Raw genomic sequence first — 576,716 nt, 5'->3', positions numbered from 1 at the left:
ATGCTATAATTGCAATCCGTGTGTGAACATTCTTATTTCATAAGGCACAGCTCTTGATTTTTTTTTCCTTAGAAATAAGACAGATCTATTCACACTTATCTGTCCCTCTGGAATTTTCTTTCCTCACAACATTGCCTGTAAGAGTACTATATAGTCCTTATAAGGGTGAGATGCTTGCCCTGGTTTTGAGCTTGTCTCGGGCAGTTACTATTTGCTCAGCAGAGGCCTCTATTGAGCTAACCACAGTTCACAAGAGCACTCATGGGTATTCTCCAGCTCCTCCCCACACTGGCACAGCTATTATTGAGAGTTACTAAATAGTAACCATAACCACTAGCGTTCTGTCCATCTGCCATCTCCAGTGGGTTGGTTTCTGCTGCTGTTGTGATGCTGTACTTCTACTGCTTTTCATAAATGGGCTTCTCTGTCAGTCAACTTCGGAAGATAATGCCTATCAAAACCACCCAGTTTTCATTTAGTGACTTTAACCTGAAAGAATGAAAAGTAACTTTCAACATGAAACAAAGATATTACTTACATGAGCTTACATTTTATCCTCCTTCTAAAGGCAGGTTTTCTTGATGTAGTCTCATTTGTTGTGCTCTGCTGTCCTCACCCCTGAGCTGGGTGCAGATTCTGCAATATTTCCTCTACAGAGCAAAATTCATAGTTGTTCCTGAGCAAGTAAACTCTCATCATCTCAGTAAGAGGCATTTGTCCTGAAAAACACAATGGGATTTTGACACCATTATGTGACTGCTGTCCTAGTCTGGAAATTTTAAGGGAAAAACATGAAGGATCAAACCTGTTTTGTTGATTTAAATAAAAAGTTTGCTCAAGAGCATCTTAAAATACTAGTTGAAAAGCCTCTACCTTCAGAGCTTCTGACATTTGATGTTGAGGTTCTGACTCTATTAGGATGCAGATTCTATAGCCCTTAATCTTTCCCATAAACCACCGCTTCATTAAAGAGCAAAAAACCCAACCACCCACACCACATTGCGCTCTCGGTAATTTTTAGAGTAACAGAGATTACACAGACTTGCAGAATTTTTCCTTTTCTACACAAATACCTTTCTGGTACATACCTCTGCTGAAATTCTCTCGTATAAGCAGAGAGCACTCCAGGGCTTATTGCATCTTCAGCAAATGAACAAATATTTAGCCTTATGACAATTAGGCAGTTGACTCTCCACCTGTACCTTTCATCTCTGATCTGGAAAAGCAGCACGGTGGAAGGAGCCTGCCAGAAAAAAAAGAAAAAAAAAAAAAAGAGAAAAGGACAGAAATGATGACTGGCCAATGTTGACAGAGGAGCCAGAAACATAGGAGATCAATAGTTTATAGGGAAGATATATTTTAATACTCTTTACATTTTTGCACTTCATTTCACCTGCTGAGCTGCACTTGAAGAAAACAGGATTTATCTCCTATTGCTCTGTGCGTTATGGTAAGGAGGACTTTCAGCGATCACACAGATAACACAGAAAACCTCTCGTTGTTCTGTATGTCCTCAGGGTGCCAAGGGAGATGTCACAATTTCTGTCCCTCACTAGTATTTGCTGTTTTTCCAGACACTCACCAGGGACACCCACTCTTTCAGCAGCAGCTGGGTGGGATAAGGAATATTTTATTCAACTCTGTCCTCCCTTTGCCAGTTAATGAGAGATTTTGGATGGTAAAACCAAGGACTTTTCTCTTCCAGTGCTGCACATGGACCTGCCTTCCCCTCCTTTTGATCCTGTACTACTGTATCATATCATCCTTCAGTATCTCAGTCAGCTCCTAAACCTGGGAGGAAACAGCAGCAATTCTGCCTCTGGATCTTGTTTTGATATAGGTCTGCTAATCAAATAAATTTCCTTAGACTTGCAACAGGTGATTTAATGGTATTGTTAATCCCATTTTACATCTACAGAATTGAGGCACACAGTAATTGCTTGGACAGGAGGCTGGGCACCAAACCTAGATTTCCCGTTAAACTCTTCACTGTTCATTCATTTTCTGATACTTCAGTTTTTTCTTTTTGCTCTAATGTATTTGCATAACAGTTACCAAAAAAAAAAAAAAGAAAAAAAAAAAGTATCAGAGCCAAAAACAAGTCAATGAAAGTAATTAAAAGAATTTAAATAGATAATGGCATTTCTTCTTCCATATGATTGTGTTGCTGTACAATAAGGCAAGATGAGGTTCTTCCTGTGCTAGCAGGTAGCTGTAACTCTGCAGAGAGTTACTGATGTGATCATATTGATCAGACAAGATGGAACATGTTACTGAGGCAATTGGTCAGGCTACAGCAGTGATGGCAGCACATGGGATATTATGGATGGTTGAAGTAGCTGCAGAAATCTATCTTTCTGTCTATCTACCTGTTTTCCAGGATGTCTATCATCATTGAACTTAGCTACCAAGGAACAATGGCAGCATTTAATCATCAATAGATAAATACTGTTTACGCCATTAATTGGGGACTGGGTCAGATTTTCCTTGTTTGTACCTTTGCTGCTCTTTTTTTTTTCCCCTCCACAGTTGTGAGACAGTAGCATTTTCTCACAGCCTGTATGTGTTGTTTTGGGACTTGTGTCAGTGGCAACAGCATAGCTCTGTGTGTCTGCCAGAGCTCCTTTCCAGGAAAACAAAATAGCCAACTGATGAGAGTTGTTACGAAATTTCAAACCCAGCACCTTTTCATAATATCTGGAATATGATTTGGAAGCAGCAGCAGTGTGACCAGTCTCTGCACCTGCTCCTTCACCTGCAGTCAGAAGTGGCTGAATAGCAGAGGGAGTTTCCCAAGCAATACCTGCAGTAAACCCACAACTTCCATGGCTGCGATTTCTCTATAGTTAGTATTCAGCAAAGAGACTGCCACAGTGCAGAGCTGTGTGTTTGCTGGTATTTTTTATTGTTCAAAGCTTTTGAGAACACTTTACTGAAGCCTATAATGCTGCCTTGAAATTGGCTTCTAAACCACATTTTGAGAAGAAGAAACACAGGCACTTGGCTGAGTGTTTTTGCCCTGTGCCACGGCTTGCTTGAGTCAGAAAAGCACCCCCATCTCCCCCTTCCAAATGTCCTCTCGGCAAAATTCTCATCAGTCTGTCTCTGATCACGAGATTCCTCTGTAATTTAACAGCTTCTCTCTCTTTTTTTTGTCCTCCCTTTTAGTTTTTACATTACTAGTTATGAGCTCTGGTATATAGGTTTTTCCCCTCTCGGTCTAAGATTTAGGGTCTTACATTGTTTTAAACTCTTAGGAGAATTCATTTATCATTACAGAGTCATACATAAAGAGAGTCTTCCAGGGGTAACATTGGGAGTAATCGTGGTGCCCTCCTGTTTTTATCTGAGGCATATGAAAAGGAGAGCTAGATAGTCTAAATTAGGCAATGGAGTTTTTGCCTTGACATTTGGGAGGTTAAATTTTGCCTGTGACTGTCAGTCCCTCAGAAGAGGAGATGGCATTTGGAGTAATCCAAAACTCCTGCAGAGTTACATTACTGTGGCAGCCAGACTGGAGTAAATCTAGGCTGAAGATCTATTGGTTCAATTACTGCTTGGGGTCAGGACATGCCATAAATTATTAGATATGCAAATGGAAAACTCTGGCTGTTGATGAAAGAAAGATGGATGGATTTCTTAAATACTCATAATCAGTGTTAAGACTAACTATAGACTGATGTACAATCATTTGCTTGTAAAAGACTTCTGTTCTTAAGTTTTAGCTGTGTGCAGGTAAAAATAAATTATTTTTTATGTGTGTGTCATTTAAAAAATAAACTTAAGAAGTCTTTGGAGGTTCTGCAACACCCCTTAATTTTTACAAACAGGTTCAGAAAGAAATTCAGAAGATGCTAATTCTCATTCTGTTCTCACCAGAGTGTAAATCTGCAACACTGCTCTGTATTCAATGAAGACACGCTGACAATGTATTTGGGAGGAGAATCAGTTCCTTTGCTCTATGGAGGTAGGGTGTGCAAAGAATGCCACAAAACTAAGTCAGGTTTGTGAATTTGTTGCAGAGTGAATGAGTGCTGGTACACGATAACATGACCTTATCACAACATGAACTCTGTGGTGCTTCAAGAGATTTTTGTGGATAGAAAAATAAAATGTAATTAAGATATTACTCTATCACACCTGTTTTTGCTGTTCCTTAAATACATTATTTATAGTCTTATTTCTCAGTGTGATTAAAGTTGGAAGAATCTGACCCCCACTTTTGTCATGTAGAAAGTTTGCTACATCTATAAAAACTTGTGGAATTTCTCTTGTGGATTAACTCTTTTGGGAGAGAAGTTTTTATTACATGTAAGACAAAATTATTATGAGTGTGAGAATAACGTGAGCTATTCAACGCCACCTGCTGCTGCAAGGGGAAATATATTCCCAGATGCACCTTGACTGAGCAGAAACAGATGTGGAGTCATAGGAAAACTCGTGCATGATAGTAAGTTTGCTTTGCAGAAACGTGTCACAATGCGTGAGAGAATACACTTTCACAAAACTGATGCTAACTTTTTCCAAGCAGTCTGAGGCAATGGAATAAAATCGATTCCCTTGAACCTGCAGATAAGACATTGCAGATCGCCACTTGTAGCTTTTCAGTTTGTGAAAGCCAGTGATGTTGTGTGGGTAAGAGTGGTATGGTGTTTGAACTGTGATTATTTGATTCTAGCCTGACACCAGTACAATTTGGAAACAAACTGTACATGGAGAATCATATAAATGAGATCAAAGAATCAGACTTTAAATATTTTCCTGTGTAACTCTGACAATAATTTTAAGTTTGTGAGGAGGCTACAAGAAACAACCCAATATGCATAACTCATAATTTCTGTGTGGAAACAAATAAAAATGAAAAGGAGTATATTTTTTAAGCCTTTTAAAGATGTTTCATTCCAAATTTTTTTTTTATATTAATTTTGATCTTATTAGTTCTGCTCTGAATCAGTCATGACAAATCAAAGTCAAAAATTCAAAAATCATCAAAGTCAAAATTCAGCGAGACATAAACCAGACAATGTAATCCAAAGTGGATGAAATTTGAGAAAAACATCCGAGACACAGCAGAAAAACAAGCAAACTACAAGCAAAAATGAATATGATCTCTTAGTTTATGTGGTAAAAAAAAAAAAAAAAAAAATTCAAAAATCCTGTATGAGCATGACAATTTGTAAAAAAGAAACATCTCAAAGGGAAGTGAAGAACTGAATAAACTCGACTTCTTAACTTCTAGACAAAAACGAAGCATAAATTCTGCTTTATGTTGTTCAAATCTTCGGTGTTCTAATGAGCATAATCATTTTCCTGCAGACTGGCAGGTTTTAGGAAAGAATAATGCTAATTTCCTTTAAAACTTACAAGAAAAATGATGTAGAAGTTTAGCAGCATATTTTTTAGTATTTTTTATTTCCATACCCCCAGCTCCCTCTTGTGCCACTCATTTAATAAACATGAATTAGGTTTACTACATATAACTGTTAATTTGCAACATAACAATTCCACACAAGAAAATAAAAGCATATTTTTCAGTAGTTATAATAATCTGTGGCAAAAAAAGCTCTCCACTAAACCTTCTGGACTTGCATAAAAATGTGGTTTGTTGATCAGCTGGTAATTATTTTTAAATTTTATCATTATTTTATTTCTGTGAAATAGTACAATGGGCCCATTCTCTCAACTTCTGTCTCATTCTTGTATAGAGATTTTTTATGATTGTGCTCAGTAAAGGGAATTTTTTACAGTTAACTCAAAGAACATTTTATCATCTGTCCCCCTCCTCTCAGTTAGCTTATAGCCAATGACAAAGTAATTATAATATACTCAATGCACCATCTCTTCTTTTATTGCTTGTTTCTTTACTGCCTTCCCAGAAAGTTTGTAGTTAAAACAATTTTTACAGCTTTAAAGAACTGAAGTGAATTCATATTTCTAGAACTTCAGCCAGAAGTAACTATATTTTCAGCAGTTGAGTTTTCATTAAAATTTACAAAAGACCTCTGCCTTCACTGATTTATTGTTGCATTAGGTAAAACTACACAGAGTGTATAAAATACTGTGTTACTCTACTTGTAGTCTGATCTAACATGTTATCGGGGACTGCAAGTACATTTTATAACCCCAGCTGCTGAATCGAAAAAAAGGTGATACAAGCATCAATCTCCAGGATAAAATCAGAGCACTTTCTACCACAGTTTGACCTTAGTGATGCCTTTGGATAGTCCTACTTGTCTAAGTCCTTGCAACAATTACCAAGGGACAGTTAGAAAATGCAGCTCTAATGGTGCAGACTGGAATTACTAGCAGCATCAAAGACTTAAGCACTAACCCCGGAGATTTTCAAGCACAGGAAGAATTTGAGGAAACTCTGATGCCACTGCGGGAATAAAATGGAACCGGGCTGCAGACACTAGCCACAGATTTTATTTGTGCTCTTTTATTATCTGCATCCCTGAACTCTGCAGTGTCATTAGCAAATACAAAACCTATGAATAAAAAAACAGCGACAGATAACTAGGCCTCAAGATACAGTAGACTTCAGCTATAGCTGACAAATTTTATTTATAGCATGAAGAGACACAGTTAATTACAGGTCACAAAAATGTTAATTTCTGTCATAATACAAGTTATAGTATAGAATGAAAAAGCTTATTTTTGGACCAAAACAGTTTCTCCTAATAGAACTTTGTTAATGTCTGTAGACTATAGAATAGCCAAAGAGAAGATAAATGTGCCTTATCAATCTATTTCATGGTCCTAAATATAATAAAATTCAAATTCAAATAATAAAGCAAATCAATTTTTGGCAAGGCAAAGTACTGAAGGTAAAAAAGAATTAGAGAAGATGATCATAAAAGGCTATTTTGAACAATGGCATTTCTATCTGCTTATAATTAGCATTAAATAATTTTAAATTAGTAGAACAGATTTTTGAAATGGTCAGTCCTGGTGACCCAGAAAGTGAATAAAAAAAATACACTTTATGAACAAACCTAACCACCTCCCCCAAGGAAAGAATCACCAATCATTTCGACTATTCTAAAGTACATTTGATAATTATTAAGATAAACATTATATGAAGAATGGAGTTAATTATATTACATATAACCAGATACTGGTCACTCCACAGGTTGTAATTTATTTTCCTAATTTTCCTTTAACTTTAAAGGTATTTCAGAAAATGTAAAATAACATGATCTGAGCAGTTACAAAGAAGATATGCATTTAACTTCAGAACTATGTTTCAAGCTCTTAAAAATAAATTATGTACAATTTCAGGAAATAACATACCATTCTGATGCAACCTGTAATTGTTGCTGCAAAAATGGTAAACTAATTTCTGGAGGGAAAATATCACAATCTAGGGCAAGAATATTCATCTGGCAGGTCTTATAGAGGTACAAGAAAAGTAGGGTAATTTTCACTGATATGTTAATCTAAATTTATATATAAAGTCCATTCATTTAAAAAGGTCATACAACTGTAACTTTATATGTAAAATTATTGACTGGTTTGAATTAATATCCAATTCCTACTGCAGATCAGATGGCCTCTTCAGTAAAATGGGAAGGGCTTCAGCCTTCTATGAATTGTGTTCATCATCACAACTTTTTTTTTTTTTTTTTGAGGGGGGAACTTCTTGTGAGTTTGAGTCCTCAGCAAAGGTTTAGAATCCCTATGTATCTGAACATATCTAAAATTCCAGCATCTAGGTCAGTACTGAGCTTTCTAAATCCTTAACAAACATCTTTTTGTATCCCTTCATGTCAGATTTAATTGTCCATGGTAAAAGAAAACGCTAATCAGAATTCAAGAGAAGTACTCTAAGACATGTATCTTTCCAACCTGAACTATCCTATGATCCTGTGAAAGCATATAAGGAAAAAAACCAACTTTTCATCTTATTTGAAACACTCAAAAAATTTAAATAATTTTAAATTCTCATTCTTAACTATTGTGTGGCTTTTATACAGCAGCTGCATAACAGTGAGGTGCAATGAGGCACACTGAGGGAAAAGCTCAGTTCACAAATACCTTATTCTTTTCAGAATCTGGCCCTGGAGTACAATATATGAGACCTAGTATTAAATCATACACTGCTTTTACAATATATTTTTACAACCTTTCAAAAAGATCTGTTTTCTATTCTCTGTTTTGTGGTTTCCCCAATATCTGTTTTTCTAATATCTGTTAATTCTACTCGGTTGCCCACCACACTCTAGAACTTAGTGGAGGCTAAGAGAGAAATAAATTAAGCATACAGACTTGCTATGCACTGACTTGCACTGCTTCTTCGAAGTAGAAACCCAACCAGTGTAACTCGTTCTAGTGGTTTACTGCACCAATACCAATCTTAGCTAGACACCTTACTGAAAAAGGCCTGGAGCAAAGATCAAGACAAACAGCTGAAAAGCTACCTGCAGTTACCAAGCCCTTCTGGCTAACTTACATCAGGACAAACCACAACTGAGGCACAGTCCTTAATTCTTCGAAAGCTGATGTCTTCTCTGGGACCGCTTTCTTCTGGGAACTGTTCCTGGTTATACACCGAATTACAATTAGGTCCAAGTTGTGCATAAGCATCTCTATATATCCTCTGCTGGGTACAAGGATTAAAGCCTGAGCCCATTAAAGTCACCAGAAACTTTCCAATTGTTTTCAAAGATGCTCTAATGTCACCCAGAGGGAACAATTCTGTGCGTGCTTCTCAGGTCCATATTTGATCTGCATAACAGATCCTTTGCAGCTGAGATCTCTCTTAATTTGTGCTGGGAGGCCCTATCTAAACAATGATAATGCAATTCAGACTGAATATTATTTATTAGAAAGTCTTTATCTCTGATATGTAAAGAAACTTTATTTTCATAGATGATATGTTTTCATCTAAAAATAGAGACATTTAAGAACATTACATACTACATTAAATGCATTAGAACCACTGAATAAAAGTATTTATAAAATATGTATGTCCTCTACAAAAATTAGTGTGAAAATAGATTTTGTTTGCAGCAGTCTCACAAGCATGCGGGTTTACAGCGCTGCATTTGTAGCAGTGGTGGTTACACAGACATGCTGGTTTGCACAGCTGTTTAAAGACAAACAGGAAAGCAAGGTCCTTGACCGGCGAAGCTGACAATTTCAATAAGGCTGACAGTCTAACAAAAAGTGACAATGGTGATGTTCAGTGGGTAGGAAGGACAACAGCAAACAAAGAGAAGGGAAAAAGTGATCTTGAGAGCACACTGTTTTGAAGGAATCCAGGTGAGCACACAGTTGCAATACCTTAGGGTTGGTTTGTTTGCTTTTTAATTTTAGGAGTGCCAAATTCAAGTGTGACTGCCCAGATATCGGCAAGCTCATGCTAAAAGGAAGAATTCTGGCTTGGAATGGATAACAGAGCAGAAGGACAGGAAGAGCATCTGGCAGAAAATACATGTGGAGGAAGGACCTAGAACAGCAGCATTTTCTCCCAGGTTTGGGTACATCTGTAGAATATTAAAACATTCTAAATAAAGTACTATTGGGCAAGTGCTTGGGAGTGGCAGAGATGGTCAGGAACTGCAGCAGTACAAGTGAATACCTATCTTAATTAAGTCCTGCACAATTTTTGCAACAGCTTTTTAGAGAAATCATAGCATACAGTTCTTAGAAAGGCAGTTTGGCATGGCTGCTGTTTATGTAGGAAACCATTCCTGTGATTTCCTGCAGGTCTAGGAGTGAAATTATCTGCTGCAATAAATTCACAAGTTTAGCATTTGTTGCTACTGTGACCAAAGGTTAATGTTTCATTGGTTAGCTGAATCAAGATCACCAGTTGCCCATTACATATTTTTGTGGTCTTACGCATACATTTGATTTCAGCAGATTTTGAGTAATCTAATTCTCTGAACATTAAATGAAAGCCACGTATGTAAGAGATTAAGTTTTGCTACTGCAGAAAAAAGCAATTTCACAAATAATTTTCTTTTGTAGCTGACTGGGTCACTAAGGGTACATCCAGCCAGCACAGGCAGTTTCTGGCTGTAAACATGCTGAATCACCATCCTCCCAGTGAAAACACAGAGAAGGAGTGAATATAGCAGTCTTGAACAAATACATGACATAGGGGCTACAGCTCCTTTTGGCACAGACAGCTGCGTGCAGCAGATCTGACAACGTGTGGAGCTGTGCAATAGCCATCCCTGATGCAGATGAACACAGAATAAGAACGTTAAAAGGCTCAAGGAGAAGAGTGAAGGGATTTGCATTACTATCTTGTTTGAATCCACTTCCAAAAGCAACAGAAATAAATTTTTAAAAATTATTTTCTAATGCAGATGTTCAATAATATTCCACAAAAATTTTGCTTTACTTTAAATACTCCACAGGACTTGAATCAAAGCCTCTTTTATGCATTTATCCAAAAAGGAGAATAAAACCCTGAAATTCTTTAAATTGATACACTATTGTGTGGCTATGATCCTACTCAGAGTAACTAATTGGATAATTTAGCCATAAACCTGACCTAAACAATGTTACTATATTGAAAGTTCACCTTTCTAGCAGGTTGGCAGTGAATTAATTTGAATGATTTGAACCTGTGTTTGCAAAATTGTGCCTGAACAGGGTCAGGGAAAGCAGCTGTGTGGGACAGGAGGTGAAAGCATTAACCAGAGATGTTCCATTTGAGAGCACAGGTCTGCAAGCTTCCCACTGAACTATAAACTTGCTATGCAAATACCAAAACAAAAAGCCCTAAACTTTTCTCCTGAAAATATAGTGGGGCTGTGTTAGTTCCAGCAGGTGAAGAATGGGAGTCACTGAGGATGAGGAGGTGCAGTGTAAGCCAGAAGGCAAGCCTGAAAGGTAGAGGGAGCAAGCTATTTCTCTTTGTTATCGAGTGAAATGACTCCACAAATATGACAATAAATCACTGCAGGAATCAATCTGAGTGGAGGCAACTGCTCCATGCTGATAATGCATCAATCAATATTTAATGTTTACACTTTAATTAATCTGCACGTAGGAAGCATTCTTTCAGTGACAAAAAAGTGATGAGAAATAAAACACCTTTTATATCAAACGGCGATGAATGGCCGCCTATCTGTTAGGATTTGATTGGGCCCTCAATTGATCATTGCAGCCTTTTTCGATTGCACTAGTGTGCAATGTCACATTTGGGTATAAAACAAACACAGTCTCTGTGAAGGAAGGAGGGGGAGCTTCTGAATCTGCTTTTGAGTGATTACAACTTAATCAGAACAAAGAAAGACTGATAGCAAAGTATGAGGTCTTTGAAAAGACTGGGCAGAAGCAAGTAAAAGATTTTCAACATCTGCATCAATGACACCTATGTGAACAGATTTTTTACTGTGTATTACAATTCTTGATACCTACTAAGGCTTTGTGTAGAAAAACAATTCAGATGTTAACCAGCAAAACTGCCTTTCCTTATCAGAGCCGCCAGTAGAGACTGACGAACAGTTTATTTTGTTGCTATTCTGTATCGCAGCAAAGTGCCAGGTGCTGTATGGACATAGAAAAAGTCACAATTCCTCCTCCCTTAGAGTGTTTTTCCTCAGTGTTCTGTTTAACCCTTGTAAACTCTAGTTTCTTCTTCTTTTTAAAGGGCCTGATTCATTGTTCATTGATGTCAACTGAATGACTTCTATTGACTTCGGCAGGCATTGCATTAGTCCATAGATGAATGGTATTGAAAGGCATAGTGATGAAAGACAAATGAAAATACAGTGATACTAGACCAGTAATGTTCAATTATTCCTTTAAAAAAAGAAAACTACAGCAGTGCATTCTCCATACATAACCAAAGCTCTCCTATGCTTATTTCTAATATAATTGTTTGAAACGTCCAGACTTCTCACATAATAGATGCAATATTATTTACTTTAAAAATACAGAGAGATTAGCTTTCTAGAGCTTAGCTCAATTTAAATGATTAGGATACAAAATTGCCATAAACTTATAGAGTGTGGAACCCAGGGAAATTTTACTGTATTTTGTATGTCACATTTTAACTTATTTTGCAAAGCTTGTCATGGTTAGGATCATGCAAAGGACCTATGCAAATGTCACACCATTTTAGCTTTTAAGTAGACCTGCTACTAATTAAAAAATAATTACAAATTTTTTTTTTTCACTGAAGAACTTCTGTTGTTTTACTAGTCAACAAATAGGAGTATTCTACTCAGGACCTAGCAACAACATGTTGCTGAAATGCCTGCCCAGTTTTGGAACTGCCTAGTTTAGGTAATACTTGACCAAAACCAGAAATAATATTATGGTATAAATTCATATACTAGAAGGAATTTGATAATATTAATCCTCAATCTTACAAACAAGTTTTTGTTTCACTGAGACTGGCTGATCTTTTTCTATGATTCACAAAATCTTTCTGGCTATTCCAAAAGTCTAAGGCGCTCAGAAACACACTCCTCAGACTGTTGGCATTTTTGGATAGCAAGAGAAGCAAAGTATTTAAAGCATAAATGACATCAGAAGACTTCCATTTATTGGTCAAAAAGTTTTGAAATATCATAGCATACAAAAATTAGAGGAAGTGCTCACAGAGGAAATGAAAGAATATGACATTTAAAATGCAATAATAGAACTTAACTTTTTGCTTTTGATGCTCATTTTTTCACTCCCACTTACACTTTTTTCCACAGAATTTAGGTATGTAGATAAGCAAAATCCCAAAGATTTAATTAGCTCCATAGAAATGGAGACAATGCCTTCTCACTAAAATCCATAAATAGCTTTTCAGCAGACTTTACTAACATACACACGTATACCCATCCACACAAGAGTTGAGTCTGCAGTTTATCTCTTCCATAAAAACTTCTTCCCCCTTCTGTGCAAATCAGATGAACAAGCTAAAAAAAGGGCAAAGTCAAAAGAGAGGAATGCTCTATTGTAATGCATGATCAACTACAAATATTTATAGAAAAGATGAAAACACTACTGAGTGCACATCAGGATTGCCCTAGGACAGCTTTAACTGGCATAGTTAATGTTTATGGAACAAAACCAACTTACTGAATGTGAAATCTTAATTTTCTTCATAAGCATCCAAAGTAAAAGTAAATTCACCAAAAAAACCCCCCAAAACAACCAAAAAAAACTTGCTTGATAAAATCCTGAGGGGACAAAGCAAAGCACTTAATGTCACTGGTAGGCAGAAAGACTCACAGTTGCATTTTATGATTATTTTATTCTCCAGTTGCACACAGCTTGCTGCACACAGTTGGAATAGCAGCCTAGCCCGGAAAGCCAAATCCTTTCCCCTATGAACTTCAGTTTCTTTGGAGTTCCAGGGAGCTGCATGGTTTGGTCTGCAGCAACAATCCTGACATGCAGGCAGACAGATCCTGTACTGCAGTTTTACAGCCACGTTAACTGACCTTCTGAGAACACAAGTCCATAAGGTTCTTTGTTATACAGTCAAAGCATTTCAGCTAGCAAAGGGTAAGTTTCCCAACCTTGGACCTTCCCATCAGGGCTACGGTGAGTTCCTAGGTCTAATCACTGTCTCAAACTGTCAAGCCCAAGCACTAGGGCACTCTCCCAGCATCACTTCTGGCTACAGTTGTTGGCATTAGCCGAAGCACTTTCACCTTAGTTATGTAAGGAGCACCCAGTGAGATCTAAGAGTACTAGTCCCTATTTAGCACCATGGCTTAGGCTACTTTTCCACCTCAGTCTGTCACAGCTGTCTGCTGCATAAAAAGAGACTGAAATGTACTAAAAAAACCTGGAAGACTAATAATTCATTAACCTGACAAATGAAATGTAAGTCCTATCGATCAAGAGTAGAACTTCTTGGTTATAAAGGAAGCATATATTATTCTGACAGTATTTTCACAAGATAAACTGAAGTTACAAAGAAGGCAACCAATTTGATTCAAATGACTGTCTCTCCTCAGAAACATTCATGATTATAGTCATCAAGCACAAGTTGGTGGGGTAGTGTTGCTACCCCCATTTTTACAGATTTGTATAACTGCATAATATCAAGGAAACAGGACTGTACCACACTCACAGCTTTTCTGAAAATGCTAAGCAAAAGACTGACTCCTGCACCACTGAATCATGGCACTGCTAAATGCCAGCACAGAAAGATATGTGATCTCACACACACACACAGGATAATCTCCTCTCTCTGCCACCACCAGCACTGAAAAGCCCAGGGCTTACTGAACAGCTAATGAGAATAAACACACTTGCAGCTGGCCTTCTACCACCTGTAGAAGGTGAAAGTCGGCCAAAAACCTACAAGACTCTCCAGTTGTGATGAATAGATGGAAACCAAGAGTGTGGCTCAGGTTCAAGTCCTAGACTAGTTACAGCAGTATAATAGTGGTGCCAACAGACCCACTTAAGAATGGAGGGCTCAGAGCGAGAGGCAGTCTCTGGTATTCTATACTGGTAAAATATATTAGGGCAGGCATCAATTTACCTTGATTAGTTATGGTTTTAGTTATGCTGTATTTTGGTACCCAAGGGTCTAATTTATAATTCTAATAATAAAATGTATTATGAAGTATAAGCCAAGCACATGCAGGTTCTAATTCTATTTCCTCTCAAAGGAAAGAGCTAAGCTGTTAAGCTCCACGTTCTTTCAACATTTCCTATTTGCAACAAACACAAAATTCTGAAATCAATGATGTACCACTGCAAGACCTTTACAAAGTTCAGGTAGAGCAAGTTTAATATTTGTTTTGCTTTGTTTTTAAATTCCCAGACAACGTTTTTGGTACCTCAGTATCACATGCCTGGTTTTGCAGGTAAACTGAAGTTACAGAGAAGCAAAACAATCCACTTCAGACATCCTCCTCACCTCAGAAAAATTACCATCCCTAAACTTGCAGGTAGTACTTCGACCTACATTATTACAGAGAGAATGTACAGCTCAGCTGAGGGATCTCCCCAGTCCCTAAGGATGGAGTAAGTCCGAATCCATTTCGCAGAGATACTTTTACTCTGGTTTGGTTGTAGAAGTTAACTGAATAGCCCAGGTGTTAATGTTACGCTGTATATGCCTTATTGGCACATAAGAATCAAAGGAGAATGTTCCGTCATTTCCTTCCCTCCCAACTGGAGGACATGGCACGCTGTGCCAGGCCTGAGCATGCCAGCTGGCCCTGGCTCTCTAGGTCCCCTTGCAGAACATACTTACTAGGATGACAGAAAAACAATTTGTATGTGTGTGGGACCGAGTTAATGTTAGAAAATGAAGTTTTTAATCATTCAGATTGTAATTTACTTAAAAAATATGATATCAAAGAGCAAGACTACCAACTGTATCATTAAGTTCTTACATTATATAGTATTTATAAAAATAAGTTTTAAGAAAAAACACTGCAGTCATTTTCACCCTAGTTTCCACTGATTAATGTTGATAGTGACAACAAGGTAAGATTGTTCATCTTATTTAAGCTGAATAAATAATGAGGAAGAGTTAATAAGAATACAGACACCAAATGAAATAATGGTCCTTAATCTTATGAAATTGTTCCTTACTCATGGCAGCAGCCAGTCTCACTAATGTCAGTGGCCCAAATTCTGCAATCCTTAATCACATACCGTTACCTTCAGTAGGAGTCGTTCTCAATTTAGGATCAAAGACTACAGTTTGCTGTGGCCACTCTTTCAAGGAAGGATTGGGCCCAGACTTTTAATAAGGGGTTTGGTGGCTTACAAAGAGGTGATTAAGATCTTCCTTTGAGAAAAACACGAAATGTAGAGTTCTTCTTTTGGATTATAACAGCACAGATAGCCGTAGCTTGTGGATTTCAGAGTATTAACTGCTAATCCACAAGTGAACTGAAAGGTTTTTGTTTGTTTGTTTTGTTATTACAGTATTTAGTTAAACTTGTCAACCTTCAGTTCTCAGTAAATCATATTCAAGTTTCTTAACAAAATATGTTATTTAAGGAACTCAAGGTTTCTGCAAGTTCTTGTTCTTTTTCATATATTCCTCCCCACTGCCCTGGACATCTCTGTGAATATGTCCAAGACTTCGAGAGATTTCCTGGTTATATGCAAAACCTAGGGTAGTTTCTTTGGTTTGGTTTGGTTTTATTTAATGAAAAGCTTGCACTTATTCCTGAGAACTCAAACCACGAAGTTTTGGAAACTAACCCACAATATAAAAGTTTCTATTTTCCTTAAGTGACATTCAAGGATTGCTGTTTGTCAGTGACAAACAGAAAGTACTTAGTATAATTATTATAGCACCTCAGTAAAAATCAGATTCTAGCCGTAGGTGATTGCAGCTATAAAGTTTCCAGAATAGGAACAATGAGCCCTATGAAACTAATGAAAAAAATCGCCAACTTCCTCACTCCAAAGTCTGATTTTTACAAGGACTCCATTTCTTTCTGGTTGCCAAAAATGAACAGTTTATTTGAATCAAGCTTAGGTCTCCAGAAAAACAATTTTAATGTAAAATTGAATAATGTTGCACCAATGACAGGATAATTAAGTGGTTTCAAAATTGAGCAATATTTAGGTGCATTTACTGTAGCATGCCCCAATAATGAAAATAAAGAAACCATATTCTAATGATAGCATAGCTAAAGATGACAAATATCCAGACATACCCCTTGCTGTATCACTGTACTGTAATCAAATGAATTAGAAATCTAATGACTACTTTGACACAAACAGGTATTTAATATGCTGAAAATGTACCAGATTTTCCCCCTCAAGCATTAGTAAAATCCCCAAGAAAATTAAAATCCAGGTCATAGCTAAATTCCTTTGAAACTGGGATTTAAATTAAAAAAAAAAAAAAAAAAAAAAAAAAAGAGTTTAGTCACTGTAAGAATTCTTTGTGTTGTTACATTTTTATAAGGTTAAAGCTAAAAATAAGATCAAAATCTTTTTGGAGGTTACATTAAAAAATAGACCAGGTGTGTTCAGAAACCCATCACACATATGCCTGTTAAACAGATGCTGGCCAATAAATTAATTAAAGCTACTCTCCTTTCGAATCAGAAAAGAGGAAAGAGCTGTTAGGGACATTTATGGGGTGACATTCTCTTGACTGACAAGTTTTTCGTGCTTGGCCTCTACTGTACAACTCACTGATACTTCTCAAACATTTTCTGAAAGGAAAATTAAACCATTGTCTGTCTGTAAAGCAAAGAATTTAGTAACCTCTAAGTAGCTGAATTGATGCTAGAGAGAGATGGCATGGCTGTTTATCAGTCATGAAAAGTGAGTAAGGAAACGAGATTTCAACACTGGCCTAATGAAAATCCTTGCTATTAATTTCTGCCATCACACTCAGAAAATCAGAATTTGCATGTGAAATATCTCACTCTTCTATACTTAATTGTGACAATTAGCATCTGATCTGATCAAGTGAAAAAGTACCTTGTGCTGACCTTAAATCCTACTATACTCATAGGACCTGGAAAAATAAATAGAAAGGAATTTGAGGAACAGTAAATAGTCCTGGAAGGTCTATGTGACTCCTTGAATTGTAAGCTTCTCTAGCACTTTAAAGATAAAAAACATTCATTTCCTCATTTCTTCTTTCATTTGTACAAATTTAATTTTTTTTTTAAACCACACAATTGCTGGAAAAAGGAATTAGTCGGTGTAAGGGGTTATTAAACATGGCATTCACCCACTGCTCTTACACAGAAAAGGCAGCCCTGAAAAAAACAAAGCTGATTAATATGAAAGGCAGCTAACCTAAAAACTAAAACTTGAACTGAATGGTGTGTGTTAATCTCTCTCAAATACACTTATGAAAGCTAAATTTACTGGTATTTATCACTGCTATGCAGGCTAACCATTCATGTGAATGATGTCTCTCAGTTCTGAGCAACCCAGTAAAAAACAAGGAATTTTGTTTTTACTGGTAATTTTCTGAATCTCCTGTCTATCTACAGCTGCTTGAATAGCAAACACATCACAATCTGGGGTCATTTGTGATAAACTTTGTTAAAAAGCCGCCATTCATTACTGCTAATTTACTTAATCCTCAAGTTGCTTGTAAGGAAAAGATTGAAATTTTGTGTTATGTATTTGCTCTATTGGGTCTACAATCAAAATAACTCTACATGTTAGCCACATTAATAAAATACTTGCCAGATCAAAATCTTAATAGCCAGTCTTAGACTTGCCATTGTTTATTGATGTTTGTTTGCCAGTCTATCTGGAGACATAAGGAAAATCTTAATAGCTCTGGCCACTCATTAGTAAAGTACTGTGGAGTCCTAATCCCATAAAGATATTAAACTCTTTCCTTACAACAGCAACAAATGGAGGGAATTCTCATTACTTATTAAGATGTGGTACATTCTTTGCATATTGAGTTTCTTCTTATACTTTGAACTCTTATCCGTCATCATTCTATTTCTGAGGCTAAGATCAAAGTAGATTGGCCTTACAGAGCTACAGATGAGTGGCCGCCTTTCAGAAAATATTAATGCCCTCTTGAAGAGCAAAGCTGGGAAGGAGGTGTAATCCCCTGAAGAGAGGGCCCTGTGAGCCTAGTCATACTGAACAACTGTAGCATGCTCGCTGGATCAGCTGTTAAAGAGTGTAGTCTCACTGAGGTGGAGCTGCTTATCCCAGTTTAACAGTGTAGCCCAGATCTCAAAGCAAGAGTGAGACTAAGTCTTTTTTGGAACTAGAGAATCGTGTAAATGTGGATTCTGGCAGACTGGCACAGAGCAATGTGGTTTCCAGCAGGAAAATATGTGACCAATTTTGTATTATGTATTGCAAAATTTTCTCGTCTTTCTGATTCAGACTTGTGACTTCTCCAGTTTTAGTTTTTACTTCTTGTTACCTCACCTACTCAAGGATTGGTGTTACTGATGACCTTGTTGGCAGCAAGCAAGACAGTGTCCCCCTTCAATCTTCCACTTCAAGCAGCGATCCTGCCATACAGGCTTGCTTTCTTGCTTTAGATTGCTTGCAAGCCTTTTAAAGGGGAATTACTTTAGACCCTTGTTAAAGGTAAGAGTAAACATGCTAAGTACTCAGACATTCGGTGGGTATCATTATATGAAAAGAAGAAATGTTATATTCATTACAGAGGAAAATCTAGTAATAAAAAGTATTACCTGTATTTATAGCCCTTGTAACCTAATTTTTGTGACAAAGCAAAGAAGTAAAAACATTCCTTTCTGCCTTTCAGTGACCCCTATAAGAAACCCCCCATGGAGTCATTTAGGATAGTAATTTGAGTGAAAATACATGCAGCCTTTACTTTGCTTGCTCTTCTTAAATTAATAACCCTTACCAATGATAAATCTGAAAGTTTCTAAAGACATTTGCCAAAATGCCCTCAAATTAGTAAGCAATTAAAAGAAATAAAAACTTAAAAGACATTTTCTACAACATAAGAGTGACAGAACATGGAGCTGTGTTGTTCAAATGTTAAAACTGTATATAAAATACCCCTTCAATATATGCTGCCAGTAAAAACCAAGGCAAAGCAGGTCATTAAAATGTCAGACTTGGGGCAGAGTGGAAAAAATGCTGTGTTTAAAAGTAAACATGTAGACCTTTTATAATTATTTCCCCTTAAAGTTAACTGTTCAAAAAAAAAACCAAAACCCCAACCAAAACAAACCAAAACTAAACCCCAAACAGCTCTGCATCATCAGGCTGAAGAGTCAAACTTTAGTCCTAATTTTGTTCCTAAGTGAACCTATGGAGACTTCTTGATGCAGTTTCTGGATGTCAGCTTGGTGTTTGAAATATCATTTTCCTTTATCCAGTTTTTCTAAAGCAAAACCAGACTGATGTGTTTGTGTCATTAATATCGATGTCATGCCTATGCTAAGGCTGAATACGAATAACAGGAGCATTAGCAATTTTGGGAGCCTCGTGAGCAGCAGAGGAACCTGTGGGAAGATACCGAGGTGCCACGCACAGCCTGGTGCTGGCAGGGCTTGCACCGATGGAAAGACTTTCACATTCTCTGTTGTGATGATGTTAGTGTCCAAATGCAGGATTTTAGCACTGCTGTAAAGAGCTCAGGCTAGAAAACTGCGCACAATCACTTCTCACATGAACTAAAACTGCCCGTTGAAACTGGTAGAAGATTCAGTTAGCACGAAGGATATAACTATGCTAGTTACGGGGGAGCTGAAACCCAAACTAATGCTACTTAGTTGAATTAACCTGTTTTGCAGTCCAATGAAGATGAACCAAGACGATGAAAGGAAAATCAAAGTCCATATCTTCAGATATGAAATATGTTGTGGTACTGAAAATAAAATAGTTGTATTCTGCTGTCACTTTTCCTACTTCCAAGCTTTTTTAGCCAGTAACAAAGGCTGATATCTTTCTGACTCATCAATCACATTCCATTTGTTTCCCTTCTACTGGAAAAAGTGCATGATAGCCCTTAAGAAAAAAATTTCCATCTCATTAATTTTGTGTATTTTAAGCAAAATGTCTGCATATGAAATCAGTATAACATCTGCACAGTGTCTTTTACTGAGCTGAATTCCTAAATGTGTCTAAAAGGTGGCAGTGCCTTAGTGACAACTCTGTCCAGCAGCCACAATTCCACATTAATTGAACTATTGTATATCTAAACACTGCTACAACTCACAACGTTATTCCAGATTAATTTTGGTTTAACCAAAAAAACCTATTTGGCTTATAAAACTCAGATAAATTTAATGATTAAAAAATAAAAATGTTGTACCCTCAGGCTGTTTCTGCGACTCCCACTGAAGTCCATGCAGGAATACAGGTATCTTATTTTGTCCTCTAACTTTTCCATATCTCTCTTCGCTAAAACTAGCAAATACCACTGCTGAAAGTACAGGTTGTCACATTTACAATCAGCAATTAAAACCAACATTCTTCTGGTTTCCATCTGATAAGAGCAGAGCTTGAAGTGGAGAAATGCTGGAGAAACAAAATACCACAGAGATTCAACTTCCATTTAACTAGTTGTTTTTCTTTAAACTAGCTTCTACACTGCAAATATTTTTAAGTGGGGAAAAAAGCCTGTAATCGTGGTTTGAGATATACTCAAAATGCACAGACTATGGGAAAATATTAATCTTCACACTTATGTTTTCTTTTTCTAGTTTCTGGTATTTTACGTAGGATAATCAAATGTACCAGGAGGAGGAAAGCAGTGAAACAAGTTTTGGACTGGTATAATTGAGCAGAAAAACAAAGACCTGCATCTTTAGACAGCTCTGGTTCCACAATTGTTAATAGCAGGTCTATTATGACCAATACTTCCTCAGTATATATGATAACAATTTCTTAAGCCATATGTTTACAATGGCAACTCTATGAAAACAACCAAGCTCTACGGTGTTCATTCCATGATAAAAATGATGAGTAATACTTAAACAGGATTAAATTTAGATGTTGAAAAAATGGTTTCTAATCACACATAAAGCCTACAAGTAAAAAGTCAATTTTTTTTAAAAAAAATTTTGAACAAACAGGGTGGCTTTAGTCCTCTTCAATACTTTGCATCATTTCACTGCACCATTTTCATCCAGTAATAGGAGCCTAAAGACAGACTTAGTGTATCATGGAACCCATGGCTTATGACCTATGGCTTTAAGGAAGGCAGCACACCATGAACCTGGAGGGCTGGCACTTCATTAAAATGGTAGGTTTGAACCCCATTTATTTTCCTATTATCTACAAGTATTCAGGATGGTAATCCAAATTTAATAAGATTAGTTTTATGACAACTCTGGAAGTTTTTATTTCCTTCAAGGAAAGCAAAAATTTTATTTTTACCTGTACTCCTTATGCAGGATCATCTTCTAACAATAGTGGGGATTCCAGCACTGGAAAATAGGTTTCATTTTGGCTTCTTCAACCTAGATAAAAAGAATGGTATAACTTTCTCAGGAAATACTAGCTTGCTTGCAGTTCACTGTGAGAACGTCAAAAGCTAGTTCTCTGTTGATTTATTATATAACTGCTGTTACTGACTTCCTAGCCACAGGCTAAAACCAGCAGTCAATTCTCCATTGCCAAACTACAAAAAAAATGCAGTTTAAAAGTACGCATTCAATATTTCACAGATTTTAATATCTTCAAGAAGAGTCATGGATCTTCTGAAATCCTGTGCCATATTCCAAGGAAAACCCTTAGAAAGATGCTTTTCATGAGTATTTGGCTTTGGTTGCTCAGGAGTTTAAGAAAATTTGGCTTCCTGCTGCATTTCCAGAGTGCAGACTCAATTGACATTCCAATGGAGGCAATCTGCTCAGAGTCCTCAGGTATCCACATACATAATTTCTAGACATCCAGAGCAAAAATATACCTCTCCAAACAACATCTATACATATATTTTGAGATTTAAGAGCACATGATAAACATAACATTAAATACCACCCACCCTTCACCATCACAGTCTTCAGGGTTCCAAGCTCCTATAACTTCATGATATAACCAGCACATAGCCTGAGTATAAACTATAAGTCATGGACATCAAGCTATTTTGTTGTTCTTACAGTGTCAGAGGTTTTTAAAAAAAACTATTAATAGAATGGTTTGGGGACCTTGAAGATGATCTAGTCCCACCCCCCTGCCATGGGCAGGGACACCTTCCACCAGCCCAGATTGCTCACAGCCCCGTCCAGCCTGGCCTTGAACCCTGCCAGGGAGGGGGCAGCCACAGCTGCTCTGGGAAACCTCTGCCAGTGCCTCACCACCCTCAAGGTAAAGAATTTCTTCCTTAGATCCCATCTAAATCTGCCCTCTTTCAGTTTAAAAGAGTTACCCCTCATCCTATCCCTGCACGCCCTGACAAAAGAGTCCCTCCCCACCTTTCCTGCAGCCCCTTTCAGCCCTGGGAGGCCGCTCTAATTTCTCCCCAGAGCCTTCTCTTCTCCAGGCTGAACACCACCAACTCTCTCAGTTTGTCCTCATAAAGAAGGTGCTCCAGTCTTCCAACCATCAGCAAGGTCTCTACGAGTCTCCCATTTCCTGTAAATTCCTTTTCACATTCTCAAATCTGGTCAGTTCTAAAGACTGAGGGCCTGTTTTTTTTTTAATTGATGGTTTGCCTTGTACTCAAACTGACATTGCCACTGGAGCAAAGAATCACACCTACCTTGCCAGCAGGTATTTGTTTTGACTCTATTGCCCCCTATGCTGCAGAAGGGCAGGCATTCTTAGAGCAATTTCATGAATTCAAACAGCAACTTAATCCAGTTTAAAAAAGACCGAACAAAACAACACAAAACCCAACAAAACAAGAAGAGAGGGGGGAGAAAAAAAAAAAAGAGATGACTAAGTATCAGCTGTTCAACCTCTGGACAGTTTGGCCAACTGGACAGTCAGCAGGCTCTCTGGTCAGGGAAAGCTGCAACAATGGAAGACAATGTAGGACACCTGTGCTCACTAACCTTTTAACCCAGCACCATTTGTCCACCCACAGCCACATGTAATCTGTCTGGTTTTCCCCGATTACAGAAAGGGATAGATTAGGAATAATTCAAATGAACTGGTCAGCCAGCTGAACTGGGGGAGTTGCAAGCTTCTACCAATGGATGGTGATAAAACATTTTCAGTAGAACAGCTGTTTATAGATGTAGTGTTTCACATTAAGAAAAGATGACTTGAGCAAATCCAGGCTGCGTGCAGTATTTTAGAAAATGTGCACATGATCACTTGTGCCAAAGGACACGTGGCGTTGTATCTCTACAATCAGTGGTATGAGCTGTTCACAGAAACTTCTTTAACTGGAACAGTTATACCTGGAAATTGGGTGATACACACCTTCACTTTCTCTTCTGTGTTAACTCATTCTGTTTCTCTGTGCTGGAGTCAACAGATCTTACAAAACAGCCCTGTGTCCTGCAAGCCGCTCAAGAACTTTAAATGCTGTGTTGAGCTGTAGATTTATATATGCCTTCCACTTTTTTTTTTTTTCCTTCAGATTGGGAGAACACTTTCTAAGAAACAGAAGGATCTGATTTACCTTCATGTTGTCATTACAGCACTGAAGTTTGAAATCAGTATTTCGAGGCAATGGTTCGAAATCTAGCAGCGTTCTTGTATGAGCTGTCATCACCATCTGCACTGCCATTGACTTTTTCTTAACTGATCCAGCTGTAAAATAACTCAGCTGAAAAAGAAAGAAAAAAATTGTTAGATTAGTTTGAGTCCAGTTCACTGTGACTGTGCAAACGCCTCTGTTGGAACAAGGCAGGAGAAGCAGCAGGGGCTGAAGCTGCTGCAGAATGCAAGTGTAGCCACAGTCCTTGATATTTGGATAGATGGCCAGACTTACTTAAAGTAAAATGTTCTTAGGTGGATTCTAATCTTTTTTTATAATCATCAAATTTTTCACATTCCAAACAGAATTCATCCACAGAAATGGTGTTTTTCTGGTGGATCTGTTCACACAATACTTTATGTTGGCAGCTTATTTCTGTCTTAGTCATGTTTTCATTTTTTCTTTAGCAGATGTTTATAATTACTCCTTAAAATGTTTCTATTTTCTGTGATCATTGAATGTGAATGAGGTGACGTTTTTAAATATAATTGTAGCTTTTTCTGGCCAGAAACCATGTTGTTAGATTCAAATAGTCTTTGTCTTTTAAACTGTGGTAAAAGTCTTATATCTTTGAAACAGCCGCATCTGCACAAGTTTGCCTATTTTTTTTTTTTTTTTTCCAAAATCAAAGTGTTATTTGTCATTATCTGACTATGTCTTGTATCTGGTAATCAGATGTGTATATGTCATTTTATTTAACCTTAAAGACACGAGGCCTGTTCTCTTGAATCTGTGCTTGAGGATTTCTTGGGAGGACTGTAGAACAAATGGTATTACAGCAGCCCAAGCTTCTGAAATGCAAAGGAAGGTTTCTTTGCTTTTCTTTCAATCAGTTTTTTTCACTTGTTTTTATTGACCTCTATTTAGATCGTAGTTCTTACAAATAACTGCCATTTTGCCAACACCTGCAATTACATTGCAACATTTGTAACGCTTCAAACTTTCTTCAAAAACCCATTTCTGGGAGTCATGCACATTTTGGAGAAAGCTCATCTGCTTCTTCTTTTTTCTTCTTTTGTTTTGAAAAATAAGATTTCTATTTGCAGAAAAAGTATAAAAATATGCCATACATTTACCATAAAGGCTCAAAAAAGAGTGCCAAATATATATTTTAAAAGACCACTTTTTTTTTAATGCAGTCTCGTGACTTTTGGAGTGCTGACTCATGATTTTTGCATTCTTGACATCAGCAATACCACAACTGAGAGAAAATCTTTGTGAAAGATTCCTTTCTAGTCCTCTTGAGACAAAGGGATCCTCCAGGAAAAAAAAACCAGAGAAACAACTGTTTCTTATTCATGATAGTTCTCAGTTTAAAACAAGCACAAAAACCAACTTTAAACCAAACAGTTTAAAATATCTGCCAAACCATTCCTGCTTTCTTTCTTCATCATAAAGGCGCAAAAAAAAGGTACATTTTTTTCTTTTCCTTCTTAGGGCTGTATTAAATCATATAATGTATGAAAATGAAACTTCTAGTACAATTCAATATTTTTCAATAAACAGCTTCTTTTAATATGTCAGATTCCTCCCTCTTTCCTGTCTAGCAAGAAGCCTGGCATTAGGGACAGGCAATGACTTTTTCATTAATGATCATATGTTATTTTTAGTTATAGTGTGCATTTTTTTCAGCTTCCGTAAAAGAAATGTAACAATTTTATGATTAAATTCCTTCTGCTTAATTAAAAAAATGTTTTCCTTTATTAGGAATAAAGTATTCTGAGAGAAACATACAAAGTTCACTGGAAAAAAAAAGTTTAGAGCCTTTTTGCTATTACATGAGAATTCTGGCCCATAAGTTAATGCACTTTCATTGCAGTACGCTAGTGATCCATGACCTCAAGCTTCTACTTGTTGAAAACAATTACAAATATTCCTTATTCCTAATAATACAGAAGGTAATCAGTAGCTATTATTAACATTGCTGATAGTAGTAGTAGAGGGAATATAATAATATATTTTACTAGCAGTAAAAATTTGATTCTGGAACTGGCTGGTTTAGCAGTCAAAACTAGACTCCTTTATCAAGCAAAATTTCCAATTAATTTAAAATAGTTTTTCTACATTAAAACTCAAGGATAAGTTGCTTGTGGGTGGGATAAAAATGGTTGGTATGTGCCTGTATTAGAATAAATATTTTTTGGCATAAACTCTTTCAGAGGCAAATCAGGTCAAAGGATGATTTACAAAACTGTCATTGTCATATGGCATTAATTTGATAGCTCATTTCAATTGACATCTGTGAGAAACAGTTGGACATGCTGTTTCTCTTGCATTAACCAGACTTTTTAATTAATTATGCAAAGCTGAAAGCAAACAAACAAAATTAGACTGGAAAGTAAAACTATACTCAAGTAAAGGTACACATTATCCAGCTAAACTCACACTATAACTGAGTCTAAACCTGTACTGTGCCATGAATTACCTTTGGATAGCAAACACCATCAGAATCATCATTCATAGAATGCTGCTCAGCACATAATATGAAACATTCTCCAGCACCATAGCTCACTCCTTTTTTTCCACCCATTTGTTCTACAGACATGAAAAAAATACTATTACTACTTCTAAATACTAATATTTCTAATACCATCACTACTACAAAAGTACTATTATTTCCTCACCATTAGTCTTTCAGAACAATATAGAAATAAGAGACAATTTAGAGTATCTTGTTCACAGAGTCTGATCTACTGAATAGCAGACTATAAAATATGTTATTCGATCTGTGCTATATCAGTCCTTTAGCTGATCACAAAACTCATGCAGAGGCTCTCTAAACATCAGTAAGCATAATACTAATTGAAGAATGCCAGAGCATCACTTCATAACCACTCCTTGATAATATTATCTCATATTTGTAGTAACTCTTTGTAACCCCTGATTTACCCAGAAACTCAATTTTTCTGTTAAATTCAGTCTTTTTAGAACGATACCATATTTTCATGCTATCTCAGTAGAAATACATTTGAATAGAAAAGATTTCCCATTTATTTTAATGCTCTCACTTGGCAAGGTGGCATTAAGATACCACAAGCTTCAGATATATCAATACTAAGTAAAGGTGTGTGTGGGGGTTGGTTTTGGTTTTTTTATTTGTTTTTCTTGTCAGAGATGCACATATACATGATGATGCTGTGTTATTTGATCAAGACAGGGGAAAAAAATCCATTATAAGACAATGTCTAGAGCATTTCACCACTCTTAATGCGGCTTGAGCTTGCCTATATGAGATCTTTTCTTTTGGGACTGCTGTCCCCCAGAATCAAAATCCTACTGTAAGATATTTAAAGCCATCAGCCTTTCCCTTCCTCCCAATACAAGAAAAAAAAATCTTTAAAGACTTCAGCTTAGCTCGTGCTGTGGCTATGTAATACATCACTCAAGTAATGTACTAAATCTCATAGAGAGGAGCAATTATTTCTGCATATATGTCACTTGGTTAAAAAAATGTAAAGATTATTTACAAGTTTAGTATAATTTCTGGAAAGCACTCTATGTCTGAAATCAGGGTAATCCTGGAATTTAAAAAATAAATTTGTAATATGAGTTCTTGGCCATAGAGATTGTTGTTGTAGATAAGGGGTGGTGTAGACTAAAAGGACTGTTTGTTGACTGTTTCCTTCTGACATAGTATATGAATCCCATTCTGAGGTGGTCTGCTGGTTGCCTGCAGTGCAGGAGAAAAAACTGTTTCCCTTTTGATGTATAATTTGGCTTCTGGTTTTTGTTTTGCTTTCCTTAGAGCACTGACAACTGACCATGACTGGAGCTGGTAAAGTATGTCAGACTGTAATGCAGTTGCTCTTACTCTACCAGAGTGCCCAACTGAGGTGTCTTCCTCATATTAAATCAAGCTTCAGATGTGAGGTCAATGAAGAATTTCCCCCAAATCAGATTGGTATGAACTATTCGAATTTTTTTCGTTTTGCTTTCCTCTGGAGGTTTGAATTATCTAAAATAATTTGAGAATTTTGCCCCCCCCCCCCCACTATAAGTGAATGAGTCCAAAAGCAAAATATTTAGGAAATGAGTTCTTGTTTACAAAGATGAAGTAAAAAAGTTTTCTCTCTGTCCTCATAAAAGCTACCAAAGTACTGGATGCAGGGATATTTATGTTGTTATGGTTTTAAATAAAATCTGTGCGAAGTTCCAAAGAATGTACTGTGGTCAATTATTGCATTATGTTATTGGAGCTGCCAAACTATCAAAATAAATTTCAGAAAGTCCTGTATCTATAATACTAAGATTCTGAGCAAGCATCAACTGAATAAACGTCTCTGTAAGAGTGCACGTGTATATAATTATAATGACTTATGAGAGGAGTAACTCCATCACTTGTTGACTGAAAACAGTATACTTCAACTTATTTACAGCCAGGCCTGTTTGTCCACCTGGCTGGACAAAAGTCTCCTGTCTTGCCAAAAGTTGTCCAAACTTTGACTATCTTTCACTGGAAAACATGATGTTAAACTGATACACTGATACAGATCTAACTATTTCAGTAAGTCAAAGAAGAGCAAGAAAATAAAAGTGACCTGAATGTGTTTTCCATAGGAACATATCCATAAATATCAAAAAATCTAAAGAGAATATGATGGCACTACAGAGAGACAGTGCTCTTGCACAGTCTATCTTTCATTATTGACACCATATGTTGAAATACAGTCCCTCAGAAGGAGAATGGAAATAGCTCAAACATGAATTTTTCTGTTATGTTTTAGTGCACAGGTATTTATGTTAGCAGTAGAAAACACAAATATACAGGATTTTCTTGGCACATATTGTACCACACTGCAACAACTTTATATTGTTATCTGGCAATTAACCTAAGTGTATGCATCCTCTAATTATCATGTAACTTACAGTACTATCTAGTCTGGGGAACAGATTTAAATGTGTGTTTATCCTACAGCTATCCAGTGGTTTGTTTTCTGTAATACAATAAACAGCTGTTTACAGATAAAGATAATAAGCTGTGTTGAACCCTTTGCTTTTATTCTGGCCATGTCATGCATCACTGAAATTAAAGAGACTCAGCGTAAGATTAAATGGACAAATTCTGGCCCACCTACTTTAGTATCATTCTCTTACCAGGGATTTAGTAACCAGACACTACCTAGAGACCCCTCCAATGAATTCTGTTACAAAACACTTTAGTCCTGCAGTATAAAAAAGCAGCTTGCCAACAAACTGGCATTTCACAGATGATTCTCTCATGTTCTCAAGAAACAGGTAAAACAGTTGTGATGAAATGTCAATAGAAATATTGGCAGATCAGAGCTGAGTGATTAAATAGGCAAAAAATTATGTTCGTGTTAATGATCACTAACTCTTCAGAAATCCAGTTATCCCTTTCATCTACCATTGGGAGTAGTAAAGATTTTATTAATGAATAAAATGTTATCCGAGAGGTTAAGTAAAAAAAATATTTTCATATATCTGAAAAATAGATACTGATTAAAAAGTTCTGACAAAGCAACGTCTACATAGGAAAGAGTAAAATAGGCCTCCTCTTTCTGCACAGATATGTCCTTATCTTTGATAGATTAGAAAAAAAATGCTAGGTCAGGATAAGGAGTGCATAAATTTGACATCTCTGAGACAATCTAAAAGCTCATCTTTCTAAAACTGATGGTAATCTCTTGCACGATCTAATTTAGATTTCTTGTTTCATTCAAATGTTAACATATACACAAAAATTAGGACTACAGGGGCCACTGGAGGCAATATGGTCCAGACTCTACCATTGCTGAATGTTCCCTTCCAGTATCTTCTCAACAGTAACTCTGCAATATCAAGTTAAGTCCTTTTTCACACAAGCAGGCCTTAGGGAGAAAAATCTCCACAACCGGAAAACGACATTATACTATTGTTGCACAAAAAACTTGTAACACGTTTCTTATTGCTACATTTTGGGGGAGGGGGACTACACACCCGACTGTGGTTAAAAATGTACCACGGCTTACACCATGGTACAGTTTACTTCTGGTGAGCTGGACTGGAAGGACTGAAAACCTCTAAAATTGGAGTCTCTGTTTCCTACTTGCTGCCATTTGAGCATTATCCTGGAATGTCAGATTAGTGCAGCTCCTGAGCTCACCAAAGCTGGAATCAACAGCTCTTCATGCAGGGACAACAGAAAACTCATCATGACTTTTTTCCCCACAGAAGATTACATGTGAAGGCTGGTTCCCATCTGACACACACTTTATTTTACACTCATCTCTATTTTTGTATTTAAGATCTTGGAACTAGGAAGAGCTGAACACACCAGTGGGAGTTTGTCTGGATTTTAGGTTTGAGCTTATTTTCTTAACACAAATGTAGTGATTAACAGTCATGTTTTATGAATCCGCCTTGGTGAGACCCTACAGTCAGCATAGCTGTTTGGCGGCTATTTTGAAGGAGACTTGACTGAATGTTTTAACAGACTAAGTTAAAATCCTCTTAAAACTACTTAAGATTTTTATCTGAGAAGACTTGATTTGGTCAGGGACTTTTGCTTTCCTGTCATAAGGCTACCAATTAATGTGAAATAAATGACATATATAGCTTTTTTTTCCTGTTTAGCTAAGGTGGCAAACAGCTGTATGAAGAACAGCGTCTGCAAGGCTCTGGCAGACAGTACTTCATGTAACTTTCATGGCTGCATTTACTTTTAATTGATCCTGCAGTACTGTGCCCCTTATGGAGTGTTTTAAATCAATGTCAACCATAAAGGGGTACTAAACTGTACAAAATCCTTTTTTGGTTGCAGTTAAAGATAACTTATTTATGAGGACATGAATAAAACTCTAAGTATGTGAATGTAAATATGGCCCAAACTTTCAGAACCCATTTGTTTCATAAGCTGGAGAATGTCAGGCACCAAAGCATGGATTTTTTCCTTTTTCCATCATGAAAGATACAATAGAACCCTCTGAACATTTTCCTTCCTCTTATGTTTTTCCCCACGCCTTTATTAGCTGGATACAACATTGGAAGTTCAGTTATGCAGTGAGAAAATCAAAGCAAGTGAAAGAGAGACTCTTCCAAAATTGCAGTGTTCTGGCATTCACCCAGCACTTCCATGTTACTGAAACATGCACTCTGCTAGCTAAGACATGCATTATTCTCACCAGAATGAGCAGGTCTTCTCAGCCCATAAGTCCCAGCATGGACATTACGAGTAGCTCCTGAAGCAAATGCTTCAGAAGAGCTATTCGTTAGTAACTTAATTTCTGAATGTTTTTAATCCACTTGCACTGTACAGTAAGAAATGACAACTCAGGGAGTGATTGTGGATCACTCCATCAACCAGATCTGTTTATTTTGGGATAGCTTTCTCAAACATATTTCACAGCCTCCAACATTATCTCCAACGTGTCACTCTAAACAAGAGGTTTGCTCTTATTACAGAACTGAGGAAGCAGATGGTCCAAAATCCTGACTAAACCTGCCATGGTAATTGCATTTAGATTAGTTATATGACGTTAATTTCTCAATAATCTGTCAAAAGAAGAGAATACATGGAGGAATTAGTGAAGTTGTGCTATACCGTTTCTGGAAACTTATGAATCTCACACTGCTGAAGTATTGCTGACGTAGAACTGATAAATGCATAATGATGAAGTGCAGAATAAGAATGCCATGCAGACTTTATATAATATATTTTTCCTTTCAGATCCTCATAGAAATTAGGAGAGAGTGAGTCAGTAGGGGAGACACCTGAAATCTCATAAAAATCAGTATGAAAGAAACTAGAGATGGTAAATTAACTATAAAGACTACTAGTGCTCATGAGTCATTCAGTGTAAAAGATCACAGTGGAACAGAAATTAGAGATACGCAAAAAAGATCTCATCACCTTACATGAATTTTTTTCTTATGGGTTAGATTTCACGCTTTTCGTTTGGTGTTTTTTTCCCAGTCAGTGCAAAAGTTTTATAACTCACCTAGACTCAGAATTTTTATTCTGTAGAAAACTTCAGAGTTCCACACGTTAAATATATGCCATATAATTCCACTGACGTGAAGCAGCTTGCCTCTGAGAATGTAGATCAGAACTAATATATTCCTCAGACCCGAGTTTAACATGAATCTTATGGAAGATGCTGAATTGCACCTGCTCAGAATTCAAAGTCAATTGTAATGTCTTTAAAATCTCCATCCTGTATTTAACAGTATAGCTTGATGTGCTTGGAGATTTTTCTACAACTGTTCTTTGAAGGATAAATTCCCCTGAATAGGCAACCTATGAAGGAAAGTTAATATAACTGCAGTCCTTGTCCAGCCGTGCAAGGGATGATGCACAGGGGGCCTGCTGTGCTTACAGCAGCAACAGAGCCAAAAAATCCTACTGTGTTTGCAAATATAGCTTATTTTTGAACCAGAGCTTGTTCTTTTATACCCAGACTTAAAATACAACATATCTCTATAACTTTTTTTTTTTTTTTAATAACAGTAAAAGTTTTTGTAAACTATTCAGAAGAATGATACCAGGTTTGGCCCCAACCCAGCAAAGCACATGTTTAACCTTCTGCATGTCACTGGTTTCGGAAATCAATGGGACTGCTTGAGACTGAGAGTAAATCATGTGCTTCAGTGCTCTACTACAATAAGACCTTTACAATTGTTTTCTTCTGTACAGATAATTCTAGGAACCCTCACAGTGTCTCAATGACTTTCACATATGATGAAGAATCTCTACTATAGGTAGAAGGAAACCTTGCTAAACACCTCTTTTTACAGCTTTATAGCCTTGTGTCCCCTTTCTTTGTCAACCCAATACCAGAATTTAAACCTTGTTGGAGACCTAGATTAGTTATAAGCAGATGGAGTTAAGTGCATTGTGCAAAAGGGATGCCTTTCCTGTCAAACAAAGAAAGGAAGACAGACATATATAATAAAATAATTGTAGATGTATAAATTATATGTGCAACAAATACAGGGTTCATTTAGCTCTGACGCTGAAAAAAGGTGGGGCTTTTTGTGGGTTTTTTTGGTTGTTGCTTTGTCCCTGTCCCACCCCCCCGCCCTGGAACAAAAGACTTGTATCTTTGCAAGACTGTTTAGGGTACAGACTTGCATTAATGAAAACTGCATTAAACACTTTTTTTTCCTCTGCAAACCATAAACATATGCTTTAGAGATCCAATACTACTGAGAGCTTGAAGCAAGGTGTAACCTGACTGTTTGCATGAGGACTGGTTATTAACATTTTGACTTGGAACACTGCAAGTTCCCCAAATTACTGTAAACATCTTTGGAACACCAGGAGCTGTACTACCAAGGTTGATAGTTTTACAGAATAATTATGTCTATTCTCTCTAGGAGAATATTATTGAAACTTGGATAGACTCAATCTAAAAAGCACAAACTTGTAAGGAACTTTTGAACAAGAAACAAAAATTAAATTGCAATCTATTTCCTAAATATTTTTTGTGACTGTGACTTGTCTTAGCAGTGCCTACCATCTAATAAATGGCAACACTTTAGTAAGAAAGATTAGTCCTAGTTTTCTGAATACAAACCCATATTTTTTGTGCAAAATAAAGGTTCAACTCACCTACTTGTTGCTGGCTCAAGAGCCCTCTCTCACAAATAATCAATTTCTGATGAGACACATTATGTGCATTTAAGGTGAGAAATTACTGTCTTCACCTTGGATGAAAAACCGCTCCCACCTTTACCTCAGGATGTCAAAGTAGTTTATGAAATAATGCCTGTACTATTGGCCTGAAAAATAAAACCAAAAAACCCCATAGCCATACAGAAAATTTCAAAGAACTTTGCAGCAGTGTGAGCAGACTTCTGCTAAGCATTGTCTGAATTTATACCTACAATCTCATTTTTCAGTTGCACCTGAATCCGCACATTAGTTCCCACATACTTGCCCCAGGTGAAAGCCCTGACTCCTCCTTACTTACAATATCATTACACAGGTGGCAAAATGGCGAACCTTATGTTAAGTTTAATTAATTTACCTGAATCTGGGGGGCAGGGCTGCTGCTTCTTTAGGACAGTCTAAATAGCCCCAAACCTTTGCATCTGTAGCTGGGAAATAGACTGCTCTGCTTCCAGGAGGAGGAAATATTAATAAACAAAATATTGCCTGAATATGCTGATGAAAATAAAACCAGTGTTCAGAGTATTTTGCCTAGCTGATTGGTCTGTAAGCTTCACTCTGCCTCCTTTCTCAGGCAACAACACTGGAGGTTGACACACACTAACTTCCCCATCCACATAGCTTTTTTAAGAGATGCTTTGAATTCACTATGAGAGGTAAAAACTTAATTCCTAGCACCCACACCTACCTCTGAGTTCAGTGATGTATTTCAGCCCTGCATATGTGACATGCAGTAAAATATCAACATCTTACAGTACTAGATACTAATTAGAAAAAGAAATGTGTTAGATGTCAGGCCTCAAGAAAGCAAACTTAACATTCTGACAGCAGCTGGAGAGTGATAGCCATAATCAAGCATTGTCCCTGCTTAGATCTGTGCCAAACAACCTCACTTACTTCCAGCTAATTCTCCATCAGAGACGATCTTTCTTTATGATTCCAAAGAAACATGTTGTCAGTTCCCACCTGCTGGCATTGCTAGAAATAAAACCACAGTTGATCGGATGCAATAGGTCAGCAGAATAGTGCATTGAACTGTTGTTTGTGCTTCTAAGCTGTGTTACAGGGGATTCACTAACGTTTATTAACCCTTTCTCAAATCATGGCTTTTGTTATGCTTTTATAAAGCAGTAAAGTTTCAAGGATGAAAATGCATCCTTTTAGGAATTTCAGACGAAGCAAAATTTGGGCTTGCTGCCAGGCTAAAAGTTCGATATCATTTGAAAAACAAAATATATTAGAGAAGAAAGAAAATGCAGATGTCAGCCTAGTGACACAGAGTAATCTATTTGTTCAGTGCTTGTATTTTCCTACCAATTTTGTATTTTTCAAAAAGGACAATAAAAGAATTGTGCTCACTGCTAATTAATGACAAGCTGGTAAAAGCATCTATCCATTGTTCCATTTATTTCTTCATTTCCAGCAGTTAACAGCCCTGTTCTGAAATGAATCAATGTCGTTTACACAATGCTGTCACCCCTATTGTTTCTTTATCATCCTTGCATTTTCATAAATCGGAGGTGTTAATCCCTTAATGGCTTCTCTCAGAGCCCTAAAATGTATGCAAAATGGTAATCCATCCCCTAAACAATTCACATTTACACAGGCACCCTCTTAAATATGTTTACTATTAAAATGAATCCTTTGTTTGGATCTAACCCTATCTGTTTGTTTACTAAACACTGAATCATAGCAGGTATGCAGAGTCTAATTTTAACTAGTGACTATCAAGTAACCCTGTCCTTTTAGGAATGTGGAGATTTGTCTCCAGAGGTGAAAGACATTTTTCTTTTTCTAAGGAGTCATATCGTGTGCGTTTGAAATTGAGTACATGTCTGTCAGGTTTTGAAGGAAAATCAGCGGCATGATGCAAAGATTACTAACCTAAGGAAAAGACATATACTACCCTTAGCTGTCTTTGGTTTGGGCCTGAGTAAGTTACGTTATATGCTCTCTGAGAAACTGGGAAGGAAAACCATTCCATTTATCCATTATACTTTAAAAGTAGCAGACTATGCTTGCTGATAAATTTAAATACCTTGGTATTCAGAAGTACAGTAGAGTCTGTGGTTAAACCTTTGCAGGATTGGGACAGTAGAGTTTCTGGGACAGACTGCACCATACTGTCTATTCAGAAATCTGCATAGAAACCTGGACAACTGATGTGTTTGCAACCTCTTGTAGTTAGCACTGACAGAAACATTCTTGCTCTCTAATACATTTTATAAGCTTTTAAAAGTTAAATCACATATTTTTTTCCATTTGGTTTTAAAGAGGTCACTATCAATGCTAGTATTTCACCTGCATTTTCCTCAGATTTATTCAAAGTAATTTCAATCATTGAGTTTCATTTCACTGGTACAAGGCTTTGGACCAGCACCAAAATTTATTGCATTGAAACAACTTTCTAGCAATTATATGCAGACAAATATAAGATGATTTCCAGTATAAATGTTCAACTCTTAAAGCCAGATTTTACACATATTGTGATCTAAGGAAGGGACAGCTTGATGAGATATTATGCTGGCATTAGGATCAAGATGAAAATGAAAAAAAAACTCAAACCTTAAAACCGAGATGTCTCACATATAGGCAGATAAGTGTTTCAATAACTTAGGGGGGAAAAAGAGCATTGGTGGTAATAGAAGCAGCACTATGAATGAAAAAACCCAAACCAAAACAATACTTAAAACATCGTTTGTGTATTTCTGTTTAATTCACTTTTGTTTCAAGTTGCAGGATCTGTACTGCTTAGAAGTGACACTGAAGTTCTCCAACAATGTATAATTGTGTGATCTGTGCTGCTTAAAGGATGGTTCCTTGGAGTACTGACACAGAGAGAGAGAAGATCAAGGCTTGGCAGTGACCGTAACATGCTGCTACACAGCAGGCAAACATTGGAGTTGAGCAGCTGCATCAAGGCGGGTTGTGCTGCCTTTTTCCTTTATGCTCTTGTTTTGACTTGTGTTAATCACCCATTGTTCTAGGTGGGAGAGCTAAATTAAAGGACAGGGTGATCGAATAGAACTCCCATTCAATTAGAGGAAGCAGGTCACTTTGAATTCCACTGCACAAGGAAGGTGATAAACTAGAATGAGAAGTGTACCTGGAGAGGTATCATTTAGAAGTAGGAACGACTAATTTTAGCTAAGGCTAAACGAATATACTTTGTAGTCTTACCAAAGATTCAACATCTGCCAGGACTAAACAAAGGAAATCTCCACAATTACCCTTTTGCCATGAACTTTGCCATGAACAGCACCAGTTTTCAGGGGCAGAAGTGTAGTACAATGTGAGGATGAAAAGAGATAAATGGGAACAAATGAAAAAAAAATCACCTTGAACATTTTTTGTGCATTGTTTTGGGATAAATACTTTTAAGCATAGAGAGAAGTTTGACTCTCTAGAACTTTCAGGCTATTGCGTGTGCTGGGATGTTCCCCGATGAGGGATATCACTAAATCATTCACTTGGCTGTATTTAGGTGCATTTCCTGTCAAATAAAAACTAGCAGGTTTTGCAAATCTTATAAAGAATGACTATTCTCATAAGATTTCAAGCCAAATTTATTTGGGCATGGAGGTTTTGAATAAACTTTGCATGTGAATCCAAAAGCTTCACATACCATGATCCACAGAGCTTTTGCGGGTTTACCAGGCATTCTTCAGTCTTCATTAGCTTTCCCTGAGCTCTGCGGATCGGGGTATGGTAGCATATGCTTGTCTACTAGGCAGGTGAGGGGGGGGATACACTTTGGCCCATAAGCTATTGAGTTATGTGAGTTTCTGAGTTAAATTAGTGGTTACACCTTCCATGGAGGCTTATGGACCGCACTCCGGTGAGTTTGTCTCAGGCTTTTTGTCTGATGTAGGTATTAAGAAATTCCTCTACAGTGTGTGGAGTGCACCTTTCCTTGACAGAATACGGATTGAAGAATAAAGGGTTGGTATCATATCTATGTCTGAGTTAATTTCTCTTGATGGGATGATATCAAAGTACATCACTGGAACTTTTAACAAGATGTGATTTGAAAACAGAGATCAGCAGTTCTCCAAAGATCGATAATTCAATTGTTCCAGGAGTAAAGGGTTGCAGATAAATTGGAAGTGTTCCGCTCCAACTATAGGTAGAAATGACATAGTTATTTGGGCATAAACCCACTCTCTTCCTGTGGCATAATGCAGTTTTTGAGGCTTTCAGGCTCCTACGCTGACATGTCCTCTATTTGTGATACACTGTCCTGGGATGGATCACTGTGCATTGTGGTGTATGTGAGGAGTGAACATTTTTGATCAAAGCAAGTACTGACAAACTGTTTGTGAATGAATAAAAAGGGAGAAAAAGAGACAGATCTGGAGCTGGTTTCTACTAATTTCAATCTAACTGTTTTCAGGTTTTAGAAATGGATAATATGGATTTATCTGTGTTCCTTTTTTATTCCGTTGAGCATAACCATCGAACATGACCTAAAAAATCAGGATTTCCTATGACCTAACTTTAAATATGACGGAATTGTCTCTACAGAAAAGCAAACAGCAGCATTTCTGGGGCTCTGTTGACTGTTCTAAGTCATGGACAGGACACAAAATAACTGAATGTACATTGTCATTTGCCAGAAGAGTCCTCAAGTATTCTGCAATATCTATTTTTCAAAGGTATCACCTGAAAAATTTATCCTTGAATAAGCTTGAACTGTGAAGTCTGGCAACATATTCCGAGTCTGGATTTTTTAAACCTGATTTTGTTGCAAATGCAACTACTCTGATTGTTTTGATTTAATCAAAACTGGCTGTTAAATCCCTAATTCTAACGTCTTTTCAATCTTTGCTCAAAGTGACACATACATACTCTGTGACTGTGCATTGTGAAGTTAACAACTTGTTATTTGGCCTATCAGTTGTTGAATATTCAGCCCCTTGTTGGAATTGTTCAAAATGTAAAACTACTTCTGCCTTTATCACTCCTGTCTCTCAATTCATTCTTAGAGATCACAGTTTTTCCAGAAATCAATTAAGAAAAAAGCAGAGATGTATTTTTAATTTCTTAGGAGGAAAAGAATTAGGAGGAAGAATAAAGTATATATTTCATCTTCTTGTGATAACCCAATACAGAAATATGCCTATTTTTAAAGACTTAGTCAAGAACTTAATACGGAATTAAAACAGTCCATGTATTATTTTAAGATAACCACAGAAGTTACTAATCAAAATTTTTATATGATTACATCATATTATTTGAAGACTGGAAGAGTAATTGAATCCCACATACATTAGTTCATTTTTTTGGTTGATTTTTTTTTTTTTTTTAACAGCCATGGACATTCATGGTGTCTTTAGGCCTCAGCATAATCAGAGGAAATAATTCTAGCTTGTGAACACTGTTCAAGTCATTGAGAAAAAAACCCCAACCTGTTTACACAAGCCAATTAAGGCTTATATTTGAAAGAATCTTCAAGAAATAAACCTTAAAATTTCATAATAAACATTAAGATTTTCAAGTAAGTCTATCAAATACAAAATAGTTTTTCAGAAATAATTGCCAAACCTGCATTTGTCACATCTAGATATCTACATGCATACTTAGTGGCCAGGGTGATTTGGGATTTTGTCAGCTGATCATCAAACAGTCCTTTGATTAAATGAAGCATCCCCTTCAATATCATTGAATGGAATTAAACAGAGAGTATTTATTAAATTGTTTCTATCTACCATCACTGTTGGGAACATTTAAAATAATTCTTGTTCATATTTGTATTTCTTTTTGTTTATCATTGAGAGCAGCTGCCACACATGGAGAAAGTCAGCATTTCTATAAGGTTTGTGTAATGAAAAATACTTGTGCTCTTTACTTAACAAATTCTTAACTTCTTGCTGATGAATTATCTACAGAATTTAGCCACAGTTTGTTCATGGTGGGTTTTTTTCTATCAAGCAAACGGGAAAAAAAATACTCTTATCTAAACGCTGCACAATTTTATGTGCCTGGTCTAAATCTTACTGAAATCAACAGAGACTCCTACAGACCTTCAGGAGGCTTCGGATGAAGCTCTAGGTGTACATTAGCTTTACTGACACATTACTTTGATGTTATTTTTGTGATCTAATACCACCTATCCTGTTTGCTTCATCAATGCTATCACTTTCTGGCCTAGTCTGGTCTATGTTTTCAATGAAAGGATCATCTCTACTCTTATTTAGCTTTGATTAACATCATTAACCTATCATACACTGAAGCGACTTGCAGAGCAAATTGGTAAGCCAATTTCAGCAAGCAACATAAAGCAAAGAACAGCTTGGATTGTCAGATAAACATACCCAGAGGTGCAGTTAGGATGCTGAAATTATTAGGTGAATGATAGGAAGCCAAAAAATCAGTGAGCCACTTGAGCAGAGAGTATAAACATAAATATCCAAAAGCATGCCACACTGCATGCGTATTTTATGTTGATGTGCTAATACATTATCTGCTAAGGGTTTATTTAAACCATTTTTGTATTCCCAGCAATTCATTTATCTGCATAAAGAAGAGCCACTAACAGGACAGTGCCTTATGAACAAGCAACCCTGTATGTTTTCCACTGCTGTTTATAATTCTTCATGCTCATATCTATAATTCATGAGCAAATTGGCTCGTGAATGTTTCCATAAAGGTTGAACAAAGTATGGTGCTGTTAACACTCGCACTGTCATGCACAGAATCGAAATGTGCCCACTCTCATTCTATTCATCACAGCTCAAAGACATTTTGGCAATGATATTATCCAAATATTATTAAAACTTTGAACCTTGTCCCCATAAATTATAGCAAAATGGCTTCAGAGCCATTAGGCAAGGAGGATGTATGGGCTCCAGTTGCTTTGGAGTAATTATGTGCTTAAAAGGAAGCGTGGCTAAGCATTCTACCAGTAAAAAGAGAAAAGCTATGATCATTTGTTACTGCTTCAGTGCTGTACACAGTATTGCTCACACAGGTCAAGCCAACCTTACAGCAGGACAATTATCTGCCTAGAGAGACCAAACATCTGTTATTAAGTACGCAGAGGCACCACTGCAGCATGCTAGAAATCTTGTCCACTTCATTGGTTTGGCTTACGGTAATGTACTTCAAACACTTGGCTAACTCTGCACAACATCCCCCCTTTCTTATTGTTACTGCAACAGTTCAGCTTTGAAATATGCAGTACCTTCACTCCCCCATTACTTCCTTTAATATGCACACAGCTGTTAAAGATGATGGTGTAACTTTAGATGAGTTGCTCTTTTCTTTTTTCTCTCTCTCTTGCTCTCTTCTTTCTTCAAAATGTGTTTTGAGACGTTCTTGTACATTTATAAGTTACCCACTGAGAGTCACTGTGGAGATTAGGAGTGATACAAAAGCACAGGGACACACAGTTTTATGTTATAAAACAAATGTTGCTTGATTTCAAACATTCCCTAAGCTGGCCAAGGAGATGAAGGATGCCTTTTCACACAACAGTTATGAAATATGTGTTTAAAACAAACAACAGCAGTGGAGCAGATATCACTCGCCTGCACTCACTGACAAATAGGTAGAATGATCTTCTCCTGCCAGACCGATTATTCACCTGAAGTGAGGAGATTCTGAACTGTACACAATTTGCTCCACTTTTTAATAGCTCTGATGTTAATAGACAACAATTTTCCCCCTTCTGATAGAAACTGCAGATGTAACTGACACATTTACTTTCACAGGGCACAGCAAGAACTCTAAAAAAGAGTAATGAATGGGTGGCAGAGATGTCAGGGTTAGAAATCAGATCTATCTTATCTGTCTTGGGTTTTTCTAAGGCATCTATCACAGTGCAATAATCAAATCTCTGAAGGAGATGCTAGGTGGGAGAGCTACAGAAATTAAAGATCCTAAGAATATTTTTTTCTACAGGCTTTGATGATAAATGTACAACTTCTGTATTTGCTTCATACACACCGAACTGTTGCAAAAGGAGCCGATACAACCAGCAGATTTATGCAGTCCTGAGTTTCTATCAGCATAAACTTCTCTTTAAAGCCAGATTTCCTTATCTTAAAAGCAAATGAGAATACTCTGGGATGCAAAACACAGGTCCACAGTACTGCATGCATAGGTAAAACATTAAAAAAAATGAGGAATGGGATCACAAGAGGAAAACAAAATTCTGACCTTAAAGACAACATTATTGTGTAATCATCAGATTATTTTGCCCCTTAGCAGAAAAAAGGCTTCAGAGAAAAATGCATACCTCATCACTATGATGCGTAGATTACTTCAGCCATTCCCATCTACATTGTGCTTTCTTTTCAATATGCATGTTTGTGAATAAAAGACCAGTTAGGCAGTTTGAAATTGGATCAGCGAAGAGGAGTGTGTCTTCTGTCTGAACTTTATATTCACTCATGCCTAGACTCAAAGAAATTACAGAATCAGTTCAAAACATACCTATAAAGGAGAGATTTTAGTTAGCTTTTTTAAATTCAAATTTGTTCATTCTAAAGCTAAGCTCATAAACTCCTCAGATACACTTTTCCTCTTGTAGTTATAGCAGATGCTGTATCTAACGGATATGTTTGTCAAAAAACAGGCAAAGCATTTAACACTTAATTCAAGAGGAGGTATTTGGGGCATGTCTGAAAATCGGTGCACCAGCTCAGAGATTTGTTTCATTGTTCTATGATGACACTCCTGGAAATAACTGCAATTAATTTGAATCGCCATTGACTCTTATCGGTGATAAGCCTTATAATATTTTCAGTAAACTCACAGCAGTAGAAGAAAGGAAACTGATCCGTTTGAATAGACTCTTCCAGAGGATATGTTTCAAAAAGTTCATATAGCCTTTCTAGAATTTTTTGGGTAAAGAAATACATTGCACAAAGTATTCAGAAATGGGATAGCTTAGCAGGACATCTGATTTATCTGGGACACACTTCACAAGTATTTGGGAATCATAAAAGTTATCAACTCAAAAGAAACCTGTAATAGTCAAGGGTACTCTGCTTCAGTAAAAATAATTTTAATCATCCAAAGGGGAGAGAGGAACTCACCTACTGCTGTTCAAAGCCAGACAGACTTCTCCCACAAAGACTGTTCTTCACCATGGAGAAATGACCACAACACACCACAGTTTCCAAACCTCCTGATAGTCCCAGCTGCAGCATGTTACAAGCTAAAGGCCAAAGTTCTATATGAGAAAGAGAGATGCGAGGACATCACAAAGAGCCAAAATAACTTCAGAAGTAGCTCAGAAGTTGCATTGGACCAATTATATATACAGTTAAGCAAATTCAAGACTACAGCACAGGAGTAACAAAATGACATGTCTATAGGTCATGGAGATGTAGTTTGAATAGAGAAAATATAGCAACTGGAACGAGAATCATTTGAGTGCAGACATGATCCTAATCATACGCAGGACTGATCCAGCTTGTCTTATTCACCATGTTATTTCTAGCAAGATATTAGCAGGGTTTTCCTGCCCAAAATACCAATACTCAGGTAATTATTAAAGGTCCATTTTTTTTAATGCAAGTGACACCAAGTGTGGTTAACTAGCTAGCAACAGGCACTCTCAAAATGTGCACAGAAAATCAACTATAGAATCTGTAACATGGTTATAATTTTCTATCATATTTCATATTTAGAAACTCAAATAGGGTAAATTTTAAAATAAATTCTTAAGATTTAGAAGATTTTTCTATGAATATTTATCTGCTTTTGCTTTGAATCACTTGCTTTCATCCAAGTTCCTAAGGCCAATAAATAATCATGATAGGATATAAAATTACATTTTAAAATTTGGAACTCCACAGAAATCAATGAGAGTTTTGTTTAAAAACTACAGCAGCCTCTGGTTACAATATAAATAGTTTTCTGTTTCAAGTAACTAGAGTTTTTAGTAAGTACTCATAATAAACCAGGTGTTTATTTTCAAAATGAGACCATCACTTTACTGATAAGACACTTCCAAAAGAACATGTGTATACATATTCCATATATATATTTACCTCTTTACAAAATGGACATTTACATAGTGCAGATGCATAAAGATACATCATACTCAGCTTTATAGAATATACCAAACCAAGCTCATAAACTCACTGTTTTCTGATTCATTTAAACATCGTTAGCAACAAAGCAAGACAATTAAAACTATTCTATAAAATGATACTTGATATGTTTACAAATAGGGGTTAGGGAAGTGATAATAGTGAGAATATATCAACTAGACCTTGAGGCTGGGACAGGAAATTGAAACAGGAGAGGAGAAGCCAGTTTTATTCTACAGACTTCAACATTTTTTGGAAGACATCCCTCTGATGAACAAGGCAATCAATTGTCTGGAGTCTCAGTTTCTTTGTCAGTGAAATTAGACTGATCGCATGTACATTACAGGTTATTTAGAATGTAATCCTGTGGGCTGATCAGTGGGCACCAATATTCACAGCATGAGTGAAGACATCAAAATAATTTCCTTGAGATCACTGGATAAAAGAAACTCTGTAAATGCAAAGATTGATAGAAAAAAAAAAAGGCATGCAAAGAAAATTTCATAAATATTCACCCCTGAGTGATGGGTGCTGCACAAATTGCATATTAATTAATTAATGTAGTCTTGCAACTCCCTACACTCTTTATATTTGACTATTGTCAAGTATCACAACATTTCATAAAGCAGATAGCATGCTAGACACTTCCACACTTTTCCATATAGTCTAGTGCCTCTACACTATTTGTGTGTGTACGCTTCTATGAACAAAGAATTATTTGTAAAATATATGATGCTAATATCTGATGGCTGTTTAACTTGGGTATTTGTTTACGCAGTGATGAAAAACTAAAATATGTAAAAATATTTTCAAATATTGTCTAAATTCAGAATATAGAGGAATAATTCAGTAGAAGGAAAGAACAGGTATTCTCTGATAGATGAGACTTTGAAGAGAATGAATGGAAGTGGTGTGGAAATGGCTAAACTTTAGAGAGCAAACACTCCCCATTAAGGAAAGCAATTATCACAGGAAAATTATCATGTATGAAGTGTAACAAGCTGTTATTTTTTTCTGTAAGTGTAAAGAGGAAAATCACAGGGGTGTGCATATGCAAAAGAGGAGACACTGAAGTAGTGGTAAAATTGTTAATATTTAAGATTGAGAGGTCTGGTTAAGAAGTAATATTTACTAGAAGAACATCCTTTTTGACTAATAGCTAACAGTCTGTGACGGTTTCCAACTCCCAAGCTCTGAGCTAGGATAATACGGTGTGTGCCACTTCTATAGGCTCCACCAAGTGCGATCTCTCCATATTGTGTGGTTGTTTTTTTTTTGATTCCTTAGTACTGCGGCAGTTAGCAAGCTACTTCAGGAGTACACTTCTCCCAGCCTTGTGAACATAGAAATGATCGTTTTCCCTCACCTCTCTCCTTTTTAATGAAACAGCATATAGGTTGAGCCTGTGCAACCGCTTGGCAGAGAACAGGGGAACAGAGGGGGAGGTGATGTCCTCTCACTATGCTCATTGTTAATAAAGCTTCTGTCTCACCTGTCCTAAATTGTATGCACGCTATTATGCACTTGGAGTCCCCAGATTCCCCAGCGCAGAACATAGAGATGTGATGTTTAACTGATATCTTGGATAGCCAATTAATATCACCTGTGGAGATACATAAATTGCAAGGAGGAAAGCAGAAAAAGAAAGGTAAATTAGTGTGGCAATCCTCCAATCCTTGGAGTCTAAATTATGTTCCTCTACTTCATCATGCATTTCTTTTTATGTACACTTAGCATTTCTGAATTTGTCTGTGTTGGTAGAGGGACTTGATATCTCTTCTTCCCTTCTGAAACAAGTCTTGGCATGGACAGTACTCTTGGGATAAACAGGCCTTAATAGTTACTACTGAATTTAGGACCTAATTTGGCATCAAATTTATCAGGAACCATTAACTAGCATGTTCCAAATGCTCTACTTTCTTACATGTGATCACAGGGATTTTCCACAGAGCACCATGGCTGTGACATTATTTCAGGACTCACTTTCATGTTCAGTTACTGGCTCATTACCAGTAATGAAAAAATATGTCAGAATGGAGAATGTTTTTACAGCATAACTGGTTTATGACAGTAGGACATGATGAAGGTTATTACTTTCTAAGGGAAAAACTCTAGCCATAACAACACATCATTTGGGTCTATACACACAGATAGTGAAACCAGGATTAATTGAGAAAGCCTATCCACTCAAATTTTATGCTTGATCATACCATTTTTTCTTATTCTCTTGTGGGAGGAAAATTACAGCACATCCAATCACATTACATTTTTTGTACTGTGACCAAAGGTTTTTCCAACAAATATCACATTCTTTGTAAAGTGAAAAGAAAAGAACCTGGAGCATGAGAGAAATCACTGATAGCATTACAGGTTACAGCTCAGAGTTTATATAGCACTAGTTCATCAAAGAACCTCTTTCTCCTGACTGTCTCAACCAAAGTCAACTTCAACACTCTCTGCATACTCCCAAAGTTCTTGAACTTGTGTTATTTAATTCCTTAATATTTTTAAAACTTCATTTCCATATTTCATTTAAATACTGATTGCCCAAGAGGTAGATAGCTACTGAAATAGATTTCAAGCCAAGTTTTTTCTTTATCTGAAAAAGACTCCAGGAAAAGAGGAGAAACCTAATAAAAAAAAAAAAAAAAAAAAAAAAGGCAGGTTAAAAAGGAGAAGCGTGGGAATGAGCTTGTCAAATAGGGTTTTTGATCTGTCTCACAAAATATTTGACTATGTGAGGAGACAAGTACAAGTAGATGAAATTTTCCGTATAAGAAAACTCCTCCACAGTCTAGTTTCAAAACAAAGAAGTACACACATTAATGTCAACCATTCTCTGCCATCTGATTAATTTTTGTAATCTTGTTTTAGGTTTCCTCTTCAATTGTCAGTTGTAGTTTCTTAAGAAATCTGCATGCAGCTGCATTTTTAAGCACTCTCTCTACTCAAATGAACTAATCTCTTATATTGTACTTGTCAAAAAAACCCTTTCAACATTCCTTTCCCTCAGGAAGGCATAATCTATGGTAAAACACATTTTCTCAAGATCGTCCTTTATTGAGAGGACATATGTGAAACTGTGGGCATAATTTTGGACTACCTTTTGCCTTCTTGATAACAGGCAGCCTAGTTTGTGTTTCTAAAGCACTTTATGCAGGTGGATGGTAAAATCATCCTTCAGCCTGAAGAAAAAAATTCCTTCATTCAGGTATGATTGCACTTCCAAACAGGTGAGAAGAACAAGTATTTTTACAAACTTATTTTGAAGCTTTCTTATGTTGATACCACAAAGTTATTGCTTCCTGAGGGCAGCTGCCTTGTACTGGTCATAATGTATATCCAGTTTCAGACTCCAAGTTATAAACAAAGTTCCTCCCTATGAGTCTGCAGAAACAAAAAACTGGGATCAAGCCAATTTCAAAGTTTCCATGGCAAGTTTGAATATTCTTCTTTTCTGTGGTAGCTACTTTCTCTCACTACTGGATTGTGGTGGAGTTGAAAAATAACCTAAACAGTTAACATGCAATGAAAATTCAGTAGCCTATAGGGAAAAATCTTTCAGTCCATTTTCGAGAAGACAAACATCCAACCAAAACATTAACAGTTTCAGTCAGCAATAATCACCCCGGTTAGCAGTCTAAGCAGGAATTGTATAGACATGGCAATGAAGCTAAAATTGAATATTAGTATGGTTTTTCTAGGTTTAGTTGGTAGATTGAATCAGGAAAAGTGCCCTGTCTAGACAGTCTTAGCTTTGTAAATAAAGGAAAGACCCTATTCCCTAACTGTTTATCCAGTCCTTTTACGTGTTCACCTGGAGACACAGACAAACACACATATTCAAATTCACTCCAAGGTTTAAGAAAAGCAATATATTCCTCTTAGGAAATATATCAAACGGATTCAAAATTCTAGAGAGTTTTTGTTGGGCTTCTCCAGCAATTCTTGTAGTGTTTATATGAGAGTGATTCTGCCACTAAATTATTTGCAAATGTTCCTCTTCTGGGGGGATTTGGAGCCAAATTATAATAAGCAAGAGCAGATTGACCCAGATTAAAAGATACAATTAGTCTGTCTGATTAGTAAACCTAAAAAGTACTACTTACACTAAGTTATTGTTTTTATGACAAAAGAAGACATCCTGCAGAACAATAAAGTCAGTGCCATGGATAAGAACCTTGCAATTTACTCAAAACAGTATGAAAAAAATCAGTTTAGAGATACAGCAGTTCAAAATCAGTAGAACTGAAATATAATCATGCCAAAGGTAAATCTGACAATACCAGTACATACACATATAACTGTATATGCCTGATTCTTTTTCATATCAAAGCCATTTAACATTATGGCATCAGTGAAATTCTAATCCTGTTAAAATCACATGCAAAATCCCACTGAATTGTAATAAGACTGGGCACTCACATGAAATGGATTTTTTTGAGTAAGCATTCAGACCCAAATCAACTTCATTTTACAGATCCAGCAGGACCTATGTTAGTATAATTTGAAACGAAAATTGGGTCTCCATGTGTGTAAATACATACATGTATATATTTTTATTTGTACAGATATTGAATTGCAAACTGATTCCTTTAGGGACCACACCTTAAAATATTTTTTATTCATTAAATTTAGTATTAATGGCAAACAATGCATCAGTCACTGCTTGTGGACAGGTGGGAAGACAGAACTGCATCCATTTGCTATCTTATAAACCACTATTCTCAATGTAATAAATAAATTAAGAGTATTATACTCCGAAAGATTTGTGATCTGTACCACTTCCATTCAAGCACCCCAAATCAAAGCATTGTGCTACCATTATTCTCATCTCTCCTTGAAGTCTGAAACATGTGCTTTTTATGTGAACCTGTTACATGGCTCAGCTGTGGTTGTGCACAACACTGCTAGTGAAGTGAATTGTGGTCATAAAGCATGGACATCTGTGATGGGCAGCAAGGCAGCCTCAGCATGAATTCTTCCCAACCTGGAAAAGTGTGTGGTCACTGTGACCTGAAAAGGTGCTACCCTAATGGATATCCTTTCATCAGCTAACTCAGAGTTGGTAGTTCCACCATTTGATGCTTCTAAGAAGTCTCCTGAGCCACTTGCAGGCCAGCTATTACTGGTTTTACACCACTGGCTTCCCAAATTTCTTATACAATACAGGTTATGACTAGGACCCATGTCCCATTTTCTCTTGCAGCAGATCTCTGAGTTCATCAAGAAAAAGAGGTAGTTTTTTCCAGGGTACAGTATGGGATCTTTTAAAAAAGGCCATCATCTGATTTTGAAAGACTCATGATAGCGGGATCTCCCTGACAGCTCTTTCAAGTGGGAAATGGCAATTTTGTTCCCATGTCTCGCCCATATAGAAAATCTGCTGCTTTTCCCTCATTCTGGGAGGCAGTTTCCCATCTGCTGCTGAGTGCTAGGATGCTATAAGTGTGACCATACACTAAGCAGTTTCAGGATGACAGTGAAATGGGCATTTTTAAGACTAAAGAGAGAAGGAAAAGCCTGATGTCGAGACAGGAAGCTGATGAGTCTTGTAATAGCTGACTCTGCTATACACTATCTTTGTGAGAACAGACGAGCAAAAAGTGCCTTACAAGAGTAGGAAGAAGCCCTGGGAAAAGTCTGTTGAATTTTTTTCAGAGCCAAAGAGAAGATCTATACAAAAAACTTTCTTGGAGTCTAGGATTATTTGTGAATAACATGTACGTTTGTATAGGTACATATTATTGCACATCTTCATGTGTATAGGTAGCTATGCAAGGAATTAATCCTGCCTTGTGTGTCTACCTGATCATATTTATGTGGGGTTTTTTTATTATAGAGTACATTTAGATTTACTAAGGGAATGTATGGATTTTATGACAAATGATGTCAGGCATTATAAAGAATTGCATGACTCAAAATCTTGACTGCAAAGGTAACTTCAATGAGTTTAAAATAAGTAATAATACACTAAATTGAAGACTAGGAGCAGCAAAAGTTTTCAGTGAGCATACAGAATGACTTTGAGGGTAATTGAGCACTCAGCCAGCCCTGGGGGACAGGGGCAAAAACCCTCAGCAAGCTGAATGTGAGGCATTCCTACTTAGCAAATAGAGTAGATGAACCCTCTCCCAAGCTGGTATCTTAAAGGACAATGCCTGGTTGTATTCCTGCAATTAAATGGGGAAAGTAGCACCCAGTCAAGTTGCAAGGAGAATGTAAGTCATCAGTGAGTGAAGTGAGGACTCTGCAGATATGCAACAGTTGCTTCAAGGTGCCTCATTATCTACTTTTCCTCAGATATAGCTGCTTTCCAAAAGGTTTTAATAATCACATATTAAAATACTAGATGATAGACAAAATATATACCTATAAACCCTCTAAATAACTTGAAGCTATCTTACAAGGCTTAGTGTGTAGACATAGTAGAGTTAAAGTTACCCTTGAGGACCAAACTCTGCTTTCTTTCATACACACCTATCTACACACACATACACTTCCCCCCACCCCAAATTCCAGATTGACCATTGTGGTGGTGCAATTCCATCCCCATCCCTTGCTGGGCTGCTCAGCTCTTGGTGTGATTCCAACCCAGCTCCTGGGCCACATACCAAACTAGAGCAGTATGGACTGCAAATGGCAGTGGACCAGAGTGTTAAGGCACCCCCGTGACGTGCCTGGCTCCTGCTCTCCCTGTCACTTGGGAATGGTAATAAGTCCATCATCTCCTGACAGCATGGTACATCTGTACCTAGAACATGGCTGAGGGAGTGTGATAACAAAACCACATACCTAGCATGTTCTGGGCCTGTGCAACTGGTGGAAAACAGCAGAATATTTCATCATTTGAGTTGGGCCAGAGTGGAAAGGTACCTGCCAAAAGTCAGTTATCTTGGACCCTATAAATAGTGATCCTAAGTGACCCTTTGAGCTCTCCTGGATTGCAGCAGGCCTGTGACCAACACCTCGCCTGAGTTGGGATGCCTCTCAGGTATCAGTTCCTCTAGGTACTCTCTGCTGTCAAAGCTGATGAAGGGCCAGGGCAAAGTCAACACCCTCAAATCACACTTATCACCTGTTGAGGAATGCCAATGCATTGAGAGTATTTATTCTAAACTCAGGAAGAGGGAACTGAAGGCTAGCTTCTCTTTCACCCACCTCTCTACCTACAGATGCGTTTGTGTATACACAGTTATTTTCATGAGTGTGGGTACATACATATTTCACTGGATCCAAATACTTTTATCTGTCTGTGTGTTTGTACATCTTGTGTCTATGAATACACATAGATATAGGATACTTTATAGTAAATTAGTGTGAATCTTGTAATTTTCAAATTTGTAGTAAAGTTGCTATTTTAATCATAATGTATTTTACTGAATTATTTTGTAAATTCTTATATTGGTTAATGGTTAAGTGCTGCTAGTTGTTACTAAATCTTGATTTGCTGCTAAATCATTACTGTGTTAATATTTCCATCTGTGACAACGATACATAGCTATTTTCCTATTCATAAAGAATGGGATGTGGGAGTACTCTCATAAAGTTACTAAAGCAAGCATGACAGAAAGATGCAGGAAACAAATCTCACAACACAGAGGTATTTCTGTCTCTGTCTAGTTTCTTGGTAGTATTCACATTGTGATTGAACCCTATGTTCATCCCTTATGCGCCTTCAGAGTAGCTACAAAACCCATCTGAAAACCTGGGCAAGGTCTTGTGTTTGGTTGAGGATGATTTCTGTGCTACATTAAACTCACAGTCATAGAAGCAACTGCCATACAAAATATCTTTATCGCACTTCTGAGGTTTTAGAACCTTGCCCTTTATTTTCTGCAGCTGCCTTCACTGTCAGGGAGGTTTTGCAAGGCAGTGGAATTTAATGTAATAGTTATCAACTTCAGAAGAGTGGTCTCATTCCTATTTCTCTTCCATCCCACCCAACTGATCTCATCTGAGCATTAGCTGAGATACTTAAGCAAACTTCTCAATGAGATGATTTAATTTTCTGCAAGCTTTTAATTTCTGTAAATGATTCACAAGGCAGAAGCAAGGAGTCTGAGGAACTGGACTTATATCATAAGTCCGAAAACCTACCTCTCTTGTTCAGCAAGTCCAGTGAGCCCAAGTACTCATAATTCATCTTTCCAGACTTCATCCAGCAATGAACAGTGATCACACAGCCTTCTGAAAACAAAAGTATGATTTATTAAGTGGTTAGATGTATGCTCCCACCTAAGGCCAGTCATTTCTGGCAGTCTGAGCAGGGCTGCTCCTTCTGATTCTTCCCAGACAGCAACCCTGTCTCAGTCAGGTTCTCCTGAGCCACAAAATCCCATGTCCCAACAGATCATCCTTTGTAAATTACCAGTCTTCCTTTTTTTCACCTGTTTATGGGACTTTTCTTGCCCTGGTTCAAATGGCTGAAGAGGAACCTTCAGACCTGATAGAACTTTCATAAATGGTTCTTAATGGTGTGCTAAGTTTCAAGTGGGACCATTCTTTCCCCTTCTACTTCTTGCTCCTCGCCCCAAACCCTCCATTAAGTGAAATCAATGTATTTTTACGATAAACATTCTACTAAACATGTCCATATATAGAGTGATTTGATTATTATTGCCGAGCAGCTCTGATTTTCCAGAGCAACTTATCTTAGTCATCACTATACAATGCAGAAAAAGTCATATAATGAGAAAGTAAAAAAACTCAAAACCTTCTCTTTAACATTCCTCATTGACAACTTCTTCTTTATGTATTCCACATTGCCCTAAGTGTTTCTCTAATGCTTTACTAACTTTATATACTATGCCTACCACTGAAATTGAGCCAAACTGGGCAAGCGCTCAGCAGGGCATATTTTTTATGCAATAAAGGAAGTATCTCCTATGAACTTCAACTGCAAATATCTGGGAGACCAGAGAGGAGTCTGACAAAGTGGAACCAGAATACTCTCGAAACAGAGAGAATATCCATACTGCAAAATTATATAAAATATATAATTACAAGTACTTGGGAACTCAGTGTTTTATCTTACCCCCCCTTAAAAGCTGCATTGTGACACAAGAGTCAGTATCAACTCTAATTGTGTCACTAGTACAATGACAGTTATTATTACTTTTTATTATATGTAAATTCTCCATTTGTTCCTGCAGCTAATATGCCCCTTAATCTGGTAACAGTATGGCATAGGTGATTTCTGTTTTTACTGGCAACAACATATTCCCTGCTGGGAAAATATGACTAGTCATGGGAAAGGCTTAATCTTGAAATTCAGCTATTTTTTGTTTCTTGGTGGCCTCTAATTGCAAGCTTGAGGCAGTGCACAATAATTATCAGTCTGCAAGCATGAAAAGGAGTAAATGCCAGTCAGGCTATATGGTTGCTTTGTGCACACAACATCTAAAGAACTCTGCCATGTAAGTGTTGGGCTGGCAGCTTGCTTCTTCAGTGTAATGGCAGGGATTCAGCTGGTAACTGGATGAAAAATTGCAGCAGGTTTCCCTGTTATGATTCTTTCATGCATCTCTGTCAATGGCAGTTTACATTCTGGGATTGAGATCATTTGTTTCCTGTTTGCTCGCAGCTTCAGGCTTTTCTTGTTTGCCACCACGGATTTACAGCCCTCCCCCCTCCCCAGCAAACCACATCTAAGGGGTTGAGGGATTATAAGGCTTAATACTTTACAGCTCAGCACATGTAGCAGAAAGTTAAAACTACTGTAAAAGGAATCATGACTAGATACTCCTGTGAAATAGATACATGCATGTGTTCAAATATGAATATGTCTATGTAGAAAGAAGCCCACAGAGCAGTCCACATAGTGGTGTGATGCTGGACCAAAAGCTTTATTACCAGTCTGTCTTCTCATAAACTAACAGACACAACCTGAGAAAAAATAAAAATACAAATAACCTTTTTAATGGGTTCCTTCCCCTAACCCTCCTTGGAAAATGATATCAAAGTAAAATACACACTTCAAAAGACTTCTAATACTCAGACCTTTTTATAGTTTGATGAAAAAGATGTTGCTGTATTCATACAGTCATTAAACATAAACGAGAGCATAAACACAAGCATGAATGACCTGATCCAGTACTTATGATACATGCCTGGCAGGAGAGATGTTTATACCCCATGACACCAGCCTGTCTACTCAGATATCTTACATAGTTTACTGACGTGCTTCACTACCAACAATACATGCACCCTCCCAGTGCCCATCCGCAGTAGGGAACTGCTACTACGTACATTAACAAATGTGTATATATAAGCAGATACAGGAATGCTAAGGCCTGCATTTAACTCCTGTTAAAATTAACTGGAGTTGATTTCAGCCTTGAAAAATGTGACCCTGAGTACTCAGAATAAAACATGAGGGTAAAGCAGTGAGACTAGAACAAAATGGTGAGTGTGTGATTAAGTGGAGACCTGAATAAAAGTTGCCCAATCTACCATCTTTCTTACTCAGCTATCCTTTTTCTTTATCTGTGAAAGGAAGCACTGTTTGTCTTTATCACTGTTGTCATGGTCAGCAAAACTGGGTGAAACGTATAATTTATTTGGTAAATGCCACCTGTTTTTTTGTTTTTATTCACTAACTGCTCAGAAGCAGTTTAGCTTTTCCTTGAAAGTGTATTTGTATTCAGAGAATTATTCGTGGTTGCCAGCTTATTCACAAGCAGCTCATTACATGTGTTCACTCTTTAAATACTTGGTTAATTTTGATTAGATAAATGGCTATAGGGTATGCTTCTGTCCCTGACTGGATCTCTAAGTGTTCAGTTTCTTGACTGAGAACTCATGTTTACAAATTTCCAACTTTCTAAGACTGTTATTCAACATTTACTTAATAGACTGTATTTCATACATTCCTGCCATAAGAAAATAAGCTTTGTCACAACAGTTCAAGCAACAGTTTCTGGTAACTGAAGTTTTAGAAGGTGCATTACTTGTTTGAGTGAGTACAACTGAGGTCATCGTACTTGAAAATGCAAACATGATGAATTATATTGGTTAGCTGTAAGAAAACTATTCCTTAGAGGAGTCAAAGTATATTATATGAATCCCTCTGAACTCACTAGAATATTTTAAAATATAATGGCATAGTCAGATTGTTAGAAATGTTTCTGGATAAAGACCACAGAATTAAATCCACTGGCATGCCCTGGTTCTTTTGCATGGGTCCAGCGATACAAAACAGTTGTAAAACTGTCTTCATCAGCCAGTTTATTACTGCTTATATGACCAGAATGGTGCAAAGAAGCCTTTTGGAGGTGATCTTAGGCACCTAAAATGAGGCAGAACATTAGCCCCTTGTTTCTGTCATATTCATTTACTGTAGGTTGTATATATGAGTTATAAGAATGGCAGAGGTGCCCTTCTGGGGAAACATTATTAAAGGATCTCAGGACCAAGTCCTGAATTAAGTTGGACTTTAAATATCAGTTCTTTATGTCAGATGAAGTTGAGGGGAAGGCCAAAAGGAAGCAAAAACCAACCTAGTGGCTAGAAGAGGTAGGCCAGCAGAAATAGCCAAGGAAGACAAATGACAAGAAAAGAAGCTAACCTTCTTTGCAGTGACTGTGTTAAAGCCACTGTTTGAAATGATCACTATGAGCAGGAAAGGCAGGAAAAGGATAACCCACTTCTGCCAACTGAGTCAAGCCACAGTCTCCATGCAAAACTGACACTAAGTATTTTACTCTTTACAAATAGTCTTTATAATTGGGATTTTTAAATAATCCTTCTTAAAAGGGATTGCAGCTGTAATCAATTTGTGGAGGGCTGTTTTAATAAGAAGCTGCTCGAATAGGATTAACTATGAGACCCTAGACCTCTTTCCTCCAGTCCTTAAACTCCTATTTGAAACATTTAGATACCCCATAAATTATTTATTGGTCTTACAAGGTGTCATCAAGCTAAGAAAATGATGCTTGACAAGTTGAAAACCGTAACCATTTCCACCAATTTGTTAACAGCCTCTCCCACATGGCATGTAATGTCTCACTTCTGCCTTGTCTTACAGGAACAGTAGTTATATTCACCCACTGCACCAAAAGCACACTTGTAGAGCTGGCACATCTTGTGCATTCTGTTTATTTCAGGAAATGTATCAGAAGATAATTTATAGATATCTTGAAAATAGAACATCAGAGTGGATTTCTCTTCCCTTGAAAGGTTCTTAAATAACAACAGAAAAGAAAAAACAGAGTTTTTCACTCCCCCTGTTTTCTACCCAAACCCCCCCTAGCTGACTCTTTGATTTCTGAACTGCACAGATAAATACCTAAATAGGCATGCTATAAAAAGGAATACAAGGAAAATCTATGTGGGCTTTTGCCAAGAAAAGAGGAATCACCCTTTAATCTGAAGTACGTCTCTCAACAGCTATATCTGTCAGCTAAGGTTGGCAGTAAGGCTACTGGAATTTTTTGCAGGGTTTCTCTGGCAATACTGGTTAATGAAGACTGGTAAAAAGGTAGTGGGACAGGGGACATAACTTTTCTGTAAGGGATCTAGCTAAAGGATCACTTCAAGGCAAATCCCATTTAGCAAGTATCATCTGAAGTCAGTCTTTATACCTCTGATTATCTGAGGACAGAAACTCACTGCACCTGAAAATAGGATTTGCTCATCACTGCTTTTTGTTGGAATGTAACACAAGGTTTCATGCTTTCTTTCATCTGTAGAGTCTTAACACACTGACTTCCATAGTGACAATGCTCTATCATTAATGACAGCAGTTTTGTGGGAGTCCTAGGCCATAAGCATTTCGTATAAGAGTTTGTCAGTTTATTTTTGTTTGTTTGGTGGGGGCTTTTTTTACAGACACATGAGATTATAGATTTGATCCATGGTGCAACGAATCTTTCTACCATGAGGCAGTCTGTGTTAGTGTATCACATAAAGCAATTGAAAAATTGGTTAAACAAAGACTTCAAAGTGTGAAGCTCTAATTTATTACATGCCATTTGTTTACCGTATTATTCTACTAATACCAGATCAGTCAGCCTTCAACAGCAACAATAAAACTGTCCATGGAACCAAGGCTCATGGGGGAGTGACTTCTAGTTTTGCAAGTGTACAGTTTCCACAGACAAAATATCTGAAACTAAATCCACTTAAAAGCACAAAACTGGGGAAACTACAGATGCACCCAACTAAGGTTTTGTCTCATCTACTTCCTGATATAATTTCAAGTTCACTGAACTTCTTTGATGTTTGGTCATTTTAAGAGACAGTGACTTCTCTTCCGTTCAGTCATGGTGCAAGCGACACAAAGGAAAGCAACAACTACCACTACTACTTAGGAACTCTCATGTACATCTGAGTTTATCAGACGTTTTAAACATTGGGACCAGGTGCGGTCATTCAGCAGAAAATCCCTCTGTGTCTTAAAAAGTGAGAAAACAGAATATGAAGAAGTGAAAAAAATTAGGGACACAGATCTATTATTACTTTCAACAATATTTAAACTGTTTGTTTCTGTGTCCTTACAGACACCATGAGATTATGGGTTTGATCCTTTGAGCAACCCATCTGTTTAGTATGAAGCAGTGTTATATCATGCAAAGCAATTAGAGAAACTGGTTTAACAAAGACTTCAAAATGTGAAGTCTCTGGTAGTCCTGGCTAAAAGATTTAAAATGCAATACACTGTGCCTTTTCCACAAACTACTCTAGGAAATATGTAACTCACAGTAGACTGGAAACATTAGTGGAGATGTCACTGCAAACATAAGTTTAGATTTAATGCCAGAAAATTGTTGCTCTCTGCCATCTAATTTTTAAATGCTTGTATATGATTGACTTTTAAGCCAATTCAGTACTTTAAAAATAAGTACTTCTGCTTCAGATTTAAAAAATTAGACACAATGACTTCAGAAAGTTATTGGGTAAAAGCAAATAGTGCTTTCCCATTTTTCTTTGAAAAACTTGATCTTGACTGTTAAAGTGTACAAATAGTCAGCCATAAAGTTACTGTGAATTACAAGAGGAAAACACATCTTTTAGAAAGTTTCAGTTTACAGGTGAGAAACATTCAATAATAATGCCTGAATATGTAGGAATATCTGTATATCAGTTTTCCCTTGTTCCAGGTAATTTGCAGAGTTTATATATTAGTGCATCTCTGGTCACTCACAAACAAAGACATTTTGTGGTTTTAGGCATACACTAGGAAGTAAATGAGTTTAAAAGATGTAGAAAGCAATATAATTTAGCAGGGGGAAAATGAAGAAATTCTTGAACTGCTAATAGAAAAGAAGCACATTGGCCTAGAAACCCCTTTTTGTTTATAATTTCATAAACGGAGTCAGTAGCCTGAGACAAGGCTGTCACATCTTTGGCTTTGAACAAGGGTCAGTGATGGATAACTGACCTCCTTTCTCACTTTTATCAACAAATGTCAAAAAAGGCAAACAACAGCAATGACATCCTGCCCAAACAGCCAAGAGTGTTTCATTTTCTTTGCACTTCTGTTTCCTCTGTGCCTTTAATCAGGGCCGGGGGATGTAATTGCTCTGTCTGGGCACAGCTTAAGGCATGCTGTGCAACTAACAATTAGTTTAGAGACTGAGATCTATAAATTTTGAGAAAAGAGTAAGAGGATTTGGTGTGCTTGAGCTATCCTTTCTAATGAAGAAAAATATCACACCGGAAGGGACCCAGAGTGTTATCAAAGCAACTTAATATCATCTGGTAGTGATTTGTAGGCCCTCATAATCTATTGTGATCATGTTGAAGGGGGAGGAAAAAGTCCACGTGTTCCACTATTTATGAGATTTCCAAAATGATGGCCGCCATCTGTGCAAACGCCACTAATCTCAGCCACTGTCTTCATGGCAAATGGTTCCATGAGATTGTCCAAAGGAAGGGAAACACTGCAGGAATGTTGGGCTATTTATTGTTTATAAAAATAAACCAACTGGACTAAGACATATGCGAGGAATTTATATCAAACAGCTGCAAAAGCAAGTTGCCTCAATAGGGAGGGCACACTGATGATGCAATCGGACCACACTGAAAGATTTTCCTATTAATCTTAGAGTATACATGGCACGCTTGAGATACTGATTTGTCCCATCAACATCCAAACCCACGGATATTCCTAAAATAATTTTTGAAAACAGTTTATATAGACTGAAAATAATTTATTATGTGAGTTTATTAACTAAATAAATATAAACAAAGCCTAAGAACAGTCTGTCCCCATATAAGCTTACCTCTCTTAAACATTTCCTCCTTGCTGTCTTGGTTAAACAAGCACAAAGCAGATACTAATACTCAGTGTCAGCAAACCTTCATCTCATGTATACCAAGTTTCTAGGATTTGAAAATTCCTTGTTTTATGTTTGGTTGTCTAATTCCATTAAAGTAGTTTCCTAATTTCTTAATGAAGGCGACCAAATCCATCACAATAAGAAACAACATTCACTGAGAACAAGGAGTCAAGGAATAACAAAGATGATAACACCAAAATGATAAATGGTATCATAGCAAAACCATGAAGTACAATATTTTAGTATTGGGACTGCATAACAGCATCAGACAAAGGGGAAAAGAGATCTAAGATGAGAGACAAGCTTCTTGCCTTTGCAAGGCCAGTTTACCAGACATGCTTGACACTGGGGAGAATCTTACTTATTTAACTGTTAATGGGTTGGTATATCTACAGCAGCCTCTGGGAAATTCTCTTCTAGGTCTACATGCTTGAGAATAGCTGTCTTTGCTTTTCATTAAAACTGCATGCACCTTGAAACATGTGCGTTCAGGAAAACTCTCAAGCTGATTGACTCTAACATGAGAATTAATTCAGGCTGCTTTAGTGCATGGACAAGGCTCCACAGAACAGCGTGTCGGTATTAGGCTTTTCCATAATATGAACTGGCAAGGATTGCACTTTTGGGAATCCTGCTCAGCTGGAATTCAAGCACTTTGTTTGACAACTGAGTTTCAAGGTGTGTGTCCTTTTCTTTTAAACAAACACATGATGCTTGAAAGCTAAGGTACAACAGTGCATATATACATACATATAAATGAAAAAAGGAATGTTCCCAAAAAATCATTTGCTGTAGTTTGTGAGTGTTATTTACCCATGCTGATGACAGAACGTTCCAGCTAGAAGGGAGGAAATATGGGGGGTTTGGCTTAATTTATTTAAAAAGACTGATCATAAAAGCCACTAGTAGATACCAATTGTGTTTTCTGACTTCTAGGAGACTCCAGGATTTGGCTCTTCCTTTTTTTAGAGAAAAAAATCATTGCACAGTCACAAGATATTTTAGCTCAGACACCTTAACACTTGAACTAGATGCTTGTTAGCAAAAAACCCCCGCAAACCCAAACTCCACCCAAACCCAAAACCCTTAAAACAACTATAGCTTACGTGTTACAGGCACACTTGTGCATTGGTCACACTTTCAGTGAGTGATTTCTCTGAAGCACAGACCCCTAACACTTGCTCATGCACAACATCGAACAGCACAAAGCTCCAGAATTCCCCTGCAGACCTCCTTTATCTCTGCCTCTTCCTTTGCTTTCGCACACAGATATTCGTACGTTCTCTGCCTACACACCCACGATCCCCAGTTCAGAAAGCACACACTTGGACAGTGGTTCAGGTCATAGTTTTCCTGCAGTTATGGCTAATATATAAACAAGCATAAAGGCTGTTTACATTTATTAGTGAATCTGACAATAAACTTTTAGAGGCAAGAGATGGTTAAGAAACAAGTTCAAAGATACATGTTATCTTAATAATCTTAATAATTTTAATAATCTTAATAGTCCTAATAAACTGCAATGCAGTCTTGGTGTTGCTGAAGGTGTAATTACCTGACATTTTTCTCCGACAGTAAGGCATAGAAATTCTTGTATTTCATTTTAGTCCTTGACTGTTCATTTCTGTTCTTGTGCTGTGGTTAATCCTCTTTTCTGCGCTGAAATCTACAGAAGTGACCTCACAAAAATCTGTAGTAGCACGGCAAAGGTGGGACCCAGAAGCCAAGGAACCACTGAAGTTAACTCCACCACTAAAGAAAATAGATCCTAGAACAGCATCAGCAATAGATGCAATTTGTGATCAGATTCTAAACTGGTTTTAGTTTGAATACATGCAAAGTACTAAAGGCTACTTTAGTAAAACTCTATTTCAAAGCATGCTAAGTCTACCCTATCAAGTAAAGTAGTCTAAGAAATTAAGCTGGGAGCATTTAGTGATGTCTCTCTTAGGAACAGTATTGAGTCATTTTACATGAACAACAGTCCCATCAGTAGTAAAACAATGCCCCTAGAAGAATTTCCTTGCATGAGTGTTCTCCCCCTCATTGCCAATATCTGATCACCTATTTGAATATACATATATATTTTTAGGTCTATTACCAAACACATAAATATTCTTAACACACTTAGGATTTGCATGCATGGAGACTCAGAAAAAAATTAAAGTAAATCTACTAAATATCAATAAACCAAGTTCAGCCTATAGGTGCTCTTATGCATCAATCCACGGTCAGACACTGTATGCAGAAACAGCTCCAACATCCTCTCCCTGTTTGTTTCTGCTCTCAGCAGAAGTTAACCAACAGCATAGGTGTGAGCACACCTCAGTTCAGTTTCCCAAAAGGATTGGTACACTTGTTCCCATGTCCTGCCACAATTTATTTCATTCTGAGCTATACCACTCCAACTGTTTATGAAGTCATGCTACAAAGTAGGTTGAAAGCTGAACCTGGGTTCTCTTAAATCAGCTGTGCTACACAAGAAATAGTGGAACTGTATCTAAGGTTATCTTTTCCCTGGCAACTTTTGTGTGTCGTATGTCACTAAATTCACAGGCAGGTCACAGAACCTGATGGGAAAAAAACTGCAGAGCCTGAGGCTCACCAGCAAACAGCCATTCCAAGAAGAAACCTTACACAGGCATTGGTTTGCAAAAATATATGCAGAATGACTCACATAAACCTAAGGCCCCAGTTTTCAAACACAGAAACAAGAATAGATTGTGTCCTCCTGTACGCATGTCAGGAAAGTACAATCATGTTAAAGGATCTGAAGTGATGCCTGGTTTTTGCTCCTATTATCTCAAGCACAAAACAATCACAAAATAAAATTCACCAGCTGATTGCTTTTTAGACTTCATTTAAGAGATCTCTGTAATTCCAGTGTACTTCCTACTCCTAATTACTCCTGCATCATCAGTCATCCACAGCACTGCCAAATACCGTGTTTGTCACTCTTCTGGAATGTAATGGTGTATGGTACCTGTGATAAGTTGTTTCAGGATTGCTGAGTGATTCATACTGTGATGAATTCATACTATGATGGGGGACAACAGGCATTTCAGAGTATGCCTGTAACTAACTTTTTTCAAAAGTTATCAGTCTTTCAACAGATTACCATATTTTTTCTGTTAAAACACATAGAGCTAGCTATCATCCAGGAGCTAGTGGAAATTGTGGTATTTGCTCCTGTTCCTAAAATATAGGCAAAAGTACTGGTAACCTATAAAATTATATTGCTTTTTATTGTGCATAATAAGCACAAAGGCTTGCAGACTGTAAGATGCACAATTACTTCATTACAAAATGAATAGAAATGTTCCATTTCTGCAAAGCCTGGATATCATTTGTATGTTGTCTAACATGAGGAGCCTTACATACAATTTCCTTCTAATTAGCAAGAATATATGTCCAGGACAACTGAGAAATAGGACTTAAAAAGCCTTAAAACAAAATATTTGCCATGCCATTATACCCACCATTTTGAACATGAAAAGATTAGGTTAACAAACACAGATACTCAAAGGGGATCTTATCTTTTACTTCTCTGCACAGATGCATAATTTAGGAAGTTATCTGTCCTTTGAAACAATGAGAAAATATCCATGTTATTTTTATGACAATGTTTTGGGGTTTTTTTTGATCCTAGAGATCCTCTGTTGTTATCAGGTATCGAAGTACTTTCTAAGGAAGGTAAATGTTCCAATCCTGCTCTTAGAGACTGAATAGGAACTGGTCCACTGCAGTTTAAAGACTTTATCTAACAGGGCAAAGGCAGAGCTAGAAGTTTACCTATATTTCTATTTCACCCTCCTATAAACTAGATGTACTGTCTTCTATCTATTTATGTAGTATACTATCTTTAAAAATGTAAGTAGATCTTCTCTAGTTGCTAAACACATATGATTCACTCATGAAAAGAATAGTTTTCAAGCCCTGGAATCTGACTTGACTCTTTTTTTAAACCTGGTATGCTGAAGGCTAAAATGGCACTTCTTTCGGTTACTACATACTGCACCATTGCTGCGGAAAGAGACAGGTCAGTGAGGTGTATACAGAAAGGTCTTTAGAGTTAGATGGTAACTGTTAAAGCATGAAATCTATAAAGTTGTCCAGATTCACAGTTGTTGTAAGGAAATTTGGGGGAGCTATACTTATTTGCACCAACTAAATATCTTGTATGTCAGCATGCTGAACAGGAGCAGTTTGCAGGTAGGTATCTTTCTGCTTTATATTCACAAAACAAAAATTAATTCCCCCTCCCCAAACCCTGTAGTATCACAAGCCAATACTTCTCAAATAGTACATAAGTACCACCAGTGTTGTACAATGCAATTTAAGTGAAACACTGATGGCTAAGATCTACCTCTTGGCAGAAACGTCCATGAGAAAGGAACTTATTTTTATAAATCAGAACACCTCATTTAACATTTTTAATAAGTTATATGGTATTTTTTTATTTATATGATTATGTTATGTGAGTAGTTCATAAAAGCTTATACAGTGAAAAGTGACCTGAAGTAGACAAGATAAAATTTATGACTGTTTTGTGTCAAAGCCAGCTGAATCCACTGGAAGCTTGAGGAGTAAGCAAAAAGTCTTAGTCTTAACATGAGAGAGACTGAAATTTAAATGTTATGATAAGAACTAATTTCACCTGTAAATATCCTGTAATGGAAAACAAAAATAATTTAATGCACCCATCATCATCAGTTTTGGTTTTGATCCTTAATACACTCCTAGCCTACAAACCCGAAACCTTCCAAAACAACAAACTCTGTGTGTGTGTGTGTGTGTGTGTGTGTGTGAAACTGTTGCCACAAAACTGAAGATTAAATAAATGAAAAAGCATTTTAAGCAGTTAAACAACATCACCACAGTATGATACTTTGTACCATCACATATAATGACCAGAGTAGAAACAGGGGGTTGATCCTATCAAAACTGAAAGAGGAGAGGAGGATCATGCAGTGCTTAGCTTTGCTCAGAGCTGTCTGCTCTCAAACAGGAGGTTGCTATCCAGGCAGCTTCTCTGGCTGTGTGGCTTCCTTAGAGTCCAAAATACTATTTGACATTTATCCCAAGCATGGTGAAGTGTGGTTAGAAGCCAAATCTGTTTTTCACTTCTGATAATGCTATTTTATGTTGGTTTTCACACTCACTGTGGAAGGGATTGCCTCACAAAATCACCTTTTCCTTACATTGCTTTTCTAGTTACTTTGCCTTTCCAAGGTTTGTGGAGTAATAAGGATCAGGTTGTATCGAGTTTACAATCAGCAAGACCTGAAAAAATACTCTGCATGACATTAGGAGGCAGAATATGAGCTGATTTTTTAGATTGTGCAGTCAAATAAAAAATAATAGATTAGCCTAATGAAGTGCCTTTTTGTTCATGTGTTCTTATTCTTAAAAAATAAAACTGTTTTTCAGGTTTCAGAAATGAAGGAATAAAAATCAAAGTAAGGAATGTTCTCAGCATTCTTGGAACAAGTGATTCTTCATATTACTGTTTTTTATGGGAGTGAGTGTCAATCATCAATCTTCAAAAATGTCATAAACACCCACACATGCTATTTCAAAGATACCTAATGTAGGATATATAATACCATATTTCAAACTGGATTCAAAGCTTTTCATCTATCTAATAGTTAAGAACAAGGAAAAACACAAACATCAAATGAAATGAAATGTATTTGTTGATGCTAGCTGCAAATATTAATTTTATAAAAATTAAGTCTATTACACATCCGTTTAAAAATAATTTTTCATGTCTGAATGATGATAATGATCCTGAAATTCCTGCATCCACAGAGAACCACTGATTCCAGCAGGTGATCTGACAAGCAGGACCATTCTTAAATTGCATGTTATGGTTTACTCATTTCTTAATTTCTAAAAGAAATCAATAATCTTTCCCAGATTTAATTCTATTCTGACCTGATCTCAGTTATTCATCAAGAATTTACAATCCATAGAAGTGAGGAGGGGAAATATTTGTGGAAGATACTCATCTTTCAAAACAACACAGATATTCATCACAACTTCTAAGCCTTTACAGAATCAATTAGCATAGTATACTAAAGACAGAAAAGATGTACATGACATTTCCACTCTGTTTGCAAATTATTAGGAAAAGTTATCAGCAACAGTATATTTGGGGCTGTACGAGGCAAAAAATTATAGTTTGTTCTTGCTGTAGTTAAACCAACAGAGAAACACTGTAGGAAGGATCTACTGGGCAACCAAGGGACAGTTGTATGCAGGTCTAGACAATCCCGTATGGGATGACTTTAGAAAGAACTGCAAAGGAAAATACACAGAGTGAACTAAGGAGAAATTATTACAAGAACAGATATCTTTAAAGCGCTTTACTCTCTGTTTATCTTTGATGTTGTAAGAGACCAGGTAGTGTTTCATCTAATCCAGAAACTTTACATATTACTGCAGTAACAGCACTGTTGGTTGATGACTAAATGGACCAGACCTATCTATGCAATATTCATGAAACCTTCCAAGAACATAGTCACAAAGCACTGAAAGAAGTGGTTAGAGCTTCCGTAGAGGGGCTGGTGATCCTTCACTTGCTTTGTTCCAGCAGGCCAAAGACTTCACAGCATGCAACCAAGCCTTAGTCTGCAGGCAAGTAAGTGGTGTGTAGATGCTAAATAAAAGGAATTACAGATTCAAACAATATTTAACCTAACATTCTCCTTTTTTCACATACCTTAAGTGAAAAAAGTTCCAGAATGCATGGGAAGCCTAGGCACTACTAGCAATGATGTGGAAGGAACATCATGTGCTTTCGTCCCCACCGGCTGGGGCAGGTGGTAGGGCCACACTTGTACCATGTGCATCTCTCTGCATGGCTCCTCTCTCCAATCCAGTACATTAAGGGAACAAACTACTGGATATATTTCTCAATCTCAACTCCAGCTTTCAAATGAGTGCATTATTTATTCATTAGTACTCCATTCAACATGCTGTTTTCCTTGTTACTTGGTGAAATAAATGAAAGAATGGCAATATCACTCTAAATCCCAATTTACAGCTCTTGAAAGCCCTAGATGACTGTATCATAAAATCCCCCTTACCGTGCCCCCTCCGCTCTTTTCTGCCTTGCATCTGATTGAGAGAATACCTGGCCACTGCAAGGAGCTAAAGGCTGACCTGGTGGCCTTACCTAGCCAGGGGAATCTATTATAACAATCGACAGATTCCAAGTGGGAGGAAGGACAGTCCTGTAGTTAACACCCTCAGCTTGGATCAGAGGATTGGGCTCTACATGTGAGGTGCACCTACAAATACATTTCTTCTCTGGAGAAAGACTGGTTTGAAAAGTAGGGAAGACCGAACTGTCAGTAAGTATACCATACAGGCCCAGTTCATTTTTTTCACTTCCTTGTTAGCTTACTTATTATATGGGAAACAAAATATTTATCTAAAAAAATTTAGACCTGATTACTTCCTGAATTTTGATTTTCATCTATTTTGGGAGACACACTAAAACATTACTGTTTCTCACGTGTAGCTGAGCTTCTCATAACTGTAACACATAGTTCAGTCTTCTGCTCTCATACACTTCCCCTGGCTAAGCTTACCATCTGTTCCTGTGCTGTTGTAAGAAATAGAGCAAAATGCAGACAGTTTAAATTGTAGACAGTTTTCAAATCTGATAGCTTAAGAACAAGTTGCATATTTTATGTTCAGATCCTGGTCTTTTATAACTATGGAATAATTCTAGTTTTGACTATCCAAAAAATTCAGCACAGACTGGACTTGGAGTCCTAAACCTGCTACTTTTGACACATCATACTTGTAAAGAAAATCTTAAGTCCAAATACTTATATATTAGAACAAAAAGAGTGCAAAAGTTTCATAGGTTTAAAAACCTGGTGATTCTCAGCATCCTGTTGGCTGAACACTGGCATCACAGCAATGTGGCTGTCAGAACCAACCCTTCAGTCAGATACAAGGGGAAACTTTGCTTCAGACTGCACTACTGTTAGCACTGGAGAGCTTTTGCTAGCTACTTCCACTGCACTTTGCCATGTGTTGTGAAAACCTTCCTTCATCACAGGATAGGTGGAGGGGTGAGGGTGTGATTTTTCAAAGGGTTATAGTTGTTAAACACCCACATCTGACCAAATTCTGTAGTGGTTTAGACTCCAAGGAGCCCAAGTGTCACTGAAGAGCAATCCTTAAAGGCAATATTATCTGTCACCTCTCACCTTTCAATTCCCTAGGAGCCGTTTTTGGCTATTAAGACATTCAAGTTACCTTAGTACCAGGAAACATGAGTTTGTATCTCTCCAAATATTCAAGCTCACAGGAAATAGCAGATGCTGGACCCGCACAGATGTGTATGTGTGTAAGTGTATGGGAAAGAAGGAATACATACATGTGTAACTGTGTGACAGTCAACTAGGAGATGGCTCCTGCTGTTCACTTCACTGTTTAAACACACCCAGCTACTTTTAAATGGGTGGTAGAATACTAGCTGTTTAGGCAATGCAGACACATAAACTATGACTCAGGAAGAAGATCTAGTGTGACAAAAGCGAATGTAGTCTTTACTATTCGAATAGGCAGCTCAAAGAGGCTAAAGTAGGCAGAGTTAAATGAAACCAAGGTCAGAATGTAACCATTGCTAAGACAGATTTAGGCAGCAAACCCCAAATTGCTTGAGGACACAAAAACTGGTAGTTTATCTTGAAATCAAACATGCACTATCTGGCAACGGCATTGTTTCAATTATGAGACAATCCACATCTTGGCTGACACATGTAATGAAGCTTGCTACTTGCCTAGTACATAATTTAAGGTAAAAGAAAAGAGGGTGTGTTTTATCATGGTCTATCATATCTTTGTCTATTGTTCTGCAATCCATTTGCATACCTAAAGGGAAATGGCCTTTTTAATTTCTTTCCCCTCTCCTAATCATCTGAGGCCTATTAAGAAGTGTTCTGTATCCTGTAATCAGGCAATTTATACAGTGTACACCCTTAGGCTACAGCCATTACAAACAAGCTGAAAAACTCCTTTACAATAAATGATTAGCATGGGAAGACACCATTCATAATTAATTTTTTTCTGTTTGCGTTGGCAGATGGTCCCAGACATTGAAGCATGGCCTGTTGCCCGCACCTTTATTCCAAAGAGAAAAGGGCAGCCGTAGAAGAAAAAGAGAAATGTCTGTAAGACTGCTTCACTTTGGGAATAAACATGCTCCCCAGCTTTTCATGAATTTGTGCATGTTAAAGACTAGATTCAAAGACTGTAGAAGTCAAAGGAAAATAAATCCCATTAGCTTCTGACCAGGACCTGAATTAAAACCACAAGAAAAATAGTAACTTGAAGGACAGCATGACTGCTTTTTTTCATCATTTTCCATAAGGGTTATTCCTGAGGCAGCTTATGCAGACATATTGTGCGGGTAGATTTGAAAATGATCAGCTTTGTATTTCTGAAAGCTGGGTACTCACTGAGGCAGCAAATAAAAGTTCTGCTTTTAGCCACATTTTACAACATGCATTTTCCTGCTTCAGCAGAAGGACAGCTGATGACAACTTCATTCTCCATTTACTCATGTATTTCCTCACTGTTTACATGCTGCTTTTCAGTACTTTAAAACAACTTCTGATGTACTTCTGAGTTGTTGGCATCACTGCAAACTCCCCCAGAATGAGATCCAGCCAAGCAGACTGTCTGTCATTTTAGTGGCCTGTGCCAGCATTTTCTTGATGGTGACAGGATAGTCCTAATTACTACAGAGCAAATTCCTAACTTAAGAGTAAATAGAGCTTTTTCTGTCATGACTCACTCTCTCTTTTGCTCTGTAAGAAAACAGCAAGCTGCTTTTCCGTATGTGATCTCTAGAATGTGATCTAATCCAGTCTCCTTGAAATCTACAGCATGTTTTGACTGCTGGTACTGAAAACCGAAGTAATTTACTGTCCATTTGAGGTCTTCTGTTTGGACTTACACAAAAAATGCAAAATCTCTAGATGAACTCTGCGGCAAGGCACAGGGATTACAAGGTTTTATCTTAAAATTTAGCCACATTTCATATCTGTGATATCTAGCCACAGCTATATTTGCCAGGAAGACACATTTACCATAGCCTCCTAAAGCCAGCATCAGATAACCCCAGTGAGCCAGACCTTCTCCAGGGAAGACAGGACATTGCATACTTCAGGTAGTGAAACTTTCACAGAGAAATCACACAAAGTTAGAGGCCATACTAAGTTCTAGCCTGTTTTTGCCTTCACTCATTGAGTCTCCATAGGCTTTATGAAGCTCTTGCTGTTGACTTCAGATATTTTTCCTCTGAAAATGCAAGAGTCGGCTTGTAGAAGCACCTACAAGGCATTATATGCTTTGTTATAGTTTCCAAAAGAAAAAGAAAATAGGAGCATTTAGTCTCCAGATATTTTCCCGCCCACTGAAGCCAATCTTCAGCACTGTCTGATTTCAAATGGTAGAGTTAGGCCTGAGAGCCAGGCACAGGGGACCATCCCAGGCCAATACAGCCATGTACAGTCACTTCCAAGCAACACATTCATTGGGGAATGGAAACTGGGTACAGACTTACTGTAGACAAATCTTACTGACTTCTGCTTTAATAGGGTTTTGAGGATCACCAGAGTTGCTTAATGTTGCTCTGGTATTCTCTTTTTCCCATTGTGCCAAAGCCTACTTGCTTATCAGATGTTTTGAAATACCAATGGGAAAGCTGTTTTCACTCTAATTTCAACCTGTCTTAAACCATCAGTTTTACCACCACACCACATGGATTTCCATGTAAAAGATAAAGAGTTTAATCTAATTTGGAAAAAATAAACCTTATGAGTTTTCAAGTTTTGTCATTTATCATATGTGTCCTAACCCTATAAGTCCTACCTCAACAGAGAACTGATGAAAAAGATCTCCCAAAATCCCCAATTCTGAAGAAATAATCAACCGCTTTAAAAATGGCATTATTCTCTCTGCAACACAGAGCCATCTGGATACTAGCAGAGAACTAGAAGTCACTAGATATGCCACTGGGCTGAGGAAATGTAGTTTCAGAAAACCAATCTGCTTCCTTCAGATGAATGTTACTCTCTTTCTCACTGTTTCTTGCAGTTGATGTGTTCCTGCCTCTCTATGCAGTTTTAGCAATACCTGTAATAAACAGTTATAGATTGCTACTGAACTTCAGAATGAAAACAAGCTTATTTTATTAATATGATCAAATCTTGATGCCATTAAAAGATTGTTTTCTTAACCCTTCATTGAGTATTCAGTAGAGATTGTTACCAAGGCTCCTGCCTTTCTCCTTTTCCTTTCAGCCACAGAATAGTAACTTTCGCTTCTCCATCCCTCACTGATAGACACTTAAAACTCAAATTACAATTATATTAGACCATAACAATATACAGGTAAGGCAGATGTTGGGAGCAAGCTACTTGACAGAGCCTTTTTATTTGTTTGGATGACTTAATAAACTGCAGAAGCTGAGGTCATCAAAACCTCTCAATCATGTTGCAGGCTAGTGCCAACAGCTGTAACAGAAACTGATGATGTAAAACATGCCAAACCCAAGTTTCAGACAAGTCAGTCTGTAACAAGATTATTTTCTACTTGAACATTACACAGCAGTGTGCTCAGGTTTGTTTATGCTGTTCTTAAGAGTAATAACTGGAAACCCTGTTTCACTTTTTCAAGGATGAATGCAAAGACTGTTTTGTCATGAAACAGCATGAGATCTACACTGCTTTCAGTTCCAGTTAGGCAGAATGCAGGTATTCAAACTGAATTTTAGAATCTGAGTTTCATCTTTCACAGGGAAAAATATCTCTTCTTATTAAAATATACTAATTAATACAAGATTGGGAGGAGAAATTAAAAAGAAACTTATGATCTTCACCATCTTCTGCCTCTTACTTAATTTTTTACAACCCTAATTCACTTAGTCAAGAATTCCATAAAAAGAAAGCATGAATAGTTAAAAAAAAAAAAAAAAGGAAAGAGCAAAACTGATCCATCAGATAAAATAAAAAGGTCTTAGGCAGGATTTAATGTACAAATTATAGGTAAATTATACTGCAGTATATTAAGGGAGAGAAAGTAAACAGAAAGGAGTAGAGGCAGCTCGACATGGTTTTCCTGGGACACCACTGTGGCAAAGCTTAAGGGTCAGATTCCAACATCTAATGCACAGCACGTATTGCCACACGAGCTTAAAAAAATCTGCTGACACTCGTAAATTGCCACATGTTTGGATTTCCAACAAGATCTCACAACAAGCTGTGTTACTGCAAGTCATTATTTCCTTTGGGGGAAAAAATGTCTCTAGTGATGTTAAAACTCATGGCAGGATGTACTATAGTGTCAGGATAGCTCACTGGGGAGCATTCCTGCCTCAAGGCCAGGAGGTTGTATATAAATTCTGCACCTGGTTAGAGGCTGGGGGGAACGGGACTAAAGTTTATCCAAAAAATGTATAGAGTCAGTGGTTGTGGACAATGCCATACTGGTAAACCCTGAATGTGAAGGTAGACATGAACAGTGCAAACCTCCTATTCCTTACACATTTTAGAACTCTTCTGTGTGGAAAGTGTATCTGAAGGATGCTTATGCCAGCACTTGCTTTTTCAAAGGTATACACTAAGCTATAATGAGCTTTAGAGATTTTTCTACCAGAGAGACCCATGCTAATTAGCTAGTGTGCATTCCTCCAGAATCACAGACCAAAGAACTGCATCTAATATTTTCCCATACATATGTGGTTGGTACATACTTGTACTTTTCTGGAACACGGAACCAGAAGAAAATGACCAGAAGCACTGAGTCAGCTTGATGGTTGTCTGTGATATTTTCAAACTGATTAACAAGATCCCAGTTGTTCTTAGATGCTTTATATTATATGATGTCAGGCAAAAATATGATTTCTTCCTATATGCAGAAAAAAATTAGAAGATATTGATCTGGAATGGCTTAAAACTAAACATTATTGGACTACCACAAAGCTCAACATCTTGAATGTTTTGTCTATGCTATTGCTTTAAAAGTGCATGGGTTTCTTGGTCTTGGCTTCCTGTTGATGTGTTGCTTCAATGGCCTGAAGTTAGGAGTTAGCATACAAAACTATTCCTGAATTTTCTCAAGTTTGGACACAGAGAAAAGGGAAGAAGTTTAAGCACCAATTTATCAGTGCCCTTTGATATGTAAGAACAGGCCGAGTTACCTACATGAAGTGTTTTTAAGTTCCTCAGTAGAGTAGAAATTAAACAACTTACTATAACGGACTGATTTTTGTCTTCATAACTCTGCTGAGAGACAGGAAAATGCTGCTGCAGTCTTATGAGGGCAAGTTCACAGTTATCAAAGTGATCTGCCATGGACACACTTCATGATCCAGGAACCAAACCAAGTGAAAGTGAGTTGCAGCCCAGAGCCCTAAAAAGAGCAGTCCAAGTGCTCCCAGCTCACACCAGGTCTGCACTCACAACTGCAAGCAAGCGAGGACTGGCTCAAAGACTGATGAGAACAGCCCTGGATGGGTTTTTCGCAATATGCCACCTGCACTCATTTGGCTGAATTCAGTTTTCACAAAGCAGTTGGCAACAGTCAGTAGCATACAGATTCATGGAAAACAAAATTAAAAAGCGCCCCCAAAATAACACAGAACTGGATGTCAAGGCAGGCCCTGAGCATCAAGACATTTGCATTTTTCAAGGAAATATCTATATCAAAGCTGAAATTGAGGTCTGTTTCTGCCTTTTCAAATTATGTCAATACATGATCCATTGCATCCAAACAACAAATATGGCATTGTCTTACATGAAGCCCAATACATCTTACTAAAATAAAGTTTAAAATTTCATATGTGTGAACATTACTGCTAATGGGATGTGATTGGCTACTTTTGCCAGAATAAGGTTTGGTCTGAAGTTGAGAGAAATATTTCCACTGGTCTTAGCAGACTTTATACCACTGTAAGAGTGAGAAATACCTAGTCAAATATTGAGTAAAAATTACTTTGATGCAACTAGAATATGAAAATTCAGATCTTACTCATGCATGTTATGCAGTACAGTGACAGCCTTTACAATCAAAACTAAATATTTATTTTATGTTTTGAAGCAAGAAAACCCCATATCCTTACATTTCTGACTGTTTAATTTAGTACATTAAATTGTCCCAGTGACATGCCTTTCTCTTACCCCCCCAAAATTTAAAATTATCTTATATGCAGACTTCAAGTGGAAGGAGAAGAAACACTATGAACCATGCTCCTCTAGATATATCCCAATTTCAACAGTACTGCTGATTTCAATCACATGCTATTGCTGAAGTATAGAAAAAAAAAATTGTCATAAAACTCATGAAAAAGGAACAACCCATTCATTAATGAAAAACAAGAGAAATTTAAATTAATACTTTGCCTAGGACTCGTACATTGTATTCTCATAAAAATCTCATAACTGGCTTATATATTTATGCATAATATTTACAATTAATACAAAACTGAGTTGAATAAAGATTTGTACTAGAAGTATAGGCTTGATTTCGTTTCTTAAAGAGGCATTTTATTTTATATACGAAAAGTATTTCTATGTGTGCTAATTTGTTAAGAACATGAAATAACTTCTCATGCCTAAATGTGCTGAGTCAAACAGGAAAAAACTATGAAATAATTTACTATATAAATCTCACACTTTCCATTAAAACACCTGGATATTATAAATATACCAGCAAAGGACTTCAAACTGGGATTAGTTAGAGTTCCCCATTTCTTTTTATTAGACTTATCACTCATTAATTTTTTTGATATATATGCTGCCAGGAATCTACTGTAGTTTAACAAAAATGTATGATCCACAATATATGCCTTGGATATATACATATACATCTTACTGAGAAAACTAACTTATTCACTAAAATTATAGAGGGTGGGACCCAAAATTACAAGACCATCTAGGCTCAAAAGGCACATCTAGTGATGTTTGAGAAGGGCTTAAGTCAATTCTGGTAGCTATCCTTGGAGAGACCTACATCTTCGTGCCCCTAAGTTTGGCTCCCTGTTTGGATTACTGAAAGATGTCAGAGCTTGTGCTTTAATTGTGCAACCTTGTAATGGGACATAATTTAACAGGACTATCTCAGTACAAAAAAAAGTCTCGTATGATACGCTTTTGGCTGAATAAAAACGTTTTCCCTAAACATATATTTAAAGGCCTGACCTTTAAGTACAGTGAAAGCAATTCAAAGTATTCTGAAATTATTGGACTTTGGAAGAGCAGTCAAGAGGTCCTCATTCAGAAAAGCACATTTTTATCTTAATCTGAACCATGATGTATACTTAAACTTTAATCAGGCATGTGTACAGTGCTATCATCAATGGGGTTGAAAAGAGGAGGATTTAGGACTCAGCACTACATAAGTGGTTAGGCCTGCTCTTCATGGCCTGATGCACCATGGTTACCCTGAATTAGTTGTATTTTACACAGATTTTTTCAGCAGATGGAAATGATGGGAAGAAAAGGCAAAGGGCACAGTCTAACATTTTATGAAGTAACATTATGAAACTTTTGGAAAATAAATATGCAGTCATCTTTTCATAAAAGTGTCACAATAACATGTTTTGCAATGGGAGAGTTTTTTTAAAACAGAATGGGAGGACATGGCAGATTGGCAATATTGTGATGGCAATGTTACATACATATATTCCTCAGTTTTAATAAAGTTGATATAGATTTGCAACAGTTCTGACTCACTATCTTCAGTTGCACAGTTGTAGATAACAATACTCTGAAATAAATGATTCTTACAGTTGTTTCCTTATGCCCACAGGAACTAGTGACATGAAAGGTTTATACCACTGTTTGAATGGAGACTAATAAAATTTTTTTAACATTATATACTTGTACATGAACTCAAACACACACAACACACACACACAAATATATACAGCACAGACATGATTATTTCTTAAAATAGACAAGACTTACAGTCCTAGATCTTAGTCTTCCAGAAACTTACAGCATTAATTACCTTATGTTTATGAATACGTCAACTGAGTCAATGAAACTAGGTATGTCTTTAGATAAGCAGATGCATAACAGCATGTAAGGACTTACTAAAATGCGTGGAGAAAAAGCAAACCCATTAGCACACCTATTTGTAATTTACGTAATATAAGTCAAAATACACTGACATGAATGGAGCTATGCTGATTTACACCTGTTGAGACAGCAACCCAATAGATGTAAAGATAAATTCTGATTCTTGACATATTCCAGCAACTTTCATCAATCCAAATATGGAAACTTGTTACATTGTTATTTGTGAAGACTTAATCAACTGGAGAAGGAATGTGAAAATACTGATTATTTTTTCTTGTCAGATGACTAGTATAAAAAAACAGAAGTGAAATAAATTACAAAAAAATCTCATAAAGAAAGTTTAACCTGGGGAAACTAAGAAAAACAAAGGGAAAAAAATAATTAGATATCCAAGGATTATTAACCAAAGATACTCCAAATACAGTTTATGATGAATTCCATTCCCTTTAGCAAATAACATTTAAATTCTCCATACAAAGGAGAAGACTAAGGAGGTTTTACCCCAAAGTGGCTGATGCCATGGGGGTAATAAAGTTCCATGAGACATCAGAGTCCTTGGTTAAAGTTCACTCTCTGCTGGATTCAGTTCAATGTCAGAAATTCAGGCTTTTCTGCCTTCCTAGCACATGTTCAAACTACTAGGGTGTGGGAATGATCCCTCCTCTGCTCAATGATATACAAGTGAACCAAGTAAAGTGAGTCATCATCCAGAAGATGAGAATCAGAGTACACATCATCTTGTGGAAGGGTGAGGACACCCTTGGAAGGCAGGAAGATTGAGATGTGCTCGAGCCAAGAAATCTCATGGCATTTATTTGGTAAGAGGACATAGACCTCAAGTAGTTCTGTGAACTTAGCCTTTTATTTCATTGGCTTCTATTACAATGAAGAAAACCAAAACATTTCGAAACGTCAAAACAGTTCATTTTGACATTTTCAAAATGAAGCATTTCAACATTGTGTTGAAACGTTTTTGTCAGTTTTGTTTCTACTCAGACTATTTGTCAAATAGTTTCAGCCACTCTGAAACTTCTTTGTTCAGAAATAAATGTTACCCTGATTTTTTTTCCTCCTTAGCTTTGATTTTCAAATAACTTAGCCACAGCCCTACTTATACTTGGTAAAATTTTTGTTCTATTTTATTTCAAATGGTAATTTTAAGTACAAGGCTTACTGTAATCTGCAGTGCAACAGACTGCTTAGTCAACACCAACCCTGTGAATGTTTAGGAGACCCTATGGTGTTTAGAAGGAACAGGATATGTAACATTCTGCTAATTGAATAAGACAGCTTTTATTACTAAGCAGTGTCTTTCCATTTCCCACTATAGTCAAGATATTTACATACACCTAATGCTTCAATTTACAGGCTATAAACAGCCAAGTCACTGCAATGCAATTAATAATTGCTAGTGTATTTGCATGGAAATTATTCAGCAATTAATATTTTGCAGGAAAGAACAGCAGCTAATTTTGGCCTCACAAGACACTCTGTCCGATGACATATTTCCTAGATCTCAGAAGCAACAGACTTAAAAAATCAGGTTGACATTGGTATAAGATGATTAAAGTCCAGAATTTTCAATAATTCATTTCTACATGTTTAGATGTGTGATTTATTTAGGATCCTTAGCTCTAGGTTTCAATCAACAGTAGAAAAGCATGCAGAAATAAAATGCCTGTATCATTCAGATCAACTGAAAAGAAAAATACAAGTTTCAAGGAATCTCTATGGTCTTTTAGTCAGTGTGTTTTCATTAGAAAAGAGCAGAAAGGCCAGCATTGTATCATCTCACAGCAGGGAAATTGCTTTAAAATGTATATTTTGGGTTATTAATTTGTTTTGAATGTGTTGAAGATCCAGTGATATTGAAATTTATCTTGCAAGATTTACTGAAATCTTAAGAGAATGTTACATAAAAAAATAGCAGACAATATAAATGATGTAATGGGAGTGTATACTCAGGCTATGTAACTAGCTGGAGAGACACATTAAAGCTAACACTTGATTAAATGTTCTCATGACTTTAACGGGAAAGTTTCAGCCATGCTCAAATATAAGCATGTGCTGCTAGACACATAACTATTTCTTCTTTTTGACAAATGTAAATATTACACCATGTACTACCTGTAGTAGGAATTAGAGTGCATGTAATTTTGACTTATAAATAGAAATGGAATTTGTAGCTGTTTAAAGACATAACTTATGTAAAACTGAAATTTTTAAACCAAAAGTCTTTTTTAAGCAATAACTGCAGTTTATAATCAGCCTTATCACTGCTACTATTATTAATCTTTTGCACTGGAGTTATTTTGCTGATTCTACAATTAATCATCATTAATATCACTTCCTTTGACACGTCAAAGGAAATAAATAAAGCAGGAGTTTTTTCTACTGAATAATAATAAAAAGAAGAGGTCTTCATTACAAGTATGCCTTAAAGCCCAGTAAATTTGAAGCAATTTCACAGTCTTCGAGGTACTAGGTATTTCAATTCCTAAATTAAACTAACAGTAGCAATTTTGCTATCATCCATCCAAGCCCGAGTGCTTCATAAGTATAAAGAAAATACATTTAATCACATTTACATCAGTAGTAATTATGAATTTTATCCACTTTTTTTGTGCTCAATCAAATCCTACAATCTAACATGCGAGGAAATTTTGAAAATATGAACTGGAAGTCACTGAAGAATATGTGAGAAAGGCTCATATGATTCTACAAAGGCTCAGACCCAATGTACAATCAACAGGCTTGGAGACCTCATCAATGATTGCAAATGGTGAGGAAGATATTTTTATGACTGAATTGTAAAGAAACATTTTGTCTCTCAATGTCAATGTGATTACCCAGGAACTTCAGTGAGGCACACCTTCTCAGGTGTTTGTGGGATCAGGATCCTGTATTTGCACTGGTATTTTCTCCAGAAATGTACACTACTGTGATCCTCTAGAATCAACATTCAGAAGATGCACTCTGACAATAAAATTAAATTTGCTAACAGTTTCAAAAGTCTGCTAGAGACTTTTGAAACTTCTGTCTTCAAAGAACAGAGCAAGAAAGTTCAAAGATTACAAAGGAAGGAAACAAGCTATGTTTCAAAATATCTGTGAAAAAAATTAAAGCTTGTTTTTAAGCTTTTCTTGTCATCATTCATTAATTTATTTGCTCACTCAAATCCTCAAAATGCTCACTCAAAATCCTCACTAAATCCTGACAGAGTCACTGCTCAGAACATACTTTTTAATTTTGCATGTATTGCTCAAAGCCTTGTGCTCAGAGCTACAAGAATATGTCTAGTCTCAGTGTCTAACATGGTGCAGTTCCTTACATTGACTGGTAACTGTTAGTAATACGAGCAAAAGGCATTGCACGGCTGGTGCCAAACCTTTGAACAAAATTACTTCCTTTAACACACCGCCACCTTAATTATGTGCTGGGGAACATAAAGCAGGTCAGACAATTTGTACCGGGACATCATAATTCCATCAGTATAATGCTGACATTGCTAAAGATTTATGAATGGAATGTCGTAATTATTTTTTTAGTAAACATATCAAGTTTCACTAATGGGGGGGCTGGAAGTACTAATTAGCTTTTTTTTTTTTTTTTTTTTTTTTTGCGTTGTATCATATAAGATGTGGGGAGTAGAGGGTGGAGGGCAAGGATCTGTGACAAAAACAAGCACACACACAATTTATGTATGGCCTGTAATTCAAGCAGATGTTCTTATATAAGGGCTGCAGGGATTAAAGCCTTTCTGCACATAATTCCATTTGCTAACTACCTTCTGTCTGCACAAACCTTCCAGGATATGACAGACTTTTGCTAAGCTACATTTCTTTAAAAACAAAAAGGAACAGAAGATAAAAAAATCTTAAAAATTTCTGTTAAGTACCAGTGTTTGGCAGCTTGACTGAGGTTCTTTATTTAACCAGTTGGGTGATTCCACTGGAAGTTCCATTGTAATTATTATAACTGCATCCAACAAGCTACAACTCTGGCAGAGTTTCTTTGGAAATCCGTTCAAAACATTACTTGACCACAGTAGGCACGTATGCACTGGTACTGCAGAAAGAAATTTTACTCATGCAAAATCTGAAGAATTCATATTAAAGTAATATCCAGAGCCTCTCCCCCTTTCTGTCTGTGCTCAAAGATTTGTCAAGATAAATAGATAGCCCAAACAGAAGAAAGAAGGAGGTAAAACCAGCTAAGTGGTCAGTATCACAATACTACGATATGGCAATATCACAATACAATGGCAATACTGCAAGCTGTGGGCAGAACATTCCAAAATTACTATTTTTAACACTTGCCTGACAGACACACTGCATCCAAAATAAAAGAACTAGTTGTAACAGTGAAGAATTCTAAAGCCTTCACTGAAAGTTATATTTATGAATCTAAAGAAAACACATTGGCCAAAAACATTTCCTCAGAGACATTGGTTTGATTCCACCCTGACATCACTGTAGTAACTGAACATTCACACCAAGCAATATCCAGGTATGTCTTCAGGCAAAATCTTTTTTCTGTGATCACTTGTAGTCAGATACTGGACTTTCTATGAAGGAAAAAGTAATAAAGATAATTCTTGTAGCAAGAAGGAACTGTTCAAGACTTCAGATATCTATTATTCTTTCTCCTCCTTACTGAAAATCAGAAAAAATACATGAAGATAATATTTCTAGAACAGTGTCATGACTTTTCTACCACATTTCCTTCTTATGAGTAAGGAAGGAAGGAGCAATATGAAATAATTCTTGCACCCTGTCATGCTCTAGAAATGGAATGCTTATAACAATAGCACATGCCTTGTACTGTCCCTTAAATAATGCTCTAGCTCTTCCTATATGGAGAGAGGCAGAAAGGAAAGGAACATGATGCAATTTTCAAAGTGGAGTTGGAACTGAATTTTCACAGTCCTATATGTAATGTTGTTAACTAGCTATTAAGCTAGCATTTTAGAAAACTGAATACTGATTTTTGATTAATCAAAAGCTATCTCGGATATAGCTGGTGTAAACTGTGTTTTAAAAAAGCTAATTTTTGCCCCACCACCATCTGCAAGTGACTTAAATAGTTTTAAATACATAATTTCAAGGACATCTTTACCCACATCTACAGATAATGGACTGACACAATCTAGTTCAGGAATATTTTGTATAATCCCCTTTTACAATCTCCCTGCTTCACAAAAAGTTTCCTCGATATGTTGCATAAACACTATGGATTCTTAGCAGAATGCACCTCAGTACATCTCAACATTTCTCAAATTATCTTTGAAATTAAAAAATTGGAAGTAAAGCACAGAAGTCAAAAACGTGATCCTATAAACGTGACAGGTAATGTACAGTGATAGGATAGATTTCTGATCTCAGAGTAAAGATTAACATTAAATCTTTATCCAGAAATTGGCTTTCAATTATCCTCATATTAGAGCACTTCCAAAGAAATCTGGATAGCATCCAGATAGCTTGGGATCACTTGTTTTCTTTGAAAAGGCTTTTAATACATTGTTGATCATAGACACTCCCATATTCTTATGCTTCAAATATGTGACAGAAAGAAAACTTCTTTTTTATGCCAGCCAGCTACAGCACCTGCCCCTGTGTTCACTTTTTGTATTTCACTAGTGATCTGAAGATTTGTATAACAGCTCATGGGCACATTATCTAATTGTAGTCTTCCTATTTATGCTTTCATCTTCAAGACACTGAGTATAAAATGGAGAACGGTACTGAACTGTATGCTTTGGCAGTACCAGTATGAATGCTGCACTTAAAGGATGGCTTTTGTCCCATACCATACTTGAACAACCTTAGAAATTTTGTGCGTAAATGAATTTTAAAAACCCCAGTTATGCTAGACACAAAAAGACAAAGCATACTCCTTTTTTTTCTGGTTTATATTGTGGATAAAACAGTAATGAACTTTTTTTTTTTAAGCATGTCTGAAGCAGCTGATCCTCAAAAGTTGTGTTTAGTCAATGAAAGTAGCACAATCAGGGCTTGACAGTGGAAGCTTCTGAGAATAAGACAGACCTTAAGAGATCACCACTCAACTGTGGGATCTCCATCAGTGACATGATGATCAGCTGTATGTGGTGTCAAAGGAAAACCCTGGGTAGGAACTTTCTTCATAATCTCAAAGGAGAAGAGCAACCCTCAGAGTGATTTAAGCAGGAAGTAGTGTAGTCTGAATATTTCTTAATCTTATTCATATTTATAGTTTTGTTTCTAATCTTTGTATGTTTTTGCATCAGATATTAGAAGGATTTCTTTTTAGTGTGAAAACCATAGTTAAAATGAGATTAAGGTGAAACTATTAGCCCATTTGACATATTTTTGGCAATATAAAGTAGAAATTGTTTCCTTATTCACTTGAAATTTGAAATCTGCACCGAATCCAGTGTGCCTAGACAAAGCATTAGATAATCTCATATGACATTTTTGTAGAATTCTCAAAATTATTTCACAATTATTTTTAAGTACTTGCTTTAAAAATACTGACACCTTCAGTGAAAGAAAATGAGTGGGGAAACATATTTCTTTGTTTTTATATCACAGACTAATACCTCCTTTGTACTACTTTTAAACACTTAACTGGTGAAGAGCACATCACAAGACATTAAAACATAGCATGAAAATACAAACTGACATCTTGGAAGAGAGAACAGATGGTGAGATGCTAACGTTACTGGTAGTAACAAGAAATTCAGAAGTGTAAGAGGAAGCAGTAGGACAGGGCACAGCAACAGCACCAAATGAAACTTTTCTTCTGTATAGCTTTGAAGACTATTACTTGCCTGGATCAAGGACTTGTGCCACCAGTGGTCTTGATAAGAAACATATGGATGCATTTTACATTGGTGTGAGGATGCGATTCTGGTATTATTAGATCAGTCAACACCATTCCCCCCAGGCAATGGGCATATTGTAAGCATAATGGTATTAATTCTACTTCATTTGCTGCAGCTTAGTTGTTTCCTTAGTATCACAATCCTTGTAATGAAAAGACAGCAGTCAGAAAGTTTTCCAGTGTACTGAAGTCCCACTGTAAGCCATTTGGATGCATATTCCTAAATCACTCTCTTACAAGGGAGAAATTATTAAAAACTAACACATAATTTTACTGTACTGGTTGCAAAGACTCTGTTGTGCATCTCGGTGCTGTAACCTCTCATCACACAGAGTGCCAGGTACCACACTGTTTTGTGAATATTTGTACAATGACAGGATTGCACATGAATGGAAGGGTGAGTAGGAAGAAGCCACTCATTTATGTGGAGTACTCTGAAGGGCTGAGTTAACAACAAGATCAAGTTTCATTCTAACAGTCACATAAGTGGAAAAAAGATATTTTACCCATCTATAGTTGTTAGACAAAGGGATTCTTATCTGTCTTCAAATTTTACCTCTCAACTACAGTTTTTTCTTAACCTAAAGGAGTTTTGCACTCAAAAAAATCTATAGTGCCAGCTGTGTACAGAGTTTGCAAAGATTTCTAATGAGAGCAAACTCTTAAAACCCCTCTTCTTTTTTTAGATAAACATATTTGATCTTTCCAGTCATTATCATTTTAACTTGCAAAGTGACATTATGCCAAAAAGAAGGAATTCATAAATTAGTTCCAATTTAGAAAGTTTTCTTGTCATTGTATAAATGACAGATCTTTAAAAAGACGACTTAAAATGAAATGCAATAAAAAAAAATTTCACTTTTGTGGCAGGTTTTTCTTTTCTCTTTTTCTTTTTTTTAAGATTGAAAGAATAAAACAATGTGCTATCTAAAAAGAAATGAGTAGTACAAATGTGTGTGGACAGGAAACTCATTTAAATTCTCAGATTGTTTTAGAAAGCTAAATATAGTTGGGACAGTAACTAAATAAAATGTAAGCAAAAAACACTTTGCAAAGTTAAATTCACTTGTCAACAGAAACTAATACAGGAGGATTCACTTCCAGCTTCTTATTTCAAAACCTGCTGGTGGCTGGAGCAACTGATATTTTGGATGCAAATCTGCCCTGCAGAAGTCAACTAGAAATTTGCTAACCATGTTACCGAGTCAACGTGTCACCCGTACATTTTGTTTCTATTCTCTTTAAGGACTGTAAAATTTAGATGCAGAGTTGGGTTTATCTTTCAAATACCTTTAATATTTGGGAGCGCTTGACTTGAATTCCTTGAGCAGAGTGCATTTCTGTAATGAAAAAGATGGTATGTGGAGAAGCACGAAGAAAGATCATGAGCATGAGTGATGCCAAGGTGACAGAGTGGAAGTTAATGGAAGACTTCCATCAGTGAAGGGAGAATAAAACATTAGCGTTATGTGTGAAGATTTTTTACACTAGGAAGGCATTCTCAGTTTTGAAACATTCAAACGAGGTACCACTCCAGGCAGTGACTACAAAAAACTCCTGGGACTTCTGAGACCAAAGTGATCCTTCAGTGCATTCATTACTTTAGGTTGATCTCAGCTCAAAGTGTTGTGTATTGGGAATCCCACATGACTGTTCTGGATTCATGGATGGCAAACTCATCAAAATACTTACCAATGTATGGAAACTGAGCAATTTAACTACATGGCCATTAACCTATAGGAAATAACTTCCTGACATCTTCTTGTCTCCTGCTAACTTTCCAGAGATACATTCAACCCTTTAACTCCAGGATCTACTGGCATGATAACATTTACTTTCATGTTTAGTAAGTACATGTTTGGTCTTCTAATACTGAGGTTTTACTACCCTGCTTTTTTATATCTAGGTGTCTTCTGAAAGTTTAATAACTGCCAAACCTACAATTCAAATTAAGCTAGTTAGGACCCTGTTCAACACCTCAGGTTTTGACTATTCATTTCTCAGTGAGTTTTCATGACTATATTTTGTGAGTTCTCATACAAGAAGTTTTAGCTTCAAGTTTAGGCAAAAGAATTTTAGAATTTTTCTTACTCGAGATTTCACAGTACTGTCTTATGATTACTGCATCACCACAAAATGTGAATGGCAAACAAATTAATTTTTGAGGCATTTTTGTCTTTTGCAGCTCAGTAGAAGCTTCAATTTAAAAGCAAGTCTTTAGGCAGCTTAATGATAGCAATGTGCATGTTTAAAAAAATGCATCTGTCACAAGTCAGTAGATATCAAAATACAATAAAATACTTTGGTGTTCTTTGTATTGAAAATTGGTACATTAATTTATAGAAAACAGGTTTCTGTAAGAAGCCAGTGCTACCATCAGCTAAGAGAATACTATTTGATGTGCAGATCTACTGCCATAGTAGTAGTCATTTTAACATAATCCATTATTTCTATCTCTAAAAATAGTGATTGCAGGACACAATTTCCAAGTTTTCTTTTTGAGTGCCTCTTTCATAGTGTGACAAAATTTGTCTGTCATTACCTGTTTCTGTAAGAGAAAGCTGAACATACAGATTTTCTGGATGTAGTCTAAAACTATATTTCAGACCAGTCGTGAATGAATTGTTGATTCCTGAGGTGCATTTCTTCTAAACAGATATTTCTTGGTTACAAGCAGGGATCAATATAGTGCAGTTATGGTCACTGTTTGTCTCTGTTTATATGGGTATATGTATGTGTGTATGCATATGTACATATATACACATATATGTACAGAATGATGTTTCTGAGGACAATAATTGCAACTGAAGTCTTTTAGAGCTGAAAATATTATTACCAGTATTACCAACTTAACAGCTGCTGAGGTGAAAAAACTGCTAAATACTGTTAAAATTGAATAAAAAAAGGATGCAGCAGGACACAAAGAAAGTAACATCTAAAGGTTAAAAATATTTGCAAAACTCATTTGTAGACACATCTGAGGAGAATATTTGCATGAGAAGACATCAGGTATTATGATTAAAGAAATCTTTGATTCTCAGAGAGATTCTGAAAACTGTTTTCCTGATCTCAGACTTACAGGAAATACAGGTTTTGCATCACACTTTTAGAAACCTTGAAAATAACCTTTTAGAGGTGAGTTTCAGATCACAGTGGGATAACTATGAGGATATGCACAGATGCATTAAAAAAAAGAATGGGGAGACAGCATAATCAAGTACCCGCCAATCTCTGGAAAGTCTGGGGACAGATAGAAAATGAGTATCATCTTTTTAAAGAATCTTATTAAAACCTTCTAAACCTGTTGTCTTAACACTGTACATGAGTTGGGACATCTCCAAGCAAAAGTTAAGGGGACAAATATCTCATGTTAAGGCAATAAGATACAACCCCATCGTATCTGTGAAGACATTGTTCTAGAAGAAACTTAAACAACCTAGAGTTAACTTGGTCTCATAAAAGAGCAGTTTAGATTCTGAATACAAATGGGTCATGAAAAGAAAAACATTCTATTACTTCTTTACATTTCTTGTTTAACTAGAAAAGCAAGGTAAAAAGTTAGGATGAAATTCTGCCTCTGCATAAGAAAATTCCCTTGACTATGCTGAAGCACACATTTCACCCTCAGTATTGTATGTACAGGGGAAGACCATCAGAACTGGACAGGAATACAATGATGCTATTGGATCAGCTTCCAATAACAACCAATTTAATTTTTTGAGAATTAACAGCTGCCAAAGTATAAAGAGTTCATATATTTTCATAGGTATCTTCACAGGAATGAACTTAATCTCCATTCTTCCAAAGTAATACATTCAGAAAACTGCCTCTTCAAGCAACCAACCTTATTTCAGCGGGAAATGTTGGATCTATATAGTACAATTTCAAGATAGTGAAACTGCAACTGATGGAAACTTCAACATGATTAGAATGATCTGTTATCCCCACATATAAACTTTTCTGGTTTAATTTTTTCCTTGTGTAGTAGATGTCCTTTTATTACTTTAATGGCTACATTTAAGGCGGAAAGTGAAATGATTTTTAGGATAATGTTTTAGTGTCTGTTTCACAATGGTTTTTATTGAGCTGTAAAGCATTTGCATGCACAGAGAAGAGAAGGTGCATTTTAGAAATAAAACTATTAAGTAACATTATCTTGCCATGGATCTTTCCCACTGGGATAGAGGAACCATTTGAAAAGCATAACTGAATTCAATTAAAATATGATAAATTTTGATCTCCATCTTACCCACATTTTCAGCATTGCACACTGATCAAGAAACTAATAAAAGCATGACTGTTTATGTTTATAATCTTTTGTTTGATCATATGTTGTACTTCATATTTCCCCCCTACTATTTATAGTAGGGAATAACTAGAATCTAACAACCTCCTCCTGCAAAGATGGATGAACATGTATGTACTCATATCTGATTACCAGTATAGCTCCATCAGTAGCAATCAATATTACATATCTTCCCCAGAAGATATGCTTTTGAATAGGCATAGTTTGAATAGGCACAGTTTTTCTGGGGCCAAACCATAAATTCTGTATATATCTTCTTTTTTGTAAGCAGACACTGACAGGGACCTTGGAGATATGCCTATTAACTGATTCTCTTTAAAAAAGACAGAAACTGTCTTATTTAGTTAATTAAGAGTTAAATTAGTATGTATTCCTGAAATACAGGCCCATATCAATTTTGTAGGTCACTGGATTCTATAAGTGATCTGCACACAGGAGATTAACAATGCCTTTTGAAGTATATTGGTTCTCCTATCACACTTATGAACACTGCCTAATATAGAAAAGTAATATTACAACCCAAGTACACAGTAGGGAAACACCATTTCTGCTTTACAGATGGCCAGCTAGACAAGAAGAAATTAAGTGATTTTTTTCCAATGTCAAACAAGAAACCTGTAGCAGAATGGAGAAAAACTAGGCCTTCTGAGTCTTGGCTGATTTCCTGAACAATCAAACTATTCTTCTGTTCTGGCATGAATAAACCTCTGGTTGCAAATTGGACTGGTGAAAGCATCAGTTCATCATGGGATAAAATACAAAAAAAGAAAAGAACCATCTGACACAATATAATGTAACCTGTACAACAGCTTTCTTCCCCAAAATTATATACCAAAATCTCATATAAAGTTAAATAACACAGTGATTTAAAAAAAAAAAAAAAAAGCAAAAGAAAAATTATTTTAGACAAAAAGATGTTTCAACTGAGGCATGAAAATAAATGTAGATAATAATTATGACTTACACAATGCTTTTCATCTTCAAAATGCTGTATAAATATTACTTTAAAAAATTTCACAACACCTCGTAAGGTGGGTAAATATTAAGCATAGTGTAATGTTATACCCTCATATGATATAAACCAATTTTCATTCTAGAAAACCAAGGAAAAAAGAGGTTTGAAGGCTAAAAGGGTTCCTTAAAGCAGCTGAGCTAGACACATTCTACAGAAAAAAGCCTACACTGCCATCTAAGAGGACTGTGATTCTCACAGGCATACATGAGCTAGCTTTAATTAATCTAGTACGGACATAGCACAAGCACGGCAACTAGGGTTCAAGGAGACTACAAAGTCTATCCCAGACTGCAGGCAAATACTGGGATAGCTAGTCTGGACTGCATTCAGCACTATGTGGTCACTAGCAGGATACAAGTTAGCTAATTAAAAGCTGACCTGAGTACCTTGTACAAAGGGCTGTCATACGTCTAGAATGTAGCACAGGCAGATCCAAAGCTGGGACTGGAACTGTAGAGCTGGCTCCGATGTTTTCTCCCACAGCTCAGAGGCAACCAAGCAGGCACACACAACGAGGCTATTTCACACATGATGGAGCTGCAGTGGAGATGGAGCTTTTACACCTGCAGAGCCTGCCAAAATAATGTAAAAGGGCAAAAGGGAAGGTGGTAAGTCTAATCAAAGACAACGTTTTGAGCTGAATAAAACACTTAACTGCATGGAAAATTCCATTAGGTTGATTAGATACTTGCCTTAGGGCCCTCTTAAAACAACTGTTAAAAAAAAAAAAAAGATAGCTATTGCAATGCGGCTTAAAAATATTGGAAAAGCAGGAAATGGAGCTTATTAGAGCTCAAATTAGATCCAAGATTTATGTGAAGAACATTTGGCCTCTTTAAAAGGCCTGCTTAATCCCTAGATGGTTTTTATTGTTTCTATTATTATTATTTATTTATACAGTGCCATAGGTATACATGGCACTTTACAGACAAATAAAAAAAAACATGGGTCCTCCCCCAGAGAGTTTACAATATCTGATCCGGCAAAGAGTCAAGTACATGAGTAACTTCATCTGCAGGACTAACCTCCCTTAGAACCAATGAGATTTTTTTTAAAAAAATCAACTTATTGACATGTTATCTCTTCCAGATCAGACCCTCTGGTCTCAGACATTCCGTCTAGAATCACAGCTGTAGAACCCAGTTCACAGGAATAACTACCTGAGTTTCGATAATTTCTGTGAGCAAATCTCACAGTAGTATTTTGTTCCAGGTCATGTATGATAAAGATAAGCCTAAGCAACAAAAGGGAGAAGCCAAACTGTTTTTGTACTTCTAAATTGGCTTCAGGGAAAGGCTTATACTAGTATTTGTAATATTTTCTCAACTGGAGCAGCAAAATCAGTCAGTGATTGAGAAACAGCTACATGGTGCAGTTTAGTGCAAAACAGGGAAACTGCATTTTGTTTGTGTTCCTTCTTACTGTATGCTAGTCTTAACAAGCTGTTTCTTCAGGGACAACCAGCCAGATCTCTGTATCTGTACTCTAAAAATACTGAATTCAAACATTATTACAGCATAAGAATTATACTTCGGGTATAAACTTGAAGTAATATTGTACAGAATATTGTTCTTTCTTATTTTACTTTGCAAAAGAAGCACTTCTGGTTCCCATGGGAAAAAAAACCAAAACAAAACTGTCAGTCTTTGTTTGGAAGATGAGGGGATTCTATTCTCTTTCTTACTGTCCTGGTGTCTCTATTTCTGTGAATGGAAAATTGGAGCGACCTCAAATTACTTCTCTTTTGGAGGGTAGTAATGACTACTCCAAACGTGCAACCCTATTTGCCTGCATATAAACTTTTAATAATGTTCATTAAACTTTATTAGAATTGTACGTGCAGCCAGATCAGGGTTACAAATTAAAACCTCAATCCTGCAAACACTTAAGGAGCTTTATTCATGTGAACAAAAAAAATTTTCTCTTTCTATACTCACACACTTAAACTGAATCTGTAACCTAAATACAATGCATTTTTTTTTTTAATCCTCTGGTATTAAAGTTAAAATATATATAGTCAAGGAAGAAATTATATGTTACTAGTGCACAAAAACAGCAAACAACTCCCCAAATTTTTTGAAACTTCATCGTTTTAAAAATTATCATTATGTGGAAACAATTTCTGGTGCAGTAGACTTGGAAAAGTCAATGAACAAATGAACTATATGCACGTAATGATATAAAAAAGTCCTGGTCAGAAGAGATACTTAAGTCTGTAGAAGTTTTGCAATAAACTTTACGGTCAAAAGGATCAAATCTACAGAGCCTGATATAAGAGCCCAGTGAAGCCAGTAAGAATTTCCCCATTGATAAGATTTGAATGAGATGCAGAGTGACCAACAGAACTAAAGAACTGCAGGTATAGAAGGAGCCATAAAAGCCAGAAAGAGTTTTTGAAGAAAACAGATGTGTCATAAAGCCAAGGTCAAACTCCATCACCAATAGAAGTATGTGTGAAAGAGTTATACCTCTTTTAGGGTTAAGTATAGTATTTATGATTATTTATCTTGAAACAAAAGGTTAATTCATCAATTTCTTTTAAAAAGCATGTGTTTATTACACTGAATAATTTCCTTTGATAAAGAAAAATGTTTCCTAAAATTGTTAGCAGTTAAACTAGACTTCTTTTTAGTTTATATATGAGATGAGACTGCATATCATTATTCATGCATAATCTGATTCCAAATGATTCCCTGTTTACAATTTGTTTTCTGTATTTTCTCATGTAAACAAGAATTAATATACTCAGGCATGGAAGAAATATGCTATATTATCTTTTATCACATTTCTTTAGAACATGCCATACATCATCTTTTACTCATCAGTGACATTCAAAATAGCCTGAGGAAAACACAAATAAATACACATATAAACAAGGACAAACACACTAACAGGAAAATGATATAAGATAGACACTTGCCTATAGGTACATGGAATGTGTGTAATACAAGCAATGGAAATAATAATTTGACGTCAATTTTTTGAATATGCATTAAAAAATTACTTAATGTTTGTCTAGCCTGGATGATAAACAAAGTCAGAGTACTGACACACAGTGACAGCTTGCTCTCCTCCAGCAACTAGATGACAAAACCTCAGATCTTCCATTTCGATTTCTCCTGTGGGGAGACCCCATCACAATTAGTATCCTCTTTTCTAAATGCTAGCACCCTCCAGTGTGCACACCCAGTAACATACACCCATCCCTTGCTGTTCACGGAGCTTCCTACCGCAGGGGCTGGATCCCTCTGAGCAGGAATGCAAATTAGATGCGAAGTAGCAGAGGTTTTCATACAAACCCAGGATTGCATGATCCCAAATTGTGGTCTTCAAGGAAGGATGGAAGTATATAAAGATCTGGCAATTCTGATAGTCAGGATAATTCAGATGATAGATTACTGTGAAAATTTGGAGACTTACCTTCTTATCTACCCTTTCTAACCCCACCAGGCTTCCTACCCTCACTCTAATTTCTTCCACCTGCTACTTCTCTTACACATTTTCAACTAGCTTTACATGAGTGAAACTCTCAGACTACCTTGACTCAATAAAACTTACTTGATTCTTTTCCTTTTGACTTTGTCATACTTTTCTATAATGGAGAGCCACAGAGCCTGAAGCCTTTCATCATGTGTAGGCAGGCATCACCCCTGAACTCCTTATTGTTAATTGTGAGGAAAAAAAGGAAAAAAGCCTATTATTTTTTTTCTTTTTTTCCCAGATACAGAAGAATGTATCCATTACAGTAGATGAATTTGAAATATGGTAACACTGAAAAGGTTATGTCCCATGTAACTGATTTATGTTCATTCCTGTGCTTATTGCAATATAGTTTTGACACTTCTTATTTTGGATTTTGAGCATATGGAATGACAGGAAAAAAATTTAATGTTCAGAATGCTAAGAGACTGTTTCTTCTTGAGTAGTTAAATAATCCAGGGGTTTCTGTTTATTTTTCTTTTACCTTTAGTTATAATTATCTTTCTCTCTCAAAAGTTAGCTTGGTTTTTATTTATTTTACTATGTTTTTTTAAAAAAATTTTGCAGTTATCATTGATTTCTGCCTATATGTAATAGCATATTTTTGTGTTTATTTTAAGAAATTAGTTTTCATACAGTCTGTCTTTTCAAACCGTAATTCTGCAAAAATAGTCCTCATATTCATGTACAGGAAAGATAAAATATCTCTGAAGGAATTATCTATGGTATTAACTGGGTTGTAAAGTTTGACCTTATGAAACAAGTAATGTGATGACCGTTGGCAACTAGACTGTTGGAGGTCTATAGTATTTCAGGGCCTGCCACAGTGTCTCTCTGAATGCTCTTCGGAGATATAAAAGCTGTCTAACTTGTCTTGCAACTAAAATTAAAGTTTATTCCTACTAAACTACTCACAGCATCAGATACTAAGGGCAGCTGTCACTTAACAAAATCCAGGCTACATTCATCTTGGTAGAAGAGACCGAAGTACCTCTTTTCCATTTCAGAATTTCTCTTTCAACCTAAAGTTTAACAAGAAATCAAAGATTTTATTGTAAATTTGTTTATAATTAAGATAATATACTTCTCACCTAAATGTCTAATTTATATCACTACATACTTTGCCAGTAGCGTTTTCCAACATGCTAAACCCAATCATATCCTCAAGTAAGCACTGCAGATCTTCAAAGGTATTTATCTGACCGAATTCTAATGATTTACTGCAAAGTAGCACCCTAATGTCTTTCAGGATGTAGACTGAAATCTTCCGTGATTTTTACTGATGGATTAGTTTTGATACGCGGTCTTAAGTAATATAGATACTTTTGAAATCTGTACCTTTGGTATGCCATGTACTTGATCAGGAGTGATGATGCAACATGTTGACCACACTTTAATGTCTGGCCCTAGAGGTGAATCTGAGAGATCTATGTGTCTCTCTGAAGGCAAATCAGCTATATATAGATCAATAAAATCATGCAAAAATATAAGAAAAAAATTCCAGAGAGCTTACTAATAGGCTTTGCAACCTGTCTTTTATGTTTAGACATCGATAAACTAAGAACCGTCACCGTCTATTATCAGGCACATAAGCTTCAAGGACATATTTTTTGGTTATACAATTTTCATGAACATTGTCTCTAATCAAAGTACCCTACCTGCTAATTCATGTCCTGACATGGCATTTCAGAAGAGGGAGCTGGATTCTCTGACTGTTTTACAATATAATGAAAACCATTTGAATGATCCTACCTTAATATACTTTCAAATGGAAAACTCAGTTTACTTTTAACTCTAGAATTATGATCTGTTTCCAGAATATTAAAACCTCAATCTTCTCATGAGTATGGTTCATATAATTTTATTCCCTTTTTAGGATCATGGTATAATTAAGATTGAAAGAGTCCTCAGGAGGTTTCTAGTCCTACCTCCTGCTCAAAGTAAGTTCAGCTATGGTCCGTGCAGACCAGTCAGGGCTTTATCCAGTTCAATCTTGAAAATCTCTAAGGATGAAGACTGCACAACCTCTCTGGGTAACCTGTGCCCCTGCTTGGCTGGCCTTGGGGAAAAAAAGGCTTCTCCTTATCTCCAGTCTGAATCTCTCTTGTTTCTACTTGTGCCTGCTACTTCTCACCCTCCCACCCTGCATCTCTGTGAAGAGCCTGGATCCATGTCCTCGCTAACCCCCCTGCAGGCACTGGGGCTGCTGTGAGGTCCTTCCAAAGTCTTATATTCTCAACACCTGAGCTGCTTGTGGTGGCCCTCCACTGAACTCACTCCAGATTTGTCAGTCTCTCTTGTTTTCTTTGATATTTACTAATAAACAATAGAAGCTATCACAAAGTGATGGACAAAATAGAATCCCGGAAGCCAGTTTTGTCTTCTGATTAAAAAAAAAAAACATTTTTACAGAGTCATATCATCACTGGTAGATTCTATTCTGATGTCTATCACTGGCACACTGTATTTTTGAGTTTCCCCATTCTTACCTTTGATATAGTGTCTCTCCCTCTTCTAGGTATTTAATGACTTATTTTTTCACGTCACCTGAGGAAAAAAGTTTACTTAGTAACATTTCTGTACTTCAAAATAATAGAAATAATGGAAAGATGATACTTATTAAAATATGATCACTGACTTGAACAGTATAGAATGGACATACTTACAAGAAAATAATTCCCATTCTTCTCCTCCCAGGAGAAAAGCTGTATATTCACTTTTGTTTTCAGTTCCAAATCGCAGGAATGTTCAGTTGGAAAATGCACCTATTTTCATTTATGGTACTCTTCTGTGTTCCCGACTGCTCTTTTCCAGTGATTTAACTTAACTGCAGCAGAGAGAGACTGGATGAGAGCAGTGAGAGATGACATCACATCTGTCTGAATTAACAAGGTGGTAAATAAGTACAGTAAGTTCAGCTGGATGGATCAACAAATAAGTAGAACTATGCTTTCCCATAGCTGCATAACATAAATCATGAGAACTCTAGTCTTTGGAAAATTCTTTAAAGCAAGACTAATTAATTTCACATTCCTGTTTTTTGTACATATTAATACCATTTATAGATCCTTAACCCGAACAGTCTTTTGACTTTTTAAGTTTTAATGTGTCATATGTCTTTAATCAATAACTGATAGAGTTGTTTCTTCCACCTTATTTTTCTCCTATTCATACCATAGAAACTTCTATGTATTTACTTTTATTACAAAATGCAGTGCCTACTGTGTCTATAAATTATAAAAGATTGTCTATATTAAAGATGCTCTATTAGTTTTAATTTCACTGATTAATACTTCCATTCGTTGACCATGTATCAATAGTTTTAAACAACAAAAATGCTCGCAGCTATACAATAATCTTTCATTTTAACATGTACAGTGAAGACATGTTTTTTCATAGAATCACAGAATCATCTCGGTTGGAAAAGACCTTGAAGATCACCTAGTCCAACCGTTAACCTCACACTGACAGTTCCCAACTATGCCATATCCCTCAGCTCTGGGTCAACCCAACTCTTCAACCCCTCCAGGGATGGGGACTCCACCACTGCTCTGGGCAGCCCATTCCAACGCCTAACAACCTGTTTTTGTTGGTAGGCATCATGTTTAGAGCTGAGAAACAAGAGTCTGGAAAAATAAATCCCATCCTTGACTTTGCCACCAACTTCCTTCCTAATCATGACTATATCAAACAAAACTCAAGCTAAAACTTTGTCTTTGAGGTTTCTTAGTATTTGATTCTGATATGTTGTATAACGGACTGAAGCTGCCCTTCAGGAACCCTTAGTGCAGTGATGTTACAATGGCAGCTTGGCTTGCCTCCTGCTACCCCAGAGGAACTGGAAAATTTATCCACGCAATGGAAAAGAGCTGCTGAGGATGGTTAAGAAGCATGTTTTTCTAGGGATTGGGTTAAGGAGTTAGCTGGATGAGAGCCAGAATTAAAAGAACTGCAATAAGGAAGACATTCTTCCCTGTGAGGGCGGTGAGACACTGGCAGAGGTTTCCCAGAGCAGCTGTGGCTGCCCCCTCCCTGGCAGGGTTCAAGGCCAGGCTGGACGGGGCTGTGAGCAACCTGGGCTGGTGGAAGGTGTCCCTGCCCAGGGCAGGGGGGTGGGACTAGATCATCTTTAAGGTCTCTCCCAACCCAGACCATCCTATGATTCTATGAACTCGGGATTGTAGATCTTAGCTGATCATCCACAAGTCTGGCTTAGTCCAAAACCACTCTGTTTTTTAGCAAAACCTAGGATCTGCCTCTTCATTTAAATTTTGTTAACAATTCCAGAGACATGATTCTTACAGAAACATCACCAAAGAATCATGTACAAGGAAGAAAATGTGAGGAACGGTACAGGGCTTTTGACAGATGAGCTTCATGATCAAGCTTATGTAAGTAATAACAGGCAGTTTTAAGACTTACGTGACATGGATTGACAAAAGTTGGTAAGTAAACCTCACTGGTATCTCAGAGAGAAAGATATAAGAAACCCCACATTTGAGGATATTTATGTTACTGAGATGAACATTCTGAAAGTAGACTGAAAATCTTGGCACAGCCTCAATTTCCAGTGCTAAGAAAGAACTAAAGAACTGGACCTGCTGCCTAAAACTGTTTTCCTACTTCATTTATTTCCCCTGCTATTTTCCCACTTCATTTATTTTCCTTGCAGAGCCTTAGGCTTCAGCTCCACTTTCTAGATAAACCATATCAAGAACAGATGAGGTAATATATAATTGCAGCATCAGAGTGTGCAAATCAGTAGATGTTCTCTGTAAAAAGAACCAAGTAATGAAACAAGCTTGGTGTTAAAACTTGAAATGTCTTCTGGCTCTTTGCAAGCCCTGCTGAAGCTGCAACATCAGAGGGGACAGATTTATTTTTAACAGTTATTGATTGATATTTAGTAACTTTTCTATGGCAAAAATAGGTGCAAGACTGCCAAGTCCTCCAGTTCACACCTTTCACTACACTTGCTGCTAAAAAGACAAAACTGCACCAGGTCTTTGGCTGATATAAATGGGAATAGCATCCATGTCTTCAGGGGAGATGTACAAACAGAAATTATGGATTAATCAGTTCACAATATTGTGATGGTTCATAAAGAATTCTTTCAAACTAAATGAACTGCAAGTGGTCTTACTACTTAAAATTTTTTTATTTTAACAAATCCCGTTCAGTATCATTCCTCCCAGGCTCCTTTCCTTCTCCTTAGGACTCCAGTGGATTTTAACCATAAGGGAAAAACTCCACTATCCAATGACTGTGGTGCGGTAATACTATTTGGTACACTTAATGGTGATAACAAGAAATGATGAAACTGAAAGATATTTTTAGGATTAGTCAATCTAGGTCTCAAATCTTATTTTCTATAGCTAATTTTCACAGTTCCACATCCAAGAATGTGGAGAATAGGATTCTTGTAATAACATTTTAATGCATGTTGGTATACAATTAACTAACATAGTATTTTTGCAACAGACTTCTAGGAAAATAGGAACATATTTTTCATTATTTTTAATTTCTGTTGAGCAAACTGAGTAAAACAGAATAAAAGATGTTTTCCAAGAGTCATAGATTAATCTGTATGAAGAACAGGGGTTCCTGAATATCTTATCTCCTTTAATTCAGATCGCTAAGCCTTTTTTTTCTGAAACCACTCAGAACAGTCCAGGTATTGTGAACTGCCTGTAAAGCTGTTGCTCTTCTGTAGTGCTGCTATTTCTATGCAAAGTGGTAGAATTTAAATGTACGACTTTCACTGCTGCTGTCCATATATTGCTCTTTGAAGTCCTTAGATTAGTTTAATATTAGATAACAGAAGATAACATTCATAAAAGTCAGTAATACCATATAAAATTACCCCCCTTCAAGAAAAAACCTATCCCACTAAAAGACTAACTGAATCCTAATGACAACATTTTATTAAGGTGGGCTCTCAATTCTTGACTTAAGGGTGTTTTAGTGTTTAAATGACATCAAGAAATAAGTATTCTTTAATACAAACCTTTCTCTGCTTTATTGGTCCCATTAATGCCCCACTCTGTTCACAGAAGTGATTGCTCAGGGAGCTTTTTGAGAACTAGGAGAGGAAAAGAGGGGGCATATCATGTTCCCGTGGCACTCAGATGGCAGTCGTCGTGTTGGACCCCACACTAAGTGCTTCCAGGGCTAAAAGCACCTGTTTCAGAGGATCTTTCCAAACTAGAAGATACACTAGATGGAACTGGGACTAGTCACCTCTAAAAAGTTAGAACATAGAGAGACTTGTAAAACACATTTACCATTTTTCAATAAGAGACTGGTTGCTGCTGCCCAGACTGCTCCTGTATAATTTGGAGGATAATCTTTGCCAAATGAGGAAGATATTTGCATTTTGCAAATGACTGGCAATAGTCTAAACAAGAGATTAAGATGACTATATAATTTCTTTACTCCTTCACCAGAAACAACTGTGTTTATATTTACCAGAAATCTACATTAGCATTCATTCCCAAGTGAAGCTGTTCTACAATGTGCATCAGATGTTTTACTTTCCCTTAAAAAAAAAAAAAAAAATCAGTTAATTTATGATGGAACATTTATTTGACTATTTCTATAGCCCACTTAGGCCAAGAATGATGGGGAAGACTGATAACGGTAAGGTTTTACCTATACAAAGAAGAAATGTCAGTATTTGTTTGCAGCAAGAGATCTGAAATTGGAGCTAGTAAACCCAGTCTGGTGGCACATACACTGTGAAGGTACGTAAGGTATAAATCTCATTCTGAAAAACTATGAGGTTTTCTCCTGAACTGTTATTGTGTGTTCAGGAGCTATAAGTTAACAGACATTTACAAAGACTGTTTTTAAACTGAATACATAATTACTTAGGATAACTGACATTAATATGATGAGAAAAATTTCCCAATTTGAATATAGAACTACCAGACGTGAAGGAACAGAACCAAGACAGATAAAATAGAACTTGGGTCTATTTCTAACACATAAAAAACCTACCATCTTACTATCAATATGGTGATTAGACTTTATCAGCCATACAAAAATTGTTGGCCTTGTTTATTTTTTGCATTGTCAAAGATGGAAACTTTCTTTCAAATGAAAAAATGTAAAAGTCACGATAAATAAAGGAAATGCTACAAGTTCATTTCAGGGAGGGAGGGAGGGAGGAAGGGAGGAAGGAAGGAAGGAAGGAAGGAAGGAAGGAAGGAAGGAAGGAAGGAAGGAAGGAAGGAAGGAAGGAAGGAAGGAAGGAAGGAAGGAAGGAAGGAAGGAAGGAAGGAAGGAAGGAAGGAAGGAAGGAAGGAAGGAAGGAAGGAAGGAAGGAAGGAAGGAAGGAAGGAAGTTAGTTTAAAGCCTAGATATTTAGACAGCTCTGCAAGTCCCCCTGTGACCTTACTCTGATATTTAACAAAACATTAATCTTCTTGCCAGCAATTATAAAGAATACAGTGATGTAGCTGGGGCTTAGTCAGTGAGTAATAGTAATTCCATTGTTCTCTTTTATTTATGCCTTGGCTGTACCAGGCAGATGAGGTAAGTTGGGGCTTTTTATATGTTATTATTCTGAACCGGCAATACATAAAAGCTGATTACACAAATATCTGTCTGTTTCTGAAGCACTGTTTCACACCTCCTTCCAGCTCATGATCAAAGCGTTTCAACATTTCATTATGAAATCATGAATCCCCCCCTTAGTTTGCATATGAATTATAGTATTTTTTTAAAAAAAACCGCACTGATGTACAACAGCGACAGTGCCTTTTGAACCAAGGAACAAAACAAGGTGTTACACATTACTTCTTGAAGGCAATGACTTGCTGAATAATTCTGTTTGTTGGAGCATAGTCCAGCACCCCTACTGAATACAAAAGCCTTGAGACTAAAGAATTTTTTTCTTCTATGAGCAGGCCAGTGATTTTGTTTCAATTCTTAAAAAATAAAAAAAGAAAAAAATATCAGAGTCCTACTAAGAAGTTGAGAAAACATTTCCATATAGCTGTTACTATAACAAATCTAAAAGAGCTTCCATCTGCTTTTCTGAAATGCAAGTTATACTAAAAATTGAAAATAATCATTAATAACATCCCACTGTACAAACCTTGTATTCAGAAAGGTTCTAAGTGAGTTCCACATATATGCCACAAAGCACACTGAAGGAATGGCCAAGAAAGTGGCAAAGCATAGCCCAATAAGTTATAACCAGCTATCCTGCACCTACTTCTTAAGAGAACTGTTATGGTATCTCTAACATTCACACTTACTGCATTTCAAGGATCAAGTTCATAACAAAACTCATGATGCTCAATCTTTCTACTTCGGAAAGAGAAGGGGCTAAGGTATCCACACTGATTTTTTACCCTTGAAGAAATTGACATTTCAAAGTCTCAGAACTGTGAATCAGTGTTTCCATTGATTTCTGCAATCACAAGAACAAGTTATTGATGCCTATGCTAAAATGCATATTCCTGTATGACATGTATGCCTAATTGAATGTTAACAGTTGCTCTTTTACATATATCATGAACATACACTATGTTTTCCTTCACAGTAGCCCGAAAAGTGTGCCATTCCTACCTCTAAAATATATTTCTATACTAAGGATTTTTGAAGTTTGCTTTACAGAATACAAATATGAACTGTGAACCACCTTACAAATAGAAAGAACATTTTATTAGGCTTTACTGTCAGTGATATTCAACTATTCATTTTGTTGAAAGTCATGCCATTTGTGCCACTTCAGTCAAAGCAGGATTTAGTTCAAAATTACTGACCTCTTATTTATAATGACATCTTCTCCCTCTGTTCCCTTCTCTGTATTGGCAGAGGCAGATTCAGCTCATCTTTATAAATCTGATAATATTACCAAATCAAAATTTAAAGTGGGAGGGTAAAGAGAAATTGCTTCTATGTTTCATTACCTGCCTAAAGAATGAGGGATCTAAACTCTGTTCTCAGCCCTTCCATATGGCTACACAGTGAAAAATCATACAGCCAAGGCAACAGCCTAGCTAAGAATACTTGGTTTGTCAAAAGCTTTTTCAGATCATCAGTAGGTGGTAAAGTAATTAAAATTAATACAGCATTTATTGTCTGAATAGCTAAAGACTTAGCTTGTTAGACCGAACAGTATTTTCCTCTTGGAGTAAACCCATGGAGGTTATCCAAAAGCAGATTCCACTCAAAGGCAGCTAATGTAACCTGGCTCTGTATTACTAGTGGGACTGCAGTGCTGGGGCTGTGAAACTCATACATCTTTTGTCATATGATATAATTTCTTTTGCCAGCCAATTCAGTACATTTGAAACATTTTGCAAAACTGGCTACGACTTCAGACATTCTCTATGAAAGAGCTTTAAATATGCATCTTTGACCTTATGATCATTTCTTCAGCACAGCCTAAATCTGGGGTGGGTTTAGATTCTGCACATTAACATAATTGTATTTTCTATGCTAGTATATTTTAAAGCAGAACAGAACAACATTGCGTTGTGTGAGATTAACAATTATGGTGTTATCAGTATAAATACATTATTATTGAAATTAATTAATGCATATATAAAACCCCTAATATTACTTAACATCCTTGTACAGACTTAATAGGAGTGCCAGACCAAAAAAAAGAGACATTCCTGTCTTAATGTCAAACTTCAGAAAATAATCCATCTGGTCCTATTCACAGACAGACAGGCCACCTCTCCAAGTACCTTGCAACATCAGTGCTCTCCATGCATGAAACACAAACTCACAAAGGCAAGAATTCAGAGTTGAGCCTTAAGCCCTGTTCACAATTTGTTTCATTGCTGCAGCACATATGAGATATGTAAGACCCCCAGCAGCTTCGAAGCTCCAGTTCTGCTCCTGCACAATAGGGGTGAGTATAAGGATCGCATTGTATCCATATCCCCTCGGTTCTGGTGCCTGTGCAAGCTTTAAAGAAGATATTTAATGTTATCTGAATGAGGTTTTATGATAATGTTGAAGAAACAAAATAATATTCGGGAAAAGTAATAAAATCCTCTCTCAAACTAAGACACATTAAAACTGGCTCAATATTTCATGCAACTCATTATGTGAGATTACACCATTCCTCTGAGCTATGAATTTACATAGTACTGGAAACCATAAGAGATAAGAAAAGGCTCTTGTAGCCAATTCTTAAGGCAGACAATTTTTAATTTGAGAAAATACACTTTTGCAGAACAGATACTTATATGACCAAACTAGTAAATTTCTACTTCAAAACCTAATTTTATGGAACAAAATGTACCAAAGCTAATGTTATATGATGTGTATTTGACCACTGTTTACACTGCTATCTTAATAATTTGTTGTCTCATGAATCCCAGATTTATGGGACAGATGTTGCTTTAGCTATAATTTAATGGATCACAATGACAACTACATTTAGAAGCACTACTGTATCACATACACAGAATCCATCATCATGGAGCATTTAAATATTAAATCCATACAGAACCATATCACAACTAGATGCAGTTATCAAAACAAGCTTCATAAAAAGGCTTAAAAATCCTCATGCTTTACCTCTTTTCTACTTAACAGCACTTAAATGTGTAGAACATGAACCTTTCTGTAAAATTTGTAGAAACAATACTTTCAATATTATCAACACAGAATTAAGCTGCAGGTTGCACAAAAATCTGGAGTACATCTTGAGGCACTCAGAATGAAAAAGGCTACCCAGGAACAAAATGGTATTGTGTTATGTTGATGCAATTAACATATTACACTATTTGTCACACTGCTGGCCCATGTAGACTTGTATTCTCTGCCTGGAAATATCTGATGTTTTTGCAGGTTAACTAGAGTTAAGAGTGTTCACAGTTCTAGAGCTCTAGATCAAGATGATTTTTAGGCCTTCCAAACTGGAACACCTAGAGTATTTTAGTTAAGTATTGCTGATTGTGGATGTCTTTAAGAATGAAAAAAAGAGCCACAAGCTCAGCACAGCTAGCAGAAATCTTAGAGCCAAGTTAATTTCATTTCAGGTTTCTGAATTATCAGGACAAAAGTACTGTAATGAGCTCTTATTACCCAGAAGCAAAGTTGCAAGTAGTAATGATTTAAGAAAAATACTGAAGAAACATAAGGTGGAACGGTGTGTTCTTTTGGGAGTAAACCAATTTAGCTTTCTTAGGGTAGGTAGATGCTGATCTGTGAGGGCTCTAGCTGCACTAAAATTGGCTGAACTTCTGAAGAAAGCACTTCTTCTTTGAATACTTCTGCTACCAGAACCCTGAAGGGGAATTAGGAGAGAGTTGAGTACCCTTCTAATTCGGGAAAGTGATCAGGGAAAAATAAAGAAGAATATAAGCACTGGCTGATTAGCACACATGTATCTTACCTTTAAATTTTCTGAGAAATGTTGCTGGTTGTCTCCCCTTGTCTCTCCAGCTGCACAGTTACTAAACTTCTGCTAAAGTGGATGAAAAAGGAATCGTATTTTTTGGCTCTAACTTATCATTCTACACTTGAGACTTCTGTCGCGTGAGGTAAACTTAACTTGCCTTGCACTTGTTGCTGCCATATGGAATTTAGAGTAGCCTTTGACTCTGGTTTCTTCTCTCTTTCATATTCCGATCCTACTATTTCCACTTTTCAGCTGTATTTAATACACATTTCCAAACTCTGTTTACTGTAGCAACAGTGAATCTAGGGTGCTTACTGTAGCGACAGCCTAGGGTCAGCTTCAAATCAATTACTGTAACAGTCTCCCTGGTGAACTTGCTACATCTCCTCTTTCTAAATTGGAGACTGATAGGAATCAAGTAGCTCATGTGATTTTCTATTTTCCCCCCAAATTTTCTTATTATTGTGACATCTGTTACATTTCTTGAATTCATTCATGTATTTCACACTGATGCTCAGTTTACCAAGCCATTTTGCAATACCACCTAAAAATATGACCATGACTATGATTACAGAAGCATTTAATGATTTTTATAACTTTTAAACAAGCTGTTATGGTAAGACCTATATACGTAGTCTCAGGAAAGAAAGTACAAAACTGGAAGTTCAAAAGCTCTCTCTTGGCAACCAACCTCAGAGGCGTGTAGAAGATCAAACAAACACACATGCTCAACAAAAAATTTTCACTAGAAATAAGAGGTTCTGCTCTTGGGCACACTGGGACTGTCACCCACAGAACCCACAATTAAAGCATTCTTTCCCCTACACCCCTATGGTTTGAACAAACTTGCATTCTCCAAGCACAGCTGGTCATTCCCCCTTTTCCCCCATTGAGTTTAATCTCTTTTGCCCAGCATATGAAGGAGCTGGAACACATCCCTGAAGTCATTTTAACCTACTTATCCCACCTTTTGGATAGTTTTGGAAGGAAAAATTGTCTTCTACAGAGGCTACTCTATATTAGCCAACCAGCTTTGGGATTATATCTTACAGATCTTTTAACAAATTAACAATACTAAGCAAGTTCTATTCAGATAACTAAGCACTTAAAATTGGGTACGATATCAGTGGTGGTAGACAGCATTGTATTAAACAGAGATTGACCTAGGCCCTGATCATGAAACTCTGGGCTAGGCCTCGATATACAAAGGTACCGAGCTGCCTAATTCCTGTCCAGTTTAATGAGATTTTAGTATTTCATTCCTACAGTCTGCACCTCACAATATTTGCACAAAGGAAATGAGATGAAACTTGAGCTCCCATGCAACTTCATGTCATCTTAGGTGCAGAAATGACTTGTCAAGCACACAGAAAAACATACCTGACTGGCATAGGCATGGAGGTAAGCAGGAAGTATGCAGCTCCTAACTCAGTCACATCTTGCACTGCTGAGCAGAACAACTGTTAAATACTTTTAAAAGTTAAGACTCTAAATACGTACAGAAAATGGCTGTAAGATTAAGCCATATACTATTTCTGAGGTTATCTTTTGTCTCTGTAGCATCCGTTCTCATTATGAACTAATTTTCTTATCTATGCTTGGGTCAGTTTCTTAAATCTGAATAATTGACAAATATTTCCACTAGCTTACATGGACAATAAAAAAAACCCAAAAACTTTTAATATGGTTAATTCATTAGGAAAATGAAAAATACATTTGCACTATTTAAGTGCTTCTGCTTCCAATGTAATTTTATGTTACTTTGTAAATTATGCTAATATTTATCTATATAATCTCAGCATCTTTAACAAATTAACAGTAAGGACTATCAGCGAACAGCAAGTTACATCCACTTGAAATAAATTAAGATGCTATTTATATCTGATACACATTCTTCCCAGTCATGGTGGTACTGATGTAAGACCATCACTTCAGTCAGATATTCCTCTCTCTCAGACATTTCCTTGCTCTCTGTTGCCAAAGTCTATTGTTAACTGTTCATAAAAGGTCTTCCCAGAGACTGATGTGTTTCATGGGGTCCTTAGCATGTCTCTCTTTATTCATGCTGAGATCATATCTACTGATTTTCTAGCTCTTCTCCTCCAGGTTCTGTGCTGCAGTCCCTTCCTTTTTGAAGTTTCTATTTTCATAGATGACCATTACTTTCTTATATTTAATTCCTCCTAAGTGCTGTAATTTCCCAAATGTTTTTAATTCCATAAGCTGTTTCCTGTGATCTTCTCCAGACTACTTCTCAGCATGGTTTTCAGTTTTCTCTGGGGCTATATTTTTTTTCATCCACCTCTTCCTCTCCTCTCTCTTTCCTCAGCATAAAACAGCACTGGCCTCCTTCAGCCATAGCTCATTTGTCTGTTTAGCATCTGTTTGTCATTCATACCCCTTGATGTTATAACACTCATCTTTTTCATATTCTCATCTATAGCCCACTGTGAATACTTGCACAATGCTTTAGAGTCACCATAGAGCATTGAGTTCTATTTCTTCTAATAGGATATTTGCCTCCTTATCTTCAATAGTCTCCTTCTTCCTCAGGAAGTTTTAATATTGTCATCACTATTTTAAATTTACTGTTTCCTGCAGCTGATCTAATTAGAAAGCTGTAATGGGACAGTGCATTTGTAGAAGCCCCAACTTGTCCAGTCTACAGTTATAAGAATCCACTCCTAAAACCAGAGTTCATCAGATGCCAAAACAAGGCCATACATTACTTTTACTAGAGATAAGGAAGCCCACTGAAAATTCCTGATTTGTTCAAATACTCAGAAATAATGAATATTACAAATAAACTGCTATAACTTCATGAAAAAAATGCACTACTGTAAAATTAACTTTGGCTTCAACAATTGCTAAAATTGGTATGTAGTGGGCATGCTCTTCTAAATTTTATCTCCTGTTTCTCTATGCATCTGTGAATCAATGCAAGCTAAACGAAGCAAAATTTTTGCCCATTGTTCATCCTGAGGCTAAATGTTTTGTCCATTGCTCTGAAATTATTATAATCAGTATTTACTTTTGAAAAAAAATGAAAGCCAGAACATACATCAATTGTGACATGTAAAATACACTGATTCTTTATATGAAATAGGAAAGCTTACAAACTATGCATCTAAGAGATCAGGTGAATACAAAACAGATGAGGAAAGCCCAAGGTAACAGTGAGATGATAATGGCTAGTGTAATAAGCAGTGCTACTGCACCTCAACTGCTTGGTTATGATTAAACTAATTTAATAACTGCTACCATGCTAAGAAAAGGAATTAATAGCAGAATGGTAGTTTATTGTCTTCTCTGTTCTGTAATTTACTCAGCACCAAAGTATTTATTAGAAACATATTTATTGTATACTCACTTTTGGACGTGCCATATGTTCCTCTACTTATGATGTAATAATTTGTGTTTGGTTTAATGTTTGTTTGGTTTTGTTTGTTTGTTTTTTTTTTTCTTTTTTTAAAGTGCTGCATAGAAAGACTAAAGCTGAAACTGGAAAAAGTCACTAGATATCAGTGCTAAATGTGAGATCAATTTCATAGGAAGAAATTCATGCCTCTAATGAGAAGTTTGCTCTAATGAAATGAAGGAGATCAAAGCTGATAGAAAACAAAGCTTTGTAATGAAACAGTGATTTAAGAAGCCTGGGACATTAATTTTATTTTCATTGTAAGATAGGTTACTTGCCTTACTGTTTTGCATTGTTTATTCTGGTGTCTGTACATGGTTTTGATTATATTAATTAGATTATTGGCTAAATTCTAAACTGTTGTAAATCAAAATTGCTCTTCTGACTGCAGTGAATGACAGTGACTTATACCAGCTGATGATCTACCCTTCAATGTCTTCCAAATACAGAATAAAGATTTTGCAAAACTTTAAAAAGTTTACTTGTTTGTGAAAATGTTACAATTTGTTGTAGTTTTGCAAATGGATAGGATTTCTTGCTGTAAATACTTTAATTAGTATTATAAAATGAATTGAAATTTAATTAAAGATGAAAAAAAGCACAGTGGAAATTTTTAAAAGGACATAACCAGCAAGAAACACTCCCAGATTTGAATGCCATTTTAACAGTAATCTGAACCAACATCTGAAATGTGTTATTCAATTTTAAACATATACTAAAAATTATTTTCTTTCAGCTTAGAGCAAGTGCAGACTCAATATTGTTCCAAAGCTTTTAGTTATTTTTCCCCTCGATCTCTAGATGTAAACAAACAAGAATGCTAATTAAAAATGTTACTTCAGGCAAGAATCTTGTCAAAGTAGTTAAACAAGGTTAGACTGAATCATCAGAAGGTAGGGTAACCTCTAGAGAAAGCATTCATCATGTAAACACATTGCATTTATTCAAACAGTGATTCTCTTACAGTTTGAAACCAATGCCTTAGTATATTATTGAAAAATATTACTTTTGCTCTTAATAAGACAATCAACTGTGTGCGCACTTTTACATTCTTATTACATACATTCTTTTAATGTATACAATGAACATGACCTTTTTTCAAAATGCATTTATGATACTAAGTAGCTGGGCAAGTTTTATCAGAGATTGTTGTACACTTAATTCCTCAAATTTTCCTTCTTTCTCAGATGTCAATGCTGTCAATGGCCAGTGTTTCTCCACTATGTCTGCAATTTTACTAGGGTTTGTGAAATGTCAAATGCAAAAGAGAAAAGGTAAAATTGATTTCTAAAAGTACATCAGACTAACCTGTATCCAGGAACAGTTAACATGATAGCAATCTGGCTGTTACGTTTTTCAGAACAAGGAATGTAAATTCAACAGGTTTTACCTGGGTACATCTGAAGGGCTGGAAACCAAAAGCATTTTTCAGAGTCTGACTCTGGCTATACAGACTTCCAATGTTCCCACCAGCAGGTGACCTAGGCAGCTGAGCAGGGAGAGCTGGAGTGCTATCACAGCCTGGATGGTCAATAGGACTCCAAGGTACATCATGGGGGCACCTGCTTTGAAGCTTAGACACAGCCAATGAGAACTGTTAGACTTCAACCTGGAAAGCATTTATGCATGTGAACAGTCCAAAATGACAAGAACTGATGTCCCTGGAATGCAAAAAAGCTCTACTGAAGAAGGAACACCCTATTGTGCCAGCTCACTGAGACTTACGACCCTATTTATTGAGGCCTCCATGAAAATCAGTAAGATCCCTAGGGAAGCTGATCACTTTATGGCTACTCTATTCCAGTGGCACTCACTGGCCCTGAAAGGTCTTCAGAGACACAGAAAAACTTTGAGTTTACAAGGGCAGGTGATGGAAACAGGCTCTGCTGGAACCCAAATGGACCCAACAGGATTCACAGGAACACAAGGCCTGAGACACAGCACCAGGAGGTACTTGTTCCACATAGAGCCCAGTCCACTGATACTGGAAGCAAGATATAATCCAGTTTACAAATGTAATAGCTTCATCTGAAAACTTTTGTCTATTTTGCTCATATGAAGAAGCAGTTCCTGAGTCTGAATAAGCACTAACAGCTTGAAAATTTACTAACAGTGTATGTTTATTTATTATCTCATTCTAGGTGTCTCTGGAAAACTGCCTCTGCTATGTTTACACACAGAGGGGAAAGCTCCTGCAGAAAGAGCATGACCAGGTTTTTGATGCTCTGGATTTGGTTCGAATAGTTTTCTTCTGATGTACCGTGTTAATGGCTCTGCAGAACTGTCATTAGTTTATCCATCGTTACTTTGTCACTTGAGTATAGCATTACATATTCTCTTACTTTTTATTTTCACATTATATTTTTAACCTGTAGAAAAAAAATAAATGTTAGTTTGACACAGTGCAATGATAGAGAAATGCAAAAGGAGCAACAGGAAAGTTTACCATTCAAACAGATACTCATATATTCTGTAATGCACATTAATGCAGTCAAGGTAATCTATTTCATATTCAAGACAACAGTCATTCACTTTTTCATGGATGATTTTCAGCTGACATAATTTTGAGTAAGTTTTATCTAAAAAAAATTATCAAGGTTGTATAGTATTTTATACTTTCAAAAGCTTAATTTCAATGTATTTGAAGTAAAATAAAAACCATTTCACTTTATTTCACCTTTGCATTTTTTTCTTTTGGGGTAATATACCTATATATTAATATAAAAATAGGATATTATAAAAAAAAATCAAAGCTGACTTCATAGTAAAATAAAAAAACCCCATGCTCATATGCTCAGATAACTAAGTGAAATTTAACTGTAACCTAATGAGGATTTGTATAGACAGTGTAGCTGAATATGCAAGTTCAAATGAACTTGTGTTCTTCTGTAATTTATGCCTTTCTTTTTAAGACAATATGTCCTCATGTTTTTCCAAGAATAGATGTATAACTTAGTCTTTTGGGCACTGATCCATTTTACACATTTCCTGATCTGCCCTTATGTTACTGCAAAACTTATTCCAGGATGAAAGCTCAGTTTGTGTAAGAAATACAATCAATTCAATTGAACATAGATGATGGTTGCATGAACACCTGTATACTGTGTTACACACAAATGTTGACATTTATCAGTATCATTTAGAAGCAACCAGATAAACTCCTTGTAGTGGACCAAGTTTCTAGTGGGTATATTTACATAACATTTGCATTGAACTTAGAATAGCCTGCGCTCTGTATAAAGTTTCAAATAGGAGTGCTAAAATGGTGCATTTCTTTCCCATTGAACTAAGGTTTTATGTTTCTGGCAATGGTTTTGGAAGATAATGTACTTGTTAGCCAAAAAACCCATTCAGAGAATAACCTTACTCCTACTTTGATGTACAAATGTAACAACAGAGTTCTTTAGGAAGGGATATGACCCATCTTATTTTTACATGTTATATTCTTTTTGTCCTAAAGTCAAAGATGTTTATCTCAGTGAAAGGCTTCTCCATAGACTATATTTTCCTTCTTTTCTTTCTAGGCTACCCTCAAGATGAATGAACTTTATCTTTTCAGGAAGTTAAAATTCTTATTTAAAATGTGAAATCTTGTTGAGTCTCAGGGTTAAATGCATGGTTTCAAAGATGATATGCTTTGAACATATGGCTCTCTTATTTCTAGCTATATTTAACATTCTTTTATCTTGAAACATTTTGCTCAATTTCTCAGAAATACCATTTGTTTAAAAAAAAAAAACTTTTTGAGAGTCAAGTCTCCAGCAGGACTATCTCTTTCCTCTATTTATATACAGGACACAATCCTGGCAACTATTTAACTCCAGCAAGCTGGAGAAATTCCACCTGGACTAAGTGTTCCACAATCAAACTGGCTTTGTGTTCCAAAAGATTGTTCACTATCAGATGGCAACTGTGAGTATGTTGCACTTCTCTTTGCATCAAGGGAAATAAAGCAGTTATGAAAAAAATGTTACACCAAAGGGGTGGGCTTACATTAATCCACTTTAAGCTTGGTCTTGCGCTCAGAGTCCTTTACATTGCTTTTTTTTTTTTTTTAAAGCACCCCAGGTCACACTGGGATTCCTACTGAATCTGGCAATAGTACACTTCATTCTAGACTATATATATTTCATTAATGCTTTGTTTAAAAAACCACCACTCCCAAACGTTTGTCTATTAAATATTTCAGTTGAGGGATCAGGACCTATGAGATACAAAACCTAAATCAACTCAACAGAACATATTTCAGTGTTTCACAGTTACTCAGAAATGAAATGCTAAAACATATTTTTGGAAACCATGCTACTTCCAATATCATTAGGAAAGAATCAAGCCTGAATAAACATGAAGCATTTTGAGAACTACAATAATGAAAACATGTACAAGTTTGACTTTAAGTATGACTAGTACAATTTCTATTAATGAAAGTGTTCTGTAAAGCAATCTGGATTAGATCTAGAGTGTTCTAAGTCTCTAAGAAAAAGCAATGTCTCTTGGCTTATAGGTGCACAAAAATGGTATTACATAGCAAGATAAGGCTACTTGGTCTATTAAAATTAAAAGAAATAAACAATAACTGAAGATACTTACAATTAGGATACTCTTTAAAAAGCAGAATTGAGTGCCACCTACTTCTTATCCCCTGAGTCTCACATCTAACCAGTTCTGCCCTTATACCTGCACAAGAAGAAAAGGGAAAAACTTAAGGTTTTAATGAAAAAGTAGAAATCTCCCTGCTTGCAGATCCCAGTTGAATAGACTAGCCACCTCCTAGATACCTTCTGTATCAATTCTTTCTATTTCTATTAAGTTTTAAATTTGTAATTTCTACAGTTATGTAGTGATAATGTAAAATAATTGTAGGAATATTTCTACAATACTGTGGAAATATTTACTGGAACAGAGAATCAAAATGTGCTTTCATATAGGAGGGGATAATTCTAGCATCTTGTACTTTAGTGCAGAGGCAGCTCTCTTACTTAGACCAATCACTGTAATCGGGATACAATTACCTTTTTTTTAAGAACTGGTTTATTTTTAAGGAAACTAAGAGGATTGTACGAACATATATGTTTTTAATGAGATTATATTTTCTGATGAAAGACATTTTTCTCAAATGGTTCTTAGTATTACTTTACAGAACAGAGATTTGTCATAAGAAAAGGTAGCTAAAGCAAATTATCCATTGAAGTGTACTTCATGGCCCCTTACTTCCTGGAATGTTCTACTGAATTTAATAGAAATACTCTACTGGAGAACTACTACTCAGCATGAATAATTGTGAGACTCTGCCTGCCATATATCTGTTATGATCATCTAAGATCAGTGATCTTCAGGACAATGTATTCCACTACAGCCTTCTTAAACAATATCCAAACCGTGGAAAATAGCACAAACCCTTACAATAGCTACAGGTAAACAACTAAGACTGATTCTCTAGTACCATTAGGTCTATTACACTCAAGTACCTTAAAATTGAATAATAATAATAATTTTAAGAAATTACAAATAAAACCTTAACTAAGTCTACAATGGCATAAAAATATTGATGATAGACTCTTGTGATGACAGTTTAAAAGGGACATAATTCATCTGTGAGATTTAAGTCTGTGTTGTTAATACTTTTATCAAATGGTAAGCCTATCCGTTGGTGATTTCTGATCATGAAATATACTGGAATTTATATTAAGGAGAGATAGCTACTCATTACTATTTATAAATTATATCTCATGTAATGTATACACTACCAGAAATATTTAAAGGAGTGCTGATATTGAGAAATGAGTATTGATTAAAAGACAAAAACAATCCCCAAGAAAACTATGCATTGAAATCAGATTAAAACATTAAATAAAAGAATGAACAGTACCAGTAACTTGGAGTACCACTTCCTAAGAAACACATACAGTAGCAAAATCTATTTTAATTGCATATGGGGACTTTGCCTGGATTATGCCCAGGCACATGACAAACCACTACCAGGTCCCCTGTTGAGAGTAAAGGACAAAAAGGGCTTTTACTTGGCTTGTTGCCACTTTTCACAGCAACAATAAGTAAGTCACTAGTCACAAAACAAGAGTTCTGCGCATCAAGACAGCCACCCCCTAGGGAGGCTCTGGCTGGCAGCAGTTCCAGGCAGCTCCAGCTTCCCAGCGCTGGGGGCTGCCAGCCCTTCTCCTTGGCACCAGCTAAACTGAGCCTCCCAGTCATCCCCTCTTTTTACCTCTTTTCCTCATTGCATTGGACCACCGTCCTTTTAAAAGCTATTGCATAGTGAAGAGAGGCTGTTTAAGACTCTAAGTCATGAAATATCCTCCCGATTATGGAGTAGTCATATTTTATGTTTCAGAATGGTACAAGATTTCATTGCCTCTGGTAAGAGCAATATGTACAAGCCTATTTCATCATAAGGCACAAAGTAATCAATGGTCAACTCACTAAATAGAGGACAAAAACTAGTATAGTTTGAATATCCCACAGATGTCAGGAAAGATTGATCATAAAATCAAGAGATCTCATCAGTCTGGTGAACAGAGGATGAGAAACAATCTCAGCTACCCAGAAACTATGTTTTAATGACAAATGAAGAAACAAGCTATAGAAGAGGTCATTTGCAGTATGCATTTTCTAGTACACTTTTATATATCTTTACAGACAAGGGAAGGAGTAAAACAATTCAGTGCCACTTGCCATCATGATACTACCATACGGACTTAACTTCCCTCCACCTTCTGAATTCCTAATTTCATCACACTATTGCTCAAAATGACATTTTATCAGTTTACCCAAGAATTACATAAATGTTGAACTAATGCCTAACATGGAGGGTTCACTGAGGCATTATCCAGCTCTTTGTGTACTTGCATTGGAAACTGTTCTATTTTCCAGTGCAAATCTAAATTTTTCTTGTCTTGAATAGAAAATCTTATCTCTGACTTGGTATCATATAGGAATATTCTTTCTGTAATTTTTGTAACTTTCTCAACTAAACTCCCCACATTCTTGCTTATTTTTCTTAGAGCATGTAGTGGTTTTAGAACTTTCATGATTTAACTTTTAAGATTTATAGTTCGCTAACAAATTTAGCAATATCATCTTAACAGACGAGAAATGAAAGAAAATTATTATATGACTTCTAGATACATCAGAAATAATATATAAAGACCAATACAAAATTTTTAGGCTTATCATTTACCTATTTTTATAGTAATCTAGATATTTTTTCTGCAATTTTATCACTACTGGCCAATGAGAAAACAGCTGAATTAAACTATCTATAAGTTCACTTGGAATTATGTCTGAGGTGTTTATAAATAGTTATATAGTTTATAGATCAGTTTATAAATAGTTTATAAATCACACCTTTTCAGATGCCTTAAAAATGTAACGCACATTCATGTAAGAAAAAAATTAACTAGTTAGCACAAAGAAAGCTTTTATATTTGTAATTCTATCTAGATGATCATTGCATTGGCTTCAGATAGGAAAAGATAATATTTTCATATTATATAATATTTTCATAACTACAGGAAAAAGCTGTAGGTTGAATTTGCCTGCTGTAATTAACAACATACTGAAGTGCTAAGGCTTGGACAGCCGGCCCCAGCCAGAGTTGACCTCTAGATGAATCCTGTATATTTTATAACTGATAACCATTGTGCTAGTGGGTATTGTAATAAGTTATAACAACCCACTTGTGCTGATGTAAAAAGTGCTAAAGCATTGAAATACTGCACCCTGAACAACAGGCCCCAAGCCAAAGCTGCTTACTTAGTCTGTAATCATTAACAAAGTATGTAAAGCTCACTAGCGAAAGATGCGGCCTAGAATATAATCAGTAGTGAGGACGAAATGCTGAGAGAAAGTATCCAACTTCCCTTGTTGAGCCTTGTTCAAGGCTGAGAACCCACGTATTTGGCCTTGTTAGAAACTCCCTTGGTTCCCCCCCCACCCCGAGCCCTGGCCAGGCTTTGGGTGGAATCCAACAGGAGGATGAAACCAGATATTTTCCGCTCAAAACAAAGGTGCCAGCTATCCTGGCTTCTCGATCTCTGGTATATAAGGCTGGACCCGCTCACAGCGACTTTGGCAGCCTCACCCATGGGTGGAGGCACCGCGTAGGATTTCCCACGTGCCGGGACAGGCTCTGCAAACCCTCGCTGTGACCGGGGCTGCCCAGCCACTGCGGGGCTGGGTGATGGTGACGTATGCAAGTGGTGAGGGATCTTTCTTAATCACTGTTCTCTCTCTCATGTAGTAATGATGCCTTTTCTTACTGCATGTCTTCTGCATTACACTGTAACGTTATTTGGTTATCACCAGTAAAATACGCCCACTCTTTTCACTCTGGTGTCTGGATTTAATTGGTATTCTTAATCAGCAAAACACATACACAATAGAAGTAATGTTAATTCCTTTAAATAACCTTGATCTCACAACTGTATTTTATGCCCTTGTTTCAAAGTGTGAAGAACAATTTCAACATCAATAATAAAATGTAAAAATAAAAGTTAAGAATAAAACCAGGCATCCCAGGAGCTAAGTCTTTAGTGGAAAGAAGGATGAAGAGCCAAAGAAAAGGCCCACACACTTGCACACCTTTGCCTGGTTAAATCATTCTTCAAAAGGGAATAGCATACAACTTTGGAGTAAGTGTTCTTTGAAAATGAATCAGTTCCAGGTCTTATGCAGAAATGTTAATTTAATGTATCCCAAATACGTGCATTTCATTGTTTCTATAATAATATATCCTGACTCTGAAAACAACACTATGCCCAAGTGTTTAAGAGACCTTAATATGTGTAATTTTTTAGGGTTATTTTTTGAGAACTTCCTTAAAGTTTTGTTTTATCAGTTTCTCTAACTTTTTTCTTTAAATGGTGTCCAACCCCCAAGGCAACCTTAAAAACATCAGTGAAATTATACAGGTGAAAAGGACAAAAATGTGGTGTCTGGATTTCAAATAGTGGCAACATTGGTCACACCATTAGGCCTGACACAAGAACCTTTTAATATAAATGTAATCTCCAAAAGACCAAATTACCAGCAACATGTTCTCATTAATTCCTGTAAGGGATGCTCAAGCTTTGACCCCTTATTGTTCTCCTTATCGAGAAGTGGCTGAGTCATAGTATTAATAAGCCATCACTCATTTAAGTGGTCATTCACTGCTGGGCGGGGAAAAGATAGGCTCATCCTTTTGAAGTGGGAATAGGCAAGTAAGGCTGCTGTAATAGGCTGTGATTATTTTCACTATGAATGCTCCCCCCAGCTTTAAAAATTAAAAGGAGCACTCATTTTACTGCTTGAGTATTTCTCACACTGGCAAAAAATGAACACTTTGAAATGTAAATGATTTAATCTTTGCAAACCCCTGCTTCAGAGGGAGGTACAGCTTCATTTACAAAATGAAGACATTTTAGGAAATGATTATCATTGTAAAATTGAGGCCAGCAGGGAGTCCGAGTTCAAACTCTTAGAATATCAGCAGTGTAACAAGTTTGATCTTCCTTACTGCATTGCTTGCATTTGCTTCTCTGGGTTCCAGCAGAGAGCCATTGTCAGTTGGAACTTGTTCCCACTCATTTCCCTTGGTTAAATAAAATAGTCATGCTTATTATTTAGAGTTAGTCAGTCCAATAAAATTCAGGACAAGACTAAAAATAAAAAATGAAGTTCAAATTTATTTTGGTTAACATATACACTATGTACATATTCAACTTAGAACATACAGGTTGACAGCACTGAAGGCAATTTTTTTTTTAGGCAATAACATTAAGTAGTGCTACTATACCGTCCTGCCAATGTTTGGGAAGGAGACCACCCATAATGGTGAGAGAACATTTAATTTAAAATTTAAACATTAAGTCTCTAATCTCTCTTCCATGACTTTGGAATAGAATGACAATTATTGTTGGTGGCAGTATAGGGTTTTATGGTGTCAGTCAGGCTCATTACGAACTGGTGGAGATGATAAATTTATATCACAAAGACCAGATGATAACCACTACCATGTGACAACAGCAATTGACATGAACTACAAAATCTGACCAGTATGGACAGCTTCTCCGCACTGATGGGCATTTCAGTTGAAAATTATGGAAATCTATCAGAAACAAGGATCAATCTGTGTGAAACAGATCTCATAAGTCAGGAGTTACAATGTGTTATTGGTGATCTTCAGATATAAGTTCATCATCTTTTAATCAGTGTTATATACTAATTTTCAGTGGAGTTACTTACCTCAGTGACATTCCTTTCTCCAAGCCTGATATACTGAAAAGTATAGCTTAAAAATTAAAACGTCAAAATGCCAGTTTCCTTACAAAGATCCTTGCTACACCCTTGAAGTTACACTAAAAACCCCTTCAATAGCAGGGATGAAACTACAGTTACTCTGTGCAAGAAATACACCCATGTATCTACAACATACAAGAGAAAAATACCAAATTAGGCAATATCTGTCTAATATTTTGTGAAAGGATAGGTAAGAATGAAGGGCTGCTTGTATTCAAGCAATGCAGCATAGTTTGAAGTAGATGTAAAAGCTGAGTAGCCAAACTTGAAGGATGCTTGTCCAAACCAAACTTATAGAGGTTTCTCTTTACTAATGATGAAAAGCAAAATATTGGCAGTGGTTTTTCATGTTCCACAAAAACAGAAGAAAAAACGTTTCTATAAACAAAAACCTACAATATTTAAAAATGTCCAAAATGCAGAAAAATACGTTAAAATATTTCAAAAAAGATAAAAGAGAATGTCTAAACAACAGCCAACATATAGTCAGACTCATTGCTTACTGTTTTTTCTGGGTTTAAGCAGGTGTTTTGTTTGTGTGCACTGAAGTGTGAGGCAGCTGTTCTCTCTGAGGTATGAAGGACTCCATTATAAGCACCACGCGGCTCCCCTCCCAAAGCAAGTTTGCAAGCTGGGCGATTGCTGCAGTGGAGGAAAGTTCCACGCTCTTCCCTTTGGGCAGGACTTCTTTTTTCTTAGTGGAACTACATACCTGACAAGTCCTGTAGATGCAAATGAGGGAGTGTGACCAGAAACAAATGTGAGAAAAAGTCACGCAGAGTAAATTGAGGTTTTAATGGACACGGTCAAGTGTATCTTGCTGACTCCTGGAGAATTTATGTGAGTTCTGGATGACATTGACTTGAAAGATAGCTGTTTAGTAGAAGACTGATCTCTTACTTTCAATATTACTCCTTTAGCTATTTAAAGGTACCTAAATTTTAGATTGGCGCTTATAACAGAAGTCAGACTGTGAGAATGTCTAGAGCTGGATGAACACAAACTTAGGTGTATATATGCTTTGATGAACCGATACTGTAACAGATAACCAAAAGTTATTCCAGACTGTAAACTCCCTGGGGCAAAGACTACTCATTCATTTGTACAGAAACATCAGCACACTGCATATTGGGTAGTAAGTAAGGTATCCCTCAGCCTTTCCCAATCTCATACCCTGTAGGAGAGGGGCCAGAGCACAGGAGGGTGAATGATTCAATGCAGTGAAACTTTACTAAACTAGAAGGGAAAACCAGGAAATTCACAAAGATTGTGAGATCTGAACTTTTAAACAGACTGTGACTTTAACCATAAGATAATTTATAATATTTATTTCTATTACGTTGTTATTATTATATTTACATTCTGATTAACTCTATCCTATTGACTACAATGCTTACTGTTGTGGCTCCCAGTAATTTTACTGAGTTGAGAAAGTAAGTCTAACACATCTTAGTTAAATTTCTTAGAATACGGAAAAGTGAAGTTCAGATTAAAGGTATGAGCATGAACATTGCACGTACCATTAAACTCGGAATGATAGGTAACAGTGGTACTGTTTGGATTATGCTTCTTTAGCTCCACATTCTGGGCAACTAATGCATTATTTTACACAACATTTTTGGAGAAGTTGAAATCAACTCTGTATGACAGCTTCTGAAAGTGTGAAGTAGGGAGTTTAGCTACTCCCCTAGAACACTTTAGGAATGATCTGCTTTGAACTATTCAACAAAATACTGTGCTTTGCTGTTAACTCATTACCTCTGAAGTTCCCACAAACTGCTTCCAAGTAATTTTCTTAATATTCTCTTCAGTGACAGATATTTTACACATTAAATCTATTTTTCATGTTAGCCTAATGAACAAGAAGGCTGATGTAATCCACTGGGGGAACATATATTCTAGTTTTCATTCATGCTTTAGAGTATTGTCAGAGTTCAGCACAAAGAAATAATCTGATTGTTTCTCATAAAGCAAGAACAAATCATGATTGAAGGATTTCTTCTATTTAAAGCTATGCTTTGCAAAGCCTATTGAACTTGTTAGAAGAGTCATCTCTGATGCGTACACTAAATACACAAAGCTGCTGCACAGTTGCCATTCAAGAGCTAATTTAGTACCAAAAGGCCAATATTGCTGACTTGCAGATTACAAATATCACGAGATATTAATTTATTTATATTTAAATCAGGCTAAAAGATTAAGAGAACTTTCAGTAGATCCATTTACAATTAAAATGAGTGCAAGTTTGAATGACTTTTTTATGATTTGGTACAGCTGGGATTTGAAAGAGTTGCCGCCAGAATGATGCAAAGCATTTGCCTTTGACAAAATAATGCAAAATTTGTGTAAGTGGGTGAAAGAGCATTAGATTGTATCACCTTGTAGGTCAGCTGGAAAATACAATATGTATTCTGATTATGAGAAAACAGAGTGAAAGGCAAAAAACCAGGTGCTGGGTGATTCAGTCTGCAGGGTGTTGGTAGGGATGATGGCAGCGCAGCGGCCGGGTTCCCCCTTCTATCTTTCGGTGGTCAGACTCTAAAACTAGCAGGGGCGGTTCTCATAGGTTTGACCTCTGGGCAAAGATAACTCTTTCATACCCCCTGTTCCACTTTTCCACTTTGTATCCAAGTCCTCTGCTATAAAATGTAAAACCAGCACATAGAACATACTGCTTTGGAGGTCTGCCACTTGCATTCAGGCAACCATTTGTACTTTTGCAGGCGTAATCAATCTCCTGTTGCTATCAGCAGGGGAGTGGAGCTTTGCTGCTTTATGGCTTAAAAGTAGTTTTGTGCAAATTCTACTTCCCTCCCCCCTCCCTTTAGCTCCACTACTCACAGGATTTCCAGGGACATGGGCTAGAGCTGAGAAAAGAAGCTTGTTTGATTTAAGCACAGAGGGGTTTTTTGTGTGTGTGTTTATATTTTCTCTGCATCTATTAAGGGGTGAGGGGGAGAGACTTCATTTATATGTTAATATTAGCCGGCACCCTGACTAAACTGACAGAACTATTTCATGGGAAGCTGACAAATTTTGTCAGCTAGGCTATCTTTCCACATCTCAATAGTGGCAATAATCTTGATTAGCAAAACAATTGGGGGCCAAAGAAGTCCTGCTGCTCCAAAGACCCTCTTCTCAGGTTACAGTTTGCTAATGTGATGAATCCAGAGAGTCCTTCAAGCTTGAAAAAATTCCCCAAAGCAGCTGAATTTAGGGAAATGAAGGGAACCATTTTGGAGGCTGGACAAAAGGGGTTAATTTGATCGACCATGTCTCCATAGTCTTATAACAATCATTTACTTAACAAGCATATAGAGAGTCATTCCATGGAAACTGGTGGAGTTAACAGAGGAAGTTCGAATAGAATATCTGTTTATCCCAGATGTGTGGGAATTTTAGCCAAAAAACAACAACACATAATTGCTGCCTGTGGTATTGATTCTTACACAGAAACAACAGCAGAACTAAAGGGCTCTAAACACGTTATGAAGGCCTTGTCTATGAAGCAGTACAAGCTTCCATTTTTATTTGCTTGTTGCATTGTTAATAAAAAAATTAGAAATTAACTGTTTCAGGGAAATGAAATTAACTAAAAAGGTTTCTGCAGTCCTATTTTCAGTGCAATTTATGGCACTTGTTTCTGTTTGCAAATGTAAGTTATTTTTTAATATTTTTGAGGCATATTTATTCATCTTCATGCTGTTTATTGCATTATTACAATAGCAAGTCGTATTCTTAATTATATTTATGCATCTCAAATCTGGTGTATTTCTTCTAGTGGAATTATGCTGCATTTGCTTTAAAACCAGAACAGAAGGGTTACTAGAATTGTAAGTAGGCAGAAATTTGCTTGGTCCAGGTCAGCATAGAATATATAATCAGAATATAACAAAGCCATCTTAGTTTTGTGGTTTATCTGACACTTATTTACGGATGTAATTAATTTATAAACCTGTCATAAGTTGATCTAAAATAGCTATTATTCATGAGATAGATTCTGTTTAATTCTCTGTTTGATGACATTGAAAATTTGACAATAAAAAGTACTAACTAAAACTTTATCGCTTTTCACACAGTCTCCCCCTGTTTTGGGAGTAATTTCTTTATTCTGTTACTGAACTAAAATTACCATTTATATCATGTTTTGTAACACTAAGGGATTTGACCTAGTGTGTACACACTGCTGAGTATTAGCATAAGTATACATTTTGCCAGACATCAAATACAGGCTTCTTAAAAAATGCTGAACTGATCTGTCTTCGATGGGTTTCAGAACTAAACCTTACTTATACACTCTGCAAGTATGAAAGGAGGACTACTTATTATGAAGAATGAGAGGAAGAGAAACTCTGGCATTTTTGTTTCTTGTTCTTTTGTACATCTGTGGTGCTATACACGCTATTTAGCAGGAATACACTCTTTTAAAGATGCCAGTTATGATCATGAGGATTTTGATACATTCATCGTACTCCCTTTACACTTCATAGTATTTTCTTCATAACTTAGAATCTATGACGAAAGTGTCCAACTTAATTAACTTTAATGTGAGCAATTACATTTTCTTCAATTTCATTCAAATGATAGGATGTGAATGGAAACATGTTTTTAAAATTTATTACTTGCACACTTAAAGATAAATACATGTACGTAAAGATTTATCCAAACAGATCTGGTCCATGGTTGGCACACTCACAGTGATGGCAGTCAGGAAAAAGAGCATGAAGGATCTCCACTAATAAAGAACCTCCAACATTTACACTAGCATTGATTAATATTTGTTTATATTTGATCTGAGAGATGGATATCTGCAGTGTAGCAGAAGTTCCTCTCTTCCCTTGAAAACTGTGGAGTGCCTTTAAAGATTAAATAAGACAGACTACTCAGAAAAACCATTTGATGGCAGCTGAAATTTTGCCTGAGTTAAAAGGTTTACCAGTGATGTGGAACATTTGCAACCAAAAGAAGCAGACTTACAAGAGTTTTCTCTCCCTGCCCCTGCTTCCCAATGATTTGTTTGAAAACTCTGCACACAGCCACTATTTTTCAGCATTCTGTGCTTCCAGATGTTCATAACTGGATTAATTTTTTAGGAAGCTGAGGTGCTCTGTTTTATACCATCTGACACAGTACTATAGTGAAAAAGTAAAGGAAAATGTTATATGACTAACATCAAGCTGTTACAGGCTCAATAGAATAATGTATTTTTTATCATATAGATCTCTATCTCTACACAAGTATCCATCTTATAACTCTCTTCTTTAAGGCTGTTTTTAACAATGGCACAAGTTACAGTGACATTAGCAGCAGAGAAGCTATGCAGCTCTCATGTCATGAGGCTGGTAAGGAATTCATATTCAGTCTACCTGTGATGAGTAAAAGATTTTTTCGCTTTCATTTGATCAACCTTTCAGAACAGCAGACAACATCTAAATCTGAAGTTTTAACCCAAACAAAACCTTCCTTATAGCATTGCACTTGATTAATTTCTTTTTAGGTTAATATGGTACAAACTTGCAAAGAACTGCTAAGCTTGAAATCTTTTGTACAACTTGAGTGGGCCAAAACTGTGATCCTGATTATGCACAACTCAGACTGCAGCTGCAGCAATGACTCTGAGTGAGGCTTGGAAGCTCTCATTGAAGGAAAAGCTTCTCCCCTCTATAGCCAGTGCCACAGATAACCAAGTGAAAGGCACTGTGCTTCAGTCTGCGTGATCACATTGAAGTGCCCTTTCTGGGATCTTGGAGGTGGCAAAGATGGAGACAGCCTGGAGATGACACAGTGCCTTGGGGTTAATTTCCTTACCATTTCCTTGTGATATAGGATATTTCCTTACAAATTTTTGTTGATATTTACACAATGACTTCACATAGTGACTGGCCATAGTTCATTTCAAACTGTAATTGTTCCAGTGACATACATATTCTCTGCTTGATGCATTGCTATTGAGGGAGACAGACAGCATTCCTTTTAAGTTTTTGGTTAGGCAGGGTATCCAAGGCTTCTCTCCATAAAAAAGACAGAACTAGCATAGACACTAACACGGCTCCTTGCTAATTTTGCTCCCTTCTGACATGATTCCAAAAAGATCATAAGTGAAGAAACTCACATTAAACACTGACATAAATGCTTTGCACAGTTTTAAGGAAAATAGCTTTGGTTTGGTTCCAAATATCGTCAGCAGGATGAATACAGAGGGCAACATTTAGTTATAGATTAATAATCCAAAGTACAAATAGTTCTGAACAAATAAGAAAAACATAAACCAACAATATTAAACAAACCAGAGGACAAAGATCACTCAAAATTCTCAGAGCTATATTATTTTTAAGTGGTTACACAAACCATACAGAACTCATTGAACTCTGTGATGTCAATATCAAGGTGAATCAGCCCGGATCATACATGCCACAAAGAGTTATGAAATGTAAAAGCCAAGTAAAGCATGTGGAGTTTAAATGAGCAGCAGTGAACTCACTGAACCAGAAAATGGAAATTTTTACCAAAGTTCTTAATTAAACTCCCTTAAGTTAGAGAGTTAATGCCAAGTTATACATCAGATAATCGAGAAAATTTCACAGGAAAGCAAATCAACTATAAAATTCTGTTATTCTTATGTTACTGTAATATGTTAAAACCACTGGAATCAACTTGAATTATATAATCCTCTGTTTTTAAGACTTCACCTAAAGTAAGTAACTGATTGTTCACTTATCTATGAGTAAATGAAGTAAAGAAAAAAAAAACCAGGAACAGAGTTTTCTAGAGAAAGAAATTTTGAACTATCTTATAAACTGCAACTCACCTCACATAGTCTGTGTTTTCCAATTGCTCATCCTGTAGCGCATGCATCATTACCACAGAAGAATTATTCTGAGAAAGTTAAATGTAGCACAGGCCAGAACGCTACAAAAAACCATCTCCCTCACTCTTCAGTGAAGAATTAAAGAGAAATCTGTGTTTCTGTATAGAGTTTAATTTTGCCATGAATTTTGCACTGGACAATAATTTTGTTATATAACTATTCTAGGGCATAAACAATTTTCTGTCATCCACTGATAAAACCAGAATGGTCATCCGTCTATCATTGTAATAAAATTATTTTGTCAGAAAAGGTTGTTAGATATCATGCCATGAATGCCTAGGCTCAAATTAACTATTATCTGTCCGCCCCAGACAACCTTCAGTCTGTGTTTTGCTAAAAATTAAAACCTACACCATTGTAGATCTCAGGTTATTGGCACATGAAAGCACTCCCATTATATCACTTATAAATAATGCTTCCTGCAGGTTTACCTGCTCCCACTCCAATATGGATCTTTTCAAAATAATCGTTACTTCATGATCAGAAAAAAATCATGTTAAGATTGATACACATATATCATAGAGCCAAATAATTTTGTGCTCTGGATTTATACACAGATACTTTCATTACAATTGCAGTTTACTTCATATCTTTCCTCAGATCTGTTACCTAATAATATTTTATGTAGGTGAAGTGTCACAGAATTGGCTATACCCCCTAGTAAAATATAAACCCTGAACTTGCACAATTGTGCACCTTCTTTAACAAAAGCAACTTGGTCACATTTCCAGCTGTTTTTCTTTATGAATGTATTTATTTTTGCCTTATAAATAAATAGGAATATTGAAAATAAATAAATAAAAATATTCCATATGCTTACATTTTGAGTTCATCTGCTAAGTCTACATTTATGAATAAAACATCATAGAGAATGAAAAAAAGAGAATTTTTCACATTTTAAATTTACACAATTTATACCTGAAGATTTTCTGAACAATCTGAAGTTTGGTAACACTTGGGTCGTAACTGAAACTTTCCTAGGTGTTGTCAGCTTCAACTCCCTGTGTTATTGCTGAGTGTGGATTGTGCTAAATTTTTAATACCATGTAACACACAAAGCAGCTTTTCTTTTCTAAACAAATAATTTCTTCAAATTCTTGATGAGATATGAATCAAAGTTTAGTCTTCAAGGTGAATTGTTCATTAATCATAAACAAAACATGACTAAATCAAGCACACTTTAGCACATATTGGAAAAAACAAAAGCTTGCACAAGCCTTTTACTTAATATTAACTACATTATGTTTTTATGTGAATTCTGGGAAGTTGGTTATTCCAGCTTGAAGTTAATATTTCCTTAGAAAAAAATGTATCATGTGATTATTCTTCATGTAGTTAGATAGCTTTATACGTGTTAATGGTTAAACTACTTCACAAATGACATTAAAATAGAGAGGAATGCAGAGAAATTCTATCGATTGTGTTGTGGTTTTGAATTACTCTGCCATATCCTTAGATCTCAGGATGATCTGCAGGCCAGTCTAGCTCCTACTTGAAATTTAAAGCAGTTCTGGAAAGAACTCCTTTTTCCTCTTCTACTGTTTATTTTCTTTTTAATAAATTGACCAATACATTAAAAAAATATGCAAGCTGCAACTGTTCATGAGAGAGGAAAAGGGGTCATACCTATGTTAGTTATCATGGTTTTCACTAATTGGGGTTTTTTTTTCGGGGGGAGAGGAGAAAAAAAAAGGAACTCTTCAGTATGACAAGTGTTATAGTTTGTATTCGGAACATACTACCTATAGAAAGTACCTATCTCCGTAAATATTTTACATCCACTTCAAATTTAATAAGCTTCAAGTTCTTGCACATGGAGGATTTCCCTCCCACCAGAACAAACATAAGGTCTAGTAACGGCTGTTGAAACGTTGGGAAGAGTTATCTTATCTATCTGAAAAAGCAACAGCTTAAATCTGGATGCATTAGTCGGGAGACTAACTGATAGAAGCCAGCATCTACCTTTCAGGAATGTACCGAAGCAAAGAACTTACCATTTGGACAGGAGGATCTTTTCTTTATTCTCTGAAGGAGACACAGTGTAAGAGTTTGGAAGGCACATACAGAAAATCATATAGCATAATCAAAACACCTGGATCTCTGTGAGTACCTACCTTTTCAGGAATCACTGTCAGTCATTGTTCCTAATGAAATAGTTCACTGACTTTTTTTTTCCTCAAGAATACATATGTTATACACAGTATACATACAATAGCAGGTCTTCACCTGTTATCAACAGGCCATATGTGCGACAAAAAAATGTGTTGCCTGTAACTCTGACAGAGACACTGAATCTGCAGAGGCTGAAGGAGATGAAACAGTGAAACTAAGCATTTAGCCTTAAGAAACGCATCACAGACTCCTGCTTCAGGAAACCATATTTCAAGTTTACAGCAAAATAAAAAATAAAAAATAAAATGGAAGAAATGGTAAAAACTTTGAGGATAGATACTAAAAGCCAGTATAACTAGATAATGGCTCAGTGCTTTATTGTCCATGTATTAGCATACCAAGTTTCATGCAGAGGATTACACTGCAAGGCTACATCCAGCAGTCGCAAAATCTACATCAGTAAGGTAGCTTCTAGATTCAACAAAGCCGGTGCGTCTATTCAGTTTTAAGCTAGAATGTATGTTTTAAGGAAATAATATGACCAATTATATAGGAAACAAGACAACTGAAAATCCAAATCAAGAAAGAAATCTTCAGCCTCAAAAAAGTTCGGTCCCAGATAGACACGATACAGGTAAGACAACCATGCCTCTAGTTTTCAAGGGTCTTTAAGTATTGCTCCAAAGGAACACAAGTGAAATGGAAAAAAAATGCCCTCAAAAGACAGTGTCTCTTCATGTCAAGAAATTCACATTCAAGTTTTCCACAACTTACCCAAAGAACTGATACAAGTCCTGGAGGGCTGTTAAAGTATCTTTTCCCATATCTTATCCCCTCAACCTCCATCTGTTAATAATGAGCTACGTAATCCACATGTCATGTGATATAGTCATCAAAAAGTGATGTACCTGCACATAACACATACAAAACAATATGAGAAGATACTTTTAAAAAGAAGAGAGAACCTTAAACATTAATAAGTAGCAAATCTGTCAAATCAAAGCATTTTCTTCCTTTTTTTTATAATAGCCTTTCATTCTTTTTATGATTTGTCTTTGAAAGCTCTTAAGCTCTTCCTGTGGATGACAGTTGATATTGTTCTTCCATCCTGCTGCAGACAGCATAAGGGAGGGAGGGAAAAGAAAAAAAAACCCTATTGTACAGCTTTTCGTCTCTGAAACATGATTTTTATAATTAATATATACAACTGAGAAGAGAAAGGTACGTTATAATGAAGTGCAATTAAGAGGTGTTTGTTCCTGTCCCACACATAAGATGACTATAATTTCCTTGGCTGTTTAGAAGTCAACCATTATCATTACATTTCACACATCTTTTCTACTTTTTTTTTGCACTTCTGATTTTGTTTATTTTCAATTAAAACTCCAAATAAACATGCATACAGAAAATCTGATATTCAGGTAACATCACCTTTTAATTATACTGTGCAGTGATCATTAAACATAATGCTTATGCAAACCTATTTGGATTTAATTTCATAGGCATGAATGGATCTGTCCATTTTGCATTAGATTTAAATTCATGCAAGGAAGAACAGAATGTGCGTTTACTCAGTCTATATTTCATGTAACCACTGACGCATTTTTAGAGACGTAATTTAAATATACTCTTTTGGAATTGCTGTTTATTTTTCAATTCCCAAAATTCATATCACAGCATAGTTTTCTATTTTAAATTTTGCATTAATATTATTTGTATCATTGTAGTGACTACTCCCTCACATACACCCGCACAAAAAAGTAATCACTGCCTGGGAGACCTTACAAAGTGAAGATATTAAAGGGACAAATCATGAAGAAAGAGACAGATTCTGACTGGTGTGATGCTGACATTTTTGTTAGCCTTAAATGCAACTTAACTTGAGAGGGTTCCTTAACATTTATATCCTGGCTGAAGTTGGAGATAGGCTAGCTAATGTCACAGTACATCAAAGCTGGGAGAATCCAGGCTCCCCTGATCCAGAAAACAGCCCAGCAATGACCAGGAAAATTCAGAATTAAAGCTGAATCTGTGTTTTGAGCTGAACTGTCATTAATGCCATGGGGGGGATATAAACAAATACTATCTTTCAAGTTTGAATTTGGAAAACCTTTATAAGCTAAGCCCAGAAAGTGCTATGAAGGACCAGTTGCTGACAAAGGGACTCAGACAGGCAAACTGAAAATTATGGTCTAATTAAAACTCATTGAAACATATGGAAAGATTAACATTGAGCACAGTGGGCTTCTGCATGGAGGCAATCTACCTCAGTGTTACCTTATCTTAAAATAAGAAAACATTTTCTTTTTTTAGGTACCTCTATTGCTGAACATATTATTTGCCACAAAATTACTTGATAATTTATTTTCAGTTTTGCTTCCTGTGTTGTTATTTCTGTGGAAAATTTTTATATTAAAAAATTTTAATTCTCTATATGCACTTGTGCTAATTAAGCTAAATAACTCTATTGTTGATAAGATATTTACCAGAGTAAATATTTTCTTTCTATTGTTTTTGTATGGTTTTGTTTCTACAGAATACTTCCTGAGGAAAATGGTTCCGTTTTAGTTGTAACAAACTAATTCCAGTCTATGTAAAACATCATTGTGGTTGCTACTGCTGGTTTTTTTTTGGTTTTGTTCTAAAAAGATCTAAAGAAATAGATTTACTTAGATTTTCCATATTGGAAAAATACATATTGTCCTTTTACTCTTTTGGATTACCAGCTTCTCTTCATGTTTGTGCTCTCTCCCTCTCTTAATATACTGTTCCAAAAAGTAATTAGCTTTATTTGATTGAAAGAGAGCTGATATAAATTACAAGAATAACTTCTATACCTTAAATTCTTCAGAAAGCTTTCTCCCTATTATTGTACATTTGTTCTCTATATTATGTGTGCTGACTTCTATTTGATTTTTTTCCTGACTCTTAATACTGCTGTGTTCAACTATTAATTTAAATGGATGGAAAAGGCTTTTCTACTAGTCTGAAATATGTCTTGAAACTATGCAATAGAGTATACTATCAGGTTAACATTATCTGCTGTTGATATACTATTTTGCATTGTTTCCCCTTTATCTTCTGTTTTATATTAGAAGAAGCCATAAAAATTTGTATTGCAAAAAGCCAACGATTCAACCAGCTCTATTCCAGCAGTTAAAAAAATGTCAGTTTGCCAAAGCACGGATCTTATCCCAGCTGCTCTTTGGTAAGATGTGTTAGAGTGACCATACAGATTTCTCACTTGCATGATGAAAGACAGACTTGGTGGTATTTGTATTTTATTCATTGATTAGAAGCAAGAAGCCAGCCAGAGTTACATCTTTCAACAGTTATAGAAGATTAAATGTTGTATTTTAAATGTGAGAATAGAGCACCAGTGAAAAAGTTTCCAGTCTTGCTGATTTTATCCTTTGGGCTGCACAAAAGTGGTAAAAATAAGAAAAAAACCCTTCCTATCTTTCTCCTTTCTAGATTTCCCAACCCCCTTATTAACCCTTCCTTTCTTCTCCTTTCCCACTTTATTGGGAATCATCCATAAAGCATCCAGAAGTTGTTGAAAGGGAAAAACTGAAACTGCATGAGATAAACAGCAGCTGCCTAGTGAAGCTGCATGCAGCCTGTACACAAAACTTCAATTACTAGCCTTGCTGAGTTCAAAGGGATTATTTCTGTGAATAAATGTTCTAGTGTTCTAGCATGGACACAATCCTGATTTAAATGGAGCAGTGAAAGGGGCTTTGCTCCTCCTCTCTCTTGCCCTTTTTGGTAAATTTCTCTTTGAACATTTATTTGCTGCTTACCGGATTGTTTCCCTACTTCTCAGCAAATCATACTCACTTTTGTAACAGTATGGAGCAGATCTATATTATAATATTAATCAGCCTTATAATGTCCTACCATTTGTCCTATATGACAGAAGATGCTTACTGAAAAATCAATGAGCCAGAACAATAAATAGTGTAAATCATATACTTCTGATGAGATTCATAGCTTGAAGCATTCCACAATTATAAATCATATTGTTCTAAAGAAGAGATTTCACAACGTGTCTTCACTCCTCCTCCTTCCAAGGTAGTCTTTAAATTCAGGCACAACCCACAGTTCAAGTTTGCTTTGCTTAGGCTCTAAATACTCCCTGTAGCACAGCAGGAGGCTCCTTTAAAGCAGTTCAGATTGGTGGGTGGATTAAGAAGGCATGAGACCACAATTATACCCCATTTCAATGATATGTCTGGAGCTGTAGTGACTGCAGACAAAGAAGCTGAAGTCTATGGAAGCTGATATGTCTCCAAGACAGACCTAAAAATACCTGTAGAGTCACAGGTTTGAAGCTATTACCAAGACAATTCAAAGAGTTTTCCTGCTGGGAGCCAAAGATGGAACTGAATCATTTACAGCATGCTGTCTGGAGTACCTGGTTATCAGAGAGGGTGAAGCAGAAAGCTGTACTTCTCTATGTAATGCAAGCCTCTAGTCTGTTTACTTGCAGGTAACTACAAGAGGGTTTCTTCTAAGTTTTCCTTAGGCAGAGCTCCCTCACACTCTATCATACTCTGCCTACTCTGTACTCTCCCAATGTTTCTGAAGGGCACTAAGGGAAATTTGTCAGCACCAAGAGCAGATCTGAAAGTCTGGAAGAGGATTCAAAAGCAGACAGGATCTGACCCATTCAGGATACCCCCTTCATGTAAATTCAAAGTAGCTAAACTCTGCCACTTCCATAAAGCTAGGAAAAACCTTTCATACTGACACGTCAACCACTTGGGAAAAGAAAAAAGGCATTCATGTGCTACTCACCACAAAAGGAATTTACTTGTATGCCTTGGGAGTCACTTGGACTCTTCTGAAACTAAGCCCTGTTGAGATCAGCTCAACAAATCAAGACAAATAGCAACTTTATCAGATGCATATGTCACTCATTTCTGATTTTGGCTAAAGAAGTAGGTACAAAATTAACCTTGTGTACAAAACAACTGAGTCAAAACAGCAATCTTAACAATTACTGAGTGACTGAAACTGCTTCCTACTCCCATTTTTCCTACTGAAACATGTCAAACACAAAACATTGCAAAAACATGTGAGAAAGATTTCTTGAGAACTCATCCTCGGCGAGGCCCAAATTAAACAACCACTCCTTTCCCCTAATTGAGGGGGACTCAATTTCTGCTGGGAAAAGGAGTAGAAGAGTGTTTGCTGATCCACCAAGGCATAAAACTGAGGGCTCATTCCTGGAAACAGAAAGAAAATCACATTTGGTTTCCCCATATTTCTTTCTTGATCAGAATTTGAAACATGCTAAAACTCAGAAAAAACAGTGCAGAACATATCATATTATTAAGTAGACACAGGCATACTTGAACACATAAACCTCATGTGTAAAACAGAAATTAATTTATCTACTTCGCTCTGGAAGACTTCAGCTGAGCTCTCATTTGACCATCATGATTTACCAAACACATGGAACAATTTGATACAGACAGTCCAGAGCATACCAACAAAAATAATCAGACATCTAAAAGCATCAAGAGGAAAAATTGAAGGAGTTGGTGGACATTCATTCCAGAGAGAGGTGAAGAGCTTTCAAAACTATAAAATTTCACTGCAAGGGACATGGTGATATCGGCAAATGGAGACAATTGGTTTACTGGGAAATATGAGAAAAATCAGGAATTTATGCAATGAGTTAGGATAGACATTAGGACAAAACACAAGGACAGCTACAGTTGGTGGTGGGATGGAGTGCCGAGGCAAGCTGTGTGGTCTCTGTCACTGGATTATAGGAATGTGATAGACACTCATCCAGGACTACCTGACAGTATCTCCAAGCAGGAGAACGGCATCGGTGACATCTCATGGTCCCTTTCAGATACATGATTCTCCTATCCCAGAGACCTCGAGCTATGTGGATATTTGAATTGATCAATATAGACCCACTCTAGTATTTTTAAGGGGATGCTGCCTGACAGGAAAAGGAAGTCTCTGTTAAACTCTATCCTACCTACAGCAGATTTTGATGAGATTATTAACCTAATCTATACATTCATATTTTAATTTACCATGAATAGATATTCTCATGTTAGACTAGGATTTGATTTCCACAAACTCACTAAAGGTAAAAAAGTTTTCTGTACTCCTGACAGTTAGAGATAATTCTGTATGTAAACTGCAATGTGATTACTAAATCATAATAACAAAAATCCCTTCAGTTTTCTCTTTGCATTGAGGATCAATATAGATCTAATTATAGAACAAAATGTAACCATGTCTGACAGATGTTGCCTTTATTTTCTGAAGCATATGTGACTTTTCTATGAGCTATCATTAGCACAAAGCCATGCAGCAACTCAGAGATTAATATATACAGTGAGATGCATTTCACACAAACACCTAGTTTTTAGAGCAGGCTCCAAACACTTTTCTACAGCAAATGTATGTCTCTGGTGGCCAATAAGACAATCACTGGGGCCAGAGCTCACATGACACAACTTACTTTTGCAGATATTATATTTAAAGATATACTATTCTAACAAAACCTCACATCAAACTTCCTTGCTTCTTGCATTATTAATACCTGCTATACCAGAGAACCTTTCAGGTTTCAAAAATATAGATATTCAATAAGCTTCACAACCTTCCTGTGAGGAAAGTACCAGTTTATTATCTCTCTGTAAAGAGGAAGAAAATGTTTACCTTGTGGAAAAGTTGGATGCAAAGTTTTCCTTTGAAATATGTAGCACAGACCTGTGACGTAGGTATTTGTGAAAAATTGAAAAATTTATAACCTAAGTATTTTTACCATCTGTTTATTTACACTGCAGGCTTTTCAGTACTTATCAGCAGCACATCACTCATCATATGCTGTCATTTGCTCTGATAATTAGGTGCTTTTTATTTATTTATAAAAGCGTTATGCTGTGCTACTTCTAATATTTTTCACCTGATCTCTATAAGAAGAGTTATGTTTGAAATGTTTCATTTTTTATTCAGTGATCTGTAAAGCACACAAATACTGCACCCATTCAAGCAAATTATAAAGTTTTTCATTTTAATGAAAGAATATCACTTGGATATATTTTGAGCAATGTTCTCACAACTTGGTTTCAGCACTACACACTATTATGAATACTTCCATAAATGGTTTTGTCTATCAACATGCTCTCCAATTTTACTTTTCAGGAAAAATATCATAGTTCTTGTGTTAGCCAAAGTACCAGGAATATGAAATTATAAGATAATTGGTTTAGTTGAAATAAATATTTTTTTATTAACATCAGTGAAGCTAGGGTCTCTCTATGGCAGAGAAAAAACTACTGAAAGCTTATAACCCTCCAGAATTTGACCCTAACGATGGGAACAGAGCAACTCTACTGAAGTCAGATTGTCACAGTGAAATCCCATTTTCCACTGGCCCTTAAGGATGGGGATAGTAGAAACTTAATTCTTTGCAAATCCTTTTATTAGCAGCAAGACAAACATTAATACTCAGAATAAGACAGATACAGACACCAGAAAAATACAACTATAGATGTTGATGTCAGCTTTGACAGCTACGCTGCTGACTGGCATGTGCATGTTGACAGCTGAAGATGAAGGGCTAAAGTAGGAGGAGAAAAATATTCCAATTAAATTTAATTGATGCAAATGACTAAGACATAAGTAAACTATAACATGAGCTATGAAACAGGAATACCAGATGCATGCAAATTTATAGTGCTTTGTTAATTTATATATATAACAGTATACATTTAGTATAGAAGTATATACTTATATATACTATGTAAGTAATCAAAGTTATCCTCTCCAACTGTATTTTTAAAATTGCTCTAATGAAAAATACTGCATACCATGACCAAAATGAAAGATTTGAGATGGTTCATACACTGAAGCAGAAGTAGCTGATTACATATTGTAGTGTTTCAGTACATCCAAATAGCCCACAACTCAGTAGCCTAGAAATTAGTTGGGAAATATAGTCTGGATAGCTATTTTGCTATACTGACGGGAGCAACACACATTTCCTAGATTTATCTCTCTGCTCCCCACTATCCCTTGTTTCTAAACAAATTTATTAATTCAATATTTTGCAAACAGGAGCAAGAGAGAGATACCTTTTCCCCCATGCACATTAGTTTCTCTTACTTTGTTTTGCCCTGTGCCGCTTGATATGCTGTGCTGCTTCTGGCTAAGGCAGGTGCTTGGAAACCTTGTAGAACTTTGGCAAAAAGTATGACTGTTTCTGGAAGATTTTTTTGAAAGCACTGCCAAACTTGTTCAGCAATTATCATATTTGTGATGATAAATGACTACATAATTTCATAATAGATCTACATTGAAGCTTATTCAAAATGCCTTATTTATACAGTGTGATCATCAAAGTAAATAATAGTAAATAAAGTAAATAAAAGGTTTCCAAAGCATTAGCTTTATTCCACCTTTGAGTCAAATTACAATTTCAAACAAGTAAAGTTTGGATTCTTTTAGCTGCAGCTGTCCTGCTTGACACTTAAAAAAAAAAAAAAAAAATTCCGGAAACAAAGTTCAGGAATTCTGTTAATTTTTTGACTATCCAGCAAACTTAGAAAAATACAAAATGTCTCTGGCCTAAAATTAAATTTCTCTTACAGAGCATTTTAATTGCTTATTAAAAATAAAGGATTCTACAGGTTGGAAATAAGGGACTAGATACATGAAGAGAGGGAGGGACACAGTCTCAAAAAGTCCAAGAACCACAGACAATCTGGAAAGGTGAGATATGCAAGTTCTGTATTCTAGATGAGGCCAACAGGATGTTTAAAGCTGTAATGCCTCCTTGCCATTTATTTCAGTTTCTCACAAATATTGCTCCAATATGTACTGTTACACCAGCTATCCACTTCAATACAGAAAAAAATGACAATGTTCTCTCATATTTTGTCACACCCGGGCAAATCTCATTAGAATTTCTGAATATACCAGAGAATTTACTCAATGTTTTGATATTTCAACTTCTTTTTTTATTTGAATGTGTTCACCGAATTCACTGCTTCTAGGTGCTAAGAACCACAGTACTCAGTGAATTGGTATTTTCTAGAAAAAAAACCCAACAAACCAAACCCAAAGAAAAGTCACTGAGATATCTGCTGTTACTTAAAGGATCCTGAATAAAGCCCCTTGGACTGTGTATTTTAAAGATTCACCATGCAAAACCAAAAATAGTATTTGAAATAAACTACAGAATCTTTATGTTATCCGTAGAATCATCTTCAAACCTACTGTTCATGTAGGTGTCTCCAAAGTAGCTGATCTGTTATATCTGCACAGGTAAACCATCTGCATGTGGACAGAGAGCACCTGGCAATGCATGCTTCCCTGCACAGGACAGGCTTTACCTCTAGCTCCTCTTCCTGATCCTGAGCTGCTCCAACACAGGGAGTGCCTAGAAACATGTTGAAGAGAGACAGGGTCACCAATGGCCAGCTCCCCAATCCTCGGGACCCTGCAGTTGGAGGTGTGATTAGGCTGGCTGAGTGCTCCCTGATGCTCTCTTTCCAAAGTGTCCTCCCATGGCAAACTTGGACCATGCACATTGTCCATATCTGTACGTAGGGGCAGGACGGAGGCTGAGTTAGGCTAGGATTTGACTCCAACCACTGAGACAATTTGCCTAGTCCATAGCACACACTCTTGAGAATTACATGATCAAGTAAACTGCCAGGCAGATTGAACGGTCCCAACTGGCCAAGAGCTTTCTTATGTCTAGGTGGTCTGAAAGATCCCTAAGACTTGCAACATGCTGCTGAAATAACAGTCCCGAAGCCTGTTCCGTATTTCTCTATTGATAATCAGAGGACTTTGAGCTCAAAGCTGTTTATGTAAAGAGCTGGACCCCACTTAAATTTGAATCTAATATCCCAAAATCTGTGAACAGAAAAACTAAGGATTATTATTATTTAAATTTTTAAAATACTGGACACACACACACACAAAAGATCATTCAGGTGGGCAAGTGCCATTAGTCAGAGGGAAGCCTGTTTCATGGGTGCTCCTATTTTGAAGGTCCAGTATTCATGAATGAAACATATTATTTCAGTCCTCAAATCTGTGTACAATTTACTATGAAATGTTGATTCATAATTCTTCTCAAGCTTTTAGTGCAGGAATTATATGTATATTTTAAGATAACGATACAGGCCACTTCATAAACACTGTCTTTGATGCAAAAGATCAGACAACTGTTACTGGCTTTTATTAGCGGAGGAGGAAAGTAAGGCTTGGCGTCAGCAGACAGACTATTGTATGTATAATATCTCTGACTTAAGTTTACTCTGAGTTGGCTCCTTTGTAAATTCCCCAGGCTCTATGAAATCTAGAGTTGGGGCTGATAAAACCACTGAAAAACAAAAAGGCATCCAAAAAAGCATTTTATAAATGCAGCATATTTTATAAAAAGCAATTTCAAATCTGCTCCAGGTAGACACATAAAATCTTATGAATAAGTTCAAAGCATGGTTAGAAAACTTTTATGCACTCCCTTAAAATAAAAAAAGAATGCATATGCATGTTTTGGAGAATCTTTGATATAGGTATGTGTGTGCATATAACAGAATCTGAATTAAATTGTTTCTTCTGTATGAATATGTAAACGTCACTTTTTGCTAATAAATAACTTTTATTTTTGCTCTGACAAACAGATGCTCCAGAAACAGAATAGGTACCCCTGTTAAGCACTCTCTACTTAATTCATCGTGCAGTTAATTTTCTGTGAAGCTCCACATGTAACAAGCCAATATAGGTCACTGACCTAGTAGCAAACCTGATGGAACCCCCCCTATGTACCAAGGGACCGAACTGCCAGGGGTAGGGGTGCTAGCCAGAGAAAAGGTCATGCTTCTTTGTGTTCTGATTCATTAGACCTCCCAGAAAAACAACTGTTCATGAGACCTTTATATATTATATGCACAGACGAGTCCTTGTAGTGGAATCTCAAAGAAGGAGCAGTGAAAGTGTTGCTGTGTACCTCTCCTCAGCTCAACCTCACCAGTGGAACATGTATACCTCTAGAGGCACACAAGGATTAATCACAAGCTGTTGATAACATCCAATATATTTTTGGACATAATATTCAATTATTCCAATGCTACTTATGACATTGAAATAGATTAGTATTAGTTGATGAAAAAATACTTACTTTTCATCCTGCTTAACATCTATCAAGAACAGACCTCTTTCATAAGCCTTAAGAATTCCTTGATTAATAGGAGGCAAAGAAAGGAGGCATTAATATGCTAACTCACTCTCTCACTACAAGAGGATCAGATTTTGGGTATTCCTATAAATATTTTTTATTTTTTTATTTAATTACAGTTATTGCAAATTCTTACATTATTGGCTTAATCCACCTAGTATCTACAGAACAGTATTTTCAGCATCCATTTAAGATACGCTGCTGAACTTTCTGAGTTATTTTATAAATTTACAAACTTTTACATTTTATTTTGTTGACTCTAGCCATTATAATGTGAAGCTAACAGAGTGCCACGATTCTCCTAACTAGACTTTTAAGCACAAAACCCAGAAACTAGAGCCATGCAGTGGTGTACCGTGTACCTGCTAAGCAAATCAGTTACCACAAGTTCATCAAAATGAGTTTCATTCTAATACCCACCACTTCATTACCAGGTTTAACAGAAGTACCTGGATTTTAACTGTAAAACCTGTGGATATAGAATTGAATTCCATACAAAAAGTAGGCAAAGTTTGTAAGTAATCATACTTGGAATGAATTAACAAGACTCACTATAAGGTATAACAGAAAGAGCTCAGCTTTAGATAAATGGACATTTTAACCCTTCCATGAAAAATACTTGAACACTTAAAGTAACAGGAATGGACTTCTGGTTAAGGTACATGACTGAAAGGAGGTAAAACTGTGTTCTCTTCTCTGTTTAGTCCTGGAGCTCATGTATAATGTTGTATAAATCTGTGATTCAAGTCATAAATTCATGAGCCTTTTTCTGTCGACCCAGTGGTTTAAGCACTTCTTACTACTGAGTTCAGTACCTCCATTATGGTTACAGCTTTTCCTGAGATTCATCTGGATTTGGGTTAAAAATGATGAGACAAAGATGAGCATGTTAAAGTCACCTTTGGTTAAAGTACCATATTTTATAAAATATCCACCTTTGGGTATTCTATTAACCAAACCTCTGGGTTTATCTTCTACCTAAATAAAGCCTAGAACAGGATGAAGAACCAAGAGTGACTCAAACTAGCACAACTGCCTCAAAAAAGGGTCAAATTACCCCTTGAATCTACTTTATTAGAAAATGAAAATATTTTCCTAACAAAAAAAGCACAATGTGATCCTGACTTTAAATATGATAATTTCTAAGAAAAAATAAAAACCAATGTTTTAATGAAAGAAAATATAATTATATTTTTGGCTTGGACTGAATTGTTGACCTAATGAAATCAGATTTCACTCATCCAGAATTTGAGCAAAACATACATAGTCCTCATTCTTCAGTTATTCCATTCACTGTGACTGGTGACCACATACCACACTCAAAGAATGCATTCGGAAAGGCATAAAGTAATACTCTGCGTAAAATAATCCCTGACAGTAACATATAGAGCATTTAAAGAGATAGATGAGCAGATAAAGTGAGGTATGATGGGCCAATGTAATTTCATCAATCACAATTGCAACATGGCAACCTTTGAAACAATGTTGGTACATGGGAGCCTCCTGTAAACAAGGCAAATGGAAAGAAGGGGAATCATTCATCAGTGCTTCTGACCTCTGGAGAAAAGTAAAAATATCAGAGGCCGGGAAGTAGCTGTTTAACATCCCTTTATTTACCCACTTCATTTAGTAAATGTATTAAATTAAACTGCAGATGTTCTGCTGTCAGCACAGCAGGCTAGCTGCAGAGTCTTAGCAGGCTGTTTCCTGATAGAAATATTTTATCTTCTGTAAATAAACAAACATTATTTTGTTAATTAGTAAATTAATTATTTTTCAAAAATGTTCCACTAGGCTGTTTACAGCACAAGCTACTGTAGTTCCTATTTTTAATAGAGACCTTGCAATTGAAGAAGGGATGTGTTCATGCTCTTTGAAACAGTAGCTCTCGAACAACTGATTATCACTATTGTAACCATGTTTTAGATTATATTTCTGCAGTAATTCTAGAATCAAAATCCCAGAAACTAGACTGAAAACCAGATTGAAAAGAAAAAACTCACCCATTCTTAAGACAGATTTCAGGAATATTAAGTTTATATAATTAATTTAATTTTAAGAAATACTTTTATCATTAATGATCAGAGGGAGATTTTCAGTATATCAAAAGGAAATAACATATGGAAAGAAAAATTAATACCTAATAAATGTAAAGACATAGGTTCTCATCAACCATGCATGTATTCTCGTAAGAAATCACAGTAGAATACTTATGGGAAAAAATGTCCACTCATAATTGAAAGAAAAGAAAACATACAGAAATTCAAACTCAAAGTCCACCTAGTATCCAATAGTTACATTTCATTGCATCATTGCACTCATTTGTTCCAACTTGCTGGCTCAGTAAAGTTTTTAACAGACAGATGGCTAATTTTATAATTTCAACCCAATTTCTTACTGGACCAACTCCAAAGATCCAGTGTTAGTGTAATGCCATGGATAAAGGTCAACAGAATAAGAGGAGAACATATGCTAATGTCAGCATTTCACGTAGTCTTCTTTAACAGAATATACAGTTCTAAGCTGAGGGATTTGCACTGGCTCAACACTAACACCATATGGGTGGCCTGTTGAAAAGTAATGATGGCCTAAGCACAGAATCTTAATCAGGTACTGGTGGCCAATGAATCAAATAGCACCACACAAGTAATCACTAAGTGATTAAAAAAAATTACAGAAGATGTATTGCTGAAATTACTCTGCTAACTAGAGAAGTGATTTTGTCTTAGCTAAAGCCTGTCACATCATTACCTCTAAATCTTAACCCCAATCTTTTTTATCCTCATATATCCTCAAATAAAAGAAACTCAGTTTTTAGTTGTTATGAACATTCATGTGCATAACAAAAATATACTTTCAATTTGGTAATTATTTATTGCTAAGAATTTAAAAGGCACACAGGAAGGGTTTTAATCCTTTCAGTAAGAGATAGTATTCAATAGAAAAGCTCCTTGCAAATTTCATAGACAAGTCTTGCTTTATTTCTTTCCAACAATTCTGATTAAATTGAAGGAATTACTTGGTTTTATTAGGTGAGCAAGGCTTGACTGTAGTATACACATAATAATTGTATTACACATTATTGCTGCACAGGTTAAAATGATAGTTGGTACACATCGCTGCCTGTACCACTTTACAGAGATCTGCACTATGCGATTGTACTAGGATACCTGCATACCATTCATTTTCTTTAGTAATAAAATGCTGCCTGCTTAAGATAGCCTTGAATATAATTGCAACTTATCAGAGGCATGGCCATAGGATGGATGGTTAAACAGAACCCATTTTCTTCTCCACTCAGTTCAACAGGAGACATCCAGTAGAATACAGATAATTTTCTATTGCAGATGGGGAAAAATAGAATAGCTTTAAATTGGATCAGCAAGAAGACACGTTTATCTCTAAATTAAATGGCGGGTAGGAGGGAAGAGGTATGTAGAACTGCCTCTGTTGCTCTCAGATTAGCATAGATGTTATGTGAAACAAGACACTGCAGCCTATCTGCTTAAATCTGCAGAGAGATGAGATTATTTGAAAGTTTTAAGCGCATAGGTGTTTGGTATCTATACAGCTGATTTACATGCATTTAACTGACAGGGGGGGTAGAATATGCAGAAAGGAACTGGGACCAGAATGCTTTTTGTTCAAAAAACACTGTACTCTTTTACAAACAAGCAGTTACAGTTAAAAAAATAAAAACAAAAAAACAAAAAACAAACAACTGACCTTGATGTAGTGAGTACAATGCAAATATGAATGCAAGAAATTTTTGCAAATTGTTCTGCATGAAAATTGTATACTCCTATTCATGGGACACTGTTTACACTAAGAAACACTTCGCCATGCAGATGGGCTACCCTCACAAAAGGAGAAAAGAGATTTTAGAAGTGTTTCAAATCCTCTTTTATGAAAACTGGATCAATTCTAAACCAAAGTAGTCTCTGCAAGGCACTTTGTTCCCTAAATTTCACTTCCTGAAAATGACTACCAACCCTTTCAGGCATGCCCACAGGAATTTATTCAAAACAAAATGAGTAAGTGGAACAAAGCCTAAGATTCTATCTATAGAAACCTGCCTTCAATTATGCCAGGAAAATAACCTCAAAACTCAACTTCTGTAAATAAATGTTTCTATCATATTACTTTGAAGAATTTATTTAAATATCCATAAAGTATTGACTTTCATTTTTACCCAATAGATAATGAAAGTAGATTCCCTTATAGAGAATAGCTCTCTGATTTATATTTAAAATTAATCTAGGGAAATGAGAGACTCATTCGCGAGAGTAAAACTTCTGCATAAAGCCCAAGATCAATAAAAATAAAAACCTCTTTGCAAGAGATAGAAGTGATTTACAACATAAAAAATGTAAAGGTAACTCAAAGATTATTCTAAACTAGTCAAGGAATGAAATCCTTATGAGTATTTTAATATTCCAAACTGAATAACTGTAGTCTTTATTTTTGCCGCTAATATGAAATGTTCTCACTAAATTTAAATATTGTGAAAAAACATTCAGACTAAACAAAACACAGCTTAAAGAAATGTCAGACATGTACAAAATTACTGTGAAAGAGGAAAAAAGAAAGAAAACCCCCCAGAAATTAGGCCAGTTTTTAGGCTACAAGCCAACTGTTTGCTCTACTTTGCTTTATTTATTAGTTCTTAAGGTATTTAAAACTTGAGCATTAAAACTGGAGAATGATTTGCAAATGAATGCAGTTGCAGTTGTGAAAATATAACTCACAGCTGAATGTGGGTTATTCAGACAAATGGCTGCTTTGTTAGAGGAGGGGAAGTGAAGTTCTGTGTTAATTTATTACAAACTGCAGCATTTCAACCCTGATGTCCAGGCAACAATGTTTTTTATTTCAAGTAATTTATAAGTACTTCCCATAGCACTTAACAGTGATGTCTTTGGCTGTTTCACCATGGTACCAGAGTGTATATGTATTTACTGTGGGAATTTGTTTTTAATAAAACTGTTGTAAGGCATTTTTATTCCTTCTCTTTGTTACATTAGAAACATTCACTGCATAAGTAATGTATTTTTTCCTACTTGAAAGGCAGCAGATTATGGCCAGCACTGTATTTGGTTGTGTAAAATAATGACAGGCTAAGTGATTTCTCAACCAAAGCAAGTTATTTCACTTGCCATGATTTTTAATTTTTTTTTTTTTTTTTCACTTAAATACTGGTGACAGTGCATGACTTCTTTAAGGTCTCTGTGTTGGCATAATCATGTCAGTCCCCACATTAGATCTGGTCAACATGAGAATCAAAAACATCAGGGGAAAAAGAAATGCAATGTCTGTCTTATCAAAAGTAACTACGGAGTCACATTATACATGTTCTAATATTAAAGATTCTGGGAGGAGGATGTGGGGTTGTTTTGGGTTTTTTTATTAAATACTTTCAAAGATTTAACATAGGGTCATACAAATTCACTTGGGGTTGATGTGGTTTACAGACTACCAGCTCGAAAAATAGAACATAAGTGAAAAGCTAAAGGCAGTATACAGGGAATTCTGCGTAGATGGTTGTGCATATCCATGTAAATGCATATACAGACTATGTGTATATACATATATACATATATACACATAACTTACCCCTCTCCTCCCTTAATATTTAATCTTGTTATGCTGTTACTTTTGGAGATCTTTTCTACAAAAGGTGCATTAATACATTTATAAGTCAGAAATGAACTCTCATGACCATCTACTTTGAAGAAGTGATGACAAACCCTCCATAATAGCTAAGTTTTCTTCAGCAGTTAATCTTGCTGATAAAAAAAAAAAAAAAAAATTACAGCTAATCTTCATTTAACTTAAGTTTAGATGAATATCCAACCAGTGCCTCTTGCTATGCTTTAGTAAGGTCTTAAAAAACTAAACATCAGAAATGTCTTCTTTCATATAGGTAGTGTATCACTCAAAAAAGTCCTTGAATATGTTTTTTCTCATAGTTTTATACCATTTGTTTCAAAGATTATGTAAATTGTTACAACGCTTATGGAAAAAAATTATGATCTTAATGTAATTTAACTTTGAATGTCATGCTTCAGAGGCTTTTGCAGAATTACTGCAGCAGTACAAAAAATTACAGGCTAAATACGTCCTCATTTAAATTCTCTGACACTGGGTAGTACATGCAAATTTGTACAATTTAATTTCTTCTAGTCCTAGACTAATTTGCTTTAAAAAGAAGAATATTTGTAAATAATACCGTAATAAAGTTTTTGTAAGAATTGTTTTAAACTTATATTAGAAGAGTTGACAGATACTGAAATAGATAAAAAAAGTTGCAGGTAGCAGTAAGTTTGGTTTCTTAAAGTTAAAGCAATCAACTTTCTGTGACTCTGCTCTAAGGTTCAGACTCCTACTTAAACTCTGAGAGACAGATACATGGCAATGGTAACTATTTCTTAGTTTTCCTTTTTACTTTGTTTAAAAAATTCAAAATAGAAAGATTGCTGAAGTAAAAGATTCAATTCTGCTAGCAGAGTCATGCCTGAAATTTTCTTGCCCAAATTCTAACATTCAGTCTTTTGTCAGCTACTTCATTTACTTTATACCTACCTCAAGTCACTTTGACATTATTTATGGAAAACATTCTCAAACAGTTCTTGCATAAGAACTATGCAGAAAAGTTCTCATCATTGGTGAAAAAAAGAAAGTTTAATCAGTTTGCTTTATGTATTTGTTTTATCCTCTTCAAAACCAAGAGAGGAAAAAAAATCAAGAAAAAAATTCCACAAAAATGCTCTCAAGATCTAATTCAGAGAAACACAAAATTTCATCTCAGAATATAAGTACATATTTGGAAGTTTTTTAGAATCATTTCCATAAAGCTAAGTAAACACCTGAAAGTTCTCCTCTTGTCAGAGAAAACCTGAGCCTCTCACATTTTAAGTAATCTTAGTGATTTTGAGTAAAAAGAGATGGAGTTTTTTGTTTGGTTTAGCTGTTTGTTTTACCTCAAAAGCCATTGTTTTTTCTTCCCCTCACAGAAAGTCAAGTATATTTTTACGCTACTTCTCAATTATTCTAATAACTAAGAATTCTAATTATGTAGGAGCAGATCATAAACCCTGACAACAGCTTTTCATAGTAAAGTGACAAAACAAACTTTCCTGTTCCCATTTTGACTATTCATCCCCACGAATAGCACAGAGAAGCAGCATGGGGAAGAAAACTCTGCAGAGATAAACGTGTTTCCCATTGATGCAACTGACGTATTAACCAGTGTGCATGGAGCTCCGTAAGAGAAGCACAAAACCCATGGGCAAAAGTTCAAAACAGCAGACAGCAAACGTGTGTTCATTTACAATGCTCATTCCCAATGCAATACCAGAAACTAGGAGGTCTGTGAAACATGGTTTATAGATAACGAATTAATTATCTACAGAGGTAGGGAAAATGAAAGTAAAATATCAGTTTGTGATTATTCCTACATGTTCCCAACTCACTAGCTGAAGAGAATGGAGGTCACTTACAATCCAATGTTTCCTGTGAAAGTTTCTGTACATTGAAGTAATTGCAAAGGAAACAATCCAACAACCTCTAAAAGATGTTAAAATCATATTTACAGGAACAGCTAAGTGTGTTTATGAATTCCATGCATACCCACTGGATTTCTTCCAAACACAAAACCATCAGGGTGCATCACAGAAATTACTGGAGACCCAAGAAGAGGCATTTGGATGATAACGGAACTCATAAAACCAGCACACCTCCTTAACAGCAGGGCTCAGTAGGGAGCAAGGCATCTGTTTCATGAAAAATTAAGACCTTGAATTATTCTGCTTTTCCACAAGAAACAAAACTAATACCTTCTGTCATTTACCATGAAAAAACTGAGAGTATGACATCTAGCCTACTCAACAGCTTGATGATCAGAGGTATTAATCAAAATTTGAGAAACTTTGGAAGTTCATATCCTAAATTAAAAATCAAAATCTCTACAATGTCCATGTCATGAGCATTTGGCCTACCCACTTTTCTAGACTGTTTCTAAAATCCGTGAAAAACCTTGAACTATCTGAAATGATGCAGGGCACATACACACCTCCATGTTGTTTTTCTCTCTCTCACATTTGTTTCTTTGCTTTATATTAGTTTAAGTTCTTTGTGAATGAGAAGATTCCTATAGTTAATTCCTCCTGACAGTCTCCACATAATTAAATTCAATAAATATTTTAGTAGCACATATACTGAATAAATTTTAAATTATTGTCCTTCAGACATTGTCACACCTTCAGACGCTTTGTGGAATCATTTTCTGTGAGTCTTTGCAAAGTGCAAGGAAATGCTGCAGTAGTTTTTAACTTTTTAATACCTCTCCATAGCTGGCACCTATTAAGCCTGTGCAGGCTTTGTATGTTTTTTAGGACTGGGTAAAGGAGAGAGATAAACCCAATAAAGATAAAATAATCTACTTTCAGAGTATGCTTTTGGCAGGTAAATAAGTTTATGTGAAGTTACATGTTATACTGCACTTAGATTGCTTCAAGACAGTCTAGACATGCACACAAGAATTTATTCAAAAAAATTCTGAAGCATGCTAAGTAAGGCACGCCAAGTGTGGGATACACCAACATTAAAGCTGTCTCTGCATACTTCAGCTGCCTCGCATGCATGCATGCAGATACAATTTTCAAGTACTAGAAGTGTTTCTGTCCTTGTTCAATGCAGTTTTTATTGCCACAACCACTATAACATTAATGGGAAGGTTCCAGGAACTATGAAATAGGCTATAACATCAGAAAGTCTTAATCTGCCTTTTGGGATCTCCAGTGTTCAGGTATGCAATGTTGAGATGATTTCCAGACGTTTCGTCATACCATGTTGATCAGAAGCTTTTTTTTTTTTAATCTGCAGAATTACATTGTCAGTTTTTCTCTCTACAGAGTACAAAAAATACATGCTTTGAGAGGAACATAAGGTATCACAGCTCTTAACTTCTGGGAGCAGTGTACCATTTATTACAGAACGGAGACAGCTCAAAGATATTTTGTCATCCATACTTAAGTGAAGAAGCAAATCTGTAAAGCTTCTTAGAATGTCAGGTTGCCTGAAGTATTAAGAGTACGTTTTACAGTCAGAAACACGAGGTGTTTTAGTACACAAGTACTCTATGAGGTACGGAACCCTGTCCACTCTTAGTCCTCTGATTTAGGCTGTAATTTCAGAATGAAGGAAAATAGGGTCTACTTTCCCTAAACAGAAAATAAAGACCAAAATGGAGTCACTCAGCTTTTGTATCACAGGTAGTATTGGTGAGAGAAACTTGAGTACCCTCAAAAACACATTAACTGCCATCCTGAAAGGTTTTCCAATGCAAGATTCTGACTGGCATTATTAGGAACTCTTGTACTGATACACTGCAGATGAAAGAAATCACACAGCACGTAACACCACCACCAGACAAACTGCAGCACAGTCCTTCACTATGCCACTTAGATGCATGTCCTGAAAAAAAAAATGATAATTTGAAAGTGGAAATGGTCCATTCCATGAAACTGAGGCATACGTAAAACACAGATTTGCAAGGCAGTGCTTCTCTCCCTTCTTGTCATGGGTGATAGGACTTAAGGTTGAGAAGTTCAGGACCAGAATCATTAGAAGCTGGACTTGTAACTTCCCTCTCATAAAAATTGCACGTTAGAAATATGCCTTTTTTAAAGAATTTGAAGATCTCAGTTTTGGACGTGCATTTAAATCACTGAGATTAAAGGAGCCCCCTCAGAGACTCCATGAACAAAACTGCAGGAATCCTATTTGAAGACAAATAGAGCTCATTCTTGTTTTAATAGGCATGCTCGCAATAACAGGATACTGCATTAAAATTGTTACAGATAAATGACACTACACTTACCCTGAATGACTCAGGATGAAGAACTGAATTTCTAAACCCTAAGTCTCCAAGATGCAGAGTTGGACCTCTGGAGGCCAAAGTTTATATGTGAGCACTCACCTGTAGAGCCAAAAAGTTCTAGAAGTACAAGCAAAAGCATAAACATGTATACTTCAATCTATATTTGTTGTAAGGATGACAGTTGAACAGCACTAGAAAGAGTGGGAGGAATGATGAGGAAATGGCAAACAACTTCTTTCAAGCCATCTGATGGCTTCTCCTTGACACAGACACTGATATTCTAAAAACCTGGAAATAGAACTATGCATTTTTAACTGTATCTCCAAGACAAGTGTAACTGTACCTCCAAGACTGATTGTAAATGTCTTCATTCTTCCTTGTTTTACAGTCAGACTACATTCTAGTAAACCAAAAGAATTACAGGCCTTCTGCAACACATGTTGAGAGGGACTGACACCGAAGTTTTGTTCCTTCTTCATATTTCTGTATTCTCATTCTGACTTAAAAGAAAAAAAAAGAAATTCTGGTTTCCACAACAACTTCCCTTCTTCCTACTTATTCTGAAAATACAGTAACATTAGACTGACATTTCAGAGACTTGACAAATACAACCATACAGAGAAACTAAGATAAATGACAAAAATAAAGCTATTCTCCACCCCCCTTCACCAGCAGCCATTTTGACATTACCTCTAAGTTACTAGTTAAAAGTAGTATCTTTTAGACATTTAAATATTCCACATTAACTTAATCAGCAACACACAAAGCTTTGTTTTGACTCCTGCATTTTCACCTGTTTGGTTTCCTACACCTACCACTCTGGGAGCTGCAATATAAAGACATTCATTTCACATTCTCCTAAGAACCAATTACATGCACTGCAAACTTTCTACTCTGCTCTGTGTTGTACATCAGTTGCTTTAAAACCATTTAAAAGCCAACAAATGTACATACACAGATTTCTGTGGTCAGGACATCTGCACTTTCTCAACTGTTTCTAAAGCAGAAAAAAAATGCCTATTAGTATAAAATTTGAAGAAAAATTGCCCACAGGAGGAATGGGCATTAGCCATGCTTCACTTCCCTCCTTTTTGTTGACATATGAAGCACTTTTTTCTCTTCCTTTCTTTCCAATTCACAGTGGGTCTAAAGAGGTGAATCAGTGCACAGAGAAAAAGAGAGAAAGAGAGGGGAAAAAAAAGAAAAAAACCCACAACCCTCTTTTTCCAGGGTGGGTATGAAATATGAAGGCCCAACAATTGTCTGAGCTCAGTGCATTGGAATAACATTGGTTAAATTATGGATAGTTTTGAATAGTGTCACTTTTTTTTTCTCTGCAGATGGTTGTTCACACAAGGAGTCTGGCCTGCATAATTGTATCACTAATAAGCAGTAAGGCAATTAGTTGTGTAAGTGTGCTATAATCATTCTAACAGAAGAGATGACGAAGAGACAAAAAAAAGGAGGGGGGACAAAAAATGTCTTTTCTCAATTCATCAACTGACAGCCATAATTAGATATATATAATTGAAAATTCCACAGTAGGGGGGCCAGCTTATACAAATGAATTTTCTTTGCTTCTCTTATGCATTTTTTCCCTTTGCCTGAACATTCCCCCCAAGAAAAAGGCAGAAAATTTGTCATTCCAGGGGAGCGTATACTGTATGAACCGCAGGCTGCTCATTCAGAGCAATGATGTCAGAATAACATCTTTTCCCCCCCACTAAGAAATAGACGGCTTTGAACTGAGCCTTTTATTAGCTGTTTTCAGCCAGTAGCAAATTAAAAAAAAAAAAAAAAGAAAAACAACAAAAAAACCCACAACCGAACAAAAAAAAAAAAACAAAACCAACACAGCCTTGGATGATCTATATCAGTTTGCAGAACATGAAATGTAAAACTCTGAGAGGAGAGGTCACCTATTTTTTCCATTGACATGAAGACGGCTTGTTTTTGGTGCTGGGGGAAGAGTTCTGAGTTATAATAGAGCATTACATCATCAAGTATTATGGGAAGAAGGGGATTTCTTTTGAGCAAAGCCTGATTATCAAAGGCTATAATTAAATTTGGGCTAAAAATGCCCAAGTGCTTATGAGTTTGTGGAAACTATGCACAGAACAGCTTTCCACTGAATTAATCAGCTTGCAAGTTTTCATTATTCTGGAGCTTCTCTTTTTAAACTGTAAGCTCACAATCACAGCTTTTTTTTTTTTTTTTTTTTTATCAACAAACTCTCCTAAAATTTAATTGGACAAACCTTAACTGATTTTTTTTTCCCCTTAAAAAGAGAGAATGTTAAGGCTGGAGCTTGTTAATTAAGTTCTTTAAATGCCCCCAGCTGTGCAATAAATTTTCAAAGCTACACAACTGCATTTTTTTAAACATTTGCTCCCTTGTTTTTTAGTTAAAATATTTTTGAAAAAAGAGCAAACAATAACAGAAGACTTAAGAAAATTCCTATACATACAGATGATCCTGCTTATGAAAACTGAAAGATTAGAAAATTGTAGCTGATTAGAATATAGCTGCACATTACTGGACTGTTTTCAAGGACTACAACTAATTAATTTATTTATTCTAAAATAATTTAGCACCTGTTTTTTTTTAAAAAAAAAAAAATCTAAAAAGTTTGTTAGATGTTAATAAGATAAAGTATCCCATGTAGTTGTTCCACAACAAAATCCTTACATCTAGCATCAGTGAAAACTTTCCTAAAGCATTACACAGAAACTTCCACAAATTCAAGCACCATATGCTTGGCAGGATAAGTCAACCTAGTTCCATTATCTCAAAAAGTATCAGTGCCCAGGGTTCAGATCACAATAAGAGTATGAAGACATGAAAACATGTATCTTAACAGCAGGTTGTCTAAATATATATTTTCATAATTTATTAGCTAGCTATATATGTCTAACTTCTTAATGTTAGATGTACAGATATATTCAACACCAAGTTCTCCATTAAAAAAAAGTAATTAAATAAAAACATGGCAGGGGAAATTTATTGTATGTATTGACCATGAAAGTCTTAACAGTTATCAGTAACAGACTTTTGGCACTTTTGGACAGCTCAGAGTTTGTTACTGAAGAACAGAAATAGTATAATATGATCAAAGACATTAAAAGTTGGTATGTTCTTACCTATCACATAACAAAGTACTAATGATCTGATGGGAAACTGTCATGTTCTCCCTGATGAAAAGAGCTGACCCTGGAGAACCCAGGTACTGACCTTCACTCATTTTAGTACCCAAACTCAACTCTATGTTGTGCAAATACTCATTGTTCTAGAAGTCTGATGCATCCCAACTTTAGCCTTCAGAAGGTTGAATTATACAAAAGAAGACAGAAACTTTAAATAGCAGTGGCAAAATATGAGACAATACTTTGCCAGCTCTTTAAAAGCCAAATATGTCACAAAAAATAATTTTGCAACTGTGTGTCACAGGTTAGCTTCCCGAGTGTGAGTTTAACAAATTCTGACATTCCCAAGTCTATCTGAGCAACGTTTGAGCCCTAGCAAGGCCAGTCCGCCTCACTGAATGGAAGACGTTCCTTGTTCCATTTTTATTCACGCAGTGTAGTGAAAACTCTGCCTATCATTGTCTTTCCTGGGGAGCACACAAGTGAGTGCTTTGAACTCACACATCTTCCCAAAGCTAAGATTTCAGTAAAGACATGTAGGGTGAGTTTTTGCCTTCCCATTTTAGGTTTGTAGTGTCAGGCCAATCTAGACCTAACAGATAGTCAGGTTAAGAGCTTTTGTTCTGATATGCCTCAAACCAAAATTTCACATTACCACTATAGAGCCACAGGCTGCGCTAAAATCTTGGAATAAAACCGCTGAGCACTTGATACCCCAAACAATATTCTGTAGCTCTGGTGGTGATTACTATCAGAAGTATCTTTGAAGGTTTTAAACTATTAGGAATTTTATGGCTGATCCAAACACACCCTCATGGATCCTGCTACCATTATAAGACTCTATTTCTCAACCTACATTATCCATCACATTCCAGAAGAGCAAATGAATCCATAGTTAAAACCTTTACTTGTTCATTATTTCAAGCTGTTCCTTCAGCCTTCATATAAGTTCTAAGAAGATAACATTTTTCAATAGCAAAAATACAATCAGGCATGCACAATGAAACTTATTTTGGCAATACCTTTTTGAAAACTGAAAAATAACTACTGCATTTTTCCTTTTGTTGCAGCAGCTGTCTCAGGTGTTCTCTCTCTTGCACATAATATAACTGATCAGATATTCTGAAAATATATACTTACAAAGTTAAAAGAATGTGCATTCTACTGTATTATTTTTCTTAAAGAATTAAAGGTTTTATTTTATCTTAAAAGATTCTTGGCTGCATTTCCATGGTACACAATGACACATTTGGTTCTTTGTGTTTCTAAGTAAGTAATGACATAGTTCCTCTAAACCATGAAAAAGGTTGCATCTGACCAAATAAGAAAGGACGAACTTCTGGGAAATTCTATTCACTGGATCTTGAATTAGACCCAGAACACTGGGATGAATCCTTTCTCTTCTGCAGCCCCCTGCCAAACCTGGCTATAGCTCCAGTGGCACTTCATTGTTTCCTCCTTATTCATTGGGTACAGTAGTATCAACACAAACTGTACTCAACCGCTGAAAGCTTGATTCTCAAACATATGGATATGTTGAAAATTAAATTGCAGGGTTTATTTGAATTTATAGACAGCTCGGTGAATGTATTTTTGAGATACAGTCTCCGTCAAGGAGATAGATGTCACCTGCCATGAGGAACATGATTGTATAATGTTAAAATGCCACATTCTCTTTGTAGGTAATTCTATTCAATCGCTTCCTGCAAAGATTTGGGTAATGAACACTTGAGCATCTGTGGTGTGGGCTTATTTTATTTTTTTTCCCTTTTCCTAGTCCACCCCTACCCCCCACAATCTTGCTTTGGATTTGTATTTCTTTATAGAATATAAAACTGCACGGATTCTTTTTCCAAGTCCCCTTTTGCATTATATTGCTGTGGTGTTTCTACTCTTTTATTAAGATTCTTACACTTCTAAACAGGGAAAATGTTGCAGGACAGAGTAAAGAAGATCCATGTGAAATTACTGAACCTGTGAGACAAATTATTCTCTAGCCAGTCAACACTGTGGAAACAGTTCAAGACCCTTTCAGTTAAAGAGTTGCATTATCTTGTTTGTTTAGATTCAAAGATTTTCTTTTTTTCTTTTTAATCATCTAGTCAATTGTAATTGCCACCCCATTGTACAACTTAAATCCAAGTAATCTTTCTCATATCTAACTCATTTTCTGAAGAATGGCATCTGGTCTGAAATACTAGATTATATTGTGAACAAACATAAGTAAACAGCTTGCAGAAAATAATTTAGTACATGCAACACTCACCCCCATCCCCCACCTGTAAATTTTTTCATTGCTTTTACAAATTGTCCGATTATTCAAATTTTTAAAACACTTTGACAAATTTATTCCATTTGCACGGAGTCTGTAATCTTCAACTAGCTGTTATTTACTATTTGGAATTTCATTTATTCAGACTAACAACTCACAAACAGAAGGCTAAACTAAATTCTACTTGTCTTTGCAGTAAATTAAAAATGTATCAAGCTGAAAATAGAACTGATACATTTTTACTTATACCACACTAAAAAATATACCAAGCATTTAAGTTCAAACAAAACAAATACCAAATAAAAACCAAAACAATACAGCTGATGTCCCTCTCTTCTCCAAAAGGCTCTCACGTTAGATTAGATAATGCTGGTGAGAATAATTAGAAAGTACTGACAAACTAGATTCTAAGATTACTCTACTTGATGTAGAGCTCAAAATAGAAAGAGGAAACCATTTGCAATGCATTCACAGGAGAGCATTTTCTTTTCAGGATTCTTTTACTCACAGCAAAGTCTCAGGAAAGAAACCAAGGTCTTTTGAGAAGATCAAATATCTTAAATCTTTTCTAAAAGATTTGAGTAAAGACATTTTTAAGAAGCTAGAGATTTTAGTTTCTCTGTATCTTTGGTGGCAAAATAATGTATATAGGATGCCTGGAAACCGACTTTTATTTTTTGGGTGATATTTGGCTTGATAAATTATGAAGGCTCGTTCTGTTTTGAAATAATCTTTCTAAATTTCTAATGGTAAATACAGCATAGTATCACTGAAATATACTTCATTCTTAAAAGCAGAATGTCTTTGTACCAAACTATGTCTTAAAAAGCTAAACTAAAAAAGCCAATCTTTTACAAGTAACAGTTACACGACATAGTGCAGCAGTAAGTACACCATTATGACAGTTACACTGATTTTTTTCTGCAAGTAACTTTAGAGAAAGAAGCATCAGAAATTTTCTTTTTCTATGATTGCAAACTGTTACACTGCTGTAAAGTCTACCTTTGGTTTTAGCTTCATCTCAATAAACTGCCTATTACTTCCATCTACTTATTGTTGATTCACAAAGGAAAGATCTTTGCTATAAAGATTTGAATTTTGCTCATGACAACAGATGAAGAAATAAGGACATAGATATATTTCTGATACACACTTAAAAAGCAACTTCGGTTTTAAAACTACTCTAAAATATATTTTCAAAATGCAAAGTATTTGCTTTTGAATACTGAATAGTTGTGCAATACCAAGCTGCTCTTGTAAATTTAAGTTGACTCTTTATATATTAATTGCATGAGTGCATACTATTTTTCTCCCCAGCAATTAAGTGGAGGCAGCACAGTAGAGAGTAACTGCTCCTTCCTAGTTTCTGAAAGCTTGATTTGGTAACACCACATACCTTTTATACTGGTATTCAGGTTGAAACTCTTAGAAATAGATTAAATATTTCTCCACTTGTGATTTATAGCCTCTGAAATTACTGCCAATCTCTAACAATGGTCCCATCTTCTGGATGGCGACAGAGCTGTGAACTAATGGTGAAATGCTGGAGTGATAAGTCTCTTACAGAGCTGGCATAATAAATACAAAAATGAACCTCCTTCTTACTTCTACCCCCAAGCCCCCATTCCTCGAACTTCTTCCAGATATAAACAAAAACCAAAACAGTGCAGGAGGATAGTAGCAGAAGGATAGTAGCGGACTATCAGAAATGAAAATGGGAATCAACTAAAATATGGACCACAAACTTCTAGGCATTTTAAAAAGGAAAGTATATTAAATAGCCACTTTAGGAAGGGAAATATGTTTAAGAAAAAAAAAACAAACAAAACAAAAACAAAAAAAACCACCCCAAAACCTAAAAATCACTTAACACAAAACTATTTCCAAGATTAGGAAGGTGATTCTAGCCCCCAAACATAAAGATATTCCACAGTTTAGTATATTTCTCATGCTAACACATTATCTGTGCTGGCATCCACCAAAACTGAGAAACTAATACAGCAGGACATGAGACAATGTCATCTTTAGCATGGAAGAAAATGGGCTGGAGAAATGGGATACTAGTAGGCACATCAGGAAACCTTCTTCCACCCCACTGGTTAATTTTTACTAGCAAATCTCTTGAAAAGCACTGTACTGTATCAAAGGCCTTGATGTTTTTAAAACAAAGAATTTATGGGCACTAGAAGTGTAACCTACCTTCCTTTGTTCACTGAAATACATCATCATTTTGTGCCTTGTGGTAGCAAAAGTAATTTAGAGGATCCTGACAGAAATAATATATATATCATTAAATCTGTCCATTAATATACTCGTGGTATTATAAACATAGCGGTTTGTGGATGACAGAAACTAAAACCAACTCATTTGTTTGTGTCAGTATTAAAATGTAATAAATATTCTTTTCAGATTCAAGTCAAGTGAAGAAAGCTTTCTGAGCAGAAAGTTATCTCTAAACAAGGCACAAGGAACTCAGAGATTAAAATGTAACCTTTGAACGTCATTTCCAATTTGCTCCAGATCTTAGGTGTATTGAGAACAATGGTCTCAGCTCAGATGCAAGATCAAGTTGCTCACAAACAAACAATACTCATTATCATAAATAACGTTTCTATTTGTCAGGGAGTTATAAACTGTAAAACCAAGGCTTTTAGGGGCCAAGTCTGACATAATCGGATGCTAGAATTATTAACATCTATTTCTTAAAAAGAAATCCAAGCTGATTTCTCAGTGTGATAAGACAGAAATGAGTACTGAGCTATGCAGGATCCACATACATTCTTGAGCCTGTCTACCTGGACAACTTCATACTGTATAAAGTCCACATTAGTACCCTTCTATCTATACATTAAACATTATGTACAGAAGAAATTTACATGAAAAAAGTAACTTTTGCTACTAGACTGAATGTGTACAATTTTGCCAAGTAGGTGCTAAGGAATATGATGATGGTACATCTCTAAAGTTAAGCACCCCTGGAGGACCTTACCCTGAGACAGACCAGCATCACTCAAACAGTTGGTTACAAGTGGGACGTGGTATATGAAGTTACCACTTGTCTCCTGAGGTGCAATATTCAAAGGTTACTTTTATTACGTAGATATTTTTAGAATGTCTTAACTTACAATATCTATAATACATAGCAACCATAGCAGCAAAAACCTGTCAGGAGAGGAATCAGACATACTATATTATTCTAAAATTAATATAAACATATCTGGAAAAAGACTTCCATCACATCCTTGTAGAAATCACAGGTAAAGTCTGTGTACTTTTTAAAACTTTCAGACTATACCAAAGATTGCTAAGTCACAAATGTAGGAAGCCCAGCAGTGTATTGTCTCTAAGAATTCTACAGAAACCAAAATTATACCATGCCTGGAAACATAATTTAATTTCATAATGGCTATACATATATTGCCTTCAATGTGGGAGCAGGCTTTCCCATTTTTCCATCTCCTTTATTTTATCTCAAGGAATGTAATAGTCATAAGTATCCTATGGGAAATTCCCATTGTCTAAAAAATTGACTAGATATCTTTCTGTGGAATTCTTATTTGTGAGCATTTGTCATCCAACCGTAGAACAGGGTACAGATCAAGAAGAAAAGCATTAGTGTTGTTTACAAATGTGGAAAGATGGTGCCTTCAGTGCCTGAGACCTCCTATTTATTTAATGAAAGATCAAAAAGCAAGCTTACATGTTTGATTGCCACAGCTCTATCTACAGCAAGGAAAAGATGCAGCTGAACTCATTACAATCTTAAAAAAACATTAGAATGCCTCTGGGTTTGATTTTGTATAATTTGGAAAAAAAGCTGATTCATATTCTACTACGGTAAAAAGAAAAAGTGATCTTTTACAAGATTCTAATGGTTGCACTGAATGTCTGAATTATCAATTCTGTGAATGAAAAACCTCTTTATTATACTCTACACTAACAACCTCTTTATTATACTCTACACTATACTCTTCACAAAGTTATATGACCCAGAATGATGTAAAAAAAATTTTTTTGAGACAACTTCTAGAAGAATTCAGGAACCTCAGGGTCAGATTTTCTAAATCCTTAAGCTTTCAAAATGCTAATGTCTTCAAATATTTTTAGTAAAAAATGAGAAAAAAGAACACAGAACTATTTTCCAGACCAGGGCCCAATCTTATCTAGGGTTTGAAAATCTCTTACTAGTCATAGTCTTCCCTCTGAAAAGCAATGAAGGTCATCAACAGTTGAGAACCATGTGAAATACTTATGCGTTTTAAAGCATCTTATACTTGAAGCATCAGAGTGCATGAATGAACTCAAAATGAAGCAACATAACTGACCTGACCCACTGCTGTCTCACTATTTCAATTTATGGTTCACTTACTTAAAAACCAAACAGTAGCTATCAGCAATCTGCACAGCTAAGACATTGCTATAACTTCCCATGCAATACTAGGACATACAATGTGGCTCTAAGCCAATATTTTGAACATCTGTTCTTGTTATGGTACTTTATTTCATTAGCATAACTTCAATTACCAGCTTGTTTTCACTGGACATGCTATCCTTCTCTGGCATCATAAATTGGACATTATGACTTCTATCTCATTTTAAATACAAGACCAAAATCTAAACATCAGAAATGCTATGTCAGAGCTGGACTGTCTGTGCCGGCCAATCTTTGAGAGCAGGTGTAAAAATTATATCCTTATTAAGTTCAATACAAGCAGCATCGTTAGAAAGGAACAGAGGCACAAGCATTGACTAATGCAGGTGTTAGGCCTTTACCAAGGTTACTGGCAAAGCATAGTGATAAACTAGCCAAACCATTCAATGGGACAGGATTTGTGGTAAGATCTCCTGCAGAGATCTGGGAGAACAGCTGATACGTAACATGAAGACAACTGCTGTGCTTTTCTTGCTTCTGCACATGCTCCGGCACAGGAATTTGCATGGCTGAAGAGATTAATTCAAACATTAAGGAATCCCCCCGAAAACTCAGTAATAAATGTTCAATAGGCACTTTTCTCCCAAATAGTTGTTCAACACACACTACTATCTAAATATTTTGTGCCCCCTGCAAAGAACGATAATGAAGTTGTTAATTGTGTTCTCACTTATGCTAGTAATGTAAAAAAAATTAAAAAAAAATCCAAAATACCTGGTGAGATACCATGTGCAATTTACTAGTGGTAAAGGTACTTGAAAATAAGCTCTGATCAGCAGCAACAGTTTTATGGGAAAACAGCTATCAAAAGAAGCAAGGCTGCACCCTGATGTAATGTGGCACAGGGTAGCTGAAAACTGCCCAACACTTTTGTTTCCCTGAAATGGTGTCACTAGTAGATCTGACTAGAGTATGACCAACACTGTTTGTGACTAGCGTCAAAGTATCACAGATACTGCTTTGAACAGCTCCATAGAAAAATAATTGTTTCATGGTTCCCATTTTTATTGTATGTGCATGAATGCATGTACTAAATAGCAGGGATGCTTCCTGGATTGCAAGAGCCAGGTCATGTTCTTTTTCTGCCTGATTCAAAGAAGAGTTTTTAATCTCAGATCACCCTACCTCAAGCAGAGAAAAGACATGAACACACCTTCTACATCCTAAGGCAATCCTAAATTATTCCACGCTAAAAAGTATCAGACATTTCCTTCGTTCATCCTGTGCTTCATGAGTACTTTGTTGAAATATATGTATTCCAACAGAATGGCATGCTTCTGCTAATCTGAAATTCTAGCAAAACTGTTTTTGTTAGGTGTAATCATAAATTTTAAAATTCAAAGTTATCTTCCATTACATTTAGGGACAAAGAGGTATTGAATTGTTAGCGCAGTAATCTAAAATGAGCATGAAGTAAACTTTTGGAAATTTATCTTCCTAATTAATTCTCCATCAACAACACCTCTATATACTGTCCAGTTACCTACATTTGCAATTCAAAACTGGATTTTTTTTTTAAGTAAATCAAAGAAAAACAGTATGAAGCTGAATTAAAAATGTCTTGGGAACAACACAGTACTTTGTAACTAATCTGCTGTTATTTAAATTCCTCACCCTTTAGTAGTACTAAATTATTTTACTATAGTACATTAAACTGCAGTCAAAGTTTCCTTACCTGTGGGGTACTGAAATCTGTCTGAAATTCTCTTCTAATTTAGTTTTGAATTATTTTTTGTTTAGTTTTACATTTAGAAGGTTAAACTCAACTTTAAAAATCTCATCTGGATTAGCTGGATTTTCAGACTTTCACTCTGGAGTTCCTGAAAGATATACTTGAATAACAGCCCTCTCCACAAAGTAGACAGAAAAACTCCCAAACAAATTTACAGTAGTCCTAATTAATATCTTGCAACAGATATGCTCAATAAATATAGATTTTATTCAACCGTTGAGTGTTAACAAGATTACTATTCACAATTACCATTTTACAAAGATCTGATTTCAAAACAAAAACTGCATTTACTTCTTATTTCCAAGACATCGACTCTTCCAATAATAGAGCTAGAACTCCTGGCTATCAAGGAGAAGTATATTTAACCCTGTTTCTGTTCCCCTACTTCTTCATCCTCTGCATCTATTTCTAGAGATCAGTTATCAGAAGAGGGAACTCAGCAAAAATTTAGATCAGGCAAAATGGAACAGGCCAAGTGGATACACTGGTCTGACCTGGTAGTTGAGGGTCAGTTAGCTTTGCTCCTAAGGAACTTATCTCAGTTCACATACCCTTTAACTGGTTAATAACAACGGAGCTGTAAAGGGCATTATTACACTATACTCATCGAGAGGATTACTGCACCTGTACGGTATATTACTGTAGGCCTCCCAGAGAACTGAGCTTGCCAAAATCAGAGTGGTTTATCTGCAAACAGGATTCACAGATCTATTAGCCTATAAACAACTTATCCATGTTACTTAAGAATAAATGTACAGTGTGCAGTTTCTCTTTTTGAACTCAGATTTGGTTTCAAACTATACTCTTTACTATATTTATATATGTGTATATATAAACATCGACACACATGTAGTCCACAATATTTATAGTCACACCAAAAAATAGACCCTTAAAATTATTTCTTATTTTGCCATTTTACCACAAGAATATGACTGAAATTCTATTCTCACTGCAGTGTAATACACTTCAGCAGTCTTGATATGAGGTATCTTTATCCTTTTATTGTGTCTAATTTACAAAACAAAAAATCTTTCTTGCCACTTTGCCCCCCCACCAAAAAGGGAATTTTTTTTCCCCTTGTGATCAATTTCATGCCATTTACTTTAAACAGAGATATCAAATTGTTAAACATTTTAACCACAGTATGTCCTGGTAATTCAATCCCCTGGATTTTCTTGGGTGTCCCAAAGTGTTTTGAGTTCAAACAGCAGAAGGAAACTGCAGCACTGGTCAGTCCCCTCTTAAATCTTCTTATGGATTTCATTTGTTGTGTGGCCTAAGAGAGGTCAAAAGGTTTTCGCACAGAAGTAGAATTTGAAAAATAATCACCTTATAGACCCACTAAATCAATCATAATTAATGCACTTGCCTAGTTCTGTCAGAGAATCACTGCTAGAGGGCAAAATAAAGAGGGCCCTTCTAATACAATTTGAAAAGAGATCAGATCTGTCATTTCATCTAATAATTGAGCCAAATGAGAAAAGAGAAGGGTCAGAGTTCATCTGGTGACCTTATGTAAACCCAATAATACATAATTCATTTTCATTTTATGGAATTTATAAGGGGCTGTAAACTGTCAGGATACAGACTCATCTTCTTTAGCTTCCACCAAAATCTTCCTGCTCATCACGCAACACACACACTGAGCTGCCAAAACTTTTAAGTGGTATATTCTGGCAGAATAATCCAAAAGCCTTCAACAAGGACTGGTATTTAATTCATTCTTCCAAGCGTGTGAAGTTAATAACTGAATAAATCACTCGCAGCTCTTTCTGAATGATATAAAACCTGTAATTTATTTACTGAGTGTTACAAATACAGTTAAAACATGTTTTCATGCAAAATGGTTTCTTTTCTTTTTTATTTTTGTTATAAAAGATTTTTTTTTTTTTTTTGTGAACATAGAATATGCCCTCAGAATGGAATACTTCATTCCATCCCAAGTCTCTATTGACCATATTCAGTAGAATTCATTTCAGTTATTACATACAAACCAAATGTAATCTGAAGACATTAAGAAAACATTTCTCAAGTGGGCAGGTTGGTTTTGTTTTGTTTTTTTAATTAATGCTGAATATTAACGGAAAATATCAAAAATGTTACCTTTCCAGCTTGCCTCACCCATTTTAGTTTCTATGCTAAGCTACACTCTTTATTCAATCACACTGCCACAACCAAGCTAGAGCTCTATCTAAGTAATAACGGTGAATTGATGGTTTACGAGTTATTCCTCACTAGTTTATCTCCTTTAATGTCAATACAACCAACATGTAGCAGAGCATCTGCGCATTCATGACACAATTTCCTAAGGCAAGTCTAGGCTTCTGGGGAGGAAAAATTTTTTTATTGAACCAGCCAACACATAATTGGAGGGAAAAATCAACAGGGATGCTTTTGACTAATTCTTAAGTTTGAAACAGAAGCAACAAACTTTGAAAGAATATAAAAGCTGAGAGTAAGTCCAAGTAGATATGTTAATCATAAGGAAAGATATTATAATCCAGCAGAAAACTTGACTTAGTGATATCCTTGGACCATCATGGCTATGACAACAGCAACATTATGAAAGAAACAAATTTATAAAATACATCTGATACTTGATTTATTTAGAGATGAGGGTTTTTTTAAACTGCTTTTTGTACCCTTTGTGAAATACTCAGGACTGCAGATATGAAAAAATACTAAATAACTGGACCAAAATATAGGTAGTGTAGGCTATATTGTCCACTACAAATCCTGCTGAATAGAAGCATTATGGAAGATACAGCACTGTCTGCTTGATGGTTCACTGGCTCGACATACTTAAGATTCAGACTCCTGTCCCACATCAAACTGCTTTGTATAGCTGTGACTAAAAAGCTACCAAGAAGGGCAACAGACGGTTCTCCTTGACATAATACATTTCTATGCTAATTATTTCCTAGACCTAGTAGCAGGTTGGGTTAGAAAGCACTGGGCAGAACCCATGTCATGTTCAGGAAAAATCACACAGTTCTCTGACAGGTTCCCAGCTTATTCAGCCAGCATAATTTAGAGCTATCTTAAATTATGGCAAAGTCTGGTTTAGTATCTGACCAGTCAGTGTAATGGAAGCACAGATTTGTTTTAAGTTCTTTTTCCTCTCAGCTGTACCAGGCTGACGACTGAGCCTTTTTTTCCCTCTATAATACAATTCCACAGAGATCACTTTACTTTAACAATTAAAGAAAAATAAAATTCCATACTAAAACTAACTATACCACATGGTGTCATGTTTCCAGTTAAATGAATAATATATGAAACAGCTACTCAACAGCAGCACTGGTAGCATCATGAATGCAAGATTTTTGAACAGCTTTATGAAGGATCATATTCTGTAATATTTATAGAGAAGAAAATGAAGGTGCAGAAATAACAGGTTGTTTTACACCGAACAGTGAAACTGAAACCAAATCTTGTGTTCTTTGTTATCTTGTACTTACCAGTAATCTTCCCCTTGTAACTTTGACCTCATACAGCAAGCCATCCATAGAATATACTTTTTATTTAATGGTAAAAGACTTGTATACGGAAAAACTGCAAGAAATATGTATGTCACTCTCAAGTTACTCATTATCTATTTACCCTTTTTTAGTTTGAAATGACAACATCCTTCTATTTGTCATATTGTTTAAATCTGACCTTTGATCCTAAGGGTCACTGCACTCCCTGAGGTCATTTGCCCATCTGATTAACACATTCCATAATTTTGGAGGTGGCCAGTTTAGTGGTCTATCCCATTAATCATGGCAAAGGCACTGGAAGCAACATGAAAAAAACACTAAGGTTATCAAATCCCCACAGGAGATTAGGAAGTTAGATAAGCACATGAAGTTTAACAAACAAAAAGTACATGGACAAACCAAAAGGTATTCAAGGCCTGAAACCTGACACAAGTAAAGCAGCATGGGAAAAACAAACATCAGAAACTTTTCCTCCCTCTCGTTTTTCTCCTACTAGCTTTCATAAAGCTCTGGGTTTTCCTCTTGAAGATAATATGTCTTCTAGGTCACAGCATAGTATGAAATTATTATCAACACTAACCAAATTACAATTAACACTAACCAAACTCACAGTATGATACAGGAATAAGTGAAACAACTGAGATGAGTCATGAGCATGAAATACTTTCTGCAGGATAACAACAACCGACCATCAATAGAGTGCAGTTATCAAGGACATTATTAGGATTAGTGAAAATCGGTCAGCTTGACGGTTAGTTGATAAGGGGAAAAAATGTATTCCTCGTGAGGGGCCTTTTTATATTGTTTATTATACAGTAAATAAAAATAATAATATAAGCAAAAATAAATAAGGAATAACCTCATACAATAAGACATTATTCTGAGAATAAAGCGAGAATTGGTTCTTACCACTTTGATATCTAGGAAAGCTGCTTCAACATTTTCATCTTCAGAAACTGAAACTCTAGAACTTGTTTCTAGAAACAGAATTGGAATATTTATTTATCACTACTAGTTTAATAAGTGCCTTTACATAATAGGAAGTAAAAATAACCATGAAAAAATAAAGCAAGTTGTACAAAGTTGCTTGCTCAACATCCAAGAAAACATCTGTACACAACTTTCTGACAAATCCAGTTGTATACAGTTATCAGAATTTTCAAATAATAAAACCAGTCAAGGTGTGGAGAAAAGAGAAACTACTGCTTGCCCACACCACAGCTGTGTAAGAATCAACTTGACTGGTTTTGGCAATAACTTGTTCAAGCTGAAGAAGTTGCAGCAGTTAACTGTTATCTCACAGTTCAAACACAACCCTTTCCCTGTGCTGTAAATCTGCCCTAAATGAACAGACATCAGGCAAGACAGCAAGGTCCCAGAGTCATGATATTTCAACCCAAAGTAACTAACAGATTAAAAAAAAAAAAAAAAAAAAAAAGGAAAAAAAGCTAAAAGCTCAAATCCCCAAAACTTCAAAACCCAAAGCCAAAGCCAAAACTGTAGTTACTCATCTCTTTGTTGCTATTTAGCACAATTATGTCTCACCTTCTTTCCCTACCTCTTCATCCATTCTGATTGAATGCTAATGACAAGGCTCGCATTAACAAAAAGGAGACTTTGTGTCCTTAGTTTTGAATTTATAACTATTTTCACTCATAAAAATACAAGTGGTTTGTGAAAACAGGAACTTATCAAATCAGCTGGAAGTCCAACAGAAAAAAATGTCTATCTTGTTTCTTTATCATCTCAAATTACTGTTCTTCAAAACAGTGCTAATACACTGACCAAAGCTTGTACAAAACACATCCCCCAATATGTGGCTAAACATTTAATTGAAATGTACAAAGAGGTTTAGGATCTGGGTCACATGACAGAAGAGACGGAAACTCCTGTAGATACAAGCAACAGCAAAACGTTTCACTTCTCTTACAAAATTAGGAGCTTTAAGCTGCTTGAAAGCATGCTTACAAACTTTATCTGACATGGGAGGAGGGGGCAGTTACAAGCAGGATTCTTTGGAGGATCCAGTATTCTTCAGCCTGTTCTGAAATACCGTCTTTGCTTCCCCTGTACCAAACAAAGTCAGCTACGACTGCCTTTCAAAAGACACTACTTGCAACCAAGTGCAAGACGGAAATTAAAAACAAGCTACTCCTAATCTCTCTGCCCACCTAATGGCAGACCACAGCATTAAGTCAGAGAATCACAGAATAGTGGGAAATAAGCAGGATCTGCTCTGTACCTCAGGTTCAAGGCAATGCACAGGTTAAGACAAAGACACAGTCCAGTCCTACTTGAACACCTGTGTGCACTGAAAATCTTTTAGTGGACAAGACATTTCTGGGATCAGACAAATGATCAGGGCAGACTTGACTGCCAGGATTTCAAGTAGCTCACTTTATTCTTGACACTGACTTCTGTCCTATCTTCTAACAATTCATCTGGAATTTGCGAGTTCTGTCCTCCAAACTGCAGTGAAAAGGTTCAAGCCACCTCTCACAGGCAGATGCACAAATTTCCTGGGGTTGTTGTCTACATGAAATATGTAATCATTATACTATTTTTAAGCACTATGTTTCAAAGTACAAAATCTATTAGACCCACAAATTTATAGTTCTCTGTGCTTCAGAGAAATACATTGTTACAGCTGTTATAAATAAAATGCATACATAAATACAAATGACCATGATTTGGCCACTTACTCTGTTAAATCTATGCACTCATTTCCTTGACTCTGGTCTGAAGACGGGATGAATAAGACATACCAGTTGGGAAAAGCAAATCAACCCATGCTGAATCAGTCCTGAAGCAATTATGGAACTAGAACACTGCTCCCTTACACTGCTTCATGCTATTGTTTGAGTCACTGGAGATACCAAATAGCATCTCAAATATGTGAGTCACAACCCAAGCACAGACAGCACAGAGTACTTCAACCAAATGGGCATGAGGTGTTTCAGAGGAGGAGAGCTGATGTTGGAAGGGAAGGGCACCTTAACACTGTGTGGAGAAAGAAGAAACCCACAAACCCTTGGAGCACAGATTTCATTTGGTATGAAGTTGTTGGAGACATGGACACTGTGATCGAATGCACTCTCAGCAAGATCATCAATGACTCCAAGCTGTGTGTTGCGGTCAACACGCTGGAGGGAAGGGATGGACCATCCAGAGGGACCTGGACAGGCTGGAGAGGTGGCCCCACGCAAACCTCATGGGGTTCAACAAGGCCAAGTGCAAGGTCCTGCACGTGGGTCGGGGCAATCCCCAGCACAAATCCAGGCTGGGTGAGGAGTATATTGAGAGCAGTCCCAAGGAGAAGGGCTTGGGGGTATGAGTGGATGGAAAACTGACTGTGACTCAGCAATGTGTGCTTGTAGCCCAGAAAGCCAACCGTGTCCTGGGCTGCATCAAGAGAAGTGTGGCCAGCAGGGCAAGGGAGGGGATTCTCCCCCTCTCTCATAAGATCCTACCTGTGGTGCTGTGTCCAACTCAGGACATGGACCTGTTGGAATGAGTCCAGAGGAGGCCACAAAGATGCTCAGGGGCTGGAGCAGCTCCCCTGTGAGGACAGGCTGAGAGAGTTGGGGGTGTTCAGCCTGGAGAAGAGAAGGCTCCGGGGAGACCTTAGAGCGGCCTCCCAGGGCTGAAAGGGGCTGCAGGAAAGGGGGGGAGGGAGTCTTTTTATCAGGGAGCATAGGGATAAGACAAGGAGTAACAGTTTTAAACTGAAAGAGGGTAGATTTGGGTTAGATCTAAGGAAGACATTCTTCCCTGTGAGGGTGGTGAGGCACTGGCAGAGGTTTCCCAGAGCAGCTGTGGCTGCCCCCTCCCTGGCAGGGTTCAAGGCCAGGCTGGACGGGGCCGTGAGCAACCTGGGCTGGTGGGAGGTGTCCCTGCCCATGGCAGGGGGGTGGGACTAGATCATCTTTAAGGCCCCTTCCAAGCCAAGCCATTCTCTGATTTGCACTCACCTACCAAAATTCCAAGTTTCACATGAGTGACAAAGTTTCACATTAGGTGACAAAAGCAAATCAATAATTTAAACACATACTTATCTTTTAAGAGAGTGAGATCTAGGCAATCAAGGCTTTATCGCCACTTGTACACATTTTTTCCTGATTTTTCAAGAACAAGAGAGAAAATTAATTCTCCGTCTTTGACAATTTTCTTCTAACAAAAGTTTCTAACTTTTCACCCTGACATTATGAAGAATTTGAGCTGGACTTGCCTAGTTTAGCATGTAACTATGTAACACCCTTGTTTCCCAGCTGTCAGGGTACGTTGTTATGAATAGTGAGAAGGCACTCAAGGCCACGGAGGAAAGTCTGGGATATTTCTCAAAGTTTATTTTCCCTGTTATTCTGCTCAGTGGTGTGAAAGAAGCTTCTGAGAAATGAGGGTGCTACACAGAAAGATGCAATTCCCAAGTCCAACAGAAAATGAGGAATTTCGAAGCTCAGTGTGGAAGCTATAAAATACTCTCTTCGTATTTTTACTGATTTCACATTATCTGAAAAATACTGTCCTGCTACTCCTAAGCCTTTTATTCAGGTCCTTTTTTACTGATACTTAAATATTTCTGACGGATTCACTGCAAACCTAGAACATGACAGACTGTCATGACACTGTTATTTGCTTAGATTCTAGTAAGACATTACTTTTTCCGGTTTAATTGATTTGGGCTTGAAATCCTTTTAGAATAGTATAATCTTGAAGTCCATCCACAATCCAGGCTCTAGGTAAAATGCACAAGTTAACAATTATCATAATATGAAAAATGTGGGGTCACATGTTGATTTGTCCTAATTATTTTCCTTCATGTGGAGGGACAAAGCAAACTAAGAACAGCTTCTCCACTGGTTGAGTGATGCTCTGCCAGTAAAGCTGGTGTAAATAAATGGATGAGGTAAGATTTGGATTCAGAATCTTCATGGTATATTTGTTCAGATTATTTTGGTTTTCCTGTCTTTTTAGTAGTTTTTATCATTGCCCTCCATATAATATTAAAATACAATGATACCATTGCTCTCTACTTATGTGATGACCATGTACTTTGGTATGTGATGACCATCCCCGAGTACTTTGCAGTTTTTAATGTATTTATATCTTTACAATAGTGAGATAGGAAGTGACATATTCATTTTGCTGGTGGAAGAACTAGAGAATGAGTGACTAAATCATCCAGAGGATCTGGCCAATAAAACTCAGGGTCACCATTTCCTAACTCTCAGCTGCCTGCCTGGGAGCAGAATCCACAACCATGGGGATACTACAGCACTGCACGAAGAGAGGACCTTTTTTTCACTCACATGGTAGAAGTCTCAGTCCAACTTGTCTGGATGCATTTCTCTTTGACAAGCACTAGATGATATCATTCACTCCTGAAACCTATTGACTTTCTTCCAAGAACTAAGCACATTTTCCCCTTGATTTGTATTTGTTCTTAAAGCATAATTAAAGGATCAGAGTTTGTGGAAGAAGCAGGAACAGAAGTTTCAAATACTTACATCCTGGACTGAATTGACACTCATATTAATTCTTATCTGTGTATAGTCAGACCTATAGGTAATAAAGTAGATTACCCCAATAATCTCCACATTATTATTAAATCCTTCATAAAAATATTGACAAACTTATTTTTCTCCTTAATACATTAAGTAGTCTGCTTGATAGTAAAAGAACTTTCTACTCTTGCTCAAAGGAGGGATAAGGCAATTTAAACAAAAACACTGAACCAAAAGTTCTGAACGATACTTCTGTAATATCTTAAAACGTGTGGCAATTGGTCTCTCTTCCCCATGCTGTAGTGATGCTCACATTAACAACGCAAATGGAGAATTATGATTGTTATCTAAAGCAGGGGCACAATTAAAAGAAAATGAGATTTGTTTATGGAACAACACTGGCTTGTTTTTTTCTTCGTTACTAATCATGAGTTTAATTTTTAATGGAAAAGCATTGCTAGCACAATTAACACTCAATTTACATGTGCATCCATAGACCCAATTAATTAAATTTTATTGATGCCTAGTCGCTCTTTAAAGTGCTTTCCAAATGCCTTCAAATTGATTTTAAATGGATGATAGTGAAAGTCTGTATGTTCCTGGTAGCAACCCTACTGATTTTTATATATATATGTGCCTACTTACATCCATATGTACTGTACATATGTACTGTACTGTACTGTACATATTTACATACTTGTTGCTTTCCAATGTTTGGAACAAAGTTATGGAAAACTCTCTTAAAAACCTTGCAATGAAATGCAAAATATCAGAATTAGAGGAGAGGCTTTTTAAAATAATAAGTATACTTTGTGGACGGATCATGTCAGCAACATTTGAAAAGTCTCAAGTAGAACAGCATTCAACAGTCTGATTAGTGACAGGTGGGTTGCTTCAGGTACAATATCACTAATTAATCTAGGGAATAAAGTTATTGAGTCAGTTAATAATTTTCTTTTGGGAATGCTTTCAGTTTGTGATACTGAATTTTTCTTCTCCCTTTCTTAAATGATCTGTTAAAATTTTACTTTTATATCATACAATACAGATGTGCCTGTGTCATTGCCATGTTATATCAGCAAGAAATTAATTAATTCATTTTTGTGACAAGCCTTCAAGGCAGAAAATTGCTATTATTCCTGGTTTATACTTGGGGAACTAAACCACAGAAATCAAGAAACTGATTTTAGATCTTTTTAGGACAGTAGGAATTTGTAGCAGATTTTAGCACTAAGTGACTTTCCAAAAGTCACGGAGTAGGTCTGTCCAACAGTCAGAGATTTAACATACATTGCTTAAATCTAAACACAGCATGCTTGCCAAAAGACCTTATTTGTGTTATTCTTTATGAAATTAATTGAATCAATTTTCTCTGGTGAGTTAGCTCATTTTCATATATTTGGATTATTTCTGTTAATGTGCCCTTCATAGTTCTCTGGATGGTAATAAGTTTCTGGTTTATTTTCTAGTTTAGAGGGCTGTGTCTTTCTGTCACGCATCATTATGACGAGACCCAATAGTTGTAAACCCTTCTCTTCTAGCTCTGTGGGAGGTTGATTTTCATGACATCCTTTATCCTCTGAGTAAGCACCTGCTTAGCCCGATTATTGCCTTGAGGTTTCTTATCTAGATTAGATACAATGTGAAATGCTATCTCAGCTACAATAATGATAACTGTCTACTTGTCTCATAAATATGTTTTTGAGCAATTACATTTGTTACAAATGTTTTTAACACATACTGAGCTTCACTGGATTACCAGTTAGTCTGAAAATGTATTTTAGTTGTCTCGTAATTAGCCTTATTTTATACAGTTTATATATTTTTTCAAAAGCTAGAAAAGTATATGTGTGTTCATATATGTATTTTAGATAAATCTAATATTATCAAGAGGCAATTTCAATTTTATAAACTTGCATTCACAATTTAATGAACATTTTTCCAAATTGGGTTGAGTATAATATTAAAGACTTTAACAAATACTAACCAGAGAATTATACACTATGATTTTTCATTCACTTAACACTGTGATTTTAACAATATTAACCATCATATCATTTCATGTTAACAGAAAGACAATCAAGATGAAATCTTAATTACTAAAGAACTGTCAAGAGACATTAAAAACTTCATACTGAATTTTATAAAAGTAATCATTGTCCTATTATATATGCTATAATTTCCCTTTCCTGACTGCTATAATAGTTTCCTCACTCATTAAACACTTATTTTCTCACTACCTGCCAGCAGTTTCATAGGCAGCCTCATTTAAAGAAACTGAAAGAATATGAAAGAATAATATATCAAAGAAAGAATAAGGTTGGAAAGAGTTATAAATGTAAAAAATAAAAACAGGTTATTTGATAAAATAACATATATGTACATAGCACAATTGCATTTGAGAGACATTTAAAGGAAGTTAATGAATTATTAAGAAAAAAGTGGTTATTACATACATAAAAAATACAAATCATGATTAAAAACTTGAAGATTGTATCAACATTATACAGCTGTTAGAGTAATCCGTGTCACATTTTTCTTCCTAAAATTATGTTAATATTTATGTATCTGTTAGGTCTGTTCCTAGAGATATAAAAATTTAACACTAACTTGTCAGGACAATCTGAATACAAAAATTAGAAAGATGCAATTTTTCATATCCAAACTGATATCAACGTAAAATTGATCATTTAGGCAATTAATTGGTTTCCAGATCAGTTTCATACACTGTGCAGAGAAAGACTGAAATAACTCCCCAGTTATCATGCTCCTAACTTGTTTTGTAACCATATATACGAATGCCTAGTGGAGCCACAAAGATTAATCCTTTCATTCACAGCCCCTTTGAATTAGGAAGTATTATTTCTTTAAAATGAGATATTATTTTAATCTTTAATTTCTCAGTAATTTCTTAGAGATTTTTTTTTTCCCCAAGGGAAAGAGAAAACCTGAAAATTCTTGCCTACTCACACCAAACAAAATTTTAATCACGGAAAGTGTGTCAGTATGCACTGGAGTCGAGTCAGATGCAAACAATCTTCAAAACTGCTAGGACTACCCAGGATAATCATATACTTTTAGAGGCATACCTTTAAATAATTACTCTGCTCAATTCAGAATCAAGTGTTTACTTTGCAAATCCAGTAAGTGATGGAGCAGAGAATGTACATGCATACATACATGAGACTCTAAAAAGTTTAATTTAATTCCAATAAAATCTGCAGCATCTTCTGAAACTTTGATTTCATGAAACAGGCAAAAAATCCCATTACAGTTTGAGTTTTAATATTAGTATTTTTTAAATGAAAATCTATAGATAGAAAAAGATTTCTTGAATTCTTATTAGCAAAAAAAGGCTCAAGTTTGTTAGCTGTTTGGGGGTTTTTAGCAATAAGTGTAGAAAAAGGGGGAAATGTTCAGAATTTATATTTCTAAAAGTGTCACGTTTACAGAAAAAAAAAAGTTAAATTCTTGCAAAGTATTTTCTAAACTGAACATAAAGAAGGGCACTGCTAGGATTACAAAATCCTAGAAATCCATGTATGACTTTATAAAGATTCTGTGTATCTACTCAAAGAGAATCCATCTGTAAAATTAAATTTTGATCTGCTGTTTTTATCTGCCATCATTTTTACTTAGGTTAGTCTAGTATTTCTTAAGGTCACCAGATTAGAAATCACTAAACTTCTGCTCAGAATCATTCATCATAAAGATCCCTTTTGTGGGCTGGTGATCAGGTGAATGTTCTTAGAAATGCTTTTGCTAAGGTTGAGTTTATATTGTAACCACACTCACAGGGCAGGAGGCAAACTGTAAATCAACATGCTCACAGCTGACACTGGCCAAAGATACTGTGGATTTGTGAATTGTATAGGAATGTCACACTCAGGATCAAATTCTAGCTAATTTGGGAGGATGAATTTGCAGATATTGCTTCCAGAAGAGATTACATTAGAGACTAGGAAACAAAAAAGGTACAGAGATGCTGAAAACCACCCAGAGACAATACTGTAAGTATACCCTAGAGTAACTTAATGACAAAAGACCTGCTCGGAATTCATATGGTCTAAGCTGAAGATGTAAGATCTGGGCCATCAGATAATCATCAAGGTAGCATCTAACTGGCTTTGAGGGTTTAGGAAAGATTTTCTCTTTTTCCATATGGAGATTATGCTACTGTCATGATGTAAGAGGGTTTGTTTATTTCATTCACCTACTTCTGAAGCCTCTGGTCAGACAGAAGATAATGGATCAGAAGTACACTAGGTTTAATTTAGCACACTGGATAAGTGCTCTAAAATTTCTGCAGACGTATCAGCAAACATCCCACATATACTATATTCTGTTATCTTTAATTGGTACCGACCTTTTACATTGACATTTTAAGTAAGTACTAATGTAAGCAGAAACAAGAACAGATTCAAAGTTTTTAATCAAGCTGGAGCCACTCATTAGTTGCAGATGATGTCAGTTGTTTTCTGCTTTGAGCAGAGCTTCCAGTACACAGTTTATTTCCATTTCCCAGCTACTTGAAGGACCCATGGTGCCCATCTCTTCTCCTCCTACATCTATTGCCTGAATCTGAATGAAGTATCTAGTAGTAATCTCACTGGTATATTTGGAAAGATGGCAAAATTTTTTAGTGAGCCACAGGCTCCTTACACAAACAGTTGCAGAACACAGTTAAAGCTCTTTAAATAGCAACTGGGTGCTCAAGTCTTACAGAGTCCTGTGAAAATCCCAGGCAACGACTGTCTGACAGGCCAGGTTTTAAGCAGACGGGATCTCTTTGGAGCACAGCAACAGTTTTGATGGCCCAAGGACTGCAGGATGTGGGCTGGCATGTAGGATAATGTAGAACTGTCTCGCTGTTGTCAACTACTGTTAAATCCTAATTCTATTTAAACATGAATTTCTGGCACTTTACTCCAACCCCCAAATCATAAGAGCCCATAAAATGAATCTGTTAAGTGTTTCAGCATTTAGCATTGCACTGTGTACAGCATGTTTGATATGAATAAAAAAGTCTGTATTTCTGTATTTTGTTGTTTAGAAATTTTCATTTAAATGGAGATTTATAGGTATGTCAGTTCCAAACCACAGAGCAATACTATCAGTCTCACAGAGGGGTCTGAGTAAAAGTAATCACTAATAACATTGAGAGAATATCAGTAACTGTCATTCAGGGGAGGTTCTTGCCCTTCCCCCTTGCATACAGATTTAAATACATCATCCTCTTTAAAGTGGGATTTAAAGCCCATCAATACATCTTTCACCTTAAAGACAGGCTTATACTGCATGTTGGGATTGTATCTCCTACTTCTTAACAGTGTAGCAGTCTCACAACTCCTGGTGATTGGCAACAAGAAAGTTTAAGGATGTTCTCTCATTTCACTGTGTAAGTCTTGAATTAACACATCATAATAAATTCTTTGTGCAAACTCATCTTTCTTAAGTATTCACAAGAAATATACTCAGAACCAAAATGTTCACAAGTCTGATTTTATACCTTCCTGTTCATTTTAAAATATCTTGCCTGATACAAAATGTATGATCCTTTCCACCTCCAAACGAGCAAAATACGGTAGGAAAAGTAGAATGATGCAGTTTTGCAAACAGTAGCATTTAATCTAATAATGAGTTGTAATAGAAACAGCCTACTGGATAGTAAGTTCACTCTTTACTGAGAAAATCTGGGTTTAGGTTTTTAGACTCCTTTGTTACCCATCTGCTACAGTCAGTTATCATTAACTTAGTATTTGTCAAGATCCATTAACACCAATTAACATGTCAACAAGTACAGATAAACAGTTACATATCTAGATAGAGCCCTTTCATACTTGGTATTATTGAGCATGTACAGAAGCAAGCAGCAGAGACAGATGTGTACTTCCACATAGGTACATGCTTTATTAATAGTGACCTGGAAGTAACATTTATACAAGACAGTATTTGAAACATAGATTATCAATTGCTGGAGTAATTCCTAGCTTTATGTGAGACTTATGAAGAAGAATGACACAACATGAAACCATTGATGACTAAAAATAAGTTCTATATGTTGTTTTAACTATAATATTTGAGGATGAAAGCAAGATGAACCACAGTGAATTAAGGAATACCTTTTATTAGAGGGGCCAACATAGATGTGAAGAGGGAAGGGAGCACTTCTGAAAACTGAAATTCTAAAAAATAAAACCAACACCCCCCCCCAAACCCCCCATAACAACTCCCTTCCCCCCCCAACCCCAATTTAAGAGATTTTGAAATTTCAAGTCGTAGAGAAATAAAGCAGTTATCTCAATATTATTTTTAGAAACCAGTAAAGTAAGCTACTAAACTCATTCACAAACATGCAACAATACAGTTTACAGTCTCATAACAAACTTAACCAAGATGATAGCTCTTTCTTTTGGATTACTTTCAGACAAATGTCTGAAATTTTTGAATAGGAATGCATTCTGTTTAAATTTTCTTTAAACACTCATATCAATCAGTTTAAATCTCCAGTTTTCTTATTTAGAAGGAGTACAGTATAACAACTAAATCCTGAGCGTTTCAATGGATCAGCACAATTCCAGCTGTTCTTTTTTTCATTTATAAACAAATGTGTTTTAGCAATTTCATATTTTATATTGTAAAATATTCCTACATTTCCTTGAATCCATTTGAAAGGCATCATTTCATCCTTTCCAAGACAAACACTGAAACTTGTTATATCAAACATATTCTCCAGCAACAGAACTCCAATTAAACAATAAAATATATCAATTTGTTAAAGAAGTACAAATATCTTTTTCAAGAAATACACTCTAATTCAGCTACAACTTCAAATGCTCTGTGTGAAGGCAAAGTGAGCACTCAAAAACATCCCTGTCCCACAGAATCCTGCTTGGTCTAATATATTTTTAACAACTACAACAGAAACCAAGACTCCAGAAAGGAAAGGCTAAAAAATTTCAAGGTTAACATGCAAGAAAAAAGGAAAGTAAAACTAACTATAAGTTTGTAATGAACATTTGACTTTTTTCTTAGTATCTGTCAGTGCTATTACAGCAATACAAAATCATAAGAGGAATTATACAGGCCATTCAAAGCAAATAATACAAACATGTCTCCAACTTTTCAATTAAATGGAAATTTATTTCTGATGGAAGTACACAACCATATCATGTCACCATAAAGTATTGAAGAACATCACTACAACATAAATGTCTTGTGTAGTTCAGTCTAACCTAACACCCATCACATTTTCCCGAGGATAGTTGCTCCCTGGCTGCCTCTTGAACAGTGTGATAGCTTGGAGCTAGCTCCCTGCAATAGTCATTACCCTGTTTGCATGAGTTAAAATGTACCAGGCTGAATATTTCACAGCTCCTAAAGAAGCAAGCCTTCAAAAGGAGGTTATGGGTTTTCTGCCAGATATGGCTAATATAATGGAAGGCCTTGTAGATTAGGGAAATCTCTATAGGACTTGAATTTTGTTTCAGTTTTCTCTACATCTTAGCCATATGATTCCCAGCTTGGACTAAAATTACAAGTGGAAGAAACAGAAAAGACAATCAAATCCCTATAGCTACTTTCCTTGAACATGCTGGACCTCAAATGCTTAACATTTTATAAAGCACATTTCTACAGTAATAGACTGTGGAGGATGAAATATATCAGCTGCAAATCTCAAAACCATTTCACAGTTCTGAATACATTTGATATTTTCTCTTTTCAGGACGATTTCTAACTGAATCAAATAACCCAACTCACCCCTACAGACTCTATTTCCAAGTAGGAAGAAAACATTCCAAGAACAGTAAGAAAATATTAAAGAATGTACTTAGAATTTCTACTGTATGGTCTGAAATTTTGTCAGAATAACTCTTGAGATTTTGGTATTTAAGACCAAAACTAAATCCAGTTTTACCCATGATATTGCTTCAAATCTAAGTATCTGATTTTTGCTAAAACATAGATTTATACTTAATCATCATCCGATAATTCTAACAGAAAAATGTGTTTTCTGCATTCTTATTTTTACATGCTATCTGCTTAGGAGACTTTAAAACTACAACCAAGCTAAGAAATACACAGACTACAAACTGCCATCTTTGGAGCAAGACTAACACCTGAGAACAAGTATTACGGAAAGTTTTGAGACTATGAACAAAGTTAACATTGAAAATATGTTTTAATTCAGCCTAAATTCATCTAGGAAAAAAAAAAAAATTACTTATAGGGATACCAGCAAGACTTACAAGGGGAAAAAAGTTGGAATGAGAGAACTTAAAGCACACAATTATTTAGAGCCTCCCAAAAAGTATCATTACAAAAGCAATAATGCAGGGTCACCCCTGTGGTAGAGCACTCAATTTTTTCCTTAAAAGCATTTGTCTTCCCTTTTTATTTGTTTTTTAAAGTGGGGACTTCAGAGGCAGTTGTTAAACTAAAAACATCCCTCTAGGTTTGGGATGAAACTAAAAATCAAAATCCTCCTCACTGTAGAGCAATATTACATTTCCCCCCCTTGCAGACTTATTTCATAAAAATGTCAGCTATTAAGTTAACATTATTTAAAGGGCTTTAGGTTGTAGTTACTGAATGCAACCTAAGCTATATCCATAAAGGTCTGACATTGATCCCTGGTTGTATAAAACATGATACAGAGAGGCACTAAATAAATAATCTGTATACTGCTTCCAAAGCATCTCTATTTATCACTGCATTAATGATAAGGATCTGATTTAAAGTGAACCCTAGCGAGGGTCAAATCGGAGCACAGGCTGTAATATGATCTGCAAGAGTGCTGATAACCTGAAACAATATGAAGAAACCCTGTCAGATAAATAAAACAAACCAGTTGTCCATTAAACAGCTCAGAAAGAGGCCAACAAAACCAAATACGAACTGAACCATTTTTCTTTTTAAATTTATTTTAAAGAAGTACAGGAAAGCTGCACCTGAAGATCAAGCCAGTCTAAGGCTAAGGAAATAACACTGCACAGAATAGCAAAGACTCATCTGAAAGATGTACAGCCACCCATGAGAAGCAGTTTAGATGTGTCCTTGAATCTCTCAGAGATTTTAAGAATTACCACTCACCTCTAAATAATCAAAGGCAATTGTTTTCAAGGAATTACCAAATGACTAGCATGGGCATCCCAGATTATAAATTAAAACTGTATTTTTTAGGTTTAAATACATTAATTCTTAAAAACCTCATAACATAAATAAAACTACTTCTTGACTTACTGAAGAAAATTCTCACTAATCCTTTTAAAAAAACCCCAAAAAGTTTCAAAGCCCTGTGGAAAAAAACAGGAAAAAATTTAATTTCATTAGAGTTTGTCATAAATATGTGAAAAAATAAAAAATGTAGATTGCCTCATTGCCCTTTACTGAAGCTCCATCCTAGAGCAGAATGCTTGCCAAGGATTCTCATAACACAAGGGTTTGTTCAGTTTGGGTTCTAATGTCATTTGCATTAGGGCTATCAGCCAAAGCAATGAGAAGCTCAGGACAAACTCAGGAAATTCCCATTCCACACCCATTCAGCTGTCCTAAAAACTTCGTTATGCTTAATCATGTGAAACTAAACAGCTATATTTTGATCTTTTTGATAATTTATAGAGTTTGGTTTTTTGCATTACAGTAAATAAACAACATCCCATCACTTCAGGCATGGTCTTTTGGCCTGAAGACCACACAGATAAAATGTCAGGAAGGGAAACCAAAGCACTGATAATTTATCCAGGTCTCATGTCCATCTTAAAATTTAGAAGTGCTCCCCACTGGTGGTTAATAGCTTTCCCTGACATTAGAACTACTTTTTATTGCTTATTTAAATGACAATTAGTTTAAACAATCTATTTTTAACAGTAGATTTTTTTTTTAATTGATTGATTATGAATCTAATATATAAACCACAGTGGTAAAAGTTATCAGAAGATAACTCTTACTTGTACTAGATAGTCAAACAAGCCGAGACCACAATTTAAAAGAAGAAATAAAAATAACTATAATAGAAGAAATAGTAGAAGAAATTTGCATAGTAGCTCTGTGTAAGGCTTTATTCTACTGTATACTACATATTGTGTTTAGGTAGTGCAGAAAGCATTTTCAAATTTTATTCTCTTTCTGCACACCATGGTCTCATGTGTTTTTTTTTCTTGGAGCAAGGTTTCTTTCTCCTTCACTTCTACGCAGCTTTACACAAAGTAAATAAACATATTCTAATCTTTCTGAAATATAATGGAGAGAGGTTACAAATACAGAAGCATATGTATTTGCTAAGCAAAAATAAACACTTCTGTAAACATCTCCCCCTCTACCTACCTCCACTAGTGAAAATGATTAGTGAAAATAATTAGTAGAAAGAGAAAAGAAACCAGGTACCCACATAAAAGAAAATATATGAATGTTAGAAGTTATAAAAAGTAAGTAGCAAAGAAAGAATTAGGAAAACAATAAGCTTGTGAGCAATGAAAGACATTTAGATGTGAAAGCATCAACGTGATAGAGAATTCAAAAGGGATTAGACTAGATGAAGACAAGATGTATGTTAATAAGTGCTCAGAAAACAGAACATGTGTTTACATCTGTGCTTTCATGTACCTTGAGTGCATGGTTTTGGTTTTTTTATATTGTTTACATGCTCATCTGGATATTTGAGCACACAGTGTGATGGTCAAGTATGAAGAGACATTCATAACTCAGTTATGAAAATCAGTTTTAGAAAAGCTGAATGAAAAAATCAGACTCTGGGTTCCAAGATTCAAGTTTTTCAGCTTCAGCTATTGTATACAGAAAATTATATTTTGTCAGGACAGTGGCAGCATCTTCAGACTGTACTGTAATAAGCTAGACAATCACCACCAAGAAAAACACGGTAGAATGGATTATTTTGTGTATTTTTGCAGTTAAATTTCAAGTAGTTTCAGAACTTTTACAATAAATAAATTAACTTAGGACATATGTATGGCAGAATTAGTTTACTAAGCACTTACAATGTGATAATAAATGCAGTGTCTAAAGAGATCCTCTACTGAAAAGCATGGATGTGAGCAGCTGAGCTTTTCTATACTACCTAAAATTCTTGGTAAATATCAAAACTCAGTAACGGAAAGATGAAAAAGAGATTCAAAACTACATAAGAAAGATGCAAGCTAGCCTCAGAATTCTAATCTCTGCCATAAGTATAAAAATATCACAAAACCCAGCATTTCATAAAGATAACAATTTAAAAAAATCTATTGATATTATACAAAGTAAAATTTATACCGCTGAAATGATTTCAAATTATTTTAAGATGTTTAATCTTGAACTTTTCTGTATGTTTACCCAATTTATGCATTTGCTTAAATTATAAATTTAGCAATTAAATTAATGGTTTCAATTCACTTTGAATTCTAACTCATTTTCCAAACAGTCCCTCTAGGCTTTTTAACCAAGAGATGCATGCCATGTATACTGCCCAATTAAAATCAATGATAATGGAATCCAGTTATTATGGAACTGGTGGGAACTGGGATTTCTCAAGTCTATCGGTTTAACAGAATCATCTTTTTATAATGATGTATGTTTATAAATGTGAAAGGAAAGGGCAGGTCCCAAAACAATTTATTCAGCAGTCAAATGCGATATGACAACACCTTAGCAACAAGTTTTCTGGTGAAAACAGGAGTTAATTTTTTGGCCCTGCTGCTGCATTGTCAGGTGCCAAACAATCCATTCCATTCAAAAGAGATAAAAATTGGGGTTCTATATTATTGGAGCAGACAATTCTGTGTTTGCACCATAAAACATACAAGGAAATTTGACATTCAGGTTCTGTCCATATTTATGCTCTGAGAAAGTCTGATTTTTCAAATGTGATTTCGAAAAAAGTGTGCAAATGCTTTATGAAACTGGTATTCTCACGCCTGGAGTTTTGGCCCGTGTGAGACAGGCCCAGTATGTGACTGGGGCAGAGACAAACCAAAGCTTTTTCTCCAAGGTCACTATTAATTACCCTTCTGTTCTGCCCATTCTCCATTTATCTTAAGTAAACCTATGTTAACAAGATGATTATATAACTATTTAAAGGAGTAAAAATATTTTATTGTCTTAAACTCCATTAGAACTGCCTGCTCAGGACTCTGACACGCTCTGCAGGTCTCTTTCAAAAACACATGCATTTAAACTGTGAGCAACAGCTTCACAAACATCTTTTTTTTTCAAGCTTCGTGCTGAAGCTTCCACTTACATCTTTTACAGAACTGCGTGCTGTTGCTTTTATTTCTACAAAACAGGAATTATTTCATTAAAATATCCATTTAGTGTAAATTTGATGAAAACCTAGTTTTGATTTTAAAAACCTTAGAAAATATTGGAAACAGAGCACTGTTAAGTATGCTACAATAAAAATAAAAATTTGTACATTATTCATGATCTTGTTTGGTTTTTTTTGTTTTTTTTTTTTTTTTTTCTTTTTAGAAGACTCTGCATCTCTAGCTAATTGTGTAATTTTGCAAATCACTTTAATATGTATTTAGGCAGAACCCACTGAAACTTTTTGATGGATTAAGGAAGCCAAAACTTCACATATTACAGGCCAATTATGTGATCACTCCTGAACAACTAAATATTATTACAAAATCTGAAGTAATCAAGGGCACAGTATGCTTCTTAGTGCTTAATGTAAGAGGGATGCCGTCATGAAATTAAAAAACGTATCTATGATCTGAAAATTTAAAGCCTTCTGGAGGGTAATTTACATTCTAGAGGTAATTATATCATATACTTGAGATTCTCTCTGCCTCCATGCTTGGTAATAGTACGGCCATGTGTGCATCTGCTGGGAGCTGCAACTCCTGTGTAACACGGGGTGTCTGACACCACCACCCCCCCCACCCCCCCAAAGGCCTTCCAGGAGGGGCCAGGCAGAAGCAAAGGCAGGAAGCCTTCTCCCTCTCTTTCACTGTCTTTTATTCTATATTCTCTCCCCCTAGCAAGCATCTCAGTGGGAATCTGAGGAGGGCAACTTCCAAAACTTCAGTCATTTTTTGAAGTTAATTTAGATGAAGTAAGGCTCCTTTTTCTCCATCCACAGAGTATCCATTCACACAACTGATCTTAGACAATACTATATCCCGTGTACTTCACTGCATATATAGCCCTGGTTTTCCCCACCAATTATCACAGCTCCTGTCATACACACACCTATGATTTATGTTTATAATCTCTATGCAACTAGATCTATGGCTTGCAGCAAAACTTTTGTCTGCAGATGGATTTTAGGAGCATGCTAGACTTCAAAGCGCTTACCAATCTCATTTCCTACTCACAGAGGTGCCCTGCATTGCCTAACACTTTTATAAACATTCACATATTACTTTTCCATTCACATGAAAAGTCAGGCCAAAGAAAAACCTAGAAGATATGCTTGAACTCACCCTGAAATATTGGATCAAATTATGTTTTCTCTATGACAGATAAGAAAATATTTGATATTAATTTCTTTAAGACCGAGCAAGCCATTTAATTTTGAGAGACTTCTGAGGAAAACAAGGGACATGACAAACTACATCCACAAAGACGGCAAAAAAAGCAGTCATCTTTCCTCATTTCTTCTTCCCTTCTCCCTTGGAGAACACACGCCTAAATCTCCCACTTCCTAAGAATGCCCTAATTATCTGATTGTGGTGTATACCTCCATCTCTTCCATATTTTGGTGCGTGATCCACTAAATGTTTTGATTAAGTAGAAGAGGGTCCTATATCTCCATAGGCAATCCCCCCTGGAGGTAAAAGGTGACGGTTCAAATACACCTAAACAAAAGCGATCTGAATTTTCGATTTTTTAAGAAAATACAACTCCACACAGACTGATAAGAACTAAGAATTACAGCAGGTTAATTTTGGACCATCAAATCTACCTTCTTCAGTTACTGTAAAATTCAAATACGTTTCAACAGCTCTGTCACTAAGCCAGTTGAACTCTGCATCTCTCAAAAAGGCTGCATAGCATTCTTGTTTTACTGTTATAATACTTGTGGTAAACAGGAATTTAATTCATTAACCATCTAAAATAAATGTTGAATAATTTTATCAAAGAGAACGACAATTTGTTTTCCACATAGCCACAAATCTGACCTGCTGACATTTACCAAAATGTTACTTTGTATTTTCTGCAATGACAAGAAATCCCACGTGTTCATACTTTGTCACACTACAAAAGTAAATCAGCCATGGCTTAACTTCCATATGTTCTTTTAATTGATTTAACAAATATAGATAAGATAAAGATACTCATGTGGTATTGTAAAGAGCACGGACGAAGGCCTGGTCACCTTCTGCACCTTCCCAATATGGCCCTTTATGGGCATTTCTTGTGAAAGGAACACACTTTACCAGATATATGAGGGAATTTAAGAAGAGTGATACACGAGAGAGGGTTTTCAGTTTCTTTTATCAAATTAGTATCACAATCATACAACATTCAAAATACTTCCATAGTTGCTTTCTTTAGTTTAAAATAATACTAGTGGTACATTTCCAAGGTTAATTGCTACAATTTTACTTCTATGTGGATTTGTAATCCAATTTAATCTCTCACAGCACACACCCTTTAAATCTGAAATCAGCTTTCTAGACACCCCTGAGAACTAGAAGCCTTTAAAAGAATATTTTACTGTCCCTTTGCAGACATGATCGCTCCCAGAATGACTAGTTTTCAGTTTTAATCTCTGAATGGATGCAGGCGTTTGTTTCTTTTTGGTCATACCAAATTACATGCTGAGACACTGACAATGTGTGGGAATTTAGTAACCCATTCAGAATTCTACATTTAATAAGAGAGAAAATGTCAGATGTGGTCAGCTTCCTACCCGTTATGGCGGACTTTTATTATTCATCCCTGCCTCTTACTGCCTACACCTCCTGAGCAAATGTTCAAAATTCTATTCAAATTGCAGAAGCTAACTTCCTCTGCAGAGAATAATACAGATTCAAAGGAGGACAAGTGTTGTTTATTAGTAATTACCATGAAAGTCCTTCCTGTAATTAACCTCAGCTTCATGGACACTACTATTTGCACTTCAGCTATCTCATAAACAGGGGCTACATTTCCATTATTGTTAGGGAAGATGAGTCATTGCAGAAGAATGCTTATCTCGAGTCAGTTTTAACTAGCTTTTGTCTGCATGAGATATTAGTCACTGGTACCTACAAGATTACAAGGAAGTCTGGATTTGGCTTTTTTAAAAAAAAGCCTCTTTCCTCTTCCCTGTCACATATTCAGAATGCATCCCTTATAGCATCAAGGCTGAGAAGTATATAAAATTCGCTTTTCAGTTAAATGTACACTTTGCCTGTATGATCACTGAATCATAACCAAGAAGAATTCCAGCTTCTACCCAGCTAATGGGAGGTCTAAGACACTGAATAACCCAACGTTCGCTCTGTAGGCCATAAAGAGACAATGGTGAAGGATTTGTTTTAACATTTTTCAAGCTCTCAAAGAAAGCTGAGCTACAAATCAGTGCAGTGATGTATGCCTCTTGCCTGACACAAAAAAAAAAAAAAAAAAATTCCCAAATGTGCACTACAATGCACATTCCTAGATTTTTGTTTTATACTTTCCTTTTTATGTATAATTGAACAGTCTGGACATTAGGACATGTTAATGAAAAGAATTACCACACAGAGAACCTAAACATATCTTGGTTTCCTGAAACTAAAAAGGCTAAAAATCCAATAACCCCTCATGACCTAATCCTTCAAAAATACATGCAGGCGGAATTTCTGTATCCCATCGCTGATGCTAACAGGGGACAATCTGCATGGGACTATCCCAAGACTGGGGCCTTCTGAAGGGTATTCAAGAACATATTTACATGTTTTGCAGAAACAGAATGAGTACAGAATAAAGTTAAAGCTTTACTAATAATACAGTATTAAATATCATAGTTGTGATTCTTGCTATCTGACTGTATCCTAAAGGAGAAATCTGATTCAAGGGGCATAGCATTTATCTTCTTTGCCTATTTAGCTATCAGGCTATGGAAGCAGAACTTCCAGGAAAATAAAAACACTAATTAAGAGTGGGACTTGAAATTCTTCCCATACTCACTGCTTTCAGTAATTTCATTTCACATTCCCAAGTGTTAATTCCAGAGAGTTACATCAAAGTCTGCAGAAATTTCTATAAACTGTGAGGTCAGAGACAAGAATATTCCTTTACTTTAGATGCAAGTTTATTGAGCATTTGTCATTTTACTGTTATTTTTCTCTTGTGGGAGATGCTAGGTAACAGCAAGACAGAAGAGTAGACCTGGATTATTGCATGCAAAAGCATTTACATTTGTACGTCCACTTCACTGCAATGGTAAATTTTAGAAAAAAAAACTTTTCTCCTTTTCTTTAAGCAATTTTGAATACTGTTGATATAGATTACATTTGACCAAAATAAAGTTAAATGCCATTCTACTGATGAGATTTTTTCAATGTATACAGTGAATCAACTGCAGACATAAATTGTGTACGAGCTTGGTTTTTTTCTTTTCCAGTGGGAGTGGCAACAGAAATCTGGACCTTTGCCACACTGGTTGTGCAATTCAGATCACAGTACTTATAGAGACGAGATGGTCAGTGCACCAGCATACTAATGCATCTGACTACTAGACTGGCCATTGTTAGTATTTTATAAATTAAAGTAAAACCACAGTTTGATGTCAGAAAATACCATTCCATGTAATTTTATGATTGAAACATAACTTCCAGTCTCACCACCTATTTCTAAGTGTAAACTCACTGTTAAAGTTTTCAGCTGCTCTAACAGTGGCATTGAATTTGAAGTTCTCAATACTTGAGAAAGAACACAAACATATTCTATGGTTTTTTTTCTGTTTTTTTCCTTTTTTTTGTAGCCCATGAGCATACAACTCTATGGTTTTCAGTTGTGCATAAGAATTACCTAATGGTTTGCTACAATCATTTTCTGGTTAAGGCAAAAGAAAAATTAGCTATGTAGTAACATAAAACAAAACAAAACAAAACAAAACAAACAAACAAAAAAAACTAAATAAACCACCATTGCACTTACATGATTCCTCCAAAACATCAAATGGGATTTTTTAATCAGTTCTCCTCTTTCAGCAGTTACACACTGCCATATTAAACAATTTTAACAAGAAATAAATCACAAACAATTGGACTAGAACACATTACTTTGCACTATTACACCAAAAATAAACATTGAAACCAGTGGATTTGTTAATTTGAAGTTTAAAAAGAATTTTCATATTCATAAAGCTTTTAGCATAGAAATAATTTTTCATGAAGAAATGGGGGAAATCACATGACAGTATGCACATTTGGAAAAGCTGCTCTACATTTTCGGAGAGGAGGGAAACATTTTTAAAAGCTGTTACTAGTTTTGGAAATCATGCTTCTTTTTGCATGTGCATGAGGAGTAGGAATAACTTTTACATCTTTAAGGTACTGACAGGGATTATATTGAATAAAACTCTGTTAGCTTTCCCTTCTGTCTAGCTTTTAAAGCATACTTAATTATAACGAAAAGGTACTTTGCTCTGTCAACAAGTTGTGAAGTCACTTGCTCAACCTTTTTCCTCTCATTCCCTCTGCTATTCCTCTTCTCTGGTCCTGTTTAATTTTTTGCATTTCCTGATTTTTATCTTGGGAAAACAAAAGGCAGCTGCACTAAGTTACATGAAACAGCAAAGTGACTGTTAGTTAGTGATTTGCAGGTTCTAAACAGTGAATGTGTGAAATGAAAAGGGGAGTGTCATGTTGCAAAAACTCTTTTCTCTCCCCTTTCTACAGCTGTATTTCTAATCAGCAGAAGATACATCTTGCTTGGAGTCAACCCCCTTTCTCTCTGCACATTCTTAACCTTCTATCTTATGCATGGATCACTGGTTAGCTTAGAAATGCACAGACACAAAAGGGGGAGCTGACATGTGAGGTTTGATGGCAATAATGGCTGTTTATAAGCCTAATCCATCACATTTAGTGGACACCTCCATTTTTGTCCCTCTGAAAAGGTATAAATAATAAAATGGTATAGCTTCAGCTCAGAGGTGCCTTGGTAAATATTTTAACTATTTACAAGATCACATCAATAACAAAAGAAGCATCTGTACCATCCATACAGAGGCCTCTGAATCATTAGAATAGTACCCAGATGGTTCTTGCAATTCATCAACAATAAAATGTCTTCATGACAGACCTTTTGTGACATCACTGATATTTTTATATGCCACTGTTCTATATTCCAAACTTGCATTCTTTCCCCAAGAACATCTTATTAAAAATTCTTTCATTCTTGAGGAAAAAAAATAAAAACAATAAGGATACCCACACAAGGTAGATCCAGCTGCAATCATTCTCCCCAAATAATTAAGGATCCAGATAACTAATGTTTCTCTTTGAGACTCATATTATCTGGAATACATCAAGGTCAGCACTATGTCAAATCCCATGATAAACTTGGGCTGCTATTGGCTACTTGGGCAGCAGCTGATAGTTCGCATTTGATTTTACTTTGCTTGTATCAATATCATATCCAAACAGCAGCATGTTGTACACAGTAACAAAACATAGGGTAGGAAATTCAACAGTCACAAACCTAATCTGAAGGGTTTCTTATTCAAATTTGACAAGTGACCTCTGGATATAAAGTGGTATATTCTCTTTCTTCATAAAGCAAAATACTTGGAAGTGGCAACACATAGGTATACAGACAGTATTATAGATTTTGTTTTTATCTAACTAGAGGCTTTGGGTACCTGGATTTTAGGTGCTAAATCAAAACCAACAGGAATAAACCAGGCAATTGTAGAAAAGTGCAGAATACTCGCTTGCTAAATAACCCATACACTTAAAATGTTTCTTACCGAGTCATTAGTCTCATTGACTAAATCTGTCTGAAATTGGTAACATTTTTAAATAAGGTCAGTCTCCAGTTTTTGGTTGCTTTACATCTTATTCATGCATATTGCCTAAGGAATTTACTCAATTCTATAAAATTCCTTAAATCACTAAAGTTTCAGTCATTAAGTTAAAAATCTTTCTTAAATGTTACTTCAAATGGCTCAAACTGTTAACTTACAAAGTTTATACACCTGTACTAAAACTTTTTTGTCTAACTGATCAAAACCTTGATAAAATAGTTAAATTCCACCAGCACAAAATATAACAAGTGCAAACCTGTGTAAGAAAATGAACACTGATTCTAAAGAATATGATTATATCCATTCTTTATGTCCCTGAACACACTCTCACAAACACACTTTCTGGGAAAGATGGGAAAATGTGAAACAGAAGAATGCTAACAAGGAATAACAATAAAATTACATATTTTTCAAAACAGAAATACTCTTAGATAAAGTTCGAACCCTTTCTCCTTCCCAAAGATAAGCAAAATGGTATAGAAGTAAAGCAATTCAGAAGCATTCCTGAATATCAATGCTACCCCAATTCCAAAATTTGGTCAATAAAATTAACAGCCGTCCTTTGAATGGAATATCACACCTCTAAATGAGTTCAAGCTGGTGCTGTTATTGTCCAGTGGAATGTGAGATTTACATTTCACAGCTCCTCACCAAAGTAATGAATGAATCTGATCTCGTAAACAAACAATTCCAGTTTCATGTTATTTCAATGGCCCTCCAACAATGTGTGCCTCCACAAAGAAAAATATTTATCATGTTTGTGCTCAGCTCCAGTTCTAAATGGGACCGTAATAAAATGACACCATAAAAACCATTTTCGCAGCTGAGTTTGCAATTTAATAAATAAATGCAAACAGCAGTCTTTGGAGATCAACAGTTAAAAAATAAATGATGTAGAAGACTCCCCACATCACAATGGGAACAATTGGAATAGCCTCCAGCAATGTGTGGTAGAGTCACAAGGTATGTGTCCTTGGATTTTTCACAGGCATCAACCTTTGAAGTATATTATCATGACATCAATGCAAATTAGTCAGATGATTTCAAGGAAAGGTCAAAAGCGATTTGCTTTGTTTACATGGTCCTAAATATGAAATAGTTATGTCGCAAGCACCAGATACTGTCAGATATGTTATATTGTACCTGAGCTGCGCTGGCCTAATAACCTTTACTAATCCATTCTATTTCTTAGTCTCCATTAGTCTCCAAAAAAATTCATCAACGGTTTTTGCAGTGACTAGGTTATAGTCAATTTTTAAAACTCCAGATCTTAGAAACAGCAGTTTGACACTGTGTTGGAATTCATGTGGAGTTTTCAGAAATGCACACAGTTAGCAGAGTTCTTGGGGCTTTCACTGAAGTCACTGGGAACTCTGCCCTCAGAGTAAGTGGGAATAGTTAATCTGAGTTCATGAGCGCCAAACCTTTCAAATAATCCACTAACCTAAGGATGATTGTGCTTAGTACTTAGTTGTAACTGAATCGTTGAAGACATGCATTAGATTATCACAAGTGGCCAGAGATTTCACAAGAACTCAGTAATTCTCCAATTAAACCTACTCTTAACAAATTTGAGTCTTGGCATTATTACCTAGATTACAATGATACCACATTAGATCAATAACAACACAGTGGAAGGGATGGAGACAGACAGAAGTCCAGATTTCTAGTGAATTTTTAACAACATGCCTGTTCTTTCTTGATTGCAATCAGGCTGCATGATTGTTGATTTTTTCTTTGAATACAGAAATAAATCATTAATTCTGTGAAACGGTAAATGGTGGGATTCAGTTATGCATTCAGAAGGATTACTGCTTAAAGTGACTAAAGGTAATAGACTAACATAATTGCATTTCTACAGTAAAACAATTAAACCCCATTCTATTAAAGCTATCAGAAATCTATACCATGACCTGAAGACCTTAAACTAAAACGGGGTGGGGATGTGATTAAAAAAAAAATAAAAATCTGGCTTCACTGACTTTCTACTGTGACTGGCACAGCCTTCCTCATTGCTACTAGCCCAAAATGAGATGAACATTTAGGTTTAAATAGTGCTTAGGCAAACAAAGTACTTCGTAATCTTAAATTTTCCCTTTGTAGGATCCAGCATGTGACACACTTGAGCTTCATATTTATTCCAGGATTCAGTATCTAATATGTTAATAAGAAAACAAAGTGATTAAAAAAACCCCCAACATTTTCCCCCACTCTAAAATAAGCCTCTCAACAAAAGTAATGTTTTAATGAAAAACTGTACTTCAAAACTCTGACCTGACAAATTGCCCAAGCAAGGACTCTGCCTAACAACAGACTCTAAATGTGGTATCCGGAAAGAAGAAACTAGCCAGTGCTAAAATATACTGTTTGTCCTTGGCAGATTCTTTGAATTAAGAATTAATTTTGGCCTTTTGAACTGTCATGAGGATCCTCTGATATATGTATGATTATATTTTGGTGGAAGTAGTGTAACAGCTAAACTGAGCACTGATAAGAGCTTCAGGGGAAATATCTTCACCTGGAAACGTTCAAAAGGTTTGAGGGGGCTCCTGCTCTTTAGGATAGAACATAACGTGTCGCAGTAAGCTTTACTGAGAGACTGGAAGGGTAGAAAGAACAGTGACACATGAAGCATTTTCAAACTGCCTAGGTCACAAGTTTTATCTATACACTTTTGATTGGAATAAATGAGATAGATTTTGAAAGTCAAATGATGAATCCCTTTCCCAATAGTAGACTCCCCTACTGATCTAGACAGAAGTGCTCTTGATTATCAAACCAATGATTTGATAACAAATCTAATTCTTAGTCTTAAGAGACAGCATATGCATTTTTAGGTCTGTATTTAAGTTACATTCTTAAAGAGAGCTTAAAACCATAGGTTTCTTGGAATATAGTAAAATTTTGCTATGTGAACATACACATTAATTTTAGGGAAAGTAGTTGTGAAATATGTGCTACTCCACGAGTGTATGAATTAAAGGTTACGTAAAGGTGTCACAGAAAAGGAGCTAATTGATGCTCCTCTGAAGTGCTAGTTAGAGCAATTTTATCAAGATACTCTAATGATTTATAAAGTGCAATTTTAAACAGTGATTTAAGAATGTGCACTTTAATGCCTTAGTAATCAAGAACCAGCTTAAAAATTAATGATCATTTTTATGGTAGTACACTTCATAGAGCTCTAATCCATCGGATGGTATTTTAAACACTGAAAGTAATGTCTACTCCCCCCAAAACAAAGTTATTTCTCATTCATTTTTAATTACAATATGACTTAAAATAATGGGCCCTGAACACAAAACAATGCTCATAAGCATCCCTTCAATGCAGTCAGGTAGCCAGCTGAGCACACTATATGCTACATTTTTAACAGTCTTCTTAGTATACAGAGAAAAAGCCAGGTAGCAAATTGCTTCTCAGGTGATTGTGCAGGCTCTGATCCAAAATCCACTTACATAAACAGGAACATTTCCATTTAACAGGCTTTGGCACATGCTCCAAGAAATGCATTTTTCACTTACATTCCAAGTTAGCACAGCTCCACTTATTAAACATTTGCGAACTAACTGGACATTTCTGTACAATAAAATTTCCAGGTATTCATAAGAAAATACAATACACTTTCTTTCAAGTTAAATTAATGCTCATGGCAGATGTGATATCAACAGCTTGAAATTCTATATTTTGATGCTGTGAGACTTCTATTCAAGCCTTAAGACAATGACAGCATGAAGAAGGGTACTTCTTAAGTTACTTAACTTAAGCATAACCTGGGTTCTTCAGATTTTTCATTTGTTTAAACTTGCACTGTGCGTCTATTGTTGTGAAAATGGAAGGTTTTATCAGAAAATCATCTGATGCATGTTGTATGTCAAATCCACAGAAGATGTGAATCTGATACAAGCTGAGTCTACACTGAGAGATATAGACATTTACAGATCTAGAAGCTCCCACTTCAGTCACCACCAGAGCAGTAAATATCTAGATCAGACAGACTGCAAACGGAAGCCACTGCACAAATGTTTGAGGTTTGATATGATTTTTTAGCTTCCTTTCACTGTAATGGTCCTACGCTTTAATATTTCCAGCAGTTGTTTGTAAAACATCTCACATGTGAAAACATGATTTTGTTGCAAAATTACTCTTATTCTAAATTTAATTTGGTCTTCACAAGCTTTTGCAGACTTTTCAAATACTAGAACTGAAGTCAAAGCAAGATGTAAAAGAGATGTCATCAACTACCCCCCCTCCCACTTCCTTAGTTTTGAGGTCACTCTATGCAGGACCAACATGTAGCCAGAAAAAAATGAAGCAGACCGTGGAACACTAGCTGATAATGATTCTGGAAGACTGACATCCTGTCCCCTTCCCTTCCTCTTCCCTGTGTGTGCAATCTGTTTTGATGACAAATTGAAGACACATTTTTACTTCCTCTGAATTCTCTTTACACTATGGTGTTTCTGTCTCTCATATTTGTTATATAAACTCTCCACTAAGGGTTTGCCAGAAAGCACAAAAAACCACTATCACATTAAAAGAACTTGTCCTAAATATTTAAGAGTTTCTAGGTTCTGTTACACCAGCTAAAGCCTTTTTTCTGCAAGAGATTGCTCTTGGAGACAGAATCAGAGTGTAGGACAGTATCAGCACATCCCTTCCAGAACCAAGCAAAAAAGACTCCTTAAACTGTTAAATGGACAGAGATGTTTTGTTCCAAGCAGCAATTCCCCAAGCATTGCCAAACCCAGGATGAACAATTTATAGCTTCTAATATATGTACAAGACCTAATTCTCATCTCAGTTGGTATGAAATGTCTAATGCTTTTAATGACAGTATTTGGTCACAGGAGAGCTTCATTCATGTGGTGCTAACACAGTGTGCTAATTTTGGAAATAGTAGGGTTGATTCAAAGAAAGTTCACGGTATCAACATCAGTATAAAACAGAGGTCATAACTTGACCCCTTCACTGTAGTAAGGATGGTAAAGCCTCTACCAGAAAGTCCCATTAAAATAAATCTTAGAATTGAGAAATATTCATAGCAATAGAATATAATAATGCAAGCATCATAATAAGGAATTTACCGCTATGTGTTCAGTTAACAATATAATAGTCTCACTTTCTATAATTTGCATTAGGCACTAAACATAAGGGTAAAAGCAAAATAGAAAAAAACCCTATTTCTTAGGAGTCATGGTCTTTCTCAACTGCTGGATTCATCAAGTGGCCATTAGGTATATTTCATGTTGCAGTTTATGCCTCAGTTTTCCTACTTGTAATCTGAGATAAATAATAAATTATTTCCTAGAAATACTTCTAAGCCTCTCGGAATCTACATAAATTTAATCTGTAATGTTATTAGTCATCTACAACAAATTATTACTTTTTTTAATTTGCCGATTGCCAACATGGTTCAAATTACACAGCACATAATCCACGTATGTTTCGTAAGTTTAATTTACTGATTTTAGTCAAAAACATCTTTTAAATTAAATGCTGCTAGCCATTTTATTGCTCAGCTTGTACTTTGCTTATTGCTGTCTGCCTGCCAAATTCATCTAATCAACACAACAATCTAACTGCAATCAAAGACAGTGGGAGTATTTATAAATCCAATCTGCTGCAGCAAATATGAAAGAATACAGACATTACAGTATTCAGTAATAATAACCCAGAGGGAATCCTATTCCTTCCATAATTTCATTTGTACTTTTCTTATGGGCAAACAGCCATGTTATCTTTAAAGGCATATTGCAGATAAAAATTTAAGCTAAATTAGAAAAGTAAAAGAATCAGAAAGTCCATATTTCCAATACATTATGCCAACAGTGCTAACCCTTATACAAGAGAAGGCTATATCCTTTCTGCCCGTAGCAAGGAAAGACCATATATTGTAGCTTATTTCCTGTCCAGCTATACTGCACATGTCCTCTCTCTATTCTACACTTGACAGTAGATCACACACTTCCTAGAAGCATCAGATTTATTGCAGGGATGCAGATCAGCTCTCGGACAAGAGATTGGGCAGCAGCCTGATTCTTGTCCAGTTTTAGGGAGTCCTCTGGCAGTATGTTAGTCAAGGTTGGAATGCCAACTGTTAAGAGCAGCTGTCACAGCCTTTCTTTTAATCATGGCCTTTTACACAAATAGGCAGGGATTAACTGTGGACACAGGTACTCAACTCTCCTGATCTTGGGAGTCCTCCAAGAGAAGTTATGTTTTATCCTAGGGAACATGGAAATGAGGGGAAGATGCCTTCACCAGAAACGGCTATGGGGAATCGATACACAGGATAGATGAATTGCCCTGGTAGACTGAAAATAGACCTTTAATATCTAAACCATATCTCCAGTCTTTATTGTTTAGAATGGTTTTGCCTTTTTTTTTTCTCCCCTCACAGAACAGTGAAAGAGGGTCACCAAATTAAATGTTACCCTATACTCCTTTTTACCTCCTTTTTCAACATACGAGTTGATGCTTTCATACATACTCTGTAATTCCTGCTTGACAAGTGACTTGCTAATTTCTGAACAGCTTTTCTATGACCATCCCCATGGCATTTCAAGTCCTTCCTAAGCATTCATGGAATTATTTTACAATGATGGTTTCAAATACATAGGTATTATTACACCTCTTTGAAAGATAGGAAACTGCAGCAAAGAAAGCTAAGGTAAAAAGTTTTCGGTAATTCCAAGGGCCCATTTCGAGAACCCTAAGACTTAACTCCTTCAAATGGTTTTGCAGTACAGTGCCACGTGTGCCCATAGGTGCTAAGCAACAACACTGACATTTGGCATTCGATTGCACTGTGAAATCCTACGGCAAGATGCTTACATTAAATAATAAATGATCATAAATGATTTGTCTAGCACTGTAGTATATAATTCTGTGGCACTGCTGGCTATGTCTATAGCATGAGTATTAGCTATGCCAAAAAAAGAACTTGAGTGCAGCACCTCATCTAGTTCAAGCCTTCAAACTGCCTGTATGTCCAGATATTTAAACTTGCCAGTCCCCAAACAAACATATAATTTTCTTCATCTGGCAAACCTCTGGGTTCACATGAGATAGAAAGTGAATGTATAAAAGGTCGGGGAACAGTCAATGAGTTTGGTTTTGAATACGGTCTTGAATACGATCTTACAGGATTATATGGACATGGCCATGTAGCCTGTATGGCAGATGCAGAAATATATCTTGATTCTCCAGGGCAACATAAAACTATTTTCTTCCTACAGGTGATGCATCTACTTTCTAGACCAGTCTACTTTAGCCTGCATGTTATTCCCACTTTGCTGTCAACCCACTTACAGTCTGTTTCTGCTCTGTCTCATCTGTATTAAGCAGAAGTGACTCCCGTGACCACATGGGCATAGTGACACCTCTCCATGACACTCTTGTAGAGATGAGCTTTCCAGAACTCCAGCTCTTAACCTTGAGCCTGGATTGCAACACCACAGCTCTCCCCAAAACCATCTCAAAGTGCAAAAAAAGTGAGGTATCAGATCCAGGGTAGTTACAAATATATTTTCATTGTATATGGAGCTGTGTTCAGGAATCTTTTACATTTTTAACATGTTGCAGTTTTAGTATGTTGGGACAACTTCAGTGAGTCAAAATTAAACAGACCTTGACTTCAAGGGATGATAATGGATAATTCTGGCTCATAGCACAAAGTAATGGTGACTTACTGGATTTCTGCCCAATCAGTAACATTTCCCAAATATTACATTTTGGTGCTTTTCTAACAAATTATTGGACTGTCACTACAGCACCAAGAGAGATCTGACCTCTTTTGGCATCATTTTATTTAAATGTTGTGGGGTAGCCTGCTAATTTACGCAGAAGAGCTCATGTTTCTCAGCAAGCTTGAGTTGCTTTTAAGTGGACCTGTCAGAGGGCAGAGTTTTGCCAAGGCAACTGAAGTTTAAGAAAAAACCCTATTTATTGATTTGTTTGTTTCAGACTGGTTGACTGTTTTAGATTGAAAAACACTTCCAGGTTTCTTGGGTTCATGGAAAGAATCCATTCAACCACAGAGTGAATTGTCCAAGTATTACCACACTGAACAAAACAGAGCTGTCCTGTTTTATACTACCAGCACATCTGACCCTAGAAGTTATTTGTTTTAACCAATATTTGGTTGAACTGCTATTTTTTAGGCAATTTTCTGCCATTTTATGGTTTGTGTTAGTAAAATTTACAGTACTTGAATTTTGCAAGAAATTCGTAAAACAATGTGGCTTGTTAATGTGAAAGGAGAAAAGTCCTACTCTTTGAAACAGAGAAAGTTAGAAGAGGGGAAGAAATTTAACTCAGAAAATAAACTTTTTAGGAAAAAACCTGAATCTGCATTCAAGGCAAAGATCTGATAAATATTGAGTAAATAAGTTCAAGTTCATAGCAGCTAAAGAACAGTTCAACTTCAACCATATCACTGTCAGGAAAAACAAATACAAACTTGCCCCAAAGCAAAACAACATTAGAGAAATCAGGAAGAGGACAGATAGACAGACAGTAAGTTATGGACATAAAACTCTTTGTACCAAAACCAATTAACCCTAACCTAAGGCAAGCCTTTTTCTTCTAGCCCTTCATTTAAAGGTTTTACAATTTATAGCCTGTGTTTCTCAGGGGAGGTCTAGCTCTGCTCTGATTTCACATTTCACAGCAGCACATGTGTAATCCTGCTGCAGCACAAAGCACATGATCTAGCTGATATGAGGAAATCCACTTTTCACAAGTTGGAAATACACTGGAACTGAGCTGTAACCAGAATTCACTTCTATTACAACAGGCCATACAAGTAGATTTGCAGAAATGACAGATTGGAGTGATAGTCATCAGAAGCCTGTCCATCTCATTCTGCATCTGATATCCCTGGAGAGAAAAAAAGCCAAACAAAACCAACCTGCTACATTATTTTTTGAAAGACAACTATATTTTTTAAAACTCTATTTTAAAAGTTAAGTTTAGGCTTTTGATAGGCATGTATAATTGCCATTAATAGCAAGATTGGAAAATGCAATATGACAACCATTTAATTTACTTCCTTCAAGTACCAAGAGAACTGCATGCTTGAAAGTCCCCACATGGCAGAAGCAAGTCATCAACTTAATAAAGAAAAATACACAGCTTGCATAAACTTGCGTCTTTTAAATGTTGTATGATCTCAAATCAAAACACATATGTACCTAATCTGATTTCAAGACAGAGCCGCTCCAACAAAAGAATTCAGAAGAGCCCGTACTTTGCTATGTATCTGTAGATGCAGGCAGAGACCAAAATAAATCCATTCTACAGTAATGATTTGCAAATACACAAAACCTAATTCACACCATGGAATTCATCAGTTTAATAATTCCACAGAGGTGCTTACTAAATTCTACAGTACTTACAACAAAAAACATAATGAAAAATTGTTTCTTCTTTTTTCCTTTTCTTTTTCAAAATCACACAAAAATCATAAAATGTATGTACATGTTTAGTATCACATTTCTACAACCTCATAAACATACCTTGATGTAGAAGATATGCATCTGCAAAGGTACTCTCACTTTACATTTGTATTCTTAAAAAAAATAAGATGCAGTCTCCTTATGAAAATTGATATGAGAACTAATATTACAACTTACCCAACTTTTAAAATATGTCTATCTGATCCATACGCATCTTACGGAGTCTTGTCTTTGCTGAGACAGCTTTTTTTAAAATTTCCACTAGCTTTCTATTAAGTATATAATTATTTTTACACAAGGTTTGAGCAGGGAAAGAAGTTCTTCTCCTTCATGAATCCAGAAACATATATATGCACACGTACACGAACAACAGAGCACCAATAATATCAGGAAGAAAACCCCAGCACTTTAGAAGAGCTTGAGCCAAGCAACTTTACTCTTTTATATTGTATCCCAAAGCTATATTGTAAGCAGGTGGAATTAAAGTTTTCAAGGCTATATATTCCTTCCTTCCATCAAAACCATAGAAACACCTGTGCTACAACTTTCGATTTCTCACTGTGAAAATAGCTTCTAAAATTATCTTATTTATTGGGAAGAAATACAGGTCCCATGATGGACTGGAGTAAAACAAACAGGGGCACTGGTTCAAAGCCATGTAAAGATTTTATTTTATTGTATTATGCCTACAAACTGCAGCTGTGCTTCTTATACATTGATGTTTACTTCTGAGCACACACTACACAGCTTAAAAGTGACTAAAAAGTCAGAAAAGAAACAATGTATTTTTCTAGTCATCATCTAATTATCTGTAGAGTTTGAAACCCAGCTCATTTAAGTCAATAAAATGAAAAGCTAGTTTATAAGCTGTTTCATGGTATAAACAAACAGCTCACCAGCAAGCCATATGTGTAAAATACAGAGATGAAATCACCAAAAATGCAGTTTGGTAGAGTATCAGAAGCATACATACAAGTAACCTTCTCAAAACAGATATTTTATTTCAGTTTCTTATTCAGCTTATATTTTCTCATCAGGTAAAATCAGATTCTATATCCTTTGAGATCTGAAGCCCTAATAGGGAAAATTGTTCATTGTATCACTGTGTGTAGTCACTTAAGTCAAAAGAATGGGTCTGCTTACAGAACGGATGACTTTTTACCTGAAGAAAGAAAGGCTACCCAAAAAGATATGCTGTTCCCTCAAATTATTTTTCTGCAACTAATCTACAATACAGCTGCATATGAAGACCTTAAACAACTATTTCTATACATCTGATGAACTCAAGACAGTAGTATGCTCTGAGATTCCGTTATTTCCTTTAGAAATGGTTCTGATATACCAGAGATGACACAGAGAAAATGAATGGAAAACTGGCTTCTTATCATCCAAAAATGGCACTATATTAAAGAAATTAAGGAAAGATTCAATCCAGCCTTATTAAGCTAAAGCAATATTATTCTGGCTGTGATCTCATCATAAATACCACTTAGCTTCTAGTCTGAAGTATGTTATCCTTATACTTTCGTAGATAGTTAATTTTCACTTTATTTAAATAGGGAGATGGACTGAATTTGAATACCCATACCCAGAAAAAAGTACTCATCCCTGGGGAAAAAAGGAGGAAAAAGGGGGGGGGGGGGGGGGGGGGGGGAAGCAGCGAGCAGCAACTGTTAATCAAGAAAACTTCAAATGCTCATCCTAAAATAAGAGACTTCATGATTATGCCTTCTGTTTTAAATTTTTTGTAATACCTTAGTGATATCCTGGGCTGCAGTGATCACAGTACTGTGGAGTTTGGGATCCTACTGAGCATGCTGAAGGTTAGTACTATGACAGAGGTTTTAGAAGAGCAAACTTCAGCTTGCTCAGAGCTCAGCTGGGAGGGACTCTGTGGGAAACTTCCATGGAGGATAAAAGAGTTAGTGAGGTCTGGGCATTTTTTAAGAACACTCTCCTGGAAGCATAAAATCGCTTCATCCCATTTAAAAGTAAGGGAAGCAGACAGAGCAAGAGATCCCCTTGGCTTAAATGCGAGATTCTGATTCTGCTCAAAATCAGGAGAGAGATGTGTACCAGAGATAGAAAAACAGTTGAATACCCATTGAGAACTACAAGGGCATTGCCAGGGTGTGCAGAGATGCAGTTAGAGAAGCAAAAGCTCAGCTTGAATTCGCATTGGCCAGAGATGGCAAAAAGTACAATAAAGGTATGTAAACAACAAGCAGAAACAGAAGGAAAATACCAGCCTGCTGTTAAACAGGAGAGGTAAATCAGTCCCCAACAACACTGAGAAGGCAGAGGTTCTCAACATGTTCTTCACCTCTGTCTTTACCAGCACTACTGGGCTCCAAGCCTTGGGAACAAAAGTCCAGGTCAGTGCAAACACAGATCTGCCATCAGTGAAGGAAGAGTTGGTATGGGAACTATCATATTATGTTCATGTATCTGTGTTCCTGCAGTGTACTCCGGATCCAGGTAACTCCTCTATGCACTTTTCCAGAAAGCAGAAACTTGGAAGGTCTCTACAAGGTCACACAATCTGTCTTCCTGACTAAATAAGGATCAGTTATGCTCTATGCCATCAACTTTAAAAATCCTCCAGCAGTGATGCAGCAATATAACATTTTTTTTTAAGCACTTTCATGCTAATATTCATGCCTTAATAAGCCTGCTTCATAAGTTGTTTCTAAATTGATGAGGTAAAAACTTGGCTTAATTTCAGAGATGAACGTCTGGAAGTGTTTCCATTTACTGGTCTCATCTTGAGACTGGTCAGTGAGATACCCAAGGAGAATATTTCTGGAAAACAAAGAGAGCAACATCTACTGGACATAAACTCTAAAAAATTAGCTTCCTCCTCTTCCTCTGCCCAGCCTCTCAGGAGAAATAGAGAAACTAGTTTAGATACATGCCACCTAAGGTAAGCATACTGATCAAGTCTTAATGGATTTCAGGTGAGATCCTCAATATTTGTGCTCTGTGCAAGGGATAAAGATCATGACAGATGGTTTAGCTTGCCTGACTACAAACACCACTGGAATTGTCTAAAGTTCTACAAAGAACTAGATTCTAGTCTCCGACTAAAATTATACATGATAGTGTCTTATCCCAGGGATGCTGGGACTTCCCAAATTATTACTACATCAGAGGAGACAGAAAATTAATCTCTGCCAAAACGTCATGGAGGGTAAGCTCAGTACTGTTTGAAAGTGGACATAAGAGAGCAAGAACTTCTTTGACACAAGTCTGCAGAACTGGATGTTCCACAGCTTCACTAGGTAACCCATTCTGGTTCTTCACCATTTTTGTTCTATACCTCCTTGCTAAATTGTTCACTGCTTTTGAACTGTGCTTGAAATCTAGCATGGATCAGGACTGGGCCCAGCTTTGCCATTTTATATTTCTGATTTAGAACTTGTATTTATGTACTTCACCATTAACTGGAAGTTATGCTGTAGCTGGAACTATAAATAACCAGTATACTAGAAATGTGAAGAAATCTGGTTGTAAAAGGTCATAGAGGAAGAGCCAAAATAAAGTAAGTTGGCAGAAAATAATTTAGCAAATCTCATTAACACATTGTGCAACAATCTTGTAAGTTAACAAAGACAGATATTTAAAGCATGTTTAATTGACATACAGTTTTTCAGCATATACCAAGGAAAAGTTTATAGCATAAAAATACTGACAACTGGAAGTTATCTACAGAATTTTATAAGTACTTGTAGATGGAAATATAAATTACTTTTCAGACAAAACAGCCAATGCAATGAAAATGGCTTTTAATAAAACATGAGCACAGTTGGGTTTTGCCAGTTAGTTTCAGAAAAACCATAATTATTCTTTTTCTAGCTAATATGTATCACTGAACAACCACACTTTGCTATTGTACATTCTAATTATTTTGATTAGTTATATTTTTTGTTTTAAAAATGTTTTATTAATTAGATTCTTTTGAAATTAAGATATATATTTCCTTCAGCTACACATTATGACTAAAAGTATAAGAAATGTTTTTGCAGAATTACTCTTGCATAGCCTTGGAGAGAAGATTAAAACAAATTATAGAGCTCACTTCTTAAAATATCAAAAATACCACTTATCACCACACAACAGTAACACTTTGCAGAAGCATTAGTTGTCAAGTAATATTTAATCAAGCTTATTTTGGAGAACAAGAGTCACTTGAATCTCAACAGGAAGAGGCATCAGAGTGGTACCCATTTTCAGATAAAACAAGCCATTCCCACTTTTGCAGACAAACTCTAAACAGATGTCATATTTTCATCCTGTCTCTATAGCTGGAAATGTGAATAAGGTATATGAAAAACTATTGAGGGCATACAGTACACTCTTAATACTATATTTCAGGGGAAAAAAAAACATGTATTCACATGCTTAAAGTCAGTAAGTAACATGAAATCACTGGAATTATTTGAGCACTCAAGGTAGATGCATTCTGAGCAGTAAGATTACAAAGGTCACTTGTTCTCTGTCGAGATTAGCAATGTAATACCAACCCTCAGAGGAAACAGTTTCTCAGCCTACAAGAAGTCAGCCTGAAGAAAGAAGTGTGATACTGAATTTGAGAAAGAATAAAACCCTGGCTAATAAATTGCTAATGGATAAGGTACGTCTAGTTTTTGACTGTTTCAGTTCAAAAGTAGTTTAGTATGGCACATGAGAAGCAATCTATCCTACGAAGGTTACTTCTGTGTAACAAAATAAACAAGCTCATCTGTTGGGAGATAATGGACATGTGAGCAATCCTACATATGTGCACGCCTCGGCAAGGACATAGAACAAAGAACTCAGCAACCAACTCCAGGAGATGGGTTGGGCGGAGAAAGACATTTGAGTGTGGCGCTTATTATCCAATTGTGAGAAGGCTTGAAGTGCGTGGACAAAGCTAACTGTCCAGTCATAAGGATTGTACCACGTACCGTTCGCGTGCACAGAAGAAACCTATCAAAGGGCTTTTTTACCTTCAATAAAGGGGCATTGCTTGATCATACTGGTCGTGTGTATGTCCATATCTCCCGCACTCATCACCATTCAAAGTATTTCAGTGACACTCATCACTTTTTTTGGATATTATATTTATATATTGAATCAATCTGGGCATTCTGAATAGTGGTTCTTTTGACACACTGATGAAGAACAGTGAAGACAAAGTGAAGCACAGTTCTCCTGTAAAGAAGAATACTAGATATAGCAGCCAAGCAGAATAAATGTCAAAGTATTTTTTAAGGGGACAAGGTGATACTAAAAACCCCCTCAACCTCTATGTCCAACTGTCTGTGTTCAGCAAAAATTGGATTGCATTAAAACTTTCTTTGAGGTAGATTTTGCATTAAAACTCATTTTGAGGTAGAATCTCAACCCAAAGAAGAGTAATGTTGAAATTATATACATATTTAATATAAATTTTGATTTCTTCTAGACTTTAAATTTGAGTCATTAGAGCTCATTTCTACTGTGGTTTCTGCTCATCATTCTAGTACTTCTACAATCATTAAAATTTCACCGTAAGATAAGGAGAAATGGTTAGTTCAAAAGCCACAGAACCTGGACAACAGAAAATGGCACTAAATACATTTTGGTCTGTAACTCTTGGCAGGAGGATACAGCAGAGAGTTTAGTCCTTAAAAAAACCTGTACAAAAAAAAAAAAAAAAAAAAGTGGTTGTTTACTCTTCTTTTTTCAAATATTCTTTATCCTCAAATAGAAAAAAAAAACCCCACCACAACTTGAAACTGTATTTGTATTTAAACTAAATGTACTATAATGTTTAAAAAAGCAAAGTAGTTAATATAGTGCAAAATAAAAGTAAACTAACAATTCAAAGCAGAGATTTATCTTCTATTACCTCTTACGGAAAATACGTCCTTCCAGATATACTACCAAACAACCATTTGTTTTCACTGCAGCAATAGTAACTCTGAACTAACTCAAAAGTGTCTTTAAGCAGTATAGCTTAAACATGAGCTAAAACTCATCCTGGAAAGCATCCAGAAAAGTTGAAGCTGGTCAGGATAATTACAGCTTGCACTCATGGGTTTCTTCTGGAGCCTCCAATTCCACACCCTAGCCCCCCTCCCCCATCTTCTTCTTTTGGTCCAAAGAAATATTTCCAAATAAATATTTGTGAACTCCTCTTGCTCTGCACTTTTCTCAGATATTTTAAATCATCCCGAGACCATTCCTCCTGCCCAGAAAAATCTAAACTGGTCCAAACCTGCTACTGATTTTTTATGAGATCTACTATAAATTCCTCGGTCTCTTAATGTCAAAGGATTATTTCTTTCAGAAGTATACTTGAAACAAACAGTAAGAACATTTGCCTCAATGTGCTGTCCTAGCATTTACATGCTTTGAAACATACTCTAGCTGTGTCTCCAAAATGTGAGCAACCCCTTCTGTGCATAGAGTTATGACCAATGCCACTGATATGCACAAACCCAGCCAACACAAATGAAAAAACATCTTGGGCCTAAACTGGCATGCCCTGAAATGTTGTCTGATTTAGTAAATCTTTAGTAAACAAGCACATGTAATCCCACTGAAGAATTTCCAATAGCTCAGTTCAAAACAAACCTCGGGAAGTCTGAACTTTTATATACGGTGGGTACGTAACCTATAGAAAAGTCCCCAAACACTTCTGTATAAAAGTGTTCTTTGCGATACATTTGAACACAAAATAAAAACGGGTTAAATTCTCTATTTGTTCACAGCCTGCTGCTTGTCTTGTTGAACCAGAGAGCTACATCTTTGGTTTATACAGGAATTTTGTTTAAATGCTATGGAAAATACATGCTACAGTCAACTCAAAAAATAATAATTAATCAGACTTCCAAAATTATGAAATCTGTTATAAATTGTTCTGTTTGTTTTCTATACTTGAGTACTCTGGATACCTTCAGGTCACAACTCTCTCTTCCTAATCATATGGATCAACCAGACCACTCTGTTTCTCCTCAAATGAAAGTTTGCCTTATTAAACTGGAATATAGAAAGCTTATCAGATAACATGGGATACAGTAAAACTACTAAATAGGCTTCAGTCAGATTGCATTTATGCAAATAAAGTTCAGATTTAGTACAATGGATTTACTTAGGGCTCAATATAGATAGCAACGCACGCGTTGCTTTTACCACAGAACTTCTTCTAATGAATTAACATAGCTCCAAATGGCATTTATAAAAAACCCAAAACAAAGCCAAAAAAAGGCCCAAACACCCTGGACAGAGCCACAGTAACTGATGTTATTGTAATTTTTCATGTGTAAGTAAACTTCCTTTTGCTGTTTGAACTCCTTTGCTAACTCATGTGCATGTGAAACAATTAATGTATTAAGATGTTCTCAATGTCTCTTTTTCTAACCTTTAGCAGCAAATGCAGGACTTGCAGATTTCACTGCTTAGGCTCCAGGCCTAAGCACAACACCAATGAACAGCAACATAATAATCAACACAGAAGACTACTGTAAGTAATTTTGCCTATAATCATACATTCTGCACAGAAACCTCCAGTCCAGTGTGTCTTAAGACATCCAGCAGAATTAAGACACGGATACTGCTGAATTAGGAAGTTCTTCCAGGTGCAAATCTTTCCTCTGTGTATGGAGAACAGAACAGTGACAGACATTATTATGAGGACTGAAGGAACAAAACAAAGCTGCAAGAATTGCCAGGATGGGACCTACTGACCACCAAGCTGTCTCACTTGCACTTCTTTGCAATCACAATACATCCATATTCTCTTTCTCTTTGCACCCTATTTCCATTAACCTCATTGCTACTCTTCCTGTATACACTTTTTTAAAAATATAACACTGTAACTAGAGTTAGTTACTCCCACACCTGTTCCCTTGTATGCTCCTTTAGAAATTATTTCATCCATTTTGGTTTTTTCACTCTGTTGAATGTGTGAGTAAATAGTGACTTTATCTGGTATATTGATCATTTAGTCTAACGTGGTATTAATGAACATATATATATACTGAAAATCTGCACCCTTTAAAAACCTATCACTATGGTCTCTGTAATATTACAAACTAGAGAATAATTTATCTTAAAGCAGCAAGACTTGTAGATCGGTACAATGGTTTTCAAATGCAGTGAGTCTTCACAAAACATAGTTGGGAGTAGTCATCTGAAATGGACTTTGATTCATCTCTCTTGAGACTCAATGTCAGCATCAGTGATGAAGGTTTCATCTACAGTCATTAAACTGACAGTGATAAAAGGAATTCACTATGATCACACTTGCTCATCTTCTCAGGGGTCAGTCAACTTAAAAATGTATAGGCTTCAGGCACTCAGTACCAAATGTCCTTATCTTTAACAATCAACTTGCAGCCAATAAGTAGTGCTGAAATTTACTGTATGTATCTATAAGCTGCTATGAAAAACAACATATTGTGCTACCAAACAATAAGCTAATGGCCCAAATCCTACTTTATGACAACACAAACAACATTTACTGACTGTTAGATAGTCTAGAATTGTACTGGAATCTAAAGGAATGTAAATAAAAGAATAGAGGAATAGCAGAGATTATGTGATAAAAAGGTTCAATGGAAATAGAATTAAACATTTCAGAAGAAATAATTACACTCTCTTAATAAAAGCTTAGTATGGTGATGACGAGAGGGGTCACAAAAAAATCTCTTATGCTTCCTCCTACAAGCACCTAAGAAAGATTATTGTTTCTCTGTTTCTATCAGCAGTTAAATCTACAGCGCATTCTTTATATTAAACTATGCTTGAAAACACAACTGCCAAAACTACTGGTCACAAAAGCCAGCAAGTTCACACAGTGCAGTTCTTTAAGGATGTACCAGTAGAGGACCACAGCATGACAACACACAACCTTAAACTGTTTTGAGCCAGCAAGAACCTTCTCTGCCCAGCTGTATTGTGCAATACAAGAAATATGCCACTAGCTGCAAAAGAAGATGTTACGGAAGTCTCAAGCAGCATTCTCAGGTGAGTTCTAGTAAACTGTGCTGGATACTTCTGAATTTACCCACCCAGCTAAACAGCCTACCTCTGGCCTGTGGTACAGGCAGTAGAAACAAATGTATGTTTCCCAGTATACAAACTTAATTGGTGCAAACCAAAACTAGTGGTTTACACCTCTACACATTTGCTTCCTGCCTTCACACTTTTAATTTCCTTTACACCTTGAGATTTGAAAATCAAAAGCAGAAGACTGGAGTAAACAATTTGGGGTGGCATTTTCTAAGATCATTGAAACAAATGGGCAGCTGAGATCGGCTTTGCTCAGATACTGGAAAACAGTGAATCAAGGTTCTGAGTCTCAGCACCTTTTTCAATTGCACACTGACAATACCTGCCTCTGGCCAGCAACTTCTTGCCTACCCCAAGAGTTGGTGTTTTCATTTGAGACCAAGTTACAGTAATTTAAGTAGACTGTGCAGTACCTTTGATGAAGAATCTAGTGCTTATCGAGACAAAGTCACAAGACAACAATATTACTATGCTCTTCTAGGTGAGAAATTAATTAAAGGATCCTCCAAATGAGGTTGTCAGTGACCATTACTACTACTGCATTTCTCCTACAGCCCAAATACTAATATCCCTTTTGTAACTGCATCACAAAATTTAGATCTCTCTCACCCAAAGATCACAAGCAAATCCCTTTTTCCTTGGCCTCACTGGTTTGAAGAGACCATAAAGTCTCTCTTGTTGTTGCCATTTCAGAGAAATACACTATCCCAGACTCCAAAACTAAAGAGGATCCTTCATGACCTTCTCCAAAGGAAAGTAAGGGTTTTCAATTTTTTTATTTTTTTATTTTTTGGACAATGGGAAGCAATATAAAATAAGGTTTAGTGGTTTCCAGATGACCACCTTTACTAGCTAGTACAATCCATAGAACCTGAATAAATGTTTGAATCGATTCCCCGAGTCTTTTCACCAGCAGTCTTCAGCATTCAGAAGTTTCCCTCAGAATCACTAAGGAGCCCTTGTCCCTTCTGTATAACCCTCATGCTCTGGAAGAAAGACTTCAATTTCTGCTTCCACTTTCCTCAGTTATTCTTTCCTTTTTATTAGTCAGAAGGCTAGCAAGAGATCAGTTTGCTCATTTTTTTATGAATCTCCTAGCATCTTTATCAGGTGATCATGGTAGTATTGCCTGGCAATGTGTTATTTGGTCATTGTTTTGCACTGCGCAGCAGCATCCCTTTGACCAATTGTGCCACTTATACATGGATTATTGTCAAGAATTCATTCTGCCAGGTGTAAAAGCTTCTTCTGTGAGCTCCTCAAGGTATTATTTCAAAACAGAAAACAAAAGACAGAGGAGGTGGTAAACAATGCTTTATCTGAAAAAGAGTTTATAGCAGATGCAAAGAAAAGAATCCTTTCAAACATAATACATAAATTAATAAAAAAAGTACTCTTCAAATTTCCACAACATACATCTATGAAGAAATTAAATTTCCAGCTGTCAGTCTGCCAGCCATAAACAATAATTAGTCAGAAATTAATATGCAGATCAAAGATATTTTTGTTGCATTTCAGTCCAAAACAACACAACAGATTTTAAATGCACCAGTGAAAGTTTTAGTGTCCGAATTTCTAGCACATGAGCAAATGCAGTGGTCACAAATGTCTACTGCGTACCCTGGATAAATCAAATCCTCAGCACCCTAACCTTCTAAACACTGAAGCATCCACAGCTTTTTGAGATTTACACAATAAATTTCATCATCACATTGCATTGGAATTATGAAGAAGGAGAAAAAAGAATTATATTGGTTTAATTATTAAAATACTTAAAAGGGTCAAAAACTAAGAAAAATTAGAAACATGAGAAATCAGGTTACAACAAACTACAGACAAAATTCCATTTGACAAAATTCATCAACAAAATACCATTATTTTGAAGTTTCCTATTAAACACAGTAAGGAGGATTGCCCCTGCTTATGAAAAAAAAAGCACATTTTGTGTATTTTTAATGTTTTTTCTACAGGAAGGTGAGAAACTTCACAGTGAATGCTGATTATTTGCATAGAGTTTTGGCAATATCAGCAGGATTGGATCCCTGGTGTTACAATTAACTATTTCAGCTGAGGAATGGAAGATGAAATACCTTTGTTACCTTCACTTGAGCTCCTCAGAAAGATAAATGGGCTTTTCAGGTACGCAGTTCAGAAGAACTGTATATTTGGAGTGGTTAAAATTTTCTCCTCCACCTTTTCTTCTTTTCTTGCAAACGAGGGCAGGAAAAACTGTTAATGGCACACCTGTCAGAAGGAGGGGTACAATTGCTGTCCCACTGGAAGCATTATATTAACTCTTGGCCTGTGCTGCCTGTTTATGACAGTTTCCATCTGGAGCTTTTAAAAATCCTGGAATTTAGACATCTAAGGTTGAAAGGGGAAGGACTGATGAATCATCTAAATAAATCTCTATTTTAAAAATTTCAATAATATACAGAGTAATGAAACTTGAACTGGTTAATTACAGGTATTTCAAAGCAAACTTCAGTTCATGGAGCATGTGTGTGCTTCCACTTGGCACGTTAACAATATATTCAGATGCTGGCACAGACAATAGTCTGAACACGACAGTTTTATGAAGAGACAACAATTTATGTAAATTGAAATCATAATTAAAAAGCGATTAATACTTTATCTCAAGGTGTAATTTTAATTCATAGTGAAGGTTTATTAAACACCCATAGGTTCTTTTCAACATCAATCTAACTTTCTTAATAGAACAAAACACACCTTCCAACAAAGTGCTATAGTACCACAAACGGAAGAAAAGTGCAGAGAATAATAACTTATATAACATATATATGAGGGTTTTCAGGCAATTTCGTTTCATACTAGGTTTCCTTTGCATGATTCTGTGATTCCAGAAAATATCCATCTTAATAAAAAGCCATCAGTTCCATCTCCACCCACACCCGTATTCATAAAACTTAAACAATCTTCTTTTTATAGTCATTGTCCTACATGAAGGAAGCAGGCACATAAAAGGTTAATTATGTTGAGCTGTAAAGGATGTAGCACCATTAAAAAAATACACTGAGAGTGTGTTCCACTCTCTGACACTCTTTTCAATGTTATATTGAATTAACCTGAAAAATTATTTGGCTTCATATCATTTATATAGCGGATGTTCAACCAAATTACTAAGCTACATTGTCCTATGGCTTCTATACCCTTTTCTCTGCAGATGTACGAACTCATCTCTGTACAAGGCCCACCAGAACTCCCCAAAAGACTGATGTGTTTTAAGAAATGCACCTTTAAAGAAACATGACATTTGCCTCCCCTGAAAAAGAGCAGCATTGATGACTCAACAAATTTATACGTGCCATGAATAGATACCTGCCCATTGCCCTTCTGTGCAGCATGATTTCATAGTAATGCAGGCTTCTGCAGGTGATGTCTTTCAGCAAATTTCAAAAGTGAATAGAGCCATACTCAGTAGAATGGGCCTCAAAAATCATTAATTTGGGTCTTAATTTTGCTGAGCCTAGGACAGGAAAAGACATTTAATGTAGATTGCTGTACTGGGTTTGCCTGGCAAGGTTTTTGGCAGCAGGGTGGTTACAGGGGTGGTTTCTGTGAGAAGCTGCTAGAAGCTTTCCCCATATCTAACAGAGCCAATGACAGCCACCTCCAAGACGGACCCACCGCTGGCCAGGGTGCCCATCAGGGACAGTGGTAGTGCCTCTGGGATAACATATGTAAGAAGGAAAAAAACCTGTGCAACAGCAACTGCAGCTGGAGAGACAGGAGTGAGAACATGTGAGAGAAACATCTCTGCAGACACCGAGGTCAGTGAAGGAGGAGGTGGAGGAGATGCCCCAGGTGCGGGAGCAGCCCGTGGGGCAGCCCATGGTGAGGCAGCTGTGCCCTGCACCCAGGGAGGCCCATGGGGGAGCAGAGACCCACCTGCAGCCCGGGGAGGACCCCACGCCAGAGCAGGCGGGTGCTCGAAGGAGGCTGAGACCCCGTAGGAAGCCCACGCTGGAGCAGGTTCCTGGCAGGACCTGTGGCCCCGTGGGTAGAGGAGCCCACGCAGGTTTGCTGGCAGGACTTGTGACCCTGCAGGAGACCCGCACTAGAGCAGTTTATGAAGAGCTGCAAACTGTGGGAGAGACCCACGTTGGAGAAGTTTGTGGAGAACTGTCTCCACACTGGAGCAGGGGAAGAGTGTGAGGAGCCCTTCCCCTGAGGAGGAAGGAGCAGCAGAAACAACAGGTGATGAACTGACTGCAATCCCCATCCCCTGTCCCCCTGAGCTTCTTGGAGAGGAGGAGATAGAGGAAATTGGGAGTAAAGTGAAGCCTGGGAAGAAGAGAGGGGTGGGGGGAAGCTATTTTAAGATTTAATTTCTCATTTAACTTCTCTGATTTGATTGGTAATTAGTTTCCCCCAAGTTGACTCTGTTTTGCCAATGACATAATTGGTGAGTGATCTCTCCCTGTCCTTACCTCAACCCAAGAGCCTTTCACTGTATTTCCTCCCTGTCCGGCTGAGGAGGGGAGTGATGGAATGGCTTTAGTGCACACCTGGCGTCCAGCCAGGGTCAACCCACCACAATCACCTGGATTATCGAGAATAAAGGAAATACAGTACAGAGCTAAATGTTATGGTGGAAAATTACTGCTTCATGGAACAAAACAGTGACTGAATAAAATCTATGCACATGAAATATATTTTTCATGCTAGTAACTAAAAGACTGCCACAAGTATGCATCCAGATTGGCAAGTATCTGTTGCAACTCCCATGAGCATCTGAGTCCATAGAATTTTAGATTATATCCATATTCTAGTGAAACAAACAGAATCATAACCTACTACCCTCGTTAGAAAGCTCATATTACACAAAAAAATGAAGGTGAAGGAAAAAAAGGAACTGGGAGGAAGAGAGCAGAAGTCACACACAAGTATGAAATACAAGACAGTGTAATTACTAATATTTTTCACAACTCTCCACTTGCTAAATTTACAGTTCTAAGGTAGGTTGGGGAACATCTGGCAGGAGTGAGTATAGGAAAGTATAAGGTTAGCATTAGAAAGACAAAGATATTGCGATTTTCTCCTCTATATGATACATTCAGAAAAATCCAAGAAAAAAACAGGAAATGTTTGCAAGTTGAGTTACAGTCATTGCTGCACTATTAATATTTCAGTGCTAAGAAGAATTTTCCTTTCTGAACCTCAAATTTGATGACAGTAACTGCAAAATAATCATACACAGATATGCTCTAAATAAAGAGCAGAAAGCAGCCAGACAGCCTGTGTTCAGCAGTCTCTTGGGACATTACCATAGACAGTAATACCATGATTAAAGAGCCCTGTTGGTTTTGTTAGTAGTAAACTTGACAACAGCGAAAAAACTAGAATAAAATTATGTTTTGAAATTATTTTGCCCTTCTTTTTCTATGGAGAACAATGAGAGGTATTTCACTTTCTAATCTTAGTTCTGATTTATCAACTTTGCAAAAAAGCTTATTTATTTTGAAGTAAAACCTAGTGACTCTCAAAAGTCCTTCAAACCATTAAAAAGTATTTCCAAAACTAGGATCTAGATCCCTCTGACCATAAACTACTCAAATATTTAGAAAAGCACTACATTTCCTTGTAATGGTTATGTCTATTGAGTACAAGACATTACTGAGCAGAGATACTTGAGCTAGCCTGGATACAAGCAGAAGTATAAACCACAACGCATGTGTTTTTATCCCCAAGAAAAAGATACTGCCTGTGGTATACTTCAATTGGCCTCCAGACCTGTTTGCTTACTCAGAACTCTACATTACGTTATTTCCTTCTTGCTAATGCAGAGGCTGCTAAAACTAATCCTATGGATACATTGACAAAGAGCAATGTTTTCTCCTCTTTCACTATTGCTAAAGGAATTTGCTATGACCCTGGCATTAGAAATATAATGCAACCATACTATTCCAGAATTCCCTTTACTGAAAGACTTTGATCTGTTACCACATCTGCTGCTTCACACTTTGGTTTACTTCATTTTATATGACACTTACATGACAGTGAGTGAACCTACTTGTTTATCTGAAAAATATTCCAAACTTCCACCCGTAATATACTGCAATGATAGAAGCTTCCACAAGTCCAAACACTCACAGGATGACAAAGTCTTTAGGTTGATAAAGTTTCACTGCAGTGAATTAAACAATGAAAACCACAAAACAAACAGGGAGGTTACAGCCAGTACACTACATTATGAAACAATATTCTGATGCAATTCTGTAGATTTTGTTTTGCAGACAGAAATAGACAAAAAAATGGTCACAGGAACAACTTATTCCTGGTCTTTATCGAGCAGTTTGCTGAATTACAAACTTTAGATTGTCAGAAGAAAATCTAAAGATGAACTAAATTCTCGCACAAAATTTCAGAAGTATTACTACCGAGCAAAATCCAGGGGAAGCACAAATAATTAAGTCAAGAGTATGCTTTGCTTTCCCCCCCCTCCCCAACTCAAAAAGATGATGTTGATTTTAGCTTTGATTATATTGAGAGACAGAAAAAAAAAAAATCCATGATGATTCTATTTAAAATTAAAGACTTTGTTTCATCTAAATCTGTCCAACACTTCCCAGGCCCAATCAGTACACAAGAAAAAGTTAAGCATGGCTCAACAAGAAAGGAAAAAACCCACACAAAGATGCCCATTGTTTACTACTTTGCCCACAAATCTGGGCTAGTTCCCAGTGTATAGTAGCAAAGCCATCAATCACAGTGTCATTGCAGCAGGCTACCATGATTGAGATGCAGGGAGGATCTTGTCACACCCCTTCCTCAGTAGTTGTACTGTCTGTGCCATCACTGTGTGCATTAAGCACAGGAGTGCTCCTCACTGGGTTTAGTGGGAGGTAAATTGCTTTAATCATTCAGTTACAGCAATGGTAGGAAGTAAAGCTGTGCAAAGCAGCTTTGACTAGAGGAGAATTAAGGCATTCGTGTAAATCTGTTGCTATGATTTACGTCTACATAAATGTATGTTTTTCTTTAAGCTATGCAATGAAGAGTTGTTCATACACACAACTAAATCCCTACAGCTTGTTCTTTAAAAATGCATTTTTATGCCAAGACTACTTCTATATGTGCACACATGGAAAATGAGTATGTACACATCATATGCTAAAAGCAAGTACAGAACATTCTGTGAAACAGAAATCTTGCAAGCTATTTTTTAATGAAAGTAGATGTGCAAGTATAGCTCTTTATTAAAAAATCAGTTTCCACCTGCAATATAGTGAATGTCCTTAGTTATATGACCACAATCAGGTTCTTGGCTGTAAAATACAAATAGAAGCATTAATTGAGATGTTATAAACTAATCCAGGTCGGTTGTCAATTAAGGTTCAAACTGCCTTTGACATACAAAATACTTGAAAAATTATTTTACAGCATTATAATGTTGGACTTGCAAACATATTATGCATTTGTCTGGAAACCCTCCCCAAACAATAAACCATGATCATATGCTAAAACAGGATCTGGTCTCTTATATAGGAATGTTTGATTAGCCTTTTCACCTGACTGAATTTTTAATCCTAATACTTTTGGAGGTTTATGGCATTACGAGAACAATTTGTTATTGTTATTTCTGGTTTGCTGCTTTAACAGAGAATAATACCTGTATTAACAGAAATTCAAGCAACATGCGATGCATGGGATGTCTTTACCAATTGGTAAAGTAATTTTCATCAATAGGCTATGCTGGTATATTACTATGAGAATTAAAAAGAAGTTTGTGTACAAGTCCAATATTAGTAACTAACTTTAAACTAGACTTAATTAAGAAACTATTATTTACTTAGCGGATTGTGTTTTTTTTAAGTATTTGTTTTGTTAAAATAGACCAAAATTCTTGTTTACCGTATATTTATATAAACAAAATGAGTCAAAATAACATTTCCTTCTTATCAGTATCCCTGATGCATGCCATACCTTCAAGAAGCTATCATTTTTCAGTGAAGGAAAAACGGTAACTATTTAGCACCATTTCATGGAAATACAGACTGATTTTTTAAGGGAACAAATTATTAACATAAAAACATAATAAATGATGATTCAAGTTCATTGTGATTAAAACCACAGCTAACTACTTGAATATCTTGACTGAAGATGCATGCTATTTAAAGACCTGTGTTTACTTCCAGCTGACTGTGATTCTGTGTGAAAATAGCTCCTACAGCAATTAAGGTTGAAATAAAAAACTTCTACAATTTAGAGTTCTAAAATACAGTGTATGCTGTGTATAATTTGGTCTATAAAACTGTTAAGAATAACAGTTTGCTATTAAGTGAAAATCACCATAAAATCTGATTTCCCTGTGTGATTAGCAACTTTCTTTTAACCTACAATGCAAACTGTTTTAGGTTACGGTATGACTGTAGTCACTTAAATACCACATACATCTCTCTCTTCATTTTTTCCATATAACAGACTCATCTCACTTTGTATATACCTCTCCAGTGAACCTAAGCAGGTTTTAAAAATTATGGAAAATGTACTATATCAAAAGTAAATGATTTCAACATTTGAAATCCATTCAAGTAAGATTTGTAGAAAATATATTCCTTAAGGGTCTTAAAAAAGAAGAGAGAGATTATTAAAGAAAGCAGAAAAGTCAAAATTGTTTTCACAGGTTTCTCAGTTTACCAGCAAGATTCCAAACTTTAATTTTTCTGAATTCCTCATCAACAGTTCATATTGTGAACCTGTCCCCTGGAAAAAGAATTCTGAAGCCCATCCAGTTTATTTCTTCCCATTTTCTCTCCTCCCTGGCAGGTTATCATCTAGCATTGTTAAAGTTTAGCATCCCTTCTACATATTTTCGTACAGTGCCCAAAGCAGTCTGTCTCAAAGACTGCTTATTCTCTTGAAAAAAGAAGGGTAGAAGTGCATGCTGCCTGTTTCATGTTTGCGGTTTTCACCGCTGACCAAACACTCCAGTCTACCTTTCCAGCATGGTCGTATCCCACCTTTGCTTTTATTGGTACAGTTTTGCTGCATTGCTTTTTGCTTAGGCAAACTGTAGTCAGCAGGTTCTGCAGTTGCAAAATTGAAGAATAGATCTGTTTGCACTCATACTTCAAGAAGATATCAAAGACTCAATAAAAATTTGCCAGAGGCAGTTTTGGGGGATTAGTCTTCAAAATCACCTGTCTATAGCAAACTCTAATTATAATGCTCAGGGCAGCATGCTAATAATTCTTTGAAAACCAACATACTTTAAGTTCTTAAAATGATTTCCCACATTGAAGAACCAGAAAGGCAGGTGCAGAGTAAAAATTTACTATAAATCCATTTGAATGAACATTAGATTTTATATGGGCCAATATGCCTGCCAAATCTGTGCCTGAGAAACTCTAATACCTTACCTGCCATATCAAGACAAAGAGTTTTCCGAAGGCTATATTTGGCAAACACCTCAGTCTGTCCCTTGACCTGAGTTTCCATCTCTCTATATAAAGACAGAAGGAAACAACTCTGTCTCCGAGGTTTGTTCTGTGTCACCTAGCTCTCACACAGAAGGCTTCTGGGAAGAAAACACAATCCCAAAAGCTCTCCTGTAATGCAAAGCTTTAGATCACCTCATCGATTTTCAGATGATTTAGAATACTATACTAAAAAAAAGGTGAGCCCATGTATAGTTTCTTATGTGAGAAGTGAATGCCTTGTGAACCACTGGTTCAGTGCCTCTGCACTGATACATTTTCATCAGGAAAGGAGGTGTTCTTCAATTAGTCAGTTGGAACAGGACTAATGATTACTTGGGAATCCTAGTAGAATTCTAGTAGAATCTTTTTTCTATCTTTTTCTAACAACAGTACATTTCACAAGCATTACAGTGTCTAGCTAGAGTCCTTAGTTGCGTCCCAGAATCATAAATGCAAACTTCAAAAATTTCCATTAAAATTATACCAGCTCTTTTTTTGCTGTATGGTTTCAATTCTACTGTTTGTAAAGCTGACTGCAAAGCATTAAGATATTGTCTATGTGCACACTGCATATAAAAATGTAAGATGAAATATCTTCTTATCATTGAACTAAAGCTATAAAATCAATTATTATGTTTAATAGTCTGCTTATAAACCAACAATGAATAGGAAAACATTGATTCATACAAAAATCTAAAAGCTGCAACTGTTTAACAGAAACGCTTTGCATTCAACACTTGCTAAAATCAGTGGGAACTTTCAGATATTCAGTCCATCTGAACCTCTGGCCCTAAGAACACTGAAAGAGGCTATATTCATTATTTATTGTACTTTTACAGCACATACTGTTGTTTACAGGGACACAAAATCTTATAGAATTATTTTTATCTACTATAGTCTTCTCAAGTGTGTAGGCAAGGTTAGAGTACCTATCCAATTCTTTTGTATTCCTCAAATTAATGAAGGAATAATTAATTTTTCAAGAGAAAATAAAATCAAACTTAGAAGTAAAAAAGGAAAGGTGAGTAGGAAAGCACCTGGATTTCTGCTTTGTTAGATATTTGCTGTGGAAACAATCTGCTCAACTTTAACGAGAGCTGACATCATCAAGAACATTCCCTTCCATCATTTCACAGCTAACTGTTCTTCGATGATTTTTCTTTATATAATGTACAGAGTTAAAAAAATTCATACAAGGAAAAATTAACAAAAAAAGGAAAAGTTAAGTAATTATGAAGGAAGTATAATAATCCTCAAAGTGGAAAGACTAAGAAGCTGTAAATGGGCTATGGAGATACCCTATTATCTACGCTGTCTTTTTTTTAAATTTCTGAATGGCAAGTTTCAGTTCTGTTGAATGCCAGCCAGAAATCCAAGGTGGTATAAAACATTTATAAAACATGACTTTTTAACAATGCTGAGAAACAGAACGGTACCATTTTAATAGCCGTATGTCATAAAGACTATTTTTATTTAGGAAAATCTATTTTAATTTAAACATCATAAGCCCATGAGCTATAACAAACAATATTTTTTTACCATATGCTCTGAATTATTGCAAAGAAAACTGTTACTTCTCCTCCCTCTCCTTTAGAAGTCTGAATATACATGTGTGTTTATGCGTGTGTGTCTGTTTATGGTGAAGGAAGGAAACCACTAAACTCCATTAGTTAATGTAATGGCAAAATACCAAAAAGGAGGTCTTCCCAAAGGGTTGCTTTTTATCCCATATCTTTCACTAGTCCATTTTCCATATAATCTCCTTCTTCCAATGGTTCTCCACCCCAAGCTGCTAGTGGTAACAGCCATCAACCCAGATGATGTGGAAAGTTGCTATAATTTATTTCGTCTGCTCTTTTCCTGAATTCATGCACTGTATGGTTTGAAGGAAAGTTCCCTTTACCAGGTGCTAAGAAATGGAAATGTGTGCGTGCATTTGTGAGCACTTACCTGATTCGTACTGGAAGGAAAATTACAGACTCCCTTCCCTCTAAGGCTTTGAGCAGCATCCCTAAGAATGAAGTTTGAAGACCAACTTTTCTTCTGCATCTTTTCTAGTGTAGAACATGAATGAAACAAATGTATGCACGGGGCTCTGTTATTTTTTAAATTTTTATTTAATTATTTATCAAAGTCCACGAATAGCTGTCTATAATGAAATTCTTAGGGTTTGTTTTTAAAAATAATTTTAATATAACATTTAGAAGTTTGGGGGCTGATTTAATGGTTACTTCAGGTGCTCATAACCATGACTATACACATCTGATACTTTACAAGACTTCAGTGTTAAATTGCAGATGGCAAATGTTGCTCACATTGGACTACCCTGTGAGCTGCAAAGGATCACAGGGAAGGAAAAGGGGTTTTAAAAAAATTAAGGCTCTTCCATAGCTGCTAAACACAAAGCAATCTGTCATACACTTGCCACTTTACTTAAAGCAAACAGAAAGGCACCCTATGCTTAAGATAGAATTTCCTTATTTAAAGAGGTTTTACAAATAAATTAGCCTGGCCCTTGAAACAGTAAAAATCTTATATGCAACTAAACTCATCACACAATTTAGAGAGGGAACAGTGTCATTTCTCTTAAAGTGAACAAAATGTTTAATAAACCAGTAACAAAAAGCAATTTAATTATTCATCTGCTGTTCTACAGAATTCAACTAAAGATCACATATATTTCTATGTTCAGAGTTGAGATATAATCTAAACAAAAAATCTTATACTAGCAAAATTACCTCTTCTGTGAAAAAAACCCAAACCAACCACCAAAACCCCCAAGCTTTATATTGCTAATTAACTTTGCGTCACAGCAGTACACCAAAAAAGATGGGAAACAAAGCAGAATTAATAGATAAGAACATCTTTATCTGTCCTTAAAATAGTCTTAGATTCCTATTTAAAGTAGGAAACTTTCAGGAAGAAGAGTATATACAAACATGAAGGCCTCTTCACCCTTATCGCCAACTCAGTCTGTGGCTTGGAACAGTTCATGAAAATCTTTCTACAGAATGTAGATATGTACGTGGCTCATTGGTGGCTCCTATGAGCTAGAACTATGAACCTGCAGTGCAAAGATCTCTTCTCCAATGCAGCTCCTAGTACAATTGTCATGAGCAGGTGACAAGCCTGTGGTGTGCCACAGCACTGGGGTGTGCCACAGCACTGGGGTGTGCCACAGCACTGGGGTGTGCCAGGTGCATAGCTGTGGGATCAGAGGAACCCTAACTTCTGAGCAGCAGCGAAGGCTCACAGCCCTTCTCTGAAGAGGCACTGTACTTGACACAAGCAGACCACTGTCATCAAAATCACCAAGCTTGGCATAATTTGGTACAACCCTTGTCTGGCAAAAACATTGTTACCTTACAAGAAACCCGTGAAGTTCAGCAAGTATTATATGAATTAATGTGACTGATTTATTTATGTTCTGATTACATGCTGTCTTTTACTTACGAATTTCTAAAAATCACTTTCCTTTCAAAATATTCAGCACTTTATTTTCTGAAAACACCTTGACCTCTAAATCTTTGTAAGTACTGAACGTTTGCAGATGTTATTTGCAGGATTCATCCAGTTAAATATTCATGATATTTAAAAGACCAAACAACAAAACTGCAATGTGTACTCTTTATCTAGGTTAAAAAAAAAAACCTATCAAACCAGTGTTGGGATCAACTAGCTAGGATTTTAACCCATGACATCTAAATATGGCCACTGGGAGATTCAAACAGATGCTGTCCATGAAAGGTTCAATTTTGCTATTGCTTGTATTGATGGTTTTTACTGAAACACACATTTAAATCCATACCAATCAAAATAAGTAACACCAAAACTGAGTCCTAAGCAAAATGGACCAAACCGCAAATCTTTCCTCTGTGTTTAACTTTTAACAAAACTTCTGGTCAGGGTCCCTGTACAGAATTCTGGAAAGACTGAAGTCTGTTCCTTTCTGAGGTAAGCAGTATCTCTTGTAAAGCTCCGCAAGCACAATTGCAACGGCTCCAGGTTCTGCTCATAAAGGACCGATATGTTAGTCTATTTAAAGGGATAACTATTTTGGAGTACATGGAAGTTCAAAGGTCAAATTATTCTTCTTACTATTAGTTTCTTCCACATGCAAAAACATTAAGCATATTAGCAAGGATAACTTCCTAACCTCTCTCTCTGTAACCAGTTTGGTACTGCTTACATGAAACTCTTCAGAATTATTATTAAACATAAACTAAACCTGCTCCTCTAAACCAAACATCTTTGAACTTCAGTCAGTCCCCCTCAAACAAATAAGCTGTTTTGAAAATTATTTCCAGGGCAATGCCTGTTGCCATAGAGATGACATTAAGTGAAAAGGACAAAAAATATAGAGGGTGATAAACTGCATGGTTGGATGACACACTTGACTTCCAAGTCTGTGCTCAAATGAGGCATACATGCCAAGATTTTTTATGAAAGACAAAATTAAAATGTATCACTATCAAGCTGTAACTGACAAGGTATTGTGTGGTGGCTGTTAACATAATGCTCCATATATTTATTGTTTGTCATTTTTCTGGCCCTGATAAAGGTCTTTTAGAGCTGTAAATCATACCATTAAATCTGCCACTAGAAACAGAGGCTGTTTGGAGAATGAAAAGAAAAGAAAACATGGAGCTGAATCACTACTTACAGGTTTCTGCTTCATGACAGACCTTAACTATCACATCAGGGATGACATTTATTCTTTGAATTTGGCACATTTTCAGAAGTCAGACTGTTGGCTTATGACCTAACTTGAGGAAAAATTCTCTTGAAGACTAGGCTGTTTACCATGGCAATGTATTGTACAGACACAATATATAATAAAGTACGTTTCACCTAAGACAATATGAAGGTATTCACAGGTTTAAAAATATTGATTCACTCACAAGAAACATTCTTATTTACAAAATGAGCCTTCTCTCCACATTTTTTAATGAAAGGGCTAAATATTATTGTGATGATATTGACTGGTATTGTAATAAAATGCAGTAAAGCATCTGCTTAAGTTCCTCCGTGAACACTTTGATCAACACCTTCCAAACACAGGCTTAGAGAAACCTAAAATTGACAACTGACAGGACCAATACAAAAAGATGCAAAACATGATAGTGATCTGATGGAAAAAATATGACGTATGGCAGACAGAGGAGAATGCCTTCCTAATACTGTCAATACAGAAACTGTTCTACTAATCCAGATGACACCACAGGTCACAATCTGTATCACCAAGGCACAACATCCTGTCTCGACGCTAGCCTCTAGCAAATGATAGAAGTAAATAAAATTACAACAACAAAAACCCCTGTATAAAACAAAGTAAGTACAAAGTGATCTTTAATCTTCGAGAAAGATAAACACTATAAAGATTCTTAGAATGTGTCAGGGTAACTTTTTAAGGCATTCTTCAGAACTTGGGAATAAGGAAAGATTCTACAGCATCAGTTCATGAAATGACAATTTTGTCTATTCAGGACTTCAGTTAAATTAACAACTGAAATATTACTGGACTTCATGCAACTGTATTTGATAGAAGGCACATCAGAAGAAAGGTAGACCTGGAGAATAGCCAGAGACCATTCAAGTCCCTGGTATAAGCAACAGCATCAAAAAGATGGCTACATTTAGAACCGGCTAACCAAAGCAGATAATTCTGCAGACTGGAGACAGCTGAGTCCTCTTACATGTCAGGAAACCATTGAACATCTTGTAACCGCCCAAACCTTCACCCTTTAAAACACATATATTTTAAAAATACTTGTTAAGATTTCACTTGTTTTCACTACATTTCATTAAAATTTCACTGTGCATTTCATGCAATCTGAAAGAAAAGTACTTGATATCAATGCAACGAATAGAGCAAGACCACAGAGGCGCACAAGTCAAAGATGAAGCATAGTGTCTGGCTATAATACACGCTTCATATTAGCTAGAAACAAAATACATAATCAATTAATATAATTCTGCCTGTAGCTCATTCTGAGAGCTCCACAGAAAGTTACTACTAAAATCCCAGTTTTACTTTTGCTGAAAACAAAATTGGTAGTTAACATGCTAGTTATGCATAATTTAACTAAAATGATGCCTTTGATATTGTAAACACTGCCAAAATGCTGCATGGGCGATAACAATAACTACTGCAGGCATAGTAGGATAGACAGCTGTGTTCTTAGTAATCACAAACTTTTTGAACATCTAACTATAACTAAGTACCCTTTATGGTCTAGTCTTATTAATGAAACTTTATAAATTTTTATTGGATTTTCTCAGTTAAAATTAAACAAATAAACAGCCTACTGTGTTATGAAATCACCTGATTTTATCCCCCCTGTGAATCAGTGACCTTCAATTAATAAGCAGAAAGGTAAGAAGGTGTAGATTACATAATTTAGGGTATCTCAAGTTCATTTGTTTGCACATGAAATTGAATGTTCCTATTTCATTTAAAATTCTCTTTAGAGAAAACAATTTTCTTCATAGCATAATATTCAATAGTTTTTAGTGAATTGGTGAAATATGATCATTCAATCACCTGCATTTCCTTTACTTTCCCAGGCTATTAGAAAGGCTCGTTTTTGCTGTTAGTCCATAAAATTCTTCTGGAATATAACCCTAGAGTCAGCTTAAGTGTAATTAATACTAAGTTTTTATTTTAATTTCAAGCAACAAGGGAAAAGCATGGCTATTAAACCATTTCTGCTGGTGTTTGTACGTATCAGGTATTTTCCCCAGAATTATTTTCCTGTTTTAGCGAAGAAAAAGCACTACAGTCTATTGCAAAATTAAAGATATACATGATAGCTATGCACAGCAAAATGTGGAGGTAAATATATTACTAAAAATATACCTCATATCTCTGAGGAAATCTGTACTGAAGATTAGCAGTAAAAGTACCTAAGGAAAGACACATTCCAACGACTGTATCTCAGCCGTGATACATATTCACCACAAAGATTCTGCTATGTCACTTACCTAGCCATTTATTCTAAACACTATTATAATGCTTGTTCTATAAAACAGTGGGTACTTCACAGTACTTTACCACTAAAATTGAAGGGGACTAAACTAGTCAAAGGTAAAATCTCTTATAAACGTAAAGCCTAGAGAAAAGAAACTCACTTTTTTGATCACTTTTTAGTGACACCAATACTACATTCTGTTACCTTTATACATTTTAAAATGTGACATAGCTGAAAGATATAGTGGAATACTTTAACATAAGTGATGTGCATTTACCTCAGGAAGCTGATAATCAGTAATCAATGATATAAAGGAAAAAATTGAAATTGACACTGGAATTAAATAATCCTGACCCAGATGTGTCATTCAACTATTTAATCAACAAAATATCTTCCTACTGTGTAGCTATACAGAGAACCTACATATTTATTTAATATTTTAAGATAAATGCTAGTGTGAATGAAATTCAGTGCTCAGAGAGTCTAGGCAAAACATCTATGTGCATCTTGACCTCAACTTAAACCCTCATCTTGAAATAAGTTACTGCAAGTGAAATTAATTTTAACCAAACTTTTAAACAACATATAAAAGTAATAATAATTAGAATTGTAAATACGCTTCCTTTGCTGTAGATCTGAAAGGGGCTAGTAATTCTCAAACAGCTTCTGAAATCTCACCTCTTTTGTAGTCTAATTGGTTACATCAGTAGATTGCAGGGTGAGTGCTTTAAAAGGATGCAGAACAGGAATAGAAATACAGCTTTATGGGAAGTGAGGTGTGAGGCCATTAAATGCATTCACTACATCAGAATGTTTTTAATCCTACTGACCAATTAAGTAAAAGGCATCTTAGAGCAACTAAATGTAACAGTCCTGTTGCTGACTGTAATAACAGATATGGCCAATGCAAAAAAATGTGAACATTAATTATTAAGTTGAAGAAAATATTTCTTCAGTGACAAATTCTTGAATGCTTCTCCAAATCACATTAGAGGAAAGAAGAATGAACAGACCAGTCCAAACCAGAGCAAACTGAATATTGAGCTTTTAAATCCTAATCAAGCCAAATTAGTAGATTTATTTCAAGAAAAACTACATTGTTGACTTTATTGCTTATTTCTGAACAAAAGTATCCTCTGCTTTGAATACTATATGACCTTATTTCCTAGTAAAATCATAAATTACACTAACTTAGACTCTTCATTTAAATCTCAGAAATTCCACAGCTTGCCTACAATTGATGCCACGCACTGAAGTCTATCAAAATCACTGTAAGCATGTTTAACTTGGTTGAAATACCTACCTTGTTTATGCCTACTTTAAAGACCATTTTGTGCCACTAATTAAACTTCCTACAGTATTTCTAAATTCCTAATTTAACTGTGTGAATTAATTAGATCTCAGCTCTAGTCCCAAATTCCTTTAATACCACTTCCTCTCCCTCAGTTGCTCCACATGGAAGAAGAAAGAATATGTACTTTCCTTTATAGAGCAGTCTGAGATCTATTAAAAGAAAACACTACCTAAGAGCTCCTTATATTCAGAAATAAAAATCAGCTTTAGTGACTAAATAAAATACTTGGTAAGTAAAGTTAAGACATTTGTGGTAGCTTTAAAAAACAGAAACAGCAAAACAGCACATTTGGGATATGTAAACATCAAATTCAGAGTATAAATGAAGCATAACAAGCTTCCAAAGATGCTTATGGAATAGAGACTAGTCCTAGTTTACATAATACCAACTGCCTAGCTAGTTTGTTTTTAAGATGGGAATTAACTCAGGAGTTTGACAGAACAAACAGCAAGGGATTCCCTTCAGAGATGAACTATGAAATAACTCAGTTTCCATTCAATAATCTAAATCTGGTTACTGTGCTATTGATCAGCATGAGACATGTTTGGATAAACCCAAGATAGATCAATGTCAAACACCAAGTCCAACAACTCCAAACTTTGTGATGCTAATCTGGTATGGTCAAAAAATTTCACTTTAAACTTTTAACCTCACCACACCAGTAGTTAGTAGTAAATGGTTTAGGATACCTTTGACTCCTTAAAACTAGCAAAATAGAAACTATTTGCCATGACTTAACATGTAGGTTTCTACCTATAATCCTGTATTGCTCATCCCTAAAAAGTGTCATCTTTGCTATTGCTATTACATGTACGCATACAAAAAGAACACACATATATAGCTATATACATCTGAAGGTGGATGTATTCTCTTGAACTAGAAAAGAAAAATATTTATTAATATATGTACATATTAGTTCACGTTGATTGGAAAATGTCAAAATGTTATGGTCAGAACATTTTTTTTTTTTTAAATTATATTTATTTGGATAGATTTCACCATACTTAAGCCTACGAGAGAAAGCATTATGGCCAGGTCTAAAGAAAGTACAACCATAGGAACATCTAAAGCTAATGAAAGAACAATTGTAATTCTGTTGTTTTAGAGCAAGTTATAATACTAGGCAACCTTTGGTGGAACTAAAACATAATAAATATTACAGAAGTGGTTTTAAACTGAAATTACTAACTGTACCTTACTGCATGCTTAGTTATGCTTAGATTCAGCTACACATATCTTGCTATCAGTAAGAACACACATTTCGTTTTCTTCAGAAAGAGAGAAAAAATTATACATTTGAAGGAAATGTACTCAACCACCATTAGCTTTTGAATTGGAGAGGTCTTTGGCCATCAAAACCATTAAAGAGTAATGTTAAAGACTCCTGGAGACTGGAATTTTCAGGTCTACTTTCTGTCTCATATCAAACACAGATAAGTGGTCCCCTGTAATTTTTATGACTACGGTGACAAAAGTCTTCCATCCAAATCGCAATAAATATTGTAATGAAGTCTGGAAGCAAGGCCATTTGTACTTGCTTGGGGCTGAGAATTAAGATAGCCTGTTTCTAGTTAGACAGTCATTAGAAAGATCTAACGTCTGTGGTAAATGGTTTCCTGTTCCGAGTATTTAAAACTAGTTTTAGTAAAATTGACTTCCTGAACATTTTCTTCTATTTTCTCCAATATATGAGATTGAATTTTACACCTTTTTGTTTTGATGGTGGGTTATTCACAGACTGTCCCCTAAGTATGCTTACTTCAAATGAATTAAGAGCCCCATCCTGCAGGTAGCTCTCTGTACTCAAAATTTTTTTGTTGATCCACAGCCTGTTATAACAATATACAGCACAATGCAGAAACATGTTACCAAAGACTTTGGGGAAACAAAATGCTATATATCCTCCTTTACTTTCTCTAAACCAGAACTGTTGCAGATCTTTTTTCCTTCATTTAATTTCACTCATTATTTCAATTCACAGTAATAAATTAACATTACATTTGTTAAAAAAAAAAAAAATAATTTAATTTGGCTCAAAGGGATTTACAGATGCATTTTTTCATTAAGATTTCAAACTTAGACTCTGCTTATATCTTAGATTTAAACTTATAGCTTTAACATTGTCAAAAATATGAAAAACAGGTATTTCTAGTATAATTTATTCAGAATTCAAACATATGTTTGCATAATATTGTGTGTTGATTCTTCTGAAAAATAAAGTGTGGCAAAATTTTCAATGAACTAAGCTTATTCATTTATACAAAAACAAGATTAATTGAGAATATGTTTACAGAAAATAAAATTCTCTATATAAGAACATATATTATAATCATCTGAAGACAAATTGAGAGTCTTTGCTGTTCAGGTTGGTCAGACTGGCCAAATAAAATGAGTGACTTGGACAAAACTTCTCCATCATACTGTTTCAGATCCTGTTAAAAACTCTAAGACTTCACACAGATGGCATACAAGTATTCTGGTACCTCACCCCCACTAAGTGCATATGAACTCCCATAGAGTTCATAGACAGATTCTGAGAAACTATTTTGTGTACATATGCACAGAACTGCTTAAGAAAACAGAAGCAGACACATTTGATTGCAAGCAACACCCATAGGCAGGAGTTACATGTCTAAATATGTCTCTGGATCTGCACCTAGGTGTGTACCGGGAAGAAAAAAAGTTAATCACAATATTATTAGATTATTTTAAGGAATTTTATGTTTTAAAAAATCTTATTTTAGGTAAAAATACCTTGATTTGGAGTAATGATAGTGAAAAGTAGACACTTCTTAGTAATATTTGAGCTATTTATTAGTCCAAGCATAACTTTTCTCTTGTTCTATAATGCATGGTTTGCCCATACTTTCCCATAATTTGCATATTTATACTGTGATTTTCTGTTTTTTGGGGTCCCTCCTAATATTTCAAAATTTGACCTTTCATGGTTTACTATATAGTAATGCTTTCTCTCACCTGTTTATTTGCATATGAAAAAATATCAAACAAGTTAGATTTCAGTAAACTAAATACAAATTTAAGACACCTACAGAGATACACTTGTTGGAGAGATGTTCCAACAGCTCCCCTGGCCATCTCCAATTTCCTAAAATAATCTGTACCAGCTTTCTACAAAATAAACTTTAACAGAATACTTCATGCAGTTAAGTCAGAAAATCTGAATGTAAATTTTTTATTCATATGCTCTGAACATACTGGTGGACAATGTACTCAGGTCTGGACTTTGCATTCATGTGTATAGCACTCATCCAATGTATTAAAAAAAAAAAAAAGTACTAAACAGACCTTACTACTTACACTTCTATACTTGTTCAACTAAAACCAGTGCATTTAAATCTGTATTTGATAAAATAAATATCCCTTTTTGTGTTTCTTGACAAAAGCAATGAATTATTAATTTCTGCCATTGTATTTGCTGAACAACTGTAATTGCAAGTAAATGTTGAAGTTAATGAAAAAATTAAGGAAAAAGGTTTCTTTATAAGAATTAATTAAACATTTCCAGAAAATAATGTCTTATAATTCCTTATGAAGCTGCACTTCCATCTCCAAAGTTCAATAATTATAAAAAATGAACATTCATTTCTGAAAGGTTTTGGGTGCTATTTAAAATCCAAACACTGGATCAGATAAGCATTTGAGAACATTCTTCACTAAACATGAATAGTTCACTGATATTACTTTCATCTTAATCTCAATCTTTAATCTTTTATCAACAGACTGGCATATACTAGTGTTTAGGTAGTTGTTTCTTTTTAGGCTTGGTGGGATCTGTGTGTGGGGCTTGTTTGGCTTGGGTTTTTTCTTTTTTTTCTTTTTTTTTTTTTTTTATTAATTTCTGAAACTGCTGCTAAGATTTTACTCTAGACTGCAAAATGGATGGAATCCCTTCTCACTGATAGTTGGCAACATATGTGAAAGTTGTGTAGGCATATATGCAGCAACTCATCCTTGACAGCCTTCTGATCTCAAAGGCTGTAATGGTGGCCAACGTGAAAAATTTTGACACTTGAACACCTGAAAATTTTTGCCAAGATAATCAGCAGATATGAACTTTATGTCATACACCACTACCAGGAAAAATTACCTTCCCTCTTTCCAAAGTTTGTCTCTGTAGAACAGCTGATCTGCTCCACCAAGGCACTTCTGTGAAACACATTAACATATTACTTTGAATAAAACTGACATGTTATTTGGGAAGTCTTTATTCTACATAGCCATGATTGCATTCACAGCATGTGAAGAATTATTGTATCTCTTCATTTCTATTGTGAGTGATACCTTTTCAAGCATTCCTTGAATTCTGTTAGTCTTTTTCTCTCCTGTGTATATCTTTAAAATAAGAGATGTCCATCATCCAGTACAACACTACAGAAGTTTCTTCTTCAGAACCTTCTAAAAGAGCTGTTTTATCTTAGTTTGAGGTCTCTATATACCAAGTGAAAAAATACATCAACTGTGGTATCAGTGCTCTCCCATTTTGTAATTTTATAAAGTGCACAGCATAATTATTTAAAAGTAATAGCTATAAATATACACAGGATCATTGCTAAATTCTTCAGAGTTGTGGGTATTAAAATACCATGTTATACATACTTATTTTGAGAAATACCAATATCTTATATAGGCATGGCTATCTATATTGAGATAGACATATCTTGTGCACTTGCATACTAATAAAACCTGATAAATTATTAATAGTGACAGCAAGGAGCTAGAATATTAGTCTGCTTGAAAGTACATAAATTGCTCAGGCAATCATTTCGTAGTAGAACTATGAAAAAAATAACCCCCTCCAAAAGAGACTGGTTTAATCTGCATAAAGGCAATATATGGCTTCATTTGTCAGTGAGTGAATTCATATGGACTTCATGTGCTCTTATTTCAGATAAATAAACCTGCTGCGGGATACTTCCAGTTACGTTAGTCATCTGTGATGAAGATTAGACATAATTATGTTGGTAGGATATGCTGTAAATGACAACCAATAAGCGTGCCAGTTTTCCTCTAGATAACTATCTTCTAGATTAGTCAGAGATGAAGAGAGAAACAGAACTATAAACAGTGCCCTCAGTTTATGACTGTGGTTTGTATTTTAGGATCTTCTCCATTTTTGCATCATGTAATCACACCAAGTCCCATTACCAAATAGGGAGATGCACTGACAAACTTGCAAAGAATTGTCTCCTGCTTTTGTAGTTATTTCAGGATGAATATTACGCAAAATATGATTAAATTGCTTCAGGAAATGTGTGTTGTAAAAGACTAAGTAAATCGGCAACTTTTAAGAAAGCTCTGTGCCTAAACCAAGTTTAATATATCCCTGACAAATGAAACAGCTTTATTCAATACTTAGCCACTACACTCAAAGTTATAAATCCTTAAAAAATACCCATCAACTATTTGTTGGTACTTGAATCATGGGGAAGACATCACACATTAAACTACTAACAACAAAAATTATGCCAAGTGTTTAATAAAAATAAATGCACACAAAACTTTCCACTGTTTTCAAGACTATAATTTTACTTTAGTACACTCTAACTAAAATAAGGAATATAGAATACAGCTTCTGTATTAGTAAGAGGAAAGATGTAGTTTCTCACGTTAACACAGTTGTGTATATCTTCAACTATCTATAGATCTGAACTCACATCTTAGACCACAATATATAGAATGATGGCATCATTTAGGTTGGAAAAGGCCTTTAAGATCATTGAGTCCAACTGTAAATATGAAAACATTTGGTTATAAATTCAAACTTCAAGTGCATGTTAGAAATTAATTTTAGTAGCATATCTCTTTGAATCAGAAAGGCCAGTGTAGAAGACATGCAGGATGAAAACTTTCTCTGTGGTTTTGTTTCCAAATCAGATTCATTTTTTGTTCTGGTTTGAAGACTGGTTTATAGTGATTCTAGCTAATGCTGGTTTAAAGCCAGGAGTCTCCCTCCAGACACTTTCAGAGCAGCAGTGCATGAAGGCTAGATTTCTTTAGGCCAGAAAAGAGGAGGCACAGATTGTTCCATGTGAAGGAAAGCATTTCTATACATTTTCAATGCACTACATTTTATTCTTAGTTGCAGAAGGGATGCTTTCTGTCTCTTGATTAGGTAAGATGCTGACACTATACACAGAATTCCACCTAACCGGCATGTAAGACTGTGGCAACAACAAATTTTATATGCAGAAAATTATCTTTCACAAAAAGGTAATGGGTATCACTGTTCTCCTACACACCTGCCTCTTTCTAAGAGGGGGAGAAAAAAAATCACTTTTCCAGAAGAGCTATTAGAACAACAAGGTATCTTATGAGTGTTATTTTTACTATCAGCCCTTGACAAGAAAGTATACACCTTTTAGTAACACTGACAGAAATTACATTTTCCCGCTCAACCTTGATTTCTACATCTCTAAGAGTTTCATTTCAGAAAGAAAGCACCTCAAAAATTTTAATTAAGTCAGATTTAATGTGTTTCTCTTCCAGCTTCCCATTTCCCTGATCATGGGGCTTACATCTGACTAATGATAACTGTAAACATTCAAACTGTCTTAATACATTCTGGCATTATGTGAGCAATTTCACACTGAGAAGAAGAGTTCCTAACTGCTAAATATTAACAAAACTTCCTTATTTTCCCTGTCCCTGACAGTCCTGTCTTCCTTAAGGGTTTAGATAGGAAGACTGAATAATTTATTAGCATTTTTCTCATGTCAAAATTCATAAGGAACCAACATGGAAACGTGGTAGCAAAGAAGAACCAATTCTTCAGGATTCCAACAAAGCACATGGACAGGAAGCTTTGATACTCAGGAGACTAACGGGAGCAAATTAACTGTCTCAGAGGAGAGCCCATTCTGTGGCTTCAGTTTATAGGGTCTAAGGATGACTAGGATTTAAACTACCAAGGACTCCACTGGATACGAGAACACTTTCATGCTATGTAATGTTTGAAGCTGTTTAGGGTTTCCCTGCATGTTTTCATGCCTGACCGCAACAAGTTAAAAGATATTTCCATGACAACACTTGCACTGAGTCAGATCAGACATCCGTCACTTGACATGCTATCTCTAACAGTGATCATGGGGAAAAGTATACATACAAGGGAAGCACACATGACAACTCCTCTTCTATTTTTGCAACACACATCCTCAAAGAATGAATGGCTTAATCTTCCCTAGACATATGGAGGTTATACTGAATCCTAAAACAGGATCCTAATGCAGGCCTTGGGAAATTTAAATGGAAAAGGGCGAAAGAAGGTAGGTAGAAGACGAATTCTTGGCAAATTAAATTTGAAGTTCTTCCAGGGACAGAAGCAGTATACCCAGAGATCAATGAACTACATTACGTAGCTAAAAGCTTTGAAAACCAGAGCAGACTGATTTGGACAGCCACAGAGAAGTTAAGTTTATGGGCATGTCCCATCTCACAGGTTAATTATCCCTTTCAAGACAGATACTGGATATACTTGGCTACAGGGAGAGTCTTCTTGTTTTGAAATACAAAAATGCTCCAGATAATCATCGTAACTTATTAGGAAATACAGTTCATATTCTGAGGATTTCCAATCTTAACACACAAATTTGTTAACAGCATTTCCTCACTCAGATTTGTAAATACTGGACAAGTAATGTATGTTTGTGCATCTAAATTTGGATAAGATTTAATAGCAGATTAGCTTCAAGACGAAATCAGATTTATCCTACTGATAAATTTAAAACACTGATGCTATTCTATGGCATCTGGCCATCTATGACCACTGTTGCCATATTTAAGTGATAACATTTCTTCTAGTACATTAGCAACATGAGAACTGGGCTCTTTTATATCTTAATACCATGCTCTGAGTTTCTCAGAACTTCCACTTTCAACTATGTTTCTCCCTTAAAACCCTTGTCTTCTGATCTTCTGGTTCAATTGATTCCTTTATGTAAAAGAAAAACAGCTTTATTAAGACAGAGAACCTTACTAAACACAGTTGTGCTGATTTTAGTTTTGCTTTACATATCTTTAGTTAGGCTACTAATAGTACATCTCTCTCCCTTATTCCATTTGTAGGATATCTGTCATTATAGTATGTAATGGCTCAACCCATCCTCTAAGCTAATTTGCATTGTTAAAGGAATAATATATATTTCCTTTTATATTTGTCAATTGCCCTTGATATATGAAGAGGCATTTGTTTTTCCTACATAAAAAAAAAATAAAATATTAAAAGGAGGCTTCTGTTGATCTGGAACATTTTTAAAGCTAACTTCCTGTGACTTTGCTCAATATTGTGTGAAATATTTGATAATATTCAACTAGATTTCTCCAAAACAGAAGATTTTGTTAAGATATTCAGATCACTAAAGTCTAAGTAACATAAGTGTAAGGGAATAGAATTTAACCAGAAGTACTCAAATGCAGTATAGTATATATGACATATGTAGCTTAAAATAAAATCACACATTTTTTTTATATATTTTAAAAGGGCATCACTGAGGAATTGCTGAGGCGCCTTTTTTTTTTTTTTTTTTAAGATATCTTTAACATCTTTTCTGACAAGGCAAACTGCTAGAAAGCATTTGCTTTCTAAAAATGATTATTTGATTCTAAATGTGAAAGAACGTAGAAAAGTTTTTCCCTGCTAAACCAAGCCTATTTATGCAATCAGCCACATGTAGGGAAACTAGAAAGTGTTAACTGGCTCCAGTCTAATCTCAGTTTAATTAGATGATAACAATCCTAACAAAATTTGTCACAAAAGATCCTCACAACTCAATGGAGATTAATTAAATAGGTCATAAAACCCCAAAATATGTACTTCTTCAAAATTTTTGAATTTCATAAGGATTAGTTCAAAGAAATTGAAAATTCCCATGTATCACTTTTTCCCTTCCTGATCCTTCTTGACTCCTGCACACTTTCAGCAGTTACTGACTGGACTTTAAAAAATATTCTGAAAATGGCGAAGTCTTCATATTTGCAGCCTGTCTACAGACAAAAGCTATTATGAATGCCAGAATTTAAAATGCTTTAGGAAGACAAATAAGCTTGTTTGGAAGTCTACAAAAAAACAAAGGCTGAATGGGTCTGATCGTGAAAGTAGGATTAAGAACTATATTTGGACCTAATTTAAGTAAATGGGCACTAATACACAAAGGTATTTGCCTGCTTAGAAAGGCTACATTTTTTGTTTAGAAAGCCTCCCCTGAAAGTTAATTTAAGCATCCATTATGAAACCAAGGCACCTAATACTGAAACAAGAATTTCTTCATCTAAGAACAGCTTTCAAACGAAGCAAATATCTGCTTAAAAACTTCAATAGCTTTTATAATACTGTTTGCATGAATACAAATTCTTAAATAAAATAAACCAATCAAGTAGAAAGTTTATATCGTATTTACATGTCATCAAGAAGCATCATTTCTTGCTGTTATAATTCAAGGACAATCAATGCTATACTATTGTCATTAATAAAAAAATGAGTCAATAGGCACAAACTTTTAATATAAGCCTAATTATGAGTGTCTCTTTGCATGAAACTAAAGATATTGAAAATGTTGACATTGGAGATGTGCCCTTGAACCAAAAGCCAAGTATAAGTCAATAATCTATTATGATTTTCATTTTGCAGAAGTAGTGCCATTATTTCAAAAGGTCTCAAAAATCAATTTAGCATTTAGTATATCTGTGTAATAATGACATCCTAATTAAAAATCCCAATCTGAATAGCACAAAGGATAATGTTTAATCTCTAATCAATGAGCACTGAGAGAAGAAGTTATAGGTGCAATAACCTGTCTTAATGAGGTTTACTGTTTTTTCACAGATTACATATTCCTTCATATTTCTGATAGCCACTCTTACACTCTGAAAAGATATGCATGCAGTCTCCAATTAAAATCAGTAAATATGTTTACAAGTTAGAGAAAAATAATGAAGAAGGAAGATATCTTTGGATCTTTATGAATTAAGCTGCTATTAGTACACATGGAAATTGGTAATATTTTTAACACACAGAAGTTAACCTCAAAGTTAACGTGATTACTTTATACATCCCTACACCCCACTCAAGCTATTTATAGGATTAAATGTATACAAGATTCTTTTCCACTTAATCAGTAATGGTGGCATTATATTTGAGAATTATTTCTCAATTTTTTTAAAAATAATCCTCTTATTTCTGAATTACCTTTATTAATTTGAGACTGTGGATTTTTAATAGCTACCAAAAAATAAATTCTTCATAAAATATCTCACATGGCAATGAATACATTTCCTTACAAGTCTTCATCAGTGCACTGGATAGCTGCTCAATTACCTGTGTGTCAAACGATTATCTGAGAGCTCAATTTCATCTCCATTACCCTTCCCCCACCTCACATTTCAGTTATATATGCTACTGAAGTGTTAACACATCTTTGAACCTGCTATTTCTTCAGTTAATTTCCCACTAAGAGGTCCTGGAGTAACAGATGTCATAATTATTCAATTATTATGCTCATTTTACATTCATTCTTTCAAGGATTTGTATAAGATGGGCACACTGGACATTAATTTCAGGAGCAGTGCAATCTTATACCACTGCAGCCTGCTGTAGTTGTCCCCTCATGTGTGAGTAAATGAAATATAATATAGAAGACAACTGCAGGGCTCTGTCAACTTTTTGCCATATAAATTGTCAAGACTGGTTCAAATACAGGAAATTTAAGTACATGGGCACATTTTCTATTCTGTGGCTTTCTGTTACTTTGTAAGAGTGTGCTGATCACTATCAAGCATTATGATTTTTTAAAAATAATAAAAAACCCCAACAAAAACAAGGAGTTGCAGTGTAGTCTATTTTGAAATTTATTAACAAACTTTATTAGCAGGTTGCTTAGGGGCTGGTAGCATTTTCCATACAAGCTGAAAAATCATTCACAATAACTCCACCATGCAACTGAAATTGCATGAAATTGTTCCTGACAGTATAAAATGACTTTAAAAACAGATCTGTGATACTGAACACACCAGTAAAATGGTAACAGTTAACAAGGGCTCACAGAACCCTACAACTGAGCATAAATACTTTCATGCTATATCCCTATAAGTACTACAACACATCTTATCACTAGGATTGCATGGTGATATATATGGAGATAGAAGTGAGGGAAAAAAAAAGAGAGATGTAGCCAGTTGGCATAAGACCTTTCCTGTATCAAACACTGAGAAAAATGTAATGTTTATAGACCTCTGAGCACTTTGGGAGAAAAATAAAAACATGCTTAATGCAATATATGAAATATATCTATATAGTAATCCTTTCAATCAAAACAAACAAAACACTTTATCACAATACACATTTTTAAATTAAAATGTAGCACTGATCTGCACATTTAATTTGCTATTTTAAATGTATGCCAGATCCCTGACCCTGTCCTCAAGGTCACTGAAAATGTTAGACATTTTAGGATTTTCATTCACGTTCCGAAACATGGGAAGTCATATGTAGTAAACAACAGGAATAAGGGATTTGTTACAGAAAAAGTAAGCAACATCAGTTCCCAGATTGCAAATGCAGAAGGATGCCAAATAGACCAAAAGATACTAGTTGAGGTTTGGAATAGATCTCCCTCCTTCCTTCCCCTCTACCAATCTGGGACACTCGAACTATTCTCAATATGTGCATACATACAAATTGTGTCTTGTTCTTATTTTCTAAAATACTGATTAACTTCTATACGCAAGAAGCTTTTAAGGATCAGAAATGACTATTTTTATATGCTATACCCTCAGGGTATAGTACAGTATAATCTATACTTATGTGCTTTTTCATGTAATGTGCTTGTAGCCAAAATGTGAGAGCAACTATGAGAAAATTAAATAGAACAAGAGCTGCCATGTGCTCCACAATTAAAGGAAACACTAAGTAGCAGCAATGGGAATTAAACAGGACACTGTGTTATGCCAAATACCAAATGTGAAACCAAAATATCTGCCAAGCTTCCCCTATTTGTTACAATTTTTCCATATTTAGGTAAATTCATGTAATTATGTACCCTGCAGTGGTAATGGGACTGTGCTTTAGTCCTTTTGCAGCATATGTTGTTGGCACAAATATCCTCTTTGAGGGGAAAAAACCCAACTTGGCCAAGATTACATATGTTGATTTTATATTGGCATCCTGACTGTGCCTAACAGCTGGTCTTAAATGTAATGAAACTGTGTTGGTTTTATTCAGTTAAACAACTTTGCAGACTCTTTAAGCATATGTATTTCTTATAGCTCCTTATGTTTTTGAACCTGCTTTGATCAGAGCACCAACAGTTGCACTATTTTTCTTAAAATTTGAAATGTATCTGTGAGCGAAATAAGTATATTTAAGATTTATTTTCTTCCTATACTCGATGATCCCAGTTTTAAACAGCAGAGATAACACTCACAAACCTCTCATGACTCTTTCATATAGGTACTTAACAGAAGGTGTGAAATGAGCATGTACCTGCCTGGTATTTTTTCCATAATAGCCACAGTGTCCAGCAGCTTTAGAATCACAAAGATATTCAAAACATTTTCCTTTTTTTTTGCGTGGGTTTCTTTTTTTTTTTTTTTTTTTTTAATAGCTGCACACTGGGTGATTTTTGATTTTGTCAGAAGTACTGAAACATGTATGTTAAATATTTTCCATGACAGAGGGAATACAGTATGCCAACCATATTCCAAAGGTAAGTCAGACCACCTCCAGACAGATAAACCTACCATTACACTGTCTTCCAATCCAAGGCAACTTCTGATATGCACAAATGCTGAAGAAAGCTCAACATTTCTGAGCATTTTTAGAAGACCCTTGAAGGCTGGAGCACCTATTGAAACTAAAGACAGATTCTAAACTGCTGTGTCATAATCATAAACACATGAACATATCTAGAAAGCAGTAGAACAGTCATGAGGCAGAGTTTAAATATAAGATCACATGAACTTTAGAATCATTATTGCAAATAATTTGTCAAATAATATATTCAAAGACTGTTAGTATACCTTTTGTCATCTATAAACAAAAAATTTCAGATGACAAATTCTAAATGCATAAAAATGATAGTCAAGAACAGCAATATCTGTATCTCAATGTAAAATAGGACATTGAAACATCAATAGAGGAAGGTAGTGCTAGATTCCATTTTAAAGATAGCAATCTCACTTTTCAAAAGATTCTAATACTCCAGTAATCTATCAACACGGTTTTATTTGCACATTCAGCATAAGACTTTGGGTCCTTTAAAAGGATGGTGATAGACTTATCACTGCTCAAGTAAAACAAACTCAAGTTTGCCAACCTTCTCAAGGGAATTGCCATTGTCTTTACAGGTGTGCCTCCACTACATATATAGCAAAGTTTCACATTTCTAAGAAAGAAGACCTCTTGATAAGGTTTGATCTCATGCATATTGCAAACCACCGAACCTCACTGGATTTTTATAGGAGACTTTAAAAATTATTTTTATTTTTTGAAAGACTAATCTTCATGGTAAGTCCTGACAAAAGTTTGTTATACCTTGTTGGCTTCCTCTAATATGTTCAGACAACACTGTTATTGAATCTCACATTCTGGTCTCCTGACCAAATTAAAGGAAAAAAAAACCCAAACGGTTTAACAATATCATACAAATATTTATTTTCCTGAAAACAGTGGGATTAAAGGGTATTAACCATCTTGCCCATCACTATTCCATAAAAGGAACACTGAGATGGTCCAAATACTGAGATAGCCTAGATTCACCTCTGCACTGTGCAGAACTTTAGATGATTCGGTGTTAAGACAGAAGTCAGACTTCATCTCATGTAAGGCAAGCCCACACCTCCAATGTCTGATGTTCTTCACGAGTGTTCTTCAAAGGACAATGACATTCACAGAAATCCTATCTTCTAAAATGATTTTATGTTACAGGTTCATCTTTATAAACACTCCAGCTATCCTATAACCGGCTGAGCAGTTTTAGAACATTTCACAATAGTTACAATAGCAGTGGATGGTCACTGGTAGGGAACATACAGCATTTACCAGTAGTCTGCCACAAAACTTTCAGATTTAATAAATAACTGAAATCTTTAAGTGTGTCCATCAAATTCAACAACCTCCAGATTAGAGATTACAGAGTATATAAAACAATTTCAGTGAATCAAGATACTGAGCTAAACACCAGTTGGTTTATACTATGCACCTTCTCCTTAAATGTCTCTAATAGTAAAAATATACCGAAAAACATAGGTAACAAATCAAATATTTGATTTCCCAAGCAGATACAGAAATAAGTGTGATTTTTTTTGTTTAAATCTATGAATCACTGAAAGATGTAACGTTAGCTAGCAGAGTATCTTTTATTCTATAAGGAATGAAAAGTAAGCATAATTACAGGTGTACTTTGGCTTGTTTCAAAGCAGAATAAACTTGTTTAGAAGTCTTTCATCAGTGCTTTCAAATACAGCAAATCTGGTGTGAACTTTTAAGAGTACTGGAATAAGAAAATAAGACTACCAAAAAATAAAATAACAAAAGCTTTGAAAGATTTATCAGAAGTAACTACAGGAGATTTTTACCTCTTCTACTAGCAAATCACACAACATTTACTTTTAGAGAAATATGAAACAGGGTGTATGTTCATATTTTTTTTTCTATTTTAAAAAATATGTGACTGTACATGTAGTTATATATGTAGATTACATTATAAATGAGCAAATTCTGTACCTTCCTATCCAGAAATGCTCATACTCCTGATCTTCAAGACTGCACAGTGGAAGTGCTATTATTTCTTATATAACTACTGTATTATAGCTGTACCTGCTAATGCAGTATAAAATTCATTTTTCTGTATCTAATAGTATATTACCTCATACTACAGACAAGTGTTGTATATATTTTTATAAAGATTCATAATTTTATCTTACTCTGTATGTTTGGCCTTGAACATTTTATTTTCCTTCACCATTTTTACAAAAGCTGCTTCCTTTATTCATCTTCAGTGGAAATACTTTTAATCTTAGTTGTGTTAGGAACAACTACTCATTTAAATTAGTATCACATATCTACCTATACACTGCATTCAAAGAATTTATCTGACAAAATCTTTTAACTGTGGCAGAAATTGTGATGTAATCCTATACTGAGCACACCAATCTAATCGTGAGAACACTGATCTTTTTTGTAGAAGGAATTAAAATCAGGACTATTTCAATGTGACTTTATCTTTTCCACATAAAGATAAGTATTGGATTCCTGGTCTTAATCTAGTTCAACAGTCTTCTATGCATATCCCCCCCCCCCAAAAAAAATTCAGATATTAATACTGGCCTTAAAATTTGATCCAACTTTTTATCAGCAAGTACTATTCCCATGACACCTAACCAAGTTTAACAATTTGTAGCAGTAAGGAAGCTAGAGATGCTTCTCAACATGAAAAGATTAAAACAGGAGAAAAAAATCACAGAATTTATTCATTAGGAAAATAGGTTGACAATGAATTGAAGTGATTAAAACTGGCCTTTGGGTTTTGGTTTAAACATGAAGAACACATGGAAATTATACACCTATTCAAGTAACTTGCTCTTCTGTACCCATTCAGAATACCAATACTGGAGACTGAGAACTCCTGAAACACCTGGCTTGTGACCTTAACTTGAGTAACAAAAAAAACCCAAAAACCAAACAGAAACCCAACCAAAAAAAAAAATCACATTTTCCCCAGTGAACAGTTAGCTCTCTGAAAAAGGACTATTCAAGGTAAAAGGTAACAGCATATCAAAACCTAATCATATCCATACTGGATAGCTACAACTACATTTAGAAGAAATTTTTAAAAAGTATACAAATACTGCCCTTGACACCCCCACCATTTTTTGTAGAACACTGAAAATGCAGAAGAATGGAGGTTTTGAAAGACTATGTGGTTTAATCCAACAGTAAATTCTTCTCTTGTTCCCAATACATTAAAAAAATTGAGTTTATAGTTTAGATTAATTGTGTAGCTTTCCTCCACTGTTTAGATTCAGAAATTCTGAATTAATCATAGAATTTCTGTTAATTAGCATATCTGAAGATTTCACTTTTCCCAGTCATAGCCCTGCAAACATTAACACACCCTAACTGTTCACATTACAGGGAAAAAACATCAATTTTAGCAACCAACTTTTATACATTTGGGGGGGGGTGGGGGGTGGAAATCAGGCCTCAACGTTCAGTTAAGTCCTTTAACCTAGAAAATCCTTGTAGTGATATTTTGAATAGACTCTAACTGCATGCTGACCATTCTTCCCAAATTTAGGCTAATAACTCAATTTGCAAATATAAATATAACTGAAGTGACTAATAAGTTTTGAAAATCATAAACAACTGTGCAATTTCAGCAAGCTTACAATTTTTTTTTTGAGTTTTCATCTGCATCTATATTTAAATACGCTTAGTCTTTGACAGCTCGTCTTACTACCTTCTTAAGTGTTCACAAAACTTATGCAAGAACTTTCGAACAAGCGGTATAGTTCTGTGTATTAAGAATTTTGTAGGAATCAGAAAACATACAGGTACAGTTTAAAGTGACTGTAATATCCTTAACATCATATTTTCTTCTTTAAGTGTAAGCAGTGACAAAGCAGTTTAATGTAGTCCTGTTGTATATACTAGCAATGCTCAGAGTAACTGCATCAGAAGCGCAACACAGTCAAATCTTGAGTCTGTTAAATACCCATGCTTGAATAACAAGGTAGCACCCTATTCCACTTCTCTCACTAATGAGGTAAATTCTTTTGTGTATCGATTTTAATTAGTTCACTTGTGGAAAAAAAAGTCCTACATAGCATGATTAAGGGCAGCAATATAGCCCTGGGTAAGGACCAGACCTACTTTAATGTCTAACATAATACACAAATTGTCAGTACCATAAAATCTAATTTTACATACATATATGAATGCATGTTTTAGTAGGGGATTTTTTTGTTTTAATTTCAATAGTCTGCTTGAAAGTTTAAAAGACTACATTGAATGTATTATACTGAATCCTAGTACAAAAAAAATGATGCTAAATACTAACACAGGACAGACCACTGAAATACTAACTGGAGACAGGAACATAGTGACAAAAAAAATTCATAGAAGTATTTACAACCGATAAGTTTATGATTGCCCGTAGCTAGGAAGAATTCAGTATCTGCACTGAATATAAAATTAGACTTTCATTTCACTGATGCTCTTAGATTAATGCCTAATATGGCAATTCTTCTGATTGTGTAGCTATTACATATATATATTATTCTAAGCTGCATTTAATAGGGTATGATAGTTGTATCCACATAAATTACTGAAAGGACATATCACCATAGGTTAGCTCTGTACATTAATGACTAAGCATTTTTAGAGTACATATCACCTAAAATAGATTTACACTTATGCAGTAACAGTTATTTTGTTTGATAAATAACAAGTACTTTTTTTAATGACTAAAGTCATTCTGACATTATAGTTCTCAAATGAAGTATTTCTTCATTCTGTTCTACAAGGCTCTAATCATTCAACCTTGTAGGTGCACTTCAAAAGCTTTAAGAATCTCAAGATTTGATTTCTGGGAAGTATTTTCTTGTTAACGTCTAACATATGTACCCTGTAGGCATGATTCACACAAGTCTCTGGAATTCTAAGGAAATGATGATCAGTCACGGAAATGTGTAAAGATTCAAGAACTCTGGCAATTTTCACTTCAAATGTTGTCAGCGAGTTACTTATAAAAGTACTTTTCTCACCATATCACTGAAGAAATGCTATGTACTGTGCAGCTATGAGAAAAGTTACACATTTAATGAACTCTGCCACCTGAAGGTATATTTCCTCAAAGTTGATAACTGAATCTGTTACATTCAGAGAAATTCTAATTATAGGTACAAGATGCTTGATATGTCCTGAATAAAGTTTATGCCTTGACAGAGGAACAGGGTGGAGAAGGGAACAGCTAGCCAATCAGCAGACAAAACATGTGCCTAAATGTTCTCGGTCCTAATTAACACAGAAACCGTACTCCAACAACAGTTCAAATGTCAACTTTTTTCTTTAATACCATCCTTGGAAATGCCAACTCACACATCTAATAATAATGCATATGTTTAAGCAATTGATTGGTTGTTTTTCGAAACTTGAAAACTATCCCTTGAATCACTAAAGAGCCAGTAAAAATTAAAAGTAATGAGCTCATTTCAATAAAAAATTATAAGACTGGTTTCATGCTGACAAAGTGGGTTCTGCAGGCAGTACCCCTCCACCTGCCTGCCAGAAAAAGAAAAATCCTCTATTTCAAAATATTTTAAAATCTTTTAATGAGGTATTAAAATATAGCTACAACTGTATAGGTAAACTGAAAGGTTTCTATGCATCTTTGAGATCAGCAATGTCTTCTACAGTACAAGAGAATTTTCTGAAGAAACCAAAAATAATATTTATCAGTAGTAATTACTGCAGATAGAAAATTCTCTTGAGGATGGTTAATACTATTCATGAGTGATGTAACAATATCAGCTGAGTCCTCCAAAATAATTTTTATTAAACTATCATGTAAGTACACTATAAGATGCAAAAATAAAGCACAAAGAAACTAAGACAAAGAATCCAAATCACATGCACCAAAGAAAGAATTTTCTCATTTTCCTCATGATTGGACAAAGGCAATCTTAAAATAGAGAACTACAGAAGCCTGAGTGCCGATAAAGGACTATCAGATTCATAAACATTACGCACTGTCACATGCAAGATGTTTGCCTCACACTCAGCCAATTGTCTAAGAACGTAAGATCCAAAATAATGCAATAAACCAGACAAAACCAAAGGAGTCACTTTAAATCTGTGTTCCTGGAAGTATTGACCAGTACAAATCCAATTATTAATTCTAACTCTTTTCCAAATAGTACAAATGTCCATTTACATATTGCAATGATATGCCTTACATATAAAAAACAAACAGTAGCATTCTTAATTAGATGTTTGTAACAATTTCATTAGCTTGAAATTGTCAGTTTCAAGTAGGAATTAGACATTAGAATATTAGAATTTCAAGTAAGGAATTAGATATTCTTAACAACCAAATTCTGTCTGTGTCAAGATACCATTAAACACTTATTAATCAGTTCAAGTAAACAAAAGAAAAGAGTAGTCAGGGTGGACTTCCCCATAATGATGACCCACAAGGGGACAAGATAATATCTGTCACCTAGATAAATTCCAGACACAAGAGATGGGCAGAGAGGAAGAAATGTCTGCAAAGTTGGAAGATGATACAATCCTTAGGGGAGAAACTTGGGGGTAGCTTTAGGTAACCAGTTGTATTGAAGAGGCTATTTTTAGTGTGGCTCTGACCTACGTTGCCACTTCACAAAACTTCTGTATGTCAGAACTAGAAATCCTTAGGAATTTCCTCCAGTAATTATGAACAAAGGTGTGCAACAACAATGTTTGCAGAAGGCATCGAAAGAATCCTTCAGGCACTTTAACACAAATATTTTATTACAATGGTGCTTCTTTTTCAAACTGGCTTTATATTTCCATCACCATTGATGCAGATACCAATCCTAAAATGGCAAAGGGATGTTTCATTACTGTAGGTATTATGTGAGAAAGCTGAAATATTTATACAGCTTTTTTTTTAAAAAAAGTAAAGGATTTCAGCCATTCTCTAAAATGGTTCCCCCTCCACACACACTCTTTACAAATGAAAATATGTTTATGTACAATACATACAAAGTATTTTTACAATAGTTGTCAGAAGTTATTCACTCGAATAAACAGGCAATATAAGAATAACTGTGAGTGAGAAGGAATCCATTCAGAGTTGTGGTGTTCCGTTACTAAGCAAAGTGATTAAAAAAGGGGGTTAAGGCACCTGATAAGCCATCTCTGTTTCAATAATTACTTTAGATATGAATATAAAAGGAAAACATGCTAATGTTTAGAAAAATGATGGATATCGAATGTCCTTTAAAACTCACACGGTAACCTCAAAAGGACATGGAAAAATAAATGCCACTTTAAAAGGTATTTAAAAAATAAAAATCAGAAGCATAATGTGAAAATGCAGTAGGGTGGATATCATTTATATTCATGTCCTTGCAGAAGTAATATATGTATTAAAAATGTGCCTGCTGTAAAAACTTGGGAGTTTTAGAGATCTTCACATTACAACCATGCTACCAATAAAAGAAAAGCTATTCTCAAACCAACTTGCATATTAAGAACGTTACTTTCTTCATCACTTTCTCTGTATTCTTTTTTCTATAGAGTTTTGATTTCTTCTAAATTCAGAATCAGGCTTTCAAAGTACAGAATGTTGCAAACTGATTAGTGGAATCACGTTTGCTTGTTTGTTCACAGTAGGAACTGCAGGAAAAGATGGATTAAACCAACTGAGAGGGAATATGAAATTGAGTTGGTTTTGGTCTCTGAAAACCTGGCTATAAGTTAAGTTTCTTCTGTGAGATGAAGTGGGTATTTGAACAGATTTAAACATAATGTATATCGAAATATGTGTTCACATATACAAGAGATACTCAGAAAAAGAAAAATATTGTCAAGTAAAATCAAACTTGATCTACCCCACTACCAAATTAATTTTTTTTTTTTAGCAAAGTGGGACTTTTAGTATTACACTGTTTTTCTTTCTTTGTACTGTTGTTGACACTCTCAGAACCATCTTCAAAGCACCGTACTCTTTTGTGTGGTGTAAAACCAGTATGCTTCCAATTTTGCCATCAATCATCTTTAATAGCATATGCTATTAATGTAATTTTGTTATTGAAGATTCCTAAATCTATTCAGTGGTTTGCACAAGACAATTACGTTTTTTGTTATATGCATGCAGGCAATCAGATAGCGCCTTTTTAAATTAGAGCAATTAAACATGGTCATTATAAGTGGTAGATTATTTTAAAAAATCATGAAGTGTCAATATGACATTCTTTGATTTAAAATAAAATGGTAACAGAATGGAGAGATGCATTTTAATTATTTAATTTCAAAAGTGTACTTGAAAAATCTGCTTTATGAAAGCTTGCTGATGCAGAGAAACATTTTCCATAGCTTTTACAGTACTATGGATGGTTTTACAGGTATTTTGCAACATCTTGAAAATCCACTGGAAACTTTTCCAACACAAAATGTCCTCTATACATTATCTAGAAAAATAATTAAGAAATAGTCACTTTTCCGGTACAAGTGATTTTTTTCCCCCCTAATTGCACTAAAATAAAATTTTTTTAAAAAAATCAGTACTAGTACAGTAAGATCTGTTTAGTCAAGATTAAACAAATTTATACATCTTTTTATACTGATGAAAATTCAACAAATTAGCTTATTATGGTAAAAATACACATAAACAACTACATTATTTTGACAGACTCCTTTGTCTTCTTTCTTCTTGTTGTAACTGGTTACTCCATGTCTACCTTTGCAACATCAAAACCACTCATTCAGGAAGGAATTTAGGCATATGCATACACAGTCCTACTGGTAACAAAATCCATCGAAATCAAAGTTAGTAAGTTACTGTGCATTAGTGGATAGTTTACCATGTATACAGCTACTGTAGCTGTATTTGATGAGTGTCAAGAAACTCTAAATTTCCTGTGTTCCTCCTTCCATGTCTTACCTGGCAGAATTACAAGAAATCTGAACAGACATAGCTGGATCATCTCCATGTCTGATAAATTTAAAATATGATCATGAAATATGAAGTTGGATAGATTTTTATGCCCCATATGTTAAAGAATTACAATGAAACATGTACAGATTTTGACATTGCACAAATATCCTCCATAGTTTGAAACACCTATTAAAACTGCTTAAAATATGGTCCAGAATGTTAAGTACAGCACTTCACTCTCCCAGTCCAAAATTCATGGCTATATCCTATAGACACTTAAGTCGAATTTAAGGGAAGTTATTTGTAAACTTAGTGCTTTCTTATTTACTTTTGTTCTTTAGAGCCTTCTAGAGCGCAGTAAGCTGAGTGGAGTAAAAACCAGCTGGTTTTAACCTACAGCTAAATTCAACATGCAGCCATTAGCCTGGTATTAACTGGAGTCTGAGATCCTTTTATTTACATCTTTGGTTTTAGGGAGAAATATTTCCTGCAGGAAGTCTACCTTACATACTTAAATAAAATAGTGCCAACAGTTTTACTTTAGAACCATTGGACATACATCAACAGGTTTCCTACCAAATGAAGATTTATACCTAGCAATATATTAAGAAAACCATAAAACAATGAAAGATAAATGTTTGAGGATGATGTTATTTACCATGCTAGTGAATATGAGTAAGAGACAACTCTTAACTCTAGAAGAAGCGTAGCTCTGATTACGAAGAACAGTAGTTAAGAGTAATAAACATTGCCGTATACACTCCTTTTTGAACTTGACTATGGCTGATAAGCACAACACCGCCTGAGGTTGATATAAGCATTTTCTTTCTCCCATCGCGATTTCCATCTCTTCCCCTCCCACCCCAAAGGCAGTTATTAAGTTCCAAAAGAATCACTCTTACAGTACCTCTCTGTGTTCTACCACTGATGCTTGAACCAAAACACTATAATCAAGACACACAGGGCTAAAGGCATCATTATAAAAACACACTTAGTAGCAAATATTATCGCCTTCACTTTCATTGTACCCATTTTTTCTTCAGGTATTGACAGAGACAGTACAGAATTCTTCACAGATGACTAGTTATTAGGAATATTTCTCAGTTTCTCAGATGTATTTTTTGCAGAATATAAAGCAATGTTAACTACAAAACTGAACCTAGAACAGACAAATTAGATATAAAAGTAGACTCTGACAAGGAGTTGTTCAAAGAATCCCTTTTTAGGAATGTGTACCTCAAATGCAGACATGCTGGAGAGCATATAGACACAGAACTCACTATGATTTACTGCCTTATCTTGTTGTGCCATTTAATTGAGACAGTTTCTTGTGGGGAGCAAAATAAATGACTAATACAGCTTTAACAATATATTAAAAATAAAAAGAAAAAATTAATGACCTTTTGCAAAGAACAAAATTAAGCATATGAATTGTTAAACTTGCATCCTCTTGTTGTGCAAGAGCTAAGCATGTCTTGTATCTCAGAGCAGCATAATTGCTTTGAATTGTTTCTTTGAGGAAAGGAGGTAAGGATCAGAACAGGAGCTCAGTGAAAGGACAGAGAACGAAATCTGCTCTGGGGAAATGGAGAACTTCAAAATGCTTTCAACTGTAAAAATAAGAGTATTTGAAGTTTCTCAGCCATGTGGAGTACACAAAGTAGTTTTAGCTGGCACAAATTATATGGATAAGCAACATTATAAGAAATAAATCTATGTGGGATAGCAAAAAGTGTGAGAAATATCCCCTTCCATCCAAGCACCCCTCTGCACTTTGGGGTCATTAATTGTCTAGAAGTAGTTGTGAATATATTCTGGTAGATTTTGGTAAGTAATGCTTAATCCATTTTATAGATGGATGATGTCAACTATACCTGACCTTATTAGCAGCAAGCCTAACACAGACTTGTATTTACCTGTCACTGTAGATCTCCAGTCCTATTTTCAGAACAAAATTTATCAGAGAAAAATATTCAGTATAATTAGCTTTTTCTACATTGCTTAATTTAAGATATCAAGGAAGTGAAACAAACAAAAAAAAAGGAATCTATCACCTATATTAATGGATGTCTCAGATCAATTTAACCTGAACTAATATATTTTCTTAATGACAAATCAATGTCAAAAATAATGAAAGAACTTAAAATTCTGTGTGCTTTCCTAAAGTCTTTTCTGTTAAACAGGGTTGTACAGCCTGCCAGTCTCACATTATTTATTGGCTGTGAATATTATTAGACCCTGTTGTGGTTTACAGTACAGAATAGATAGAAGCCAATTATTTCTTCTACATTCATTCAAGAGTTACACATTTGAAAAGGAAAAGAAAATAATCTTTACATCAACAAAATAAAGTTACAAACTTCAAACAAACTAGAAATAAACTGCAAATGAATATTTTACCATTTTAATTATCTGTTATTTGTACAAGTTTACAGGTATGTCTATATTTTCTCCAAATTATTTTTTTTCTTGCGCCCATGACTAGATGCTAAGTTCAAGAATCCAAATAATTCACATTCATTATAGATTATTTTACAGCCATTTGGCAGTAAATTTCCAATTAATATCAATTTAGCATGAAATATTACAGCACAATCTACGGGTAAGAACTCACATGCACATAGCACTGTGCAAACAAGCAAAGAGAAGTTCCCTTTCTTATGAAGCCTATTAAACTTCGGGGTGACAGATGGGTAACGTGGATAAGACCACAAAAGGTAACAGGATGATGATCAAAATTTATCTCAGAATGTCATTTTCAGAGGTGGTTCCATGGTTTTATTTTGTGGGCCAAGAACAGAAATATTTACTTACTTTACAGTGCAGCTAGATGAGAGGGCTGGAGCACCAACCATACAAGGACAGGCTGGGAGAGTTGGAGTTGTTCAGCCTGGAGAAGAGAAGGCTCCAGGGAGGCCTTAGAGCGGCCTTTTAGTACTTAAAAGGGACTACAGGAAAGATGGGGAGGGACTTTTTATCAGTGAGTGTAGGGATAGGACTAGTGGTAATATCATTAAACTGAAAGAGGGTAGATCTAGGTTAGATCTAAGGAAGACATTCTTCCCTGTGAGGGTGGTGAGGCACTGGCAGAGGTTTCCCAGAGCAGCTGTGGCTGCCCCCTCCCTGGCAGGGTTCAAGGCCAGGCTGGACGGGGCTGTGAGCAACCTGGGCTGGTGGGAGGTGTCCCTGCCCAGGGCAGGGGGGTGGGACTAGATCATCTTTAAGGTCCCTTCCAACCCAAACCATTCTGTGATTATGTGATTCTTCCCTAATATCTAAAGCTACCATTTAATTTCCAATTGAGGAATGCACTCAAAAAGAAAAAGCTTCAAACCTTCCTTTTTTTTCTACAGGCAGGAGGAAAATCAGACAACGTATCAGCTAATATCTGGAGATTTTTGAGAGACAACAGAAAGTATGAGAAGAAGAATTAAGAGAAAGGACAAAAGAGCTTATTGGCATCAAGTTTGCAAAGCTGGGAATCGCCATTCCGTAATAAAGTCAGGGATGACAACTCTCCAAGAAACCACTGCTAGAGCAGAAAAACTTAAGGGGTCCCTGAAAGGAAAACCAAGTGATTTCTGTTGAGCACAACAGTTATGGATGTATGAGTAGAGTTAAACAGAAGTGCAGGCAAGCACATTGTTAGGGTTATGAGATAGAAAAATGACACTTAAGTATTTTGAATGACCTGAAGTAGTGCAAGCTGTGATTTACCAAGCACATCCAGGAGGAGGTTGGCTAGCCAACATTTGCTATAATTAGAACCCATATGAAGGATTTACATGCCTGTGGGCATGTGCACTTGTGTGTATATATTTATAAAAAGGTATTTTTGGGGAAAAAAAAAACAACAACACCCACAACAAAAAATGACAAGGACTTACCAGACTACACTGACATATACTCAATATGCAAAAGAATGAAAAAAAATTACCTCTGAAAACAATCAGTTGGAAAATGAAGAAATTGATCAGAGGGTTTAAACAAGAATAAGTCAGAAATTATAAAGACTAAATGATTAAAACAAAAAAAGAGTGCACTTAGAATAAACTGCTAATATGGGAAAAAGCCTCACTGAAGTTTTCAAAAACATATGAATTACTAAAGTTACTGTTCCAGATAGGTGAATTTTGACCACTTAAATATATACTCAATAATGTAAAAATTTAAAAAGGCAACATGATGTTATAGCTTTCTGCATATTCAGCATTTATTTTTAATTTAGATTTAAATAATTGAATTTTATCTACCCAGAAATATAGGAAAATTAAAAAATTAAAAACTAATAGAGGTTGACTGCAATGATACTCTACCCTATGCTATCATCAGACTGAAAAGATTTGCAGTCTGCTATAAAGACTGAAAACTCTATCGCAATAAGTAAGGCTATAAGTAGAACATGGATGACGATTTACAGGCATTTACAAAACTTTCAACACCGTTTTTCCTTTTAAAAAAAGCCCGTATAAACATTGGATCATTAAGAACATACAATTACAGAATTATCTTTAATGCCATAACATGCCTGTACCTTTACAAACCCAATATCTTTAAGTGCTAGGTAAAGATGGAAACGCTTTTTTTTTTTTTTTTTTTTTTTAATTGGGGGTGGAGGGGAGAATTTTCAAGAAGCAGTTTATCCATCCACAAGGGGCTGTGCTAGGGTTACCAAGCTAATTTACCTTGTGACCTGAGCTAGATTTTTGAACCCATTCCTTCAAAGGTGAAGAACTAGGTATTAAGCTTCATTCATTTAAAAGTGCCCTACCAACATAACGAATGATTTTAATAAGATCTACAAGTCCACTGGGAAAGCAGTATAAGAAAAGCCCAAGTGCTCCTTTAATGTTTAAAACTTGATTAAATATTTACAGTAGCATAAGACTGAAAAATCAGAAAGGTCCTCCCTGACTTGATTGCATCAAATCATGGTTATGGTATCTTATGAAAACTAACAATTTTTACCATTATTAGAAACACATACAAAAGCTAAATTCAGATATATATAAATTTTGTAAATTATTGTGTGCATGATTCCACCTACTTAGCAAGGATAAACAGGACTAGGCATGCTTACTAAAAAGACTATTTTCAATTTAAAGACTGAGACATTTAAGAGATAATACATATTTTTTCCCCATTCCCCTTATGTTTCTTCGGGAATATGAAGGCTTATTTTGGACATCTACTTATCAATCAGGAATTTTCACTTTTGTTTTAGACTTTCAGATGTCTTTTATTGTCCCTGAATGTAAGCACCTTAGACAAAAAGTTTGCCTTCTCAGCTGCCTCCATATAAATAGTCTATACAGTACATGCATAGCTTTCAAATTACTTCAGGTTCTAAATGAGCCTTCAGGACATCACTCCTTATTAGCATGGCCTTAGCAAGAAAAATGTTCTGTGGAAGTCCATGAACCTGGAAGTCATGAAACAGAATTTTGGTTCTAGAAGAGTTCCTACAGTGCAAAAACCAGTGCAAAAAATTAAAACTCCCAGTCAAGAACAGAGTTTGAATGAGCCATTATGCTTGAATTTTATAGTCTCACTATAGAAGATCACGAGAGGAAAGAGAGGAAGTTATTTGACGAAAGCCATATCATAATCCACTGTCATACTCTTCAGATGAGGCATCTATTCAAATATCTTAACACGTGTTAGACATCTATCAAAGCTGTTGAAAACAAAACTTTATAAAAACCCCTTTCTCTCAGGAATGGATTAGCATACTAATTTAAATACCATGGTCAGCTCTTTACAAATGAAGTCACAGTACGTATAACAAAATAATTTGAACTGAAATTGCTCATTAAAACAATTTGATTCTATTTTTGACAGCAACATCTGGTATCCCTGGGGAATTAGGTCTTTAAAATAACTGCCTATAGGTGCTTTTAAGAAGCTGATTGTTACCTTGAAGCAACTTGGAAACCTGCACATTCCCAAGCAGTGCTACAGCTATATATGCCCCAAAGGCTATGTGACTACTTACACACTAAAGCAAGGACCCAAGAAATTCTGAGAACACAGAAAACAGACATTCCACATCTTTCATGCTCCAAGGCACTCCTCAAGGAAAAGGCAGAGAAGCTGATGCTTCCTTCATCCTCCAAATCAGCTGCTATAAAACCACAAAGGTTTTCCTGTAGCCAGCCAAAAGTAATGGAAGACAGTATGCTTCCATAAAATACAAATCAGACAGTCAAAATAGTTTTTCCAGTCAGTGGTACTCATTAATTAGGATATGAGACACAAAAATATAATTTATTTCTCAACTATATGCTTTATAAAACCAGAAGCAAGCACTGTGATTGACTAACCAGAGCAAACCACCGAGACTATGAAATCAAGACTCCTAATCCAAGTCAAGCTGTCATTTTGAGCAAGTTGCTAACTTCCTTGTGCCTCAAGCTTCCCAGATGTAGTTTGGCAAAAATACATTTTCAATGAAAAACAGATGCTCTTTCAAAAATGCGAGCTCTCAAGGATAAATAAGTACTTTATATTTTACTATGCAAAAGATTTCTACATCTCCTTTAAAGAAATAATTACACTGTTTTGATTTAACTTTAGAATTTGGGTATGAGTAGGAATTCCTATAAAGTCTATCGTTGTTAGCCACCTTTCATTCATTCATATAAACACAAAGATTACATATATGGCAGTACAAAGCAAGCAAACTGCTTTTCATGGATTACACTACTTTGCTGTAGTTTTCAGCTTTATGTACTTGCTTACAAATTACCATCTGTACCATGTATGTTAATAGCTAGATGATAGTATTCATATATAGAGGCAACCACATTCCATCTGCCATGCAGTTAGGCCACACATAACTCAGTCCCACCTTTAGACAAAACAACTGCTGTTTACTCAGACTGACAATGAAACTAAATGATTGATGTCACAGGCAGCTACCATCTAACATTCAACCAAATGTGCACTTAGCATTTAGGCATCACCTGTTCCAGGCATAAAACAAAACGGGCTTTTTTCATAGCAATTATTTGTAGAGAAAAAGTCTGACACTTCACCCAAAAGCTCAGCACAGAAATGACTTCAAGTAACTACCAAAGTTGCCCTCCAACCCTCACCTCCTTATTTGTTACACTACTTTTAGTTATGGGTTTAGTAAGTATATCATATTTTGAGAAAAACTTGTCTCTCATGAACTAGCAATGTTAAAATATCTAAAGCATTACCTAAAAAATATTTAAATTTATCAGAATATTATAAACTCCCATTTATAAACAATGCAGATTCCAATATTCAAATAAAAGCTTATTTTTTAATAATTATGAGATCTGATATTGATACACGCCAACTAGCACTCAACTCCTGGAATCAAATAAAGTCCCTCTAAGGTTTCCATGCATTCTTGGAAAGTAATCAAAGGCCTCTTTTTCCATAAGTTTGTTGTTTATAGAAAAGCATTTGATTGTTGCATTGAAGTGTGCATTCTATGTGTAAAAAGGTGTTTATGGGTTTTAGTACAGTATAGTTAATACCCAAGCAATACCTAGCCCTTTTATAATAAAGAACCCTTACTGAGAGGATATATATTGTACTTTTCATCAAGTATACAGCATACAATTACAATTGCTGGTGGTCTATAATGTAAACCCCAGTTGAGTCAGCTTATAGATTTGTTGTTCCGCATACAATTAAGAACAGTTACATTCTTGTACTCAGCTGAAAGTAAAGAGTAAGATTTGAGAAAAATATTAATCCTTTATTTCAAAGCAAATTATGAAAACTTGCAGAATATTTTAAAAATCAAAGCTACACTGCTTAGCAATTAATATATCCTTTCTCCTAATTATGTATTAATGATTATACATTTTCCCACAGACAAAGAAAAGAAAAGGTTTAAAGAACACACAAAACAGGCCTTCATGCACATAAAAGATACGGTCACATTAAGTGTGATAAAAACAGACCGAGCAAAACTCCTACCCACAGCATACCTTTAGGCATCCATTGGGCTGTGCAGTTGACAATATTTCAAAAGACAAGAGAAAAAAAGCCACACAAGAAAATGAAAACCTCTCCCATCACAATGAAATCCTAAGAAAGTATTACCTGTTCCCAACATTTAGAATCAAAAATTTAATATAAGTTCATAGTTTCTCATAGGTGAATATAAATAGGTATCCAATCATGTAACATTTGAAGATTAATGTTACATTTCAGGTTGGAAGGCAAAATAAAACTCAAGCTTTCAGAATCTGACCTATTTCAACCCCAATGCATCGTTTAAATATGTGCACCTTTTTGTTAGTTTTGGGGGTTTTCTTTGTTCATTTGTTTGGTGTTTATTTTTTTTTAAGAGTACGGCAGAAGAGAGAAAATAAAGTTATTTACAGTCACAAAACTTGCAGTCCTGAAAAGCTTCCATTTGATACTTACTGAAATTTTGCATGGGTATAGGCCGAGGGACAAGTTCTTAGAAGTGACAAGTCTTTTTAAAACACATATAACTAGATAACAGAGTTGTGCACCAATATAATAAGAAAAATTAAATTCCAGTATGAACTACATCTTGCATAAATTGTTATGGTGAAGTTTACTTTCAAAAATTAGGCATCTTTCACTTCACAACTTTCAGTTCTGTCATACCATAGTCACAACTGAGCAAAATACTTAAGCAGCACACTAAATGTGTCTAATGGAAAGTCCCTCTCCAACCTCCCAGAAATAGAAATTTTGTGTCAGAAATTGTCAGTGCTGATCCCAAACTCTCAAACACTCCTGACAGGCCTTGTAAAGTACATGAGATGAACAATCCTGATGCAATTTTGGTTAAAAAAGCGCCATCTACATACTCATAGAATACACTTCCCTTAGAATTTTTCTGTAGTTAAGGTTTAGTAACACATAATTAAACACTTTCCTTAAATCAAGTCTTCCACAGAAGGTTTAAATAAAACCAAAATAGTTCAGAAAAGAAAATTACAAGTACAGTCCTGCATATTCTCCTTCCAAAACGCACTTTTATGCATTCAAAGTTAATTCACTGCACCGACTTGAGATCAGGAAGCAAAGTTTCATAAACTCCGATTCTTTATACCATTCTTTAATCATCATCTAAGTAATAAAATAATATCTGTATTTACAGATTTTTAAGGGTACTGGAAGAAGGTTAACATTTATAAATATATAAACTTTTATTACTGTAAAATAAATGAAAGTAAGCAAGTGTAATGTACAGTAAGTGAATATCTAGGTGGACAGAGGTAGATTAAATGGAAATGCAAGTACAGCCTCACACAATCCAACAATTAAGTCAAACTGAAATGCAGATTTAACATCTAATTACAAGAAAGAACTGTGAAGTACGTTATAAAGTCAAGTGTTTGCACAGAAATATATTTTGCTAGAAAGCAAAGTGGTAGCTCATTTGCATATTTCTTTTTGTTAGCACACAAAAGAGTCAAACTGCTAAAATTAAGATAGCGAATTGTTTGAAAACCTCATTTTTAAGCAAAATAAATCATGCTGAAAACAGCCATTTTATACAGTCCCAATTTCTGCAAAGTTGATCCAGAACACATATTTCTGAAAAGTCGGGCTAGATTTATTGTTTTAGATTACACAGGCCTTCTGATAACTGCAATAGATGCTGACTGCTTTGATCACAAACTTCTTCAGTACTTCATTAACATTAAACATACAAGCAGCTAAGCAGGTGGTTTAAGTGTCTTGCTGGATCAGAGCCAGAATTTTCAGCACCATAGGAGTGCCCCCATCCTCACCCCCAAGTAGGAAAATTTCTTTCATATTCACAGATTTTAACAGATCACCTTCTGGAAAGTAGCAGTCATTTAAAATGCTCTACCATGGTAAAACTAAAAAGTGGGGCAAATTCACGATTCAGTGATATTTTTTTTCCCTATGTAAAAATATAATAAGCTACAGTATTACTCTACACACTGGTATTTTTAAATTAGGAGAGCATTCACCCTGTGTTTTAACATGAAGTGCAGTAGAGAGGCATAAACACTTTTTCATGTGTTCCACTGCTGATCTCAGAATTTGCTTAGAACCATTAAATATCTTAATAGCTCTCCAACATTATGAGCAACAGTATTATATGGGTGGAACTTTCCATAAAAATAGAGGTGAATGTTGTTATCTTAATGACTGGACAGATTATTTGTTTGAATTTGATTCCATAGTATCTACTGTTTTCCCTTTATCTCTTGACAGCAGCCTTCACTCAGACTAATAAACGATGACTCTCCCCATTCCAACATTGTGAGCTGTTAGGAAAACTATACATTCAATGCGTCAAAGTTAAGGAGAATGGTAAAGTACACAGGCACATATGGAATTTGTACCAAATTAGTTTTGTGAACTAACCACATCCTTTAACATATTCCTACTCCCTAGTAATGGATATGGGCTTTCAAACTGATATACTATTGTTTATTTCAAGACAAATTTCAGCTAAGCATTTAATCAGATCAGGCAATGTTGGTTTTAAAGAGACGTTCCTACAATCCAGTTAGTAAAAAATATGGTCAAATAAATATTTGCAACTTGACCAAATTTATCTTCTAGCATTAATTCAATCTGTTTACAAAGATGATTAATGATTATGCTATACTACGTGCAAATTCAACTTTGTTTATGACAGTTAACATTACCTTTACAAAAAAAGCTTGCTGGTAGTTAAACATTGTTCTTGTAGAGAGACTAAACGGATGAAGTGAAATCTGATAGAGTATGCATAATCCAACACGCTGATATTGTACACAAGCCATGTGTTTGTACAGGAGAATATATTAAACTCCATCTGTTTTAACAGTTTTTAATGTTATAAATTAGGAAAACATCAAAAATGTCAGGAGACGGCAAACACTTATTTGTTGTCTTTCAGCTCCATATTTATTAGACAAGTTTGTTATCAAACTATTCCTCCAAACATGAAAAGAACAGCAGGCCTTCTGGAAAACCAGATGGCTGCTGTGGTTTCGAAACATGTTCTGGAAGGGTTATATAGTTTACATTTTTTCTTTTTCATAAAGGACTGTGTGGGATGTGGCATGGTTCTCAGACAGAAAACTGAAAAAAAACCCCAAGGGGTATGTGGGTGGGAGAGTGAGGGACTACTTGAGGACACAAAAAGAAAGCAAAATTATCCATGTCACTGAATCGAGGAAACCTTCTCATAAGCAAAGAGAAACATTTTGGCTACAAAAGAAAAAAGTTACCACTATGATGAAAAAAAAACCGCTTTCAGACTGCAGTCTTAGGCATTTCACTGCCTTTCTCTGAAACAGAAGGGGGCCCTAGACACTGAAATTAAATAGGGGAATGGAAAGAATAGCAAAACATCAGAAGAAATATGTTTGATGGGATGAATTGCATGCATGTCAAGAAGAAAAAAGAAAAAGGTCAGTCTATCAAACTGAGAACATAATCATATTCCAAAAGGAAAAATGTTTAATAACATTTGGCTAGTCATTAAATCAATACACGGTAGGAGGAAAGCCCAAATATAAAAAGGATTCAGAGCCCAATTATGAGAAGGATTAGAAAGTACAGGAAAAAGAATCCATGACTACCTCCAGTATTTTGTATTTTGCTGTTTGCCATGCCATTTTCTATCATGATCTTTTGTTCTAGAGTAGAAAAAAAAAAAAAAAATTAAAAGTATTTCATTCCTAGGGCACTGTTTTCACAGAGAATAAGAGGTAGTTGAGAACTTGGATAGTCTCTGGGGTTGGGATGGCCAATCTTCCTGACCTAACAAGGCAAACGTGCAAGCCAGGTGCCAGAATTCTTTCATAACCACAGCCAGGCACACCTCCCTGGCTCTCCCTCACATGGGGGTTCTGGTTATACACCCCCTCCTCCCAGAAAACCCCATTGCCAGTCCTATGATATACCCCTGCTTACGCAGTCTGCTTCTAAGCTGCAAATAACCCACCTGACACTGATATGAATTTATAGCAAGTTTGACACTGGAGGTTGCTGAGATTACAAGCCAGGCACTTAGTGCATGAGGTGGAAGAGCAAGAGACAACGAACATCTACCGAAACAGGGGTGTTTCTGACTGAATACAAGGAAAATGTTCCCATGGGGACATTGCCTAGAGGGGTTCTAGAGTTTTCATCCTTGGATATTTAAGACTCATAGGACAAAGCCCAGAGTAACCTGACTTGATCTTGTAGCTGATTCTCCCTTGAGCAGGAAGATGGAACAGAGACCCTGGAGGTCTCAGAACCCTCTGTTCTGGTCTATGATTACTCAGACATCATGAAAGTTCCCAAGAATATTCATTGCTTAAACCATTTGTGACTGATTGTTACAAGATACCATCAGCGGATGGCCTACTGGACAACTAGCAAACACGTGGATGAAAATTTAATTGAAATAAGATGAAACACAGTATTTTTATTTTTTATCAGAACATGAGTATTTGGCAGATATTTTGACCATATGTTTAGCTAAAAAGATTCATGGGAAAGACAGACTGACACAACAAGAAGCTGACTAGAAGCAAGCAACGTTAAAATCCTTTTCGATCCAATTCTGTAACAGAGACTTTTTCTCTAAAAAATCAAACTTGAGCTTGGCTTCTACCATCTCTAAAGTACAAATCCTAACCATTTCAGGAAGTAACATTTTTATTTTAGTGTATATAAACCCAATTAAAATAAATGTTTTGACTTTTTTTTCCATCACAAAATGGATCTCAACTCTCCAAACCTGCTACCAAAGGAAATTTTATGAACAACTTTAGTTCCAAAATTTCTTTTAAAATAAGAATTAAGAATAATTTTTATATGATGATAGGACATGAAGTTAAAAACCTCCCATCAGAGTTTTTTAGCAAGTCTTATGAGTTACTTAAATCTATATATGATGATGTTTTATTCTAGTGTCAAAGAAAAATTTTAAAAGCCATTTAGAAAATCCTTATTAAAAGAATTCAAAACACTTTCACATTTTTTTTTCCTAGCAAAATTTACTTTTTTTAACTTCTTTAGTAAAAATAACATTTTAGTGAAACAGTTTTCTTTCACTGAAAAAAACGTTACTATTCTTCTGTCTAGGCTGTACTAGAAAGAAATATGTAATTCCAGAAAGGCTGTTGGACATCCTACATTTTCGTTATAACACATTACAATAGAAACATGCTCCACACAAGGAAATCACAAACACACAGCAAGTCTAGGGCATCCAAGGGTGTGTACAACAGGGAGCTAAGTACACACATGCCAGGATTTGCAGAGGCCATCCAACTGAACATGGTGAGAGAACTGTTACTTCAGTAACAGTTTGGATTGCTCCAGAATTGATCACTTGACCAAAGACCTTAAATTCTGCTCAGACAAACGATCTGAGTGGGAAAAAAAAAAAAAAAAAAAAAAAAAAAAGAACACATTTAGGAGACAACAGTGCTTTACCATCACCAGAGAAATGTTCGATTAGATATTCTTCTGCCAAAACCTACAAAACCTAAGCAGAAAGACACAAACTCAGTTTCCATGCAGGAGATACTACAAGTGAGAAGGATGAAGAAAACATGAAGTTATTCTCGCACTCATGAGTTCTGATGCTTAAGTTCATATCAATAATTTTATTGTGCTGACTACATTCACCTGTTTGATACTCAGTGTAGAATAATGTGTCATAAGAAAACAATTACTCAGAAATAAGAATCAAAGTAACCGAACTAATCAGGCATTTGCCACATACACGTGGAAGGTGTGAAACTTAAATGGTTTCTCTTCTTTTAGGTGAATTCCAGGTCTTAGAAGGTGTAAGAAAATCTAATAGCCACAGAATTTTAGGTAAACATTTCTTGCAGACACTGTTGAAGAAAATAATCAAATAACAAAGTGCACTTAATACTATATAAATTAACTGAACAATATATTATTTGAGAACCCCCTTAATGACTTACCAAAAAGAACAAGTTTGTTATCCTTTGCTCCAAAATCCTCTTTCAAGGAATATTGTACAAAAGCTTATATTTTGGATGAATGCTGTACACATCTCAGTATTTTAACTAAACCAAAATTAACATTCATGGAGAACAGCCACAGCTACAGTACAGGAATAAGACTGACTCAAACACCTGCATTGTAAACTGTATGTTTTCACTCACATTTTTTAATCCAAGAAACTAATTTAAATCCCAAAACCAAAATGTTTTAAATTTGCTTTTTTCTTATCTCTTCTCCTCATTTTGTAAAGCTGTTATAAAAAGAGTATTACTTTTGTCCAAACTATTATTAAGTAACTCTTGAATTACAGTGTTGTATTTTAGTTTTTATTACTCATCACATTTAACCACAAATACTAGTACATTTTCTTCACTCAAAACCTATCTTTTATTGATACTGTGTCTGTGATAATGATGCAGGTGAATTTTATCATTCCTTTCACCCTACTTTGTAATGAACAAATTCACTGCTTATTACTTTGGACTTGATCTCTAGCAAAACACTACTGGAACAAACAATTTGATTTGTCAACACCTTTACAAGGACTCCTCAATCAATGTCACAAATCCAAATTTAAACAGCAAAATACATTTGACTGCAAGACCCCAGACTGATTAGAGCTCCGAGTTCAGTGAATTGCACCAGACAGGACAGCAATCAGATTATTAACTCCACTTGAAAATACTCTCTGCTGCCTGGGATTAGCATGCATATTTTGATATAGATCGATAAGCAATCTCCTTTCTATAAGAAATGCCTGCAACATTCATTTGGCTGATCAAAGGTATATATCAGCTTGTTGTGACAGCTAGCTATTGTTTCCCTCTTTCTTTACAGGAGAGTCTCTATTAAAAAAAATCCCTGGCTCCCTTTCACCTAATAGTGGAAGTCAACAGGGAGTCACAAAATTCCATCTCCTCAATACCCAAACACAATTAGTACAGAAAGGACTTTTGCCTTTTTTGAGGTAACTTCACTTACTTTCACTTCTTCATTCCCTCTACTCCCCCTCCCCTCTGAAACTGTGAGCAGACTTTTCTAGCCTTCCAACCATTTTCATGGTATTATTCTCCACTTCATCCAGAATTTATTTAGAAATAAACTGAAATTTTGGTGCCTGTATTTTGTAATTTGGATCATATCAACATATATTCCTGGCTTTGGATGAAAAATAAAGCAATCGTTAGAATGTTAAGCTGTTCACACAACAAAATCTATTTCCAGTTTACTCAGAGAAAGAAGACAAGATATTTTCTCCTTAAGGTAACATGAACTCTTAACTGACTTCTGGATTCCACTGCACCTGCAGAAGGGCTGAAAAACCAAAATTTATCTGCCAAATTTTTTCAAGATTAAAGCACAATCATTTCATCCCTCCTCTAATTACATATGAAATAACCACTATCTCATCTGAGCTTTTTATTTTTTTTATTAAAAAGACATATTTTAAAAAAGACAAGCACAGCTTGTGAAGAAAACAGTTAAAAGTGAGGTTCACACTACATGCCATGACTCAAGAATGAGGCGACTGGAAAGCATCAGCTTTCCATTTTGATGTTCTGAGAAGATCGACATGAGAAGAGAATTCCAAAGTGAAAGCTCTTTTCCAGCAGCACTTAACAATAGGTTCTTGGAGGAAAACAATCCAACCCAGGTTCAGTTGTGGTACTGAAGTCCTGAAGTACAGGAGAGAAGATTCTCCTGTCATACCCATGTTTCAATTATCAATAAAAGAACCAAGCAGCTTTCACTGCTGGTTTTATAACTTTTGCAGTTGTTTATAATTTTAACTGATGAGCTTTCTAACCAAACATTTTTTAATTATAATTCAGTAACAGTGTACCGAATTCACATACCATTTAATTCAGTGAACCTTTACCACTGTCAATGGTTTTACTCCTATGCCTTGTCTAAGAACAGCCTACTCCGAGTACATACACCCTGTGCTCTAGGACTCCTGGAGCAAGTAAACACTTTTATTCTTAACCTGCCCTGACCTCTATGCTGACACAGCCCCTTTACACTTGATAGCAGCACCGGAGAACTGGACCCAGTCTGAATTTGGTCCAGTACTTATAATTTCTCTACACTTATCAGCACAAATTTTAGTCTTTTACAATTTTCCCAATACTTTGTCTCACAATACTGCTTTTGTTGTATTCCTAGGGCTTTTCCTAGCAGAAGTGGGACATTATTTTCTAACATTCTATAAATAAAATAACTCCTTTACCATTGAATCCTTACGGAAAATCCTGAGCTAATCATGTTAACTCTTACAGTTAACAAGCAATAAAACAGGATTAGGAACCACAACATCTTTTTAACCCTGTAAGCACGTACTGTTTGACATGCAAAATAAGCCTAGCTTATTACAGAGACAAATTAATACAGAGATATTTCAACCATGTATGTATACTCAATGTACACAATATTAACCAAGACAATAGGATTTATCATATTGTAATCCTTGTTAGATTTCTTTCCCCCAGCAATTTTCAAACATTTATAATTTCTGGTATCACAGAACAGCAATGGAAACTACTATGAATAATACATCATCTCCTTTTTTTTCCAAATTAATGAATTTATTCAAACTGGACAATCCGTAGGCTAGAAGATACATTAGCAGCATTCTGTGTATTTCTTTCAGCTGAAGATACAAACAAAAAGGCATATTTTAGACGGAAGTAATTTCAACCATTAAATACAAACTGAATATTTAAAAAACCAAGTTCTAATTACACCTTTTAAAAAAATCATATAACAACAATGAAGTATTTAGGGAAAGATAAGCAGTCTTAATTTCAGCTCCATGACTAAACCTGCATATGGTAATGTATAGCACAGCACAAGGTTTTATTGTTATTGACTCTTTTATTTGTATTTTAAGTTTCAAAGGTGGGTTGTTTGGTTTGGTTTTTTTTTGTTTGCTTTTTTTTTTTTTTAACAGTATGTAGGGGGATGAGGGGAAAGAAAAAGAATCCTACAAATACCCAGCAGCAAGTCCTAATTCTTTTCCAAGGTGAATTTTCTTTTTCTGCAAAATAATTCTTTGGTTATACAAGATTAACATCCATCTCCCTTTGCATATTACCTTATTATATCAACGAAAAACTTGTATAGTGATATTAACTGGAAAGCCTAGACATCGCTATGACATGAAAGATTAAATTTAAAATGACTATCCAGATTATTAAATTTTTTAAAGGATCAATGGATTTAATAATATTCTTAATACAGAACAGGATAATTGCTTATTCTTGCTGAAACTAGTGGGAATAACAGGTATTGCTTCATCACCCTTCACAAATCCAGGAAGTTAAAATTGATACCAAAGTTGTTTTCCTTTAATGGCTCTTTAGGAACTAGCAATCTAAATCTAGTGTAGCTGCAGAGAGCAGCTTCATATTTGGTTACAAAATCTCAGATGGAAAACAAAGGATCTCAAGGTATAGGTTCTAAAGCCTAAAGTTTCTTAACATGCTCATGATTTCTTCAGTGTAGTAAGTCAAACTCAGTAATACACTGAGTTTTATTGTGAAATTCTGCAGAGTACTGTTGTGCAAGAGGAAGCGGGTCATTTTATCAGACACAATCTGCCTTCTGCAGCTATTGGTGATAAAAGATAAATAAAAAAGGTATAATTTAAGTACCAATTTGGGTAGTGTTATCACTTAAAAAAAATCTCAAAATCTGTCTAAAAGGGATTATAAACATATGATAAATGTTTAGTATTTTCTACTTAATCTAATAATTTGTTGGGTTTTCTTAATTAAAGGTTAATATCCTTGACTCAGAGTTTGTAAGACCATTACAGAAGAATTTTGTTACTATGTAAATAAATGATAAACAAGAATGAGAAATTAAAATTTTTAAAGATAAAATGTTTATAAAATTCTTTTTATAAACTTTTGCTGTTTTTTTCATGGCACAAATACATATTTAATAGGAACATTTGCTCAAATACCTTCATAGCACAATACACTGATGCAAATAACTTACTTTCATTTCCTATCATTTATGTTACACATAAAACATAAATCAGTCTTCTCACTCAACAACATCTCAGCCTAACTGATAATACACTTTGAAATCAGTCTGTAGTGGTAGAATAGCTCTTTTTACCAAAGGAACTCACTGTTGGCTGCCTTCCCAACAGCAAGCAGAGTTTTCTGACAAGGAGCATACATTTGTGTCACAAACAGGAAGAGATGAAGCCAACATCCCTCCCATTTCATCATTTTCATCAGTCATTTCTCTCAATTACAATGAAATAATGTGAGTAGTCCCGTAATTCAGTCCTGCATACCTAAAACCACGGTTACAGCAGCCTATGCAGAAGGGCATTTAAGGGTACAACCTAACCCAAGTAGCAAAAATACAAATAACAAATAGTAATCTGCACTTTCAAGTAGTTTAGACTGTATATTACTTTACTAAATCTGAATTCATTGATATTTTTCATCTTTGACAGGAGTAGGCTGTTATACAGAATATTCATTCTGAAGGAAACGAATCTTCATTAATCATAATGGCTGTATCATTGACACAGTGCTTACATTAATTCAATTAGACATTTCATTTTTTCCATTCCATGCTAGTAATGTACTTGTTTTAAATTGAGAAATTATTTGTACTAGCTATAGTTTTGGATTAAATCTGTTGTTTACACCACGAGAAATTATTAGGAGACACCAGATCTTAGCTAGGGGAAGAGAGCAAAAAAAGGATGAATCTCAATATAGCATTATACATGTTTTTAAATAGGGCTTGTTTTAAAAAAAGGACCTGTCTAATGTTGTGTTTTGAAACATTACAATTTATTACTTCTGGTTTGGATTTATCTTTTTTGACGACGTAGGTTCCGTACTATTAAAACTGAAGAAAAACACTTTCACGCATCCAGTGGAACATCTTCAACTGCGGCTATCTTTGATCTCTTACCTGTAACAGCTCTAAACATGCCATTCCATCTTTAAGAATCAGTGTCTTCATCTGTGTTATTTTCCTCCTCCTTCTCAGCAGGAGAAACTCATAGTAGTATCAAATCTTTCAAATGTATTGACAACTGACTGCAGTACTGCCTTTTATGTGCTTCTTCATGACACCGGACATTATTTCCCTCCTCCCTGTGCACTGAAACAATAAAGCTATACTCTAAACAGTTGTGTACCTATACACAGCCGTTTATAGTTGTATATCCTGGCTCCACCTAACTTACAAGGTAAGTGACAGAATCAGGGAACAGCTGAGTTTGGAAGGAACCTCTGGAGGTCATCTGGTCCAGCCCCCCCTGGCTCAAGCAGGACATGCAGAGCTGATTGCCCAGGACCATGTCTAGACTGTTTTTTTAATATCTCCAGGGAGACAGACTCCACAATCTCCAGTGTTTGTCTCATTCTGGGAAAACTACAGATACTGCATGTTAAAAATCACAATCTTGACAGAAAGAGCCCAATACAAGTGTAAGTAGAATTTAATTACTCATATTAGGTACAGCTACTAGCCATAGATCAGATAGCATCAGTGTAAATTCAACACGTAAATTAAAGCCTTCTTTCCTTCCAGTTTTGTCTAAAACTAACCTAGTCAAACGGTTGGGAATAATGACAAGCGTTATGTTACTTCTATCACATAACGGTTTTAACATTTATATATCTGAGAGAAATAATAAAAAACCTTGATAACCCAATGAACCAAGTTATGCACCTTCATAAAAAACCTATTACACACATTTTTCAACACTCCCCACCCAACCCCCAAAATTTAGACAGTACTCCACTTCACCTGGTATCCACTTCGAAAAGAAGCAATTCAAGGAGATGCAATTGGTAGGTTACCTTACAACACCTAAAATGGAAAACAGTCCCCTATTTTCAGCTCTTCATTATATTTACATTTCAGCTTGCAGATTAAGTGGAAGCTTGTGCTAAAATACTGACATTTCCCATTTACTTGTAAGGACTGAGAAGAAAACACGTTTAAGAATGTTCAAACACCAGTGCTTCCAGCAATCATTTCACAATCTTTAAGAAAAGGAATGGAATTTAGCTATTGACTGTATCTCCATGCAGACATGACTATGTTAAATATCAGATTTCTTTTAGCAATGCAGAATCGCTGCCTTTTAGCACTCCTTCACGTGTCTAATGCAGTATGCAGAAAGCAAGGAACACTAAACTGAACACAAATGTGTATGTGCAATCAGATGCAGAGTTTTGCCCTTAAGCACTTCTTAAAAATAGAAGCAACTACTTTTTCAGGCAGAGTAGAAGAAGCCATTACACAGAAGTAGGGGAAAAAAGAGCCAAAACCCCATAGCTAACTCCCCTTCTCACACAGTCAATGCAACAAGAATTCTCCAGAGGCTGCTTGGCTCAACTGAAATTCTGTCCTGTAATAAATGCATGAACACAGCTAGACACAAAACGTCAGAGCTGCACTGACACTGATCTGGGCTTGATCTTTTGACTCATACAAGAGTAAAGCAAAATGAATTAGATAGAATGAAACAGAACTTCCTGAGCTTTAAACTACTCTCAGCACTCTTTGAAATACAAATACTGATGGAATTATTCTACTGGTGAGAAAGAGGCATTCAACAGTTTCAGTGATAATTTATTTGAACAAAAGATTTTGGATATAAGGCATAAGATACTATTGTTTTAAATAAAAGTATATTTAGACTGTCATTCTGAAGAGGCTGGGTCTACTGAAAGGAAAACAAGATAACAAGATTAAATAATGCTGATAATGTGGCAGACAAATAATGGGAGGTGCTAAATTTGTATTTAAGAGACCAGAGAATGTAGTGTCTATTTTTTATACTCAGAGCACTATAAGTGTTCAAGCAATCCCCAGTGGTCTTAAAAGAAAAAAGCAGCAGAAAGTGGAGAGACAGGCTTTCAAATGATCACTGCTGAACTGTGGTATGTGAAAGGAAAAAGAAATTTAATCTGCTCAGAACAGTTACTCCTTATCATAGTGTGTCTTCAAACAAAGATTTAATTACTTAAGTTTGGATATATTTGTCAGTATATGACATGTCACTATATTGGGATTAATGCTCTGAAGTATCTCTCTTTGCACCTGAGATTTTCCCTGAATGAGTCCCATGTATAACTAAAGACCATGTTTAGCAATGAGTCTTGCATAAGAGTCCTTCCGCTTCTGTTTCCACAGAGTTTATGCTAAAAACAAGTGACTGATTTAAGTGACATTGGTAGGCCCTCTGAGTGTAATTCTCCTTATTATCTTATCAGCAGTCAAGTCATGGAAGTGTGAATCTTAGATAACGGTTACATCTACAAAGGACCATGATTAAAACCATTATTAAAAAGACAGTATCATAATCTATCTCAAACTGTTTATTGTATTCATGCTATTTATTACCTAAAATTTAATTATAAGCCACACCCCTGACATACAGGTATGTAGTTTTTACTGCATGCTTATATAAAGAGTATTACAGAATTCAGATCAAGAATATAACAAAAAGTTAAACTGAGAAAGAAAAAGGCAGAAAGACAAAAAATACTTGTCTGAGCACAAAAGTAGTCAAAATAATCCAGAATGGAATGGAGAACAGTATCTGTATACAGGGACAGAGAGAAGCAGGAATACATTCTTCTTGATATCAAAGAAAAGTTAAGAGTTGGTCATACATAGCTCTCCTGTCGCTCTGAGAAATTCTCAGTTCAGAGCAGCATTGAAGAATTATTCCAGGAATGCAAACATAAATGTCTGTATTTCTATAACACTTGAACACCTGTATTATCTGTGAACTATTTCAATGCCATCAAGCACCTGTTTTCTGCAGTGTCTTTAGGATCAATTTATCAATCTAGATGTCCACATATAGCAAACCGCATCCCTGTAGAGCCCTAGCAACTTCTTTAGGGACTCTGTCTGGGCCCAGGGGACCAATCCTGCAAATCACATGTGCAGATACTAGGAATTAATATATCAACTAGATCTTTTACAGTATATTTATAGCTCCAAACCAATACAAATTACCTGCAAACTACCCTGAGGTAAACTATTTCTTAAACACTTGCAAAATTACAAGCAGTAAGCACAGTTACAAACCCAGGGCTCTGTGGACTGCCTTGGTGGCACACATACCCACCAATTTTCTGTCATTCCCATAACAAAAGCAGACATTATGCATAAAGAGAAAACCCATCCAATTACGAGCCAACTAGGAGCTGAACTCATGAAATACTCTCCATCTTTGCTCTGTTTAACCATATGATCAATCCTGGTACCGATCAGAACCAACGTTTAGATTATGTGCTCCTGTCTGTCTTTTATCCAGGCAAAGAGCAACTCCTAAACCAAAATATAGTGCATTATTCAGCTACCAACTACTTTTTAGGACAAGTACTTTCCTCTTCATTTCAGTGGCAAAGATACTGTTTTATCACAGGACATCTACATGCACTATACAGAGATACCACTCCACACGGTTCACATACATTTCAAAATTGTTTTTGACATTCAGTTTGCCCTCAGACAAATACACAGGGGTCATGTAGACGTGATTATGTGCCATATGCACCAGACTAAGGGAGGACAAAGCATAGTTCTGAGGGAATTCACATCTGATTACTTCAGTCATCTTCTCATTCTATGCTGAACTCCCATGTAAAAAGCTCATTTTCTTAGCTTCAGAAGGGCAAGCAGATTTGGATTTCATTTACAGCAAGAGCAAATGGCACATTAATTCTGAAGTGGCCTTTGGCCATCTAACTGCCACTTCATCTAGTTATGTGGTACTAAAACTTTTCCTGGTATGCAAACCTCGTTTATCCTTCCTTTACCACAGAAATAAAGTATTCACAAACTAAAAACAAAATGCCTTCCAACACCATCCAGCTTGTAAAATAACTCCCTGTAAAGAACAAATCTAACGTAGTAAACTGGCCAGTGGCTTTCCAACTTTAAATGGCTAATAGACAGCCAGCTGCTTGCCATGCCATTAAAGTACTCTGATAAACTCCTTATGGCAGGTGGGAGTTAGAATGTGATTTAATAACTGCCAAATGAATCATTTATGAGCAAATCTTATTTTAACTGGAATGTTTTACTTTATAATGCAAATCTTCCAACTGCACTGCAGACTAGAGCTACAAATTATAACTAAATATTGTAGAATAAATGATTAAGAAATATATGGTGCTCTTCAAACAATGATGGTGATTTTTATTGGAAAAGTTAAGCACTATTCCCTGAATGACAATAAGTTTCTATATCATACAGATGACAGCTCATTTCAAGATGGCATAGTACAACCAACAATTTACAGAAAACACCCTTCCAATACAGAACAACACAGACTGTATTAGGTGGGCTGGAGGACGTATCTTAAAAGCAAAACAACAAAAAACAACTCACACTCTCAAGAATCATCTGCCTCCAGAAAGATTTAATACAGGATTACATTTTTGCATTCAAAGTATACTTATGTCTTATCTCCTGTAAGGTCATTAGCTCACAAGCCACTGAAGCTGGTTTACTACTAAAATATCTCACCAATGAGCACCCTTCAGCTTCCTATAATCAGTTCACTTTAACCTAAGCATATTAAAGAATCAATATTAAGAGGGGTAAAGAAGTGTCATCCTGCAACATTGTCAAAGGCTAAAAGAATCAGATGAATACAGTGTCTTACTTGTGCTAGCTTATAATGGGAAGAGTTTACTAGCAGAAAGGGCAAAGAACTATTAAAGGGTAAAAGAACAGCTTCTATCTATATGTTGAGGTCTTAGAGGTGGGAGTGCTCAGAATAACTATAGTACTACTCCAGTAAATGAGCATACTTTTAAATATAATCCTGATTCGCAGGTACCACCCACTTAATTGCTTCTTTCATAAATTCTGCACAGTCCATACATCACAAGAAAACATCAAAACCAGTTTTGCATAACAGCATTAAAATGGAATGTTATGTTGTAATGACTCACCTGCTAAAGGTAAAGCCTCCCACTTGTAACTAGAGCCAGATTCATCACCTATTTTGTAGGCAGATTATACTTGTGAAATCACAAGTAAAACATGAATGCATGGAAAGTTATGCAGTGCTGTCTTCTATTCTTGCTGCTAGATAAAAATTTGCTTGGTGAATGTTGGGAATGGAGCACACAGTTTCTCACAATCTGAATCTGAAGACCTAATACCCTTCATCTAATTTCTCTAGAAAATTACAAGTCACAGAAGGTAACTAATGTATGAAGATTATCTCTTTCTTACTCTTGCAATATGAAAATTAGGTGTAAGTTAAACTGAATCCAAGCACAAGAGACAAGAAAAAACCTTTTCAAGAAACAGAAGTGTCACAGAGAGCATGACAAAGTTATCCGGAAGGACAGAAACTAAACAAACACTAGACTTGTTTCTGTGATAGCAGGCTAGCAAGATCACTGTGGTGGAATTTACTAAAGCTTTAGTTAGTTACTAAACTAGAGTTTTGAGGTCAGGCCTCAGAGTTGAGGAATATTTATCTGCACTTCAAACACAAGGGAATGCTAACGCTAAGAAACACTTTTCTAGTTTTACACACATACTTTTGTTTTGGTAAAAGACAAGCAGGTAACTCAAAAGCGCTGATCCTACACAAACTGAAGAGCCACAGTTTGTTTGTTTTCTGTTTCCATACAAACAAATCAGCTACTGCATAGAAACTGCCACCCACAAAATGACTGATTCTTTCTGCAAGTTACCAGCAGAAAACATTGAGGATTGCCTCTTGCAAAGCATAACATGATACATTTTCTTAGACTACAGTAATCTTCAAAATCAATTTCATTCCATTAGCCCTCCTTCTTCTGAGAATTTATCTATTTACATTTCGAGATTTTGTAAAGTTTTAGCATCCACAGCCATCCTACAGTAATGAAGTCCAGAGTTACACTTTGCATTCTCTAGAAGTTTGAGACTCTTACATAGTAAATAGCTCAGAGAATTAGCAGCGCTTCATTTGTCCAAGATATCAAGTAGTTGATAATCATAAAATCTGGAACATTTCTCCACCACACCCATCATATCACCTCACTTGGGGCAATAACTTGCTGTTTGACAAGCAAATTTACCATATATTCACCATACTTATAGCTATAATGAATCCCATTTTAAAGGAATAATAAAAAAATGTAATGAAAACTAGAACATTTTAGAGAGTTTAGAGTGTTAACAAAATCTTACTTTTCAAACAAGATGTAAAACTAGAGTAAAGCTGAAAGTATGATTTTTCCATAACTAAGGAACATAAAATTTTATTTGCTAATGCACATGCATGTTTTCTTAAAAGTATAATTATAATAAAAGTATAATTATAATAATTTCTTAAAATTATTGCATAATCTAATCAATGTTACTTAAAAATATATGAACTAATCTTGCTAACTAGTACCATTTAAGCATCTGAGTTTAAAGCTGACATTTAGACAGCTCCATTTCACATGTATAATATATGTAGGATAAGAAAAACCATTATTATTCAGCAAAATGACTTCATTTAGCCATAAAGAAATGCTCCGTTTAAACCTACTGTTTGTATGTGACAGAGTTGAAAAGCATATCTTTGAAGAAAAACAGCAACTGAATTTGCAGACATGGCACTATCTAATCCTGGTTTTGCAGAGCTGCTGACCTAATACTCCAGCTGAATTAATGAGGACTGTACCTACGTAAATCAAGCCAGTGTTGTCCTCTCTGGTACAATGCAGCAATTTCAGTTTCAAGGAACAAAAACAACTGGACATTCCTAAGAGTCAGACCTTGATCACAATTCTGAAAATGAGATCTTACTGTGATCCTTGAATTGGAATTAAGTTGCTAAGAGATGTCTTTTAAACATTGCTTTCACACTTCAGCTTATTTGAATAAAACGACGTTTTATATCCACTGTTTCTAGTCAGTCTTATTTCTTGGCAGTAGACCTCTTAACTGAAATTATGCTCTCAACTACAATCTTTAAAACTAACAGCATGCAGGTTAATATAGCTATAGAAAGCTCCCTTCCTTAACCTTATGTGAAATGGATAGTATGAGGAGGGGAAGAGACAAAAGAAACATTCAGTGGGATATCTTAAAAGAGTGGACTTCACTGTAAGCTTTCCAAAAGCATGAAATTTAGAATAACACTAATTCTTTTCAATACAAAATTGGGGGAAGATTTCCTCCTGACCTGCATTTCAAGACAATCTCAGAAAATATCTTGAAGGCATCATGAGGTAAATTATTAATTTGCCACCCTTCCATGCTTTGTAGGCAACTAATCAAGATTATTTAACACGTTCTCTGTTACATGAAAAGTACTATAGAATTTGCCTTGATTGAATCATATAGACTTCTGGAACGTATTTTAAGATATTCAGAACTACAATCCTTGCTGGTTTTTATCATATCTCGTTTGCAACTTTACTTCCCCATGTTGCCTTAAAGGGTTACAGCATCCAGTATCTTGCTCATAAAGAGCCATGTTCAGTGCACACATCTGTAATTCTGCATGTAGGCAAGCAACAAAGGAAATTTTAAGAATGGACAGATTTTTTGTTGTTCTTTTATTATTTTTCTTACACAAGCTACTGACTGGGATGGGACCAACCTGATCATCTTTTATGAAATCTGCCAATAGTTCTCTATCAATTCATAATCTTAATTTAGCTTTTTTCTTACCAATTTCTTACCAATTACACAGTGCAGGAATTTATTTTTCATGAGTGGAAGAATCCACACAACATATTCAGAAATATCAATATACCTCTAAGGGAATAACTAGCATTTTAAAAAGCTTTCTAAAAAATAAGCCATAGGAATTTAAACAGCAAAAAATCCTAAACACACCCTGTAGGACTGCATAGATTTGGAACAGGGAGGGAGGGTTAATGCTCAAATGCTGTAGTGCACTCTACACACAAGCAGTAATAAAAATCTATCACTTAATCATTTACATGTTGTGTAAAACAGCAGTCTCCTTTTAGTTAAGAGCTGCTTTATGTTGTTTTCATCGATACAAATGTTGCCCAAGTGATTGTGTGGGAGAATACAAGAACAGACTGTCATAAAATTAAAAATAACTTTCCAAGGAAATAGTATTTGGAAGGATTAATTACAGAAGTTCAAACAGGAGGCCATATGCTTTCCCCCCTCTTTACTACTGAGCATACAGTATGCCTGTAATAAAACAGGGAGGGGAAAAAAGCTAGTCAAAGCAAACTGATTCAAGTAATCAGGTAATGATTCAAGATACTTTTACAATTTTGTGTGCCTGAACATAGTTTATCTAGTCATTTGACCTCTATGATAAAATTTTAATCGGCTGTGGTCATTTGTGGAATAGAATAATTTGTCCTGTGGTGCTGTTCCCATATAGCATGTTATTTCTCAAGCGCTAAATACATGAAAGAAATTGGTAGTGTGGATATTTTTCCTCCTTATGTCAAATTTTCTGCTCCAAATATAAAATATACTTCCAAGACAGAGCTCAAAGATCACAGCTGCGAACAGTGCATGCATAAGAACTTTCTTAAAGTTTACAAGATTTTTTTTTTTTATGTTTCCCATTTAAGTAGTACATAGTAAAAAAAGTCACTGTGACTTGACAAAACTTCACATTAATGTGCTGAAATAAAAAGCATACTTTCAAGTGTTTTTCTGACTTGGGGTCCAAAGTCTTAACTTGAGAAAATCACTTTTCCATTTACATGAGAAAATTTTAACATCTCTCCTTAATTTGATCAATTTAATATTTTCAAAAACATAACACTGATTTTAGAAGCAAGAGATGATAGAACTTAAATTGAATTTGTTAGTGGAAAAATCAGAGCAGATACATAAAAAAAAAAAAAAATCAGAGACATTTATCCCAACTAAGTCACATGCAATGTAACCAAGAAGTCAAAATTCATCAAACATTCATTACTACGAGTGTTACTTTCTTTTTGTTCAACTAAATCTATAAGATTTTTTATGTGATATTAAATCCATAAATCTATAAGATTATTAATGTGATAATTTTAGTTCCTGTCTGTTGCCATCAATACCTTAAAAAGTAGGTCAACAAATGAAAATTCAGTTTAAAGATAAAACGAAAAAGTCAGTGACATGTTAACATTATTAGATGTCACAGTGGTGTATGGCCCCAGAACATAATGTTGGAACAAAACAAAAGTGTTGGTTCTCATCCCATAACCAACATGAAAACCAAAAAATCTTACCTTTTTACTTGCATAAATTAAGGCAGAAAAGTGGTATTAAAACATAAGAACCAGTTAGGGGAAAGCATTTGCAATGCCCTATGCTCTGCAAAAAGCCACAGCTTTCCTGGAAAATAATTTCCTAATAAATGTCCAACTTCTGGACAAAAAATGAAAACAACTGAACAACAACATGTTTTTCAAATGTATATTTAAATAAAGTCTTAGAAAAAAAAGCTCTATGCAATTAATACTTACTAGATGACAGAAAATATAATTGCAATTACTTTCCTCGTTCTCTCTGTATCAGTCTGTTTGAAACTTCATTTTATGTAACAACTGAAAGTTGTTATAACTGAAAGTTACATATGCACTAGAAGTTTTCTACAAATATAAATCCATCACATCTAAAATGAAGAATCCACTAACAGTGAAGCTGGTTTCTATATTGTTTAAACATAATGTACTACTCAGTCTAAATCATAAGGGAATAAGGCACTTAAAATAGGGTGTCACATTTCGAGGTAATAAATAGCAGATTGATTCAACCTCCCAGTTGATCCTGCAGTTTACTTACATACAAGATGGAAAATAAAGTATTGAAGCCACTGTGATTTACTTCTCAGAAATGAGACACTCTTTATTAGTGTAAATGAATGCAAAAGTCCTGCACTGACAATTTACTACATTCTTAGTCCAAGCCCCGATTAGATCAAATTGCAGTATTTCTGAGCACACTGAATATTCGTCCCTTCAGTTTCCACTGAACACTACCAGGTATATATTTTTAAAAAAGCCAAAAGCCAAACCAAAAACACCCCCACCCCAAAAAACAAAACTAAGTTTTTCACGTACATTCTGTTTCAGAGCATGTTTGTCTCCTGATTTGACAATAACTTAGCAAAAAGTGTTCTACCCCAACAGAAAATCCATTACTTAAGAATATTTACCTATGGGATTTTTCCTAGAAAGTCTTACCTAAAATAGTGGAATCTGGAGGAATTCTCAGCATCAGTAAAGCTCTGAGGTCAGTGAAAATCCCTAACTAATGTTAGGATAAATGGAATTGAGATATAAAATGACACTTAATAGAAATATCCCAAAAGAGAAGGCAGGAATCATGCATTTCAGTGAACTGTCTCACTTTCTTCCATTTGATCGCAAGCATTTTGAATTTTATTAGTTTTATTAAGAAAAGATTATATAGATAGTCTTAAAATAGAAATTACTGCATTTAGATCTTCATTTGCCTACTAAATATTTTCATTGATATGGATTTATTTAAAACTTAGAGACATTTTGCAGTGAAATCTGACCTACATCCTAATTTTACCTCGCATTCCTAACACAGAAGACCAAACACCCATTTTCACCATGCATGTATAAATTGCACCCAAAAACCCCGTACATTTTAGTTATCGTCCACTATGCTTTTCTAGACATATTGCCTTTAAAAAGTTAATCTACAAAGAAAGCAATGTAATATTTAAAAAACACCTGCACAGTTTTAATGTGACAAAATATTTCTTCATGCAAACGTGAAGATTTGTGCAAGCAAATTACTTTTTCACACTGAGTTGCATAGACATGACATCTGCCCCCCCCCCCCCCCAATTCAAATGAAAAATATTCAGAGTTTTTCTATTTTGAGCACATGAATGCCTCCATTAACATCAATATCTGATTTCAGTCTGTCTTAGGCCATCACAAATAAACTAATATAAATACTTGGCCAGCTACAATGTAGATGTAAGGGTCAAAGCAGATCAAAATTGCTTTCAAAACATGATTCCATTGAAGTTAATTATTTCAAACACTTTCAGAAACTATGATAGAAAACACAATGCCCTACTTCCATAACTACCATAGCACCAATGTGGCGATGACAATCAAGACAGGAAAACTGTCATAAACAAGCTGTTCTGAGAAGCCGACAATTTACATAGCCTTCCATGACAGAATTCTAAACACTTTATTTATATCCACATAAATGCTTTCTGCATTGAAATATAAGGAACAGTGGTGTCACCTAAAATTCCTACTGATCTATTGCTGCTGTCGCTATTACAGAAAACATTAATTTGAACTTAAGAATCATATATATAATTTCTAAGTGAATAATCAAATTAGTAATATAATTCAAAGAAAACATACTAAGACACTGTCTTCTATATGTATATCATATACAACAGATTTTTCCAGATTTTTAAAAAAATCTCATAATAATATATTTTCTGTGGTTTCGCCAAAAATATTCATAGCAATACTATCAAGCAACACTTTCAGCAACAAAATGTATTTACCTCCAAAAGATATTACAGGATTGACAGGAAACAGTCAACAATTACATATGAGTTTCTAGTCTGTTTGTTACTGCAAAATAATGTTATTCAGGTGCTTTCAGGGAGCCTCACTCTGCTTATTCTAGAAGACACATCGATATTCCTTATTGTTTCTACAATAGTGCAAACAGTGAGATGGATGCTCAGTTTTTAAAGCAAAGTACAGGAGACTAAAGCACAAACAGTTCTTATAGTCCTGTTTGAAAAACAAGGAGAACTAAGTATGTGGAACACCCAGCTAAGTACAAAGGACAATTTGTGTCCGTGCACCTAGACTCTGTGAGCTCAGAATGCTGGGCTTGAAGACTCCACAGAAATTTGTGGTCTTCGGTTCGGACTTGGTTTAGGAAGCCCAAACCTGCGTTTTAATTTAAAGGCACCTTTACTAATCAGAAAGTACCAAAAATATTTCATAACTCCCATAGCTAGGGTGAATCTCTGATTCAAGTGACACAAAAAGGTTTCTTATTTCACACTACCAGAACTCCTTCCCTCAAGCCCCTTTCCTGTTAAAATCTTTTAGAGAAAAATTTCACTTTCTACCAGCCACTGGCTTCACAATATGCAGATTTTTAGCTGCTGCATCTCTTCTTAATCTTATGGTAACTGACATTTGCAGAACAGTAATTTAGCTTTTACTTTGACTCTAATAAATTAATCTCCACAGATTGTCAGATTATGCAAAAACATGGGGGGAGGGGGGTTGGGGGGATTTTTTGTTGTTTGGTTTGAGGGGGGGTTGGGGGGGTGGTGTGTTGGTGTTTTGGATTGGATTTTTTTGATGTTTTTTGTTTGGGTTTTTAAAGAAAGTTTTCTTGTCTTTCTAGGACTTTCCTAAGAAAATTTGGGACTGCAAGCACCAGTGACTGATCATCCCTGTAATGAAGAGTGCTTCCAGATACAAGACAAGACTGTTTTATCATTCTAAAGCACTATTACTATTTTGCATAAGGTATTACACAATTCATAGCAATCAGCTACACAATCGTTGCACAATTCTGACAGTTCCAAAGCATGTATAGGTACACTCAAATTTAGGGCTAAAAACAACCTCTGATTTGAGATGGTCCAATCAAACCATTTCAAATGATGTGCTCAGGAAGTGCAGGAAAAATGCTTCTGCCTGAAAAAAAAAGTTTAAAAATAATCAATCTGTCTTCAGCTCCAGAACAAAGCAGGTGAAGGATACAAGTTCCGAATGTTACATTTGAGACGGGAAGGACTAGGATTTTTGGAGTGAACAAAATTCGTATTTGCTCATTCACTGTTTACTAGAGCTTCATTGTTGCGATGTTGAACAACAGAAATAAAAAAATTCTTGTTATTTCCAACTACTGCTACAATAACACAGAGAGATCAGTTTTCAAACCAACTCATCTTAATTCAGAAGATGCCTAAGAAAGTGACTTTAAAATTATCTGTCTGGAAGAAAAGTAGTGAAAAGTAATAAGTAGTTTAATGAATTATACTAAAAAAAAAAAAAAAAAAAAAAAAGTAGTATAATGAAGCAGAATGTTTCATAAAGGAATCTAAGGTGGTATCTAGACTGCTTCCACCAAAAGCACTCACTTAACCACAGTGTTCTCTGGAGCATACTCAGTGCAATTCTCTCAACTTCTGCAGAAAACATACCTCTCCTGGGAACAGGCGGAAGCTTGTAGGACTGTATTCCACTTAATGTAAAACAGAACAGGTTCCCAAGTGCTCCATACAGTCAGGGCTGGCTTCCTGAATTTCAGTCTTTATGTAAGAAGCATTCTAAGATCTGCACATCTTTCAAATTTTCAACTTAATCATGCATCCTATAATTAAACTTTGATAAATTATAAGAAAATGTAACCAAATAATTGCATATAGATCCCTATGTATTTTTAAATTCACTTGATTTTTAATAACAAGATTTTCTAAAGGCATGTTATTCTGTTTTAACTGTGGAGTCCATGCAGACTTTTCATTATGTTTTCTCTGGTAGGGATAAAATTTATGTGTTATTCTAAAATATAAATAAAAGAGGAAAAAAGTCTTTACAGTGAATGTTTTGCTATTTAAATTACACATCTTTCCCCCATAGCTTCTAAGTGATTAATGAAGTCCAATTTCACAGGTTTGGAGTTTTTTTTCCAAACCTTTAACTTCACATACATTCAGGACTTTTTTTTCCACCTGAAAATATTTATCTACTTTTCCCCTCACCTTCTTCTTCTAGTAAAATAATCTAGTAATATAGTGCCAAAAAGTTGGCACTAATATCTTTAAAATAGCACACCTGTTGTATTCCAATATATTCTAAATCTGGTGACCACAAATATTGTTTCCTAATGCTTTTTAAATTTTTTATGCATAATAAATTTGTTTTTCATATTTATGTTATATTCAGTTTTCCACAAAAGCAGTTAATTATTCTTAGCTTTTGATGGAGGCACAACAAAAATCAAACTTTTGTACTAGGAAGATGCTAGGTATTTTAAAATATATAACAACTTTAAAGTATTAGGAAAACACCATTGCTTTCAAGTAACATATATTTCTATATTTTCTCAATGCATAGGCATGCAAATAACTGCTTAAATAGCATCTCCCTTCCACAGACCTTGAAGATGTTTAATACAGGGCTTTCTGCCAACAAAAACCCCAAGTATCTGATGAATAACTGTCATGTAAATTGTTAAAAAAAGACAAAAATCAATACTATGACAGAGGACTAGAATCAGCAATATTTTCATATAGTTCTAGTTAAAAAGTGTTTTTCTATAGCTATGTTACCTTTTTGCAAACTGTCTGATGTCTGCCAGCGTGCAACTACAAATGAAAGGCCCTTGTCTTCAGAACCCAAACTAGCAGAATTTTTTGTAATATTAAGGACCTTGAACAAGGAGTAGGGAGTAATTCAGTACTTTAATCTACTAAATATTTTAAAGGTTTGTCATCTGCACTTTAATGTCTATCTTTTCACCAGGTGCATAATAGCTTTAACACTGCAAAAGAAGGACCTATACATATTTCTTTTGCCATAAAACACCAATCAGTGTAAACTTCAAAGCTTTTCCTTGAGAGTACAAACTTCTAAGAAAGATTAGATAACTACTAAGCAGGTGCAATCCAGGAACAAAACTAGATGGAACCATAATAAAAGGAAGCCAGACAAAACTGTTGCTAAAAAATTTTTCCTCTTTATTAAGGAGGAATGACCATAGCAAAAGAGAAATTAAGATGTAATTACCATATCTGATAAGGAAAGCCAAGCACTTTGCAGGTATTCCTTCAAAATTTGAGTTCATCATCCAAAGGCAAATATATTTTGGATTTCATGTTTGCACAAAGGTATTTTGATATTCTCTTCTCTTGCAGTCATGTTCAATGTATTCTGTTAAAAAAATTAAAACTTAAAGATATTTGCATTGAAGAGCACAATGCACAGTCCTAACTTGCACAATATTTGACAATTTTCTTTATAACATCACCATTTTCTAACACGTTCAGCACTTGAATTCCAACAATGTAATATTCACTGAAGACAAAAATTTCATAACTTCCTCAAACACATTCAATTAATAGTCACATATTGAAGCATTCACAGGTACCCCGATGAATTAAGGAATTTACTTCATGGGATTAAGTTCACACTTAAGTATTTCAAGTGATAGCTGTCCACTTCTTTCTTTCCATTGTGAACTGGAACTAACCATGGAGAGACAAACAGAAGTTAAATATACATGGAAACTTTGTTATTTTTGTCTCATGACAATGCATTTCATTCACAAACAAACTGAAGAATAAAAAAACCCTTTGTATTTCATTTTATAGTTTCCAAACAAAATGTCTGATGGTTCTCATGTGTGATGAAAATGGCCAAGTGGTATTTAAGTGATAGCTTAGTATGCAGAAATAAAAGCATGAGCCCACTGCCAGCAATCTCACTAAGATCTGTGGAACTTATCAGCATTAGAATAGGGTTGTTTACAAAAAGCTAATAGCAATTATGACTTTTTTTTTTTTTTTTAAGTGTGTATATTAGTATTTCTGTTTTCCTGAAATACTACATCCCTTTCCATTGCGTGTCAAGTACATACTTTCTCTTTGCATGTTTAGTTTTGGTTGGGTTTTTTCCTTCTCTTTCAGAACCTCAGAAAGTTTGGCTCAATCCATCAGTCAGACCAATTACATTGGCTGCTTTCTCACTTACCCAATTCTGTATTATAAAAACATTGGGTATTTATAACAGAGTGTCCCTCTTTCTGTCAGAATAAATGGCCTGTTTTCCTGAGCAATGGAGTTGTGCTATCCTCATTGCTCCCATTAACCTGTGTATTTAAATCAGCTATCATAAAAGGTGCAGAAAGCAGCTTTGATCAGAAACAAGCTTTCATTTTCTTTTGTTTTAGAGAGAACACAGACTTTAGATAAAAATTGTGAGGAAGCCAGCATCTATATAAGCTATTAAACTGGACAGTTAATTCTGGGCAACATATTTGCAGAGGGCACAGCAGAAGCATATTCTACACTGAAATTCCAGTAAAACCTCTGGAACAATGTCCTGCCTCCAGAAATGAGTATTAGGCTGCTATTTACTGCACAGGAGACAGATTTTAGTGAATTTTGTTCTGTGCAAAGAAAAACATCAACATTCATAATATAGCTGTCACATTCAGGTAGGTATTTCTTTAGGTACTGTTCGCAGTCTCATATCTAACAAACTGCCTAGTACAGCATTCTCAAACTGCTTTTACAGTATAAGCTCTGAATAAACCTGCACTTGCATCAGCCGGTGATGGGGATCCTACAGCAAAAAAGAATCTCATGTAAAATCCTGGGCATGCTCCCTTTGACTGGAGAATTTATAGTGGTTAGTAGGCAGTAAGACCTTGCTCAAGTAGCTCTTCTCCTGGTGCATATAAACTAATTTAATACATTCACATCAACAACTTACATACCACATCCTTATCGCACCACTGCCACTCCATCTTTTCTATTGGAATACTGTCACATTTTCACTCCCAGAGAGTTCTTGGCATTAAATGGGAGAGAATCTGAGCCATTATAAAACGAAAGTGCCTGATCTTTCAGTTAAAAATGCTAAAGTATACGTGCAAAAGCTAATTTAGGAATTATAGATATTTTCTGTATTTTGCTCAGATAAAGCTATAATCCCCATCCTGGCTTACTCAATCCATTGACATCATAGCATTTGTGAACAGACAGTTGTATTTCTGGAGTTGTCTACCTGTTGTTTACCTGTCTAATATTTTAATATTTTAATAAAACAGATACATATCTAGCTGGAAAACTATGCAGTCTAACATTTTCAAAAGAAGATGTTGTCATAGTTTGGCACAAAAATCTTAGAATCTTTTTTCCAAGTAGATTTCATTTTTATTCTTAAAATGGCATGACATACACCATAACAAACATGATTACATCATTATGTATTCAAGATGTCTGCTATGCAACAACCATCTAATTTACATCTGACTTCAAAGTAAACTGAGAATCAAGGAAACATTTATTATTCCTCATAAGATACCATAACAATGTTTTCATTTCACTCATTTTAGAATTACATAGGCAGATTTAAATATTTTTTACCTTCAAGTTTAACTACCATAGTAACTTTTACATATAAACCTGGTTCAATTAGAAGTGAATTCTGAGTATGAAGCATGCAATTATACACTGCAAGGTATACATACATGCTGGTCCACAAATTTAATATGCAGAATGTTACTTAAGAGGTAAGAAGGGCAACTAGAGTCTCCAGTATGTGGTTTTCCAGAAAGAGGCTTTCTTGGAGCCACTGTGGGTGGGCTCAGGCAGCCATTGCAGCAGGCTGCTTCCATCAAGGGATGGCAGAGAAGCCAACAGATAGGAAGTGGTAAGCATGCGAGAAAAGGGCCAGTATACAAAAATCTGAGCAAGCACCTGCCATTTCAGACTGGTGCCAGTCACTAATGGGTACAAGGGCATGGAATGTATCAAAGAAAACAGCAAAGAGGTGTGGGGAAGAGAATTGTTCCAGTACAAGAAATCTCTCTAGTTCAAATGAGAGCAAGCACAGGTCACATGAGTATTGTTTAGATCTGTATCTCAGATAAATTCATTTTTCTAAGTCTGGACAAAGAAACTTGCAGGATTACAATCAATTCACTCTAATTCAGAAATATTATTCATCCCAAATAATATCAAAGTACTGTTGTTCCAGTTTTATATTTCTAGTTTCTAGAAATAAAAAAGGGGAAGTACTTTGTAGTCAGTGCTTGATACTCTTCTCTGGTGGATACCAGAGAGATGAAACAATAGTTCTCACCTTTGCAATGCCAACAAAACCACTCTAAGGCACTGTGTAAAGCAACAGGCACAATGTGAATTGAGCAAGTAAGGACAGAATACAAAAGACAACTTTGCACTGAGGTGGCAACCTGTCTAAATTACAAATGTACGAAACCCTCATTTCTGCATTAAAATAAGTGATATAATAATCACTGTCTCCTTTTTAATGGAATAAGCCATTTCCATGCCGTCTATGAAAATGTCACTTGGTGATGCTGCATAGCTACTGCTACTGAATAGCAAAACCCATCCAACTTCCATTTATTTTTGACTTGTGGAAAAAAAAAGAAACTAATGAACTCTGAAAATTTAAGACATTTCTAATGTAAACCTAATATGTCTATACATGGCCTAAGATCCTCATCAGATGTGGCTAATATGACATACAAATAAGCTATCGTTTTTATCATGGTGTGCTTTGTTTCTTTTCATTATAGGATGTCACTTCCTTTTCTATACCAAATATTTAATATTCTTTGAATTAGTTTTATTGATCAGTTACTCTAATTTATCAGTGCTAATCAAAAGAGGAAAATAAATACCTAAACCACAAAATTTTGTTTAACATACTACATACAACATGAACCTAGTTAGTGCTCATTTTATGGAACAGGTATACAAAAGAATATGAAATAGAATTCAAGACAGAAAGTGATGCCTGAGCCAATTCATTTGAGACATGTCAATAAAAACAATAAAACGAGATACTTTGTAGTCTAGCTCTCCCATTCCATCTGAACAACTAGTTTAACTAGGTAAAACAAACTGCTTATTTGCTAGACAGAAACTTGGTATGAGACTAATACGTGCATTCACTAGGTATTTTTTATCAGAGAGTGTGTGTATATCTAGATCAGAAAATAATCTAGAATAGGAAGTATAACTTGAAAACATTTTTACAGGAAAGCTAGTTTCAAGCAATGCAGTATCTGCAAGTAACAAATGTACATGAGTTTTTTTAAGCAACATATAGACGTTCTAACAAAGGACACCTGAACAATTATTCATAAGCCCCACTTGTAAATTGGCTGAGGCTATTCCAACACACCTACCTACTCTAAATCCTTGTTCAACAGATAATCAGAGACTAGTTTTGATCAAGGGTTCTACTAAAGTAGAAGGGCCTACAAGTATAAAAGAAATATATTACTTAAACAAAACTATAACACAACAGCTCATGCACTGAGGAACCACAGTAGTTGTTGCAGATTATTTCTGTTGATAACAGATCTACTCTTTCCTGAACTAGTTTGCATGTATTCTGTACAGTGCCATTCTCATTTTACCTTACTACTTAACACATTAGAAACTGAAATTCTCTTTAATGACAGCAAGTTATTAGTTGATAGCAAATAAGCTAGCCCTTCTTATGTGCTGACCAGGTCACACAAAGAAGGGGAAGGTGAGTAGCCATATTAAAATGCTTTCTCTTCCCTAGATCCCTCAAGGGAAGGTCCTTACCACTGTGCCAATGAATTTCTTATGGCTGTCTCCATCATAAATACTCTGATTAAAATGTAAATTCAACCAACCTATCAGCTTCCCATTAAGAGGACTCTTTAAAAACACCATTAATCAGCTGAGAGATATGTAGTGAAATACCACTTATCAATTCTAACTGCTTATGACAGTTAACAAAGCTTTATATTTGCCCCAAACATGTGCTGATCTATCAATTATGCCAGGGTTCACTCTCACGCTAATTGTACATTTTCTTCTCTAATGCATTTTTGCTGTTATCTCATAGGCTAATGAAAGCCAGGAAATCAATACATATAAATTATACATGCAAAGAAGGACTGCTGTGAACATAAAGTTTCTAATTAATTGCACTTGATTAATTTATATCCTTTAATTATCTTGCTAAGCCACAAACAACATAAATATCCTTGCAATCTGGTTATTGCTATGTCAGTCATAAAAAAAGCAGACACAGTAAATCTATGAAATCTAGCAAACTCCATTGCCAAAAAACATGGTATGGCATAACACATAAATATAACCGGACTTACTCAAGACACCTAGGAATAATTTTAGTGTGACAAATTACCACTAAATATGTTGTATAGTTATTTGACTAAGGTTATAATGATGTTATAACTTTACATGTAGCATACAGGGTAAAAAATACACGGGCTTGTAGAGGCTGTTGGTTATATTTATAAAACAAATCTGCAATACAGATGTAAGTGATATTGATATGTGATTGGTTAGGGTCAGGGAGCAAATTATCAATATTCTAAATTAGACCATTACTGTTTTTCTGCACTTAAGACCACATGGCAATTTGTTTGTAGAGTTATCTGAAAGCCAGAGATGTACACGATCAGGACAATAATGACAGACCCAACCCTAAGCAGAGTTAAATAAGACCTACCATACTGTCTTTTGTAAGAGGCAATTGGCCAAATATAAATTCTTCAGTTACTTTAGTAGCTGTAACTGTAGATACCTTTTTTTTTTCCCTTTCAAATTTTGTCCACTTTGGTAAACCAACCATATGTCACTGTTGTGAAATCTAATCCTATCAATCCACCAGAATTGCTCTTTGTCCTACACAAAAGCATATTACCGAATATCTGTATCTACAACTTTCATAAACGTGTAAAAAGAAACTGTATCTGTCTACAGGGAGACTCAGACAGAGACCATCTGTCAGTGACTAAAGCTATTCTTTAAAAAAGAAAACATTCATCTGGGATTTGCCCTTTACAGAGTAAACCCACTTAACCTCCCAATAAGATTAACTGTTATTTGTTTCCATTAAACAAAAATGACCATGCTAATATGCATTTAATAGTACTAACAATGAGAGAAAATGAAGTTCAACAATTTTAAAATTCTTTGAAATCATAAAACTTATTTCGGGACAGTTATTTTAATATTCAGAAATAACTTTCACTTTTCATTACAAGCTTTCTTCCCTGAAGTTGAGACTAAAAATGAAAAAAAAAAAAAAAATCAGGTTAAATATTGAAACTACAAAAGCAGGCTCTTGAGTCTTCCACATATTATAGATGGCAATGACTATATAAATTAAGTCTGAATAATGCATATAAAAACCCAATACCTTTGGAACTGATGATTTTCACCTGTGCCCTCAACATCTAGGCATTTACAAAGAAAGGTATTTAACTAGATTGATTATACGAGGCTGTCTGAGTAGAGTTAGTGCAATGTAATGGAGACTGTCCTTCTCTCTGCAGCAGCGCAGAGAGAACCAACCTGAAGCTCTACTGGAAAATACCTTAATGTCTCTTCCTAGGCTGGCAAAACACAATAGTACTGTCATGAAAGACTATCTTCCACTGTGGAAAAAGTCAGTAGGAGAAAGCTTTAAATGTAGGCAACCCCTTCTCTCCCAGTTTTGTCTATGCTTTTTTTGTCAAACCAAGTTAGTGAGATGTGCAATAGTAATAAAGAGTATCCTAAAACACGAAGGACTGAAGTGCAAAATCCCTCATAAAATTAATTCCTGGGTCCCACCTTCCCGTTTTGCTTATAACACTGCCTCTAAAGTAGCCTAGATGAGAACCACAAAAGGTGTCCTCCTCCCCTCAGGAGAAGCCTGTTTCCACTGTAGGCATAAATCAAATCTTATTGGAACCAGTGGGAATATATTTACCAGGTTCAGTTAGCTTTGCATCCAGCTTTCTTCATTAAAGGTAGTGGCACAATAGAATCAATAAACATTAAGACAAAGCAATCATACAATCATTTTCTCAGTGAGAAATTGGCATATGCTATAAATAAAAATAATTAAATTGATGAGTAGAATCATTATTACAATTTGGTGCAGCTAAAAAAGTTGTTCCCAAAACAGAATCCAGAAAATACCAGCTCCTTCCCCTCAAACATACACTAAGAACCAGAAGCAAAGGAAAAAAGCCCTAGGCATGCAAATCTTCTCTTCTTATTCTGAGTGAACAGTTGATGCATTACTTGAATATACTCTGAGATAAAAAGGGGGAAAAAAATCTTACAGTATATACAAAGTGTCCTACAGAAGCAGATATTTTTAACTCTACTTTAGTAGATACTAAATCTGGATGAAGATGTATCATCAGTCGTTTCAAAACCCAGAATCTCCTTTCTATTGGACAGGTGGTAAGACCACAACTTTTAAAAAAGTGAAATCAATCCTTTGGCATGGTTTGTGATGGCTTCCGACTGCTTCTTCCCTGCTAAGGCAACAGATTCAGACTGGCATTGCCCAGTGTTTGTGTACTGTCCATAAAGCTATAGCTGGACAATGAACTTCATGTTTTCATTACTTTACAGTGAAGAATCAAATTGAGAAAGGTGTGAATTAACAAGGATCATATTCAGCCACTGATAAAGTTCTGGCATAAGACTTGCCACATGCTAGAAAGTTATGGCACAGAACACCCAATGGCCACTAAAAACTAACTGAAGGCACCAGGGAAAGCTTTTATCCATCCAAAAAACTTCAGTTCATCGAAGGAAAAACTTTGAGTACATAACTTCCACTAGAGTTCACTGGATTTGTCACTCCAGATATAAAGCACCTAGATAGAAGCAGAGTAGTGAGGTTTGACTGCAATTACCTTATCTTTCCTATTTTTAGTGACAGGACCAGATTATTTTAAGTGCATTTTATAGAAAACCCTTCTTTACTGAAATATAAAGACTGTAATAAAGACAATACAATGTTTTGAAACTGTTTTAAATCCTTCACTCAGCTTTGCTTCTACAGATTTAACATGTAGGGGTTCTAATCTTACTGCTACTAATTAGAGCTTTAGTGTAATTGTGCCAACAGGGTGCTTGGCATAATAATTACTATTGAGAGATTCTGGTGGAGCAGTAACGTGCCCACATAATACAGATATGTCTAATATTATACAGCAGTCACCTTTGTATGTTGACTCTTAAGTTGGATTTTAACCAAGTAAGGGGTTATTTTGCCTTTATTATAAAGCTCAAAAGGCGTATACATATGTATGATTTAGGTATTCATTTTTTCCTCTTTGATTCTTTTGAATATTAATTAGGCAGAAGAAAACTAGAAGGCACGTTTTATTCCACATCCCTCATAATTTAGTCTAGTTTGGCATGGGAAAACGACTATAAATGCTTATGTTGGCAGGTCTAACTTTTAATGTAATATTAGACTTTCTTAGGATAATGTCCTCAGCTGCAAAGTTTACCATAATATACAATAAACTGAACTAAAAACAGAGGATGAGTAAGACTTCAAAATCTGCATTTAGAAAGCGCCTATGCTGCATTCCATTACAGTCTTACTGGTTAGAAACAAACCTTTATGTAACTATTTGAATAAATCTATTCAGTGAAATATATAAGACTTAAACCTAAGGGACAATGCAGGAACACTAACAAAGATACAGAAGAGCATTTCTGAACAGAAGAGCATTTTTGAGCACTTAGTAACGTTTACTATCTTACTAACAAGTTTCAGATAATGAAACTTTGTTAATGATGTAAATCTATAGTGAAAGAACACTTACCAGCATTGAGATGTTTTGTTTGGTTTTGTGTTTTTTACCTCTAGAAAAATCAGCTTCAGCCATATAGTCATTAAAAGAAATATATTATAGATATTTGTTAAGAAGGAATTCAAAAGCAATTTAAACACACAAACCCTGCACAATATAATAAAATAAAAAGTAGTAAGTCTTTTCAGTCTAACTGTAGAATCTTCTTTTTAAAAAAATGCGAACTCTTTAAAAGAAAATGTACAGCATGGAGCCTGAACCAGAGCTCCATCTAGAACAGACAGGCTTGTTTTTACTGCCCCTTAGTGCTTCCCTTTTAAAGTGACAGGAAACCAATTTCTGATTACAAATCAATAGGTTAGCATGCTACAATCAGACAGTAAATTTAGTTGTTGATATGAGACCACAGAAGAGGATATCAGGAGAGACCAGGTGTTGTCATTTTGATGCATACAAAAACCAGTAAAAAGTGTTGCTTTTCTGCAAGTCCGTATTTGCAAGAAACAATTCTTACAGAGTAAGTCACATATGGCTTACTTATCATTTGTGGGTCCCCATCAGAATAAAAACCACAGCAAATATCTCATATACATAAAGTGCATAAGTCTCAAAACTAAGAACCACTGAAATGTGCTGTACTAGTTAATATAATGGAAACATAAAGCATCTATGTTGCTGTCACACAAAATACCTTTTGATGAAGTCTCTTTTTTCTTTAAGCTTTTAAGATAATCTTAGAGAAATCATCAAACTATAAAAAGAAATCAATAAAACAGAAAAGGTTCCCATCACCCCTAAAAAAATCCATAACTTTTGCATTTTAATAGAGACACTACAAGACTATACCAGTCATTTTCTTTCTGATGTGTTCCTTTGATTTCACTCTTATCTCACAGGACTCTTGACTTTCCTGAGAAAGGGATTATTGAATTGTATGTCTCCCTCAGATGCTCTTGATCATTCAAGTAGTCTGTACTTAAGAACGCTACAGAGTCTGTTCGGCTGCTGGCTCCTTGGGAACTCATCAGGGACTGTCATCTTAATATTAATTGGGTTTTGTGCAGGAATCTGAGTCCCACAATGAGAGGGTTTCAAGAGAGAAGATTATGCCCAAAGCCAGATATAAAGACAAACATATTTAGCACAACAATTATGATAATTGCAGAAACACTCTGAGAAATAAGTAAATCTGATTAAGGGCACTTCTACATGATCAAATATTAATCTGATGTCTTCACTCTAACCTGGTTTGAACATAAGAGGCTTCTTATGGTTTTATGTATTAACAGATTTGTAGAAGCTGAACTCATAGTACCTAATAATATGGTACATCCAAGTCAATAGAGTAAAAGGATCTTTACGGAATGTAATCCACTTAAATTAAAAATAGACACAGATTGAATCATAAAGCTTAAATTAAAATTGACATACAGTCAATCAATAAAACATGTTATATAAAAGTCTTGTATAAACTACATTTTTCCATCTCATAGCATAAAAACTTGCGTGTATTTCTTTTCACTGAATAAAGACTGCATCACTTCAGAACAAATCTTCATAAATACCACTTGGACAAAGACTTAGAAGTTTCCTGACTCACATAATATCCAGCAAATTAAACTCGCAGATGCAAGATTTATTTCTCTTTTAAAATATGTGTATTAGCTGTAGAGATCCGAAGCACCTGATTAAACCTTTTCATCTTTAAAATCACAACAAGAACTGTGGGCCAACACTGTATATTTCAGTGATGAGTAATAAGACAACAGCAGCAAAATAAGAAAAGTGTTTGCAACACATTTCTCTACACATATGTGCATGCACATAGTTGTATATAAATATACACATATACAGACCCCTCTAAAAACCATACAAAATCATGTTTAATATTCTATACACGTTATATTTAATACTATCATGACAAGTATTTTCAGTTTGTAATGCACAGACCAGTTTTGAATAAATCTTAAGCTAATATATACAGTATGCATACTTGTAAATATAAATTTGCAGAGGTAGAAGCAATGCCTGAGAGCATCTACATTATATTTGCATAACCATTTAAGTTAACTCAGATGAAAGCTTCCATGTATAGCTAAGTTTTCAAAATTGAACATAAAGCATCTGAAAACTATTACAGTAATATATGCTCAGAAGCCTGCAATAAAGGATAATATATCAAAAATTGTAATACAAAAATGAATTATATCAACCTGAGAAAGAAACACACACACATAGATGCCTATCTATCCATCTTTATTTGTAAGTATTAACCACATATAGGCCTTATGTGAAAGGTAAATCTTGCCAGCATGGCTTACTTCCCATAGTAATTAGACTTGTGTTTCTGCTTTATTAACTCTGATACAACAGTGTCCTGCCCTCTGTCACCAGGGGTACTAATAGATGATAATCACTACGATTTGGAAACCATACAAATTAAATGATGAAGTGAGATGAAGTGTAGTAATGCAATGAGTTCAAGGACAAGCAAGTTAGTCATTTCAGCACTCATTTTCAGGATATTAAATAAGCAATACATGAAGAAATTAGAGCACAGTTTATCACAAAGAAGACTAATTTACATTTACATGTTAATTATACATATTGCTGAAATTTTAATGTTTTAAAGATGATACTAAAAAGTTTGCCTTATGCAAGACACTTTACTTTCCCCAAAAGAAACACAAGAAATATATCTCTTATTTATAAATTCAATGAAATCTTTACAAGATTTCACACTCCCTGTGGAAAATTTTAATTTTGTGTGGACAGCAAGTATATTTTTCCAGTCCAGTGAAAGCAGCCCCACATTAGTATTGTGGAAATACATTTTTATCAGCACTACTATGTTGAAAATGTGATACTGATTCTTAGCTCCTAACTACAATTTTTCATCCATTAATCTCACAGCAATAATACTGCAATCCGACTGTTAATTTTCTAAAATCAAGTACTTAATTATACAGGAATAACTCAGCTGACAAAAGTAACTTAGCTATAAACAGTTGTCAACATTTTCTCCTCTTAGAAGTTTTTAAACTGTTACAACTTGCGACGAATAACACAATTTTACAGTAATTTCAAAAAGAGGCTTTAAATTCTGAAATGTCTGTTTAAATTATAGATTTTCTTTAAAAAAAAATCAGATTTGTAAGAGACAAAGCACTGACATGAAGATATTAAGTCTGAATATTGTCACTGTGTTTAACTGTCTTCAAATCTATACTTGCATTTGGTTTTATCAATAATACGTTATCACATTTATTTTTTTCAATATACAAGACATTTAGTTTCAAAATCTTACATGTTTCAATGTAAAACTAAGACTCCCACATTTTTAGAAAATAGAAATATATTTCAGCATATCTATTGAAAGCCAAATACGTTTCAGTATAAGCTAACATTTTAAAAACTATTAGTGAAAATTTTCTGTCAAACAGCTTTTTTTTTTTTCTTTAAAAAAAGTAAACAGGTGAATGCATCTACTTAAATGTATTACCCAGTTATCTAAAAAAACCCTGGTTCTTGGGAAAACAATCCATGATGTTCAAAACAAAGTCACATTTTTCTAATAGTTTTCTAAACCAGTATATTCACCTACAAACTCTGATATTAATAGTTTTCAATTATGTTAGATATGTTTCAATAATCAGGATGTACTGCAGAAACATAATTCTGCGTGGGTCTATATCATGCACTTTGAAAGCAAATACTCTGCATTCTTTTTCAGACTAAGCAAGTATAGTACATTCTTAAACATTGCTTATAGCAAAAAAATAAAATACTGTTTGTATCTCATACATGCATATTGATATAAAAATATTTAATTCTTTAAAGTGTTAAGAGCAATACATTTTACAAACTACAATTGAATTCTGCATGCAAAAACTATTTCAAATTCTATCAAAAGTTTTAACAGTGTAGGTCTGCTCTCTATTGATCTTACAATCTACAAAGTATGTATATTACTACAGTGCCACAAAAAGTATTTAGCCTACATAATACAATTCCATCTCATATTTAATAGGCTCAAACACTCTGATTTTTTTTAAAAAAAAGTATTAAAATTATAGTTTCCATATTTGAGGAGGAAAGGCTTAAGAGACAAAAGAAATACAGATACTTTGCTAATAATCATCCAACTAGCTACTTTCTGTTTGGAGGAATTGTTTTCTATGGTTAGCATGTTTACATCCATTCAATTCTAGATGCAGATTATGGCAATTAGATATTTATCCTCCGTAATGTACACTGTTTTTATTTATGTTGAACTTGAATCCATTATCAGAAACAAAGCTGCATACATATAACCCTAACCAATTGCTGGAGATGCACACAGACTACTGCTTGTTTACTTTGGGTAGACTAATCTTATGGCATGCATTAAAAATGTTGTACTTGTCACTGACTAATACAACAAATTGAAACCTTGGAACAATCTTATTTACAATTCAAGTGCTCCACATTTGATTCTTGCATCACAATTTTCACTTAACCCTTTTGTTAAATAACTGAATCTCAGAGCAAAGTACAGCTACGCTGCAATCCAAAAGTAAATACAAGATAATTTAATTTGTTACACATAGTTTTAATCTAAAATATATATCCAGAGTGCATTATCTCACTGTATACCTTTTAGGCCCTCAGTTAGTACGCAGTATATAATTGCATATTTCAGCTGTTTTGTACTATTCACACAGCTAGGGTTATTGTTGAAAGAAAAAAAAAAAAAAATCCAAACTTTCCCTCATCTGTATTCCATAAATAAAAGGCTTAGCTGCTGTTTTTACTTACAGTTCCCAGAATTTCTTTCGCTTCTAAACCATTTTAGTTCTTAATATGAAAGTTTTATTAGTTATTCTGTCAGAAAATTCAAACCTTTACTAAGTGACATGAACAGTTACAGTTGGTTTAAGTGTGGTTGGGTACCCCTGATTCCATCAGGGAAAAAACAAAACAATATATGGCATATGTTAACATCTGAAGACTGAAAACATACCCAGTAAAATAGTCCCCCAGACTTAAAGGAAATCACTACTTAATTCCACAAACATTTGTTTCAGCTCAGGAATTGCACTAGAAACGTTAAGTAGTTTTCTGTTTTAAAAATTGCTCTAGTTGATATGTGGAGTCATAAGATGCTGCATAGCACCATCTGCTGGTTTGAACAATGGGCTTTGGAGACAACACGTGCAATTATTCTTCGTGTTATCGGAAATCTAAAAAGACAACATTCTACTCACCTTAGTTCCCCAGGATGTATAGAATTCGGCATAGATTCACGGTAAAAACTGAGAGAGAATGACACACACACACATAATCAGATGTGTATGTAAAGACATCTGAAAATCATACAGAGATGAAATCTGAGCAGGAGGGCCTTATTCAGAAGAAAAAAAGAAACCTGAATTTCCTTTGTCCCAGTCCAGGGAAGCACTCATTTTCAATTGTTTCATGGACATAATTTTCTCACTTCCTTTCTTTCGGAAGGAAATTTAGGAGGTTGTCGGATATAGAGAGAATTTTTTTCTTAAGCAAGAATGTCACAACAGTTTCTATCCTAGATTAATCCTTACTTAATAAATGCTAAATTCAAATCCAGTTATTTTCTTTTGAGTTATAACGACTAAAGAGATTAAAAATTGTATAAACTGATGACAACTATATTTTGTTTTTGTCCAGGCTTCATACATGCAAGCAGATTAAAAAGAAGGGATATTTGGAATGCTATCATTACAAGATTATGAAAGCTAAACAGGAATATTTTCTGAGAAATGACTGGTGAGCAAGTTGGGAAGCTGCTTAAATTTATGTTTTGATTCTTTTCTTGCTATTTAAAAGGAAAATATAACTAACTCTCACTTTAACTGGAAATGTTTGCCACATCAACACAAAAATAACAATTTTTCCCCAAAAAATGGGACTATCCAGACCTCTGAACTGTTTTCTTTTTTCTTTGCCATTTACATATGAGCACTAGCCATACACCCAATGTAAAAGTTAAATTTTGCAGCATTAGTGGAGCTGCTTGTATAAGCACCACCCTCATGCTATAAACGTACAAATGATAGGACTGGGTCTGACAGTCCTTCCTCAGTGACACCACTCAAACTGTGGTAGCAGAATTCTATAGATGGGAAACCCAGATTTTGCTCACACCTCTGACAGCTCCCTGTAAATTAATTTGTTTGCTTGATGCCTGTTTCATGAGGTGCGTAGAGGCCTTAGCTGGTACATGTGCATACCAAAAATATCACACATTTAGTACCCACTGTGGGGTCCGGGCCACAGTGTGCTCTGTGACAGCTTGATGATAAACAGCTGGCCTGCTTGTGGAACATGCAGAGCACACTGGGCAACATGAGCAAGAAACAGGTAAGCAACGTTAGCTGAACTCACATTTCAGAAAAACAGGACAGGCTACTTTGAAAAGCCTATTGCCGAGCTGGCCAAGCTAAGAGTGTGGTGAGAACTCAATGCCTGGTAAAGTAAGTATACTCTTACCAATTTCAGCAAGAGCTAGCCCACATCTTTGGGGCAAAAATTCAGTCACAAGAATCCCTTTCCCCCACAACAACTCACGGTCAAATGACTTTGTTACATCTACAGATAACTCCAATTATTAGATTTAGTACTTCATATTTAAGGCAGTGTAACATTTGGGATAAAGAAAATAAATTCAGAGCAATCCATTTTTCCATTTAGTAAGCTAGGAATCAACCCAGCATGCCTGCCTTCTCCTGCAGCCAGCGTAAGATTCTACCAAGCTCTGCAAATCCAAAGGACAATGCATCATTTCTTGTCTACACCACAGAACTGAAGATATGGAGACATACAATAATCCTGGTTAGCACAGGTATAAATAAGAAAGATCAAGGTGACCAGGTAACAGATAAGAAAAAGCCTTGATCAGGCTTATCAGCTTCCTCTGGGAGCAGTACCATGTGTGTCAGAACAGTCAAACCTAAAAGCATTTTGCATTTCTACTCTCTACCCTATAAGTATTTTCATAAAATTTTCTTTGGTATTGCTCATCCCAAAAATATGCTTCTATTTCACATTATAACAGAAAACTGTTGCTAAATTTCAGCTACTCAGTAGTTGGTATGTACTATGCATATCACTACAGTGACAAAATTATGCTGTCTCCTCAGTGTAATGTCACACAAAAGTTTCTTTCACCAGTTTTAATACGACAGTAGTTGTTAAACAACAAAAAACAAGAAACAAACAAAGAAACATGGATGAGAAAAAGTGATCCGAAGTGGTATCTTCAGCTGAACTATATTGACTACTGGGACAGCCTAAAGCTGAATTTTTGTGTCAGCATCTGCCATATTGACACATAGCACAATTTTTTTAATATTAATTCCCTCCGGACATTTTAAAGGAGTTTAGTATATCAGAAAACTACAGAAATATTGAGTCACCAATACCAAGGGACATCCAGCTAGCTATTTCAAGCCTTAAAAACAGCTGACTTTGTTCTTATTAAAATGTCTACACGCTTGTTAATTCCTAGTATTCTTACGGATGTTTTAAACTAAGGAAAACATAGTGGCTTAAAGTTGTAAGTAGACACTTCTACAGACCTGCCATCCTGCAAATATATTGATTATCGATGTGCCAAGAATCCAGTAAACCAGATGAAATCTCTAGGATCACAAATAACTGTATAGAGTTGGACATTTTCTCCTGAGTTCAATAAAGGCATGACATTGCAGAGTTAATAGACTTTACTTTCAATCACCTTTAAGTGTAATTTCATTTTTCAGTTTTTTAAAATTTTAACACAACATCTGAAAACAATGTGAAACCTCTCATATAAATAACTAACCAGAAAAGAGATTATTTTTCACAAATAAATCCAACGGAATTCGGATTAGACATTTGTTTTATAGACTCTGTGGGACAGGAAACATTTCTTCTACATTTTTGCCAAGTGCCCTAACAAACAGAACACTTAAAAAATCTCAGTGGCAGCCAAGACCAGTCCTGTCACAAACTTTATTTTAATTTAATACTATTCAGACTAAATCAGTAAGAAATCTCAGTTATTTAACAGCTTCAGTGAAAACAGATACATGCACGATGAAAGGAAAAACCTTCAGCAAGGTATCACTTATTAGGATCTGTGTATCATTTAATAGCATGGAAATGAGATACGTATGCTTTGACCTAATAGGGAAGTACTTATCCGTAACACGGCATTTATCAAAGATTAACATTCTCCAATAGACAATTTTTCAAGCTACTGTCCATGACCACAAGAAACTGAAGTTAAAACTGCAGATGACAAAAGCAATTCAAATTCATTTCTATTTGTGTGAATATGATTGCTCATGGACTATGAATATTTGAGATCACTATATCCTGATACAGAGTAAGTTTGAATTACTGCTTGGTTATGGACAGCTACAAATGTAAATAACTATCACAAACACAAACAGATCTTTGTTTCAGAACAGGGACATGTAATTTTTCCACTAACACAGTATTATAAATACTAACTTCTGCAACTAATTAAAGAATTTGCAAGAATGACTTCAAGTAATACATGTGCACTGTGCCTACAGCTTAAAGTTTTGAGATTGCCTTAATTTTCATATGCCAAATTTGTATAATCTTTATAAACACAAACTCAGAGCCAACACACAGTGCTGTTATTGGATAAAAGGATGTAAGAAAAGAAAATCCAGAATTCTGAAGTCCACAAGCAGTTCTACCACAGCATGTTTTACAGCACTGACTGCAGTTTCCAAGAGCTCAGCACTGGTAACAGAAGTTAGGGACTAGGATGGACTGCAGGTGATAATTCCTGTTTCACTTTGAACCTGTCTCTACTCAGTGAGGCCTTACTCTTGGTTAGCACTAAACACTATTTTTTAATAACACTGCGATCTCTATTGCTATACTTGTCATTTCTGTTCTATGACTTTTAGAGTTTACAGACACCTTGCCTATTTGCCATTACAGGCTGCAGAGTCAGTAAAATCTGCTACAAAAGGATCGAGCCATGGAACTCATTACATTCTTACCTCCTCTCATAAAAACAAACCACCCAACCCACCCCCCAGAAAACATGCACTCAGAAAACGAAAACCCTTCAATTTGGAATATAAATTTACATAGAAGGCTAGAGCAATTGTCACAAGTTTCAACGAGCATTTACTACAAAGTGAAAAACCTGGCAAACAAAGTAACAAGGATTGCACTTGGAACGGTACCCAGCAAGCTCAATAGATTAATTTCTTACAATACCTTAAAAGTATGCATCTAACTGGTAGAAAATGCTACTTTTCAATATCTTAGCATAGGATATTGATTTTTTGTGTAGCTACTGCCACAAGTCTGCAAAGGTTATATATGACCACTTGTCTAAGCATGTTTAGCAGGCCTACCAAAACCTATGCAAACAATCGTAAGCAGGCATAAACTACAGTAATCTTATTAGTATTCCAATGACTTTTTTAAGATAAATGTATTACAATGCTTAGCCATTTGATGGAATGGTATCTTGAAGCATTCATAACTTGCCTATTTTAAGCTTTCACCTAATCTAAGATCATTACTGCAAGAGCTCTGAGGATACTCATAAAATAAGAGGCTTAACAGTTCCATTCATGTTAGTGCCTACAAAGACACTAAGCAGTTGTCTCTTCAAAATACTTTCTTTAAATAAAATTCTGACAGCACATGAGAAAAATTCTTTGGTATAAATACAGAAAGAATAACACCGTTGTGAATATTTTACTGGTTTTAGATCACTACATAAAAATAATGTTAATATTAGTATTTCTCAAATAAATATTAAGTATAAAGACTTATGAAGACATAAATGTGCTACTGGGTGAGTTAACTCAAAGAACCTGTCTTGTGCTAATTTAATGATTGGCTATTTAAATCTGACCTGAATGACAAGGTAAGAAAGGAGAACACAGTTTCTTGCAAACACCTAGCAACAGACATTAGCAAATACTACATATTACAAGAAATTTAAAAAAATTAAAAAGAAAATATGAAAAAGCAAGAAATGAAAAAACAAAAGTTTTGAGCAATGGCTAAATTCCATCTTTAAATTCTCTTAGATTTGCTAAGTAGAAAAATAGCAAGTGGAAAGGACAATGAAAACTGGTTTTCTGATATAACATTCAGGCTGTGAAATTTTTCTGAACAGACTTAAAAGTCACTATACCCAAGCAGTACCTGGGGGTTTAAAACCTGTCTTCAGAAAGCTAATTTATACCTTTTGTCTCCGATCTTAGTATGTATTCAGAAGAGTCAATATATGTGTGTTACACCATACCTGGAAAGAACACTTTTCAACTCCTGATTGTGGGCTGAATCGCTTAAACCCAAATCCCCTCCCTAGCTCTAATTAGCAGAGTAGAATGTAATCAGATACACCCCTGCAATGTATTGGACTCTTGCTGCTATCTTCACCTCAAAAGCATGAGGCCTAGAGAACATTATTTAATGTCCATAAAGAATATCTTCCCTCTTATCAAGGACATGCATAATCCAGTGACAAGAACTCTAATGGAAAAAAAAAAAAAAAAAAAAAAAAGGTAAGAATTGAGCCTGAAGATATGGCCTTTTGAATATAAAATGACAATTCTATTTGGCCATATGCTTTTCAGGTAACAAGTAAGCCTGATTAGGATTCAAAGCTTTCCAGATTATGTGTCAGAAACAGAAACCTTGAAGATATGCAATACCAGACTGTGCCAAACTGCAGATCCAAGTTCAAAATCATAGTCAATCATGGTCATGAAAAGATGATTTAGAGGTACACCTATGGCATCTCCCCAAAATATTTTTACAGGTTACATGTATTAATAGATTAATAGAGCGCTGTGGACAAACCACAATGAAAGTCTTTAGCAGGGTCCTTTAATAGAGATGCTTTTCCCACTGTAGGAACTTAACAATTCCTAGTGACTTGATGCAATGTTTACTTCTTCAACTCAGATTGATTTGCCATATATCCAAATGACAGATTCAAAAGATAATTCATTTGAGCAAGCAGGAATGGAACTGGTAAGGCCAAAGTTTAACTAGGGTTAAAACTGGTCAGGAATGTGGTTTAAAACCTTCAGTGTTGTCTGTGACTTGCATGGTGTAATGTACCTTCAGCAAGTTTGCAGATGATACCAAATTCCTTGTGGATGGAAGCAGCTTGTATTCAAAGTGATCTCTATGCAGGAGTGCAGGGTAAGGACCAAGTAGGGAGGTAGCAGCTCAGCAGAAAAGAGACTGTTATCTCCAGCTTCTGAGGTTTACTGAATTCAGTTGGACAAACCCTGAGCAACCTCATCTAACTGGGAAGTCACTCCCACTCAGAGCAGGAAGTTGGACTAGATAAACTTTCACAGATACAACCTAAGAGCACCAGCAAAGGATTCATAACAGTGAACTGCTTTGACACCATCAGCAAGGAATTTACTCTCTGAAACGGTAGCTTGTTTGTGAATAACCAATTGTGAGCATACAGGAGAGAGAGAAAAGAGAGACAAAATATTTTCATCCTTCTCCCAAAATAGCATGCACATTTGATGGCATTATTTATAGTCAAGTTTTCTAAATAAGCTTTTGGGCAGTTTCTGTGCTGCTTGTGTGGGCTTTTCCCACAGTAAGAGGAATCTTTGCTTTAGGTAAACTTGACTCCAAACAAAGCCAATGAGTTTCTGGAGGAGCAAAACTAAAGAATCCTTCTTTCCTGCAGAGTTTTGTCCCAAGGTTGATAGCTCATGTGACTTCCCTGATTTCTAATAACGGCTGAGATTACATCATACACTTTCCCCTCAGTGGAAGATGAGCTTTTTCTTCTAACCATTGCTTATTTTCCTAGGACTCACAGAATTTAAACATGTTTAAAATTTCTATCTCTCCATCACATTTACTCTGGAATAACTAAACTAAAAAAATTTTAGGAACAGATGAACAGACACCCTCACCGACAGTCAACATGACTGCCCAAAGAAATAATCTCTTCATCAACAATCCAGAAAACATTAGTGAGCCATGTAACTTGGAAGTTCTGTATGCATTTTTAGTAACTTCCAGTTCAGAGTAGTAACTGCTGTTGGTCAATATCAGTTATCTAGATGTCTAGAAGACTAAAATGACCTGAAAGGATAGCTTGCCAGAAAATTCTCATCATGAATCAGAAAAAAGTCCTATTATAAAGAGAACAGTGAGTTTGTTCCTATGAAACTATTAAGGGAAGATTTTAAGGAACTTCAAGAAAATAATCTCTTAATTCAATAATCTAGTTCAGAAACTGCACAAATGGAATTATTCAATATAATCTATTTCTTCAGAAAAGAAATGGTATTTCAATTTCAAAACTAAATATCAATCCTAATTGATTTGCTTCCCCTCCTTGAATTGTTACAGTTCTTACCCTTTTCTCAATAACAGTGTATTTTATAGATTAAAAGATAAGTGTCTGTTGTTAAACTATACCTTCTTTCATTTAGAATACATCACAAATTAGGATACTAAATCAAGATTATAGCAAGACGATCATCATGATATCTTGGGATTTGAATTTTACCTAAGGATAACTGTGATACAAGGTAGAATTCTCAATAATGACTCTTACTATTAGGTGCTTAGATATTGGCAAGGTAATAATTTGAATTAATCCAGTTTGGAACCTCCTTCATAAAGGAGTTTAAGGAGAATTATCAAGCTTCAAAGGCCTAATTTGCTTCAGTGATTTCTGTTCCAAAATTGAAGGAACTGACTAGAAAAAGATTTTTAAAAATCTGATCTCACAAGCCCAATAAGGATAAAGCTTAAAAAAACATTGAAAATCATAATCAAACAGAACTTCTTAACATTATTCTGGTTTGATATTCATACAGTCTTCACAGTTATGCATTTTGGGGGGTTTATTTTATTTGTGTTTTAACTAGGACATTGTTGCAGATATTAAGTCTTGGTTTGTATTTGAAATGGTTTTCCTTTAACATTCATACCCAGAAATCTGGACCAAGTGCTACTTCGAGCATACCAATTTGATGTGGTTAACAACACACTACATATTAAGTATGTGACTTACTGCTTTGCTAACTTCTTAATAAGGGTTCTTCACCTTCAGAGCATCTTTCCAGTGTTTACACAAATGCTCCCAGATCTATAAAAAATAATTTGAAAAAGAACTCAAAACACATGTAAGTAGAAACTATCTCAGTTCTCAAATCTCATTCTTACCTCAATGGCTTGCACACATCTATCCAATCAAGCAAAATGTCATGCATCATGCCAGGCTAATCCCAGATTAAGAAAATTGCTAAAGGTTTCAGAAGTCACCCAGGTAGAAGAAAATTACAAATAATTCAAGTGCTGTCAGTTGTTGTGGAGGAATAGGATTTGACTGGGCCCTATCAAAGGGTGAAAAATTTGACTGTTCATGGTAATTAACTGCATCATTTGTTTCCAGAGATCTTGAGTTAGAACAGGCTTGGGTCTAAGAGACAGAAGACTGAATTCTCTTGGTGAAAAGCCATTTTGTCTGAATCCAGAGCAGAAAACACCATGTAGGAAATCTAATAATCTCCAGTAGCAGAAAACTCAAGACAGGCATTTCTAAAGATACCATACTTACCGAGGTTAACTTTCTCCCTCACCCCAGGCATTGGTAGCAAGACAAGATCAGGCCAGCTTCATGTATTTTAAGAGTTTATATGCTGCTGCACCTTTCAATGTCTAACAAAGTGAACCAGTGAAAAACCTACTTCCACATGAAAGGGATCCCTTAGCAAAATGGGAACATCAAGCTATGGACAAGAGCCAGCCCACAGCAGAAAAAGAGGGGTTTAGACTTTGTGAGAAGGGAACAGTGACCCTCAAATTTTGTCTAGACCATGTATTCTCCCTCTTAACCCCAGAGTAGGAAGGGTTGTGCTTCCAAACTTTGTATTTTGGGAGATTTGGGGTTTTTTTTAAAAAAACATCTTAGATATGCATGTGTGCTCACACAGTGAAATAAAAATGCACCCTGCCCCCTTCAATGACTGTCACCTCACTAGGTTGTTCAGACCAGTTACTGAAAATAAGAAATACACTTCAGAAAGTCACCTTCTAAACACAGAGATTCTACAAGCAACTCATTCAGCATTAGGTCTTTTCTTTCAGATTTATGCTTTTTTTCAGCTTGCATTAATTTCAATACCACTCTTATTACTCAAAAGTCTACTACTTCTCTCATTTATCTTTTATGGACCTCAAATGTACATAAAGTGTATTGACCAAACGTAACTGAAGTATCCCATGCAGAGATAGAACAGGGAGGGAATACACCTTTCAGGATGTTAAACTTCTTTCAAAAATGTTGCCGTGAGCGCATGAAACAATCCTTAATAATTAGCTCTTCAACACTTTCTACCATCAGTTAATACTCTGTATGTTGAATGCTGAAAATAGTATATTGCAGATATCAGCAGTAGTGAACACACTAATTCCAAGGGCTGTGTTCACTAGCTTGTAGCTCTAGGGAACAGTTTGCTGCAGCTCTAATTTTTATGTGCTTTTCAAAGGCAGTCACAAAATGAATATCAAAGCATGTAAGTAATCCACATTGGGAAATCTGTCAGAAATTGTTGGGAAAATAAAGTGAATCAATAGCATGTCAAGGGACTCAAATGGAAAAAATATTGAATATTCATTTTCTTGGTTTCAGAGGGGTAGGGATTTAGTAGAACTTGAGCAGCTTGTAGGATTTTCGACTTTCTTGAAAACATTCAAATAATTTTTGCGATGTGCTTTGAATATAAATTTAATTAGTTCCCCTAAACTTACGTTTTGCATCTTCATGTTGTTTACTGATGCACATACAGGATAATTAGGAGAACTAGTCTGAATGGCACAACAATTTTTAAGTACATTGTTGCAAGAAAAAAAGTACAATAACAAGTATTCATGTTTGCTCATTACTATGCAGAAACACATGGAAAGCAGCTATACATTTGAAAGTGCTGCTACAAATGCTGCTAAGTAGAAGCAAATATAAAAAAATACCTGAGTTAATTTCAGTGCTTTAATGAGATTTACAGCATATAAAATATATTTTTTTAATGTGGTTTACATTCCAGGAAATGTGATATGCTTACACAAGCAACTCTTAATGGAGAGCTATGTCTGTGCAGTTTGTTACTTAGGCTGCAAACTTGCTTCATCTGTTTGCCAAACAGCTGTAAATATAGTTCTACACAGACCATATTATGCAATTTCAATATCTGAAGAGAAGCACACTTTATGTTAATTTTTTTTGTAAGAAAAATATCAGGCCTCTTCATCTCACACATATTAGAAGAGAGAAGAAATTTTGAAATAAGTCCCACAAAGTGCCGATTATGAAGCTGGGGCAAGGGGAGGGGGCAACCAAAACAATTCCTCTACTGCTTATTTATTTTTGCATATAACTAAACAAATATTTGCAGGCAACCCAGTAATCCATTCACAGACAAAGTTATGAACTCTCCTCATTAAAGTCAAAGCTTTGTCAACCAGCTAACCTTGAGTCACATTTGTTTTACTATTTTCACCTACCCCTTCTTCTAAGAATCCAAATAGTAAGTCAGTAATTACTTCTCAAAAAGTGAAATAGATTTTCAAAATTTACCCAAACAATAAAAGAAAACACAGTACTTATAAATGCAATACAACTTCCTGATATTCAATGTTCATCCCTTTCAGAAATTGTTGAGAAATAAGAATGGACCTACAACTTAATTTTAAATATTGTCATCCATAAACCATGCTTCCATCCTGACATCATCGTATATTTTTTTTTATAGTTCTCTAATTAGAAGCCCTTTTTCCTAATATAAACAAAGATGATGAAACTATCATGTAACAAAGATTAACTGCTTTTGATAAGGCAGGGAAATTCTACATTTACTTCAAAGAAGCAAGAAAACCACTCTCACCATTCTTAAGTAACAGCAGAAATAATAACAACTTAGAAAAAGCACAATTAATTTTATTTTCTTTTAGAACTTTTCCTTCATTTTCCTTCGAAGATTCACTTTCAAATGAGACTGTGAAATCACTGATGTAATTCTTTTCAAATCAAAGGGAAAAGAAACCTGTAAATACCAAATATTTGTTCTTTAGAACATGAAAGGGCTCAAACCAATGAATTTCTGATTAAGACTAAACTGTGATGCATGAAAGTTTTGCTTGTGTTTGTTTCCCGAGGACACCTCAACTGTTTTCCCTAGGCCTCTATGTCTGTCTAGACAAAAATAAAACCCTTCCTATATAACTCACTGGTAGCAGCCTCAAAGCCTTCAGTGGGCACTGGGGCAAACTAAGATAAGGTGGAACTTGAAAAAAAGGACACAGAGATACAATCTAGGGAGGAGGATCTCACTGATTTAGAAAGAAGACCACATACCTCTTCCCCCGACCACCAAAGACCCTCACTCTATTTTTACTACGCATGCTCAGACTATGTAAATGAATTCCAGGAACTCATTATCATAAGACACCCCTTTCCAGGAAATCTAGTATGTACAATTTGTGTGTATATAAACTGATGTCCCCTGCTACTTCAGGGAAGCCCTTATGGTGGGGAATCTCCAGAGTGACCCCAGAGCTGCCAGTAAAGAATACCTGCTTAAAGTTATATTGGATTCTGACTATTAATGTCTTCATTTCAAGCATAACAGGAAGAACAAGATTAAAGATAACCAGTTCCCTAAAACAGGTTAAGAAAGTACTGTCTAAGTAATAGTTCCCTAACACTAGATGATTTTATTGCTTTTTTTTAATTGGGATTTATTTCTACTTTAACAGTATGGCTTCATATTCCACTTTAAAAAAACCCAAAGAAACACCTTAGTCACACTATCAACCATTACTCCTATGTCCTTTCCTAGTATAAATGAACTTCTAGTTAGTTAGTAGAAAGTGTTTCCTCTGACCTCCCCTTGGAAAGTTCTTCAAGCTCAGACTATTCACCAGGTGCCCAGTTAGAGAGTTTTGAGCGTTTTAATGATGCTTTTTGCTTCTGCCCATGTCCAACATGGAAGACAAAGCAAGCCTTAAGTACTTCCCAACTCATGACAACAATCACAGACCTGCTTAACATCTTCACATCAAGGCTATTTTGTACAACGGCTGTCTCACAAAATAGCTTAATAACAGTGAAGAAACATTCTTATTTTGTAAACTTTTAGTGCTTTTGAATTTTGGATGTGTAATGAAAATGCTAAGATACTACTGAAAGGCAAATAAATGAATATAGGAATTCACATTTCAAATAATATCTCCCAGTTTGACTTCCTTTCAAATAGTAATGATTAAAGGGAAGAAAAGGCTGTCTCTAAAAAGACCAAGATGCCCAGGAGCCTGTATGTACACTTATCCAGGGAAGATAAGCAAAATACCAATAGAAGCATTGCTCCTTTCTGACATCATGTTCCCAAAACATCTAGAACTAAGATGCTCAAGAATCTTGCAATGTGTGAGGTGATTTTGGCAAAAATAGTGAATTTTCACATTCATGACACCTGAGGAAGATAGCAGCAATGAAAATGCAGCTATTACAAGGAAACAAGATTGCTTGCACTAAAGTGGATCTGCAGCTACAGTTACTGGCCATGAGAGAGATTTTCTAAGGAGAATTGCTTTGTCTAAAGTTTTTTTTTAAAAAAAGGCTAGAAGTAATTAACAATTTTTCAGATAATTTTGCCAAATGAGCAATCATTTTTTCAAATGTTGAATTCAATGCCAACAATAATCGAGATTTCATGCATTTTTATAATGGCAACTCTCATGAAACAGCATTAAATTCCGCCATTATCTCCACCCAAATTTCAGGGTTCTGTATTATTATTAGACAGAATATTGAACAGACATCTCGATTTTTATGTTAGAAAGCATTCAGCACCTCCAGGCACCAAAAATTCAGCCACTAAAAGGCCACTCTCCCCTCCACTTGACAATAATGACAGTCTACTACTGCACCTCCATATTATATGCATTTCATATACGTATTTCAACTGTGCATACTTCTTAAGTCCATGCACATAGCCCCTAATACATTAACTCTTATGGGAAAAATTATTCCACTATTGATCCAATTGCTAACCATCACACTTTCGAAGACCATGCAACCTAGAAAACTCTAAGTCTGAGCCATCCAGGAGAATGTTAATCATATCACAACTGGGAAAGTTTTGCAACCTTAGTAGCAAATACTGATTTGCCAAGTTAATTTGTGCTCTTATTGTAAGAAACTCAACTTTCATGATGTTAGGTATCCTGCAGTTAATACAAAGAGGAAAACCCACAAAGTTGTAAGACTTGCGAAGAAACCAGTAGAACTGGTTAAACAATGATGCTCCAACTATGTAAGTGCAGGGAGCTTCACATGGAGAACAGCAAGAGCCTATATGAAAACAAGAATGTTCTGAAGCAAATTAAATTCTAAAACAAAATAATTACATAGTTACAGACCTGTTTGATACACACAAGCAAAGAGAATGCTCCTGTAAAAATGTCAAATTAACATCTATGGAAACTGCAGTCTAATGTTTCGCAATTCTTCCAACGCTGGCATACCTCATTAAACAGAAACAGTCTTTGTGACCAGCTCCTAGGCAATCTTAACTCTGCTTTAGCAGCATAAAGCTCATAATAAATGATAAGTGGAAAACTGGTTTGTTTGGGTTTTTTTTTTGGGGGGGGTGTGTGTTTTGATTTTTTTTTTTTTTTTTTGTACATAGCTTTGAACCATGTTATTAGTATAAAAGATAGAAGTTCCAGACCTATAGAGCCTTAGATGGATAATACAATAAGAAAAACTCTACTGATCTGATCTTGTCTCCTATTTCACTACACCTAATACTAAAACATGTAATATCTGTAAACAAAACTTCCCTTTGCCAAAAAAATAATTCCAGGAGCCTTGTATCACTCAAAATCAAATAAACTCTGAAAAAATATACTCAACATAACATTTACAGTGATTTACTGGACATGATCACAAAGTAGGAATTACTCAATTCTAAGTAACACTACCAAGGTATACTCACTGTCAAAACAAAGCTTTCAAAACCCACAAAGTAGTTTTAAGCAAGATAGTTGATCATGTTAAGTATCTTGCGCATTAAATGCACCTGCACGAACAAAGATATTAATTTACTTGACAAGATCATTCACACTATATCTACACTATATTAAGCATTACAGGTATGTCAAAATTCTGCCTAAAAGAAGGAAGGAACAACAGTTGTAATGTCATTTGTCCCTTGCCACCTGTAACACCACGCAAATGCAGTGCTGATTTGGTGCCAATAGCTCTGGTGAAAAATGTTGTATTTGTTAATACAGCAAATGATAACAGCTCTACCTTGCATAAGTTTCCCATCCATGAAAGCTGAACATACCATTCTTTAAAATAATGTAAAAAACCAGCAAACAAACAAAACTACAATTAATCTTCATTCCACCTCCTAATATCCCTCTAATACTAAAAACTCATCTCCATATCTTTGGCTCTCTTAGATCCATGAGCAGTCCTTCCTTCCTCATAGAAATTCTTGGCTACTGCTTTCTCCACAATCCCAATGTGACAGTAAGCACAACAGTAGCTTCCATTGGCTGGCAAAAAGTGAAGCACTTCATGACAGTTCAGCTAGATGTACAGCAACCCAGCAGTAATATACGCCAGGTCTGCCAATTGTATTTCATATGGTCTATGTGAAATCTGGCAGACCTCCCATATGGCATTTCACTGTATGAGTTATAACATGGAAACATTTACAAAAAATTACTTACAAACAAAATCATCATGTTTCACACAGATCAATCTTAATTCCAAATCCAGAAAGTAAATTGCATGTACATGTGATTAATTCCAGCAGACTGCTGAATTGAAGTACTTATTATGCAATCATAAATACAGTTCTAATGAGTCAGAGTGACTACTTCAGTGAAACGGATCACAAGGTTGAAATTATTACGGTAAACATGAAACTCATCTCCCAGAGTGCAATGTCCAGGCAATTCCATGTGAAATCACGAATCCAGATATCATCCCTATTTAGAAAATCCATATATTTGTTACCATTCAAGTGAAAGTAACACATCCACAATGAAATCTTTTGATAGCTCTAAGTGGCTATCATTTGAACTCTGTTTTTATTGTGCTTCATCTGAAATGTCACCCTCTTTACCATGCTGCTACTTGAGTAGTTGCAGCAGAGGCTTTCTCTCCCTTTTCACCACAACAGACTAATAAACTGATTTTCTCACCAGTTACAAACAGGTGAAATACACATTAACATCTTTTCTTCAGAGCTTTATTTTTGTTCTAAGTTCACAGTAAAAAAGGTCATATGCTAAATATGACATCCAAAAAGTAAGCTCAACAAGTTTGTCCCCTTTACTGAAGTGGATAAGGGAAAAGCAACTGACGTCATCTACCTGGAGTTGTGCAAAGCTTTTGACACTGTTCTGCACAACATCCTTGTCTCTAAATTAGAGAGACGTGGATTTGATAGATATACCACTTGGTGGATAAGGAATTGGCTGGATGGTTGCACTCAAAGAGTTGTGGTCAACGGCTCAATGTCCAAGTGGAGAGCAGTGACAAGTGCTGTTCCTCAGGGGTCGGTGTTGGGACCAGCACTGTTTAACATCTTTGTTGGTGACAGACAGTGGGATCGAGGCACCCTCAGCAAATTTGCTGATGACGCCGAGCAGTGTGGTGTGGTCGACACGCTGGAGGGAAGGGCTGTGCCATCCAGAGGGACCTGGACAGGCTGGAGAGGTGGGACCGTGCAAACTTCATGGGGTTCAACAAAACCAAGTGAAAGGTCCTGCAGATAGTTCAGGGCAATCCCCAGCACAAATACAGGCCAGGGGATGAGTGGATTGAGAGCAGCCCCAAGGAGAGGGGCTTGAGTGTGTTAGTTGATGAAAATGTCAACATGACCCAGCAACATGGGCTCGCTCACAGCCCAGAAAACCAACCGCATCCTGGGCTAAACCAACACAAGTGATGGGGGAGGGGATTCTCCCCCTCTACTCCGCTCTTGTGTGACCCCACCTGCAGTGCTGTGTCCAGCTCTGGGGCCCCCAGCATAAGAAGGACATGGACGTGCTCAAGCAGGTCCAGAGGAGGCCACGAAGATGGTCAGGGGCTGGAGCACCTCTCCTGTGAGGACAGGCTGAGAGAGTTGGTGGTGTTCAGCCTGGAGAAGAGAAGGCTCTGGGGAGACCTTAGAGGGGCCTCCCAGGGCTGAAAGGGGCTGCAGGAAAGGGGGGGAGGGACTCTCTATCTGGGAGTATAGGGATAGGATGAGGAGTAATGATTTTAAACTGAAAGAAGATAGATTTAGATGAGATATAAGGAAGAAACTCTTCACTGTGAGGGTGGTGAGACACTGGAACAGGTTTCCCAAAGAGACTGTGGCTGCCCCCTCCCTGACAGGGTTCAAGGCCAGGTTGGACGGGGCTGTGAGCAACCTGGGCTGGTGGAAGGTGTCCCTGCCCATGGCAGGGGAGTTGGGACTAGATCATCTTTAAGGTCCTCTCCAACCCAAACCATTCTATGATTCTATAAATTTAATTTTAAAGAAAGCATGATTCTAAAAGAACTAATGAGCCCTCTCTAAAAGAAAAAATAAGCCTGCTTGAGGAACTACAAGAATGCTAGAAAAGAGCCACATTTAGTACTATGAGTCTTTTCAAACCTTTTATATATACACAAATCCAATTTGGGGGGGGGCTTACTAAGAAAGAGTTAACTAGAAGCTATCCTAAAGAAGGAACGGGGTAGGGAAGCAGCAGTAATCTTTCCCCAGAATAAAAGATTCATTCTGCCTTTGTAATATGACTTTTAGAGCTGTCAGCCACCGACATCCACAGCTTCTGCTAAAGGCGATCAGAGCTATAAATACTGAGACTTCCAAGAAACCGGATCCTATGCACATCACGCTGGTTGACCTTGGAGGGCAGTTTGCCTCAAGAGACACAACTGAGACTAAATTCATCTAGCATTTCCATTTTGTATTCAGTTATGGATAGTAAATCTGGCTGCAGCTCTCTGTAACACAATTCACCTTTGGTATCATGTTCAACTAACCAAGACAACCCATTCGGTGCGGTCACATCCTTCAGCCTTCACCAAAGCCTAGAACACGTAGTAATGGCTGCATCAGCCTCTCACTTCTAATTTTTCTTTCAATGTCATATTCCACATTGGTCTAATCAGGTTGAGAAAAAAAGGAAAAAAAGGAGGAGTAAAAAAAAAATAAAAGCACCTTAGCACAACTTTCTGCTACAACCAGCCTGTAAGAACCACAACCAGTTCCTCTGACAATTCTTTCCATAATGATAACTTGGACTGGCTTTCAAGTAGCCCAGCCTTCATCAAGACGTATCCAGTAAGTAAAAGCCTGTAGGCAGTTAATGAATTGTATGTAAAATTGTTTATACGGTTTATGTCAAAATTCTTCTAAAGACAGAAAATTGTCTGAAAGCATTTGAGGTTGCATAAACTGATGAAGTTTTGATATAGGTTTATCTCTAATATGTGTTTGGCTTGAGAGAAGCACCAAAGGTAAGTTCTCAATCTTTATGGTATCAAAAAACAATATAATTTTCAAATGCATTTTAAATAGTAGCTACTTTATGCTACTACCACTTCATTAGGAACACTTAAAAAGGTATTTAAAAATTCATATTCACATCCAATGTAATCGCCATTTAAGTCAGGAATTTACTTTTAATAAACACATTCTTGAGTTGGTAACAGTAAAAGCATCATTCAAACATCATTTCCTGTACTAAATTTTACCCATATTAACAGACTTAGCAAAGCATCAACCACAAACATGTTGGTGATGGAAATTTCCTAACGCAAGCAGTCTTTATAGATTTCTGCTATTTCAGTGCAGGTCTCCAAGGACCATTTGAATCCATATTAATTTCCTTTCTGGCAGTTATGCGGCCATGTATGAACTGCACTATTTCACTTTTAATCTGTCAGTAATTTAGTAATGTGTAAACTAATTATGCACAGATATTAATGTAATCAGTTTGGGGAGCTATAAAATCAATGTGTTTTTACAGACTGTGTTAAAGAGAATTGCATTATTATAGTCATATGTCCGTTGCTGATAATGTTATGGAATTAAAATAATTGTGATCCATGCATCAATAGACATTCCCACAAACCACCTAGTGATACAATAACTTTCTATAGCAGACAGGTCAAGTTTTTCAGTAACATTAAAATTAAATCTGCCTAAAAATAATATGCGGCTTCCCATTAAGAAATACAAATTTGATGCCATCTCAGGTTTCCTATAATGAAGTAGAAATGAACTGGCTAGCAACATTTAATCCATAATTCAACCCAAATACTTGGCTTTACTCCAATGGAAAATGTGCAGAAAAGACTGTAACGACAACTCAACACTGGGGCATGTAAGTTAATCAACAATTACATTTGAAGCATCATGTAACAAGTCATTAAAATTATCAAGCATCACTGTGTATCCAGGCATACAGCAAAAACATTGTCAGTTGTGCTGCCACAGAGCCTACCTTTACTCTCAGATACCCAGCTGCAACTCACAACACAGAGAATCATGCTGCTGCTTCACCTCCACCACTTCCATGCTCAAAGGCCTCTTGAACTTCTCCCATGTTTTTCTACATGCCAACTCCTCTGTTTTCTGCGATTCAGGTGATCCAAGACATAGATTTCACTTGCGAGATTTAATAATGCCTTTCACCAACTGTACTTACCAATACACACATACTTCAGGCCAAGCAGGGCAATAAAGCAGTTCTGAAGTTACCTCTGTATTTAAGACTCCATCTCTTTCCTCAGACAGTGATTTCCGAGCTAAAAGGAACTTAATTATATTTGAAGAGCACACTATTCCTCTCAGATTTGTTTGAAAATAACAATGAATTTAAAGTTCTACCACACCAAGAGAACTACTCACAGCATAACTACACCACTTTTCCCGTTCCCTTACAAAGGTACAATTAAATTATGTGTTAAAGTTTCATGATACAATTAATCCAGTCAGACTTGATCGGCTGCCAAAAGGCCTGGACTTTCACCCTCTCCCCGCCTGCCCATACCAGGCTTCTGCCTAAACACCACTGGGGTCCCTCCTGCAATTTAGACTCACAGGCAGCTCTGGGCTAGAGCAGCAAGGATATACATTCTGCAGGCTCCTTAACAAACAACATCAATATGCAGAGAAAAACACAGCTTGCTTGCGTGTAAATTAGTACTCTTGCTGCTGGTAAAATTAAGGTTTTTTACATGTAAAAGATATGAAGACCTTAAACTTTCCATTCTACCCTAGTATTAACTTATAAATTCATTTATTCATGTATATTATTAACAGTACCTTTTATAGAAACAGCAAATTAAATCTGCAAAGCATATATATCTATTCTTGTGCCCTGTTTTGGGAAGGGTGCTTCATAGAATTAATTTGAACTTCAAACTGGGCTCGCAGTAGAAAAACACTAGTAACTGACTTGTGAAAACATGTTATAACAGACCCCAACAGGCCATTCACATATTCACCCTACTTTTTTTTTCCTTTCAAAAACACAGGTACTTCTTGGCATGGAAGCAAACAGCAGTGCGCACCTCACACAAAGTTTATGTACCAAACACAATGCAAAACGATGCATTTCAAACAACAAGAAGCCAGCTCTTTTCAGCTGGCACTTGTCAAACGTCAATGTATGTATCTTCCCCCGTTGAACTTCCACACTGAATGCACACACAAAAACCCCGAGCATGGCACCTGGAGCAGGACAGGGCCAGCCCTCAGCCCCCCCAGCTCCCCACCCGGCGGGGATGCACCCCAACAGCAGCACACCAGGACAAACCCCAGGACGGCCCCTCAGGCCTCAGCGTGGGGGACTCCCCAGGGCCCGGCCTACGGCCCCTGCCACAGACAAGCTGCCCGAGATGTGCAGAACACAGGGGCAATAAAATACCAAGCCCATCAAATAGCCATGGCCGTTCTCTCTCACTATGGCACAAAGGAGGCCACCGCCGGCAGGCACGGCTCTGCCCGAGGCCAGCAGCGTTCCGGAAGGTTCCTCCCACAGCCTCCAGCTGTGCCCTCCCACCTGCTCCCTCAGGCTTGAAACACCAAGCCCAGCCCGGGTAGCAGCCACCCTGCACGCCAGAGGCAGCCAGGGGACCCAGGGGACCACCCTCTCACCACAGCACTTCCTTCAGCTTTTGCACTAAGGAGAGAGAAAGGCCAGCAGGGAGCCGCCATCACATACCACCCCCACAAGAGCAGCCTCTAAGCTGCTCCACCCTGAAACCTCAACGGGAAGTACACCAACTTGGCCCCATACACACCACAGCAGAGAAACAGCTCCTCTCGGGCTGCCTTCCTCCTCCACACTCCAGCCAGGACAACAACAACCAGGTGGTGTGTATTGGAGGGGGGGAGTAGGGGGCAGCCTTCATCACTGGGGAGTGAGCAGGGAGACACCCAGAGCCCTGCCCTACAGTTTAGTAACAGGTGGGGCTGCCTCTCTCCCCTGCACCGGGTAGACCTGGTAAGCTGGCTCTCACTAACGGTTTTAAAGCTCTTTAGAAAAGCAAAACACTGAGATGTGTTGCAAAGCAAAGCTGAGAAACACTGTGATGGTGTTTGACCACAAAACAGCTCTACTAATAGTGTCAAAAAAACAGACTACAAAAATGTCACTGAAGTGACCATCAGCTTCACCAAGTGGGATTAGGTGACAAAAACATTTGGTCTAGCTCTATTTGTCTTTAATTTAGGCCTGTAAGAGAAGGGAAGTCCATGATAAGGAGCAGGAGGGGTGGGGTCGGAGTTGTGCCCAGCGCTGGGGCTGGAGGTGCCGGCCATGCCAGGCCATGCCAGGCCATCCCACAGCAGGAGCGCACGGCCACGAGAGGCATCAGCCTCGCAGGCAAGCATAGGGGATGGTGCAAGGAAGATGAGGCTTCTAGGGATCCAAAGGGTACTCCACAGAAATTGTTATAACCCCTGAGGGTACTAAACGTTGCTGGATGGGAAAGCAGAATGGAGAAGAGGAGCAAAGCCCTGGTGTGCAGAGGGAAGATTTGTTTTCAACCTAATTAATCTTTTTGTATCTTTAAAGACTTACTTGATCCAGTTATATTTTAATACCAAAGAGCTTCATAGCTGCAGCACTTGTCTTGTGTGCTCATCTTAAAGAAAATGGGAGAGCAGTTCAGGCTGCAGACTACACGATATTTTGTTATATCAACCCTTAGCACAGATGGGAACAGTTTTAACCTCAGATAATACAACTTGTGTGGATACAGTCAATAAATACTCATTTAAGGATCAGTCTAGGTGAGAGCTAAACAAGACTGCGCTGTTTATTTATGGTAGCTACTGTATATTGATTCAATTAATTTCAAATTATATTTTACCATAAAAAATATGCACTATACAAAAACTTCCTCACTGGAGTAATTCTTTCAGCTCTTAGCTAAATTTCAATAACACCCAATTTCACAGTAGACAGAAAAGCGTCTCTAGTAGGTAAAATGGCTCAGGTGAGCACCCCTCACTTCCTACAACATACATTTTATTCTTCGTAGAATAGACTTATCTGAAGATAGTACTTGTCCATAGAACAGAAGCCAAAAATATTTCCAAAAGTGAAACTAAAGGGAAACAGGAAGGTTTGGCAAACTCTCATGTTGGCAAACTTTATTTGCAGAAGGTTCAGTGGAGAGGAATGGAACAAAGAAAGGAACTAACAGGGCATGCAGAAACATGTAAACTGAGGGAAAAAAGGTTTCTAGTTCAGCTTAACATTTGTACCTGCCTTCATGCCAGGTTAGGCTGCCTTCCACTTACACATCAGTAAATGGATGAAAGCAAATATTTTAAGTGAGCATGAAAAGGATCAACTTACTTCACTCCCTGCCTCCCTTCTGAATTTAGACTGTTGTGTCAGACTTCTATACTGTCAAATCGTGCTACCCGCTACCTTTTATATAGATAGAAAAATCTTTAACAAACTAGCACACACACTTTAATTTTTTTTTTCTCAAAATTATTCTGAAAAGTAAATTCTCCCATCTGCACCAGGTATCAGCTCTTAAAATATGCTGAGTTGTAGGAACTACTGTAGTTTAAACATACTTTTGTTTATAGTGCTTGCAGAGCAATGCGTGTACAGACAAGCTAATTAGGCAGGTATTGTGCCCCTTTATTTTTATAATTCCAGTTTTAGGAGCAGAGCATTTGATTTATTACATGAAGGTATTTTTATAGCCTCAAGTACTACTGCTCTTTAGGACATAGGGAACATCACAGCCCATTTAATTTACACAGGAGATGTTAGTACTATTTAATGGCATGTAAACATTTTATAAGGTAAGCTCAAATAACAGGAGATTTTTTTTAATATACTTCAGCGAAAAGGTTCACAAATGGATTTTCGTTCTACTTTATTGGACCAATCTCTGTTATTGCATCAGAAGTGAATCGAGTTTTAAAAGGTGTTAAGAGTTTTCAATATATTTTGTGACATTGAACAGAATCACAAAGTATACATAAAACAACCAATGCGTGAATTAATTCCAGAACTGGTATAACTGCACACACTCAAATCATATGTAATTGTCTGTGGTTCTAAGCAATAATTGCAATGGACTATAGATAACATTTTAATTCTATTTTTTTTCTGTTATCATAATTTTAAACAATCCCAAATAGAGGCATTTCAAGGATACTTTATCATCATTATTACTATTCATTTTACATAATAGGATTTTTAAGGAGTAACAATATTTTTTTCTTAGGCCGATTGATAAAGATAGTTACAATAGAGTAGTTTTTTTTTAAAGCACTAAAAACAGTCTTCCTACAAAATTTCCCACACACATTTTTACACCACGTTTACTGCAATGCTAATGCTGTAGTTTATTATTTGCATCCAAACTAAGATCACGTGCTAGCATTTTATAAATATCAAGATTTTCTTTTTCTGAATGTTTACATCATAAAAACAACAATATAGAGATCTAAACTATTGCCTGTTTTTACAAGGATTTTTTTTTTTTTTTTTCCCCACACAGTTTTACAGGGAAAATGATGAAGTGGATTGCAGTAGGACTCTGGAATAACTAAGAGTTGTATCTAGGCAACCTGAATATAACCTTATTGTAAAAATATTTTTGTTTTGGGGGAGAAAAGTAAGACAATAACAAATAATCTACTGGTGTTACTGTATTTCCTCTGCTATGTATTGTATGGGTAAGGAATATGAAAACTGCAACATATTTTCTGTTGTTTGCTATGGAAAACATAGAAAATCTTTTAATCCCTTATAAAACAAAACAGAAGATGTATAACTTTCAAGAAAGAAAAGGAATTCTGCCCCAGTCCCATACTGTGCTTTTTTATAAAGCAGAAATAAGACATTATTTCTTGGAAGACTGAGAAAAAGGACTGAAGGTTCTGGTCCTTTCATACATGCCACATCCCCCCCAGTGGGAATGGGGTGTTTCAGTTGTTGCTCTATTGTGCTATAACACAAGTAATTGGTCTGACTTTGGGAAAACATTCAATAAAGAAAAATATGATTATCTCATACTGACACAAGGCAAAATGAAATAATTGTGTCAACACTAGTTTGGTTTAAACAACATGCCTAAAAACCTACTTAAGTGAAAGTGCTGTAAATACAAGTGTTGAATATTAACTTTATGAGGTGCTTAACTGCACTGGATTGTAATGAATTATCTAGTTCTAGTGATGCTTTGACACATTTCAAATGAGAACCATAAGGAGTTAACTTACGGTCTTTAGTCCCTTTTAATATGTTCACTGACAATATAAAATCCCATTCACTTCCCAAGACATTTTCAATAACATTTCATTGTAAAATATGTGAGCATTTCTCCACCTAAAAATGTTTTTCTTACAAAAAACTATCGGTACAACAGAACATTTCCATATGCAACACTAATATCATTTGTCCTGTAATTTGTTAAAAAAAAAAAACTAAAATGTGACCCCTGCTTTTGGATTCTACTTTTCTCAACAATTAATATATAGTCTCTCCACTTTATATTTCTTCCGCCTTTAAGTTTTGTATGTCAGGGATACGAGGACAGGCAGAGCAGAGCTTTTCTAGCTGTCTTGTTTACTGAATTATCAGTACCTATATATGATAGTTTAAAGAGAAAATACTACACAACTCTAATGTCTACACGTCTTGTATGTACTTCTGTTGATAATCAATGAGTCAACGTACACTGGTATATTCTTTAAAAAGTGGAGGATTTTATATTTACAGCAATATCCTAATCTTGGCCTCAGTTTTTACAGTATGGATTATTTCTATGTAGGAATAAGCTTTGCTTTCTTGTTCACCTTTACTAATACATAGCTAAATAATAACCTCCCTCCTGCTGTCATCTGGGATCTTGCTCTTGTTCTGTATAACTCGTTCTATCATACAAAACTTCCCTATTATATTCTCAGAGAACAAATAAGGTACAAAGATGGTCCAAAGGTCTACTTATGGGAATAGTCCCTTCTTCAGATTTCTTGCTTGCTCTGCATTGTGAAGCAAATATCTGTCTGAGTGATCCAGCAAATTTAGCAGCAGAACTAACGTGGTAGTGGAAGGCTGGGAACAGCTATGCCTTGTGCATGACGTAGCACAGTGATCAGCCTCCTGTGAAGGCGGCGATGGCATGCTATGAGACTCACTCCATTCTTCAGCTTGGCAACACTTCATCAACTGTACTTCAGCTAGGCTAAAGGAGCCTCTATGACTATTTAAAGATGTGGATACAGACTCTGCATTCCTTGACATAAAGATCTGGTCTAGGTATACGACTCCAGGGGCTGTATTCTGTTATCCCTGCCCATACTGAGTCATTTTTCACCCTGCAAGTAATCCTGCTGAAATCAAAACTAAGAGGTTTTCAATGAGATTTAAGTGAGGCTACTCTCATGTTTTAAGTGCTTCACTGGATGAATGCCTTAATTTTCCCATTTAGGATCCTATCCAATATCCATTGTAATCAGTGGAAGAGACTTCTATTGTCTTCAGTGAGCTTTGAATCAACTTTTATTATTGTATGGTCTTTATCCAGATTCTTTTCTCATTGTCCATTACTAGTTACTTTCTATTTTTTATGTACAATGAGAAGATCTTTACAGTTGAACATAAAGGTGAATTGGTCTGTTCTGCCAAAATTTTGTTGCAAACCTGGAATTTTACGTTACTTACTCCATTACAAAAATTTTGAAATTATATGAAGCTGGATGATGACCAAAAACCCCACAAAGACCACTCATGTTATCAAGATAATTTTGGATCTTAGCCATGATCTTAAATAATGGTAACTTCTAGAAAGATTTGAAATAAAGACATTTATTAATTTTAATTTTCCTGGTTTAACATTCTTATTCAAACTCAAAATTGTTTTAGATGCTTAAAAAAATTGTTAGCCGTTCCAAATAGTTGCAGAAGTAGTTAGGTAACTTTGCTTTGGTAACTATGATACTTTAGGTGTCCCAAAGAGAATGAGCATAGTTTTTCTACAATGAGGTAACTATGTATTGTCTACTCCAAACTGGTGGTTTAAACCTAGATACATGCAAATGTAAATACATTATTCATAAAGTATTTATTTCATACATGCCATTTTTCATTCATTAATTTCAAAGCACATAAAATAATCAGGTATCAGTATTCTATTTTACAAGTAGCAACTTCAGTTATGAAAACATAACGTTCCCAAAAATTTACCAGTAAATCAGTGGAAAAAAATGGAAATAGAACCTGAATCCCAAAAGTCTGCCCTAGCTTCTAGGCAACACTGCTTGCTGTAGTTTTGTATACATACATATGTGCATCTGGGAAAGAAAACACCTCAAAATAGCCAATAGCTGTGCCACAGTAGTCAGCTTGCTAGCACTCTTGTTTTGATAATGTCTGCACTGCATAGACACATTGCCAAAGGCTTGTAGCGTAAAACACGTTTCATTACCAGTAGTTATGAGAGCATATCAGTTTATGGGGATGATTGTGCAGGTGGTGGTGAGTGTTATAAATATTTATGCTACTGCAAAGGAAAACTCCCTCCTGAAGGTGTTGGAAAGAGGGTCTCTGTTTTAAAAAAATGTTGAAATCCTTCCTCACCTTTTTTACCTGACTTTAAATCACCGAACAGACTTTCAGTGTCTATACATCTTGTGGGATTTTTACCAGCAGCAAAAATTGAGCTTTCGGTGTTCCCAAAGCATTCACTGAAAGCACATCTATGTTAACCCAATGAAAATGACTGATCACCTTATTTCTGTAATCCTGTAATGAATCATCACTGGCATGAGATGTAAAAAATACATGTATTAGTTAAAAAATAATTGTAAAGAAAATTGCTTCCATGGTATAATATATTTCCTGGAAAATGGTCACATAATTTAAAAGAAAATGTTAGTGAAAATAGCTGCAATGTAAAGACATTTTCTATACCTTTCCTTTTGTATTGACTCTTTTTGTATGTTTTATTTGTCACTAACCTAAAAGGGCTGTAATTTTCTTTACTTCCAGAACCAATTTGATTTCTTAATTTTGAGCTGTTAAAGCATTTTTTTATGCACCTTATACATGATTGTGATGAAAAGCAGGATGAAAAGGAGACGGGTAAAAAAGAAAACTTGTCTTGTTTGTGCAAATCTCAGAATATAAATATTGTACATCACTACTTGTATCTATTTATACAGCATAGTAGGAAAGTCTATGTCCCATTTAAGAAGAAAAAGATTCGCATACTCTTGAACGAGTTTACAATCAATACCTTCTTGATTTAAATCAGAACTCCTTACACCAGCTTATACTCCCTGACACTTATTCACATCACTACTGATGTTTGCACAGTTCAATTTAACATGCATTTTAAAAGCCCTTCCTGATTTGAGCCCAGCTTTCTTCGATGGAACTTGTTTCTTTAAATCACTTAAGTTTCTTTTAGAGCTGCACAGCCAACCTCTGTGTCCAGTCTTTGCAGAGCAAGCTGTCATAGGTAAAATTTCATAAAGATGCAGATATCTGTTTGGACATATTTTAAAATAACAATATTTTTTAAATAGTTTCTGTTCTGAGGCCTAGAATCACACTCCAGAGTGATGCTTACATTGCCTTTTAACGGATTTTAAACTGCAGCATGAGGTCCACTAGACACTTTGTTTATTTTCTAGTTTATTCTCAAACCCTGCAACAGCAGCATAGGGAAGTCTTGTAACTGAAGCTGACATCAGGAAAAAAAACAGGAAATGTTTGCAATTTTGGTTCACTATAACTCATTTTCAGAACACAAATTCCCTTTCTTTGTATGCATAAATATCATGTGAAGGGCACATAAAAGTTTAGTCAAAAGGGCCCTATTAAAAGCAACAGTGACATTAAGCATAAGCGGTGAATAAAATGTATAATTTCAGAATCATAAAAACACATGGTTTCATTAGATTGGCGTGTGGTAGTTCTCTCCTGTGTCTCAGAAGAGTTGGTATTGATCTGACTATGAAGCTGTGACAATAAAACTGTACTCTATTGACTGCAGCTGCAGGGTCTCCAAATATTATTTATTGAGGCAAGCAGAACAGCAAAGTCAAAGCACTGCCCCAGTAATAAGTGGTAATTGCTGGGAAGCGAGGCATTGCACTCCCTATTGACCCTTGCATCCTGAAATTTCAATGGATTATATTTAACTCCATTAGGATTGGCGTTATCAAATTACATAAACCACATTATAGAACAACCAGCCTCAGTTTAGATCATTGATTTTAGATTATACTGATCTTCCATACACTTCAGAAGTAGCTTCTATTACCAGTGATATGATATCAGTGTTGATCAGTAGGGAAGGAAGTACTGGTTTATTACAATGAGATAAATGGCACTGAAAAAAAACCAAAAAACCACCTTTCCTCTATCACATGGGAGGATGCAAGTATTCCTGTAAATCAAAATGTTTGTAGATTAAAAATTGGGTGGCAAAAATTTAGATATGTTTCTAAAAGCTCTGATACTTCCTCAATTTTTATGTTAAAGGCATTGAACCTTTTGGTTAAATTCTCACTCTATATAAATTAATGTATTACTAGTTATGATGCCAAGTTTCTGGCATCAGAAATGTCTTAACTATTAAAGATAAAAATATAATTGAATGGAATATCTGAATAATGCCTACTTAAATAGCTACACTGCGGTGTATTAATATGAAATTTAACTCATCCAAATTTGATATGTTCTCAAGGTACTTAAATTAGCACACTCGTCTTATCCTCTGCCAAAGTGGCTTATCATGGAACCGAACTTTTTACTGAGCCTTAAGGTTCAGGCAATTTTGATGAATCCCTTACAGGCCTAATTCAGAGAAGATACCAATTTGTTATAGTACTTAGCTAAAGTTCTTTAGAAAGTCATGAGTTTAACTCCAGGGATTACTAGTTAATTCTCTGTTAACTGGACTGGGGTGATGGCCATTGCACTTACTAATTTTGTTCTCAAGGTTACAGTCAGTTTAATGTGTATTGTACTAGCTATCATCTTTTCCCTTCCAGTTATTTTTTCAAAGATGTTAGATTTTATTTGTGTGTTTAAACTGTCTGTTGTTAGGACTAGAAGAACCAGTTCTAAGTCTGAAAGAAAAGGAGAAGTCTGAAAAGAAAAAAATAATGAAAGGTTTCAGAGGCAGTGATAAGAGGCTCACTATTTATAAAAGTGGTGATTAAAAGTCTCTCTCAAAAACTCCCCCATTCATTTCCATTAGAGTTCAATGTGAAGATTAGTTTCCAATACTAATTATTCCAACTTGTAATCCTTCTTCCTTTTTCTTGACATCAAATAAATGTGGCTACAGAAGTTACTGGTATTTTGCAACACTCAGAAGGTTCTGCTCAGGTGGAAATTTCATCCTCAATTTACAGCTTTAACTCATGACATATTGTAAAAATTTTCTCATAAATTAATGCCTGAAAATGGAAGATGTGTGAGAACAGAAAAAAATTATTCAGAAGGAAGCAAAGTCTTTTGAAGAGCTTTAAAATTGTTAGATTTTAGTAAACAAATCCTCAGAAGCATAAAAATGGATGGATTGAAAGACAGGCAAAGGGAAAAATATGTCAACAGAAGATCACTACAGGGCTGTCATTGTCTGAAATGAAATGGATGAGAAATGGCCCAGAAAGGAAGATGAAATTCTAATAAAGTTTCAAAAAAATTTCATTACAAAGACATTAAGATTTCATCTATCAATATTTCTGATTTTAACCATAAAAGTAAAACCAGGGTAAGAAAAAGTACAGGGTTTTTTTTCTTTTGTTTTGTTTTTAGCTATTTAATTTCATTTCATAGTAGGAAGCTGTCTGTTGCTAAATTCTCTTTCCTTCTGAGTATGAATATTAATGTTAGGACATTGGCTCATCCCTGTTAAATATAATTCTTAGTAAAGTATATTTCTCTAATTCATAAATTAACTTTATGTTGAATTTAACAAGCAATTTAATAATCATGTTTTCCAATATGTATGAACAGCTGAGCAAAATGTCGGGAAAACCACAGTGAATAGAATTTCTGTTTGGTGATAAATGTCTCTCCCTGAGTAGCAAATGTAGCTAGTTGACTCTTTAATGCTATGCTGTAGTTAAATAATAGGTTATAAACAGTCAGGCTAATGACTTCAGTATTATAACAACTCTAGACCTCCTTGACGTAGCTAATAATTAGCATTGAATGTCATACAGAAATATGCCATGTTCCGGCCTCTTGATTTTTGTTTCAGACTTGGCATTTCAGAACCATGATGTACTAAAATAAGGTTGTTCAATTAAGATCCCGAAGATCATGCAATATTAACATGTGTATGTTTGTAATTTATAACTGGGAAGACTTGATACTGAGTCTGTTTCTAAGAGCCGTATTTTTCAATTTTTATAATCCTATCAATCAAAACCAGAAATTAATTATGAGATGAATACTAATAAAGTTATGTAAGATATGCATGAAGACATGGAAGAAGAGGGCATTTTTTTGTCATCAAGGCATTACACAAAAATCTGAAGTGTACTTGGAATAACATATCTTGCCTTGACAGAAAATGGCTTTAACAATAAAGTTAAAAGTGATGGAGGAAGGACAACTTTTACGGAACTCAACTCCATGTGTGTACACACACACACATTAATTACATAGCTATATGTATTTATCTGTGTTTTACATTGATTTACTCAGAATTCTATAGTTTTAATATCTTTTGCTTTTTCTTCTTGACTGCTTATTTTTCTCATTTGAAAGTACATCAGTTTTGAAATTTGAAATACAAACCTTAGTTCAGAGGCAAAATATTGCAGAAACTAGCAAACATCTATTTTTTATTTCTTGCATATTGATTTCAATAACCATTCAGTAGATCCAGGACCATTTTATTCTTTTCAAAGAGAAGTCTAAGCTACAAGGCTGCTATTCAATTTCCTGCTCCCCCATAGACCTCTTCTGTGATTTTGCCAATTCACATAGCCACTTCGTACTTTAATTTCCCCTCACTATAACACAGACAGTAGTACCCTCTTATATTACAGTTATGTCTTGGGAAACATTAGGACTACAAGATATGAAGACACAGATCATATAAAACAATGTGATGGATGAATTTTTAAAGACAACCTTGCAAAATAAGACTCTTTTTGAGAATATAAGGAACAATTGCATTGTTTCAACATGTTCCCCTTTTTTATGATGAACTGTTCCCTCAAAGATAGAGACAGTGAAACGCTGAATAGGACAGCATAATGCAGGAAATTTTGAGAGTGCGATAAAAACTATGATAACAGGAAAAATAAGACAAGGTAAATGAATTCACCTTTTTTCCACTGTTCAGTAAAAATATTGGCATTTCTTGACATATTTGCTACAAGCATGTTACTCCTTCATTATTAATTTTACCACTGGATTTCTTTTTTTTTTTTTTTTTTTTAAGAATAAGAAAAAGATTGAGTGGAATCTTTGCTAGTGGAAAATACTGCTAAAGAAAATCCTGCTTAGTTTGTACTTGCAAAGTGGTTTGATGAGTGAAGATTATATTGCTACCTCTAAGTGACAGGGTGAGCTCTAAGGATTAAATTCACTCTTCTATGTAGCAGAATATTACTTACATATCCCTTGAGCTCTGCTTGCCCTCTTCCCAGTTTACAAAGTGAAGTGGGAACCATGGAAGAACAAATTGTCTATCATTTAAGCATATTGATCGAAATCAGTCTTGTACAATTAGTAGCTTGGTCAAGAGCAGCGTGGTTTCAGAAGATGCCTGTTCCGTCTTCTAGAATATAGTTATAAAATAAGTGCTACATGCACATGCACACTGACTTTCGCAATGGTCTTGTCCTTGATGTCACCTACAACTGCACAATCATTTTTAATTGTGACAGTTCTATGAGAAGTTATTTCACAATCAAGTCATATCTCAAATGATGTTTCCTGAGTATGCTCTTCTCTTAATTTTTTTAAGTAGCAAATAAATAAATGCAGTTTCATTTAGTTTCATGAACTTTGGCACTGGTAAAAACTTTGCATATTAGGTTTATTTTTTTGTACCATGATTGGTCAAACGCAGGAGCTAAATTACATATCTGTAATGCGAGCTGAAAAAAATCCAGAGGACTCCTAAAACATTTTAGAACACACTGCTGCCTTGTTCATATGGTGCTTAAATAGCTACCTATTAAAAGGAAGAAATTTGATTTTGAAAGAAGTTACTACTACTTGGTAAGAGACTACAAAATGGGAAACTGTTTTCATTCCATGACTAGATTAAAATCTGACAAAATTTAACTATCTCATAAAGAGCTGTTTATTATTTTATAACTTTAAAAAAATTTCAAAGTGATATCACATTTATTCACTTGCATATATTGCACTAGTGATTGTATCCAGATAGTTCTTCATTTAAAAGCTTTCTCTAAAACAAAATGTTAGCTGATATCTTATTTTTTCAGATATCATTTAGTGTCATGAGTAAAAAGATAAACATTTACATTACAATCACACTTCAGTAAAATAACAGTATTTGGCTACCCAAGTAAGAACCATTTGAAATAAGTTTTTCACAGCACTGTAGGGTATGGTAAGAAAGACAGAGAGAGACACCAGGTACTATGGGAAAACAGTAGGAAATATATTAGAAAGAAACTAGGGTATATCATTCAGAGGCGGATTTTTCTTTTCTGAGTGGGATAGCTGGCAAATAGTGTGAACAGTAGTGCCTGTTATTTGAGATCTCTGAGAATTATTAACTGGCAAGACAGGAGATATGGCGAGGAGGTTCATCATGACTAGACTTTGATACGGGATTCCATCGAGATTCAATAAAAGTTATTGGTTCTAAGTCCCTGCAGGAATAGTACAGCCATCCAGCTGGGTTGCTGTAAGACAAGGGAATGGACACTGAAAAGCAGAATTTAGTTATTGGAATTCCTATTGCTTCTTGCCTAGTAGCTGGGTTATATCAACCTGGTGTGCACCTCAGGTGTGACATGGGTTAGAGGTACACAGCTTCTCTCCTGAGTAAGCAACATTTTTAGAGTTTCTGCATTTCTCTCTGCTGGAGCTGAAATCAGTTGTGTGCAGCTGATTTTTTTATTTTTTTAAAAAGAATTGTTTCCCAGAGCTACTCCCAGATGGCATGACAAAGTATTTCTAAGGTGGGCTCGTGTACTCTTAAAGATTATCCAGAGAGATGGCATGCAATATCCCAATTTGTAAGTAATGAGATTGGTTCTAATCTTCTGTGGAAGTTCATTTAAATAGAAGACATGAGTGGGGGGGGGGTCGTTTGGTTTCTGGTGTCTTTCCTATATGATGCTCTTCAGAATTATCTGGTGTCACTGAAGTGCTTGACAGGCCTTTACAACCAAATATAATGGCATTATTTGTGCTGTGGCAGTTTAGAAAAGGAGAGTGCAGCTTACAGTGCTTGGATATAGTAGCAAGGGATAGCAACTTCTGCTAACGTTGCCAATTTAGCAGTTGCTGCCTGACATGCAAAGTGACTGACTGGTGGGGAATGCATCTCAAGGGAGAAGGCAGGGAAGCAGGCAAAGGGAAGTCTTCTCTTTGGAGATGTGAGACATGAACAGGAAAAATGTACTATTCTGCTGTCATCTGACACTGCATCTTGAATACTTGATCCTGCTGTTTTCTGTGTTGATACTCTAGTAAGCATAAAAGAAACTCTATTCAAGTCAGACTTCATTAGGTAACATGGGAATCTACACTATCATACTATGTCATGAAATTGTTGGACTCAATGTGGATATGTAAGAAGCTGCTGGCATTACAGATAACATCAGCTGGCTCTAGATAAAGCAGCCTGCCCCAAGGGGAGGGGTGGGAGGTTGGGAAGGGGAGTGAAATAACTGTTTTGAGTACCTTCACTGAAGTGACTGCCTTGCCTAATCACATCATTTTGTTTATCTCAGAATAAATATTTCCATGGTAGAATTAGTCCTGCAACTGCTTGATAGCTTATATTTTTGTAATATGCAGAAATGTTTTAAAACTCCCCATGCTTTCAGTTGTGCAAGCTATGAAGCTTCTGCTACGAGAAATTCTGTTCTCAAAATCACGAACACCGCATGTATAGCATGCAAAAGGATGTACATGTCCTGAACCACAGTGAGAACCTCTTAATTTAAACTTATTTGCCCTATTCAAGTGATTCAGCATGTAATTAAAGTCTATCGCATTATAAAAATTAGCTACAGATCACCATTTGTTACAAGTGTGACTCACAGGGGCTAAGCCTGCTTAACATTCTGGTTGGCAGCAAAATGTTCGAGGGCAGAATCTAGATCAATACACAGATTTTTTTTCAGTCTTCCCTGTGGTAGTGGTGTTGTACATTTTGTCATCTCTGTCTTGTCAACTGTAATGAAAGAAATTGTCATTCAAAATAAGACCAATTAAAAACTGATGTCCTTAAAAAAATAGCGCTACAGACTTTTTTTTTTTTTTCTTTTGGATCCACCATGTTCAGCAGACCACCATGGCTTGAATTGCCATTAATATGTCATTTCCCTTTCCTGTTATCACAATATAAAAGACCTTAGCTCTGACCTTTCTATCAAAACATCCTTTGTTTAGAATGAAAGCTATTCACTGTTAGACCCTTATCTATAGAGCTTAGCCAGCGGATCAAATCCAAAGAGCAGAATTCGTTTACTTTGTATTAAATGAGCTCAGTTAAGAAGTTTCAATTTTGGCAGAAAGGTGCATTAATCACAAGGAAAAGAACAGATCTCACTTTTCACAGCTTCTGGTTTACTTTCAATACAGTTACACAGTAAGGCTTTTGTTCCTTAAAAGTAGCACTGTATTTAAATACAGTAAATATAACAAAATTACCTTCTTAAAATTACACTAGAGTTCCTACAGTACAGGATGTCCATAATGACCTCAGTGTTGCATGACTAACTTTACAGCTTCAAAAAGGTTCTAAATTAGTTTGGACAGATGGGTTTTATCCAGAGGAAATCAATGAGTTTTTGTGAGTCTGACTTAATTTTTATGCAGCCAGTACTTTGAGATGAAATTAAAATATGTATGAAAAACATATTAAAGTTTCCCTTGGGTTCATAGTTGTTTGTACATTTACAAGGTGTTAAAGAGATGATTTAAAAACTAACTATATAAGGGATCAATGCAAGTATACTATGATTTATGGCCTTTCATGACATTTTTGACACTTCTGGCCTAATGTCTTATGTGTTTTGAACCACTAATTATCTTTTAATTCATAAGGGTTTGGTGGGATTTTATAAGTGTAATATAATATATAGACCTGTATCACATGGAAACTTTTAGAAAAAAAACACACTTTACAAGTTGTGCTGAGTACGTAACAGTTGTAAATAAAGATGTGCTGCACCAGTTAAAAAACCACTTGATAGCAGTAACCCCCAAATGGGGAGGGGTTCCCCATCTGCCAACAAAATTGGCAGATTTTTAACTCACTGTTCACTACCAAGAGTCAAAATCTGTGCAGGTTTTGATGGCACCCCACAGCTTTAAGTACGAATCAGAAAGCAAAAGTCGGGTTTTCCCGAATTTATTGCTTTCACTGCGCAACATCATACCTGATGCAAAGATTTAGCGTCCTGATCAGCTCTGATCTGGTAATCTCCAGAACTATACAACAGTGAAAACTGCAGCAGTACTTGTGTTTCAGTGATGGAAACATTCTCATTATTCATCAAAAGTCATAATTTCAAAACTCATAGTCATATTTCTCAAAAAAAAAACCATAGAAAAGCACCAACAAAACCTTTGATACATTCAAATTTTATATATGTTCCAAAAATTTTTACCAAAAAATCATATGAATTATAAGCTTCCTGAGCAATAGCCAGAAGCTTGAATGTTCTTCTGCAAACTCTTAAGAATTGAATATTTCATACTCTTCTGTTGAACAGCCACAACTTAAACCTGCAGTTTACTCAAAGCAAGTAGAAAGGTTCCCATAATAGGATTTTCAAATAGTTCCTATGATATCCAAGGCTAAATATTTTGTCAATGTTCCATCCTGGTTTTGATGCTTTCTAATATCACCAGTGGGTACAACATAGACTAGGGACATAAGCTATTGAATCCTCTTTTAAAATACTTGGGGCTTATGCTACTGAATCCTCTTATAAAATATTTCTCTCTTTTCATTTTCTCATAATTATTTTCCTCAACATAGCTAAGAATCACTCTAATGTGCAACACTGCCTAAACTGAAAAAATAAACTTGAAAAGTTTGTTCCTTAATGCAGTGAAGTTGCTAGCAGTGGACACCTGGAACCTTATCAATGATTCCTTCAATATCTTTTTATAGATGCAAAGATGGGGAAAGGAGTATAAAATAATGTGAAATATGTTGCCCAGTTCTATATTCAGACACATCTACTAAAACTTAATGTATATCAAATGTAGCCTTCAATATGTCGATTATAACTAGATGGCACCCAGGGCATTCTTCCCTTTTCCTAATCTCCAAATAAATATAAAACATTTACTGTTAGCTTATAAATACCTATTAATGCATAGATAGAATTCCAGTTCTTTGGAATCATGGATTTCAATCTGTGAGTCAAGTTTTTAGTGCCATGTAACAGCTAGGAAAAGATTCAGGGGAAAGACAGACAAGGAGTACAGAGCATTTAGATAATTACACCTCTCCAGAGGCTCAGTAATGAAACTTCACTTACCAAGAATCTAAGCAACAGTATTCTTCCTCTCCTACATTTTGCCTGGTTTTGTGGTAATTACAGGTGATGACAACTGGTGATGATCACTGTGCTATATCTTACTGAAGCATCCTCTTTTCCACAATACATAATACAATAGATAGCGTCCCCAAATACCAACAGTGGTTTGTTTTCAGTGAAGTTAAATCTATTTTACAGTCTCCTCACTGTTCTAGATCCTCTGCAGTACCTGTGTTTACAGTAGACAATAGAGAAAAGCAGTCCTCTGGTAACATTTTCAAAATGCAGAGAAGTGTTGGCTTTCAATAGATTGTCAATGAAGGAGGTATTTTGGATACTTCAATCAAGCTGTATTTCCTTTTTTAAAGGTCATTTGCCTTATTCCTTACTTTCAGCACTTCCTCTTAAGCCATTTTGACTAAGGCAACATATACATGACAATTAGCACAACATAAGCACAAAAAATAAGACTTTAGATATTATTGCACACTGAGAGACACTAAAAACATCCAGGAAAGTGAAGGTCGGATAGAATTTCTGAAAACAAACATACAATCTACAGGAGTCCAAAGCATTCCCTGTCAGTCCCAAATAAGAACAGAGAAAAGAGAAACTCATTAAGTTAAGAGATTCTTTTAAATATTGTGACCTTAAATTAGGCTACTCCAAGTTTAAATAGTGGACATACAGTTTAAAAAGCTGTTATCTCTCTTAGAAGGATGTTTCACTCTAATAAACTGGGTCTCAGCTCTCCATGATCAAGAACATTGACAGTAGAAGACTTCTCTCTAAATGTCTAGGTTTCAGAAAATTTCTCCTGAAATAATTTTTTTTCTATTAAAGGTCAGTAATTGAAGGCCAACTGAAAGCAGAGAACATGAAAAATACCCTGCAGGAGGAAAGAGGAAATATATAAAATACCAGCCAGATGTAGATACTCAGGAACAACAGAAAAAGTAAGAGCTCATTACCTTTTTCCTATTCTATGTGTCTACATTTAGCTCATTATTAAGGTCTTCCTTTTGCCCATTTTAGGGTCTCTGGTCATGATTTTATTCTGGTACCTCCTTGTTAGAGACACAAAGAAAAATCATTCCAGACCCTTTTACCAAATATGAAGAACAGCAGTGGTGTTAGAGCATGGGCAAGCAACAGAGAGCTTCAGAATACTGAGATGTTCAAGCAATTCCCGAACACCCTTCCTCCTATTAGTATTTTGTTCTGATGGTGAAGATCATCTTACTATCAGATTAACTGAGTCATGCAAATTTGTGAGCTGTTTTAGGTGCTTCCTGCTTCTTTTTCTTACGAAAAAGCCTCTTCACAGAATCAGGAAAGTCATAAAGTCTTGAACTCTGTGCATATATGACTTTCAGTTCAACATTGCAATGTCCATTCAGTTTGATCTCTTTGCTTACACAGCTACTGATGATTTCAGTGCTTGTCTTTTTTTGCACAGCTGCTGATAAACACTTACCTTAATTCGCCTTCCAACCTATAAACTCTGCATATAGCAGTACCTTTTCCACTCTCAGAGAGATACATATAGTCAACTTCTATCTGAATGGATACTAGCTGAGAAAATCAAAAGGAAAAAGTACTTTTATTTTCGTATGCAAAGCCTAACCTTTAATATTCTATACGCAATTACAGTGGAAAAACTTTTCCCTGTTTTTACTGAAAAGCACAACTGTACATAAAGCCTTGAGAAATCTGTATAGTAACACATTAGTATTGGGTATTTTTAGCAACATATACAGAATAAAGTTTACTATCTTTAAGTGAACTTGCATGTGTAAGCTGGTTACCTTCTAGTAAAATGAATCATGTTACTGTGTGTAAAAATAGCTATGTAGAGGATAGATTTGAATTTCTGTATTCCATAAGGATAATGTAAGCAGCATAATATTCTGGAAAATATTCTAATTAGATTCTAAATTACTTTACAGGGTTTAAGCACATGAATCAAGATGAGAAATAATCTCCCCAATACTCATTAATCAAATCAAGTATATAACGTTCCTCAACTAATGCTGTCCATTCCATTAAATGTGTATACAGAAAGCTTTCTTTTTTACTTCTTTCATGACTGTTTACATGCATATTGAAGAAATGTACCCAGCACTGCTAGCAGTACTTCCAATAAAAAACCATCACAAAACCAAAACTATAATAAAAAGACTTATTATTAGCAGAGATGTGTGAAGGAGCTCACAAAAGGAAAGGTATACAAAACTTTCTGGATCCAACTTCTTAAGGAGTTACAGAAAGGAAAAAAAAAATCTGTGTGCAATCCTCATAGTACATTTCAGTTAACCTGAGTTTCTCTGAGTTTCAGATTTTAAAAGAAAATAAAAACTGAAAGTGAAACTCAGCTTGAAAGCACTAGATTTTATCTTGTTTTACATCAAAACCTAACAAAACTGTGAATTTTTCTTGCTTTCAGCATGAAACTATAAATCACTTCAGGTTTTCTCAAACATTTAATTAACCTTAAGGTCAGTTCCTCAGGGTTAAATGCTGTTGTCACTGGAGAAAATGGGATTTTTGCCACTGACTTCAGTGCAATCAAGCTTTGGCCCATAGTGAATTATTTAAGTGAAACCAGTTAATATGAGCTGGGAAATACTGTAAGATAAAACTGATTACTTAGTAGGATTAAAGTAATAAACCAGGAAATATTATTTAGAATTAATTATTCATCTATCTCTACTGATCAGATTTTCTAGTTAGTGAAAAATTTGAAATCTGGAATTTTTTTTTCCTGATTCCTCAACATCTTAAAAATTAGAAAGATTCAAAAACTGGGCCAATTTTCCAAATGTCTTTGATCGATACCAGACGGTGGTAGGAAAAATTATTGCAATAATTCTTCGAATTCTTGGTTGCATTCAAGATAGAAATTTTAAAATAATGGTTTTGAAGCAGAAAAAATAAAAACTATAATTTAAGATTTGCATATTTCAGTTACTAGTGCTGTAGATATGTACTTGGAAATGCAGGTAGGCATTACAATATTTTAGATAATATATTAGACCCTACTCAAAACTGTGCCTAACTGTATCTTAGATGCATTAAAAGAATCACTTTTAGCCCCTAATAAAACCCACAAAATAAATGTAAATGAACCAGGTGGGTACCAACAGACAGATATGGAAGTGATTAAGCAATCCAGAGCTTTAATGGAAGTCCTTCCAGTGATCACTATGGGAATCTCAACTGAGCCTGGAGGCCTTGATTCAACAAAGCATTTGGGCTCCTAACTTCCCATTGATTTCCCATATTGGAAGTCTGGGCCTAAAATCTTCATTAAATTTAGGACTAAGTGATTTGGCTTTGGTGATATTTTTAGCACATTGCATTCTTGATTACATAAAGAATTATTGGAAAGGGTTACTTTGTATTAGGGATTTCAAGTTATCTACTGGTAAAAGCAAAAAAAAAAAGCCTGTCTCACTTATACAGTCTTTACTGTGTGGGTATGCCCTAGAATGTCAAAGAATATTAGCTATATATGCCTCTCCCAGCAATTACACCTTCCTACATTTGTATTTTCCAGATCTGTTTTACAAGCAACCAAATTGTAAATCAACACATTACCAGAAGGATATGAAGTTTTATAATATGAAAAAAAAAAATTTGAAAGTGCAGATCTAGTCCCTGTATATTGAAATGGAATCCTGAATGTATGTTATCATAGCTCTACGTGCAAAGGACACTATAAAGGGACTCCAGGGCTCTCATAACATTCTGCCTCCTTTTTGGAGGGGAGCGGGAAGGTATCACGACATATAGAAGGGCAGCTTGCTCTGTGGATGTGTCCGTACTAAAGAGCACACAGAGAGAGCTGAACTGTCTTGCTTGCAGGTTTCATACAACCTGTTGTAAAAAGAACATACGTTGCAAAGAAATTGTATGCATACATTCAAACACATATTTCATTTGGAATATCTGATGATGGTGAATTTTTGGAATATCTGATCATCAGAGATTGCTATTTTACATATACAGTTAAAATTATTAATGATTATATTAATTCACTCCTAGGTCAGTTTTCATATTCATCTCTACTTCTTCATTTATGTGCATATTTTTGTCCAAACACAAATACATTGCATTTGTATTTACCTACTAAATATTCACTATACTCTGAAAACAAATAGCATATGTTTACTAAACAAGAAAAAAAATTCGTCAAGTAAAAATTGCAATTTCAATTTCTAGGCTATTTTACATACACACCTATGAGGCTGTATGAGATCTGGTAAAGCCCCACATTGCTTAGGTTCAAGTCACTACAAATTCTGTAACAGCTTAATTTCATTGCTATTTTAAAATTGATAGCTGAGAGAAGTTTTATATATTTATGTGGAAGTGAATACAATTTTGTATTCTGCCTCTAGTTAGGAACCTGCATGAGGATTTGCAAGACTGAAATTACAAAACAAAAATATCAACAGCCTCTGTGATATAACTTTTGCTAATTAAATTCCCAATCTGGACAATTGTGAGAAGCCACTGAGAAAAGGAAAGAAGATGTTTCTAGATTTTTCTGTGAAAAACAGAAGGCAATGGAACTGCTAAATATTGACATTTAGCCTCGCATATTTAGGTAATAGATTTGCACCTCATCAGAAGGAATCATTATTGTTACAATAATATTACAATACCCAAATAAACTATGCTGATATCTTTCACTTTATATCTCAGAAAAGATGAGGTTCTGGAATAAAGCATGAGATAATACTATGTGTCATACATAATTATAAGACATGCTTTGCTAGATTAAAGCTCTGTGATTAACTTCTGTAAGTATTTCATGTATTCCCATCATACTTTGTCATGAAGAACTGTTGGCTGTTCTTTTTAGTGAGCAAAACCTGAGTAAGTTCAGGGATGTATTTCTTTTCTCTACCATATTTTTACATAGAATCAGTAGTTTTCTTCTTCCATCACAGGTAACTACAGCTGCTGTGGGATTTAGAAGCATGAGTCGGTTTAAAATTATCTGTTCATCTAAATTTTGTGGGTAAATATGCACAGAATAATAGAAGCTAGCTATGTATATTCAGCTCTTAAAAGAAAATACAAATAATGATTTAATTTTTTTTTTTTTATACAGACTGCAATGAAAAGCCAACTAAAGGCAGTTTAAACTGATTACCCCATGCTCCGTTTCATCTTGAAAGCATTTGGGGATGGATACTTGATTTTTTTTTAAGTTCAATGGGCAGAATCTCTTTCACTGTAAATATGCTAGCAGAGCTCAGTCTTGAGACACATATATCTGATTTTGCTGATCCTGCATTCTTAATGGCCTATAATTCAATGTGATAGCTATGATTTTTGACGTTATGGGATCTGGTTCAGATCATAAAGGGTACACAAATCAACTAATATAGATTAGGTGCTATGGTGGTCCATAACTGTTAAATGGGGTCATGATTTCTAACTAGCTAATAGACTCTTATGTACTCAATTATTTAATGAAATTCAGTACCATCTATTCTTCATATGTATTTATATTCTTACACAATTAATTTTAAAATTGTTCCCTCTTCTTGCTTCTGATTTGGATGAATTGTTACTAAGACAAGTTACTTAGCTAGTCTCCAATGCTAACACTACTAATATTTTTAATTAGCAGTGAACTCTGCATGGCAAGTTACTATTCTAAGTGAGAATGAAAAGAAAATACTAGGATTTTAAACTAAATTAGAAATAACAAGTGTTCATATATTATCACAAAAACTTGTTTCTAGTCAACAGTGACTTCCCACATAATCAGGCTGTTCTTTTGAGGCAGTCATGTGAGAGGAATTTGACATCCTAATACACACAGTGAATTAGGGTTCTGAGTAGCACAGAATTTTCTTCAATGTCTGCGGACTTTTTTTTATATGAAGCTTGGAGAAGGTTTTGTTCTGACACATTCAAAATTAGCAAAAGGTTTATTTTTAAGAAATAAAGCCACTATAAATTATTATATAATTGTCAACGGTCCAATTTCACAACACTTTTTGAAGACAGTGTGTAATATCTTCAGTTATGTTGAAAGGCAAAGTCATTGACCATTGCCAAGTTTCTGTTTCTTTTTCCTTATACCAGGCAGTCAGCAGTGATTTGAAAGAGACACTTTAAAAAAACCCACAATATACATAGGCAGATATAGACAAATAGCTGCAGAGTCCTTGAACTGCAAAGTCTAAATGCTTTTCTAAATGAAAATCCAAGTAATTCTGACAGATTTATTATAAAGTTAGATAACGTTCTGTATCACATCAATAGCCTGATTTCTCATGTTAAACCTGAGATTCGGTAGGTAAGTGTTGCGGCCTAATAACACTATCAGAAGGGTGAACATTACATAGACAGTTAACTGCTTTAATGAGAATAAAATGAGGTGTTTCTAAGGTGAACTGCAGATGGGCAATAGCACTGAAGAAGGTCCATTCTACATGTTGGTAATAGCAAGGAAATCAAACATTGTCATGTAATAAAAGAGATGCTAATATTTTTGAATGGAGGCTGGGGTAGAAAGATGCCCCTCTCTCAACACTCAATTGAGAAGTTCAAACAGTTGTTCTTTAGAACTCCTCCATCAATCTATGTTTCTTAGCCAAAGTAGCAGAACATTTACATTTGCATCACTGCAGTCATTCCTTACTTCTCAAGTAATCAGACTAAAAGGTGTGTTTTATTTCTTTTTAAAACAACATGATGACAATAATGGGTAGACCAGTAAATAAACAGAATGAATGACATCCTGATAAGTATTGTGTAAATAATGATTGTTGGAGAAGTTTATAAATGCTTTAGGAGAACTTTATAGATGCTTTACTCTACTGGATACTTGACTCCTATAAACAACACAAAACACTTCAGAATAACTATTGTTTACTGGCAAGAAGGCCCATACAGAAAATTAATGTTATAATGAAAGGAAAAGAAAAAATAACACAACAGAAGATAAATGAGGAAAACCAGAGAAGAAGTGATAAAATGTTACGAGTAGACAGAGCAAGCAAAGAGAAGAGACTAGCTAATGTTTTATACAGTGATAAACACAGTCATTGCCCATGTTACTCTGCAATTCCATCTCCAGGTATAGAAAGTATTCATGAAGCACTTAGGTTTCATTTTGAACATTTATGAGCTTCATCAGGATCTCTTGATCAAATCACAGATCTGTGTACATTGTTATCTGGCACGGATAATCAATAGAAATGTCAATGAGAGCTAACTCACTATAGAATATTTGGGAGGTCTATAACATCCCTGATAAGACTGTACAAGACCTATTAATAATCATGGAAATTGGGATCGTGCCTTGACAACATACTTATATCTACAACAACATGCTTATCTCTATGCTTATATGTTTGAAAACTCAATGGCAATGCCAGAAAATGATCTGACTGCTAAAAGCTCAGCATTATCACATTTGATCTCTTCTGAATGACCTCAGTACCAAGTTAAATATTGCTTGCTATTACTACTGAGAAAAATATTTACAGACTTTTGTTGGAGAAATGTTTTCCTGTTTAGAAAAAAACACTTTAAAAATGAATGTTGCAATGACCTGGTAAGAAGGCAGGGGAAGCATGGCCTGCTGGTTATAATTAGCTGCTGCAGTTGGTTGCTGCTCTGAGGATGTAACTGAAATCAGCATTTAGTGGCAGAAAAAGAGCAATTTGGGAGAAACAGTAGGAAAAGTTCACTTTTTATCTACTAATTTTGTAAAGTGAGGCAAAATAAAGAATCAAGCTAGATGGAAGATTCTAGTTTTTTGTTGTTGCTAAATTGTCTTGGTATTTGTTGTAGCTAAATTGTCTTATTCTTGTTGTGAGTGTCTGTTGGGTTGAGGGTAGACTCAGAATGAAGGAAAATATGCATCTTCAAAGACTTCCATGCTTGCCATCTACGCATAAGATAGAATACAGTGAGGGCAAACATGGTACCCATGAGATTTGGGTTAAGCTAGTAAAACCATGATAGCTTTATAATTCAAACACACTTTATAATTAAAGTACCTCAAACTTATTTTTATTTTGGTTTTAGTTATGGAAAAACAAGGCTTATTCACTGTATAGGTTTTTCCAGACCCACCCATCTCTTGTTAAAATATTGATGTAAATGTTGTGCCGCTCGTTCTCTCTCCATGTACAGAGGTCAACATGCAGAAGACGTGCAGAGTTATTTCAGCTGTTCTGCACTACTTTACACGCTCTGCTAAGCATATCAACAATTTGGCCAATGCAGTAGAATATGCAAGAATGGGGAGGACTCTGCCCCTCCACCCATTCTCCCCCCCTCCCCTGGATTTCTGAAGTTATTCTCTCTTAAGCTGTAAACTCAAATGCCCAAGATAAATAAACTTCTTTTGAGTTCATCATCCTGGTACTTAGAGACGTTTAAAAACTCTTCCAAGATGCAGAGGAATTTCATCCTTGATTCCAGTGCTCACCTTACTAATATACACATTAGAAAGAACTGAGGCTTTAATTTGAAAACAGAGCAGTGCTCTGCATTTGTATGTTTGCTTTGGTGGATGGGGGAGAAGACTGATGGCCAATATTATTTGCTGGGTTTTGAAACCTTTTTTTGACTTTGGATGGATTCACTTGAAGTGAATAAGTTTGCCAAGAACACCTTTAGCTATCCTGCTATTTTTAATATAAATGTAGTATTTTAAATTCATCTCTTGTGTCCTAAACCAGATTTTGTCTTAAGCAGCTGTGCTTAAATTGTAAAATCTCACCCTTGTGTCTGGTTTCACATCTGGCAACACCCAGCTAACAGTTACAACTTAGAGTAATTAAATGAGGTTTTAAAAAAGCCAAAATAATATATAAAGAATAAATTATTAAAACAGTATTTTGTTTTCCAAGTAAATTTTGCAGAAACTTTATAAGGAGCTGGGCTGTCCAGTTATTTCTAAAGGTGTTGATCAAAATAAGTACATGCTGAGGAAAGTAAAGGCAGGCTTGTAAATGGGTGGGGACTGGGCAACGTTAAGCTACCATAATTACTAGTCAGCAGCATGTCTCCACTTTGATGTCAACTATATGCTTTCTTTTGTGTCTCAGGGAGGAAGAAACTTCAAAAGCTTTAATTTCAGGACAATAAAGGGCCTTGCTAATATATATACAGACTTTAACTGCAAATGGAAATTTTTAGTGTTAAACATATAAATGTAGGTGGGTTAGGACTAAATATATAATTTTGTGTGTTATTTATGTAACACAGCCAGAAAATATACAGATATGTTATTTATATGAAAGCCATATAAGGTATAGCTTATAAAAAGAATAATGATGGAATTTTTTACTGATAAGTCTACATATTTCTCTCTATAATTTTGTAAATATCTCTTATTTTAAACAGGACAGAATCTTAAAGGCACTGTAAGTATGAACAATTCTATTGATTTATAAAATATATAAAGCTACATATGTAAAGAAGATAGCCATGCCACACTCATTCCTAGTTAAAAAACATACCAACTTGAATAGTTTTGAACAAGTCTAGATACCAAAAGACTTTAGCAAACTAAATATTTTTAATTAAAAAATAAAAATATGGCAGTGAAAACCTGTTATTAATATAGGACTGATATTAATGCAGTTCTTTCTAATAATTATATTAGTCTTTGGATCCCTCCTCCAATAATAAATAAAACCTGTATTAATCATACATATCTCATAGTGCTTTCTTTTTAGATCTTGAAAGTGTATAGGAGGGAGAGTTAGGAAAGAGTACAAGATAAAACATTTATTGATACAGCTGCACAAAGCGCTTGTTTTGATCCAGCTGAAAATTTACTACACAAACTGAGATAACTGAAGAGAAAAAGGTGTACTTTATTCAGTACGAGAAAGATCTAAAATATTTCATTTTCAGAAAGCTGTTATAAAACCTAGTAGAACTTACAGGGTAACATCTAGCAGAAGGTAATATGGAGAGGATGGCACTCTTTTAGGAGACAGGACAGATAAGTTCAATCACACCCTCTCTGCCTGACAGGATTCAAATGCAAATTTCCCTCTTCCCAGAAGAGAAACCTAAAACCAAAATTATATGTCCTTCCAAAGTGGGAATGGCTGAATAAAACAATTAAGCAGATATTGGAAGTCTCCTGATAGATGGTATAGCCAATTTTCATTCTAGTTTTTCAGCCTGACCAAAACCAGGTTACTCTTATGGCTCTAGATGTCAATAATCTGGATTACAATCCCTTTTCCAATTAGTATTACATTTACTTTATCTACTGTCCATACTGTGGAGTTTTTCTATCTACATTCATTCATGCAGCAAAAAACAATGTCAGCTGAGGTATTTCACATAACACTACAGAATGTCCTTGATTCTCATCTGTGCATAGTTAACAAAGCAGTGAAATGGGTCCTATCCAGGCATCCTATTAGTAAGATGACTATTTTTCTTTAAGGACTAGTTCACAAAATGCTGATAAATCCTAATCCTGGCCATTTCATGAAAGGCTTGTTTTAGTATCTAAGACATCAAATAATTTGAAACATACTTTTCAGAATCACTTCCGTTTATGTATCATATTTCCTCAACTGTTGTGGTCAGTTATCCTGTCTTCCACAAAAATATTGCTGTTTTAAATTCCTGCTGAAGAAACCTCCTGAATAAACATTTTCTGAGATGTGAAAGCTATTATCTTTTGTGAACCAGATTAATTTTTACTTTCAGAGGCTCTGTCTTCATGTAACAACTCATATCACTGCAAGGCAAATAGCAGAAATAGCAGAATTGTTTCTGACTAGAAAAATGTCTTTCGGTAGTACCTAAATTTCTCACCAATTTTTACCAAGTACTTTTGTACTCCCAGAATTATGTAAGACTCTGTAATTGCACTGTATGAAAGGGATTCAGGATCAGATCCGTCTATGCGATACTAGAACTCAGTAAGCATTACAAAGAAATAGAATTTTAAATCAAGGTGCTGTTTGACAATGGTTTTGACTGGCCTAGATACTGCCCAGGTCTACGCACATCTGGAAAAGCTGCACAGCAGCTGCACAGTAAAAAAGCTCAATTTTTGTCAAAATGAAAATAAGCTAAAATGAAAGCTTCAGGCTCACCAGTTTTGCTTTATATGGTGTTATGGAAACAGTGAACTGCCTTTTCAGTTAGTTAGTTGTGAAAACTAGGAGCTTTGGTGCAGCTTTCTAAGTCTGACAAAACACCTCAAGTTCTCCAAGAGAAAACACTCACTGATCCCAACCACATAACTACAGAACAAACAGGAGTTTGCCTGGACTGAGCAGGGACTGCAATGCTGGAGCCTAAGTATCAGAAGTCCAATACGGAGATTTAGGTTGCAAATATTTACCAGGATTTCTGCTTTCAAATTTAATGACAAAATTTTAATAGATGCCAACAGCAAGGCTCTCCTATTGCAAAAACTAAACAGATTGCAACTTTTCAGAAGCCCTTTAATTGTGGCTTACTTTTGTGCCAGCTGTTGTGTTCATACTATAAATGGAAGAAAGCAACTCTGGGGTGGACATTTAATTCTGTCTCTCTTGATAGCAAACATTAACCACTGGCCTGATATCGGACCACCTGCAATGTGTTAGTCATTACAGAGGTCACTGTTACCAAACATTTTAAACTGTGAATAGCTTCAGTTTAAATTAGGTGTAAAAAAAGTCATTTCCTTTCAGTGATAAACTAAAACACCTGCAGCACAGCTCAAGTTTACCATGAGAGATATAAACTCTCACTCTGAAGTTGGACTGTTCAAGGACATACAAAACCACAGTTTTATAAGATAAGATCTTTCTAATCTAAATTATTACTGTGTTGCCAGAGTAGGTGATTACCTGCACAACTATTTCCCTAGATTGCAAATTACTCTTTGCTTTACTAGGAACAAATGACATCTTCTGTTGTGGATATATTACATGACTTCTCTCCTTTAATCACTCATAATCTAATTTTCTTTTTTTTTTCTAAAAAACCCCAAACACCCAAAAATCCAACCAACAAAGCAAACCAAAAGAGATAGTATTTGTTATGTCTCTTCCTTGTTCATGCTGTACCTTCTCTACTACAGAATAAAAATCATTGTATTTTAGTTCCAAAGGTGGCCATATTGCAGACCTAACTGCTAGAAGAACTTACTGGTATTTGCTTGCAGATTTTCAAAATTTATTTAAAAGTCTTAGCTCTGTTTTATTTTACATAATATGTTTTCTCTGAGGACAAACATGGGTAGAGATCTGGAATGGTTATTAAAAAAGTCTAACCTCATCAAAGTACCATTTTTAAGGATTTTTGTTTATATGAATTCGGCTGAGGCATCCACAATTAGCTTGAGTGCTGGGCTCTCACCAGAGAGCCAGAGAATTTACACCAGAATTTACACACTTTTGAGGTGTGTATGCATGTATCCATCTTTGCCCCAAACAGAACAAGTGCTTGAAGGTGACTATCTTCAGAAGAGGATTTCTGGACCAACATATCTCTGCATAAGCTTCCTCCTTTCTCTCTACTTTGTCCACATGCTTCTAGTTATGCAAAAGAGCTAAAGAATCATGAGTCTTTGAACACACGTAAACTGTAATAATGAAAGTCAGTTTAGTCTTCAGACTTCTCTAAAGCTATTTTCACTTTTACTAAATATAAAATATTCTGCTTTACTGTAACTCATACTGGTGAAAGAAAGAATGAAGGGGTTAATCATTCATATTCCGGTTGATTTCTTTTTTTCATCAGGTTTTAGTTTTCTAGGCCATCTGAGTGGGAATTGTATTATCAGATGCTATTTGCATTAAGAGAAACAATTAGGAGATCAGGTAAATATATTTATACAGTGACATAGTGACCCATTGACATAGATGATACCAGTCTATTCTCATTTTTAAAAAGAAATATGTGAAATGAAGCTATATTGAAAAGGTCCCTAAGACTAAAGTTTGTGAAATATCCTGACTGCAAATCTGGCTCTTCAGACTCTATTCCACACCTAATCTACAAGAGGTTTGTGCCTCTGTTTTACTCTCAAAAACCTATCTGTACAATTCGAACCTATTTGATTACATGGTATGTGAAAACAAAGAGAGAAAGGGTGGTGAGGTACTCATTCATCTTCACTTATGACTTCTCATACATTCAAACACTGGATTAAGTTTGATTCTCAGTCTGATATACTCATTTTCTACTTTTGCTGACTCATTTGTGGGTCCATTCTCTCAAAACTTACTGAGATTGCAATTTACAGCATTTGTTTTCCAGCAGTCCATATCATATAAGGTAACTTTGATAACTGCAAGGTTTATTTTATCAGAGCTCCCAGCATGCCTTGCAGAAGGAACAAAACTATAAACACGAGTGTATGTCCCCTCTCCTAAAATCTTGCAAAAAATCCTGAAAAAGATGGCGAATACTGTAAAAGATAGGAAAACCAGAAAAGAATCAGGCTTGGGAAGTTTTTGGGAAGCAGTATTCTGGTCTTAGTATTGGCCCACCTACCACAGCTGACTTAATAAATGTCACTTCAGAAAAAAAGCAAGAAAATGAGCACTACAGAGGGTACTTTTAAATATCAGAGATAAATCACCAAGGGATACCTTAATCCAGTATTTTTTGCCTCCTCAGTAGTTAACTGGACTTGGCAAATTATAACAGCTGAGTGTTTGACCTCTGAATTTTCAAGTGTGTTTCTGTTTGCATATGATGTAATTAAGACTTTTTTGCTTTCCATATTCCAACCTGTTATTATCAGTCATTTCTCTAAAGACAAAATCTGCCTCCCAAGTGGCTTCTTTCAATACACCATAAAACTGAGTACTCGTGTGCTAACAGAAACGACTGCTCTAATGTGGGAACCACCTAACCTTTTCCCAGTGTCACATCAAACAGCACGTTATGTGGTCACTGACAGCTTTCCTGTGCTGAAGCAAGCCTACCATGTAGATAATAAAATGCTGAACCCCATTAATAATATTCCCACTATTTTCTCCAGGCAGTGACTGTCAAATGAATGACCACACAATTTGTAGGTAATGGTCTAGGAAATTTTCACAATGCAGCTGCTTTTGGGAAATTATGTTTGTAGAACACAAGATGAACCTTTAATTTATTTCACCATTTCCAGGCAACTCCTAATTTTCTAAATAAGTACTTATAATTCTGTAATACATTTACATCTAAGAAAAACAATACCTCAGTAGCTGTACTCTTTTTGTAAATGTAAAAAGTTTTGCAAGAAGAATAGTGTCTTTTGATGTGTTTTAAGATTTGAGTAGACAAAACCATTAAAAGTAATTGGAAATTCCTTTTGAAAACAACAAATAATATCAATAAAAAAGTAAAAATATTTATACATATGAAAATTTCAAACTCATTGTGCGCAAATGCCCATGTACTGGTTAAAAAAATAAAAATTAAATAAAGAAACTTTTAACTGAATGTTATTTCTTTCTGGGGAAAACTTGAAAAAAACATAGAAAACATGCTCAAAGAAACAGGCTCTGTGTCTAAGTCACAATCAGTTTTTGGCTTGCCTCTCAAAAACATGAAAGGCTTATTGGAAAGCCATAGAATGATCATCAAATATTTAGTACCTGCAAATGCATAAACAGGGAGAGCAATCCCAGAAGACAGTTTGGCTTTCTATTCTCTCCTTAAAGCCAAGACTATTCTTATCTTTGAAATGCCATTTTCTTTATCTTTCAAATATCAATTATTTTTTTCCATTTACCTTCAGAATAAAATCTCCCAATCCAATACAGGAAAACAAACCTCTCTTCCGCTACTGAAGCTCCTTCCACAGTTATGATCCTACATAGTATTTCCATTGTAATTTTAAATATTACATACAAAGCATGCTAACACCTTCTGTCAATACTGCTATCCATTTTTTCCTGAATCTAATTTACTATTTACTTCAACACTTCGAAATTCTTAATGAAATGGACAAAACTGCACCACTGCAATAAAGATCATGAATAATCCTGCACCAAGATCTTCCTGGAGGGCCTTCAGTGGAAATGTGTTCTACAGTTTGTATTATTTCTTAGTAATTGCTCTCTTTTCTGCCATATTAGGCCTTGAGAGAACTGTGGAATGGGAACATCTCTCTGCTGCTCTCTAGCCATAGAAGACACAGGAGCTCAGCTAGGGCAGATTTTTATTCCAGAAGCTGGGAAACCAGGCCAGTCTCTGTTTGTCCAACAGCCTGTACACCCGCATTAAGTGCTAGACACAGTCTCATCCACTTAACTCAGTATGGCTGTTTGAGTAAAGCAATGCTTATTGTGGGAAAGTCTCACCAACAACAGGCTGATAGTTGGCAGTGATCAATAGCAAATATTTTTTCCTGTTATGGACTGAAGACTATAAACACCAATACGAAGAACTGCTCATCAAGACTAAGTACTCTGCAAACTGTGGCCTTGTGACACTAACAGGAATAAATATATACATTTTAAACTTGACCTTACAAACACGTGCAAGATCTCAACATTTATCTCAATACATCATGAATGCTGAAAAATATTATCCAGATTAATCTGCTGCTAATTCCAGAGAAAACTAAAACCAGCAAAATGAAGCCATATTCTCAGAACTGCAGTTGGGAATCATTTGCTTACAACTTCATTCTGTGGTCTTTGCAGCACTAACACTGCAGTGGAGATTTTGAAATACAGAAATAGAGTAAGGAAGGAGAGCAGCTATGAAATGAGACTCCATATTTCTTAAAAAAATAGGCCTCTTATCTGTGACACAAGAACAGTCTACCTCCATTCAAATAAAAATGAACATATATAAAATATTTTAATTATATTTAAGGAATGTTGATCTATCGTTATAATAATTCACTAAATACTGAAGTACTGAAAACAAAAGTTGTTCTCAAATACCAAAAAGTTGGAAAAAAAAAAATCGTCATCATCGTGCTGTATGTTCTATTCAGAACAGACTGTTTCCCTAACCATGGAAACAGTTACTGTAATTGTACTCTCGAGTAAGAATGAGCCTCTGCAGGAGCTGACCCATGAAGGTCTGCAGAATACTTGAGGCCAGCAACAGTGTAAACTTATGTTGTTGTAAACATGGTCCTTAATCCATCAAAAGAAAAACATATGGATTCCATCTTTATTTATTTCTACAACAAGTCAGAGTCATCATGGCATCTTTAAATACTTTGAATATTATTGTGCTAACTTATGAACTAAAAAAGGCAAAACTTGAATCCATTAGAAGAAAAAGTCAGGCTCTTTCATTAGCTTATTGCTCAACAAAAAGCGGAGTTTTCTAAACATTGCATTAAAATTAATAAAGCTGTTTTGAGAAGTTCTATATTTCGATATTATTAAAGCTGCAATAATTAAGAATTTGGCCACTACTTTGAATCATGAAAATCCATCAATTCACATAGATTTAATTTAATAATGCTATTATATATGCAAATTGTTTTAAAGTTTTTCTAACCGAAAAAACCCACTTGGTTAATTGCATGAAATGTGTATGCATGAAGTAGTAATGCACATATACAACAAGGAGGAAAAATAGTCTCAGCATATGATACTACAGCTTTTATCCCATAATCATACAATATGATTTATTGAAGGTAAGGATAAAAATAGATTTTAATGCAGACACTTGAATATAAAGCAATATATATGACTGAATTGGCCATATACCAAAAGTATGATTTCCTTCATTGGAATGTGATAGTGCATATCTGTTGCTACCAGTTACTGTTAAAGTTAACAGTTACCCTGCTATCTTAAACCAATACAAGCCAAAGCTGCTAGTGGTCTAGTTTGCCCCTGCTTCTGTCATGCATCTCCTTCCTCTTACTTACACCAGCACTCATATTCCTGGGAATGCACCGTGAGTCCATTCTGGATAAAATATAAGCATATTAAACCAAAAAACCATGTATTTCTTTTTTGTGTCTCATCTTCCCAAACCATATTACTGCCTTTAAAGGCAGCACACATTTAATGATAGGAGGAGGCCAGGACTGTGATGATCTGAACTAACATCTGTAGGATTATACCCTAAAGACTTGATTGTAACTTAGCCCACATATTTCTGTACTCAGAAAAGAGGCAGGACGTCCTGGATAGAAGTAACATCAATATCTTCCTGAAGGCCCCAGAACTTATGTCTGTACCCATTAGCAAATGTGAGGGAAGAGAGGAAGAATTTAAACTCAGCTCTACATGTGTAAGGGAATGGAGATGGAAAGTGTGTGTGTGTGTGTGTAGATTGCTCATATATTCATGGAAAATAAACATGTATAATGCAATTTGAAGAGAGAAACCTGAAAAACAATAACATAAAAATTCTTAATGCTGTTGCCTAATAAGACATTGGACATCAGCTTGCAATGAGAAGCATGTGCACACAAAAAAAAGCCAAAACCCTTTTAGAGTCTCTGTGCAGAACCATCACAGCATGAGGCAGTGAGGTAATGGCCACTGTCGACATGGCTTGAAGACAATCACATCTGGAACACTGTGTCCAGCATAGGCCACCTCACTGTGAGAGAAACCTAGAAAAATGAAGGGAATTCAGAGGAAGGCAACAAAAGAAGTTAGTGAAGGAGAAGAAATTTATGAGGAAAGATTTAAAAGAGCTTACGTAGACTGGCCAAATAATGACTAGGTAGGGGATGTGAGGCATGGAAGCAGTCTATAAATATTTCAAGAATATAAACACACAAATAAAATGAAAGAATTATCTAGTGATGGCATGGAATATAACTAGGGGTTAGAAGATTAATGTAAAAAGAGGAAAATGTAGAGTACATATCAAGAAAACTTCTTGAAAGTGAGATTGTTTGAACTGGTGAAAGAAAGGAAATTATATGTAGATCCTCTCTACCACATTACAATTTTTGTAACAAAATAAAACAATGCACTAGCAAGTGTACTATGGAGAAAATGTCTACATTTATGTGGAGGACAGAACTACAATTCCTTTAACATCGATAAAATAATCATAAATTTATTCAGTGTTTCTTCATATTAAAAGCAAATACTCTTATTAATTTCCTAAACTCAGGTGACATTAATGTTACATGACTAAAATATTTCTATAGGCTAATAATTTTCAGATAGCAGAAGAAATGTTTGACAGTTTTATTAACTGTCATTCCTATCAATCTGGTGACTAGATTTTGTACATAAAGCAGGTACTTTTTCCAGCATTATTTGGAAAAATTTTAAATTACAATTCTTAAAAGCTGTTAGAAAGCTTATGTTTTTTTCTTATTTATATTCCAGCACATCAGAAAAAGGTTATGGCATTATTTAGCCTACTCTCCATAATTGCAACTTAAATTACAGCTCCTACAATTCTGTATTTTCCTCATTATGACTATTCAATTTAAGCAAACTTTATATTAGTATGAAATTACCTTTATAAAAACACTGATGTTTCATTTACATAGAGAATTTATAATTTTAAAAATCTTTGAAACTTCTGTTTCCCATGAGTTATATGTATTTTTATAATGGCTGAGTTTATATTATTTCAAGTAAAATCCATTCTCCCTTACACTACTATATTTACCAGTTTTAATAGTGTTATTTAAATGCTGCTTTGAACCGTTTTTAAAAGTCCCAGTTCACTAATAATTCTTCTAATCTTAAACTAATTAATCTGTCCTAAAATAAAGGTAGTTAAGATCTTCTAATATTTCTGTTTATTGACTAAGATGACCAGAAAAAAATTCCACCATTCCATTACATTGAGAGTTTGAAGCTTTCTGGTCTAAATTCATATACTTCTATTAATGCTTTTATTGATGGAGTTTGTTTGTTAAAACCCAGGATACCAACAAACAGTGGGCCAACAAGATAAGAGATATGAAAATTACCAAGTGTGAGCAGCAGAACTACAGAACAAGATATTACGTTCTAAATTTCAGCCTGTCAATATAAGGACTAAAATAGTATTTACCTTTCTATATGTGTCTGGTTACTCAAAATCAATTTGATAAAGCAGCTTAAATTGTGTTTGTTATTCATGGAGGATGAGTGTATGTATACGTACAAGTGTGCACGTGTAGTTACAGATTAGACACCAAAAGCTAGAAAGACTTGCAAAGAGAAATTTCTGAAAATATTTGACAGAGCATGCTTTCTTAGGGCCCTGTCCAACCTAAACGAGACTTCGTGGCTGTCGGCCATATGAAGCTCGGTAAACTTCCTGTGTGAGGAATTCCAAGCAAACTGGGGTCCGTGCTCCAGATGAAACCTGCTCTGTGGTGCAGGCTGATCTGGCCGCTTAACATGCCTTTATTGGAACATCACAAGGGAATTCATTTAGCCAGTTGTATAATAAGAGCCACAGACAGTTCTGAAAGAGGGGAATCTAGTTTGAGCTAAAAAAAGGTCACAATTTTCTTTACAAGGTCACATGTTGTTTTATTTGTTGTTCAGTCTCTGATGGCTTCACTGGAAATCCCTCTATATAGCTTGACATTTATTTTTAACATATTTCTGTGTGAGTTTCACTTAGAGGAACTGTCGTTTTCCAACTTGGTAGCACAAAAAAAAGCTGCTGTCAGACGAAAGTCTAAGAAGCTGCAGAAATCCTAGACACATCTTTTCTCAGGAGAAATACATTGTGTGGTCTCATAAATATATGCACAGGGCTCTGTGCATATCTGTACATAAAGATATAACAGAGAGATCACAGATTATATTTAAGATGTTATTATGCACTGTCATAAGCATAAGTTTTTGTGTTTTATAAGAGATGCAAGTAATCGTTCTGACAATGTGAATGATTTAATATAATAATGAGAATTCATTAATATAATATTCTATTATATGTGAATGTGCTCATGTAGCAAAGACATTTTTGCTTAAATTATGCTAGTATAATTTAAGTTATATAAACGTGGTATAACATCGCAGACTTCACAGGAGTCACATTCATAGATGTTGTGTATTTTTGTTCAAATACCAGTATTTAACACAAACCCTATTGTTTTCTTACTAAGCTTTAGAATTAATTGTCCTCCACGTGTGATTTGAAGTTGAAATATAGCACGATACACATCTTAAATAAGCATTTTACCAGTTATGTGACAATGTCTTCAGTTAAAATGCAGTTAATAATCTGCCATACCCCCTGGCTTACAGTTTGATCTCCCATATGTTTCAGGTTGTGTCTCATATACAGGACAAAGCACATAACCCTTCCTCAAACCCCTCATTCAAGGACACAGCTTCAGTGAGTCAATGTTTTTTACCACAGTAGATGTTTGAAAGTCAGTTCCTATATCTCATAAAACCAGTAGTATTATATATATATGTGATGGGCATTATCTGCTGTTGTAGAGATGAAAGGCCTAGATACCTGAAATCCAAGAAGGATCAAAACAGTAGGATCTGTGAAAACTCTCGCAAGCACCAAGAATATGTTAAGTATACCAAAGATAAAAATTATGAACTGGTGTTTCCTTATAAAAATAATGTACTTGTTTGCACCACCATTTTAATAATAATATTTATTCTTTACACTGGTTTTACTACCTTACTGAATTGAAATATTAGTACTTTATAGTATTTTTCATTCCACAATTACTGCAGTTCAATTATACTCTTGCATATGTCAGGTACACTACAGTCTAATTTAATCTTCATTACACATTGCCATATTGCAATTATACATGCTATCAGAGTGTTAACACATATTTAAACCTGTTATTCCTTTGTCACTGATTTACAAAGAGGTACCTGAAAAGAAGCAGATGTCATAATTACATGCTTATTCAGCTCATTTTATACTAAGTCTAAACGTAAATTGCAGATGAGCTAGGCATGTCCTGAAATTAATGTAGTGATAGTACACTAATGCGGTGATTCATTATGGTTTGTCAATGTGCTCCACTTCTGGAATGTGTGATAAAATTATATTAATACTGCACAGTAATGAGATTAATGAATTTGTACATGGGGAAGAATAATGGTTCCCTTTGTTAGACTATTGAAAAAATAACATATAGGTAATTAAAAAGAATTAGTCAAACTCCATACAACCCCATTTATATTAAATTAATTTGTCTAGCTTCATTTCTAATAATTGATCACTCTCTGTAAATTATAAAGCACTCTTCAACCATATGAACTACTACTGTAGGAGGAGACATTCCAGGGTATTATGAACCATCAAGGTGGTCCCTGTGGGTTCATATTAATTAAGGCTTAACAGTTTGGAAAATTGTAGCAATATTTTATGATTCATGTAATTAAACTCTGTAACAAAACGTCACAACCGCTAGTTATATCTGTGCCTATGATTTATATCTTACCCTTATTTCAAAGGAAGGAGAAGTAATGAAATATTCTTAAACACACAGACAATCAAAGGAAAAATGTACTGGTTGTTTTTAGTGTTCCTAACTAATCACATTAGCATTTCATTGCCTCTACTTCAGGCACTAATGGCCACCATCAGACAGTGCAAATTAGATTAATTTAATATTCAACATCATAAGCTGTTTCACCAAAGGCTTGATTCTGATCTCCGCCTCATTTTTGTCCTCTGTAATTCCACTTATTTCAATTACATTTTCTCCTGTTTTCTGTATCAACAGAGCAGAATCCAACCCCTTCCTCCTTTCATTCTCCAGTACAGTTAATACTTGCTAGCAAAAGCGACTTCTGTATATTTGAAGTCACAGATCTTCTAAACAAAACAGAACTGCAGTCTAACATGACTGATGCTGAATTTCAGAGTCTCACTGTATCATATTAAAAGACTTTGAAAATGGAATCTCTTGTGGAAAAGGTCCGTAGTAATCTGTCATACTCAGTCATTTAGACAATTAATGTTCTTGGGGATGTTGCCTTCCTTCCTTATTGCTGGAGTTTCTTGCTTTTGAATTTTTTTGTTACTAATCATTAACACCAAAGAGGAACTTTTAAAGTGAAATTTTATTGCCAAAAAAAAGGCATTTTTAAAAAGAAATTATGAGGTGTTTGCAAGAAGGCTTTAGTTTTTGACTGATTTCTCAACTCTGAAAAGCATATTTTAAAAGACCTGTAAATTGTTAGTACTCATAGAATAAAAACTAACTTCAATTTAGCTTTTTCATTTAACGATATTCTATTGCACACTGGTTATTAGAAACGCAGAAACTACAGCATCCTGAGACATCTGTCCTGCTGGGTGTCATTTGCAACTGATGGCATATCTTGCACAGTGTGGCTCAAAGATTGATAGTAGATGGCAGATCAATCAAGCAGAGAGATATCTAAGCTCTATAAATTTGTCCATAATAAAGATGGTTCTAACAAATCAGATACTAGGTTTGAGACATACAAAAGAAGGGATCATGCATAACACAGCCCTCCCATTTTTCCAGGTTATATTATTTCTATATCCAAATTTAACCTAGAAAACAAAATCTTAGCTTTGAATAACTGGGTTTTTTCTTCAGAATTCTCAAAAAAAACCCCAACAGACTTTTTTTTTTTATTATTATTATTATTTTTTCAGACTGAGGGATATGCCACAGCTTTCTCAGCTTGTGTTCTGTGGCTTGTGTAGAGAATGCACATGGCTTGCATTGTGTGGAACGTACTCTGATGTGCTTTGTGGATTAATAGGATTCTTCTGCTTCTACAACAATACAAAATTCTGTTTTCTGGTAGAAATAGTATCTGTTCTCAGTGATCTTTGTTCTCAGATATCACAGTAATGGGCATCAAATAAGTACCAAAGAAGAACACTGTTTAGTGCAAATGAGCAACAAATGTAAGGCTTGATTTGAGACAACAGAAGTCCGTTTAATTGACCTAGCAGGCTTCAGACTAGACTCTGATTGTAAAAGGGTATATTGCACCAACGATTCTTCACCAATTCTCTGGATGAAAGAGGGTATTACATGTGTGTTAATGACATTGGGTCCATTCAGTAAGTTGACAGACATCCTGCAATTATTGTAGGTGCATTCTGAACTAAAATGGGGGTGGGGTGGGAGTGGTGCCCATAGAAATGGTGGATGGTTCTCTACTATCTTTGCCAAAAGCAGGTTTCCTGTCAGGCAAATCAAAATGGCTGCCTCTCTAAACTTGTACATTACTATCTTTAAAAGATGGCATTGCTACTCCATCTTTGTATGCCTCCTCTTAGTAGTTTTTCTTACCTATTCAGGCACTGAAAAGTGTGTTTCCAGTTCAGGTGTAAACACTTTTGAAATCTGTTTTAAGCAAGTGAACAGAAATATATACCATAATTACAAGGAAAAAAATTTACTCTCATCTGTTAGTATTCACTTCCAGCTTTACTTTTTCTTAGTTGGTTGGTTTTCCCCTCTGTATTATTATGCTTTTTCCTGGGAGTAAAATTTAGCCTAGGGCTTATAGGTTCAGTAGATAACAATTCTATCCTAATCTAGTTATGACAGATTTAATATTAATGGGACTAAGAGGAAAATCAGTTTCCTGACAAATGATGATAAAGTGAAATCTTTAAGCAATAATAAAAATCAACATGCCATATCACGTCACCAGTCATTCGAAAGTGACAAGCAGAAACAATCTGCTGAGACAACATCCAACCACAAGCATAATCACATTTATGATTTAATTCCCATTTAACATCAATCACATCAAATTAATAACCACTCTCAAAGAAAATTAAATCCTAAGTGTATTTTTCCTTTAAAGTGTTATGATCAGAGAAGAAAGTCCTAATTAAATCTTAAACCAAATACATGTTTTATACATGTGACACCTGTAACTCGGCCAGCACTGTGAATTGGCCCCATGTGGATTTTTGTCATAAAAGAGACTGACAATCCCTTCTAGCAGCTGCCATAAGTTTGATTAACATGTAGCATATCCTTTTGTAAAAGTTCTTGTTGTAAAGATTTTCCATTATTTTAATGACTGTGCAGCCATTTTGTTTTAAGATAATACCACGCTATGCCGATTAGTGTTCGGCATGCAACTTGGAAACAAAGATGCAAGCCAATGTTTGTTCTGCTCTTCCTGTGTTAGAGTGTCAACAAAAGATATCCTGCTCATACCTTATTTCACCTTCCCAAGTTGATTGTTCAAATGGTAAGGGCACTGTAAGAATAATTTCTGTTCGTTACTTGGAGAATTCACATGATTATGTGTATCCTGAAGCAGGGGTGGCTTTTAAACTCCATGCAAGTCCCAAGAACTTACATGGCTGAGACTGGCATTATAAGAAAAAAGCTGTACAGATCTTCATCTGTAAAAGTGAGCCTGGATACCTTAGGACATAGCTTCATGGCCAAACTATCCTTCACTGGAGGAGCAGACTCTTCTGGGAGCATCCATATACAAACTACTCCCAGGATTCTGTCTTGTTGTAGGTATTTGCTGTCTCATGTTTCTCAGCTACCTGAGGATCTGGTTATGTGACAGAACAACTTGCCATCACTGCTCCAGATTATTGTGCCTTATTAAAACAGGAAACATTAATGTAAATATACCATAATTGAAAGTATAGAGGTTTTGGAAAAAGAGAGAAATATATTACTTCAGTACTGATGATGCTCTTGGTTTTCATGTCAGCCCTTGTTATTTTTATTTCAAACAATTTTAAAAAATCCTAATGTAAAACTCAGGCTGGTGCTTTTGTACTTGCTACATGCCATGGCAAAATAGCTCTTTTCCTTATTTATAGATGAAATTGCAGATACAGGAGACCTACTCCCCTGTGTTAATTCTTTCCTTCCCATTCATGAAAGCAGACACTTGAAGAAAGAATGCATTTGACAGAGAATGAATTAAGTGGAACAGATAAGCATGTACTTTCCTGTATTCCTTTTATAAGGTGCAGCAAGGGAATATAGTTTGTTTCAGGGTCACAGATTCTGACCTAGGTCAAGCAACAGTCAGTCATGATAAACCATATAATATACACCATATCCTTAAAACTACTCTTTATAAATCACAGTCCTATGATGACATCCAATTTCTTCCTGCCTCTTTAAGCTATAACATATTTTAGGATCTTATAACATGCAAGTCTGTTATTAAAGATTCTGCTGAAATATTCAGGGCTAAATCAAGATGTGAAGACACCTTTTTTGAGACAGAAAATTGGCAAACACTCTCTACTATGCCTTACAGCAAGAAAAACAATCTTGCTGCAGCTGTTGTGTTTATCATAAAATTGATGCTATAAAAATGTTACCTGAATACAAATGAAATTATTCTTATTTAAACCTCCCATACTGAGAGGCACATTTCGTCACATGGTTATGAGATCTCCAAGGCTTACTGTGGATAGCTGGCATAAAGTGGTTAATTTATTCTCACTCAAAAATTTCCTGAAATGTCAAACCCAGATTTAAATGCACTTAGTCACTGAAGGTCAGATTGTAAACCCTTTCATTACACCAGTGAGCAGCTACTCACATGTGTAGTGCCACTGTCTTCCCAGGAATCTGAGGTGAACAGCTGCATACCAAGGTAAGTGACAATCCTTACTGACTTCACAGAAGCTAGTCACAGAGTGAAAACTACTCAGCACAAATAAGAGTTTCACAATCTGGTCATAACTACAGTTGTGTAACATATTTTTCATTTGAACTAATGGATAATAATTTGAAGTAGTAAGACATTCCTCTGCATAGCTAGAATTCAAAAATGCAACTTCCTATGAAAGGGTAATATTGAGCAGAAAAGATGTTTCTTCACAGAACTAATTGTCCCCATTTTTTCATACAATTACAATGAATGATTAGTACTTAGAAAAATTCAGGACCATAACTGTGTAAACTAGCTTTAGCACAATATTCACAAATGGATTAAAAACAACTGTATTTACAAATATATCTCAAACAAGTCCGAAAGGCACCTCACTCCTATTTTCCGACTTGACTGCCGTTTAGTTCAGTTAGGTTTATCAAATATTTTTGAGGACCTGTATTTTAGTACTTAGATACAACCATAAATAGCAACCACATAGACTAAAGTCTTCCATTTAACATTTAGAATCTTGCTGTCCACAAACCTCTACCCAGTTTACACAATAAGCACACCTCTGCGATACCACTTGGGATCCTCCAGTCATTTCACTTAGGCAATCTGGAAACTACACCAGGTCAATATTTCCAGATGTAATGCTTTTTTACTAGTCTCCTATGCCCTGCATCTCTGCCATTATGCATTTGTGTATGTGTGTGTATATATATATATCACAGAATCATCTGAAGATCATCCAGTCCAACCATTAACCTCACACCAAGAGTTCCCAACTACACCAGATCCCTCAGCACTATGTCAACGTGACTCTTAAACCCCTCCAGGGATGGGGACTCCACCACCTCCCTGGGCAGCCCATTCCAACGCCCAACAACCCCTTCTGCAAAGAAATGCTTCCTAATATCCAGTCTAAACCTGCCCTGGCACAGCTTGAGGCCATTCCCTCTTGTCCTATTGCTTATTACTTGGTTAAAGAGACTCATCCCCCCCTCTCTGCACCCTCCTTTCAAGGGAGCTGTAGAGGGCGATGAGGTCTCCCCTCAGCCTCCTCTTCTCCAGACTAAACCCCTCCAGTTCCCTCAGCCGGTCCCCGTATGACCTGCGCTCCAGACCCTGCACCAGCTCCGTTGCCCTTCTCTGGACACGCTCGAGTCATTCAATGTCTTTTTTGGAGTGAGGGGCCCAAAACTGAACACAGGAATCGAGGTGTGGCCTCACCAGTGCCGAGTACAGGGGTCAGATCCCTTCCCTGTCCCTGCTGGCCACGCTATTGCTGACACAAGCCAGGATGCCATTGGCCTTCTTGGCCCCCTGGGCACACTGCTGGCTCCTGTTCAGCCGGCTGTCAATCACCCCCCCAGGTCCCTCTCTGACTGGCAGCTCTCCAGCCACTCCTCCCCAAGCCTGTAGCGCTGCTGGGGGTTGTTGTGGCCCAAGGGCAGCCCCCGGCATTTGGCCTTATTGAAACTCCCCCAGCTGGCCTCAGCCCATGGCTCCAGCCTGTCCAGGTCTCTCTGCAGAGCCTCCCTGCCCTCGAGCACATCAACACTCCCACCCAACCTGGTGTCATCTGCAAACTGACTGAGGGTGCACTTGATCCCGTCATCTAGATCATCAATAAAGATGTTAAACAAGAGTGGCCCCAAAACCGAGCCCTGGGGGTCACCGCTCATGACCGGCCGCCAGCTGGATTTAACTCCGTTCACCACAACCCTTTGGGCCCGGCCATCCAGACAGTTTTTTCCCAGCAAAGCGTGTGCCCATCCAAGCCTCGAGCAGCCAGTTTCACCAGTAGAATGCTGTGGGAAACAGTGTCAAAAGCCTTACTGAAGTCAAGGTAGACAACATCCACAGCCTTTCCCTCATCCAATAAGCAGGTCACCCTGTCGTAGAAGGAGATCAGGTTTGTCAAGCAGAACCTGCCTTTCCTAAACCCATGCTGACTGGGCCTGAGCATCTGGTTGTCCTGCATGTGTTGTGTGATGGTACTCAGGATGAGCTGCTCCATCAGCTTCCCAGGTACCGCAGTCAAGCTGACAGGCCTGTCATTTCCTGGATCATCCTTCCGACCCTTCTTATAGATGGGAGTCACATTGGCCAATTTCCAATTTGTCAGGAGCTCCCCAGTCAGCCAGGACTGATGGTAAATGATGGAAAGCGGCTTGGCGAGCACCCCAGCCAGCTCCTTCAGCACCCTCGGGTGTATCCCATCCGGTCCCACAGACTTGTGTGTGTCTGTGTGATGCAGCAGGTCACTGACTGTCCCCTCCTGGATTGAGGGGGGGGGGGTCATTCTCCCACACTCTATCTTCTGGCTGAGGAGGCTGGATTCCCTCCGTACAACTAGTCTTGTTGTTAAAGACTGAGGTGAAGAAGGCATTAAGCACCTCAGACTTTTCTTTATCACTTGTTACCATGTTTCCTCCTGCATCTATCAGGGGATGGAGGCTCTCCCTGGTCTTTCTTTTGCTGTTGACATACTTATAGAAACATTTCATGTAGTTCCTGGTTGCTGAAGCCAAATTAATTTCTAGCTGGGCTTTAGAAGTCCTGATTTCCACCCTGCATAGCCTCACAGCATCTTTGTAATCACTGTGTGTATGCGCACACACAAATCAAAACAGAGTTAAGGAAGATTGGTGGAGTCCCTGATCCATGAGTTTTAAGTCACCACAGTCATAAAGAAATAGATATTTCTGGAACCATGTAAGTACATAGAATTGCTAGCTCAGAGGAAAAACGTCCCAGGTCTCTCAAGTGAAATGTATTCTGCATTCACAGCTCAGCATGAACAACCTTACTCTGGGTCTAGTGCAGCATATTAACTTGTTCTGTCAGTAGCTTCGTTATGTAAGACAATAATCTTTGCACCTTGCAAATTACTTTATCAGTCTTTGCTCTATACATCTATTTTGTTTAAATATTCGTAACAAAATTTGAATAAAAATGCATATGAATAACCATGCAAATAAGGATTATCAGTTTGCATCCTACAGGTTGTGTAACAGCCCATACTACAAAACTCAGATTAATGAATCTCCTTCTTGCACCTTTCTACTTTTTGATTTCTGTTTTTCTCTTCTTTATTAACTAAAGCTCATTTATTATTGAACTCAGCTTGTCCAGCCTGAGTACTAGCTGGCAGCAAGGAGTGTTAACCAGGGGCTCAGAAGGGTTGGATAGACACTTCCTCACAGAGTTATATGCAGGAAACCAGTCACATAAGCAGAAGGTTTGAGAGTATTAGCACTGGTTTTAGGGGAAATTAATCTTGTTTCAAAGGGTAAATCTACATGGCACAAACTGGATCAAAATAAGGCACTGTACTAACAGTACAAGTTGGATAACTTGTAATACCAGAGCAACTTGCTCAGGGCTGTCTTGAGTTTCACACAGATATATGCCTTAAAACACCCATACCTAAATAATCTGTCAGCTTTCTTGTCAGCTCCTTTCTCCTTTTATTCTTTTTCTAAACACCAGTGGTCTAATCTGAAATGCGCACAGATTTGCCACATTCTGTTTTATCAAAAATATGCTTAATCTGACAATATATATAAAATGTACCCAAAGTTTGGGATGTCATTCAGCTTGCTTGGTTAGTCAACAACATACTTTATAAATCACTCTTTCCATTTAATTTCTTTCAACCAACTGAAATGGTTTTCTTCATGTCTTGTTTTAGAAGTTAAAGCTTATTACAAGATTACTTTTATCAGAGATCAGAACTGTTCAGAACACTTCATCAGATTTAAATTCATGTTGCATAGGCAGGCATTTACAAATTTTCAAAAATTACCCAGTGAAGGGTAACTTAATGGGTAAATTTAATAACATCCCTGTAAGACAGCTTTCACTAGATGACCCTTTGCTCGCTGTACACAAAAAGCTTTAGGGGTCACCTGCATTCTGAGAACTGCTGTTAAAGGTTTATATTGCAGTTCTGCAGGACTCCTGCCCCTGGCCATTTTTTTCATCGAATAAAACCTAACTGGGAGGCTGTTATCTGTGCCCTGGCCTGTTGAATCTTGCTCCTACTTTTTTCCGTTTAGTAGGGTGTCACTGATACTTGCCATATGCTCTGGTCTTATGTGGGTAGTCAATATGTTAGGCGTATCTTTAACAAGCATTCAACAAAGTTGTAGAGCAGATGAGTATTTGGTTGTTAGGTACTCAGCCCATATTGACTGTTAGTAATTTCCCTTCTAAAATTATGCTTAAAAAAAGACATTGAAAAAAGCTGTCCCATTCGAGAGACCTTGCTTTAAAGACATGTGGAGACAAGACAAACCATAGTCAACTTTTAATCCTGACTTTCATAAATAAATCTAAAAGAAAATTATTGCAGTAAAATTTATAAAATTATTCTTCTTTAAACACAAGCCTAATTACAAATGAACATCAGCTATAGGCTATCAACTAATGCTGTTTATTACATTGATTATAACAGGGAATCCCTAGGGTTAGTTGATGAAATAAAGATTTAATTTGAGGGTAAAGCACAACAACAAAAATGTAGCTAATTGTAAACAATAGTATTCCAAGTCCAGCTGAGTCCATCAATATAAAAACAGAAGTTAACCTCATCCTTCCACTACTGTAAACATATTAAATGCTATTTATTGTGATTACATGTGTGTGGCCTGTTACAGCCTAAATAGGAGCATTTTCGTGACTGAAAGACATAAACATCAGATAGCTAACATCATTATTCCCATTTGAAAGATATAAAACCTAAATATTAATTTTAATAGTAAGGTTAGCAAATTAGAAAACCACACACACTAAAATCATTGCAATAACATGCATTGCTAGTAAAATACTCTAGTTCCAAGAAGATTAAAAGTACAGGTGGGATTCAGCAGGAGTTTGTATGCTATCCTGACACATGTCATAAACAGAGATTTTATACAATAAAGAATACAGATTTTCCACCAAAACACAATGAGTCAGAGTAATGGAAATGAACTTAAAAGATATTTTGAAAAAAAGGCGCTGTGTGGAAAACAATGCTTGTAAAGAAGAGAAGGGAGCAGGAGCCCCTGCAAGGTTACGGACAACACTCTGCTCCCGCAGGTAGGGAGGTCATGTCGCACACTAACCGTGCTGTGGGGGCACAGGCACTCACAGTGCTCCCTGTGGGGGCAATCTGAGTTCAGATGACCAAATTCACCCGCCACCACCCCAAGCAAACACAGACATGTCACCAGCACAGTCAAATTGTCCTTGAAGGCAAAGCAGCTGCTTTGTATGACATAGAGCCAAACTCACAAGCTTTCCTAGACCCCACCGTGTTGTGCCTAGAGCTCCTGACCTGAGCTGGCTCCCCTTCATGGCTTAGCATCACACTCTAGCTAGTAACTTCTTCTGGCACTTAGTGCAGACCTCAGCAGGACTCAAGCTTGTTATGGTACTACGGGCTACACAATCTGAATATTCTACTGTTCGGCTACCACAGACACCCATTACCAAATCTAACAAAAAAGTGATTTTGGGGGTTCCCTGGTTTGTGTCTGTACAGCGCCTTACACTTTGCCAGCACAGGAAAGGATGCAGTGTTACATCTGGGGTAATGCCAGGCACCTCTGAAAGCATATTTTTGGTAGTTTCACGACATTGCAAATGATGGTAGTTAGAAAAAACACATGGAAAAAAGTGAAACTCTGCCAGCTGCTAGTGATACCCCTTTACCTTATCCCCTTCTCTTCAGAGGTGTTACCAGAGACAACCACTGACATGAAATGATTAGCACTTTGGAAGTCTGTTTCAAGAGGGGAAATCATGAAGGGACATTGTCTGATCTGCAATCTGAAACCATAGCAGATTTGCATTTCAGGACTAGGGTTTGCCTTCTTAGTTACAGCCTCCCCCTTTGAATCCACATAGTCACAAAGGCAGTCCTTTCATGTTTTGAAATTCATCTCGAAAAAAATTGTGTTTCTTAGAGAGTTTGCTCCACGCTGCTCCTTTTCACATGCTGTTCCTCATTTACAAGTGGTCTCTATGACTATTATTTTAAACCTTTCTCAGTATTGCTTTTGCAGTAATATTTTAATATTGCATGCATTTAATATCAGCCACCCTTAACAGAAATTTTTAAAAATTCTGCACTGTTTTGCTTGACATTGTTATCATTACCGTAAGCATTGCTTTGAATAATCAAATGGTGGCCTGTAGACACTGGAAGAAGAAAGGTCAGATACTGTATATGACATATGATTTGCACATCCTTGAAAGGGAAATGAGTCATCTACATAATACAAACAATGATAACTCAGTTGCATATGACTGAGATGCTAAAGATAAGATATGTTTATAAATGAATAAACTTCCTGATTATAGTGATATATTATGGTAAAATTTAAACAAAAAAAAAAAAAGGGATTTTTGTGTAGCAACCATTTACTTAAAAATAATGCCAGAGTACTGATACACAATGTCCATATGATTCATAGCACAACTCATTTACTCTTTGTAGATCCTTTTTAAGCAGAAAAGCATCAGTGGATTGTTGCTAACAGCTGAACCACTCAGAAGCATGAAGTATGCTTTGCAGCATGGATAAGAGTACTCTGCTTGCAAGTATTACTACACAGATATCAAAAGAGCTCAGCACTCCTACTCTGGCACAGGGACATATAAAAACATGACACTATGTTTTAAAAGAGTTAGTAAAGGAAAAGGACTGGTAAATTAGACCTATCAAACCAAGATCAAGATACATTTATTTGTCATTTCGAGCTCTTCCCATGGCATCCAGTAGTGTGAGCAGATCCTCCAAGACAAAACTACTCTCCTAGCCCACCAGATAAGGAATGAACTGTGGAAGCTAATCTCCTCAATGCAGAGACCAAATACCTTCTCTGTCCCTCTATTCCACCTTATAAAACCTGCTGGAAGAAAATTTAGTGGTGGAGAATACCATGTATGGGGTGGGCAGTACCTGAGAGGGCTGCGAGAGTGTCAGTTCTCATAGACCTCACAGTGCTGGCAATATGCCGCGAGCCCTGCGCTTGCCTGCTTGTTCTCTAGCTGCTGCTGAGGAAAACCTAGCACAGACACAACTATCTTCTCTGTACCGTGGCTTTGTTCAGAGAGGCCATGCCTTACCGACAGATAGCCCCAATCCAGCAGTTATAGAGGAGCTTCCTAATAGAGAAAAATATTAAGAACCTCACAGTTTCCTTTCCTTTTTCTCAGTGTCTTTGGTGATCACTTTGGCTCACTTCCATGCTGCACAGCAGTTGAGAGTATTTGATCTTTGGCTAGGATACCTCACAGCCTTCCCCAGATGAAAAGTTCAACTCAGCTAGGTGATTAGGAGTCCAGTTTGAAAGCACAGCAGGATAAAGAGCTAAGATTAAAATCAGAAATATTCCAAACACCACAGCTCTGAGTGGGCTGAAGTTGAAATTAAATATTGGAGTCAGCACAATGCAAGAAATTCACAACCAACTAGTGTATATCTTGCATAATAAAAGTTTAACCACATATGTTCTTAATATACAGGGTAGAGACCCAAATATGACCTGGATAAATCCACTGTAATATGAACCAAAACCTTTGTTGCGTACCTTCAGCTTTGTAGATTATAAAGCTGAAGGTTTAGACTGCAGTGAGCTGAGTCTCAACAACAAACATCTCAATTTACCTGGCTAGTTATTTACAAACAGCTGATAATTATTTGTGCTATCACTGAACCTGTAATGTATTTTATCAGTTGCTGCATTTTTTTGCATTTTGTATGGTACTTTCAACTGTCATAAACCAGTACAACAATCTGCCAACATGAAATAATTAATAATTATTATGTGAGTGACTGATTTACTTTGGAGAACATGAAAGGCCATGAAACCTGGAGTTTCCTGGTCTACATAGTGTGTATAAAGGAAATGAGCATAAGCAATCACTGTCAGCTGTTCTTGTAAGTAAGAATTGAATCATTTATCTGTCTGCATGTATACATTATCATCATCTCCCACTCTGAGGTAAGCACTAATAGCACTTTATGGTACAAAAATAGGTTGTTACAGATATTTCATAAAAAATACTACTCCTTTCTTTTGAGAGTGATAGCTGAATATATACATATTTAGCATAAAGTGGAAACTTCTAAAAAATGTTATAATTTGCCTCTTTAGTTTTTGTCTGCACTAACCACAGCTGAACACGAGATATAATTCAAATTTATACTGCACAGTACAGTAATAATCATGTTTGCTTAAATTCTTATTTCTCTTCTTTTGTTTTCTATTAATCATAATTTTGTCCAGTATTAATCACCTGCAAGTACCGTCAGCTATTTTAGTGCTTTAACTCTTTTATTTTTTGATTTTCCATCAGAATGCTGAATTTATTCCATAAACTTAATTTCTAGCCATGAAACCATTTAAATCAATCATATTATAGTGTCTTTCTCTAATTAAAGTTACAGAAAAACTTCTTTAGATCTAAGTGGAGACAGAGCATATACTCAGTGCAGTCACAGTTTAGTGTTTGCCACCACCTCAGCAGAAATCTAAAAATCAAGGTGAAACCTGAAAGTTATTTTGAGCAATCATACAATGCAAACTAAAATTTCTGATTTACTTTTTGTGTGAGCAAGATAACATGGTAGCAGAGTGTAAAGCAGTATAGTAAAAACATTTACAAACTGTGAATAATGTAACACATAAAGCTGTATGAATAACCAGTTGTTTTCACCAGAGGCTAAGCCACTCCCTGAAAAATGAAGATATTTATTCTTTTTCCCTTGGTGAAATGAATGAGCTCTAAATATACCTAACTATAAATAAAGAATAATTATATATTAAATACAATATAATGAATAATATAATGAACAATATAAGAGTAGTTAAATGTGGTATCATTATGTGTTAAATATGTATTTTTACAGAGAATAAAGGTTTGTTTATAAAAAAGATAATTTTGATCAGGATGTTTTTGTCTTGTGAAGTTCAGGCCTTTTATTCATATTAAGTATCTTTCAGTGTGACACATCTATGAAAAGGTTTGTATGATGTGGGAACCTATGAAATGCCTGTGGGCTGGATGACACAGGAGGTCCTGCCTAAAATTGCATTCAGTGCTCCTGAGTGACGGCCTGGCTGTTTCCTGGATCTGTCGCACAAAAGCCCTGTCACAAGTGCTTCTGACTCACCTGAAGCAGACTAAACACTGAGATCAACAGATAGGAAGTGGGACCATCTGAGACCACAAAGGGGAGTCTCTGGACATAAAGTCCTTCAGAACACCAAAATCAAATGGGCTCAACAGAGATCTCTCTTTCAGCATTCAGAGTTAAATTGGTGTGAACATACCTTTCAATTATTTCCCAAATCAATTCTGCCATATCCAGACTGCTTGTTGTACAAGTACTGTTTGAATGTGTAAAAATAGATGAAAAACCCACACTGACTGCAGAAAGCAGATGGAAGATATTTGACACCAAGTATTCCTTTGCCCTGGTCTTCCCTCCTGGCTGGCAGTCTGGTACCCAGCATGTCCCACTGTGCTCTCCCCTGTTTGCACCAGTTATGCTGCCGGTGCTGCCGGTGCACCCTGCCCTGTGTCAGCAGGTACAGAGCGGAGCCAAGCTTGGCCAGGTTCCATCTTTCCGCACGCATGGAGTTGCATGCTAGGCATAAGATACAACGTGAACTACTTGAAGAGCTCTGAACCTTTTACCATTTTTTTCTCTTTCCTCATTCCTCCATCCACATACTATACTTTAAAGTCTTTCTCTGTCATTTTAAACTTTTCCTAGCGCTGGGGAAGAAAAGGAGCATGTACACAGGCAGGCTTTCTCCTAGACTGCTTTCTGATACTTATTCCAATAGAATGCTAATAATTATGTTAAAAAGCTAATTTAAGAAATCCAATTTTTGGGAAATGGGTTTTCAAAGGGCACATTTAACAACTAAGGAAAGTTCGATCTGATTTCCCCATTAGAAGAGGAAGGAAAATCCAATTTTAATCTATTTTTGTTCTCTTAAAAAGATGATATATAGAAGTTACTTTGAAAACCATCCTTTTAAAGCAGAACTTAGTATAAGCAAGTGCTAACTTGCGAAGCACAGTTAAACTGTTCCGATAATTCTGCCTGAAAATATTAGCAGCAATATTGAGAAGGCAAGTTGTTTTCAAAATGTCCATGACAGAAATGCTTCTGTGTTAAGCTGGTATTGATTCTGAAACAATCTTACACATGATAAATGAGAGCACATTTAGGAGAGGATTCAGTCATAAGAGCTCACAAATCAATCAGCTTGTCAACAGGCAACCAAATTCAATTTTTATTTTTAGTAAACTCTTATTTGGGGGTGGGCCATTGTTTATTTTGAAATTACTTTACAAAGGAATGGGGGAGGGGAAACATTGGAAAGACAATCTTTCATCCACATTTTAGAAGTTGGTATTTTGCTTAGGTCTGGGACGGAGAAAATTCGATTGTCTCCTGGATAATTCAAACCTTTTATCTCCTTCTGGAAGATCATAAACATTTGGTCATATAATGCCCTTTATCTGTAGCAGCATTTCATAATAATTCTCATAGACTGAGACATGGCATCACTAATTTGTAACAGAGCATGGTGTAATTGGCATGTCATATTCTAAAGCAATAACCTGATGTACACAAGAGCTGCTGCATTGCTTTGCCAAGCCATGCAATATTTCTGACAAGCACCTTTCATTGTGTTCTGATGGCTCAAAATTAAAATTGTAATGAAATGGCATGGTAAAAAAAAAAACAACCCACAAACCTAGCCTCCCAGAATTCCCAATCTGCTGGCCCCCAAGAAAATCATCAACAGTAAATTGGTTGGAACTTGAAAGGTTATTGGAACACCTTCAACTTAACATAGTTCATTTATATAGTCTATTAGTGATTTTTCGCTGATATTGCTACTTGATTTTTGAAATGTCATTATTTCAATCCAGAGAGCCTGACCTAACACCTACAGATAATCCATGATGCCATAGAGGAATACCTCTGTATAAGGCTGCTCAGTCACTTCCCTCTTGCCATGCTACAGATTATTTATTTTGAGGAAGAATGCAGCATAAATAAAAGGTGGGAGTAAGCTATTTGCTGCATGGGAGACTCTCCCATTAGGAACCCAAGCCAGGTCTTATTAAACCAAGGCATCACAGAAAGCTGTACTGTGAGAACAAATACAGATATTCTGTGTCATGGAGCAAAGCAAACCTTTTGAGATTTCTCTTTCAGGATTGACTTTTGGAGAGCAGAAAGGGAACTATTCTTACTCCTTTCTCTCTCCTCATTCCAATTAAACTGAGAAGTTGTGGGGTTTTGGAGACAAAGGCTTTATAAACATAGAAGAAACAAACTTCAGTGGTGTTTCCTTCTCTAAGCATAAGCCTGTTCTCTATCATAATTCTTCTGTTTCTTACCTCCTTTGCCTTTAGATATGTACAGCAATGTGACAGCTTAAACAGCACCATACCTGGACTTTCCTTCCCTTTATTGGCTGACAAAGCTAGAAGTTCACCAGGCTGTGTCCCAAGCTCCTATATTTCTAGAAAGTAGACATCTGTTTGATTCTTTCATTTAACCAATATTAGTCGAGTTCTTGCAAATATTTCTGAAGATGCTTATGGAAGAGGACTCTTTATGGATTTAGCACACACTGCCAGACAGATGTCATATAGAATTGACATTTGGAGCATATTTAACCAGTAAGGGATCTGTTCCACAGTAAATTAACTGGTTTTGTCATAGACACCCACCAGGAACATAAATCTTGCAGAATGGGCTTTAGTTTTTCATTCAATGGGAGCCAGACTTGGGAAAATCCATCTGAATCATTTTGGTTCCTTAATCTTATTTGTTCCTGCCATTGTACTATGACCAAACAAAAACCCAAATATTAACATCTCTAAACACCGCAGTCAGAATTTGTAACAGGATGTGAATTTCATGGCAGAGATTTTAAAGTTGCAACCAGCTGACCCAGAATTCCAACACAAAACATTCAAAACCTAACATTTTCCAAAATCCTAGTCACAGCTGGAAATCTAAGGATAGTAATAAATATGCTTAGACACGTGTTTTGTATGAAAGACATCAAGACTGTGGAAAGTATAGAGGATGGCTCAGACAGCCTGAACTCACTCAACAGAAAAGATATGGACAAGAAAAAGCGATTTAGTAGATTATGTATTTTTAGGCTGTGCAGGTCCCCATACTTCAGTCACTACCACGATGTCTAATATCTGACAGTGAGTGAATCTTATAAGACTTTTTTTTCTCAGCCTTGGAAAACAATGTCTTGCAGACACTTCCAAGATAATAACTATAAGATCATTAAACGTCTTCCCACAAGTTCAACTCCTCCTCCTTTCTCCTGTCTCTTAAAACAATCAAACTTACAGGAAACCCCAAACAAACAAAAGCACTTGGAGGAAATATTGTGTTCTGCTTCTTGTGGTGTAAAGGAAGAAGACGGGAGTATCTCATTTCACTGTTGTGTTTTAATGAGAAAAACTAGCCCTTTGCTTTTTATCCTTCAAACTCAGAGCACATGAGAGGCATACTGGAACCCAATAATACTTCCTTGAATGACCAGTAAAAACCTGTTAGTTCCATTCGTTTTAAAATAATAAAAATTACGAGACTCCCATGTCAACCTGAGTAATCTGTTAAATGCAGGCACTGGTAAATGACATTATTTGAACAGTAATTAATTCTTACATGACTTGAAAGTATGTATTCGGCTAATATCAGGCACAAAAGTATTTGTTGAATTTTATTGGATTTTAAACACAGGTCATTTGTTTTCATTTCCTTCTTTATCATAAATATATAGCTTTTCCATTTTTACTATATAAAATTGGAGTATCATATTCTCTGTTGAAAGCGATATTAAATTACTTTTAGGAAACAAAGAATATTATATATGTTTTTTTCTGATCTGTTTTTAACCAGAATAAAGCTGCACATCTGGTATATTTTAGTTTTGGGATATGGAATATCTCTGTCTTTCCCAAACATTGTCTACTGTAAACCAAACTGAACAACTTTCGGAAGTGTTCCTTTTTCACTGAAATTTGAACCCTATGGAGAATGCTTGGCATATGGATTAAAAATGAATGTGAAAAAACAGTCATGATTGGAACAAAGGGATTTTTTTTAGACCACAGGAATGGATATAAACTTGAAGGTGCAATCCATCCTAGCTTCAGTTATTAGGATATATAATTTAGAAATCAGGATTGGATCTAAGTCAAAGGTGATAAATGAAGACAGCATACTTATAAATGATGGCATTCAGGAAGGAGAAGTACATGGTGGGTTTTATGGATTCTAAGTGCATTTATATACAGGAATCAAATTTACAGTGTTAGGATACATATTTCAAATGAAACTGAAGTTGTACTATTTATTTCTGAAATGAGTCAGGATTATAGAGGAGGCATGCAAAAAGGTGGTCCTTGCCATTGTGTGCTGCATAAACAGTAAGTTCCTAAGTGTCTGTGTTTTAATACAAGTAACACCAGGCTTAAGGTTATAATGATTCCTAGCCTAGTGCAAACTGAAGAACTGCCCTATGCTGTACATTTACAATATAACTGTCAGGGTTTTATTACAGAGTAACAGAGTACTTCCTGCATAAAATTCGTCAGCAAGAGTAAAATCCCTTCCCATAGGACTAAATTCAAACCAACACTGTTCACTTTTATCTAAGTTTTGTGCCTGAAGAATGGAAAATAGCCTGGCCAGCTATTCAGCTGCATTTTTTTTATCTGTTGCTGTCATTGACTGAAGGAGAATCTGATTATACAATCCAAAGATCAAAACCTCAGATGTCTTTTTTTGTAGCATTTGAAATAACAAAACCAAACAAAAACATCTCCAACCTGCCTCATGAAACTAGAAAGCCGGGATAAAGCACCACAGGCATGGAAACAGCTTTGGTATTGAGAATCCAAAGCCCCATACAAGCACAGAATGAACCTCAAAACTCCTGGGCTAAACTCAAGTGTTAATCTACTCCTCTGAACCAATACTGAGATGAATAGAAATAAGGAAAAGCATTTTTGTTTCTTTCATGGATGCTTTTAAGCTACAGCTGAAGCAATGGAGGTCAGGCATGGTCCCATTCTATGGATTGCTGTTCAACGATAGGCTCAACAAAGTGGAAAAATATGCACTGATTAGACAGTTGGAGAGAACAGGCCTTTAACTTCTATTGGACAGCATCTTCCCTTCCTCCCCATTCGTTTTACGATGCATGCCTTCAATTGCAAAGTACTATAAAAAGCTTCCTGAAATTCTTGGCACTGCCACAGATCTGATTCCACAGTGGCTTCTAGTGATTAACAGAATGCTAGAAAGTGCAAGACAAACAAAGATCAGGTGAATGGGGAAAAGAAACTAGAGTATCATAAAAAGTGCACATAAAGTGCATTCCATTTGCCAACAGAGCCAATACTTATAAAAGGAGTGTAGTTTTTGAAAGTCAATACCATTCTGAGCAGTAACCAGATGAATTTGTAGAGACTGTATTTTCTGTGTTTCTGAATATATTTTATTTTAAAAAAATCAGAACTGTAACTTAACTGGCAGAGAGAACAACAAACACTTTAAAATTCACTTGTTTCACTAAAGCCTCAGTCTGTGTCTGAACTCTTTCATTGACCAACAGTAAACTTGATCATCTACAAATAAATTATTAAAATGCTAACTATAAGGTTGTACATTATAAAGCCTGACTATATTATAATTTTTGTTCCTCCAAGCAGCTCCTTAAAATGCATATTTAACTAATTTATCCTATACTTTGTGCCCCTGTGGCCCTGGAAGGTGAAGCAGCATTGCTCATAAGAAATATTAACATTGGCTGTTTATCAAGTCATCTGTGAAACAGAAAAGCAATAAAAGTGCTAGTGTGTGCACTCATTTACTATTGAAATATCGCAAAAATTATTCAGTGTCAGAAATCTAATTTCGTATGATATTTCTATATATTTTAGCAGTTAATTTTTTCAGTATTAGTGAATTAATATGCTTTGAATACCCCTGTAGCTACAGTGGAAAAATGGACCAACACACTTATTTAGTGCTGCTACCCAAATCCATTAGACAAATTTTCTTTACAGCAAAGCATTGATGAATGAAATGTCCCATGCTAATGTAAGAATAATCAATTTAGAATGCTTATGACAATTAACAAAGCTGGAGATAAGCCTTGAAAGCACCATGCTTTGTCAGCCCTGATTTGGATTAAACTTGCACTAATAGGATCATTTTTCTTCCAAAAGGTACTCTTTTTAGGCAGACCTATCAATTAATATGAATTATGCATGTATAAAGGAACTAATGTCATTAATTAGACAAATTAATTTTTATGATGCAGTGAATAGACTAACATCAGATTATACGAGATATCACTCTCACAATTCATACGTATTTGGAATAAATGAATAGTTTACATTTGCATGGTTATTACAGAATCAATCATTATTAATCAATGACACGATATTAGACAGTTTAATATAATCTGTTTTAACTTTCTCATAGTGACCAGGTATATTCAGTTCTCAATTTTGAAGACAAAGTTTTACTCTGGCTCGCATGCTTTCACTGGGCATAAGACTATATACATCCCAGGGAAACCCAGGCAGTGTGCTATGTGCTGTGTATTTCACTACATTTGTGATGATAAAAGGGGGAAATTAAATAAATATAATCTAACTCTTCTGGCATCAATTTTAGCTGTAGAATTGAAAACATTCAAAAATTTAGAGAGGCTTGTGTTAATGCTGGCCCACACTTTGATCCTGAAACACTGTTTTATTTCAGCCACTAGTAATTTACCACTCATTGCTTCCTTTTGCCTTTAAGCCTAATGCATATATGTTTCAAAGTGTACTGAAAACCTTTAAAAACTAAAACTGTATATTTAAAGAAAATCAGGCTCTCAGAATCTCCAAATGTTTTTGAATTTTAAAAGTTTGTGTGTTTATATGGTGTATATAATTCTGCAAATATTAAATTTAAAATCTTTGCCTAATAGTATCTCCTACATGGAAAAGATAATATAACAATTTCCATTCAAATGTGTTAGGAACTATTAAACACTTATTAAAGTTATTTTAAAACTCTGCTTGCTTTGCATTTAATGAAGTGAATGAAGGATGGAAAAACCTACACATTTTATGCACATTCAATTCTTAAAAATTACTTCTTGCCACATACCTTCTTTTATCCGCTATTTATACATCAGCTGTAGCCAAATATAGGGAAAGAATTATTCCCTACTACCTTATTTGGCTTTCAGAGAAATAGGATAGCAAACCCTCAGAGAGGAAAGTATTTAAATGACCAGCCCACTTCTGATAAAGCACTAGTCTTGGGGAATATGTCCTCTTCATGAACTACAGGGAGACAGGAAAACCAGCAACTGCAGGCCCAACCCCCAAAGACTAATAAACCCCCCCCCAACCCTATCAGAGATAGCTTTTCCCAAAGAAAACTAAGGGGTCACAGTCCAAGGAAAGAGCTGCTCTGTGTCATGTGATAAACCTCTTGTATTTCCAGTCTAAATTTATTCCTGGTCAGTTTATAGTAGTTCATGGCTCCACGTCCACAATGCTGGCTCTGTATCTCTAGTCAGTCCCTGTTTTGTTAGGTTAACCAAGCCAAATTCAGTTAGCCCTGTCCCATAAGAAAACTCCCTGCCCTCCTACAAACACTTGCAGCCCTTCCATGGACGTGTTCTAATCTGAGGCTCTCTTTCTTGGTGCTGGCTGAGCAGATCTAGATACAGGATATTCTGATACTACCAGTCCCTCAGAAATAACACGAGAACCCACACTGCCTGGAAACGAATGGGAATCTTGCCTGTATAGATCTGAGCACCCTCTAGGATATTGCCACACGTTTTCTGGCATTTGCAGTGTCTTATAAACATGTCACTCTGGCTTTGCTTTATTTAAAGTTCTTGGTTTGGATTTATCTTTGGATTTTCTAACTTGAATCAAGAAGCTATGAAGGATCTACAAAGGAAAATGCAGACTCAGCTGAAACACTTAAGTCTGAATTTCAAGTACTTTATTTTTAATTCATTGTGTCACCTTAGCACCTTAGAAAGCTAAAACTGGTTTTGGAGATCATGCAAAGATTTTATTAAAATTCTCATTAAGTGATATGCCTAGATGAGGATTTAGTAACTTCCCATATAAATAAGTAGAGTAGAAGAATGTTGAAATGTCAATAAGAAGGGACAGACATCAAAGGGCCAGAAAGTATAACATTTTCATGTGGATGTCAATAATCAACTACAACTGAAAAAAAGAAGGATATTTATATGGAATTTATTCCCCATAACGTTTTTGCATGAATTAATCTACAATTAAGTTTTTATCAAAGAAATATGAAGGAAAGTAATTTCATTAATCAGCAAAAACATAAATAGAATACAATTATTTTTTTTAGCAAACACCTGGTAAGTATACTATAACAGCTTTCTTATTGGGTCAAACCTCAAACATAAAGATACGTTCTAGTATATGATTAATTATCATTAATATGTGGGAAGTATAGACAGGTCTGAGCAGATGTTGAAAACAAATAAGGATTCACAGAACACCATCATGTGGTATAAAAATCTGAGTTTATACGGTACAGCTGGTTGTATATAATGCCTTTTTAATTTATAAGACTATAGCATCTGGTCTTCCAATGTCTTGCTACCAATTTTCAGAAAGTCATAGGAATATTTTTTGTTCAATTTTCTTTTCTTTCAGATGGAAAAGAACTAATAAAGGCAGAAAAAAAAAATATTGGAAAAAGAACTGCTAAACAGAATGAACTAAAAACCAAGTACTTCAAGAAATTTTAAATTAAAACAATGAAATCTGAAATGTTAGAGTTTTTCTTCCATCTAGTACTGGCTACACAAATATTTCTGAAAGATTCTGAAAATTACAATTTTTTGGATGTGATTTTTATGGCAACAGTTGTTTAAAAAGTGTTACATTAGAAAAGTAGGACATGATAAATGAAAAAGCAATCCTTAGCACTGTCGTGTGATTTGACCAGATTTCTTAATACTTATTTCCCTTTCTATACAAAACCTGCTATCATCAGAAACCTACAATTCTATCTCCTCCTCTGCCCACTTTCTTCAATTATAAGTTATAGGGTGAATATTCATACAGGTAATTACTTTTAGAAATAACTAATCTGCAGTATCAGAATTATTCTACACTCTAGTCTTCAGAAAGTGATTGTGTCTACTCTGAAATTACTAGTAGCCTAATAAGATCTAGGTATCATATTTAATATCCATTTTGCTCAAAGATTCATTCATACATTTATGTCAGCATATATAGAAAGCAGATACGAGCATGCAAGTCAGTAACTGAGTTACTGAAGAAGCAATAGATGGTATCCGGTAAGCTGCAGTGGCAAGAAAAGGGAAAGAAAACCATGCTACTACTTGATTATTCTTATGGCTTGACAGAATAATCTTGACTGGCACATCCTTTGTCTAAATATCTTAGAATAAATTAATTAGGAAAAAAGAAAAAAAAAAAAAAAGCTGATGTGTGCATATTCCTGTGGTGCACTACAGAATAGAATAGGGATATTCAGTAATCATCACTTCATCATCTTTGTTTTACGTGGTGAGCACATGTGAAGTCACAGTAGAAAATGCCATCAGTGTTGCATTATTCCACAACTGCAACTGCTATTCACCTTCTACAACTGACCCTGAAAGAATAAAGCTGCCCAGCGTTTGAAAGTGCAAAGAGATCATGTCAGCGCAAGCAACAGACGTTTTATTCATGCAGTAATCTAACCACGTGAAGGTAGTCAACCAGTTGGTTAATGTTCCATATTGAGCAGCAAAACGGCATGATAACTCTTTTTTGTCTTTCTAACCTGTACAGATTTTTTTCTCTAGTTTTAACTCGGACATGGAAAATAAACAGACATAACATACTTTAACAGGTATGCTAAATGACTGTGTTTTGACATTGTGAAAAATTTCTTGTTTGACCTGACCCTTGTGTCTTCTGTTATGACCCCACTAAATAATAATGCTTTTATTTCATGAACTATTTACTTGTTCAGTAGCTTCAGAAAGCTGTTACTGTATTTCTCCAAAACTTGGCCATGCTTTCCTATTAAATCTCTACTGCTGCTAAGCAGTGTATTCTAGCTAGACTTCTATAATCCAGCTAGACCTGAATTGATATGTGTGCTTTCTTAATGGGAATAGCTGGAAGGAAAACAGCTGCAAGCTTTCTTTTGCCATGCACATGTACTTTACATGCATTTGCCTAGGATCTCTCAAAGTCATCCTATATGCATCTTTCTTTTTATAAGAGAACTTCATGTCTTCAATCACTTGATATATTAAAGCTCCTACTTTCCTAGCACTTCGCCATTGGCATTATGATAGAGAGTGATTCTGTTTCCCATAGCACAGAAATTTGCCCATGGCTGAAGACTTTTATTTTTGTCCTTACCATTTCTACAGCATCTACGCTGGGTATGATGGATGCCTTTTAGGTCACTTTGCCTCCCGATTGCCTTTTAGTCTCCATCTGTGCTCAAAACAAACAGTTGTTATTATTTTGGTCTTTTCTCCTGTATAGCTCTGCTGCCCTTCCTGCTGCCTCTTCCTGGGAAGAGGATCTCAAGGATTTAGAATGAGATCTTGAGGACTGCTTTATCAAGTTCTCAAGAATTGAGTCACATCTGCTTGCCAGAATCCATTAGGCATTCTCTAGGGTTTTTCAAGGTATAGCCAGACATCAGTTTTTAATTACATAGAATAAGTAGTTTTCTCACATTACTTGCTTTGAGGAAAAAAAAACCCAACTGTCTCTGTGGAGTTTTTCTAACTTTATTTGCATAAAATTACTGTACTTATCAACTTCCTTTATCATCCATTCTGGCTATTATTCTTCACAATAGAGTTCACTGAGTTCTTGCCTCTTTCCACTAATGAGAAAATGAAAAAGACAATGAAGGAAAAAGGTTTGGGGAGGGGTTTTATTATTGTTGTTGGTTTTTTTTAACTAAGTATCAGTTTATATAGAATTCTGCTCCTTTTTACATGTACAAAATATATTGTCTAGAAAGCCAGCATCCAGTCCAACTCCATGCAGACAGTTATGCTTTCTTCTTGAGAATCTCGTTAGACTGGTCTCTTCTACTACATTTTCCACTTTCTGCTGAAACAACAGAAGAATAAACATTTATAAAACCAACTAACACTTGCTTTAAAAAAAACACTTACAAGGATGTTGAATGTAAAGTTAGTGTTTGCACCACCTGCAGAAAGATAATGCTGAGTAATTCTTCCAAACTCACCTACTTTGTGAATTCTGCTTTTCCCTGCAAAATCCATCATGGCTATGTTAATGAAGGTAGAAGAAGAAAGTAAAGGAAAATGGAACTAAGAAAGAAATGTGTCACGTAAATATTCCTCATAAACAGTCCAGATAGTCATATGAATAGATGTGATGTTTGATTAAAAAAAAAAAAAGATATGATGTCATGTTTCATATACAAAGAGAACTCAAAAACGCAAACCCAAAGAGTGGGTAGGTTCCGGGTCTATTTGTGACCTCAAGCCTTTTTATTAATTTCATATCAATTATTGCAGAAGTTTAGGTTTTTATATGATATTTCATGTATATATATTTAGAAGATTACTTGAAACAACATATGCTATTTTAAGATACAAGGACACTGTTCAAAACTGGAATTTTTTTCAAAATGTATTAGAGTTAAAACACCAGCTTCACTGAAACTGCACATCCAAAACTGTTTACTGTATACTACATGCCATGTTCAAGATTAAGAACGTTATTTAAACTTCCTCTGCACATGCAAATAAACCATCAGCTATTTAAAGAAAGTTTCTGAGAAATTGGAATGAACTCCTTAGAGTTTTTATGTGAATACGAGATTTGTAATTGCCTTTAGTATAACTAGATACAAAAATTCTGGCTTATTCATCTGAGAACAGAACTTCCACCATTAGCAACTTATTAACAACATTTACACACCTCATCTATTCTTGAGGCTGAAACCTGAAAGTGAGAGGACTAATCACATGAAATTCATCTAATTGAATATGATCAGCATCCATTAGTGAACTAAAATGAATCTGCTGACATTTTTATCTTAGTCTTGCTTTAAGGAAAAATGGGAGAATAATTCTGAGTCACTAAAATGTCTATTTTCTGTAAACTTAAGAACTACCTCTTACAAGACTTCACAAGAAAATTCCAGCTTTGAATAATGCCAATTGCTTCCACACATTTGCTGATCACTAATATATTCCTGAAAAAAAAATGAGTCACATCAATTCCAGTATGGAAGACAGTTATAACTACAAGTTGCTATGAGGACATTGCCATCCATTCTTCCTGCATTTTTTTTAATAAATTCAAGCCTAAAGACATCTTATATCTTTTTATGTTGAGTCATACCTTTCAAGTACTTAAATTATATAAATAGTTGAAGATTTTATAAATATAGAAATATTTATAGAATATGTACAAATAATATATAAAGTATTTTATAAATCTCATGTGACTTTTACTATTAAGAATATTTCTACTACACATTTTTTGAGTGTATTTAATTGTTACATTATAAAAATTACCAGAGAATACAATATAATAGAACATGAGGACTTTTAAAATGCTTTTTTCATGGTCTGGTCAAATTATTACTAACTGAAAGAAAAACTAACAAAGCATGGTGTGCTGAACATTTTATCCCATTTTATATCTAGCACTCAGAAAAACAGTAAAAATAATTTAAAATATTTTACTATAATCTGGTACAAGTAAAACTTTTAACGATCCCTCTCCTTTGACAGTTTCAAGTGAACTTTAAAAAGCAATCTATAAGCTTCATAAGTAATGTCCATATGGCTTTTATGTAATTTATATAGTCTTTTCAATGGAAATAAGCAAACCACTTAATCACTGAACATGCATTTAGTTTATTTTAAGGGTTAGCCTTTTCATTATGCAACATTTGCTAGGGCTTATAAAATAAAATACTAATCCATTTATGATGAAAAGAGTAATCTTTAAAATAAAAAACGTATTTTCAGTAGTTTTGATGAAGAAAAATGGCACAACTAATTGTTTGCTATAAACATGTAACCTACATATGTTGATACAAGACATATAATAAAATCAAAATCTCACAAAACAAAGTTATTCCACTTGAAAGAGTTACCTTTACAATTGCACCATTCATACATTTTGCATAGAGACTATTTGGAGGATAAATATTTAGAATAGATTGTTCTCCTGTCACACCCAGAGCCCCCAGGCAAAATTACCTACTGTCTTTGGAATCAGCAGTGGAGAGAGGAGCCTAAACAAACTGCAGGCTTCCTCCACATCAGCTTTTGGAAATTCTGGTGTTCACCTCTCATATACAAAATGGGAATAAACTGTCATACCATTAAGCTGGGTAGGGTTTTTTCCCAACTGGATTTTTTCCCCACAATGGACTTGCTTTTTAAGTGGAATCAGAAATAAGATTCTACTCTTTTTAATGCAGAAGCTCTTCTTAATCTAATCTTAAAGATATTTAGTATCTTTTATCAAGTAAATAACATTATTTTCCATATAAATTTTATACCAAATCATAAGTTGCACTTTATATTTCACGCTTTTCATATTTTTCAACAACTGTTTAGCTAGAGAGATGCCAACTTTCTCCTTCATAATTTAAAAATATCTGTGTTACCTTTTTAGGTAAGGGACACTACACTAAATACAAGGTTACTTCAGTCTTTCAAAATAAACAGAGTAAAAAGGGAAATTACTTTCAACTCTTGATCAGCAGCTCCAATTTTTCTCTAAGGATAGCAAAGGTGGAAAAGTAAGGTACAAAGACTTGGCCTATTATGATATATTCTCTGGTCTGTACACATAAACCCTACACATTCAGCAGGAGGAGAAACTCTGATTTTGAAGCACAGAATGACATGTTTTATTTCCATATTTAGAAACACAGTTGTCTATGGTAACCTTCACGTTTTTAAGTAATTTCATTCAGTATTATTTAAAATCTTATTCCATGCCATGTTGTCCCCTTCCATAGGAAGACAAAGGCACTCAGCACCACATAAGATCCTCTGATTACAAGGCAAAAATTACTACGACGAGTAAAAAAACCCAACCAACAACACCAAACCCACATTACTTAGACTGATTTAAAGATTTACTGGTGAGCTGACGGGAATACTTAACAAAGATCCCTTTGAGAAATTCAAGCTAAAACTTCATGCAGGAAAACCTGATAAATATCAGAGGTGGATAAAAACTTTTAGATATGATCTTGTCCCTCAGAAATATGTATTTCAAAGCACAGAGCACCTTATTGCTCACTAATTCAATTGAGAATTCACTATCATATGAAAGTTGATCAACACGTGGAGAAGTGAGCTAGAGCTTGTACCTGCATCACTACCAGAAGTGAAAATTTGATTGTTAAATGGCTGAAAATATTTCTGGAAACAGATACTTCTCTTTATCTGTGTCTCCTTCCCTTGACATGAGTAGAATATCAAAAGCATGTAGAGTTGATATGCATAAGTGCAAGTCTGGCATATTATTTGGGGATAACTATGATAAAGGAAAGTTAAAATCAATAATTCTAGGGAAATTAATAGTAAGACCTTTGCTTTTGTGATATCTAACTGCTAGTTTTAGAATAATAAATGAAGATTTTCTCTGAAATGTTCTCAAAAAGACCCTTCTGTCAATAAGTGATGGAAATAAGGAATTTATTAAAACTTGGAACAATATCAGAAAAAAAGTCACTTTCCCAGTTTTTAATGTGCAGTGTTTCATGTGGTGCTTGAAGGTATGACTGCCCGATGTATAAACATCTACAAGCACGCTGAAGCACCTGAAACTGCAGAGGCTCCATGTTTCTATTTCCTTGTTGTTGCTTGCCACTGCCATGACCCAGTACAGATCTTGCTCTCATTTATAATCAGGTACCAATTATGACACTGTGTGTTTGGGTCTCTGCATAAAGGACATTGCACTCAGGAACAGCTATATTCAACAAGACACAGCTGATCTTGCTATGTATTACTTATAGAATTCTAATGCATTGAGTTAGGACACACTGAATGGTGCTCCAGAGTATTCTTTTTTCAAAAGGAGTAATTCACTGGAAAACACCTTCCATTAAAGCATTCAGCAACAATATTGTATTAAGAAAACAAAAGCAATATCTAGTCATGGTGTAAACTTATGACCTATTGCCACTGTCTTCTATGAGCATACACCATTGCAGTATGTAGGCATTTATCTACTCTATTCCCTTCTGTATGTGCTGCTGAAGGTGAGGATGCATTATTCATAGTGAGGATGAATTTTTTTCTCTTTCACAATTAAAGTGAGATTTTCACGCTTGCACTTTACAGCATTAGTTTTAGTCAAGTTGTTTATTTTAGTAAAAATGTCTTTCTGCTTGCTTTATTCCCTGAACACTGAGAATGGCATTTTACAGTTTCTCTGTGTACTGTCTTAGGAAATTAAGGATTTGTTACACCATGAATCTGAGACCAGTAAAAAGGCACAAAAAGTTCACTGTTTCTCAATTAAAATGAGTTTGTTTCAAGTCAATATTTCTTCAGTTGCAGATTTACTGTATGCTACCTGCTAGTATTTACATAATATACAGTAATTGCTAAGAGACATGTTGAAAATATACCATTAGTATTATTTACTCCAGGAATCCAAGTGCAGAAACGAAAACATATCATGAATTTTTAATATTTTTCATAAAACAATGACCTTCTTTTTGCTTCAAATATGGCAAAGAGAAGGTCATCCTGCTGAAATACTTCTTGTATACAGTAAGAGCCTGATCCAAGTCTTTGCAAAAGTAAAAGTCCCATTGACTTATGTTAAATGTAGCACTTTTCTTACAAGAGAACTGCAAATTCAAGCACTAATTAGGTCCCTGGACAGAGTCTCAAAAGCACTGGTAGGAGAACCTAGGAAGCACTGATACTATGCAATCTAAACACTATAAATATGGTAGTAACAAAGCTAAACACAGCAAATTTCACAGCCCATCCTGTGAATCCATATTAATATAAATGGACTTAGTCATACTCTGTTATAAATAAGGGAATGGTTAAAGAGATTGCAGATCAAGACTTTTCAATTTCCCTAAATTTAACATATAGATATATTCTTCTCAACCGAATTTTAAAAGGATCTGAAAATAGTTCTTTGCAAATTATATTTGACTTATGGGTAGCAGTCTGCCACTTCCTTCCACAGACTAACAAATATACGTATATATTCTGTCACATTTTTTATTTTTTCCTCACAGGTTGGGGTTTTTTGGATGCTTCCTGTCCTTTTTTGGTATTTTGTGTTTGATAATACATTAATTACTATAGCTGTATTCTAATCCTACACATATTAGACATGACACATTTACAGAATCACAGAATCATCTAGTTGGAAAAGACCCTGAAGATCATCTAGTCCAACCATTAACCTAGCACTGGCAGTTCCCAACTACACCGGACTCCTCAGCACTGGGTCAACCCGACTCTTAAACCCCTCCAGGGATGGGGACTCCACCACTGCCCTGGGCAGCCCATTCCAACACCCAACAACCCCTTCTGCAAAGAAATGCTTCCTAATATCCAGTCTAAACCTGCCCTGGCACAGCTTGAGGCCATTCCCTCTTGTCCTATTGCTTATTACTTGGTTAAAGAGACTCATCCCCCCCTCTCTGCACCCTCCTTTCAGGGAGCTGTAGAGGGCAATGAGGTCTCCCCGCAGCCTCCTCTTCTCCAGACTAAACCCCCCCCCAGTTCCCTCAGCCAGACCCTGCACCAGCTCCGTTGCCCTTCTCTGGACACGCTTGAGTCACTCAATGTCTTTTTTGTAGTGAGGGGCCCAAAACTGAACACAGGAATCGAGGGGCGGCCTCACCAGTGCCGAGTACAGGGGTCAGATCCCTTCCCTGTCCCTGCTGGCCACGCTATAGCTGACACAAGCCAGGATGCCATTGGCCTTCTTGGCCACCTGGGCACACTGCTGGCTCCTGTTCAGCCGGCTGTCAATCACCCCCCCAGGTCCCCCTCTGACTGGCAGCTCTCCAGCCACTCCTCCCCAAGCCTGTAGCGCTGCTGGAGGTTGTTGTGGCCCAAGGGCAGCCCCCGGCATTTGGCCTTATTGAAACTCCCCCAGCTGGGCTCAGCCCATGGCTCCAGCCTGTCCAGGTCTCTCTGCAGAGCCTCCCTACCCTGAGCAGATCAACACTCCCACCCAACTGGGTGTCATCTGCAAACTGACTGAGGGTGCACTTGATCCCGTCATCTAGATCATCAATAAAGATGTTAAACAGGAGTGGCCCCAAAACCGAGCCCTCGGGGACACCACTCATGACTGGCTGCCAACTGTTCACCACAACTCTTTGGGCCCGGCCATCCAAACAGTTTTTTACCCAGCGTGTGATCATCTAAGCCTCTTTACAATATTATATCTTATACCATTTCTGCTCACTGCATACCACTTTTGCATTCATATCTACAACTGAAGCACACAAACAAAATGCTACTTTCACATAGCATGCTGGGCAGCATTTTGCACTCTCTTATTTCTTAACCCAAAACATTAAAAAAAGAATCAGAAATCTAAACTGCAGTAAGGTATCAGCTGCTTTTCCTAACAGATGAATCAAAAAGCACTATCATACATCAGGCCCTCAAAAAGAATTGAGGGATTGAGTATTTTACATTCTACATTTTCTATTGTTTACTTACTGGTGTCTATCAGTTTTTAGCTACCACAGATACACAAAAAGTATTTTATCTATGACCAAGTTTGCTTTTCAACACACTACTCCTGTTTACTTGCCTAATCAGCATTACCTGAAAAATAATTTAATCTGAAATAATTGGTTTTGATTTTAAAAAATGAAGATGCTGCTTTCCATAATATGGATACAAAGCTCAGATTTTCTCAAGGTATTCTGAAATGAGTCTTTAATTACAGTTGTCCTCAGTTCTTCAAAGGTGAAGACTAAGTGCAAGAAAAAGTTATTTACAGAACAATTCTTATTTGCATTGCTTACGCTCTCCCTTAGTCTCTTTATGTTTTACCAACTTGAGAGAAAAGATAGTAAGAGGGCTCAGGAATGGCAACAGGGGCTTTTCCAGAGCATCAACCCTGACCTGGGAAATTGGTATGTGCAAATCTGTGATAGCTTGATGTTGGCACCAAGGGATGCCCAGTCCCACCACCCTGCCAGAGACTGCAGCAGAGAGTAGGTCAGTGTTGGTGTGGGTGGCTATAACAAACCCAGAGAGCCTTAGCAAGAGACGACAAGCAGAAGATCCACTCGTAAGAAGGGGTAGCAAGCCTAGCACCTCCAAGGCCCCTACATGAGACTTCTGCAAAGTAAACAGGTCTAGTATGGCAAACACTGACGACACATCTCTGGATCAGCCTGTGGCCTCTGTGGGCCATCCGGGGGAGGAACAGGAGGAGTAGAAGCTAGGCGGGCTCTGCACCATTTTGCTTTGCCAGGGTAAATCCTGCTCAGGCAAAGGGAAATATTTAAGGTGTTTGAATTAGATATTTGTATTTTCTTGCCTGTATTATGGTGCAATTAGGTGTATACAGTGTTTATTAAAAATATTTAGAATATGTTTTTTGCCTTTGGTAACTGTGTATTATTTGGATATATTAGAAGACTAATAATGTGTTAAGAAAATCCTATTCAGCTTTCTTGTCACCATTTCATAAACATTCCACATGATGTGAAATTCTGAGCATCTGAGAAAAGGTGCAAGTACTGGCACTGAACAGTGGCAGTGTTTCATCACCTGTTATAAATATTTAGCTTAAAATGCAGATATTGTACTAATCATAATAAAATTATTCTCAAGGGTTTGGTAAATTAAGTTACTGCTTTTATCATATGGTTAACTTGCATATTTATGGCAACTGTACAAACTGGTACAAACAGAAAGGAAAAATCACCTGATTAGTTTCAAATGTTAGGGTGGTAACCCTTCTAGATGTGCTAAGCTAAATTACAGTAGCAAGATGACACAATATTCAGGACAGGGTATTTTTTACTTTTCTTTTTTGCTCTGCATAATTATCCTAGAAACTTACACATGTTGCTTTGAAGGAAAATATATTTTATCCTTTTTTTCCTCAGTCTGAATAATAAACTAGAGATGGCATGAAAGCAGTCCAATCAATACCCTCGGTACAATGGCATTATTGTATTTTAGTGGTAGAAATACATGCAGGCATATGGAGAAATTATTATTTTTCTTTTACACAGACAGATGACTTCTGTCATTCAGTTTCAGTGTACAAATGGAATACCACACACTTTCAGCTTTCCTGTAAAACACCAGCTTACAGATGATACAGTAGCTGGTCTTATTATCATTGTCAATAGTTCCATTTGGCAGTAGACAGCTAATTCTTTTCATGTGCTAATGATTAATCAGACAAGTCTATTTACTAATGTATCAGAATGCATTAGAAATATAGGTAATGAGGGACAGAATATCAATTTATTTATAAATGAACTCCACTTACATTGGATATGTATTGACTCAAGTCAAAGAATAAAGTAGAAAATGTAATATACATGTAAACCATTAAAATGAATTAAAAGAGAATTTTAAAATGTCTTGAAGCATGATTCTATTGACTCCTCTGCAAGCCAAAAGGGATATCACAACCACAGTGCCTGTAGCTGTAATTCTTAGCAAATGTTCTAATACAACAGTGCAAACATTGTATCTGCATTTCAGAACTCTAAGCCCCAGTATCAGATTTGTGCAGGTAAATGTGTGCATATCATCAATATTAAAGATAGTAAAATGAGATGCCTGATTCAGTGGAATATCCTGACCACTAACAAATTAACAGTGCTTTGGGAATCAACTTCAGAGTCATGAGACCTGACTCGCTTAAATTTTTTAACAGTTGTGGGAAATAAAGAATAGACATCTAGGTATGACATTTATGAGACAAATGCCAACTTGAAGCAGCTGATCAGAAGTTTTGTTTTACTGAGGCATTGTTTCTGGGTTGCTTTTAATGCAGAGTACACTTGCACCCCCTTGTCTTTATTCTAGCAGAATTACACTGGTATTAGAAACTGCTATAACCTACTAACTGTCAGTTTAAGGAAATAAATCTTATTTACTCTGATTATTCTGCAGTCATTATTTACATCAACTTATCATATTTCCCAGAGGACACATTAAACAGGTAATTTTTTGAGGTCTGGCACAGTTAGCACACAATACTACCCATTCTTAGGTCTACACAAAATATTTCTGCTTAATTTACTGCATCTATTACTACTGCTTTCCTTTTGCTCATAAACGTTGTGTCTCTCAACACTGATATTTCTTAGTGAGAACAGAGAGGCACTAGAAAGTAGGGAGGAGTCCAACATGGGACCAGTTTAAAATGTTAAAAGTTCGAGGCAGAATTCAAATGGTCAAATGTAGTTTCCAGACAAACCCCTTTTATTTCTTAGAGGTAAATATTAGAAATCCAGAGGTTAAGATTCAAGAATCCTTTCGCTATTGCATAGTTTAAAACCACAACTGGTTTAACAATCCCAGCAATGTATCTGCAGTATTGTGGTATTTGAATACTGCTACATCCATTATTAATGTGCATAGAAGTATTAGTTTGTATAAACAGTTACACAGTTTGATCATACAGACACATGAATGCATTTGCTCAGGCAATGTCTGCATCTGGATGTTCCATTTAAGAATTTAGAGCTTTCTATTAAATACTTTAAGACTACCTGAAAGGCCAATATTCAAAAACTCTATTACAATCCTTTGTTAGCTATACATAAACTATGTTTTAATTTTTTAATGCTTTATCCAATGAATGCAACAACATAAAGTGTAAAAAAACCTGACAGAACTAGTATGTAGATTTGAGGCAGCGAAACATGTCTTTGGAAAGCAAAAGAAAAGCAACAAAATCATATTGAACGTACCATTCAAAAAGACCAAACAAAACCCCCCCCAAACCCTATCAAACTGATTTGTCACCACTCAGAAGTGGAACAAAGCTAGATGTTCGAATCTTTCATTAAGTCTTTTCATGAAAGTCTTTAAAATTTTCAATGAATTAACAAATTAAGAAAATTCAACTGAGTTTCTGTGCAAACAGGTACACAAGGGTACCGGTTCAAATGTATGACTGAGTTACAGTGCCCTATTACACTGTGATCGACAGCGTGAGAATTTTTCTTGTTGGGAGCAAAGTAAAACATGCTCCTGAAGTGTGTTCCCCTGAGGTATTCTGGAATAACTCCACACCATGACTGGTATATTGGGTTAAACAGCCCAATTTCAACTCACAGCATCAGTTCCTTTTTAGTTCTGTTTTTGTTGCAGAGCAGGTATAAAGATCTTTAATGCTTAGATCCAATTATAACACCATGAAAAATACACTGTGAAATATCAGCATGGCAGACTGTGAGTGGCCTGAATATGTATGAAAATGGAGACATAAGGATAGTGAGAACACCAGTACACTATGAATCCTACATAACCTTTTTTCAGACAGTTTCACTGTATTTAAAACTGCCTTGAAATTTTATCGAATGTATGTGGACCGAAAGCACCACAGAAACCAGAACCCAAGACTACTTGAAAGGGTATTTGACATGATAGCATGGTGATTAGAGACAAGAGAATTAATGTCAGCTCTGTTCCTGTGAACAGATAAACATGAAAGCTGCCCAACTTTATTCCCAATAAATAATTTGCTGGATACTCACAAGAGACCTCTATGGAGGATAAGCTGATCTTTGTTAAAAATGTAACAATTTTCATAGTACTGCTTTAATCATGGGCAAAATTTTCAGAATTTGACAATCTTTTCTATTCCCCTGATAAAAGCTCTTCTACAAGAATATCTAATACTGCTTCTTACTTGGTGTTCAATAGAAACCAGTCTATAACGCAATGCACTCCCTTTATGTGATGTTTAGATATGAGATTGATCTCAGAGGACACCCTGGAGTTCTGAAAGTAGGATTATTGGATTTTGTGGCTTTCTCAGATGTCAGAGATCTTTAAACAGTGTCTTGCAAAGTTGCTACATCCCAACTGTCTGTGAACAGCTTTATGAACTCATCAGAGAAGATAGTCTCCATGTTAATTAGATTTTAAGGGGGAGATGCAGCTTCCCATCCCATCAAATTAAATACAAGGACTTTCTCATGCTACAAAATTATTTACTTAATCAGTAGACTTTTGAAAAGATAGGCTATTGACATGAGAGAGAATTCAGAGTTCAGAGCAATTAAAATGCAAAAGGCACTATTAATGCAGTTAGTACAGATTTAGAAACTCTACCTTTCAGTTCTACTCTTACCCTGAAAATGCACTGGACACTTGTTGAACTAAAAGAAAATTATTTATTAGTATCTTTAAGTGGCTGTATACATCCTTTTCTATAAAAGTTTGGATGGACAGGAACTGACAATGTCTCCCACTTCTGCCGTTTGTTGTATCAAAACCTATTAGAAACATATGCATTCTTTGAAATTTTTTTTTTTATTTTTTTTTTTTTTTTTTTTTGGTGGCTAAAAAACAGGGGGATGGGTGGGGAGATGGTAAACTTAAGTGAAAACAAACCCTTTACTCCTCAAGCCAAGATAGGTAGACAAAGATATTTCCATTTTATGGAGGATATGAGAATTTGGCATTTTTGTTACATTCCAATTAAAACTAAAAACATTTCAGAGTTATGTGGGAAAGTGATTTACAACTCTCTGCCAAGTTTATAATGAGCTCAGACCCTAAAAATATGCCACGAATGCAGGAAGACTAATGCTCCAACTCCGAGTCGTATGGCTGGTACCACCCACCACACCCAAGGACTGAGACATCCCATTCAGGTGGTCTGCCCTTGGTCTGGTGTTTGTGGGAAGCCTGGCTCTCTCTTTGCTAGTCAGAGAGGTCTCCAAGTTGTCAGAAATTGAATTATTTAATTGTAATCAACCACAGAATATTTTTATATTGGCATTTGTCTATTTGGACTCTTTTAAGTTCCATCTTTATGGACTTAAAACCATTCCCCTCCTTGTTTTTCTGGTGCTTCAGCACTGGTTTCCAAGGGGCCAAAGTTCTGGTAAAAAAAGCAAGAACTTTCTGAGGTCAAAGATTTCAAGCTTGATGCCAGAGGTGAACTTCCTATCGTTGGGGGTTAGCAGTGTGAAAAGACCTGGGACAGCTTTTGCTCTAAAAGCCTTATTTTTCACTGAGCTTTATTAAGGCCGTTTTGAAGCCTTTCTTAGGGAACTCCTTATTAATTCTACTTATAGCATACACAGAGACATTATGCAGCAAGAGGCATTATACAATATTTGCAGCATCTAAACCTCCATTCTGAGCTTGGACAGAGAGAGAATTTGCCTTCCATCATTTAGAAAACATCTTACAATTTATTAGACAAAACACCTATTTTGAGATTATCTGATTAATAATCTGAACCAGGCATCTCAACAAAAGCTCTTTAAAAAGATGGTAAATTCATTCTTTTGTCTTCAGTGAGTTTTTAGCTAAGTTACAAATTCATAACTTGCATTGTTCATTATAATGCCAGTGTAAACAATATGCACATTCATTTCTTGCCCCTCCCTGTCCAAAAGATATACAATTTCTGAGGAACAATCTTTCAAAACACAAACGTTGCTGCTGAAAAATAACATATAATATACATAACTGTTAGTTATTTTACTGTAGTAATGTAAATCCTTGTTCAAAGCTATTATAATAATTTCATAGAAATAATTACCCACTGAGCTAGTAACTCTACTTTTATGGACCACATATGTAAACTAGAAAACGAGTATTTTTCACATAGTTATCTGCTGTGTATATAAACATGCAAACTGCAAGCCTACTTCATAGAACTGGTAGAAAAAAAGATATTATTTTAAAGTGATGACCAAGTGATTTCACAAATATTCTTATTGATGGCTTATTGTGAGCTATATCCAGAATGTGAAATAAGTTTAATTTATTTTAGACTTTGTGGCTTCTCTTTTCTATTTTTCAGGTTCCTTACTCTTACCATTGCTCCACTGGAAAATTCCAATATTTTTAAGTCAAGGTGCTGCAAGATGCTGGTTAGTTATAGAATTCAAACAGCACATGGCACTACAGAGCGGTTTTGATTTCCCCCTCCCCCCCAGAAGGGAAGAAATAAGTACTGAGCTTTTATAGCAAAAAATCATCAGAAAAACTCTGTTCAATAATAACAGTGTAAATCTGGAACCTGAGTCAATTTCAATTAATTTTAAGACATTTTCATTTAAAATCAAGACTTCTTTATCACAATCATTTTACATGGTTTGGACAAATCTTATACATCGTTGTTTTCAAAATATGTTATCTTTAACAACCTCACATCCAAGTATCTCAGTCCCTTGTGAATAACACAATTTACTCTTCTATGTAGGCCTGCATGAACAAGTGGCCAGATGCAGACAAGAACACAGAAACTCTCAGGTTAGCATAAACACGCCGAATAAAGTCCTGAAGACTGAGAGAATCTCATTTCACAACAATTTTAAAGCTCTTATAAAAAACTATACTAATGGACACAGAGGTTGCTGCTTTAGTCTGGGCTTTGTGACCAATTGTGGAGGGAAGCTCTGGCCTCTCCAAGGGCATATTCAGCAACAGTGGACTGATAAAGAGAGAATTTCCTACAGGTCCATGCCAAGGATAACAACATTGCTAGAGCAGGCAGGCTCGACAGATACCAACATATCCTGTTACAAACATATTGATAAATTCCACTCCAATGAGGAAATAAGGCAACTTTGCTTGTATCTTGGGATCCTGAGTAGGGCTCTGTCTTTTGTTATTCAAGGACAATTCTCATAAGCCTCACGCGATAAATCACTTTGCAAGAGAGAGTGATATTATCATTTTAACACATGGGGAGTGTGAAGCCAGTAAGAACCATGTTTTACCCCACGGAAAAGTGAGTTTGTCAATATAACCCTCAAAAGGCAAATTCAGGGAGAAGCCATAGCATAATGAGGCAGGTACAAAAACACAATCACAAGAAACAATGAAAAAAGGAAAGGACAGTCCTCAGAGGACTTAGAGAACCAGGGAACAAAATATTTTGCTTTCTAGACTGAAAGGAACAAAACCTCTTCTCTTCAAAGGGGGTGGAATGGCCTCCAGAAAGTCTTACAGAGTAAGACACAGGAAGCAGAGCCTGCAATACATTCTCCTCATATAGCACTACTGGCTAATGTCACATGCTCCCTATAGGCAAGCGCAAAATAGGTAAATTACATACAATTGTAAGAAAATGAGAATGCATCCCTTCTATAGCAAGATAGCCCATCTTTCAGCAACTCCCAAAGCTCACCCATGACAGTCCTCTGCTGGAATTTCAGGAAGAGAACTCACCTTTAGATTGCTTATTATAACAGGTAGTCATAATGCATATAAATTCCTTCTTTTCAACTGCTCAAATGCTTGCTATTTGCTACTTTGTGTTCAAGCTTTTCTTTCCATTTTTTTCAGAGTCCTGTTAACTTCTGTCTTGTGCAGTATTCTAATAGCCTGTACTGATCAGACAGCATTGGCAAGAGGCTATTAAAACATATGTAATCAATTTTATTATTTTGTAGCACTTGCTAAAGGCTTTGTTTAATGAGAGATCTAATGATATTGAAAATGCAAGGAGTAGTGTCAGAAACTGTGAGAAAGACACAATGTTCAAAGTTTGGAGTGTGTTTGCCTTGAAGCATCCCTTGGTTAACTGGCTATTGCGATTGATGAATGCGCCAGGCTTCCAATTGCAGTCAGGGCAAAAGGAAAGTTGTTAAGTAGTGTTCATATGTCAGCTTTGATGGCCAGAATACCATACCACAAAACCAAAATGCAATTCAGCACGACTGGCAACCATCCATCAAACAGGTCGAAAATTGAATGAACTTACAACAAAATTATCCCTGGTCGAAAGGGAGTAGCATTCCTATGGGTTGCGGTAAGACACTTCGACAGAGTGCTTGCTCGCAGCACACGGCAACTGTGGCCCTTGATTCCAGCTTCTACCACTCCCAGAGCTTTCATAAACACTTAACATTTCATAAAAGTTACAGTTTTACACGTGATTTCTAAGCTACAAAAAATGTACAGGGTGCGTTGCCCCTCCTGCTCTAACGTGCTTTATAAACACTGGCTAGAGCAGCTGACCCAGATGTACTCAGAACTTGTTTTTTCAAAATTTAAGATCTGCTCTACCTGATGCTTTATGCTCCATTCAGGATTCAACCATAAAACAGGGAACTGGAATATTTTGTGCCTGGTGCTGTACTGTTACACCTAATTTCTTCTCTATTTCACACTAAGCAGAGATGTCTCTTAGAAGCTATAGAAAAAGGCATCAAAGAAAGTGAAGAAAAATGTCAAGAACTTGTAAATAAACAGCTGGCTTGCAACATATGTATTTTCTTCTATATTTTTCAGGTGCCACAATCTACAATCCATATCTGCCAGCCCTGTAGCATGCAGCATAATTTAACTGTAATTGATAATGTAAGGGCAGATGGAGAGAAGTGTCAGCTCCTGCTCACATCCTCTGGGGATGCTACAGAAATCAAAGCAGATGGTCCAATTGCTTCTTATTTATGTGTTGCTGCTAGCTCCTCTGCTTGCAGGATAATGGATCATTATTGCCTGCTGTGCACAAACACCAATATGCTTTTAAATCTGGTTCTCAAACCTTATGAAAAAGCACTATATTTCATATTAATTTGTGAAGCTGCACTTAACAGGGTCCACTGATTTTATTTTATCAGTTTCAAAAGAAAAAGATTCAGTCATGGATTATTTTTTCATAAAATAAGCGATCAACTGCAATTTCTAGCAAAAGCATAGATTAGTTAGCTGATCATATATGCTTAGAGAATACAGAGCAGTTAATTATTATTTGAATGGTACAGCATAATGTGGTTTTATTTATGGACCAGTCTTTGGCAATGAAGGCAAATCTCCTTAAAATGATAACTTAAAATATATATCAGATGAGATATAGTGATGTCACCTGAATCTTTTGTTTGCCCAAACACGCTCATGAATTCTCTCAGAGACACCAGGTAGGAAACCTGCTTTTCCTAGGAGATCAGACAGGCTATGGGACTTCAGGCACATCCAGCACATTGTAGAGATTTCCAGTGATTAAAACCCCCATGGTGTTACCCTTGGCAGTACATATATTCCATGGAAATTGGTTGGTATACCTTCTGGAACTCATTGTAGTAAGTTTCAGTGACTTTAACCCCTAATGTTTCACTGCATGACCGATGTTTATTTGCTTTGGCTAGTACAGCTGATGACAAAGTTAAGTTACTGTTTCGTAAAATGAGATAAGATAGCCAGCTGTGGCACTCTGCTAACTCTGCTGAACACGGTCAGGGAAACTACCTTCAAAGATACTGATGTTGTACTTTCTCTTTTAGCTGAGACAATACATCACCAGAAAGATTTTGCAAACACTCCCAAAATTCAGCTAGTAATAGGTAGTTTTGTTAGTTTTAAGAAGTCTGACATCAAAGGGCAAACTATAAAGTGAGTTTACTGTCACAAAATAATTAGACATGTTAACACCTCCAGCATATAGAGGTCTATATAACACAGCAGATATTTTTACAAATTCGGAAAAACTATCAGCCCTTTGAAAGGGTAAGGTGTCAGTGAGTACAGCCAGTGAGTAAATTGCTGAGTGAATACTGTAAGGCTCTTTCCAAGTATGAGGCCTAAGAAGGAGCAAATTAAGTTTAGGCTAATCCACCACTTATCCTACCCTCAAGGTGAATCAGTGAATGATTAACAGAAGAAAATGCTCAGTGTTTTATGCAGTGTTCAATTAATCCATTCATCTGCTAAGGTGATTAGATACTCTGATGGCTGGAGTTGATATTGAACCCTTGATTTATTAACTACCCTACCAATTTAATCCAATGTTATTTTGATTTAACTTTAAATATGAAATTTTGAAAAAAGTGTATGGATTTTGATCATTTTTTCTCTGTTTGGAATCTAAACACAATTGTTCAACATCAGAGGAGGAAATTACTGATATACAAGAAATGTGCTGGTACCATGGAATTTTATTTCACTCTCTGATCAGGCAAACTACTGCTAACTGATTAAAGTTTTGCAAAAATTTAGCAATCACCTTCACGATCAAGACAAGTTCAAGATACTCATTAGCAAAACTGAATTAAGTCTTGCCTGTTAGAAAACATCTTTAAATCAGTAGTGTCTGGCAAATATCATGGGTTGGTTCAGGGACCTTCTGAAAACATAAGAAACTACTTTAGAATCATTTGCATATACAATACATATTTATTATAAAGGGTCTCAAAGCAACTTGGGTCTGTCTTGGAAACAGTGGGAATTTTTACTGAACACAATCTATGAGCTTTACAATATTATTCAGAAGTCCCTGTGACTGTGGATTTGAAAGAACTTTGCCCCTTTTCCTATACTGTAAGAGAAAAGAAGTGATCTTGCCGATGTGGTACAGATTAAACTATAGGATCCTAGATGCACAATGAGCGATACATTCCAATGGGGGGTTTTTTAATTAATATCTTCCTACAGCTGATTTGAAAAATTTACTTGCAAGTTAAAATTGTAGTTTGAAATAGTTCAAAGGAATTTATCTAGTCTGTCTTCTGCATTTCAATATTTTTCTGAGTGGTGCTACCCCTGTATCTCAGTAAAACTGTCAGAGGTCATAAGAGTGTTATTTCCAATTCATTGCTGCAAGATAAAATTGGGGGGTTTTCTCATCCTGCAAGGCACCTCTTTTTGCAGTCTGTTATTCTTTTGATCATTTCTGTGTTACCTACAGAATCAACATGCTCTCAAATCTTCCAGGGAGGTTCTGAGGATGTTAGCGCTAACTTTTCATCTTTGGTCTCACATATAGATTATGTAAAACCAGACTACCATCTTTCAATGGCTCTACACACTGCAGTGACCATTTTGATAGTGTATCCTTCTTGCAGGTAGCAATGAGTACCTTGATCAAATATTTCCATTTGTGCATCTCAAATCTAACTCGAATTTTGACTTTTTTTGTTAACAGTTCTAATTTACTCACATTGATATTGAACTTTTCAAACAGAAAGGTGGTCAAATTAAGTTCAAACACTACACTAAAATACATCTCTCAATATTGTGCAAATACAATGCCAGTTATGCCAAATGCATAATTATGTAATAATAATCCTAGAGAAATATACTTACACTTGCTGGAACATTGCTGACAGAAGCTGAGCATCATTCTAATAAACTTCCTCTGGAGGACTTCATTATGATCATTTCATAACAGGTGAACTGTTTGAAACGCTATTGTATGTAAGGGCCTTCCAACCCCAAGTAGTCAGCACTTTTCAGCCACATACAATGCACAGGATCTGTATGGCCTCTAGCATTACTCATGGGATCCACTGTATATCGGAGGGCCCTGTAAAGGGGTTCTTAAGGTCAAAGCTCTGCTTATGAGAATATATAGACTTTATCTGCTCCCCCACGCCCTTTCCTTTCTGCTGAACCAAATACAGCTGGGAATCCAGAATCCAGTTCCAGATTCCTCTGGCTCCCTTTCCAACTCTTCTTTCACAAGATTCCACAGGTGCTAACATGTTATGGTTTGATTATAATGTTGTCATCAGTGCAGATTACATTTAAATACATATTAGTCCATCTTCTGACTGGTGGCCAGATGGTAGAACTCAAGTGAAGAATAAGAAGAGTCCCCTACACCCTGCTCAGCACCACAACTTGCATTATTCTTAAAACATTTTATTTCTGCAGCTGAAAATTAAGCTTAGGCTGTACTGATTGCTAGGCACTGGAACAGATTTTTGGACTTTTTTGGCAAAAATAGACCTGCTATAACAAGCCCCTGGAGTTACTGCAGTGGGCATGGGTGTTACCCATAGGCGATATGCTAGCACAGGGACTGGGGATCACCTAAGCCTTCAAAGAGACACTTAGGCGAAAATTAAGGGGTGACTAAGTTGTGCTGATCTCTGGCACACAGTGGATTTAACTCAGTGCTAATGTTCGTTACACTGCTGGAAGAGTACAGAATCACAGAATCATCTAGGTTGGAAAAGACCTTGAAGATCATCTAGTCCAACCATGAACCTCACCCTGACTGTTCCCAACCACACCAGATCCCTCAGCGCTGGGTCAACCCAACTCTTAAACCCCTCCAGGGATGGGGACTCCACCACCTCCCTGGGCAGCCCATTCCAACGCCCAACAACCCCTTTTGTAAAGAAATGCTTCCTAATATCCAGTCTAAACCTGCCCTGGCACAGCTTGAGGCCATTCCCTCTTGTCCTATTGCTTATTACTTGGTTAAAGAGACTCATCCCCCCCTCTCTGCACCCTCCTTTCAGGGAGCTGTAGAGGGCGATGAGGTCTCCCCTCAGCCTCCTCTTCTCCAGACTAAACCCCCCCAGTTCCCTCAGCCGCTCCCCGTACGACCTGTGCTCCAGAGCCTGCACCAGCTCCGTTGCCCTTCTCTGGACACGCTCGAGTCATTCAATGGCCTTTTTGTAGTGAGGGGCCCAAAACTGAACCCAGTCATCGAGGTGCGGCCTCACCAGTGCCAAGTACAGGGGTGAGATCCCTTCCCTGTCCCTGCTGGCCACGCTATTGCTGACACAAGCCAGGATGCCATTGGCCTTCTCGGCCACCTGGGCACACTGCTGGTTCCTGTTCAGCCGGCTGTCAATCACCCCCCCAGATCCCTCTCTGACTGGCAGCTCTCCAAATGTAGAATTCCAAAAGTACAATGCACTAAAATTTGTTGAACAAAGATACTGCTCCTAACTCAGTTTCTTCACAGTGGTCAGTGCAGCTGTACATAGTCATTACTAATGCATATACTTGGACTCTCACACATTTACTTAGCTTATTTCCAGCTCTTGGGTTTTTTGACACATCTTAAAGAAACCTCAGCTAGAAGATGGCCTTTAAAATCTTTATTATATTGTAAATTATTAAAACAATTTTAAAAAGCTTTTATCCTTGACTCACTAAAATGAGAGATGCAGTTCTGCTCTCCCTGATACCAGTTTGAATTAGAAATACTTCATAGTCTGAAGAGGAGTCATTCAGAAATTAATCAGAGTTGCAGAGTAGAATTAGTCTCAAAATGATTAAATTCTAACAGAGAAGTACTAAAACTTTTTCTTTTTTTTTTCCCCCTCATTAACTGCCAGAACATTACAGTTTCTGAGTTGGAGCAGTACTCCTCTGGGAAAATGAAATTAAAATCAATGCTGGACACACGAGGAACAAAATAAAAGTTTTCTAAGTGGGGTAAACTTCAGAGTCAGAATTATTAATGACAGCATTTGAATGTATTTAGTTCTTGTCTGTAATACTAGAAATACTCAGACATCAAAAACAAAGTTTGATTTGGTAATCAGATTTTTAGCTTTTTGCATGGTCTTGGCATTGCCAAGATAATACATGGAATTTGTTGTGCTTTCAGAGGAAAACATGAGTAATATTTCAGCCTTAAACCAAAGGTAAGATTCTTCTTTGAACTGAAGTTACAAAAATGACAAGATTTTAATGTTTACTACCATTTGATCTATATGTATGACAAAAATACATCATCACTGTGAGGGTGAGTGCACTCTGAGGGTACAGTACTACTGTAGCTGAGAATACAGTATGTCTCCATGATAATAGAAAATAGCTTTTTGTTAATTATGAAAACCATCTTAATTTATGGTTAGTGAAGCTGTAGGAAGATCAGCAACATAGCTCACTTTAGACAGGAATACTAAATGGCCAAGAAGGAATTATCATGGAAGGCCAAACTAGCAAGCACCAAAACTCAGGTCCTTGAGAGCAAACTGGAGTGTCCCAGGGTGGGGGATATCCCAGCTCTGCTGCAGAGGTACAGTGGTAATACAAGTGGGCAGAGCCCAGCCTGCTCAGAGAAAAAGCTTTAGCTCTTTGGTGTCAGAGAGAGGAAGGTGGCTCGGTAGCTTTAAACTGCGGTCAAAAGCAATCCTAAAGCAAAACTTGGGCAAGTGGACTTTGGGAAAAGCCTTCCTGTGCTGCAGGCCAATCCTCCTAACTGTCTTACGTGGTCTTTGCATGAATGAGGAGAGTATGACAGGCTCCAGCTGTGTGATATAGGATAACTTTCCATAATAGAAGAAAATTATAACTCTGTGCATGTAAGTAATTCTTCAAAATTAATAGAACAGTGTGTGTATAGTTACTCATATGATTAAATTTTCAAGGCATTCAGAACAATCAATTTCATGGTGCCTAAATATAAAAAACCATTAGATTCTCTAAAACTGTTATTTTGAATACTTTAGAAATCAACAAAATGTTCCTTTTTATAACAAAGAAACATTTGTTTAATATGTTGAAGCAAATGGATTTTCTCTGTCAGTGATTAGACTCTTTCTTCAGTTCTTTCTGGTTAACAGAAATTTTGATTGTCAATCAAATCTTAAATCTCTGTACTTACTATCCAAACAGTCACCTAGAATTTCTTCCCCTAGTCACGTTTCTGCCATAAAATAAATTAATGACACACTCAATCATTCATTTAGAACACGAAGGAATGTTCCTTAATAATAGTTTTCATAGTAACCAGCTAAATTTGAGATATAATTTAACATCTTTCTAATTAGAATAGTCACATACACTTATACAGTAGGTGCTAAAATAATTTTTCATAACCTCAACTGAGACTTTCTGTAACCCGGAACACATGGCAATAACTTGAATAGTTACATAGATTATTGCAGCCAGATTCCTGGTGAGAAAAAGAACTAGGCAAAGTCTCTGAAGTTGTACCTAATTTTAAAAAGGAATCTCCTTTTTTCCTCAGATATCTGCTAATGTCCAGAGCTGCCTCTCTACACACCTGTTGCGCTCCTGAGGTCTCACAGACAAGGAGACTATTTTCTGTGTGGTATTCTAGAGGCAATAGAGCAAATTCTTTCATGGGCAGACATGGTTCTGATTTTTATTTCATAGTCTGTAAAGTCTGCCTACCGCAGCATAGTATGGCTGTCAAACAACCCAAAATACTTTGAAAGGCATTTCTGCTCAACAACTGCAACAATTCAATAGATTTGATTCAATACTTCTCTGGGGTGCAACACCTGACTACAGACAGGCAGGGAAGCTGTGAGCTGAGCACCTCTGGGCCTGACCCTGACCAAGCGGACATGCAATGTCTCAGGGTGAAGATCTATGCTGCATAATAGGGTTTTTTTAGTTCCTGTTCTAGAGATCTTCTAAACTGATTTCCTATTTCTCAATACTTAATGCCGTGCTATCTATGGACTTTGCTATTAAAGGTTTTGGATGACCTCCTACCACTTGACTTCACATTGAGTTTCAATACGACGAAATAAATTCTGAGTTTTTCAACACATTTTAAAATCAGTTGTGCATGAGGAAAGCAGACAATAGCTCCATATTTACATTGCAGTGTCTGACAGCATTAACAAAAAAGTTTTACTTAATCTATCTGCACTGTCACTGGTACTCAGTGACAAGAGTTGCACCATGGGAACAGTTGGTACACCAACTTCATTTTCTTTCTATGTGGAATGGCTTGTCTTATTCATTTGCATGAGAATTAATACTCAGTACACAAGTAACTTTAACAACTTAAAAAAACCTGCTGAAATAACCACAGTTCTGCTGATTTGGCAGCTAATGAATGGTCTGAGGTATTTTTCGTTTTGTTTTTCCTTCATTTAGAGAGTTAGTGCTAAAGATGTTAAACTTCAGGTCACCTAAACATCACTGGCAATTCAGATACACTCTGGGAGTTCTTATCCTTTGACAGAAAATGCTACACTTTAGCATTACTAGGCAGCTAACACCTACCAAAACAATAACTGACAAAGATTTTCTCCTAAACAGAGTAATATTGTAAACATTACTGCACCGTGATTATTTATAAACACATTTTTTCCATGCTGCGGAGCAGACATTAGTATTTCTAGGTGATCAGACTATTTTTGCAAATCTCACATTTTCTAAGTTTCTTTGTTAGTTACTGTACAAAATGTTTTGAGATTCGAGCAGCTTGTGCTCGAATTGACGCTGTGGTTCTGACTAACCATTACATTCTTCAATACAATGCAGTTTGTGGCAGGCTGTAATTCTGGCTGCAATCAGTAGAGATTTTCTCATGACTTTTAAACAGGTAGGTGTGACATCAATTGATCTTTGCCTATAGGACGAGAGAAAAAAATAAGCAAAGAGGTTCACAGTCAATCAAGCCTATTCTAATGAGACCTGTTTTGAAGGCATAAAGCTCTTTTCTAACAGAAAAACAACCTGCTCCCTGTTCTTAAAATAGCAATTCCATTTTACACACCAAAGGTTCTCTACCACCTACATGCTTGTGTCTACAGCTGTATTTTGCCAGTGACAATGCAATGCTGAATTAAGTTGCAATGCAACAGCTTGAATCTCTGGATTCACAATTTGCAGGAACACAGATAATCAGGTGTTCTAAAATGGCTTGAAACATGATTTGCTACTCATTCAGGTAATACGATAAAACCCAAGAAAGTCCAAACAGAGTATAAATTAAAATTCTGGTTAGATGAAATAAACTATTTGGTTCATTTCAACCTGCCTTTCTTCTCAACACACATTTTGAGATAATTTCCAGTGTCCTCATGAACTTCAGGAATTATGGATGAGTGTCTTATATCACATGAAAGGCAGAAACTGAATTTAACCTCTGAATCACACCACCATATCTATGGATTCTTTTCCTTCAGTAATAATGCAAGTTTGTCTTCCTTCTAAAAAGGATTTTTCCACTATCTGAAGGTCACATGTAAGAGAAAAGTGCACTAGACCAGGTAAGCAGAAGGAGAACCTGAGCCAATGCGTATAAATTGTATGTATGTCATGTCATAGTAAAACAGTTTTGTTATCTTCATACTCTGAAAATACTTTCTTCCTCTTTCAATTACAGAGGAACAATCAGTTACTTAATAGGTAAAAACACTTTGAAGTTAAATCTGAATATAAACCATATAGCAGATTTAGTGCAGTGAGTTTGATTGAATATATGCCTTAGTCTCTCAGAGAAAGCAAAACCAGAAAATTATAACATGAAAGGAGACCAAAGTCTGTGCCTAGACCATGCCCGGAATATTTTTAGACCTAACAGATTTACTTTATTTGTGTAACTTTCATGAAATGATTGTTATTACTATTGCTGCTTCCGGTATTCTGAATGTTGACTGTCATTCTGTGATAGACACTCTGTTACACTTTGTTAAATTATTTATCTGTGATGTGTCCTACCGTGCACTGTTACTTTCTGATTCTAGGACTGCAATCTTATTTGGAGTTAGAAATACAGTGAGATTTTTATAATTTATAAGATGCAATAATCCCCTCGAGTCTAGGTTCTACAATATATTCATATGTTAAATTGATCACAATAAAGCATCAAGTTGCACCGATGATGTTTGGAAGAGCAGTTCCATAAGAGCTAATAAGTTGCTTCCAAGTCTTCAAGAAAAAGATGTTAAATCTATATTCGCCTATTGAGTAAAGAACTTGATTTTTAAAAATCTTCCTCATCTTCACTGATTTAGCTGTCGGACTGTATGATGGGAGAAGAGTCAGACACAGGGTTTAGGAACAGCATATAGGTAGCACGTCTCATAAGGTGCAGGGAGAGGTGGCCAAGACCAATAACTGTGTCTGGCTTTGTAGGATGTGAAGTATATGAAACTAGCAACCAGGTCACTGTGGCTTTGCTTGAAATTATGCCTCATAAGAGTGATGCTGAGACCATGCAGTTTGAGATTCCTGGGGATGTATTTTTCTCACAAGATCTGCAGTGGCTTAATCCTACTCAGAAATTTATGCAGAAAGGTGAGAGGCAAGAAGAATACAAAACCCTCAAAACATTGTTACAAAGAAAAACTTCTTTAATCTGTTTTTAGGTGAAATCAAATGCTTGAAATGAAATCTGTAAAGACAGTTTTGGTCACAAATAGTCTCCTTCTTACCCCAGTATTTTATGAAGAAGCTAGTACACACTGACTCTGCCAATGAAAGCCTAATGACAGTCATGAAACCAGAACATAACCATAGATAAAAAGCATGCTGCCAGTAAAGTATATCTTTGGAAACCATCCCAAAATCATGCCTGTGAGAGATGGGCACTTCAGTGTTAAGGTTAAAAGGGATCTCCTGACTCACTAAGCATGTTGGTGCCTCCAGATGGAGTGAATCAGGAGTGTATTCTGAGCAGGAAGGGATCTGGATCACAACCTGAGATTGCAAATGATCGTGACTCTTCGCAAAGTTTGGACCTAGACTTCATTATCGAGAACCAAACTGAGTTCCAGGAGCATCTACAACAGAAGATGTTTATTCAGCTTCACAGCAGGGTAAAAAAGCACCTATCCACATAATTACTAAGATTATATTCATATATTACAGATATATTCATATATAATATGATTACATGGAAGTAATTCACAGATTTCTTATGAGTTATTGGCATGACTGAAGGTTTCGGTGTCCTAAGTTGGAATATACTTATCTGTTTGAAATCCACAATTCATTGCATTTTTTCACACAATTATAAATATATTTTAACTGGAACTTGTAACCAATTTCTGGTATCCTGTATACCCCCAAAAATAGGTCCATTGGCTTCATGTAAAATCAACAGTAAACAAGCATGGAAATGACAAAAGGTTCAAGTTTCTGTGTTCAGTCTTTTCAAAATAAAAACAAAAAGTCAATGGTAGGTATCCAAGTCTCATGTTTAGTTTTGTTAAAAAAAAAAATCCTGTCAATCTTCTGCCAAATTCTTAGAATATAATAGTACATGTATATCTGGCTAATGCCTAGACTTTGAACGTGTACATTAGTTAGACTAATTAGGTGAGTTTATGAAAGAATTCTTTGTTTTGCACATTGGATAATATGATTCTGAGCTGTATTTACTCTTGTTACCACTGGGTTGGATGAGTGACGTACTTCTTGCAGCTGTAAAAGGTTTTCTTTATACCAGTTTCACAACGAATTTATGGTGAATGCTGAAATCTGTTATTACTTTTGTATTTATGATAGGCTGAATAATAAACTTACTGATTTCATTTAATGGAAGCTTTTTCCTACCTGTGATTTTTATTCAGAATGCTTTATTTGCAACCTGAAAGGATATCCTAGCATGTCAGAAAGGTGTATCTGAAGATACTGTTATCACAGTATGTCATACAGTTCTCTGGTACAGCTTGCTAAAGATGATGGCTGAGATTAAATACAACCCACTTGGCAAAGGGCAGATGGCAAACAATTGCATTTGACCTTTGTCAAAGAATGCTCATTCACAACTGCCTCTCATCACATCCTCCTACATCTTTCCTGGGGGACCAAAAAAAAGCATTGGCATGTTCTATGCAACACTGACTGTGAACTGATGCCCTGCGTACTAACACGGTGTGCTCGCTCACTGTCAATCCAAGTCCTGACAGCTACTCTTCCCTGACAAAATTTGTAATAATAACCACATGCCACACGTACAACTTTTAGCCAAACTCTTTGCTCCAGAACCTTTATAACATGATTTGTAGTAGAAGCACACAAGTGCTGTTAAGGAAAAGGTTGGAAAATGACACTTAATTTAATTATATAAGATTTATAACAATATTTTCTATTTGACTCAAAGTTGGACTCAGATCTGAACATTCAGAAAACTGGACGTGTGGTTAACTCTAAGATTTTGACATTGGTTATTTTTTTTTTTATTTCCAGCACCCAGTGAGTACCTTTAAACCTCAGCACACAGTTTATGATTGTCTGCTCTATCAACAAACATACAACAAACTAGAAAGTTAAGTAACTGAAACAGCTTTTTAATATTTACCTTTACCAATTATTTTTCTTTATCAAGTATTTTTTCTTGTCATAAGTAAATACACTGCAAGCACTGCTACTTCATGAGGATGAAAAACACGAGTTTCTCATATAACAGCATGTGAATAGTACAAGTGTGTTAAGAGCACACATGGCCATATTGGCATTTACATCACTGTCATTTTGTGTGGTTATTGTGAAGTGGACATAAAGGTAATTATTTCCTTCTCTTAAACACCTTTAAAAAAGTTGAGTGAGCCTTGCTGGAATGGAAATACTGATTGATATTTTTCTCAGTGTATTGCTAGAGAAACATAATTTTGAAATATATTAAGACCAAAGCTAGAATACAGCAACCACAATCACACACATTACACAAGAGAGAAAGATAATTTTTGTTTCTTTTCCTCCAACCCAGTACATAAAACAGTGGTGTCCTGAGACCAAGAAACATTTTGAAAGAAACTGTTTGAAAGAAGACTTTTTTTATGTGAAATGAACAACCCAAGAGCATTACATGCATTATTTAAACTGACTGGACACAGAGGAAAAGTCTATGTCATTTAATCAGGAAAATTAAGTTGGAAGATCAGAAAGTTCATTCCCACAGGTGGCCTTCCCAGGGCTGCCCTGTGGAAAATCCATAGCCAGTCTAACCTGTAGGTATGATACTGAAGCCAGACAATTGCTGAGATGCCTTTAGCAGCCGCAAGATGTGGTCTACAGTATGTTCCCAGGAAGGTTGTGTTGTTTAGGCTGGGTACCATCAGTTCACCTTGCCACATTCCCACAAGATGAGTTTACCAAATAGTAGCTACCTAAACACCCAGTCCTACATACTTGTAAGTAAACTCAAGTTACAAGAATATTCCTCCTGCCTTTCTCCATTTAACTGAGTAAGGACGCCTTCTCAGAACCAAATCCTAAAGGTAAGTTCATTGTCAAGAATATTAAATATGTGATAAAGCAGTATAGGGGCTTTTCTTCCTGTTACCATGGTCTCCAGAAACCAGAGACTAATACCGAGTTATTTGTGCAGAATTAGTACCTTTCTCATCACATCATCAAAGCCACTGCCAGTTTCATCTCAGACGCCGGAGTCTTTGTCTCTCATAAAGAGCGTGTTTCTATAGCAGCATGCTATCTCCCCCTGAACTCACTCCTTGTTCAGTCTTGCGGTTCCAGGATTTGGCCTCATGGCTTTTCACTGACTCCAGGTAAATTGCCAATCTGGAAATTCTTCCCTTTCCTGCCTGTTTCATAGCCCCACTCACCCCACGAGGTAAATAAGGACTATTGTCAGATGAATGGACAGTGCCTATCCATGGCTATATGGAAAAAAGACCATCCTGAAACATTTAACGTTGGACGTGCAGAAATATAAGCTTTTAAAACTTAATGTGGAAATCAGTTTTCTATACAATGTCATACAGAAGCAGAGCAGTCTACCCCAAAAGGTAGTATTTTATAGCCTGTTGAATTTCAAAAGCTAGGGTTAATTTTAAGAGTTACTGGGACTCCTCACATGCTAAAGTACTTTGCTGAACTGTGACAAGATGAAAGGAGGTAAAAGCAATAAGCAGCTTGAGGGTGTATATTTGTTTTACTCAGAGGAGTTTTATCATCGGCTTTAATGGTGCCAGGCCTATATACCTAAAATTAGACAGTGAGTTAGGTATTTGCATACATTATAGGCTAATAAGCCAGTTTAAAAGTGTAATTGTATGTAAGAAGCATAGGCAAGACCATAGCACCACCAGACTAATTGGTACATCTTTAGCAGACTATGATGGTTTCCTTTATCATTTTGCATCTGTTTCTGCTTCAGCAGAGATCTGTGTGCCTTACACTAGTCTGATAAGCTTAATTTTAGGTATATTGTTTTCAGCTGTAACAACAGCTGAACTGACAACCAGTAAACTGAAGGCATGTTTTTTTCTTTTCTTTTTTTTTTTTCTTTTTCTTCTTTTTTACTCATTCCTTTCATTTACTTATTTATACTTATTTTACAGCTTTGTTCAAATTTGTATCTGTGGCAAGTTTACAGCACACTGTGTTTAACTCTGTAAAGACAGACTGTTCTCTCATATGTAGTAAAGCTTTCCACATTATGCATGTTGTGTTTTATTTCACTGTTTGGAGGACCTTTTATGAAATCAGCAGCTAGACGGAAGGAAATCATTTGCATACTTGGCTCCATACACCTGGAATTCCTTAATTTTAGGGATTAACAAAATGAGTCTAATAAAAAGCATAGGGCCTTGTTAATCAGCTCTGTAAACTCCCTTCATTAGCTGTTACTTGCTGCCAACATGAGTGCACATTTCAGGAAATTTACATTGTGCAGGTCAGTTATTACTATTTTATGAACTGATTTCTAATTTTATGTGACACAGTTTGTGTTTTTAGTGTTCCTAAAAGTTAAATAACTTTTTTTTTTTAAAGTCTTGGATAGTGTGTGCCCTTGTGCAGCCTCATTCATGACACTTTCCATACATTAGGTCTGTAATAACATCGGTTTACTGAAAATGACAATACAATGTAGTGTCATTAATATAAACACATGTATTTGAGTTGACATGGAAAACTTTCTTTCAGACTCTAAAATATGGGTAATAAACACCTGAAGTTTTGTCATTTTTTTGTTCCCTTTTTAAACCAATGCAAGAAAATATTTCTAAACTTATTATGAAATCCAGTAATCATAATTACTTTCTCTTACTATATCCTGCGAGAGTGAGCATAGCTCATGTTTTCACCGTAGTTCTTCAGTGTAAAGTTACTCTTGATTACCACTTATTCATTCTTTGAAGACCTGCACTGAGTCCTACTGAAGCATTTGGAGACATCTTCCCCACCGATTTCAACTGACTTTCATCAGGACCTTGATTTCAAGGAATATCTGGGAATCTGCTATTTTCTTTAGTAATAAAATGATGAGAATCTTAAAGATATCAATGCTATGCTTGCAGCAATAAAATATCTCCTTCCCTCTTCTCAATTTTTTCTTCCTCAGAAATAAGATTCTGGGGGTTTTTAACAGTTGAATTTGATGCTGTCCTTCAAGGGAGGAAATCTCATGTTCCAGTCATGTCGCAGCTATAAATAGAAAGTTTTTAGATACATTAACTTTCTAACAGATTACATTTGGACTTTGAACATTCACTGTTCACTATAAATTTGACTTTACTTCAAGCTAATGCTCTTTCATTTTAGAGAAAAGCAAGTTTAATCAGTGAGGGAAAATGGCCCCATCTCTCTGGTGTAAAAAAGTATGTCCCAAAACATGGAATGCCTTGGCCTGAGGATTCAACACATCACAGAGAAATGAATAGTGGAGAATGAACAACAGGAAAATGTGATTTGTGACTAGGTTGTACTCATCGCCTGATGATCCTCCTACCACCTTACCATTATTTTAACATTTTATTTTATCATATCAAGCACAGAAAAAGTATCTGAAATAGTTTAAAGTTGAATTTTATTAAATACAGAATTATCTGTAATTAATAAACATTGCTAGAATGCAAAAAAGAAAAAAACCCCAAAACTTTAAATGCTTAGTCTTAAGATTAAGTAGTAAGATTCTGATGGGTATTCTGAGAGCAAACCAAGGGACTAACTTCTTCAAACAAATTACTCGTTGTGAATTATTCAATTCACTCTAACATTGCTAACTCACAGAGATGTCATGACAATTACTATGTACAAAGCCAGTCAAGAGACAGAACATGTGATGAAAATACTAAATATTTTTGCTATATTCAAAAATTGATTTTTCATGCATTTGCAAAAAAAAATACAGACAATTTTTCAGAAATTGAAGTTCATGATAATTTCACACTGGTTTTGAGAACTGTCAGATTATATGGAGTCCATAGGTCTTTTTCTTTTGGAAAAATCAGCATACTTTTTTGTGGATTGAAGTTAGAACAATGTGCTAGGTATACTGATAATAAGGTTCGCAAATGTTGGCTCTGTACTAGATGGCGACATTACAACAATTTTACTATACTTTGTTCTTTTTCCCCAACTACTTTTGTGTTTTTTGAGGTTTCTTTAATCTGCTTTAAGTACTTGCACTTTGTGCTTCCCTATTTTTCCATTATGAAAAAGATAGCTTCTCAAGAGGTTAGGGAAAAAAACTGAAAAATTTTTGCAATTTTCTGGTAATTCAGGAAGAGAACAATGACTTCTCTGGCAGCAATGTCAGTTATTTGAGGATATTTCTCCCCTTTGGGAATAAATTTTAGTAATTTTTTTAACAAGTTGAACCTTTTATTTCTGTTTTTTCAGGAGGATGTAATTTTTTCTTCAGAACTGAAGAGAAGCTTTCGTGGCTCTGTATTTAGTACTAAGAAGTAATACTTACGTAATATTTCTTACAGCTGCACCTTTGACAAAATATGTCAACTTTTTCAATATAAATATATATATATTCTATTTCTAAAATAATGAAAATCAGAATAGAATTACTAAGTTCTAGAGAGATGTAGATGTATACAAACACATATAGAAATAAGAAAATTTTTCCTTCTCAGATAAAATATAGTGAACTTTCAGAAATCAACAAGATACTAACTCTGTGTGAGTAAATTTCCTTGGTACTTGAGTTAGAGTACACACTACAGAGAAGAAACAGCTCTTAGAAATCTCTGGCAACTGAAGACACACTGTATAGTGGCTGACCCCATGAAACTGCTCCAAAACTAGTATCTAACTACTTTTTTTTTAATTGTAACTAAATTAATGGCTTTAGTATTTTAAGCTGCTGAATAAACTGCTTTACGTTGCCACAAAGCAGACTGAATAGTGACTCTACATCTGGCCTGACCTTAAGAGCATAGTGATTTTTAAAATTATGATAGTATCCATACAGGCCTGAAATAAGAAGCCTGAACTCTTCATCATGTGTCCTTGTTTTAAGCTGGTGGCCAATACTGACAACTGGGAGAAGAATATTATTACTTACATTATTACTTAAGAAAGTTTGGCTTCATATTCGTTCCTTCATATATTATCACTTTTCTGCTCTAGAGAACTATAAACATGTCCAAAACATCTAGAGATCAAGAGAGGATATAAAAAATAGGCTATTTTCAACTGTTTGTCACCTTAAATGTGACTGGAGAAAGCTACCCAAAACAGCAACAGGATACAAATCCTCTGTCACTTCACACAGATTCTGATCACACACTATCCACTCGTTTCCATTTTCCTACATATTTTGTTACCAATGACAAAGCTTAGGGGTAATTTTGGGAAAGGCTGAGGCATTTTCAAAAGAATCTGTAGATGATCCCCTACTTTGCACATTTATTAACCAGCATTACTCCAACAAAAATGCTTCATACTTCCCTTCTGTGTATGTGTATATCTTGATGAGTCTCTACTTCACGCTTAACTTCCCTTGAAGACAAGTCCAAGGATAAATAAGGAAAAAAAGCAAGAAAAGAAGGAAAACAGTTCCCAAGTTAATAGTCACTGCCACTGGGGTATTAGCTGAAGCAGAGCAAGTAGATATCACACTGCTGCTAGTCAGCCTGCTGCTGCAGCTTTGTCTAGTGTCATTGGGTTGCTGTCCAGCTAAAAAAAAATGCTGCCTAAAGAAGAGCATATTGCCAGTGCTGGCTGCCAACCTTAGAACTAGTGATAATCCAAACAGCACAAAGTGCCCATTATCAGTTCCTTCTCTGAACAGCCCATTAAAAACAGCTGTGCAGATAAAAGAACTGGAGAACTTTGTAGCAGAAATTAAGCAGAGAGAGAATGTGGTGATTGGAGCCAGCCACTGCCATTTAATTTCTGTGAAAGAGTGGGGGAAAAAAAAAAAAAAAAAAGAAAAAGAAAAAGGATAAGACTCCAAGTTATGAATGGGAAAGGAAAGTTGTACGCCTGCCTAAAGCACTGAAAACCATTGTGGAAGAGGATTTCCAAAGACAGGAGGTCTTCATTAAGATTTAGGAGCTAATCCTAGAGAATCTCACTGCTGTGAGCTGGCAGTGCAGATGCCAACACCTGAATGACAGCATACAAATACAGATACTATCATCTCTCCACACACATACACATTCCCACAGAGGCACCCACACACGGTATTCCCCAGAGCAAATGTTGCTGCTCCGCTTCACCAGAGCCACTGGGGAAAAAACTAAAATCCTTTCTGTAACAGAAAAATGATTCATGGAAAGTTACATAAAACTGTGGGTACTCTGTTTATCAGGCTGCATCTCCAAAGCAACATGAGGAAATATTGGCAACTAGGGGCTCTGGAGCCCCTGGATTGTTTTATGTCTCAGTCCAGCCATAAACAAACACGGTTTGCTCCATGCGAGACTCAGTTTCACAGACAATAGAGCTCTCCCTCCTCCTTTACTGAAAGTGCATTCAAATAATTTCAAAAGAATTTACGAGAGCTGCTCTGCTAGACCATGTCCTCTAGCACAGCCTGTCGGAGAGACACAGAGGCATCGCAGGCTCGCATCTGCTCAGCTCATGCAGCCTCTCCTATCTTTTACTCAAAGTCCAAATCATCAGTTTTCCTAAAAGATGTTTTTGCCTGGATACTGCAAAGATGAAGGGTGGCTGTCACTAGGGACTGACCTCCTCAAGCAAGTACAGTATGGTGGGGAAAGGGGGGCTTCTAAAGAAAACAATTTTGAAGCCATACTGCTGGTATAAAGAGTCTCTAGTCACATTTTAAAGACAACGGTCATTTTGGACTCTGTACCAACTTTTTCTATACAAGGACTCATCATTGGTATAAATAATAGAAGCAAATGAATATTTTGTGGTATTATTTCTTCTAAACGGCAGTATTTTTTTTTTTTTTTTTTTTTTTTCCTGAAGGCAACCCCTTTCAACTGAAAAAGACATTTTTTGTCCTATTAATAAAATCGTAAAATAGATTTTTTTGGACTGACTGCCCCCATTTCAAGTGTGTGTGGATTTGCTCATAATTCCTTAGGTGTATATGACCAGTCTAGTTTACTCCAATTCTATATTCAATTACAGAAAATAAAAAGACTATGAAAAGACTGCCAAATCTTGCAAGTATTGTTGAAGTACCACTTAACATTAGAGATCAGAAAGTTAGAAATCACGTTACCAGCCAACTCTAGACACCTACAGAGATTTTTCAAGCTAATATTATATTGGAATTTCCCAAAATTCTTGGAAAGCCTATCCATTTCCTCATGATGTGGCTGAACTGGAGGAACGCTGGCATGAGGTGGCTCACACAAGACCTTACAATTCTTTTTTGCAGAAGAGCAAGTTACCACATCGCTCGCTGTGTTCAGAACTGAATGCAAATCTCCTCTTTGATTTAGCTTTCCAACAAAAACAGAATGAAATGAAGAGAATTTAGAGGAAAAAGGAGGAAGAAGTGAATAATAATAAATAATCAAATCCAGCTGTCTCAGAGGGGAGACAGGGGAGAAGGCATCTAAGACCACAGTTCTTCCTACTAACATAACTTGGTGTGTAAGTATTTTGAGTGTTAAGATGGCCTAGTGATGTGTGGTAATTGTATATATAGACACTGAAGCATTTTTTTCTTCTCACATCAGGCTTCTCCATTTTAACAAGATCTAAAACATGCACCATCAGGAACTATTGCTTTCTCCATTTTTCAAAGAGCTAATAGATACTAATCATTGACCTCAGACTTGTCATACATCACTAGAAGGATGTTCTCTATAAACAACATGCTGGAGGTCATGTCAATGTCCACTTCCACCTCCTTTGATTTCTGCCCATCTGCAGCTTGCAGGCCAAATAAATCTCGTTAAACAGCATGTGCACAACTCTCTTAAACATTCCAGAGAACAAAGACAAAAGAAACAGTAATGGCCACAGTTATATAAAGCTGCAGCAGTAGCAAAAAAAGTCTACGGGTAGCTTGAGTTTCATAAACACTGAAAACATAATATATTACCAAGTAGTGTGCACGCTCCATGTGACTACAGCTGGGGCACAATCACAGACGATTTCTGAGCCTATTTGTGGCTCAGTGCTACAGGATGGTCTCTTGCATCCACCTTCCCCTTTGCGTGCCCCCTCTTCTGCCCTCAGCTGCATGCTCCTGCCTCATCTCTTGTGCTAGCCAGTCTTAGTACCCTTCTGAATAGATTCTACTGATAAACTTTCTAAACTAAGCTCTACGGGGGAAAAAAAAAAAACAACAAAAACCAACCAACCAACCAAAAAAAAAAACCAAAAAAAAAAAACCACCACAAAAAAGAATAGTTTTATGCCCAGGCAGATGGGCCATCTCAGCAAAGCTAGCAGAGTGAGTAAAAGAAAAGCAGGGAGCTGTAACACTGGGAAAAGGGAGACGGATGGATGTGAAAGCTGGACCTCTTTCTTTGGCAGCAACCACCTGCACTGTCTATATGTGTAGTTATCATTCTTTTACAGCCTGGTCATAGAGTTAATTTTTACTCCTGGAAAAGATAGAGAAGGGACAGATACATGCTTCTGAAGAGACAGAGATACCCACAGAATCCACCAAAATCCACAGTTGTTACACTGATGAGCTTTGACTTCCAGTAAGTTTAAGATGCAAATAAGCAGAGGAAAGAGGCAGGATACCAAGGTGTCAGTGAATATGCACTGACTTACTAGGGATGTGCTTGAACATCCATCCAGGTAAAGAAATAGAGCCCAGTAGCTCTGGTTTGCAATTCTAAAATTGCTAAACTGATTGGTTTTAAAATGGTAAAGCTATTTTGATTAGTTACTTCAAAACCTAGAAATCTGAACTATTCTACTACCAAAGTTTGCATCCTTTTAAAACTGTTCTGCTTTATCTTGACTTAGTGGCAATGGAAAACTGCCACATACAATGGTATTCCGATGATTAATTAACATTCATGCTGAAAAAGTGCATCCAATTTTTCCTCTGATTTTAACTTCAACTAAGCTTCAACTTCTAACTGTTTTGCCTTGTTACCCTTTCTTTTTATTAAAGCAACACTTCCAAATGTGAAATCTTCTCCCTAGGAAGATAATTATACACCCCAATCAAGTCACTAGTTAACCTGTTCTTCACAATAAGCAGAATAGAATTTGTTTCTCAGGAAACACTGGTTTTCCAGACCTTGAATCATTCTTTTGGTTTTTCTCTTAAGCTTCTCCAATTTTACTATATTCTTCTCAGAAAATTCTGAAGTATCTTTTTGTCAGCTTTGAAGCTGTTCAGCCCATGCTCAGCTGCTGCAGTCATTCCTTTCTTGCCTTCAGCTCGTAAAAAATTACAGCCACTCCATCCTTAGATAGTTTTTTTAAAGTTTTAAAAGTCCTCCTTTACATGAATTCCAATAGCTCTCCATTTGCATTAGTTTTCAAAAATCTTGGTGTTCAGCTATCCCATCACAATGCTTAAGAGATTGAAACTGAAAGCTATCTGTCTGCTTTAGTGCACTTTGATGAATTTCCCAGAACCAATAGACTGTTTCCAAAATTAAACTACGCAGTGTAAGTGGCAGGAGTTCCTGCTTTCATGCTGCTGCATTACTGAACACTCCTCCTTTGGAATTGCAGCTGGACAAACTTTGCTCACAAGTTTTAATTCTGTCAATGCTACAAATTGCTAAGGTTGTTTAATTTTGGATGTAAAATTGATTGAAAAATTTTTTTTTAATTTCTTTTGCCTCACTTATGATGACTTACGGAGATACCATCTAATAAAATAGAACTTAATTAACAGCTCTCTAAACTACACTGCATTAGTGCAAGATGCTGTAGGGAATCTGAACTGAATGCAAGAATTATATTCAGAAAACATTCCATCTGGCAACAGTTGCATCTGTACATGTTCATTTTAAAGGACAGGGAATAGTAACATTTGTATACCAAATTATTTAATATCCAGTACTATGTTAATTTCCAAGAAAAAAAAATGAATGCAGAACACTATGAAACCGAAAGAAAAGGGAAAGATACTTGTGGATTAAAAAAACCCAACCAAAACACAACAAAAAACCCGTGTTTATTTTCTATGGAAGAATAAAATTGATTTTGCTTGTAAAGCTACGACCATATGCCAAGCCTTTAGGGCACAGTGTGAGTAAAGGCTAACGTCTTCTGGTTTTGTTCTACTCCAACTTTATTCTGAAATATGCAGTCAAGACCTCCCTCCCATTGTTCTCCTTCTATTGTATATAACTTCCACTTCTCAGTTTTGCATGAGCAAAAGAATTGTTTAAAACATATATACCACTAGTTCTGGATAGTCCTTTTCAACTGTCCTCTGCTCTTGCCGTCACAGTTTAAGGCGTGAGAGAAGAGCATTGTAAGGTGCCCTGTATGAACTATATGATCCATTTAGTTAATTGATTTATTCCTGTCCTTATGAACAGCCATCACAACGGGATACATTAACACATACGTTAATGGTTTACACTGCCCAGATATAAACAGACCAAGCCAGTACAGCACCATTGCGGTGGTAACCTGCAGAGCCCCAGGAACAAACTAACTGAAAACCTGAAGCTCAAGACTCAACCATCAAGTAGTCATACCTGTTTAGATATGCAGCAAAAGCAGCAGTCTGGTCAAAATTTCAACTTTCAACCAACTAAGTACACTAAACTTTGACAAAAGAAGAATGATAAAAAGCTTGAGAAAGTGTGGCATTACCCATTCTTTACTTTTTTTCTAACTGCTTACAAACAGAGCCAGCTGTCAGCAAGAGGCCAAGGCAAAGCCATGCTGAATACGCCGAAGCCCAAGATCTGTCAGATCACGTCAATGCTGCCTCGAGCTTTGGCTGAGGTAGGCAGCTGCACTCTGCCTTGGGCAGAGCTTCGTGGCAGCATTTACATTTCAGTCCCTCCTCGTTCAGAGAGCATCAACAGGTTCCCAGTGCTCTAGGTCAATATTACAGAAATGTGGAATTTGTAAATACATTCTTCAAAGCTGACTTTGGGAGTATTTGAGCTGACATCCTCTTACTGCATCCTTATTAGCAGGACAGAAAATGGTGTCAAATAAACACTCGAGGTGGACTTTGTCACATTGTTAATGCTCTGCCATTAATCCTGATGTTTGGTTGACAATCAGCCTTCTGGTTCGACAATCAGCCTTCTCTTTGGTGATGGTTGTCTTTGAAGGTTGCTCTTAGTCTTTGAAAATGCTAATTGTCAAGCCAACATTTACAGAGGAAGTTGTAAAATGAGAGGTTATTATCTACTGCCCTTGCTCTGATGATAGAAAGAGGCCACATAGAATAGTTTTCCATTAAAAGCTTCATACATCTTCAGGGATGGTGGCAAGTACAAACAGATTAAAAAGTTGGTCTGAAAAAGAGTATGGGATGGACAAGTACAACAAGAGGCTCCACAGCCTGCACTTCATCTAGCTGGGAAGATATCCACTCTTGATTTCAAATGATGGAGAATCAGCATTTGAAAACACCACTTCAGATTGTCTAGTGGTTAATTAATCTTGATGTTAGGCTTGTATATTATTTTTGATTCAAGTTTCTTTAGCTCTCAGACTTCTTTATGCACTGTCACTTGACTAAAGGATGTTTTAACCATTCATTTCCTTTTGCCTCCTGTGATTAAATTGTCTTTAGAACTCTCTTAGGGGATTTAAATACACTGAATTCCTGAAGTCTCACTGTGGATTTGTTTTCAAGATCTTGAACTAATTTTTATGGCTTTTTCTGAGTTTTTTTCTACTTTTTAATAGAAAAACTTTAAAAATTATTTATTAATACTTCATATGTAAGTAATAGTATTTCTTTCTTCTACACCACGAACTCGTTTCATTTTCATGCTCTTCTGGATGTTTATGTAAATTGTCTCCAAAACACTTTAAATAGCCCAGCAACTACCTATTTTCACCATGTGATTTCTTCAGTTAGGAAGGTGTAATTGTGATGTTGAATCTTTCAGAGCTGTTGTGCACAGAGAACAGTAGATGTCACAGGCACCTGTAGCCAGGACAGCTCTGACTCTTATATAGAGCCCAGCTTGTACAGAGTTTCAGTTTGCAGTCACTGCAGATTATTTCCTTATTGTTTGTTGCCACTAGGACACAGAATGTATCTGATACATAATCTGGCTAGCAGTGATCAACAGCAGCAAATGCAGAAACTAAATTGAGCACACAAAGGGGAATCAACCCATGCCAAGACTGGATTTAGGTAAGCAGACCCCGAAGTTTGTGTGACAAAACCAACCCTCGCTTCAGCGAGCAGAAACTCAGCACAAACAGAATCTGCAAATATATTGTTAAGAGGACTGCTTTTTATCTAACACTTGCCTCGGTATATGATATTGTGATTGTAGGTGTGCTTATAACAACTATACATGAAAAGCACAACCGTATGTATGAACATAGACCAAAGACAGAAAAAGTCGAAATTTAGAAGGGTAAAACACAAAATAAAAAGCAAAATTGTTGAAGACAGAGATATAAATGGCAGAAGGAAAACCAGGAAGATTTTACTGGGAATTTAGCACAGGAGGAGAAGGAGGAGGAGGAGGAGGTAGTTGTCAATTTTCTCTAAACTTGCACTCCAGTTAAAGCAATTGATACTAAAGTGTGCACACAGGCACACTCTTGCAAAGCAGCCACTTCTTTGTGAGAAATTGGAGCGCTTTGCTGTCGGGACTAGAAGCGTGATTTCTTATTTTGTTTTTTCATATCAAAGGTGGAATTTTAATCACAGCCATACTGATTTATCGGGTATGCAGAAGACAGAGGTAGGCCTAGTGTCACCAACTTTTATTTACATAAGGTGTTAATTCAAGGGAGTCACATGTTTTCAGTACATTTTCTCCATACCACAGCTTTGCCACCTCTGGAATGTTTTTAGTGCTTTAGTCGAGCTGTAATTGCGGTTAGGTTAGGTGTGCTATGTCCACTCCTGGTTTTCCATCATCCCTACAGAACGGGTCCCATTTGTTTAGCTGTGTTTTGATCTCCTAATTCACACCCCAGTGTGCAATGTCTCCGCCACCGAAAAATTCCTACCCTCTTTTCTCTGGCTCCTAGGAGGTGCCAAAGCAAACAGTTAGAGATCACACCACAAACTTCTGTTAATGTTCCAGGAAAAGAGATCCAGCAGTTCCTGCAGGCTATTAGGAAGGTGATGGTGCAAACATGAGGATGCTAAAAGGATTAGCAGGATGTGCATGTACCACCTTTCTGGAGGCAAGGAGCTAAGAGAAGTTGCAAAAACAACTACAGAGTGAAAAACAGTTAATTCATGTATTAACACAGAATTTTACATTGATACTAATCACATAGCCGAAGTATTATTATAACTATCTGTTTTTTAACAGTAGCTTTAATTTACACTAAGAATATGCAATTAAGAATTAAGGATCTATCCACAAACAAAAAATACAGCAAAACTCCCACCGAGATCAGTGATTTGAGGCTGTATGAACTGTATGAAACCTCCTAAATGTCTGTGTTATACATTCTATATTCCTGTTGTATTGCTGGTCCTAACTAGGGCTCTATGACAATATATTCAGAAAACATTCTCAAAGTGAAGAAATGCTTAATCGTCTAAGCACAGGATTTCTTAACAGATTCCTTAATTTCACCTCTTTGAATTTTATGTTGAATTTTGTCAGTTTATAAATTTGCTCTAGAGCATGCCTAAGGAAGGGGGGGGGGGGGGGGGGGGGGGGGGGGATAAAAAAAATCCCAGCATTTAAAGGCATTTTACCACAGAGACACTGAAAAATACAGACCATTAGCAAAAAAAGTATAATTAAATTAAAATGCCAGCTTGCCAAAGAAGCTCAGTAAATGGGAAATATATCAAACCGTGATAATACAAATGGGCTATTTCTCAAGGTGTGAGAAAGTCAATGGAATAAACTCTGCTAATTTGCTGACTTTTTATGTACAAGGTAATGACTTAAAAGTAAATTGCGTAATAACAAACACAACAATATATTATGCACTACAGTTACTGTTCATATTAATATAAATATTTTAGGTATTATGCTGCAAGCAATTATTAAATATAAAAAAAAATGGGGGGTTTATGGCTGAAGCAATGTGGCCTGATGTTTGCAAATAATGCTAGACTACCTTGTAAATATGTAATTTTATATTTTGATGTCTGCACTTTCCCAGAAGTCATTTCGTCTCGTGTATTTTGAACATGTTTTAATTTCTATTCACACATTAACGACAGCAAGGGCTTTTACTCTCTAAACCCAATATTTCATAGGACTACAGTCTTTTTAGAATATTCAAAATTACTTTTGGCATGTAAGTTCATTTTGCTAATTCCTCTTTTAGTGTGCAAATAACCTTTGAAAACCTGACTGTAGGTGTTTATGTGTCAGGACAATATCAAAAATTACCCCGTTGCCAAGGCCGGGGGAGCGCGGCGCGGCGCGGCGGATCCTCGCTGCTCTGCTGCCCTCTGCTGCAAACGGCTCGGGGGGGGGCAGCGCTGCCCAAACCCCGGGATCAGGTGCGAGACGCCTCTCCGGTGCCGCCTCACTCTGAGGGGATGCTTCATGTTTTAAATTAAATTCAGCTTTCTTAATGTCTGTATTAAGTCTGAATACCAAGTAGCGTTATGTGTACGAGCAGCAAGATGATGCTATTCCATTCATAGGAAAATATTTAAATTAAAACTAATAAAATCCTCCCCTTTCCTTTGCTGTGACTGAAATACAACTATTGTGGTGTCATCCTACACTGCACGAGCTTGAAAAAACAAATCTGCTGAGAAAGAGATTTTTTTTTTTCTTTTAACACGTAAGACCAGAGAACATAATTTCATTGAGAAAAGTTGAAATAAGTATTTTTCTGGCCAATCGTACTGTCTCCCGACGGTATAAACCGCTTTCTAGGGACACCTACACCTAAGACAAGGTCAGAAGAAAGCAGCGGCAGTGTAGCTGGAGGCATGTTGAAACACCAGAGCCTGCTGCAGAGCTGAGATGCTGCCTCGGGGGAGTCCCTGTACTCTTCAGGGCTGTTGGGTCAGGGTCGCTGTGTCCCCTTTCTGAAATTCACTGGCCACCAAGGCAGAGAGGATGGTAGAAATTCATAATTACAAATTATTTTAAAAAGGAAGTATTGATAGCTTGAAAAGAGATTTTTTTTTTTTTTTTTTTTGTCATAAACCTGCTGTGTATTTTAATGAATTTCATTTCCATTACATAGCACGCAATTAAGCAAGTAGAGTTAAATCTTCTCACAGGTAAACTTGCATTAGAAATGTTAAAAGAATCTAATTTGACCTTTAAAGGGCTAGAATTTAAGCAGTCAAATGCTTGCTTTCCACAAGCAAGTATGCACTTTGTATGTATTATCTACCTGATTTTTATCCTGATAGACCATAACAGCTCCTAAAGAGCCATTATAGATTATTGTGTAAATCCTTCTTTGTTCATGGACTATTGACCGAACAGTGCATTATGTCCCTAAAGAAGTCTTGATAGTCCATCATGTTAATCCAGCTGCAAGGTTAGTGCATGATGTATGGAAAATCTTTACATAATTTTCAATGAAATTAAATAAGAATTTGCCTGCATAGGTAATTATGCTCCACAGCAAAATAATTCAGTATCAGCAATAATGCAGAGTATACTTGCATACAGAATATTAGATCATGTTATGGATTACACATCTGCGTGTTTCTTATTAAATTTGGGTTGTGTAATGAGAATAGTTGGAAGTGGATAAAACTATTAGCTGAGCTTCAGAGCTAATATAACTACAGATATTTTATTTTTAAACATAATTTTAATAAAGAATATGTTCACTTCAGATATTATTAAGCAATCAACAGAATTTGGCATACAGAAAACACATCTGAAAAAGCAGAAGTCATACACATACTTCACCTCTTGGTTACTCACAGCTTATGCTTAATGCAACACTGTCCTCTAAACAGAAATTGTATGTTGTGACACAACCCAAAATGCAAAAGTTTTTAAAAGCTCTAAAAACTACATGTAATGGACAGATAAGTGACACTTTTTATCTTGTCACTCAGGGCAGAAGCTTTGTGACAGATGGGTCTCAGGTGGCGAGAGGGCTGCAGAGGTAGGCAGTACACCACCCGCCCAGCAGCGGCTGTCTCGGGTTGTCTCCAGCGCCAGCCAAAATCTCTCCTTTGCACATATAGCCCTGCTATAGCAGTGTCTTGAGTTTTATGGCATAGTTATTTAAAAAATTAAACTCGTTAGAGGTTTCTATTTCTCTTGTTTATACACTTGCTTATCTTTCTCGCTGAAACTATTTGTGCTTTAATTCAACTTCAGAACTATCCAGAAATTAAGTAAAATCTTTATCATGAGCTAGCTGAAATCATGCTGCTATATTGTCATTTAATTCGTTGCTCCATTACCCATTTCCCAGTCAAAATATATTCTACTCAATAATTTTCAAATCTCTTAAAGGAATTTATTTTTTGTGCACAGACATCATAGAAATCCTGATTTGCTGAATTCATATAGCAGTTTGCTGCAGACGGCTACATCTGAGATATAATAAAATATGTGGATCAAAACATTCACCAGTTTGAGAGAGTGCTCCTCTGAAAACTACTGTTTCTAACAGAGCAATACTTTGCCAGATCACTGCATAAAAGACAGTTTCCTGGCAGTATGTAACTAGATGTTTAATGGTTTTACAGTAACACTGGATAATAGTTTTATAGAAAGTAAGCCCCAGGGTATAATTGCAGCATTTACCTATTGCTCCAAATGAAGACAAGAGTGTGAGAGAAGTTGTTTTCACCCAGTAAGAATATGCTGATTATTAGGGTAAAGGAAAATGACAGAGCTCCTGTCCTCAGAAGAAGACAAGGAAGAAGGGCTGTGACCCCATTCATACTCTCTTCATTCATGGCACTGCCATGACAGGACTCTGTTTTTTCAGGGGCGGCATGCCCCACATATCTCGCCATAGTTCATATGTCCCCGGTACACTAGCCCCTCCAGGCAGCGCAACCCCCGAGCCATTAGCAAAGAGCAACCCAAGTACCCAGGGCATAACAGGGAGCCTCAACACTGGGGCACAAGGGGTTCCTTACATATTCATTCCCATCCCTACGAGCCAAGAGCCACTTCTGTACATCTTCACCACAGGGAGGGCTTTATCTTGTGGACCACATGCTACAATAATTGTGGATGAATCTTCAGACATGTGTTTCATGTCCCCTGGACGGTTCACTTCACCAGTGTTTTGAGCAGTACGAAATGCAATGAGCTGTGCTTTCAATACATGAGCCCTGCGGGACGGTAGAAAACATTCCCTTCAGCCTTACACGGGCAGCATAAGACCTTACGTAAGACACAGGTATATTCTCCTTTACTGCCTGCCTTACAGAAGCAGACCATTAATATTTTACAGATTTCTCATCCTCTCCATCTGTGTAATTTATCAATGCCCAACAGGTCCTCTGCCAGCTATACATTAAAACTATTTTCAAAATATTTCATTGTCAGCCCATGGCACCTTCATTATTTATTAAGATAAGGGACATGATGAACAGGAACAGTAGGTAGCTTGTTTGCTCAAATGTACTTTATGAATCCTTTGAATGCACAGATCTGCTAGGAATATATAACCCAGAGGTATCAAAGAGACATAGGTATGATTCATGCAAATAATAAAAATATTGTATGCTTGATTTAGTACCAGAATCATCTGCCTAGAAAGTTCTGCTTTTGAAAGTATACAAATAAGACCTTTGAACCCTGTGACTTTCCTTCAGGTGTACATGAATATAAATCAGAGATGTAACTGTATTTAATATAGAGTCTATACTATGACTTTTTACAATATGAGTGAACACTATGAGCAGGTAAAAGGAATACTTAGTTTATTCTCTATTCATTACGACTTTTTTTTAAACAGGAATGGTGAGGTTCCCCCTTATGCCCTACAAAAGGATTCCTTTAATTTGTCATTCTCTGCTACACAGTTTTTTAAAAATCACCTTTTTTAAAAAAACAAAGACACCAACACAAAACTCAACACTTCAAGAATCATTGTCCCCTGATTACATTATCTCTTGTTAATTCAAAGAATTATAACACTTTTTTATATTGACTAGACAGATTCACAAAGTCCACAAATAAATGAAGAAATCGACACATGAACAAGGCAAATTCCTAGTGGAATTCTGAAGTGTGGTTAGAAAGCATCAGAAATTACTTAAATCACTCTCTCGCCCATCTCAGTCCCACAGTACTACCGAATCCCCGTTCAGCAATTATCTTAGAGAGGGCAACAGGGAAAAGCAGCTTTTAGGACACAAATCTGGACCTGAGCACCCAAGTTTGTAGAAACATGCCATACGTCCCTCTTTGTCAAGTGTACTAGTATGTTCATTAGATCAGGAAGTGCAAACCCAGGCAAAGCAGCACCTGCAAGTACAGAAAGATATGACACACGTTGCTGTTTTCTTGGCCCCAAGCCCTGTGCATCTCCCATCCAGCCCTGGAGTAACAAACCAGCTGTGTAGGTCTTGCATTGGGAAACGTCTTTGATCTCATACCAGATAGCAATATACTAAAAAAACCCCAAACAAAACAAACACCACAAACCACGTCCCCCCTAGATTAATGCCTTCTACAGGTTGGGTTAACAGCATAGGTGCAGACAGCCAAATGGCCTTATTGCATGCTCTTTGCCTGTTAAAGGCAAACTGCTACACCAAATCTAATCTCAGACTACAGCACCAGGTACTCAATAACTGTTAAGTAGCCCTGGCACACACGGAGTTTTACGCCCAGTCCTGAGTAGATGAGATTTGTTACAACACAGAGTCTGTATAGAGATGAGTATATTTAACCTGGAAGATGCCCCGAGTGAGTCAGGATGGAAATAACCACTCTACAAGTCCCCAGATAAGACCGACAAGCAGTTTGTAACAACCCTTTTAGAAAATCAGCACTGTAATTTCCTAGTCTTCATTTTCTTCAACGGTTTTAAATGTATTATTCTCTCATTAAAGTTGTTCCAGTTGTGGCAAAAATAATTTCCTACCTATGGATGACTTGTGAACTTCAGCAGATGAACACTTTTTGCATATCTGGTTCTTAAACTGCATAATCACTCACATAGTATTATTTGTTTCCTGGTTGGACTAACTGATACTATAAATTGTTCAACTTCCCCTCTAGATAAGTATTGTTTTATGGGGAAGCAACCTAACTAGAAATACATATCTGGTAGGAGGAAAGCTGTATTTACAATCAACTTATAAGCATAATTACATTGAATTTTTTAAAATCAAAAACCTGATAAAATGGACATTAACACAGTAGTGTTTTAAGTCATATTACAATTTATTAATGATTCCTGTCATTATTCACCACCTGTAAGCATCCGTATGCATAAAAATCACCTCTTCGATAAGGAAAGCTTATCACATATACTTATTTTAATCAAGCCAGCTGGTATTTAATTTTGTATATATTTCAATTAAAGGAAATTTAATTTTCTCTCACAAAGATAATTTTAATAGTAAAATGTAATCCTATGTCCGTTACATATGACATTCAATTTTATGTTTAATAGAGCTTGTCAAATTGAAAATTGCCGTTTAAGACATAATCCTTCATAGGGCCCATCACATACATAAATCTGCCATTTCATTTTTATTAAGTTATCCAATAATTTCTTAACAGACAGTTAAGCTCAAGAAAAGATTGCACAAAATTACAGGAGAAAAGTTGAGTCTGCGTTGGTCAGAGTCTACATTCAGAAGAGCCCTCTTCAGTAGGGGAAAAAACAAATCTACAACCTAGAACATGATTTTCTGGTCATTAATATTAAGTTGTAGAAATAGTTACCCTCAAAGGTATAAAAACATTATTGGCTCTTAAACCACATTCAGCCTCATATTTTCATTAACCCCAACAAATATTAGGAACACAATATTTTAAGAAAATATAGCTCACAGATTTCAAAATTATCCACTGTGGAGGTCCTAGCAACTGAAGGCATGATGGAATAAAACTAAATGTAACACATATAAAGAATATTTTATAAGGAACAGCTAAGGTAACAGCTTATTTAATGCAAGTTGAGCAACTATCTCCCACCTATAATTTTCTGACGTTGTTAGAAAAGGATGCAGAAATTAGTTAAGTTTCAGTTCAGTTTTCCTTCAGTACTCAGCTACATTTACTTGAGAGCAGGACTCAGTAGTTAGATTTTGAGGTCAGTAAATTTTGTCAAATATTTTCAGAAAATACTCTGCTAAATAAGGATTCTATAGTGATGTGTACAGAAGAATTTAGTATGTAAGCATCATGTGCTCTTTTACCCATTTTTTGGTTTTGCTTTTGTTTGCTTCCTTTCTTTTTATTCCTGTAAAGCTTGTTTCTGTAAAATCCAGATCTGCATGTTTACAAATTGTCACCCATTTGGATGGGTAAATGAGGACCAGGTTTTTCAGCCAGGTTCCTAGCTGATGTACATCAGAATGCCACTGAAGTCAACAGAATTAGAAGTACATTTACACTGTACTGTAATGCTCCAATCAATGTTCATTTAACACAGAAACCTCCCAAAGACTCAGTGCCAAAGACTATAAATTTCCATGAGTTGCACTAAAAGCAAAATGTCAGGAATAAAAAAAAAAAAACAAACAACCAAGCAAACAAACAAAAAGAAACCCCCAAACCCAAAACTTTAAATTGCTTTTATTAATTTCTGTCTTGGTCTTTTAGGTTGACTGAAGTGTCTGCAACATTGGACTACAGAGGTAGGGAGAGGAGGAGGTGGCTCTTTTCTCTAGTGATGAATGGAAGTCTGACTACAGCAGTGATGTACACTATCTCAGTTGCTGCAGGGGTTAGATCACATTAAAAGAGGAATGTGCAACTGAACTGACAGAAGAAGAATGATTAGCACTGGACATCAGTCATTTGTTTCAAGACTGTAACACGATAGGAAACTCTGGGCACGGGTATTCATCTGCAGGATTTCTCACTGGTCAATAGATCTGTTTTAAGATAATAGAAGTGTTTATGTTGATATAAAAACATGTGAATTTTTTTTCACCAGCAAGAATTACATTCAGAAACGAAGAATCGGAAAATTTGAAAATGTCAGAAAAACCTGTATCCGTTTTTGGCCCAGTGACTGACTACAAGTGCAGGATTATTCCTAAATCATCTCATGGATTGCCCTCTCTAGGTAACAGTATCCCAAGGGAGATCACTTCAAACACTTTCCCACAGCTGATGTATAACACTGTCAGAAGCTTATAGCTGATAATCAACCAAAACTTTACCTTTTTTAATATCTTCCTGTAACTTCTATCTATACCCTTCTTCACTGAGCAATTTCTATCCTGCCTCGGTGTTAACACTTTTCATATACTTGTAAATGGTTATCATACCCTCACTTTATCACTACACTTTCTGCTTTTTTTATCTTTTATCTTCAAAGCGGTTCCGCAAGTTTTCAGATTTTATGTCACTCCTTAAATACTAAAGGCAAAAACTGATGTGCTAAGTTCTGGCATACCTTAAAAGCGAGGAATGGTATTTGTTTGCTTAATTCTCCACTTCGTTTCTAAGCACGCTCTTATTTGGCCTTCGTGTAGTCCAGGTAAAATATTAAAACTGTATTTGTAAGTGACATTTTTCTCTTTATGAATTTTTAATAAGCAGATATATATTTTATCATATAGTTTGGTATATAATTTGATTTTTTTCAGTTTACATTAAAACATGGATGAGCATGACTTCTGTTCAACTGAAAGTATTGAATATTTGATATTACGTATGTTATATACTTGGTCTTCATTTTCACAAGAACAGGGTGTAAGAGACTTGAAAGAAATCACTAGACTAAAGATGCTTAAATCTCTTGACTCTTACTGTAATCTGAGAATTTTAAAAAGTTACTGGGCTTATTTCAAGGGATTGTTTTCTGCAAATTCTTGGTTAAATAGCATGCCTTTGGAAACTTCAACTGTTCATAAATAAAAGTAATAACAAAAAGAAGTAAGTAGGATGAATTTTATTTAAGATTTAACGTTATCTGGAAATGTTGACAGTGGAACACTGTAGAATATAAAGAACAATATGGATAAGTTTTGATGTGGTTGCAGGTTAGTTTAGGTCTTGAATTAGACTTGCATATAACATGTATTGCTTCATAATTGGGAGGAGTATGTGGATGCAAAATCCAAACTGCTGCACATTAAGTGTTTTGTTTAGATGATTCAATGATAATGTTACAGCCATTAATATTACAGTAGCTGCCATGGAGAAAGGTCTGAACTGTGAATCCTCAACAGGACTCCAGCCAGCCGTTGGGATGCACAGAGTGCATGTGATGCTCTGGAGGTATCCAAAGTAATTTTTCACCTGCCCATCCAGCACTGTTCTTGAAATTATCAGTCTGGCGCCCTCTCAAGCAAAAATGTGGTTAAGGATCCTGCTTGGTTCTGCTAACCAGTGCTCTGGGAAGGCTGCTAGGGCCAGGACTCTTCCAGGGTCCAGCAGAGCTCTTCAACAGGTCTCCTGTTCCCAGGAGAAAGGGGTTTTTGGGACCCGTCTTAGTTGAACACTCTTGTAAAAAGCAGAAAAAGTGGTAACAGAGCAACATATGCTTTTGGTGAGCACTAGCTCTGATGAGAGAGATGGCAGAGAATGACTGTAATCTTGGAAGTAGCTCCTTCATTTTAGTGAACTACATTGGAGAAAGAAGGAAGTCAAATTTTCATTTTTTAATAAAGTTTAAACCTATCCTTAAACTATGCATGAATGTTCATTTGAAATAAGATTTGTATGAATAAATGTTCATGGAAGACAAGACACTGTGCAGAACTAAACCTGAGAAATTCGGATTGAGTTTTTAATATCTTCAGATTGGAAGAATCATTCTAAATGTCTATGATCACACATGTTTCAAATTGCCTTATTAAAGTATTTAATGGCAAAACATCCAGACAACCTGACCAAATTCTGTTAAAATTACTTGCATCAACATTATATTTCATATCTGACTATTTGGGTACTTTAAATTCAGTATCTTCATAGATGCTTGTCTAGAAGAAGTAGATTATTTATTTTTTTAAAAATGCATTCTATATAAGAAAAACCATTTTTCTTCATGATTCCTCCTTTTTCAGTCATTCTCCTGAAGAGCACTTCAAATGCTCTGTCAAGCTCAAATAAATTAAAATGCTGTCTATTAGTCCCTGAAAATACAAGGATGATTTCAAAGAATCCAGTGGTTTGGACAGACACACAAGATAACTTTATTACAGAAGTCAACATCGCTAATGAAAACTGCTTACGGTTTAAGATAAAAGCAATACAACCAAGTAAAAAATACTTTTTTAAAGTATTAAATTATGTGAATAAAAATCATTTGATAGAATTTCAAAAGGGAACTGGCCACTTTTTTCAGAATAGCACTCAGCTGTACCATTTCTTCTCACACACTGATACAAAGCAAGTTACATTGGTATAAAGGTCTGCTGGTAGACTGTTACACAGAGTCTTGTTACAAAGAAATTGTGATAAACATACTGCTTCATAAATCTAGACAACTTTTACTATAAAACCAACAAAATGCAATGGACCAAACTTTAAAATCAATGAGCTAAATGCAACTTCCATAGCACAGAAGCTTATATACACAAGTTGGTCTCAAAAGCGTGACTACTGTAATCTACCTTTAATAGGTATTTTGAGATTTAAAGTAAAATACCTTGCACTAGAGCAGAGTCTGTTTGGAGAGATCATTATAAAATCCCATTATCACTGCTACAAGTTGGACTATTTGTCATCACAGAAGAGATGACAAGCTCAGAAATACTACATTTGTTATTATCAGATGATAAATGATATTCCATTAAAGCTGCAATACATCATCTGCAAAGCTGCAAAGAAGATATCAAACCTATCAGTACTTGACTTATAATTTAATTTTCAAAAGCTGTCAACTAAAATTCCAAAGGCTAAGCATTTTCATTTTTAAAGTTCATCTTATTTATTTTCCTCATCTGTTAGTCTAATTTTTTTGATATGGCAAAAATAACTGATTATGTGCAAGGTATAATTCTTTTTCTCTTGATTAAGTAATACATCAGATGTCACTTATGTATTAAAAATATATGACAAGTAATAAAGCAAAAGAGTAGTGACGAACACACCTTATTTGGATTTCTTCTTTTATTTTTAAATGCAACAGTAAAGGATGGGTCAGTCTAAAAATATCTTGTTTATGTCGTATTCCAACAGGAAGACTGTGATTTTAAAATTTACACTTTGAATTTTATTTTGCTGAAATAGAAAATTAAATATAAACCTATTCAAACTGGTACTTAGCAAATATCTGTTAGCATCTAAACAATTCTGACTTTCTAAATTCCAGAAAAATATTGAAAAGCAATTTGGGCTGGGGACTGACTAGCTGTGGAACAGCACTGCTGAAGAGGCACTGGGCTCCCCAGGACAGCCAGTTGAGCACAAGCCAGCCAAGAGCCCTAGCAGCAAAGATGACCAACAGCATCCTGGCCTGTATGAGCAGGAGCCCAGACAGTACTTGAGGGCACTGAGGCCAGCCAAGCAGGGGCACAGATTGCACAGAGAGATTGTGCAGTCTCCATCCTTGGGGGTTTCAAGCCTCAACTGGACAGAGCCATGAGGAACCAGGTCTAAGCCTGCTGCTGACTCATCTCTGAGCCAGAGTTTGGGCTAGAGACTTCCTGAGGTCCCTTCCAATCTGAATTATCCCATGATCCTATTCCTATAGCACAAAAATGCAGAAAATAAAAAGCAAGAAGCCAGCCCTGTGTGATTCTTGTAACTACCGTTGCTCAAAAAAGCCCAAACCAACCCAAACACCATCTCTTTAAAAAAAAAAAAAAAAAAAAAAAAAAGCTTTTTTAAAAAAAAATCAAAACTCTGTGTCTTTGAACACAATATTGTAGAGGAATCTCTGTATACAAGTTATTTTTAATTTCAAAACATAAGTACAGTTTTAAATTACATGACTGAGGCAAATACTGAAAGTGATACCCTGCAATTCCATTATTCATTTCATTGTTATTTCAGCATTACCTAGTTCTTTGTATTTCTTAGAATATTCCTAAAGTCAGGGTGCATCACAAATTATTTGAATTTTTTTACTGCTAGTTAGGCATAGAGTATGATGAAAACATTTAAGCTATTCCCATACCAATTTTTGCAGTATGTTACTGCAACATGTGACTAAACAATCTTCAGACACCATTGCATCCTGCAATCCATTTTTAAAGTATTGGCTAAAAACGCTTTGTGCTTCTTCATTTATTAATTTAACATCAACTTATAATAGCATCAAAGACCTCCAAGTATGGCATTTCCTGGCAATAAATGAAGAGTGCCAACTGAATGCTGGGAAGCAATCCAAAGTAACCTGGTAGCCAAACGATATAAATTTGCTATTTACTCTTTGATGTTTGTGCTCACCATCCGAGACTGACCTACCAAGAGAAAAACAAATCCATAGCACTACCAGCAACTGTCGTTTGGCTTTGAAAGCACTTGGTTCCTCAGAGCATTTTCCAGAGTTCAGCAATAAGCAGTATAACAGCCCAAGTTGGCCACAGGGCACTTTCTTTGCAATTAGAACAGAACATAGAATAAAAGTCTAACAGCTTGTTGTAAATGAGATACTCTGTACTAAGTAACATAGAAATATATATGATTAAGGATACAAAATACTTCGTTTGTCAAAGAGCAGAAGTGATAGGTTTTCTGGAAACATTCCTTCACGTTCAAGAAGAGAAAATTAATCTGACAACTCTTTTAACCGCCTTAATGCTGATAGCTCCTGCAATAACACTGTGTGCTTGGGGCTGCATTTGAGGTGATACATTCAACTTCAACACCAATTTTTTTTAATTCAGAAAAATCTACCTTTGGCTAAAATTAGCAAATGCTAATCTCCAGCACAGTTTTGTGCACCCTGTCTGGATCTGGCAGTTCTTTGTATTCCAACTTTGAGTGAGTTTCAGGCAGGGAGTTTTGGTTCCCTGTGCCAGATTCAGTTTAACTTCCTTTTCAATACTGCCACCTACAAGGGAAAACAATATCTACCAAGTTGCTTTGAAAATGTTGCCTTCAGCATTGTGTTACTCCGAACACATTCATCTCTGTCCTTTTTTTCAAATTTGATTTTAAATATTTACAACATCATACATCTTCCCTTTCCGAAATTACTAACGAACTGTTACTGTCTCTGAAACCTGCTGGATGAGTGATGGCCAACTTAAAAGGGAGCATCAATGTTTTATTTGTCAAATATAAGCTGAAAACAGACTGCAGATACTTTTTTTTTATTGATATTCTACTTTTTGGAAAGGTACCTTATGTACTTAACCAAAAAAAGACTCTATTGTATATTATAAAATATTAAAAACCTTGAAGTAAGGGAGGAGATAAACATGTATTAGTCACTAACTTGAGGTAAACTATAGATAAACTAAAAATTCAACACACAAGAACAAAGCAAGTGCAGCTAGAAATAATTTACATACAGTGGAAGAGAATTTAGCATTTCTACATTAAAAATACAGAACAATGGGGGAGGCAGATTAATGAAGAAAATAGTTGCATGATAGTTTATTAAAATGAGTTTCAAAAATACTTATGAACAGTGCTTCCAAAGTTGCATATGAATTCTGAAAAAGACTATGAAAAAACAGAATAGTTTTCAAATTCATCACAGGAAAAAAAAGTAAATTCAAATTTGACACCACCTAATTTTTACATCCTTGGTACTATCATTTCTCACGGATTCTCATTTCAGTGACTGCTGCCTGCCAGAGGTCTTAGTAGTGCTACTACTAATTGTAGCTGGAAGACCTATGGAAGTGATTTAAAACGGCGTGCAGAGCCATAGACTGAGCTGTACACCAGTTCAATCTTTGCAAGATGACTGTAATAGTTGCCAGAACACGAGCAGCACAAAATATAGCTTGAATAAGTGACAAACAGAGGGACACAAGGAATAGAACAGGATTAAATTAAAATGAACAAACTACTGTTCAGAGTATTGTTAGGATGAAAAATAAGGGAAGAGCATATAAATAGTAAAAAAAAGAAGTCTTTGAATGTGAAGTAGGCCTTTTACCTTAAAGAAAGTAGCAGATGTAGTACCAAGGCAGATATCTCAAACTAGACTGTATACAGAAGAGGAATCATTTCAGCTGCTTCTTTGTTTCTTTTCAATACCCAGCCTCAAAAATATATTAAAAAAATCCATTAAATATAGTTGGACACTAAGAACATAAGCCTTTCAGTTATTATCCATATTGCGAGACAATACAGGTCTGCTTTTACTGTTGAATATATCCATAGATAACATAAATGCATTGCAATATGCATTACATGCAATATTCATTCTGCATTTGTCCATATACAGTGTACAATATGTATATGTACAAAGCTGTCATATGCATTTTAGTGCCCTATGGTCCCTCTGCTTCCCTGCCATATAGTGAGCTACAATGGATCTGATGAGACATCTGCAAAAAAGACACTTTCTATTTTATTTTGGCCTGTGAATTACGAGTGCTCAATATTTGAGCTGTTTAGATTAAGCATACTGTTTTCCCAGTTGGATGAACACAAATCCTAAAGTTATATTTCTAGCATAAATATTGTAAATTTTAATTCTACCTTTCTATAGACATGTTTTAGCAGTTGCTTAAGGCTCACTGTTTACCCAAATGTTTCTGACAATAAATTAATTTGCCAGAATATTTATAAGAAGCAGATGTTCAGCAAACTAATTCTTTTAAATACTGAACAAATATTCATTTTCCCAAGCTCAACAATTCTTCCATGTGAACCCTAAACTGATCAGTAGCATCTTGCTTATATAGTGAATTAAGGACTAGGTCCGTGGCTTTGTTTTTTTAAGCAGAGAAAAAGAAAGGGAAAAAAAAACCCACAACAAACCAGACAAAAAGATGGCAAACTCTCTCAACAACTGTTCCCTTCCTGTACCAGTATTAGGCCACAGTGTTGAGGATACAGGGTTGCACAGCAGCCTGAGTCTCTGCAAAAGCCTTTTATCAGAGCAAAAGGAGTGAGGAGCCAAGATCTGCCTGAAGAAAGCTGTCAGTCTACCAGTGAAGAGCCACTTTTTAAATGACCTGCATTTTCTAATCCATAAAAGAGAAACCAACAATTAATATATTATTAATCTTATCCTTTCTTCATCTTTATAGAACATTGGTACACTCCTGTTAATCCCAAAGCAACTCAAACGGGCAGTTGGTGGGGAGTCCCCACCAGCAGCTACCGGCCGCCCGGGAGTTGCCCCTCCTGCCTCCTCCACTTGAACCCGCTCCTGGCCGAAACCTGGAAAGCAGGTCTTCTACTAGGATATGCACACACACAGAGCCTTGATACCGTTGCCTGTTGTGGATTATTCTACTAATAGAATACTAGATAAAAATGGTGATTAAAAAAAAAATTTAAAAGAGTGATAATAAAGAATTCATGCTTTTACAGTGGTTATCCACTCCACCTGGATTCCAGTGTGGAGACTTTTTCAATCCCAATATTGGTTTTAGTGACTTACAAATTCTTAACAATAATTTTCCATAGCAACACTCCATCAGAACCAGAGATCCATAGATCTTCCTACCCTTTTCAGTTCCTATCAATATCCTGTTGCAACTTTTTACATTAATAAAAAACATGTTAATAATACCGGTCTCTATTTTTGGCTCCTTCTTTGTTTTAACTGCACTAGCAGTCCTTGTTAGTATAAACATCACATCAAATCCCTCTTGTGTTTTTAAATTCCTTCTTCAACTTTTCTTTAGAGAGGAAAAACAAACCAAAAAAATATGCTATGTCATCTATCCTAGATGAAAGAATCTGGAGAATTTGGGAATTTACTTGTGTGCATTCAAAAATGCTTCTTTTCAGACATTGAAAGTAGACCAGAAGCTTCTTTTCCAAAAGACAATGGAATTATCAATATCTCAGCCCCCTCCGCTTCTGCTATCCTATGCAGATTACTGACTCATCCTTTAACAAACTCCATGTTTGCTTGCAGAGCTCTCACTACCTTTGACAACATTTTTGGTCCAGAACATCTAATATTCAACTCTAGAATATGCAGGTAGGAAAGAAAGACAGTACTTGTTGCCTTACAATGACAGAGAAACCAAATCCTATTGTTACTACTTTTTCTTGTCACATTGATGAGAAACAAAAGTGATGGTTTTGGTAATGCACCTGTATAACGCCGTGAGACTGTGATCCATTACTTCAAATGGCACTTTAAGTTCCTAGTGTAAAAATGGATGAAAAATATTTTTCTTGAGTGTTTTAAATTATGTATCAACGTTTTCAGCTCAGATCCCAGAATGTTTATTTGCAATCAAAGGAGAAGATATCGGTAGATTAAAAACAAATGCAAATAAAGAATGATCCTTTCTCCTTCCTCCATACAGTTTGCATATGAAGTGCTAAAAACATCTTGCTGCACCAGAAATTCAGATGCTTAAAGATACTGATACCTCAGTAGATTAAATTCAGAATCCTTCTGAGCTAGAAAAAAGTATCTCCCAGCAGTCAATTTGCTGCATGAGCCTCTCTGCTGACTTGGATATTGTGTGTGCACAGGTTTGGACATAGATGGAAATCCTCCTGAGGGATCTTGGCACCCATATGGAATCAGTGGATGGATTTAGATTATGCAGATAGGGCATTGGGAGAATATTTTAGAGGATTAATTGCCTTCAGGACTTTTTATAGAAGTATTACAACTTCTAGTGAAGTAACAGGATGAGATATTGATTAGAAAAAAATTTATATATATAATCTGGCCCCAGACATAAAATGGCTGATACAGTTTGAGGAGGAATTTCTACATTTATAAACAGTAGATACACACTGTACTTACACAAACATCCTTTCTTACACAATTTATCTTGTTTTTCTTTTTCCCCTACACACACACACACACAAAAAAAAAAAAAAAAAAAAAAAAAAAGAGTACAACCAAAATAGTAGCTACATATTGTATGATTTTGAGAACTTTGTAGCCTTGACTTTGGCTTTTTTTTTTTTTTTCAGATTTCATAGAAGAAAGTGCTATGGTGTTCCCACCCTCAGCAGCTATGTTGCAAGGAGTCCTTTGGTGTGAATATATTATTCTGTAACTCCTGCAATCTATTTTTGATATTTTGGTGCTAGTCTGTGAATTCTCTTGTACCTGTTGCTCATAACTTTTGTATAAAGCATTTGGTTTGATATGAGATATGAAATCTCAATATTTTGTTATATCTAGTATCTTTTGTTACATAGTATGGATTTTAGCCTCTCTGTTGGGCAGCCATATAAGAGGGTAAAAATACACCAAATTTGAACTGAAGATGACACAAAATGGTGTGCCAGGTTTACTGTGTGTCTTCTGCAGATATAGCATCTTTTTCTGCCCTTTACCACATTCCCAGGATTTATCTTGGTGAAAGAAACCTATAGGGGCTCCCTCTCCACCTTCCCCCACCCCTGCCTCCCCCCAATTCCTGCAAGATCAGGAACTTGGACTTTTTGCCACAAAGATGAACTTTGAAAGGCTTTGTCTCACAAGGGTTAGGATTACTATGGAATGCACTTAATATGAATTCTCGTTTGAGACCAGAAGTACGATGATACTACCTGTTCTCCATATAAGTACCACCACTCCCATCTGGTTTTGCTCTCAGAATTTTATTTTGAAATTAATATCATTCATTTCTAGGTGATCTTCCAGTATAAAAGTAAAAAAACCCCACCAAAACCCAAAGCAAATTCTCAGGGTATCAAGAAAAAGAAAGAAACCAACTCTATTTAGTTAAGCTAAAAACTTAATATTCTTCATGGGTCTTAAGAATGTAAGAGAAGAAATAAAGACTTCTGACTCAACATTAAATGAATGAAGATTCAGAGTAATAGGGTAGGGTATATTAGAAGTAGCCATACACACAGCTGCCTCATCAGTCCCTTCAGAGGGATGTATTGTTTCCTTTTTTTTCCAGACTTTTATATTCATTACAAATTTTCAGAAATATAACAATAACCACTTCATTCTGAGCTTTGAAGGTGAGTCAAGAAGACTTTCAAATGCTTTCTCACAGAGCTGTATTGTCTTTAATGTTGTTGCTTCTCTTGGTTTTTAGCTTTTCCATATAGAGTGCAATCAAGAAGACCCCAGCAGGGAGTGGAGAAGGTGAGCCCACAAGGCCTTTATTATTAGAAAAAAGGTTGTGGCTGGAGATATAAAATGACTGAACATTCAAATTAAAATCTCTACTTTTTAAGGGCTTGTGATAGACTAACGACCCACAGGTTTTCTCATTCCCATGAGTCGAATGACCCTATGACACTTTGGACGTTTCTTTGCATGTGCCACTTTAACAGAGCAAAAAAATAATTACAGATGTACCATTGTTAAAGGTGTGCTGCTCACCAGTGCATGCACCTTGCATCTTTTCCACTCACTCACTGGCAGATGCTTAATGTCATTACTAAACTCAGACATACAGCAGCCTCTGTTGTGTTGAGGTTTGCCTTATAGTTCAATGCCAATTATAGAAATGCTAGCCCTACTCAGGACAGGGAAGACAAGAGCAGCTAATCATTTCCTTTAAGCAGGGTGAGACTGAACGGTAGAATAAACTTTTGGAGAAAGCAAGAAAAAAATATCAGCTTTTCCAGTATTTCCTAGTCTGTTTTCATCACAGAGCAAATAGATCCCTACTGAACCTCAGTCCAGACTTGGAGAGACACCCTTTTTCAGACACCGGCTTGTACCTTTTTTGAGTTGCATCAGCCCTGGAAGCCAAGTCACAGGGAAATGGCATCTATTCCTTCTCTTGGGTCCTTATAAATGACAGGGTTAAGAATGAGTAGCTCACCTGTACCTGAGTACTAATTATATAAACAACTGACTACTCTCCTCCAAGCTATCTCAACAAGACTGATCTCACATTACCGCTTCTACCATATTTTCCATTCTTTTCATTTTCTCTTTCAAGGGTGGCAGGAAAAACAAAACCAGAAATCAGCCAAGATCCAGGCATAGTCACAAAAAAGCGGAAAAGGTTTTGGCTTCCCTGAAATGAATGTTAACGCCGCATGCTACACAAAGTAAGTATTGATAACTGATCATGACCACTTATCGGTTCTAAAATATATACCGAATACATAGCAGAGATAATCTAAAACGCAAGGGTCAGACAGAAAATATCACTGCATGTGTCAAACTGACACTTTAATAAAAAGGATATTATAAAATCTTAAACATTACTGCAGAAATGATAAATTGGCACATAGAAAAAAAACCTCTGCATAGCTGAATCTTTTATTGGAAAAATATCCTTAAGTAGATTTTAAAGCAAATCTGGAATTTTATTTACTTGCTTGAGAGCCTTGCTTTTGGAAATAATTCTTCCTGACCTCCTCACCCCAAGTATCCATCAGTCAGACTAAGAAGCTTCAGATCTTGCCACAAGCTTTTCATTCATTAGGTAGTACAGGTTTTGCAGGCTAAATTTTCAAAACACTAGGAGCTTCCTGCTTTCCAGGGACTAAAGGCACAGGCCCTTGAGGACGCTAGACTAATATTATCAAGACCATCTAGGCATTAATCTGCCTCTGTAGGTACCTCTGTACCCTGGCCTCTTCCTGAACACCTGACACAGTACTAAAGATTTGGATTTGTTAATCTAACCTTGCCCAGGATTAAATCTGATTTAAACACCAGATGTCAGTGTTGTGCTTATGTTACACATAACTTGGTTTGGAAGATGTCTTGTTCTTTCCCCTGTGAAAGTTGTATAACTTAAACCAAAACATTTTAGAGCCTCATAACTGCACTATGTCAGATAATACCTTATATAATTCTGTTTTTAAAGAAGGACTATCTCTGCTATAGCGATTGGCATACCAGTTTCAGCAGAAGGTCTTTGGTAGGATATGAATCAAACACATATCCCACTTCCTTGAAAACACTAAATAAAGTAAGAAGTTTAACTGCTTTATGATTATTTTCCTCTATTTCCACGAGGAGAAGAGGTAAGCAATGGATTATTCTGACACTTGTTAAACTCCTGTGTGATACCACTGATGAACAACTGGTCTTGTCAGAATGGATTTGCTCCACAGAAAATCTCCAGCTCTGCAGAGCTGCTCTCCTTCTTTCAGTAGAGGTCTCTGTTGTGAAAAAAATTCTCCATAGAACTATAGAAAGATAAGAAGTTAAACAAAACCATGTCAGCCCGTTGAACAGATGATATCTCAGTCCATGCCTACTGAAGCTACAAAACCCTGACAGAAGGAAAATGGAAATAGTATGTCATGAGCCACATAATATACACTTTAATTTTATAGCTTGAGAGCAATAATTAATGACCTGTCTTTTATACAAGAGCCCAGTCTTCCGTCATTTGAACTTTCACACCATTTTCTCAAATAAGGAAAATAAAACCTAACTCTCTCTATTAGCTTCCATTAAAAACCCAATTCAATATGAACTTAAATACACACAGAAATATCTTTTGAATTGAGGTTTCAGAATAAAGTAGACATTAACCAACATTGTCTGCAGAAGATCTATGAAGTTTTGGTACTTTGTGGTTATTAGGTAACCGAACATGGCATGTGTTGGATTAACATCACTTGCGTCGTTTTTGGCTTCTTCCACAAGATGGAGTAATAAGATTTGAGCTTCCAGAAACTCTTGTTGATTTAGTAACCGAATTTATTTCTGTAGTGATTAGATCTGATTCAAAAGTATAAACTGATATAACAGAACTTTCCTTACATAAGGAAATATTATTCACGGAACAGAGAAAGACTGAGGAGGATACTGACCACAGACTCTATTTTCCATAGATGCATTATGCAGTTCAGCCAAAAGAAATATCCAATTTTATTATCTCTAAAGGATGGTAGCATATTCAAATTGTTCTAGCCCAAGGGTGACTAAGAGGTGACTCAACAAGAAAAAAAGAACTAAGACACTTGTTGACTGATATCTGGTAAAACAAGGAAAATAAAGGGAGGAACAACAGACTTCATTAAATACCACACTGTAATCATTCAGGGTCATGTGGATGAGTACTGTGTGAGCTGTGTGCGAAACAAGTGTGTGATAAACACCCCTAGGAGTTATCATGCCACTTGGGAAGGAAAATGAGGTGTCTTCAACGTTTTCTCTCCTACCATCCAATGCTTTTTCAGTGAAAAGGGAAGGGGCAAGAGAAGTCTTAATACACACAGAAATATAACAGCTCCCTCAGGGACAGGCAGCATAGAGAAGAGGAGAGTATTAAGATCCCCTGTGATGCCAGCAGTTTTCTAAATCACATCCAATTAAAGCTTAGATCAAAAGTAGGTATTGCAGCAAGTGGAATTTACCCCTTGACTCTCTCGTCTTCCCACCCCTTCCATTGCCTTCACTGTAATGCACAAGTGTCTCTAGCTCAGAGCAAACATAGCCAGATTGCATCAGCCGCAGAAAGAATCTTTTCAACCTCTTTTTTTCAAAACAAACAAAAACAGCCTCCTCCCAGGCAATTTCTGCTGCCTTTCATGTCATTCATACTCGCCACGGATTATGTTGTACAGAACTCAAAGCCTAATTATGTTTCTCTCCCATACACACAAACATCATCCTCAGAGCAAGTAAGTAGACTATTTTGAGAGTTTGGGTAGAAATAAAAGTAACCATTTATCAACCTTACCTCTTCAAATGCAGAAGAAATCCAATAAAGATTTACATTTCCCTTTATATTTGATGTAAGCAAGCTGTGGACACAAGAAAGATTTTAAAGACTTACCCTCTATACTATGTCCACTTACTTTAAGCTGTCATGGCTCCCACTTAGAAGTGAATAATTTTTCTTGGAGGTGAACACAGTTGGCATACTTAGACATGTTTTTTTCTGTTGTGAGTTGTTCTCTAAGTGGGCAGTTACCTAAGAAATACTTAGATTTAGCTTTTCCAGAAGTCTGCCTGTCATAAAAGTGAATTGTATACTCATTATCAGTTGGCCATATTTTTGTTGCACGTTTTGGTGCCCATATTTTGGACAAATAAAAATATCAGTAAGACCTTTATGTACTAAATTACAAGAAATACCATAAAATAAACCACAAACAGAACTGACCTCAGTGGAAACCCAGTGGCTATTTTTTAAATGTTACTTACGAAGAGTATTATGAAAGGGCTCTGAAGAGTTATCAAATCAGTAGATTTAACAGGGGAAAGGTAAGCCCAAGGCTTTAGTGATGTTTCTCAAGCATGATACAGTGCTAATTTTCAGGTTATCATTAGAAGAATCCATTGATTGCATGAATGAAGCACAGAAACTCTGTCAATTATTCTACAGAAAATAGAGATATACACAAGGACTTCTGAAAGAAGATGTATCTCAGGTGGAACTTGGAAGGCTGCTAGAAGTCTAAGTGCTCAAATCTCTATAATTGGTCTCTGGAGAGTTTTAAATTCCGAGGTTATGTCACGAATTACACATGTTATTCCTTTCCTTTAGTAGCATCTGTGCTAACAGGTGAGCAGGTTGGCAAATTTAGACTGCCTCTTTTCCCTGTCTCCTGGACTATTTTTATGCTGCCATGAATTTTCCACATGCTTTCTGAATAAAACTAATTGGAATGAAGATGGATTAGCCACTTCCTTGGCAGTAGGTAGTCTAGAAGAAGCAAACTTAATAGTCTTTTTACTTAAACTTCTTTCAGGTCTTCATCCTCAGAGAATGTGCCTGGAGTGTGCAACTGGAGACAGGGGCTGCTAAGATGGGATAGCACTAGCCTGGGTTTTTTATGCTGATGATTCATAATCCTGCCATGCTTCAGTATTATTTTCAGCTTCCACTACTAAATAAAATCACTACAAATGTTGTTGCACAGTCACAGAAATATTATCTTCTGCAAATATCTCCTAAGTTTGTGGATAGCCTGCTGATAATTTTACCTAATAATTTAACAATAATCTCTTACTCTGACACCATGAACTTTGCAGGGGGCACCTTGGGACACTCCTGTTTTTCTGTGATCAGGGTGGTACAGGGAAGCAGAGCCAAGCAGAGGGAGCTGCACCCTCAGCTCAATCTCTGCTGTGGCAGCGCCACCCGCACTCATTGCACCTCTCAGGACAGGTCCTAGAGTTTTCATTAGAGTATCTTCACAACAGCACAGTGAAATGGATGGGGATGGAAGGCAGAATGAAACTACAGATCGGATCTTCAGAGGTATTGGATGAGGAGTTGGTAATACCAATGCCCAGTAGGATTTAGGCTCCAGTGTGTCCAGGTGCTGTACCCACTTGCCAGGTGACAGCACTCCTTCACTGCACCGATTTGAGCTCTGCCTGGGACCTTGGGGTAAGGAAAATCATCACCTGCCAAGAATCTCCTTCCTAACAGTGGAAATCCTTTCAGTGAAAAATCATCTTCAACTTTTCTTTTAGGAAGAAAACTGAGTGAGAAATCGTTACATAAACTCTCAAGTCACTTCCAAATTTCACTTACTGCAAATTACCCAGTATTTGGCTCAGCTCTATTTGCTGTCAGGAAGAATCCACACACATGCTAAACCAAGAAAGTTTCCTGAGTCTAGGACGTAGATTCAAGTAGCTCTTGCCTTCACTTCTCCAACCAACCACCAAACAAGACTGCTGTCTCCATTTTTCTTAGAACTTCCCTCAAGTTCAGAAGCATCAGCCAGTATGGAGTGCATGCGCCTGCACAATGACTCCTGCAAAACATTTTCTTTGTTCACAGGTGCAGTGTAGGTTGGGCTGTGCACTACTGCAGCATTGGGTCATATTTATGCTAGACTGAGACACTCTCCCTGCATATCATCACAGTTATTGAGTCCACCAGAATAACACTAATGACTGATTTACATATGTTACCTGATGGATTAAATTCTGAGGCTGACTCAGAAAGCTTTTGTTAGACCATTTTTAACTCTGGAAGTTTCTCCCTGGTGATCTGATAGACTCCCCAGTTCATTGACTTTCAGGATGATGTCCAAGGCTTATATATTTATTGATGACTTTGCCTGAAGATGTTGATGATGATTTGTATACATTTATTGAGGACATGTTGAAGAAGTTCACTTAGTTAAAACTAGTCAATATGTCCTTATTTTGTTGTTATCTTTGTATACATGCCAAGAATCCTAGTGATGAGTGCACTTTATAAATTGTAAAATAAATAAATTTATGCTAAACCATGTAGTTATTTATGGCTCAGAGACCTAACTTAGCTGAGACAGCAAACTGATGTTATTGGAACCTAATTCATTCTCAGACCTCCAGAAGCAAGGAACAAGTCAATTATTCAACTGTGACATGAAAACTTTATTTATGGTTTCATTGATTAAGAATATGTATGTATTATTTACTTAGGATATTGGCTCATTTAAAAAAAAAATTCTTTTGCAATCCATTAAACCTTTTTTTCCTCTTTGGAATATTTCCCAAGCCTAGCATTACAAATAAGTCAGGAACTGAAGAGAGTCATATTTGGAAGAGTCTCTCTTTGGTTCACTCAGAGAGACTGAAAGTTATTTACTCTCCATCCTAGTAGCAGCACTGGATATGCACTTGTACCAGGGCTAAAGCATCATTCTATTCTCTAGTATAAGTTCCACATGCTTATGGCTCTTGGTGCACCAGGGTTTCATGTGGAGAAACACAGTCATTATTACTAAAATTCACTGAGCAGAAATTGCTCACCCACTGCTAAAATCCTAACTAATATACAGAGTAAGAAACAAGAATAAAGAAAACAAATTGGATATTTGGGGAAGGGCACCTATCTGATACCTGCAAAAATGTTCCAAACACTAGATAGATAACAGCCCAGAAATACTAGTGCAATATATAGAAAGCCAAGTAGCATTCTTTCATGAGCTCCTATTTTACCGCAAGCCTAGAGCACAATGCTTCACGCAGAATGCCCTACAGACCCTAATGCAACAGCCATGACATCTCACCAAATGATGATACTTCCAACACTTTCAGAGCACAGTCCAGATGAGTCGTGCCATTCAGAGAGGAATTCTTCCCCTACAACTAGCCTGTCAATTATTACAATCTGGGATTACAGGGGACCTTGGCTGTTGTAAGAAGGTTCCCTCTCCTCCCTATTATTCCACATGTGACTTCCCAAACCTGATTTAAAACAAACAAAATGTATTTTCTCATTCATTAAATAGCATTTTCATGTTAGGTACATCTCAATCAGGCCTCTCAGTACACCAATCACTGTTACACACAAGTGACTTTCGGATGTTCTCCTAATGATTTGTTTAACATCAGATGTATTCCTCTCCTTCAGTTGTTCCAACTGTGAACATTGAAACAACAAAGTACTCGATACAAGTTTCAATTTCAGTGAGTCTCTTACCAGATGGTATTTTAGATGTTAGCAATTTAACCTAGTGTACCAATATGAAATTGTAACCCAGATGGAGGCGTTGGAATAAAAAGCAGTGCCCATAGATTTTTCTGATGTATGAGATACTGTAAAACCATTTTCGCTACCATGGGCTCCAGCTCTTACTACTGGTGTCCTGAAGGCTGTACTTTTCTCTCCCTTTTCTAACATTTTCAATAATTTCTCAGAGGTAGCAGTAAAGATTTTTATGTAAAATAAATGTGGATGTCAACTGGGGTGTGGTGACAGTAACAGAATTCTTCTGGTTCCTATGATTCAGGCACAGTACTAGAATGTCAGTAGTGTCAAGGCTATTAATTATGACTAAAAAATGTGCATGTCTTATTTATTATTAGTCAAGCCTACAGCCATGGTCCTTGTCAAGCTGTTTTTCCAAACCTTACATATTCTTTACAGTTACATATTAAAACTAACAAAACTTACTATATCAGAACAGAAAAACTTAAAGCAGTACATTTGGATGCTTCTACGTTCCAGTGAAAGGTGCTTATTTAAATGAGATGCAAAACCAAGAGAAAGACTACAGTTGAGGGAAAGAATATTTTTAGAGGTGTTCTGCATATTCTATGAATAAGCCTATTCATTTTTTCTCCACTTAAAACAAAAGCATCACAATCCCCTATTCCCAGTTCTAGGTACCTTCTAACAATAATAAAAGTAGATAGACTACAAAAATTAAAGAGTGAATCTGCTGGAACTTCCAATAAAGCTGGCTCCTTCGTAGTTTACCAGATTGGCTGTTAATGAGACAGACCTTGAAAACCTGGATTTCCCAGAAATACAGGATGGAAAATCCCTAAATCAGCTCTAACTCAATGTGCTCCATCCTAACATGACCACCCTCCTGTCAGTTCCAACTCTAAGCTGAAGTGCTCTGATAACACCTGCAGAACTGCACAAAGAGAGAAAAGCTTTTAATCGGCAGGTGCAGTCATTTAGGTCTTCACAAAGCAAAATTAAATAATTCTATTTATTAAAAGCCAGTACATGTCCCGGGACATGAATATCATCTGCTCACAGAGACTCCTATGAGCAGCTTCACTTTCTAAGTGTACTCCCTGCAGTGATTTCATCATCTATTTCATCAGGTGCAAAAGCAAATATCAGCTCTCCAATGAGATCAAGCAGCAAAAGTATCATACTGTTATGGTCACTCTATATACAATAGTGGATTTAAGCCATGACATCTGTTGCAATCACCAATGACAATGGGCAGACAAGGACATAAGGGGTAAATATTAATGCTTTCTCTATCTTCAATCAATCTCTTCACTCAATGTCATTTTTAAACGTAACTGGGTTTAAACTTTCACTTCTGCCAAACACAAAGCAATGCATTCAACAACTTCTTAATAGCATCACCATTCAGACAATATGCTGCTGCTGTCTTAATCATATTAGCACCCCTACCCACACTAATGAGAAAGGAATGTTTTTCAGTCATACAAGTTGTTCTTCATGCAGTAGAAACACCTCCAAGAGCCCCAGCAAGAATAACGAAGACAGCAGTGCTCTGTCAGCTCTGCTGCCCTCCGTTGTGTCCTGCACATGCAGCAGGATTACCTCAGAAACCACCTGCCTAGAACATCAAGCCTGGTTGTCTTTCAGCCACCTGATACTCATAAAACTTTTCTGATCTTTACTAGAATCATTTCTTCCCCTAATCTGCTGGTATCACAGTGAGCAGAAACAGTCCTGCTCATGCCTTCTTGCTTGCATTTACTGTTACTAACACTTTGCCACAGAAATACACACAGTATATTAAAGGGAATCCTACATTTTTCATAAGAAATAGCTACTTAATTAACAAGCACCAGTGATTAAAGTACCTATAGCATTTATTAATCCAGTTAGAGAAATATGTTAAAATGAACATAATTATATTTCACATTCTGTTGTTTCAGTGTAAGGACTGATGCATTTAAAACAATAAAGAATATTAAAATTTTCTCTTTTGTACTAAAAGAAGATTTTTTAGAATAATGCTAAACTTTTTGGACCCAGTTCGGAATAATTTTAATGCATAAATAACTCTTTGGGTGCAAGAATTTCCAAATTGCTATTTTAATATTCATTCATTGCACAGCTCTCCGGTATATAAATCATTTTCTCCTGTGGCCTTTCTGCTCTCATTTTCTCCTTCTCCTTGCTTGTACAATGGCTAAGCTCCAGTCCCTTCTGTGTCCCAGCCTGTTCCCTCTCACTATCAAAGATGTGGCTCCATCTTCCATATTCCAACTCACAAGGGGACAACCATACTGCACCCAAATTAAATCAACAGCACTTTTCAAATCTCTTCTCAAACAATATTCCTTCCTTCTTCCCAGTCTCTTTCTGTGCTGCAGTTCTCATACCTAAAAGTACTCTTCATAATTCCTAACATTATACCACATTATTACTTTGCTCTATTTTCAAAAGTTTGTGTTCATTCAATTTTACTAAATGTCATCAGTATTGCCTGATATGTTTTAATTCTAATGCTGCTAAAAAGCAAACATTATGCTTATTAAATAAAATAGAAATTAAGAAGATTCCTGAAAAATGGAGTTGAGTACCAAGTCTAGAACATTACTAAAGGAAGGAGAATTTTGTGTTGGTTTGGATCTTCTGCAAAGCATTTATCATTGCTTTAGCTGGCATCACGATCACTTTTCCTCTCTGGATAATGGATTGTAGCGAGTGTACGTGAAAACCCAGGACAGGAGTTACATAAATGTTGTACCCTTAATATAGAAATCAAGTGGAATCGTTTGAAAGGGAAATGTAATTTCGACAAGAAAATAAGTATATTAAGTTTGACAGGGTGAAGCAGGTTTGCTTTTTTTGTCATCTAATATTCCCATGATTGTTGAGGTACCTGCAATATAGCAGCATCTGATGACTAATAGGAGCGGTGGGTGTTTTTCAACCTTCCACAATTTGTGCTGATGTAGTTATGCTTGTCATTGGAAGCATCCTTCCAACGGGTTTATGATTGTGGGTAGACTGTAACTTTTAATAGGTATGAGACATATATGTGAACTATATTTTTGTGCAATTCAGTGTAGTAAAAGCTTGATTCACAGGTCTAGCTTTGTGCAACCCTTATTGTGCTCTTTGCTTTTCTGCTGTTACAGTGAAGTAGTGCAATGGTGAATCTGATTCCAAATATTTAACCAGCAAAAATTGTTCAGCAGTAAGTAAAACCTGTTGTTGGAAAGACGTGTATCTGGAAATCGAAAGCATCTTGTCCCCAGTGTACTTTGAGAAGATCACACATTTAATCAACATTGCCTTGAAAAGCATTGTGTTACTTTTAACCAACGTGGCTCTGGTTTCATTTGTATGACATACATTTCTTTGCATGATCAAATACTATATATTAAAAAATAAATAATATCCTTATATGCTTTTACTATCTAAAGGTCAACTGAATATACTAATATATGAAAGTGTACAAAACTCCTAGGGGTACCCCAGTAAATCAGGGGGTTATATTTAAAGAGGAAAGAGATTACGTCTCTCTTACCAGTTCTTATGTTTGCTGCTATTTTGTTGCAGCTGTGTTAATGCAGCAAATATGGCCACTGCTACTCCGTTGAAAGAGGATCTTTATAAATTCCAGTTGTCAACATGAAATCAATTCTGCTATGGGCAAAAGAGTGTTTCATCATTCCAATATTTGCACTCAGCTAAACCATATCCACAGGCTGTATGTGTCTTCATTTATTTATTTATTTGGAACTGGGAGTACAACACATTTTCAGCCTAGTACTATGGATCTGTGGCAAAATTGCATAAAGGTTGTGCAATGAATTTTTCTACGTAAATGTATCCTTTGATTTCAATGAGAGAACAAAGCCTCTAACTGATGCACTGTGGATTCAATATGAGTCATGCTTCCTAGTCAAAGAACAAATGATATATCATTAATTAAAGACAAAAAATGGGAAGAGAAAAGATGATTACATATCTTGACGTTCCGTAATGATTTTTTCTGTGTCTTACACCTATGGTAAATAAGCCAAGAACTCAGTAGCAATAATGAAAAAAAAAAAAAAAAAGCCTTCAGTTTGCAATTTCTTTTTCTATAGTCTTTCTTCTTCCAGTGAAAGTGTCTATAAAATTTTTAAAGGAAAGTAGGTTGCTAAAATGTACTTAATTTGCCATGATAGATTGAGTCCATGCTTCAGTGACTGTAATTGAATCTGTGACCTATTTCTTTAGTAAAGTAGAAATAGTCTCTTGGGTTTTTGTCACTACCATCTTTTAATGAAATTCAAAAAGACTGTCAAAATGTCTACACTTTTTCCACTAGTTGTTAATGTTATTACTTTACAATTTGTTACTTTTTAATTAATCTTAATAAATGTGTACACAGTCTACCTGGCAGTTGGAAATGGTAGACATCAATTCATCACTGTCACACTGTAAAGCAAAATTAACAGGACAGAAAGGGCATTAAAAGCAATAGAATATCTAGACACATATTGGTACTACTTAAACATACTTTATATCTCTAATTTACAGGATCTGTGTATTACAGCAGCCCCACTCCCACAGCTGAAGTTAAAGGATCTGTCAGCATTTTAATCATAACCCTGGACTATTTCCAAGACATTGCAACTCAGTCTGAAGACTGAATTTGATAGGGAGATTCCCAGGCCAGAACCACCGCACTCTACCACCCATTTATTTCACCAGAAGAAACTGTCACTACATTTCAGTCATTTAGAATATGACACCATGGGGATCAGGGATGTGCTTGGGTGATGTCCTGACTCCACACTCAGATGAGATAAACCCTACTTTTCCTGCTCAGTGTTTCCAATGGAATGTAACAGGTAAGTGGGTCAAAAAGGGGGAGCTTTTATCTAGTCCCCCAGTCCAGACAGATGGGGAAGCAGAGCAAACCAGTCCAGACATGACCTTAGTGTCTAATTATTTCTGATACGTGCGTGTCTCTAACAAAAGTCACTCTGTCAGTTCTTCCCTCATCAAAGATTTGGATGCCACTAGCTTGGTGTTAATATGGACCTGGCAATGATCTTACAAACAATCAGGTGCAATGTTCTTCTCATATTATGTTTAAGCCCGTAACAACATAAATGTTGATTTATGTTCAATATTACAGACTGCACATGGACAGCCTAGGGCTGGCATTCGCAACAGAGGGACTCTTCAACAGAGCAGTGTGAAGCAGCTCCTGTGGCTGGGGATAGTTTCCTCATTGTATAATGACAGAGAAAGTACTATTCATGTAAGAATGAGACCAATAAGAATCTGAATATGCGGTCCAGATCACTCCCATCACCGGCACAATCAGACAGAGTGCCCATAGTCTCTTGCGAGTACAGGGCTTTTGCTCATTTGCACACCCCTGTCTCCTGTTGTGGACCTGCAGCAGAGGCTTTCTCTGCTGGTGCATACACTACATCAGATTCACAGGGAGACAATGCCATATGAATTAGCTGTTTATAATTCACATATGACGTTCTCTCCCACTCAGCCTCAGTACAAAGTAATGAGTCACATTTACCTGAAACTTACGAACAGATTTTTTTTTTTAAATGAAACCCTTGAAAGTAGATACAAATAGCAAACAGAATAATCCCAGACCTTGATTTTTACCTTAAAAACTCAACCTCAACACTTTGTCACACTCCTGATCCTTCGGTGTCTCCTTCATTTTGCCTGCTTCCATCCTACAGCTCTTTGCATCAGTAGTCAAAATCAAGGATAAAGAAGCCATAGGGTAAAAGTGCTTAGCTCACGTTGTGCCTTCTTTAGGGCACAATAAACCAAGGGAGCTATAAATGCACCAGATCGCACTTTTCTGTTTTCAAGTCACGTAGGTGCTGTCTAGTTAACAGTTGGCCACTGGTATAGTTTAAAGCACAATACAGGGCACAGTGTACTTCAGCTGGCCTCCCATGGGCTGGACACACAGGTCTGACTGCAAAAGGGTACCATACAGCTGACAGGTACACTGCTGGCAGGACACCATGGGGAAGTTTACCTCACCATTACCTATGATCTAGTTGACCTAATTCTCGAATAAATGAAAGGCTTTATTTCCCCTAAGCTGGAAGTTTTAGTTAAAATTAAAACAATGAACAACCCAAGTTCAAAAGTCTATGAAGAGATGACTGCTATTTTGAAAGTGAAGTGATTTTTAGATTTAAAAGTAAAATATATATACACACACACCACCACATAACTATGGTACATTTTCTCAGAGGAAATATCATTGATAAGGATATCCAGCATATGGAGTCACTAACATGATGGACCATAATGGCTTGAAAGCAGTCATTATGTTCTATTAGGGTACACAAACAAAACAGATTCCCTCAGCAGACCTTGGTATGCTTCAAAGCTATTACACTCCAGAAGAACTAAATCTGCATTTTAATTACTGCAAAGTTGCTTGTGTTTTACCCAATGTACTGGTTATTATCCTCCTAAATATAACAAGGATTTAAACAAAGAAAGGGCATTAAAAATTAAATAACAAAATAAAGTCTACTTGCCAAATTTTAGGTTAAAGATATTAACTAAAGATATCAGAAGATCTATAGAGACAAACTTTCAAAGGGTTACAACTAACAACTATTTTTATGAGCAGTTTTCTATCCACAAATGACAATGGACAAAGAGGCAGGCTTTGGTGCCTCATTACCTCCTGGCTAGGTGCAGTCAAGATTTTAAAATTTTCCTTCCTATTTGCACTTGCCATCAGGCCTGCAATTTTGTAAGCGCATCAAACTTCCATTTTCTCTAGAAAATTAGGTTATGCAGGGAAAGAGTTGCTGACATGTTGATACCAAGTACTGCTGTAATGGCTGAGACAGCTGAGACCTAATATTCACCTGACATTCAAGCCAACTAGAACAACAGTTTGCAGGTTTGTAAACTTCCACATTTGCCATTACCAAGATCCTGAGCAGACATCTTACATAAACATAACATGTACCCTCTAATCCAAGCACAACTGAAGCATTAATAAGTAAATTCATAGGAAGTTTTTTCTCTAGGTCCAGAAATGGCTAAAAAATGTAAAATGTTGGGGCTGAATAGAGAGAGTCCCATGGAGTTCCCAAGATATTTCTGGTGGCTCAGAAAAGCCTATTTCAGCCTTTCTGGCTCTTCCCCACCATGTAGTCCTTCAGTTCTGTAAGATCAGAGATCCATGCCCTGAGTCAGAAAAGCACTTAAGTTAGCAAAATGCAATCTTGGATGATGGAAAAACCTTAGATATATTTAATATATTTTGACTTGGAGGATTAGTGCACAAAAGATCTGGTCCAAAAAAAAGCCTTTTAGTGGCTGCTTAGACTTTAAATACTTCAAATAGATTTCGTACAGCTTCTGAAAAGACTAATGGTTCATTGTGTGATGAGAAGATGCTATTAAGATGTAGAAAGGACAGTTACATGGAAGTTATTAATTTCAAAGAAATTAGGGTATCTATATTCGTTAGGAAACATTTTTAAGATACTATAGCAGAAATATTGAATAATTATCTTATTAGTGTCCTTTTCCATAATGTAAGTTCCTAAATTCATATTCAAAGTCATATTTAAAAGATGGGACTGGACATTTTGGAACTCAAACATGCCAGCCCTACAGGACACAAGGAGGCTGAGGTTACCTGCTTCAGAGCCTGCACTGAAAGATGGATCACATGGCTAGTTTCTGTCAAAAAAAAAAAACAACAAACAGACAGACAACTGTTTTACACCAGATTTTAGTATGCAGAGCATTTTCAAAGTGAATAAAACACAAACCACTTTGGCCAAGCATAAAACCAAGAGAACTTAAAAGTTTGTCAAGACAGTTTTTATATATTCGCCATGCAGCTTTGGACAACAGTATATTAGCTACCAATCGATACATTAAACAGATGAAGTCAGATTTTCACAGTCTTCAGACTTTTGAAAGAATGTTTAAGTCACGCTCTTCCTGGCATACTGAAAGGTTTAAACTCATTGTTACTAATCTAACAGAATTGGACCAACTATGTCAAAAATAAATCTAGAAGGAGAAGATGAAATCAGGCTAAAATGATGACAGCAGAAGTCCTGAGCTTACAAGAAAGATTGACAACATTATTAAATTCCAGCTTTATTTTAGTAATTTTATCTAGATTCCAGTCTCACAAGGTTTTGAACATATGCAAATTAAGTCTCCTGAAGGGAAACTGATACACATACGTATATAAATGTATATAACTTAGAAAACAAACAAAAAGGATAGTAGCAAGAATCAAAATTGCCAGATTTCTTCATCACTCCTAGAATCATTCTGTAACTGTCCAGAAGAAATGCAATGGAAGGAATAAAGAAGGGACCACACCAGTGAACGGGATGGGGAGGTGCATTTCTTGAAATATGAAAATCCAAATGCATGTAATTACGGATCTGAACAGCTTTTGTCAGCCTTTGAAAAGATAGCAAGGTAATTCAAGAAATGGAAATGAATAAGAGTAAGTAATGGAATTGTCTGCAAAACACAAATGCCACAGCTACATTTTCCAGACAGAGGGGACAAAAGGGAGAATTGAGTTCTTAAAAAATAATATTAGTGAATTACTGCTCTTCATAGGCATTAGCATTTTTATATAAGATGAATTAGTGATTAACTCCGGATATCATCCTGCACCACAAAGTTCTAAAGCACATCCATAGCCCTTTTGGAAGAGCCCCATGTGTATTTCAATACTGACCTCAGTGTGAGTGAAAACGTGTCAGGACCTCGAATAGTCCTACTTGCCAGTTCTAGCGAAGAGTGGGGGTTTGGGGCTTTTGTTTGTTTTAAGCAGATAAGAATGATTTATTTCATATATATTTAGAGTATGTGTCTTGGGCTGGAAATGGCAGTTTATACATTTGTGGAAGAACAGAGATGGTCATGATTGCGTGGGTAAATCCCCAAATTAAACCCTCTTGGATGCAGTCTTCTGAAAACACAAACAAGATAAGAATCAGTTTGACAGAGGAATCATACTGCATTACATACTGATTTTCAAACTTCACACGTAAAGAAAGCAAAAACCAGAGAATGTATTTAGATTCTAGTAAACCTTCCAGTTAAACTTTTTTCCTCTCTTTAAAGAATTTAATAGTGAAACTAGGTTCCATACTCCAAGAATTTCAGTGGAAGGGTGAAATATTTTCATATTTTGCAATGGATAAAAAACATTTGGCAGATGGTCAAAAGTTTAGGAAAAACTGCACAAAGCACAAGATGAATAGAGAAGAAGCCTCAAAGCACTGAAATGGAACAAGAGTTGGGAAAGGTCACTCACAACAATAAAAGGACTAAACATTTTAATCGTAGCCTGGTTCTCTGGTGCTCTGAACCTTATTTCACTTGGTCATTTTTACCAGTGCAAAACAGGTGCAAATCATTATTCAAATACTGTTTCGTACCCACTTATGCTGCTATTAACTATCAGCACAAGGTATGAGGCAGTAGTTTATCTAGTTTGAGTTTTGCAGCAGTCACAAACCTTTGGGTCAGTGGAAATGCAACTTTGCACAAGCATTTCCAATTAAACAGTACTTTACAGAGACATTGACAATTGCAAAGAAATAGAAAAAAAATATCTTTCGAGCATTATAAATATTATTATTGAAACTCTACAAAAATTTTTACTCTAAAAGCCCCCCAACTGCTACTACTAACGTCCTAGATTAGGAAAGCAATACAAAATACAACCTTCTAATCAAATCTCTATTTAAAACAGTGATTTAGGGATGGTATCAAAGTCACACAGTCAAATTCAGGAAAAAGTGATTGATTTTTCTAAACATTGCAAAAGGTTCTAATTCTTTGAAGCGTTATTAAGAGCTTTTATTGTGGTGATCTGGAGATCACCACAGTGGATTTCAGTGTGAATAAAGCTCAGATAAACCTGTGGGGAGATTTTGTATGGATAGATACTGCATCCATTGCACAAAACCTTTTTAGGAGAGGAGGCATCTAACTGAACAGGTTTGGATATCAATGGAAACAAATATGTTCATGGTATTCAAAGTGTAGGCTGAATAATAGTGCAATCAGTAAATTCAATATAAAATTAAAGCATTACTTCAAAACTAATTATTACTACTCAGAAAATGCAGCAAAATGTTCCTGTATTCATTTAGAATCCAGAATAACAGCTAAAACTATCCTATTAATTTTAAGGCCACTTACACTCCATCTGCTTTTATTTCCATTTATGACTACAACAAAGCCAAAGTGGCTAAGTTTAGGTTAAGTCTAGCTCCCAACTTCCCCCAAACCCCCAACCCTGTCAATAAATCATGCTTTAAATTTCTCACGTAACAGCTTCAGAATAAAAGCAAGGTTAACCTCACAGAAGGGACATCCACTTTGTTCATGAAAGGGACAAATGGATACTTTCTTTCTTTCCTGGATCATTACAGATACCATGAGGACTATTCACTATACAAACACCATTTCAATGTACTTGCATTACCTTCTCTTTCTATCACCAAAAAATAGAATACTTTTAATGTCAGATATCACATTAACTGTAAGGACTACATATCCCAAGAGTTGAGAAATGTACTGCATTGCTTCCTCCACATTTTACGTCCACTAAATAAGTGATAGTCCCAAAAGCTGGATTCAACACACTCGATTCTGTCTTTTAAGTTTCTTTCTTTTATTACTTGACAGTGTGTCTTTGCTGCACACTGAAAAGCTACTTCCATCTCTATGGTATGGATTTTACAAGGCTTGTATTCTTCAGCATTTCCAGCAAGTGTAATGGTACTAATAAATTAAATCTAATAAATAATTCCCATTTGAGAGAGAACTTTCTGAAGTTCTCTGAGACCCCCTGCATGGGACAGACCTGCAGAAGAAAGAAAAAGTGCAATGCAGTGCAGCAATAGCCTTTAAGGGTTTTTGTTGAATACGTGCATAAAACACTCTTCTAATGCAAATAAATTGAAAGGAATTCTAACAAGGAGAAAGCAATCTTAACTCCACATATGTGATGTTGAGTGCTGCCTGAAATGACCATTAATGCTCAGAGACAGTATCTTGGCAATATACCCAACAGAGCAGCAGAAATTTCATCTTAGTGATCAGTAGCAGTTTAAAAGACAATGCATTGTTTATAATTAGGAAAGGAATATGGAACTACACAGAAAACAACATTATGACATTGTGTAATTCCATTTTATCTCCACATCTTAAATTCTGTGTGAGTTAATAAATAAAGAATTAGAAGAGGTACAGAGGACAACATGGATAATAAAGTTTTTGTAGAAGTGCAGTACTAGATAATGTCTAGACAATCCTGTGGCATGGACAGATGAACAGAGAAAAACTATTTCTTCTCTCTTCCTATCCAGCAACCGTACAGATCAAAATAAATTAGTTCTTCGAGTTATCCGTAGTTCAGCCACAGAAGCCTCTCTCACAGGGTGCTATAGAGGCTAAAAGTCTTCAAGGACCAGTTGACAGGAAAAACCAATTGAGAGCTGATGCATACAGTAAGAGAGAAAGCACACCTCTTTTTCAGGATGTCCTTGATCCTAAATCACTGGAAGCTGGAGAAGGACTCTGGAGGAGTACCATTATGTGCTTCTCCAGTTCTGACACCCTTTACTTGGCACTCTTAACATCAGGAACACTGGGCTACAGTGATAAGTCAGGCTATGCAGTTTTTGTTATGCTATCCAATGCCAAGAAGCATTGGGTTGGCTTCCATTTCGCAAATGAAAATATTAGAAACCTGAATCGCAATGATTGTTACTTGCCATGAATTCATTGGGCAACAGGTAAGAGAGAGGTACGGTATAAATCACATCAGTGTTTCCAGCACAGGCTGTCCCACTTCTAGCCACTGAGAATACACATTAGCCATTGGTACACCTAGCTTTGTGGGTTTTTTTCCCTACAAAACCAAATATATAACTTCCATCTCAAACTCACACTCAAACTTCTACATATTAATTTGAACCTAAAAATTGAAAAGCAGCCCATCACTTTTATTTTTACAAATCCTTGATGTCGTTTATGTTATCTGACAACATACTTCATTTACAACTCCAGATTCTTGAAATTGTGAGTTCTAAAGTTGCTGTTCAATTGTATACATAGAACATTACTTGTAAGCAAAAAGTCAAATTTGTCACAGAGAAATTTCAGTAACTACAATAAAGAAGCCATCTAGAAAAACAATTACAAAGAGAGAATTTTCCTTTGTATGTTTTCATGTATACTGGACAATCATGATAATATATTTACTTTAGTATGATTTTGATGATGCTTGATAACTAATTTCAGAGTGATACATCACAAAGAACCAAATTTTAACTGTATCCTGCTTTGTTCTCCTTCCTATGTAGTTAGACCTTCCTTCAAGCCTAGTACTCTCAGCAGCATTTTTTAAAAAACTGAAATTGTACCCAAAGCCTCCTTTTCTAGGTTTAGTTTCTCTCAGCCTCCAGTAGAATTACAAACACCAGTACTATGGGACTTTACTCCCGTCATTAAACTGTGTGAAGCAACAGCCTCAGCTCTGAACAAAGCAGCACTATTCACCTGCACCCTGTGAGTAAGGCCAGACAAAAACGTATAAACAGTCTGGAAATACTCAATGCCTTGAGTGCTTTCTCAAAATTTTTGATCTTTCCTTTCCTGTCCAATCTGGTTTTCAGGTACCAGACTGACTCACACTGATATATTTAGAGGAAATTTCCATAGCTAATGAGTAACTTAAGCTCAGACGCTCTTGGATATTACTGCATGCTTAATGGTGCTTGTCTGCTCTTTTGCTAGGTTATACAGTGCCACAAGCAAGAAGTCTTGTTTTGAAAAGTGGCAGATTTTTGATGCTAACTGTATCTTTCAGACTTTCTCAATGTTTTGTAAATGTTCCTCTGAATTCCTACAAGTGTTTGTATATCATCCAAATAGCAGGCAACACCATCTTGTTGCATCACATCTGTTTTTCTCTGAAATACAGCAGGTGCACCGGCCACCCCATAAGAAAACCTTTCATACCTAAACAGCCCCTTGTCCACGTTCCCTGTCAGAGGACAGAGAATTTTTTTCTGCTGTGGCTCCAGGGTCTCTTGCCAGCAGGGATGGAACAGCTGAGGTGGAGAAACCCCGATCACCATACCAGCCTCATAAGTTCATAAGCCAATTCTCCAAATTCCTCTGGTAAAATTGTACCTAAATTTTACTCTTGTTGATTTTAAGTAATATCCTTTTACCAAGACCTCATCTGTACTAAATACAGCATAATGGTTTTTCAGCTTCCAATTTTCCTCTGAGCCACTAACATGTTGTGGTCTCAGTCAGTTAAAGTTCAGATGGCAGCTTTCTGTCCCATAATGCGGAGAGACACAAATGCATGAATTCTAATGGAAAACAGATACTCAGAAAACACACGGTAGTGCATGTATACATAGTCTTTGTTGTATTTCTAAAAAGTATTTTTTTCCAAAATACTTTTAATTCATTTTCTTGTACGCCCTACCACAAATCACAAATATTGTTACTTCTCTATCTATTCCTATTTTCAATGCCATGTCACTTAAGCAAATGCAAACCAGTGGATATGCTGCACTTCCTTTTCTACAATATGTGATTTTGTGAAGTGACACGATATCCTAACCATGATTCTAAAAAGAGTCCAGTTACTAAGCCCTTCACTGTCATGGAATAAATTTTGTAGATCCCACTGCTTTGTTTTGTCTTGGTAAAGGGTTTACTGTAGTAGCAGCAAAAAACCATTTCCAGTCCTTCTATATTAGCATACAAACAAGCTCAAGCAGTATGTCTGCTCTAGCTATTGTGTGATGCTCCTGAGCAGTAGAAAATTGTCTCCACAAATTTTCTTTGGTCCGGTATCTCATTTCCTTCATTCTTGTAAAAGCTGGTTTTCCTTGTTTTGTCCTGAAATATTCATTATGTTTTTTCTCTTCTGGTTTCAACAAGTGCTGCCTCTATGGTGCATTCTAGTGGAAGGTCCTGCATGCAAGCAAATTTATTCCCATCTCTAGCTCTTTTGCTACCAAAACAAACCTATTTGAAAAGTGCCCCCAAAATAACAAAGCAGCATATATGATCTGATTCCTTTAAGACTGACAAAAGTAGAGTTAATTTTTAGTATGGAGTTTGTATTCATCCATTAAATTATTTGTCGTAGGCATATAATAGTTTCAAAGAAACTTTCATGCTTTAATATTTCATCTTATCCAATTCTTATACATAAACACAAGATATTAAGCAATAAAAAGTACTTTTTCTAGCTAATATAAGAAAACAACTCTTTGTGTGGTCACACCTTCTATATCATTTTCATAAAACAATATTCAAGTTTCCGAGTATATATTGCAATATACACATTTCATTCACTACACTAGAAATTGTTCATGGTTCTACACATTAATATTTTATTTTTGCTTCTTCTCCTCTTTTAAAATATTATTGTAGGTGTCAGCATTCTTAATTCTGTTGTATGTGGAGGATTTAAAAGAAATATAAACTCTACTTCTCCAAACAAACTCAAAACCATTAACCACTTGCTTGCTAAAAAGAAAAAAAAAACCCAAACCACAAACTAGCAATATTTTATTACATTGAACTGAAACAATAAACACTCAAAACACTATTAAAAACAAGCCCATCTCATCAGCATCTTGTGCAAAGCTTATACTGTAACCAAAGCTGAATTAAAACACCATTGCTTCCTTGTAGCAAAAGGAAGAAATTAGTTTTTACGATTTACTATATTTAGTAAAGTGGTTTTTACTATTAGAGTGACACTACAGTTTTCTCTAGTTATGATAGTCCATAAGTGCTTTATGCTCATGGGCTTAATTTAGTAATCAGGTCACAAGCATCTGTGAACATGCATTAAGTTTGTTCAAACAACTGTGTTGGGAGGTCAGGCTAATTCATGTGTGCATACACATGAATAATAAGCTATTTGATACTGTCCATTCACGAATTCCCTGCTCCTATGTGGAAATAATATTCACAAAATATAGGCATGCACCTGCCTATACATCTGATGGTCAGGTTTTGCTTCTCACCACCAGTTCACAATATAACCCTTTGTGGTCATTAGTTTGTGTCTTCAGTAACAGTACTCTGGATATATATTGAGAATGGAATTTGTTTCTTGTCATAAAAAGTGTATGTAAGCCTTGAAAATGAAGCTTAGTTGCTTTTCTTTTAGAAAAAGTCACTTCCAATTAGATGTTTCTCAGATTGAAAAGGAAACAGCTAAGTATTTTCTCTACAGAAAGCCAAATCTTTAAACTAAATACAAAGGTTAGTCCATCAAGTTGTCCTTAGTTCAAAGCTATTTTTTGGCAACACTATACAAATGATCATTTAAGTCACCAAATTATATCAAGTGTCTGCATTATGTAATAGACCTGATATATACAACTGTGGACATTCAACAACTCAAGCCATCATTTTGAGCAGACAATTTGATTATAGTGAACTGAACCCTTCCTTTGAAACTAGGCAAGGTACTTTATAAGAAAGAGACCCTATATTTAATCTTGGTGAAATGCAATAATTAGTTTTGAAATTGTCATGGAAATATTGAAGGAAGCTATGCAAATTAATTAGCAAAACCAGCAGTTAGTGTGAAAAGGCCAACAGCCTCAATAAATTACATTCTCCTACACACTGGTGAGTTGCAATAATTTTTGCAATCAATAGCATAATATGTGTAGATCCATCAAACACACTGTAGACCACAAGATACAAGTGGAAAAATATGAATACAGGGGCAGAACTACCTACAGTGATTGTGCAAATAGCCTGGCGGCACGATATCACCAGCACAGCCAGAAGGCTACAGGTTGTTTTCTTTCCACCAGACAACAGGAAATACATACAAACCTGATTAAAGAAAGCTTTATGTAAAAAATTTCTATCCAGGACCGAACTTATGGATTCACATAAAAGTTTGCATTAATCCTGACATAGCTCTGGGTACTACTTTTTTGATCAGAAAATTATTATGTGTATGTTCATCTCCAAGACGTGTGGGACCTTGTTCCGGGAAAGAAAATGAGTGTCATTCCATTTACACAATTACATTCTTCTTTTTCTGGAGCATAAAAGGTCTCTTTTATTCACACTTCATGTGGTGCTTTCTCACATTTTTGAATACTATCCCATTTGTCCCCAGTGCAATAAAGACTAATACTAAATTCATTTTCAGCCAACACTATCACATGAAATAAAAATAGCTAATGGTTGTAGTATAAATAACACTAAGATAAGAGTAAATCACAGGAGGTTCTCAACAAACCTGATTTTTTTTTTCCTAGAGATGAGCAATTTCACATTTTTGCAGTTATTTGTCACTATTTGCTTAATGACTCTACAGCTTTTAGTCTAGTCAGTGCTGTGTATCAGCATTGGCTTAGACAGCAAACAAATAAGATCTCTTTTGATACACAAAGAGCATATCTGAACCTGGTGAGTCTCAGAAGATGAGCAAAATCCCCAAATTTCGAATATGATTCTGGATTAGACTTGTACAAATGCATTTCAATTCCTCCTCTGACTTCTTGTTGGGAGAAGAAGAAAGTCTCTTGAACTCAGCATGAGGAAAAGACATGCAAATGAATCTGCAGAAAGTCCAGTGCTCTTTCAACTCAAAGCTCCTACATACAGACCCTGGAATTTGCTTGCTTTTCAACCCTAAATGTAAAACTGCTTTCTTGGCTTAATCCTCTTATTTCAGCAACATACCAAGGACTATTAGTGGTGCAAGAGAAACTATGCACTGCCCTTGTCCTCACCACAGTTTCTTTGGTTTCTTCTTCTGTGTAGAAGAGCACCTTCAGAGTTCATTTGGACAGAAAATACTTTTTTTTTTTTTTTCTCTATTGTGCACTGCAGCTGAACAGTTTCTATCTAGTTAAGACAATAAGGTGATTATTTATGATTACTAGGATAATTATTAGGATAACAATATGCCAGAGGAAAAATAATGCCAAAACCAAACTGGGAATGTATTTTTAAAGCAATAGACTATTACTTGATCAAAACATATAGCCCACTTTACATAACTATTGATCAACTTATTCCCTTCACAAAAGAGGGGGAGGGGGGAAGAAAAATTAGCATCCACAATTGCTTCGAATAACATTAAGGTATAAAGATATAGCTGATCCACTTCAACAGATAACAAATTTAAACTGTTCTTTAAAGTTGAGTACATTAATATGTTTTTAAGTACTACCTATTGAAATGAAAATTATACTGAAAGAGAGGTAAACCAAAAAATAAGGTAGTTACTGAACAGTAGCAGTGACAGAATAAGTCACAACAGTGACAGAATAAGTGACAATTGCCCAGTCAAGCCTTATTGAGACACTGTATTATGACCTGTTTGGGATATTGACGTATACTGGATCTTTACAAGTTATTTAACCTGAAATTTGTGGCATTCATAAGCATATAATATTGTTGGGTTTTTATTTGCCAGTCGTCACAGTTGTACATGAAAGCAGAACACGGTACCAAAACCTGGCGTTTAATAAGTCATTATAAAATTTTCTTTTTCTGAGATGGACACCACGTACTGAATTTTGAACTCCATTACTCTCATATTCCTGGTATTTACTTGGGTCATTTGAAACCAGAGCAGAACACAGTCCACAATCTAAGGAATACAGTCTGGTACTTTTAAAGATTTCTTCATTCCCATCAAAATATTGTAATTCAAGAACTTCAGAATTTCCTATTGATGCTACTAGCAAATAGGTCTACCTGGAAGTAGAGTCTAATAGAATTATGAAGTAGTTACAAGGTAGAAGTGAAAAAAATACATTAACATATTATACCAGCTCTGAGAATGTGCTAGATATAACAGTTAACTAATAATATTCTATAGGTAGTACTAGCAAAATTTGAAGATAAAAATTAAAATACAGTGTAAGTTGTACACCAACTTTATTAGCTCTACAGAAACCCGTTATCGGTTTGCTACATCTACTGTTAAAGAAAGGAACAGTGAAAAGTGTGGGGCATGGTCTCTTTTACACTGTCATGGTCACTGAAACAAGTATTGACTTCTCTGCACATCTAGCTGCAGGGAGAGATTTTATGCTTTCAGAATATGAAGAAACTGTTAGGTTGACCATTTTTACAGGTTGCTTGGAAATTAAGCTTCAAATCTACTGGAAAAGTATACAGTGATAGCGATTGTGAACTGCAAAATAATGTTTTGGCATGGCTCTATGATTTATCACTTGGTGCCATAATTTATAATAAGCTTGTCAGTACCAGATATGCACCTCAAAAGTGTACAACACAGATACACCTTACAAGTTATATATCAGTTATGAGTAGGACAACGGTCTACTTCTAAATACATGTCTTCAAAATGCTATGAAATCAGCTGCTGTAATTTAACACATTATACCAAGGACAGGATTAAAACAAACTCCTTAAAATTTGCAGTGATGAAAGGATAAAAATATTTTTTTCTATTGTTGAAGCAATCCTTTTTCATTAGCAGACCTATAATTATTGTGATATTTAACAGTTGTATATCACTTTAAATCTTCAAAAACTATGTGAACATCAATTATAAATGAACATTAATAATACACCTCTGTCTAAAGTATTTAAGTATTTATTAACTCTACTTCACAAGCATGGAAACTAAGACAAAGAGAATCTCAAGTGTCAAACTTCAAATGCTTAAATTTAAGTACCAAAACCTGCATTACCTTTACATTATTTTCAAAAGCTCTGAGAATAAAAAAAATAACTTGAAATGGAGAGGTTCTGGAGGTGTCACCACATCTGAAGATCAGGCTATTTATTTAGGAATCCCAGATAGCAGTCCAGGTTTAGGACAGCAACCCAGGACCACACAAGTGCTGATTTGTGATTCATGATGCTTAATTTCAGTCCCATAGACACTTTAGGTGCCCAGTTTAACAGCCTTGTAGTCAACAAGAAGTGAATATCTCTTCAGAGTTTAGGTCATACTATGCTAAGAACTGCATCTGACCTAAGTGGGATGGAGGAAAAATAGATGAACAGTTTATAGTGGTCAACTATAAGCCATGTTAGGCAAATGAAACTTCCATATATGCAAGCCGTCCACAACTCCCTCCACACAGCATCAATTCAAAGCCAACAGGGGCTAGTATGTTCTGAAAGACCTGCAAGATCAGGCTGCCATCACAACAAAACAATTCAGACACTGTGAAAGAGTTAGGTCTCTCTCTCCAAACTGCTTGTTTATTCCAGCTGCAAAGACCTAAAATAGTTCCTCTGTGAAGCACTATTTATTTTAACAGCTTACTATTACAATAAAAAAAAAATATTATGCAAAGTATGCTTCATAATTAAACTTTTAAAAGCTGCACAACACAATGATGTGCAGAAGAGTTCCTTAAATATACAATCCAGTGTCCATGTGGAAACAGATTAAATGCTTGGACATGGATTTATCCACACAAAATGTTCTTCCAGTCTGGCATATAAGTTTTATAATCTATATGTATATTATTAAAACTACTATGAAAGAAGCTGATTCTTTATGCATAATCAGTTCCCATTGAATTTAAATTACTTTCAGTAAAGCACTGATGCAGATAAAATACTCTAAATGTACAGAATATTAAGCAAATGTTTATATTAAAAAACTGCTTTCAGGTAAAAACGTGCTCAGTGAAGCACAGCCCCCATAGTGCCTTGCAGAATATTAATGCTCAGTAGATCACAAGATGACAACAAGTATTCCTATGTAAAAGCTTGAGGTGGGATAAAAGGTAGCATTCAGATGACAAGCCTCAACAAAAGAAATGTGCAAACACATGGGGTGTGATACTATTGAGATGTAAATGAGGCTAGAAGTATATGGAATCAAACCTGCTTAGAGTCAGGAGTGTCTTGTAAAACAGGGACAACAGCATGTTTAACATGAGCAGCTTCAGCTGACTGGTATGCCCACTAGAATTTGCATAAAGGCAACCTAACTGTGAGAAGCAATATGTGAATAGAAATAATATTTTAAGGAATTATAATGTAACTCCAAATAGAGAAGGATGCAACCTAGACTACCTGAACCAACATCTCCTGGAGACTATGGGATCTGGGATCAGAATTAAAATGACAGGTTCAGGTCAAGATCTGGTCAATGTGAAGAAAACCAAAAACACAAAAAGGAAGGACTGAAGACTACAAAATTCATCAAGTGAACCTGTAAGGGACACTAGCACTTGGATGTGTTTCTTACAGAAAGAGGAAGAAAGGAGCAATTCTTACTTTGAAACTGAAAACTCAAGTTAATACTCTTAGGAGTGTGGGTACCAAACCCGCTTAACAGACATGCCACTAAATGCATCTTTTTACTTACTTGACTGGACAGAGGAAATAAAGCCATCAAGGACAGCTCAAGCTCCTGTTTGTCCAGACCAGAAGTGAACAGTCACTGTCTGTGTGATCCTATCATGATCAGCATGGACCAGGAGGAAGACAACCAGAGGAACTGTAGCTTGTCCAAGTTCAATTGCCTAGGCACTTAGGTGGTAATAACAACCTGTTGCTCCTAAAAAGATGACCTAAATTAGTTCACTCTAAGGACTGATGATCTAGATGATAATCTTGATTAGTTGTCCAGACTCACTTAGTAACCCGTACAGACAGAGATCTAAAAACAAAAACAAAACCATTTTGTACTCTCTTAAGCAAGCATAATCTGCTACTGCATTCTTCTTGCACTTCTTCCTCATGGTAGCATATGTTTGCTTTAGCAATGTGCCCCCCGCTACTGATTATGGAAGGACCCTAGACTAGACACTTCAATTTAGACTGCTGAATATGATTCTTTCCTACATGCTCTTCCAGACAAAATAGAAGCCAAATTGAGTCAATAACTTTGAGGGGCAAGTATCCCTTGGGTTGTATAGGCCTTCTTCAGGGTTGAGTTCAACTTGTTCAGAACAGGTCTAAACTCTTATTGTCTTAACTGTGCTGCCCATGGGTTTAAAGACTAACAATTGCTGTTCGGGAAGAGACAAAGGAACAGAAAATGTTATTATACTGTCAAAACTACATATTTAGACTACTTTTGACAGCTTTAACAGTAGAGCTCTGTCTATGTGGTAAATACATCCCAACAGTAACCATAAGTGTTTGTATCCCATTCAAATTTTACTCAACTATTTATAAAACTCCTATCTACCTTAATGAAAATGAACTTAGGATGTTCCCTGAAGCTTCACCATTTAATAGAGAACCTGCACTATTTCTTTCAGACCAAAAATTGCAAGTGCTGTATTATGTAAATGTTATTGCTCCAAACAAAAGATTGGTGTTGTCCTGGTAATTAACTGTCTGGTTAATTAGACCTCTTTCCCTTTGCTCAGCAACCTGCATTCACGTGCATATACACACTGTTACAAAAATAAACTAATAAGCTTTACATTGTCTGTGCAGAATTGCTAGCAGATTAGCAATAACAAAAAATTAAGTCTTATTCTGGAAGCTGAAAAATCTATTAAAAATGGAAATGAGCTTTTCTCCAAGAAGCGGAAATCCAATAAAAATGCGAATTTTTTCATGTGGGGTGATGGATTTGGAGCACTCAAGAAGGACAAATGAATCACGCTGAGCTGTTAATATCCCTGCCAGTTCTATGGCGTTCCATGAGCATGTGAAACTGTCTTTGTTTGCTTTCCTAACAACCACCTCTTAAAAGATTCTCTGGGAACGTAGGAAGCTTCTGTAGTGGGATAATTGTTTCAACAGCTTGGACACTGATTTTTTTTTATTAGTAATAGAGGACTCAGATCATTACTGCAGAGTGTAATACTTGACGTCAATGGGAGCGCTGACTAATACACAAAGATGATTAAAAAATAATACTCCTGTAAGAGCAGAAAGTGGTCTTTATTGGTTAATTTATATGTCAGTTTTGATGCTGTTGTGAATTTCTAGTTCATTATTTTTTAATAATAGTAATAACACTTGTATTTATTAGTCACGGGTAGTAAAGACTATGAATTACTAAACCTTAACAGAGATGAAATCACTTCAAAGATGCATTAGAGATTTTGGATTATGTGCTCACTAATGCCTTAAAAATACACATTTAAGACTTATTTTACAAAGGTCTACCACATACTTTTGAAACTACCTGTATTTTACAGCAGGATACTGTATAAAATTTATAAAATGTGTATAAACTATAATATTATTGTCTAGCTTAGTAAAATTAATCTTTGAAGAACTGAAGCTTAAGAAAAGAGATTCATGCATACAATTCGAGGCGTACATTATTCAATTGACACAAGCAGATATACAGTTCAAAAAAGTAAATAAAAAATATTTCTTCTAATCTATCTCATGGGGAACTGCCTCCTCTGCAATAAAACAAACCAGTCTTCCACCACATGACGAAGCTGCTAAATAATTTAGTATAAGGGCACAAAATATGAAGAGTAAAAAGACATTGTTCAGAACCTTAAACAAGAGTTCCAAAGATCTTTTCTATTTATCCATATATCTATATTAAAAGAAACCAACTTTATTCAAGGTACTGGAACAATGCCTTTTGCAAGACATTGCAAAGTATGTATGTGTGTGTGTGTGTATATATATATATATGCAAATTTGAAATTTTGAGGAAATAGTGTTAGGAATTACTAATGAAATCCTCACATGTACATGGGTACTTTTTTGATGAAGAAAAATAAACTGTTGAAAGAGCAAACTTATTTCACAGTAGTAACATGTTAATCTCACGCTATCAAATAAACTGAATAGAAACCAGGAAAATTCATCATAATTTTAAAACTGTATTCCTCTCTAGTATGATGGGGGTTTTGTTTGTTTGTTCTGTTGGGGTTTGGGGTTTTTGGTTTTGTTTTTTTAGAAACTCCAACACAGCAGCTTGATGTACTACTATACAGATAAGAAAATATCAGAAAAAAATAAATATAGAACAGTTACAGTCTGAGGACGTTAAAAAAAAAGTATCAAATATATGGCCAAGAATATGACTTTTTGAGTTAATTATTTAGAAACAGCTCAAGCTGCTGTGTAGCTCCTATTAATAGTCTGTAGAAATAATACCACTCAAAAGAATGTAGCAGATGGTGGTAAGACACTGAAAAGAAAAGCATTTTCTTTCCTTGTGCTTCTAACTTTATCTGATCATCCTATTCCTTAGGCATTCTGGTTTACTGAAGGTATCGGTTAAAAAATTAAAAAAGATCTGATATCATGTTGGGACATGAATCTTAATGCCAAAATGGCACATATTTATTTCCTGTTAATGGCAGATGTATTATATGTGCTCCAGCTAAGGAACAGCATACTCAGGAAATTACACGATGGTCTATCATAAAGTTTGGGTACTGATAACAGAAAGAATATATTTCAGAATTGTGCAGATGCCTTATTTTATAAACCTAACATTTCTTATTATTAATGTGTGTACAGCACCATAGATAGTCACTAATGGATATGAAATGATAAATTTGTTTTCTCAGTCTCTTTGTTGAACATTCTGCCCTAACAAATTTACTATTGTACTGGGAGCTTCTGTCAGGATCTCTAAGGTGCTTTCTGTAGGTGCTTTAAATTCCTAGGGAGTGGATTGGACTATGAGATAGTGATCTTGCGATAGAGGAAAATGTCCTTGGTCCACAAGAGACAATTCCCTCCCTATTGCATCTCAGGTAGAAAGGGTGCGGAGGGTTGTTCTGCATTCTCATGAGGTCAGGATAATGCCCATCTCGCTTTTCCCACGTAACAATTTATGACTTCGGTTTGGAAAGTTATGCTCGCCCTCCCCCAGACTGCCACCTCCCTTTATACTTGGTGGCTTGCCAAACATTCATTGATTTTAACAGTGCAAGCGCCGCAATTTGAAGAACATACGCAAAATAGGGAGCTTCACAAGAAACAAGCGTGCCTAAACTGGATATCTTACTACCAGTATTGGCAGAAGCCTGGCCATGGCAGCACCGTCCCAGCTCAGGCACATCTACCCTGATGAGAGCATGATGATACGTAATATCAGCTGTATGTAGACTTACTTATTCTACGTAGGTGTCCCTCAGTGACATGCTGACATAAAGCCATCATTCTGAAACTGTGGAGCTAAATCTGTCTGTGACACACTACAGCATATATTCCTCCTCAACCATGATGAGAGTCTCAAATCAAAGGATAACTACTCCTTAAATCTCTTTTTCACTACTTTCCCATCACTGTTTTCCATTACCAAGGACTGGATACTTCCTAATTGATGCTTTCAATTCATAGTAATTAATCGTAGCTAAAATTCTTTTCATCTCTTGAAATACATAATATCACAATGGGCTCAAACAGAAGAGTGCAAAAGAAATCCATATTACTGCTAAATAATCATATTCACTGGTTTTTATCTTAGCTTTATATGCCTTTCATCTGCTTTACAAACATTAAAACTCATTTAATATGCTTTTTAAAAATGAATAAGGTACTATAAAAAGAGCATATTAATTGCTGTACATATAGTTTTTTATAATTTTAGTCAGGTTTATTATTCCATGTCCTGTAAATCAAATTAAGTACAAATATTAGTACTGACAATGTGTATATAATTAGTTTTTAATCTTTACTGCCTGAACATGTATTCATTGTAAAGGAGCAGATACAGACTTCTGAGCCGTATTTAGGCATATAAATGGCACATTTAGATGTACACTACTGTAATTTATAAATATATTGCACACACATTACCCTGTGATGACTTAGTTGTGTTTTTCAGTAGCTAACATACAAAATGCTTGAAAGAATTTCAGAACTACTTCAAAGACATTTAGTAACTGGAAACATAGAGAATCACATTGTCTGGTTTCTTACAATCTCCTCATCTGAAAATATATGAATAAATTCTCCCACTGCAAATAACGTAGGGTTGAGTATTTTATTTTCCTTTTCCTACACCCTGAGGTACAGAAACAGAAATTTCACTGTACACTTTAATAATAACTTTTTTGTAAAATAGCAAAGGACGTAAATCACAAAGACAACTGTGATAGCATGAAAATTAAATTATTATATCCTTTTAAAATAAAGTCATTATGTTATTAAATGTCATAGTTAAAGAGCTTTCAACTACTCGAAAATATATTCTATATATGATGGAAAATATCACTTAGGTTCTAACATGTTGTCTTTACATTTAGTCATGTTTCAGTATATCAACTAAGTAATCAGATTAATTACCAAAAAAATTTCTATTTTTATTTTACTACTCCCTTTCTCTTAAACACTACCAAAGCATGTGCTGACATAAATGATGATTCATTATTGTACTGCATGAACACCTTAAGCTTCTCAATAAAAGTAAAGAAAATGTATCCTTTTATCCTCTAAGTTAAAAAAAAAAAAAAATCTAGACAAATATTTAGCAGGCTGAAACAATTTTAGTAAAATAGAATTTATGACATTTAGTATCAATAGTCTGCCTATAGAAAGGTAGAAGGATTCAATGCACATCAGAATTATGCACTATACCAAAGATGGACAAGTATAAAGATGTAACGTAAACTGAAATGGTACATTTTATTGACTAAAGGTATCTATTAAATTAGAGCTGTTAGCCAAATCAGCAGTGATACAGAAGGGGAGCTTGAGTATTTGAGACAAATATTTGAGTGAATTTTATTGCACCTCTAAATTAATGTACATTAAGAAAGGTTAAGTCTGTTTACAAATCCCAGTAAATTAAGAAGATTGAAGAGCTCTAATATTGTTTAAAGGTATTCTGAAACATCCAAACCCATCTTCCTACACTTCACTTTGTGGTCCCACAACAACTGAGTTTAGCTGACTTCCCATTTTGAGTCACGAGAGAAATTTTTTTTCATATTGAAACAATTTGTTGGCAATATAGGATTCTTTTCACTTCTTTTATTGAAAGGCTACAAAACCTAGAGAGAAGTAAAATGATTAAAAATATTATCTTAATATGTCCATTAATTGATTGTGTCTGTGACCCCTGTAAGCTGAAGTGGCCCTCTTCTAGCAACTACTGGCAGATGCCCAGAGCTGCTTAGGCTTAAAAGGATTTTTATAAAATCTTTGAATTTTGACATGGCACCTTGTACCTTTTAGGCTGTATGGAGACTTGGAAGTCTGTAGAATCCAGAGAATATAAGAACTATTACAAGCTGCTGGTCTGGAGGAGACTCTGTTAGCCCCAAACACTGCATACTGGTTAAACATCAGGGTTGGGGAGAGAACATATCGGTGTCTTCCCGCTGTTAGATTGATGAGTATTCACCTTGTAAAATTTTCCTCACCTTTCATTTTTTCCGTTGTTCTTTTTATTTTTAGTCTACTTGACCCAATTAATCCAATGCAAAAATCTATTTTTACATATATTTATATACCTATTTACACTCAAAGATGCCAAGGCCCTTAGTTCAATTTACATCCCTACGTAAACACTTAAAACTTGAGTCCAGTCATTAATTACAGGCTCTCTAGGAATATCAACCTTAAAATTAAGGCCACAGTTCACTTACACACCCTAGTGCTCTGGATGCCAAATACCCAGGACGCAGTGCCAAAAAAGGAGGATGTTTTGATCAGCATTCATATGAAAGTTCAGGAAATACCTTTTCCTTGGAGGCTGTGGGTTAAAGCTCTTACAAACAGCCTCTTCATTTCATCCCATCCTTTCATGGGAGAATTCCTGGTTAGTTTCCTAATGACATGAGTGAAAATGCTTGCAGTTAACATTTCATATAAATCAAAGACATGTTCTGCAATAATGTCCTTTACTATATTTTTTAAATAATTTGTTGCTTTGAAGTATTTTGACTTGTCAGCAGTTTTACTGTAAGAAAAGAACAGAAAGATGAAGTAGATTACTAATAGCATAACATCTCCTGTATTGACTTAATAAACAAAAAGATAAGAATTTGGCCTAAATCTTTAAATCTAGAAGTTTGAAGTCATGTCAGCCTGCTTGTGTTACATAATGGCCCAAGAATTCAGTTTCCAGATCCAGGGAAAGAAAAGACAACACAATCATGGAAAACAGAATGGAAGTACACTGTGTCATACAAATGAAAAAATCTTAAGATATCACAGTGTGATAAAAGGAATGTATAACAAGAGTATAGGAGAAAGACCAAGAAAAACAAAAGTTAATCTTCGAAGTTATCCTAATTTTGGAAGATTATTACCTGTCCCCTAAAACAGAAGGATAGGGGAAACTACATGCTGTTCTTGATCTCAGAAAAGAAGGAAATCTTACAAAGATTTAATAGATCTTTTAAATCCACATAACACTATAGGAAAAAGATACAACCTCTTGCAGACCTATCACACCTGTAAGCGGACTAAAACTTTCTCTTGTACACTGTGTCTTTGAGACACGGAAGAACTTACAGAAAACCATAAGGATACACTCTAAAAATGGCACAGAAAACAACCTGAGTTCTTCTCCAGTAAAGGCAGGTATCTTATCAAGAAACAGAGGGAAACGGTGCTCAGAATACACTGGTAAATGCAATTAATTTATGAAGGTATATTGTGAAAGTATCAGTGTTGGAGTATAACATTCAGTACAAAAGTCTTAACATCTTCACACAAAAAAGTGGAATAGATAAATGAACAAAAGACCACAGAAAGATGTGGAACGCAGCTGTCCCATGCATTTAAGACCAAAGAAGTTCAGTTCATGGTTCTGCTAGCAATTCAATAGACTTTACTGCCTTATTTCAGTGGGAGTTAAAGGCTAGTTCTCTTGGGACCTTTGCAAATCTCTACCAAAATTCTGTAGACTTATAGCTTGGCAAGTATTTTTAACAGAGAAAGGGTTAAATTAAATCACCTCCTTCCTGATGGACTAAAGAAATTCAATTCAAACTTTTTTTCCCTTGCTGGAAAATCAGATTTGAATGCTCCGATTCCTCATGCATTTTCAAGATTTATTCATGAGTCACAGCTGAATGCACTATATGTTGTATTTATATGAACACGTATAAAAAAAGAATCATTTCCATTATCTAGATAAATGTATGTTTGTCAGCATCTGAAATAATATCAATCCTGAAAGTTATAAGTATTCAGTTATTCTTTTAAAAACATCATTCAGGCATTGTAAGACATGTAACTACAGAATAAGCAATGACCTTTAAGTGTAACTTCTTTCCCATTATCTCAACACTGTGAAATAGTGATACTGAAATCTTGTAATATCTGCACAGAAGCTATTTATTTTAAAATCATTTCACCCAGTAAACCAACCATAATTTTATTAACAATAGCAAGAAATTGATATGGTATTCAATGGAATGCTATTCACCTTAGCTTCTTTAACAAAGAATCTCTTAGTTCATTTGTATTTTAGCAAAAGGGCACATGATAATTTTAATTCTTTATTAAACTTTTTCAATTAAATTTCTAAAACCTTATCAGGTGTAGAGCATCTTCAGGGAACAAAACTTTTATAATAACAATACTATGGAAGCTTGTAATCTTTAAAATTACTCATTCACTATGATTAATTTACCCTTTATTTGTATCTGTATATCTAAAGGGCAAATGTCACTTTTAGAGTTATTTCAGACAGAAAATTTTATACAGAATTTTACTTTAGATGTAGGTCACATCATTTATGAGTAACTGTCATGACTGACTCATTGCATTTTCTGCCAGTGTTGAGTTTCTTCCCATTTCAGAAATACCTCTTGAAGAAGCAGTTTATAGTCTGTGAAAGACATCACACAGCTAAGCCGAATAATATTTCTCCAATTAACAGAGGCTAAGTATTATCATGCTATGAGTATATCAAGAGTAACACTAAACACCTTATGTCTCTGCTTCAATGTCATAACAGGATTTTTCACTGATTGCATGAGCAGCTTTTAAGAGCACTGCAGGCAGAAATTATTTCCTGTAGGCCATGGTATAAGAAGTTCTAATAAAGAAATTGCAAATAATGTTAAAACAGCCACTATGGACATGTTTGGTTCAAAACAGAGCATATAACTATCAACAACAATCCCACACACACATATTGACACAAAAATCAGGACGTGCTTTAAAATCATCTCCTTTGGTAACAGGATGAAGTACAGAAACAGAGAAAGAGAGTATACAGCACTGCGCAGATGTTTGCATTTTGTGAGTACACAAAGTCCTGTGGATTGCAAGGTGGGAGTGAGAGAGCACAAGTGTAAGCATTAAAAAAAAAAAAAAAAAAACCCACCAAAAAAAAAAAACAACAACAACAAAAAAAAAAAAAAAAAAAAAAAAAAACCCAACCAGTAGAATAGGGCAAAAATCTCATTTCTAATCTGGTACCTGATCAGATTATGAGCCATCTCCTGGAGCAGGAGATCACTTCTGATGTTCTAAGTGTTCATCAGTTAGAAGATGTCCTGAAGAAAAGAGATTCAAGAACCAAGCTGCTTTTTATACTTTTTTTTTTTTTCCCCCCCTTCTGAACATCCACAAATAGTTTCTCAGCTGCAGTTAATCCACAAGCAAAATTGACCAAGTCAGTACTACTGTAAAAAAAGATTTATTTTGCTTATACTACTTACATTATCAGGCACATTTCTTTGCCAGTGTCTTTTCTTCTCACTGTCTTGACCATCTGCCTACAACTCTCTTTCCATTTATTAACAATAGTGGTATTTTATTATATTTCATTGCCATGGTGTGTGTGGCCTTGACTAGTTATCAGTTCATTTCACAGCTTTGTTGTTTGAACTACTGCCAAAATGACTGGTTCATGTTTTTGTTACAAGCTTTGGAAAAGTTGATAACTTGGACAGAGACATTTTTCCTTTCTACATAGCCTCTCTTCCAGATGGTTGACATTACTTTGAGCAGTTCTCTCTTTTCAGTTTTTAAATTATTTGGTCTGGCAGTGACTTTTATTTCATATTTTTAGAGTCTATACAAGCTGGATTTGTATCCTATCAAAATTTGCCTTTTGATGTCAATGAAGCTACAGCAACTTGCATATTGTGATGATCTTGCTTCATCAGTGGGTCAATTATAACTCCAAATGAAGCTGAAAACACTTTTCAAATAGCCTGAAACCGCACCATTAACCTTCCCCCCCCCCCCCCCTCCAAATCATGCATTTATTACTAAATTATCAGCTAATATTATTAATCAAACATAGCTGGAAATAGGATTTTCCTGCTGTGGACAAGTGATTTGAAGTGCTCCAGCCAGTTTTATGTTCCTTATCTAATCATGATTAAGCATCTTTTGGACATAAAAAAGGTAATGTTTAAGATGTAGTACAGGACACAGAACAGCACTAAATAGGGCATTCATGAAGATCTATGTTAGGTTATTACACTTTCTAGAAGACAGATTGCATGCTTAAAGTCAGTGATAAAACTCAAATTTGCTTAACAGATCTGATAAGAAATATTCTACCTGGATTGATATCAACAGAATTTAGATATTTAAAGAAAAAAAAAAAAAAAAAGTAATTGAAAAGTGTTATTTCAAAGGATCTATGTGTATCTAAAAAGAATGCCATAATAGGTGACTTAGCAGTTCCTTAGCTTCTGTAAATAACAATGGTAGAATATAAGCATAAATTTCCGAGTAACTAATTGAAAAATCTACTCTTTCTTCTGATTTTATCTTAAATATCAAGAATGGATTTATGGTTCTGACCAACTCACTGGGAAAGCAGCTCTTGGGAAGGAGATGAAGCCCATACATTCTCATTCTGACCTTTTTCTGCTGCTGGAGAAGCCAGTCAACACACAGGAGAACTGTCATTTGCTTCAGTGTGAATTTTCCAATGGCAATGAAACCAATGAGTAGAATTTAGGTCTCACTGTCATCTGCAATAGCTTTTCCATTGACTTTAACTGAGCCAGGATTTCATCCAGGGCTGTGCAATCACTGTTGCACTATATTATTTCCTCTGGACTGGATGATTGTGACACATTTTTGTTTCAAATAAGAAATACTGGCAAAACAGAAAATCCTTCTCCACAAAAGCAAAATAATTTGTCTCATCTCCAGTATAAATGATTAAATCTTTAAATGCTTTATTTTAAAATACAGCTACTAAAGGCTCTTTCAAAACAAAATTGAAAATATGCCAGAAAGTCTACAAGGTGTATTTAAGGATTAAAAAATTCTTCATTGTGAGAAAAAGCTTTGAGACTTGAATCATTCAGCCTTGAAAAATAGAAAGATGAGAAAAGACTTCATTATGTGTAGTTAGGAAAGAGCTGTTTATACTACAGGAGAATAATGAGAACTCAGTGATCTGAATCTAGTAGATACATTCAGAAATTGTATTAGATAAATATGAGGAAGAAGTATAGGCTTTTTCAATTTTTGGCTCTGACACAGACTGTAAATTGCTAAATGTCCCTTTGTCTCAGTTCCTTCATATGTAAAATACACTGTTGCTTTAGCCTGATTTGCCAGTTAGCTCTCCAAGTACTGTAGAGCTGTAGATGCTCTCCCTTCTTGTGTTCCACACTACACCCCAATGTTGTATAGGTGCTGGCTTCTAGGGGCCAGAAAAATACAAGTAATAATGACTCTGAAAAAGGAATTTCCATATAGTTGGGAAATTTTCCTCAAGACTGCTTTAACACAAGATCAGAACACACAGTTAAAAGAAGCCCAGTCTAGCATATACTTACAATATTAAAAAAAAAAAAAAAAAAAAAAAAACACAACAAAACACATGTCTAAAGCAGTTATTTCCTGCACTAGCTTTAAGTTCCGTAAGGAACTGACACATTTCTTAAAATTTAATAGATTCGTAATTTACAAATCATGTAGATATTCAGATCAAGTGGCTTTTGCACATCATTCAGATGTAACAACATGTTAGCCTCCAATGGAGACAGAATCACCTGCCAATACAGATCACATTTAAAAAAAAAAAACAACAAACAAAACAAAACATACAGTTTCCCCTGAAATAAGAACGAACCTTTAATTAGGCTAACATCTTTCCCAGATGGCTTCTTTAATAGGTACTTGAAATAATTTGATATATTGGTAAAAAGCAAATAAAATGCATTAGCTACACAAATAGTCAGCTCTTTGCAGGTTAGATTAATGTCTTCTAATTCCCGAACTCCTGAATCTATGGCTTGTTATTAATCCTAATATTATTTTTTCTTGTTTATTACCAGGACTCATGCATAATAAGTGATTTATGCATCTTGTTAGTTTTTGGACTTATGTTCTATCATGGAAAAACATGTTTTGCACTGCTTTGTAACCACAGTGAGTTTCACTGGTGTGAGATATTTCTAGACCGTTACACTTTATACCAGTGTTTGCACCCACTATACCGAGTGCTATAATCAGTGTATAGTGATTATGCAGCTGTGCAAGATTTCCCAAAACATGTTTAGGAATGACTACAGCTTAAAACAGGAACTCAGTTACCATCATGTTTTAGAATCCAAAATACAGCAACTATCCCTCAAAAGTTTGTATTTACCACAGTCCCCTTTCCAACTACAACAGACACGTGGTTTTCTCCTGTGTATGCCATTGTGATAAAGGCTCACAGACAACTTACTGATTGACTCTGCAGCTCTAATATGACCCAAGATGCCACTCACTTCTTAATACTTAGACTCTCCTTATTCATGACATCATGTCATGTATCAAATTAAAAAAGGACCTTTTATTTCCTGTTCATTTGAGCAGCAAGTATTCACCCTGCATTTCTTCTGCAAACTAAAGAAAGGTGAGCAGTATGCCAAAGCATGTACTGTAGACAGCAGAAGAATGGAATTCTTTCTAGTTATTAGAAATGGAATTTAATAAAAAAAGTATTAAACTCATTGTACCTGGTCCAATGAAAACAGAAATGTCATATGAATATGAAAAAAGATCATACAGTATGGAATATGGAAAATGTTTGAACAATAATTACTTTGGTTTGACATTATTCTTTACAACAGCTTTGAGAGCATAGCTTTTGTTAGAGGACTCTGACATTAAATGAAAAGGCTCAAGGAAAAAAACACTGGATTCCAGATTTGATAATGTTTTAAGGTAGAACTGTCATTTCAACTACTATTGGATTCTGGCAGATAGTAGGGTCAGGCAGAGTACACCTCTCTAAAAGTACCTTGAAATCAAATTCAGGCCTAAAATTGGTTATGCTAACTCCACAGCAAAGATGGCTACTCCATACTTACAAACAATAATTTGTACTAGGAAAAATAACCAAAATCATCCTACTAAAAACTGTCATCTGACTTACAAAGGAAACAAGCACTGACTCCATGTAAAATAACACAGGAGTCAGGTTCCCTGAATGGACATAGACCAGTCATGCAGGGCCCTCATTTTTTTCAAATATTGGAAGTTAAGAGAGCAGGGGAAGAATAAAGTATATACCTACAATTTAGGAAACACTGGAATTACTGTATATAAGTAGAGCAGACAAGTCAAGTGGGCTTCTGCACACTTTTTGCTTATAATCTGTGACTATGGATCAGTATGTCTCAAAAAAATCTAAAACCAAACCAAAGAAGCCCCAAACCAACAAGCCCCATCACTGAAAGCTAAACAAGATTCCTGGAAATGTCACCAAACTACTGGCAGACAGATACCAATGTATCAGGGGGAGCAGATCTTAGTGTCAAATCTGAAACCCCATATTGCGGTATCACTGCCCGGAAGTACAAGGCAATGGGGATGGTGTAGGTGTTGTTTCACAGCTTGGGTCTGAACATACCAGTGGGCAGGGTAAACATAGATAGGATTACCTATTTATAAGCAAAAGTAACTCTACCATTTCTGCACCACAGCTGCAACCACGGAGTGGGCATAGCTGTCAAACAGAACCCATCACTGGGTCCAAAAATGGCAGGTCCAAATATCAGGTGCTGAAATTATAAAAAGGGACAAGGTTTGACAGTTGACAGCACAAAAAGGGCCCCATTTCATTCTTTTCCTCTATGGTCAGTGTCAGCTTCGTTGCCCCCAGGTCACAGCATAGCTCTAGGGGACAGTGAAGGGCTGTCCCCTAAGACACCTCCACTGCTTCTGTAGTACAGTTTACAGCAGTGTAGGTTAAAGAGCGTTGATAGACACATACACAGGTGCAATCTGATCCATGCAACAAAACACATCTCCCCTTTCTTTCCCAGTTTAGGGAACACCTCCTTTTCCCAATTACCCATACACATTTACAATCTCATTCAGTTTCTAGCCCTCTCTGTTAAAACCTGCACTCAAGTACTGGGAGTTCTGCAGACCTCTGGACATGGAGATATTTGACAGTACATGGGTAGGATGGACTTCAGAAGCCTGTTTTAACTTCAGTATAGAATGTGGGTATCTGATCAGACTATATAAAACTACTAAGAATAAATGTGCATCACAGTTTTGAAATCAAGTCCTGAGTATATATTTAGCCTATGTAAATTTCAAGTAATGTTAAATATATTTCAAGGTAGTTTAGACAGAAGTAATAATTTCAATGAGAATGCCATACACGTTGAAGAGTAAAATTAAGACATAGATTATTAAGATTCTAAAAATGGACAGTAACCTGCCCCAACATCATCTCTGTAGCAAAGCAAGGAGAAAGCCACTAAAAAAATCACTTCCACTTCTGATTCATCTTAGGAAACTGTGAATTAGCAGAGACCCTAAGAGCAGGTGCAAATTGCAATATGGATTTCATTCCACACATAGATCTCATATTATCATCATTGGGAATTCAGAAAATGGATTCAAGGGATTGTACAGCCGTAACTCTGACTGTTACACACTAGCACACTTGTTAAAATTATCAAATACTTGCTATGTTCCAGATAAGAGAATCAGACCACAGCACGAATACAATGTGTTCTTTATGGCAAATCTTTCATTATGAAGAAAGTTGGGAAAATGCAAAGATTTTTGCTCTATAAAGAAATAAACTGCATGCAAAAAACTAAAATGCTATTTCTGATGTGACATTTTGTAATGAAGTGATACTGTAAGATTATCAGGCCAGCAAAAGGTTTGTGTGTCCTAGTTACTAAGTGTAGATAGCATTCACTTCTATAACTGTCAGAACCCTTTCATAAGTATTTTAATTTGCAAAAGAAGCTGACTTCGCTATGGAAATGTTATGATAAAGCCTAAAAAGAATTTATCTGATCAAGGAAAACTGTATTACCACCATGTGGAGTTTTGCTTCAAATCTTGCATAACAGCAAAAATAAATACAACCCACTTTTGTACAAAAACAGATAATTGGAACATAAGAAAAAAAAAAATTGAAGTTTTCCTTAATAAGATTATATTTCAGAAATGAAGGGAAGAATATTTACTCATAAATAAGGTTTATAAAAAAACACCTAAGATGCTAATGTCTCCCTAGTAACATCTGCTTGTCAGAGTACTATGCAATCAAGTCAGCAGCTGAAGACTGACAATCACCTACTGTAATATATTTTGGATTATGGATTCAGGATCATTTAGAGATGTTGATTCCTAGTGTTTATGTATAAATTACAATATGTAGCAAGTTACCTAAAGAATAATTTAATTCCAAAATTTAAATAGTGTCTCAGTGATAAATGAAAACACCATCTGCAGCTTCATAATAATTTGTTAATTGAGTAGAAAGTACATAGAATCAAAATCACTGCTGTCATCCCGTAAGTTTTAAGGTAAGCCACTTAATGCAGTCATTCAACAGAGGTTCACCAACACTAACACATCACATAGTCTATGAAAACCAGTGTTCATCAGTTCTATGGCTATGCCAGTCATCTTACAATAAATAAAACTTGGAAATCTGTTTTTCACCAGACCCTCAAAACCTGATGATTTTGAAGGATTTATGTTTAAGCCACTTAATAGTCTTTCAAGATACATTAGAAATGTGATATATGAAACCCAGGGTAAATACAAAACATAAGCCCATATTAATCAAAGGAATCAGAAATTTATGATGAAAACATGAGAAATTACTCTAATTGTCAATGTAATGACAGATAGGAAATAATTTAATTTTCCTGGGTCAAGTGCAACACCGGCATAGAGTCAGCCTTAAATCCTTCTCTAAATTTTATGTTTTTCCCCACTATGTGAACTCCTATGTCCAGAAAAAAAAAAGTATGAAAGCACGAGTTAGCTTTGTGTCTAATAGGCGAGTAGTTCAACTACTAGTCAACTAAGTAGCCTTCAGGATTAGACTGCTTTCATTTAATCTTCATGCCTTTGCTGTGTGAGCAATATTGCCACCACCCCTGGCAAGGGCTATAATCCTGATCAAGTCCACAGCATCCAGGAAGCCTGACTAAAACTACTTTAAAGGTTGAGCTGAGAAGGAATTAAACAAAAACTGTAGAAACATGCCAAAATCCTATTGCAAATAATAAAGATAGGCAGAAGAAATAAGATTTCAGGATATACTTTGCCAAGGTTATATGCTGCTGCTCCGTAGTGCTTTAATCATGGAGTCTGTAGAGGTCTGAGGCACTATCTGGTAGCTTCATTAACTGTACTGAGTTCAGTTCAGGTAGTCTTATTTCCTGACCCTCATCTACAACAGCAGCTTTAAGCAATGCCACTTCCAACATCTCCAGTTGTGAGGCTTGCTTTTTCATTTAAAATAAGAGTAAAAATTAAAAAAAAAAAAAAAAAAAAAAAAAGAAAAGAAAAGAAAAATCCTCTATCTAGGAAACAATTCTCTTGAATGTGCAAGCTTTGGTGACAGTCACTGTCATCTAGACTGATGGGATTTTCACCCTTTTTCACTGAAACATGTATTTCCATGATTTCCTAAGTCTAGCATATATCCTTTGTGAAATAAAAATTCTGATACTGTTTCTCATCAATCTTTTATCAATTGATCTGTAACTAACTGCTATGCTTCCATGAAACAAATTCAGGCACAATTCACATTAGAAAGAAATAAAATTAAATGTCTTAACACAAAAATATTTTCACCTTATCAGAAGAGAGTTTCTTTTCAGAAGTAACTTTAACGTCTGCATAATATAGATTTTTCATTCACTTCCAAAACTTCTCTACTGTCTTCCAGAGTCTCAAAAGTAGCCACTTACAAAAATTCTTCTGTATGTGATTTCATAACGAGAATCATCTTTTCATTCCAGTGCTTGGAAAAAATATAAATTCCCCACTTCTAATGTGCAACAGACATTGAGTTTTACAGAGTACTTCAGATGAACGGAATAATGACACACCTGCATGAAATTTCCCACTAACCGTTATAGCCTGAAGGAATCTACATGTCAGGCAAGAATCTTGATTTAGGCAAGAAATGACTAAAAGTCTAATATCATCCTACAAATTAGCCTGAAAGAACACCATATTAAGTGAGGGGAAATAAGAGCAATACAAAACAAATGCCAACAGGTAACTTTCATGGCTTACCCAGTTTGTATCTCATTTTGCTGGAGCTCCCTTGTTTGTCTGACCCATGTGACACATTAGCATACATAAATCAAGCCTAATTATAAATTGCTGTGTTCTCAGGGAAAGCAAAGGCTCAAGCTGATACATCAAGATATGTATGAGGCACGTAAATCAGTATTTGTACTCACTGTGGCATGAAAAATAGAAACAGAATGGACTTGATCTGGATAGTGAGTGGCAGAGGCAAAAAATATTAATCATTCCTTGTAAAAAGAAAAAAAAATAAGAGTATTATGTTGTCTCTGAGAGTTTAAGTCTTCAAACTGCAACACTAAACTTAGTTTTTACTCCTAGCCATAGTCTAGCTGTTTGCAAAAAGTTTATTGAGGCTCTATGAAAGCAAAATAAGAAAATGCTCCTACACTTAATGTAATTACTAAACACTAGTATTACGACAGCTACTGAATGTAACAACTGCTAAACAAAAGGTCTCTCATCCTATGCCATTATTTCTATTTGAGAAGGATACTATGATCTACCATGAAAGAATCTCTGAGCAAAGGGCAATTGTAAATACTATGATAAGATATTGGCTCTAATAGAGCACTGTCCCTAGCAATATGATAATAACTAGATGAATCACTCTAGACGCAGGGTAGCTGACAAATACTGGAACATGATTTTTATTTCCTTTCTTCACAAGAAGCAATAATTTTCACAACCACTGTACAATGGTTGTTTCAAAGTCTTTTGCACAGGTGTGTGTGATAGGTCTTAACTGATTGAAATATTTGATACAAGTTTTTACATGATTTGAAACAAATTGTGCCTACAGAAATGGGAATTTGCCTCCAAACACTTTCCCCCACAGAACTATTAAAGAAAAAGAGCTTCAAGAATGTATTGATATTAAACAAAGCAGATTCTCAAAGCCTGAACTCATTCTGAGGATTTTATCCCCATTTGAAAAATGTCTTGACAACTGATGCTTGCCCTGATATTATCACTTCTTCTCTTTGCACTGTTGCAAACATTTCAGCAATAATTCTAAGGTAGATCTCTTTTTAGACTCTTACTAGAGATCAGTAAGCCTCGTCAAGTATGTTTGGTTTAAATGCACAGCAAATTTCTGCCTCCAGATAACATGTTCTCGTATTGATCACTGAGACAGTACATCTGAAACTGTGAGCAATCCATATATTGTGCTGCCTCTCACCTCCATAAACTTGCAGAATTACAATGAACCTTCCTTTACCCCTCTTATGGGTGAGCAGAGGAGGGCTAGGAAGCACTGAGACCATTTTTCCTCACTCGATGTTACCACCAGCAAATTTGAGTAGTAAAAAGGAAATAGAAGAGCAATAGATCAAATGTATTTATTGATGACTTAAGACATTATCAAATACACAGTGTACTAGCAGGAAAAAGTTGTGGTAAATAGAAGATACATTCCATATAGATCTGATGGGATATTATTAAGCTACCTAAGTAGCCTGTAGAGTGACTAAAAGCATTTATAAATCACTGCAAGCACAACATATATGTTATTATTTTCCATATTATCTGGCCATGACCTGTCTCTCCTGGGTCTTTGCCTGACCCTACTTACCCTCACTGGGTTTGATTCTGACCCCTCACTCATGACCTGACATCCTGTCCTGGCCTCATCCCACCCCCATGTAGGTCCCTGATGTCTGGACTGGGGGCTGCCCCCTCCCCAGTCCCTGCCCCACTCCTTTGCTGGGGCAGCAGGACAGGTCATGCTGGCCCAAGGGCCTCCCACAGCTCCCGGTCCCCAGGGAGGAGTCAGCCCTCACTACACCCTCAGAGTCTCAAAAGTGTAATTTTGTTGGGTTTTCTTAAGTAAAATATCAAAACATGTTTTGAAAATTTCACCAGTTCTTCCCTTAAATGATTTTTCAGTATAAGATTAATGACGTGACCCCTTTTTTCCACTAGTTTCAATAAATTAGCTCCTGAGCATCTGTAATTGCCATGTTGCAAACATTACCTATGAGCATAACCTCTCAGATCACCTGAAAAAGAATTTCCTTCTTAGGTCAAAAGAATGTCCTTTATTGAATACTACTTTATTTTTATGGGAACTCTGAAAAAAATTATTTCTCTCCCATAGGTCCATGCGATACCACATGATCTCAGGAGATAATTGAGACAGATGTGCTTTACACTAATTGCTTTGGAGGTTCTCTGACACTGAAGGTCTATAGTTATCTGCCAGTTCTCCAAACCCCCTAAATAAGTGCTGAACACATGGACTTTGCTCTATAAAAACCCAGCATGGAATTACTAGAAAGAATTATCACTCAATCCCCTATCCATCTTCACATCTACGTAGTGTTTTAAAGGTCACTGCCCTTCAGGCAGCGCTTCCATTGGTTTTAATACCCAGGCAAGGCTTTGGTCTGTTTCAAAGATGAGGTCACATCCACTCACTCCATCCCTTGCGGTCGGCCCTGTCTCACGGATCCTACCAGAGCACGGGTGTTACACTGATGAAAAGAGACGGCTAGAGTACATACATAGCAGCACCTCTCCATGATGGGAACTGACCTACTACTAAGAATAGAAGGAAGAATTAAATATAGTAGGGGGAACCATCAGAAGATTTTGTCTTGCCTGGAAACTATTACCATACACATCTTATCGTTTCTTTTTCTCTAACACAGAAGGTACTTTGAGAATAAGAGAACAAAAGACGTAAGGAGAGACAATATCTTTGATTTGATAAGAGACGGAAAGTGTGAGCAAACATTTGGGTGCACAGTCCCTTAACCAGACTAGACCCCCAAAGTAGTACAGATTTCAAGCTAAAACTAGTATTGGAATCAATAGGTCTTAGTTTAATATAGAATCAAACAGAGATTCTAATTAAAAGATTATTTATCAAAGACTTACAATGATATCTAGGCTTGCCATATGTTAAAACAAACATTCACCTACCATAACTGTTTAAAGAAAACTATCACACTGTATTTTTTAGGATTTCAGAATATGTCTCAAGAACAACAGACTTAACACTACTCTCAGCTTTTACTAGATACAATATTCTGTTACGTATCTCCAGAATTAGTCATCTTCATTTTTACCTTCGTGCTCTTTCATTTCATACCCTTAGGCACTGGCTTCTTTCACTTAGATCGGTTGGTGAAAATGCAACACGCCTTTGTCAATAGCTAAATGTTTTTAGATGCAACAATCAATCTACCTCTCTATTTTCACATATGTGTATATGGGCACACACAACAATTTCTGTTTCTTTCTGTATACTAATAAGCAGATGTATAGTGCTCTGCATATACAGATATATATCCCCGTGGTAGAAATCAGTTTTTCTCCTTAATAGCCAGTAACATAATTATCTCCCTATGTTCTGTAGCTAGCAACTAAATGCATCATCTTGCCAGAAGACTATGACATATACCATAATCTAAAAAGTATTACCTTCAGTGCTTTAATCAATGTTAACAGCACTCATCTCTGGCAAAGCATGAAACTATTGACCCCCTAAAGACCTATGTTAGGATATGACAGTATTTTATCCTGGAATTTAATTTGTGTTTGCTACTAATTAAAATATGTGTGACATGTCTCTAGCATTAACCCCAGTTGTAATCAAGCTGTGGATTGTGCCTTTCTCTTGCAAAATTTCAAGACAAAACCTAGGGACAATGATAGTAGAGGAACAAATCACCTAGAAATCCCATGTAATTTATTAAGGAGGCAAATCAGCATCACAGAGATGTAGAGAGACATGAGTTGGTTCTGCAATATTTCTGAAAGGAATTTTTTTAAAAAAAAAAAAAAAACAACTTTGAAAGAAAAATATCAGATAAGCGCAAAGAAGCAAATTGTTCCCATTGGACTTTACAGTACTCTAAATTCAGAGAATATTATGAAGTGAAATCTACATTTTTCTCATGTCTCCCAGGGACACCTTTCTACTTTCTGTGACCTCTTTGCTCTTAAATCTCCTACAATTCAAAATACTTCTTATTTTTTAATTATATTTCCCAGGGACTGTCTCATTATTATTACTGCTCTATCACCTCCAATGTGGTTTACACGATGGGATTATATTATCCTACAGGTTGTACTAAGATTTCAACCATCTCAACAAAGTCTGGGTGGAGTAGGTGCGTGCTTGGGCTCTCCCATCAGCCCAAAAAACAGCCCAGGTCCTGTCCTAATCCACTTCATGCTCTTCCCTTAACAAATAAATCATTAGTGTAACAGAAAATTCTTAACACTGGAACAAACCCGTCCCCTACAAAAAAGGGGTAGTAAGTCTTATCTTTTCCCATCCCATCCCCTTTTCTCTTGCTTTTTTTTTAGCCAAAGAAAAATAAAAAGAGCATATATCATCCATTTAAAATCATTAGCAGGTGACAGGCAGCCCTTCACCCTTTCCAGGCATTTTGCTGTAAAATCCATGGATTACAGATCAATTACTATGGACAACTGAATCTTCTGTTCACTCAGGTTCCTTAAACTCATCTGAAAGATTGTGTTCTTATTTTACTGGGTATATGAGAGTATAGAAATGATCTTGAAGTGAAAAATCTGAATTTCACTGTAAATATATAAATTGAGATGCTGAAAAATTAGAAGCAATTTGTGAAGGTCTTCTTTTAGATAGAATTTTATTATGGGAAGGCAAGGCAAGTTCAAGGCTGGAATGATGGGAAAATACATATAATCATTCTCAGAGCCTTTTTGAAAAAAAAATTTCTAGGAAAGAAGGACAAGGGTGGAACTGAACCTTAAAATATTTCAGGGTGGTTGGTTTTGTTGCTTGTTGTCTTTTTTAATCTTTCCCACTCCTCTCCCACTACTGAGTATAACAGAACAATGAAATGCTCATCCCAAGAAAATCCAAAACCACATGGACTGAAAGAGTCTACTGTGAACTTACCATGTTGTCATCTCAGACACAATCTCTACAAAGCAGCGTTAATGTGAAGTTTTACACTGATGGAAACCTGGCTCCTTTGGAGAGACCAGCAGTAGTCCATGCACCCCCTGTGCCTCCAGAAAGCCTCATATGGAAAAACTATGAGACCTTAAAGTCACGCTTCAGTAACTTTTCAGTTACAACATTTTTTGCCAATTTTTTTCCATCTTCTTCTTCCATTTATCTTCCCTCTGATAAAGCAATTTAAGAGAAAAATACATTTTAAGAGAGTAACAACCGAGTTGAGATGAAAAGCAGTTATAAATTTAAGGTGAGCTTTAGCTGCTATCAGTTGTACTGTGATGCTAATATTGGTGTTTCATGATGCCACCTGCAGCTTGTGTGATAGATGTGATTGTGTATTTTGTTTTGATACACTTGAGAGGCACCCTAGAAACATTGTGTGTTTCCTGGCCATAAAACATGACTGCCAGTCCTCGCAACCTCCCTGGAATCAAATCAAAATGAGAGACAATGACCTTTCTGTTGGGGAGCAAGAGAGTATGAATAAGAAGAAATAGAGAATAATATATGGTGACTCTCATGAAACACAAAATTCGAGGAGTAGTTACCACTTTCCACTGAGAAAGATTCTGGTACCCTCTTTTACGCTATCATACTTAACTATCAAGTGAGCTTTATTGAAATCAGTGGGGTTACTCAAGGAGTAAGAAAAAGGGAATTTTGAAAAAGAACTACAAAACCGAGTCCCTCATTACTAAATGATTTTTCATTCTTTTCTTTCATCCATTAGGTATATTTTCATTAAGATAAGCATACTCTATAATTATTTATATTTTTAAATAGCATAATCTCGTGATTCTCTATTTGCAACACTGATATTTAATGAGCTATGTGTGGCTAAATTTTTATGCTTTATATATAATGGAAAAAAAAATAATCCATGTGATACTGCAATAAATTTGTCAATACCAGAACCTTTATGTGTATATTTGGGAATTCTAAACAATATCCATCAGTCTTAAGCAGCAACTTAATAATGAAGCATATTTATATGGGGTATCATTCTACCCAAATTCCATAATAAGAATTCTAGAAAATATAATCCTGCTAGATCATACCAGTTAACACTGAAAAATACTACTTGACATTCCTCCGGTCACTAATGAAACATTACTGATGCGTGTAGGGTATGATTCTAATCTGATACATCTATAATGATATTGCCTCTAGCAGGTTTTCATTTACAAACAAGATGCACATCCATATTTTAAAATGCAGTTTTTATAATACTAAGTATCAATGGAGTAAAAAAATTATTTGTATTAAGCTGAAAAAAACTACCAAGGAATTAACAACCAGGACAGAGATGGACGAGATATTTTATAGACACTTAAGTGAAATCTCACGATCGCTTGCCCTTGTTCTTGTGGGCGACTTTAACTTCTCAGACATCTGCTGGAAATAGAACATGGCAGAACGAGACCAGTCCCGGAGATTCCTAGAATGTGTGGGAGACAACTTCCTGACGCAGCTGGTGAGTAAACCAACCAGAGAAGGTGCCCTGCTGGATCTCCTCTTTGTGAACAGAGAAGGGCTGGTGGACAATGTGGAGGTTGGAGGCCGACTAGGGCACAGTGATTGTGAAATAATAGAGTTCTCTATTCTTAGAGAGGTCAGGAGAGAGCTAAGCAGGACTGACATCCTAGACTTCAGAAGGGCTGACTTTGTCTTGTTTAGGCACCTGCTTGAAAGGATCCCCTGGGGGACTCTCTGGAAGGGTACAGGGGCCCAGGAAGGCTGGGCACTCTTTAAGAAGGAAGTGTTAATGGCTCAGGAGCAGGCTGTCCCCAGGTGCTCTAAGAGAAGCCAATGCCAGAGAAGACCACCCTGGCTGAACAGGGAGCTTTGGCTGCAACTCAGGGAGAAAAGGAAAGTTTACAGCCTTTGGAAGAAGGGGCTAGCCACACACAGTGATTACAGAGAGGCTGTGAGGCTATGCAGGGTGGAAATCAGAAGGGCTAAAGCCCAACTGGAAATTAATTTGGCCTCTGCAATCAAGGATAACAAGAAAAGTTTCTGTAAGTATGTCAGTAGCAAAAGAAAGTCCAGGGAGAGTCTCCATCCCCTGCTAGATGCAGGAGGAAATTTGGTAACAAGTGATGAGAAGAAGGCTGAGGTGCTTCATGCCTTCTTCGCCTCAGTCTTTAATAGCAAGGTTAGTTGTATTGAGGGAATCCAGCCTCCACAGCCAAAATACAGAGACTGGGAGAACGACCCCCCTGCAATCCAGGAGACAGTCAGTGACCTGCTGCATCACACAGACACACACAAGTCTGTGGGACCAGATGGGATACACCCGAGGGTGCTGAAGGAGCTGGCTGGGGTGCTCGCCAAGCCACTTTCCATCATTTACCATCAGTCCTGGCTGACCGGGGAGGTCCCGACTGATTGGAAATTGTCCAATATGAAGCCTATCTATAAGAAGGGTCGGAAGGATGATCTGGGAAATTACAGGCCTGTCATCTTGACTTCGGTACCTGGGAAGCTGATGGAGCAGCTCATCCTGAGTACCATCACACAACACATGAGGGACAACCAGATGCTCAGGCCCAGTCAGCGTGGGTTTATGAAAGGCAGGTCCTGCCTGACAAACCTGATCTCCTTCTATGACAGAGCGACCTGCTTATTGGATGAGGGAAAGGCTGTGGATATAATTTACCTTGACTTTAGCAAGGCTTTTGACACCATTTCCCACAGCATTCTACTGACAAAAATGTCTACTCAAGGTTTGGACAATCGCACACTTCGCTGGGTAAAAAACTGGCTGGACGACTGGGCCCAGAGAGTTGTGGTAAACGGAGTTAAATCCAGTTAGCAGACGGTCACGTCCCCCAGGGCTCGGTTTTGGGGACACTCCTGTTTAACATCTTTATTGATGATCCAGATGATGGGATCAAGTGCACCCTCAGTCAGTTTGCAGATGACACCAAGTTGGGTGGGAGTGTTGATGTGCTCGAGGGCAGGGAGGCTCTGCAGAGAGACCTGGACAGGCTGGAGCCATGGGCTGAGGCCAGCTGGGGGAGTTTCAATGAGGCCAAATGCCGAGGGCTGCCCTTGGGCCACAACAACCCCCAGCAGCGCTACAGGCTTGGGGAGGAGTGGCTGGAGAGCTGCCAGTCAGAGAGGGACCTGGGGGTGTTGATTGACAGCCGGCTGAACAGGAGCCAGCAGTGTGCCCAGGGGGCCAAGAAGGCCAATGGCATCCTGGCTTGTGTCAGCAATAGCGTGGCCAGCAGGGACAGGGAAGGGATCTCACCCCTGTACTCGGCACTGGTGAGGCCGCCCCTCGATTCCTGTGTTCAGTTTTGGGCCCCTCACTACAAAAAGGCCATTGAACGAGCGTGTCCAGAGAAGGGCAACGGAGCTGGTGCAGGGTCTGGAGCACAGGTCGTACGGGGAGCGGCTGAGGGAACTGGGGGGGTTTAGTCTGGAGAAGAGGAGGCTGAGGGGAGACCTCATCGCCCTCTGCAACTACCTGAAAGGAGGGTGCAGAGAGCTGGGGATGAGCCTCTTTAGCCTAGCAGAAAGCGACAGGACAAGAGGGAACGGCCTCAAGCTGTGCCAGGGAAAGTTCAGACTAGATGTTAGGAAGCATTTCTTTCCAGAAGGGGTTGTTGGGTGTTGGAATGGGCTGCCCAGGGCAGTGGTGGAGTCCCCCTCCCTGGAGATGTTCAAGAGTAGGGTCGATTTAGAGCTTAAGGGTATGCTGTAGGTGGGAACTGTGCTAGGCGAATGTTTGGACTTAGATGATCTCCAGGGTCCTTTCCAACCTAGATGATTCTGTGTGAACGAGCAGAAGAAATAGTAGACTCATTCTTAAATCAGCTGAAGGAATTATCTTGCCCTTTCTACCACATCAAAAGAGAAAGGGGTCTAGAATACACTATATAATTTTAAAATAGAGCAAATAATTCTTCTAGTAGTATTCCATTGATTTCAATAGAATTAGGCTGGCTAGGAATTTATTTTGATTTGCAGAAGGATCCTGTTTTACCATTTGGGAAGTGAGTGCTCTGTTGTTCAGGAGAACTTCAAGTGTGAAAGTAAAGTTATTGCCTGGTTGTGGATAACTTTCTGGTTTCAGTTTCTCTCAGGCAATTTCATTTAGTGCTTATATAAGATTGTACATAGGTATAGCTGTAGGGCCAACAACAATAGCTTAACACATTAATACAGACATTGAAATGCAAAGGTAAATTGTTCCCATCTCCCTTGCAATTATTTACCAACTTATCTAATCTAGTCATTAACTTAGTAAAAATGTTAGGGACAGACTCTCAGCTGAAAAACTAAAATAGCTCCTTGACTTCAGTGGAGCTTAGTTGGCTTAGAGTAACACTGCCTCTCTCCTAGAAATGAGATTTTTCATAAAGCAAACAAAGTAAACAAAATATGCTTTCCAAGTCACAACTCTAAAATATACCCTGTAAATTAAATTTTTTTTCTTCTCCCTCGGGAACTGGAACCTTGAGAATACAAATATGTCAGCTTTTAACAAATATTAACCTTTTAATTCCAGTCTCTCTTTCTAGAGGGTGGCTGCTGGGGTGCTATGAAATACTGATGGACTATCCATCACATAGCTTCTGCCTATGGGTCATTGCACAGCCTTAAACAACCACAGAAACCGAAAGATAAATCTTTTGATGAAATACTTGCAATTCTTTAGAGATGTTTTGAGCTAATGCCAGTGTTTATCCCAGAGTGGTTTCTCTGCTGTCAGCAGAAGCAAAGAGTGTTTATGATGCAGTTCGCATCAAGACTGAAACACTGTTCCATAGACTGAATCTGAGCAATGGCCAGGCAAAGCACCTGGAGACTATTTTGTCTGCATTATTCACAGTGCAGAATGCAAGATCAAAAGTCAGAGTTCACCAATGAGCATCCACATACATCATACAAGGTTCTTTTTGAGATATTGACATTTGGAGCGATACATTTATCTCAGGTATTAGAAACATTTATATTCCTGATTGACTGAAAGAGGATAGCCCCAAGCAGCAGCCTTCAGGCTTACCATTACAGACACACAAAGGGCTGGAAAGAGACATGATCATACAGGGTACCAAGGAAGAAACCCTTCATACCGAAAAAGTTTGCAATGTGCCCAGCCCAGCTTTTAGAGAAAACATACATAGCAGGATGAAGTTTTTATCATGTGATATTTTATCAGCCAGATTCCAATCTCACAATGTCAATGAAAGGTCAGAGAACTTTGACAGTGTTACAATCTGCATTTGAGGAATAAATACAAGAGGGGGGGGGAAAGGGGATTGGATTTGGCCACTACACTAACTGATGCATCTTGAGGATTTTGCGACAACACGGTGTGGGGATACTCACTCCTTTTATATTACATCGATTTGCAATGGCTACCATATTTCAGCTGGGGATCCCCAGATATCTGTGGGACCCTACCACATGTGCAAAGAAACATTACATTTTGTTCAGGTCTTGGAACAGGTTCTTCTGTTCTTGTTTCAGAAATCCAGGAAACAAAATAAAAAGCAACATACAAGTCAAATATAAATAATCCAATACTCGCACAAATTTAAAGAAAATGTAGTTTGGCAGCCCTGCCAATACCTCCAATGTTGTAAGATGCATCTCTTACACTCACCACGAGAATTCTTTACAACTTCAGTTCTCTCATTTGAGAGCTTGCACATAACTCAAAGAAAAGGTACTTGACAGTTAAATATATTACATACAGAGTCTTTGTACTATGAATCCAAGTCCCCCCTTTTTTTTTCCATCCTTTTTTTTCATCTGCCTCCCCTTTATCAAACACCACTATTGACTCGGGAGCAAAAGCCCCTAAGATACTAAATCTTCAGAGCATGAAGGGAAATGGAATGGTTTTCTAATGGAGTATATCTGAGTGCCTCTGGCTTTTAGAACCTGTCTTTAAAGTCTGCTTACTGAGGCATAGATGACCACTCAAACACAGACAGATTTGTCACTTTGGTTTTCAGGACACCCATCCTGTAAAGACCACAAAGTAATTGCAAGGACTTTAGTGGCTAGACCTTCTCTTGCTATTCATGAGGTTCTTGAATTGGATTTAATTTCATGCCAGATTTGACTCTATCAATGGAAGACCAGCTCAAATGATTTCTTAAGAAATGCCCAAATAACACCAGCCATTGTTACAAATCTTTTTATGCTCCATAATGCAGAGCAAGAAGAGATGTTTTGACTGTAAAAATCAAAGTATAGCTACCAGTGTCCCAAGGGCTACTGTAAATATTTGATAGTGTACAGTTACTAAGGACATACCTTTAATAATATTTCAGCAAATTTATAATCTAGGTCTCTAAAGCCATAGATCTATACAAAAGGACACTAAGCCCTCCAGTATACTGTGTTATCAAGGGTTTTGTTTTTGTCTCAGTCTTTCTGTCTGAGATATAATCCTTATGATGTTGTGACCGCTTACCTCTGCACAAGCTCTTGCACACTTGTTTTCATGCTATTGTGTGTAGCAGACTGATTGTGATCTTAGGACCAAAGATTTAGTGTGTAAATGGCTGACCTGGAATAAGCTAATTAGCAGATGCCCTGGGGTTTAAGAGCCCATATCAACTCAGGAACCAGGATGATGGAACTGAGTTCAAAATTTCATGTAGATGTTGTGTTTAATAACAGTTACATATCATAAAGAATTTTCACAAGTAAATTTTTGAGTACTTGACCACTGAAAGCATTTCAGCTCTATTTTACAGGTGGTCAAAATGAAGCAGAAAATAATTTGATAAAGATCCTACATAAATGCAATAGCACAGTTATGAATAAAGCCAAGTTTTGTGGTTGCATACGTTACACCTTGTCCAGTTATCTGGCAAAAGAAAGTTACTACAGCCAGCTGTACTCACAGTTCCCCCCACCAGAGACAGTGATGAGAACTGAAAACTTTAACCCCTTTACTAGCTGGGACAATTCCCAGTTCAAACATAAAATGACAGCATTACCAAAACCTTATGGAATAAGTGGCCTTCATCTCTTCATCTTCCATTTCTTTTTTTTACTCAACCCATAAAGACCTGGTCAAACCCTTTGGAAGGAAAACCAAACCAAACCAAACCAAACCAAGAAAAAAACCCGTCCAAAACCCTACATGGGCAGCTAAATGTTGAATTTAGCTAGAAAACAACCCTTTCTCAACATCCATAGTTAGATTGTCATTTAACATGATAAGGTTTCTTCCAATACATTCCTAGTTTTAGATCTGCTGCCATAAAAACGATGCAAATTTGTTCCATGGAACCAGCTGCAGAGTCATACTGATTTACACCACCTCCTTCACAGTAGGAATGCTAATAACCGTGTTATTGTTGGTTTCTTTCCTGAGACTGGTTAAAACTTGGAACAAACCTGCATTGTGCTAGTTGAAGACTTCATCTTTTGCACCCAATAAAGTTCTGAATCAAACATCACCACACCCACCTTTTCCGTGGTGTCTATAAAAACAGCACATAATGTTGACATAGGACAATGCTAGATTTTTTTTAATGCCTGAACTTCTAGCTCCCAAAGTATTTGAAACGTTTTACTTCATCAAGCCACTCCGACTGTAGGCATGAAACAGATGAGGTGGCTGGACCATTGTTTGTGTCAGTTTCTCTTCCTGCCACCAGAAACCACTGGCAGCAGCTCTGTATTTAGTAGTCAAAGCAGGTTTTGTGTTTGACATAGCATCCAGATGTGTTCCTGAATTCCCATACAATGCACTAGAGAGGAGTGATTTCAAACCCACTCAAATTGCAGATTCAGAAGTTGTTCTTGAATTCAAAGATTTTTAAAGATGAGCAGAAAGGCATGAGAAAAAATAAACTCAAATGAGGGAACAGGAACTAAAATGCATTCAAGAGCAAGCAGAATGGAAACCAGGGAGAATGTGTGAAAAATAGATCAATGGGAGAATATAATTTATTCCCCCTCATGCCAATCCAGCTTTTATAGAGATGATACTTACATGTCATAACATCAGAGAAAAAAATAAACCTACTGTACAAGTAATACAAAACAAAGTAATAACTATGCAAAGAAAAAGGGTTCATGAATTTCACCTGGTTACAAAACTTGAGAACAGCTCAAAAGGTTCAGTAAGATTGAAATAACAATAAATTGCAATGCTGTAGGGGAAGAAATTTCACTCAATAGAAAAGACAGAACAATTCATGTTTAGATTGATATTTAAACTAACCAGAATTGTAATACAAAGTTACATTTACTCTTAGAGCCCTTATTTCAGTCTGTACAAGTCTATCATGGAAAAACATCTAGGTTTCATCAGTGATGAAGTAAACATAGTTATGAGTCTATTTTAAACACACTTCATACACACACTGCAGACAGACTTTAAGCTTCCAGAAAAATAAAATCCCACTGGATATCTTAATAAAATCTACCTGGTTGTTTTCCACAAGGATTCTTATGAGTCATTACGAGCTTCTATGAAAATGAGAGGAGAGTTTTTTTGTTTGTTGGGTTTTTTAATTAAGTAACAGAACAGAATGTTCTCAGTAGCTCTTCTGGTAGGTGACAATACAACACCAGCAAAACAATTGGATGAAATCATGTTTCTTTGTCTGCTTCAGGCTTAGTGGAAAATTAGGGAGAAAAATGGAGGCCAAACTACATACAAACAAAAAGGTGTCTCTTCTCTCCAAAAATAGAGTATCAGAATAAAAAGTTAAAATAGGTTCCCTGCACTGTTTCTACAAAGAGCTGAAACTACTGCCAAAAACATAGCAAATGCAATTCAGACAGCTGCATCAAAGAATCTATTATTGGCCTGGGCACACTAGTACACAAAAGCAGAGAAATTACTATTATATAACCATTAAGAAATGGAAAAATTATTATTTTGGTCAGAAACAAGTAAAATTCTAATTTATTTAGAGAATATTGGCTGAGATTTTCAACAGAGTGAAAAGAAGCTAGATGCCCACATTCCCCTGAATTTTAATAGTGTTTAGGTTCCTTTGAGAAGCCAAGACAACACTTTCAATTAAAGTATTTTGCATAATAATTTCATGGCTTGATCCTGATATGCACACTGAGACAATTCCCACTGCATTCAGTGAAAGTTTAGGGTAATCAGCGTCTCTCATCACCTGACTGAGAAAATCCAAACCATAAAACTTCTCAGTGGATTTAAAACAAAAATCTACCACAAACTAACAAAAAAAATCAACCCCAAACAAACATCCCACACAAAGAACATACACCTAAAAGGGTAACAGAATTGATTAAGTAAACAAACCTAAGGAAAGAAAAAAGTTTAAAAAAAAAAAAAATCAATGGAAATGCTCCCTAGGTGAACTTCTTGAGTATCAGCTACTAAGAATGAACTTTTCCCAGGCACTCTTCAGTAGCAATAGCTATCTGATTAAGACATCCACACTGAGATAGAAATGAGAGACAGACCTTGTTACAGTACGAATGGTCTTTATATAAAAACTATACTTCACATCACAAACCATTAAGTCAATATGTTGTGACATCTACAATTGTACATTGTGACATTATCAAATAGTCAAGTCAAAAATAAACATATTGTCATTAACTGCTTATCTAATACATGGAGCAATGTACTATATCATGTATTGATGGTGGGAAGTGTGTGAAATTTGATGTCTACAATGAAAGATTTGAACATATTTTTGATTCCTCCAACCCCATATCTTTTCAAAGATAAGTAGGTAATGATCTGCTATTCAGCTGGAAAACTTTTGGGCTGGAAACTCTTTTGGAGGGCTTATGAGTTCGTTGGGCCTCTAGCAATCAAGAGATGCTTGATTTTATGCTTTATGCACATTAATTTCAGTGCTGAGTATATGTTACAGTTTTAAGCATGTGTTTAAAGTTTTCTGTGCATCTGAGTCAGTGACCTCTATATTTTATTCAGGTATGAGAGCAGCAGGAAAATAACCTCGCCTACAGTGTAGAAGGATTCCATGTCCAAATTATGCAAAAATAGCATGTTTATTTACAACCCAAAAAAGTAAAAATGGTGTGTAGATTTACTTTATTTTCACATGGACTAGCATTCTGTAGTATGTAACTGTCAATTCCCTCAGAATCCTAGAAGTAAGATACAATTAAGGGACATAAAACTACCACCTGCCACTTAGTCTAGTTGTTAACTCAACCATGATGACTTTATGGTTGTGATACAATAATCCTGCAAAAACAATATGACTGCTAGGCTGCCTACCACAAGCAGCACCTGAATTTAAACAGTTTTTAAAGCACCTGGGTATAGATACTAGCAGTACTTTTTAAAGACCTTTCTTAATTCTTTACTGTATCTGAAGCAGTTCAACCTATCAAATGAAACTCTTTGTAATTCCCTCCCATCCAGCTGGATGCTGGGTGACCTCAAACTCCTAGTGAGATCTCAAAAATTGTGTTTGCCAGGCATGACACTGGAAGCTCTTGGTCCTTTGCAGATTCACTTGCAGCCATTTTCGCAGTACTAGAATCATTTAATTCAAAGCACATTGCAGAGAAGATTTAGCTACAGCAGAAAGTCTTCACAATCTTTCGGATTTCTAAATTCAGGGAAATATCATAGTAACTGTTCTCCTTAGTCATTAGTCATTTCCATTTAGCATGACTCCTCTTATATCAAAAAGCTGGATTTCCAGGGGGAATACCAGTATAATGACCAAGCCAGATACCAGAACACGATGGTTGAAATAAAAATCAATACTGAGCCATACAGATCTTAACGTACACTGAAAATAAAATTGTTTTCCACTGTAAATGTAATCTAAAAATCTAACATTCAATACATTTTATATTATTTCAGCAGTATTTCTGAAGGCTAATAGATACAGTGCATACTAGCTTCAATGTACTGGAGCACAAAACTGCTTTTGTTGTCCTAGCAACAGCCAGGGGAAAAAAAAAAGATCTCACAAATCAAATTCAATGGAAATGCAGTGTTTTACTGAAATAGACAACAAAATGATATTAAAATATGGCAAATTAAAAATATACTTTATGAGCTTGAATCTGGCCTTTCCAAACTGAGATCATTCTAAGGAGTAGATAGGGTGGGAAGCGTGAACTCACATTTTAATGAAGATTCAGTAGTACAAAACTAAATTGCCAGAATGTAATATTTTACATACTTATGCGCTCAGTTTCCTTTGGCTGCCATTGTCTATGGAGTAGAGAATTTCCATCTCCTCCTGTGACCTGGGAACCATATAGGAGGTTATTTCTATGAACAGATATAAAAACAAATATGAGGAGGTACTTCTATCAGCACTGGAGTCTCAAGAAAGCACCATGAGGGACAGAGAGAACTGGATCTGTACGTCATTTAATATAACAAAGTACAATCAAGTGTGTCATGTTCCTTGGAGACAGTCTGACTTCCTCTGGTATATAGAAAGGGAACTAGAGGATGTTATTCTACAACCCCACACTCTTTCATAATGCTGTGTGCTCTGAACACCCCTCCAACCGACCTCTGTCACTTAGCTCATAACTGCAGAATCAAGTTTGCCACCTTGATCCAGGCCCTACTGCAATTAATTAATGGAATGAGTATTTCCATTTACATTAACAGGTCTTACACCATGTTTATTTCATGAACATCTTCAACAAGAATCCTCTAAGGAACAGAGAAAGCAAATAGCTAAATATATTCCAAGATCCATATGAGATTGGAATGAACCAGGGAACAAAAATAAATCATGGTAGGTCTTGAAGAAAATGGGAGGAATAGGTTTACCAGATTTATGGTAAACTGTACTTCCACATAGTCTCATAAACATTTATGTTGGACTGTATCTGAGATGATCAGATCAAGTGTCTATAAACTGAAAGGAATGACACACAATTAACACTTCTGATAAAGATTTACAGATCACTGGTCAGCCAAACCAGGAAGAAGTTCATAGGAAATAATATTTGAATATCAAGTATGATCAGATTGAAATCAGATATAAGAAAACAATTAGTATTTTTGAGGTTTATTTTAAAGCTGATAACCATTTGCCATTTCATCAATATAATTCTGCACGTACAATTGCAAGAGGGAAATAATCACAGAGCATTAACATAGATTTTAAATGAAGTTCTGTTAACTATTTCCATATAGTTGTAAAAAAAAAAAAAAAAGGAAACAAACAGGATTTTTTTTTTTAAGCTTCTTAGAGTTAAAACACCATTTAGAAAAATCATAAGAATCAGGAGAATCTGAAATAGATTAATTCTCAGTAGAGTTTCATGTAATTATAAGATAATCACATATCTGGTTAAAGAAAGTATACTGTATACACATTTTCATACATCATTGCAAGAGAATTTTGACAACCTGGGGGCATGACATGACCAGGAAATGAAAAAAAAAAAATAAAAAAATTCTAGAATAGTGGAACAGCTAATTGAAACCAATAGCACATATTCTACTTCCTGGAGAAGATACCAGTCAGCTGTAGTTATCCTTTAGACAGGCTTTTTTAGACTTTCTAGAAGTGTTTAGTTTTGCCCTGTCATTGCCACACAGAAATTAATAGATCTGGTAGGTCTGGGTTTTGTTGTTTGGTTGTTGAAGGTTTTTAATTTCATTGACTAATGGTGGATCTTTTTCTGAAATCCTAATGTTAAATGTGTTTATTTATTGCTTATTTTGTTCATTATTGTTACATGTATTATCATCATCATATACAATATGTCCACTTACAGGAGTGGCCTCCATTTATGATGCGTTTGCTTTATTCTATTGTCTTATATCGACAGCAGATTCCTTATTTACATATTTAAATAATGTGAATTATCAATAATCTTGTTTAGATTTAACTTTAACTTTAAAACTACATGTATAATAAGTGATCAGCCACACAACCCTAGAAGAGAACTGGTTTAAGAAATATGATGGGGGAAAAGTGTTATTTTTAGAAAGCTTTTGAGGGTTTGTTGGGTTTTCTTTTAAACACTGAACTAAAACTGAACACCTATGTGCAACTTCACCAGCTACACTGGAACCTCAATGGGACTGATGCAAGCAAGTATCAAGGCATGTTTGAAATTGCAAGGACATCGCTGGTGAGATAGTAAAGTATCAGTGCTGTACTTATTCTAGTGTCACTGAAATGATCCATCATCTATATGAATTCTCACAGAAACTAAGAAATCCAGGGTTAACTGTTTTAAGCACTGAAGTGGAGGACTCAGGGAGATAGAAGGAATGATGATTCAAAAAGATTTCTTTTGTTCATGAACGGCAATAGTAACTTAGTGTAACCCATATCCCGGCAGAATGCAGAATACTTTCATCATACAAAATGTGACTCCGTCTCCACCTAATCTGAGAGTCATGTCACCTCTGGAAACCTCAGCTGAGCTGAATTTTGTTTTTCAGCTCCAGATTCAGCTTCATGTTAACACGGTAAAGACAGACAAATGCCAATAAAACACTGACATTTAATTGTAAAGTACATACACTGTTCTTTCACTAAGCAATATGTATTTTCAGTTGGATTACACTATAGGCTATGGATATGACTGTGTAAATAGAACTGGAATACGTTAGATTTTGCTAATGGATTGTTTGCAAAGGAAAACTGTATGAAAGTTAAAGTGTACAATATAAAAATATTCTGTAAAGAAGTGAGAACAATTCTTCCTTTGTGAGAAACCCTGTTCAATACAAGAGGGTCTCATTCTAAATTTATTCATGATATTTTAAATCTATACATATGTACACGTGCATACACAAACACAAAACATACAAACACACACAGAGACAAAAGTATTCTCATCCAGTAGAATGAAGTATGCACCCACACACACCAGTAAGCAGAAAAAGAGTGGGTGAAAGAGAAGCTAGCTCAAAGTAAAATTTCCTTCCTCTCGAGTTTAGAACAAATACTCACAATGCCTTGGCATTCCTCAACAGGCAATAATTGAGACTCGAGTGGGCTGACTTCACCCTGGCCTTCCGTCTGGAGCAGACGACACCTTAAAGGTTTTGGTACCTGAGAGGCTCCCAGCTCAGGGGAGATGCTGGTCACAGGCCCACTACAATCCAGGAGAGCTCAAAGGGTCTCCCTTGTGGTTGCCATTTATAGGTCCAAAATAATTGACTTTTGTCAGATACATTTTGCTGACGTCCAGCTCAAACAATGAAGTATTCTGGTATCTTCAGTAGTTGCACAAGAACTTGATGAATGTGCAACTCTCTTATTGTTCCCGTTTGACCACATTCCAGGCACAGGTGTACCAGGCCATCAGGAGATGATGGGAGGGCAGGAGCCAGGCTCATTAAAGGGGCACTTAACATTCTGATTCACTGCCTTTAGCAGTCCTTTTCTCCCCAGATTGTTGTAGAGCTTGGGGGAGGTTGGTGGAATCGCACCCTTCCTCACCTAACAAGGAGGAGGGAGGAGGGGTGAGAATTGCCACCACCACAGGTAGTAATGAGTTAGAGATGATTTAAGTTTAAAAATTAACATCCACAAGGGAGATACACTGTAATAATACAGCTAATTACCAATGTCAATATTATTATGTAAGTACAATGGAAAAAAATTTAAAAGCCCGACAAACAAGCCTGCAGTACCACCGGACATAAGAAAAACCTGACTATAGTGTGCATTTGCTAAACAGTAGCAGCTAGCTCTGTGGAGAGTCCCCCAGAGTCAAGTTTTTGAAAAAGTAATTTCTGACACCAAGGTTTTAGTAGTTTGTACTTAACAGCCGCTCTATGATATTTCTGTAGAATTCCTCACTCTCACACGTTGCCTTTTTTTTTTTTTTTTTTCCACTAGTGGCAATTAGTTATTAGGCACAGAGAGAGGAGAAAGCAGCACACAAAATTTCCATTTAAGCACATGTACCCAGAAGGGAAGATAGGGAAAAAAAAAGGTGAGAGGTTTAAGATAAACAAAAAGCCAGGTGGCAATTAAAAAAAAAAAAAACAAAAAAACAACCCACATTCAAAATAGGACAATTGCTTCAAGGATGAAGTCAAAGAAAGCTCATGTACAAGGTCCTCTTCTCCACTCAGAGAGCAACTTGCTAAGTCAAGAGACAAGTCCATCCATCCTCACTTAGCCCACGGTATCATGGGAAATGAACAGACCCTTTCAAGGTTCACAAGGAGAGATGGGCCCATTGCTGTAGGCACCAGCCAAGGTTTGCATTGTCTTTGTACCTCTGCTATACTACTTCATGTATCAGTTATTTCTGTGCAGGCAGACAGTGGAATGCGAAGAGGCAGCTGCTCAGCACTACTAGCCTGTATTAATCTAAAAATTAAAGACAGGGCTAGATTTTGCATTAACATAAAGGGAGAAACATAAATCTCCTTTTCTCAATTCCATTCTGCAGGATGTCCCCCACACCCAAATTCTTCGGATCCTGATCTGGTTCTTCTCAAAGTTAATAAAAAGATTCTCACCGACTTTAGCTGTCTACACATTAAGCCTCTAAGTCAACAGACACGTTCCCTACCCAATACTAGGAGACACTTAACTGGTTGATGAGTTATCACAGGAAAGTCAGTATTTGTTGAAAGTCAATATGTGTTTTTATAGCAGCTTTTATGACAGGCATCTTAAGATACTGAATAGTAGAATCAGATACTTCAAATAATTATGGAGCTCATTTAAACCAATTAGAATACTCCACAGTGAGTAGAAAGGTCAGCCTCCCTTTAAACATACCAAAGAAGATCTTAGTGCTAAAAGTCAGAAAATCTGGAAAGCTTGAGGTATATATGCTCAAAGCAGAGAGGAAATTTATCACAAAGGCCTAAATCAGACAGGAGCTCATACACTTCTAGTTGTCAACATGCATAAACACAGGATTTCACAACCTCCAAACTGGTAAGAGGAATAAAGGGGGAAGATGCATGCTTCTCCCATGTTAGTTTAAATCTGGTTGCATCCTTAGTTTAGTTTAGGTACGGTACTATATCAGCTAAACAAAATGGTGTATGGCATACTTCAGTAGGGAACTTAGCCTGCTCAATATAATTGGCTTCATCCTCTCTACAGGTCAGAGAAAACCCAATTGTCTGCTGACAGGTGTCACTTTCAAGACTCATTATCTCTTAAAGATTTTCTTGGTTAGGAAGGAAAAATATCAGGAAAGACGTAAAAAATTGACACTGAACCCATGTCAAACTTAGGAAAAAGAGAAACAGCTGCTCTTGGCTTGGTCTGGCACATTCTCTACCACTGGCAGCTGCTGGACCTGCTGTGCTGCTTTGCTCAGCAAAACCAGGATACTAATATAATAGAACACAAGTAAGTTCACAGAAGTGAAACAATCAGCCTCACTGGAATGCTCAAATCTCCAAGCCCATGCAATTCAAAGCCAGCACAGAAAACAGATAGCTGGGGAGAAAAGAAGAAAAGCTGCAGAATTTGGAAATGTATATAAGGACAAAGGCAAAAGGTATTTAGCACATCAAAAGAACACGAACCCAAGCCTCATACTGCACACATTGAAGAGGTTCCTATTCTGCAATGACTAAAGTAGCTTCATAACCCCCCAAATGCCTTTTATTCATTTTATATGCCTTGAGCAGTCTGGGACAACCTGGCAGTTATCAGCAAGACAGATAACTGAATTTAGGTCTTTCATAGTTCTTACACTGTAAAACAAATTTCTGATGCGGTTGTGATTTGTAAGAGAACGGTTCCTTGCTTTAGCCATAAAGTTGACTGTAGATGAAGGAGAGCTCTTGTTAAATCATTATTCAGGAAGACAGTCTTAATTGAGCTGGAAGTGAGCAATGTTGGAACACCAAAGTTTTTATGTTGAATAAATAGGCAAATAAGAAAACAGAAAACACAGTATTTCAGCCTTGTACTATGCAATACAGTATCTGCTCAGTTGTATTCATATTTTTTCATATAAACTCTCCATGGTTGCCTGGAATTCAGATAGCAAGTTGCTAATCCCCCTAGTAGAGCACTCAATATAAATACATACAGTTATATATAAACACAAGTGGTATTTAAATAAACCAGTTTATAGCACATTTCACATTGAGATCAACCACCACCCCTGCTTCTTTTGGTTAGGTATATATGTTTTGAGTCCGTCTAATGGCATAGCTATCAGTTCTCACACAAAATTTAACTGAGAATCCCTAGAATGACATCTCTGTCTATATAAAATGAAGCAATATGCATGCTATGGAGAAGGATGAATGATAATTTCTTCTTAGGAGTATGTGTGCACATATATGTTAGGAGATAGAGGACAGAAAAACATCGCAACAAGAAAACTACAATGTAAGATGCTATTGATCAAGGAGATTTAAACACCTAAGAAAGAATAAAAGTTACAGTGCACAAGATAAGGAGCCAATGCAAGTTAGGACAGACTAATGACTATGGACAGATATAGAGTTCTTTCCAAATAATCAGCTCATTTCCACTAACAATTTTTCATTCTGGCATCACAATAAAAGGAAATAGACTGAGTTCCCAGATCAGCTTCACAGAACTCAAACAGGCTATATATGTGTCTATAAGCATAAAAGATGAGAATATTTTCTATTCAGCAATGAAATCCTGGCAGCACTCAGTACTTAGCTAGCTGTTTGCAGAGTTTAATATTTGTTATAACAAAAAAACCCCCAAAAACAAACAAACAAAATAATTAGTCAACTAGCCATGTTCAAATTGTTTAAAGACATCCATTAGAGTACACCTGTCTAAAATGCAATATATTGCTGGATTGTTGGCAAAAGAGAACTCAACGATGGAAGTAAATCCTGCTTTTACCCACATTAGAATGCAATATTATCAAGGAAGAGTAAAACTAAGGCTATTGTATACACTTTCCAGAAATCTCTAGTTTAAAAAATCCATAATGTTTTATAGCAATTTGTCAACATGTAATGGCTTCTAATCTGACAAGTTTTAGACAGATATAACCCCATTGTCTTCTGCAACACAGTTTGCTTTAATCGAAGACTAGAGTAGGAACCAATCACTTTTTTCTACCTTCACCTGTTCTACACAGCATAACTGACTTGCCTTCAGCAGAGATGTTCCTGATTTTACATCAGCTGATACAAGACAGGAGGGGAGTCAGGTCCAGCTGAGTGAATTCTGGAATAGATGGATTTAAAAATGCTTTAACTCACCACCCACTCATCCTATATCATCAACTACTATCAACTATGATCTCATCAGCACTTGACACCGCTAATATAAGCACTAATGATGCATGTATTCACAGGTAGTGCAGGCTGTATTTTCTATCTGCCTACATGGCAGGCTGGTGTTCAGGAATCATGAGAATTGTTGCAGACAGAGTTATTCTCTCAGACGATTTTTAATTGTTTAAGTGAAATCAGGGTCATTACAGGGACCAATAGTAAATTTTACAAACATACGTTCTGATACTCCATCCTACTGTTAGTGCTGCAGCAAAAAGCTAAAATCTTCAGAAACAAACATAAAGTTTACAATATATAGCATGAACAAATGATGCAGACCCTTCTTCTGCAGCTGTAGTATGACCAAACTGAATCAGGACAAAGGAAATCAGCATATTTGGTATACAGAAGGCAGTTCACCCTGTCTACAGAAGACACTAAAAAAAATATAAACTTGAAACAAGCTTTCCATTGTGATTTAGCTCTTACAACTAGCAGTTGCTGTAACATGTATTATTCTGTGATACTATGGGTATTCCAGTGCTTCACAAGGGAGGAAAAATACCCTTATTTTTTATTACAGACAATGAAACAGAATAAGAGGAGTTTCTCAAGGAAAATGGCAAAGCCAGAAACAGAAATCAGGTCTACGTTGTCAAATCCTCTCCACTGTGTTCCCCCTATTGTGTCATGATGAAACTGTGTGTTCCACTGAAAATGCATCTTTCTTCAAGGAATAAGATTTTATAATTGCAGCTCAGCTGGTATGACTGCATCAAGGAAAGTTTGGCTGTTCTCTTGGTTATTTCAAGCTCTGCACCAAATCTTTAATAAAGCACACACTTTTTTTTTTACTTTTTCTTTTTTTTTTTTTTAATATCATTAAGAAATTTCAATATTTATTTAATTCTTCTTACCCAGGCAGAGTGAAATGGTGGAATACCAGTTCCATCCGCCCACATAGTGTGAGAACAGGAGAAGCTACTAATTTCCTAATAATAAAAATAATCTGAAAATTAAATCTCCAAGGAGGAGACTCACACATCTCCAAAAAGACTCACTGTAAACAGCTTCTGGAACATATTCTATGTCCAAGTCATTTTTTTCCTCCCATAGGAGCAATGAATGAATCCCACCAACTTCAGTGATAGGCTTGGACCTCAGTAAAGTAATAAGATGTGCTACAGTACGGCCTTTCTCCTTCAGCAATATAATCATTGTGCACATTCTTCAACATTTGTCTCTCTCATTTCGTGTCAATTAGAAAAAAATAGTGGGGGCGAGGAGGGACTTTAAAGGGTGTAGAGAACATGGGTGATTATTGCCTTCATTAAACAAAACAGTAACATATCTTTGACCTTTGGAGAAAGCAGTTAAATGTCAAATTTTGCTTTTACTTTCTACACACAAAAATCTTTTCTACACAGCATTGTCCTTTCTTTATAGTAATGCATTAAACTGTAATCAGCTCCCAGTATACTTCATCTCCACTGGAAAGATCCATAGAACAGATATATTCTTTTCATTTCTCTTTATTAACCTGGTCCCCAACAGGGAAAAAGTAAATGCTCCTCTATAGGTCTCTTGACTTCTAGCTTAGGCAGGTGCCTGTACAGCCGATTCAAAAGCCCTCATTCCTCCAGCTTCCCTTCTCTTTATGGCCACAGACTTGATGTTGAGCTTGTCTAGAACAACCCCAACAAGGTATGCCTCCACTGAAGACAGCTGCACTTCCTGAAGTCAAATGTGTTTTTCCAAAATCAAGTTTTCTATTCAGGTATCCACACTTACCTCTACTGCCCAAATGTTCTTCCTAGCAGCTTCCTCTGTCATTAGGGCAGCTGTGATCAATACAGGTTTTCTAGATACATACATACATAGTTTACATATTGCTCAAAACAAGTACTTGACTCAAAGTTATAATTGTCAGATGTATAGTTGTCCTCAGGATCAAAGGCTAACTTAGAACCACTTTCTCCTTCAATTAGCCCTAAAGAGAGAAGTGGCTATACAAGAGTATTCCCCCCTACTTTTACATTATATTTATTATCATCCTTTTTTTTTTTTTTTTTTTTTTTTTTTTTAAATCACAGTGCTACATTGGGTTCCTCTGACTTGTTATACAGGAGAGAAATAATAGACTTTTTAATTTTTAGCTTTTATATTATGTCAGAAACCAACAATTTTTGAAGTAAAATTTAACCTTAATAAGTCTTATGCTTCAAGAATTTAGGATCCTCTTAAAGTAGCAGAAATAGCGTTGAGCAAAATACTCCCTTGATTGACTATTCCATATTTTTCTAGGAATTATTGACGTTACACGCAATTCATTATTCTCAGTATCTGGTGTGACAGCAGATGGAAAAACAAATTTTGATCAGTGTCAATCAATCAATTATACATTATTTCCAATAGAATGACATGCCAAATTCCTAACATTCTAATGAAAGATGCTAATAAATGATGACCTGTCAACTCGATTGCATAGTGCAGACTTTATAGAAAGCAAGTCTTTTGTAGCCCTTCTGTAGATAAAAGGAAAAAACTCCAGAGATGAAATTGACATTAAAGTGTGAAATTAAATCCATGAAAAGAAGATCCAGAATGCAGGAAGCACACAGCAAGGAAAAAAAAAAATATATTAATTTATAGCAAGACTTAAAGTCCCTCCAAAACTGCACAACAGTGAAAAATATTTGAGTCAGCAGAAATAATACTGAACACAGACTACTCCTTAACAAAAAGAACAGGCTGAGTTGAGACTGGAGAGAGTCCCCCCCCAGTAATATTTAATTTCAAAGAAAATGAGGATTGATCCATTTCCAAAGATTTTTCAATTTACACTTGTGAAAAATAAATAAGAAATAATAATGTAATGCCTATTCTGGGGACATGTTTGATTTTGGACTGGTCAGCTTGCCTATAAATCTCCCAGTGACTGACCTTATCACGAAAAGCCTACCTCAGATACTGTGACACATACTTGTTTAAAACTACAGTCTGCATTTATCTTTTAAGAACCCCCTAGAATACCCTGCTGCAGGACTCCTGAAATTTTGCAGGAAGTCAGAAATTCCCTAATATTTGTCCAAAAGGCAGTGTGGTTCTCATGCATGGTTTTTAAACACTGGCCTGGGGTAGGAGATGATCGGTCCATGTCTCATCAGAATCCACAGCTAAACACTAGTATTATCTCAATGGCCTCGCTTTGAAAATTTCAAAGGCACCAGGTAAAGGCATTCTGGACAGTCAGCCACAAATTACTTTACAGATTTACTGAACTGTTTGTTCAAGTAGCACCTGGATGCAAATGTAGGAGTTTATCCCAGCCGAGAATATCTCTATTCTGTTTTAATGTTTGTACTAATCTTTTGTTGCCATTTTTTGTAATTCTGTGGTTCTCCCTTCTTTGGGTAGGGGACTGACAGACTGAGCACAATGTGCTGGACAAGTCAGAACTGTGGGACTTCTCCATACACATAAGAGGGGAAATAGAGATATTATCAGAAAGGGCTGACACCACTCTGGTATTTCTTGCAGTGTTCTTTCTCTTACAGTTTCAATTTCAACTGTTCTAACCATTTTCAGTGAAAAAATTATATCCTCAGTGCCATATTCACTACTCATAAGGCACACTTTTTTTAGCCACATATGCCAAATGCTCACCAATTTTTGGCATATATTAGCATGCCAGACTACATGGTGGCACAATCCAGATTTTTTGATGAAAGGAATTGGCCAGGTACAAGGAAACAGCATACTGCTCTTTTCTAGCCAGCAGAGGCTGAGTTGAAACTATGACTCAAACCCATTATGATGCACTGCCAAGGACTCAAGGTTACTGCTTAATTTTTCCCATAGCTCAGAAAAGTTAACCATTACAGCAAAAATTTCTAAGATGATTCTATTTTTTTGAGATGAAACCTGATTTCTGAAGGGTTTCCTCAGGATCATATGCAAAGACCTTCAATAAGATACTAATAGTACAATTCTATTTTACAATCTGGTTCACCATGTGGTAAATATGGAGTTATACACTGCACACAAAAATATTACCCAATAGTTAGGCTGCTTATATCTTCCCTTATAATCCCAAATACATTTATTATCTTTGATCTGGAAATTAAGGAAATGCCTGAAAAATAAACACCTCAGAATGATCAGAATCAGAAAAGTCAAGGAGATATCCGATACAGACCAATGATGCACAGGAAATAAACCACTGTCCATCCATTATCTTGTCTTGTACATGGATCAGAAGATTTTAGAGACTTTTTTTCTATTTGTAGGTATAAAGATTAGTTATCACACTAATAACTTTTTTTTTAATATATATTACTGGCATTTTACACTCAAACCTTTAGCTTCATATGATTCTGCTTTTAAAAAGATATATTTTTTAAGGAATGAACTTGGTAGTAATTCATTTTTATACTGTATTGGTTAATGCTAAATTAGCATGAAAGACATTATGGGTAGCTGCAATATTTTGTTTTGTTTCAGTAGTTCATTATAATCAGGTTACAATAAGCCTCCAGTATATCGACATCTAGAAACCAGTTAAAGTACATCTCATCAGAGATCATCTTTGTGTTATGAGCCTGAAAGCTATGATTAGCAGATACTGCAAGGAAAATATTATATGGGAAATGTGATTTTATTGCACCTACAACTTTCTTACTTCAATTTTTGCATTATTCAGCAGAAACTTCAACAGGATGTATTTAAAATAAGCCAAGTTAGTGGAGAGATTCAGTACATTAGCAACTGTGACACTACTTTTACTTTCAACTTTCACTTCCTAAAAAATTAAGATGGAGACTGACTTATGTATTCTCTCCACAGAATGAAGCAGAGTATTATAGAAAGCATTTGCCAAAAGAATAAATCGTGATTGACAAAAAGAAATTTGTTAATACAATGGTTTGAGGCAGTTGACAGAAATTTTTGTCAACAGAATAGATTAAGGGATTCAAAAAATGAAATTTGCAGATGAAACAGCTTTGATGTTTCTGATGAAAAGTATTTTGTTGACAGTATGGATCAGAGGGAAAAAATGCATTTTCTCAACACAAGGGTTTTAGCTCTTTGACAAAATATATTTCATCCCCAGATGTTTTGGCTGAGTTGTCAATTATTCCCCATGTCTGCCATTAACCAATCACTTTGCTGTCAACTGAAAGATTTCTTTAGTAGAAGCTCTGTGAAAGCAACTGGAGGTATTACACATACCACCACAATTAATCATGTTGAATCACATTAGTTATGATGCTGTACCTAGTTCAATACTCACCAAGTTCCAACTGAGATAAAGATAAGAACTGGTATTGGGTTAGGGTTTTTTTCCCCCTCTTTATCTTACATTTGTACATAGAGTTTATTACAATTTTTTTTTTTTTTCCCTAGGAAGAAAATTGAGAACTGCCTTTCATTTAAGGCTTCAGTTCTATAAAGACACTGATATACAAGAAGGAAAAGGGCTAAGCTTGTGCTCCTGGCATATGTGTAAATTAGACTAATTAGAGCAAGTCAAGCCACCTTCTCCACCCCAGTGAAGGAAGTCCCATACCTCTGTGTGGAGGAACTGCCTTATGCAGCTGTGTAGGTCTACAGCTAGCAAGTATGAGGTGGGCAATAACATTTTACTAGACTGAACTTCTTCCCCCTTGCACACAGAAGGAAGAGTAGCTCAGAGTTATAAGCTTAACCTGGTCAAGCAGAAGTGCCTAAAAGAAGAAAACGAAACTATCTCCTCTTTTTTTAAGTGGTTAAGTAACTACATGACAATCTTCTTAAAGATGTCTCATATATGTGGTTTTGGTTCTTACATGACTTTAAGATGCTGTGTGTTATCACCACATTCAGAGGTACCTTCTGCAGCCACGTCCCAGTCTGGCTTGTCTGAGGTCACCAGCAAACACCCACACAGATTTACATCCCATAAGATATTGGCATACCTATTCCAAGGTCACACAACAAAACTTTTTGTCCTGAATAAGTCCTACACCTGCACAAGTGAGTACTTCAGCAAGAGGGAATGTGGATTTATTTTCTTCCTCATGAGCTGCCTTTGTTTAGAAATATGAAGGTGGCTGGTAACAATAGGAAAATGCTACCTATTCACCTGACTATGAAGTTACTGTTGAGAGGAACTGTAGAAAGGTTAAAATAAAAACATCTGCTTCAGGAGAAACAGTCACACCACTGTCAAAAGTAGGGCATAACTCCAGCTGGATGTTGCATATGCCAAAAATTTTGAGTGCAAAGTTTTAAGAGTGAGATCACAGAATGAGAGAAAGCACAACCTGTCGGAAAACACTGAACCAGACCACAACAGACTCGGTGGAATCTCCAAGACCACTAACAGGAGGAAGAGATAGAGGTCCTTTAGACACCTTACCCACCAAACTGTTCCAAATACAGTTGCATGAAACTTGACCTAGCCAAATATCCATCTCTCACTTAGGGTTGGGGTTTTTTTTTTATGAATGGGTAACCACAGATTTTGACAGGGAAAAAGCTATAAACTACTATAAAACACTTCCAAGAGATTATGCTTTTTTGTTTCCCACTGTTTGAAGAGTAATCTAAGACCTTTTAGGCTACCATATCTTATCTGGCAGAGTTGTGCAATGATAAATCATCACTTACAGGTGCGGTTTCCCCAGAGTAAGACAATCCTTTTAAAGATCTTACTGAAACATGAATAAGGGAAAGTAACGAGCAAGGTAAGCAGAAGAGATGAGAAAGCTTTGAATTCCTGCTGGAAACAGGCAAAACTGCAGAACCCGAGTGCTGCGTAGCATGACTGCAGCAAATGGAAACCTAACCTTAAATAGTTATTATAAGCAATAACACATACTGTCATCTTGGCTAATACAGATTCCTGGAGCCCTCTTGATACTAGGTTTAGCCTTCCTCCGGTTAATAGGTGACGTCTGCGTGTTCCTAAGAAAAGGTTTGTCAGAATCTGGGGAACACTACGTATTTCACTCCAAATACTTTGCACAGTTTATTATGTTCCATCTTCTAAATAAAACTGCCTATTTTATTGTTATTGTCAATTACAGTGGTTCACTGTATTCCCATTGGCTTGTGGATCAAGAACTACTGCTCTGCGCAAAGGACAGCCAGGCTGCAGAAGCAAAATTGCCCCCTACACAACAACTACGTAAATCTAATTATCTGTGAGGATAGTCATCTTTTGTAATCTGAGTCCTTATAGTTAAATAAACAGAGGTTAATATGGTTTTTTCGTCCTACTTCCTCCTCATCCAGAGTGAATTCTTCCCTGGTCACTGAAATAGTGAGGGTTAATTCATATCAACACAGCCAGTCTGTACTGAATCCAGTACTCCTAAGTTACCTTTTCAGCATCTGGTAGTAAGAAGATATTTCTAATGGGCTCATTTCCCAATTCTATTTCAAAATATTTCTTTATATAAAACTTTCTAGATAAACACCAAAGCTGTTGATGGTAAAGTTATTGTACTACCTGCACATTTTAATTGACTAGGGAGGCATATCTTCATAATTGGTATTTGCTAGCTTTCAAACAGAGGACTTTTCCGTGCAATGAATTTGGGAATTAATTCACACTAAAAATGCAAACATTCCATGAAGTGAAATGTAGACAGAAGTGATTAGCCAGTTGGGATCAGCCCATGTGGGTGTAGAGGAGTGTATTTGTAACAGGGGTAAAACAGTTCTCATTGATTCCATCCCTACCCCAGTAAACACATTTGCATGATTCAGAGAAAAAACAAAAGATTAATTGGCCATACAAGAACACAGTCCACACAAGAAAAATATTTTTTCGCTGTCCATAAACTTACAGTTTGGGGAGGCAGTTAGTGCATCCAAAAAATACCAGGAATATCCTGACTGCAGATTTTGGAGGGTGGGTGTATAAAGACAGATTGATTGTGATGAGACCCCAAGTCAAAGCTGTGAGGTGGATGTGTCCAGAGCTCTTCATTTTAGTGAAGTTTCTGAAGGTCAGAAGAGTTTTGAAGTGAAAGACCACATTTTATTAGAATGGAAGCACTTTTGGAAATCTAACCAAGAGCTTGATACTTAAAAATAAATCATAATTCTAAACTTCCAGATGATCTATCCAGTATTCATGGACATCCGCTACCTAACATCATACTATCAAGATCTTACACTGACCTTGTTTTGCTCCTGCTGAATTCAGTCCAAGCAAGCTAATTTTACTCCTTTAGGATTCTAACAATGACTCCTTTTGAAAAAATAAATAACACCTTTAAAGGATTTGCTTCAAACATAGCTGCTTCATAATTTGGTCATTCTTTTACTCCTTTTCTCTAATAGTGCACAAGCAAAAATAGAATCAGTTATGAAACTATCAGGTAGGTGTTCTTAACTCCCTTTGCATACAGTACAAAAATTTTGAATATTAGAAATCAATAGCCATCTGTTTTGTAATGATTTGGTGGGGAAAAAAAAACCCAGAAGTTTCAGCTTATGTTCATTTATAGTTTAATAACATTAGAAATATCTTCCCTCTTTGCTAAAGGAAAACTCTGTCATTACATTGATGAACAAGACACATAACCAATACCAGAATAAAGATGAAAAAAATATAACAAGCTATCCCTCATGTTATCTGTGCACTGCCTTGGTCATCTTATCACATCTCTGGATACAAATTCCCTTCACAGAATATCTCTGATTTCTTGTACACTGGGTTTTTTTGGTAGCTCTTGCCTAACACTTTAGGGGACTATTCACTTCAAAGAAATTATTTCTGAAATTCAATTACATGAAATATGTTAATACCTAATTAGTTGACACCTTGTATGTCATGTAATGTAGCTACGCTACTCAACATCAGGATAAAACAAACTTATCTCAATGAACACATTTGCATTTTATAGTATGACACATTACTTTGTGATATAAACAAATGGGATAACACAGAAGACATTTATTATTACAAAGCAGCTGATGATGGATATGTATATTTAAAGAAAACACACTGACAACCAATCAGTAGCCATTAAGCCATCTCATTTGTGCTAAGTAGGTCACAGCTTCCACTGTAGAGAATCTGGAATCCATACAACAGGAGAGGAAAATATATCGCTCAGCAAATTTCCCATCTAAAATTGTGTTGTTCTACCTGTAATCTATTGACTGAGTGCAAACCTTTCTAAACACAAACACCACCCCACCCCCCCTCGTCACTACACAAGAAAACCTAATAAATAAATGGTATAGAATAGCTAGTAAATGAATAGCAAATATTAGTCCCCTTTTTCCATGACTGTAAATGAAAATAAGGGTGGCAACACTCCACAAGTTAGCCCATTAATTTATTTTTTTCCTTATTCTGAGAGTTTGAAAGCGAAAGGGATGACATGGGAAGAAAAAAAAAAAAACAAAAACAAAACCAAAACAACTGATCAGAAAGAATGCAGAAGAAACCATCCAGAATTTGGATACTTGACTTAGTTGATAATGTTGTATTAAATCGTTTTTAATGTAAAAAACCTGGTCTCCTGGACTTGCTTGACATCTGTGCTGTTAGAGTAGCAGAGTTTACTTAATAATTTAGAACATTCCCTTGGTCTTACACAGAGCTTCACAGAGAAGAGAAATATCACCATTCTCACTTTATAGATATGTGCAGACAGACAAAAAATTATTTATTTATTTTTAAAGGTTATAAGGAAGCCCAGAACTCAGTTATGCAAGAACTCCAAGTTTTCAAATTGGCTGAGGTCCATGTTGCCCCACTTTATCTCTGCACTTGTCAAATTCCCACTCTGCACTGTGCTTTTCATGCATCTGGTCTTTCTCATTTGTATCACACAGGCTGTGAGATTTTCAACTGATATCAAGACCACATCAGATTACAGAACCTCACAGGATTTTCTGACAGTGCAGTCAACATAAAGCACAGGTGAACCTACCAGACAGCATCTCTCCCAGAATCTCTGTGCCCTGTAAAAGGCAAGGATTTATGTTCATGCTCAAATCAGTATTTTATGGTAATCATAAATATCTGCAGCTCAAGTTTTATTCCATGAAAGAAAAGCTGAAAATATAGCACACACCTTGCAGGTTAGATTTACATAATATAAAGATAACTAAATATTTAAACTCGCAGTTTAAGCCCCTAGTCACTGAGACTGGACTAAGTAACCTAGAAGAACTGAAATGTTTAACGAGGGTTTTGGGGGGAGGGATGGGAAGGAGAGGAGCAAAAATAATGTATTCAACAGCCAGAAGTGCCCAAAACTGTCCTAACATAAATTAGGACATGGAAGTGCCTTGATTTTCATTATAAGGAGTGCAAAAATTATGCTAACAATAAGAAAGGATGAGGTTGTGTTACAACTAACTTCTGTTTAGAGTCTTTCAAGGAGAGTCCTCACTGGGTTGGTCCTGGTGCCAAGCCCAGCTTGTAGGACCCGTTTTCTCTGGAACCACAGAAAAGAAACAATATATGGAGGACAGAAAGACAAGGTGAAGGTAATTCAAATGGGCACAACTTACACTTGATCCATCTTTTAAAAGTATAACAGCTGTGTGCTAAGATAATGTTAACTCCTCAACTTGTTAGGTGAGGTTTTAAGCAGCACATAGCAGTGGCCTCATGAATCATTTTAGGGAGGGTGGAAAGGGACAGCATGAAAGAACGTATAATGTGGGAGAAGCATTTTAGCAAAATTGAGGAGTTAGAACATATGCGGCTGTGGGGAAAAAAGCTTTAGCAAAGAACTTCGAAGAAACAGATTCAAAGAGCACCTTCAGGAAGATGACAGTGTTTTAAATTTGTGAATTAATCAATGGAGAACCAAGGCAGCATGGCACAAAGCAATGACAGAATTATATCTACGATTGCGATTTGCATGGGTGTATAGTCACCTGAACCTCGGGAGACATCAGAGGAAGGGTGGTTTGGGTTTTTTTTTATGTAAAGAAAACCAATGAGAAGCCACAAGGAGAATGTCTTCAGATCTTGGATAATTCTTGCATTTCACAAAATACAGGGAATATACCCTGGGCTGGCAGGAATTTTGTGGCAGAGAAGAGAAATATTTGTAACCTGCTCAAACTCAGAGCAAAACTGAGGAAGAACTAAGGAATCAACAATATCTAAAGGAAACTGTAGGACACTAATAAGGGTCATTGGGTTCAAAACAGGGCAAGTGAATCAATGATACAATGAATAGATCTGGAGGGAATTCTGTGATCCTGAACTAAGGGTATGCAGAACACTATTAGAACTATAGGGCTTCAAAATGAATAAACTATTGATGTTTAAAATGCTCTTGACATACACCAGGGAATTGAATTAAAAATCTCAGGTTGATGAAAAAATGTCTTTTTAGATGTTTTGTACATTTTATTATAGTATCTAGAATTTTTAAATTATCCAAATATAAAACTTTAACAGAGACAGAAAGCTTACAGTACCAAAAATTTACATGAAAATACAAGACTTCTGCCCATAATCAGCAAAATTATGAGCAAATTTATTCAGATAAACCATTTTCATTCAAAATGAAATTCCACTAAGTATACAGGGAGATGATCTTTGTATGCCATTCGGAATAAATTCTATTCAAATAAGTATTTGATCTGAATATAAAAGTTACTATGTATAACCAGCTGCAAACTGAATATTAACTTGGTGCTTAATACAGCACACATCTTTAAAAAGGGTTGTGTTTGTTCCTATGGTTGCATGTTCTTCTTGTAAAAATAATACCAAAGACTAGAGTCTGATTGTGATCTCACAACAAGACCTGAAATCTCAACCCCCATCACACACATAGTCCCATTTAAGTCAAAATCTGTCCTCTTTATGTTAAAAATTCATAGATATGCACAATCACAACAAATTCTAGCCCTAGGGTTTGCAACTCTAGTGGCATCAAAGGCATTCATATACTTTGTTCATTCTGATATTAAATATGAAAGTGTTTTTATATTTCTTTAGTTGGACTGATCATACGTTTCAGAACAAGAACACCCATGAGAAGACATCACGAGTATTCTAATAGATCACACTTAATATAAAGCTTCATTTTCACCTTCAGCATTTCTGTTCAGCTCACATCATTTTGGAAGACACACATGGACCGCTGAAACCTTTGTAAGTACAGCAGCCAACACTATCACGTGGTCATGGTACTGAAGTGCTCATCACCAAGAGCAGGGCAAGGGAGTAGGAAAGAAACCAAAAAGATTCTTACCAGCTAAATTACTGAATTTTATAGATGGTTAATGGACAGTTGGCATGGACTCTTCTTCATGACTCAGTAAATCTACATATCTTTGCTGGAATGAACACAAAAACTTATATTTCTCCCAAGTCTATCAACCACGTCGCTTGCAGCATTTTTGTCTGTTTTGTTTCCCTTTTCTGAAGCCAAATTCGATCTCTCTGTTCAAAGAAAACATTTCTAATTACAAATAGTGCAATCTAGCATTTACTCCTCAAGTACTTAAGTGACTGCAAGTCTATCAAAGACAAAGAAATGAAAAACCCAATATAGGTGTTCTACTCATCTATAAAGAGCACTAAGAAACATTCTCACAGGCAAATAGAACTATCCTTTCCCTCCAAAAAATTACATGGAGAAAACATTATAAAGATTTTCCCGTCTCTGAAACATGCAAAACTAGAAACAGATTCTGTTTGAAGTCATTAACTATTTTATATTTATCAAACATTCCTGTTTAGATTCCACCAAAACCCCAAAGGATGTCCAGATACCACACCAATGAGTGAAAGAAGCATCTTAATTTTAATTATGAAATAAAATAAACTTTTTCCTTCTGCTAGTAAAGACGTGTTCCTGCATCTACTTTTTTTAAGCTCTATTTTTTCCTAAATAAAAGGAGTAGGACAAGAATTTTAGAGATTTACGGTTCTCCAGTTTCACTGATGTTGAGCCATACATCAAAAAGTAAAACAAATTCTTGTTCCAGATGTATTCCTTAAAACTCTTCCACCCTTACATCCACTAAACATTTTGGCAACAAAGACTTTCCCCAAAGACTATTTGACTCATCAGGACAAAAGATACATTTTTGAAGCAGGATATAATTATCTCAAAATTATTTCAATCACATTTCATGACATTGTAACAAGATACCTATTCATAAAAAAAGAACTGCAGCCACTGTACAATTACAACTTTTAGCACTTCTATTATTGTGCTGTTTACTGCATGAATATGAAATAAGTTTTATGCTTAACTACCTTCTAGTGGTTACTGAAAAGAACACCTAGTTAGTGAAGAAAGCAAGCTGAAGATGCAAATCATATATTTGTACATTTTATTATTGCAAAAGAAATCTTCCTTAGCAAGTAAGGAAAAAAATTCTAGGATGTTTACACTGAAAGAAAAATTTAGACTTTCTTACTAAAAAGGTAGAGACGAACGCAAGCCAATACACCTGCTTTCAATCTGGTAAAGAGATTGTTTAAAAAGCACAAATCAAATTATCCTTTCAATTTTATGTTATATCCCAGAGCAAATGTATAAGTACAAAACATTAAGCATCTTTCTAACAGCTGTGTCATCCTTACTCCAGTCTAAGCTTTGTATTATTCCAGTGTAACCCTAGGATGAATTTAAGCTGTCTATAACACAGCATTTTGGCACCAAAATGCTATGTAAAATAAGAAATCTACTTTTAGAACTTGACAGAATTATAATTGATCAACAGGTCATAAATCTTCAGTGTCAATTAGAGAGTTTTAAAGCATCATAATGCATGAGAAAAAGGATAAAATGAATACTTTTACAGGCATAGATGACCTGGAGCAGAAATGGCCACTACTCAAATATAATCATTGACAATGGAAAAGTACTGGCTTCTAATGTATGCTCTGACTTTGTAACTGCTCTTTAAGGTACAATCATTAAACAAGCAAAATAACTAGTCCATAGTATAGAGATAAATATCTATCTATATACAGTACACAAACACATTTAATGATACAACTGCATATCAGTAGTTATATGCCCTTCAGCAGAACTAAACATCCCAGAAATTTCTGTTTCAACATGATCTTAAGGAAATTATCTCTGCAGTTCTAAATATGATCCCATTATTTCCTACAAAGTGTCAGTTTTACTTGGTAATATTACATTTTCCAACATTTCATTTCCTAGCATTTTTCCAGGACTATCTGTGTAGATTAGAAAGGTTCTTAACTGTTATCTGTAATAGATTTTGCCTGTAGCAAAATTCATGCAGGCATAATAGAAGAACAAAGTGTACTCTGATGAAATTGCAACCATAATTTCCAGATGCCTGACATTTATTGCTTATTGCTATTAGAATTCAAGTGCCTATTTGTTTTGTACTTTGCTTTTATTCTTGCATCACAAATGTATAATGGAAAAAAGATATTTTAAATGCTGGGTTAAGTATCACAGATCAACATGAGGCACCAGCATAATCAATATTACTTAAACACACTCCTAGGCAATTAATTTTTAAGGAATCAAATTGTTGTACCACATCAAAATTTACAACAATACAATAAAGGTTGTTACATTCTTTATTGTTTAATTAAAAGCAACATTTAGCACACATGCAGCTAACTGTTCAGACATGATGACATAAAATGTCCTGTTTATCAGTGTGAGATGTATAAACAGCATTTACTGTACATTTTATTACACAATGTTAATTAGACTTTATTAAATTTCATATGCTTATCAAATTATCAAATGTAAGACTTCAGAACCCCAGAGAAATGTGCTGCAATGCACACAGCTGTATCCTAAGTATCTTCAATACTTCAGCTTTTCTACGTAGTACGAAAGTTTTACCTACAGTACTTCTTCACACTCAGTGTAGAACTACTCAGACGTTATATGCACTTGAAGAGAGGGCCTATACAAAAGGATTTAACTCAACATGTTTGCCTTGAAAACTTAGGGACAAATGTATTAATTATGTAAGCAACACCTCTTACATAGGCTTTGATTTTCACAGGTGTATTCAAGTGGAAAGGCAGAATTAATGCAATGGAAAGCCCAATACCCACATGCATCAAGCAACACCAAAAAAAAAAAATAAATTCATTCATTGAAGACTCTTCTTGCCCATATGCTCAAAGTTCAGCCTTGGAACACTCTCCCACTTATGTTCTCCTCTTGAAGGACATCAGGGAGGAAGTCTGTGTGTCACACTTTTTTTTTTTCCAGACATGAGCAAAAGGAGACCTGGATCCTGTTTCTAGCTCTGCCTTAAGTCTCCAAGAGCCTGTGATCTTCAACTTGGTATCACACAGGTATCTGAAGCAAGGATTGGCCTTTTAAGAGACAATTAAATGACAGGTGTCCCAGAGGCTTCAAGACATCAGGCAAGATGCAAAGTCAGTTTTAGTAGTCCAATTTTCAGATGGTTCAATAGGGGTCAGCAAGACACATGTGCATTGAAGTTATTTCAACAGCATCATGCTGATTTTTGCCCTTACGCTATTTGGCATCACATTTTCTAAACCATGCTCAAGCCGAGTGAATGTTCTGAATGGATACTGCTTTTAACAGAATTTCTTAGCCCTGTGGATAGTATTGATTATCCACACCCTCTTCTTCAGAGTTTATTTAAGAAGGTTTGGTGAAACTAACTCTTACAACACACAAGCAAACTTCCCTGCTCAAAAGACTTACTCCTCTAAACCAGACTAAATGGGAAGAAAGAATACAAAAGTTTCTGTTCTGCTTTTGGCTGGGACAGAGTTAATTTTCTACCACTGACTTTTTTTTTTTTTTACATTCTTCTTCTTAGAGAACATTAGGGCTATTTGATCATCATGCTGCACCAAATGCTGGTGATGTATCACTGGCCTCTTTAATAACTAGAAAGAAATATGGGTATTGATAACTTCTTCATAGTCATTTTTCAAACAAGTACAATAGTATATTTATTTTATTACTTCTTGGAGATAGTATATATTCCAACTACAGTAAGTGGCATTCTCATCTATGGCAATCATAACCACTTAAATAAGTTAAGGGCTACATTAACCTATGTGATTTTGAATACCTGAATTTTTCCCACATCATTGTGAATATCTCTTAGCGAGCATGTTCATTGTCTCCTCTCCTTCTGTAAAGGGAAACCAAAAACAATCCTGTGTTCCTCACCTCTTGCCAAGCTGTGAGGGCGTAACATGGGAGCAGATGCCTAAACAAGAGATGGATCAGCTTCTGTGGTCTGAAACTGTTTAATCTGTATTAGGGCATTTTGGCCTGTCCTGAACTTCAGGAGGGGCCCAGCCTACACCTTGTAGAGAAATCACATGTTTTTATAGGAGGAACACCTCTCCACTTCTGGTTTACTTTCTGAGTACTTAATCTAAAGTCTTTACATAGTCCATACTTGAGCCACTTCTCACTGAGGTGAACAAAAGTTCTGACTCTAGCCCAGGAGAAACATGCCCTGTAGCTTACAACAGTAGCAGCACACTCCTTCAAATAGTCATGATAAAGTGTGCTGTGAAAGCACAGACAGTCCCTAACACCTACTTCTAGTCAGCAGTAGTTTGGAATATGATTTTTTTTTCTTTTTAAATAGACTAGGTTTTATTCCATTTTAAGATTCTATTTATATATGGGGGGAAATCTTGTTCCTCCTCTAGAAGAAACAGCACAGAAATAAAGCTTGGGAGTGGGAAGAGAAAACAGCTCATTACATGAGCAAGTAGTGATCCCAGGTTTCTAAAGAGGCTAGTTTTAAAGATGCAGTGAACTATAGTGACCCAGTTGAAGCAACCACTGTTTCCTGAAAGACCAAGATAACCCAGATGTAGGGGTTCCTTGCTTTTCATATATTTTTACTGGGCCACATGTTAATATAGAGCTATTTTATCCCACAATAATGCTTCTAAAGTGAGATATGATGCACTGGGTTAGCTTTGTCATGTAGTGACAGGTTCCTCCAATGTTAGACTCTAGTATTGACTTAAAAAATCTTCACCAATTCCATATCTCTAGGCAATCTATGTACTCACCCTTTTTTGCTATTAGAAAGATTTTCCTAATGTCTAACCTAAATCTTCCTAGCTCCAGTTTAAATTCATTACTATTTTTCCCAGTGGAAATGGAGATCAGCAGCAGTCTCCCCGGTTACACATCACCATGAATAAATCCAGTCTCCTACCCAAGCCATGGCTGCTATCAGGAGAGCATCCTCCACTGGGCAAATTCTCTAATGAGTTTGATTTACCGTTGTCAAATGCAAAATCTGTTCCAGCAAATAGCAGCTACCTGAATCAATAAATAACCAAAGTCTATAGTTTCCACTCACTCTGGTTTACATTTCTGATGGTTTGGTTTTGTTGTGGGTTTTCTTTGGGGGATTTTTTTGTGGGGCTTGTTTGTTTGTTTTTTGTGGTTTTTTTTAAAAAAATTCACTTTCAACTAAGGGCCCATAGAAGAGAAAAGGCTGACAGAACTCCTTTGTAATCTCCAAAGAGCAATAGCAGACACCTGCAGTCTTGCAAGTTTTGCAGAGCACAGACACTATCTTTACCACGTATGTTGTCAAAGCACAAAACAGAGGGATGGGGGAAAGACTGGATAAGAACAACATAATATGTGCAAGTCATGCATTATGTATTGACTGCTTCTATGTGGAAATTCAGAAAGCACTGACAATTTGGAAGCCTTAATCTATAATCTATGCTCCTACAATCTAAATCAGAAATACGCCTTTTATACACTTCAAATGCCAGTCTGTCATATTGCCGCATTATAGCCCATTCCAACCCCAAGTTGTATACATATGTATGTTCCTACCTTATAAGTACAGCACAGAAATTTAGGATCTTATACAAGGAAAAGGTATAACCTTACATACCTTGATATAAATGCTTAGGCAGGGTCTACTGCTCTAAGTAAGATCACCATACCATAGACTGGAGGAGGAGAAAAACTGCTTCTGACAGAGACAGAAAATGTTTGTATTTCAACCTTGACTCTGATCCACCAAAACAACATTGCTCACTTGTGTAATTTTTTTTGTTTTCTTCTTTAAAAACTAGTTTCCAGAGCTCTTCAGTAAAATAAGAAAATGAGTGGTTTTTGTTTCTGAAGACAAAGCAAAGGCTTCTAACTTTCAAGCATGTAAAGAAAATGTAAATGTAATGTAAACGAAATGTAAACCTGAAAGACTGAAATAAGGTGTCAAATAAAAAGAAATACTATAATCCTAATTTGGAGTTATATATTGCGTAATTTGTGTCCTTATGAGGGTGTGTACATGTATGTGCATATATACATATAAACTCTTGTGATTTGAAAGATAATTTCATAACTTTTGAGTCATGACTCATGAATTCCTAGATTTGCTAATGATAGAGCTTGTCAGCCAGCACAGCTGATCCAGCACAAAGACAGACATAAATTGTGAAAAGGTCTGGCACAGCTTAGTCCCCTGCAGGACTGTAGGACTAGGGGATGAGTCACGGTTTGGCAGTGGTGTGATCTTGGAGAAGTTGCACTGTGTATTGCCTATAATCATCAAGCCTACAGGCAATTCATAGTTACAAAACACCAATGTAGAGAATTTAACAAGAGTTTTTAATATTAAAGGTGAATGGGTTTTTTTGTCTGGTTTTGGGGTCTCCTGTGTTGACTTTTTTTTTAAAAAAAGTAGGCTTATCAGAGTTCAGGGCTCTGAGCAGAAAAATTTTGTAATGGGAGAAAGACACAAGGGTCTAAAACACCTACTTCATGTTCACCACATCCAGATGTAGTCAAAATACCATCAACACTGTAAAACAATGAGAAAAATGAAGAATCATTCATTCCTCTGTGAGGCACAATGTGGTTTATGTTCATCTTTCAGATATACCCTTTTTCCAAGCATATCTAATCCCTCTGTCCCAGAATGAAAATACAAACAAACAAACAAAAAACCCAAAAACCAAACAACACACCAAAACAGTTAAACTTGCATGTAGAGTTCTACACGTGCCTATTAGGAGGAAACGTTCTCTAGGATTATCTCTGCTCTGTGGACTCACCTTCTTTTTCCTTAGAGTATGAAATCATGAGGGTTTAGGCTGACCTATTTTGCTGACAGTGCTAGTTTTAACCCAGATGGTCTTCCAGTGCAGAAAAAGAGGGTAAAGAGGAAGCAAAAGCAGTCAGCACAGAAAAGACAGAAGCAGCAACTGCTGCCTCTGACAGCAGTAGGCTTGAAGAACATCTATAGAAAGAAGTACAAACTCTTGTCCCTAAAGGCTGTGAATTGTGGAGGTGGAAGGGGAAATGAAGCAATCTTTGAGCTCTTTCTCCTCATGGAGGATCTTAGAGGATTTTTATCATTCACAAATTCTTTGATCTGTTTGTTTTAAAATTCCAGCTCTTGGAATCAAGTGAATCTCATCCCACATTTAAGAGCTTCCTTAAGGACACTGCTAGAAAATGAAGGATTTAAGCTTGTGATTAATACTAGATTTTAACGTGTGGTGAAGTTGCACTTACTTTAGAGGTATTAAAGTGGTCTGATTTGCAATGTACATAGTTAAAATCCTGCCTTAACGAGAAAATTAACAGCCAATGGAGATACTTTATTGCTACTTTATTCCTCTGGGCCTCTACATGATTGATCTTAAACCCCACGAGTTTTGTGTGTTAAAATAAAGGGCATAATAGGTTGACTTTCAAGTTAAACTTCAAGCTCTCTTTCTTTTAGGGGAGCTTAAGACAGAACCACATAAAATGTAAACCAGAACATTCTCTGCTGTTTTTTTTCCTCAGCACATGTAATATATAAGAGACATGATGTTCAAAGGCAATGCAAAACCCAAAGTTTGACTGTATGTCCTGGACATCTTAATTCTTTTATGCATATCTTTAAATGCCATGACTCTTTAAAACAAAATGCAGGCAGCAACATAATATTAAATAATGTTAAGTGACAAGCACAGTCTTAAAGCTAAAGAAACTTCTTTGACCAAAAGAAAAAGAAAAAAAAAGGAGTAACTTTCAGTCAATTGTAGTAAGTCATTTTATGAAAATGCATAAGAATTATTTCCTTAAATTAACCTAGAGCATGGTGGGACCTCGTCTAAGTATTCCTATATTGTCCAGAGTTGAACTGCTGTAACTCATTGTGCTCTTAATCCTACAGTCTATTTCTGCCTATACCCCTTCAGCTAAGCTTTGCTTAACCTCTTACAAGTATAGCACCAGACAAGGTCCTTTCCTTCTTCCCCAGTGCTTCCAGTGTTAGAGCCCCATTGTCACACAACACCACTTTGCTGCTTTGTCCTGTTCTGGTGAAACTAATTCTGTGCTCTGTTGCCTAGCCTCTACATTTCTCTGCCCACACAAACATTTCTTCATACTCATTGGTCAGGCAGCCCAAAACCATCAAGGAAAACAAAGATTCTCCACTGCCACTGGCCTGGGAAATTGTAATACAGCTCCTGTAAAGAAATGGTGCTTTCAACTTTGTTGTGGTCTGAGCTCAGAGGTGAACTGACCACATGCGGTCTCTCCCTCCCCACTTCCCCCCCAGCATTAAGAAGGGAAAAATAAACAAAAAAGCTGCTCACTCCCTCTGTCCCCCTCAGTGATGGGAAGAAAGAAAGAAAAGGAAGGGCTCAGAAAACAGGGAGGGATGACATTATCCTTTTTATGGCACAGGCAAGAGACAGACTTGTTAAGAAAAACAGAATATAAATCTAATAGACACTAACAGCAACATTTAACAGAGTAGGACCATAAGCAGCATTACCACATCCTGAAAACACCTTCCCCCACCCCTCCCTTCTTCCCGGGCCCAGCTTTGCTCCCCATTTCTCTATCTCCTTTCTCCCAGCAGCGCAGGGGCAGGGAATGGGGGCTGTGGTCAATCCTGCCACTTCCTTCCCCTTGCGGTGGGGAGGAACTTCTGGCACCCCTGCCCCGTTCCAGCACAGTCCCCCTCTCACAGGAGTCAGCCCTCCACACACCAACTCCAACATGAGTCACCCCACAGATGTGTGGGTCACCCCCGCGAGTTGCAATCCTCCCAGTGCCGAACTACAACAGCGGGGCCTTCTTCCCATGCGGTCCTGGCCTCCTTCGGATGAGCCACTGGGGTCGGTGTGGGGTTCTCCACAGGCCACAAATCGGTATCTGCTCCACCGTAGCCCCCATGGGTGGGGGGCGGCCCTGCCATCTCACCACGGGATACAGGGGAGTCTCTGCTCTGGCCCACCTCCCCCTTCTCCTCCGTTCTTCCCCTAACCTTGGTGTTCACACAGAAGTTCTCCTTGCAACTCCTCCTCACAGCTCCCACCACTCCTCCCAGGTTCCCCTTCTTAAATACGTTATTGCAGAGGTGCAGCTAGCTGGCCCGACCTTGGTGCAAAGGTGGGTCCGGCTTGGACCTGGGGGAGCTTTGAGAAGCTTCTCACAGGGGGCCACTGCTGTAGACCCCTCCACTGCTGCCAAAAACTCCCTGCCACCCACTCACAGCAGGACACATTTCCATGTAGATGCATTGAATGGCAAGGCTACTTCATGACTTCATGGTATTCACGGCATCCATAACCTAGGTATACATTTCCACAACCATTACACTCACCTCATGTGGAGGATAAGAACCCAAAGGAGTGGGTATTTGTTTTTACTCTGTGTGGCACCACATTCTAGAAAGCACATCAAGTAGAAAGAATTTTTTGCCAGCTTTCTTTACAATAGAGGAAATCTAGAATCCTAAATATATGAACAAAGTCCATCTTGAGCTCAACTTCTATTTCCAGGTTTTGAGAGGAAACTGAAAAACTTCCTTCTTACTATTCCAGAAAAATATCAATGTGTACTGTACAAAGATTCCATGCAACTTAGAAGGAAGCTAAATAAGGACCAAGAGTCATTTTCAAAATAGTTTGCTGCATGTCAACCCCTCTGCTTTCAGAAAAACAACATTAAGCAGTCCAGGTAAGAGTTTCAGCTCTGCTGAGTAGGGACAGTTGAAGGTCCAAGGAGGTGTCTCCGGTTAAAGAAAAATTAAGCTTAACTTTTAAACTGTTCAAAAATGCACATGTATTCTCTCAGTGTATACACAGTTGCAGGCAGTACTTCTTATGTCCTGGGACACAGTCCTGATACAAAGAGAAGGTTTTCATGTCCTGGTTTATTTGCATACCAAGATTCTGCAGATATTGAAGAATGGAAGTTTCAGTTTTTCTCTATTCCCCCACTATAATGTCAGTGGGAGTTGTCCCAGAGTTTGTTTACTCACTTTCCTTTTTCAGTGTAAAATCTTAAACCACAATGACACAGAAGTGTTAATTTAACAAGCTCTGAGAAGTGCCCTGAACAGAAATCAAACTGCTGAATAGTAGTAGAATTTTTCATCTTACATAAAGTTTCCTCCATCCATTAATGTTTAGTACAGCTATTGTTTTTAATTCTCTGCAGTTTTTGCACATGCTTATCTTGCAGGACTAATGTCTGAAGTTTCATGTGACCTCCTTTTGTCTCCAGCTTCTAGAGGGAATGGAATTCATCTATAAATGCCTAACAGAGAATTTTGAGAGAGAAATGATTGTGCGTCTGTCTAACAGCTACTCTCCATGCTTTTGTCCCTCTGCAAGAAGGAATGAGTCTGAGCTACATGTCACTATATTAAATTCTGTGAAAGACCTTACGTCAGTAGTGTAAGTGTGCTTGTTAAAGCACAACAAGGTTCTGTTGGAGCTGGGATTTGGGCAGGGGAAAATCCACACATCGGTAGTTTGTGCTAAGATCTAAACAAAGACAATGTTTTTGCTACTTTGATGTTTGAAGGAAACTATTTACAGCAGAGGAATTATCCACACTGTGGTAGCATATTCCAACTATAATCTCACTAAAAGAACAAGGGGGCAGGGGATAAACCTCCCCAATTTCTACTGAGAGGGTAAGTCAGTCACAATAATTTTTCCTTCAACAAACACATGAGAATTAGGAAGGTTTCTCCTAATAGGTCTGTGTTCCAGTCATACGTTTAATGAAAAATCCTCAAGTTTCCAGCTAAGCACTCTGGACTGTTCTGATTTGGGGTTGGCTTTGAATAGAACAGGCAGGCACTTGTTCTGGAAATGTTTCATTCTTGCTTCTAAATCATGTGACTGTGAGCTGAACTGTTGTCTTCGCCAAAATGCTGCCATGAAGCAGCTCTGCTAACCTGGCAGAGCACAGTTCAGGCCATTTGTCTTTGGTATCACATACATATGCTTAGCTGCCACCTGAGGCTGATCAGGAACGTCCCCTCCTCTGCAGGAGCAGCTTTAGCCCATCAGAAAATTATTTTAAAAGTCAGCAGATTCAGGGAAAAGTGCATGGTGAAAAGCACTCAAAGAATATGAATCAGTAACATATTCAATAGACTAGTGATTTTTCATCCATCCCGTTACCAACACTCAAAATCATTAGCAGTTTCTTTCTCCCTTCACTTTCAAAAAAACAACCACCACAAAAAACAAACACCTGGTTAAACAAAGGTTTCTTCTGTGACTGGCAAAACACAGTTATTAAGCCATGATGTCTTTCTTTAAAACCAATTTTAAATCAAGGATCATGTACCACTGCCACTTACACAAGGTTGCTCATAATTGCTCCATGCAATGCTTTGATTAATTAAATCACACTAGAGATTGTTTCTTAGTAACACACCTGGTACGCTCTTTGTTGTTGGCGTTCATTAAAACACTGCGTTTCATGCTGCTTTGCAGCATGAAAGGATATTAATCAGCTAAATTGCCATTAAGAGTCATATCAATATTTGCTGCACACTGATTGTTTTTCTAAATCTTCAACAAAGGACATTTCACTGAAATCTCTGGTTGGTAACTAACCATATGACAGTGAAGTCAAATTAAAATGTTTTATTTTCTCTCTGGAAAAAAATAAATCAAGCACAAACTAAAAGGCAAAGAGTGCTGGGATTTGGTGATTTTTGGTCTGCTACTTTAGAGCAAGAAGTAGCATGTTGAATAAACTAAACTTAATGTGCAGAAAATCTTAAAAATACAATAAGAAAAAAAATAAAAGCTCTCATTAATGCCTGTTCTGTTCTCTGAGCAGAAAAGGCTCCACTTTGTAATGCAACATTGGTAATTAGGTTCAGTTTCAGAGCCTGAGCTGAAAAAGTGCCCAGGGAATCAAATGTTACTTTTCATTATTAATGTGAATAAGAAAATGTTTCTAAATATTTCTCCTTCCTAGCAACGGTCTGTTTACATTTGATCAGCAAACACATTGATAACTTGAAGGTGAGCCAGTAAGAAGGGGAGTGGCTATAATGTAATTACTTTTGGTTTCTCTATGATTTGTTCTTTAATTCCTGCTTTATTCAGGTCCTACATTCCAGCAGGTATATACAGGGCATATACTTTTTCTGTACTGTGTATTTTTCTCAAAAACCACAGTATGCATCATCTAAGCTTTCTCATAGTGTTCACAACCCATTATGAGGATCTAAATTGTGCTGCTTCTGGAGATACATGCAACAGTGAAAAGAAATCTAGACTTAGGCTTTCTGCACTGAACTGATGCACATCGTTGATAATTAGGAACATATTAACAGAAACAACAGTTGTTCCAAACCATTTTCTCCTCCCAAATAATAACATTTAAAGGAAGAACACCCACTGGCTAACCTATCTTCTGAAATATAAGTTATCAAACAGTTGAGTGCCTTTGTGATCCAGAGGTCTCTCTTTTGCAGCATGTTAAAATATATTGCATGATACCACAATAACGTATGCATGTGTGACTGCACAAGATATAAAAAACTGATTCCACGATTTCCTTATTGACGCTTCTCGCGATCTCAGTTTGGTTAATTTTACTATAGCGTATTTTCTCCTCTATAGCTCCATCTTGAGCACTGTCAAGACCTACACACTGATGAGCAATTGAACAAAGATTGATTTCACCATTCCACGAAGAACAGGAATTGCCTCCCTCCACAACAGGTTCATAGCTGCTGTCTTGATTTGAGATCTGCCTTAATTCAGGTGGAGTCTCCTGTCTCCTCACAGTGTAATTTAAACAACCAAAAAAAAAAAAACCCAAAACCAAACACACACATCCCAAAGATAAACTACACACTACACTTGATCTTAGCCAAAAGGGTGAGAAGCAGCCTAATGCCCTGCTTCTCAATTCTTCTTCCACAACAGTATCTTAAATAATCCAAAACTACTTGTGCCCTCCAGGAATGATCTTTCTTTTGGGATCATACTTTTGCACAGATTTGTTTCTTTTTAGAGAAGACCACTATATGTCTCTAGGAGGTGTCCTACATTGCAGCGAGGAAGCTTTTATTCCAGAAAATTCTCATTACATTTTAATTGGACTTTTTTTAGAGTTGTTTAATCTTAAAGTTTTAGGGCTACAACTTTGTAAAACCACAGCACAAGTAGTGGCAAGAAATATTAGAACTAACCACAATTCTAAAAAATAAAGGGGTGATAATTTGGTCCTGCCTTGCCCAGGGTGCCAAAGCTCTCCACTTCCCCAGGCAGAAGCCCTGATCACTACCCTTCGCAGAGCATTGTAACACTCATCTATTTTATCTGTCTTTTCTTGAGCATGTGAGTCAAGAGAAATACTTCAGCTTGCAAAAAGGTTACTATTTTGCTATATGATTTATATTTGGGTTGATTTAGTTGTAAATCACCACAGGCTTGGAAAATGTATTCATTTTCTGATATTTTAAAAAAATACATAAGTGACCAAAGCATCTTTATATTATAAATAGAAAAAAAAAATGCAGACACTATACGAGTTTTATATAAACTATTCAGAAAATACATCTTTAGAGCACTTTCTGCTTACTCCTTTCTTGCACATGTGAATTTGTTCTGCTTAGTTGTTTGCAAAAGAAGCATAGGTAGTAAGTGATGAGGCATGCTTGAATTAAAGCTTGTAATTTCTCCTGCTGAAAAACGCGATTGTGTTACTGACATTTATGAACCATAGTAAACACTGAAAATTTGCCCTGAAATGTAGATTCATTCTAAGAACTCCCAATGCCACTACTGGGAAATATTTTGGAATATCTACAAATTCCAAACGTTTGCAACATTTTTATTCTAGCTAAGAAAAACAAAATAAAAGCCCAACAACAACAACAAACAACTACTAGGGTATTGGGGGTTTTTTTTATACAGAAGGATAAAAATTATTAAGTTCCTCAGAACATGAGTGTGCCCAATTGCAGCTAAGTGAATCTTTTTCGTCAGGTTAAAGATTCAGGTTTTAGTCATTAATTCTGATCCTTAACATATCTTATGCAGCAGCAGATGTTATTTATATTTGGGCTGAAGTCAGTGATGCACAAGTCCTTTCTGCATACACCTGCTCCATAATACACCTATGATACAATAATGCAGCTCACCAAGATACTCTTCCCTTTGAGAAAATATTTCTAGCTGTATGGTTACTGTAAATCCCAATAGCCGCAGTGGAAGCCATACTGTAGAGCAGAGCGACAGAAAGAGTACAGTACTCATTTCATGTTGTCTACCATCTCATTATAAGCTTTTCTCAAGAAGACTAATAGTAACAGATTTTACTGGATCTCCTTCATGAGACCTATCAGCAGCAGACATTCAAGAAGGGGAACACTTGTTTCACCCACAGTGACCCCGGGGAGTTACTCCAGGAGAATCCTGACACCTCTACACCTGTTTGTTTAGGAAATATGAGGCCAGACCAGAAGTAGCACAAGGGACAAGCTCAGGTGGACAGGAGGGAGGAGGTATTTGGTCTTGGATCATCACACTGCTGCTTTGTGTTTTCAGAAAACCCAACAGTTACAAGGAACAATGGCAGTCTTTATGAATAGATAAATGCCTAATATTTATGATTCGCCTGCACTAATGATTAATCCTAGCTTCAGATAAGAACCTCTAAAATGTACCCAAGCATTCCAATCTCCAACTACTACTAGTTATTTAGTACAAGAAAAGGTAAAGGAGACAACAGTGTCTACACATTAATTGAGAATTGTCAGAAGTATTTGATTTGTAAAATTGGGTAAACATCAGCAGCACAGACATCCAACTGCCAGTCACTGAAAGTTCACAGGAATAAAGGAAGCATCCTCAGATGCTCTTGGTGAACTCACCTTAACGCATTTTATAGCAGCATTTACAAAGCTCAGCCTTTCTGAGCCCTTGCACTCATTATTTCCATAATGATTTACGCCCAGTTTCATTTGTTACTGACTTAACTGATTAAAATATGCCACTAGTTATCTGTTAAATAATCTTAAGGTTGTGGACAAAATATGTTTTTAAAAATCTGAACTAAACCAAGGGAAACAGAAAACAGCTCTGAAATGCTTCAACCTTCATTTATTTACGGTTCTGCACTGTTCAGGGTTGCTAATAGCTATTACAAAGCAACAATGCCTTAAATTTATTGATGGGAAGATTATTGCTTCAAGTTTTTCTTCTTCTCCTTAATCACAAATGAGTAAATCATAGCCAACCAAACCAAGGTTAAAAATCAGAAGATGAATTTTAACGAGATCCTGAAAAAAATTAAAAATAACCTTCCATCTATGGAAAAAGAGTTGTTAATTCATCGAATTTTGTGGATTCCATGAACTGATAAGCTCTGCAGCTCAGGCAACTCTGAAATTAAATTAGGTTTCAGAAATGAATATTTCATCTTTAAGATACTGTTGCTTGGAGACCTGGGAAAGGAAGGGTGATTTAACACAAAGACATGGGAGTTGGTTATAAGGGGCATCGTTTTCCACTCCAACAGGCTCTGGAACACACCATAAAATGCCCAGAACAAAACACTATGTCACAAATGCTAAAGAATGCATGTTACACATTTTATCTGACACACACCCCGCCCTTTTTTAGCCTGCCTACTTTCAGCTCAAGCAGTTAATTTTAGCACCACTTAAATAATAATGAAAATGTAAAGCATAAAGGCAAAATTACAGAAGTTCTTCATATCGAAGTTCTATTAACTCTTCAGCAAAATCTCTCTCCAAATAGAAAAATACATCGTAACCTTTCCTGTTCTTACTCTTCCTTTTAGTTCTGATTTTAGACTTCTCTCATTGTTTCCATAGCTCTTATTAAAGCATACTGCCATTCATATATGTTCACTATACACAGATTACCATCTTTCAACCTCCATTTCCCCAAACTGCGTTGCAATTAAAGAAGCAGGGTGCAAGTTCATGGTTTGTATGCGTGTCAGGAACACAAAAAAAAAAAAAAAACCACGACAAAAAAAAAAACTTCTAACAAAACAAATAAGAAAAAAACCAAACAGATTTTACAGGCATTATCCAACAGCCTAGAAAACAAATATGTGGAGTATCTTGCATTTGTTGCAAGTGATAGACATGGGTCTTCCTGTTACTAACCCTTAAAATGCTGTTGTAATTTTATTTCTGGTTGGTGGGACAAAATAGCTCACTTTAAGCAGAAACAGGCAATAAGAGACAGATACTTTCCTGTGAATAACTTGTGCTCACTGTATAGCATTGAGGGTAACCACCTTTCCAAAAAAAAAAAAAAAAAAATAAAGGGAGCAAGGAGGAGACTAAAAGAATTACTGTTCTCTGCTGTACATCTGAACGTTAGGATAGGAGGTGGATAAGCTATCTATTCACAAAGTGAGTGTCATCTTACGGGCTGGGTTTGATTATAGAATCAATCTTAGCTATCTAACTACATCATTTAAAAAAGAAATTGAAGAAGGGGGGGCAGAAAGGAACAGCAAGCACTTCTATATTTAGAGTAGTGTGCTTCAGGATTCTTATGGAGATGGAAGTGAATGTCTGCATTAATGGAAATATGTTGTTTCCATATTGCAAACGTAGTGAACTGATCACACAAGACAAGGCAGTCTCTTGGAATAAATGACAAACAGTAATTTTTCCTGGCAGAAGGCAACTTAATTTTTGCAAAATAAGATTTCAGCTGAAGAGGATTCAGGGACCAATACTGATGTGTGCATTTGCATGTACATTAGAAATCTCACAGTATTTTTTTCTGAATTGCTGCATTGAAGTTCCTGAGGGAATATGGCCATTTTCCCAGTCTGCTATTTTCTCCCCACATTAGACTCCAATTTCAGTTCTCCCAAAATGAGTCCTAACCCCTGTGCAATTGCTGTTGCTTGTTACGGTGTTTTACTCACGGTCTCTGCCCTATAGATTGGGCGCTATTCTTCATGTAGTTTTCAAGCAGGGGAAGTTTGAATTTTTTTCAAAATAGCTGTAACAATTAGTAAAATAATAGAGTATTAAATATGATCAATGCCACTTCACACAAGATGAAAAGCCAAATTAAATGCAAAGATGTGATGTCTAGGAAAACAGTCACAGCAAAAATATCTCACCAGATCCCAATATCTTTGTCCAGGTGATTCTGCTGCCCTTTTGACACTCAAGGATTTCAAAATCTGATATTTAAATAAGGGTGTGACCTACACAGCATGTTTATAAGCCAAACCAAACATCAATATACAATACTAAAATGCTAAAATTTTTAAAAAATAAATATATAGTGTCTATTTGATCTCCTACTGCTAGTCAAAGACATAAGTGAACCCAAAGGAAATCTATAAAATTAGACCTAGTTTTATCTTGTTTGCATATTCACCACACTTATTATGGCTATTTTATCTCTATAAATATATACATACACACACCGCCTAACTCTGTACAGCTGAATCAGTATACAGATATCCAATATTTCTCTAATTCATGGAAATGTTGCTAACACACTGGACTCGGTCCATTCTGTAGGTGTTATCTCAAAACATTAAGCTATTGTGATATGCCAACAAAAGCAACTGAAGGCACAATTCTAACATTAGACAGACTGTATTGAAACCAGCTGTCTCAGGGAGCCCAGATGGGATCTGTCAGTGCTTCATTTCGATTCTTTTCTTCTACTGAAAATGGATAGGCAACCCCAGGCAAAAAGTGACCCCACATAACTCTACCCAGCCCCAGCTCTAATAAAGCTATTAAATCAAAGAAGTAGTTTACGCTTTTATCAGTTTCAAGTATCAGGGCAAATTGCAAATCAATACACATTTTTAATCATCATCTACAAGTTAAAGCAAAAATAAATCCTGTGGCAATTCTATTTAGTTTTCACTCCCTTTCGTCTTTGGATGTACTTTTTTCCACTAATCTGAACAGAATTTCATTATAAATAGAAACCTAGGCAAGAAAGTCTATTATTGGGACTTCTGATATTCATCTCTTTGCCATGAACCATTGAAGCCACTAGAAATTACTGTAAGTAGTCAGTATTCAGCCTTACTGTGATATCACCCTTGGGGATGTGCAGCAATGTAATGGGTTACAACTCTCTTCCCTCTGATATGTCTTTATAATTGGAGATTTGACAGTGTAACTATTTCATAGTATATTTTTACTGTCACACTATTCTTATATCTAGCAGTTTATGAATGACATTCTGTTCACGCTGTTCTGTCCCTACTAACTTCAGCTCCTAGACACTGGTTACACAGTTATTTCTGATCTGGACAAATAATTTAGCAAGTTATTCACTTTTTAAAAATTCAAAATATGTTTTTGTAAATTCTGTCTTGAAACCTGTTGGATTGCATATTCCAACTCAAGCCAACCAGACCCAACAGCACAGTTCATAGCCTAGTAGAAATCAACAGCAAAACCCTCACCAGTTTCAGCCAACTAGATTCAGGTGCACTGTGTCTAGCACCCCAGTTGTACATAAAGTGTATACTTAATACTGCTCAGTGAAAGGTTAGTTAGGATTCAGGTGTGCCCTGCAGTCCTTCACCTACATAACAATCACACTGCATCCATGCAATGAGAAGTAGCATCCAATTTACTCTGAAAAACCACAAATGGAAACATGAGGTTGTTCTTCAATTAACACCCTAACGTGACAACTGCTAATGCCTTTACAATTACAGGAGATAGGCAATACTGCAACTAGAGCTGATTATGAGAGATAAAGGACTAGTCCCTAGAGCCTGAATGCAGCATCAGGGATTTATTTCCAGAATTGCATCTATTTAAGTGCACTGTTGCTATGATAAACCAACAAAAAGGTCCTGGAGCTATGCAATGGTCTTTCCATCCACAGAATTTTCTCCTCATCCTAACAGCTCCAATTTGCCCTAAATTTTAGATTCATTTTTATAATCTAAGGGAGCCTTCACTGAGGTATAGAAGACCTAGTTTTAAACTCCTGCTTTTCCTCACTTATTTTTCTGGGATTAAAGTTGGGTCTACCAGTGACCTAAAGCCAAATCATGGCTATCCTACAGCAAGATGATGCTCTGTCTATTGTTTTGACTGGACATTGCAGGTAAACCTCCAAATATCCCTCCAAAGCTTCCAAATACTCTTGAAAAATCAGCACGTATAAATGCACAGCATTTTAATACTATTCTCTTGTTCCATCAAGATTATGTGTTTGTCTTTTCTCCAGAACATTGGACTCCTGCTTTTTCCACAAGTTGATATTGGGACACTTTCATAAAACACACATTTTCTGTCAAGGCTCAAATTTTTGCTGTTTTAACTATGAATGTATCAAAAGATAAACTGAAAGAAGGAGAGCAGAGACAAAGATAATTTCATAAAAGATCTTATATTGTTTAGAATTTAAAAAAGGAACATTGGTTGTATCAATTATAACAATGACCTGCAAAGAGAGATCCAGGTTTTAAGTTGTATATTAATATGTTCACAATTAGAAGAAATAGTCACGAGACTATTTTACTTTTGAAGTGTAAAGTATTGCAGACCAATTACTGAAAACATCATAGCTTTCATCTAGTTTTGCTTACACGATTATTATGGTTTCGCATTGCCTGGAAATTCCTATCTCTCAGTGATACTGGAATTAATATGTAATCAAAAAGCATCACATGTTGAGAAACAGAATCAGCTCAGATCTAGCTCATTCTTTGATGAGGTTAATTTGGCAACAGTTAGTATTTCTAGTTTTAGCCCAAAGTACTTCCTCGGTTCAGTTCATAAATCAGTTAAGTTGCCATCTGACTATATAATTTTAGAATGCACCAACTAGGAATAAAGAAGGTGATTTCTCATCTTAATATTTCTATTTCATAACTACCTAGAGAGACTTAAAATTTCCACCACTTACTCCACCCTATTACTAGGACTAAAACCAGGTAAAGGGGTGAGTCACTTGCTCATTTCCCTGTATCCTATCCTGAAATATTTTTCCTAATTTAAGGAATCAGTGAAGTACTTTTTTATTTATACCCAGTGAAACTTATGGTATAGTAATACTTCATGGTTGTGAAACAAAGGTAACGTATTAGGTTTTTCACCAAAAAAAAGAGACACCTCAGAAGGCTGTTCAACATTTTCATAAAAATGTGATTTCAGCAGGCCAAACAATTTAACAATTTCTCTTTTGCACAATATCCCAAGGTTCTGGAGACACCTCATTGCTTGACACAAGTCAAGGCACATTTAAAAACAAAGAAGAAATTGTTTCTGTGAATATTAATGCATGTTTTACTAACACATCTCTTTCTGCAGATCACTTTTGAGAACTGGTTATTTACAGACATAGCCACACAGATACATCCTCTCCTCCTCCTTCCAGGAGTGCTATATGGTCTTTAGTTCACGTTAGCCTCCCGTCTGGCATTACACATGCTCCTGCACCACGTGGCATAGCTAAATCACACAACTCCCATCCGTGCCTCACCACATAGACATTAGATCAGTAACACTGTGGGGCTGAAGTGGTGGCTAGGCTGGGAAACCTGCCACATCCACGAACGTTGCGGGATCATGTACATCTTTTCTCAACAAAGTTTTAATACTATGTGCAAATTTGTTAGGACTGCTTCATCATTTCATCTCCGCATTTCCTTGTAAACTCTGTCAACTTTAAATGAAAAAGGGTCTTCCCTATTTGGTGGTAGAGGATTGCCCACCACTGGTGGGCACTTTCTAGATATTCATGGAATGGCTTTATCTCTCATACCTCAGTAAATCTCAGAAACTAAAATGAATTCATAGAAACACTTAATGTGACATAATGCAGCATGACTGATGAAACATTGTATGCTGCAGTACAACCCAGTATCTAGCCTTCTGAAAGCAGCCCTGAAATGAATCCGTCCACTCAGAGAGAAACAAAACAATGAAAAACACCTGTTTCTCCTTAATCATATATTTTCAGCTTCTTAGTAAATTAGATAAGTAACTACCAGGGCCTAAAAATGGCAAACTGTTATCTAAAATGAAGATTTAGCAAAATTATGCTGCCAATATGGACAAGAAACACAGGGTTTTCATTTTGGGGTTGCTTTTTGTAGGGGTGTGTGGTTTGGGGTTTTTTTTTGTTGGTTTTGTTTTTTGTTATTGTTGCAGTGGTTTGATTGTTTTGGGTTTAGCTGGGACAAACCTGCAGTACCTGGACTATGTCTAATGTTTTGGGAGCATTCAGATTTTGAGTGAGGCCCAGGGTCATCTTAATTTTTAAAGAAAAACAGAACATTCCCAAATGAAAAATATTTACCCTGAATAAGTCAGACAAAGAACAAGCAATTTTAAAGATTGAACTAATTTCTTCTTAGACTTGTCAGCATGCATGTATTTTTCCAGTCTCCAAGATCAAGACAATAGAAAGCAAATCAGCTCAGCTTCACTTCTACGTACAGTGGTTTTCACCTTTAGATTTTCAGTAAAGCAATAGATGGTCTGCAAATAATACATTGTAATCTAATCTTTACTGAAAATAGTTTTCGTAAGAATGTATTTTTTACATATCAATGAAATAATTCTGTTGATGAACATATATCGTCTTCTAATCTCCAGATTACATGAAAATTTGAAACATTAATTTCCAGAGTTTTTCTCATTTGCTTACAGTATGATTGAGTTAACATTAAATGACAAAGATAAAACAACTCATTGCTTTTTCATACACCAGTGGAAGGGGAGTGACAAAAGAACAGTCACTGCTACAAAAGAGAAAAGAGAAAAAGAAAAGAGGAAGGAGAGAAGACCTCCAAATATTAATAATTTAGATTTTATTGAAGGGGAAAATTTGAGGACAGTTATCAAAATTCATGCATATTTCTGGACTGATTAAACACACTACTAAGCAGCTATTAAGGTTGATTTGACATGGTTAATTTAGGGTTTAAAAGGCAGCAGACACCTTGTGACACTAGCAAAAGTGTTGCGTTGCAACTAAAGAGCAAGAATACTTAAAGGGATTTACTCTGCTGACAAGATTTGCCTTAGATATAACAAATAGGTTCTTCTGTTAGCAAGTTGACAAACTTTACTCAGTGTCTGTGAGAAGCAAATGGGAACATAGCACTAAAGCCTGCTTCTGTGCTATAAGACATTTTGTTGCATCTTTCCAAGTGATTAAGCTATATTTTTATCTTGCATCTCTTCTTTCCTACATCCTGCCCCTTCCTTCAAACCCTATCCTGATAACAGAGCAAGCCCAGCAGATTTATGTATTTGCTTTGAGGGATACTTATGTTTTTCTAGTTCAAACTTCTCTTTTGCTTCAGGTGACTTCAACATACTTTGCATCAGGGCTGTGTGAAGTCTAACAAAATTAAAGCCCTAGATCAGCTCCATGTAATGGGATGCAATGGTAAAGCTCACACATACTTGCAAAACAACTGACAAAACTACACATCTTCACCTTAAAGTTAGAGATTCAGCAGACTGTTTGTGCATCTAAGAGAAAGTTTGTCTCCAGTTCTGGGGGCAGCATTTGGTGCCAGAAAGAAAATTTGCTTCCTTCCAAGTGTAATTGGGGGGAGGAGGGATGCACAAGAAAACATGGACTATTTTTTAACAGAACGTTTTCACAGGCTCAGTGTTTCCAGCTTTCAAGATAAACCTCTCGACTTTGCTTTGACATTAATTTCTGATAAATGCCTCAGGTTTACCTTGGCATTTAACAAAGCAGCAGGAGACCATTATCCTGTGACAACGCTCTATTCCACTGATACTATCTCTTAATTGGAGAAAATTTCTCTTCATCTGAAAATGTTTGGCAAGGTTCCCCATAAAGAACTATAGTATATCTAAGTTGTAAGCTTTAATAAGATAGGGAATAAAATACCCAGAGCAGATGTAAATCAAATCTTTCCTATCAAGTTGCAGAAAACAAGCCCATTGTTGCAGACACCACTGTGAACCCCAGCTTTTAATTATTTATACAAACTACTTACATGATAGGTTGCTTGGAAGGATGGTCAGCACTATAGATAATAACGCAGCTCATTTGTTTGTAAAACAAAGCAAATGGGAACTAACTCAGCTGTCAGAACAGCAGAAACTATTTTAATTGCTTTTGCACATAAGTGACAGCAGTAGCTTGCCTGTCATAAACAGAAGACAACACAACCTGGAGGAAAAAAAAGTAAACCACCTGACTGAGATTTGCAAGATTTATACTCCAGCTTCCAGGTTCTGTCATTAATCTGCTTTGCTTCTACTCGATTCTCAGCTAAGAACTTAATAATGTTCTTACCTCCACACTCATACTAGTCCCACGATCAGCACGTCTGAGTTCAGAGCCAGCATGAGTATCTCTGCCCATACAGTGCTGCTGTCCTATGTAGGTATGCTGTAAGTCTTCATTCATAAAATTGTTACCTCTTTTCTTGATTGTACTGCTACTTCTACCCTCCTGCTCAAATGGTTGGCTCATATGTAAATGCAGTAACCAATATATACCTTGTGCAATGTTAAGATTTTGCTCAGTCCGGCCTTGTGTTTCATTCCCCAGTTCTGTATTTTGAAATCATCCTGTGGTACACCAACATGCACTGTCTTTCTCCACTGCTGTTGTCTGTGGAACAGGAACCCCTTACATATAAGAGTTTGAAAGTCACTTTGTGCTATTCAGGTCTCAGTCTTTCTAGGGAGTTCATAGTCATATTCGACTTGCTTAAAATTATTATCCCTTTTTGTTCTAATGCTGCTTTCTCATCTGTATTATTATTAAGCCCTTTTTTTTTTTTTTTCCCCACCCAAGAAATCACTAAAAAAAAAAACTAGATATATTAGTTTTTAAATATCAAACACCTTGGCATATTTCCCTAGTGACTCCTCTACAGAAAAAACCCATGTTGTTGTTCCTTACTCACCATCCATTTCTTCTACTAATCCAAATCTTCTACAGGTTAACTAATCATTTCCCAAGTGGTAGCTTATCAAACGCTTTACTGAAGTCCAGAAAATTAGATCTACTGCCTCTCTATTGTCTAGATTATAGTTTATCTTCAAGAGCAGCCTCTCTCCCATTCCATTTAGGGAATGTGATTTTATCAGTGCTCATAAAGAAAGCAGAGCTTTACATCTGTTATCCCCCTCTATAATGAAAAACAACGTACTTCAAGAAGTATTGGTGATAATTATGTACCTGCTGATCAAGAATTGCATCAATAACTGCATCAAAGCCTGGGCTGTGTTTTGGTTAAATATAATAAAGTTTTACCCTGCATTTCCCAAAGTCCAGGACAAATTTCAGTCTGAGGAAGAAAAAAAAGGAACATGCCACAAGAACACATTCAATTATTAATAAAATTTATTCCAATCTTATTTTCTTTTTTTGATGAATCTTTAAACTTCAGAGATGGAAGGATTTTTAATAGTCAAACATGATAAGGATAGTTGAGAACACATACATAAATCTCCCAAGGACACCTGTCCTTGACCTAAGGACAGTATTCTGATGTGAACTGATGATGCTTTTTGTTCATGCTGTGTGCCAACTTGCACAAACTAGCTACATAGAACCAGCTTCTGGTTCCCAAAACTGGCCCCATTTGTTGGGCTTGGATGAATCAGTAGGAAAAAGCTCGGCCATTCTCTTCTCTTGCAGCAACAAGCCCCCTGCCCATTCCTTTCTATCATCAACTACACCTCCCACTGAGCAGGATAAGGAGGAATGTGAAGCACTACAAAAGCTACACAGCTGTGTGTGCACACTGCAGCTCCCCTCTTATTTTGTAAGGGAAAGCAACTCGATACATGGCCTTACATGCAAAAGCAGTGACACTGATAATATAATAGGTTATTCTGTTTCTTGTGATGTCAGGGACAAGTAGTATACAAACGGAAGCGAATATAGGAATGCAAAGATGGAATAGGAAATCTCCTACAACTACCAGTTGCAGGGAATACAGGCCTTACAGAGCTCTGCCTGGATTAATGGCATTTTTAAATAGCATGGTAGGACCACATAGCCACTCCAATGTCTCTACACCTGCAGATATTGTTCTTCTTTACCATCTCCCCTTGGAGAGATTGTTAATAACTGCCTTAGTGAAAAAAAGAGTGGTCAACCTTCTGTCCTCCTGTCTCATCTTCCCTTGGTCCTCCAATCTCATCCTCACTAAATAGACTTCCTCCTTACAAACAAGATCATTAAAAAAAACTTCGAGCCAGTTGCTCATCTGGTATCTCGATGGATTAGATTGTAAAGCAGGGCAGGGATGATGAATATCCTTCTTCCATTTGCCGCTAAATTCAGTTAGTACTACTATCTGTTGCCCATATTTTACAATATAACATTTCGTAATATCTATATGTACCACTTCAGAGTGTTCGCCTAACAGAGCCACAGACATGGTATTTTATAATGAATGAACTATATTCATAGCCATAGTTTCAGAGATACAGTTTTTCTATTTCATCTACAGTTAACAGTCTGGTTTAGTTAATATCTATATTTTAGTAATAGTAAAAATGAAAGCTACGCTTTGCTTACAGGAATTAGCAATTATTTTTTATTGGGGGGGTGGTGGCTGGGATTTGAAATCTCTAACACCCAAAATACTTCATTCTCTGTCAATTTATAAGCATTTAAGTTTGTGATATTACCAATGCTAAAGAGTACAACTTAAATACAAACAGTATAAATGCATATTACCACTGTGGGCATACGCAGCACAAACATCTTATCTGTACCAAAGTTTGTCGACTTAGCACATTGTACTTGATGCTGTGTGTCACCTGTCTCTTGTTTGTCTATAGATTAGCACAAAAATGTCATTGCAAACTAAGTGAATAGGGCACAGACTAAGCACCTGCCACTTTTAAAACTCTTTAGAAGACTCTCTTGTTTATTTTGTAAGCACCCAGGGGTGCAGTTAAATAACTGCATTGAAACAAACAATACTGGTGATTATTAAGGAGGCTTTTCACATGAAAATTCACTTCAGAAAAAAAATGTTTTGCAGATGTAGAGAAGAAAACTGTATCACTAAGAACCACTCAAAATACTTTGGTGGACCAAAACACCTTTATTTTTCTCTTGGCAACCTGCCAAGTTCACTGTCGGTTTGAAAAGAATTCTATAGCTGGAGGCTAAAGCAGAAACTGCAATGATTTAAAAGAGAATTGGCTACAGTAAGAATGATAATGCACCATATCGTTAAAATGCAACTGGCATCTTAGCCTCCCTACAGCTCTTGAAAATGTGCTTACTCCTCAACTATTTACCAAGAAAGGAGCAGAAACAATTGAAATCACACAATATAGAAAAATGTTTAAAGAACTTAGAAAAGAAGTACATGCAGAATAATTTGCTGGTAGGGCTGTTAAAATAACGATACATTATACATGGCCAGATTACCAAAAAAAGCATATGGAAATATATAGCTGAATTTAGTACTATATGCATTTATCTCAATTAAACATATAGCAAATGAATTAATAATGAAGGTCCACCTACATTAAGGAAATTAAATCTTTTTTTTCAGCTGGCGGATTAAGCATTTAAATGTTGTAGGGCTGATAATATTCATATTTTAATGCTTGGAGGATCATCAACTGCTTTCTAAACTGCTTGGGAAATTAGATTTAGAAAGTCTTTGCATCAAAGCCTTGTATAGTGGTCTTCTCTGGAAGGCTGTTTTGCAAGACTAAGACTATTACAGAAAATAGCTATAGTTTCACAGTGAAGAAAGAGTTCAGAAAGGCCTTCAAGCAGTTTCAGATAACAGAATTTGTTATTCAGATGTTGCTTACTCTAACAAGATAATAATATGCAGGCTTGAGTCAGAAAACTGCGCAACTGTGTTTTTCAGGTTCACAGGGAAGAGTTTATTTACAACTAGTGCTTAACTTGCAAACTCTGTTGGTAAGATTTCTTTCACAAAATTCCATTTGACAGATTTCATTTGTTCAATAGTTGTGTCCAGTTTTACAATTAAATAGAGCTGCTTCACTCAGCATTTATAAATGACATCAGGTGCCATAGCAACATGATTACAAGTTTCCATCAATTTGTAGAGCTGAGTAAATAATTATCAGTGAATAATTAACTAAACAAAATTAGCCTCTTTTGCTGCTTCCAGCATATCCACAAGCAGATTGTATTTTCTCAAATGTATTCCTTATTTAAACCACATGGAAACTCTCCAGACCCCACAGAACCAGATCTTCAATATGCTATAATTCCATATGAGGTAGATGACTAGCTAAAAGAGATATGCAGGACTTCCCATGGGAAGTGCAAAACAAACAGGGTCAAAAGGAGAAAAATATATATATACACACACTACTGAAAAGGAGACTGCGATTTAATTATTTGAATACTTCTACATTTTCTTTCATCCAGGTCTAAATATATAAGCCTCCAAACACCAAATAATTATAAAAAGATTGACCGAGCAGAACACTTTAATCAGAAGTCACCAAACAAGGGTTTTCAGAGAAGGCTTATGGGTAGAGCTCTCATGTCCAATGGGATAATACTGACACCTGGATGATTAACTCATTTCAAAACCCCCATCCCCACAGAACAAAACACCCATCATAGTTGTTGCCAGATCTAGCAAGAACATTCCCCCAAATCAGTCAGACTGTGTTTCTAATACTACAGCCTCACAAAGCTACCACTTTCTTTGATGTAGTAGTGACCACTAATAAGAAGCCTGGCTAGTTAGTAAAATATATCTCACATCTCAAATCTGAGACCAGAAGAGGGTCCTGAACTTTTAGTGACAGCTACAAGCCTGGAACCATTAGTTTGTATCCTTCTTGCAGGAAGTCAAGTATCCCTAAATTAGGAGTACAGCATTACTTTATAGAAGCAGTCCTGCAGGACAGGAAGAGTCTGAAAGTTTTAGACCTGTCAAGTGCATTGGCTGGTTCTTGTTTCTTACAAGCATTTTATTGCAGTGCTAGAAGGCAGTGAGACAGCACAGCAAAGATAAAAGACCCTGCCTTTCTTTACAAAAATGGACTGGTCACAGAACGAAGGGAAGATAAATCAGTAGGATGTTTTCCTCCCCTATCTTTGTTAGGAAAGAAGGACACAACAAAGAATACTTAAAAAATAGAAATTTTTGACAACAAAAAAGCTACACAAAAAAGGGTTACAAATACTTCAGTCTAAGTCAAATGTATCTTCATAGCATGTAATAATAGTCATATGTCTACTTTAGCACAAAAGGGAGCAAACACTAATTCAGACAAATTTCATTAAGCCTGGCAAATCTAAGAACAAGGTTTAACTTTCTCTATTGTTTACAGGCATATGTGTTACACTAGAACTGTTTCCATGTAAGCTGAGTGACTGTTGAGGAACCTTCCTCAGATGAAGCAGCAGAGCTGTGCTTTCTTTCAAAGAAAATAGTTCACAGTCTTGACTAGGAAACACTCTTTACAACCTTGGCCATGTTTCTTGCAGCTGGGAATGCATTTAGTATCTCTCCTACTCATGCCTTCTGTGCTGGTTAGAAAGCAAAAAACCATGAAGCTCTTGTGTACCTGAGTTGGCACTGTATGAAGTTGTCCTTTGGAAGTGGTGGGTTTGTGGTGGTTTTTTTTTTAAAAAAGAAGTGGCCACAGACAGCAACAAACAGCACAATATATAAAGCCTAGGACAACTTTGCTAAAGCTATTAAATTTATGTTCCAGTGGTAACCTGTCAGCTCTTCCTAAATAAATGTTTGGTAGCCCTTTCTGGAGACAGATGCAGTAATTGCCGTCCCATCAAAAGGGAGCCCAGCACAGCTTCCATGGCCAGAACGTTGCCTCACACTTTGGCAAATACGTTCTACCACAATCACTAGGAAATAGGGATGTGCTGTGATTCCCACTTTGCATAACCAAGACAGAGACTGACCAACTTCTACAAGGGCAGAAGCAGCTCATGGCAAAAGCAAGGAATTTATATCTGCATTTCTGAAGACTTAACTTGCTCCCCAAGAAGCATGTTTTTCTTTTTAAACCTTCCAATTTCTTTTTAAATGGAAAAATGCCAATATCAAACTGTAAACAGACTTGGTTTCACAGATTTCCTGTATCTCCCTCTGGAATCCAATACCAAACTGAGTGTATATTGATATGTATGAAAAAATACGAAGTGATAAAATATCCACTCATTTAATTAGCTTTTAGCCACTTTTGAAAAAAAAAAGTTTAAAAAAATGTTGAAATCTTGAGTCAGCTGCTAATGTTACTAAAATGATTGACCTTCCAAAAGACTTTTAGACCACTAATGGTTCTGAATTCACTACTCTAAGATCTGACAGGAAAAATTGGAAATGGTTACTTTCTCCTACCCTCGCTCAGCATTATTCCAAAAGGTAACACTGGGCTTAATTTTCTTACCTAAGGACCCCTCCACATGATAACTACACAGATTTGTCTATTCATTGCCTTTCAGCATGTTTTAGCCATCAGAGGAGACTGCAAAATGTTTTGCTGATGATACTCCATCTTGTCTATATTAAGCCCAGTTTCTACTATCTGATTGCTTTCATGTTGTCTGACAGATAGACCTGAATGAATATTAACTCACTCACTCAGGATAAGATAGCAGCCATTTACCAGACATGCATGGAAAGCATGCAAAGGTGACAACAGCCCTTTCAACATCTCTTAACAAGGTCTTCTACAGTCCACTGCGGTTCCTGCAGCACACTGATGTTCTTTTCTGCCTGTAACTGGTAAAGAGACCCTAGCCAGTTTTCCCAAACAAATAAATCTCATAATGACCTTTTGGGGGGGGTTTTTTAAACATGTCACCTGGGGACTTTCTCCATAGGCCTGCATCTGGACCTAGCCCCAGGGCACATGTACACAGCTTGGGAGTGGATCAAGGCACTAGTAACCTGTCTTCTAAAGCATCTGCTCGCTTCCTTTTTTTTTTGGACAATGAAAACATTTTTCATGTGTCCTAGCAACCCAGGAACCAGATATCAGAGAGATCTAAGTCTTTGTAACAAGCTGAGATCTATACTGAAATGTTTGCTTGCTGGTGCTCCAGAAGTACAAGCATCGTCCTGTTTACGGTGCAAAACTACATCTGGCAGTCATTTCTATCAAAGCAGTGCTCTCTGTTCAGCAACCCAGCAAAACACTAGAACTGAAGATCTCCAGGGAAAGATCCATTTACTCAGATTAACATATTACTTACTCAACCTTGCTTTTTTCCCCTCCAAAAACATACAGTTGCATCTAATGCCTCCTTATGCTTTAATGATTGAAGGCCTAGTTACTCCAGTAATTAGGTATCAAAAGCAAAGTAGTAAGCAAATATAAGTGCAACAATCAAATATTTTGTGTCAATGACATTTTCCACAAAATAAAACTACATGTTATTTAGCTACCTTAACTTTTGACACAGTGCCTGAACATAAATAAAGTATTCACAGATGTTCAAACACATTTATCACACTAGTTATCATACTACTCTCCTTAATAGAGAAACATGATTAAAGAACAAGGACATGATTCAGAACACTTCAAGATTTTTTCAGGTCTGATACAGATTTGGCTTGTGAGGCAAGGAGACCTGATTTCAGCTGATACAGGTTAGAATCAATTCCCCAGTTTGAATGGGTTTTGGATTGAGTCTTCTACAACAGAGGCAAGTGAGACTTTTGGTTTCTCAAAGGAGCGGTGCCTCTTGACTGACAGGATCGTGTAATACCCAAATAAAAATATTAGTACTTTTGTCTACAGGAACACCACAAAAAAGACTGAAGATCTGTTGGGCAATACACAGTAGAACAAAGGAATCAGTACCCCGAAATAGTTCACAGTAAAAAGCATATAAGGAAAGAAGTCTTAGTTTCCTACAGTCTACAAACAGGAAGCTAAAGCACAGGGATATTTTGGGGGCAGCTCTCTCCATATGTCCTTAACACTTGGACCTTAACTGCATGCTTTGAACTCAGTTGCTTATGTTATCACATGCATCTCTGAAAATTTTGTGCACAAAACACATCCTCAAGAAAAATCTACAGTTATTTTTATTGATCATATAATTGATATTTAATAATATTTTATCATAATAGAGGATCACCAGAGCCTGATAGTGCCAGAATACCTAATAGCATCAGAAATTACCATTCAGATATAATCTGGTCTTTTTACAAATAAACCCCCTATAAATGATTTAGAACATTATTCTAAAATGTAAGCTCACCGTACTTCCTCGCAAAAAATCACAATGACATGATGTTACAGGTGTGAGAGGTTAAACTGTGATATTTTCATTTCGTGCGCCTTCCAACAAATATTAAGAATCATTTCAAAACATAAAATAAGTTCTGGGATACTGTATCTTTTTAGAAGTCTACAGAGAATACACCTATGATAAATCTAACTGGATTTTTCCACAGCTCCTCACAGCAAGCCTGAAACCACTTTCACCAGTAATAAAAAAGCACACATTACAAAGACAGCTTAACTGTGAGCATATTGGCCAGTATAACATCTCAAATCTAAATGTGTCATTGTAGATAGAGCCATTTTATATCTCCACTTAGGTGTTAAAAAACAGCACAAACACACAACTGTAGAAACTGAAGAGAGGGACAGTGGGCAGAGAGAAGCAGCACCACACTCTGAATAATCCACAGTGATTCAGAAACAGAACCTGACCCCTCCATTCACCTCTCCCTGCATCAGAAAAAAAGGTAGATTGGACAGGTTAAGAGGACTTTTTTATCTTTAGGCATCTGAAATTATTTGAAAAACATTTTTTGTCATCAGGAAGCATTACAAAAACACGTGTAGAAAAACAAACAGATAATAGCAACAGATTTTTGTTATCTGTTAAGCATATAGTTCCATTATGATTTTTAATTAAACACCAGAGAAATGAAAGTGCTGGCTAGAAAGCAGTCAGGAATGCGTGGCTTTGACACAGACTTTCTGAACAAAGTTTGACAAGTCCCTTAACCCTTCTCAGTCTCAATTTACCCATTCATGAAGTGGGGCCAGTGGCATTTAGATGTGTAACAGGAGTGGCTTATTTGATGTTCATTAAAGACTCCAAGATCTGTGAACGGTAGATGTTAAAGTGTTATAAGGTTCTGTTATTTCTCAACACCTCCTGTTCAAGCCCTCCTCTTACTGTAAACAATGACCAAGAAAAACCCACCAAGATAATATTGCTGTACCTCCTAAGTAAAAGGGGAAGTGTAGTTCTTAACATGAGGTCAACTCTACAGGTCATCAGTACAAAGACATTGATGAAGAAGCCCCCTTCCCTTTCCACACCACTTTTCACAGGCACACTGTTTTCTTCAAATAATTCCACAAGGCATTTTCCTTACTCACTAGGCCAGCAGAGTTCAGTAGACAAATGTAGTTTGTCATTTCTGCAGGAGTCTTGTTTATATCCTTTGGAAAACTTTTTTCCAGTCATCTTTGGTGAAAGTTTTTTCCTCTACTTTTTGACTTTCAGTCTACAGGATGAACTACTAGAGTCGTAAGAATGAAGTTTAAAGCCCTCAGCTCTCCAGGAATTCAAAGCAAGGACTGGTTCACATAGATGTATACCCTTTAAGACCGTGATCATCTCACAATGACATCTACGTTTGCCTCATAATCAAGAAATATCATTATTAAATTCTAAAAATAGCCCTTACCAGCTCATCGGTGTACAGGATCTGCATTGAGACCATATTAAAAATCATTATATGATACAACTGAAAACAGAGAACTGCATTGTCTGAAGGGTCTCATTCTCAGTCAGAGAGCATCCTTCCTCTCAGTGCCCTGTCTTGCTCTGATTATTTTAAACTTTTACTCATTCTGCTCTCTAGCTGCTCCTGCTTCAGATATTTACAAAGCCTGTCATGGATGCATTCTCTAGTCAGCTGGTTTTATTTGATTTGCTGAGACACTTGATGCTGTGCAGTCAAAGACTCCCTTATAAGTGGGTCTGGTCACACTCAGAGGTATCCTGGAAGAGCACCCGCTTCCTCAGAGATCCCATAGGACTTTCACCTGGAGCATCATACACTTCAGTTTGAATAATGTCTTTCTATTTGGCTGATCTGTCTCTTTTCCAGTGCACAGTTCCAAATTTTTTGGTTTTTAAAAACAAGACACTAGATCAAACTATGCAAGTAATTTTCAATTTCTGCAGTCCTCTCTGATCCCCATGATCTCTGCACCACTTGGACACAAAGGCTAGGAGGAAGGTTTGCTGAAGTCTGTACACCTTTAGAGATCTCAGTATAGCTTTTGAGGATAAGAGAGTCACCACTAAAGAATCCATCAACCTCATTTTCCACTCATTTATGTTGAGACAAAGCAAGGGTAGTCCCACTAAATTCACTTAGTACCAGTGTTTGCTGTCAACTATTGTCATCTAATTTTTTTCTGGAAGACAAAGCTGTTCATTCAGCAAAAAATATCACTGGAAAACAGGAATACAGTCTTATTCTCCTGAATCAGATGGAGATCAAAATACAAAGCAACATAGTTCAATTTAGTTCAGATATTATAGCCAAATACACTTATACCACAAGTTATTATTTTTTAATAATAGTCTGGACCTCTGTTGTGCCACTGGAGTTTGGTTCTCCGTTATATTCACAGAATACTCCTGGAATCAGCACAGGATCTGCCCAAACATCATTAATGCTCTTGCAAAACTGCTGTCACAAGTGTACCTAAGCAGCACATGTATTTTTCACATTATGCAGAAACGCATGCCTTCGTAGAAGAGATCAATATGCAGCCCAAAATGTTAAAAAGAATCAGGGAGCAACATTTGAGCAGACAAAGATGCATTCCAATTTTTCTTTCTCTCTTGCAACCTTCCTTACCCCAAGACACACATTCCAGATATACATGTAATGCAGAGCAGTTAATACAGACTGAAAGAGATTGACACGGCACTTATCTAAACGGATGCTGAGATTCCAGGATACCTATTGCACTCTAGCTGATAGGAACTTCAGAAGCTCCAAGTCAAAACTGACTTCACAAAACCACAACAGCACATTTCACCTTTGCCAACAGACATTGTGTGAGCTAGTTTATAGTAGTGTGCCAAGGGCATATCATCCAGACTTTTCTATTTCAGCTGAAAGAAAACCCACTATCTGATAAGCTAACATGATGAATGTTCCAAGGACTGCACAAATAAGTAGAAAACCTGAGTTTTTGAACTAAATTTCCCCCCAAGTTAAAATACATTTTACAAGTCTCACTAACATGTATACATACACACTATTATGAATGCCCTGAAAATACTGGATATTCAGAATATAAGAGTTCTATTTTAGTCAATGTTAAATGCCAGCAAGAAAAAAACTGACATCCTTATTAAGAAACAAACAAAAAAATATTACACAAACTTATTTGTAAGGCATGATCTTAAAAAAATGCTATTATAAAAACAGCTTTTCAAATATTCACCGACTTTCATAAAAATAAGTATGACTTCAGAAACCATACAATATGGGAATGAGGTCTTGTATCATCTATTCATTTGTCCTCATTTTCCAGCAATAAAAGAATATAAGACTCTATTGTCATAAATACTGTATAGATATATTGACACTACAAAGCACACAAACAATTCAAGAGTCCCATGTGCTTTGTTCACAGAAGGAGAATAGAGCCCACCATCACTCACTCATCTGAAGAGCAGTGAAGAATATAAACTGATGTAATGTTTTTTTTAATTCAAATTTTTGATATAGAACTATTTTAAGAGCTCCCAAGCACCCTCCCCCCCTCCACCTTCCTTTGAAGGATTGTATGAAGCACATACAATTCAAGCGTCATTATTTCTAGTCACATTCTTTTGACAAAGGAAAAAGTCTGTGACAAAATAGACAAGTTGCTGGTTGGTAAAATATAAGTGATATGTTAAACAGATCGAGAAAGGCACTGAGTTGAATTCTAATCTCCCTTTCACGCATTTCAGACAATGTTTCAAAATCAAATTCAGTTTCTCTGTGTCATGTCCTTCTTGAACCTTAGTAATTACAGTATGCCTAAATGCAATGAAGGGTGAACCACAAAAGATCTGTAGCTACAACTCTGTTCAGATAAGCATTAAAATTTGACATTTCTAGTCAACAATTCTCAATTCCTAGAGAATTTCTAGCTAGCTAGAAGCATGTGATACATAGCCTTTCTGTCAGCATTTTAAGTATTATATGTTTTTGTGTTAAGTTGAGAAGTGGGTGATGCTTTTTACTCAAAATTAGAAAAAAAGCAACTGAATGAGGTTTTTATAAATTAAAATAAGATAACCCATGCTTGGCAGAATATGATCTTGTGCTTGTTACAGAAAATAAAAAAGACAAGGCCACCCCATTGGGCTTCCATCTTTTTGAACCAGTTGACTGTGGCCTGCTATAAGTTTTAAGTTTTGAGATACGTCATGTTCCTTCATAGGCCTGGATACAAGGCAAACCAAGCACAGATTCTTAGAACTGATGCTATTTGCAAGACTTTCACACAAAGGAAAATAATCAAATAAACCATAGCTAAAGCTTGGATAAGAACAAAGACTTAGACAAACACATAGAAAAATAAGAAAGGAAAAAAGACCGAGAGAAAAATTTACCACATCCTCATAAGAATACTACATGCAATTTTGCAAGCCATGTAGTGTAGATCTCAAAGCTCAGACTTTGTTCTGTGAGTGAAATCATTATGGTTATAGACTTATGAGAAAAGTAAGGCTTGTAAACTTGTAAGACCATTCTTTCTAAATCAAAAAGAGAAAGAGAAGTGCAAAACAAGAAACTAGCATCCCATAGATTAAGTATTAAGCATACAAAGCTTCCCAAAAGCAGACAGAAAATCTGCCAAGTTGTGCCATCACACAGCACATACAAGACAACAGGTAATCAGGCCCAGTCAGCGTGGGTTTATGAAAGGCAGGTCTTGCTTGACAAACCTGATCTCCTTCTATGGTAAGGTGACCCCCTTAGTGGATGAGGGAAAGGCTGTGGATGTTGTCTACCTAGACTTTAGTAAAGCATTTGACAGCATTTCCCACAGCATTCTCAGGGAGTAACTTGCTGCTCATGGGATGTACGTACTCTTTGCTGGATGACTGGGCCTAAAGAGTTGTGGTGAATGGAGTTAAATCTAGTTGGTGCCAGTCACAAGTGGTGTTTCATCAAGACTCATTACTGGGACCAGTTCTATTTAAACTCTTTATCAGTGATCTGGACAAGGGGATTGAGTGCACCCTCAGTACGTTTGCAGGCTGGGCAGGAGTCTAGAACTTCTTGAAGGTAGGAAGGTTCTACAGAGGGATCTGTACAGGCTGGATCGATGGGCCAGGGCTAGTTGTACGAGGTTCGACACAGCTCAGTGCTGGCACCTGCACTTGAGTCACAACAACCCCCAGCATCGCTACAGGCTTGAGGAAGAGTGGCTGGAAACCTGCCCAGCAGAAAAGGACCTTGGGGGTATTTGTCAACAGCTGGCTGAATATGAGCCAACAGTGTGCCCAGGTGGCCAAGAAGGCCAATAGCACCCTGGCCTGTATCAGAAATAGTGTGCCCAGCAGGTCTAGGGAAGGGATCACAACCCCATACTCAGCACTGGTGAGGCTGCACCTCAAAGACTGTGTTCAGTTTTGGGTCCCTCACTACAAGAAAGACATTTTGGTGTTGCAGCATGTTCCAAAAAAGGGAAACAAAGCTGGTGAAGGGTCTAGAGAAAAAAGTCCTTGGTGAGCAGCTGAAAGAACTGGGGACGTTTAGCCTGGGGAAAAGGAGACTCAAGGGAGACCTTATCACTCTAAAACTACCTGAAAGTAGGTTGTAGCTAGGTGGGTGTCTCTTCTCCCAAGTGACAAGCAATAGAACAAGAGGAAGTGGCCTCAGGTTGCACCAAGGGAGATTTAGTTCGGATATTAGGAAAAATTTCTTCACCAAAAGGTTTGTCAAGTATTGGAACAGGATGCCCAGGGAAGTGGTTGAGTTGCCATCCCTGGAAGTATTTAAACAACATGGTTTAGTGGTGGTTGGACCTGATTAATGTTAAAAGGTATTTTCTAACCTAAAAAAAAAAAAAAAAAAATCTATGATCCAGCCTAGAAAGAAAAGCATTAATGAGAACCAATATAACTTTATAGTGAAAGACATGTTCACAGTGAAACATGACATTTTTAGGTCAAATGCCACCTATACCCAAAACGTGCTTAATGATCATTTCAGCCCCCTCCTTTTTACTCTTTCCTAGAGCTCACTAGTGCCAATTAAAGAGCTTAAATACTTTGTCTTACTTTTTCAAGTGCCTTTTGTAATCAGTCAATGTTAAAAGGGTGTGCACAAAGCACTATATTTCTATCTTTATAGTAATTGATATCCAGTTTTCACTAGTGCAAGAACTTAATGTGATTCAGAAAAATAGTGATTTACAGTTGTGACCTTCTGGTAATCACTCAGAGAAAACCTGAAGCTTGTGCTTACAAACAAGAATTTTTTTTTTTTTTTTTTCCCCTCAAATAGACCAAGCTTCAATTTCCTTCGAAGTGGTCAGGATTTTTCTTCATCCAGGCTAGCTGGACTCTTAGATGAAAACTGCTATTCATATCCATCCCAGATGAAAAAAAACAATAAAATCCATTCTTGCATCTTTTAACAAAGTAATAAGAAATCACTAAATGGAAAACACTAAGGCTTTAATTCCTCTAAGCGTTTATTCTTTTTTAGAGGTGCAGACCTCCATGACTGTAAAGGCAAATTCTGCTCTCCATCACCCCTCACTGAGTGGTTCTCTGGTAGGCTGAGTGGATAAGATCATTTGAGAGAAAAGATCCAATCCTCTCTTTAGCTGATTTCATTAAGTATCAAGATAAGAAATAGTATGTGATGAAAGACTGCATACTACTCTGGACTGATTTGGTTTTAGTTTTATGAACCATAATATATTATGGCTGATTTTCTGACCAGTGTGAACTCAATAAATTATAGAAAATTAGCAGAGCACTAGAACAACTTCAAACCAGCAAGACAAGTCTTTTCTGTGTTAACCATCAGCAGGTGCAAAAACTCTACTCATTAACTTCCATTAAAACAACAGACATGGAGAAATGTTAAAGAAATTATTTGCTCTACTTCATTAACTAAGCTACAAGATAAAGCAAAACCAGAAGTCACCTGTTTTTAACTTCAGATTAAATACTTTGATAGATTAGGAGTTAAGTATGTCTTTTGTTGGACATCAAAAATATACCACAGGTTATCCTAGCATCTTGTCCACTTCAGAATCTCATTAGCATACACCTGGAACCTGCTTAGCAGCATAGTATTCCCAACATAGTTATTTGTATTTGACATATTTTGACATGTGATGTACAAAAGCTTCTGCCACTTTAGAGCCTGTCAACCTCCCCTGCTATTTTCCAAATCCTATCATCTAAGTTAATGTGTTTCTTTCCCTATGTTGAATCAGGACCTCAGCAACTGATCTGTTGAAGTATCCTTAAATTTTAACCCAAAAACCCAAAACCCAAATAAACAAAAATATAACAAGACCAAACCCACTTCTAAATGCTGTACTCTGAACCAATGGAAGATTTTGTTCAGAATACCACATGTCACAGAAGTACATATCGTAAGAAAATCATTTCTGAGCAAGAAAGAGCATTATATTAGCTTGATAATGAAATATCAGAAGACAGGTTGATCACACATCAGCTTTGTCACACATTCTAAATACATACAATTCAACACTTCAGTGCTACAACTTCTGCCAAATTTGTCATGTCACTGAACAGTTGTTTATCTGAAGTCATGAACAAATAGACAAACCTTAAAGTTCTTTTGAGAAATACAGATTTAGTGATTAACAGCATTAATAGTATTAGTCACACCAGTCAACAGCGTTGACATATAATACTGTAATAGGAAGAAATAAAAAAACCTTAAAGAATTCAGGAATTCAGGAACAAAGGCTCAGAATTTAAGCATATCACCCCTCAAAACACATTTAAAGCTTTAGGTAATTCCAAAAAAAACCCCAAACCCCAGAAGAAGATTAAAAAAAAATAAATAATAAAAAAAAAAACCCACACAACAAAACCACCCCCAAATCCCAGGAATCTAGCTGAATAGAAGGGGAAGAGTTCAGCTGCGTATAATAGCTGTTGCACATCTACACTCTCCTATAAGGTCTCCATCCTCTCACAAATTATTTCAGGCCAGGTGTAACATCCCACAGAGCAAGAATTATTGCCAGATAGTAAATGTCTAGTTTCACAAAAAATTTGAAGGCAGAGTTGTTCGGTTTTTTGAGTTGCGCTTGTTCAGTTTGGGGGGTCTTATGTTCCCCCCCCATGCATTTATTTTACAGTCAGTGAATTTAGGGGATCGTAACAATCTATATTAACTATCAGGCAGGTAAAGACTGAGGGCGTGAATGTCAGGCTGTTAGCTTGTTACTAATTTCTGAAACAAAAGTCCACAGAGTTGAATGTCTGCATCACCATTTAGAACAAACTTGAGAAATCTGACAGTTTCCTGCACCAAAGACTTCAGAAGATGACAGTGGATATTATCCTCACCTTAACTATTAGGAACCTTTTTGGTAATTTCAAGACCATAGAAGCTAACCTCTTGGCACACCACTGGTGAAAATACAAGCAACAATGAACATAATCCTTCCTGTATATCTACACCTCTCTCTGAAAAGAAAGTGAAAAGTGAACTTGAAACCAAACATGATGTTACTATAGTTATGTGGATAACAATGTCACCACAGTTGTTAATTCATCCCAAGATACAGCTTACATCATCACAACAAACAGCATAGTTTCTAGAGATTTCCTAGGAAATGATAAAGCTATCCACAAACACTTAAGAAGATGACAGTGGCCTCAAGCACATTTTAGAAACCTTCAAATCCTAAAAGGAAAAAACAACAAAACACACCTCCAAGGTTAAGGCTTGCACAATCCTGATAGGGCTCCACTAGGAAGATCACACTATAGCTTCTACAGGAAACTGCAGCATGATGGGAAATCACTACTTCTTTGATCAGCTGGTAAAAAAAAAAAAAAAAAAGAAAAAGACAACTAAACACCATACTGCATGTGACTCCCATCACCTGGAAGCAGCAGTCATCATTAACAGCCGGAGTGGCTCAGTCATCATTACAGATTCTGCCCTTAACAACATACACCTGCAAGGGGAAAGGAGAGCAGGGAGCAAAAAAGATCTGATGAAGCTGTGGTCAGCTCTTCAGCTGGTGGTTCCATGCACTAATCACCTCTGGTTTAGTGTTTGATCATGCATGTCACATGATTCAAACTCCTGAAATTGGCTAAGATCACACAGCTATATTTCTTTCCAAGACCTTATTCCAATAGATACTCATTCCAGGATCGGCTCTAATGTGCAGCATCAAGCCCAAAAGCTGCCATGAACACCTCACTGCTTACTGTGAGGGCTTTAAACAAGCAAGAGACTGAGCTTTTAGGAAATGAAATGTGCACTGCAAGATTAGTCAAAGTCATTAACAACAAATATGGAACCATATTCCTAATTTCCTTCTATGATATGACTAAACGTTGCCAGAAAACCCTAGTTAGGAAAGAAAAAGTTATGCTATGAGAGATGCTCCTCACAGTAGTCACAACTTCTCCTCTGTACCCCTGCAAAATAAGCCCAGTTTCCAAACCCATGCTAAGCTGAACCTTTAGAGCTGCAATAAAACAGTGGTGTTTAAGACACAATTAAAAAGCTTTTTAATCTTTTATTGCTTGTTTTTGTTCAAGTCCTTGTCAATTAAGCACAGTTACTGAGGTCTGGAAGAAAGATTTAATAAAACATGGTCAATCACTTTCTTCTTTCTTTGAATATGTTCAATATACAAAATGTGAAAAATCACTCTTTGAAATTAACCTGTTCGCCTGCAATCAAATGTTAGGTTACATTTAACAAATGACCCTTTTCTCCTAAGAGAGTAATCAATATTCAGGCTTTCTTCCCTGCCCTCTGAAACTATTGCCAGAAATCCACTTTATATAAAACTGGAAAAACAGACATTTACTAAGAAATCCCTAATTCATGCACTTTATTTCTCCCTCACCACTGTAGTGACTCTTCCCCCTGCACTAGCTCAGCTCCTTATCCAAAATTAAGGTAAACATTTCCAGTATTTTCTGAGGCAAAACAGGGAGCAGGTGCCAGTTGCTGGTGGCTCTGTCCACTCCTGTCACCCTTGGGCTTTGGTGTTGGCCCTCCTGCACGGCCTGGAGAACCTCTCCCACCCCATCCTCAAATAAACAGCTCAGCTCTGTGTGGAAAGGGGAGCACACAAAACACCCTTACACATGGCACAAATGCCAGCTCTCTCATTCTCCTGTTTACATCACTGGCAACCACTTTGCACTGATACAGAACAAACAAGGGCAAAGGAAGACACATCACTTGCGAACAGCGGCCAGCTGAAGATGCAGGGCCTGTATCGGTGCGTTTGGTCAGGGCCCCTCGTAGCTGCTCTGCCTCCGCAAGGAGTGCTCCTACTCCAGCTCGGGATTCAGGGACAAATCCCACCCTGAAGCCTCTGGGGAGGGCAAGGCCAGGGCTGCAGGGTGACGGCTGTGCATGGACGACTGGCAGGGAGGTGGCAGGGTGGCCATTCCAGCCAGCCCTCGCTACTGCTCACCCTCACACACACCTCACAGCCCGTGCTCGTACCCGTGGAGAGGCAGGACACCCCTCCACCCGTGGGCTCACCCTGCTGAGGGACAGTCTGGGGGGTCACCGTGTCCTCCCCACAGACACTGATGGGCAGCTGGCTAATGGCCCCTGACACCTGGTGGGTGCAGGGCCTGGCATGCTCCCACTCAGTGCCCACCCCAGCGCCAGCAGACACGATGCCGGCCCTGTGACGGGCCTCATCTGCCGTCCCTTCCTCCCCCCTGCACCCGTGGACAGGACAGAGACCCTGCAGCGGGGCCCACCCTGCTGCCCGGCCAGTGGGTGCTCCATTGTGTGGTGCTTCCTGCAGCCTCACACTCGCTGGCGGTCAACCTGAGTGCAGCAGCCTCTGAGTATGCCCCACTACAAAATACCAGAGAATAACACAAAATTATAGCAGCCCCACAGCCTTTAAAAAAAAAAAAAAAAAAAAAGGAAAAAAATCACCTTTTTCTCTCAGGGTGGGGTGTGCACAGAGTGGCATGCAAAGCCCAAATACCAGTGTGCTAAGGCCTTACTATGGAAAAGTAGGTAGTGGTGTTCATCCTACTTACTGATTGGATTTATCTTCTTTTCAGTCAGCCAGGCTGAACAGCGCTCAGCATGCTGAGGTTTATCAAGTTAGCTATTGTAGCTGGACACTTTCCATTCTCTCCATTAAGTCCATTTATATAAGAGTGCATTAACATATTTCCAGGCATGCTGAGCACAAGTATCCAGCTCTTTTGCTGATTTCCATCCAGTGTTTTTATATAGTTTGCCTGCAAACCCCAGTTGGAGAGGCCTGTCTGTTTTTATTGAAATTCACATGTATCTCAATGGAAATGACTGCACGACCAGCACACCTCCGAGGATCTCTTCTGGCGAACCACAGAGCATGAAGAAGGGGGTTTTCTCCTGCCATTTATAACTTGTTGCAACAAACTTCTGTTTAGATGCTACTCAAATGAGAGTCACTATGTGGAAAGTTTTAGTTTTCATAGTTCTTGACTGCTTCACCCCAGCAAAAATAGAAACACACATCCAGTAGTTTGACATATCTTTTGACTACTGAAAGTGAAATTGCCATAAAAAGGTGAATAGTAATAACATAAAATTTTTGTTTAACATCTGTACAAAATAGCAGCAACAATAATATGAAATGAAATCAGAGGGTTTTTCTTTAAATCACATTCTATTTATAGCAAAATACAACAGATACGATCAATCAGTGAAAGCAATTAAAAAGTAACAGTAAACAAGAAATCAGGTTCATGAAAAAAAAAAAAAAGGAATTCATGGGTTACATACCTGGCTATGTAACCAAGACTCAAACACTTCTGTTCATAAAAAAATAAGAAACCACCTGCATGCGCTGTATATGCTTTATGAATTACAAAGATACAGCTATTAGCATGGTTTACAGGCTAGGCACCAGACTATTCTTTATCAAAAAATGCTAATTTAGTGTCTCAGCTAGTCCGCAGATGCTTTATTGTATCATGACCATTTAGATTCCACTTTTTTCATGCCACAGTCAGATATTGTGAAAAATCAAGTTCCATTTACAGCATCCATTGTTATCTCACAAAGTAGCACTTCATGCTACTACTGATGTGTTGCAAACTATTAACAGTAATTTGGTTTTAAATGCCAGTGCATGCCAAGTGTTCTGGATATGAATACTAACAGGATGAAGTTATGCAGGTGTAGAAATTTAAAAAAAAAAAAAAAAAAAAAAAAAAAAAGGAGAAAAAAACCCACCACACACACCACAACCCACACAAGAAACAACTGCCAGCTCTTTGAGAGAGCACGCAGAGGATGGGACTTGTCTCTTTGCATTTTAGCAATATGAAGTTAGTTATTCCCCCCACTCATCAGTGGCAATGCATCCCCCTCCAGGGATGCCTGAAGATAGATGCTAACAACCTAGAGGTTTTATGCCCTTGCACTGATTATAGAAAGAAATTAAATAATAATTTATGGTAGTTGCTTATCTTACAGATGGACAACAACATAGTATATTAGTGATCTGCACAGCTACACATGGTGCTTTACAGGCTGAGACATCCTACAACCCGTATGATGAGGTCTACGGCATGATGAGATCTCTGCCAACCAAACGTTCTCATTCCTGGAACAGCTGCTTCTCTCTATGTTTAACTGCTGCCTCACATCTTCCCCTTAGCTTATTGTAACTCTTTGTTAAAAATGCTTTTTGTACCCTGTTGATATCCTAGCTAAATGAGTGCATTATCCACATACATAAGCACATGATAATAATTATTTTTTTAAAAAAAAAAGCAAAATCAAGTAAGTAGACTACCAGGGCTCTCTGGAGGATGAGTGGTCCCATTTAGCATCTTTTTTTTTTTTTTTTTTTAAATAAACAGCAAACTGAGTAAACAATACAAAGAGAGAAATTCAGACTCCGATGGATGCATAACTATCTACAAAACCTGGTCTTCCCAGTTCTTTCCTGTATACTTGAAACTTAGATGGATGGAGAATTGCTCTACCTAAGTAGGCCAGTCCCAAGAATTGGACAAGAAATTGTTTATCTTTATAAATACCTAGTTAACCTAATTAATTGATTCAGATGGATATTAAAGAATAGACGATACCAAAAAAAGATTGTCCCTTTACCATATTCTTCCCTGCTCCCTCTCCCTAGTTCTTTTTCTGTAAAAGGTGCCTCAAAGTGGGGCTTCACACAGGCAAGTTTTCCACAGTGGAATTGCAGGGAGAAGATTCGGTATTTGGCCTATGCATCCCCTTTTGCTTTTAGCACTGTAGATAAAAAAAAAAATATGGGAGGTTATTGTTATTAAACTATGAATGACTTTTGAGAGACTTTGCCAGCACTGAAATGGTTACTGTACATTGAAATAGTTCTTCACCTTTTTGTTCAATGTGAAAGGCAAAAAACTGATGCAAATATGAAGCAATGTGTCAGTTCTGCTAAATAAAAAATGTGCACAGTAAAACTAAATCACATACATTGAAGTGTTATTTTGGTTTTATGGAAATGTAATCTGTGTTATGACATTTGCATTTCATATAACTGCTATGGATAACTAATCTTCCAATGCATTGCATACCATTTTGTCACCAAAAAAAGTAATACCGTATCATCTGTTTCCACCTGTACACCAGAATATTCCATGACAAATGTATCAACATCAATTGTATAAATTCACTCAAGAGCCAATGAAAAGTATGGATACATTTAATAGAAAGATTTCTTTTTCCCTTAAACGCTACATAGCTATTAGAAGATATCATAGCTTGGTAGCAAATAAAAAATTACAACTTCAAACAACACAATATATGGCTGTTTGTATGCATTCAAGACTTCTGAATTTTGAGCGAAAATTAAATGCATCAATATAGACAGCCAATACAGAACCTTAACTGTAACCTTATGAAACCGCATGTTTCCCATTCCATGCCAAGAATTCATAGTTTCTCTATGTTTGCGTTACGCTACATATTACAAAAAAGCAATACATAAATACAAGTGAGAATACTAAGTACCTCTGGAATTCATTATCCTTTCACTTTTCCTTCTGTGACACTTGCTTTTGCTTTTATGTTTTCCTTTTGCTTATCTAAGTCATTACCCAACATTCCCAAAGTTTCAATCCACAATAAATGCCTTTGGAGGAAGTTTTAACAAAGGGGTCATACATGCTTTAGCCCAGATTAAGCCCCTTTTTCACGTTAGTACAAACAAAAAGCCCTCAACTCACCCATTTTGTAAACTAGTGAAAACCATGGGATGTCCATAGGAATACAGAGTGCAAGAGTAAGCCTTGGGTTTTATCTCCCAGCTCTCAAAATCATTTAGGCACAAGGAGCAGGACTACTTGCAGTAAAAAAACCAATGTGCTCTGGTAAAGTGCAGTGTCATACACCAGTAGATGAGACATGGCGCTTCAAGTAATTCATTGATTTAGGAACAGACTTTTCATTGACTTTCAATAAGACTTGTACTCTTTAGTTACCAAGGGACATTTCAAAAAGGTAAATCTATGCCTAAAATACAGAATGGCCTAACTTGCCGAAAATTGCATAAGTTACTGAAAATCCAACTAGCAAATACATGGCCATTTGATTATTTCTTAGTGTCATTAAAGAATGTCAGCTTTAAATGTGTTTATTTCTTTTCTTTGAAAAATCGTGTTTTCCTATCTGTTGTGAAAGCCAATGCAAAAAAGATGTCTGTTCACTCAAATGTAGCTTTCTGCAGTGACATAGCTGTATTTGGGATTCTTTTGTGTGCTAGGTTAGGAGTAGCAGCTTTTCAAGCTCAGATGTGTAAATGTCCCCATTTACACCCTAGCTCTGCAAAAATAGGTTTTCGTGCATATTGCAGTCAATATACACACACAAAGGAGAAAAGCGAAATAAAAGAAATATAATTCTCATATTAGAAAACTGAGTACTTACCTAGTGATAGCAGCTGGAATGAAAATGGCTGAAAGCAATAAAAATCCATTTTACCATTTAGTACAGTTTGTCAGACTAGAGAAATGGGATTGAATTTCAAAGCCACAGGCAAGCTGGCAGAAATCTGTGGTTATGCAGTTGATAGGGTTTTTTTTTTTTCCCCCTTTTTTTTTCTTTTTCTTTTTTTTTTTTTTTCCCTTATTTACAACTCTTTTGATAAGCCTTCAGCAAGTTACATAGGTTGTTCTAGTTGTATCTCCTTTGACTGGATTAGAATACTTGATGACAGTTTGGATAAGTTTGAGGCAGATGGTTCTTGACATTTTTCATGCCATCAGTTACAAACCATGCAAGGAAACTCTTTCATCCTTTGTTTATCCTTCACTTAGAAGCCACTATAGTAGATCGTTAAACTTTCATTTTTCACAGTGCTGATTAAGGCGTACTACAAGGCAGATGTTACGCAGCACCATTTTTAACAATTTACATTTAGCACCAAAGCTGGCTTTGTACTTGTTCCAGTGGATCAATTCACATTTCAAAAACTTCAAGGTCAACCTCTAAGCATTGCTACTCTGTTGAACAACTAAATGTTTCATAAAGTTTTCCCTATGACTGCAGCACTTGAAAAGATGTGACGACCACTATGTTTATTTGTTTATAGCTGCAAAAATGTATACAAGTATTTATTGCTTATCTCTGCTACAATTAAACAACAGATAGAATTCTATAAAACCCACAGATTTAAACTAAACTGAACAAAAGGTTACTATTTCTACACATAATATGTAAAAAAAAAAAATAATCCTCACTTATTTTCAATATCAGTATTTCAAAATAACAAATAATTACTATTCAAATGGCATCAGGTCAGGCAATAACATTTCATGGATAAAAATGTTTACTGGTTTACTTCACATCTTTATGTGCATTCTTTATTTTCTGATTATGTAAATCATACACTTCCTAGCACAAACTCCAATAATAGCTATATGTAAACAAAAATGGGTAAAGGCACCTTTTGAGAATAGCAGAATGATGATAAAACACTATAAGAGTAATTCACTGCAACTTAATTTTTAGAGAACTTCATGCTCCATTAAAAACTGAGTATTTACCAATATTTGAGCTTATCTGTAGGTCATGCAAGTCACCATTTTTTACTGAAAATTATGAAATTATCTGTCCAATTTAAGTGGAATTTATCTCCAGCCAATCATAGCAGGGAGGTAGAAGGTATTGTGCTAGTGACAGATTCACCCCAATTGACAGTAAAGGAAAAAGGAACTGAAAACTCCTTTTAATTCAGACTCTTCAAATATCAACATAAAATGGAAAAAAGAGTATATGTAACATTTAAAAACATATTTTCTTGAATGGCATGACAGCTGACCAACATGAATTTTCAATAATTTTTCTGAGAAAAATTTGGGGATTTTCTATGCTTCTTGTCTCTTTTGTTTTAATTAAGCTATAGCAATATGTCTTATTATTTATTATCATCATGAAGTTCTGTAGCAAAGATCAGCAGATTGAATTACAATTTCATCCTCTGATACCTCCTGATCCTCATCACACCCTTTTCTTATGCTCAATTTATTCTACTTCTTTTCCCTGAATCTGTGCCATAAGGACTTTTCTATCCTAGTCCTAACTCCCTCAAGACTTCCCATCTGTTACTACTACTTCACCCTTTACATTTAAAACTATTTCATATCTGTATCTCTACCCATTATTCTATTAAATTAATGTTCAGGCTTTTCTCAAATTAAAAATGGGTTTCATCTGAGTAGTTCGCTTGAGTAATGACCAGAAGTCAATGAAAACTTGTTCTTGGGATAAACATCTATGCCATGGAAAAAATACTAGATACAAATCTATCATGAAAAATATCTTCTGCACCGATCCTACGAAATCTTAATTTCAGTAGTACCTGCGAATGCCTTCATTTCACTTGAAGAATTGCAGACACTATAGCTGTCAGTCATGCTAATGAAATCGTGGGGAAGACACAGATAGCACATGGTCATAACTGCTGCAGAAACCATCCTGAAAATCTTATAAAAAAAAAAAAAAAAAAAGCTACTGAATCTCAAAAAAGCTTTGAAATGGTGCTGACTTGAGTTATGTATCTGTCTTAAGTTTGATACTTTTCCCACGTAAACTCATACACCAATCTATATTTATAAAACCTTGCACAAATAAGGTTCAGAGTGATGATGACTGTGTCGTTCAGGAATGTGTAATGGCCTTGCAAAAGCACTGCCACAGACATTGTCTTCCTTTTCAATAGCTGTATCAGCAAAAATAAATATAGAAGATGGATACAAGTGGGAGAGGGTGGATTTCATCTTTTTGTTATATTATTATCCTGGTTTACAATGGTATTTATCATCCTACAGTTTGATTTGCTATAGTTTATGTTTACCTTTTATCTTCTTAGAAGAAAAAAGTATCAACCCTCCAAGGATAACGCAGAAGTAATGTTATTTAATTATTCCAAACTATCTCGTGCTTTGGTACACAAAAGATAACAGTCAACATACTGCTACATGTTTGCTGATATGCACACTATGGTCAAGATAAAATATTTAGCAGCAGAAAAATACACTTTATAGTGCAGCTGCTGTAATGGGATTTTAAATAAGGAAAAACAATTCTGTTTTCTCTCAGTTTTGAAAATACATATGAAGCTAACCACATTCATCCATAAATTAACTTGATAACAACTGAAGATAGGTGGATAATGGAACTTGATTATTTAACATACACACACCAAACAGGTACAGAAGAGAAAGTGTATGCAGGTAACTGAACAGAAACACTGACAATACATATAAAAAAGAACCGATGTTATCATGGAAACTATGAAAGTAAAGCTTAAAGAGACTGACTCTCATAGTGCCCTGGGGTTCATCTCCAGACTCAGCTTCCTGTGTAGAGTTAAATGTATTTGAATGTTTGGGAACAGAAAAAGAATTAGGAATCAAACAAACAAAAAGAATAACATGGGCCAGATCCTTCTAAACTGGCATCGCTCCATGGAAACAAATGCAGCAGTGCCAGCTTGTGCCAGCTGAGAATCTGACATTACATGGAAAAATCCTGAGGCACCTGCAGTTCTGTGGGGGTGAATAATTTATGAATACATGAAGTGTTCTGAATAACATATTTCTGAATATTTTTCCATTATTCACTCCATCCTAATTCTTTCACAGACCATGTTCTTTAAACCCATTTATTACCAGCTCACAGTAGAATTGTGGTAGTGACAATTATATGGCAAATTCCCACCTGTTTTGGTTTCTTTGCCTACTGCAGTTTTACTGGGAGGTGAAGAGAGGTGACTATTTTAGTGTATTCTTCTGACAGTTCTCAGAAAGTGATAGACAAAGGACAGACAGGTAATCTGTCTTGATTAAGAGGGCAGATACAGTCTCTGCTGGCTTCTCTAATTGCTTTGACTGTACTATAAATGTTATTTCTGCCTTTTCTCAAATCTACATTCCATTTTAGACCTGGCACCCATTAAATATTGGATAAGTTTCTCAACTGTACTGACAAGTCAGACAAGGTGAAGGTAGAACAAATCTCTAACCGAGCACCTCACCAAAGTCCTTCTCTTCAGATACTATATGCAAGCCTAGAGATCAATAACAGAAAACAAGTACTTGGCACAACTCCAAAATTGATGTTTCTTAGAAGGAAGATCTACCTGCTGTCCGTGCTAAGGAGCTGGCTTGCTCTCTGCCAGTGAGAACATCACACAGTCAGGCTGGACTTCACCAGATAAGAAGCTCACACCCCAAGATCACAGCTCATCAGCTACAGCATTTCTCAGCACCAGCTGAAATTCTGGCAAAGCCCAGGCATTTATCCCCCCCAGGTACAACTCCTCTACAAGAATACTGCTCAGGGTGATCTTATCTGAAAACCGTCCAAGAAACTCAGTGCAGAGCAGAAATAGTTTAGTGCCTTTCCAAATGCACAGAGATAAAATGCAGTGTGGTTCCAGAAATGAATGCATACATGCAAAACTACTGCAGCAAAATTTTTGCACAGTTCCTATATGTAAATGTCTTTGTGGATGCCTGCAATAGAGTTGAAACATGATGTGAAGCTTCTTGAGACAGCCAACATCCAAAATTATGCCTCCTGTATTAGATTCACTATCTCAAGTCTAAACCCGAGAAGCTTCCTGGATTCCCTTTGTCTAGTTCTCAACCCAGAGCAGGAGGTCCCTGCTGAGGTTAGTGTGAACAGAGTTTGTGTCAGCACCTGCGCTCTCACCATAAGCATCCTGTGCGATTTGCACGTTGGGGACATATGCAAACATGTAGCGGAACCAAAAGTTTACATGGGCCTTGTGAATCCTAATCCAGCCCCTTGAGCAGAAACCTTTATTTCCATTGTCTACTTTTCATCAAGAAATTCTGTGTCATACGTACACACACCTTTACCAACTGTGCTAGAGGAGCTGTGCTCTCCCTGCATGCACACAATTTCCCATTAGCCTTCCTGAGATTTATGCATACATCCAGAGAGGAGAATAGCTCTCTATGAACGTTTTAACAATCAGAACAATGAGGCATTGTGCATCAGACTGTTAAAAATGTTTCTAAACACTGTGTTCAATACACACTACTTGATTTTCAAAGCTACTCTGGACAGAAATGATTTGGAAAACAACTCACAAGTAAACTAAAGCTCTTCTAATAAAACAAGTATTTCACAGTTCATTTAAACTAAGATATTGAAAAGAACTGCCTGTACTCAGGTACGTGACCTGAAGCACAGAACTTTATTGCTTTCTCCACCAGGGATTAGAAATGTTTGGAGTAAAACAGATGCTGCTAGGCAGGGCTTCCTTTAACCTAACAGTCATATCCCAGGACCACTGATCCTTTCCCAAGTAGGCAAAACCAGTAGGGGAATCAAGGTCCAGAAGACTTCACATCTTTTTGTCTTTCATCTATCACATTAGAGAACAAACTCAAAATTCACAACTAAATGAGTGAAATAATTGAAAGTATTTGTATTTGGTAATACGCATTAAGAACTTTAAATTTTCTCATAGTATTTTTTTTCCTGTGGGAAGTATTTTATTGTACAGACATATTGCCTTGTTGGTGTGTGGTGCTCTTCCCCCGTTTGATACAAAAACTTTTCCCTCTCACCATTTGTCCTCACATATACTTTTATCTCCCTTTTTCTTCTGTTTTGTGAACTGTTTGTTCAAAAGGCTCAAAAGATTGTAGTTATGCTGGTCAGTCTGCAGAGGCATGCATAATGTTCACAAGATAAGAAGTTCACATCAAGTGGACAACACACGCAAGGCCTACGCCCAGGAAATTTTGTTCCATGTGACCAGTTATGACTCAGCGGAGATTATAAGTGTCAGACTAACCAGATATGTAAATTTGCTTTCAAACAAAGAGATTTCCATGGAATAGTGTAGTTAGCTGTTCTCAGTGCATGCTGTAATCTATTTCACATTCAAGCATGTTAATAGAAAATAAATTATATTCAAGGAACTACATCTCTTCCATATTAATCTTAAACCAATGATTTATCAAAGTTCTCCAACTCTAATCTCTAGATGAACTGACACTTTTGCAGTCTGAAATAACTAATGCATTGCCAAGGAAAAGAAAGTTAGTCAAATTAAGTAACATTCAATCAAAAAGTTTAAATTTCTTCTAATTACTAGCATCCAAGCTCTCTGTTGCTTAAGTACATAAACTGCAGAAAGTCAACCTCAGCCAAACACACAACGCCTGTTTTCCTTCCTAAAGGAGAAGATCCACAGTGCTACCTTTTTATTATGTTAATCTGCAGGACTCTGGAAAACTCTTGAGGAATGCAGGAGACAGGGTGTTCTCAAGGAAAATGCAGCAGCATATTCCAAAAATGATTGTAATAATGGTGAAACTTCTGATTCTCTCAGTATACCCAAAAAGATTAAGAACAAAACCACCTGTCTGCCACTATACAACAGCACTAAGGCTGGCTACAGAATTAACTCCATCTGAAGAATACTCAAAGGCTATTGCTGCTACTTACTCATTGTCTTCCAATCAAAGATAATTTGATGAATGAAACGATATTTTTTTTTAAAATCCAATAAACCTAGTTCTCTGAACTCATGGAGATTCAATTCCAATTGAAATCAATGGGATTTCTGGGCCTAAGTGCCTTTAGGATTCTAAACCTTAGTATAATTTTTACTACCATGTAATAATCAATAGTTCTCAAGGCACGAATACTAGTAATGCTCCAGATCCCTTATGGAGAAGAGGGTACTTTTTAAACAGATGTCTCTAAGGAGATTGAAAATTATTTGCTTTCGTATAGATCATCAGAAGAATATTAAAAATTAAATCAGTTTAACTTTTAATAAATGCATGTGAACAAGCATCAAAGTGATAACCAGATTTATTCATTTGTTTGTCAGATATAATGATCTGTCAAATCTGTCTTGCTAGAAGAATCACAGATAAACAGACACCTGTTGACAGCATATACAATCATGAGATAAGCTACAGTAGTTCTTGTATTAAGAAAATAAGTAGAAATTCCATAAGATGTTAATAATGCATGGTCCTAAGGAAAGTATCAAGTAAAATTGATATTTATTTCACATTATTTTAAATACTTCTAGGAATAAAAAAAAAAAAACAAAAACCAACCAAGAAAAAAGGAAAATAAAATTACATTAGGCACAAGAATAAAGTTTTTCTTTACACTGACTTTGCATATAATTTTCTAACTTTTATTATTTGGTATAATTGTATGATCATATGTGTAAGATACTAGGATATTTCACTAATTAATGTAATGTAAACCAAGAAGTACAGAAGACCTTGGAACTGCTGGCTTGTAGCTTGCTTTTTGCAAACTTTAACACGTTCATGTATTGTCTTTGTCAAAAACATAAAAAATTATTTAATTGAGAAAATATTTTTCTAGACACATTTTACCTTATTATTTGCACTGAACTAAGTAGTCGAGAGCTCAGGGCTAGCTTTTCAAGTATTCAGTAACAGGAGTTCACTTCCTGGCAAATACAGCAGCTTTATGGGAGAGTTCAGCTCTTTTGAAAATCAGGCCTTAACCTACTTAAAACTTTTGAATATTTATTTGTTGGATTTTCCACCAAGTCACTTCAGTTTCAGTACCAGACCCCTACAATATTTTGAAAGCAGTGAGTTGACAAATTTCTCTTTCATACATGTACATACAAACACTACATTGCCTTTGGAGATGGTTCTTGTCAGTAATTAATCAGAAATTGCATACAGCCATTAGTAGCAGAACATCTAAAAAAAACCAAAAAAACAAAACACAAACAAAAAGAGCAGACTGTTTAGGAAAACCTTAAGAACCCAACCTGGGCTTTTGCCTGCCCCAGCTGGTAGAAGGGGTCTAGGTCAGGAATGTTCATAAATACCAGCTTGTAAAAGAAATCTGTTTTCCCTACAGTGAAATTCATTTGAAGAAAAGGTCTACCTCAAAATTAAGAATATCACCTTGCTTTTCTACTTTGCAAAAGCTTTGAAGAAAATAAATTTGTTGTATTGAACTAAAAGCAAAAGCAACTACCACTCCATACAACTTCTGATAAAGCAGCTTGCTAACAAAATAGCCCATAAATGAAGTATGCAAGCAGGTATGTAATATTCAGAAGTTAGTAAATAATGAATTGGTTAGACTAGCTTAAAGCAAATTTGGTGAAAGAAAACCAGTAGGCCTTGGACTTCACTTAAATATATTCACCTAATATGAGTAATTCACTCCAATTTACTCCACTAGTAAGGTGATGAAAAGAAAATGGTAGACACCAACATGATGGGAGCTCTTTTATAGTGTCCATTTACAAAGAAATCAAACTAAAATTCTGTCTTTGGTTAAAAAATGAAAAGGCAGGGTTCAGACTTCAAAGGGTTCATTTTTTTCTGGAAAAGTACAGAAGAAAGTCATCATTTTTATGCTAACAAAGGTAGAAATAATACTTTTTTTCTCTCATCTTTATATAAAGACACAGCTGTTGTTGCTCCTATTGTGGATTTAACCTACATTTTGGTAGCTGGACCAGTTCCATACTGACAAATAACCACTGCTCTTTTCCCAAAATATCTGCACCAGAGTTTTCTTTCTGCATAGCTCTTGACATGAGATGCTCATGGAAAGAAAGAGTGTTACCTTACTTCTCACAGTAGCCCTTGACTAACCTGTCTTTACAAAAGTATTCAGTATTGCTAAGTTACCTACCTTTTCTTCCTCCTATGCTGTAAGAGCCATGGTTACAATAGGGAGCATTATTTTTACACAGCTTGCCTGATTTTCTCTTTTATTAGTTTGCGAAGAATAAAACAGAGCAGTAGCGAGGAAGATTTGTTCTTTATCAAATACTTGCCCTCTTATATTTCTTTCACATGCTTGTGCCTTTGCAGCATTCTTAGTGCTCAGGTTTGAGTTGGGCAGTGCTGGGGCAAGTGTGATCATAAATATTTTCATGACAATATAAATGCCTTTCTACATGATTGCTATTCCTTAACAATTATCTTTGCTAATCAATATTTTGTAGTTTTTGGATGCAAGGCCCACATAAAGTTCTAGTTGTTGTATTGTAGACTTAAGATGCTCTCATTGGTAATCATTGAGACCCAGCAGTAGATCTTACAGGAAAATAGAGACAGGCCGGGGATTCTTAGTATGTTCCGATATGACCTGAGTTCAGTATGTGAAGATGGCAGTCGATTTACATTGACTTCCCACTCATTGAGTATTGCAACAATTCACAGTCAAACCAAACACCGTTCCCTAAAAATATGTCATTTTAATTGTGACAAAGTTATCTGAATAAAATTAAATATCTGCAGATTGCCAGATTCTATCTATGTACAGACTATGGTCTCCAGAGAGTTTCCTGGTTTAGTGTAGTTTCTAAAATGCTATGTTTGATGGTCACATACAGTGATCTTACACAGATCTGACGAATATAGGCTAATTTTTAATAGTTCTAGTTCAAATGTAGTCCCATGCCCTGTCTCCATCCTGTCTTGATCTGTGCCAGAAACTGCATAAGCAGGATTCTGTAACATGTGTCTTGAGGAGATGCCTATTTTAACAGAGGATGAGAAAACAAGAGTGCCATAATCTTGTATTTTCCAAAGTTCTGTGGTAGTGAAGACTTCTAGAGAATTGCAGGAATTAATAACCTTTTGGTCAACCAGGTGAAGTATATACACAGTGGAGGATTAGGCCTGACCTCACAGAATGGAAAAGAAAATGATACTAAGATCATCTATGCTTGAGCGATGAGGAAGACATTTCCCTCACATTCTTCTCCAAACTACTTCTATCCCCAGCTTTAGTAATTTAGAATAGGTCCAAATTCCAAACCTCTGTGGAACAGCACTGAATTATACCATCTACCTATTACTTAAGAAATCCAGCATTAGACATTGATAAATCCATGGGAAACAGCCAGTTTTTCTTGTATCTTACTTATCTCCATGGATGGATTACTAACATGAAATACTCAAGATATTTAAGATGCAAACAGCTATTTGTAAATTGTTTGCTCAAAATACAAGCATAAGTTTTGAGACTTAGCATTAGACACTTGACGCTCAATATTCTGCAAACCAGTTAGGCACGTATTATATATACATATTCCATGAATCGTGTTCAAGTAGCAACTCTGACCATCTCTTACCATTAGTATAAAATACTCCAAATTGCTTGTCAGTTGGTGAAGTATTTAAAATATTCAGTAAACAACTAGCAAATTGTTAATAATGCTATATGTCAAATAAAATTGTGCTATGAAACAAGAAAAGATATACTTAAGCTGTCAAGTGTTTCAAGTGTAGATATGAGCTTTCTTTTACCATATTTATTTTACCAGAAAGAACTGTCCATCTTATACAAAAAATGTAGAGCTTTTCTTTATTTCATCATAGTGCTGCAGCTTTTATCACTAATTGGACCAGATTCTGTAAATGGTGGGGCCAATAATAGGTCGAATTAAGTTCTCAGATTACTAGACAGGTTAGGCACTTCTCAGTTACGTCTTTGGGTTAATATTTCCTATATTGTACCAAGGGATATGACTAAGACTTATCGCATTTAATTTCAATTTGTAATTGTCTTTAAATGGTTATATAAATATGCTCTTCTGCTAAGAACATTTGCATTAGGAGATCCTTCCAACTGATCATAAAACTTTGATATATCTTTTTATGAAAAAAATGAAGTTACTGAATTTTCAGTAGAGTTGCTGGGCCAAGTTTATCTGACGTAATTCTGGATAAATGGTTTTACTGCAACAACAACGGACCACAGTGGTGTTTTACTTCGACATATATATGCTTTGCCTCTCAATTGTGTTAAACTTTCTGTGGAACACCACTAACAAAGGTACCACTTTTTTTAATGTTTTAAAGGTATTTGAAGGCCTTCTGGAAAGAAGGGGCAATTATAATAGGAATTAATCTTCCATTGCTACTAATGATTACATTTAGAGATATATAAATATATGAACACACCCACTGTATGTGTATAGAGACAGGAAGTATCACAAGCCTAAGTAAAACCTTGCAAAGTACACAAGTTAGCATAATTACGCAAAGCTACAATATGGTGCAATTTAAGATATGGCCAATAGTGGGGGCTAATGCTAATAAACAAGAATTTATTAAAAATATCAGTAAATGAATATGAATATGCAACTATTATTCAAACAGAAGTAATGAAAGCTTTGTTTTGAAGGATGCATTATGAGATTAGCCTTCTTTCCTTTAATTATATTTGGGATAGAGTGAGGCAGCCTTCAGACAACATCTGTGCCAGTTGTACATGTGGTGGTGGTGACGTACATTACTTGATGTGTGTTTGCAGAAAGTACTACACATTCCCCAAGTTTCAACTTGATTTAGCCTACCCAGCTCAGCCATCAGTAGCACTGAAGAGAGTGACATCAGTCTCAACATAGACTGTATAAACTCACTGCACATTGAGCATTTACTCATGTACAGACACATCAAAACAGATTTCCCATAGCCATTGCAGTTTAAAATTCTTGTACTTCTTGAAGGGGAAAATTAAACCAAAAACCAAACAGGAAGTTCATCAGCACATCAATTTGCTTAGGATGCTGCTCAGGGATACACCAGCTCTCTTGCTACAGACTTTCTAGTGGCCTTAGAAGCTTAAACAATTCCCTTGCACCTCATTCTCCACATGTAAAGAAAGACGTGTGACTGACTTCATTCTTTTTCTGGCTTACCTATTTATTTCAGAGCAGTAAAAAAGATGTATCAAAACCATAGATTTCAGGCAACTTTGTCAGGTATATCAGGAAGATTATTTATCATCGAAATATCTATAGACAGTCTGATATTTCACCATGTTTCAGAAAGGCTTCTCAGTTCTATTGTGATTAAAAGGACAAAGCAACACCCACAAAATTCTAATTAGAGAATAACTGACTCCAAGAGAGATTTTCAGAGGCTCTTGAAGAATATGACACTTCTATTAACAGGGATTTATTTTTTTTAAGAACTCGACTAGCATGAAAATGGAACCAGCCTGTCCCCCACTCCCAAATAATTCTCATATCTTTTTGCAACCTAATGGCTAATACCATCTTGCCTTTACACTGCATACTGAATATTAGAAAACCACACAAAAAAGTTCATATTCCAATTTGAGCCAACAGTAATGGAAAGTGTAACCTAAATTGCCTTCCAAACCCTTCTTGTATCTGTAGGTAAATTAAACTAAACTTCAGAGAAACCTTCCTCCTGAATGCTATTGTTCAGAGTATGAAGTAGATCTGAGGCAGGAGCAGGGATGGGGTATATCACATTTGCATAAGGAAGATGGGTCCTTTGTAAACATTGATACAGAATGGCAAGTCTAGCAATGACTTTTTCCCCCCTAAACTCTCTCCCCTGTGACTTACACATCCTTGTAATATATACTGCTGTTTTGACTTGAGCTATGCACCCAAATAGACTATTTGTGGAGTATTTGTGATGCGCAGATCTATTATGCACAGCTATCAGAGGTCAAACACAGAGCAATTCTATACCTCTGATGTCAGCCTGAACAGAAGCATTGTTCTTGGCAGTGACAGGAAAAAGGCACCACATCCAAATTACTGAAAGCCTTCTCATGGCAGAAGAAAAAGCTGTCAGTTTAACAGCTGAACACAGAAGGTTCAACCAGTATACATCCTTCTCATTCAAGTAACATGAAACCCTGGAAAAAAAAAAAAAAAAAAGGCAAAGAAAAAAAAAAAAAAGCTGGAACTGTGTCAGATTTTTTAAGTTGGAAAAGCTCTTGTCAACGCTGAACAAAGAAAACCAGCCATTTGTGTTGCCAAGACAGTGCTACCGAATTACAGAATAAAAGAGAGTGAGCCTCGATATAAATATATAATGTACAAGCCTGTGTACGCGTGTACAAAAAGAAAAAATATTCTAAATTTACTACAGTTTCATAATCATGAAAAGCATGATAATTGTGGAAATAATTATTAATATGCACACTCATACATAGGCATATGCTGATCTATAGTAAATCTATAAAATTTGTCCCCTATATATATTTCTCTCTTCTGTGTTTCATTACTCAAAACTAGTTCTAATTACCAGACCCATATCTTATTCATGCTCAGCATATGTTCCTTGAATAGCATCCCCAAACTCCACACACTGTACCTAAAGATCGGGGAGATATTCTCCTTGCTTGGGGTGAATGACCCTTTAACACATCTTTGATAGAACAAACCTTAGCATGTTAACAGCTATCTAATGATAGTAGAAGAAAAGCATCTTATGACCCTGGGATATATGAAATAAAGGTGTAGACTGTGTCTAGCCCTGAGACCACGATCCCCTTACCTTTCCTCTAGAACAAAGCATTGCTCAGTGTAAAGGAAAGAGGCTTGGAACTACAGAAATGATAGGTACCAAACCTTAACTTTTTGCTCCGGTAGTTTTAAAATGTACACTGGATAAACAGCAAGCATTTGTAAAAGCTAAGTATGTCATCCAGCTTACAGGCTATATTTCATTTTCTAATGCATAAGTAAGAGAGATTTAAAATGCCAGTAAATAGTTCTAACCTAGCTACATCACACAAGTGAACCATTAGATGGGGAATGTTCACGCATCTGTCATCTGATCTGCCACATGGTCCTTGAAGAAATATCTGTCCTGATACGTGCTTTACTAGTTTTGTTTTCCACTACCACAGGATAAGCAGTTTAAAAATTGATGCTAATTTTTAGTGAAAGAACCATGAGAAGTAATATGAGAAGACAGGTGTACATGGTCCCAGGATGAATTCAGAATATTAATACATTACTCTCTGACAACATTAAAGAAAGCTTTGACTTTAATTTCATTCCTGTGGATTGCTGTTGCTTTTTTGTTATTACAAAGCAAAAATAGATTATTTTTGCTGATTAGAAGCTCCCATGCTCTTCCTATTTATCTCACACTTGAAGTCATAACGCTCGGCTTGTGACAACATAATTGTCTCCATAGAAACTAATTGAGTTCTCACGAAATAGAGCATTTGCACAATATTTGGACCCTGTTTACTGAAAACCTAGTAAATGCATGTACCGCACAAACAGTCAGCACTGGCAGATTTCGTAGAAACCTACAAACCATTTTAGTAGGAGTGTATTAAAACAATTATGTTTTCCGCCTCTAACCAGCCAAAATCAAAACAATCATTACATCAGGGGCAAATAAACTTCTACCCGGATAGATGCCTCAGTATTCTTTTATGCTCAGGTGAAGTTATGTTCAACCCAAACTTCACGTTAGGTCTCCAATTATTATGAATGTTTTACACATGACACTGATTCACAAACTGAAGAAAACACTGTGAATACTGATTACAATATAAAATGGATTCTGAGGTTAAGCTCCCCTTACCTTTATTTTTCTGCTACTTCTAATTTGAGACCTTTGATCATTGTTGAGTATCTCTTTAGACTCAACTTTGACATCAAAAAAGATTTCTGAAACCTCCTCAAATAAACAATTTTTATAAAAGCCTTTAGTAAAGGGTGGATTTTTTAAATTTGACTGCAACAAATATTAAAATGAGGCTATATCACTTTGTTATATCAATACCTGGAATTGCTCTTGTACATAACAGTAAGTGGGATACTGTCATGAATGAAAGTATTGACATGGTAATGATTTAGTAAAAATAATCAAGATTTATTAATAACTAACAACAATTTGTCAATAAAAATAACTCAAAGCGACTTATTCAGATTCTAAAATGATAAGATTCACTCCAACTTACTTAACAGTACCTTAATTTATACATATATATACACACGCATACACAGACATACACATACAGAAACAAAGGTGTTTGGATTCAGTACATAAAAGGGACAAACACACACAGGAAAAAGGGCAAGGGTACGTACCCACACACACTCCAATAAACAGGGAAAGAACGTATGAAATAGAAGGTAGCTCAAAGAAAATTTCCCTCTCGAGTTTAGAGCAAATACTCACAATGCCTTGGCGTTCCGCAACGGGCCGTAGTTGAGACTCGAGCGGGCTGACTTTGCCCTAGCCTTCTGGCAGCAGACGACACCTTAAGGGTTTTGGTACCCGAGAGGCTCCCAGCTCAGGGGAGATGCTGGTCACAGACCCGCTGCGATCCCGGAGAACTCAAAGGGTCTCTCTGGTGGTCACAGTTTATAGAGTTCAAGACTTTTGTCAAATACTATCTGGTGCCTACCAGCAGTTGCACAAATTCTGTGCCAGGCCATCAGGAGATGATGGGCCATTATAACCCTTTCCGAGCAATCAGAGGGGGGCAGAACCCAGGCTCATTAAGGTTATCAGTCCTTTTCTCCACAGATTGGTGTATGCCTCGGGGGGGGGGGGGGGATGTGGATGGAATCACACCTAGCACCAAGCAGCCCAACAAGGAGGGCAGGGAGGGGTAAGAATTGCACCACCACAGATACATCTTGCTTAACGTCATTCTTTAGGCTTTCTTTACAGTCAACAGAAATCAATAGGTACTGTCAGATAACAAGTCATTGAGTATCTAAGAGTAAGGTGGTATCTGGAAATGAAGTCAATGACAAAATTCTAACTAGCCTCAAAAATATAGCACATTCCCCTGTGCCGCTGAACTATGCGGTCACCCTGATCATGCAGCTGTGCACCATGTTCCACGGGTTCAAGAGAGGAGGACATTCCTCACTCATATTTCCAGTGTTTCAGAAAGGCAAATGTGAGAAGAATCTAGTGAAACTCCTTCCAAACTCATTATCTAAACTTTTCTATATCTTTAATGGGCTACTATTTGCTATACCTCTCAAGAGAAAATGTATCTTATGGCTTTTAGGGTGTGTGGGGAGTTTCTTTTGTTTTGTCAGACTGTGCAAAAGAAGGATGAATAAGGGAAAACAGAATTCTTGAGCATCTGATGATCAGTACAACCTGAATACCTCAGGACCAGGCCACTTACATGTATGATATTACCATATGATGCTGTCTTAGACTTGCCAGGAAAGAAACAGATGGTGCCAATAAAAGGCAAAAATGAACTTCATTCTTCCATAACAAGGCAATAAAACCCAGCATAATATAATTATCTTCCACAAGTCAGGTCTTAACACATAAGGGACAAAAGGAAACAAAACAAAACACAAAAAACCACCTTTTTCTTTTGTTCCAAAACTTTGATGTCATCACTGTTGTTTTTTTGAAAGCAGCTTGCAAAACTTCATAAATCCTTTTTAGGCTTTAAGTTGCTCTGCTTAAGAATTTAAAAAGAATGTCAGTGCAGGGTTACAGACCAGATTACAATTCTCTTTGCTGCCAGGTGTATGTGGGCTGGAAGAATAAATAAGACGCATGGAGATTGTAATAAACTACTGTAACTAATTTGCTAAGTTAAGCAAGGCAGGTACGATATGCTTGAATGATCTGTAAATGTTAAACCGTACTATCCTGCTGTCTAAAGTATTGTAAAAATAGAATATGGTACCCTGTGTGGGTTTTGACATGATTTGCGATTACTATAACCTATATTACAATGAATGTTTGAATATATGTATGGATAAAATAGAAAGTATGCCATTTGGTTGGAACATTGTAACCACTTCTCAGAAACCTCATCACCTAGAGCTAATATGTAACTGCTGTTTGAAGAAAGGCCCGCCAAAAGATGGGATCATGAGGCTTTTAAAAGATCCAATAGGAGAAAAACGCACCAAGAGACCAAGGCTTCGAGACGTTCAAAAGACCCGATACGAGGAGGACAAAGACCCAAGCAACTCAAAGGACCCAATGGAGAAAGAGCAGGACAATCATCTGACAAGAGAGGATTGGTTAAAGGTGGTGGCACAAAAGTATAAAAAACGGTGTGTTTTTGAACTTGGTGTGCGTGTGGTAGGGTTATGGCTCCCTGCGCACCCAGTGCTACTTTGTCTATTGTTTCTCACCCTAAATCAATTGAACCCGATTAAAAAAATATATATATTTAAAAATTGGCTCTTTTGATTATAACAGAGATGAAGTTTGTAGTTATCTCTTTTCCATATATTGACAGAATACATTTCACAATGCACTGAGTTTTTTTCTCTCTCTGCTTTCTCCCTCTTCCATCCCTTGGGTATGTGAATATTTCTCTTTCTCTCTCTTTTTTCCCCATTCTGGCTTGCAAGTTTATCCAGCACACCTGCAAGAGCAGGAGCCTTCAGTCACAAAGGGCTGCCAAAGCCCTCATGTCAAGGAGGAGACATAATTTGGAGCATCTTTTTCAGCTTCATTAATAACAAAACACCTGTGAGCCAGGGAGTTTAAGAGATTGTGTCTTCATCATTTATGAATCTTCCTCCCTGCTGCGGCACTTATCTCTTTGCCAGCTCAACCTGGCACAATTCCTCAGCATCCAAAATTAAAAAAGAAAAAAAAAAATCCTTTTGTCTCCAATGAAAGCAGGGTGGATGGAGAAGGCAGGGTGCTGGGAGAAAACAACACAAGGAGCTGAAAGCCTAACCCTGCTAGAGCTGGTAAGAGTGACAAGCCTTGACATTGCTTCATATTTATTCTGTTTGTCACTGTGGTGTTGGCAGTGGTGTTTTTTTTTTTTGTTTTAAGAAAAATAATGGCCAGGGAAAAATATAATCCTAATGATTCAAGCACTGACATTAAAGCTGCTCCTCTCCTCCACACTCCCATTGCAAATTTCTCATAGTCCACTGAATTTTCATTTTTATTGATATATGAAATACTGTGGCAAAATCAGAGAACAGCTTCTAAGTTTATCTTTCCATAATAAATTGCTAAAGGGAAGAAATGCTATTAGCACATTCTCATCATGAAAGGTTAAACCGTATTGAAAAGGTTTATTTTTTTAAATAAAGTTTCAAGGAATATTCCCACAAAATGCTCCATTCTGAAGCTCTACCAAAAAGATAGTAATTTGATTTGCAAGCAAACTAAGAGCAGTTATACAACTCGCTGTGGTTAATTTGACCTCTAAAGACACTGAAGCACTTTGCTAACTACTCCAGACTCCCAGGCACAGAGACTGTCTTTTGATATAATCTGAGTTATTGCCGTCCCCTATGAGTCTTTTGAAATTCTCTCAATATAGGTGATAGGACCAAGGAGTCCTTCGGTAGACAGTATAAATGCAAGCCAGAGATCATTGAATAAATCAATTATTACATCTCACAGTGTCATTCAATAGGATTAAATAATCTGAAGGTCTGATAGATATCCCTATCTAACTGTAGCAGACACAACAGTGACCACCATCAGAGAATTTTAACTGATGCTATAGTACTAGCATCAAATCTTAGAAGAGGGACCACATCTTTAAATGCCACAAAGTCACAAAAATGAATGACCAAATCTGTCTTTCTGGAATTTTAAAGGACAAAATAAGGCTCCTACAATAGCTTCTTCTTTTAGGTTGGGGCTGGAGAGGGGTTTGCATCTCTGTCTACCTTCTTCATGATGCTGATGCTTAACATCTCCTGGGCTCTTGTCTTTTGTGATCCATGCAAATAAAAATCTCAGATTCTTAGTCTGAGAAATATTTTGATTTTAGGATATACAGATTTTGTATGCAATATCTGTTTTATGCACTCCTTGCAGAAATAATGTAGTAAAAATAACAGTCTGAAATACAAATCCCAGGCAGGAGTTGATGTACCACAGGTTTCCCCTCAGCTCTGCTAATGGGCCTCGGTAAAACTTTTAGGATCTAGTCTTTAACAAGGCATTGCTGCCTGTGCTTGAGTTGTGCTACTCCATGATATAACCACAGGTTCTGCAAGAAGAAAATGAATGCATCTGCTCTTCATATTCTTGTGCTTCATCATATAAACAATGACTTGAACCTGTCCCTTCAGAGCTGTGATCCTAGTTCATTAACAGATGGAGCAGTGCCTGTAACCCTAAAGAGAGTGAGGATCTCTATGGGATATCCCTGGCTTCAAGTTCAGATTCAAAGACAAAGAAATCCAGCTGAGACCTTTTTTCTTTTCTCACATGGCAAACATCGAAAACCCCACTGAAAATTCAGCAGGATGAGATACACTTTGTGGGTTTCCACAGGGAGCAGGCCTTAATGTTTAGTACCTATGGTTTGCAGAAGACCAGGTTTCAATAACACCCCCCCCCCCCCCCCCCCCAGATTACCTAGTAACTTTGGAAATTCATATATTAAAATCTCACCACCGTAAGAAAACAATATTTTTAGAAATACTATTCAAAAATCCACATAGTTCTATATTCCTGAACATTCCCAAGTTCAATTTTACAGCATAACCAACTTCTGGACAGAAAACCTGAATTGCTTTAAATGATATGACAGTCCACTGCTGTACTAGTTGACAAATACAATTCAGAGAGCTCAGTGCTCAGTCTGAGTCACTGTCTGACTCTAGTTCACATTTCTTAAAGGTGTATTCTTTTGGAAAAAAAATACTAAAAAAAAAAATAATCACTGTAGGATGGAAACAGCATGATCCCAGCCCAAAGGCTAAAATCAAGACATAATATTGAAGAAAGAAAACAAAAAAGGAAGACACATCCACAGTGAAAAGAGGGTATAAGAAAAACAACTACGAGTGAAAAAGAAGGCAATGTGTAGGAATTTTCTGCTTGTTGTTATGTTGCTATTCTCTCATTCTAATTACCGTATACTTTAGAAGATAATAAGACAAAATAAGCAGATGAGAGATCAACAAGAGCAATAAGCCTCACTCACAGATTAAAAGCAGGTGGCAGAATGAAAAAAAAAAAAAAAAAAAGCATGAATGGGGGAGGATTTCTGATCTGAAGGAGAAAGACGACATGGACAGAGTTTGCTGCGGCTGGGCTCCCAGCATAGCTGGGGAGTGTGGCAGCCCCCACAGCTGGGGCTCCTGCGGAGAGCCCAGGCTCGCAGAGCAGCACTGTCCAGGGCATCCTGCTTACTCAAGTAACATGAAACCACAGAAAGAAAACTAGAACTCTCTCAGATGTTTTAAGTTACAAAAGCTTTTTCAGTGCCAAACAAAGAACACAACTGAGGCAGTGCCACTGAATTAATAAATAAAAGACAGAGTTTCAACGTTTATTTATACTCTAAGTGTATAAAGTATGCTACAAATATATCTCCTTATGGAAAGATACAACTGTGCCTTCTAATATTTATGTATAACTAATGTATTTAATGCATATGTAAGCATTATATAGAAAATACAAAATGTATGGCTACAATCATATACGTAGAAATAATCACCCCCTGAGAAGAGGATCTTTACATTACAGTCTCCTGTACTGTCTTTCCCACACATCCAGCATATGAAGGTCTTCCTAAACCCAGCATCAGCTCTGGCAGCCATG

Source organism: Athene noctua, chromosome 9 (assembly GCF_965140245.1).
Source record: "Athene noctua chromosome 9, bAthNoc1.hap1.1, whole genome shotgun sequence".
Classification (NCBI taxonomy): domain Eukaryota; kingdom Metazoa; phylum Chordata; class Aves; order Strigiformes; family Strigidae; genus Athene; species Athene noctua.
Note: the sequence above shows the minus strand (reverse complement) of the source record.